General features: G+C 39.3%; 6 protein-coding genes and 2 long non-coding RNA genes across 28 annotated transcripts; 5 read left to right on the forward strand and 3 right to left on the reverse strand.

Moving 5' to 3' along the window:
• The first annotated feature begins 12243 nt into the window (after window positions 1–12243).
• On the forward strand, window positions 12244–157648 carry JAKMIP1 (janus kinase and microtubule interacting protein 1). Of its 8 annotated transcripts, none has more exons than XM_085059783.1 (23): window positions 12244–12396; window positions 66446–66631; window positions 79063–79337; window positions 87265–87759; window positions 99385–99594; window positions 100188–100307; window positions 102061–102207; window positions 102814–102954; window positions 106082–106141; window positions 114332–114460; window positions 115671–115799; window positions 117618–117701; window positions 121440–121502; window positions 122665–122763; window positions 125791–125892; window positions 128739–128792; window positions 129786–129851; window positions 132266–132334; window positions 135154–135231; window positions 136811–137014; window positions 152507–152572; window positions 155250–155325; window positions 157526–157648. In XM_085059783.1, the coding sequence occupies exons 3-22, from the start codon at window positions 79209–79211 to the stop codon at window positions 155298–155300; spliced, it is 2496 nt and encodes an 831-aa protein (XP_084915909.1). In that variant the 5' UTR covers window positions 12244–12396; window positions 66446–66631; window positions 79063–79208; the 3' UTR covers window positions 155301–155325; window positions 157526–157648. The 8 variants fall into 8 exon arrangements, with proteins under 8 accessions (XP_084915909.1, XP_084915902.1, XP_084915906.1 ...); XM_085059776.1 differs by having other exon boundaries at window positions 155281–155325; XM_085059779.1 differs by lacking the exons at window positions 12244–12396; window positions 66446–66631 and adding exons at window positions 69337–69498; window positions 76755–76912 and having other exon boundaries at window positions 155281–155325.
• On the forward strand, window positions 106566–113863 carry LOC146438787 (uncharacterized). Its single transcript, XM_085059784.1, has one exon. It carries the CDS (start codon window positions 109671–109673, stop codon window positions 109923–109925), a length of 255 nt encoding a protein of 84 aa, XP_084915910.1. The 5' UTR covers window positions 106566–109670; the 3' UTR covers window positions 109926–113863.
• LOC146438788 (uncharacterized) lies at window positions 125887–136815 on the reverse strand. The gene is made up of 3 exons (XR_014851930.1): window positions 136005–136815; window positions 130861–131033; window positions 125887–130234 (listed from the first exon to the last, which is right to left on the reverse strand). It is a non-coding gene; the product is annotated as an uncharacterized LOC146438788 (long non-coding RNA).
• On the reverse strand, window positions 141446–149765 carry LOC146438789 (uncharacterized). Its single transcript, XR_014851931.1, has 3 exons — window positions 149649–149765; window positions 144478–144984; window positions 141446–141692 (listed from the first exon to the last, which is right to left on the reverse strand). It is a non-coding gene; the product is annotated as an uncharacterized LOC146438789 (long non-coding RNA).
• Window positions 157649–159474: 1826 nt separating the features above from the next.
• On the forward strand, window positions 159475–243990 carry C4H4orf50 (chromosome 4 C4orf50 homolog). 2 transcript variants are annotated; one of them, XM_085059774.1, is made up of 16 exons: window positions 159475–159600; window positions 162292–162443; window positions 163815–163953; window positions 165441–166145; window positions 170078–170192; window positions 170666–170790; window positions 171163–173385; window positions 174148–174249; window positions 176027–176173; window positions 180786–180962; window positions 183159–183215; window positions 183605–183786; window positions 192311–192557; window positions 193658–194068; window positions 210166–210286; window positions 239690–243990. In XM_085059774.1, the coding sequence occupies exons 1-14, from the start codon at window positions 159565–159567 to the stop codon at window positions 194045–194047; spliced, it is 4797 nt and encodes a 1598-aa protein (XP_084915900.1). In that variant the 5' UTR covers window positions 159475–159564; the 3' UTR covers window positions 194048–194068; window positions 210166–210286; window positions 239690–243990. The 2 variants fall into 2 exon arrangements, with proteins under 2 accessions (XP_084915900.1, XP_084915899.1); XM_085059773.1 differs by lacking the exons at window positions 192311–192557; window positions 193658–194068; window positions 210166–210286; window positions 239690–243990 and adding an exon at window positions 187594–188337 and having other exon boundaries at window positions 183605–183787.
• A 3750-nt stretch (window positions 243991–247740) lies between these two features.
• CRMP1 (collapsin response mediator protein 1) lies at window positions 247741–298079 on the forward strand. 2 transcript variants are annotated; one of them, XM_085059786.1, is made up of 14 exons: window positions 247741–248315; window positions 264726–264814; window positions 269965–270149; window positions 271635–271799; window positions 276779–276840; window positions 278412–278492; window positions 281720–281788; window positions 283826–283946; window positions 285030–285186; window positions 289439–289580; window positions 291175–291345; window positions 292516–292695; window positions 295170–295335; window positions 297034–298079. In XM_085059786.1, the coding sequence occupies exons 1-14, from the start codon at window positions 247944–247946 to the stop codon at window positions 297123–297125; spliced, it is 2052 nt and encodes a 683-aa protein (XP_084915912.1). In that variant the 5' UTR covers window positions 247741–247943; the 3' UTR covers window positions 297126–298079. The 2 variants fall into 2 exon arrangements, with proteins under 2 accessions (XP_084915912.1, XP_084915913.1); XM_085059787.1 differs by lacking the exon at window positions 247741–248315 and adding an exon at window positions 250723–251081.
• A 4840-nt stretch (window positions 298080–302919) lies between these two features.
• Window positions 302920–353377, reverse strand: EVC (EvC ciliary complex subunit 1). 5 transcript variants are annotated; one of them, XM_085059798.1, is made up of 22 exons: window positions 353207–353377; window positions 350188–350298; window positions 347394–347477; window positions 346642–346874; window positions 345629–345713; window positions 343287–343385; window positions 340973–341110; window positions 338756–338914; window positions 336960–337176; window positions 333216–333364; window positions 330318–330416; window positions 321707–321919; window positions 314279–314388; window positions 313459–313669; window positions 310694–310900; window positions 309787–309931; window positions 308783–308885; window positions 306723–306849; window positions 306373–306466; window positions 305104–305215; window positions 304000–304077; window positions 302920–303064 (listed from the first exon to the last, which is right to left on the reverse strand). In XM_085059798.1, the coding sequence occupies exons 1-22, from the start codon at window positions 353375–353377 to the stop codon at window positions 302980–302982; spliced, it is 3030 nt and encodes a 1009-aa protein (XP_084915924.1). In that variant the 3' UTR covers window positions 302920–302979. The 5 variants fall into 5 exon arrangements, 4 of the variants coding, with proteins under 4 accessions (XP_084915924.1, XP_084915923.1, XP_084915926.1 ...); XM_085059797.1 differs by having other exon boundaries at window positions 302925–303064; window positions 308783–308888; XR_014851932.1 differs by lacking the exon at window positions 302920–303064 and having other exon boundaries at window positions 303083–304077; window positions 305010–305215; window positions 308783–308888.
• EVC2 (EvC ciliary complex subunit 2) lies at window positions 352926–418430 on the forward strand. 8 transcript variants are annotated; one of them, XM_085059792.1, is made up of 22 exons: window positions 352926–353008; window positions 357004–357058; window positions 364397–364557; window positions 365122–365187; window positions 367861–368047; window positions 369699–369808; window positions 370900–370962; window positions 375965–376099; window positions 377586–377737; window positions 386648–386972; window positions 389642–389881; window positions 391261–391436; window positions 397559–397718; window positions 398981–399441; window positions 402376–402580; window positions 403864–403986; window positions 408786–409013; window positions 410744–410952; window positions 412345–412432; window positions 415309–415502; window positions 416407–416508; window positions 417009–418430. In XM_085059792.1, the coding sequence occupies exons 2-22, from the start codon at window positions 357037–357039 to the stop codon at window positions 417277–417279; spliced, it is 3678 nt and encodes a 1225-aa protein (XP_084915918.1). In that variant the 5' UTR covers window positions 352926–353008; window positions 357004–357036; the 3' UTR covers window positions 417280–418430. The 8 variants fall into 8 exon arrangements, with proteins under 8 accessions (XP_084915918.1, XP_084915920.1, XP_084915914.1 ...); XM_085059794.1 differs by having other exon boundaries at window positions 364400–364557; XM_085059788.1 differs by lacking the exon at window positions 352926–353008 and adding an exon at window positions 353492–353680.
• Window positions 418431–438393: the final 19963 nt, after the last annotated feature.

Consider the following 438393-nt stretch of genomic DNA (forward strand, 5'->3'; position numbering starts at 1 on the left):
AGTAAATGCAAAAAACCCCAGTATTAGTTCTTTGTTTCTCTTAAGTGTTATGTCAGTCACTGGGTAACCTCTTCAAAGCAACAGTGAATTCTAGATAATGGTAGCAGAAGTTAGAGGAAAAGGGACTTCAATTTTTCATTAATTAATGACTTAAATGTATAAACACAGAATCATTAACATCAACATGAAATCAGAAGCAGTAAGCCTAGCAGTAGCAAAAATGGGAGGTTCAGCACAGCAGAGTCTGATCTGTGAGTTAAACAAATCATTATAGCCCTACTTTTGCCATTGAATTTAGCTATAACTGCCTATGCCACAGCTGAGGTTGTCATAAATCAAGGATGTTCTACAGCAAGAAATGAAAACAGCACTGCACAACCATGGTATGACAGCAAGCCATTGGTAAAGCATCCATACAGTCCTGTTTTGTGTGGCATTTGTCTGAGGACTGAGGAAGAAACATTCCCTGCATTTTCATGTGAAGCACAGCATCAGCAGAATAATTCTGCAGCCACAGGGTGTTCTCTAAGACCTGCTGCCGTGGGACAGGGGAATTACTTTACTGCTGTTCCTCAGAAATGAATGTATTTAGTTGTTCTTGAAAAATGTCTTCCCCTGAATAGTTTACAGAGAATGTCTCTCAATCCTCAGAAAGCTCTTTCTAAAACTGCCTCAAAGGCTAAACAAAAAGTAATTTTTTATGGTTTTAAATGTTCAGGGGCAGAGATCTATATATGAATGTTCCTGTTCTGGCAGAGGATTTCAAAGTTTCATCCCTCTGAAGATACAGAAAGAGCTATTGCCTTTTGAATTAATGTGCTTCATGAGAGCTGTACTACAGATGCTCTTTAATCCATACCCCTCAATGTTATCCATCTTCTAAGTACTTTGGTTTTTTTTTAACTCTCAAATAGAAGTGCCATGTTCAGTCAATCTCTTTCCAATATATCAAATTAAAGCACCAAATGCATCTTTACACTTACAAATTCCTTGCTATAGGGAAAAAGATTCATAATTGCACATGCTGTTTTGTAAGCATTAATTTGCCTTTCACATAGTTTTTAATATGCATATACAAAAGCTTTCTAATCATACTTTCCAATAGATTCAGCATTGGAATAGAAAGTCACACAGCAGGTTTGATAACCCACATTCCAAAGTTGTAAAAAACACCTGCAAAATCACTTATCTCCACTTAGGAAGTCTGGAATCTAGAATTGACATGCATTGCCATCTTAATTCTCTTTTCTTTAAGCATATCAATTTTTAAAATCCTTCCTTTAATAATTTCTTTGTTAAATTTCTGCTCATGCAGTTACAATTTTCTGGCTTTGAAGAGATAAAGACCAAAACTGAAGATTTGATATATACCCAGCAGTGCTGGAAAAGAATCAGTATTATAATGCCATGGATTCTTTTAACAATGAACAGAGACACATCTGAATGTTCTAAAGGAATCATGTCAGTATGCCTAGAGATATTTATAAAAATGCCAGCTTTAAAACAAATTCTAGTAATAATAAGCAAATCCTAAAAACGGAAGTGTTACAAAAGAAGAGTCAAATCTTGCACTTGGGGAGGAATAACCACACTAACCAGTATAGTCTGGGGTTACCCACCTGAAAAGCAGCTTTGCAGCATAAGGTCTGGAGACTCTGGTGGGCAACAAGACTGTGAATGGCCATGAAGGTGGGACCAGAGCATCTCTCACACAGGGAGAGGCTGAGAGAGATGGAGCTATACACACAAACACTTCAGGTATTATGAGACATCACAAAATTTGTAAGATATTAAACACTAGCAAAAACCCACCTAAAAATTAACATCATGTTCTTAGTTACTTGTACTTATATCTGTCCCCATTTAGATTGTTCATAGTAAGGACACAATTTAACATTAAAGGCTACAGTAATATTTTTTTTTTAAATCTCTTCCTCCCTTCCAAAAAAAAAAGCCTCCAGAACCCCCCAACCCAAACATCTACACAGAATAGTATCTGGCTGCTAGTATGGACCATTTGTTCCTCTCCACTGATAAATGCATTTATAATGCACTTGCATCAGTCACAGGTACAGTAAGAGATACACTTCTGAGATACCATTCCTAGAAATACTGCTCCTGCTGAACAAATAAATCATGTAATTCTGGCATTCATAAAATGGAATACCAGCATATTTTCAACATATGACAAAATCTGCAGTTCTCCGTTTGCATTTCCCTGTTTTCCCCAATATACTAATCAGAAGATACCATTATATTCTATATTGAATTCAGAATTCATATGTACATTTCATTGAAGGAGATAACCTAGTTTTCTGAATGGAATTAGAATTTATCAACACATCTTAAAACAGACAAAATACGACATTTCACACTTCTCTCTACTGAGGATTGTCTTCAACCAGTTTCCTGCTGACTTCATTATCTGCAAAGGAAACTACTGAAAAAAAAATCACTCTGTGATTACAAAAACACAGTAGTGGAAGAGATTCAAACCCATTTCTCTACTGCTTCTCTCCCTACACTAATTCAGGAGCCACTTTACTGCAAATGATCCAGGAAAGATTAAATAAAATTACTCCTGACATGCAAAGACAATATGCTACAGTTCTTCACTTATTGTACCATTACAATGATTCAAATAGATTGGAAAAAAGCGCCCAACACACCAAAGAATTTGATACTGTATGTTACATTTTACAGAGCTAATCTGTGATCTAGGATAGGTCAATGACAGGATGGATCAAGAAGCCAAAGAAGGATGAAGAATAACTGGCTGTGTAGTAGTATACAGGGGATTAGAGTAGATTAAAAAATGATAAATCAGGAATGTCATTCTATTTCAGATAAAAGCAAGTACCACTGTGGCATGCAATGCCTAGAGGAGGTAATCCCTTCACTACTCAGGATTGTAAGGCCACAGCTGCCACACTTCAAAATCCAGGTCCATACTTTGGAAAGAGGCAAAGCACATGGATAAAGTCTAATGGAGAGCAGTGAGTCAAAAACCTAGATGGAATTTAGGAAAGAAGGTGGGAAAATTAGTCTTTCAGCCTTGGCAAAGAAGATACTTCAAAATATGCAAAATCTTCTGCAAAGAGAATGTTTTTAGTACTCAGAGGGATTAGAAGAGGAAGTAATAATTTGCAGCATATGAGATTTAGATTAGATATTTAAAATTTTACAAGAACACTGTAGCAGACCATCTGTGCAACCATCATCACAGGGGTTTTTTTTAAGAGGAGGCAATACAAAGGGATATCCTGCCATAAGTGATATCCAGGTATTAGGAATAATGCTTTGGAAAACAAGATAGTTTCAGATAATGTATCAACTCTTCATCCAGCTTTGATATTTTTATTAATATTTCTTTATTCTTCATCTTACCACACTTTGTGAATCACTCTTCTTTTAAAGAAGGTTTGAGGAGCTTCAGAACGTTGATATGTGCTCAATTCCAATTGCATGTTGCAGTATATCACTTCTTATAGGTATGATATTTAGAATATTCCCTTATTCCTTCCTACCTCTGTTAATCTCACTAAATTAACCTAGAAAGATTTTTCTGCTGGACACAGCTGAGACCACTGATCAGACAGACTTACTTTAGGAAGAGCCAAATTTAGATATCCAATCAGCATGCTTCGCTACCTTAATGTTTGACAATATTCACACTTAGCAATTTGAAAGCTGGTAATACAGCTGCCTTTTATTTTTTGTGGTTTTGTTGACATACTTATGTGAATAATTGCATTAATTAAGCTTCAAGCAATAGAGATCTGCTCTTTACACATGATCAAGGTGTCATCTGGTTTTAAGATAAAACTGTCAGCAGCAGAGTGGGAAGAAGAAACAAATCTTCAAAAAGTTCGTGTGGCACAGGATAAAAAAAAAGGACCAATTTATTTCTTGAGTTATTTCCTTTCACTTTATCTGAGTGAGAGGGGGCAGGGAAGGTTATAGCCTTTTTTTTTTCTTTTCTTTTTTAAGTTATGTGTTGTAGTTTCACCCCAGCCAGCAACCAATCCCCAGGCAGCTGCTCGCTCACTCCCCCACCAGCAAGATCAGGGAGAGAATTAGAAAGGGTAAAGGCTGGAAAACTCATGGGATGAGATAAGACAGTGTAACAAGGAAAACAAAAGCCACACACAGAAGCAAAGCAAAATGAGGAATTACTTCACTGCTGTTCATGGGCAGGCAGGTGCTCAGCCGTCTCCAGGACAGCAGGACTCATCACATGTAATGGTGATTTGGGAAGATAAACAGAGACAAACACCATCATTCCAAATGTTCCCCCTTTCCTACTCCTTCCCCTCCCCTCCCCACTTTATGTACTGAGTGTGATGTCACATTGGTCAGTTTGGGTCACTTGCCCTGGCTCTGTCTCCTCCCAGCCTCCCATGCACTTCCAACTTCCTTGCCAGACTGGAGCATGAAAAGCAGAAAAGACCTTGGCTCTGTGTAAGTCCTGCTCAGCAATAACAAAAACACCTCTGTATTATCAACCCTGTGTTCAGCACAAATCCAAAACACAGCCCATACCAGCCATTGTGAAGAAAGTTAACTCCACCCTAGCCAAACCCAGCACATCTGTCAAGATTAAAAAGATTATTTCATTAAAATGCAATTTGAGGTTCGCAAAAATTTTTAGGCTATAAATTTTTAACTCATCTAAAATCTTTCCTTTGGGCCATTCGCAAAGTCTTTAGAATATAATTTTTTATGGTGAGGGCCCAAGCCACTTGAAATGATTCATAAAAGAACACAGTCTAATAGGGAAAGTTACCTAAATAATTCAACACTGTTATACCCTTTGATAGGTACATGAGGAACAGAAAATGCCTTTGGAGGTTTCCTTTCATTTTCACTTTAGGCAAGAGAACATTTCTTTTTTGAAGCAGAGAAATACCTTGCCTTACACTGCCTCACGTCTGGCACCACAAAGTGTTTTATACACACTGTGCCTGACTCATTCCATTTGAGCAAGAAAGGCTTCTGTAGGAGATAGGCAGGCTAAATTCCAAATGCAGCTGTACTGACATCTAAAATAAATTTAAAAATAAGCTAGGGAAATAAATCAGAAATTCTGAGCATCTTCAGGGTGCTTTACAAGCTTTACCTGGTTTACCAGATTAAACACATTTCATACACTGAGCTCTGGGGTTTCAACAAACAGTGTTCTCTTTGCTTCTTTATGCCCTGCAACCTCCTTAGATGAGCTTTGGGAAATTGGAAAGACTGCACAGAGAGAGAATTAATTTGCACACAGGATCTGCAGCCTAAATGTGTCATCTCGGCAGCCCTCTCTTTTTGAAGTAACTCATGAATCATCACCAAAGGAAGAGCCCCAGAGGAAAAAGTCCATGTTACAAAGTACTGTGGCTAGAGGCAGCCCTGGGCAGCCTGCATGGAGACTGACCAAACTGCCATGAGCCCACTGGGCTGTGAACAGCCAGCTCTTACACAGTGTGAGCTGAGGGACCTCTGCAGTTTGGTCACCTCTGTTGCTGACTGCCCTTTCCTCCATTATACATCCTTTTTATATTCCTATAGCCTAATTTACTGATACCTTCTACTATCATCTTCCCACTTGATCTGTTTGAACCCACTACTACATTACTGTGGCTAGACAACAACTGGCTGAGCCTTTTTCAAACTGTTATATGTATAACTACCATTTTATAATACTTAATATTTATTTTTATAATACTACCATTTTATGGGAATATTCACAACATTTGCGTACTGTTGCTCTTTATCTGAGCCTGCAATTACACAGTTTAATTAAATTTTGTTTGACATGCATCCCCATTTTTTCTTTAGTCTTTATTTACAACATGACTCCACCCTCCATCACAAAATGGTACTGGCAATCTCCACCAGCATATATTGCAGTTGGACTGGAGGGTTGGTCTAAGTCCCTTCAAACTGAACTGTCCTATTATATTCTCAAAGTTATTTTTCTGAAGCCATCTAAAGAAAAGAGGGGGCCATAAGAAAATATAAATGCACTCCATGTTACTTGGACAGAAGTCTATCTATCTAATTAAGAACACAACCTTAATTGCTCATGTTGTTACTGAACTCTGAGCAGTGTACTTTACTGAAATAATCAATTTTGCACCTTTCCTAAGGATAAACATTGTAAAGACAGAGCTAATATCATTAATCCTGTCTAGACTTTCTGCTTATTTTCGCCTGTTTCATTTAATTTAGGTGAAATCACCTTGAAAGTGGTATGAGATCAATGCTATATGGGCAATTAATAGAACGTTTTTTTCTTATCATAAGATTAATGATACCTGATGCAATTGATTTTTAAATGTGAGAAATGTTTTTATTTTCCTCTGTTGCACATTGAGCTGTCACTTAACCGAAAGTAAATATAGTTTTATTACATACAAAAGCATCTAAGTTCTGCATCACCAGAAATCTACAGGCAGCAAGGAATAACTTCAGTTATGCAAGAATATGATTATACAGGAGGAATTTTGGCATTTTCACTGACTATGGTAGTGAATCTTGGGGATGAGCAATGAAAGGACCCATTTCATCTTCTACAAGGTATACTCACTGGTTCCAGTATCTCTGGTTAGCAACTGGTCCTCTCCAGTTTCTACCTCTAAAGACCTCATTCAGTATTCAATCCTACTCTGTCTTTGCAGAGAGCTGCTTCCAAGTGAGAAACAGCAGATCTTACACATCTCTTTTGCTCAGTTACACCCTAGTTTCCAAAGATAAACAAATCTTTGGAATATTCTCTTTTAATAGGGAAAAGGGAAGGAATTTATCAGACTATCTGTTCACTTTCCTATCACTCTATTTCTTCACAAAGATGAACTTTATGAGAGCAACCTCTTTAATTCTCTAAGAAAGATACATCCTTCAATATTTCCCTCAAACAAATACCTTGCATGGCAGCAGTAAAGTATTTCTTGTTTTTGCATACTGATTGAAGATTTACACCAGTGTCCATACCAGAAGCAGTGGTAGCTCTTAAAGGGCATTTCCAGCTAGCGGCTGTCCTTTGAAATGATGCATAACCTTGTATTATGTCCTGAACATGAATCCCTAGATGCAAGAAAAGTAGACCTACATTAACATAAACATATAACATATAGACATAACATACACATATAACATAAACATATACAGTGGTGAAGCAGCACAAAAATATTCAATGTGATTAAATTATGATATTAATTAATTGGAAGATCAATAAAGCATATTTTCATTTCTTGCTTTCTTTGAACATTAAGTTTCTGTAACAGGAATGCTACAACTCAAGAGTTGACAAACTTATATAATATTATCAATATATACAATATTATAAGGTCTTGTCTTCAGAAAGCCAAGGTGGTCATTCTCATCCAACAAGTCATCCTTAAAAAGAAAGGAAAAGAATCATGAAGTGAAACAAAGGTCAGCCAAAATGCCATGACTTTAACAGCCATGTTTAGCAGCCTTTTTCCAACAAAGCTCTGAGTAGCTCAATAATATACCATGTAGTAAAGCAAGCGTGAGTGAGCCACAGGCACACATCCTCAGAGAATTCCTTCTAAGAAGTAGAATGGCTGTTATTTTTACACTTTTAATCCCTAGCCTCTCCTTATTACAGTTAATCATCTCAGCATATGCATTAAAGAGGGCTATGCAGGTAGTGCAGCACGAGCAATCAACTGCCATCCAAAGAACTAGTGCTTGCTTCTACAGCAGCATCTTTGACCACACATGGGTTAATATATTGTGAATCTTCAGTTTTCCCCTTTGTTTTAGTGTGAGTCAAATACTTTATTCCCATATTCCACCGCGCAGTCATTAACTTCATCTATTTATATTGTCATTTTTAATTTGATATGTGACTGCACAGTGAGGCAGCTTTTAACCAAGTCAGCTGTACATAAAGCCTATAATAAATCCTAATTTCAGGGTGTGTATTCCCAGAAGACTGTTCCCCCTCTATTAAGAAATAAGTGACTTCTCTAAAACAGGTGCAAGGAAACATTAAAAGTGCATATGTATCTGCTGAGACACATGCTGACACACAAAAGAAAGGAATATTGTACAGTCTACCCAGTACAATATAGAAACACAACTTATTATTGCTAAAACTACACATTTCAACTCTTAATTGCAGTTTAATTCCTTAGGTTGCTATTGATACCCATGCATGGTAATTATTCCCTGTTAGAAGCACAAGTTTGTAACACATGGTATTTCTGGATATTCTACCATCACCCACTGAAGGCAGAACCCATCAATAGGGTGAGAAAGAGAGGAGAACATCTCCAAGAACACACACTGCAACTTGTCATATCAGTGTTTCAGCCATTTGTAAAAGAAGATTAGATTCTGACAAAGTGTGTGTTGTAGAAAGAATTTATACAATGCACACACAGCTCTTGGCAGGCGTGGGCAGGTTCTGCCCTCGGCCAAACCAGTGACAGTCCCACCCTGCGAGCTGCACACACCAGCACCACTTCCCCTTTTGGTGCAGCAGACACACATATCCTGTGTTTTGAAATTCAGCAGCATGGTAGGTGATCGTTTTTTTGGCCTGTGTTGGTGCCACCATCAATTTTGTACACAGCTGCACAGCAAGACAGATTCTCTCAGGGTATGTAAGAGGCACCTCTGCTCCAGGGCCAAGGTAGCCTTGCCAGAGACTCACCCACAACACAGGGAGACAGCCCAAGCATCCCATGCACAGACACTGAGCAGCCAGCTCTCTCAGCAAAACACATCTCAACTGCAGAAAATCAGGCCAGCTCTTGCCCGCAAACTTGAATCTGAATAAAGCGTTCTTAAAAAATTTAAATTAATATTGAAACATGGCTGTTTTAAATAAAATCTGCTGCAAGTTTCACAATGCCACAATAACTTAGAAGAATAAACCTCATTCCATTTCAATGACTCTGAATCTCCCAGGCTTTCTGAAAGAGATGTCTTGAATCCAACTTTGCTAGAAAAATCATTCCCATAAAACATCACACCCAAATCCTTTAAAGTGCATAATTATACTCAGCCTACTTAAGGTTCCCCCTAAAACGAATTTTCTCTTGCCTGTTCTGAGCAGTATTAACATTCATAATAATCAGTGCTGTAAGAAGTTTTAAATATAACCATATATTGTACATAATTATTGTACTGTTGCTATGCACTATTTTATAACTGCCTGCAGATGGCTGCATTTCAATGGGAAAAAACCTACTGTTTAAAAAAAACCCTGTTCTTTAGATGTGTATTTCTGATTTCCAAATAATAATATTCATAATATTAACAACAGTAATAAAAAAATAATCAGTGCACTGCTTTTACATTTACAGCAGCAGATACTCTGGTCTCCTGCATGTAAATCGGTTTTAAATGTGCTCTAGAATTTTTTTTCATAAAAGAATGTAAAAGCTTAAGGTATTAAATTATTAAGAGCTCGACCTTTAAAAACTTCTCACACTTTGAGTTCTAACTGAACAGGAGGACCACTTCTGTTTACAAGAGAATATTATTATGATTAAAAGGCAAATTTAGAGCAAAGAGTCTGATACTCTTCTGCTAGTCTGCAGGCATAAAGCTCTTTAAAATGAGTATATCAATATTAAAAATGAATTAACTTTTCAATTATGGCCTGTCCTTGAAATTTTATTTTGCTTTCTACTTAATATAGTTACTGCAGCATGAGTACTATAAAGTCAAAGTACCTCTAATTCTAAATTGCATAGTTGTAAAATTACCAAAAGGTTTTTAATGCATTTTTCAAGTGTTACTTTGAAGAGTCAGTTTTATTCCTCCTGAACTAAATGGAGAATTTGCATTGATTTTTAAACAGAACACAGAATAGCCGAATATTTTGTTGCTGATGTTTCACATAGCACTTTTCAGATTCAATATTTCAGTCTGCTTTACCAATCACTAATAGCAGAGTTAGGAAGCTGGTAACACACTAGCAAATCAGTAGTAATAAATCAGCTGATAGCTGGGCAAAATACTTCTCTTCCTTTGCAGACTTCTTCTGTATTTCACAACTTTGCACTCTGTTTGTGTTGTTCAGAAGCTTCCCACATCAGCAGGGACACCACAGTTACCAGGATATATCAGGATTAATTTTTGGCTGATCCACACAATTTCTGTGTGAACTTGGGCTTGACCCAGTAGTTTTCTTCCAGTAAAATACAACACTGCTGTAAATAAACAGGCAAACAAAACCCTGAAAATCCTTACTTTCACTTAATATGCCAGTCTCTTGGCTATTCCATGACCACTAATAGCACTAGTTCTTTGGAGAAGGGACAATCTTTACATCTGAGCAGTGCAGACAGTGCAGTGGGTCCCTCAGCTTCTAGGCATTAGTGAATTATCAAACTCCATGCTCTCAAAAGAATGCTTTAGGATTCATGAAGTGATGGTTGCTCTCCAGCTGAAGGGAACAGCAGGTTACAGAGCCATGTCTGACAGGAAGCTAATATCTTTGACTCTGTGCAGACAAGATGATCACCTCACCGAACTTTCAAATGAAATAAAATTTACGTTAATTAAAAAAAAGAGCTCAAACAAATACTGTGGGGGGAAAAGTGTTAGCTAAATTCTCCTTTATTTTCAAGTACTTTGAAGCAAAAATTACTAAATAAGAAAGTATTTGATATGTACCAACCTATGCACCAACCCATTACAAGCCAATCCTATACAGAACATCCTGCCTTTCTTCAGAACACAACACTGCATCTTTGCACAAGACATAACACTGATATAAAGCCATGCATATATTATTTATGAGCTCCAATTTCCTCTCTTCCTGACCAGGCCAGAACTAAGGCCCCAGATTCCAACTCCTATGAAGAACAGTTAGATAGCAGCTGAAGCATAACAAGCTGCTCATTATGGTTTCATTAATCTAGATTTGGAACATAGCCACTAATAAATGTGTTGGCATCTTTTTAAAAGTGTAAGTATCAAACATTTATACCTGAAATTTTCTTAGAAAATGGAACAAATTAACTATATGACGTAATTAACACCAATTGAGACATTCAATTCATACTGATTTTAAAATCAAAACCAGCATTTTCTCCACAGAGAAGGAACTTTTGGGGTTATTCTGGCTACAAGAATTCCTTTAGCTCCTGTTTGAAATGCCTCCCTTTAGAAAAAGATTTAAGTGTTGCTTCACACTGCCCAGCAATGCATATTCCCTTTAGTCCCAAAAGGTGTTTCTGACTGTTTAATTGCTTTCCCTGTTAAAGTGTGCATTCCAATTTGGATTTTAATAGTTCAGTGTGGCCATCAATAGTGTTAGTTTTATCTGGAACACTGAAGTGCCCCCTTCTCAAATTTCTGTGCCTGTGATACTGCCCTGATCTGTCTCTCTGCTGAACCTCACCAAAGTACTTTTTGGAGCACGCTTTGAGCTGATGCATGTTTCTCGTATATTGTGGTTCCCATTTCCAATCTACTTTCCAATACCCATCTTGTCTTATTAAACGAAGTACAAATCTAGCACTACAGCAGCAACAAGAATAACAGCGAAACAAATGGAGAGGTAAACTTGCTGATTTTCTGTTTCATCCTGGGCCAATTTACACCAACACTGCATGAGCCATCAACGAAACCTGAGCCAGTTATCATGACCATTCCCTCTACCTGAGCTCTTGGTACTTGGCTCACAGAAGCACATTTCTGCTGCATTCACTGGGTCAGCCACTGGATCTGAATTAACAGGAATATAACCATGAACGACATTAATAAAGGTGCGTTCACAGCCCATGTACATCGGCACGGGAGTCAGTCTGGTTTGAAACCCACAGCAAAGCCTGGGCCCGGGAGCTTCAAGCTGATACTCTCTTTCATTCTGACAAAAGAACGAGTGTTTAAATGGCATCAGGGTTTACAGGCGTCCGGCAGCTGAGTTAATCTGACAACTCCGTGTCTAATTCTCGTGTGCGACGGCCGCGTGTGACACAAAAGATGACACGAGCGCATCCTCCCCGGCACTCCGTGCCGGACGTGCCCGCACCTGCTGAGGCGGGAGCCGAGCGAGGGGACAGCGTGCGCATGGCCCCACAGCGCCGGCTCTGTGCGGGGCAGCTCTCCGTGCGGGGCAGCTCTCCGGGGCCGCAGCTCTCCGGGAACCGCAGCCAGCCCCGCGGAGCCCGTCACGGCGCGCAGCCGAGCACCCGGGGCGGCGGCGGGCGCGGGGCGGGGCCGCGGGAGGGCCCTGCCGCCACCGCCCCCGAGGGCGGGCCGCCGGTGACAGCTGGGGAGGGACCCGGCGCCGGCAGCGAGGTGCGGCTGCCGGGCGGTGCTTCGCCGCCGCTCTGTCCGCATCGCGCCAGCGGAGCCCCCCGGGGAAGGAGCGGGCGAGGGCTTGGCCGGGCCCTGCCGCCGTCGCCGGCCGCGGCGTGGGTGAGTGGCGGCGGCGGAAGGACGGGTGGGTGATGCGGGGGTGGCGCGGGGGTGGCAGGGGAGGGAGGACGGACGGACGGACGGATGGAGGGATGGAGGGAGGATGCTGCCGCGCTCGGAGACTTTGGTCGTACGAGATACCTAAGGGAAAAAAGTGCATCCCGGGGCGGGGCGAGGCTGTGCCGCTCTCCGCTCGCCCGTGCCGGTGACCCGACGGGCGAGGAAGGCTCGGGAAGGGCGGCCGGTCCTTGGCGGGGCAGGGGCTGCCTGTCCGCAGGCGGGGCGAGCCGCTCGGCCGCTCCCCGCTCGCCGCCGCCCTGCCGCTGCTCCCCGCAGCCATCGGCGGGCCGGGGCGCGGCAGCCCAGGGCCGGCACTGCTCCGGGGCTCCCGGCGCTCCCCAGCCCCGGCGGTACCCGCGGCCGGGCGGCAGGACGCTCCGGAGCATCCCGGCCCCGCAGGGCTCTGCCCACTCCCGGCTGTACCTGCGGGGCCGGGGGACCCGGGCAGCCTGCAGGGTGACACCTGCCCTGCGAGCCGCGTCCTGCTGGCTGGGCTTTTCCCGGAGCAAACCCGAGGCCTGCCCTTGGAGGGCTGGCAGGATGAGGCCTTTTTGCTTTTTGCAGGATGCCGGCTGGCTGATATTTACATAATATCTCTGCTTAAATGTGACCTCGTCCCTAATTGGAGGCTTCCTTTCCCTTTTCTATGGCAACACTACAGAACAGATCTCTCCGGGGGCTGGATGAGAGGAGGATCTGCACACACTAATTTTTCTCTCTTGGTTCCCCATCAAGACTGGTTTGTTCCAGTGGATGGGTGAGATTTTAAAAAAAGTTCTTTCCATCAGCCCTTAAAGCAGTGGCTAGGCCTGCAAGTCACTGCAGATTTGCAGGATGTCTAAATCAGAGGGAAGATGTAGTGGACACAGGCTTAACTAACAAGCAAGAATTATTTTTGCTAAGTATTTATATATTTACTAGCCTGACTGATGACTTCCATGCACCACACTGCCTAATCAAACAACCCTAAGAAATTATGTTAATTTTAACTGACAGTATTCATTTATTTTTAAAATTAATAGAATTATTAGGAAGAAATCCTAGCAAATGTTGTAAGGGGGAAGAAATTGACACTCACTTCGTTCAAAGATTCCTTTTGCTCCATGAGATGCTTGCCCTATGCTTAGAACCCATCATGTATACACAGTAATGTCTCTTCTTACACGGTTGGTCTCACTGACAATGAGCTTGATGTGCCTATGTATTTATGCAGGAGTTGGGTTCTGTAATGCCTGTTAGGGTCTACTGTGTTTCATGTCTGTGAGATGCCAGCTTTGGTTTCAGGTTTTGTATGGCAAGGAGTGAATATCTTTGCGTTGGTTTTCCAAAGCCTGCTGAAATGTTTTGTGATTGTAAGACGCACTAATTTGTGGTGCATTTAGGCAGGAAGGTTTTTCTGAAGACTTTTAAATTCTGCCTTAATTATCTTTTGAAGATGGTGTTTTTGTTCTGCATTGAAAAAACTTATGTGCCTTACTGTTAATAATGCTAAAACTACTTACTGTGATGCAGAAGCTGGGATACTCTGTATGGCTTAGAACATTTGTTTTCAGTCTTTGCTCTCCTTGTACTTCTTGGCCCCCTGGGATGCCTGTTTCTTGCACCTGAGGTAGTGTGGGGTGTTTTGAGATTTGAGGTTTTTGTTTCTCAATGGGTGCACATAGGTTGTTAATACAAAGTGAATAGATTAACTGGAGATTTAAACAGAAGGGTCAAGAATCTTGGATCTTGTTGAAGAGGTGATTCTTCTTAAGGGTGTAGAGAATGCTGTTTCAAGGGATGCTCTACAAGTGCAAGGAGGCCAACCCAAGGACCCCTTCACTGAGGCACTGGGGCTTGTCTGCACCAGGCTGAGACACAAGCACCTCAAGAGGCCATTGGTGTAGACGTTTGCCTGACCTATTTAAGTTCTCCTGTATGTAGATGAAGGCTTTTTGTATCCATTTGCTTTTTGGAAACGCTCTGAGCAACGCTCACTCTCCACTTAAATGCATGCTCCTTCAGTGTCTCAGATTGTTGTTACGGGAACCCAAGAGTTGGAAATATCCTCAAAAGAGGCCATGTGTTGAACCTGAGGCATGAGTGAGCCTTGAATTGAAAGAGATGTGCTCTACTAAAATGTTAATCCCAGTACACAGTGATGGAGCAAAGGCTCCTTAAGATTTTTCTCTTAGAGGTCCATCTCATTCAAGCTTATGTTTTGTTTTCCATAGTTTGTATGTTTATCTACCATCTTTGTTACAGTCCATCCCAGCTCTGCTGTCAGTTTCTGCCTTTAAGTATTATTTGTCTGTATGCAAGTGTTTATCATTACTTTCATATATAGTTTTTTCTTGTAGAACATTTTGGTCACATTATGATAGAATATGGGAGATGTAGGAGTAGCAAGGATATGAAGAAAGAAAAGGCCCTGGGCAGTACTTCTGGATAGTGCAAGGCAGGGAACAGAAAATACTGAAGAATGTGAGGTTGGATTGCCCCTTTGTATAGAAACAAGGTTGGTTGTATGCTGCCTCTGTCTGAGAGGATGTATGGACAGGTACCAGTGATTATTGTGTCTCTATTAATTTATTAATTTTGAACCAAAGTTGCTCTGCCATAAAGGAAAAATAAATTAAAAAAATATCAAACCCTTCCTCATGTCCTTGTCTGTAAACTTGATTTTTTTTCTCTCAACTTTTATTAACTCTGTTCTACTTCATTTTGAAGGCACAATATTCAGCCTTAATTGCAGCTCTGTGCATTGACATGCACAAACGCATTCCATCTCTTTTGTTTCTCATTAAAATAAAGTTCCATATTTAGAACAAATGCTGATTTAGGGTACTTATTACGATGTTAGTCAGCATTAGTAAGGAAAATCAGTTTCCTGGTCATTGTTTCATAGTATATTCACATGTTACAATAAAATATGAGATAATGATAAAACAAGTGGGGGTTTTCCATCTTGAGAAGTTTTACTCCTGTATGCATATTTTGTTACTTACTTTTGTTTAATTTTTGCTAAGGCTTTTTAAAATATCAAACTTCATCAGCCCTTACTTCAGTAATAGGGAAAAATCTATAATAATTCAATAAAAGTGGTATAGAGTCATTGTCAGTTGGGCAAAATGGAACCACAGTAGTAGTTAAAACTTTTTATTCATTCTTTTTCCATTATGCTTCCATCCTTTGCACATTATTGTAAATCATAAAACTTCTTTTTTTGGCAGATGGAATGCATTTGTAGGCCTTTCTTAGAGATCACTAAAACTTGGTTGGTTGCTTCCTTACTTGCACTGTTTCATCTTTGTTCTTCCAATAAGAATGGCAGCTGAAGAGAAGCTTCTGCCATGTGCTGTGGTAGGTGGGGTCTTCCTCTTTTCCTCTCAACACAGTCCAAGCTCATAGATCTGGCATTTAATTCCACAACTACCTTTGGATTTGATGCATTTATTCTTTATCATGCAGGGTCTCAAACACATGCATAAGTGCAAATGAAGAGCCAGATGTATTTGGGAAGCTCCCACCTGCAGCTGTTAAGTTAGACAGGAATGGATAAGGTGCTTGATTTGATGAGGAATACAGTGGGAATTTTTATATTTTATTTTTGGTTTTTTGTTAAGCACAGAAATTTTTAGTCACTCTGTATGTTGTTCACAATGGGAAATTACTTGTCAATGAAGACAAAGATATAGAGTGGCAATTTCTAATTAATCTTTATATCCTTGGTTTTAAGAGAGGGTTGCCTAATGCACATTTTATAAAAACATGAACGTACATAACACAGGCAGTTGTTTTGGTGCTGTCCTGTTTTTATGCTGAATAACCAGCTTCTGGGGTGAAAGTCTGAAAGTGAAGCAAAAATCATTTAAATGGTGAAATGTTTAGAGGTAGTGAATAGACTCTTTTATAATGGTTATGTCATCCTCAAAAAGCACAGTCAACATTGATTTGCTTTGCTTTGGCTTTACTTTGGTTTCAGTGAAAGATAACTGAAGGGCATCTTTGTTTTGTTCTGATAATAAGTGAACTTTGATGCAAATATTAGTTAATTTGTTTCTTGCAGATGTTTTTTAAAACCTATATATTTAGTCTGCAAGCTGGCATTCTGCAATCAGTGTAAAATTAAGAGAGGAGCTATTTATCTTATCTGTATTTGTTCATGTGTTGCTTACTTGTTCCCTACTAAATGCTGAATGTAGCCACAACTGTAGGAGGATTGAGATGTCTCTCCTAACTCTTTGAACTTTCTCTCCAGTTTTCTTCTCACTTATAGTCCATCTTAATACCATGTTGTCCATTTTCTAGCACCCTACCTTGACAGTAAGGGAAATGGGAGCTGTTGAAGAAAGTATGTTTTTTCATATTTCTTAGTGTCATTTAAATTTAGCTTTCATCCTCTTGGATAACTGACAGTTGCTCTCCATTTCAGTTGTCTTTGACAAGACATTAGTGTTGAAAGCTTTTAGTTGCTCTCGTGGTAGCTGTTACCTTTGCATCCAGGAAGGAAGTGCCAGTAGAGTCACAGGGCTGCATTTCACAGTTTCACTTTTGATTTAGCGCTGATGCTCAGCATGTGCAGCAGATGAAACGCTTGACTTCCTGGGTGTAACCTCAATAAATGGTGTTCTTTGGCTATGGTCAACATAGTTGTCAGCCTTCATTTTGGGCACTGTTTGCATATCTGATGGCTTTGACTTTGCTGTGCAGGTGAGGAGGTGATTTTTTTTTTATTTTCCCCTGTGAGTTTAACACACTCAAATTTAATCCTAATATTATCTATTTATTTTAACATGAGGTGAGCCAAGTGGTAAGTTGGTGTAATTGAAACTGAGGTGCTATTACTGTTGTTATTATCACTGTTTTTATGGTAAGAGTGAGCCACTGCAGAACAACCTTCCATGGATTCTTCAAAAATGATCTTATTCCTCTTCAACAGTCAGAACAAGGAACATCTTACCTAACTAAAGTTGACTATTTTGGTAAGACTTTCCAAACTGTCAGTGATTATGAAGCAGAGATTTCATTTTCTTTTTCTGTTTTCTATCTAAAGCAATATCCAGCATCTGATAGCTGTTTATTTACTGCTCCATCATGCTTCTGTTTATGCAAACAAAGTGCCCAATATTTCACATTTCTTCTCACTAGCTTGCATTTGAACTACCACCCAAGGGTACATGCCTTGTTTTCTTGTGAACCGCTAATTCTCTGAACAAGCTTATTATCCATGTTTATAAATACTTGTCGTGATGTGATGCATGTCTACCCTGAGTCTAATCAGGACATGTTTCTAGGGTGAAGGTTTTACTTTGTGAGACAGTGGCTCTCATTCTGTTTGAGACCCTAAGGTGCACATACTTCTCTGATTTTGGAGTAACTGCTTTTTGTAGTTCTTTTTGCGCCATCTGGATGTAAACACTCACTTGTCCCTATCAGGATGGAGACAGTGTGTTGGGAGGTGCTCCTTCTCTAAGCTGCCTAGAAATGAGAAATGAATCCCCAAGAACAGACCTTTTGTTCCATATCAAGGTGTAAAGTACCACTTTCACAATGTTTTCACCTTACGTTGATCTACTTGAGTCACATCTTGGCATTTCGTGTAGAACAGATCTTGCCTCAAATCATTCATTGCTAAGCTTGTTAGGTATAGCCTATATTATAATTATAATCTGCTAATTTAGTGTGGCAGACTTGTATTTCTTATAAAAGAATTAATTACTTTTTCTTCTGGAACTTTTTTCTTGACTCCCTGTTCCTTAAACCGAAAAGTAAGATCTGAAAATACATTTTATCCCACCTTCTTATATTGAGATTCACTTATTTTAAGGAAGATCAAGTGATAATCTATCTGCACTATGGCAAAAGAAAATAATTCATCTGACCAGTAAGGATGATGGACCTAATTCTCACAAAGGCAGACTTCAGCTTCTCTGTGCAGCATAATCCTTCTCAAGATAATCATCCTATTAGCTTTTGCGTGAGGCTTTGGCCTCTGCCATGTAGGATAGGAGGGAAGATGGGATGCTGTGCCCCAACACTCACTGTCTGAGGTTTTTAGTAAAATGGCAAACTCTTACTAAAAAATTTAATTACATTTGCTGTAGCCTAGCTTCCTACGGAAATGAGCGTTTAATGCTTCTGCTGCCTCTCAGTCCCCTATGACTAATTTTTGCATGTGTAAAAAGGGTTGAAGTCTTGAAGACAAATCTCCTGCTCCAGAACTCAAGATGTATATGCTTGACTGTGAGGGTTAGATGAGCCTTTTTTTGTATTTTTGATCAAGTTTCACTGATGAATGGCATGAACCTTTATTCTTTGCAGTGAGTCACCTTGAAAAATGAATCTTTGGACTGTTTTGTTCCCAACAACTCATTATATCTCTTTCATAATGTTTTCTAGTTTGGTTTGGTGGTGGGTTGTTTGTTTATTTTGGATTTTGTCTAGCTTTGCTTGGATTTTTTTCATAGATTGCCATCATATGCTGGAATTTCTCAGAATTTTTTAGATTCTATATTTGATCAGTGAGGAGGTTGGTGCTATTACTACCTCTCGCAGTAAAAACCCAAAGCTTTCCTGCATTCAGCTAATTGTACCAATCCTGCCTTTATGTCAATAACAAATATTATGTGTATATATTATTGTTGGCAGAGTTAATTTTTTTGCTACTATTCACTGTGTAAGAAAGAGGAAAAAAGTAGAAAAAAACTAAAAATATTTCAGGCTATCTTTTCACCTTAGCCTTTCCTAGATGGTGTGTAGTCTAGAAAGCAGAAGCCCACTTCTGCATCAAAGAAGGGAACCATGACCACAGCCATGGTTAGATACATCTGAGCTAGATTTAGTGTCTCTGTTTAGTGAGCTATTAGGAATCTAGGTATTGGGTAAAAATCTGTGGTTTTTAAGAGTGCAAATTTAAATGCAGAGAATTTTGTGTGCGTTCACAAATGTGCACTCAGAAAATACTCCAAGAATTAATATACAGATAAATCTGTTTGTGGAGACAGCATATCTGATGAACAAGGGGAAATAGAAAATTCCTGCATACTAGCACTTTAACATAATTGCATAATAATGACAGATTATGCTTTACGAGGGGATGTGTTGGAGATGTGTCTGATTTAAACAGCGTTTAAGCCCTCATCACAGCACTTAGTGTACTTAAAATATATATGGTCCAGGAGCTGAGAGAGGCTAATCCTTAAAACAGCACAAAAGCAACACAGCATTCTAATTATTTACTGTTTCCTCACACAAAGCAGAGAAATATCTAAAACCTTTAGAAGTATATGTTCTCTTATCACTTGAGGTAATAAACACAGAGCATTTCCTACAGATTTACATCTGCAAATATAAAATCAGTAAAGCAGAGCAGTAAATACCACGATTGTCAAGACCAATAGTTCTTATCCGCAGAAAACCCCCCCCAAAATATACTGCACATTTGCTCTTTCAAACTCAGTATGTCTACCTTTTACACATGTGATGCAAAAATGCATTGCTGCTTCAGCTGCCACAATCAGCTGTAACTTGCATGTGGAGTAAGGGAGCTGGAAAAAATCCATGGTCCTGCATTGGAATGCAGTAATTGCCAGCTCCTTACTGGTAGGTGGGATCAAATGTGTGAATCTATCACAGCATGAAGCTTAGATCTGCAGAATGACTCTCCTGCTGGAGTTATTTCAGATATTCTGGAAAAACGTCCCTGTTTCTCAAGGAAATTATTTTTATTGGCATATAAATATATCAGGAGAAGGACAAATTAAAATGGATGCTGCATTCTGAACTGTCTGTAAGGGACTATTTCCATGGTCAGTCTTCATGTGAAAACAAGTCAGAAGAAGCTGTATGAGAAGTAGGTAAGTCAGGAATGGTGAGAAAGATGCAGAAGGAAATGAGCGAGTTAAAAGAATATGCAGCAGAGAAAATAAGAAAGAGTGGGCGTCTATGTAGGCAGTTTTGTTGATGTCAAAATGCTACATGTTCTTATTTTGTTGTGCTTTGTCGTGATGGAGGAGTGCATGTTCTGCACAGATTAAGCCATGTCATTCTGGTTTCTGATTTTTTTTTTTTTTTTAATGTGGAAGGAACCATTAAGTCTGAGATACATTCTTTAGCAATGAAACTGTGCAATATGAAACTCTTATTTTTGGAGGCTTTGGATTACACAAACCATTTTTTCTTTTTTTGTTTCTTATAGCCTGAGATGTGCCCCACCCTATGGGTGAGAGAAACGTTGTCATGGCTTCTCCTGTGCAAAGGCTGTAGGTTTTTAAGTGGAAAAATAAAAACCCTCTTGATCTTGACTCATTTGATTCTGATCTCAGCTACAGTCTGTATAACATGGATCCATCATCCATACATTCATCAACTTTATAGCATGTGTTTTGAATTTACACTGGATGTAAATAACCAGTCTAGGCAGTGAGGTTGACAGTAGTAGTTACACTCACTGTGACCTTGACCTCTGTGCATGGGAAGAGCTGCTACAGTTTTGGGGCTTTGATTACATGTATATCATTCTTTAATCAGCAGTAAATAATCTGTGGTAAAGTCTAAATACTGAAATTTGCTTCCCAGCTTTTAGCATGGCCCATGCTACAGGTGTTGAAACCTGCCCTGAAAAGTAGGACTGTAAATTGGTGTTTGTGTGTACTCTAAGGATTTTAGTAGACTGTATTAGTTTGAAAACAAACCAGTGAGAGATTTCAAATCAGGATTATAATGTAAAAAGAAAATCTAAAATAAATGCAATAATACAAGAAAAGAAACACTGACAGAGTCAGATCCAACCTGACACCCTGTTAGTCAGGGTGGTGGCAGCAGTCCAAGTGAAGTAGTTATGTTGAAGCAGTGATCCTGTGGAAGGGCTGGTCTCCAGCTGAAGCTCCAGTGGTAGCTCTTGTCCTCTGGGAACCCAGTAGACAGAGCTGACTTGGGCAATTCCAAAGCCAGGTTATATCCAGGTGGGAATGCTTGGCTCCTCCCTCCTGGGTGGAGCATCTCACAATAGGATGAGATAATTCCATGAGTCATGCAGTTGGTTCTTGATAGCTCATTGACAGTTATCAGGGGTGAGTCACAGCAGGAGATAACAGCTAATGGCCCACAGCTTGTGGAGGTGGTAATAGAATAAATAAATCCATGTTGCAACCTAGGACATAGACAAATGTGACTTTGGAGCCACAGACTAAAACTTCAATGGTTGAAGAAGTGCACAGACCTTCTTCTGTAGTACTATCTCTATATATTTGTATAAAACTAACACAGTACACTTAAGAATTACAATGTGAATAAATGTAACCAGGTTGTATTGTAGTTCTGAACCAATTAAACGTACCTGTGAACATCCATGTCACAAAGCTTTGTATCATCCATGCCTTTGTTGTTAGGACTTCATTGGTTGTCTTTAGTTTTGTTGTCAGTTCAGGTGCTAAGCCCTTTTAATTTGAACTGCATTAGAATTTATTTCTTAGCATTTCTCAGTAGCCTTTGGTGGGTTTGGGGGGCTGTATTCTTCATCCACTGATGCATTTGACCTCCAGCTATGTGTGCTCTCTGTTTGAGTCTGTTCTGTTTGGTGGCAGACCTCAGACCTGAATGAAGTTTTCCAGAAGATGGAGACAACAATGGAAATGCACAAGCAATTCCGTGTTTGTTTCTGAACTTGGAGTTGTTGACTGGTCATGAAGGGCATCTTCTGTGTGCTAACCTGGCAGACCACAGTTCCTGATTTGGGGTTTTGCCAGTGTTGATAATTGCTGTAGACTCTTGATAGATGGACACTTTGGGTGTAGGACAGGTGGTGTATTCTTACTGCATCACAATCCCTGGTAGGTTTTGGATGACAACAAATTGGGTGCTGAGATCTTACCTGGTTTTGGCAAAGAGGATTTAACTTTCTCTACGTAACCTATCAGATTGTCTTTCTTAATGTTTTGAGAACTTTGTTGTTAGTTTTTGCTGTGGCTTTTGGAACTGTGCTTGGCTCCAAGGTGTCTGGTGGAAATGCTGCATGTCACATGCATGCAGCTGGCTAAAGGTGCTGCATGCAAACACTGCTGGTATGGGATCATGGCCATTGCTGTCCTCATTGTAAGTTGCTGTGCAAAGAGCACACATGCAATTCCAGAGGCAAAAAGACCTCACTCTTTGTCTTTGTAAAAGCCACTGTTACAGAAACGATAAACATTTCATCTTAACGTAAATTTTGAGGAGGTGGAGTCAACCAGATTGCATTCTGAATCTGTTGAAGCAAACTGCAGGCCTGTCCTCCACATGAGCTTCAGCTGGATATCAACTTAGAGACCTGTGGTACACTGGAGTTCTGTCTTGTGACACTTCTGAGGTAACAAATAAAATTGTTCTAGACTGGTCAAACAAAACATCAAGAGCAGAGAGATGGCTTGAAACACGTGTTAACATTCTTGAGCAAGGCTTCGGTGACTATTAATAATTTCTCCTCTATGGAAAACTGTCAAATACTTCTGGATTTGTTTCCTGGTTTTTTTCAGATATGTATTTTCAGTATGCTCCACTGAGATGTTGTGGCTCACTGACAGCAAAAAGAATTCCCGTTGGAATCTGGTCCTGCACATACACTCACTGTTCTATGACTGCAGATCCCCTGGTTTGTTCCTGGTCTTCACTCCTTGACCACTTCTGTCCTTTTAACTTAGAGCCAGTTAAACAAAACCAAATGCACTCTAGCTTGCCATCTGTTTACAGACACTTCATCTAGTTGATGAAGGAATTTTTATTTTTTCAGGTATTTTTAAAGCATGTCCCAGCACCATCTTCTGTGCTGTATGAAGCTTATGGATCCCATTGGAGCAGTATGTTCTGCAGTTCTCTGGTTAGCTAATATTCTACATTGTGGTATCTTGGGTTGTTTGACTTAGGTCAGCAGGATGTTGGAGAAAGGGTGCCAGCCATGTGGCTGAAGACTTAAATGCTGTTGAAGTACACATAAACAAATAAATAGCTGAGTTCAAGAGGAATGTGGGAAATGAGTAGCAGGAAATCCTGACTTGTAGAGCTGTACTGCTTGTAGAGTGCCACTGAAGACTGTGAACCGTTGGTTCAGTCATCTGGGCTTCAAACCAGACTGGGTACTACCTATGCAGATGTGAAAATGAAGCTTTATCTTATAACCATAGCAAGCAGGGGTTCAAAGGCAGATCTGTATTGGTGATATCTTTTCTGCATGCTGTTAGTAGTATTTTTGCTAATAAACAGCTTAGAATAAGCTTACAGTGTCAGATGCAGTATTGGTCTCAACGGGACTGTCGTGTTAAATAATGTTTTGGTTTTGGCAATTCATAGTTTCAAGCAAATCAATTAAATATCAAAGCTTCATTACTTAAGCATTTCCATAAAATTTTATATTTATTTCTCTGGTTTTGTAATGTTGGAGTAGACTGCTGTGGTGTTTGTGTTGAAAATCATGTAAACAATCAATTTTTTTACTACAAGGAAAAAAAAGGAAAGCATTTCTAATAACATTGGGTTTCACTGGGGCCTTACCTGCACTTACCATGCCTGCAATATGTGGCCAGACTTGTATATTTGAGTGATTTTTGCCTTGGGTTTGCCTGTAGTAATGCTGAGCAATACAGTTCAGAATTGATGTCTACATCACTGCAACTAGCAAAGAGACAATCTGCCAGTTGGATCAGAATTTGACTCTGCTTCTGTTCCTGAGCGTATGTGTGGGGAATAATAGTCTCTGTGCAGAGATTTATTTCATCTTTTAATGCCAAGGGAATTTGATTTCCTGTGTCTGTGTTTGGAGCACTGGCTATGGAAGTATGTCAAGGAGACAAAACTATCATCCTGTTCTGATAAGGCAGAAAAGCAGTGTACTCAAAACTGATGGTTGTTTAGTTATTCTTCTGCATATCCATGTGGCAGGAAAGGAATAAATTCTTTGTCATCCTGCTGGAGAAGATACTGAGGCAGTAGGAAGATGCCATGTTCATAGTGTTGATCTCTAAGTTGGAGCTCAGCTTTGCATTTTCTAACCTCGCTAAAACTCATTCTGTTTTTGATAAGTAGAATTTATATGCTGATGGTTTATATCTACATACAATAATCTGCATGTTATTGTATACCTAGTTGATATGCTTCCTCTTTTTTCTTCATAGCAGGATTTCTCACTTATTGGGGTTTTCTTCCTTCTTTGTTCATGAACCACCTAAACCTCCTGTGTAACTTGAATTTCAGCTTTTTCTGGGATCTCTTTCATTCTGCATTTCCTTTTTACATAATTGCTTCTTTTCTTCCATTGAGGTTGTCTTTCTTTGTAGGATAAATATATATTTCAGTCTGCATAGATCATCTTGCATTTCTGTAATGCACTTTCATGAATATTCATAATATGTTACCTTATGCATTTGCAATAATAACTGTTGGTAATCAGATTCAAATTTACCCTTATAATGCCAAAGAAATGTATTTTGTAATAATTTTTACTGGTTCTAAGCACTTTAAATTTCCAGAGTATTTACAGTGCTTTTGTTAAATGATTTTTTTTCTGAATTGCCCTTACATTCAGAAAAGTGACCCTTTCTTCTTTCTTTAAATAGCAAGCTACTTATTTTCTAATTTCTGATTTTTGCTTTTAGTTAGCCTACTACTGTCTTACTAATATTTTTTCCTTTTTTCTTTGAGTGCAACCACCCTTCTAAATTTTAAATATGTTATAAATACTTTATTCAGAGCTTGAGGCTCAGTGAGCATGATGAGTCATTGTTTAATGCCAAGTTTTCCACTGATTGTATTGTTTTCTTCTTGGATATATAGATTAGCTTTCTTGAGCTTGAGAAGAGTGCTAAAAATCAGTGTTTCAGTTTATCAAAGCCACATTTATAGAAAATTTATAGACTTTTCCATCTCAGTCTTTCACCTCTTTGTGCAATATATGATGTACACAGAGCTTGTGAGATGGTTCAGTGCCTGGTCCCTTTTCTGCAGTTCATCTGAATCACTGGGTCATTGGAAGAGGATTCACGTCTCCCTCTCTCCCAGACAGAGCTGCATTAAAATTAATGTGTTTCATGTGAACAACTAAGCCAATGCCAAAATTTCTGGTAGATTGGAGGCCATTATTTGTTGTTTTCCTGCCATCAAGTTTTTTAATAAAATATTTAAGTAAAATAAATGTAAACTCTTTGAGGCATCTCATTGTTTCCTTTGTGAAGAGCTAAATTAGTAAAAGAACTTCCCATTGGATTTTAGCTTTAGCTTTGCAGGGAAATAATTAGCATTTGAAGCCAAGATACTATGTTAATGGTCTATTGGCCTTGTTTGGTTTCGGGAATGCCATGTCTCCAAGCCTAGTATTGTTGCTCTGCTCTGAATCTTGAAATCTGTGGACCTGACATAGTAACAGAGAAAGGCTTCCTAGTGCCCCAGAGAAAATGTGATGTTCAAAAATGAAATCTCTGAACTGCATTTTTAGTGCTTTTCCTGTATATGCAGTATCAGCAGACACAGTGTAGAGAAAGCAACTAGGGACACTGGAATTCAAAGTATTTTTATACATCTATAATTTTTCTGTTGGGATCATTTGTTGAGTTGCATGTCAAGTTAAGAACCCTTTAAACATAGCCAAATCTGTAAACACTAGGAAAAGAAGTTGCATGATGCAATGACAAATTGCAATGACGAATTCTTAACTATTTCTTTTGGTTTTAGTAGTGTTATTCCTGTCGTTTCTTACGTCACTGTTTTGCATTTCATGCTGTGCTTGATTTCAAGCAGTAGTTTGATTGTATTTGGCAAGATGTTTACAGTAGATGACTTAGGTCAAAAAGCACATTCTGAGCAGCGTCATCCTTCTCCCTGCTCCTTCTACCATCTATAATCTCAATGTGGTGCTTTTCCCATACACCTTTTGTCGCTACAGCTGTCTTTCAGCATGCAGGAGTGAACTAAACTGCTTTTAGCATTTCATTAATGCCACTTTTGATCAGCCGGCAGATGTTGCCGCGTGACCGGCGCTCGCCCCGGCGCTGCTGATCCCCACGTGCCATATGTGCCTGCCAGGCAGGTGGCTGGATGCAGGACCCTCAGCTGGGAAAGCCCAACTCTCAGCGGATGCTCTCTGAAAGATGAAGATGTTTCTAAGATGGATGAGCATCCTTGTCGGTAGCTTTTCAAGGCAGAAAGAGGCCACTGTGATAATAACTCACTTAACATATAATTTGAGTCCTAAAGCATCTTTCAGGTAATTTCTGCATGTGTTCATTGACTTGTAAATGTAGGCATCTGCTCTCTCTAGTGAATGCTCTAGTTTCAAAGAATTTACCAATTAATTTACTTACCTAGCTCCATTGACTGCATATTCCCCTGCCTTAGGAATCTCTTCTTAGTAACACTGACTATAGTTACATAGCAAATATAATAGAGGTAAAGGTTCTGTGTTATAAATATGGGATCAATTAGGCAGAAGTTTATTTTTAGGTTACTGATTATATTGATGATTGCTATGTTTAACGAGAGTACTCCTTGTGCTGTGCAGCAATTTTTACAATGAAATTGTACTCATCATTGAGTTGACATGAAAGAGCAGGGAACTTGCTGGCAGGCATATCTGGGTTAGGCTGCAGTAACTCATTAGAAGCTCCTAAAGTAGGATTACATAAATGGGACCCTATCTGCTCAGGTTAAATATAGTTCTGTAGTTTAATCTAATATGTGGCTTCCATAAAGTCTGTGTTGACTGGCAGTAGTACTTTGATTTGTCCACCTTTTCAGTGCTATGCTTAAAACAAGACAATGAAAAGTAAGATTCCATCTTTAATGGAATTCATTGAGAGTTTACTGCTATTACTTAAGATGGGGTGGGTTTTTTAAAAGTGAAAATATTAATTCACAAGTCAGACTGGAATAAACTTGAAATATGTATGTCACAATTTTCACTAATCTATTTTATCTTAATCAAGTTATAGAAAGAATTCCTTACTTTTCCTGATTTAGGATGTAATTTTGAAGGGTGTTTCAGCAAAAGTATAGGTGATGTTAGTTATAAAAATCTATAAAATAAAATACATAATTTTGCATTATATCACAATCACAAAGAGAGTAAAGGAAATGAATTCATTCTCTATGAATAACTAGATTCCCTTGGCCTCTTTTATCAAACTGCTAGATTTACTTTAAAATTAGAAGTTCATGGCATAGTTTTTCAAAGCAGTGTTCTGTAGTGAGATGTGGAATATTATTTTTATTTTATATTACTGCTTTATACTTCTGTCATTATTTATAGGTACAATTCTGGTTTCCATTCAAAAGATTGAAAAAAAGCCCAAACAAAAATTTTTTTTCTTTTTTGTTTTCTAAAAAGGGCACAAATGCCCTTTTTCTAAAATTAGAGTTCAGGTAGGTTTTAAACATCTTTATCAATTTCTTTGTAGGGGCTTACCTTGACATGCAGGCAAAAATGACATTTTTCATACACTTGGCAGGATGTATATTTGTTTAGATGGACTTGTATATGTTACTGGTAATACACAGCAGTCACATAGATTGAAAAGATACTTGCCAGTGCCTTGATTTAACATTTTGATCTCAAAAAGCCTGTTGTTGGCACTGTGAGGTTCATTCTGCTGTGGGGGCTCTGAGCAACCCAGTTTAGTGGAAGTTTTCCCTGCCCATGGCAGGGGGTGGGAGTGATCTTTATAGTCCCTTCCAACCCAAACCAGTCTATGATTCTAAGCAGGACTGCATTTCACAGTGCAGAACTCGTCAACTTCTGTCTGTTACACCAGGAGCTGTGTTTCTTAGTGTAGCCTTGCATTTTATCTGTGGATGTGTGGGGGCACACCAGAGGTAAAGTTATATTCTGATCCAAATATGTAGTCAGTGCCACACCTGCTGGAGGTGCATATGCACATCTAGGACAGAGCATGGTTTGAAATAATGAGAGCTTTAGCTGAAGACATGAAGAACATGTTGAAATTTTTTTCCTGATAAACTTGTACAAGTCTTACAGGGCCGTGCTGTGTCCAAATACAGTCCAGTTATAAGTTCAAGTCATAGTACTAAATTTATCTCTCAAAAAACAAATCTGTGAATCTCAGTCCTTTCAATTCACTGCAGAAGTAAATTCCCTGGGTTTTATATTTTATTGCATCCTAAACAGAGTTTTTACAATAATAAGTTAGTAAGAACATAAAATAATTAATTTCACACTCTTCATTTACTAATGAAAGGGAAATTATTTATTTGCCTGAAGTCTTTATTTTAACGACTAGGAGCTGTGGAAATCATACTCGATATATGCAGAATAAACCAAATTCTCACAGGAGTATTTCCTTTAGAAACAGCTCACTGTTTTTATGACAGTCTTCTAAAAGAGAGAGATAAAATTGTTATGTCATGCATTAGAAACATAAAAAGCAAGGGCAGTGTTTTTGGTGGTTCTCAGGGGTTTTCTGGTAAAAAGAAGCTGAGATACCTTGTAACAATAGTAAAGAAAAGATGCCTTTCTGCTAAATAACTGTGCTAGTTTGGAGGTAAACCAGTGGAAGAATTGACCCCACACAAATATACTGTGAGAGATTCCCAGTCAGAATTACAATTTTATAGGAAAAACTAAAGGCAATAAGACAGAAACATCAGTTTAAACTGACAGAGTCAGAATACAACCTGCCACCCCGTTGGTCAGGGTGGTGACAGCACTCCAGTTAAATGGTGGCTGCAGTCTCGTTGGAGTGACGGATGTGGTCTGGGTGAAGTGGTGATCCTGAAGAACAATCTGGTCAGTCTCTGGAGGGCCAACAGTGACTCTAGAGCTCTGCTCCTTTGGGAATCCAGTCAAAGAAGTAGTCTGTGTTCCAAAGACTCAGCTTATATGCAGGTGGGAATGTTCAGCCCCTCCCCTCTGGGTGGGGCATCTCACAATGGGATGATGTAATCTTATGAGTCGCTCCTGGAGACCTTGATGGCCCATCAGCAGAGACAGCCCCCAGATGGTGATATAAGAGCTGGGCCATGCTGAAGATAAAGAGCACTGCCCCACCTGTCCTTAGCAGCTTGTGAAGATGGTAATAGAATACATACTTTTAGTTACACCTTCCACGTAACCTAAGACAGTAACAGTGAGAATTTAGTACTTGAGACCAAGCACACCTTGATCTAAGGTATTTTCAGGAGAACTTTCCTAAACCCAGTATCCCAGATCAGTGCTGGAGAAAATGTGGTGTTTTCTTAAAACTTGTAGGGGACAAATATATTTGGTTATTGCAACATATTCTGTTTCCATTGGCCTTAAACATTTTTTTAAAATCCTCAGCTATAAGGCAAAAAACCCCCTTGAAAAACAAAGATTTTATTTTCAAATAACTTTTTTACAAACACTTTTTATTTAAAATAGATGCCCTTATTTTTCCTTTATTTAAATTATTTTGCCAGGTACAGAGGAGCATTTGGGAAGAACTTCTATTTAACCAGTAAATTTTAAACAATCTTGGCTTTTTGTTAGCTTCCTAGAAGAACTTCTCAGATTGCATCTGAAAATACAGCTAATACTTCCTTTTGCTTCCTCTTGAATTTTAGTTCTTTTGAACAAGGACTGCCCTGTACTATTAATTCTGGCTTTGTTGTCAAGGCAATAAATGTGATAATGCATCCAGTATGTTCTAGCATGTGTTAAAAGTATTGTAGACATGAGACATATGCTTTAGCAAGATGTGGCTTTGCTAGTTTGAATCTGTCCCCCCTTGAGCTTTTTATCTGTACCAGCTTAGGTTGGGTTTTTTTCATCTGGACAAGACTTAAAGTATTTTCACAGCTGTGTTTTTGATCCCTAGATAAAGACAGCATGTTTATGTGACAAGCAGTCATATTTTCAGCTAGGTTCTCCTTGCATTTCTGGAATTTCAAATATTAATAATTGTTAATGCTATAGGTAAACTACTTTGTCCAGATCACCTTTGAAATTGATTGCTTTTCAACTCACACAATAATTGCTGCTCGTAGTATATTTGGGTGTGTGTTTAACACTTTGATAGATGCCCTAGAAATAAGTACTGTAATAACAAAATTATTGCCAAACAATTTTTATTTTAGAGTATGCAAATGAACTCAAATTGCCCTCTATAGTCTGGGAGGAATGTCTTGCTATCAAGGTATTTTGCAGGTGTTGCTATAAAAATACCTTCTGTCAGAAGTCAGTTTATCTAATTTACATTTGAAATTATTTGGAGTACAGTATTTGCCTGAAATGTGACGCATTGATTAGTAATAGAGTTGCAAAGTCAAAAGTCTTGTATTTAAGTTAGAAAATGTGGACAGAAGCTGTAAGAGAGTGGTTTGTAAGGCCAGCAGCCACAAAGCAGCTGTATTTCTGTCTGGAATTTCTCAGGCAGAAGAATGTGCAGATGAACTGCATTGAATTGCTATTGCATGCCCTAGGTGGTTACTAAATGCATCAGATTTACTGTTCATGGGCAGTAATTTCTATTTCTCAGAAGTCTTGGCTTGCTCACTATGCATTACATACATCTAGAGGTTCAGTCCTGACTTTTTTTATATTATTGGCTAATAGGCAAATTCTTTCTAGGCAGGAAAAGTGAAAATAATCAGGTTAATCCAGATCATTGCTGCCTTGCATTGTGTTTTGTCTCTAGTTTTAAATGGTCCTTGCTGTGAGTCAGACCTCTAATGCTTTGTTCTCGCTGTTTCAAATGTGTGTCTTGCTCTTGGTGGTATAATTTGAATTGCACTGAATTGGAACATTTATTAGCAACATTTTTTTAGTGTGAAATATATTTTATTTATCTGTTTATTTATCTCAAGATCATATGAATTTAAATAACATGGGTATATCTGTATCTCTGAGTTTATTGCTAAGAGGTCTGTTCAAAAGATCTCAGGGTGTTACTCCATCTTATTTTCTGTCTTCAGCTTATGTAATATTTGTAAATATACTGGGTCAGTGGGCATGCTCAGACTGTGGCCTGAATACCAATTTTTCTTCCCTTCACTTGAAACTGAGATGGTTTAAATTCCCAGATCACAGTGACTTTATCAGGCCAGAGAGAAGGAAAGAACAGCAATGTTACAGCATGGACACAGACTTTTGATTTATCTAAAAGTATGAGTGACAAAAAGAGCAGCAACCAAAATGTTTAATGGGCTTAGCATTTTAGGTGTTACCTTTGTAGCGTGCTGTTATCATTCTGTAGCTTCTAACACATTTTTGCTGAACTACTGACTGAAAGGTTTACCCCAATGCAGGATGTTTCTCCATCATTGTTCTGAATTCCTTCTTTCCTCTGCCATGGTTCAGAAGGATAAATAACCAAATTAATTTTTGAGACACAACTTGTCTTTTTCTGGGCTATCCTACTTGGCCCTAGCATCTGTCCATTTCTGTCATATTTTACCAAGTCAGACTACTGCTTCTTCAAATATCCTGTTAGTTTTCTATTACATTATTCTATAAACGTCTTGCAGGTATTGGAAAATCCAGCAATATGTGCAAGGACACTGACAAAGGAGGGCAGCAAAGATGGTGAAGGGCCTTGAGAGGGGAAATAGTATGAGGAGTGACTGAGCTCACTTGGTCTGTTCAGCCTGGAGGAGACTGAGGGGAGATCTCATTGCAGTTACATCTTCCTCAAGAGGGGAAGAGGAGGGGCAGCCACTGATCTCTGTGGTGATAGTGACAGGACTCAAAAAACCAACATGGAGCTGAGCTGGGAGGTTTAGGACTGGATATCAGGAGAGTGTTTTTCACCCAGAGAGTGGTTGGGCACTGGAACAGGGTCCCCAGGGATGTGGTCACAGCACCAAGCCTGACAGAGTTCAAGAAGCTTCTGGACAACACTGTCAGGCACATGGTGTGATTCTTGGGGTGTCCTGTGTAGGGCCTGGAGTTGAACAGTTTGATCCTGATGGGTCCCTCTCAACTCAGCATATTCTATGATGTTATGATAATATTGTCTAATGCCCAAATTACATTGTTCCTCATTCTCTAATCTCTTTCTAGAAACCACTGTAGTGTTTCTAATAACTCTTAACTGTAGGAATTCTTGGAATGGTCTGTCCTCTTTAGATGATTTAAAAATCCATTTGCGAAATGCATCCATTTACTGCAAATGTAAAGGGTTGAGGATACAGTTGTTAGTGTTTTGGAACAGGGAGGAAGTTAAATGGTCTTAATTTCTTCCTTCAAACAAAAATGATGAATAGAAAATGCCATATGTTAGGTAGGAACTTTATGTAAAATCAGAATAATGTTAAAATTGGTTCTTGGGTCTGTTTGCAACAAATTGTAAAGTACAGTTCATTGTATTTCTTATAATTTTTGTTTAATTTTATACTTTCAGCTAGATCACTATGGGTATTTATAAATAGCTGGAAAAAGTGATCACATCTATTTGACTATGTGTTTTTAAATTAAAAAAAAAACTGTATGGGCTGTAGGACATTAAAATGTCATTAGATGTTTTGTAGGCAGAAGCGGATGAAAAAGCTGTAAGTGGGCTACTGATACAGTTTAGGCCTTAATTTTATAAAAGTTTTGGAAACCAACACTGTGACTGAAGGAGGTTTTCCTACTCCCCTGCCATACCCAGCCTCTTTTTCTCTGCCAAACTCTTCCTTGTGTTGGCTCCAGCATTTTTCAGATTATGAGAAGAACTGGCTCAGAGAGAGTGCAATGAATGTTAAAGATATGGAGAAGGGGAAATGCCTCACTTTTAGTTTGAATTTTTTCTCTCTATTGGTTTACCACAGCTGTGCTGGCTCAAGGTAAAGGCACAATTGTTTCTTTTTAAGGTTTATGTTGGCTTAAAATGTCCCATGAAACCAGCAAACTGCAAGGAAGGGAATGAGCACCTGTCACTGTGCATCTTCATAGAGATAGCCTCAGATATTGCTGATCATAAACGTTATCCATATATCCATATAATATATAAATATATTTTAAAAATATATAAATATACATATTATATAAATATATAAATATAAATATATATGTGTATTGATATTTATATTTGTATACTATCATCCCAAGAGGATATTTTCTTCAGGTACATGCCTTAGCACTCATCTCTTGTATCCTGTTCCTTTGCCCTTTTCTGGTGTTCATCATGACCACTTTCCCCAAGAGCAACAGGGAGATAAGGGGCCTAATGACTGATGTTCCACAGCATCCCTTGGTAAGTTTAATAATTCCCACTGTTTCTGTGCTGCATTCTGCACAGCAGTGACAGTGTGTGCTCCTGCACAGGTCAGTGCTAGGGTGTGGGACTGACTGAGGCTGCAGCCACAGCATCACATCATGCCAACATGGCCATCAGTAGGTTCTGCTCTCCTGAGGTGGTAGGAAAAGGCTGTATTCACAGACACACTGAATTACCCAGATCTAAAGGTGATATTCTTAAAATGTCTGCGTAGTAACTTCCACTCTGGAAGGGTCTGAGTTTGTGTGTCCTTAGCTCAGGTGTTGAATTTTTCCAAGTTAATAGAGGCTTTATTGCTAAACAGGTCACTGTTCACCTCCCTTTAACTTAATCTGTATCCCCAAAGGGGACCAAATCAGTAGGTGTTTGTTCCTAATATATGCTGGCAAATTGGTTGCCTTAAGAAATGCAATTACTGGATTTTTGCTCACAAATGCCATCAGAGAAAGAGGTAGCAGAGGTCTTTTCTGTGTCTGTAGAAGTCTTTTGTTCAAATCTGAGCTAACCATAGAACTACCATTAAAAATACTGCAGGACGCCAGTTTTCTATTAAAACTAGGTCACTTTGTATAAAATAATTAAAGATTTATTGGTCCTTAGGGAAGGACCTAGATCTCTAGACGGATGTTTGGGGCTCTCAGTGGAGAAAAATGAATCAGTCATTTGTTGGGAAAGCACTGCAATCATTATAATTGTGTGAAGGGCTGTTACAACATGGTCCTTCAATTGCACTTAAAAATAAAAAAATTGCCACCTGCTTTATTTCTTAAGAAAAAGCCATGGTGAACTGAACCACAAAAGGGGATTAGAGCTGCATTAAGTGGAGGTGCTTTCTGTAGGAAACATTAGTCACCGAAATACAGTTTATTGCCTGTTTTCTGCTGAGGATTGTATGGAGAGGAGAAAGTGGACTTCCCCACTTGTGGGGAGACAAAGAGCCAGAGGCTGCATATTCTGGATGTTCTGTGATGCTGCAATTGCCAAACCCTCTGCAGATCTACTCTGAAATCAGTACTTGAAATGTAACACAATCACCATTACCACATGGTGTACCTTCCAGCAGTTCAGTGTGCTGCCACCTCCAATATTCACAATAACCTTGCAATTAGAAGCCATGCCTATTTTTCTTCCTTCTCAGTAGCAGCTTCTGGACGGTGTTGGAAACCATTACTGTTTATCTCTGAAATCTGCTTAAATGACAGTAACTTGTATACTGGGAGTACTGATGACCTAAGATGTTTGTTAACTTCTGACTGATCTGAATTCACTGGGCAATTGGTGTTGTCCAGAAAAATTGGATTTGTTACTCAGTGTGAAACAAGCCAATAATCACACACTTGAGAGAGGCAGTGACTATTTATTTCAGAGTTTCACAAGCCTGGGTGCTTGGTAGTATTCCTCAAATCAAGCACACCAACTATCAAAACCTTTTACTATTCATACATTTCAGCAAATAATGTTAATTAGTGACTAAAAGTTGCATAGTTCTGTTTTAATCCTCTGGTGATTAATGATTCTCTCCCTTTTCATGCTAATTAGTCCACATGCTCAGACTTTCCCTTCTTTTGGGTTGGGGGGTTTCTTGGGTTGGTGGTCCATGAGTCAGTGGTCAGGATCTTCCCCTGCCAGAATTACTCTTTACCTGGTTGGAGCTGAGTTTCTGAGTTGTCATTATTAGTTTTTTCCTTATTTTGGGAGTTCTGCCAAATGTCCTTGCAGGCTGTAAATTCTGCATTCTTTTTGTCCACTATCAGTGGTACATCTTCCCAGGCTTTGTTAACCTCCTACTAGGTCTGAGGTCATTGACACGTGTCAAGACCTAGATCTTAACAAGGCAATTCTACCCACATGTAATTCATCTTTCTAACACCTGGACATCACTTAGAGCTTCCTTGGTAGCTGCTCTCTGTTTCACAGATTAAATCTTCCTTCTTGTTGACTAGGCTGGAAAGTATACAGAAATCAAACATCAAAGAACATCCTTTCTTAGGAAATTTTTTACCTATTCCACATTTTCTGACACTGGAATATCAGAGCCATAATTAAAACAAAACATCATGAGTTGTATCAAAAAATGGTGAAAAGTTTAATGGCAGCTTCTTTATCAAGTGCTGCTCATTCATTCATTTATTAATTAGAAGTGTTTCACATGTGACAGCAGTTGGTGATGGTTCTCAATTGTAGCAGAACAGAAGGTAAAACAAAGCAATATAACACTTACTGTCATTAAGAGAGGACTTGATTGGATAATAAAGTTTTCTTCCTACCCTGAACTGTGAAGCAATTAATTTTTTTTCAGGCACCTAACTTTAAATTAATGCAGATACCTATGTACATCAGTATCAAATACTTTGTTTGCACGAAAGAATTTATTTTAGGATAATTTTGGAGTTTGGGGTTTTTTCCTCTAGCTGGGAACATCTCACATTTTTACCTGCAAAGCTAATTGCCCTAGTTGAGTAAATAATTGAGTAAAGAATAAGCTTTCTGAAATGCAGAAAAACCAGTAAATATAATTCTTTGCAGCTCTCCAGACAAATGACACTAAAGTCTGGTATTCTAACAGTCCTCTCCTTTGAAGTGCTGTACTCATTTCAGTTTTATCCTGCAGTAATAATTCTCTCAAGGTCTTTCTTTTCTGCAGATATTATAAACTCACTGGGTTGATGGGGAGGGCAGACAAGATGACCAAATTTTCATTTTCAATTGTGTGTACCAGGTCACCTCTTCCAGGAGGGCTTGTATACTGAAAGAACATTAGGTTTTTATTTTTTAATTTCTGTTATTTCAAGTGGAACAATTTCATTATCACTGGTCAGAAATTCTGATTATACTCTAAACTGTGGTGCTGTTGATACAAGAGAAGGAGGTGATGCCAGCCAGGGGGACCTGGACAAGCACAAGAGCCTCAAGTCCAAGTGCAAAGTGCTTCACCTGGGTTGGGGCAATCCCAGTGATTAGTACAGACTGCCAGAAGAGCTCATTGAGAGCAACCCTGCAGAGAAAGATTGGGGAATAGGATGCAGGAAAAGCTGGATATGAGCCAACAGTGTGCGTTTGCAGCCTGGAAAGCCAACTGTATCCTGGGCTGCAGCAGAAGAGGAGGAGGCAAGGGAGGGGATTGTGGCTCTCTGCTCTGCCCTCCTGAGAGCCCAGCTGCAGTGCTGTGTGCAGCTCTGGGACCTCCTACACAGGAAAGATGTTGCCCTCCTGGAGTGGGTCCAGAGGAGACCATGAAGATACTCAGAGCGTTGGAGCATCTCTGCTGTGCAGACAGGCTGGGAGAAGTGGGATTGTTAAGTCTGGAAAAGAGAGGGCTCCAGGGAGACCTTACAGCACCTTCCAGTACTTAAAGGGGGCTTATAAAGGAGAGGAGGAGGGACTTTTTACATGGGAAATAGTGATAGGACAAGGAGGAATCGTTTTAAATGAAAATATTTAAATTAGGTGTTATGAAGAAATTCTTCATTGTGAGGGTGGTGAGATACTGGCATAGGTTGCCCTGAGAAATTTTGGATGCCCCATCCCTGGAACTGTTCCAGGTCAGGCTGAAGGAGGTCCTGTACAGCCTGATCCCTGAGAGGGTGGTTGAAACTAGATGATCCTTAAGTCCCTTCCAAGCCAAGCCATTCTGTGATTCCATGATTTTATGATTTTAAACTTCTTCTAAAGTAGGCAGATAAAAGAAGAAATATCAGTTGTGGATGGAACAGTAGATGGTAAGGGTTTACACTCAGCAAGTATGCTAAAGATGACGCTAACATTAAACTTCATCTTTTGCCATAAGGAGGAAGACAACAAACAGACTCCTAAATAACTGTTCTTGTACAATAAGAATTTTTCCTTCTTAATTTGAATTTTAAAATTTCTTTGATTTATACAGTGTCATTACAATGTTGTATTACACAGTGTTCCCTACCTATGATGTAATACAAAATTAAATTGTATTACTTAATGACTGTTAGAATAATTCTTCTCCTTCCTCCTCCTGAATATATCTTCCCGTAGGCAGATAGAGAGTGGAGTAGTGGTAGGTGGAAGTGATGCTGTGATACTGTTCTCTTCTAGCCTGGAACAGGCAACTGTCCCCACAGTCCACTGGAAAACAAGGCAGGACTTGAAAGTTAATGCATATGGCTGGGAATGCCATAGTCAGGACATCCCTAGCAAACTAGCACATCCAGTTATGCAAAACTCTCCTTTGTGTTGTCAGGAAGCAAAAACTGTTCTGTTTCTGTCAATGTACCATAGCAAAGCAGTCTTTCTGCAGGATGCTAAACGACAGATTTTTAATACTTTTTGACACAGATGCATTAATGCTGTTGCTGAAGGAATGAAAATAATTCTTTTTAATTTTGTTAGATGAAATCACATTATCATGTTGCAGGATTTGATTTAGACAGGAAAGATTATATCATGTTACTTCTTATTTTACTTATTCATCAATATAGGATGTTGTTATTTTGATTTGAAGTATTTGCCAAAGTGTAGGTTCTTGGCTGTGGGACATGAGTTTATGGATATATGTCCCATAGTAAATTTTACTCTCCTACACCTGAATCAATGCAGGAGAGAGTACCTTCTGCTGTGATGACATTCTGGCAGAGTAGTAAGCTCTCAGGTCTTACAGACAGATACACAGATCAGCATTTTTAAAAATTGCTGAAGAACTCTGATTATTCTTGTGACCAGTTGGAACATTGATGTGTACTATAATTTATAAGGAAGAAAAAAAAATGAGGATGCTTTTCTGTAGTTTACTGAAGTTTGAAGGACAATTTGAGCAAATATATCAATTTTGTGACAGTGAAGCATTTTAGGCAAGTAGTGTAGCCCTCCTATTTTATAACACTAAAATTTCATAGTGATTTTAGAATTTGGTTTTATAAGGCAAATGAAATATTTTCTTCATTTTCTCATAATAATGAAATATATATTTATATTTGTTAAACATTTCATGCAAGCAGTAATTGTTTTAAACTAAAAGAGGGTAGATTGAGACTAGATATAAGGAATTTTTTTTTTTTTTTACAATTAGGGTGGTGAAACACTGGAACAGGGGTGGTAGATGCCCCATCCCTGGAAACATTCAAGACCAAGTTGGAGGAGGCTGTGAGCAACCTGTTCTAGTTGAAGATGACCCTGCTCATTGCAGGGGGGTTGAACTAGATGACCTTTAAAAATCCCTTTTAGCCCAAACTGTTCTCTGTGATGCACAGTGCTAGTCCCTCACATATATTCCATTCTGTACCCAACAGCAGCTATCAATAACCAAAATGAAAGAAGAAAACAGTATTTTGTGCATCTGACTGCATTATCTCCTAGTATTTTTAAGTTTCCCAGTTAGCTGCCCAATACCTTTACATCTCTTAGATCTCTTCACACCTCTTCAGTTTGTGAAGAAATAAACTGCCTCCTGAGATAAAACTTGAGTCAGATATTCTGTTTAATTCTTGAACTCTGCTGCAGATGCTTTTGCATAATGCCCTTGGGTCCTGTAGTAGCTGCTCTGTTTCTTTTGAGTTGTGTAACAGGAAAGTTTGTCCCAGATAGTGAATGATTCCAGGCATATTTACTTCTACTAGGGTTGGATTGGTGTTCTTCAAAACTCTATTTTTTCAAAAATAACTTTGCTATTCTTGAAAAGCATAGAGCAGCTTTACAGTGTGGTTCTGGTGTGTCTCATAGTCAAAAAGTAGTAATCCAAAGTGGTTCAGTGTTCATGTCAGGCACTGAGTGCTCTGAGATGCAGCAGGGTTTCAGTTCCTGTTTGTGGTTCTCACCAAGAGGGAAACACAGTATTCCATAAATGAATGAAATGCAATTCACTCCTCTACCAGAAAAATACTCCTTTCTGGTTTTGAAGATAGTTCAAAGCAAAGCATCAGTTCCAAATTTTTTTTCCTCCAAATATGTACATATCCTAATATTTCAGATAACTTCTCAACCTGATCTATGGACTATAATCACAGTGTTTTGCTGACAGATTTCTAAGATAGTCACCTTGCAGATGGACAGATATAAAGTTGATATCTTCTAGAAATGCAGAAGAGTTGCTCTCTCTCAAATAGTGCTTCAGATTAAATGAAATCTATATTTAAAACCAGAAAAACCCAACTGCTCTGAATTTCCTGTGCAAATTATTAGGGTTTGACAATGACACTTTGTGCAGCCAATTATTATAGAAGTCAGTAGCAAAGTTTTAAATGTTCTTGATGGAGCTAGGAAGGTAATAAACTTATTCAAAACACGATTTGTTCATTGTCCAAAGGCAGCAGTGTAACCAGGACAGAAAACAGGGTCTTTGGTAGTCTCTTCCTAATGTCTGGATTATGTGTGTCTGTAAGAGAATTTTAAATTAAAATAAACATTGTGAATTAAGTGACTTTTTAAATATCCTTTACTGTAGGAATTCAGTTACTTACTCTAATTACCAGTATGATTTTACATGGCAAAGGACTATTTTTACTTCCCTCTGGTACTTCCTAGTTTAGGAAGCATTTATTTTTCTTTTTAAGGGATTCATTTAATGAGAAGAAAATCACTTTACAGAAATGCTCCATTGTAATTCTGCTTTTATAACCTATTACCATTTAAGTGTTTCATTTTTTACAGTTAAGATATTTCTCAGGAGTACTTACCTTTTTTCTGTTCCTCCTGCACTTCAAAAGCATTAGCATGGATTATGTCCTATTAAAATACTGAAGGCTTTTTTGGGGAGGAGGGCTGTTGGGTGTGGCAGTAGTGCATTCTGCATCTCGGCTGCATGCTGCTGTTCAAGAACGACTTGCCACCAAAGGGTGTGGTGTTTCTGTAGTACTGAGGTATTGACAGAGTTTTACACCAGTATCTCAGTGGATTTTTGAGAGGGTTGGGAAAGGCTGGAGGGATGTGATGTCGGTAAAGCCAAGGCCAGTAAAGTGCACCTAGAAATACCAGACTGGAGAACTGCTGATGCCTCACCTTGCCTCAGAGATTTGTTGTTTGTTTCCACTATACATAATACTCTTTATTTCTTTGGACAGAGGGTGTCTGATGATAACCCAGGATGCTCCTTGGGATTTCATCAGATTAATTCACACTTACAGGAAGCTTAGAGAGCCTTCCTGGTTGGGCTGTCATATGTGAACTGTTTGATTATGCAGGCAAATTGAAAGAAAACTTGGCAAGGGCAAAGCTGGGACAGTACTACTGACAATAATTATTTCCACCATAAATCATCAGTAATGTAAAATTTCATCTTCTCAATTCTATGATTTTGTTGCTGTTGTTAGGAAAGCCCACTGATCTTCAAACAATTGGAAACCTTGATTTTCCTCTTGAGCTTTTATAATGTCCAGTACCAGAAAAGGGTTTTTTTCAGAGCTGAGAACTCTCCACATCTTCACAAGTTTTAAGACTGATTTAGAGAACCTTTTGTACTCACCAACATTTAGATATATTTTCTGGAGGTTTTTCAGCAAGACCTAATATAATGAGAAATAATATGTTTGAGACATTGGAAAATAACAACTAAGAAAATACTACACTCAGTCAAGCAAAGTAAAGTTGTCAGAAGATGCTAGAAACCCAGTAACTTATTTAGGGATTTTGTTATTTAGGATTTTGTTATTTACACATCTCTATCCAAAAGAAGGGATTTACATGCAGAAAACAACAATAAAATAAGTTTTTATTAACAGCAGCCTTAACCCAACAACTCTATGTCACAGGAAAAATAGGAATAAATCTGCACAGCTAGTGAAAAGGTGATAATAATTAGACAAAATCTTCTAATATATTGAATAGAACTCCCTTTCATATCTTGCAATAAGTGAAAAATAGGTAATGCTGCAAAATATAAGTGTATTGTACACTATCAGGATTAGTAATGCAAAAACTTAATTGAAAATTAGCTTCTGGTATAAAGTGGAGCTTCTGAAGAGTTGTGAGATGAATGCATGCCAGACACTGCAGGAGGTGGTCTTAAATGTGTGATTTGATTCTTACGGTGCTATTACAAAATAAAAAGAACTCACCATGTCAGAGGGCAGCCTGCCAGTGAAAAAGCAGACTGAAAATTATCTCATTAACCAAATTCATCAGCACCTGTTCTGGCACTTTTGGAGCAATTTTTAAAGCAAAGAATTAACCTGACTGGTTGATTATTGTGGTTTCTTTGCCTTCAGGCTACCCATCTTCCCAGTTAGGAAAATCCTTATGTTCATGACAGCTGTCAGTCTTCCCCACTAAGCAAATAAAAAAAAAAATGTCTCCCCTAAACTCTATTTTTCATCAAAGGGATTCCAATTAGAAATACTGTGGAAATGCAAGGAACCAAGTGCATCTTGAATTGCAGAAGTGCTGGTTGTTCCGTTGGTAAGATCCTTGGCAATAAATAATCTCTCAAGCTGTGGGCTGAATCTCCTTAAGCATTTTGTTAGCTTGAAACCCTTTGCTTTTTTGTTATTTCTGTAGAAGTCCATTCTACAGAATGTTTTCTACACCAAGGGAATTTTTTTTATGTGAGTGCATACAGAAATGTGCTCTTTTTAATTAAAGAGAGAATAGTTTTTTTGAAATTTTTTTTTTTTTTTGCTTCTTTTCTCTCTTTTCAGGGCTGGCAGCTAGTTGGGGAGAGCAGGAGGTACAAATGTGTGTTATGTATATATGGGGAAACAGATGAAATAAATTATTTGGGGAAAAAGATTTCAGGTTTTGTTACTGGCCTCTACTGAAAAGATGTTGTTATGCATTCTTAAATGCTACCACTTTGAAATTCCTACAGGAACTTAATATTTGGGGTCAGAATAAGTGCAATATGTGTTCCAGTGTAATTCAAAGACTTACAGGCTTTTTATATGAAAGGCTAGGATTGCAATTTATATTTGCACTGCATGAAGGGTAAGTGATCAAAGTATCAGTTACGTTTTTCTCTAGAGTACTTGTGACCTGATTATCCTTCAGTCCTGCAATTCTGGTGCTTTAAATTGAACATCCTACACAAGGAAACACCTGCATAATATCTGCAGATAGGAAGCTGAACCCTTGAAAATGAGGTGTACATTCCTCTTGTTTAGGGGATGATTTATTTGCCTGAAACTCCTTTGAAGATGGAAGGTTTTGATGCCTTGCCTTGCTACTTAGCAATGTTATGGCTATTTTATATCCTATCTAGAGCCTTGTAGGGACTGCTGCAGTCTCCTAACTCTCTGCAGCCAGGTGAATTGGTCTGCAACTTAAGCAAAGAGATCAGCTTTAGTGTTTTGAGGGTTTTTTTTTTAAATTTTGCAGGACATGAGGATGAAACCTTAATATACTGTTGCGGATCTGTATGAAACCAGTAACTTCAATATACTGTAGGGAATATATGCTGGTGCAGTCAAGTTTCCTGGGTACCACTAGTAGCTGCAAATACTAGCAGTGAGTTTGCTCTCACAGGATTGCCCAGGATGACTTTCTCCTTCCTCTCCTTTCCAGAAGGTAGATACCTTCACACCCTTGCCTTCTCTCTCTCTCTCATGCCATCCTCCTTGATTTTAGCTGTTCTACCAGCCCCACATCTTCTTCCAAGCACCACTGCAGATTCAGGAGTCTTTTACACAGTGGGAGATACAAGTCCTGTAAATCAATGTATCTGAAAGTTAAATGGCAACTTAGCAGAGATGCTGTGTTGCTTTCTGGTCTATTTAATGTTGATGCAAGTTTTGCATGAAGATTGGGACTTTTATTAAAAAAAAAAGTGTAATACTGCAAGCAAAAGTACTAGCAGAGATGATATTGAAGAAGCAGCTAGACTTTTATGAAAAAGTGATACGATCTAATGATGTATCAGCAGGTGTGGAGTTGAAAATAAAAGTAATTTGTTTTTTCATCAGTAGCCCATAATCCTGCTCTGTAAGGAAAATGCAATCTTTGTAATTAATTCTTAAAAATTAGAGAGAATTGAATGGACTAAGCCTCAGACATTCTCTGAGTTTTGGATTTTTGCTATGAAAATGGTTTGAGATCTAAAAGTGTTCCTGTGTATTTTTGAGGGGTTAGTTATACTACTTCATCCCAGTGTATGCCTTAGGATTTTCCTTTGGTCCCAAAGACAGAATTTGTACTCACAGGGTGAGTTTATTCATAATGTGATAAAGTAGTTAGAAATAAAATATGTTGATATCTTCAGACAAAAAAAACTCAACCTGGCAGCTTCTGAGAAAGATTTTAAGTACCTTTACACTCTTACATAGTGTTTACTGTAAACTCTAATGGGATATTAAGAGAGGAAAGTTGAGGCAAGTAAGAAATTCATGCCTTACCTCAAGCAAAAGTCAGGCTTTCATAACAAGATTAGTGACAGCTGTTGATGATGAGATTTAAAGGGATTGTCCTAGTTTGTTCTTCTGCAGACTACTTTAATCTTGGGCAGGTTTAAAATTATTTTTTTGCCTCAGTTTGCTATTCAGTGGATTCCTCAAAGAAAATACAACCAATGTCTTCTTTATTTTCTTTTGTTTGTTTGTCTTGTTTTGCTAACCTTTTCGGGAAAACATATATATATATATTTATATTTATATATGTATGTATGTATGCATGTATGTGTATATATACATACATTTAAAAAACAAAACACCAAACAACTTTTCACAGCTTTTCTCTCTTTGTTTCTCTTCTAGGGAAGTTTCAAGGTGTGAGGGCTTAGGATTTCAATAGAAATAGAGCAAGAGAAGCTATGAGACACTATGATTTATATCAAACCTTGTATTTTTGGGTGAAAGGTGATGTGATTTATGTAATTTTGCTGGTTCTAATTCCGAGGTATGTGAATTGTTACTCCCCTGTTTTCATGTGTTTTTCCCCATCAGCTCTAGCAATATGAGTTTTAAACATTTCTGAATTTTTCAGAAAATTGAACAGCCCCGATAAATGTCATGGAGTAAGAAAAACCATGCCATGCCTTAGCTAAGAATTTTCTAAAGCCTTCACTAAGAAGTGGTTCCAGTGATCTTCAAAAAAGGCCTCAAGGTATGAGTGGAAAATACAAGGTGTTTCAAACAAGGTGTATTCCTACAGCTTTAAGAAATCTGCTGTATAAATTACTGTCAGATTGCTTTTGCTTTTCCCTTTTGTGGTTTTTTTTCCTATGCATTTCAACATGACAACTTGACATGATAATATAAAGATTGTAACCAGTCTTGAGGTAGTTATTTCATCCCTCCTCTTCCCCAAGTGTGCTTTAGTGGCCATTATTATTTTTTTTAACTAGAAATAGGCTTGTTCTCTATTCTTATCAAATGAAAAAACTGTTTAAAGAGTTTGCATGGAAACAGAAAGAAACTGACAGCACAGTCTTTTTCAAGTAGTACTTTTACGAGAAAATTATTAAAACTTCAATTGGTAAAACTCGTAAAGATGTTCTAAAACAAAACTCATAAATGTTCTTCTAATCTCTCTGTCATCCAATAACTTGCATTTTATAAAAATAATTAGATTTATGGAAAATAAGACATAAAATAAGATGAGGTTGTTGGTTTTTTGTTTTGCTTTTTTTCCCCTGTAGTAAAACTCTGAATGTTTGCAGCTGAAGCACTGGAATACTGGAAGCCTGCTCTTGTATTTCTGGCTATAATGCACAGATCCTTAGGCTAATCTTGCTCTCAGATAATGACCAGAACCATAATGTCAGAGAAAGAATCAGAAACCTTAAGTAAGGTCTTACTGTAATCTTGTGCTGACTCATTTTTATATGTTTTTGTAATGGTTGAAGAGAAGTTATACTGTGTAAAAATGAATTTTATCTAACACAACATGTAGTGTATCCTGAGCATTAGTAAGCTGAGTTAAAGGCAGGACAAGAATATGAGACACTTCCCACTTACTCTTCTGCTCTCCAGCTGTTGCAGCTTAGTGGTTTTGTGTACTGAATGTGGTTTATTTGTATTTAGAAACCATCACTGGATTGTTTTTCTGCAGAAATTTGTCCCTTCTCCCTCTGAAACCATATACATTTCTAGAGCAATAGGTCCTTTCCATTATTTTCATTGCAATGCTGCATGTTCCTTGGAAAGCCACCTCCCTTGGTTTTTCCCTAAGTCTGCACCCTACTATACCTTTTTTCTAGAACAGAATGGCCTGTTGATTCTTAACCATCTATATGAATATCCTCCTCCAAACTGCTCCTCTTCTGAGCTGAAGAGCTCAACACAGATTTTTCTTGCATGGGAGCTCTTCTGTAATTTTGTCTTGTTTTTCCTCATTTGCTTTTTTCTTACATTTATCCAAGGCATCTGCTACTGGATTAGTAGCCAGTTAGTGTCAGAAAAAGTGTGCTACACTAGATGATCTCGGTCTGAGCCACTATGGTTATGCTGAAATTCTTCAACAGCCTGTTCTTTTGTCTACCATTGCATATTGCATAAACAATACAGGGAGTGAATCTGTGAGTAATTTAGAGAAATACATGCAGAAGAAAAAAAATCTGGTTCTCCCGCCGGCAGTAAATTTTATCAAGGTTTATATTTGACAAGAATTCTTCCTGTGTTCACTAAATGCTCCTGTTTCGGCCAACAGGTTGATAGAGCAGACTGCTAGTTGGATGTTACACCGATTTTGGTCAATTTTTAAAAACACAGTATCCTGAATTGAATTCTTCTGACTTACTTGCTATGACAGAAAAATTACAGGGGGTCTTCCTTTTGTGATGACTCTCAATGAGTGTTGGTAATTTCTTTCCACCTTTTTTGTCTACATGTAACTGACAGCAATGTAGTAAGACTTCTGGCAGGTTATACACAGACAGCAAAGATCTACAGGATGTTCATATCTGAAGAAAAATGATGTAAGATTATCTTTGTGTGGTTTTTTTTATTCCTGTTGCATATCTTTCCAGCTTATGTCTTTGTAATGAAGATACCACGTTTGTTTGGCCAGGGCTGGTGGAAGGAAGGGAATCCCTTAGACTCTGTACTTTGCATTCTGAAGCACTTCAAAGCCTTTTTTTAGTTGTTTGGTATGTTGGTTTTTTGTGGGTTTTTATTCTTTGATAGGTATTGAAGGTCTTGTAGTTTCTCTTTTTAATTTATTAGCATTACTGTGGAAGTGAGATAATTTCCTTAAGTTAGCCTCTTAGGTTTTAATGTTTGACTTGTGATTTTTAGGATTTCTTAATGAACTTTTCTCTCTTCAAATTCATTTTCTTCTCATAATTTGAAAACTAATTTGACTTAGAGCTTCTGGTGAGAAAGATGCCTTGAGTGATATTATACTTATGAAAAAGCAATGCTGTGCACCATTTGTTGAAATCCATTGCATATTTAAAAAGATACTATATAGTCTAAACACTTTGTATAAAACTTCAGTTGTGTGATTTGACTGTCATACTTGCTGTTTTGATAGCACTATTCTTTATATGCCTGGGATTTGTTGACAACTGAATATTGGCATTTGTGTGATAGATCCCATGTCTTTCTAGTCATGCACTAATGCTTCAAATAGTAATGTCTGGAATTTCATTCAGTATTCCAGATTATTTCAGAGTCTGATTTTGGATTTTTTGAGATTAATGGTTTAAAAGACTATTCTTGCTTGTGTTAGAAACACAGTGGCAAGAGAGAGAAAATAAAAGAATTGTTAGGCTCTTGGATGCCTCTACCACAGTTGGCACCAATGTGTGATGATCTTGCAGATGCTGGCTGTGGGCATTTCATTTTTTATGTATGTATCCTGGTAACATTTTTGGTTGTGTCAAAATGGTTTTGACTGCTGCAGTCTTTGTAGGGGTGGTACAGGTTTTACCATTCTTTCCACAAAGAAAGAAGTGGAGAATGATTGCTTATTTATTTATTTTTGTCTCTGAAGTTTAGACACTAAGGAAGACCAAAGGGCTGCCAACATTATTTGCAGTATTTGTCTGGCTTCTCCATATCCAAGTTATTTTAATACCCAAGTACAGACATTTTATTGACCAAAATCTTAGCTTTGAACAGTGAGGAAGCATTAATGTCAATAGTAAGGATCTCAAATTTCTTTTGCATGTGGTAGATCCTTGTTGAACACAAGATCGGGAGCTTAACTTGTGTAATGTTTCTTGTAAATGGGGAGATAGCTTTAAAGACTGAATTAATTACCTGGTTCTTTTCAGTTGGGTGTCTGATTCCCAAGCGTGTCTCAAAATCCCCTGTCCTCCCTCATGTATATTAATAGAGAAACATGTTCTTTGAGTAACACTTTTACAATATGGGTTTCCTTAACAAACATCAATGCATCCAGACAGAGGTGCACTGTGGTCATAATATATTCTTGTAAAACAGAGGAATGTATAATAAAAGTTGAAAAAGAAATCAGTGTGGTGACTTGACTGATACACCATAGTCAAGATGTGTCATAAAATGTGCAAAAAACTGGAATTCAGTGTTTCCTTCTAATACCAGTAAATAATACTGATACATAGGAAGCATAGAAAGTGCAAAGCTGTTGCTAATTTTCTGTGTCAGTCGTGAACAGACTGACAAATCTAGTACAAAACTAGATCTTTCAATGGTATCTTTATGTTCTTTTCCTTTGTTATCATGACAAAATGCAAGACCTATGAAAGTACCAACAGTTTTCAGGTCCCTAATCCACTTTTAAAATGCACTTCATAAAGGCAGACCTGTCAAGCAAATGTGCTGTATCTTAACAAGTCAAGTCAGTCCTGGGTGCTGAAAGATTTGGTTTTGGAAAGTCTTGAGTATTACCAAGTCTTTTGTGGTGAACAGGAGTTTGTGTTCTGTGTTTTGCTGTATCAAAGCTGCTGTAGTCTGACTGTAGAAATTTGCAGTTAGTTGAATAAACATAGCATTTAAGTATTCTGTTCAACCAATGGAAGTTTGCCATTTTCAGAGCAATGCCAGTTAAATTAAGGCTCTCAGTGTGTGTGTGTGTATCTTTTTTTGTTTGTTTTTTCTTCTCAGAAGTTATGCTGCTGACAAGCTTGAATAATTATAGAGGAGTCAGTAGAATACTGATCAATTATTTATTGTATAATGAACTGATACTTACAGCGCAGATTGTCTGTATTGTCCTTGAGCACATAAAGAAAAATCACTACTGATGTTTGTGCCAATAGGCCCAGCATCGATTAAGATTTTAGGTGATAAGGCAGATGCTTTTTGAGTTGAACTGCATGTTGAGATGGAATAAATTTGTAGCAGTCGTTTCAGTGGGGTGCTTCACTCCTCATTGCACTGCGTCCATCTATGCCCAACTATTAAATGTTCATGAGCTCTATTGTCTCTGCTAATCTGCAAGGGTTTAGAATAACATCTCTCAAGTGGCTACACTGGAGCAGGATTCCTTTTTCCTTTTTCATTTGTATTTGATTTTTTTTGTGCTCAGATGGAGGATGTGACATCTAGCTCTGACCCATCTGCCCTAAGACCTATGACAAAGTGGTGTTTTTTTCAGCAATAAAGCTGTAGAAGAGTTAAAACATTTGGTTTTGTTAAAATGCTTATGGTGTGTTTCAGAAGTGGGTGAAAAGTGATGGTTGTTTACCACCTATGTGTTTATACTAACAGTGTGATTTATTTTTTCATCTCCCCTATCCTTTGACTAAATCAGTGAATTAAAATGGAAGGATAATGTGATCAAGTGTTATGATGAACAAAGGTTAGTGAAACAAAGTGATTTGTGTTTGGTCTGTGGGTGTTACCTTGGGCTAGGTTGTAGTAACTGCAGGTCCAGTGTCTAGTAGATTAATTAGGAATACAGGAAGGGAAACTATAGTCTGTGTTGGTTGTTTTGGAAGATACATTGTAGAAGATCAAAGATAACAGGTTCTTAAAGGAAAGAGTGAGTTCTGCTAGTTTCAAGAGAAGCTGTAATTCTTACTGGAAGGAGCTCTTCTCAGAACAGCCCTGGTTGTCATCATGGGTGAATTTTCGGTGCACCATTAGCAACCTAGAATGTGGTGTGCAGAATGTTCTATACTAGTGAGAAATGAATAGCAATAGTCTGCTGGGGGAGGTGAGGGCTGCAGCATGCATCCCTGGAGGTCTTCAATGCAGACTGAATAAAGCCCTGAGCCATACAGTCAGACTTCAGAGCTGTCCCCTGAGCAGGGGGTTGAAATAGAGAACTCTTGAGGTCCTGACAAGCCATGCTATCATCCTACCCTGTGCTATCATCCTACCCTGTCACCTGGAAAAGCAGGGATTCTGTCCAACAGCATTGCACACTGTTAACCCTCACTGCTATGCAAGCATGCAAACGTCGGTAATACCAAAAGAATAAAAATAATAGTTTGATTTTTAGCCATAAAGCTGTTTCTATAATACCAAACTTGACTCTTCCTTCCTACCCAGACCCTCACAGTGAAATAATCAGTTAACCAAGACCTGGTTCAGTCAGATGGAGCCTATACAGAAATACAGGAGTCCAGCATTTAGCCCAGGAGCATTCTTCTTGATCTGCCCACTGCAGCTTGGCCTAGCAGAACTGGTGGTATCCAAAACAAAATAATAAAATGAGATTAACAACTCTGACATACTGTTCCCTGCACTCTTAAATTCTGTGGAAAAACTGTATTTTTTGTGCACATTTCTGTGAAGAGCCATGGCTTAAGAATAAAAAGTATGTTTTTTACAATGTCAACATATTGGTTTCATTTAGTAGCTTCCAACTACAGATATTCAACACCAACCTGCTTGGCACCAGCTAGGAACTTTGAGGTGATTACCTTTCAGAGTAGGAGGGCTCAGTCTTGCCAGAGACTTCCTGCAAAACAAAATTGCAATAGTCCTACCACCTCTTGGTGTCTTGTATCAGAGCAAGGTGTACTGCCAGAAAACCTAGAATTAAAAATGTGAAGGGAAAGAAGAAGACAAATATCCCACTCATCTAACCAGTGAATCCTTAAAAATGTGCCATGATATGTGAGCCCATCTATTTTCAATGTGTCTTTTATGTCACCTACAGCTTTTTTCAGAAGGTATTGAGTTAAAAAGTCTTTGGCATTCTTGCTTGGCCCATGCTGTTTGCATCTTGACTGGCAGCTCATCAAAATATAAATAAGTAGTTCTCCTTTGTTCTGGAGTTCTGTCATTTATATGTTAATAGAATTCAAAAAAGGATATACAAGGATAGGAAAACATAGTGGATTTTCTGCCTCATTTGACAGTCACTTCAGGGGGTAAATTTAAATCTGACTTAAAATTTAGTTCTGTAGGTCTGAGATATATAATGAGATTTTCTTTTTAGTTCTTGATGAATCTCAATCAGAAATTATTAAAAACAGTTTAATGGAAAAATCAGGATTTTTAGTTGGTTGGGGTGTTTGATTTTTGATACATTCTTAACCTTTTGAATAAATATTTCTAGATTGCTTGTTTTAGAGAAGCAAGATTTTATTTCTTGTGTAAGATGTGCAAGCCCACGTGATTAAAGACATCTGGTCATAAACAAAACTGTTAAAAACATTGAGGAGACAATGTGTGGCTTAGATTGGAATTTGGTACCTTGGCTGATTTCTCCCCTTAAGAAGAGGGAAGTCCTACTCTGGAGTGCTGTGTGTAAAGCATGCACAAAAAATATTGCAAGTATGGTGATATGGCCAGTGCAATGAACATTAGATCACAGCCCTTTCAGAATGCCTTGAGAGTCCTCTAAACAATCAAATTATCTTAGCCTGGCATTTAACTGACCCTTAAATTAGTGGAGAGGCATTTAGAAGTACTCTTACAGCACTGTCTTGCAGTGCAGAAATAAATTTATATAGCCATACTGCTTCCCCCACAAAAAAAAAAATCTGTAAAGGATCAAAAAATGGATTTGGACATTACTTGGTTCATTGTTCTTAACAGTAGGATGGATAGATAAAGCAGCTCTATATATTTGTTCAACTTGTTCTTAATTGACTGCCTGATGGAGATGGCTTCTCAGAAAGATTTAATAGGACTTTTTAGGCTGCTTCTTTCTAGGTCATCTCTCTCTGCTTAGTCAGTCGTATTGGTTTCCCCCTCTCCCTCACAGTATCAATCTTGTTTTACTCTTTTATCATCTGCTTCCCAGTGAGCCCAGTGAGGATTTTATTCGTTTTTCTCTTGGTTACAACCTTTCACAGATATGAAGGCTCTTAACACTTCTCTCCTTTTATTCAAGGTTAACAATTCCAATTATTTTCAGCCATGCCTTTTAGGCTGTTTCTTGTGGCCTCTATCTAGATGCTTTAAATGGCCTATTTCTGCACAAAATTGGATGCAGTACTTTAGACTGAAGGTAATGAAGGGAATCACCTCACATACGAGGTTTATTCTTGAACATAGCAGCTGTGATTTGCCTGTTTGCAGTTTGTCTGCTTTCTGAGACAGATGCACAGTATGTTGTTAAGTTCTTAAAGGCATTTAGGTCTCCCTGCACCACTGCGGGGAAGAGGTGGAACTGGAAAGGACGGAGGAGGTGTAGGGAAGATGTTTTTAAGATTTATTACTTCTCATTGTTTTGATATGTTTTTGTTAGTAATAAATTCAATTAATATTCCAAGTTGAGTCTGTTTTGCCTGTGATGATACTCAGTGAGTGATCTCTTCCTCCTCTTACTTCACCTCATATGTCTTTCATCATATGTTCTCTCCCCTGTCCACTTGTGGAGGGGAGTGATAGAATGGGCATCTGGCATCCAGCCAGGGTCAGCCCACTGTGGCACTTGGACTTGTTGAACCTCCTCAGGTCATCGATCCAGCCTGTCCACATCCCTCTGCAGAGCCTTCCTGCCCTGCAGCAGCTCAGCATTCCCACCCAACTTGGTTTCCTTTGTGAACTGACCGAGGGTGCCCTCGATCTCCTGGTGCAGGTCGTTGGTAAGGATTAAACTGAGCCTTGGGAGCAGCACTGCTGCCAGCCCCAGCTGGATGGAGCTCCATTCATCATCACCATGCTCTGGGTTCAGACATCTATTCCATCCAAGCCATGAGCAGCCAGCTCCTCCAGCAGAACGCTGTGGGAAACAGCGTCAAACACTTGACTGAAGTCTAGGTAAACTGAGGCATGGCTTCATTTCGGCTTTTTCTAAACGAAATTCCAATTTGGTGTCTTAGTTCCTACTGGCAGTCAGGTGAGAAATGGGAAAGCTGGTGTTAGGACTATTGAAAAGCCTGTTTAATGCCTTTGCTCGATGTGTTTGTTGGTTTACAGTTCCCTGAACTCTCCAAGAAGTGCTGTGCTGTGTGTGATGCTGTGAGCAGTGGGGGTGGTTTCTGGGTTGGGAAGGGCACTGAGGGGCACTGAGGGGCACTGAGGGGCACTGAGGGGCACTGAGGGGCACTGAGGCACTGGGCAGCTGCCTTGGGCACAGGGCTGAGGCTCAGGGTGTGCCCAGAGAGAGCTGCCCTGCAGTTGACATTCACCGAGAGGCGCTCATGATCCAACAAAGCCAGCAAGCTGCTGTGCCTTAATACAGTTATCAGCTGTGCTGTAGATTGGACTTTAATTAAATTTCTTAATTAGGCCAAAATCCAATAAATCTAGAAATAGTAATTAGCAGGAGCCAGCTGTTTTATAACTTGTTATCCTGCTTTTGTAGTTTAGACAAGATCTGACTTGAATAAAAGTTGTTCTATCTGCTCATGTTTGTTGTAAAAAAAAAATAACTTCCTTCCTCATGTTGTTTTAATCCTTGCCTCATTTTGGACATCATTAATTTTTTTAAAAAAGGCGATAAATATAGTTTTTTGTAAAAATATGTTTTGTGCTGTATTAGAATATTATATATCAACTTTTAACCTAGAGTTTTGTTGATTTACACGTTCACATTACTGATTCATCAAGTGTCTTTTTGTATCTTAGAAATCTATGGTGCTACTTGTAAATGAAGACCTCTGTTCTAAATGTTCAACCATCAATTTTCTCAATTTCAACAATTTGTTATTTGGATTATGTAAATAGTACTTAGAAAATTCTCAATATATCTGTTTCTTAACAAGAATAATTGGTGATATTCTTGAGGTTTAATGTAATCCCAAAGAGCAGTTTAGGGGCGCTTCCATTTTATTTCATGCCTCCAGCCTGTGGAATTACAGCAGATTGTACAGAAATTTTGGAATACAATACAAACTAAGTTTCATGGAGCTGGGAGTAACAAGTAGTGTATACACAGGAGAATCTAGATGTGTCTGTGTAAATACTTTTTCCTGCCTCTGCAAACATGCTGATGACCTGCTTGTATCTGTACTAAGTAATATTTTATAAACATCAAAACCAAATAGGGAGGGATAATTTATCCTATTGAAGTACAGCAGGCAAAGGATCTTACGGGATAAAGTGATGATTTAGTTTCTGTAACCCTCTGGGTGAAATAGTACCAATAAGTATCAATTATCTTATAGGCTAATTTTGTTTTTTCCCCAAATGCTACTTCTTGGCTTGGTATTTAAAAATCAATGATAATTAGGTGGCTGTGTCACATATATCATATCCAATAAAGCTTATTCAAGTTACTTTTTTAAATTTTAAAAACTATTTCCCCACTTGTGTTAAGTATTCAGTGTCTGAAATTAATTAGTTTTGAACTCATCAAATCTGAAATACAGTGACATTTTGTACTTAGCAATATTTCAGGATAAAGTTTAATTGAATTCTGTTTGTTTTACAGCAGCTGCTGTGCTTTCAGCAAACAAATTGCTTTAGTTAAAGAGTATTGTGAGGATTTAAAAAAGCTTCTGGGTTAACGTTGACTGTATGATAGAATAAATTTAGTGCAGGTTTACCTAAAGTGATGTATGTGGAAATGCAGAACTGTAATGTCTGCTAGATTTTAACTCCTAATGGATATATACAACCTAGTGAACAGCTTCCTTAGGAGCCTTTGGGCTGTGCTGAACCAAAAAGACCAAACCCAGTGCTGTGACCTTTAGGCAGAAGGCAGAGAGTGATAATTAGAGCACCACCACATAAATGGTAATGTCCACAGCATTAGTCCTCTATAGGCCTGCTTTCCAACAAAGGAAATCTGTGCTAGAAATGAAAGTTCAAAGCATTTGTCTTCCTATTTTAACCCCTTAAAGGGCTTCTAAATGACACATTATTAATAATGTTTTAGAGAGAAAATGTGTAAGAACTGCCATGTTGGTAAAAGAAAAATCTGTGTATGTAATCTGTGTATGTATATGTGTGTATGTATATATTTAAATATATATCTATATCTTTATATATGTAAATATCTATAAATTATTGGTGTGTAGATAAGGACCAAGTATAAGCCAACTTTTACATGGCTTCTGAAATATATTTTATCAGTAATGTGCACTTCTGCTGATGGTTGCACTTTCCTTGACTTTACTGTACCATTGTGCCTAATAAATATGGATACTTTGATGTAGTAGCATGCATATGTTAGTTCTCTTTTTCTAGCATATCTTTGCTGACTCAAGCAGCAGTTTATTTCATCTGAAACTTTATTTACTGGGGGGTGTTTATATAAATACACAGTAAAAAAAAGGTGATATAAAGCCAAACGATTTATGCAGTGTGAGAAAACCAAAGGGAAAAAACCCAACAGATAAACCTCAAACCACAAAAGAGTTTTTAAACTATTTCTGTTCAGTATTAAAGTTATAGGTAGTAAGTCAGTGCACAATTTTTTGAACAGCCTGATCCAGTGAAAGGTGTCCCTGCCCATGGCAGGGGTGTTGAACCTAGATGATCTTTCAAGTCCTTTCCAACCCAAAGTGCTGTATGATTCTTGAGTACTTTATGCTTTTCATTAAAGGTGGTGTTATAAAGAAAATGAAAAATGAATGAATTCTTTTAACTGTCAGGAAAACAGGTCAGGTGATAGTATTGCAGATAATTTTATTTGACATTAACAGTCTTAACTGAATTGTGAATAAAAAATACTTAGTACAATATATTTGGTATTGCAAAGAATTTCACTTGATATTTCTTAACATAATGTTAGAATATTATCCAAATTAGCTTGTTATAGAGCAAACAGGTTTGAAGCAAATTTCTCTTGGAGCTGGGCTTACTTTTCCCCCCGAAATATAGTACGGCAACAGGACGCTCAAAAAATAAAAGGAGAAAAAAGGTCAATGTGTAATTGAGAGAATGAACCAGCAAAAAAAGGGGGAAGTTCACTCTGCACAGGTGTGGAAATGACAGAACAACTCTGGGCTGCAGTTAGGGATGCTGAGTTTGAATGTCATGAGCTGGCAAAGTAAAATAAGCTGAGCTACATTAGTGCAGCCAGCACAGCAAGGATTTTAAGCTCAGCATATGTCACAATAATGAGAACTCCCTTGTGGGAGAGTTAGAAGCAGGTTTGTGTCTGTTTTGGTCTCCTTGCTCATGTTCTTGAAAGGTGGATGTTTTGCACGTTTGTAGGAACAGATCTCTGAAGTGCTGAACAAGTGTAACAAATGCAGAAATCCCCACCCTAGCAGGGCATGTCTTGTGTGCACAGAGCCCCCCAGGCTGCTTGCTCCCCATGTCACCACTGGGCAACATGGATGTTTTACTGGGATATTGCACATTCCAGCACAAGTTCTTCCTGATCTTAGTGAACACCAGCATAATGCTTTGGTGGGGTTGCTGGGTCTGAGGCTCAGACCAGGGTGTTATTTGTCCCAGAAAGGAACTTTCCCTGCTAAATCTGTAGCCGTTTCTGGCTACGTCATTTAGTGAGAGCATCCTGCTTTGGTGTACAGCATACATGCTGCTGTGTGTATGTGAATTTATATGTGTATATATAGGAGAAAAATGTGTGAGAAGAGGAAAGAAAAAGGATTTCAGACACCAGGCTTTGGGAGGTGCGTTTCTACTTTTAATTTACTTAGCGGAACAGGATTAGTTTCTCTAATGTATCTTGAGAAGGCCTTGGCAGCCATATTTTTAGGACACTCCGATTTTCACAGCTGGTATTTTCAGCTCTTGCTGGGGAGGCTAGAAGCAGAATTTGATGATGTAATAGTGAAGGCAAAGCTCTGTCAAAATACAGCTCAGTGGATTCCTGTCTCTCTGTTCATTAATCGCCCAAATCTCTCCAATGTATTTTTCCCAATTCTGACTGTAGATGTTTACTTCTCAAGAGAGGTCAGTGACTGCAGGCAGGGGCACTCACCTAGCCTTTGTTAAATCCAGCTGATGTCAGTGGAAGGGGTTAGACAAGGTCTTGGGCATGCAGCCTTTTAATCAGATCTGAAACACAAGAGGCCACCTTCAAAGGCCCATTGATACTGAGCTAAGAAGACCTGTTCTGACTGTAATTAGATACATGTCAGCCAGCACATCTCTAGGAGAAAACATATTTAGTACTCATGGCACATAAAACATACTAAAGAGATGAGGTGGATAGAAAGAAGTGGTGAGGTGTAGTCTCCAATAGGAAAAAGAGAGTTCATTCTCTGTAGAATGGAAAAATGGGAGAGGAGATGGAGCAGAGGAAGAATATAATCTAGTATTAAAAGAAAAATATATTGAGTTTGCAGTTTTGGTATGAATAGTCTTAGACTTTTTTCATACATGTGAGGTGTAGCTTTGGTGGTGCTAGTGAAAAATATATTGAAGGACCAAGGATGTCAAAAACCTTTGCTCTTTCCATTCGTAGGAGTAACTGGGACAGGTAGTGTTTAGTATTAGGGACTGAAAAATCTGTGGTAGATAAATTGCACTTATAAACATATATTGGTTGCCTATTTTAAGAAATAACACTATGTCTTTGCATCTGTGAATATCTAAATACTTCTTGACTGGAAAATGCATTTTCAGTAACAGCTGTAAAATTATGTATGTTGTGAAGTGTGCCATTATCAGACATGAAGTCCTCACAGTAGACACCTCTGAGGAATGCAGTTGGGTAAACAACTGGACTGGAATTAACAGAGAACTAGAATTGAGCAGCCATCATGCTTACACATTACAGCATCACTACAGCACTCCCTTACAGTGCTCTTGGCAGAATGGCTGGAGAGGGATGTCACTTCATCGCTGGGTAATTGTTCCATAAAGGGAAGTACATGGAGAGCATTTGGGTTGATTTTTTTTCCTCCCATCCCCCATAACTATGATTTTAATTGGAAGCAGCTCTTTGTTCGTGTAACACTAGCATGAGGTCCTTTACTGAAAGACAGTGATGTCTTTGTATCAAACAGTGCCTGTTTCAAGCTGTTACTCTTGTCATTGTTTAATTGAACTTGCTGAGGTTTCTGGGAGAAGGAAACTTTTACCATCGCCTCCTGCAAATCATTTTAACATGCTGTCTCTGAGCAGAAAAATATCCCATTTATGAGTAGGTGGAATAATAGGCTATCTGGATTCTGATACTTATTAAATGTTATGTCTTTGTCAAAATCTGCAAAAGAGCACTGTGGAGCACGGAATTTGCTGGTGTACAAGCTGGTGTCATTTTTATTATCATTCTGGAATCTTTATTGTGAGTACACCAAGTGTGTGCTTCATAGAGAAAATGTAGGTAACTTTGCTGTTAGAACTGAAGCATTTACTACCAATAGGCTACAAAGCTGAGGTCACTGAGGTTGCTCATAAATGCCATCGGGTCTGGGAGCGCAGGTTTCCTGCCGGGGCTGAGCTGATGCTGACATGGAGCACAAGCCTGGGCTGCCTCGAGTCCTTCCCCAGTTTGTTGCTGAGTCACTGGGTGACCTTGTGTGAACCTCTTCCCTTGGTGTGCACTGCCTGCAAAGGAGGAGCTCTGGCAGTGACCTGCGCAGCTATTCTTGGGTGAGGAGTTCAGAGAAACTGCAGATTCCATGTAAAGGATTTGTTTTGTTTCTTGCTTTATTAATCTCAATGTAGGCACTGTGTGTCGATAATGAAAAGAAAGATGAGGGTATATGTGTTAAGAGAGAGAGAGGAGAGAGCTGGGATGGAGGGTTGATAACTTGTCTGAAGTCAGGGTATCAAATGACCTTAGCTTTGGCTTCCTGGATTTCAGAGTATACACTAGTTGACCCTGCAACTCTGGTTCAAAATTAACAGGGCTTTGTTTTATAAAGAAAAAGAGTAATAGGAAAAACAGTGCTGAAATTTAAAAATCAAATTTCTCCAAGGTTAATATTATTTTTAACTTTTAATGTGGCTTTTTGTATGCATACATGTCTGTTCTTAGGAATATACATTTAGAAATAGAGATAGTAGCATTATGGTGGACTGTCTCTGTAATGGGTTTTTGACATCTCCCCCTCCTGACAGATAATTTTATGCTCTTCAGACAGAATTTATTTTAGATTTCCAGATATTTGATCTGTTTATATACTGTTCTGCCTTTTTTTGAACTAACTTCCCAAAAATCATTCAATTACAAGTGTTTGTAAACAGAACAGCCCCTAAAGCCAGGAATTTGAAGTGAATGGAAAAAAATTAAAGGAAAGACTGTGTGATCCTATAAAATCTTTGTAACACTGTAAAGCAAAAGCTTATACTTTTGCAGTTCTTCATATGATACCAAATTCCATCTCCTTGGCATAGCACTTGGCTTTCATTTGGGTTGAAATTGTAAATGTACTATTTTCAAATCTTCCCTTATTGAAAAATATATTTTAAGATTTCTGGTAGCTTTAAGGATGTGGCTTATAAAGACAAGGACTGCCAAAGAACTGCAAGAGTTTTGTGACTAGTTTGTCAAAACCTCTGAAAAATAAAACACATACCATGAACTATCACTGTTAGGAGGCAGTGCAGATTTCTTAAAGTACACAAGAAAAGTAAAAGCGAATACTACTACTTGTAGCAATGGTCACATTTGGCAATTTTCAAACTGATGGCAAATGGTGATGTGAAAATTTGTTACTTTTTAATTAATCATGTAAAAGCTAAGTTCAATAAGTGAATAGCATTTGCAAAAAGGGTTTTCAGTTAAGATACAGGAAACTGACTTCAGATTTTTCAGATTTAGGAATCCAGTTTTTTCCTTACAGTGCCATTTTAAGTATTTGCTGGTACTCATATAAATGTAAAGTGAATGTCATACATATTTATATACTGCATGAACTGCTGAGGCAATACAGCAAATAAACAAGCCATATGTGAGAGAAGCTAAAAGGCCTGAATAGCCCAATAAATCTTGCATTAGACTTACACTTTATAAGTACTAGGCCCTGTGGAGCACCACTGAAAAAACAGGAGTTCTTTTTGGAAGGTGAAACCTTTGCTTTTCCATTGAAGGACTTTGGGCATACAAATACATGTAATTGTTTTACCAGTGACAGATGTATGAGGAATCCTTGTTCAGGCTTTCAAACTGAAAAATCTCTAGTATCTGAAATACTCAAGAAGAGAGTGAGTTGGTGATCTTAAATCAGTTTGATAAGGCAGCACTGGACCCTGTGTGTAGGAGGAGGGAAGAAAAATGGTTCTTTAATCCTTCCTTGTGCCAGCCTGTGTCTGTGAGTAAGCTGTATAAGAGCAAGACAAAGTAACTTTGCATGCTGGGTAAGTCCTGGGGACAAAAATTGGTACTCAGCAGCTTGAAACTGATCTGGAAGCAAAGCATTGCCAATGCTGAGCAATGGCCATCTCTCTAAATTCTTGTCCCTTTCCAGTGGGGAGCTTACAGATCTGAACTCCCTGCTGGTGTAGCACAGGCAGACAGAGCAAGAGGCATCAAGCCAAGGGATGAGAGTTACATAGAACTGTTTTACAAGCCTGTGCATGGCTGGAAACTCTCTCTGGATCTATTCACAAGGCAGAAAAGACTAAAGAGAGTGTGTTGAAGAGCATTATTTTGTTCTTAGAGGTTCTTAAAACTCACTGGTGTTTAAGATTATATAAAGAAAAGGATATTCCTACAAGTTTCTTAATGCACTTGACTCAGCTCTTACTGAAGTGTTAGACCCTCCCAATTTTATCCTTTGTGAGATGATACAGTATGGATGATCATATGAAATTTTGGTTGTTCCCATCTCTTGCATTTATATAAATCCTATGGTAACATAAAAAGCAGTGTTAATGTAAAAGAATATTCTATTTTGTATGGTCTGAGTAGCCTAAGACCTCTTTTCTCTATGAAACCTATCTAGAAGCTTATTTGTGTGAGAGAAAGGGTCTTGGAGGGGAGAGCCTCCAGGGAGTAGGTTGGCTCCTTTGACAGACTTGGGAACAAAAGGAGCCCACAAACATCTGTAAACAGGCTGAGAAGTGTCAGCAGTCCAAGCCTTCAGCAAGGAAATCTGTGTAGAATGGGAAAATACTTTATATTGCCTGATTGTCTTTGCTTTTTTAAAAATGTATAAAAAGACTGGTTCTTACTAAGGCTGTGTAGTCTCTGGCCATGCTCACTGAAAATGCATTGCATATGTTTTTTAAAAGCTTTAGTGATTGATACTTAATGAATACAGGATGTCATTCATAACTTTATTAGTTAATTATTGGTAGGCTTAAAGGACATAATTCCACATTGATAGCTTTCCCCCACCCAATTACTACTTCATCCTGGTCATCTTAATTATTGAAAAACTTTTTGTATAACTATTACACATAAGCACTGTGTAACATAGAGAATATAGATTTGCCTAATTTTGCATGCAAAAATAACCCTGTCCTGAGGTTTGCACACCATATTTGTCACATAAAATTCAGTAAACACTGTAATTAACCTACTTTCCAAATGTATTTTATGGTTTTAAATCAACTGTACAAGCAAGTCCCACTCACAGTCTTCTGAAATGCATGCTCAAGAATGCCTATTGCCTCCTACTTCAGAGAAAAAGAGAAAGAATAGGAAGATTTTTTTTTTTTTTGGATTGACAATCCAATTAAAACAGCAAGGTGGCAGGAATGATATCAATTCCTCTGAAAGCACTGTGTCAGTCATTGGTCGACCCTCCATCTGGGAATTGTGGCATAGTAATCTGCACCAAGGCAAAAAGAACAACACGGACACAAATTTGAATTGTTGACCTAATTTTGATAGTCCTCCATAGCTGACAGAAGTTCAAATGATCCCATAGGGTTCTTTATTATGGGGATGCCAAAACAGAAAGCTGTAACATAAAGGAGGCATGAAATTGAATAACTACATTTATATCTGTCATTGCTTCTAGTATCCAAATTAAAGTTCTGTGTTTTGTCCACCAAAGATGTATTTTGCAATAAAAACAAGAGATTAAAACATATCAGGAAAGTTTTCGTCAGAATTCCTGTTACTCATGAAGGAAATATTTTTAGGCATGAACTTGCTGCTTGTCATGTCTTTGATTTCTGCAATATCAATTTCAAAGTTGATATTAAAAATAAAAAGTAAGAGACAGTTTCTGAAGTGCTTTCATGCTCTTTAAGTTTGTTCACTATGTAAAGAATGGAGATGGTTGTTGCACATTCTACAAAGTGTGTGTTGCTCAGGATATATAGAGTGGTCTACAAAGGTCATGCCACAGTTTTTTCCTGCTGATGATTCTTTGTGTTGAAAGGAATGACTCTGGGGCATGATCTGTGCTGTTTCTTCATTGGGCCATGATGCATTCACATTGAAACATCTGTTTAGATTGTCTTTGGGGGTTGTTTTATATATGGCTTTCTCTTCTTCTTCTTTTACTTTTTTTTCCACTTCTTTTTTTTTTTTTTTTTTTCATTTCTTCTCAATCTGTTTTTGGTGCAGCCACAGCAGAAGGCAGCACATCTCTGGCTGTAAGACTGTGTATTAGGCAGAAACTGAATGAATAAAGGAGAGAGCAAGTGATGTATATTGGGCAAAATGTTTGTTGCTGACATGTTCTGGCTATCGAAATGTTAAATCTCATTCATGAAGGGCTGCATCTGTGACAGTTATTTATGTGTAAATAAAGTCTTTGCTCTGTTGGAAATCCCAGGGAAGCTGGTACCAAAATAAGAATCACAGTCTTAGAAATCAAAGAGCAGGGACAAGAATGGGAAGATGCAGTTTCCTTGCATGTTTAACATACCTGACAAATAGAACTCATACTGAAAAATTATACATCAAATTGATTTTATGGACAGGCAGCTTTAGAGTAGAACACAAGGCACCATAGTAAAATGTCATAGGTTTTTTAAAGGAAATATGCCTTTTTAATCCTTCAGCATTTGGTTGTATGAAAGAGCCCCTTCCCTCCCTCCTCTAGCTGTCATTTGGAATAACTTCTGGCAAAAAGCCAGTGGTAATGTACATATTCCCATCACAGGAAATTTTGCCAACTGAAATTTCTAGCAACTATTGCAGAGAACTCACAGATGTGTTCAGTGCTGTTTTCCCAAAGAAATTGCCTTTTATTTGGGTCAGTCTTGTTTTGTGCTTAGTCATTTTAAAATCAAAAAGCCTTGTTCTCAAAAAGTCTTCAAAATGTGAATCAGCTGTAGAAGGACTTTGGGAAGGCTTCCAAAACAATCAGGGAATCTGCTCTTCTGTTACCATATTCCAAAGATGGGATTGCTCTTTATCTCATTTTTTCTGCTCTGAGAATAAGGACCCTGCCTTTTCCTATTTGAGGTGTGTAGGACAGAAGGAAGGTTTAGAACCACTCTTTGACAGAAAAAGGTGTTCTTTTGAGATCCCCACCCCACCCCCTTTAGTCCACAGACCCTGAATGTGTGGTCTGTACACAACATTACCCCAATTGTCAGAGGAATTGTCCTCACCTGTTCTACTTTCCAAGAAGAAATCTAAAATATCTGTCTACCTTCATAGTTACTTTTTAAACCTTCAGTAAGTAATGTACTCTGTTTAAGAGTTAAAATGCACTGAGATGTCCCATGTGAACAGAGCTGGCTAAAATATCTTGAACCTGAGTGCTTTGTCTATTTTGGGAATCTCAAGGAAAGGATGGAGGTTGGCATCAGTGTTTAGTCTCTTACCTTTGCACTTATCTTGCTCTCAAGATGTGATGCTACCTGACATGCTGAAGTGAAAGTGTGAGAAGCAGAACTTCCACCAAAGATTCTATGTATTACAGTTTGTGATTAAAAACCTGGACAAACAATCTTGGGTACTTTCCCTGACTATTTGGGAAATGTTGACAAGTGTTGCAAGTCATGGCCATGTAAACAGAAAAAACCCTTCCTTTTTATAACACTGTATTTTGTCTAGAGAGCCATTGTGTAATAAAGAACATAACTGAATCAACGTTCTTTATTTAGCATGTGCTGCTGTAACAACAGGATATGAACATGTTTGTGATTTCTTTGCGCTGAGTGAAATTAGAAATGTATCAAACATCAGCTCATCTGTCAAATTATTTCTGTAATAGTTTTGCTTCTTTGAGGTGCTCTTGGTGTGTGTGGTATGTTCTGAATTGTGAATGAATTTAAACAGCTTGTTTGTAGATGAACAGATACATTTCCACAGTAATAACTTCCACGCTTTATCCTTCCTCTCCACCATTAGAAATAGATTTAGCTTAGCAGTTACTGGAAATGAGAAATTAAGTATCCAATTATTTTAAGTTATTTTTGTATTACCATATCTTTTAAGAAGCTGTAGGAAGATTACTGAAGGATTATTAGGTTGTAGTTTTCCAGTGGTTGCTTGTAGTTCATTGTGAATAGCACTCTAACAACTTGTAGTGACAGGCGTAATTAAATGTTTCAAATTTGCCCCAGTTTTTGCAAGGCATTGCCAATTAATCTTCCTTTTAATCTCACTGGTATGCTATGCTACTGAAACATCCACTTTCAAAAACAGTCACATCACTATACTACTTTTTTTTATATGCTCTCATTATTGTAACTTATGCAGGTTCTAGATCTCTGTTTCATCCTTTTCTCAAAACTTTTGTAAACACTTATATAGTGGGGCCGGCTGGCCAAAAATATTAATAAGATATTTTTTATTTCCAGATTTACTAGAGAATTTAAATAAAACTATTAATCTTAATGATAAGATTTTTAGGATGTAATAATTTACCCTTTAGAAGAACTGATGTTGCAGAATTAGTAGATATACGAAAAGACAAGTACATTTTTTGACGTCGACAAGTTACCCAGATAACTTTTGAATTTGGAGTTGTGATTTTCTGTCTTTTTTTGCCTTTTGGGTCTTGTGGGTTTTGGTCTGTTTTGTTATCATCTTGCTGGCCTGATTGCTGTCTTTACTTGCCTTTTACAAGTAAATTCTTGCTTTGTCTTAGGTGTTTCTATATTGCATATTAATATGGGGAAGCCTTCTCTTTCCCTTTTATTCAGTTGCATTCAGATTGCTAACTGAAGGCCAGAAGAAAGCAGCAAAATGTTTTATGTGGAATAACAGTATTGGAATATTTAATAATAGGGCAACTAAAAAAGAGATGAAGATAGGATGAAGTGAGACCTATCTGACGTCATTAAAAAAGAGGCTCTTGGCCTGAGGAGGTTTGTTACTATATAAATAAATTGAATTCCTTTTTCCAGTATTTGGTGCTACTTAAACATGCCAACTAAGCTCTTTCAGCACTTTGATCTTCTGCCATGATCTGGCCCTAGCTGTACTTTCATCCTTTTCAAAAGTATTCTCTCACAGCAGTGAATTTGGCCCTAAGGAAATGAGTATGCAGATTTCCTTTCTCCATTAAATACTACCTAGATGCCTGTCTTTATTGAACAAATAAGCTAGTGAATTCCCTGAGGATTTAGGTTTTAAGCCACTAACAACAGAATCCACTCTGTCACCTTAAACAAACCCCTAGAGAGAAATGCAGTATTTCCCAGCAAGTGAAATGGTTTAGAAGTTATGTTTTTGGGATGGGTACTGTCGGATGCAATCCTGATGTATTTTATGTGAAATACAGTTTTTGGTGAAGATTACAACATTGTACATGATAGGAGTTATATCCATCATGTTTCAGTGCAGTTCCTGTGGGGTACTCAGTCTGTCTTCCAGCTCTCTTGCCCAAAAAGCAGAGAGTTTGACCTGTTCTGTGTCGTGTCTGCCAGCCCTCTGCTTTGGAGACCCACATATGGCCATGTCTGCTTAAGACTTTGCTGAAATCTGTTCGCCTTGCTCAATTCACTTGTCCTCAATCTCTAACACAAAGGGTATACCATGAGAAGATTTAGTGCTGAGGAGACTTTACTCTCTTTTTTGCACTTCACAGTGTAAATAAGGTGCAGTTAAAGGTGTTTAGAGACTCTAGGAAAACTGAGGTAAATGATACTCATCAAGAAACTTGAATTTCTTCCACTCATTGAGCTTTCAGAGTGGTATTTTCCATAAAGATATCTCCATAATAATAATTTTATTTCTGTAATTTTTTCTGTGCATAGGAAATGTCAATCCAAATTAACATGCAGTGAGCATCAACAAAAATTTGAATGCTTCTGTTGTTTCCCCTTGTGATCAAAATACATTCAAATCTTATAAAAAAATATGAAGTAAGACAATATCAGGGTCCTGTCTATGGTCTTTTGATTTTTTGTTTTCAGAGAGGAAATTGTGATTGTTGCCATTAAGAACAGAAATCAGGTTTTCTAAAATTCAGTCCTGTCCTTCTATCAGTATGGCACATGATGACTTCCTTATGCAGGTATATTTTTGTTATTTATAAAGATTCACAGCAGTGGCCCGTGTTTATGTGACAAGTTACAGGTGGCCACCAGGACAATTTGGGCCTGTATCCCAAAACCCAGTAAATTGTTTTGAAATGCAATAGAAATTTAGTGTTAGCTAGGCAGAGTTTACAGTCTGGATTGACCTTGTCTAATTGGCAAGGAGCTTAGCAGCTTCCACCCTGCTTTCCCTGAGGACCATCTAGCAAAGGCCACCATTGCATATGTGTTCTTAATGGACAGAAGATGCCACAGTTGCAATTTTGTGTGATACCTTATTCTGCTCCATGTCATTACCCTGTGTCAATATATTTCCATTGCACTGATACCATCAAAAGTGTTAATCACATCCCATTTGTATTAAATCTCTTTTCTTTTGTTGAACAGATGATGTCACTAATATTGCTCAGGAAGCCCTCCTTGCTGATGAAAAAGAGAACGTGCCAATAGGACTAGGAGTTGTGAAGTCCCAGGACAAACACAGCTTGTGACAGCTGCTGGTGCTGCTCAGTCTTCACCTCTTTAAAATAAAATCAAACACAACTGCCTCAGAAACCTGTGGACAAGAGAAAGGTACTGTGCATTTCCAGCATGTTTGTTAGGTAGGAAGAGAATAAATCTGCCGTACAGATATGATGCTATCATTTTATTAAAGACAATATCATTTGAAGCTTCAAGTTTGAAATTCTTTTTGTCCTGAGAGAGCCTTCTAAACGCAACCAGATTTTGCAGGCAGTAAAATAAACCAAATCTATATGAAGCTTTTGTCTTTATGTGAGGTGCTTTGGTTCTCTTTACAGAGATGCTTTCCAGATGCACTGAACAGATTTCTTGATATGAACATTTTCTTACTGGTGATTTCTTTTCTTTATTGATTTTTTGAGTTGTTCCCCCTCCCCCCCAGCATCTAAGATGTGCAGTACAGAAGGGTGCTTAGTGTCTTATATTTATCATATGCTTGCTAACTTGACCACTGTGTTACCCCAGCTGTATCTGTCACCATTAATAAAGAAGCAGGGCTTTAGTTGCTTTGGTCTCAGTCAAGAGAGCTAAGCTCCTTTGACAGACTTTCCCAACCTTCTGTTGACTTTTGTATGTTTATCATAAGCACATGTCTGGGTGTTCAGCAGGCAGTTATATATGCCACACATAGACCCCAACAATCTTTTGTTTGTTTCAAGGATCATCTTGAAATTACCTGTTTCCTCCTATTAGAGAAGTATGGTAAGGATGACAGTTTAATGCAGTGCCTAATTTTTGGGTTTTTGATCTTGTGGTAGTTCTGCAGATGGGGTTATTAGGATTAAAAATATTAGGAAATAGTAGACCTGTACTCTGTGTAACTGTTCTTTCAGCAAAATGCTGTTGGTCCCTAGAAAAGATATTTTTATCTAGAAAGATGTTGAGAATATAATCAAGGTTTGCCATAAAACTGTAGTACAGAAAGAAAAGCAAAGCAGCAATAACCCAGGAAACATCCTTTCCCAACAGATGTTTTGTAGTTTGCATATTGAAATTGTTGCCTCTTTGCTACTCACAAACTTCATTTCAAATGTACCTTGTTATATTTAGTATAGTGCACAGTGAACACTTCCTTCTCAGTTCTGAATGGAAAAGTATGACTCAAAATAGGGAAGTGCAATGGGAACTGACAGCTGTAGAATGCATGATCATTAATGAAAAAGTCATGAAGAAGGAAAAAATAAAGTAAAAAATGTAGGCTACAGAATGACTTAGGGCCCATCTGTTTTCTATGACACTCAAATACAGCTACTGCTTCATTGTAGTATCTTTGATTTCAACACTTCAAAGAATTTCATTGTAATATAGTCTTATAAAGCAGCATATAAAGGAGTGAAAAAGTATGTCTAAATGTTAGTTAATGTAATTAACTTTAATTAACTTTTACTATAGAGAACAATTATTCTAATTTGTAATTTCTAATTTGTAATTAAATTTGTTTTGCGGGCAACAGATAAACTGATGTGGTTATTAAATGCTCTCTTCTGTACCTGGGAGGATAGTTCATCATTCCTTCTGACTGGGTTTAACACTTTATGGTAAATGCATGAGGAACTTCAGTCACAGATGTATCTAAAAATTTTTCTCCATATCTACTTATTAATAATAAAAAGTAAATGATGCTGATTTTTAAAAGAATTAAAGTGCTGAAATGTAAACCCAGCTGAGGAGTATTATAACTTGGCTTTCTGCAAAGGTGGATGTGTTTTCATTTTTAAATTTCAAGGGAATGCTATTTAAAGATTATTTTTCCCCTGTTGTCTTTTAGACTGTTCTGTTCTTGTATCTCCAAACAGTTGAACAGAGATTAAAAAATTGAATTAGACTTAATAGTCTGTTTAGCTGACTCTGCATTATAAAGATTAAGTGTTCCAAACATGAAGTTTTCAACAGCCAATGTATTTTGAAAAGTGATTTTGTCATGTGCTAATGATCTAGATCTATCCTAACAGTCAAAACCAGCTTATGAAAATTTGAACAGTGAGTTTTCATCTTCTGCATTGCTTATGCACATTTGCTCAGTGCTACAGGAAAAAATCCTGCCTATCTGGTCCCTGTTTGTCTTTTTGATTAGTCATATTTCTTGCATATCATTATCCTGTTATTTTTCTAGACTATTCCTGATATCTTCCAACTGTCTCCTGAAAATGGCAGTGTCAACACAAGCATTCATGCAGGAATGGTGCTGCTATATCCTGCAGCTGTGAGCTGGTACTTTGCTTTAGAGAATGACTGGCTGCTTCTTGGAAAATTCAGGATTGCTGCAACAGGCCTGGCTCTGCAATAGGGCCAGGCACATTTATTTAAATGGTTCTTCCTTTCTTTTGCTGCCTGATCATGAAATCTACCAAAAATTGGTATTTTTCCCCTTTCTTTGAATTGCTGAACATTAAACTGAGATTAAACTTTAGTATTGCTCTCATGTTTCCATTTTTCCTTAACATCCTTTGAGCAAACAATCTGTGCTGACTAATCCTCTGCACAAATATTTCTTATGTTCCATACCATGTGATTACAGATCTGTTACTCTACAAACACAGAAAACAAGTACTAGAACATGCTTGTGTCTAAAGAGTTTCTCTTGCAAATGCCACGAGGTAATACATTTGGGTAACTGATAGCTGTGCCTCTGCTGGCAGAGTTCCCACATGTGTTTTGCCATTAGATAAGTGTGTGGCTGGGAATGGTCATGTTGAGATAAGTGACGTTTCACTTCGTCATCCAAAAGTAATCCTCTATGAGTTGAGTGTTTGCAAGAGGTCTTAAAAAGAAAACCAAACAAACTTTTCACCTTGGAAAGGGCTCTCAAATATATGAGGCTTGATGTTCAGTATTAAGCACAGCAGATCTTCTGTGTCTTCTAAGTCTTTTATGAAGCTCCTTGTATGTTCATAAATGAGTATGAATGGAAAAAAAAGGTATGAAGTGTAAGAAACCTGTAGCCTATGTGGTGTGCATTCAATAAACAGCAGTGAGAGGCCATAAGGTTGGCAGCTCTGAGAATTCCTTATGGTATATTGGTTTTGCAATACCTGGTGCTTTTTCTTGATAAATAGGCTCTCTCTTGGTTATGGCTGTCTTTCTAGCTTTTTGTTTGTTTTTCTCAGCTCTTCAATTCAATTAATTTGTAATGTCAATAGCTTCAAATGAGGTTTTGAATATTAAATAGCTTTGATAATGGGATTTGATTATGGCAATATATGTATGCATGTGGGTAAAAGCCTGCTTTATGCATAGCATTGTGTAAATGTCGATTTCTAGAAGAAAAATCTTGAAGGACACTAATTTTAATCTGAACACCTGCAGCTTATCCTTTCTGAAATAAACCCATCCTGTGCACATATGCACATACTATATTTATACAGATGTGCTGGATGTTATTACAACCCAGGACAAAAATTAAGATATTTTCTAGTAGAAGGGAGGGGGAGGGTATTTGGAGATTTAATTAACTTCCAACAATCAATGCAAGAATTTAAAATGTACACTCTGGGACAGTGAAAGGAAACATGTAACATTGTTAATTACTGGTGGAAGCTTGCATATTTCAAAGAAGATATCTAGTAATTTTCTATTCTTAATCCCTTACAACATTTGTTAGTAAAGATCTTTTTGATGTTTCTAGTGTTCTACTGCAAAAAAACAAAAAAAAAAAGAGTATGTGTTTGTAGCATAGCCATTTGAATTGATATGCCCTGGGGTGGGAATGAACATGGTTTCACTTAAGAACTCCAGGTTTTTACATTGTTCACTGAAACAGGCAGCATTTAAGCATTTTCCCTTTCATGTACAAGGGCAATGTATGCAAGTAACAGCTAAATCTTGATTTACATGTAATTTTCACTTTTGCTAGTATAGTTGTGCTATGTAGGAGGAGAAAAATTGCAGTGTTCTTGCCCTAGCAGTGCTAACCTTAACCTTAAATCAAAATCTTATTCACATTTTCACCTAAAGATTAGGGAGATGATGTAGAAAGAATAGTTCTTGGCAATACGTATTTCCATATTTTTCCACTGAGTCTTCATTAAGACTGTTTGTCTGTAAAGTCACAGCCAGCACCCTAAATTTGAGACTTCCCTCTGCCACCTCTTTTAGGGGATGAGGTGGGGAGAGGAAAAGAACTGAACACTAAGATCAATTCATAGGAGAAATTATATGAATATACTTTTTACACAACTGGATTCATAGATAGGATTGCAACTCTCTCAAATTTATATGATAGCACAACTTGAATAAAGATTTTTGTCCATGGTCCAAGATGACTTACAGAACCATTTAGACCTTCCAGAGGATAGCTTTCTTTGCAGGCACCATGGCAAGAAAGAGCTTGTGTTCTGAAGCAATGAAGCATAAACATTTTTCATTTAACCATTGGGACTTCTGTAAGCTTTTGGTGACACATCTTAGTCTCAACTTTCTGCAAAACACTGGACCATCCTCACAACCTGCTCTGAAACAGAACAGTGAAATGAAATCTTGATTTCTCAATAAAGGAGAGATTTTATATAGGAGAGATTTTATATAGGTAAGGAGAGATAAGAATGTTTTCTTCAGAGTGAACAACAAATCAATTTTTAATTCCCCTAAGTGTCCAAATCAGCTTGACTATGACAGCACTCAGCAGTTCAGGATACACTGCTAGCAATGCTGTGCCCCATAAATTGGATATCCCCATAAATTGCATGCACAACTTGCATACTAGAGAGCTCAGAGTTGCATGTGCAAGTATTCTTGTTCTGTCTAGCATTATCCCAAATTTAGGAAACTTTTAGGAATCTTTAATTCCATATATATATATATATAAAATTGTATGCATTGATTAATTTCTGAGCTTCAGAATACTTTGTTACAGTCTATAGTGGCATGTCAGAGTAACTCTGGAGTTTTGTATTTATATCTACTTGCCTCTCTCTCTTTTTAAAGTGAACTATGACTGAATGTGTCTTTGTTTTTTAACATTCTGAGGGACACTGTCCTTCAAATTATGATGTTGATTCATGTATCTGGATAAATATATTTTCTGCAAGTCTTCATGGCTGCCACATTCATCTTTAAGTACCTTCAGAGAGCACATTCGTATTTCTGGTGGCCAACTTGCCAACATTTCCAACAAGTCTGGAATGGTTTGAATCAAATTTGCTGGCAGTTACCAGAAGGGTATTTCATTTGTAGTCTTGTCACAGTGGTGAAGGATTTTCTGTTTGTGGATATTAAAAGATGGTTACAGAAAGAAAGCCTTTAGTTCAGAGTTTCTCCTCTGTGCTTTTCTTGTGCTTTGTCGTGTTTGTCCTGTTTAACCAGAGAGAGAAACAGAAGTTTGTCTCCAGGCTCTTGCTGTGTTAGTATCTAGCTGTGCTTTTTACTGCCTGTAGTTTTAAGCCATTGCTTTCCTCTCTCTTCTTTCAGAGAGCTGAGAGAGGAAAGAAGCTACTGTCTGACTGAAATAGCCAGTTTAAATATTTTATCCCAGGTGATGGAGTTGCATCATCCAGTTGCCAGAATGACTTGAACCCTGTTCACTATAATGAACATTCACTCAAATACCAGTGTTTGAAATACCAGTTTTAGCTGGCTGATTATAGAGTACTGCTGTGAGAAAGTTAACAGATCTTCTGAGGGAATTGCAGTTTTAAAGGTCACTAAATTTGATGATTCCTACCAAAAAAAATTTGCAAACTCTTTCTCAGTTGTATAAGTTTCATTTCTCATAACCTCTATGCAGTCTCTTATTTCATAATACTGTCTTCAGGATATAGTTCTGATAGTCTTTCTGCAAGTGCAGTACTGAAAGATTAAGTGATTTGTTCAAGAAAATAGGGGGCATCTGTGCCAGACCTGTAAAAGAAACCAAAATTTGTCAAGCCTTAGCCTCTGTGTTGCCAATAAGATAATAATAATTATTATCCAGTTAGATTTGAAATTAGATTTGAATGTGGGGTGTCTTACTTCAAGAACACTGAAGTTGAACAGGAGTCATTGATGGAGTAATCAAGCATAAGGTTGAGGTCCTAAATTCTGGAGCATAGACAGGTACTTTTGGGGGGATTCTATGACTCTTCAAAATTTAAGCAACAGCACTGCCAGTTCTGTAGTGTGTATATTTACTGTGATCTAAGGAAATAAAGAACTTGGCTTTAAAAGTGGAGCACGATGGGAACTTTGGAAAAAATAAAGCATGTTCTTTTGTCAGTCTTACTGAGTTACTGGAATAGGCTGATATCTTCATTTTGGCTAACAGTCCTGACTTTAATGAGATGTTGTGTGAAAGTTGAGCTGCCCTTTGGTAGGTGAAGAAGTTTTGCCATTCTTTTTTGTGCTGACTGATGTTCTCTTGCTGCTCTGCACAGAGCTCTGTGATTCTTCTGTGCTGGAGCAGTGAGGTGGGAATGTGAGATGTCTGGCACAGGATGAGGTAGCTTGCAGACTTAGTAAAGGCAGTCAGTAGCACAAAATAATTACTGAAATACTAATAGTGGAATGAAATGGTGGAATGAAATCATGCCCCCTCTGTTTGCTTCACTGTTCAGCTGGTAACTAACACCACATCCAGAAGCACCTTTTCTCCTCCTTACCTGACCTCTCAAGTATATCCTATTGATTTACAAAATAAATAATATTCAGGATGCAATGAAGTGTTAGACTACCCCAAGTTTCTCTCGTTGAGGTTCCTTCTCTCTTTTGAGCCATCAAATTGGGAATCTGAACCTGTCATTTTGAAGAAATACCTTGTACATTTTCTACATGGCTGTCATCCCTGAATTTTTAATTTTTCTAGTTTCAGGTTTTAGTTAGTCTATCTCTTTACAATAAAATAATAATAATAATGATGGGTTAAAAAAACCACCCGAATGAAGCTTCCTGCAAAAATCAGGTAAGTAGCTAAACTAAGGTGGTCCAGTGTAATCCAAAAGCCTAAATTTTACAGGTTCCTTACGTCTGTGGAGTGTCAGTGATAGTCAGTAAAGATATTAAAATCTGTCTCTGTGTTTGCCATTTATCTAGCCCAAGCTGAGAAAGGCTGTAACTTGCCTTTTCTTCCTCCTTCTGTTTTTGCTCTAAAATGTTCTGCTTTAATGGGAATGCTGCTCCTCAGTGAGAGCTAAGGGATCTCCCTGCATCACACCCCAGGGCACAATGAGAAGGTCCAGAGGCTCATGCACTGTGCCAGACAGCAGGCATAGGGTCAGATCCTCTGTCTGTGCTGGAAAGAAAGGAATTGGCCCAGAGATCAGAGGAGCAGCTCTGCCCAGAGCTGCCTCACTGGAGTTGCTGAATCCAGCACTGTAAAGCACTGTGGCTGTGTAACAGAGCTGAGTTGGGAAGGTTGTGGAAGGCGAGTTGTTTTACCATTTTTAGTTGCATTTGTACTTCACCTTTCTGTGCTAGTGTCTCTTATTTTATATGTATCACAGGACTGCTGTTTGTACTTTTCTTTTAATAGGGCTAATAGAGTGATTTTAATGATAAATGATTTGATAAATCCTTGAAACTGTGCTATAAGTGAAATTGGGTAAATGTTAATAAAGAATGTACATTCACTGAGGCCAGTGAGTATTTGTTATGTACTTGAAGGTTCTGGCATCAAGCTCATAACTTTTTGGGAAGGGATTCAGGTTAAGTTTTCAGTTCCTAGTGTATGAAAGTGTTGTGTAGTGCAGAAGAGAGGTGCAGGATTCCTTCCCTTCCTCCTGCCATGTCCTCTTCAGCTCAGACATTCCTTTTTACTTGTGATAATTCTTTTTAAATTAAGAGCTAGTTTGTTGGGGTGTTTTTGGTGGGCTACTTATGCCCTTTCACTAGAATGAAGCCATTCATATGGCTATATGCTATGAAGTATTACCAATCAAAAACAAAAATTCAGTGTCACATGGTTATTACTAGTAGGTGTACATAAATTTGTGTGTGTGCATAGGGTCTAAATGAGCTTAATATACTTTTTTTTTTTTTTTTTGGTAGTATGCAGTGACTTAGATACATATTTTAATTACATGTGTTTTAACAGATGCACACATGTCACAGGCAACCAATTCACTGAAGAGAAAATGAATGCATTGGTGAAATTAATTTAGGAACTTGCCAAACTAGTTCTGCTAACTGCTGGAACCTAGAATGACCTGGAAGGCAGTGATTTCGTGGTGGGAAGTTAAAACCTGGGTACTGATTCCTGAGGGCATTGGGAATTTTCTGAAAGATGGTGGAGTGACAGAATCACAGATCACTTTTGCTGAGATGCCATGGAAATACATATGGAAGCAATTACTAGGGTTGACAGAAGAGTTCACTGCCTTACAGGCATTGTGCTCATCCTCAGGATGTCACCTGCTGTGGGAATCTGAGCAAGTATCATAAAAGCCTAACTCGTGCTGCACTGTAATCTCTACCAAAGAAAGCTCTATTCCACATGGCTCAGCAGGATTATGTTACTGTGAGGTCTTTTGGCAAAAAAAAACAGTGAAAAGATGCTTATAGTTTCTTGGTGATTGCTTTCCATATAGTTTGGCCCTATAAAGGTGTATTTTCATTAAGGCAAGAATGACTTGGGACTTCAGGCTGCAAATCTGAAAAAATGGATGTGGAGCTGTTAGTTAACAATAAAGATGTTTCTGGTTTTATCCATCAAAAAATCACAAGTGATATTTACAAAGAGTTCCACTGTAAGGAAACTATTTCCCTAAGTGGGCTATGATTTAAAATAATCCTCAAAGGTTCTACTGTTACAGAAATAGATCTGTCTGTGTAGGTAGCTAACAAAGTGGTATCAGAAAGGTGACTTGTCTACAATATACTTAGCAAATTATACTGATAATTTGTATTTAGATTTTTTGGCTAGGAAAAGTATTATTTTACAATCCTGTAGAGGTTCTTCTGCCTCTATCCATTCAGTCATGTTTTATCACTTAGAACTGAGAATTGAAGCAGTAAATGTAGGTCATCTGAGCCGTGTGAGAAATGTGCCTTGGGCATCAGCAGCTATGAACTTTGTCTTTGCCATGCAGTCATTGTTTTTTCAAACTATAACGTAGGTGAACTGCAAGTTACTTCTGAAGTTAACATTGTACCTGTGTCCACTTCATTTACTGTTGTCCTCAGCTGTGGTAATAAAATTTATTTTAAACTTCTTCAATGGACAGAATTGTGCTATGCTGAGAATGTACTTACATCTCATGTTCACAAGCACAGAAAGGGTTGTGGGTAGCTTGTAGTAGGCTCTACAGTAATATAAGAGAAAGGCTGAAATAAAAAAAAGTTGAAGTAGAATGGTGTGCTATTTATGTGGAGGTGCAGTGTCTAGATGAGGAGGCTTTATTATTTCCCTCCAGTACCTGAGTTACAGCTTGGTGTCTGAGCTGAGATGACTCATTGACAATTTCACCTTCCAAAAATTCTGTTGCAGCTGAATAATGTTGTTGAAGTCTGAAATAAGGCGGGAATGCAGAATTTTGGTTGATGTAATTTAGTAAATTTTTCGTGTTACCATGTTATCCATATTTATTACTTGATTTTATAGGTGTACTTACTTCTTCTGTTGACTGTTTGTTACTGAAAGACTCAGTCTCTTAAGATATAACCCTCTCCATATTTTTGTGTATTTCGTACAGAATCATGTTTAAAGGCTTGCATGTCTTTAAATGGACTTAGTTTTCAATAGAAAGTATTTGGTTCCTTTTTTTCTTACTCTTATATAATCAAAATTTTTGGATGCTACACTTTCATGTTTTTGCAGGAATTGATTTTTTTTGTATTGAGTTTTATTGATATTTAACATCTAGAACCATCATATAGCAATTAATTATGTAGTTTGAGGTCCTGTTTAATAAAACCAGGGAAGAGATTGAGGTAGTGATAAAAGCATCCTTTAAATCTGTTAAGCAAATAGAAGAGAAATTGGAAGTTAGGACATTGTTCAGCTGATTGCTTTTCTAGTATGTTAAGAATTCAATGGATTGCCCAAAACATCTATAAGACAAATCATGTTAAATATTTTGATCTTCTATACACCAATCCCACAAACTATTGAAAAGTTGGTTCAAATACAACCAAACTTATTTATTTTGTTGTTTTTCTTCAATGACAACTGCCCCAATACCTATCAAATAAAGTGAGAAACTTGGTATGTTCCAGAGACTGCTGAAAACGTGACTTGTGATTTAGAATCCATTATTCTTTCCTATAGGTTTTTTTAATGTGAAACATAAAATACATTCAGTTGATTCTAAGGTTTGCAAGAAGTGTGTAGAACTCAGAGGGTAGGAAGTGGCTATTTTTATTCATGGAGAGATTGTGGGACTGTATCCTGGTGGCATCATGAATTTGCCTCTCAACAGACATATGGTGAGTTAATAAATAGGTTGTTGGTTGAAGCATCTGCGTCAGTAAAATTTTGTTACAGTGGAGTATTTTCTTCCTTAATATTTTCTCACCGTGTGTACAAGTTGTTTTGTGGGGTTTTTTTTTGTCCTGACCTTTATCCAAACACTAAATGTGGGGAGTCAACTAGAAGGGAATCTAGGCACTCACTGGTTCTGCCCATTTCATTTGGGAATCCAAATGCAATCTCTGCTTCAGCCCTTATGTGTCTGGGCTAGATGCCTCTCTGAGTGTATAGATAGGCTTTGTGTTGCCATAGTTCCTGCTTTTGAAATAGGTAGGAGAGGAGATGTATCTAGGGAAGAGTAAAAATGGAAACATTTTTTATGCCCACCAATACAGCTTGATGGGTGGCTGTTTCTTGGTTTGGGTTTTTTTCTTTTGTGGTGGTGGGTTTTTTTGTTTGTTTGTTTGTTTTTTGTGGGCTTTTTTTAAAATTTGGTTTGGTTTTTGTTTGTTTGTTGTTTGTTGTTGGTTTAGGGTTTTTTTTTTTGTTGTTTCTTTTTCTTTTTCTTTTGTTTTGTTTTGTGGTTTTGGAGAGTTTATAATGTTTAGTTTGGTTGTTAGGTGGTGGTTTTTCTCCCCTCCCTACTCTCCTTCCCTCAATGTCTGTAAGGGAAGAGGGTGATTTTCTTCAGGTTCTGAGTCTAAGCTTTTATTTTACTTGAAAGGTGCAGTTTTCAAATGGTGCGAGTTACAGGGAAAAAGATTGAGAGAAATGCCTTGAGAAATTTCTTAATTCTAAAGAGTACTTCAAAGAATAATGCTGAACTATCTTTCAGGCTAATTTAAGTGTTAAGTGTAATTTGAACAGCTTTAAATAGTGCATATTATATTTAGACCTGCACCTTTTCAAATGGAGATGACAGCATGGTTCTGGTACCTGATTGTAGCACCTTATTTTTTAAAGTCTGTGGTGATGGTGACTCTGTGACAGAATATGAGCTCTTCAGTCATTGAGACATTGAGACATTGCACCTGGCCAGTGCCAGGCATCACCTGAGGTATTAGTCACTAACCCCTTGGAAAGGATGTGCTAAGGAATGCATGGGATTTTCATTCTAAAGCAATTTCTAAAATAACTCCCAGGCAGAAGTAGGTTGGAAAGAGCAACTTTTTGTTTGAAGGGAATTTGATAGCAATTTTGTTGGAAATGTAATAGTCCAGTAAAGTCATTCAGTTTTAAAGTAGGGACCTTTCTGCTTTGTCAACAATTTAATGATGAAATTATGGGGATATTTAAAATGAGCAGAGGATGTGGGTTTGGAAACTAGTTCAACATTGATAGCACTTGTTCCTCAGTTTGTTCCTGTGGAGCATCAGGTTATTCTTAGAGGAGTGCAGAGAGGAAAAAAAGTCACAGATTGAGATTCTATAACTACTCATGAAGCAAACTAATCATGGGATTTCCTAATTATCGGAATTAGGGTTCTTTGTCTGCTATTGGTATTCTCCTTGAATATTACATAAAGCTGCTTTAAATAATTGAATATTTTTAAGCTTTGAGCATGCTGGGAAATGAAAATGAAGTTAAATACTATCTTGTTTCCATTTTGGCTTTTCAAACAGTATCAGCTATGAACCATAAGCAGGTCACATATATGATATTTTAGGAAACATTTTGAAATGGTTTTCCAGTTTTGTGATACCTCGTTAATAGATGCTGATGATGTGAAATTGATGATAATTATGAGTAATACAATTATGTATTATAACTGATACATCAGGGAGATAAATGCTTTCCTCTTACTACAGGAAATGAACTATTCCCATTGAAACACTGCGTCAGTTAATTTATGGTTTTCTCTGTGCCTATTGGGATCCTGAATATGGTTCTAGTCAGGTCTTGAATAAGATACAACTTCTCTTTATATGGTATATTTACTATAACTGTAAACACTTAATTTTTGTGAACATCCAAATACAGGGGATAGAGTTTAGAGATGGTGAAATATTATGTAACTTCTTATCTGTTTCTTTCAAACTCTGGTACACTATGCAGTATAGTATAATACATAGAAGTTCAGTGTGCTTTAAAGTGGATGTTATGTCTGATGTTTGATTCTGCTCAGTGCTGTAGCCTAATTCTGTTCCCATCACTTTGCTTTTTCCAGGCCATGAGAGACTGCTCCCATGATGGCAGAGATTTGTGTGAAGGGTTTTGTTGACCACTGCACGACTCTCAAATGCTAAAAGCAGAAGGCACTAGCTTGTAGCTCAGTGTGGAGCAAACATTTTATTTTAAACTTCAAAACCAATTATGTCAAAGAAAAGTCGTGCCAAGGGAGAGAAGTCCGAGATGGAGACTGAAGCCCTGCAAGCTGCTAATGAGGAGCTTCGAACTAAACTGACCAACATCCAGATAGAATTTCAGCAAGAAAAATCCAAGGTATTTGTCTGTCTCTACTTTGTGATCGTTCTTTTAACAGCAGCACTGTTAAAAATCAGCAGAGTTTCATACTAAAATGTGTTAGTTGTAAAAGAAAAACATGACAGAGAACTGAAATCAGTACAGCCAATAAATTAAAATTGGTGGGAACTCTTCTAAATAGTGTGGAAAAGGAAGTAAATATCCCTAAACACCCAGTCACTGAAATTTGCAATCACAGCAATACAAATGGCAATAGCTTACTGACAAGGGAGTTTTGTATTTGGTCTTACTGAAAACTGTGTGTTGTAAAAAGAATTCAAAATCAAACATCAGCACCTTATTTAAATCATGTCACTTTAAATGCCTATGAAGAGTATTAATTAACTGGAAACTCTCTGTGTAGAAGTCCTGATTTGATTTGCTGAGGTTGTGTGTGGCATTGTCCTGAGCTGTCCAATGAGGCATCTGATTGCTAATGAAACAGATCCATCAATATTTGTCTGTATAGCATATGCTCAGCAGGTATTTGGGTAATCAAGAGGACACATAGGAGAAATCATTAATTCATCACATCCATACATATTTATAAAGATTTGCATTTACTTTTATATATTTCCCGTAGGTGGTTTGAAATATGGACAAATCATTAAGGTTATTTCTATTCTGTTAGTTATCAATTAGTGCATTTGACTTTGCACAGGATAGTTGTGGAGATTAATCCACGTGCAGGTGGATTTATCTGTGTTTGACTGGTGATACTGGAGTTACAAGAGTCTCAAAGACTTACCAAGTAGACCAAGTATGCACTGTCCTTTTTATACACCATATTGTTGTTGTTCTAGCCTTTTTGCTTTCTGTCAGTGTAAAATGTGGAACATCTGAGTAACAACATTTCTGTGCATTCTAATTTCTTTAACAGCCTTGTGTGATACTCAACTTTGAAAAGGTCTTATTTTTTACAATTTAATTTGCAAAGTAAACCAAAAAGACAACAACAAATGTAATCTTCAGAATTTATTTCTTACAGAGGAAAAAGAAACCATAAAGCCTTAATTTGTGTTTGACTGATGCAATACATTCAGAATGTATCAGCCAACTAAATTTGTGTTGCCTTGGAAATTTTTCTTCTTCACAGACTAAAGCAAAAAGTCAAATCTCTTACGGGTCAGGGGTGTTGATGAATGAACAGATAAGTCAGGGGTTTTGCTATTGGTTACCTCAATCAACTTCTCTTGCTCTTGTTTGATATAATGACAACAAATTTTAAACAAGTGGCACAAATTACTTGTGCTTTTTAAAACCACAGACTATGAAACTGAGTAGTGGCTAATACCCTTTATAATTTACTGGCTGATAAATTGTATTACTTCACTGTCATTTTTAGTGTCTTAGTGTTTCTATTTGGAGACTTAAGAGTTGATGGTAGATTACATTCACACTAGTAAATGTAATTTTTTTTAGTTATTTCCTGTTTTGTTCTGTATAACTTTATGTGTAGAAATATGTGAATTTTATTATGATTTTTTAAATTGCATTAAAAGAAGACATAATTATAAAGTTATCTTATACCTTGGATAGAAGAATGAATTAATTTTGAGTCCTTAAATTACTCTCTCTAGAAAAAAAAGAAATTAAAAATATTACATGAACACTAGAAAGAGTTTAGCCCTGATATACTTTCAGGTTTGATGCTTTACCTGTAATAGCATCAAGTTTAGCTCTTGATTCAGCTAAGAATGAGGTGGAAGTACAACACCAAGACAGCTGCAAGAACATTTTCAATAACTAGTCCTCTTATACTATTTTCAGTCTAGGAATATTTACTTCAATTTGGTTAGTTGTTCACCTTTCATCACCTTAAAAATGTAATATTTTCTAGTGTATTGAGGTTGTTATTGGAGACAGTTATGTGCACATAAGTGTGCAGAGAAATGGGTGAGCTCACGTATGTAATCTGTGAAAGAAGAAAGAGGAAATTACAGCCAGGGTGCTCTAAAATCCTACTGAGTTTACATTGCAGTCTGTGGTAAATTCTGCAGTCTGTTGGAGTGCATTTCTGTGAGGATGCAGATGAAGAAAACTTCAACCTCTTTCCCTCATCTTTGCTGTGGTGCTTCATCATTTAACTAGAATTGAACGTGTAGTTCATTTCCCAGCCTACTCTTGGTCTGTGCAGCAGTTACAAGATGCCTTGACTGACAAGATGAGTAAATCAAAGCCATAGAGAATTTTCCTGTTTAGACTGTAATTCAAAAATTGCAACAAAATCAACAGAAATTATTTCTTGGCATCAGAAAAGTAAAAACACTGTACCTAGAGAATTCTAAATGAATTAAATATCTTTACTGGCATAGAGGTAAGAGAGAGATATTGAAGCTGCTAAATAGACAGCTCTGTGACCCATGGGACATAAACTGTATTAGGAAAGGTAACAAACTCTTGTGGGGCCAATTTATTCAATTTAATTTTCCTAAACTACTTTTTCCCTCACATATATGCCTATATTAATGATTTATCTGAGAAGGAACCTTCTAACTGATGAGAGACATCACAAACTGAAATCAGCCTTAACATACTTTTGCCTGTAAAATACTGGTTTCTCTGAAATAAAATTTTACCCAAGAGACATTCAAAACTTTGTACATATTTTCCTAGTTCATCTTGTTTCATTGGTTGTTGAGCCACGTAAAGAAATTTCTTCTGTAAAGTTGTCCTACTGAATGTTTATGCAATACCTGATCCAAAATTGGTATGTTTGTAGGTCTTTGGATGGGCATGATTGTGTATTTTGCTGGTGGTGTTTTGGCCATAGGAAACATGAGTAGCTGGGTTCATTTATTTTGCCTAAGTGGTGAAGCAAATTTGTGGCTCTGCCTTAGTTCCCATGTACTGTCATATTTTGGGAACACCTGTTTGATAGCTGTGGGGAGCCTGTTGGATATAGGATGTCCTCATGGACTGTAGGTTTGCTGCCATCTATGGAGAGGCTGGAGAAGGAAATGCATGAACTGAACAGGGACTCACATACTAACCTCTGCTAGTGAAAAAGCTTTGTTGGAAGACAGACTTTGGGTAATGGGTAATGAAAGGAGTTGACCAAAGCACAAAAATCACACTTTTTTAATGTGAGTGGAGGCAGGACTCACTCTGACTGAACCTGAAAGTCCAGTGCTGTGAGCACAAGGAGCTGCAGTGAATAAACCTGGTCTGGGCAGTCAGCTCAGTGGTTTTATAAATGCTTGTGCTGAGATCTGTGAATATTTAGGAACACGTATTCCAAAGTAGTTATTCCTACTGAGGTAGTTAGGGAAAATTAGCAGGTAGTCTTCTGATATTTCAACTAATACTTCGTTCTTGATAGCGATAGCAAGGTGTTATGCTGTTGGGTGTCACTCCATCTTCACCAGGTTCAGTTATTGCTTTCAAATATCCATATTCTCCTTGTGACTGTACATTCATAGGCTTGAGATCACAACATCTAGGAGTTAAGATAAATGAGATGTTTCATCTCAGTTGACACTCTATCACCTCACCGCTGGGAAGGGGAGTGATAGAGTGGCTTGGGGAAACTTTGTGTATTTTAGTTTATGGCCATTGCTCCTCATTCTGTCACTGGGCACCACCATAAGGAGCCTAGCACCATCCTCTTGACACTCTGAGATATTTATATGAATTGACGAGGTCTCCTCTCAGTCTTCTCTAAACTAAACAAGCCCAGCTCCCGCTGTCTCTCCTCATAAGAGGGATGCTGCAGACCCCTCCTGATGTTTGTGGCCCTCCACTGAACCCCCTCCAGTAGTTCCATGTCTGTCTTGAGCTGTGGAGCTCAGAACGGAACACAAAACTCCAGATGCACCTCACCAGGGCCAAGGCCACTGATAAACAAGTTGAGTAAGACTGGACCCAGTACTGATCCCCGGTTCTCCCTATTCTGCAGATCATGATGCTCTGAGCTCTGCCATTCAGCCAGTTCTTGATCTAGTTTGATCCACTGTCCATTCATCTAACCCACATTTCCCGAGCTTACCTACAGGGATGTTATGGAAGACAGTCAAAAGTCTTGCTTCAGTCAAGGTGGACAACATTCACTGCTCTCTCCTGTTAGAAATGAATAGTTTTAAAATTATTCCATTGACTCCAGTCATGAAGTTGAACTATTCTTTTTCTATCTCAAGTGTGCAAAGCACATTGTCATGGAAAACAACATCAGATGAAAATATCCAAGGAAATACAATTATATTGTTTTGAAGAAAATCCTGCTTTCAGGCACTTTTTAGACATAAGGGAAGAAGCAATGATGCTTAGCATATTTTTTTAAGAAGCTAACTTTGGCTATGACAACAGGATTGTATCAATGTGCACCATTTATAAAAGTTTTAATTTAGAAAGGTAGAAAATAACTGGTTTATTGGTGCCCTGATATCCTCCCTGACTTTGTTTCCCTAGTGGCTTCATTTCTTAGATAGAATAGCTTTCTTCATATTAAAAAAAAAAAAATACAGAAAGAGTGCCGGAAATTAAAAAAGAGAACCTGCTTTAAAATTTAGGTTCATTTTGAAAGTGAGACTTGGGCATATGGGAAAATGCCACAGTACTATTTTCATTCAGTGAGTTGCTCTGGAAGCCAGACGTGTACAGAACTGCACAGTATGCAGGAGAGAGGGACTCAGGGGTGTGGGAAGGACAGCTTATGGCTTTCAGGGAAGTTCTAACAGACTAATATAACTTTCCATCTTCTCTGACAACAAGCAGTAATAAGAAGAGACTTTTTAAAGACCTTTGGAATTAGGATGCATCATTTTTTTCTGGGTCATGAGGTGTGATAAGCATTTAAGATGCTGTGCACAAATCCAGGGGTTTTTGAAGGATTCAGATTCTTCTTGCTGAAATTGCTCTTGCTGAAGCTTTTAGGTAAAATTAGTAGTCATAGATGATAGTACTCAGTTACTCTGAGTGGTTTAATACATGTTCTCACAGACAGCACAAGCCATTAGGTGTTGCCTTCCCTTAATTCTGTTAAAGATGAAAAAATTTGAGCAAGTATGCCAGTTTGTGTGACTCAGCGCTCCTCCTAAATGTCAAAATGCATTTCTCATTTTTCAAAAATGCTTTTAGGAAGTTACACTCATGAATATGTTGTATTGAAAACTGCCTTTCAGTTGGATGCTTTATGTACAATATGACTAATTTAAAATTACTGTAGTTCCGGAGGTATATTATCTGTGTTTGTATGTGCCATTATACAGTTTGTTTCCCCATGTTGTCATTAGTAGGTTTCATTGCTCAGTTTCATTTCAATTTTCTTGGCTCATCAGTAAGGCAATAAGTAAATGATGAGTGTTGTTTCATTTGCAAATTTATCTCTAAGCTAGTCTGTTTACTTCTGATAGTAAATAGGTGAGTAAGTGGCTTAGCTTTGTTACAGCATCGTGGAATGGTTTGGCTTGGAAGGGACCTTTAAAGATCATCTGTTCCAACCTCCCTGCCGTGGACTCTCCTGTGGAATTGAGTACCCTAATGCAAGCACTGCAAATCACTGCTGTCCACTGTAGGCTTGGAACTAAATGTCATCACACCAAAAGAATTAAGACATGGATACATTCTGCAGATAATTTCCAATAGCCTGATTTACCACTTGGGAAAAATAAAAACCAAACCTCTATCTTTCTTAATAAAGATACATTCTGGGAATTATCCTGGAATAGAGTGACAATATCTGTAAAATCTGGTTGTGACACTGTCTGATTCACAGCTGTTACTTTGAACACAGCTGTAATTATAGTGTTCTCCCAGGTGGTGTTTAGTCAACAATGCATCTCGGTTACTTTCATAAAAATGCAGATACCCTGGTCTCTTTCTTTCTTTAAATCAAGGGTAAGTTGAGTTGGTTAATTCTCAGTTACAGTTCAAAATGAGAGAATTGTAACACATTCTGCACAGGCAAAATCTGCTGTCCCAGCTGTCTGAAGACTTCAGGTGAAGTTGTGGTTTGTTGCTCCTGCACTGACACCAGGTGCCCACCAAAGCTGCTCTATCACTGCCCTCCTCAGCTGGGCAGGGGAGAGGAAATAGAATGAAAGGTTTGCTCCATCCTGGACCTCCACAGGCTGCAGGGCACAGCTGCCTCACCATGGCCTTCACCATGGGCTGCAGGGGAATCTCTGCTCTGGCACCTGGGGCTCCTCCTGCCCCTCCTTCTGCACTGACCTTGGTGTCTGCAGGGCTGTTCCTCTCACACATTCTCACTGTTCTCTCCAGCTGCAGTTAGTTTCACAGGGGTTTTTACTCTTAAGGGGCAATTCCAGAGGTGCTGCACCATTGCTGATTGGCTTGACCTTGGCCAGAGGCAGGTCTGTCCTGGAGCCAGATGGTGTTGGGTCTGCCAGACATGATGGAAGCATTTGGCAGCTCTCACAGAAGCCATTCCTGTAGCCCTTGTGCTACCAAAGCCTGGCCATGCAAACCCAATACTGTAATTCAGGCTCTGAAAATCCTGCTGTCAGTGGTGTGTTTGAAGAGTAATGTGTTAGACTCGTTTTATGCTCACTCTTAAACCAAGTAATAATCTTGGATTCATTGGATCTGTTTAATCTGAGATTTTTTAGTTAAGATGTCCCATTTTTCCTAAAGCAAACACACAGAAGTATCTAAAAGTACCAGTTTAGATCCAATCTGCTTTCAATAAACAAAATAATACAGATTTCTGGGCCTTTCCTGTTTAATTAACCCTTTACTTTTTTAACCCTATACTGTTTTAACTGTATAATCCATAACCATGCAAAATAATGTTTGTTTTAATTAAACCGTCATGGTAAATGACAATCTGAATATTAATATATTCAGATTCCATCCTTTCTGCGCTATCTGACCAAGTTGTCGTTCTGGGTTAATTTAATGTAAATTAAATGCCTCATATGACTATGGATCACAGCTTTTTGTAGCCTAGATAATAGCAGATGTGGCAGGGACTAACATCCTGCTGCTTGGTAGCTTCCTTTTACCATGAAGCACTGTTTGGTGTTTATGTTTGTATTGTCACTCAAGGTTAAAACACAAGATTTTGAAACCTCTGCTTCTGATTTTGCTTTAGATGAGAAATACATCTATAGAGCCTACATTTTGGCATTCTCTGTAATAGGGATAGTAGAAAGATGTTACTGAAAGTGTGAATGATGAAATACATTATAGCCTTTCTGGTATACTGCAAGCGAGCCTTTCTCTTTTTTCTCCCTCTTTATTCTAAATTAACATCTAATCCCAATGGAAAAAGCATTGCTTTCCATGCAGCCTGCTGAGCATCATTTTATAATGAGGTTTCATCACAGTGGATATTACTATAATAGGCTATAATATTTTTCCCCTACTCCCTCCCCAGCCCTTAGAGTCAGTGGCCTATATATTCTGAAATGTCTGGGGACATGCATAGTCTCAGTTTTGGGGTGATGTCTGAGGTCCATTGAGTAGACTTGATTTTTCAAAAGTCCAATTCTTTTGGCCTATCTAATAAGGACTTTCCCATTAAAATAGCTAAGAAATTAAGAAATCCAAAATAAAAGTATTTCCAGCATAAACACAAAGCCTTTTCCCTGTTTGATTAATTTGCCATCTGCTTGTAGAGCGCAGTAGAGGGGTTATGGGTGAGAGTAGCCTGATGTGGTTGGTACAGGAAATAAGGAGATAACCAGGTTGTATGTTGCTCAGTTTTATTTTATTCCGAAAAACTGTGAGAACTCACTGCCAGTTGCACATCCCTGTAGCAGATTCCTTGACATGCACATGGCCTTTTCCCAGCCCTGGTTCTCTACTTGTTTACTGGAGAGAGGTGTGCAGTCTTTGCTTTTGAATATTCAGCATAGGTTTTTAATAACAGTTTAGAAGCAGCTTCATTGGTGACTTTTAAAAGAGAAGTGGTGCTTGTTAATCAGTATTTTATATTTTGTTCCAGGTGGGTAAACTGAGAGAAAAGATCCAAGAGGTTAAGCAAGAAAGGGAGCAGGAGCAGCATAAGCACACTGCTTATGTTTCTGAACTGAAAGCCAAGCTCCACGAGGAGAAAATGAAGGAACTTCAGAGTGTCAGAGAGCTCCTGATCCGGCAGCATGAGCAGGAGGTGGCAAGAATGGTGAAAATCAAAGATGGTGAAATCCAGCGCTTGCAGTCGACAGTGAACGTGCTGCGGGACGGGGCGGCTGACAAAGTGAAGACGGCGCTGCTGAGCGAGGCGAAGGAAGAGGCTCGCAAGGCGTTCGACGGGGAGCGAATGAAGCTGCAACAAGAGATCTTGGAGCTGAAATCTGGCAAAAAGCAGCTCGAAGAAGCTCTGAACAACATTATGCAGGCAGACAAGATGAAGGCTGCGGACCTGCGCACGGCTTATCAGTCCCACCAGGATGAGATCAATAGGATAAAGCGGGAATGTGAGAGGGAGATCCGCAGGCTGGTAAGTTCATTCAGTAATGCTGCTTATTTCAGTTTATAGAGGGTATTGGTATATTGCTATGTGTGCCCAAAAATATCACAGCAGCCTTTGGCAGTGGCATCTTTCATCAGAGCTGATGGCTACAATGGGCCACTATTTCTACTGCTTTCTCCTCCTTACTCTCCTTGGCTCCTCCTTGGCTTCACAGCTTATCCAACAGGGTCTGAAGCTTTATGTCCCACCAAATAGAATACAAGTCAACCAAGACTTTCCAGGATGAATTTTCTCAAAAGATCAAAGAAATAGACTTTCCCTTTCCTAGTTGCACAACTATACTCCTGATGACCAAAAGAAGTCAGGGATTGTTCACTGGACAATACAAGAACATCTTTGTGAGATGGCAACGTTAAATTCTTATTGAGTTTTTATATTTAAATTGGAGGAATGAGTTGTGCTGAAACAAGACAGTCTCTTTCCTTCTTCTGTGTCTTTATCCAGGTCATTCAATTTTAAGCATTGTTGCCCTTTCAGAATTTCTGTGTTTTTTCTGTAGCAGCAGAAAAGTTAGGGCCTAGGACAGCAGGCATTTTTCACGCTTCATAAACCCTAGGACTTCAGCACAGATGGCAGATTATGCTGTTTGTCTAAAATCAAAAACCAGGCGATATTTCCTGACAGTGGGTGCCCCAAATTATTCAGTTTCATAAAATGTAAAGAATCTAACATAGGCTGTACCCAGTAATACATTTAGAGAAGTCTTCATCAAGTGACACTTCTGTTTGGTAACACAATATTTTCTATAAAGATATTTCCATAAACATATGTATACATACATATATATAGAAAATAGATATTTTTTATATGTATATATGTATAGATATGTTTATCTGCACAAACTAGCATACTAGCAATACAATAGCTATGCAAATAAAATCTAAAACTACAATAAACATGATATTTGTGTTCTTTCAAGAAGTACAGACTTTGAATATGATGAAATATCAGTTTCCTTAGGAAAATATCTTGTCAGTTTGCATTTGCACAGACATGACCTCTTATTTCTTGTATTCCTTAGGAAAAATTATGGTGAGAGCAAGCTACAAACTGTAATATCTGTTTAATGCTGGTGATTTTCTGTCTGAGACAATGGAAGCTTTTAATGCAGTTAATATTTATGCTTTAAATTAGCTGGATGTTGATCAAGTCTCAGGGGTATAATTTCGTTCATTAATTAAAGACCACTGCAAAGACTGACAATGTGGAGTTTCTGCAAACATAGACTCTTTCATATTTTATTCTGTATTAGAAATGTAAAATTCTAAAATCATGTCTATGAACTACAGGCAATTATAACAAGTGTTAAAGGGGAGAGAAGGTTGATACACTCTGGCATGTGTTTTTCTGGAGGACATTTTCTAATTGAATTTAACCTCCTCCAAGATGGGTTTCAAAGGAAACACTTAACTCTTCACTTTCAAGAGCCGAGGTTTTCAGCCTGCTGGGGTGCAAAGGTGATGAAGAACACTCTGTTTTCTGTCTGGCACAAAAAAAATCCTATCAAGTCATTCAAAATTTTAATTGTAGCCTTGCTAGCCCTCTGTTAGTCAGTATATATAAAAAGGTGAATGTGTTGGGAGAGTGTGCAGATAAGTTGTTTCCTTTTCCCAGCGCCTGAGAAAACCTGCCACTGGTCTCATGGGCTTTCTCAGGAAATATTTGTATCTTCCTCCAAGAGCCTGGTGCTGCCTTCTAGTGCCTCCATTCCTTTCATATAATAAATTTCATTTTTTTCCTTAAATTCAATGGTTTGTGCAGTTTTTTGAGAGAAGAGTTTCTTCTAGCAATTTGTAGGAATTTAGGCAGTTGTTATTGCACAGTGCATTACTTAAATCTGGGACAAGGTAAAAACTACTGCAGGGTTCCTAGATGCTGTTCTTTTCCTTTGAGAGAACACGTGGGATTATAGAATCTGATCACTGGGATGTGTCCCTCTCTCCTCTCCCCTCCAGTTAATTAGTTCTTGATTAACTAGATGCTTGCCTTCAATTTCAGATTAACCCTATCAGCTCTGGATTTGGGGTTCTTGGTTGGGTCCTACCCTTGTGGGATGAAATGATAACTGTGTGAAAGGCAGTTTTATGAATGTTAGCACAGCTCTGTAACTGAGTTTCAATTAATGTGCTCTTTTGTATGTGTGCAGTGTTTTATGGTGCTGTTAAGAAACTGGAATCTTTGGGATTCACGGCCTAAATGGGCTGGCCATACTGTAATTCAAATTCAGATGGAGTAATTCAGGATGCAGTCTGATTGTCTTGTCAGACTCGGCTGATTTATTTTGCATTTCAGATCACAGATTACTTCTGAAAATGTATTTTTTATAGATATTGCGGCTGGAAAAAAGATCTATATTTTTGCCATTAACTGTAATACCCATGGCTAATCTGAGTAAAATCTTACAATTCTTGGCTGTTATCAAAAAATAAGTAATGAGAATGGAAAATAGCAAAATCCATTATCTGTGTATATATGAATACAATTATATTGACCCTATAAACAGTCATGGTTATATTATACAAATCACAGTATTTTAGAAATATGATTAATCTATTTGGAGATTGTCTTCATAGTTTTGAATTGAGCCATAAAAAATATCCAATAAAGCTCAACAGAAACAAGACTGAATGGGAAAGGTCCTAGTGCATAATAAGAGAAGGTAAAATATCTATTTTTTCCCTGTGCAGTATGAAAGGATATTGGAATTTTTCATTTCCTGTAATTCAAAATGTAACCATGATATAAATGCTTTCATTCATTTAATGAATGCTAAATGCTGTGGATTTTGTTCTCCCACCCTCCAAGAAAATATATCCTCATATGTGTACATCAGCACAATGTGCTGGCAGCTATGAAACCAGAAGTAAAAATAGCAAGTAACAAACTGGAGGGACAAATGAAACAGATGTCTTAAAAGTAAAGAGGCACCTTGCGAATAAGATAAGAAACAAGAACAGCTATTTTTTCAGCCCATATTTTTTGAGTAGTTGAGTCTGAACAGTTGTATTGTTCTATGGAATAAAAACTCTGCAGAAGTGCACAAAATAGCATTTTCAGCCAATTTTTCTTAGGCCTTGACTAAGCTTGCCATTTAACTCACTTGGTTTTAAAATCAGGTTTAAAGTTAGTTTTCAGAGGTGAGTAAAGTGTTTCTCTTTCCCTGACAATGGTGAAATAGCCTGTTCCCATTGTTGGTGAACCTTGGAAACAGAGCAGCCTTACTCTGTTATCAGCACAGGTGGGAAGGAAGGCATTGCTATTAAATATAACTATTAGTCAGAGGTTACATTCATTCTCAGGCCACTTGGACACTCTTTTTAAGCAGGTACTTACATGGCAAGGCACATCTCTCTAGGTACTGTTTTTGCAGTGGTAAGAATAATGAACACTTTACACTGCTTGCCTTGGAAAATATATGCTAAAGCCCAGTGGTTAAAAGGTTATTGAATTATGACATCACTGATCTACTGATTTTTACTATTGGTTGAATAAGAAAAAATCTGAATGTTTACTTTGTGAACAGTTAATATAATATTTGAACACTTAATATTTAAAATTTGGAACAAACAAATGACACATGCACCCTGCATATTGCAGTGTACGGTTTTAGAAAACATTGTTTCTTTTATTGGAAATGTCTTTAACACCAAGCCTTTTACTTATTTTGCAGCTAAATGCCATTCTGCCCTGTTAAAATCTTTACACATATGGTCTTCCTAAATATTCTTAAACAGCTTGGATTGAAATTTATCAAAAGGCTTCACTTTAATATAAAATAGCCCAAATTTTCTTAACCACCAAATCATTGTAAAGGATTGCACTGATCTTATTAGATGCACAATAAGGTTCCTGTTTAAGAGGGCACACAGGACACCAGATGAATTAAATTTGCATATTTCAATTGTATTTTCAAATAGCCTCATTAAAATTGTCAAATAGCAATGTGACAGTACTGCAGATTCATACTTGCAAGGTAAAAAATCCTTTTGCTGCCAATAGAATCAAAGTAAAAGGAATTGTTTTCAAGGAGTGATTTTCAGAAATTCCTGATCAGCCATGATTTATGGAGACAGATGCACTATTTAAGCATCCTTAGTCTTCTTAGTCCAAATTATCTTGCTGCATAAATAAAAATTTCATTCCAGTGTAGAACACTTCTTCTGCCTGTTTTTTGCCAAATAAATACAATGCAGGACATGAAAGAATGTAATTCAGACTAATAAATTAAGCAGTTTTAAAAGGTAGAAATCCAGGCAGTTTTCCTGAAATGTCTCTTCAAGGGAAAAACCCTCTTATGGAATAAGCTCATGTACCATTTATATTGATTTTTAAAATGCTACTATTTCAGCTTTGCGTCTGTGTGTAACATAGCATCTCGTGATTTAAGTGAAGGCTTCTGACAAATGTCTTTTCACAATTAAGAATTAGGTTGTTCTAGTTCAGGACAACCCAACATTTCAACTCATATCCTTCACAAATTCATATTTTCTAACCTCAAACAGCATTTAATATGCTTGTCTGTCTTTAAGTCCTTAGTATGGATTATACTAATACTAATAAAGTGTCTATAGTCTTTAGTATTATTTAGCATTGAGAGCACAATGCAGTCATGGAAAAATATAGATGGTGAGGGTCCTCTTGAGGTCAGCTGGTCCAGTGTCCTGCTTGAAGCAGCACTGCTTTCAAAGTTGGATCAGATTGCTTTGGGCCTCCTCCAGACAGTTTGAAAACCTCCCGAGGTGGAGTTCAACAGTGACAGCCTGCCCCAGAGCCTAGTCACAGTGAAATGTGTTTTTTCTTGTGCTTCCGATTGTTGGTATTGACCTTTTGCTGTGTATCTTGGAGAAACACGTGCTTTGTTCATCCCTGTATTCCCCTTTGGATGGTGGAATGGATATCTGCTATTGTAACATGTCCTGCCTGCTTCCTTGGCTGGCTGAGCAAGCCTGGCACCTCCACCATTCCTTGACTGCTGGATGTTGCAGCCCCATAGTGCTCTCACTGGCCTTCCTCCAGTTACATGGCAATTAGGACAGTTTGTCAATACCTTCATTCTTGTGCTGAGGAGCCCAAAAGTGCCTGTGGTGCTCCTGGTGTAGTTTCATTTATGCTTACTGAAAGGCTAAATCTCTTGGTACACCCCCTGGTTTGGCACAGTATCAAGTTAACTTCAATCATTGCAAGTTCTCACCACTGACCCACATCCAACTTGCCCTACAGGAGGTGAGAGTCTTTCCTTTTGTCTTTTTAGTTTTCCTCTTTGCTTTCTTGACGTTGCAAAACTGCCAACTTCAATTGGCATCCAACTGTTGCAGGCAGTGGAACACTCCCGGGCCAGGACATTGTGTCTTTCTTTCCAAAACTTTAGGAAGGTTTCTTGGCTCATTTATCCAACATGTCAAAAAGTTCCTCTCTATGGTGTTCCTGTCTTCTAGTGTGGTAACAGCTCCCCCAAATTTGGTATAATCCACAAATTTGCGGAGCAATGCATTCCATTTCTTCATACAGGCAATTGACAAAGCTGTTAAAATGTGTTACTCCCTTCGGTTTTCAAGGGATAAAATTTAGGTGAACAAATAAAATACTTGCAAGTTCTAAGAGATTCAGCCACCTAAGAGATTCAGCAATGTAAGAGATTTCAGCATGAAAAATAGTAGAAGCAAAAGTTTAATGCTCCACCAAGCCCCAAATTACCTACTGATGGGAACAGTTTTCTAATAACACTCATGTTCTCCTGCAGTCCCATTACTAGGATTTTGGCATTTTGAGGCAGTGGAATTCATATCTTTATGTTACATTCATCACTGGGGGCAATGCAGAGAGATTTGTCTCTGAATATTCTGGAGCAGAGGCACAGTGAGCAGTTGGCAGGGGCACTCCCTGATCCTCTGCTGGCCTGGGAAGGGTGGAGCCTGGCTTTCCTCACTTCACTTGTGCAGTGGCACGTGTGCATGAGTTGTGATTCCTAACCAAAGTGTCGAATTTTGAGACTGGAAAGCTGAGCTTTCAGTCATGCAAGGCAGTCGTGCATGGTTGGGTAGAGCTGTAGCATGCTGCTTTTCAGCCGCTTAACCCCGCGTGTGTTTCACACACAGCTGCTGATATCAGATTGTAGGCTGTTCCCTGGATTTTGCCATCTGTTTGAGACGCATGTTTCAGCTGCATTCCAAGGCTGAGCTAATCTGCAGCAAAGACCCACCACCTCCAGCTTTGCAGGACTGCAAATAATACTTGGCTTTCCATCCTCTGAAGATTTATGCTTGTTCTCTTAGGAGCTAACAGCGCAGCATTCCAGCCAGACATTTTCCCTTGAATCAAGCAGATCTAATGAAACCTTTTTTATGGTGCAGGCTCAGCATTTTGTGGTTTTTCTTAGTATTTTTTAAAAAGTTAGGTCACAAATTTGACTTCTGTGTCTCCTTACAAAATTTGGAGCAGTATTAAAACCCCACAAAGATACATATGGTATAGCACCTGGACTTAAAATCTCTTAAGGTTTGCATTACTTAGTTTTGCTACATTTTTATCTTTTCGACTGCTTGTTCATTATAGCTTTGTCAATGAACACTTGGGATAGGTAATGGGAAAAATCCAGTAGTAGAGGTTGTTGTAGTTAGCTTTTAAGAAAGATGTGAGAAACCTCCTATCAGTAAGTTCTGGAATTTTCTGCCAATGTGGTGTTTCTTGTAAAATTTATCAAAACTTCTAATGAGATATACACACTTCAGAAAAAAAAGTGGGAAAAGCTACTGGAGGAAATTATTGACTGTTTGTTTAGAAAAATTACACATGAAATTAAGAATAAGTCCTATCTACTTCTGTCTGTGACCCTTATTACTCCACTGGATGGTTGGCATTTCTTGCCCCTTTTTCACCTGTTTCCCAAGTAAGCAGCAAATATTTATTTAAATAGCTGACCATGTCTGTTGTAGAGAATACTATGCACAGCTCTGGAATATATTAATTCTTCTCTCCAGATGGGCTTTCAGCTTTGGATTTTGTTGTTAGGTCTTAGTGTCCCTTTATAAATGTAAAACATGTTAATTACATTTGGTCCAATCTTTACCTTTTCTTTTTGAGTAGCATCTTCTTTTTGCTATTCATAGTAACCAGCAATCCTTCTGTCATAATAGCCCTATTTTCAGTGTCAGGCACTTGGTAAAAGGTTAATTAAATTTCTTCTGGAGATGAGCACTGTAGAATTTTGTTCCGCAGTTGGCTAAGAGATAACTTTGACAAGGATGGGTAAGGAGGAAGGTCTTACACTTGGCAATACAGCAGCTGGCTTTTTCCACTTTGGAAACTGAATATGTCATTGCCTTGATAGATGTGGCTTTTAATTCCCTGGGAATTTCTCTTTCAACTTCGTGAGAGGCTAAAGTTCCCCCAAAGGTCTCTGACTTTTTTTCACTTTAGTTATTGATGTGTGGCATAATTGGCAGGGGATGCTTTTTCCAATGACTGGCTTTATTCTCTTTCATGTTGGATAAATACTATTAGAAGCCTCATTTCTGCTCATTTCTCTTAGCAGTAAGGGGACAGTTAGATACCTGTTCTTAGGAACCTTGGTAATTTTGACACAGGCTATAAATGCTAGCTCTTCACTGACATAATGCACATAGTATCTCTGTTCAGCATCTAACATTTGACAGCTCAAAACCCCTTAATGAATGATATTTAAAAGGTCTAATTTTAACCAAGAGCTCGAGAGTTACTTGTGCTCCTCAGAGTGTTGTCAGTAATTTGCCTCTGCAGCTGCTTGTGAATGATCTTATTTTCTTAAAATCCTCTTTCAGAGGGTATTTCTCCTACTTTTCTTCTCAAGGCATACAATTGAAAATACCTTCCAACCTCATGTTGTTCCACTGCCTTCCTACCATGGACTTTCTGTACTGAATTGTACCACCCTTAAATGCATATAGAAAATAATCCCTATTCTGAAGTGCTTTAAAATACATGCAAAACAGAATGTAAAAGAGTTCACTTTGTAGCTGCAAAAAGTGGGTCAATTTGTTTTAAACTGAGAACAAATTGGAAACCAAAGCAGTCAGTTGAAAGGAATTTCTGGGATTATGTATTTGATTTAAAACGATACCTTTGAGCCCAATGCATGATTTGATCTCATTGTGCTAAATCTGTTGGAAGAAGAGATGATATCAATCCTTTGTATCTTAGTGAGAAATCTCAAATGAGTTGCAGAACAGGCAGGAATATGTGAAAGCAGTGGTGGGAGTTAGTGCACACAGGTTCCAGTTGCCACATCTTGGTCCTTCAAGTGGGTACAATGCCATGGAAGAAAACATGAAAATGCTTCCTAATCTGATCTGCTGAAGGGTTTCTGTGCCTGAAAGCTCTCTTATCACTTAGTCTAATAAAAAACACTGTTTCTCTTTAAGACCACGAAGATTTTTAGACAGTCTTAGCTATGGCAGTGTTGCTTCCACAACATGTGCTTGATTAAAATAGCAAGCAGCAGGGAACCTGGATTAATCCATTTTGATTTTCATTTGCCTAATGGAAGATATGCTTCTTCCCGCTAAAAAAGAGAGCATAATACATAGTCTGATATACATACCTAATTCATACCTAATTACATTAGGTTGTTTTCCTTTATGCTGCCAACTTTTTTCCTTCATGTAACAAACTGGCTCCAGTGGTTCTCCAGTGGGACAGAACTGACATGGAGACTTTGTTTGAGCTTTTACAACTATTGGAATATATAATACTAGGCTAAAATAAAGTCTTCTTCTATGGAAGTTTATGTTCAGTTTAAACCTAAACCATCTCTCCCTTTTTCCTAGTCATGTACCTCCTCTTCCATTACCTCCTGGGCCCTTGACATCCCATCTCTCCCACAGGGAACTGAGGGAGGTTGCATTGCTGTAAAATACTTCCTTTCCTTTTTTCCCCCCTCTGGAGCAATTTGTAGTCTCTGTTAAGAAAGGAAGCAGGGAAGATGAACAAATTTGCTATGCAGGGATGAAAAAGGTAGTGAGTCTGTTGGTCAGATTGCAGTAGATGAAAGAAAATTGAGACATTAGCTAGGTTGATTCATTTATATTGGATAAATAAAGGGTGTAACTGTCCCCTTGAAAAGAGCACAATTATATTGACCCCCATGGTTCTGAAACAGAACTTGGAGCCATTCTTGCTGCAGTTCTAGTTGTCTTTATCAAGTGGTAAGTTAGTTACTTCGAAATTCTTTGTTCTGGTAGTTTGTGCTTATAAAACACAAAGTGCTATTGCAGTGTTCTGTGTGTGTGTGGACATGTTTATATGAGTAAGAGGTTCTCTAGTGCATTCCTGTAACTTGAAATAGAAACCCAAATAAAAAAGGATCTGCAGTTGTCGCTATTATATAATTGTTTCAATGATTTTTATATTTGACTGAAACATGGGGCATTTTTTATTTTCTGACAGATGCATCACATGTAGATTTTTATGGTAGGAAAAAGATTAGTAGGAAGAGCAGAGGAGAATTGTGCCTTCCCTTAACCCCCACCTCAAAGCCATGCTGTTTCGTGGCATTTCTTTCCAATTTGTGTGAGCTTGTGTGCTTTGATCAATGGACATGTGGAGGGAGGGTGACATGGGTATGACTGCCCTGGTCACATCTGTTTCAAAGGATCAGTTCTGCAGCAGTTCAGCAAGTAGCAGGCGTACCAAGATTGTTGCTTTTTTTTCCCTTCCAACTTAAAACCTATGTCATTGCATTTATCATCAAGTTGTGAGAATATGCAGAGTATGAAATATGCTACTAAATAGGGTATCTGAAATTAGGAGTGCCTATTGTAACCTTGGGTCTTCTTATTGAATGTGTGCCTTGCCAGGGCAGATTCCTGTGTCAGTGATATGGATGTTCTGTGGGAACACCTGTGTAATTGAAAGCAAAACTATCCACAGTATTTAGTTACATGACATTTTTTCCTCCCGAGGGCTCCCTGATAGATCAGTGTGCATGACAGATAGCATTCAGTAAATGAGGCAGCTGCTTAATTTTTGTCATTGTTCACTGCACAGTCCCTCTGAAACCCTGCATGTTGCAAATTTTTCCATTAATAAAAACTGCGTTCTTTTCCTGCAAGTCCTTTTGGGCATACTTAGAAGTCTCACAAATGCTAATTGACATACTGGGAAGTATTGTTTTTATTTACTGTATGAGGCATTGGAACACAACAACTTTTCTAAATCAGGGAAGAAGTCTCCATTAGACCCAATCTTCAGTTCCAGTTAGAACTTCAGAGTAGTCTAGACCAACTCATTCACTTCAAATCTGACCTTTTTATCTTTGATAGTGGTTCAGCCAGGCCATCTCCTGCCACTCAGTTCTGTACACAAACTAATTTCATTTGCTTTGTAGACTGTGAAAGGATTAAGGTAAGAATCCTGAAGAAGCAAATTGCATCCAATCATGTAATCTCATTGTGTTAATCCTGTAAATCACTTTGATTGAACTATAAATTACTTCTAGTGTTTCTTTTTTTTTCTTGTCCTTTTTCTTTTTGTGTAACTTGACATAAAGGACTTCTATGGAGGTAGGGCAATAATAAACAACAAATGTATGATTTAAAAAGATCATGATTTTATTTTATTTTTTCAAATAAGATTATAATACTCTTACTTCCAAAATTCCATGAGTTTATGTTGGCCAAGGAAACAGTTTTGCAAACTGAGGGACATACAGTACAGTTCCAACAAATATATTGTTAATGGTTAACATCTTGTTAAGAAATCTGTTTCTATAGTAACTGGTGCAGATTGTCATTTCCTCTAGCATTTGGAATAGTACCAAAGTGAATTTAACACTGATGCTGCGAGGGACAAATCCTATGAGAGCTGCAGTAGATCACTGCGAGCAATGTGCTTTATTTGGTATGGAGATGTATGAACACACAGTTCAGTAACCAGAGAGGCTGTTTAAGAACTGTTTCTTCCTACCCTTTATTCTAATAGTCTGTGTGCACTTACTTTTTTCCTTCTACACAAAGACTAGTCCTCATTTGAATCTTTTAACAAGGGCACATAAAATACATAGGTATGCTTCAGATTTTAAGTTTAAATGTTGTGCATGTATATGCTACTAATTTTAAGTGTCTGTGAAGAGATTCACCACACGTGATTTTCACTAATAAAGAGGGACTCAACATGGGGCAAATGTGTGTGGCTCAAGCTTTGAAACAAAGCCCAGGTGAGTTTTAAAGGGTGTGTTTGTCCTACCTTGTACTAGCTGTGTTTCTGCTCTGAAACAGTGAAGGGAGATTTTTCTTCTCTTTATAGAAGTGTGTATCCTTAGATGAAGTGGATCTTTTCAGTGGCTATGTATTCTGTTTCACTGTATGTTTGCATCTGGTTTTGTTTGTCTCTTGAGCTGAGACTGGAGCAAAGAAATTCATGGTCAAGTGAAGGCTGAAACTTGTTTCAGGACAGAGAAAAAGACTACAGAAGAGATATACTTTCATTTTGGCAGCCACTGTTTTGCACAGCCAGTGTAATTCTGAGAGAAACAGAACTTTGTTATAAATTTGTGTGTTTGCATGCAGTGAGCACTTGGGGATGTTACACAAACTTCCTTCATTCATTATTTCTTTCCAGATGGACGAGATAAAAGGCAAAGACAGGGTGATTTTGGCTCTGGAGAAGGACCTTGGTGTCCAGGCAGGCCATACACAGAAGCTGCTCCTTCAGAAAGAAGCTTTGGATGAGCAGCTTGTCCAAGTGAAGGAGGCAGAACGATACCACAGTAGCCCTAAGAGAGAGCTTCCTGCAGGAGTTGGGGATATCAGCGAACTGATGGGAAGCCCGGTAAGAAAATGGTGTTTTCTCCAAATGCTCACCACTGGATAATTGCCTGGGTGTTCACATTGGTTTTGTGGTTACTACTAGGACTGATAAATGGTAAATGGCCCAGTGCTCCACTGTGCTGTTTCAATGAGGATAAAAACTCCTTGGACCTCTTAACTTGTGAACCCAAGTATTTTCTTACTGTTTTATTACTTGAGGAATATCTTAACCACTGGAAAATAGGTACTACACTTCTCAAAAACTGAGCCATGTGATTTTAATCTATGTCCTTCACACTAGAACTATTTTAGCTGAGAGTAAGAAATCTGGTGAGAAGTAACCTGCTATATATGAAATATTATTTACCTAGCGAGTTGATTTTTTTAAATTGTTAAACTTTACATGCATTTCACAAGCAGGTGCTGTTCATGTAGCATTTCCACAGGATGATATTATTTAGTGTTTCAGTTAATTAAAGTAAGTTTTCCAGACACTGATGTGTGAGTCTGTTTTAAATTTACACAATACACTTGCTAAGCCATGAAGTTAAGCTATGGATAGTAAAATATTTTTTAAAAGTTAATTTAATGAATCTGTGTGTTTTTGATGTAAAGGAGCAGCATTTGGATGAACGAGATGTGCGGAGATTTCAGTTAAAAATCGCTGAACTGAATGCTGTAATAAGGAAGCTGGAAGACAGAAATACTCTCCTAGCAGATGAAAGAAATGAACTGGTAAATTAATTAGTAATAACACAGATGGTGACTGGGAGGGCATCTTTATGGCAAAAGATTTAATGTTGGAAAGTCAGTGTTATAAATAATTTACAAATTAGTCCTGGTTGGCCTCAGTCAATTATATCTAAATATAACAGAGATTTCTATAGAAATTAATCTTGTGACCACAGAAGACATGGATGGAGTATTTCTTGTTCCACAAAAATAAAAATGTACACATTTATTTTGGGGTCATAGTAATCAAATTAACTGCTATATTGCCTGTAGCACTGTGTAATGATGTTGTGTAAAACATGCATAATCCATGCACTTAAATTGCTGTATTCATCCTTTTGAAATTTGTTTTTGTGACATGCTTATGCTAGCTAGGAGTTAAAAAAGCTTTCTAGTGCTAGTGATGAAAAATCTGCCATTTCTCAAGGGAAGTCTCTTAAGTAGGTGAAATTATCCTAGGAGAGGGACAGTAACTTACGAAAGAAAGAATATGACATGAATTTTAAGAATGAATTTTATTAGCCTTTATCACTACTTAATTGCTTGTACTGAGGTTAATGGTAAAACTCCCATTGACTGCAGTGGGAGGTGAGTTTCACAACAGGAAATTTTACACACGTCCTGTAGTGCCCTAATTCTAGTGGCAGTAGAAAAGATTTGTCATTCTAAACAGATGGAACCTATATATCTGATTCTAAAATTATGCTGAGGGCTGAAGTGGTGCCATGTGTCAGTCCTATAGATGAGTGAAACACTGACATCTTCCTCCTTGTTAATCCTTTCTGTGGCCCTAAATTATTCAAAGCGTCCCTGAAGAATGCTGAAGTATTGTAACTTATCCTTCAGTGTCCCTCCAGACTGAGGGCATGTATCACTCAGTCAAGTGTTCTTCTTGATTCTAGATTCAGTGGCATAAGAAATGTATATGAAAAAGATGTGGAACAGGTTTTGTATTATGAGATGGTATTACACATAAAACCAGTAGTATCAGCAAGGCCATGTGATTAAGCACTGTGAAAAATAATTTTCTCGAGAATGAAGCAGAAAACCAAATACTCATTGAAATTATCTCAGGAAAAAAATATTATCTCTTTCCCAGTTAAAACTCAGCAAATTTAAAAATCTTCTGACTGGGAAAATTATTTTTTTTTTCAAACAAAACAGCCCATGAAGTAAAACCGGTGAAATATTGAATACACACAAATGCAAGAAAGAGCAGTAATTTGCTTCATGTAATTGTCTAACATCATAAAACCACAGGAACAAAACTGAGCAGCTTGAAAATGTCAGCAGAATGCTGAGATTGAATCTGTGCCCTCTGGCTGACTTTTGCATTGCTCTAATTATGCATTAGGTAAAGTTGTTTTTTTTTTTAAAGTGGAGGATGAAGTGTGTCTACTACTAAGGGATAGCTAAATTGGTGAAAACAACTTGCTTAGAGACCTATTTGATCACAAGAAGCTTATGTATATTGATATTAGTTTGTTAAGAAATCACTTTATGGATCATCATAAGTGTTTGCCAAGAGCAAAATCCAGTGACCAGATTTAGTATTTTGATAGTCCATACAAAAATGTTATGTCTTATTTGTTTGGACTCCTGTAGTTCTTAGCTCAGCAATGGTGTATATCAGATGACATTTGGCAGAAGAGCTAAACTTTCTGAATTAAGAAAGGCAAGTGAAAACACACCTATTTCTTCTTCCCTCCAAAGGTAAACTAAAGCACAGCTAATTTTGTTTCTTTGCTGTTTGCAGCTGAAACGTTCCCGGGAGACAGAAAGTCAGCTGAAGCCTTTGGTAGAAAAAAATAAGAGGATGAGCAAAAAAAACGATGATATGTTACAATGTATCCAGAGAATGGAAGAGAAAATAAAAAATTTATCAAGGGAAAATGTAGAACTGGTAAGTAACCATCTCTGGTAAGTAAGCACCTCTGACTTGATGTCATAAGAACACATTGCACACAATTCCTTTGAGGCAGAAGTGCTTGTGGGGCTTTTATTCCAACACAAACAGATCAGTCTCCACAGTGGGATGGTGCAACTGTCAAATGCAGACAATGCGCCTGAATACTAATATTCTAAATTCAGAGTGGCATGTGCTTTGTGTTGTATCAATTCACACTGATTAAGGGAAAGGAGCACAGATAGATAAAATGTTTTTGCAGGCTGTAAAAAGCTGTGACTAAAAATCAGCTTTAATAAATACTGCTTTTATGATTAGAAGTCAGAACTGAATTTGAGTGCATGCTCTATGCCAGGTCATTGAGTTCACTTGTCTGCTAATTTTTTCCCCCACTGTGTTCTTTGATTCTGTTTTAAAATATCTTATGTGAGAGATTAACACGGAGGCATACAGAATGTGTATTTTTTTTGTTGTTGAAAGAGTAGTATGTGTTCTAGTGAGTATGCACTGTTGAGTTCAAAGAATTCTTGGTTGCTACAACACACATGAGAATTTTTCTCCTGTTGCAGCAAGACACTTTAAATCTTTTTTTTTTTTTTGTAGAAAGAGAAGGTGTCTGCACAACCAGCACTGAAGAGGCACACATCTTTGAATGATCTCAGCAGCACACGAGAGGAACAAGAAATTGAATTCCTTAGACTGCAAGTCAAAGAACAACAGCATGTTATTGATGATCTCACAGTGGTAATGTTTATGACTGGTATACACATGTGCATGCACACACATCTATAGGCAAGCTAAAGATTTGAGAGGAATGTTTGAACTCCAGTTGTAGTAGTGATACAGAAATAGTTCTTTGGTGTCAAAGGGTTCTTGTTATTTCTCAGGTAGTGAATGAATTTTTTGGAATGTGTATGAATCTTTGTATTAAAAATATTTACTTATTATGAGCTGCTCATGAAGAAAAATGCATCATCAGCCCATTGGCCTTACTTGCAAAATTGGCTGTCAACAAATGAGGAACTTGAGTAAAGGACACTTTCCAAAACTTAGTAACTAAATTGTATTGGATGCAAATTCTGATGCAAACCCAAGCACTCCCCTGATCTAGAAGTTCTCCTAAAAGAAAGGAACCTGGTGGTGTTAATTTTGCCTGGCTAAGCATCTCTAGGTGAGCTGGGCATAGTAGCTGTGTTTGTAACAGAGGGGGAGAACTCTGTGTGTCAAACCAAAGGTAGCAGCATAGTTAAGGTTTAGAGTTACACAGCTGCTACCCTCTGACTCTGAAGGCTCCTTAAGGTGATGCTCATAGATGTTTGCAGTGTTTGATGAGGAATCTTTCAAGTTGTGTTAGAGGTATTTAGTGCTGTTAAGTGCAATTTTTTATATACCCTTCTGGTGCTGGCAGAAATTATACCTGATCTCTGAGAGACCCTGGCCACTCTGGGGCAGCATCTGGAACTCAGGCAAACTCAGACATCTCACATGGCACTACTGACTGCTAAAAAATGATGAATTTAAGAGCATTCTGTCTAAACAGATTAAACAATTGGATACATAAATGAAAATAAATATAGAAGATCCAAAAAGAAAAAAACAAGAAGGAGTGTTATTGCTGTATCTGGAACATTTTCTCAATTCTTGGCAGTTCCCCTGAGATTCTGACCCAGGATTTTTCTCTGAAATCAGTGCCAAACTTTGATGTCTGTGTGCATTCTCCAGTGTCACAGTGTTACAAGCAGTAGGATGTTACTCAGATGCTATGGTGTAGGGTCTGGTTCACAGAGCAAGGCTGCTTTAGCTTCCAAATGAAACTGTACAGGCAGAGATGGTGATATGATATTAGATGTGCAGTATATGGCAGAGGTAACCTCACTTATATTTCAGTGTAAAGTGGGTATGAAAGGACTCTCTTTTTACTGTCTCAGCTAGTGATATGAGGAAATATATTGTATCCTGACTTTGGTCAAATAATATTAACTTGTGTTTAGTGTGAAAGTAAAATAAACAAATATTTTAAAATATTGTTTCATTTTTGCTTTGTTTCCTGTTTACAGATACTATTCCACTTGCAGACATTAGTTAAATTTTTAACTAGGAAACTTCTTTGGTTCCAGTACAAACTAATTGATTCTTTGCCTTCAATGTGAATGCAGTGGAATTCTGCACATTGTTGTGCTTTTGAGCTCTCTTTTCTGGCCCAAACCACACCTCTACAGACTACAAATGTATCATAGTTACCAAGAATGACCCAAACGTCCCATGTCTGATTAATATAAAATACATCAGCTTAACTCCAGCTGAGACCAATATGATACACAGAGATAGGAACATTAGTCTTGGGCAATAGAATTGCCTGAACTGATTAACAGTGTCATCTGTAGAGTATCTTTGATGCTGTTGAAACCTTGTCAGCTTGACTTCTCTCACAACAGTGGTGTTCTGGTTAGTTCTTAAAAGGAAAGCTGTCAAGGTAAACACAGATGACTGCAAAAGATGCTAGTGGCTTTTAGTTTGCGTTATTACTGTTCTGGTAGCTCGATTTATATTGAGGGAGTAAATTAAAAAGTCCTCTTACAAAGAAGATTAGAAACAGGAAGGACTGGGATTTTGGAAGTATTTTTTTCATTCTGCACTGCATTTGTTTGCACACCTGCCTGGGAGGCAGGATACCCCAGTTAAAGCAGGGACTGTACCTTCTTTAGGTAATTGAGAAGAGAGCACTTTTCTTCAACAGGATAAAATTCAACTGTCTGGTTTTTACTTTAGCTTAAAATATTATATTATTCTGCAGCTTGAAATAGCTGCACCATTCTACCTTGACAGTCATTACTTCTCCTTATTTTTCAAACCACATGTATTGAAGGTGCTATGTAAATTGTTGTACTTCTCTCAGTTACTTTGCATTTTCCAAAACTTAACTCCTGGAACAATGTGCTGATAAATAATTTTATTGTGATTTCTACTGTGAGCTTCCTATTTTTCCAGTTTCTGAACTGAATGTAAAGCAAATAACTGACTAGAATAAGACCATGCAGTGAGCAATAACTGCTAAAGAAGCACTTGGAACTGCAATCTGTCTTTTAAAAATAGAGATGCTGCAAACAAAGATGCAGAGCTAAGGAAAGAATCAGGAAAAAAACAAGAAGACAGAGCACCTGCCTCCTGTGTTGTTGGGTTTTTTTGCTTGCTCCTTCGCACTTTTTACCTTCTCTTCTTCCTCTTCTCCTTTGGAACTTAAGGCAGTATTCTTGGATCTAGACGAACATAAATCTTGCATTTCCAGTCATAACCTCCTCATGTTGTGGTATAGTTTATTGAGATCTTGCACCAAAACCGGAGTAGAAAAAAGACACCAAGTTGACACAGACTGAGTGCCTTTGGATTTGAGACTTTTGCCCTGCAAGGATAAGTCAGATGTAACACTATATCTGCATATACATCCTTGTATATCAGAGTATGCCTGATATAATGACTTTCAATTACTAAGACTGGACTCATTTTTGGCTACTGACCTGCTTCTTCAGGATGGTTGAACACTGGAGTGGGACTCTGAATTCTGTTTCCATAGTGAGCTTCTTGGTAAAAGAGTCAAAAGAACTGTCAGAAATCTGTGCTCAGTATTTAACAAAGCCTTTTCGTGCCAACTTCCCATCAAATGCGTGAAGTACATGGCTGAAGGTTTGTTTGCTGAAGGCATAAAGCTGCAGTACAGTGTGGTGTAACATGGTGTTATTCAAAAGGATAAAGACATCGTGTTAGCTTTACCAGAGGCTTTAAGAAAATGTTCATGATATTTCTCTTGTGTGTTAGACATATCTAAGTGTAGTTTTAAAGCAAACCCATACCAAAATGTTCTCTTTCCTTCTAGGAAAGAGAACGGTTATTGCGGTCTAAAAAACAGAGGAGGAAAAGTCTGAAGCCTCCAAAGGTGAGCAAACCTTGGGTTTTTCATGCATTTCTGTTGCTGTGAACACCACCTGTTTCAAATACTGCCTGAATTTAAAGCTCTACTTAATGAGAAAAATCCATATAATTCTTCTGTTTCCTCTGGTGAGTGCTTATTTTTTTTAGGGTAATTGAAGAGTTTTGTACTGCACACAAGTGATGTTGTTTTGGGGTTTGTTTTAAATAAATATAAAATTACACTTTTAGCCACTGTAGCATAAATATTTGGGTGGCTTGAGACATTAATGATTTAATGGTTTAAAACAACTAGGATTTCAAAGGACAAATACTCAGTCCATTTTAAAGAACATACACACTTTAAACTACTCGTACCAACATAGAGCTAAATCACAATTAAAAAATAACTCATGCTGGGGATGTTACTGAAATAATATTTCTCTGAAATATTACTGAAATAATATTGTGTGATACATAAGTAGTAAGATGGTTCCAACTGTTATGCTCCAGTAACCTTTCTGCTCTCGAATACAAGATTCAAGAGAAAAATTTAGATTATAAAACCAGAAAAATTTTGCTTCAGAAAGTGCCCTTAAAGTTTTTTGTAACATGTGCTTAAACTAATTTGCTGAATAATGCTTTTTGTGAAGTTGAACATTAGCAGCCTGGAGCGTGTGTGTGGGAGGTGAGAAATGGAGTAAGAGGGAACAAATGGAAATGAAGAGTGGAGATGTCCTTATCGTCTATATGGTAGCTTAAGATATATTCTGTCATAAATGGATGCTTTGTGTCAGAGTGTTCTGCATAGTCTATTCCTAGCAACCTCCAGGTGGTGCATTTTTACTGCTCTGCACTCTCTAATGTCTGTATTCTGAGAAAATTATCCTTTGGGACTCTCTGTTTCACTGGTAGTTTCTTCAAATTCTGCTTCTCATAACGATGTGTGTTTTACATAGGAAAAAGAAAAAAATCAGAAGTAACAGTAGATCCTGCCAAATATATTTGCAGCAACTGTAAATCATTCTTTCTTGATGTAGTATGACTGGAAGTTTGTGTTTTGAGAGCAATTTTAAAAACAGAATGCGACAGTAAAAGTGTAGATATATATATACATGTATGTAACTTAAACTGTACTCTTTATAGTTCTCTCTAATTATTAGCCTTTATCTGTAAGCCTTTAACTGTGAGTTAAATGTGTAAGATCATTTGCTAAATTGTGAAGTTCCTCATGAAACAAAACTAATTAAGTCAATTTTTAGGTGTTGGTAACTGGTGACAATAATTTCTATAAGATGAAAACTTCAATACATATGCATTTATGTCTTAAAAATATCCTGTGTTAGTATAACTTCAGCTCTATAGGCTCTATACCTTTCCTGTTCTGTCTTGAGCAACCTGATGCTTTTGTGGTCTCCTCATTTCCTTACTGACCAAAGCAAGAGGTGTAAAACGTGAAGATTGGAGAGAATGGGCTGATACCATTAACATTTTTGTGGCAATGCTATTCTTTGTCTGCTAAAAGTGCTATAATGGGGGGAATTCTGCAATGTTTCCTGCAAGAGCTGTATGCATAGGGGCAGCAGAGTTAGTAGGGGTGGGCTTCTTATTTAGGGCATGATAGGTACATCAGAAAGAGCAAATTAATCAGTAACAGACGTTTCTACTACAGTTTGTTCCATCCACTGTCCATTAGCTCTTAGGTGGCTGTAGAGACCATTTGAGATTCCATGTGATGCTGTCTTCTTACAGGAAAAGCAGGACTGTAAAACAAAAGCAAGTGAAAAAAGAGAAAGTTGTGAGAGAAAAGTGAATGGGATTATATGTACTATAGCAGTTACACCATATATACACACCAGTTAGATCTGTATTTAAACTTTCTAAATGAGCTAATTCCTTAAGGAATGAAAGAAGTAATCAATAATACTACTGCCTCATCACCTGCCATTGGATAAACATGTAGACTATTCACATTTATATGTAATGCTGACTCAGAGTTAACTTTTAAAAATCCAGTCCTGGCATACAGGCTGATTTCCTTCCAGGCCACCTGTATGGTCCTGTGAGGATCAAATTCCTCAAAGGAAGCTGTTTCCCACAGTTTTCCAACAGTTTTTGTTTTAAACAATCTATGTGGAATGGGCTGCTTACTCAGATGAGTTGAGATTTTACCATCTTCATCCTCTCTGTTTTTACTGCCTGTGTCAGGAATCCAGAAGAAAATTGTAGAATTCATTTAACTGGGCATTGCAAATGTTGGTTAGATGTCAGTAATAGACATGAGATACAGACATCTCACTCTGGACAAAGTGGTAATATTAAGTAGTTGGAAGGAGATATGTAAATAGAACATATGAATTTTGTCCTAAAATTGCCTGTTTCTTTCCACAAACTATAAAAGCAGTCTAAGATGAGTTGTTTTATATATAGACATGCACAGAATAAGTGTATTTCTATGATCTGTGCAAAATTGGCTCATACAGATGAAATAACTGTATAGAATAGTAGTGAAATTATGCATTAATCTGTCCTAACCAAACACTTGGAAAAAGAAATTACTGATCTAAATCTTTGGCTTTGCTTTTCTAAGGTTTGTTAAATGTAAAATTAGCATTACCACAGTGAATTACCAAGTTTGGCTGGTGGAGTTGTATCTATTTCCAGCTCTGTCCCACTCCCCATGACAAAGAGAAAGAGGAAATAATTCATGAGAATGAGGTTTCATGAAAATGGTCAGATAAGATCATTCTGGAAGGTGTGGAAGGATTCCTTTTTTGTTCTAATAACCAGGATCATGGTGCACAAGGTGAAGATTTACACTCATCTTCTATTGCAGATTTTCCTAAATGGGTGCTTTTACATTCCACCTTCTTCATTCCTGAGGCAGTCTGACTGCAGAGACTCTGTGGTTGTTTTCTAATGAGTCTGTGGTTGTTTTCTAATGAGAATTTTCCTGACAGTTGTTTCTGTTACCTGGAACAGAATCCATGCCATGCTTTTCTCCATCTTTGAGACACCTTGTGTGAATGATCTGGCAGGCTGGTCCAGGTGCCTTTACAGCCTTAAACATCAGTTCAGCTGAGAATCTTTTGAAAATGTGAATTTCATTTTTTGTTTTTGTGATTATATTTCAGTGTTATTTCTGGAGCTCTGTAGGCACACTAGGTTACTGTTGCTAGTGTTGCTCTCACTGAGCACTCTTTTAATTCCCAAGGGGCATAGGAGTCCATGGAGCAATGCTGGTAACTGGTTTGGGCTCCCTGAGGAAAGGAGCAGCTGAGTAAGATAGGCTTTATATCCTCTGTGCTTGCCAGGTATTTAGAGGAGAATGTAGTGACTGTATAGTCAGGTACCTGATTTTTTCCCAGGTTCTTTTTAAAAAAATCTTTTTTCCAGTTTTTGTTGTGGAATAACCAAAAAACTTCAGAAACAATATTTTTAATGTTTAGTTCATGTTTGACATGTGGAATGGAGTTACATTCATTCCATGATGCATAGAGTCATGCATTTGAAAGAAAGATATATTTACCCAGCTTCTTTGGTAACTGCAGGGCTCTATGGGTTTGTGCCTTTTTAAAAACTTTGATAAAGGAGCTGTATTTGTGGTAGTGGAAAGCCTGCACACTGGTGTGATGGAGTTCATATTTCTTGTCTTATATTTTTCTTTTTTTCTCTGCCTCTGTGCTTTGGTGTGCCTCTATTTTTCTGGCTGCCAAGAAATGACATATAAGCATGAAGGTAAGAAGTTACTGGCGAGCACATCTGATTGCATTACAAGGAAATATATCTTGGATCGTTTTCATCATGTTTGATTAAGTCCCTGGAAATGAGATATTTAAATGTAAAATGAAACTACTTTAGCAACAGAGAAATCGGATTATATTGAAATTTGCATATAATGTAGTTTATATGTCACTATGATTTATAGTATTCTAAACTTTGATGTTTACTGAGCACCATACTTCAGTAGAAGCATTAATACTTGAGTTATAAAGACCTAATGCATAATTTTACTTTAAGATTATGTGAAAACTTTGCTATAAATCCACATGAAAAAATACTTGCTATTAAATGCATGGCAGTAGTCGGTGGAAATTAGAATTCAAATCAGAATTTTTCAGCAATTTACATGACTATTTTCTCAGTTAAGAAGTTGTGATTTAGAAATAAGAAATGTGCAAACAAATACAAAGGAATCTCTTAGATTGTACATTGAGAATGTTCCCATTTTTAAAACAAGTTTGAATGAAACTTGAATAAACATAATTTCTATAGTTAGAAAAATGCAGTGAATATTGTACATTTCTATACACTTTTCAAACACCATTGTGGTTCAGCTTTCAAGCCATGTGTGGAATCTCCTTTGGAGTTGATATATTTATTGATGCTTTATTATTTATTACAGTGTTTATCAACAACTACATGACTCACACGTCTTTTGATTATTTTTTTTTAATTTTTTTTTTCTCTCTACAGCTGTTCCCTTCTGAATTAATTTGTTTTGGTTTTGCTGTGAATCAGTTCTTGTAGCTGGTTGCTTCAGATCCTAGATGATCAACAGTAAAAGTGGCTATTTTGTAGTTATGTCATGAAGCAATTCATAAATGTGCCAGTAATATACAATAATTAAATACCTTATCTCTATTGCTATGGAAAGTATCTGCTCCACAAAATGATAAAAATACAGCTTCTTTAAAAAGGAAGGAGACTTAAAAAAGAGCAGTTCACTTGTAAATCCAAATGTTACAGGCAGTCTTTATAACACTTAAAAATGGTTGACTTTTAACTGTCCTTTAAGTGCTGGGTTTTTTAGTGATGGGAAATACGATTTCCAGAATTCACTCACATCTAATAATCAAGTGGTTTATTTATTGAGATATGCACATTATTTTCCCCTACTTCTGCTACTAGTCAAATGTTTAAATGCAGGTATTATTTTTTCACAATAATGGCATTGCTTTAAGTATCTTTTCCAGCCTATATATGTTTATGTAAAATGAAAATCACTGTTGTTTAACTAATTTGTTTTCACTTCTGGAAGTGGCATGGGTGGGTGTGTGCATGCAGGGTTAAAGGAAGACACATATTTAACCTGAGTCACCTAAAAGTGACTGTACAGCAGAGGTGTAGAAAAAAATCCATGGGTATGGTAGGTTTTATTGTCACTTCTAACTAAGCTGCTGCTGACCCTCATGGTTCTGTGTTCTCTGTGCCATATGATAATAAATTGGAGTTTTGTTCTCCATCTTTTAGAAGCCTTCTAGCAGCCTTTCCAAAGGCTACACTTGACACTTACTTTGTTGGTCTTCAGACAATAATTTATTGTGGTTTTTGGCTGAACTTTGCTCAAGTGCATTTGTCATTTTGAGGCCAAACAGCCCTGGAGCAGGAGGCACGAGCAGGAGCAGCTCATCTTTGGCCATCTGAGTTGCTGGTCCTTGTCTGGGATCCCCCAAAGCTCCTGGTGGTTCTGAGCCACATTCACAGGCAGCCAGATCAGGGCAGAAGAGCAGGATGTAGAAATATCAACAGAAGAGTCTGAAGCTGGCTTTATGCCCTGGCTTTGCTCTCAGCATGTTTGAGTTAAACTTATCTGCACTGCAAAGTGATTATATGATATAGTTTGCATTATAATTTCTTGAGTTTTGTTTGCCTGCCATCATCTTCTTTACCTCCATAAAATGTACCTTGCTGTTTATGAAACTGAATCTGCAGATCAGTGTGGAGTCAGGAAAGTGGGTTGAGCTGGCTACTCAGATTACAGCTTTGTCTTCCTTGCAACTTGAAGTAGCACCATTTCTTTAGCCCTATTTTCAATCCCCAATGTTTATTTCTAGTATTACTGTTAGATGGCTGTAAGCTGCAACCAGTATCCAGTGAGGGAGAAAAGCTGGATGGCCATCTCCCAAGAACTAGTTACACCTTGTTTTTTGTGGTAAACCTTTGTACTTATGAAAGAGAAGTCTGAAGTGGTTTTAATACTAATTAAAAGAGAAAATGCATTAGCTTTCTGGATAAGTCTTTATATTTTTAGAATAGAGCTTAAACCTATTCCTTGTGCCCTTTGTTTTGTTAAGTAGGGCAGAAAGGTAAGCTGGAGGAAAGGATTAAATTATCCCAGGGAACTGTTTGTCTTGAGGATCTTGGACATAGCTCTGTGAGGTGAAGACATCACTGTGCTTCCTAAACAAGTGAGGAAACAGTAATGTCTTTCCAGAACTGTAGCACTGTAACTGTGATCTCAGGAATACACAAAGTAGTGGTCTAGTAGCTTGCAAAAGGAGAGTTGTTTCTACAGGTTGTTTGGAACCTCTTTGCCTTCTGTGCTGCATCATATTTATCTGCATGCATATGGATAAACATAGTCTGTTTAGAAAATAGATGGCTTTTTGGGTTTTTTGAGTGCATGATATCTTTTCAAATCTTTTCAATTAGAACCAGTTCATTTAAATACCATTGCATTTAAATATCTGAATGAAATTTGGTACTGTTTGAAGGGCTCATCTTAAGTGAAGCAATGGAGTGATTGAGGACATGACCTTGGAGCTGTCTTTGGCAGTTTGAGTGGATTTAGCTGTACTGTGAAACTATTATGGGCTTGCTCAGCTTATGAGTGAGGAGGCTGTGACCTGGTGGACTGTGGTGACCAGGGCTGCACACTGGAAATGGAGCACATGGTGTCATGCATGCAGGCAAAAAGTCACACCTACAGGCTTGATTTTTTGGTACCTCCCAAATCAAGACATTTTGGCTGCTGCAGAGAGCTGTGCTGAGCCTGAAGAATGTAGTGAGCATTGTGGGGCTTTGTGAGAAAGAGAAGACAGTACTAATGGAGATATACTGGAAAAATCTCTAAAGTTAGATTAGTCTGGAAAATTGCAGGGAAAGGGAAATATTTGGAAATCATCATGAGATAGGGTATTGTAGATAAATCTTTCAGTGTCTTGAATTAAACTGATAGATCACAATTCCACTCAGGCAGTTTGGCTTTGCTGAAATGTAGGATTCTTGATGCTCAGAATTAATAACTACTGATAACTTTTTTTAATCCTTATGGATATTTTAATGAACAAACTATAATCTTCTCATAGAGAACCTGTGATTTATATTTGAAAATAACTCAAACAACAAACTGTGACATCAAAATCTGTGCTTCAGTATCAAGCAGGGGCAAAAAATATAGAGATGGATAGACAGATCTTTCTGTATCTTTTTACAGCCACCTCTCTCCACTACCCTGCCTATCCAGGCTACTTCATAACCTGACTCCATTTCTCAGCAATACCCTTTTAAAAAATATTCTTCATTTTCTTGCTTCTCTGAAATTGTGTTGGATTATTAGAATACTTGTGTGGTGTAAAACATTATGCTTTCTATTGATTAATAACAATTGAAAACCTGTTTAATAATAAATAATCTGTTCATTCTTGTTAAATTTATAAGCAGATTTTTTAAACAGTTGAATTTCCATGGAAATTTGCTGCTTTCTATGCATATGTTTATATAAAAAAATCACATTTTTTCACAACTGATGCTGTACTCACTTCCACTAACTACTAATGTTTTCTCGTTTTCTATAAGCATGCATTTAATTGATAATGTTGTGTAAAATTTTGAAAACCTGCAATGAAATTGTGTTTTTCCCTAGGCTTGTCTTTTTGGTTAGACATAGTATTAGAGCAGATTTGTTGAAAAAAAAATGAGAATGATGATATTGAAAAAATAAATGGTAAGCATTAATCTATATTTTGAAGTAGGGTGTTCCAAAATAGACTTTTTTCCTTTTTTTTTTCCTCAATTAGTATGACCAATTACATTTGTTCCACACTGGTCTCCAGAATTTTTTTTTTTTTTGCTTGCATATCTTACATGTTGCCTTATACTGGCTCACTTTATTCTGAATAGATACTAGATTTCTCTACTATGAATCTTGTAAGACTTGTGTGATTTTGGTAATTAGGTTTTATAGTTTTATAAAGCATTATTCTATTGGCATTTACCTCATGTCTGTGCTATGTGCAATTCAGTTCTTGGAGGTTCTTACACAAATGATGTTGAAAAAGTAACTCATTTAATCAGAGAGCAAGAGTTTGCAATGGAACTTTTCTTTCTTCCTCAATACTAAAATAATCATCAGAGAAGACCTTGGTTGCTGCTTACTGGGTCATTGGGGCTTTTCATCTGTTTTGCTAGTAACTAAAAAAACCTGATTTTCCAGAGGCATGTTGTGGAGACATTTTTTGGATTTGATGAAGAATCTGTTGATTCAGAAACATCATCTGTAACTTCATACAACACAGACAGAACAGACAGGACACCAGCAACACCAGAAGAAGATTTGGAAGATGTAAGTAGTAGCTGATTCATTCTTCTTTCTACTTGTTGAAGTAGAAATACAAAGTTTTATTCAGCTATTGTACCACATGAACTGTAAAAGGTTTGGCAGAGAATTCCTTTGGTTTTTTTCAAGTCTAGAAACATATACACTTTGCAATAAAATTATTAAGATAATATTCTGCCTGACAGATTTGGCAGATATTGGACTGAGAAATATTTTTTTTTTCCTCAAACTCTTTCTTATTAGTCAAAAGAAAATGAATAGTCACATTGCTTTGCCAAAAGTCAGTACTTACTAGACAATAGCTTGCCTTTCACCCTTATAATTTATTTGACTGTTTTGATACAATCAGGATTTTCTTTCTTTGCTCACAGTACTCAGAGAGGCCTTTGCAATTCATGGAGGCTTAAATGATCATAGGTAGTAAATACCCAGTGACATGTTTTGTCTCAGCTCTGTGACACACAGTGCTGCTGCCCTACTTTAGAAGATTGCATGAATGAGGACAAAGCACGAATTAGATGCTCTTTTTCATCTCTCTTTCTTGTTCACTAACTTCTGCATAATACTCCTCAGTCAGAAGAAGCTTCCTTTTTTCCTAGGTTCAATATACTAATAATACTGTAATCTCTTTTCCTTAGAACTCAAGTTCCTGGAGCAAAAATTAATTAAAGGGAAGGGCATTTTTTGTCCTTGGCAGTATAGGAAAGACCTTATAAGTGTTCAAGTCAGTGGCTCAAAATTCAAAGAAAAGAAAGACTTTGAAAATACTTCATATTCAAAGACTAAATTCAAGCAAATGTCTTACGACTTTTGAGATGTAACTTCTGTGTCAGTGTGCTTTGCCCTGGCATTGTAGAGAAGTGTAAGGGAAGGATGGACTGCAAGAGAAATAGGACAAACACCTTCTGAAGCCCCTGTGGCTCTGGAGTCTGGCAGTGTTGCACAAAACTGTTTCATCTTCCCCTGACAGTTTTCACACTTCTATACATTGCTGCCTTATATGGTAACTTACACTGTCCTTGAATTGTATGCTAGACACAGTTATCATCATCCTTTCTTTCCTTTCCATTTCTCTTAGGATTTTATACCTTCATTAAACTTTTGAGACATAGTGTAAGTTGTGTTGCTTATTATGTTTGTTAGTCTGTCTTCTATACAGACAAAATCATTATTATATATATTTATACAAATGTGTTTTTTCTCCCTCTCCATTAAGAGCACACCTAAAGAAGAAGCTGAACTCAGGTTTTGCCAGCTAACAAGAGAATATCAAGCTTTGCAAAGAGCATATGCCTTGCTCCAAGAACAAGTTGGTGGAACCCTGGATGCAGAGAGAGAAGCAAGGGTAATTTTTTAACTGAAATTCCTTTAACTCTGATATAATGGAAAGAGCTGAAACAATTTGTAATAGCAGGAAGTATCTTTGCAGCTCAGTGAAATGCAAAGCCCAATGTTTTTGAGGATTAGAAGGTGTCATCAGTAAAGTGACAATTTAGATTGATCTGGTGCAATCAGAACAGAGATGTCATTATACTTTATTCTAGCATGTATAACATATTAAAGATTTCAGTAGTAAGCCAGTGCTATGGGAGTGATAACCCATCTGAATCTGCAATTTGGATAGTGACACGATGGATTTAGGGTAGGTTGTTACAAGTACTTAGGTACTTTCATTGTTTATTAAAAATCTGACCCAAACTGAAATAAATCTGACCCAAATCTTGGTTCTGGCTTACTGGAAAGCAGTTTTGCACAAAAGGCAGTGGAGGCTCCTGATGGACACCAAGTTGAACGTGAGCCAGCAGTTAAAAATCCCCTCACCTTCTTCCCTCTACAACTTCCCAAAACCCCAGTAATGCACAAACATATTAAATACTGTTAATTGGTACATGTTACTGCCTTGCCACATGTGGCTTTCAGTGTGCTGTGCCACTTCAGTGTGTTGCTAAGGATGCAGAAGAACAATGATTTTAATGTGTTTAAAAATTACTAGTGGGAAAGGACTCCACCAACCTAAACTACTTTTTTTTTTTTTCCTGTGAAATATAGTTCTTTTGATAGTAGAATTACTGCTTTATGGCTTTATTTGTTAGAGTTCTCAGCATCTTACAAAAGCCTGGTCTGTTTTGACACTCTTTTTAAGTAGGACACTTAGCCAAGGAAAGCAATAAAGGCTTTGAAGATCACTTCTTAAGATAGAATCAGGATGGAAGCATTCCATCTACTATTAAAGTAAGATTTCAGGGGCAGTCATCTATTTGCCAGTTACGAGAGACCATGATATATTTTCTTTGCCTTCATGGGCTTTTTAAAATTTTATTTTGCAGGCATTTGCAGACTGTCCTTTTTGTAGACTTGGAAATTGTTGCTATTTCTTTTTAATGGCATTTTGGGGTTTTTTGTCACATCCCTGCAAATCCATCGTTTGAGTGAGTCAGAAGGTAGCTTTTTGCATGGTTTATTTTGGTGGGATGAACATTTCCTGTTACTTTTAGATGAGGCTTAAGGTAAACAAGGACCCGAAGATGTAGGAGGAAATCCCTGTAGGAATATTTAAACTGTTTGGGTGAAAAAGTACCTGAAGTAGGGTGGGAAAAATACTTGCAGTAGCTCAAGGAGCCTCAGTGGCTGAGGGTCTCCAGAAATGTGCTTTATATTATATCCTTTTTGTTTAGTACCTTGTATGATCCAGTCCCTTTCAGGACATCACTGGACTTAGGGGGCAATACCTACTGTGGTTAGTGTAATAATCATGTCAATGAGGAGAACTGACCAGCATATGCTGTTTATGGGATATGTAAATTATTTTGGGTCAATATATTTTATTAACCTAAAGGCCTTTTTCAGTGCTTAATGCAATTCTCTTTCCCTCTTGTCCCTTTTTTCCCCAATTGCCTTAAATTACTAAAGCTTATGACTAGCTTCTTAGAGCTTTTTCAGTTTCTAATTTTTTTTTTCTTCCCCTGGTAAGAACTTTGTCACTGGATATGTGATGTTAACATCATTTTACGCTGGGTAGGAAAAATCATGTTAAACTGACTGCTTCAAGTATTTTGTAACATAAACAGAAAAGCAACTATTTTAATAAAAAGCATTAAAAGCTGACTGGACAGCCCATAAAGCAGTAGAAAATATCTTTACTTTTTATTTCCCCCTTCTCCAGACTCGTGAACAACTGCAAGCTGATCTTCTCAGGTGTCAGGCAAAAATTGAGGACCTGGAGAAAGCTCTAATCGAGAAAGGACAGGTAAAAGGCTCTCTTAATGTCCTTTCCCACATCATTTTCTCCGTTGCATGCAGTGGTGCTCTTGCCATCTTCGTTGCTTACTGGTGTGTTGGTGTGAATGATGCAGCTTGATTGCTCCTGCAGCAATAGATTGCTTAACTAAGGGAAAGGATTTTGCAGTCTAAGCAAATGTCATTACAGACTCATTTTCTAGCACTGAAATACACTAAAGCATAGTATCAAAATAACCATGTGTACATGCAGTGTAAATTCTGTTCCCATTGTCATTTGGTGAAGGCCTTTCTCCTCTTTTCCATTTTGTTAGTGTTTGTTATAAATTCTAATAAAATAAATATTCTATATTTGTACTGGGAAATATTTTTGATGTGTACCAAAGAAAACTTTAAAAAAAACCCCAACTTTTAGACACACTAGGGATACAAACCACTGAGCCTGTCAGGTTACTGGAAGCCACTTGTGGTGTTGCTCCCCTGGGTTTAAAGTCTCAGAGGACCCAATTGCTTTCAGATTCCCAAACCATCACACGAAGTAAAATCAGGCCTTATGCTTCAGTACATATAATATATGTAAATACTCAACAAATATGTGTCTACTGATGCATATTTAATATTGTCTAGGGTCCTCAGGAAGTCTGATTAAGAGTTATGAGCATGCATTTGCAGATTTTTCAGTTGTGTAACTGTTAAAACACACAGTAGAAATTGGGGAGATGTTATTTTATGCTTTATTGTTGGTAATAAGAAATTTAAGATTGCTGGTAGCTTATAGTAAAAAAAAATAAGATAGAGCTAGCTATAGATACACATTTAAAAGTATCAGTGAACACACACAGTAGCAGTGAACACACATAACCTACATATAATGCCAAATGAATGGTAACACTGTGGTTTATTCTTTAAAAGAAAAATTTTCTGTAAGATTCTGTATAAATGCAAAGGTTTGGGGACCATATTCAAATTAAGGACAAAAATAATTTATGTTGGCATCCACACAAATTGCAATTTTCTTAGTGAATTCCATGTAAATACAGTATTACTAAAAATTGAGAATATGTTATCAATCTAAAAACGATGACCCACTGAATTCCTGGAAGAAAGAATGAAGCCAAAGACCTCTCAAGCATCTACTGCTGCTGTTTTGGTGTGTTGATGAAAAAGATGTTGTGGACAAACTGTGATGTAGTTGAAAACATTAACAAAATAGTTGACTGTTAGAGTGTATAATGTAAGTGCTGTGTATGTGAATAAGAGAAATGAATTTGGATACCCATGTGAGGAATTACTTCTGTCCTTTTTCTTCAAGAGTGTTATGTCAAAAAGGTATATCTGGAAATTAGAATTTAATTAGTTTTCACTCTGAGATTCAGAATCACATTTTCAACTTTGTATCTCTTAGTAATCCTGAGGAGGTGAGCAGGGATGTGACAAGGAGCACTATGATGTTTCTAGTGGGCTGGTTTGTACACTGAGCATTAGCTTTCCACAGAGGGGATCACAATGTCTTGCTGGGAGCTCCAGCACCTGCTTGGTTCTCCTGACCTGTTAGTATTTACATTCAACAAAATAAATGGTTGTGATGATAAACTGAATTATTTGTGCACTATGTGTTTGGTGTTTTTATTACTTTATTATTACTTTGTCATTTAGACAGTCATGATAGTGATGATGATTTAAAAATAATTGCGAAATGTTCCCTCTGGGATCCTAAAGTGTGTTTATAAAGGAAATAATGAATCAAAAGATCCAAGTCTATTATTACAGAAAATTTTAGTCTTACTTTACAGCTTTAGGAAAGAGAAGCGGCAAAGACCTTTACCATTTTCCTGAAGTCAAATTCAGAGCATGAGATGAGAGGCTTATTGTTAAAAAACTGTGTGAAGCTTGGTTTATAACAATGGATGTGTAATTTCAATGTAACTGTCAATGGTTTTTATTAATCTCTCTTCTGGCTGGACCTGCCAGTATTCCCCCAGAAGTAACACAAAACTAGTAATCCTCTTCTGCAAGGTACATTGAGGTGCATGCATTAGAAACTTTATATTAAGTGAAGAAATTCTTAAAAAATATTAATAACGGTAAATAATAAATCTAAAAGTATTGGAGTATGTAATGTGCCAGATGGATGAATGCTCAACTCTCTCAGTGATCTGGTGTGTAAGTACAATTCTGCTGGAGTTCAGATTTTCTCAGAAAGTGTAGTTGGACTCCATCAACAAAGACACAGAAATTTATTGTCAGTAGAGCAGACTGATCTGTTTTTTCTGCTTGTGTGAACTGGAGTAGTTGAGGCTGCAGGTCGATATAGCTGCTGAACCTTAGCCTATGGATATGTTTACCATGTCCATGCATTGGGATATCCACCCTAAGTCTGTGCATGCAACTCTTTGTTCACTCCTTGACCTCAGTAAAATGCTAGTTAAATACTAAACTAGACAACAGGTTTTATTTTCAACATTTCTTTAACTTGCCTCAAAAATTCTTGACAACTGTAATGCCTTTTCAGTACTCATTTTACTATGTTATTCTTATAACATCACAACCACGAAGAGCTTGTTTATTACAGGAAATGCATTTTTGTGTATGAGTGGAAAAAAAGAGAAAGAACAGTAGAATATGAAATTGTAGGGGGCAGTAGGTGGAAAACTTAGAAATTTAAAAAAAATGCTAATTGGAGTGAATACAATACAATACTTTAGATTTTTGGTTGACATTTCAAGGACATTTGGTGGGCTGGGATATCTACATTTCATTGATTTCTTGTGCAACATCAGTGTGCAAATAGCTTGACGAAAAATAATGTATTGTCTTTAATACTTTAGTAAAGGCATTTAGATTTTAAATAAATTATCCCTTGAACCTAGAAGACAATTTGATCTAGAGTTAGTGTGGCATGTTAAGTGTTGGATGTTGTTTTATTAAACTTTTTAGAGCAGCATTATCAAGGATATGTAAATCTTGTTCTTTACAGGAAAAACAAGGGCAAATTTGGCTGTTATGATCCATTAAATCTGAATGTCCAGCTATGGCTGGCCATGAGTTTTTGTAGCTTGGTTCTCTAAAGGGTTATTTAATGAGGCCTTTTGAAACCATGGGAAAACCTAAAATGAAAGATTCATTTTGGAAAAAGTGATTAATTAGAAATGCATTTTCCAAATGGAGTATGCAATGTCTTGCATCACTTCCCTTTCTCCACAGCCTTGAATTTCTTGTTACAAACAGTGTATTAGTCAGGTTCTCAGATTTTTAGCAGGGGGCAATTAACTTTATATTGCTGAAGCTTATTTTCAGTCATTGGGAGTAATTAAAGGGTTTTGTTCCCTTTCTCCCTTTGGATTTGCACTGCACCACTTAAAATGGGATGATTTTGCAACAAAGTTCCCAAACCTTTGCAATGGAAATCAATAGTTTTGAGTTCAACTGGGTAAATGAATGTTTTTAAAATGACATAAAATATATAACTGTGGTGACCCACAATTGCTACATGTAAAGATTTTTAAGTAGATGCTAGCGGGGACATACTAGGAAAGAAAAGACTGCTACAGGAAATGAAAGAACTTTTATTTTCACTGTAGTATAAAATGCTATACATCCTTGAAATGTTTATAATAGCTTTATTTTTCAATGTGTGACCATTTTAGACTTGAATGTACAATGATGTCTGAAATCTTCTAATTATTGTGGTCATTCATTGGTCTTGTTTAAGAAAACATATGTATTTTAATCCTCTTCTTCCTCGTAGGATTCAAAATGGGTAGAAGAAAAGCAGCTGTTAATTAGAACAAATCAGGAGTTGCTAGAGAAGGTATGTGGGAACATTTTCGCCATCATTGCACTTTATCATAAAAGAAATTTAATGCATTAAGTACTATAAAATCAACATGAAATTGCTCTATTTCTTGCCAGAAACAGAAACCCAAATAAAACTCTCTGATCACAGTGCCAATATGCCTTTATATTCTTCAGGAATCAATGCTGCTTTTTATTGTGGAATTAAATATATAGCCAACAGTAGATCCCAAGCTGGATGATGTTTCTAGTGTTCAACAAAATACATAGTTACACAAAGATAATTATTGTCCTGACCACTAACAAAATTGCCTGCTCCCTTCAAACTTTTTACAGTTTTTCCACCCATTAAGTAATACTGACTGGTTTAAGGCTTATTATATTACCTGAGATACTCAGAGCTGAGCATCTGCATTGGTTTTCATTGATAGTGGTGGGAAAGTTTGACTCAGGGAGTCAAAAATTGATTTTGTTAATTAGTAGCTTAATATGAATACAATGGGAATAAGATAACCAAATTAAAAATTGTGATTATCTTAGCTACAGCCAGGTTTAATTTATTTGGACACTTACATTTGCATTATAAATGTTAAAGTACATTATGCCAGATGTTACACTTCTATTTAGTTTCATACAAAGATCACCCAGTTAAACTAGACAGTAGACCAAAGCTGTTAGTTGGCATAATTAATAGGCAGTATTGAATTTCTGTTTTGTCATTGTTAGTGCCCCAAGGCAAAAATCTGGCAAATTAAAAAGTAGGCATTAAACCTCCTGCAATATTGTCTTTCATATACTGTAAAGATTAGATGTCTAATTAGGCCAAGACAATGAGAACAGGCTACCCAACTGTTAATGTAATCTGGTTTCATTTGCTGGATTTTAAAAGAAAACTTCTATTACTTAACTTATTGATATACAATATTCATATCACTTTTATGCTACTTCCAGATTATTACTCTAAGAGACCATTGACCATTTTCTGCTGATAGTTCTCGAAAATACTTTCTGATGTGACATTCCTTTTTTATCTCTAAGACAGTCTACACAGTCCAATGTGTAATGAAAAACAGAAATAATTAATAATGAACAGCTGTGTTTAAACCTCTGGCTTTTAACTCTGTGCAGTATCTTTCCTAGTGCTTACAGGGTGTTACCGTGTTGTGTTTGTCTCACAGATTTACAGAATGGAACAAGAAGAGCATCAGCTGAAGAATGAGATGCAAGATGCAAAAGACCAGAATGAGCTGTTAGAATTCAGAGTGCTAGAGCTTGAAGTAAGAGATTCTCTCTGTTGCAAACTCTCAAATGGAGCAGAAATTATGTTTGAACCCAAGCTGAAATTCCTGTAAAGATTACTGATGTCTGGTGCATGTTTAAGGGAAGTCACTTAGGTATCTATTTTTTAAATGTTGTATCTTTGGATAATGAAATTGATGCCACTGCCTTAAAAAGTTTTGGAGAGAATGCTCACTAATGTTTATAAAGATGTAATATAGCTAATATAAATCGCATATAGTTTGGTTTTCATCTAATAAAATATTTTGTTTTGCAATATTTGCCTTTTTCATTTGTTTCATTTCCATAACTGCTCCTTTCCTGCATGTAAAATCACTTGGTATGTATACTACAGCCTTGGCTGGCATTGATTAAATTAACACACCTTCTCACATCTTGCATGCAATGATCTGACTAAAGATCTGACACATCCATCACATCAATGTAAAATTGCTTTAAATGCCATTAATTTAAGATTGACAACATTCATATGAAGTAAATTTATCTTAAAAAGAACATATTTTGACAACATCTTCCAAAGAATTCCTCTTACCTTAAATCCATTTCCTCATGGTTAAAGTGGTCATGGACTGGAAATAATTGGCTTCAGTCAATGAAAAAATGAAAAGAAAAACAACCCAGACCTCTGGCAATGTCAAAGCAAAGTGGTGAAGCACAAATACAACTTCTGTATGTGAAACTAATATGTTGCCTATAGCAAACAAATTCTATCCTTTGCATAAATGAAATAAGGAAAATTATTTGTTATTAACACTCGGAACATGTAGCCTGTGATTACAGTAGAAAGCAGTGGTTCTCATCCCCTCCCAAACTGGGCTCATGTTGAATTTAGTAACACTGAAGTAGCTGTGTGTGATGCAGTTGTCACACGGTTGTATTGCCTGATGACACATTGTTCAGTTTCAAAAATCCCCAGCATTCTTAACACTGCTTAGAATAAACTCTCCAAGAAACCTGTCATTGTCACTCCTCCGTTTTTATCACCCAGCACGTTTCACCAAAAATCTTGGCATGTGTAACTTCTCCGATACAGATGAAAATGTCATGTCTTCCTGTTATGTGGACCTTCTTTTTGTCTGACATTTCTTAATCTTTTTTTCATCCTTTATCAACCATATGTTTTGATGTCGTAGCCCCTCATATTCAATATTATGAATTTAGGTTATTAGAATTTCAGTAGGTGTTCAGAAAAATAAATGTGCTTTCTAACACATATCTTTATATTTTTATTAAAGGACTGTAAAGTAAAATATAGAACAATTAATTATTTGAATTGGCAGTTGGACTAGAAACTGTTTCCTAAAGTGTGGGTGGTAGAAGTAAAATTATCCAAAAAAAGATTTCTTAGGAAACGAAGAAATATTCTTCAATGCATCCTTCATAAATGTATTTCTCACATGGAAGAATCACATAAAAGACAGCTCAGTGTGTCATGTTGAGTTTTGTCATGTGCCAAAGCTTTAAAAACCTCTTTCACAGAACAACAATGGAAGTATTTTTGCGTGATTGCAGGAAAAGATTTTTTCCTTAGCAGACAAGCATGTAGACACAAATGTGACTGACAATGCAATGCTTTAGGAAAACCATCAGCTCTTGTGGTAATCAGGACAGTATTTTTTAGAACAGCTACATTATTGCAGATGAAAATTAGGTAAAATATAAAACAACAATCATTTGTTTATCAATTCACGCAAGTTTAGGTGAGTTGAATGCAATAGCAGCTGATGAATTTTTAACAATATATAAAATCATAACTGAATTTTGACAAGAATTAAGCTTCTTGTTTTGGGTTACAAAAGCTAAGTCATTAAGCCCATTTCATAATTAGACGATTAATGTAAATACTATTTACATTTAAATAAAATCTGTGAGGGGGGAAAAATGCAGAGACCATGAAGATTTTTCTCTCTACGTTGTAGTTTCAAATTAGGTTTAACTTAGTTAATGAACAAATTTGCCATGCTTTGTAACTTGCTTAAGTGAATGGATGCAGCCTGCCTGCCATATCAATTAAAGCACCTCATTGGTGATTTAGAAAATGGAGTAATACATGGATGGTCATAGGGACTGAAATATTTGTAGTAGTGCTCTCTCTCAGAAAATGAAGCTCATGTTGCCAAAGCATCCCCTTATAATATGGAGATGAAATCTGGTGTTTCTTGCCCATGTTCTCATGGCCAGAGAGAATTCAGAGTAAGACCCTGTGCTTTGGTTGCTCAGAGCCTTCAGTCCAGTCATTTTTCACAAACACATTAAAATTTGATTTAAGTAAAATTTCTTGTTGAAATTTTATGTTTTATGTTGTTTCTGCCTTCTGAAGGAATAATAGGTTAGTATTTTGAATAAATGTATGGAGATCTCATATATGGACTAGTTAAGTTTTAGATATAACTTAGCTTTAGATAAACAGGAATTTATAATTTTTAGTTTTGGCACAAAGAACATCCTAACTGTAGAATAATGCTGCCTTTCAACATATTCTGACATCCTGGGTTGTGCAGTGAATATGAATGGGGATTTTAAATGCTCTAATGGGAAGGTTGACTGTAGAATAAACAGGGAGCAAATACACAGGTTTAATTTTAGTGAGAAAATCTTCAATACTACTATTTCATGATGGAGTTTAAATTTTTTTTCTGGAGATTCTTCTTTCTTAATTCATTTATTCTTCTAAGAAACAAAGTAATAACTAAGTAAGGTTATAATCACCATAAAAACCTGCAGAGTGTTTTAGGGCTCCAGTCAATTAAGGCCAGTGTTGCAAAGGTTCAGCAGCTGGGAACTGTCAGGTAACTTTGCAAAACTCAGTGCATGGAATCACTTGGCAGCCAACACTATTTTTGTATTTAGCCAGAATTCTTCAAATATGGTAAAAGTAAGAGTAAATACCACAGATCTGGAATGAAACAGGAATCTGCCTTTTTAATGTACAAATATGTTTTGTAAAGGTGGGGAATAAATGTTAACATATAATCACAAATGTTTTTGAACAAATCTTTCCTCAGGAGAGAGAGCGAAGGTCGCCAGCATTTAATCTTCACATAACCACCTTCCCTGAAAACAATGGAAGTGCACTTCAGCTGTTCTGCCATCAGGAAGGAATAAAGGTATATGCAGAGCACTACAAACAATTGTATGGCTGGGAACCCTTTCTGAATGACCAATCTAATACCCAAACAAATAGTTTGACACTTGCCAGGGAAGACAATGTGAAAACATAAATTTAGTAAGAAAAGATATTTCTAACTGGGGAAACAGTTTCATAAGAATATGTTCTGGTTGTCTCTCAGGAATTCCTCAGTGAAACTGAAGGCTGGTCAGTCAAGATAATTTACATTTGGTCTAGGGAAGAATGTAGATGTTGATGTGATTCACTGTCAGGCTAGCTACAGCACATGGTTCTTGATATTAAATGTCTCCATTTAAGTTCAGAAATATGACATTCAGTTCTTATTACACTCATTTTAGTGAAGCCTTTTGTTTGTTGAATGAATATGCTTAAGTTATTTGCCAAGGCCAGGGCCCTGAAGCATGAGGTGCCTGATCCAAAACTCACTCAGCTAGGTGGAATTCTTTTAGAACAAGATAAACATCAGGATCTCCCTTGATTAGCATTTAATATAAGGAAGCAAGAATTACTCTTTTCCCTCTTGTTCCCCCATGAACAGGCTATTTGTGCAACTTGTTTTGCATACTGGTTCACATAAGATTGAATTCAGACTTGTATTGTCAGTAATGTTGCACAACAGGCCAGAGTGACTTTTCTACAAGTAATTAAAGCATAATCTCAGTGCCACTGACTAGTGATTTATTGTCATATTTTCAGTTGTGTTTACAAGTCCTCTTAAAGGAGGCTTATTGCTATTCAGTGCTTTGATGAGCACAGTATGATCTCTAGAGGAAATAAACTGAAATTGTTGGCTGCATATTTTTAGGAAGCTGAGTAGTCTGAAAGAAAAAAGTTAAAGCTGGTTCTTCCCTACAGATTTGGTTGGATACTCATCTCCCAAACCACACCAAGAGTTATCAGTTAGCATGTTACCTTCTGATAGAGCCAGACCTGCATTTAGTTTATCTGTTATTCTAATCTGCATGTTGGCTGTAGCAGGTACAGTGTATCATAATCCATAATTCCTATTTTTTTTCCATTGTCATCTGTGATATGCCTTTACAGGTGGGTTCTTTTCAATCTGCCTTTCAGTTTGCTTAACTGGAAGAGGGGGCAGTCACCTAATATGGGCAGGCTGAAATAGTTGACCTTTTATCTGTTTTCAGTGTTTTTCAAAATTATTAGCCATCAGTAGCAATGCAGATTCCAGAGAGATGCAAAATCTGATTTGGTTTCTGATTCTTCCTTTTATGTGTCATATGGAAATAAATTAGAATGATTATTTCTGTCTCACTAGATGCAAGACTTCGCATGTCTTAGTAAATTCCATCCTTCACTAGGATGACTGGTTGGCTAAAGAAGTTTCTGTTCAGCATTGTCAATGCTGATCATGATCAATAGTGGTGTTTTTAACATCCATTCAAACAATAAAGTATGTTATGATCTGCACCATTCTAGAGCCAGTGATGTGCTCTGTTAAATAGCTCTTGTAAGATTTGAGAACACCCCTGAAGGTTTTGGGAAGAGAGCAAGGGGACTTCTAAGGACAGAACCACTTGAACACAACACATGGCCTTGTGACATGCTGGCCTTCCCTAAGTGCTGAATATGAGCAGAAGTTGAGAGTGGCAGCATTTAACAAGGCTCTTTTGCTTCATGTATGTCCACTAAGCATTTGGGACTAACATGAGCTGGTCTTTTCCCATGCTCTCAAGGCTTCCTGCCTTCAAATAGCATGTCTGAATATAAGCTGGCAGTGGAAATGATCCCTGGTCCATGTTAACTTGCAGAACAAGCTTGGGATAGTTCAGGAGAATGTGATTACCACTGGTTAAACCGTTCCATGACCCTTTGCAACAACTTATTTAATTTAAATAGAGTTCTGGGGCCTAGGAATGGATGCTGGCACAGTGTTTAACACAGACATCATGTGAATTTATCAGGAAAAGGTTCTTCACCCAGAGGGTGGTTGGGCACTGGAACAGCTCCCCAGGGAAGTGGTCACAGCACCAAGCCTGGCAGAGTTCAAGAAGTGTTTGGACAATGCTCTCAGGCACATGGTGTAACTCCTGGGGATGTCCTGTGCAGGGCCAGGAGTTGGACTCAATGACCCTGATGTGTCCCTTCCAACTCAGCATATTCTATGATTCTGTGATTCCATGAATTTATTCATCTCTTTTTTGAATCAGAGTGGTTTACTTTATTTCAGTGGCTGAGACTTAATAAGAATGGGTTGTTCAGTCGTTATATGAGAGCTGAGTGTCAGAGAAACGTGGCTGTCTAATTAGAAAGATGATTATGAGCTAATAATTTTTGGAGGAACATGTTCAGCCCACTGTGCACATTCCCTTCTGCCACTGACAGGCTGATTTAAAACTCCATGGTTTTGTTTAAAAACGAAAGTAAAAAAGCAAAGCACCCAGAAAACCTTGATTATTTGTTCATGCTCTCTGTCCTTTTAACTTCTGTAGCTTGGTGTGGTTGATGCTCCACTCCAAAGAAACTAACAAAAAGTAAGCCCTTTATCTTTACATCTTTTAGACCTGTTTATCAGTTCTGATCTTTCCTCTACACACATTAGCAGGATGGTAAGTGTGAATGATACAGGAACATTCTATCCTCATGCACAAATATCCAAGTTGCTTGTTATAGTTGAGAGTGACTTTTGGTTTTGCTCTGAAAGTATCAGTAACACTTTTGTAATTGTGATACAAAACCAATCTTTCACTTACTCACATTTGAAGTCTTTTTGGATGCAGAAGTGAATAAAGAATACATAAAATGTAGCATATGAAAAGTTTCTCATCTACTTCATAAAAAATAAGTGTTGAACATCTTTTTCAGGACGTGAATATATCTGAACTTATGAAGAAGCTAGATATTCTTGGAGATAATGGGGTAACAATTTTTTACTTCTAAATGTACCTCCAGTTTCATAGTTAATTTAAAGTGCTTTTTTCCCCACAGCAGATACTAACATCCAACACAATGCACAGGGTGATTTTTATATGCCTGTATTCGTATGAAAAATATTAGGAACTGCTTTTACAAACATGAAATCTTTCAGTTAAACTGATGGTAGTGAAAAGTGTAATTTTTCAAGCTAGGATATTGTCTTGACTGTATGACATGGAAAAAAGGCACTGTGTAATAGGCAAAGTGAAAAAATATAGAACAGAAGTCAAAACCAAACCAAGTTGTTTGTGAATTATCTCTCTTGAATAACAATAGTAGCACCTTCTTCTGTGAAGGCTGTCACTGCCAGGAGTGGATTTTCTGGGAGAAAGGCAAGGATAACAGTCTCCCCTTTTTCCTCTTTATTGCTAAATACAGTATAAAATCTTGGTCACATATTTGGGGCAAAAAAGTCCAGGGAGCTGAGATTTATAGCTGGATTAACAGATCAAGGTCTTTATAATACTAGTTTTAATGCAATATAATACTAGTTTTAAGTTCTAGATTTGCATGTTATGTTGCAAGTCCTGTGGAGGTTTCTATGGTACTTATTCTTTGCACTGTTTTCTTTAATTGGAAGTCTAGCTCTGAAGTACATGAAGGGGAGATTGACTTGCTGCAGGGCTTAGTCCAGTGAACTGGCAAAAATAGGAAAAAAATTGCAAAATCCTTGACTGAAACCACTTAATTTTCACTGAATGATCTGTTTCACTGAATGATTTGTTGAACAATTGTGGGGCTGGTATGCTGAAATAGAGTGGAACTAGGCACCCTTGGTTTAACTTTCAATACTTTCAGCCTTGGGATCCTTTTTGGTCATGTTTAAAATCCTAAATGTTATAATTGATGTATTTTTTGAAGTACAGTCAAAACCGATTGCGTGTGTTAAAGGATGAATTTTTAACCCAATTTAAAATGCATCTTTTTGTGTTTTAGAATTTGAGAAATGAAGAGCAGGTTGCAATAATCCAAGCTGGCACTGTGCTTTCCCTCTGTGAAAAGGTAGAATTCAGTAAATATTTTTCTCTGCTAAAAACTGTGTCTTCTAAGATACCTCATAACTTTGCCAGGGAACCACAGCTTCTCTGTTTAGGTCATCTGGATTGGAGCACATATTCATCCTTACATGAATGTTGGGATTGTGATGTCTTGAGGTAAAGCCAAACTTAAGAAAGAAACCCAGTTGAACAACCAAAACATATTTTGGAGATACTCCCTTAGCATAAAGTGCTAAAAATCCACTTAACACACGAGACTTCATTCCAGCAGTGCTGGTGTCCTCAGGGCTCTGGGAGCAGCAGCCAGTCTGTAAGGTCCCTTGGTCCATTCTGGGCATATTTCTGTGGATGACTGAAAAAGCTCAGAGTAGTCAGTGGTCCTTTCCTCTGTAAATTAGTGGACATAGAGAAAAAGTAGTTTTCATAAGATAAGTAATCCATCAGGTCACTAATTTCTGCATGGCTAGTTCTTCCAGAGAATATAATCTGTATATGAATTGGGGTGACATTTAGAACTAAGAAAGACTTGTATATTTCTCTGAAGCTCTGTCCATCCTTTCCATATGTTTCTATTAAATCTTTCCTGATGTATTGTTTAAATTCATAATCAGAGATTTTAAATTAAAATTGGAGCAATTTGAATAATTGCTTTAATTGATACAATTTAGATAATCTACTTAGCTAAATACCTTAAAGTAAATAATCTACATTATGTAATTTAATAATACTTAATTTCAGTGATTGCTATTAGCAAGATAAAAATGGGGGAAAGTGCTAAAATCCCTACGGTTTTCACTGTGCTGTGGGATTAATACAGTGATTTTAGCATTAACACATAATGATTTTAGCATTTTACATCCAAAAAATGAAAGTGAAAGAGCCCCACTATAAAAGGCTAAGATATAGACTCCTAAAAATACATGGTTGTCCCTTCTGTGCCCCTTGGTTCCAGAAAGGCTAACAGGCATAGAAAGACCAGAATCAGCATTTAGTTTTGCATATCATTTGCATACCTTCAAAAAAATCAGACCTCTAATTTTTGCAAACAGCCCTTCACTTGATTGAGGGTAGCTGTGAGAGATGCTGAGGATTTCCCATTTCCATTGATTTCAAAGGCTCAGAATGCTCAGGGTCTTGCTGAATATCAGTGGTGAGGCTTTCCTTAGGAATATCTTCAGCTCATCACCTTTGAAATGAAGAAAACAAAGATGGTGAAAATAGAATCTCTGGGGAATATGGTGTTCCTGTTAATTTTTTTTTGTAGAAAGTTAACCTGCTAAGCAGATAAAACGTATTTCCATTTTTATTCATCAGTCTCTTAAATAGTGGAAGGTTCAAAATGATGAAGTAATGAATTCACATTTTGTTTAGCTGTAAACTTATGTTTGAAATTTCTTATATAAATCTTTGGGAAAAAAAATCTAGTGTGTCATTAAGTCCTTTGAGTCTGAGCCCTGATGAATTCACCAAAACACTAAATTAAAGGAGTTGATGTGCAATGGTTACCAGAAGACATAAAGCAGGTATGAGTAGTCCAGTGTAAGTAAACAAAGCATTTGAGGAAAGTGATAGTTATCAGTGGCAAAGCTGTGGTTGGTCTGAATGGGAGCTGTTGCTACAAAAAGCAGCATTAGTCTGTAAGCTATTCATGAGTCCTTATGGTAGACCAGAGGGGAAATGAAATGTAACAATTCAGAACTGACCATTCCCGTTCATTCCAATAAACTTAAATTGAAATATTAATATAATCCTGGTGATGGTTAGTAATTAAGCAAGAACTTTGTATCCATGCATTTAACTATTACAATGTGTGATTTTTACCTTTGGAATGCAATAGCTGTTCTTCATTCTGATTGCTTTGAAAATCACCAGAACAGTAAAGCATTCATGATAGCAACTACAAGAGCTTCCATCTCTCTGTCTTTCTGTTTATTTTTCCCTTACATTACCAATGTTTTACATGTGTGCCTCTTCCACAAAGAGTGCAGCAAACCGTGCAAAATTAAGTGCTGAGTTTTCCACCTTGCCTGTTGTTTAAATTGCCCTCTGGAAAAATGCAGGACTGGAGGCCTGATGGTTTCACAAATTGGGCCAAGAAGCATTTCAGTAAGAAACAATCAGGTTGATTTTGCATTCTTGAGCCAAGTCCATTTTGTTTCTTGAACTTTACAGGGGAAAAACACATTTAATTTACTGCATGAAAGCAACCTCCACTTGTTAGTCTTAAGTGTGTCTCTGCTGTCCTCCATTCTGCCTGTGCTCTCACAACCTATTTATTCATGTGTGTTTTCAGAGTCAACAGATAGCATGGCAGGAGCATATGCCTGGAAGTGTTTGCAACAAACTTGAAAAATGTTTGGTAGAAACTATTTCAAAGCTCTGTTCATTTTCTATTTTTTCCTCTTCACACTGCTGTAGTGGTTGAAACAGATAGAGGGGACAGAAGCTGCACTGACACAGAAGATGTTAGACCTGGAAAATGAAAAGGTAAGGAACATAGCTAAAAGTATAATTCATTTAGCTAAAACTCACCTCAAGGGAATGTGCACGTTTCATCCCAGGTTGATTTGCTGCCTTTCTGTGCTAAACAGAGGTGGGTTCATGGTAAAATAAACAAATAGTTTCTAGAACAATTACTTGTATTCTTGGGTGTTCAAATCTATATAGAACAAAAATAGCAATATATATATACAAATTAAGGCACAAAGGCATAACTGCAGAGCATATTAACCAAAAAGTGTGAAATTGTCTTTGTGCTTTCTTTGTGTATTAATTTGTCTGGCAGCAGCATCATCTTTTTAATCTTGGGGTCATGTTAGTAGAATTGGGTTTTTCTTTGCTCTCTGGTACTCAGCTTCTGGACAAGCTGTCAAGACCTCTTACTCCAGATGACCTTCCTTGCCCCACAGTCTTTATGCCTAAAGACAGAATGTTTTTTCAAAAAGCAATTCTGTCTTGAAGAACAAACTGACCTTATTTTTCCATATGTTGAACAAACAATTTTAGAAGGAGTGTTTGGTTTTATTGGTTCACCATGCATGCCATGCATTACCAGACATCTTCAAATGTCTTTCCAAACACTGATTAATCCTCACCACACCTTTTACAGGTAGATAAATAAGCAGCATTGCATTCATCCTAAAGAATGGGACAATGAGACAGGGAGGTTAAGTGATTTGCCCAGGACCACTGAAGAAGTTTGTGTTTGAGCCACAAACAAAAAAATAAGTGCTCAGACTGTGTTCTCTGTTGAGTGTAACCTGTCATACTGATTGTACTTTAACATAGATAAGATACTTCCCACATTTAGTATTTCTTTATAAGTCTTGTTATGGAAAAATACAAAGGCTTGGGGAAGGGAAAGTGCCCACAAATACTAGATTCTTTTGTAAAAAGAACTGGAAAACATAGGGGTTTCATAACTTGATATATTATCTTCCCCCTTATTATCTGTGATGTTTTCAGGTCTTACTCTGGATAGCCACAGCCCCTGCATCTATTAGTTTAGCACAGCAACCTGAGAATCTGCATCCCTAATGATTGACTAATGAGTTGAGAAATTATATTCTAGCATGACACTTTCAGAAGGACTGGGCACTGGTTTAGTCATCCTTGAAACCCTAGTTAAGGGTTTGAGGTCCTATTCTTCTTTCCTTCCCTCTTGCTTTCTGTGGGCAGCTTTGACTATCCCCTTTGGAGAATAACATGATCAGGGCAGCTGCATTGCTGTTCTGGGGTCTGCTGATTGCTCTGACCCACTTTATAGCCTCAGACAAGTCAACCCACCTGTCTGGTGTCAGACCTGTAAGAACATCACCACCAGGCTGTGCACAAACTGTGATGGGGGTGTTTCATCCTGTACAACAGCCTTGCAGTGCTTCAACCCATCCGTGTCAGAAGATGAGCCACCTGTGGAGCCAAGGGGGGATTCAGCTGCACAAACGTGGTGTCCATATCACATTCTTCAGAGGTCTGAACTCAGAGTTCTGGAGATGTGACAAAGGGCTGAGACATATGTCCTACAGGACTTGTTGGAGGCCCTTTCCCTTCAGGACCAGTAGTATATTTAGAATATGCTGGAGCAGCATATTGTAAAATGGATTAGTATTCTTAAGAACCCTCGGTATTTAAGTTGGCATTTATTCTATATGTTGAAGAAATGCACAAGTTTGTTGAATAGAAAAAAGAATGATGGAAAATATTATATTTGGTCAATAGCCTTCTCTGCTTTCTGGTCTACTACTAATTTTTTTGAGTATGAAAGCCTGTTTTGAAAGAAAAGCTAGTAAATTAAGTAACTATTTTATGTTCTGCTTACTATCATTGAACCTGGTTCTAGGGGAAGGTGTCCCTGCCCATGGCAGGGTAGTTGGATCAAGATGACTTTTAATTCCCCTTCCAACCCAAACCATTCTATGATTCTATGATCCAAAACACTCTAAAGGCTTGACTAATCAGACAACCATTTGGAATGTCCACAACTTGGTTGAAACATCGTGTTTTGGATACTGAGTTCCACTGAAACCCCAGTCTGTAAGGTTTTTATATATACATATACATGTATACATATATATATATATATACACACACACATATATGTACGTATATATATAATAACTATGAAAGTTGAGGAGTTTGATTTTTCAAAACAAAAGTAAACAGGCCCTGTAAATCTTAGGTACCTTGAAAACTTCTTCAGCTCTTCAGCTAGTCACTCAACCTCTCTGGCCATCACATCACCTGTTTCAAATCAGCCTCCTGCCTGTACAAGCTGAGGACCGAGTTGTTATTTCAGCTTCAGTAACACATGGTGCTGCAGAATCCAGCTGTGGCCCTGCATGTTTGGGTTTCCTCCCTAGAAGAACAGATTAGACAATAGAAATTAGGGCTTGCCCCATGATTTCCTCAAGGCTATGCATGGGATATTTTCAGAAAAGCCACGAAGTACCCTCTCTTGTGTTTCTCTTGTCCCTCCCATGGCCTGCCCTGTGCCAGTTACAGCAATTGGACCACATGCATGTACATCCCCACTCACCTTTTGCTGCTCTGTGCACTCCTGTCAGGTCCAGGCAGGTTTGTACACTGGAGGTCAATGCTTTCTACATACACCTGGTTACTGTGATATACATAGTTGAAGTGCTAATATTTAAGTTTGATATTCCAAGTATCCTTAGGATGGATGTGGTCGTTTCCTATAGGTTTTCTTTTGCTTTCAAGTAGAAAGCTTGCATAAAAATGATGGCATTTATGATTCTTCATGAATTAGGATAAAGAACAAACACTCCCTTGTTTTTATTATTGCTCAGGACCTGTTCAGTAAACAGAAGGGTTATTTAGAGGAAGAACTCGACTACAGGAAGCAAGCTCTGGACCAGGCATACATGGTAGGAAAAGAACAGTCATTAAATTTTTCTGTTTGAACAGATCTGATAAAATGCAGGGTTTTCTTTTTTTCTTTTTTCTTTTATTTATAAATAGGGCTCTTTTTTAGTTGGTTTTTTTTCATGCAAGACTGGAAATGAACTATTTCTTAAACAAAAATTTAGGAAATGGATTATAGTACTTACAAGTGTAACACTTTTGCATTGCATTTTTTATTCTATGATATGCAAATATCTTGCTGGTACACCTGGAATGGGAAAAGCTGGTTTATGTATGACCAAAACCATGACTGCTAAAATACACCAGAAATTACTTTAGAATTTTTCCAGTATTTCTTTTCCTGAAGCATTTGTAAGTATTGCTGCTGCTAACCTATCCTAAATCAGGAATGCCTGTTCCTCCTATGCGATTCCTTCCTGCGCGATCCTATCCAACCTTACCCTTCCTGGTTTTCAAGAGGGAAGCTGCAACCTTGCCTTTTCTCAGGCTAAACAACAATTAGGAATTATCCAGGAATCTGTAAAACTGCACACATGACTTTGCTAATAGTGAGACTTTGGGAAATCAAAATATAATGGCCTGAAGCACTATGTATACATTGTAAATGTTTCTTACTTGGAAAATGTTTTCAGAGAAGAAGCAAGGTCTAGTGCTCTGAGCAGATAACAGAGATAAAAGCAAGCAGGCACTATTTATAGCACTGTGACCTTGGGCAAGCCATTTAACCTCTCTGTGCAGCTGTTTCTGCATCACTAATATGGATGGAATTACCTACCTCATAAAGGTGTTATGAGGGCCAAAGGGATGTGGTCAGATGCTCTTGATCCAAATACTGTCAGTGTGGATGCTGGTTTGGGATAGGATCATACTAACCCCAGTAATCAGGGAAACACTGCCATGATTCCTTTCTTTCCTCTTGGGAATACAATCCTCCATGTGAACGTGAAGTTCTCCTGTGTTCTCTGCTTTGCAAAGTACTGTGGTTTGGGTCAGTGCATGAAAATCATTTTAGGAGTCTGGCAAACAGCAAGAGACAGATGAGAGATTAGTGTATACAAGTGTTCATCCCTTCATTGCTTATGGCAACTTGGAACTAAGCCAGTGGCATAGACTGTGAACATGGATGTCAGGACAGTAGGGCCAGAGAGAGGGAAAGCAAGATTTCTGTTCACAGTTTCTCCTTTGGTCTTTTTATTTTATAGGATGACTAACAATTCAGTTGCAGTTGAAGGCAATCTGTTAGTTTTAATTAAATTTGTAATGTTCAGCATCAGGATTTGGAGTTTTATCAGGTACTGAATGCAGACCTGTCCTCTGAACCTTTCTTAAATGGAAGAATGGATGATTTGCTAGAATGGCCCCATCTCCCGGGTGCCAATCCGCGCCGGGAGGCTGCGTGCACTCTGTGTGGAATGCTCCTCACCGCTCACGCTTGCTCGCTGCTTTCTGTCTACCTGTCCATGTCCATCCTGCCCTCTGCCTCAGCCTCCGCTTGCTAGCCTTCTCCTCTAGCTGTCGGTGCATCGTTTGCTTGCTGGATTCAAACGTCAGCCTGTCTGTGTGTGATTTGGGTTGCACTAGAAAATCCAGGAGCTGGAAGCCACGCTGTATAATGCCCTGCAGCAGGATCCAGGCCGGCGGGCGAGCGAGTCGCTGACGGAAGCGCAGCGGGAGGATTTGCGGGCGGCCGTGGAGAAGGTGCGGCGGCAGATCCTGAGGCAGAGCCGCGAGTTCGACAGCCAGATCCTGCACGAGCGGATGGAGCTGCTGCAGCAGGCCCAGCAGGTAATGCCGGGTCTCTCTCCCGCCCCTCGGTGTTGGTGTTACCCCCGTGGTTGCCGCCACTGCCCGTACGACAGCATCGCTTCACGCTCACCTCGTGGAGTCGTGTTCAGTCTGGTCTGTGTGCAGCTCCCGCCGAGGAGCCGCGGGGTTGCGCTGGGCATGGTGCACACACAATGGTCACTGTCCCACCACGAGCTCCTGTCGCACAACCTTCGTGTGGCAGCGAACACACGGGCTTCCACAGGACTCCAGCAGGACCTTGGCGCGAGTTCAAGGCCTAAGTTAGAAAAAAGTCAGAACAGAACGCTGTTAAAATATAACGCTGTGAAAAGAAGAAAGGCAGAAACAGTAGCTACAGGAATCCAGGATTCCCCCCCTTTTGTATTTATTTTAGCTATTGTTGGAATCTTTTAAATAAAATAAAAAAGATGAAGTCACAGAAGACTTCTTTTAAGAGGCCATTTACAAGATTTCACACCTTCAAATTTGTTCAGAAAAGCCTTGTCTGTCCAAACTGCTTCCTTAAGGACATTATTGACAACCTGAATTTGGCAAGGTCCTGGCCTACAGAAGCATGGTGATTATTTAGTATTGGTAGCATTGCTAGTGTTTCTGTGCAAATATTCAGTGAAAGAAGAGAGCTGCATGTCTCAGGGTGGTAATTATGACAGCAGAAATACTTGTTCCCAAGGATTCTGGTTCTCCTTTGTAGTAGACTCTGGAAGCGGCAGGCAGATGTCTTGGATCTTGAGGAGTGCTTGGCTACTTTCTGTGCAAGCCTGCAATGACATATTGTAAATGCCAAAACGTGCTATGCAGATGTGTCCATTGTTGCTATTTCAGGTGCTGATTCGAGTGCTGGGGCAAGAACTGCTTTTAGTTTAGTCCAAGCCGCTCTCTGTTCAGCTTGGCTTTATAGATGAAACTGATGGAATGTGACTGTTGTGATCATCTCCTGTCATCCTGCAGTGGGGGGAAGTGCTTGTGGTGGCAGTGCTAGACCTGAGCTCTGAGTTCCAAGAAGTTTCCTTTCTCTATTCCTTGACTCTGTTCACTTGGTTTGGAATGTGTAGCATTGAGAGCAGATGAACTTGTTTAATGGGTGTCACCTCTTTTTAGTCATCAGCAATGGTGCACAGAAAGCAGGAGAAGGTAGGTACCAGCTGGCACTAAGCGTGTCAGAAAGAGAGAGTAGAGTAAATATATTCAATTTGGTAAATAAGGATGGAGCCAGAAGTTATTAGTTTAGTATTATTAGTGTAGCTGAAAATTAGTGAGACTGGAGATTTTGCCAGTCTCTTAGGCAGTCCAATTTCCTAGCCAGACTGCTGGTGTTTTATTCAGACTAATAATGCAGTGCTTTTCAGCTGGGCAAATGTTGTCAATGACATTTATTGGGTATGAATGACATTGTATATTGAATAATGCCTCTACACCTAAATAACTGACCATTTCAGATTTTAACATCAGACTAGATACAGTTTGGTGCTTTGCTTTCACCAAGAATGTGGTTTGACACTGTTTGAAGGTCTGCTATCGGATAAAGCATTTTTCTGTTCCTACTTGTTCCATGGCCTGCTTGCTATCAATTAGAGTACTTTATCTGCACATCTGGAGCACATCTTCTGTTAGGCCAGTTCATGTATTCACAGATTGCTTCACAGCATAAGTTTAATAGGATGTGTGCATAGGAAAACAAAAATGCTAGCATAAACATAGCTTCATGATCCATGATGTGCCTGTCTCCAGATCCATTTTATGGCATGTCATTATAGTTTCATGTTGTGCCCATCTCATTAGACATGCTAATGTTACAACCCTGCAAGACATGTTAAACTGAATTCCGCTGCTTAATAAGCAGCTAAGTATTTTAGTCATCTATTTTTAACACACACATGCCTTCCCCACACACATACCCTATTAAACAGGAAAAACAAAGGCAAAGATGCTAGTTAATTTGCTTGGGATATGGGAGGGCTAATTCTCACTGGATCACTTTCATCTCACTAGCAAATGACAGAAGCTGAATGTTACACAAATGAAACCATACTTTTGGCAGAATCCTAATGAATGGTAGAAGCTGCACTGAGTAAAGTACATCCCCGATGAGTCCCCTCCTTCTCTCATATATTTATGTCCAGGAGACGTTTTGCTGACTTTGTGACATCAGCAAACACCCAGTGCACTTTGTTCTGGCAAACCTTTAGTCCAGACCTGGTCATATTTTACAGTCTGCAGTACTTCTACAGCACATGCAACACTTCTTCCTCTGCTGAAGTGGAGATTACCTAAATGACAGGACAACATGATGGACCTGCAAGGCTTAATACAGAGTGTCCTTGTTGCAAACACCCTCAAACCTTCCTTGAAGCAGAAACCATGTATTAAAGAACTCCAAATTCTATGAAACTTTGGAAGTTCATTCACTTCCCGGAGGGCTGTTTCTTTGCTTCCATTACCTTCTGCTCTGCCTCATACAAGGGCTTCAAAAGAACAACTCTGCTTATCTGGCAGGCTGGCAACAATCTCTGAGTCAGAGTTTCTGTGTCAGACAGAGTGGGGTTTCAAGGAGCTCGGATGAGGAAGGAGTTCTCCCTTTCTTCTGTAAATGCGCCTTGACCAGACGTGCAGGGTGCAGAAGTGGTAAGGCAAGTGGTGAATGCTGTAGGTTGGTCTGCAGTGTTTCACCATAGATAATTGCTTCATGCAGGCACTTTGAGGATTTAGCATGTGAGGTGCTGGTTTTACAGAGCTGGTAAATGTCCTTCCTGGGGAATGAGTGTCTGAAAGGGACAGGGATGGGCATAAGGAAATGTGTAAATGGTTGCCCAGGTGTGAGCCTGTGCTGCTTTCTGTGTTCTTGTTTGTCCAGATGTAAAGCTTGAGTTCTTAGCCACTGGGTATTGACTTTGTTCCAGTGAAATAAATACATTTTAGGATGCTAAGCTCTGTATTACATTGGTAGGTCTGTTTTTCTTGGGCACGTGTAGCCCCACATTATTATTCATTAGTATATAAATGGAACCATTCATGTATACCCATTGTGCATTAAGGAAACCAGGCCTCTGTGGAGCCAAATTAGACAGACTGTGTGATTAGATCTGCTTGCTAAGGCACACAACAGTTTTATTAAACCCAGAGTGCAACATGCAGGTCTGGGGGACAGATCCTCAGCTGAAGCATGTTGGCAGTACTCCCTCTGTCAGAGAGGGTGCTCTGATTTACACCATCCTCTCTATCTGGAGGAGGTAAAACATGTTAATTAAAAATTTGTCACAAGCAGCTTGTGATATTTGCTTCTAGCAATAGGGCATGTGCAGTTCAACTGCCTCTCCTGCGGATATTGCCATCAAAAAGGTCTCATTGTGCTACTCTGCTATTACAACCTTTTGTAAATCAATGCCTGGTTTATTTTTAGCAGGACTTCATTTAAAAGTAACCTCTGTGTTCTAGTCAGTGCAGTGGCATGACTTCAGTACTGTTTTTGAAAATATGAAGGTCATTACTAGCAGATTCTGTTAAGAAGGGTAATTTTTATGTATATATTTTAAATCATTTCTAGAGGGAGAGAAAAATGTGTTGTGTAGCTATAAAATCCATCTCTGAGAAAAGATATTTTAAACAGAGCAATACACCATGTTTCCTAAGTAGTGATACCAGCTTCCTAATTAAGCAAACTCAAAAAAACCCCCAAAAATCCCAAACAAAAAAACAACAGCAGCACAAAAAATCCCAGTACAGAAAATCCACACAGCATCATGGTTAGTTCACCCTCAAAATATATTGTAATCATCTTGTCTTCTAAAACTAATAAATATTTAAATGTCAAATTATGCTTTACATAAATCAAACAAATTAAAAACCAAAATATATTCCTGTTGGTTTTACTGTAGCTGCTTCTGGAGTATGAAACTGGGGAAAGTCATCAGAACCAGGCTTTAAATTAGGATAGATTTCTTCCAATTGCACTGTTGGCAGTATTCAAACATGAAGAAAATTTATAATAGAAATACAATTTTTTTCTGATTTCATCTGAAGTTATTTTAAATTCAAAGAAAAGATAGAAAATCCTTGAAGGATAGCAGATTGACACACACTCAGTTCCAAAAATAGTTGCTGCCAGTCAGAGAGTATATGAGAGACACATTTTATTAATGTAAGCCAATAATTTCCCAGAGCAGTCTTATCTTTGTATAAAATTATAAGAAAAAAGAGAAAAGATATATTAGTTCATTGTGTCATCAAAAAGTGTGAATTCTTTTCCCTAAGTTGCACTGTAGTATTGTACTAAGCTGACTGTGTTTTATTCTAACTTGAGTTAGAATATTCTTGGGTGAAGCTCAGTTTTACAAAGTAAAAGAAATCATTACTTCAGTTCTAGACCTGAATATAAAGCATCTATGGACTGCTGAAGTAATCCAATTACAGCTGTAAAAATTTTAACTATGTTTTCTTTAAACTAGGGCATTTACTCCTGTGACCAGATTGGGTTGTTCATCAGTAATAAGAGCAGAAATGATCACTTTATTTGCATGTTTTACTAGAAGGAGGCAAAGCTTTAGGACAGAGCAGGTACTGACCTCCATGTGTCACTGTCACTGAGGAGTCACTGCTGGGCAATGCCTTGGACACCGTGGACACCGAGGGAAAGTCAGAAGCAGTGATGTCTTTTTTCATCCTGAAATGTCAAAATATAGCTTGAAATTGGGAAACAACAAACTGCTTTTCTTCACTAAGTTTCTTAGTTCTTTTTTCTGATCAGCAGTTTTTTTCTGAGGGCACAATTCTTCCAGCTTAAAGGCAAAACAAAGCTATGGCAAATGCCATTCCAGCTCTCTTGTACCTGGACAATTTTTTCATGCTGGGAGAGTAGTTTGTTTACAAATCCATAGTGTTGGATGTCACCATATCTATATGATCTTACTGGCTCAGCCATTTATAATATATATTTATTTGTTGGGGGGGTGGTGGTGTTTGCTTTTGTTTTTTTAAAAATCCTAATTAAAAAAAAAAATTGCCAATACAGTAGTTGTCAGAGCAAAGCAGGAATCTCAGATTTGCCACCTGATATCCAACAGATACTCAAGTAAAGCCTGGACAAATCCAGCAGTTTTTCTGCTCCCCTGTGCTGTGCAATCTGTTACAGCTGGTAGACCATCTATTTCTCACCCAAGGAGAATTATTAAGGTTTAATGTTTGACTGGGAAGGCTCTTGGGGGAGGCAGAGAGGGAGGGAGGATGCTGTGCTCAGTGTACCTCATTGACAGGCATAAGGAGATGCTGTCTTAAATCTGCCCTCTTTGGCACAATGCTTTGTGACAGAGAGGACAAGTTAAAGACAGCCCCTCCTCTGCCATGTTGCCTTGTGCCAAAGAGGCTGCCTTGGTCAAAGACTCACAGCTATGTCACACAATTTAGACATTAGGTACAAGTATTACTATGAACCTTACTCACATAATAGCAGCTGGGGAGGGTCAAATTATTTTTCCTCCAAATCTGTGTAGATTTAATGGTTTAATGGTTTTATTTTGAATGTAAAGTGTTAAGGTGCTAGCTGTTTACATTCAGTATGAAGAGGGATACATGGGGCAACCACTGATTTTTCTATTTTTTTTTCTCCTTAGTATTAATGTTCTGTACTTTGCTGTTCAAAATGTAATAGATTACTGTTGATAATGCAATTTTTATATTCATGAATCGTTCTTAAAGGCATCTGATAGCACAGCTGTGTAACTGTCATCAATATTCATCAAGCACATCATGACTAGGTTAATCACAGTTGACCTGTGGTATTGATTTGTCATGCAGGAGTGAACATGGAGTCTTTCAGGGCATCATTGCTATAATGACAATATCACAATACACTTCTGTAATTTCCCACAGATGACATGCATGGCAGATGAGTTAACTTTAGTAATTTCTATATGTTCATCTTACAGTGTTTCCTTGTGTATGTTTTCTTTCTATAGTCTTCTGCTGTGTCTGCTTTGCTTATTGCCTTAGTGATGCTCATTGTCTGAGTAAGTGGTGATAGCACTGCTGTAATACCTAAAAATACATCTGAAAGGTCTACTCTGTTCACTCTATGCAAGGTGTGATTGAGGTTCTACTCACAGTAAGAGCAGCTGTATGCCTTGCAATAACATTAGTACCAAGAAAATTCTTATCTGAAATTCGAATGCTGAAACCCTCCCATCTGAAGTCATGAATACCCTGTTTCTTAGGAAAAGGAGTGGGAGCTGAGGAAAGGCAAGTCTAAAAAAAGAGTGTGAAGTTTGTTATAAAAGTTAAGTGTATTTTCATATGCACAATGCATACATATATAATTATATTACCTACATGGAAATTCACTATTTAAATATCTGAATGTAAAATAACCTAAATTTAATGCTAAATAAATATTACATTATACTTCTGGGTTTTTTTCTGCCTGATAATGTGTCTAGGCTGTCCCAGAGTCAGTTTTAAGATGCTGAATGTGTTTTGTCTTCTGAGCTCACATACACTTAGCATAGCCATTCTGTGTAAATATAAATCTATTATGGCTTAAATTATTGTTTTTCCCTAATGAAAAGCAAAAAGACTGTTGATCCTCTTCTGTTAGATATCAGTGTATGTTGTTGCATAAATTAAAAGATTCTCAGAGTTAAAAAATATGAATAAAGTTTACTAATAAATACTACATACACACAGTAATTTGTATCAGATTATAACAGTTATTTGGGGCTAAATGAATTTATAAAATTCACTGGTTTACTACTACGAGTGTGACTGAATACATATGCTGAGAAATGCATCAGTGCAGCTGCTAAAAGGTTCATTCTCCTCAGAAAAGCAAATAAAGAAAGTACAGATGCATAATATAGATTAAAAAGAACAATTCTCCTACGTCAGTAACTGTTAATTGGATTGCAATGCTTGAGACTGCAGAACATAGAAAAGAATGAAATTTTTACCGGCTGTGCAAACAAAATCATGGTGAGACTCAGAGAGGTGGAGTATATCCAAAATGATCTATTATTATCATATTCAACTGGATGAAATTTACATTAAGTTTTCATTCATAAAGTAAAATAAGATGTCAACAAAACCACCTTAAGCTAATGCTGTTGCAGTGGGTTTTTTTGTTTCCTTATGACCATTATGCAAAATCAAATTCTAGGAATATGAGACTAAAGGCAACATTTGGATTTCTGAATACACACCCCTTCCAGCAGCAGATCCAACAGCCTGAGTAATGCATGTCACAATTACCTATGCAAATTGTATTGTTAAAACACTACAGGCTTTTAAACAGCTGTTAAAATGCATGAGATTTCAAAAAACCCCAAGAAAATAATATGTTTATCCATCACTTTAGTGATTTGAATAATAGCTAAAGGCAAGTCAGTTTATATTCACCTTTGCTTAAATTTACACACGTAACAAAGTTAGCTGTTCACACTACTGAAGATCTTACATACCTGTGTCTTAACAGCGATGAGAATCTTCTTAAAATAGTGAAATAATGAAACAATATTGATTCTTCCCTCTGTCAGATTGATAAAATATTTCCCATGCTAAATTTTGCTGCAGAATTAGATACCTTCTAGATCATAAGATGGCTTCAGAGGTTCAAAACACGATTCATGTCAGATACAGTCCGTCCATGGTGCCTATCCTGTGAATGGACATTAACCTGAACCTCTCCAACATTTCAGAGCCAAGGCTCTAAGCAGCTTAGCAAATCCTTCTTTGTCTGCTTTGTGCTAAAATTATCAAATTGTTTTCTTGGATTTGCTGGTGACTGTAAATCCAATAAGAGTGTGTCACAGGAACTGTTAAGGTGATTTCTAACTCCCCTGTTTTGTACATTCCCGTGTTTTCACAAGTACAATAGCATGGCAAGGAGCATATTTTGTAGCTAGATCAACTGATCTTCTCGGTGTTGCTGTCATTCATATGGATGAGCTCTTTACTTACACACTTACCTAGGGAACAAAAACATCAGTTCAGCAGGTTGACACCTAAATGAAGTATGATGTGGTCATCATTGCCTGAAGGATGAAAGTTTTCACATAAGTTCTTTTCCTGATAGGTTTTTCCCCATTTCACAAAGCTCCTTGAAGACTGGAAGCCATCTGAGATGTTGGTTCAGGACTGTGAATGTTTGACTAGTGCTATGGGTGAACTGGAGAGGACAGAATGCGTGGATGAAGAAGTCCACTTCATCTAGCCTGCATCACTGTCCAGTAAAGAGAAAATGCAGGAATTCTCTGAGTCTATGTTTGCTGCTAAAAAGGCATCTGGGAGATCAAGTAAAAAAAAACAAACCCAGACTCTGTGGAAGGCACCATGTAATTGCAGAGTGACACAGTCCATTTCTCATCAGAACTTGAGGTAGCATGAAAGACAAGTTTAATCAAATGAGCAAGTGCTCACATTTTGGTTGCTTGCAGGAGGAAATCTGGACCTGGCATTTTAAAGTAGTGGAGCACTTCAGTACATCTCAGATCAGTTTTCTTTGTTTGTATTGCTGAGGTTCCTCCCATGTCTAACTCTCAAATTTATGACAAATCACTACTGGGCTGAAATATTGCCTCCAGTATTAAAATGATAGCTCTGAGACTGCAGTCCAGGGCTCACTCAGCTCAGCAGAAGAATTTCCATTTATTTCAGCACTCCTTTATAATGGGTGCTATATTAATGGGAATGGTACTTAATGTAGATGGATTGATGTTATAACACAAGCTGGGCACACATACTTCATGTGTTCCATGTGGAAATGCCATTTGCATTTTTCTTTTTTTTAAATGCAGTATTTTCATTTTGGCCAAACCACAAACTGAGTCTTCTAAGCCTGCGTTACTGAAATGTCTCTATTAGTGAAAATAGAGTAATATTTCCAGGCACACATCCACCATCATGCTGCTTCCGTTTTGCCTAAACTTGATTCCTCAGACCTCCCAGAGATGTGGCTTGTAACCTTGAGGTTGCAACATAGCCACAGGAGCCAAAGCATACTAAAAATGACAGAAGTTTCCCTTTTGAAATAAGTACCTGGCTGGTTCTCCACTGGCAGAATACAATTTCATTGGACTCTGTCTTCAATTCGGTTTTAAATACTGTTTTATCCTTTTTGCTGCACCCTTGTACAAGGGAGTAATGACAATAATCAATCTGCATCCAGGGTTATCTAGCCTCTAGCTGAGTTTGGATGTACTTAGAAAACAGAAACCTCTAGGGAAGTTATCCAGCTATCAGGAAAATTGAGCTGTAGGCACAGAGACACCTGAATTGGTCCCACCGAGGCCAGTTCAGGTACCATACTGCCTATAAAGCAGTGCTTCAAGCAAATGTAGACACTCCCACTCTGTAGGAAGTTCAGACATGCTGGCAGTAGGAATCTGTAGCCCCATCTTGGTGTCTCGGTCCCCTGCAACTTGAGAAAGGAAGAGCTGACTTGTCCTAATTTCCCTGACAGTACTGGAAGGCACTTGCCATCCAAGTTTACCAAAGAGAATTGCTTAAGTGAGTCACTGCACTTCAAGAACTGGATCCTGTTTCCCAGAAAAATGAAGTTTCTGGCATGAGGTGAAGGGAAATAGAGGGTTATGAGCATTTGTGATGAAACTTCTGCACATTAGGAATCTTCTGCTGAAAAAAAGGTCAAATTTCTTGCTTTTGGGGCAGTTTGACAGCCCTTAGTGTCTCAGATCTCTCCAGGAATTAAACTGGAGAGGCCTGCAGTCAGTAAACATGTAATTTATATAACTGTGGTTGACTCTTGGTAAACTTCCCTTTTGCAACTCTGTTAGTAAAGTAATGTGATATGTATGCCTGCCATGTTAGGGGCAGTCTTTGCCTGTCCTTGCATTACAGACGTCCAAAAGAAAAGAGTACTTTGGCTGCCTGAATCTTCTGGATGTGCTCTCCCTTACGTAATTGTTGGCATTTTCAGGCTGTTACATCTGAGCCTACTACCCTTGTATACATGCTGCATGTGTAACTACTATTAAGAAAAGTTTTATAACGGAACTTACAAGTCTGTTCAAATTGCAATTAAGTAGTAAGTAAGGCATCTTTAGCATCTTTTCCCTGTGGCTGTCTGGCAATGCAAGTGGATCTGTGAGCTGAGCCCCACTGGTGGCAGAGCTGTGGCTGCTGTTCAGCATAGCCTGGCCAGCAGAGCCATCTGCTGATAGCTCTGCACAGGGAATGCCCTCAGCCCAGGCTGAGCCATGGCTGCTTGGGAGCACTTAGAACTTACAGCAAACCTCACTGCTAGTGGAAGAATGATTTATTTATCGAGTAGCTGCCTGCCATACTGACATGGGAGCTTGTCCAACCCTCTTTCAAAACTCAGGGAAGCTCCATGCATGTGCAGGCAGTTAAGGGGAGTATTTGCAAAGGTGCCATCCATCATCCAGAACTTTTGTGATGAGATTTTATTTGCTATTGTAAAAAAAAAAAAAAAAAAATTAAAAAAAAAGTGACAAATTAGTATTCATGATTTTGCCAGGCTGGTTTTGAATGCAGGGGAAATGGACAGTGTAGAGAATCTGTCCCTTATGTTTACACTCCTCTCTTCCATGGTTGCATTCCCATTAGCCTGTTTTTGCCTGACTATGGCTCTTTGTTTGCCTACAGTGATTCCATTGTAGGGTCCCATGATTTGACAACACAGGGTTATTCTCATGAATCCTGTCAGTGTCCAAAAAGGTGCACTGGTGTGACTGAGGGGCAGCTATTAACTGCAGGAACAGAGGAATTGCTAGAACCCAGCAGAGCACTGCTCTACATTGTCCCTAATCTGCGCTCTGACTGTGACCAAGAGAGGGACTCTAAAGGAAACACAAACTCTGTGCTGGGTTCAGGCTGCCTAACCATATCCTCTGTCTGTCTCTTTTTAAAAAAGGAAATAAAGAGAAGAACAGCCTGTGGCTTTCTTTTCAGCTGAGACTTAGCAAAGTTCTGAGAGCAAAATAAAGTCGATTTTGTTGCTTCCTCACATCTTTTTGTGCTGCTGAAAATATACTGGATTTTCTCTGCAAGCCATGTCATGGGTAGAGCTGGATGCATCTTTTATTTCAACTCTATATACCACATAGCAGGAAAAGTTCTACTTACTGATCATCAGTTTACACCCTGAAGCATAAAACCAGGTACAATTTCTTGATAACAATGAAATAGTTCTGTGTGATTTGTTGTCACAGTCACACTTATGCAAACCAACAAATCAGAATGTACTGAAAGCATCTAATCAAGTGTTGAAATCTGAGAGTGAGTCCACAGCTTCTTGACTGGCAGTTCTTGCAAATGAAAGGAACAGTAGATAAAGATGTAAAGGCTTTTACCAAATCTCAAACAGTCCTGCCTTGGTCCTAATTGGTATCTAACTTTTGTGCAATTTCCTTCTCAGTAATTAAATATAGCTTTTGACTGATGAACACATCTTGCTATTTCTAGAAGATACTTTTTTGTTAAAGCTATAGCTACATGTATCTTACATTATTTTTTAAAGTTGTATTTTGGAAATTGTCATCTTTGTGATCAAGATACTGCAGTAAATACAGATAGGTACAATAGGGAAAATTATTGTTTTTATGTGTTTAATACTCTATGCAAGTGTAAATCTGGTTTTTTTCCAGCCAATATATTGCACATACATGTATATATTTTTAAGGCTGTCTCTACAGTTAAATGCAAATAAATTATTAAACCAGATTTTTCAGGATATATAAATAGCTGAACTGGGCTGGTTATCTTCCAGTGCTGTCCCTGAGCAATCAGAGGATATTGTTGGGAATAGCTACACCCACTTCATCCTCCTGGATAATCCTCCAGGGGAAAGCAGGTAAATAACTAGGAAGAAACAACCCCAGGTTTTGATACCTTATGAGCAATTCCAGCCCAAGGGTGTGTTTTAAAACAAATTTTGACCTGTCTAGATTGGAACTGTTTAATTGCTGTAAAATAGAAGTTAGTCAGAAAATTTTACTCATTTGCAGCAAAAGCATTCTGTCATTGTGACTTCCACTCACCTAGAGGAATACAAGCTATTTGAACACCACTCACCTGCCTTCATCATATTCCCCTTCAGCAGCAAGTCTGGAGCAGTGCTGTGTACACATTTATACCCACAAATGTCTGCCCTGCTGGCTGTATCCACACTGTCCAGCACAGCAGCAGTGCCCTGGCCCTCTGCCAGCCCAGGCCCAGTGCCATGGCTCTTATCAAAACGTTCCCAGGCACAATTCAGTGAGGTGATAAGCACTACAGCAAGCAGGGAAAGCACAAAGTGGCCACTTGTGAGCAGTAGACTCCAATTCACAGTCAGGTAATCAAGCTCCATGGCAAGAGCAGGAGCCTGCTGATTACTGGCTAAGCAGCACCAAGAGCTGTAAAGTTCAACCCAGTACATCCCAGTCGAATCTGTTGTTCTCCCAAACCCTTCAGGCTCACACTGGGCACCAAACACAGCTACTGTGGTTCCACCCCTCTGGCAGCCAAGCCCACACAGCCACTCACTCACTCCACAGGGAGCAGGGAGAGAATTGGAAGAGTAAATGAAAAAACTCAGGGATTAAGATAAACACAGTTTGATAGGGAAAGCAAAAGCCATGCTGAGTAGCAAAACAAGAAATTAATTCACCTCTTCCCATGGGCAGGCAGGTGTTCAGCCATCTCCAGGAGAGTAGAGCCCATCACATGTACAAAGACTTAAGAAGACAAACACCACCACTCCAAATGCAGCCCTCCATCCTCCCTCTTCCCCCCACTTTATGTACTCAGCAGGATGTCACATGGTCTGGGATAGCCCTTTGGTCAATTTGGGTCACCTGTCCTGGCTCTGTCTCCTCCCACCCTCCCATGCACCTCCAATTTCCTTCCAGGGTGGCATAGGAAAAGCAGAAAAGGCCTTGGCTCCGTGTAAATCCTGCTCAGCAATAACAAAAACATCTCTGTATTATCAACCCTGTGCTCAGCACAAATCCAAAACACAGCCCATACCAGCCAGTGTAAACAAAGTTAACTCTACCCCAGCCAAAACCAGCACAATCTGCCCTACTGATTTTTGAGGGGTTTTTTTGTAGATTTTCATTGCTAAGAAATTCAGTCCTTTGTGTGTTCCCCTTCAGCTGGTAGGTTGTCTTTGTATTTAATTGATTTTTAGGAAAGTATATGTTTCTTCACTCTAAAACTATTCTCTGTTTTTCATCTCCCAAAATGAAACAATTATTTTGGGAGGGAATTGGAAAATGGAAGCCTCAGCTCTTTTTTTAGAACTATTCTGAATAGTTGGGGAAAATAGCTGGATAGCTATAATCTTGAAAAGATTAAAAATTCATAAGGGAATAATAACATCTCGATTTTTACTTGATTAACAGAATTCCCAAATCCTAAAAATGCCATCTTATCCTAATTAACTTGTTCTTTTAGAGGAACACTTGCTGTAAGCCCTGGGGTGAGAGAACCACCAGATGTTCAGTGGCATTTTCATTTTTTTCCGAAGGCAAACTCTCAGGAGTTATTGAAAAACACCTCACATGATAAATCTTGAAGATGAAAAAAATATTGCTTCTCTCCACTTATCTCACTATGGCCAAATTTCACCACAGAGCAGAGCACAACCCCCAGAGAGCTGAAGTCTGTCACTCAGGTCTGGGATGTGGTTATAAGCAGGAATCAGCATAACTGAAATGAGTAGGAGAGAAACATCTGATTAACCTGATGGGTTAGAGATCTCGGGGGTGATTACGTCTGCCTGCTTCTCATCTCATGGTGTTTTACAGTGCTTGTAACATTCCTGCTACGTACAGTATATGAAGATGATCCCTTGAGAGATAGGCTTGCCTTAAACAGGGAGTAGATGAAGTATAAATCAATTCAAATGCAATAGAGGAAATGTGAAATTAATACAGCTGTGCTGGGGCATTTGTGATTGTCAGCAAAGGTGTATTCACTTGTGTCACATGAGGGTAATCTGGTTGGTGCTGGTTTCTGTGTTATCTGGGGAAATCTTTGACCACTGCAGTATGATATAGTGTAGATTTTGATTGACTTACTCTGGATGTATAATATTCAAAACAGTCATTTAAGCAAAATCTTTCATTTTGAAACAGTAGCAACACTAATTTTTTTGCTCATGGCCTGTCTTCATTATTTGTGTGGAGGAGTATGTCCTAGGAAAAGTGAACTGCAGGGTTGTGTGTACCTAATTTTTGGAATAGTTCCATGTTAGATTTGTGATTTTCAAGCCAAACTCTGTGGTTCTCCAAACCAGTCTAGTCTTTGGATCAGCAGCTGCCTTGCTGCAGCTGTCCTAGGCTACCATGTGTGGACCATTTTCCCCTATTTGAGGTCTTTGAGCTGAATGCAGGTAAACAACAGCAGTTGATACACACAGGTTTGTAAGTAATGACTGGATGTTGTTTTAAAAGAGATCCTGTTGTTCAAATCAATCTGAGAGTCATAAAATGATTTGGCAGTGAGGCAGCAGCAGCTACATTAATTTTATTCACCTGTGCCATCCACGTTAGAGGAGATGAAAATTTTTCTTTCCAAGTTCAGGAACTGTTGACAATCCTAGCTGTTGTAGGCCAGGCTGAGACTGGCTATTTAATCCCCCCAAAAAATGCTTGTTGTGTAAAGTTGCTCCTTGATCACCAGCGATTGCTAGCTGGAGATTTCAGGTTTCTGCCTGTAGAAAAAAAATTACTTATAACCTACTTTATCTGTAACAAGTACAATATAAATAAATAATAAAATGCATCTGAATTTCGTAAGACCCCCAATATTAGAAGAAAAAAAAAACCTACAAAAAACCAAGAAGTCTAATTTACGGAAAGGAAAAAAGGAGATATGTGATACAGGAAAGAATAGGGTATGTGGACCCAGCAGCAGTCATGTTTTTGAAGAATCTTTGTGAAACTGAAGAAAAATCCTTAAAATATGGGGATCTACAGTGAAGGAAACATTTTGTGTGGTTCTGGTGGGAGGTGACTGGTAATAGCACAGAGCTGAATCTCAGGATGGTGTCTTGGTGATAACTGAAAATCTGTGGGATTTCTTTTTTCTGGTGTAGCCTGACTATGCTAGAAGCATAATTATGTTTTATGGGAAAAGAAAATAGGGAGTTGGAAGGCAATGTGATCATGTAATCTGCTGACTGTCTAGGTAAGCAGAAAAACTTCTGGCAGTTGCAGAGAAAGAGAATTTTGGTGCAAAATGGAATTTTCTGTGTGTATTTGTTAAAATTATGATTAATGAGTGATGTGTAGATTTTCTGGTGGTAAACATGATGTTCTGAACATGCAGCTTGTTTAAAGTGCCCTGTTTTAATGGAAACATGGAAAATTGTGCCTTGGACATGCCTAATATAATTCTAAAGGAAGTGTTACACTAATAAGGGGCATTTGTTCTCTTATTTTTAACGTATTTCTTATCTTTTTGAATCATATGCTTTTCAAATTAGATCTAATAATGTCTAATTTGCTTTTTCTTTTCCAGCGAATTCGAGATCTAGAAGATAAAATAGAACTTCAAAAGAGGCAACTCAAAGAAATTGAGGAAAAGGTAAATATACGTCTGGGCAGTACCAATGGATTTTTCCCATACAAAATTGTTTTTCTCTGTTGCATTGACATTAATAGTACTTAACCTAATATCACAAAATTTATTTTAAGACAAGATCAAATCTGAGTTCGAGTCATTGCTGCATGAAATGCAACTCTGTCCCTAATCTGCTCAAAATTATTTCCTGTCCAGGTTTTCTGTCAATTACAGGAAGAAATCAAGGAGTCTGGAGAGATGCTAAGGTAGCAGAGGGAGGATTTGCTGTGGTTTAGTTCAAGAAAGAACAAAGATTTATCTCTGACAAAATTGGTTAGCTCAGCCCTATTCTTTGGATAGCATTGCTTTGGAAAACTTTCAAGCACTGAAAAATGAAACAAAATGAGGTGCCTATGACAAACACTACAATTAAGGAGTATTTCTTGCTTTAATATAAAACAAGTTATTGTAATGGTTCCACATTTTATTTTCCTTTGAAGAAGCTCTGATCAAGGCTTGAGACAGCAAATGCTTTTGTGTCACTGTGGTTCCCAAGCAAGGGATGGCCCAAGGTTTGTGGACTGTGTCTCAGGTGTTTCCCAGGTCTGTGTAATTCAGGCTGTTCTGCAGAGCATGAACTGACAATGGGTCTTTCTCTAGGCCCCAGCAGAGTGTTTTAGTTATGTTACTTTTGCTGAACCAGTGCCTAGATCCCAACATGAGTCACATCATCAAATAAGGTTCATTTTCTCCAACATTTATGGGTATGGGCTGAGTGGAGGAGTTAGTGGAGGTTTCAGTCATTGGTTTTTTTTTTCCTGTTGGGATGAGAATGGGGTAAAAGGGCAAAAGGAAGGCTTTTGCAGGACTCTGAAGGGAGTTAGAAGAGGTCACTGGGGTTTGCAGAACTGAGAGAGGCTTTGGGGAGGAGCTCACTGGGTGTGGAAAAATTTCTTCCTCACCCTTCTCTGGTCTCAGTGTCCCTTCATGTGCTCTCAGGAGGTGGCAGTCCTCCCCGTTGCACTTCTAGCAACTATTCCAATTCCCTCAGCATTTTCCTTGACTCTTTCTGCTCCCACAGTAGTCTCCCCTCTGCTGGACCTTGTCCTGCACTTTTCAGACTGTGGTGTCTGAGTTTGTGGAAGAGCCAGGAGAGCCTGGAGAAGTTGGGCTGTCTGGTGCTGCTGCTAATTATTACTTTGCATCAGCCTCACATCGACCTGGCTGGGGCTGGTCTGCCTGCATCCATTGGGAATGCAGTGCTCCGTGTTTTCACTGGCAGAAAAACAGGCATTATTCACCCTTAAAAGGGCTGTTTTGCTGCCTTTGCCCTCTTCTGCTCCAGACCACCTCTATACCTGGAGCTGTTCCTGCCTAGCAGCTGGTGATGTCTAAGGTGCTGCACTTAACTCCTCAAAGCAGCGAAATGTTGAGGGACAGGCGATACTTGTACATATTAATTATTTCAAATGTTACTGTTTATCCACCTGTTCTAAAAAATCAACGTCTCTAGATGGTTGCTGTTGCCAAAATGTAAGCCTTTAAGGCATTGCCATTACAGTTTACAGTGTAAAACTGTAGGTGTTGGATTAGCCAGATTGATAATATTGGAAATGGAAGATAGCATTATCTCTGCTGGTTCATCAGCCGGATGGATGTGGAAAAGCACTGGAAAAGAAACAGCTTAATCACAAGCTTAGCAGAAAGCTGATAATGAGTTAAAATGATTAACATCCTCTGTGCTTTAATGTTACATTAGCAAGAGATCTCAAAAAAGCTTCATCTCTTTCTATTAACCTTCAACTTCTGGATGGGTGGAGGGCTTTCTTTTATTACATTTGAATTATTTTTTTCCCAGCGATTAAATCGCATTCTGAATTTGGTGGCCCAAAGGAAGATTGTGTTGCCAGGGAATCAATGAGTGATGTAATTTTACCTGATTGTTCTTCTGAAGATTTAATGTGTCAAAGGGCACAGACTGACACCTACATGCTGCTGATACTGAGCACAATAATTTCTTGTGGAGGGAAGTCTGATGCTTTTGAAGGAACAGCAGCATTTATAGCTGAGCCTCATTGCAGGTGGTAGCTAAGACAATGCACCACTTACAGTTACTGTGTCATGAATATGATTTTATTTTCCTAGAGGAGTGGATTCAACTTTTAAGTTTTATGTAAAATTCTGTCAAATCAGAGCATAAGGATTACAGTATTTCTGCCCTATGGATTCTTCAGCAAACTGTCCTGTTTCTAGAGACTATACAGAAGAATGATATAAAATCTCAGTTTTAATCTGTGAGTTAGTACATTAGGAAAAAGTGCTTTTTCAACACATCATGCTCTTCTCACAGCTGAATCCCTGCCATTTCAGTTGCACTTGGGTTGTGTCCTTGGCTTATTAAGTCTTGGCTCAGGAAAGCTTTAGTATATGCAATTATAAATACTTCTAAGTGAGTCACAAACCCAAGCCTAATATTTCTGAAGTTAAAAAAATTCACAGGTGTTTCCATTGTAAAGCTGCCCTCAAAAATCCTGAATTTTTTACTGCTTTTGAGATTAAGATGGGTATACTGTCTTTCTTACAGATCAACTCAATTAATGATTTAACACTAACTGCTGTAATGTCATTGGATTTCATATTACATATCTTACATCTTCTTTCTTTTCTTTTTTCCTCATTTTCTTTTGATCTTATGTTATAGTTTTTGTTCCTTTTTTTGTTTTTTTCACTAGCATTCATTCTGTGGCCTTGATGACACAACTGAGCCGAGACGTGTGGTTGGTATTCTTTATATTTCTTTGTACTCAAGTTTTGAATCCTAGATTTTGCCATTGGGGATTTTTTTCTAAGACCCTGAAACCATGAGGAAGGGCATGCTGGTTTCACCTGCACAGAGAGGAAAAGTCACCTACAAAATCCAACTTGGACACTTCCCTTCCAAGATTTCTGGAAAAAGTCATTGGGTTTTCAATGAGAAATGATTTTGCATTCAAAGATAGTGACTGCCATGACTGCAGTGAGTGCTTTCCATTCTTGCAGAGCAGGTACATTTTGTCTGAAGGTTCAGTTGTTGCTGTAGGATCCTGCCTTCTGTCATGCTGGATGGAGAAGTGGCAAATAATGTTTGGTTTAAGTTTTGCTCCCTGAGAAGCCCTGTGAGCATAGCCACTCATGCAAAATAAGGACTTCAATTTACTTCCTCGAGATTCTTGAGGCCATGAAATAACTCAGGAAACAAGAACCAATTTTCCCTTTTACAAGCGATTTACAGGTTCAGTGTGAGTGATGCAGCATGGAAAGGGTGAGGATAAAAATCCTCTGTTCCTCTCCCTTGAGACACTGCCATCATTCTCACTGTCCTTTCACAGTGTCCTGATCCTTTCAGTCCCATGCAAAAGGCAGTGAATTTCTTCAGCTATAGCAGGAGCCATAGTGGCAGTATTCACCTTTCACAGAGAACAAGAGGGAAATGCAATTTAGAGAATCAGTCCCAGTCCTCTTCCCTGGAGCAGTGCAAGTTCCACACTGCCTTTCAGGAAGGATGTTAACAACCTAACTGTTAGAGGATTAAACTATGCTTTAAAGCTATTGAATATTACACAGTGTTTGTGTTGTTACTGTTGTTGATGGGTTTTTTTTTGTTTGTTTGTTTCATTTTTAACCCAATATTACACAATGCTTTTACCTTTACAAGTTTTCCAAGCTTTGTCTTCTTCGTAATCTGTTGTGAATTACATTCAAGGAATCTCCTGGTAGTAGGAGTTTAATCAGCATCATTAAAACTGCTATCAAGTCCTGTATGACTTGAAAAAGAGTGATGACAATAGTTACCCTAAACCCCTATTATACTCACCTTACATTAAGCATGAAATAGTCTTCTGCCCAGATCTCATGTACTTTTCAGAAATCAGATCTGTATTATCATGGGCTCTTTCTAGGGTTTGTTCAGGTCCAGTATGTTCAGTTATCATCTTTGTGTTGATACTCTTTGAAATTGGCTCTGGACTTCTATTACATGCATTGCTGCATATACTTTTTATTTTTCAATAAAATGGTAATAGATGCAGATGAGTGGAATGTAATTCTAGGGTATTATTGTTTCATTACAGGTGCAGAAGCTTTCTTTTGATGAAAAATGTAATGTTAAAGGAGTCACCAAACTGTTTTCTTTGGAATTTCATCCAGGTTTTTTATACCAGCCCGTTAGAGGTGCTAACATCTGGATGAATATATTTGTTTTTAAATATGTTAAAAAATATGCTGGGCAAGTCTAGAGATACTTTATAAACATTCAATAGACCTAGTGAAATCACCAACATTTTTAAAATTCTATTTAAAGTATTTTGACATGCTATGAATTCAAGGGATCTATAGGTTCCAATGCTGATATTAGCTGATAGTATTATGAGTTCCCCTTGGATTAAAAGAGAAAAAAAATTTAAAAAATGCAAATATTATTAGTCTCCAGAAAATGCATTGTGCTGATAAAATGTGCCACTCTTCCTGTTAACAGTAAGTACTTAAGTAATTAAATTCAATCCTGGTGACAAACATTTTGACATAACACAGGGACAATGACTGTGTGGCCACAGAACTACTCAGCTTTTGACATTTCAAGGAGTGTACATCACATTGTGGTGCTCCTGTGAAGGACAATGTCCTTTAATTCATCTTGCCAGAGGTGAATCTGTCTCTGATTAATCTAACACAGAAAAGCCAATTTTAAGAAAATTATAGTTGGACTTTTGAAAACTGTTAACTGTTTCAAGGCAAACCAGGTGATTTACTGATAGTAATTTTGATTCTAGTTATTTTGAAGGTAATATAAAACATTCAGAAAGGCATTGTGCTGTCTGTGAATTTAGGGTTGGATACCAACACTTACTTCTAAGGTAATGTTTTTTATCTAAAGCTCAGCAGACTTTTTCTTTTCTTTGTTGTTTTTGTTTCCTATTTTGGTTTTTATTTTGTTTACAGGCTATTAAAAGAACCTATGGAGTGAAAAGCTGAGTCCACGTGCAAAAATACAGAAAATATTTATTAAGCAGCTTTAAATTGGTGCATTTTTTCGTAAAACAGTTTGCATAATACTTGAAGCTGCAAAATATTTGAATTTAAAATTAGAGATTTTTTTAAAGATATGGCTTCAAGCTGGAATGATTTCACAATCAAATAAGGACCAGCACATCATGAACACTGAAAAAAACTATAAACAGAGCTTACACTCTCACACCAACCAAACAGCAGAAAAAATACAAGTGCAATTACTGGCTGCTATGTGAACTGTTATCTACCAAATGGTTTTCTTACAGTACTGAGATTTTTGTCTCCATACTGCATGCTTTCAACAAATGTGGTTTGCATTTCACCCAAGAAACACAGGATCTCCTTTTTAATATCTATATACAAAAAGCTAAGTGTTTGACATTAATTTGTCTGTAGTAAATAGCTGACAAGAAGCAAACTGTTCAAAGCTGGAAACAAATAAAGATTTACAACCCTGCAGTGGTAAAATTCATAATTAATTCCTAAGTTGGAAATCCACAGGTGCAGAAATGAAAGGTTTTGGAGAAAAGCAAGATGGTAGATTGAAATATGAAAATCTTAAACTGGGTGAGAACTGTGTGGGAAATATGATTTTTTGAATGTTTCTTGAAAAGTAAGGCAATGTCTTGTAAAGACAGCACTGGGAAAATGGCAGATTCTGTGGTGGCCTGAGAGGTCAGGAAAAGAGAATGCATGATGTGCTGTGCTCACTTATCTCTTTGAGAAGAAAGAGGGACTTGGAGAAATGGGCGTGCAGATGAATGTGATAAGCAGAGAAGTAGTTGAACATAAACATTTGAAAATCATGGCATCCTCTCAGATGAAATAAAAAACCATTGTCATTAGCTGCTGGGAAGCAAAAATGGCACAACCTCAACCAGCAGAGGTAGCTAAACAGTCACTGACCACCTGAACTGCAAGAAAAATCTGGGGTGAAGCACAGACTGAAAAAATTAAAGTTGAAAAGATCTTTTTTAAGAGAATGATTAGAAAATGAAAAAACATTGCCCTTTCAAAGAGGGAAAAGCAAATCAGAGCTGGAAAGGCAATATGAAGAAATAGATAATTTTAATTATTTCCGAAATGTTAAGGCAAGATGAAAACATTAAGAGCACAATATTAGAAGATAACTTTCTTCTCCCTCACGCTTTCTTGAAAATCATATTTGTGTAGAAAGGCACAGAGAAACAAGTCTACTCCCATGGACACAATGAACTCCAACATGAATTAAATGGTTACAATAATACATCACATGAAGTGGAAATTATGATTGACAAAAATAACGTAAGGCGGTGAACAACTAAGGAAGGCCAGAGAAAGCTGAGGAAAAGTTTTGTCATAGCAACTGAATTTCTCCCTGTTGGAGGTGCAGGAATCAGCCTCAGAAGCAGCCAGTTTTCTCACATAATTATCAGGCTCTGAAGAGAAGTACTTGGCACAAAGAATCACTGGACAAAAGCATTTATCTGCAGAAGAAGCTGAGACACTCCACAGGATTAATTCAGTCACATGCAGCAAACTGTGGCTGATGTCAGGGTCTGAATAACCCTGATAGAAAGCACAATATACCTTGGAAACAAGGATCATGCAGAAGTCTGGAATCTAGATCCCCAAATGAATGTGTTGCTCACAATATATTGTCCAAAGGGAGCAAGCATTTAGAGAATGTCTTTTTCAAATATAAATTCTTCCATGTTTTAGTTAAAGCTTTCAGAAGTATGATGAGAGAATGTGATAAAATAAGGTCTTCACTGCAAAAGAGAGTTCTTGCATCACTCTGAAGAAAAGGACCACTACAGGAGGTAAACAGAGCTTGAGATAATCAAACCTGATGCCAATGGAGGAACGATTCACTTGGCAAAGAAACACTTCTCATAGACACAGTTCTGCTCATCTCTACTTTGAATATGAAACTATAAGCACAAACATGGGATGGTTGGAGCATGTGGCTGCCCTGATAAGTGCACTGCATGGACAGGAGAGGGTCTTCTTACAAAGCAGAGAAGGTATGAACAGTTTCATTTTCTTATTTTGTTATGTGTTTTGTTATTACATTTCAGTAATTTACATGTGATGGTTTTCTCAAGGAAACTGGCTGATTGGGCTGAAATTTTCCATTACATTTATGGTGGTGTTTTTCTGCACTGAGCTAGCAGGATTTGTACTTTTGGAAAATTGAGTATATAATTACAGACTTGCTATCTGTTGTGTATTGGTATTTACTACAGAGCTGGGAATGGGTACAGTGTGGTAACAGAGTGTTCAGGCTTTGGGATAGGCTGTCCAGGGAGCTGGTAGAATCACCATCCCTGGAAGTGTTCAGAGGTGTGTGGATGTGGCACTTGGGGACATGGTTTAGTGCTGGACCTGGCAGTGTTGAGTTAGTGGTTGGGCTTCGTGGTTTTAGAGGTCTCTTCCAACCTTCATGATTCTATTATTCTGGGATTCAGTCCATACAAGAGGACAGGCCTGATTTTCCCTTTTTGTGACACAGCTTTCAAATCGTAGGTCACAGCTGTATAAGTGAAGAAGGAAACTGTAAGTTTCTCATTGCTTATGTCAGTTGTAAAAGCTTTCCTGGTTTCATGCTACAGTTTAAAATGATATTAATTTGGCTTTCACTGTAAATGGTTAATGAGAAGAGTAACACTGTTCAATATTATTATATGTGCCTTTTGCAGTGCTGTTCAGGGATGACCATTGTCACAGAACAGGATGTCTATTCCATTTACAAATAATAAGTACAGACAAAATATTCATGTCTCAAGGAACTCTAAATTGAAGATACTGTTCCATTTGGGAAATCATACTGTCCAGGGGAGAAACATAGTTATGTTAACAGATCTCAGGGGTGCATGGTCTCTGAGAAGGGACTGGGCTTGATAAGTCTAGAGATCACAAATTGGTGTGAACTTTGTTGTCCACATGGATTATTCTTTGATGTCCATCCACACTTGAAGCTTTTAGGTATCAAGGCTTCTTAAGGGATCGAGGAGTGGCTGAATTGTTTTACCTCTAGGTCCTAGTGCGGCTGACATAAGGCTAGTGAGTTGATAAAATTGACCAAAATTGTAAAACTTTATTTAATTGACCGAACCTGTGAATAGCACGTAAAAAACCATGAGGTGATACGAGAACTTCTTTTAAATTCTGATTTTGTGCAATTTTCTACTCCTCAGTATCAAAAATGTTACCTTTATCTTCTGTGCACTGAAAATTCAGCATTTGTCTACCCCCCCCCAAAAAAAATAGTAATTGCATTATTTCCTCAGTAATAAATCCAAACTCTGTGGTTGAATTCCAGTTACAGATCCCATTCCAAATCAACAAAAATGTAGCAAAATGAAAGGCATTTCACAGGTGCCATTTGGGTGAGGTTTAACCCAGCTGACAGCTAGGCACCATGCAGCCACTCACTCAGTCACTCCCCCATTCACTCCCCCACTCCCTCCCTCCACCAGTGGGGAGGAGAATCAGAGAGAAAAGGTAGTTCTTATGGGTTGAGATACAAAAAGTTTATTAATTGAGACAAAATATTACTATAATAATATGCTAATAATAATTGTAATTTATAAGGAGAGAGAGAATGTAATAGGACCCAAGAGAACTAAGTGTGCTTCACACTACAAATCCTCACCACCTGCTGACCAATGCCCAGCCAGTTCCTGAGCAGCAATCAGTCCCTTTCTGGGTAATTCCCCCAGTATATACACTGAGCATGAAGCTCTGTGGTGTGGAATATCCCTTTGCACAGTCCAGATCAGCTGTCCCAGCTGTGCTCCCTCCCAGCTCCTAGTGCAGCTCCTCAAGGCAGAGCATGAGCCACTGAAAAGTCCTTGAGTCAGGGTGAGCACTACTGAGAAACAGCCAAAACATCAGAGTGTTATCAATATTATTCTCATCCTGAGTGCAAAACACAGCACTGTGCCAGCTACCAAGAAGAAAATTATCTCTGTCCCAACAGAAACCAGGACACAGTTATAGGTCTTTTCTTACTGAAGTGAGTTTCTGAAGAATTTTTAGACCTGTGACTAAAAGAGGCAAAAAAGCCAAACTTAGCTTTCCTTCTAAAGCCCAAATTTGAAAATTTGTTTCAGACATGGTTTCATAACCTGTCAGAAGTGAAGTAGATATAAGTAAAATACCGCGTGCAGAATTCCAAAATATCAGTTAAATAAATGGAATGTTTTCTCTGAAATAGTTACAGAATGCCTTTTGAATAGGAAATATCCTTTTTTTAGTCTCTCTTTTGAAACAATAATAATGTAATACCTTTATTCAAAACAAACACACTCAGTTTTATGAACTCCCATGTTTAGTAGAAAATTATTCTCTTCAAAACTTTGATGGCTAATTCCTTTATTAATTAGTCTAACTGAATCTTTTATGGACATCTCATGGTTTGAACAGTAACTCCCTTCATACACGCTAATGGGGCTAATGAAATGAGACTTCCTCATTAATAATAAATGTGTTCAGAATCAAGAAGGACTGTTCATTTGATCATCAGAGGCTTAGGCTCTGTTTGTGCTTGCTTAGACTGTAGTGCACTGAGAACCTAATTTGGGCTTTTTTTCATCATGGATCCTTCATCTGGCAGAGAACAAGAATTTTGTTACTGTATTAGAATGCCCAGGAATGAAGGATTTGCTGTCCTGAATTTCAGTGTTAAAATTGCTACTTCCTGGGTTTTCCAGGAATTAGAAGATGCAAGCACACCTGATGAAAAAGTAAACAGTGCTGGAGAAGAGAATTTGAACCTCAAAACACAAGAGCTGGAAAAGTCAGAGCAAAAACTGAAAGGTGTTCTAGAGGACTACATGGAGTCAAATTCCATCCTAAGAAAGAGGTAAATAAAAGGGGAGTTTTCATTAAAATTTATTTTTATTTGACAGATGTACTCTTTGCTTTGCCCTGGGTAGTTGCTGTCAAATGATACATACAGAACCAGCAAAAAGAAAGATTTTATGTGTTTTTAGATTGTCAGAGAAGATGCATGTGTAAGTATTTTGTAGAGCTGCCAGAATAGAAATGCAATAATCATTTTTTAAAGAATTATTAAAGTAAGATTTGCAGCATGGTCTAAAATATTGTTGCAAATAACCAGAGAACTTTCTCAGGATGTTTAATTCTCAAATATTCATATGGTGCAAATTCTGTTTGTAAAGTATATCCCTTTCCTTTTAAAATAAGAGTTAATTTGGAATTTCATGTTGTAAAAAACGTTTCCTGTTTCAGAAAGCTTCATCTAATTTAGTATGTTAATGCTAATCATTACAGTAGATGAAGGTGCCATTAAGCATTAATTATACATTTGAATAGAATAATAAGGTTTTGATCCTCAGCAACAGCATTGTTCTAAAGAAAGTCAAAGTTAAAAAGGATAGGAAATATAAATGGCATTAAAACAATTATTTGTATAATTTTTAATTGTTTTGAATTCATCAAGGAATTTTGCAAGAAATATTTTAATAGTGGGATTTTAGTGAAAATGATAATCTGTTTTCAAAGATCATCATACCATGCTTCAGAATGTTACACTACCATTTTAATAGCAACATGCAAAGCACACCTGTATTTCAATTTCACCTGTATTTCACCTGTATTTCAATTCAATTTCACCTGTATTTTGTCAAAATCCATCTTTGTGGACAAAATCAATACAATTATGTATAAGAGGTTTCAGTACCCAGTGAAAGTACATTACAAGTAAGATATTTTCACTTCAGTCCCTAAAGCACAGGTCCTTGTAGGTTACCTGTGATGTTAATTTTGATGGGAAGCATTTACTGTCATAAAATTTGAATTCACTAACATAGTGAACATAGCAAAATCCTATGATCAGGTACCTGCAGGGACTGAAGTGTTTTGGTTGTTTTTATGCCAAGTTGCTCCTTCATATAGCATGCCAAACCCCACTGAACAGAAATCTTGCAAATGTGTTTGTTTATGGTGTTCCTATTAAGTCAGCAGAAAGGTGTTGCCTTTAAAAGTTTTGACACTCTCCAGCATAATGTCCAAAACCTAGTAGACTTGTTAAGAATTAAGTATATTTGTTTTATTTATGATAATTTGTTATCACAAATTTGTTATATTTGTGATCAAAAATTTGTTAATATTTATTTTTGGGAGACAAATACAAAATAAAGGTGCATTGCTTGTGACTACTTATCCATCTGTACTGTGGTACTAGCTAAAATGCTCATTCTTGCTCTCACAGGATGAAAGAGCTGGAGCTGTCACAGCAAACACTTCTTGTGATGATTGATCAGCTCAATGTGAAGTTGGAGCAGGTGGAAAATGCCAATGTCCGTGTTAAAGGGAAACTGCGAGACATTCAAGAGGACCTGATCAGCCTGGTGAGGGGGTATTGTTGCAAATGACCTAGTTTATTTTCTCTTTGTAGTAGGAATTTATAAGTCAAGCTCATCTCCAGTGACCTCTGTTTTTAAGCAATAAATTGTCTCAGCTTTTCTCTTTTTCTACAACCAGAGAAATCAGAAGAACTTTTGGATTTTTTTTTCCCCCAGCTTTCTCTACTGTTTTTGACAGTGCTGCTGTTATTTCTCTCATTTGGGCCCTTGATCTTTTAAATTTATGCTCCCACTCCTTTCTTTCTCCCTAGAACCCATTCAGTGTACTTCTTCTTAGGTCAAACTTTATCCTTCTAGCCCCATAGAGCAGGCATTTTTACCTTGTTTCCTCATTGAATGGATTAATGAAAATGGAGAGGAAATGAAAGTTTTCAGTGAAACTATGTCTTTCTATTCTTTTTATCAAAAGATATACTTTCATTTTCTCAGTATTTTAGATCAAAGTTGAATACTCTGACAGGACACTAGTACTGTGTGGCAAGATGCACAAGAATGAAGAGTAGTCTTTGGTTTTGTAATTAAAAGTGAAATGCATTTGTCACAACTTGGGAAGCTTAGACATTCATTCCCATTCAGAGTTAACAAAATGGAGTATCAGCCCACATCTACCTGATTTTTCAGCCTAGTATTCCTTCTGACCAGTCCTTGCCAGCAAACGCCTCAGACAGGAAAGTACTGAAGATCAAAATGACTGATCTAAAGAAGTCCTTGAAAAAAACAAAGTCATTCCATCATGTCTCTGTACCTTCAGTCTTGCTTCAAAGTTGCTGCAATGTCCCTGTGATAGTGGTGGCTCTTACTCTGCTCAAAGCAAGGGCAGTATGGGAGTCTTGAAAGCCTCTTCTGCCTTTCATTGACATCTTTCACCTCTGTATTGTCTCTGTGTTCAAACACATTGTAGTGTAAATGAGAATACCAAAGTATTTCTCCAACTGTTTCAAAAGGCATCTGTTCCTTTCTCCTTTCTCAGGAGGCTCATAAGAGGAGCTGGGAGATGACAGGTATGGTGAAGAGCAAAGGGCAAAATCTCAGGCTCTGGAAGGAGTGTGTTCTGTTTTCTATAAGAGAGAGTTCTCTGCCTGTAACACCCCAGTGCTACAGTACTGTCAGTGTTAAGCACCTGTTATTGTGTAAATCAGAGCTGGATATATGAATTACTGTTCGAAGGTTTATTTTTATTTAATATGTACTGTAGAACATGCAAAAAAAAAAGTGTTAAAAAAATTTCTGTATTTCATTTAGTACTAGATGTTGGTGAGTTTGTGTTTTGTTTGTTTTCTACTGAGCTGTTTCAGTGAGGGCTGAAATGATGAAATAGGTTATTTTTGCTCTAAATGCAGTATTTTGCTGGCTTTTAAAAAATTTCCTGAGTTTTCAGAAAACAGGGGCTCACTTACCACTGAATAAGGAAAAATTATAAGGGAAGAGATTTAATGCTAAGATGTTAACCATACATCTCACTGAAATGATAGGCTGAGAACCAAAAGAAGTCAGAGAAGAAGTACAAGGAAAAATTGCATTGGCTTCAGGAGCAGCTGAAGACAAAAGAAGATGAAATAAAAAGCCAGTCAGAATACTTTGAGCACTACAAACAAAGGCAGAGACAACAGACAGCAGTGCTGAGAAAAAGGGACTGTTACCTTCAGGGTGAGGTATCTAGGCTGGAAAAGCAAGTCCTAGATCTTAATGCCCAGATTGCTCTTTTGACATCCGAGTTGGAAGATGGAATGGTGCAGCACCTCCAGCAGAAGCTGCAGTCAGTGTGTAGTGGGACTCAGGGCTGTAAACACCCTGGTGTGGAAGAAGTGGAATGGAAGACTTGTATTGAAAATGTGGAGCATGATGTGAAAAGCCACCTCGAGGCATTTCAGCAAAACTTGAAGTCCTTGAGGGGAAAAGGAGAGGACACCAGAAGAGAACAGGCAGACCTGCTGACTGAACTGCAGTGCTGTCAGGACACTGAAGACTTTCTCAGAACAAAATTGGAAGAATCTTACCATCATGTCTATAGTTTAAAATTGTCTGAAATCAAGCTACAGGAAAAAGTGGAGGAGCTTTTAGATGAAAACAGAACTTTAAAAGATCAAGGTATTGTGAAGTTGAACAAAAAGAAAGAAAGAGACAAGAATGTGCAAGTACATACAAGATTGGCAGATGGGGACAACAGTGTTAACCTGGTAAGTCAACTGGTAAGTAAAACTAATGCAAAATGTAATTAGTTTTTATCTTCATATCACCCTGGATCACATCTGTCACTAGATGTGTGGTCAAGATGCAAGTGTGAGGCTTTATCCTGCCTGATTTTTTTCCTTATTTTTGCTTATTTGTTAGTACTTCCCAGTGTCTCACTGGAATCAGTAGTTGGAGCTTCATTGCATCAATGCTTTTGTCAGGTGCACACTGAGGACACTCAAAAAATCTTTTTTTCTTAAGCTTTGAAGCAATGTGCTCACAGCAAAAGGTCTCAGTTGGCACTAGAAGTAGAGCCCAGAAGAACTTCTGAGACCTCTGTCTAGTGGACATCATTCAGTGGAGGAGGACACATATGGTTGGATGAGTTTTTGCATGTTATTCATGCCCAAATGCTGGAGCAAAAAGCACACTTGACAATAAATCTTGTCTATGAGATTTTCTGGATAATGGTAAACAAGGGAAGATGGATGCAGCATTCATGACCAGGAGCAAGCTGAGATACTCCATGGTTTGCAGCTCTGTAGCTTTGTGATATGCCCTGAATACACTGAATAGGACTTGTTTGCTTCGAGCACTTCACTCCAGCACTGCATGGGAAAGCTCTGTGTATGCTGGAATATGGCATTCAGCTTCTGCCAATTCATTTTGCTGACAAGGAGCAATTCTTTTCACAGAGTGGACTCAAACAAAGTTTTATTCTTCATGCACTGAGGTGGGAGGGTATTTTTATTCTGAGAATTTAAATAAAGCGAGATCAGCTAAGCCTTACATTCAGATTGCGACCTGATATCCCAAGAACTCTCCTGATTTTATCTGCAGTTAACCAAGAAGTAATGGGCATGAACAAAACCTTTTCATATAGTATGTATAGGAGCTGGGAGAAGCTAGAGAGGATTTTGTATCCATAAACCTAGAGAAACTAAAGACAAAATTTTTAACCTGGTAGTTGAATGCACCTTTGCATGCCTGGTGGTTTTGTATCAGTGGTTCTACAGTCCCAGAGCAGTGAGCTCCAGGAGGCTGCCTCACTGTGAGAGACAGAGTGTAAGATGATCCTGCAGAACCAGCAGCACCTGGGTGATCTCTGTGGAGAGCTCAGAAGCTGCAGCTCAGCCCATGTGTCTCTGTAGCTGCCCCAAGGTGGCAGAAAAACCAACTGCTCACCCTGAGCCATTGCTAGAGTTACTTTAACTGGTGTATTCACTCTTCCTTGGGAATGAAGAATAGGGTTTAAAAATATTTTAAGATACTTCTTGGGGTATTGCACTGAGTTGTAAACAGGTAAAACAAACAAATGCACTATGAAGGGACTGCACAGCCAAAATTGAGAGGAGTGAGGGCTTTCAGAGCCAGAGAAGAATTAGTGAAGAATTACTATTGGTTTGATAAAATTGAGAGAGAAAAAAATGTTGAGCTACTTGAATGTGTGAAAGCAAGATACACAAGTGACTAATTTCCTGAGACTAATCCAAGAAGTCATCAAGAAACAGGACTCTTTCTATGCTGTACTGTAATAAAAGCCTATTTTTTCCTCTACATGAAGTTTTCTAACCATTTCTTTTCTAAGAAATTAATTTACATCTCTGGTGTCATGGGAGGTTAGAGTCTCTGTTACCCACTCTTTGCTATAAATAAATAGGTCATAATTTGTGTTTATTTTAGTCTACTGCAGGGTGTTCTTTAAATGCTGTATATAGCATCAGCAGCATCAAATCTTGTGCCTTCTGCATTTCTAGTTGTCTCTTCCTCCTCTTTTGGTACTTCAAATAAGCTTGCTTTTTTCTGATACAAAATTACTTGAGATAGGGAAAAAATTCAATATCTATGATAAAAGGAGGAGGGAGACACCTGGTGTTTTTCTGTAAAACTGAAGAGGGTTTTCTTATCTGGAGTTTTACTAGCACGTATTAAAACAGCAATTTTCAGTCTCATCACCTCGATCTTTAAGCCAAAATAGTTACAAGAAAAATCCTATTTGAGCTCATCATTCTCCATCAACAGCTATAAAAATGAGAAAATGTGTGCAATACCAAAAAGATTTTTGTGCTGTCACTTTCCTAGAAAAGTGCTAGTATAACATTTCTCAGTGAAAGAGCAAATGGGATCATTTGCCTATTTCACAGCCAGGAAAAAATTAGTTTTTGAAGACAGGCTTATCACACTCTTGTGCAATACACATGGTATGAGATTTCTCAGTAAATACCGTGTCACTCAAATACTAATCACATCAGTTATTCTTAAAGACTAGTCTTAGTCATTACTGCATCTTCATCAGTAACACAAAATCCAATTAGACTGAGCACCTAGAGGTGAACTGCATCTCATGGTGGAATGTAGCCACATAAATCTTGTAGAAAATTTGAATTTCCAAAGTCAGTATCAGACTCCTGTCTACAGTATTCCAATTGCAGTATGTGCCTGAATGAAAAATGAACAAAAAAAAAAAAATCAGCTTGTTACATGTGGCTGTGTGTTAACTTATCAGACAGTTTCTAGGTGTGAGCATTAGGGGGTCTGTTGAAGGTGAAGGAAAAGTATGAAACACCAGGTGATGCATCTTTCTACAGCTTTCACATGACAGCTGAGGTCTTGATCTCTCAGTGTGATGTTCTGCCATCCGAGCATTGTATCTTATACATCATTTTGTGTAACTTTGACACTACCCACATACTAATCAGCGGTTGATACTGTGAAGAAATAAAGGAAAAGGTGCAGGAAATGAATTATTGTGTTTCAAGGAATTGGCATTGCCAAACAGGTTGCCCAGAGAGGTTGTGGATGCCCTACCCCTGGGAATGTTGAAGACCAGGTTGGATGGGGCCTGAGCAACATAGTCTGGTGGAAGATGTGCCTGTTCATGACTGATGGGTGGAAACTAAATGATCTTTAAAGTACCTGTCAACCCAAACCACTCGATTATTGGACATTACTGAGAAAATAAGGGAAGAAAACTTGGAAATGTTGTGGTTTCCACTTAAGTTGCACCTCCCAGTCAAGATCTTTTAACGGAATACAACAACAAGGCAGCTGACTTGGATTGGAATAAGAATTATTCTCACTGGTGATGCTGTGGAAAATCAGCAGCCTTTGCTGACTCACTATGAAATGAAGACTAGGAAGTCATTGCCTTTCCCATCCCTATGTAATTTTGAAGTTGCAGCTCAATGCAAAGGGACCAGATTTGTTTTCTGCTGATGTTTGATGCAGAGCAGTGCAGGAAGCCAGAAGTGCCTGTGCTGGCTTGGTTTCTGTGCTGTAGCTGTTTTGGTTACCATCTCAATGGTGTGTTTTGCTGAGACAATCAAATCTGATTCTTCTGCTCACTGAAAATGAGCCCATTGCATGTGAAATGTGGTCTGCTGTTACCAGGCAATAGGGGTATCTGCTTTGCATCAGGAAGTGTCAAAATTTTCAAATTCAATCAGGGACTCAAATGTCAAGACCAGAATATGAAATTTGCAATTAAATTATCAATGGAAAAATAATTTTTTTTCTGAATGATTATTCCACTTTGAGTTCTTCCAACCTATGAACAATTGTCTTTGTAGCTGGGCACTGAACTATTAGTCTAGTTCCCTACTTGATTAGACTTTTTTTTATCTTTGTTCATGGCCATATAATATAGTCACTCTTCCACCTGTGATCTGACATATTACAGGTTTATGACTCAAATTTTCTTCCTTAACGCTCTGTAAAGTATGAAAGGAAAACTAGGGGAAAGTTTACAACTACAGCATTTACTGGAAAATGTTGAAATAAAAAAACTGCAAGGAACAGTAGCAGTTCTAATGAAATAATGGGTCTCTTGAATGTAAAATAGCAAGGGAAATTTATGTGCCTATTTTTCATACCACAAACACCATATATATTATAATCTGTGGGGCTTTATCTTTCTCCTCCCCCTTTTCCCTTTAAGAATGGAGATCTAATTCAAGATGAAGTTCAGAATCTGAAGTGGGGAGCTGTCTTGGATTCACTCAGAAGCAGAGCTACTCAAACTCCAGTTACACTGCTACATGATAAAGAGTCTGGTATGCAAAGAAATCAGAGTTTTGCTTTCATTTCTGTGCAATTAAAGTGAAGATTTAATTCTTCCAACATAAATTAATGGGAATTTTATAGCAAATTTTAGTGTATGTAAATGCAGACCTGCACTGAATAATTTTAACCTATAAATTTAATCCATAAGTTTTCACCTGCCCACTGTAATGAAATCTATTTTCCATTTGTAAATGCTTTGGGGACTGGGAACTATGAACCCCAAATACACCTTCTTTTAGACCTCAGTATTTATGGGGGTTTTATGAAGCTTGTTTCCTTGTTTAACATTGTGCTTGTGTCTGTATCAGTGGTGATGTATGCTGCTGGTAGAGAAGGTAATTTCAAGCATACCCTCACCAAAATATTTTTCTGTTCAAAATATCTGCTGGGATGGTTTTGGGTTTGTTTTTTGTGCAACTGTCTGGGAGTGATATTACACTTGTCCAGTGCTTTACCATAACAGAAACACCAGCCTGTATTTGTGATGGACTGAAGCAGATGGAGGAGCTACCAGAAGAACTTGTGCCAGTTTTGGAATGCAGTTCCAGTGCCTCTGTGAAAGGTGCTGGGTTAGCTGAGACTGAGCAGGTGAGAAGAAAAGTTACTGCTGTTCTTGCTATCTTTGTGCACAGGGAGCATGTGAAATTGGAGAGCAAATGAAGAGTTGGTGTATTTAAAGGTGAATATAAAAGTAGCATTAAATCACAGCTACTTACAGATGCTTTACAAGGTGAATATAGGTGTGCACTAAGAAAATTTTTAACTTACTCATACCTAATTTACAACATTACTCTCATTGCAAGTCTTAAAATAATTTGAAAACCCTCTGTATGGAAATGTTTTTTTCTCATCAATCTGTAATTAAGTATTTTATGGACGAAGTCAAAACCAAATTATGATTAACAATATGCTTTAGCTTATATTTTTCAGTTTGAATAATTTCTTATTTACTATCATCAGGTCACCCTTGGACCAGAGAGGGCAAGTGCTCTAGAAGATAGTTTCAGTTTGCTCAGGTGTACCTCAAGTCATCATGAAGCAGGACTGCTTCCCCCTTGTTCTGAGAAATTCTCTAATGATGAGACAAGTAAGGAAACCAAAGATGAAGAAACCTTTTTTCTCTTGAATGAACAAGCTATAACTCTACCAGTGAAGACATTTCCTGCTTCTGTGGTTGAAGCTTCAATGAGGAAGAAGCTCCAACTGACCTTGTTTGAACCTAGAAAATGCCACATAACAGCTTTCACCACTGTGGAGAAAGTGAGGAGTTTAAGTTTCTGTGAGACAAATACTAATTTTTGGTCTGATGGTCTTTGCATTGTTGCAAAAGGAGGATTTTATGACAAAGCTCCTGAACTTCATGGAAAGTTGCCTTCCACTGTGGCTGATATTTTTGCATCATCTCTAAAAAATTGCAACATGGAAAATCATTGGGGAAACAAGCAAATTCTGCCAAAAAGCATAAGTGAAAATAAATGTCTGGATAAAGACGTTGATGATGAAAAGTATCACCAAAAAATCTTTACAGGGAGATCTGAAAGAGAAGAAATACAGAATGACAAAGCCCAACAAGAGCAGGTAACCTGGGATCTTGAGGAAAGTTCTAAAGTTTTCCACAAAACTGAATTATTCAGGCCTGGGAAGCAAGGAGTGGAAGACAAAGAGAGTCTCTGTAGCATGCAGGATGCGCAAAGTTTATCTGTCGATTTTGAAGACTTTCAAAAGTGTTTTGAAAGGAGGGCTGAACTAATGGAGAAAGAAGAAAATATCTCACAAAACTGCATCCCTGATGTGAATAGCAGATATAATGGAGAAGACATGACTGAAATGGAAGAGAAAGGAGGGCAGGCTCAGAAACCAACTCACCAAACAAGCCCCTCCAGCAATATTGGCCTGAAAAAAGGGAAAGACCAGACCTGGGAACTATGTGAACCAAATGAGACTAATTTCTCATGTCAAAAAATAGCTGCTAAAAACATGCAATACGCATACTCTCAGAATTTTTTTTGGTCAGATGAAGAGAGGTATCCACTAAACTTAATGTTTCCTCTGCAAGAGAAGGCTGTGTGCTTAAGCAAATTATTCCTGCCAGGGAACAGTTTTTATGAATGTTCCTGTCATCTGTCACCCCTGGAAGCTGGAAGTGAATGTAATGTGAAAATATCTGTGCTGGAAAAAGCAGTGGCTGAGTGTTCTCAGAGGATATTTCTATTGATGCAAGAGAATGAAAATTACTCCAGAAAAGTCAGTATATTACAACAGGAGAATGACAGATATGGTCAGATGATGTGTGCCCTGGAAAAGGAGATGGATGCCTATTTTCAATATGTTTTAGCAGTAGATGAAGCTAACATTGTTCCATTCCAAAATTTACTTAATGAGAAAGAGATCGCTGGTGGGTGTTACAATAACTTAACAGAAGAAAACACCATGACCCCAGGAGCATTTTTAGTTGAATCTTTCCCTAGGAATCTTTCATATGTTGAAGAGAAAAATAGGAATTCTGAAAAAGACTCATTGACAATTGCATCAAGTAAACTTCACAGGAGTGTTCTCTCCCTGAATGGAAGGAAAATGAGGTATTTCCAGCTGCTGTCTGACCTAAAAGAAGAAAGAAGCAGATGCTTCAAAGAAATGGCTAAATTATTACAAGACAAGGAGAACTATGTAGCAAAATATAATGAATTGATACAGGAGAGAGAGAGACATTTACAAAGAATAGCTCTTTCTGAAGGGGAAAAAGAAAATTTGTTGTTGCATTTGGCAGAGATAAAGTGTGAGCAAGACAAATACAGGACCTTAGTGTCAGAGCTCCAAGATTGCAAAACTAGCTATTATCAAACCATTTCTGACTTACAGGAGGAAAAAGGTGTGCTGAAAAGAGAGATAGACAGAATCAAGAAAGAAACTTCAGAACAGCTTGATGAATTTCAGAAAGCAAATGCAAACTTTATTTTAGAAAATAACGAATTGAAAGAATTAATTGCTTCTTTGGGTTTCACCTATGAAGAGCTGAGAAAAGAAAAAAGTATAGGAACAAGGAAAAATATAGTAAAACTGAAAGAAGAAAGTCAACAGCATGGTCTTAAGCCAAAGAAAGTTGAAACAGCATGTAGTGTAACACAAACTGAAGAACAGGGAGTTCTGGCTATAGATCCTTCAGATTATTTTCCTGGGAAAAAGGTAAATAATAAGAGTAAGGAATGTTGTCCAGTAGGATCTTCTAAAGAAACGGAGATATAAATGTCATTTGGAGGGCAAAGCTAAAGTAACTTTGTGAGGGAGGAAACTTTGTAAGCTCTAATGTGATCTGAGGTGCTAAAGTTAACTTTGCAATAGAAGGCAAAATGCCAGAGAGGTTTATTTTGGAGTGCTGTATTAGAGAAGGTTGAAGTGATACACCAAGGTACGGAGTTAAAAATAATACTTAAAAGAATGCATTGTTCAGGCATTTTTTAATTTATTTCTCTCATTTCAAGTGTAAAAGCTTTTACATTAAGCCTTTACTTCTACCACAAGTTCTAACAGAAGAAGGAAACTTGTGTTATAATGCTGAAAAAATCATGTCTTGGTGGAAAGGGTGCACATGTTCATTTAATAATTTTGATTTGGTCTATTTTTTTTGTTTGTTTTGTTTTTGTTTTGATGCATATGAAGCATATATCTAAAGACAGGATCTTTACTCAGGATGGATTTCTCATCCATGTTCTTTCTCTGTAATCATGTATTCACCACAGTGAATTTCTGTGGAGATTACTAAGTTTTTATAAATGCAGAATTACTACTTCACTTGAAAATAGTCAACGGGGAAATATTTATATGTAATACCTTGATTTTATGTGAATTTTTTTAGTAATTTAGGTGGAAACTGTATATTGTTCTATAAACAACTGTGTGCCATTTTGTGCAGGTGAGAGAAGTCATTGTGTCTTTTTGTCTATCCAGGGCAGCATGTTTGAAAGCTACAGTATGATGAAAGAGCAAGTCGTGAAGGCAGAAGAGAAACTAAAAATACAGCAAATGGAATTAGAAAAATCAAAAAAAGAGGTAACCTACTCTGATGTATTTCTGAGGAGCAAATTTGTTTTTTCTTGTGTTTTCTTACATGGCTGTCTTCTTTCTGCCAGGCTTTAACACTTTTACAAAACAGGGGAGTCTCGGGTCTGCAGAACCAAAATGTTCCTTTGATCTTTGGGTGCTGAGTGGCACAGTCACTGCTGGTTGGTCAGAATGTCAAGTGAAGCTGCATTCCTGCAGCACACGGTGGCAGAGGCACAGTGCCTGATAAAGGCACTCACAACAGCCTGCCTACTCTGCCATCTCTGGGAAGGATTCTTCCCTCCACATCCCTGGCAGTGAGGAGGAGGAGAAGGCAGCAGAAGCAGCAAGGGTTACTGCAAACCTGAATTCAAAGTAGGTTTTCAATGAGAAACAAGGTCATGTGCAGCCTGGCACTGCCAGGGCTTTGCTACATCCAGAGGCACTGCCAGGTGTGCTGCCCCTGCTCTCCACTGCTGTGGAGCAAACACCAAGTCCAGCACCACCTGCATGGACCCTTGTTTGGATGGGTAATTCTGTGCCTGTGTGAAGTAAATCTGCTCTTTGGGCACCATCCAAGGAAGCTTTCATAGATATTCACATTCCAATTTTTTATTAGTCAATCTTCACTCTGTGCATATCTAAGCAGAATGTATTATTATGGCAGGTATTTATTTATGGAGCTATAACAGGCATCATGCTGTGGACAAACCATTGGCAGAAATAGGTGTGTTGAGTATGTAAAAGAAAAATAGCATAGGGTTTTCATGGTGGTCATACAAAATTATTGTCCTTTGACAGCTGCTTTGTAAGACTTCCCAGTTTTCAGGTGAGCCAGCTGGAATGAAGGGATGGATTTGCATGACTGCTGGATGGTTAGGCAAGGACTTCTGACTTTGTGTTTTGAACATGAAGAGATAGTTTTATTTTTATTTATTTTGTAAAATCTGATAAACTTGGATTCTTCTAATCCTTTTGTTTGTTTTAAGGAAACTGTGTGTTACAATACTTTCCTCAGTTTGCTTAAAATAATGTGAAACCTTAGCTTCTAGAAGGGAGAAAAAATGATCCATCATACAAAGGAAAGAGCTTGCTGTCAGGCAACCAGCTGAGCTGCTGAGGGCTTAGTCTGTGGTTTTTGGGTTTGGGTTTGCTTTTGTTTTCAAAACTACAGTTAATGTGTGTAAGTGGGAAAAAGGCACCCTAGAAAAAATGACAAGGTGAATATATGGAGAATATGGAGGGCTTTTTCCCCCTTCTTTGCATTTTTCATTTTTTATGTTTTTGTTTTGATTCTCATACTGAATACAAAACGCTGCACTGTTCCAGCTACTAAGGAGAAAATTAACTCTGTCCCAGCTGAAACCAGGGCACATTTCTCAGAAAAAGTTTTCCCCCTGCCTAGCAGATAAAAATTTATTTTCATTTGCTCTGAGGGCTTTCAGGGATGTAATCTCTGAAATTATGTGTGCATCCATCACTTCTTTTTTAAACTTGATTCAGAATATTCATGCTACCTTCACATTTAGAAATGAATTTAAAATTTTTTTGGCATAGCTCTAGTGAGATATGATTCTACAGAAGTACTTCTAGAATTGCATTAATTTCTTACAATAAGATTGTAGTGTATTGTATAATTCAATTTATTTTAATCAATATATAACAATTCAAAAGCTATGATGTAGAGAGAAGCCTCAAATCCATGGTTGTAAGCTGGTATTGAAAAATGATATCACTACTGAACTAATTATACTCAGTAATTTTGCTTTTTTTGTTTTCCTGTTAGGCTCAGAAGTGGTACAGAGAACTTGGTTTTGCTGAAACAAGGTATGAAGAAACCAAAACTCACTTGACACAGGCTCTCTCAGAATTAGACTGCCTTAAGCAAGAAGCTGGGGACAAAATGCAGGGAAAGCAGCACTGCAGATTAATGGTATGTATGTGAATGGAATGGAGAAAAGCATATTCCTTGGGAGGGAGTGTTCTGGCTGCAGAAACACCCATTCCTGATATTAGGAATAGATTTGAAGCAAGTGTAGAGCCTCTCCAGCCCCTGGAAACCTAAAAGTGAGCAGATGTTATGCAAGGTAGACCATCTGTCTGCAGAATAGTCCAGAGTCTGGGCTCTGCATGGGCATTATAAATACCTCCCTTTTTTTTTTTTGGAGAACTCTTGTTCTGCTCTCTTTAGCCAAAGGCATTTTCAGGTGGCCTTAATGAAAGGTGTTGGAGGAATCTCCAGTGTTTCCAGTGTTTGGCCTTTTTGCCCTGATTTCAGGCCTTGTAGCCCTGATTGCTGGATTTGGACAGGCAAAATGACTGTGAACAGATGGTGTGGATTAAAGTCTTTAATGGATGCATGTGGCCCAAATATGTGTCCCCAAAATCCAGGGAATCTTTCTATCACATGGAGGAAAGTCTCACTGGAATGTGTTTATATCACAGAAATTCTGGTTTTGCTGTAAATTAAAGTTTTTTTTTAAATTTCAGGTGCTTCTCTGTCTTGATACAGGTTTATGTTTTCCACCAAAATAAAGTGTTTTATGGAAAGATTTTTAGTTACTGAATAATCTTCTGGAAGCAGCTTTTGTAAAGACTTACCTGCTGACCCTGAAATTATTTTTGTTCTCCTTAACTGATAAGCTGAAAAGAAAAAATATGCAATTTCAACCAGCTGGAAAAGCACATTTGTGGCTATCTACAATATTTTCAAATTATTTTTGAGCAGGTTGGATAGATATGGCTTTGGAAGGAAATAGAAACAAATTCTGGAAAATACAAGGATTCTGAGATCAGTTGCCAAATGTCACTGTTTATCCCACTCAGAGGCCTTAGGGCATCCTGGCTGAGAGTGTAGGTGGCTACCTGGAGGTCCTAGGCAGTTATTTCAGATTAACCTGTACACCTTATGTGGCACCATGGGCTGGTGTTTACACAGCTGAATTCAGACTGTTTTATGAAAAAGAGCTACAGATTTTTCTTATCATTGTGATGTATTGGCATGTAGCATCCTGATACAATTGTATTCATTTGAAAACAAACCAGTGGGAGATTGCAAGTCAGGATTAAAATTTAACAGGAAAATTAAAAATAAATGCAATAATACAAGTTAAAACACTGACAGAGTCAGATACAACCTGACACCCTGTTAGTCAGGGTGGTGGCAGCAGTCCAAGTGAAGTATAGGTTGAAGCAGTGAACCTGTGGAAGGTCTGGTCTCCTCCTGAAGGTCCAGTGGTAGTTCTTGTCCTCTGGGAATTCAGTAGACGAGGCTAAGATTTTGGGCACATTTTTGGGAAATGGAGCTTTAATGCTTTTGTTTGGGGATGGTCTGGAGTAATTATTGTTTATTATATTCATCAATTAAGTAAGATGTTAATTATTTCTATGACTCACATGGGGAAAAAATTCTTCAACCTTGACAGAAGGTTTTTACACTGGAAAAAGTGCAGGTCAGCCTTTCACTGAAAAGCAGAGCCACTTTTAAATCCCTCCAGCAACTAAAGTTTCCAGATTAGTGTTTATTGATCAGTAGTACATATTTATGCAATACTGTGATACTGTTTGATTTAGGTCTGACTTCTTCATCCAACTGAATTACTTGTAGGGTTAGTGTCAAATTTTTGAATACATGTGTCTCATTCCAGGGTCAAGGATGCAGTCCATGTACATCACAGAGCTGGGTTTATCCTTCAGTTGCACTATTTGGTGGCAGAACTAATTATCTGCATAATTCAAGTCCATTGCATTTTAACTAAATTATATTGATTTTATTGGCGAAATCTAGCAAGTAGTATGATAGAAAATAGAGTAGCTATATCTTAACAAAGGTCAACTTAATTTCAGTAATTCTCTTTTAAAATAAACGTTTTGATATACACCAAGCTGTTGATAGTGTGGTTGTGTAAGGCATTAAAATATGAGCTAAGTTTTTCTAGATTAAAAAAAAAACAAAAACAAAAAAACAACAAAACTTTTTGTCACAAAAAAGATCATTATCTACTTTTCTAGCATCATTGCACTTCCTGAGGGCAGTTTTGTTGACTGGTGATCCTGGTTTTGTTTTCAGTACTTACCACCCATGTCCAAAACAGTTTTTCATTCTGCAGAGTTACTAATAAACTCTTAGGTGGTAAATCACAGTCATTTATGCTTTTTTGTGTTCTAAACTTCATTTTTCTGGAACACTTCTGGCTGCAATGATTGAAAGAAGTGAAGATGTGATCACTCTGGGCCAAGAACCCAAATTCTTTGAGATATGCTTGTTTTGAGTGTGTCTTTTGGAACTTTTTGCAGTTGCATCATACAGTCCCTGATGCCCAGGGATCCTACTTCTCACCTGAGGCTTCATAAGGCTCTCATTATATTATTCATTTCAAGTAAAAGAGAGCTAAGATAATGTATTTCCAGCTTACTGCTAGTACTCTATTTCAGTGAAGTTGCTAACAGGTGAAATATGCTTTAGCCTGGGAATGTTTGGGTGAGTTTTCTGGGATGTTGAGGTGGCCTTCCGAGCTGTGGTGCTGTGGCTGAGTTTAAGAGAAATATGTGGGTGAGCAGGAAGGGGGCAGGGTACTATTTACAGCTTTAAAAATTAACAGAAGAATTTTACATGAAATGTACACAGTAAATAAAGCACCAGGCTTCCCCAGTGAGCCCCTGATGACTGTCATGGCCTGTAGCAAAAAAGGTCATATTTCTTCTCATTTTCTCATTAAGTTTTCAGACAAGAACACACAAGAGGAAGATACTATTTTTAAAGTTTAGGTGGCAACTTCAAAGACTAGTGATCTTGCCAGGTTTTACAAAAATGCAGTGTGTTAAATGCCATGTTTTGGGATTAGTTATCCTTTGGTTATTTCCCAGTCCCAGCTGCTGGGTCCTTCATCCTTTCAGAGCTTTGCTACATAACCTATGGTCACTGCAAACTGGGACATCTGACAGAGTGCTCACATATAAATCTTGTAGGTCTCATTTGTGCTTTGAAACTACAGGAAAACTGCTAGTGGGTCAGCAAAAGGCAAAAGGAAAGAGGAACTATTCTCTGTCGAACTTCTCTCTGTCTTTAATCTTCATGCATTTTTTTTTATTTCCCCACATTTTTGTCTGTAAAGCATCTTCAGTTAGGGAGTGTTCCCTTTTTGATTTTAACATACTATTTGTGTGGGAGAGAAGATGAGGGAAATACCATGGCATGGACTCATCCCCAGGCTTTTGTCCCTGCAGCCCTGCTCTGATCCATCCTGATGAGTGCTGCAGTTCCTATTGTTCTCTTGACGCAAGAGGGAGCCAAAAAGTTTGGTACAAAGCATTTGACCTGCTCCAACGCTGTGCACTCACATCGTGAGCAGGAGCACTGTGACAATGTCACATTGCTGTTTTTCTCTGTGTTGCAGTGATGTGTTGCAGGCAGAGTGATGCGATGTGTCTCTTCAGTTTGCTGTTCCCTGTGGAATGGTGCTTTCAGGGTGTTGTAGTCAGGGCTGTCAAAGCCAGAAAGGCTTCAGAAATCCAGGGGGAAATTTACTGTGGCAGCAGGGGTGGGTATTAGCCCCTCTCTCACTTGTATCAATGTTTGTAACCAATAAAATCAAATCATTGTTCTGTTTTGTCAGAAAGTTATGTGGTTTTACCACAGTACATCATAGTGTGTGACTATAATTTTTATCTTAATCTTTTAGGCTTACTAATACACTGTGTTATCAGAAATCTTGACCAGCAGTGTGTATCAACCCAATATTTTTTTAATGTAGTAGCAGGATACTTCCTTCTCCTTCAGATTTTCCTCATTCTAAATCTATATGTTTAATCTGGCAGTGTCACTTCTAGGAGCTGACCTTATGATGCTGACCATCAATCTAAAGCTCTCACTAATCCTTTCAATCTAAGTGCATGAAATTGGGGAGAAAATAAATTGGAGAGTGGGGGAGGAGGAGTTAAATTCAGAAGGTTCTTTTTTCTCTTGTTCTGTATCACTAGTATTACATTTTAATGTAAGAAATATTTTATTTTAAAATATTTTAGGAATTTATACTTAAAATCTGATTTGTTTTATTAATAATCTTCCAGAACAAATGTCTATTTGGGAGAGAGGAATTATTGCTCTGAGATAAATATTTGTAGGAAAACAAGGAGCATATTATATAGCTTCTTGTGCAAGTAGGAGACTGGGAATTTTTGAGTTTTTTTCTTACTCCCCATATGACCACAGATTGGTCACTTAATCTGTCTTTGCCCAGTTTCCCCATTTATTAAATTATTACAATACAAATATTTACCTTGAAGAAATGTTATAATCCAGTTCTATACCTGCTCTCACAGGGTTTAGTACTCCTTACATATAAAGAGTTTAAGATTAGTGCAAAATATTAGTGCTAATATATTTATAATGTTTCAGAATCATACATTTTATATCAGCTTGCTTCTTTTTGATGCATAAGGCAGGTATGTATATTGATTGTTAAGTGTCATGATCTGAAACATAATTAAGAATATTTTTGTTGTTTTACGCACCTAAATTGAAAATCTGTTTATTTTCTCTCTAGCCTGTGTACACACCGAAGGATGCCCAGGAAAAAGAGGTGAATAAAATAGACAGTAAGAGATTGGAGCAGCAAGTCTTGACCTTGAAAGCCCAGCTCAGGGACCAGGCTGCATTACAAAATCAGTTTCATGACTTGCAGAATGAAGTGGAACTCCTTCAGGCTCAGCTACATGAAAAGGTATAATAAAATTGTTTTCTGAGTACTTACATGTGAGCTTAGACTTCAGATTCTACATCTTTCTTTTCAAAGGGAAGAAGCAAAATCATCTTTCCTGGGAATGAATCTGATGATAATTAAATAGTTTCCAGGCATATAAAAGTACCCCTGCCTTCAGAGAAATAGGGAAAATATGTAAACTGCCTGAGTGATCCATGTTATGGAAAAATGATAGACGAACATGAAAGTTCAGTCTCTGCTGTAATTAACCCCCATAGTGTAATGCAAGCACAGTTCATGCTGAAATTCTTTACAGAGCCACTTCCTTGGCTTAAATTGTCAGGATTTTTGACATTCCCAACTCTCTTGTTCCAGTATATCAGATTATGAAACACAAAGCTAGTGAAAGAATTTTGATAGAGTCTTTCCTAACTTTTTTGGTTCATCTGCTAGGGTTACACATTAAGTTTCAGTAACACATTTTCAGACAGGTGTGTGGGTTGGATTTTTGTCATAGTTATTCTGGTGAGAACCCCCATGTATGCAGAAGTGTACTTACACAAGCAGTTTTTATACTTGTGCATTATATTTCACCTGGCAAACCAGGGCAGGCACAGACATTAAGATTTACAAAGCTGCTGCCTTACAGTTTGACAGCAAAGCTGCTGCTCTAAGTGTGACTACAGCTACTGAACTATTGTGTGGAAACAAATTCCTCCTAGGACTTCTTTCCCCTACATTTTCTCTCCTGTTGGGAAGTGTATTTTGGAAAGGAATGATGGTTACAATGTGAGCCAAATTGGAATTGCCCATCAGACTCTGAAATAGCTAGTAAATGGCATATTCTCAATAGTGCTCTTTGTTCTTCATAGCCTGATAGAGCAAGTGGAACACGCTTCTCCTCTGTCTATACTCTGAAATACAAGAGATTACTGTCTTCTCCCTATTGGGAACAAATTTCATTCTACTTTCTCCACAGTAAATCCACCTTTCTACAAATTTGGGTTTTGTTTGTTGTTGCTTGTTTGTTTGTTTGGTGGTGGCTTTGTTTTTTTTTGTCCTAGCTGGTCATGTGCTGTAATTTTCTCTAAACCAACCCTGTAAAGAGAGTCAGTGGCTTCTCTCAGGCATGGGTTGAAGGATGCCTCTTAGAAGAGCAGTGCTGGTAAAATGAAATTGTTTTGTAGTGTCTGGTGTCATCTCAGGTGGTAGGTGAGTAAAGGGAGAGACGTGCTGTCCATGTAAATGGGCAAATCCTAATTGTTCTGTTGCATCAGCAAAATGTGTTGCTCCCTGCCTCATCAAGAACTGAATGCTTCCAGTGCAGAGAGCTACTGCCAGCTCTTTCTTTGTTCCCCCAGTGCTAGTTGAATGTAAAGACATGTTTCCCCTGTCCTGCCTACTCTGATTCCTCCCAAGCCCACAATTTATTAGCTGAGGACCATGTGACCTTTTTCAGCATAACTGAGTTCCCACAAAGGAGGTTTTTTTTATGATGCATATATTTACTGTAAACTTTATAGAAATATAAATTGTCAGGCTAAATGAATGCAAAGGAATCTGTACTTTATTGTCAAAAATACTGTGTTGGTTCATAATGGAAATGTATTTTACCTGGTGAGATACTGGGTTTTTTCCAGCATAATCAGAAAGCAGGGTTACCAGGAATAGATTATAAGGTACAGTCATCTGGCCCACCCTGCTTCACCTCCCAATAGAGGACACGTATCAGCTGTGTCAAAGGTTGTTGATGTTCACTTTTCAGAGTGGAACATACATGTGGAAAAATCCCTCCTTTTTCTCTAACTGTACAATATAACATTGCTAAGGAAAGGGAAAAATTTTCCCCAAAGAATGTTTTGGAAGATTCACAGAGTAAATATGAACATGAGTGAATAATGAAGCATAGCAAGTCTTTACTGTGATGCTGCTTTGATGAAATAACTTCACTGATATAAGAACCATCTAAGAACATCCAAAAGCCTCTGTTAATTTTTAGGACCAATGCTAATGTGAGTAGGGCAGTGTTTGTATGCCAGAGCCTATCTGTGTGCAACAAGCTCCTCACACTGATTTGTCTTGTTTGTGATACAGGGTCACACAGATAGGCAAAGTGTACACCTCAAAGTCAGGTCTAAAACAAATACCGAAAAACTGCTAGAGTATTTTACAGTGATACTTGAATAAATTAATGCAGGATATTTTTCAACCTTTCAGGAGAAAGAACTGCAGAAGAGAAAGTCTGAAGTGAAGTTGACATTGGCTCCTCTGAAGGTACTGTGTTTCCCTGAGCACTGATTCGGGACCTACGCAAGGTGACCCCTTTGCTTACAGGCTTCTGTGCCTGTGCTTGCTTCTGCAGTTGTCCCTGATTATCTGCATGCTACTGGGCTTTAGCTTAGGCTTGCTGACATTATTGCAAGGTTACTCTTCAGCCTGTCAAAAGGGGAACATGGAAAGGGAACATCTCTTTCCAGTTTATCTGTGCACACGTTTTGCTCTTGAAGGTGCAGAGGCACCTAATGATGTGGAGACATGGAATGCAATCTGTAGCTTTGGGTCAAAACGTGTGGATTCATAGATCAGACACAAAATATCATGCAGTCTCAGCAGGGAGTGAAAATCACCAAACCATATAATGTGTATGTGTTCATGTCACACAGGCTAAGCTGGCTTGCCTCACCCAGAAGTGCCAGGAAAGGAACAGCTTCATTAGGAGAATGCAGGGTGAATTCCACAGGCATGGGATTGTTAACTCTGCATTTGATGAAGAGGTGAAAAACTTGGTGAATGACATGACCCTGGCAGATTACATGGTTGCTTTTACACCAATGTGTGATCAAGAGGTAAGTGTTTGTACTTCCTTGCAGGATCCTCATGTTTCCACTGTTGAATTAAGTGGTGGTTTTCAAGGTGTTTTTTCAGACTCAATGTGCAATTATAAAATATATTTCATTGCTTTATATAAATGTTGCTTCAAGCACATCAGTGGAGTTGGCCGTTTTACTGTTTTTTTATTCAGGGTTTAAATTTCAGGACCTTAAGTCAAAGTGCATCAGTATTCCATGCAAGAAACACTTCCCTAACATTTTGACTGAGTATCTGATGGATAATGCAGCACATATTTCCCAATTTCATTTTAAATATGAATTTTGCATTTCTTTACTGCGCAATACATTTTTTCAGATTTCTGAAGAAGTTGGGGAAAAAAGGTCAACAGTAAATTGTTTTAAGATTTAAGTCAACTCAGTGGACATTTGTATTCAAAAGGGAATTAGTCACTTGTGTTTCTCTGACAAGGCAAAAGTGGGATACAGCCTATTTCATGTCTGGTTCTGTTCAATACTGTCATTAATATCTTGTATGCTGGGAATTGACCTCCTAATTTTGGAGTAGCACCTACCTGAAGACATTCTTAAGGACAGGAATCTCAGTCTGGCAACATGAAGAAACAGGAATTCCCTTGCAGCACTTCAGTAGCCATCAGCAAGTTCTTTTTTCCTTTTGATTTTCTGTTTTGTATTATTTTAAACAAAGCCTGTAAAAGTACCCAAACAATATTTTGTAGTGTTTGTGTCAAGTACACTCAAGTAGAATCTTTCTGGTTAAAAGTGGGGGAGGGGGAGGAAATACTGTGTGTTACACATCTGTATAATATTTGTATAATATATATTCTGCTTGTCACAGCAGAACACAGAATATTGGTTCATGGTATATGTTGTACTTTAGCTAACACAATGCCTTGCAAAATGAATATATAAAAATGATTTATCTAAATGACACTTGACATTTTCATAGGCAGAAGATGCTCAAAATGGGCATATAGTATAGTAAATCCACAGGGTTATTTTTCTGATGATTTTGCATTTTTACACATGGAGTGGTATTCTGTGTCATGTTGATAGTGTTTATACTTACAGTGTTATTAAGTGTTGCAAGCTGTCACTTGGTTGTACTTTTTTTTGTGGCAAGAAGCAATTTAAGTGCTTCTTAAGAAAAAGGTGGATTGATTGCTGGTTGCAGGATGGGACAGGACTCTGTCTAGCTGTGTCTCCTTTGAGTACCTCACGTGTGGGTCCACCCTTGTCTCACTGAGCTCCCACTGCAGGAGTGTTTTATGTGACAGTAGCTGGTAACTCATCTCTCAGAAGGGAGATAGGACTCCACTGCCTTCAGACATTTTCTCAGACATTGCTGTGATAGATGAGCATTAGCAAAGCTTCCCAACACAATAAATATCAAAATACTGTTCACGCTCACACTGTCTCCCTCACTGTTCAGTTATCACAAAACTGAGAAGGTTCAAGAAGAGAGAATTAAATTGAATCCATATTCTGATAGCCAGTGATCCTGTCTGCAGCACAGAGCCCCACATTAAATTCCCTGCTTTGACAGATGCTCATACTAAGTGGAGCACAGACCTCTTCCCATGGTGTCCAACACTGCAGTGGTCAGGGGTCTCACTTGGGCTCAGGCACAAACAGGATCCAAGCCTGGGGTTTTTTATCATGCAGGGAACAGACTGGCTCTTGCTGGGCATCTTGACATTGAGCTTAAGGCCCTTCTGCTCTGTGATAAGTAGTTCCACATGTAACAGAGGAAATCTTTCCTGCCAAGGGAGAGTTGGGTATTCCCATGAAAAATGTACATTTCTATGCATCAGGTTTCCAGTGGAAAACACTTCAATTAAAATTGTCTAAGTTTCACTACTACTAATTTAATAATGATTACAATAAAAAAAAAAATTAAAAGAGACTATTTAATATTCATGTGATACATTCCTTTGGTTTAAAAAATCTCATACTGAATTCTGTAGACGTATGCTGAAGTTAACAGACTTTTCATCTCAGAAGTTTCATTTCTTGCTTTCAACTCTTATTCTCAATGGACTTCACATCTAAGATTCCAGAGCTATGCCCAACATCCACTTACATAAAATTCCTTTGAAAGCTAATTCCTTCCTTCCCCTCAGCTTTCACTTCTACAGCATTCCTAACATTTGAATTCTACTATACAAAACCTGATGGAATGCTTTTTTTCCCCACTTTTTTTTTACCTTCTTAAATTAAAGATTTGCAATTGCCCTTATTCATTACTGGACCCAGAAACAAATGGAAGCTGTAACACATTGGCAGCAGACCTCTGTGCCTTGGCCTACTGATGAATTTCAGCTCAAAGTTTGCAGTGATGCATGAAGAGGTGATCCAGAGCCCTTTGAAGGGAAAAGGGACTCTGTACTCAATTCAGTGCCTAGCCCTTTTAATTTGTACATGGAATTATGTGTGGAGGGGATAGAGCTGCTCCAGCTGGTGCTAGGATGCCCCAGCTTCAGTGGAGAACTTATGGACATCACCACATTACTTGTGCTTGCAGACCAAAGTGAGCTTCAGTTCTTTCCTTTTTTGGGACACAATGGATGGTTGGTCATTTCCTTTGGTTTGCCAGAAGTATTTTCTCCTTAGTGTTCATCCCAATTAAAATACTAAACCACAAAGACAGTGTTAAGCAGAACCCACCATCTTTGGAGCTTCTCTTCAGACTTCAATTTCAGCATTCAAGGCTCTGCTCTCAGACATGATAAATCCTGGTTGTCCCTATGGCTTTATTTTGCTGACTAATTCAAGACTTCCATCAGTTCAATTTAGCAAAGCAGCATGCATTTTGAGGCTTGTCATTCTTGATTATTTTCACAGCCCAGCATTACATTCAAATGTTTGTGAGTGAGAAATAAAATTTGCTTGAATAATGTAGTATCTTATGATTTTGTTCCAGCAGTGCACAGTTCAGTGAGGTCAGATATGTGCTAGAATAATATGTCCAGTAAACAAAGCCACTTTTCCTTCTCTTAATATTCTTTTCAAATCCCTTTCAAGAGGACTAGGTTTCAAATTACTTTTCCTCACCATAAACTGTACAGTTTATGTGCCATAAACTGTAAACCATGAAGCTCTTTGTTTGTAATTTAGTTTAGTTGAGCAATTTAATATAATTTAATGTAATTTTAGTGGGTTTTTATCATAATAAACATATATGATTGCACAGAAGGGGGTTTATTTCAATTCTTTTTCATCCACCACCTATGTCAGTGTGGTGAAAGCAAAAATTCTGTGCAGGATGGTGAGCAAATGCTGCCTCTTAGTTTTGAAAAAAATGGTCTTTTGAGCAGGCATTGGAATGACAATGTATGTCAAATACAGACTAGAAATTTTTGGAGGCATGAAGAAGTTAATTTCTAAGCCTTTGTAATACATTTTCTTTTTAAAAGTGTTAAATTGAGAAGCCATTGCAGCCCCTTGGAGTGGAGCGATAATAAATTTTGGCGATAGAAATACTTCAAAACCTTTTCTTGTTTTGTGTCTGGAAAATGGAAAGCATGTGGCTGAAGAGGACTCATTGCTGGGACAAGGGCTGCCTGCAGCAGGTGCACGTGGCACTCAGCACAGTGCCATGGCTGGGATTCACATGCCCAATGTCACACACTGAATATGTGTCCACTTTGGCTTTTGGTCATGTCCCATTTTAATCACCTCCTTTTAAATGCTGATTTTTAAAATTTTTTTTGTATTGGAAGGACCTTGGCCTCATCTTTCTTTCGTTTGTAGAATTAATTCATGGACATTATTTACAGTTACTGTTTTTCTGCCTTTCCCAGTGAAAAGAACACAGGTCAACATTCATCAACTGATCTTGGACATTCATGTTCACAAAACATCTAACAAGAAATGGACTGGAACATGGCTTTGCAGCAGCTGCTTCACTTGGGTTGGTAACAGCAGGAAGGAAGAGAAGATGTTCCAGATAACTAATAGGGGAAAGATAACTAATGTGAAAGAGGGGGCTTGGTTTTTCCTGAGTTTAGGTATCTACTGGCAGTTTAAGAAACAGACAGTCTGACTGGCTTGAGCTTGAGGCAGTTTCCATGCAGCTTTTGATGTATCAGAGAACCACACAGAGGAGCAAGTAAGCTTGGCTTGCCTTTCAGATGGACCCAGCCTTGCCAGTACAGTTGTGCAGTATTTTGGGGGCTTTTCTCTCTCTTCTTTGGGATAGATGTGGAGAAAAACTGGTGTGTTTAATTCTTTCCCTCAAATGATTGAGCCAACAGCCTCTGTCCAGATGTCTGTAATGGAAAATGCTGCTGTACTTATCCAATTTCTCTTGTGCTGGAAGGCTTTGACTTGATGATATATTTTATATATTCTTGCCATAGTGGATCTGAAACCATTGTGGCTCTTTGCCCTCATTTCCTGGAGCTGAAAGGGAATTTGTGCAAGGAATATAGGGATAAATGGCAGTGCTTTTTAATGCTTGTCATGCAGTCATCTTAAACCTTATGGATGGAAAGCTCCAGGCAAAGAATGTGTCCAGTGCAGTGAATTGTTTTACAGAATAGGAATTAAATGTGCAGAATAGCATAGCTTAATTCTTCTTTCTGTCAAGGAAATTCTTCTGAGATAGGTTTTGGTAGAACAATGCTTTTTGTTTGTTTATTAGTTTGTATTTCTACTCATTACTTTGCAAGAAATCACTTACTGTTTTCCTATGAATCATATTTTAAAGAATTAATCCTGAAATAAAATTCTCTGATGCTTTTCTTAAAATGGTTTGTGTTGGCTGTTAAGGTCAGAGGCTTTTCTGGCACTGGGGGTGAGATACATTTCCTGTATGATGTCTGCATTTCTGACAGTCATCTGTGGTAATTTATCTATTTATTTTCATAGTTAATACAGAGAAAGACATACTTCCAAGGGGTTATCCTGCCCATTTTATGTACCTGCTTTAGGTAAGTGCAGAGCACTGATGACTGAGATGACTGAGCACTGACAGGCTGCCCAGAGAGGCTGTGCAGTCTCCCTCACTGGAGATATTCAGGGACCCTCTGGACACAATCCAGTGCCATGTGGTCTGGGTTGACACTGCTTGGGCAGGGAGGTTGGACCAGATGCCCCACGGTGGTCCCTTCCAGCCTGACCCATCCTGGGATTCTGTGCTGAGGTGGGAAGAGCCATAGAAGTTGGACTCCTTTGGTTGCCAGGGGGGCCAGGGGGAGATATGCTTTGGTCTGATGAGTCCCACCCACAGAGGGGAGAAAGAATTTAACTTTGGACTTTCATTCTTTTTGGGACAATGCTGATCAAGAGTAAGGAATCTTTCAAGACAAAGTTTTTTTTGCGGGAAGAGACTTTTTTTTTACCTGACATTACGAAAAATGTGCCTTGAATAATTGGAATTCCAATTGGATGAAAGAGTAGAATTAGTTACATTTTTTTTTTTAAGAAGGGTAAAGTTCATTGCCGAGAGATATGTTATTTTTGACCTTTAGAGAAATTACTAAATATACTGAAATCCATGAAATACAGATTAAGAAAAGTTAGTGGCATCCTGGCCTGTCCTGTGAAATAACTGATAAAGCTGTTCAATAATTATGTAAGTGGTCATTTGGATAGAGGGGATCTCAAGAATTTGTGGTGGCTGAGGAGAAGGTTCTTTCTCAAGGTTAGTGCCATTTGAAAGTAAAATTTGGTTTAGTTGACAAGATTTAGATATATTTCTTGACTGCATACATAATACAGATATTTTATCAGTGGCTTTTGCTGTAATGCATGGGCAGCAGCATGCATTAGTCTAGAGCAGCAAATGCTAGTAGAGGAATAATCATGACTAAAAAAAAGAAAAACTTTAAAAACTAACCTTCCTTTATTTTCTGATAAATGATAGCATTTAGATTAGCATAAAACATACAATTAAAATATGCAAATTAACTAAAACATTTTCATCTTCTCTCTGATATCACTGTCTTACTTTATTGTAGTGTTGGGGAAGATGGTGTTTTTTGGTTACAATAGCAGTCCTTTTAGAACTTGGCATTATGCAAGTTTACACTCTTCTGAGTTTGGTCAAATATCACAATATATTAATTTCTTCTAGGTGTGGTAATTTGTGGAAAATTGAGAGGAAAGAAAAAAATCACAGGAAAATCGAATAAATATTGTAAAAATAATAATAATAAAGAAAGAGAACCAACCTAAAAAAGAACAAGTCAGTTTCTGGGCATTGAGATAGAATGCAGAATTTTGCTTAGCTGCATCCTTAGTGCTACAGAAAATGCAATCTTTAGTACTCATTGTATGACAAAACAAAAATTACTCTTTTGAGAGAATCATACCAACTTTCAAATACAGTGCAGACTGTACTGTGAAATGTTTGTGAGGGTAGTAGCATCTTCACTCACAGGTTTGCATTAACCCTGGTTTCTGCTGAGCATCACTACTTTGGCTGCAGAGGAAGTTGCTAATTCCAAGGGGCAAAAGGATCTGTGGGGTAAACAGCTGAAGGAAAGGAATGACCCTGCTAGGAGGTTATTTTTCTAGAAATTGCTTGTGCCAGTGTCACAGCTCTGATTTGGTGCAGTGGTTTTTTTTCTGGCAGCTTGACCAGCTCTCCTGCCTGTGAGGAGGACAGTGATTTGCCTTTATATGGGTCATTGAGCTCCAGAACTTGTTCTGCTCCTGCTCACTCTCATCCATCACCACAAATGCCTCTAACTGTGCTTCCTGTAGTGAGGAAATTCTCATCAAATAATTTTAGATCCAATATCATCATGCCTCAGAACATTTCAGGGCTGACCTTTGTGACCTCTCCATTGCTTTAAGCCAGCTGGCATTTTTTGTGAATGATGGGGAGAGATACTGCACTCGTAACCTTGGTAAGCAACCAAGGGCTTCTGGAGCTGCCTTGGGCTCCTGTGTTTATAGGGGAACATCCAAATGTAGAGCTTTCACTTTCCAGCTGATTTGTGTCTGCAGTGCTAGGATATGTTTGGGTATTCATGCCACCTTACCTAAACAAATGCAAGATCCAGACAGTGTCACAGACCTGCTCTGTAATCAGCATTGAGAAAGGAAATCTTTTAGGGAAGAGCAGCAATCTAAATTCTGTGCCTCAAATTGGCCAATATGAGTGGCCCTTCAATTCCTGGATGTCCCTGCCTTGTTCCCTGGCCTGTTGTTCAGTCTGAAGTAAATGATCCAGGTGGCAGCTGCTGCTGCAGTCTCATCTGGCAGCACATCCTTGTGCTGGGTACTTTAAGGAGACCAACAGCCACAATTCATTAGAACTGTTCCCTCTGCTCACAGTGGGGAGCCAAGGACGAGGTAAAATGGAAAACAACTTGAATACCATGTGTTCTTCTTAATTTCATAATAGAACTATATTTAGATGCAGGAGCTTGTCAGTAAATGCTCATCTTTCTGTTGGGTCATTTCAGAGCAATCTTGCACTGCTGTGGCATTTCAGAGTCCTTTGATTTTTTTCGTTTTTGGTGGATACAAGTGATGTAGCTAAAACTCAGTAAAGATACACAGAGCAAAACACATTTATTATTTTAAGTAAAATGTGTTTTCTTGTAAGTAATTCTTCCTGACCTGGCATATTTATAGTATCTGCATTTCTGGAACTTTTGCAGGAGGACTAATAGCAGTGAGATGGTAATGCATAATGGGGTGTATTAATTTTAGAAATAAAAAAATAACTCTTCAAAAACCCAAAGGCTGAAATGGCAAGGCTTGCAATTGCAAGAAAATATGCAACAATTATCTCTTAGCTGTAATAAACTTGTATTTGAATGATAAAATGCTACTGCCCTGTAGTAGTCATTTGTATTCAGGGAGATCTTCTACTTCTTGCGACTGTTATGAAAATGTGCATAATTAAACTGACATTTCTTGCTAAATTTGGCTGCAGCTCAGTGAAGATGTTCTAAAAGGATAGTTTGCTGTGGTGGTAAAGTTGATTTGGAGGTGAACTAAGATCAACTGAATTAATATTATTTTTATTTTGAATAGGAGGGTCTGCATAAGAGTTCATGCAGTAGAACACACTTTTGAAGTCCATTTAACTTAACTTTCTTGAGCATTTGTAGGTAGACAAACAGGAATTAGTTGTGTAGTGTGGAGTGAGAGAATATGTGTGTAACAGAATCCTGTTAAAAATTTTGAGATTCTTCAAGAGAACTAGCATGAGACAACTTTTATACTTAGGAAGTTTTTTCTAATTTTAATCTAGGTTTTCGTAATATTCCAAGGTGAATTTTCAGCTGCAGTTAAGGCTTAGAAATCCTTTTTTCTGTTTTGAGGATGAGTTGTTAAATATAGGATTCTTTATTTAGACAGGTGCAGGAATGCTTCACATCTGAAATAACTGGTATGTTATCTTTTTCCTTATTTTCCTAAATGTATTTTATTTATAGTTAACTTCTGTAACTTATTTCTTTTAATGAGCTCATCCAAATGGCTTCCACCAATCCAAAATGATCAGCATTGGAAAACTTAATCTATCTTGAATTTCTTAAACTGCTATTTTCTCTGGCTGATGCTGCCTTCCTCCACAGACATTTCCCAGGCCAAAGGAGAGCCAGAGGATCACCTGGCAGGTGGCAAAGGGAATGGGATGCCTGGGTCAATACCTGCAAGCTCCCAGCCAGAGGTGGATGTCCCCCACAGTTGTCACATCACCCCAGATGTGTGTGCTGCTTCTCCTGTCCCAGTGACAAGCCCGGAGAGGATCATAGCCTTGCACCAAGAACTGAGACAAAACCATTGCAAAAATAATAGTCAGGTCAGTAAAAGTTTTCTCACTGTTTTTAGTTTCATAAAATCTCTTATTCTTGGCAGAAGATACAGATACTTGAATGATTCCTTCCAGAGATACACAGTTGATTGTTAGTTTAAACGAGCTGACAATACTAAGTGTTTAATGCTTTTCATTATGCATTTTCTTCCCCATTGTTTAAGAGTAGCTTGGGGCTTGTAAAAGTCATTAAAATATTTTGTTTTCATGATGGTGTACTCTGTGGTAAGATAATCTTTGGAAATCGTTGGATGTTTTAAAAAAAAGTAGTTATGTTGATCTTGTCCTACCTTTTTTCCCCTCCAATTCTTTTTTTTTTTTTTTAGTGATCCAATTATTCCTATGCCCTGAAGCTCTTTATAGTAATTTCCATTAACTGCAGGAATCCTGTTAAGAACAGAGCTGATCAATTGCAATTGCATTTGTGACAGTCTGCTGCTAAACTAAACACGCAAGAGATTTCAGCCTCTCTGAGACAACATAACCTCTCCATACTTATATGGAAACAAAATTCAAATATGCAATTACTGGAGCCAGTTAGGTAGAGTAGTTAAAAATATTACTCCACTGAATTTCCTTTATAATCTTGGATTAAAGCAAATTAAATGAAACAAGTAAAAGCATAGTTTTTGCTTTTGGCATTAATGAAAAGAAATATGCAAGTTACTGAGATTTCCTTTTAGTTAAGGAATTTGTTATGCAATGAAATGGTGACTCAGAATTCTGATAACATGTTACTTAGTCTAGGAGATATTTTTAACAGTTCAAATCGAGTTTCCTGGTCCTTTTCTCTTTCTCACCCTCACACATAAAAAAGACCAATGAAAATATGGCCATAAAAGAAAACTGTTATGAAGATCAGAATGCAAGTAGCTCTTTGATTGATCTGATCTTCATGAACTCAGAGATTATATTTTTTTATAAATCATATGAGCTTTAATTAAATCCCAGTGAAGGCAGGACACGAGCCTCTTGTACAATTATAAGGGAAGCTACAGCTGAAATCAGCCACAGTGCATAGAGCAGCCTGTTTCCATAAAAACACACTGGGACAGCCAAGGTTAAGGTTTCTGTTCTTTCCTCCTCAGATGGCTGCAGTTGTCCCCTCCAGCTCCAGTCCATGGGCTGGTCTCAGCCTGCCCCTGATGCACGGGGAAGGCCCTTGTCCTGAGCTGTCAGGGATGAAGGATGCTGCAGTGCCCCTGGAGCCTGGTGTGTCCTGGGCCACCGAGGGGAGGGACTGCTTGTCACAACGTGGTGATGTATTTTGGGGTCAAACAGGAAATCAGCATGCAGGTGCTATTCCCCAGGGAATGAAGCACAAAAATGCCATTATGAATAAGGCATGGCTCTCTAGAGAAAAAACAGATGGCTCTACCTCAGCTACCACAGCAGAAAGCTATTTGCCAGACGTGTTGTCAGCAAGTAATAAAGGTCGATATCCTATGGGGAGAAATCAGCTGCATGGGAAAGAATAAAACCTGCAGAAATAAAACAAGGTAAACAACTTAGCTATGTGATTTTTCCCATTGATACAAAAGTACTAATAATTTTTTTAACACAAAGGTGGTTTGCTAGTTAGCATGGCCTAGGAACTAGTTTGAGATGACTGGAACATTTACATGGAAAAGATCTGTGATACTTTTTATGACCAAAATTTCATAGAACATTTGAGATCACTGAAACACACGGATTTTTCTTTAGCCAGGCCATCTCCTCATTTTCGTTTCACCTTTTGTTGATGATTTGCTTTTCTTTTAACTGAGAATGTGAAACAATCTATTAAATCACTTTTGCTTTTATGTACAACCTATTTTTTCAGTGTGCAGTGGCAAGTTCTGAAAGAACATCTCCCTTGCATGACTGTTTCCTTTGGGACTTCAGGAAACATAGTGTCATGGACTTCCTAGAAATTAATTTTACAAAAATCAGAGGGTAATTTTGCTGTGTTTCTTTTGTCTTGGGATGCTCTTTCAAAATTTGTCCCTTTTTTTAAATAGGTCCAACTACAGCAGGATACTCAATATATTGCTGTAGGGGTTAGTATCTGTAAAATAGCATCCTTCAATTGTTGCTTTTAAGTAACAAATCACAGCTTAGCTTTAGTAATTTTCCTGGACATCTCCACAGCCACTTTGTTCAGAGGACTGAATGGGCATCATGGGTGCAGTAACATCTGAGTTCATGGGATGGATAACATGGATAATTCAGACTGCAACCTGTGCTGCCAAACCCCTGCCTCAGGGAGAAGTGGCTGCAGTGCTGGGTTGGGACAGTGCTTCCTTGCAGTGTGCCTCAGAAATAGTTGTGGTCTGGGCTGCAGGAGCCTTTGGTGGGTGCCAAAGGATGATAAAGATATATGAGTAACAGAAAACACCCGTTATTCATATATCTTTATCATCATTTTTAATCACTTTTATTAGAAAAGGGCATTCACACACAGTAATACATGGCACAGTTCTGCATTTTTCCTCTGCCTCCACTGATTACCCCATTTGGTTTATAGTATGTTACTACTTGTTTGATGCTGCTTTTCAGAAGCCAGAAATAAAATGACTGGTTTTGATGAAATATTAATGCAGACACTCACACTTTATTGTGGAAACCTGCCTTCAATTACTCAGGAAGGTAGCAGTGCAGTTGCTTACAGCAGTAACTGAATTGCTCTTCATCCAACATATCTTTAGAAAACACACACCAGATGCCAAGGGAAACAGTCCCTGGAAGCAATGTTGTTGAGTGCTGCCTGAGCAGGAGGCACCAGTGAGATTCCAAGATGTGGGCTTTTGCTTTTATGTGTCTTTCTCTTCTTCCTGAAGCCTGGCCAGAACTTCTGAAGACAGATACACCTGCTCTCCAGCCGCCAGCTGCCTTGTCAAGCATTAAGATATTTTCATGTGCAAAACCACTTGTGAATACTTAAACATGTAACTTTTACATTGATAAAATGATGCTTTAAAAATTAGCCTTCGTGAGAACTTCTTGGAGCTTTATCTTGCTGACAGTAAAATACAGGGCCTGGTAGTTCAGTCTGAGGTCAGATCACAATGCATGAAGTGTGCTAATAATAAGGACATTAATAACAATACCCTGTGATAATACAATAATAAGTCTATGTTATCCTAGTGAAGCTATCTACTTTGTGTTTGGGGCTATAGTAACTTCCCATGAAATTAAGCCTTTGTCAGTCCAGTCCCTTTCTATCACAGATAAGTGTGGTTTATTTTAAGTGTTCAGGCTACATTTTAAGCTAATTAGGTTATTTGGCCCCATTCTTCCTCCTGCTGGAACTAATAATTTCCTGCACAAGAGCTGCAGACACAGAGTTATAGATGGAAGAACAGACATTTGCAAGGATATTACCTCCACTGAAGCACTATAATTCAAAATGGACTCAAGCAATTCATCCAGCAAATGGATTCTGTGCTGGCACTTAGTACCTTTGCTTCAAAGTCACAGATTTCAGTTAAAATCCTGTAGCCTCTTGAGGTTTTAATTTTTTAAGGCATCCACTGTTACTACTACAAAGCATTGTTCAAAGATGTGCAGATACCACAGTTACATTTTGGCCAGCTGTTTCAGCTGCTCTTTGTTTTTCTTAACTAAAAATATGAATTTGGACACTACAGTGGAGGAATGGCAATAAATTAGCAGAAATCAGTTTGGGGAGCTGCATGCAGCAGCACTGGAAAAGGTGAGTCAGCTAAAGGTTGTCTCTTTTAAACCTCTGTCCTGCTCCTTTTTTCACACCACTGAATGGACAAATGAGAAGTGATAGTTAGATCATACCAAATAATTATGCACTAATTGATCTACAAGAAGATGAGATGATACATTGCACCATCAAACAAAGCCCTTCCAGTACTTTATGCATGGTCATTTATAGGAACCTGACCCAAAATGTACAGTGTTGGACCAGATGGTTCCTGTACTGGTGTCCTGCTGAGCTGAGGTCCTTTGGGAGTCTGAGCTTGCTCAGTGAGTCATACAGGATAATGAAGTTTGGCCCTTATTCTGTAAATTATCTGTTGGGGTTTTTTTAAATTGAGGGTGATCAGTAGCAATGTGCTTGCAGAGCACATCTGAATTGGCTTCTGTTGAATCACCTGTGGTCTGCTGTTTGCCATCCATGGACTGCATGAGTCAAATGGCATTATCTGTGCTTGTCTGGATGATGAGGGTACTTGGGAGGAAGCTGGATGACAGGATGCTTCCTACTGACAGATGCTCGCTGAGCCTGCTCCCCAGTCAGACTGTTCCACTTCCAAAGCTTGAAACAGCACAGGAAACTATTTTCTAGGATCAATACTTAGTATCAAATGAGTATTTATTAACGTATTTAGACAATATTTGCCCAGTTCTTTTTTCTAGACTTGAGGTACCTAATACTGAAATCAAAATATCTCTTTTTTAACAGCAAAGCTATATATTTTGTCTCTAGTTTTAACAGAAGTATTACTTCAAAATAGAATTATATGGAAGGTATAACCTGAAATAGTGCATAGTGCTTTCTAAAGGCTGTGTGGAAGATAAACTTAAAAAGGAAACTCGCAGTGTACCTTAGACTACAAATGCACTGTAGAGTAATCTGTACCCACTATGGGGGAGGAATTGGAATCTGAGAATCAAAAACCCCTGGAAAGAATAGTCTTTCTCCTGTGAAAGGTGAAAAAAAATCCATCACTTTCTTCCAACACTGAACAAGCATTTTCCTGAAATTAAATAAAACTAATAATTCTCCTGCAGTTTTGCTTTACCTATTTTTTCTCTTCACTGGTAGGAGAGGTCATAAACAGGGAATGTAATGCCAGTTTTTATGTTCAAATGAAAAGAAACAGAACACCTATAATGACAAATCATGCATATTTTAAAAGAGTTCTCTTTAGTCAGTGCAATTCCTGCACTAGCCTACTTCTATTTCTCTTATTTTTCAGGAAAATAGCATTCATAATATTTTTAAAAAATCATAAAAGTTGCCCTGTATTTTGTCTACACTCAGCTGTGCATGCAGTCTCACTTAGCTAGAAAGGATTCATCATGCAAGTTAAAAAGGTAAAGTTGCCCACTACATCTTAGGAATGTCTACAACAGAAATGGTTTGATCAGAATCAGTAGAAGGAACATGTTCTATTTTCCTTTTTGAGAACTGATATACTGGAGGAGGCTGGGAAGGCACAGGAAAATAGGAAAGATCAAAACTCGGTGTCTTTCAAGTAAAAGACACCAGGATACTCTAGGTTCTGTATATTAACCATTTGTAGAAAATGCAGAAGGGTTGCTCCTGAAGCCTGTCACTCCCCAGGTGTTGCTTGCCTTGTGTGATGAAAATCATTCATGCCCATAGGAAATTTGGAGATTGGGTCTTATGTTCAGTCTGTGGTCACTCAGTTTCATGCTCAAGAGTGGTATTTGTAGGAGTCAGAACAAAAACAAGTTGGCCATGATTAAATTTTCTCTAGTCCCTAAGAATCCTTGTTTGTATTTTTTTTTTGAGTAGCAATTGTAAAAGCACTATCTAATACCTTCTTAGTAACAGCCTTTTCATTGAGCCCGTAAGCTGATGGATATTAAAGCCCCTAATTAAAACCAGATAATGCATGAAAGATTTCTGCAGTGCAAACCTTTCTCTTAAGGCCTGATTAAACAAAAAAACCTCATACATCTGTTTGCACAAATGTATTCTCATCAGGTCAGGCACTTGGTAGCTTTGAGTAGCATCCATCCTTCTCATGATAGCTTGTTCTTGGGAATTAGGAAAACAACAAAGACTAGGACAGAAAATTGAATATTTCAGACACAATGGCCTATTACATCTAGCTAGGAATATAGTCTTTCTGCAGTCTGTGGGTCTGATCATCCTATCAGTCAGGATAACGGGGAACCATAGAATAATGTGTTCATTTACATATAAATATGTATAAAATATTGATGTGCATATATATACACCTATATATATGTATAATTGCATGCAGTTTGGCATAAATAAATACGGTTTAAAATAATGAGGAGAAGTGATTTTCTGCAGGTCATTTTTTTTTTCTTTTTGTTTTCCTCTCTCTCAGGATTAGCAAATACAAGTAATGACAAGAGAAGAGACTGATTTCTTGTTGTTTCTTTTGCTGCTGAAAGAGTGGAAGAAAAAAGATCAGTGGTTGTATAAAATATTTTTTGACAATTTTGTCTTGCTTTTATATGCATAAACCATTGAACCTTTACTGAGTAAGAGGCATCACCAGGGAAAGTGTCAAGCCTCCACAGTGGGAGCCATACTGACTTGCACCCTTGTTAAAGGTCTCTTGAGCTGTGGCCACTGTCCTATTTCATGTAAGGTAAACTATCTGCCTTTGGAAATCTTCATGTAGTGTGGCAAGTTCTTGAGAGAAGAAGCTATGACTTGTGAAGTAAGCAGCTCTTCAAACAAAGAGAGAAAAAAGAAAATGAAAGGAAAAAGAGCTAGAGGATCCTGTTACAGATGGTGGGTCAGGTTCAGTAGGGTGCAAGAGCAGCTCAGTTTCAGGCTGGTGATCCAGAGCAGCTGTGAGCCTGGCTTCCCAGGCACTGACACTGTGTTCAAGGTATACATGAACCAGGTCAAATATCCAAGGATGGAGAGAGAATTCTTTTTTTCATGGGTTACTGAAATTATTTAATCAGTGATTACTCAGAAATTAAGATGTTACCTGTTCTGCCTAGTCACTGTGTTTTTGATTATGGTGTGAGAACATGGAGCAAAGGGGAGTTTCAGTAAAGGATTGTTGGGAGTTCGTTTGGGTTGGACTTCTATTAGTTGTATTCAGACAATTTGGAAGCTTTGGAGTGGCTTCTCAGCATATGGCTGGCTGGCAAAGCCTCCTTTAAGGGGGAAGCACCTGGAGCACGTTTCTGACTTCTGTAATGTGGCTCCAAGGCTGAAAATTGTGAGTGATTCTTTCTCGCCCTCACTGAAAACTGCAGCTAAAAAGGGAGGACGTGGCTGCCCCTTGCCCCCACCATCTGCTGAGTGCTGCCTCCCTGTTTTCCCATCTGTGGGCTGGGGACTCTGTCTCTCAGCAGCCACATCTCTATTTCCAGCTGGCTGTGGAGAGTCCCTTCTGGCACAAGGGGTTTAAAATGTAGGGGTGAGGCTGCCTAGCTGGAGGGTACAGATGATTTGTGACTATTTGCACAGAGAGCTTCGATTGGGGACACAAGGCTGTTCTTGTCTCTCAGAGGAGCTGATTTGTAGGAGAAAGTGCACTCTGTAATGTACCTGCTGTGTGGAGAGCGAGGGACTGGGCTTTGCTCATCCCTGCTACTCTTACAATTTTATGTGCCTTTTCTGTGCTGGTATGACCAACCAGTATGATGTGGCTGCTGAATTAACAGTTAATTAGAGAACTTTTGTGGTTGGTGGATCTTTTGCAAACAACTGTTTATGAATGAGCAGACTGGCACATTTGAAGTACCTGAGCTTGGCACAAATAAATAACAAATCTACTTTATATGGCTCCTGTATGATCCGGATGCCTCATCATTCTGCAAGGCAGAAGTATCCTGTCTGTATGCTATTGCTGGTGAGCACAACCAGAAACCATTTCTGTCACAATGAACCTGTGAAAGAGTAGATGACCACAGAAGGAGCTGTGCACTAATTCTGGAGAATTAGTGGGGGTGGCAGGTGGCTGGCCCTGGGTGAGTGTTGGAGAGCATGTTGGAGGCAGTGACCCCTTCAGGGTTTTGAAACCTAAGAAATGAAGCTGCAGCTGGTGTGGACAAGAATCCCAGTCTGTTACATGGACTGAATCAGGTTCAGAACAGAAAGTACTTTGTGTGATGATGCTTAGGAGAGCCAGAAAAACATACAATTTGTTAACAAATAATGTGGATGTCATTGTGTGAGTCTACTATAGACTGCCTAGCCAAGCTGTTGATGCTGATGAATTGTTCTTTGAGGAACTAAGAGACTCCTGTAAATCATAAGAAAGCTGACTAAGAAAGATGCCCTCCTTGATTTGCTGCTTGTTAACATAGAGGATCTTGAGCAAAGTGGAGGTTGGTGGCTGTCCTGGCCACGTGAAGCAATTGAGTTTAAAATCTCTGGTTTTAAACAGGAGGAAAAGTGCTAGCAAAACTTCAGCCCTGGATATGAGGAGAACAGGCTTCAGACTGCTCAGGGAACTAGTGAGTGAGGTCCCCTGGGAAAAAGCTTTTGCAGGTGCTGGGGTCCATCTCTGCTGGTCAGTTTTTAAGCACCACCTCCTAAGGGCACAGGAGCAGGCAATTCCTAAATGTCTCAAGTCAAGCAGACAAGGCAGAAGGCTGGCTTTGCTGAGCAGGGGTTTTCCTTTGGAGATAAGGCAGAAAAGGAGGGTGTATGAGCAGTGAAAGCAAGATCAGGTGACATCCTGTGGGGCAGATTTGGGCACCACAATATAAAAAAAACATATAAAATTATTAGAGAGTGTCCAAAGGAGGGCTGAAAGATTGTGAAGGGCCTTGAGGGGGAAACTGTGAGGAGCAGCCTAGGTCACTTGGTCTGTTCAGCCAGGAGGAGACTGAGGGGAGATCTCATTCAAGTTACATCTTCCTTGGGAGGGGAAGAGGAGTGGCAGCCACTGATCTCTGCTCTGTGGTGACCAGCTACAGGGCTCGATGGAATGGCCTGAATTTGTGTCAGGGAGGTTTAGGTTGGATATTAGAGAAAGGTTCTTCACCCAGAGGGTGTTTGGGCACTGGAACAGCTCCCCAGGGCAGTGGTCACAACTCCAAGCCTGGCAGAGTTCAAGAAGCATTTGGACAATGCTCTGAGGCATGTGGTGTGATTCTTGGAACTATCCTGTGCAGGGCCAGGAGTTGGACATTTATGGTCCTGCTGGGTCCCTCCCCACTCATAATATTGTGTAATGCTGTGATTCTATTATATCTGACATCTGTATCTTTCCCAGAGCAGCACATTCCTGTTGTCCCCCTTAGAGATGACTCTGAGAGTGCCATTTGCACTAACTTTTTCATGTGGACAGACAATTGATTCAACATTCCCTGGTTCTTCTCTGGTGACATGACATCTTTATTAGGCTACAGAATTAAGTTCTTTATTGCTTACAGCTCAGCCAAAACTGCAGACCTTCAAGCAGTGATTGTCAGGTGTTTTTCTCCCTGGCAGGGAGTTGGTTACCATGTGTTTAGGAATTAAGCTTAAGTCATGCTCCGAGGACTGGGATTCCTTGGAATGTGTGTAAATCTGAGTTAGTCTCCTATGGTTCCTGCAGTCATGGTGAGAAGTCATTGCTTGATTTACAGGACAGGAGTAATCTCATAATGTAGGTCTAAAATAGGCAAGATGATCTGCCTTTTCAACTCACTGACTATAAAGATGAGTGGAATGGAACTACCTCAGATGTCAGGTCTACACTGCAGGAAAAAGGGAAGGTGATCCCTGCACAAAGTACTTTAGTGGTGAAGTGACCAAGGTCATGTGGGGCTTGGCTGTGGTGACCTGGTGGTGCTTAGCAGGACAAACACTTGCAGTCTTTCTCCTGTGTCCTAGGTGACTGCTCTGAACACCAGAGAGGTCTTCATAGAAGAGAACATTGACATTAATACTTGGAAACCTCTCTTTTGTGTTGTTCTGTTGTTTTTTTTCTCTTTTAATATTCTGCCTGAGGACTTTTCCTTTGTACTTACAGCTTGGATTAACTGTATGGTTTTGTCTTAATTTACTGTCACAAACTCTGTATGCAGTATAAGATATTTAGGTACCAGTTTATAAGTGGATTAAACAGGAAATAAAATGTGCATGCAGATCTGCAGCCTTGTTGACCTGACAGATTCTCCCAAGGCCCCAGGAGATCAGGGGCAGCATTCATCAAGCAAGGCATTGAACATATGCCAGGTGTAGTGCTGATACTCGGGAGCTTTTGCATAATAATAAGCCAGATCCATTGTTCTTTATTTGTGAACTGTGCACTCCACTTTTGTGTGTTTCCTCTTGAATAGTGTAAAAGAGGACAGTGCAGAACAGAGGGCAGCAGCTTATAAAATAGTGTATTCAAACACGTGGATTCAGCCTGAGCTGTGGAGGGTTTTCTGCAGTGGATTAGTGGCTGCAGCACTGTAATTCTCCTGGGAAATCACCTAAGCACATGTGTTTCCTTTAGAGGCCTTCTGACCTCTTTTGTGTTCTTCTTCTTAATTTCTGTGTCCTAAGTAAGGTGATATTAAAACAATTCCTTGTTGGTATGCTTCCTTGGGAGCTTTGCAGAGTGTGCAGGAGGGAAGTGTTTTCTGCTGTTGCTAAATTAAAAGCAATTGCTCAGAGTCCTGCAAGTCTACTGAAGATGACATGTCAGCTAAGAATGAGTGCTGCTCTTTGCACTGGCAAACTGGGTACTGGGGAAAGAATAATGTGATTGTCAAGACACATCTTTCAGTTTAATAAACCATTCTGAGAAGAAGGTTTTGCCTCAGCTTAGTCGTGGTCCTTAGGGAAAAAAAAATCTAAACTTTAGCATGAAAACCAACACTCCTTGTCTGTTTTGAAATAAACATACTGTCTTCTGCAGTACTACAGTAGTACACTGTCAATTTTATAGACAAATAGGATATGAACAAGACAATTGCCTTAGCAATATTATTAAGAGTAATAACTTCTGTCGTGGATAAATCTAACCCTTTTAAAATGTAAAAACATTTGTATTTTATTATTCTAGCCTAGCTTTTCCCTTAGAAGACATTGTCCTGTCTGTAAGTTTTATTAGAAATCTCATGATATATGACTTATTATGAATTACTGCTTTTGAGCTCTCAGCTGAGCAGAGGTTGTAGCAATACACTGTTTTGTGTGTCTTAACTGCATACTCTGGAAGCTTTATATTGGGGACTTCTTCCTGCTCCAGAATGACTGTTTTGGGACTAATTACCAAGTCACAGTGTTGTACAAAATATCTGAATCTGCTTGTTGAAGTCCTCCTTGATTATCAGTGCTCATGGAGCTGTGGGATCCTTTGTATTTTTGGATTGCTGCACCTGAACCCAGTGTTATCTGTTAGTGATCACACCATTAAAAAATCGATTTCTAATTTATTGCCTAATTTATAGTCCCACTTGATAGAGCTATGACACAGCTGAACTCGTGTTCAATGATTAATGTGAAATAAAAGGTAGTGTTACATGGCCCAGTTAGATTAGATGCTCTTGATCTAATCCTGTCAGTCAGCCACAGCTGTTAAACATTTTATGTCCTCACATAAAACTGCACTTGTGCTGCTCTAGGTTTTCAGGCTAAAAGAAGATCATAGTATAATTAAAGAGCCAGAGTTTATATAAGAGAATAGGATAGTTATCCATATATATAATCAGTAATTTATAGGAGGATATGCTTAAACAAATGTGATTTTTATCACATGAAATATTACAGAGATTTTTCAAAGTCGTAAGAAAGAATTAGGAGTTCAGATTTCATTGCCTTTCTTTTAGGTAGCAACGCCTCTTATGTCTTTGAAAATGTCCCCTAAATTGTTGGATTTGATTATATATGCCCTACATATCCACTGAGGGCCAAAAATGAGGATTCTTTGTGACTTTTAAATTTGGGTTTTATTCAATGCAATTATACAGTTGGAGTATTTATCCATTGGCTGGTATAAATAAAAGTAGCTAAAGAACCTCAATGTTGTTTCACTGGGACTTGGTAACATTTCCCTTTGTAAAACCTGGCAAGTGACAGGGCTGCTGAGGGGCATTTCATCACCCTGGGCATCAGCAAGTGGCTGCAGATCTGACTGCTGCAAGGACAGTCAGGGCTTAATGGGAATTAACAGATTCCACAGATCTTAAATGAATGTTCTCATTAGGAAGGACACTTTTCTTCTCACCCTTTTTGTGTGTCAAGATCGATATCTCATCAGGGAAGCCTTCCATACAGAATATTTTGAACAAATATATAATAAATAATATTCTTTTTACCATATTTGGGCTCTAGCAAAAATAATTTTCCTGGTATAATGAGTGATAAGTAGAACAAAGATCATTTGGGAATAAAATGTAGCTGTTTGATCCATTTGATAATTTCCATCTGGATGGCATTTGCTTCCCTCCCTAAAAGGGAACAGGAGCTGTCTATTTCTAGGCAATCTGTTGAGTTTCTTTTACAAAAAAGGACAGTTTATAGCTTTTCCTTCCATATGGACATACATTGTTACATTTACAAACATGGTGTTCATCTTTCATTTATTTTAGATCCTCTAAGTCTTAATTCCTGGGTGGGTGGGGATGTGGGTTGAATATTTTCTTTTTTTTTTTTTTCTTTCCCAGAAATCAGTAAGAGAGGGGAAAGGCTCCCATTATTCTGTATGGATAGGTACTAGTGAAGTTACTAAACCAAAAGAAACCTTGCTTGTCAGAGCAGAAAGCAAGTAAGCTGTAATGAGACCAGAATTATCCTTGTTCCTCTGGGCCTGACCGTGCTGGAGGAGTGGAAGTCTACAAGCGTGACTCCAGGCTATTGTGGGATACAAATCATGCAAGCTCTGCTGTAAATTAGGGAAGTTCTACCTCAGGATTCTCCCTCTACAACAGTGAAGCATTCTAAACATTATAAGGGTCATTAAAATTGTAATGTCATCTTGGCCAGCCAAAGAGAAATTGTTGTCTTAGTACAATGAGGTGATTCTCATTGTTAATGCTGTGGTTTTGCCACTGCCCCGGGATCTTCTGCATTTGTAACATTTTTAATTAGCTTTTATTGAGACTTGTGTATCAGAGGCAAAACATCAGAGCTGCTTCACTTTGGGCAGCCTGAGCAGGCAGACAGGTCTGTGCCCTGCTGCCCTCGCTGAGCACAGTCATTCCAGCAGGAATTCTTCCCTCCCAAAATGTCATGAGGTACCCAAGGGCAATGAGCACATAGTCATTGATGGCTTTTTCCTTGAAATACTTTTATTTGAAAAGTGATTCTGTTCTCTGCATCGTAATTTTTTTTTTAAGTGCTTTTGTCTAAAACTTTTTGAAAAGTACGAAAATCTCTTTCTAATATCCCTGCATATGAAAGCAGGAAGAAACAGTTGTAGTTTAAGAGGATAACCCTCTTTCCTTCATGAAAAACAAATGTGGAATTTTTTTCCTTTGGCAAACCCATGTGATGTAATCCTGCAGAAATGGGACATTGTGTGACTGCCTGGAGCCAAGGAAAGGTGCAAAGCTTAGGAAAAGGATATGAATTACTGCCTGGTGTTTTAGGGCCACACCTCCTTCATCCTTTTGTTACCAGTAGGCCATGGATATGGATTATTCTCTCTTTTTTGGTCTGCTGTGGTAGATGTGCTGAGAGAGCTTGATTGCAAATTCATCCACAGCACAGTTCAGAGTTAAACCAGCTTTTTTTTCCTGCCACTGATAATCATTTGCACTATCAGCAAAATTGCCACCTGTAATCAGATCTGTAAGAGCACAGATGGCTTCCAAATGCACTAATTCAGTACCAGAGCTGTGATTTTAGCAGCAATTGCTCCTTAGCATTTTGCACCTGGAATTCTTACTAATTTTCATATTTATCAAACAGCTGTATATTGAGACCTCCAGCTTGCAGGTACTTGTGATCTAAAGAAGTCTGAGAAGGGTGATTACACTCCAATTTCAGCAGAGGCTTACCCTGATTCAGTTAAAGTTCAGTAAGGCTGTGGTCCTCAGAGGATTTCAGTGTCTTGTCAATTACATATTTCATTGGTGAGTTATGGCTTTTGGATTTCAGTGCTTTATTTTTTTTTCCATTGTCCTGTCTGCTTGTTGGTAGAGTGGACACGAGTAACCTGAGAGAGAGCAAGCTCTGCCTGCTTGCACGGTGGACTTGAAGTGAGTCCAGGCCATAACACTCATGTTTGGCATATGCAATCCAAAAGACAAGTCATAACTTCCAGAAAATAGGTTTTTTTCCCTTGTTCTGACCTTTAACAATCTGCACCAGTGAACAGAGCCATGTCACAGCAGCTGCTAGGAAGGCACTTGCCTCTTTCACAGCCTGCATCTGATGTGGGAAGGGAGGGCTTGCCAGGGCTCACCTACCAGAGCCCCAAACACAAGCTTTTCCCAGTGAGGTGATACAGATCTTCTCTCTGCTGAGAAGGTTTGACATTTCTTGTGGCTGAAAACAAAGGATTTAGCTTGAAAAAAAAGGATTCCATGCTGTCTTGACTGTCTGTCTCCTTCAGGAGTGCTCATAACTGTCATGGTGACAGGAGGTGATGAAAAACAGTGTTTGTCCAGGTTTCTGGTGACAGGCAGTTTAGTTAGTCATGTAGTCCACAAGCCACAGTGAAATTACGAAGGATTTAAGTCTAATGAGCTGAGTTGGCTAGAATTTTCTTTCATACTCATTTTAAAGGAAGTGAGAAGAAGAGTAAAATGCTTTAAGACAAGAAATGATGGAAACACAAATCTATCCAGGAACAGAAGCAGAGGCTGGTGGAAAAAGAGATGAAGTTGTATTGAAGCAGAAGCACTAAAAGAAAAACAGGGAAATGTGGGTTAGGAAGGACAAAAGATTTGCATGTGAATCCTTGTTTCTCAATTCTGATGATTAAGTTTTATAAATCCTATAAATATACATAATTCCTTAGCACCCATGTAATTCTTCAGTAAAATATAGTTAAAGCCAGAAACATTATGATTTGTGGTGAGGATATGAACAGCTTCCTTCAGGGATGGAAGTCTTTTTATACTGCTAAATGATCTATATGAGAAAAAATCATAAAAGTACAAAAGGAGCATTTTCAGCAAAATAACCAAAATAATATTCAGGGTGAACTCTAACTCTGGGTTGTCTTGTGTGTATGTTGCTCATGTAGTAATTAAAAGGGAGAAAACCCAGTTTTTGTTAGATTTCTTATAGATGCATTTAAAGAAGCAACTGCCATGAGGTGCATTAGGCTGTTCTTCAAAATAGGGAAAAAAGGAGGAAATGTGGAGTCTCCTTCTGTTCCCCAGAGTTTCAAGAATTTGTGGCTGACACAGTCAATGCAAACATTTTTCTCGTGAAGCTCAGTCCCACCATGCTGGAGGCCTTTGTCCCTCCCCAGCAAACAGCCAGAATTAGGAATGTTCAGGTGGGTTGGCTCAGGTGGGAAAGCACATGTGCCTGGCTGAGCCCAGGTGCTGAAGGACTGCTTGGGGGAGGGAGAGAATGGGTCCAAATGAAGAAACAGATGTTGCCTAGGCAGGAATTCCCTTTCATTTTGTTTGGTCACCTGTCTGCTACAGAAACCCTGTGACAACATGTTTTCAGCTGAGTCTTCTCAGCTGTGACAAATGCAACACCTGGTTTCCCATGGAGAGAGCTGATGTTGGTTACTTCTGTGTCACTTCAGTTGCAGTTGTGAATTTTCTTTATGTCTTCTTCTGAAAGAATCTTAGAATGAGACAGAAGTTGTTTCTGGTTAGCTAACACGAGTTAAACAGCCAGCTGAAATTTCCTTTGCCAGAGCCCTTGGAGCTCTCTTTGTGCTTTCTAAGATTTTAGCCAGACAGATCATGGCTTTTTCAATCCTGGTGATGTGTGACAGTTGGATCTGGCTAATATCTCTGCCCTTAATGAGTTATTAAAGTGGGCAGCATCATTAAGAATTTACTTTAGGCCTTTTTCAGACCTTTTAGTTATGAGACAGCAGTGGCTACTGCTGACAAAAGGAGCTTTGCTGATGCTGAGTTGTGGCAGGACAGGGCTGGTGCAAGTTGTGCCTGTGTGGTACCCCTAAACATGCTGACATTGGCATGGACATCCTGAGAGCAAATAAGTTACAGCATTCAAATTTCTGTAAGACACGATTTCCTAAAAATTAGCTTTATTCTTACTTGCAAAATTACCTCCCCATGTATTTTTTCAGGCATAAACTAGAATACAGCTAGTTAAGCCAAACAGCCAGATTGTTGTGCTGTTTCTTATGCTTAGAGAAAGGAAACTTGTTTGTAAATAGGACAGAAATATTCTTATTGTCAGAAAAGGAAGATCCATAAAAAAAGAGCCAGCAGATGAAAGCAGGTATCTCGGGGAAGAGGAGGGGGGCAGACTAGTCCTCTCCAGGTCTTTCATCATTTTCTGCTCAAGGACTTCCTGAAGCAGAGTTGGTTTCTATTAATTCAGTGAACCTTGATGGATTTTCCTTCTATTAAGTTGTCAAGTCTCTCTCAAACCCGCCTAAACTTATTTCTATTTGCAGTATTCCATGGAAAGGAGTCCCACCACTTAGTTACATGTTAAGAACCACTTTGTTAAGAACTTGTTACCAATCAGTACGTAGTTGTCATTCCTGGTTTCCCTCTCCACTTAGGTGTAGTCTTACCCATGAATCAGCCTTCACTTTAGAGTGTAAAGTTTGCACAAGGATCTCTCTAGCAAGCAGCATCTTTGTTTACTCTAAGCTGTTGAAATCAAATTTCCAAGACCATTTCATGTCGTATGTAAACGTTTTTGAAAAAAAACCTCTCTCCTCCAAAATTTCAGTCTTTATTGTAAATGGTCACTTACTATTTTTTTCTCTATTTTTAATTAAGAAAGAGTACTGATTGGGCCAATTTGAGAGCACAGGAGAACTTTTGGAGGTATAACTGCTACTGCAATCTGCGTTCCTTGTCATATGAACAGAGGATAAGTAGTGGGATGGTAAACTAAATTATGAAATAGACACCTATTTTTTTTGCATTTCAGTTAAGTACTTCCATTTGATATACTTGACATTTCTCATGTTCTGTCTCCTGTAGAGCTCCAAAGTATTTTGCATTCTGGAAATCCTTGGTTTCACATATTATTGTCTCAGTTTACCACAGTGCAGGACAAAGTAAATAGGAACAACAGAATGAGAGTCTTTCCTTGTCAACCCTTTTAAGCTGTGTATGCACAATTAACATCTCCAGGCTTCCTCTTGCCTTTTCAGTTGCTTCTCATTCTGATAGAACTTTTAAAGCCAAAGTCTTTATGTCTTTAGGTCACATTTCTACCCAAATGCCCACTCATTCAACTGCTGAATATTAAGAAATTCAGTCAGCCTTTTCTGGTTGAAGTGCTGTGTTTCTCACATCCCTGCATTGTGAATTTAGTAGCTATTTATTTCAGATACTGTTTTTCTATTCCATCCTATTCTATTACTCCTGCTTCTTTTCATTCACTATTTTGTCTGTTAATCAAAAGTCCCCTTTCATTGAAATAATTTTACTACCACGTGTGATGCAATATTTTAATGCAGATTTTATTAGACTGCCTAGTTAATGCTGAAGATAGTGACTGGCATGAGTAATGTTTTGCTAATCTCCAAAATATAGAATTAATATGGGAAAATCACAGTGTTGATCAGGAGTGATTGATCCTAGAAAGCTGTGTCCTCGTTGAACCAAAGCATTTAAAGCATGTGCTAAAGTTGCATTGTAACTGGAATGTTGTATTGGCCAGGGGGGCAACAATTGACTTAATAGTACAAACTCAGATGAAATGTTGTGCTGGACTGGGGACACTGTTAAATTGACTTTCCTCACTAAAAATAAAAGCTCCAATGCCTGCTTTTACACTATGTCAGTGATTGGAAAAGCTAATGAAAACACTGTTCTTGCTGTATGACTTTTGTTTTCTCTCCAGGGATGAGTTTACCAGTTGGTTTGGTCTATATTATTTAACACTGGAGAGAGGCATCCTGATGTTTGGTTCAGAGGTGATGATGAACTAGGATGTTGCAGTAACTTACAGTGCAGAATGCAAGGTAGGATCAATAAAAAATGAACATTTAATGTTTTATCTTGACAGTAAATAAGTTCTATTTCATTGTTATGCTTTTATTTTGGGGGTTTTTGTCTCTTTTTGTTTCATTTAGATAGAGAAAACCCTCCATGCTAATTTTTAGGAGTGTTAGATTTCAAATACTGCACATCGATCTTGTAACACTCAATAAAATCAATAGAACCATTTCTGGTGACAAACCCACATCTGTCATTTTTTGCACAATGGTCACTGACATATAATCTATTCTGTTGCCTTACCAAAAAAAAAAAAAAAAAAGCCAGCAAAATAAGTAGAAATAAATTTCATCATATTAATTTTTAAATAAACTGTTTAAAATTTGTCTTAATGTAATTATTGTATATTTTTAGCTGGAATACCATGTTTATTTATATTTCCTATTCAGTTTAGAAACCTATTTAGGTTTCTTGCTCTCATTGGTTCTGGTTCATCACTTGGACTTGGCCAGGACTCAGGTTGTGCACTGTTGCTGAGTCATCCAATTTGTATCAACTATTTTCCTGCCTCTCTGAGCTGTGTCATGCTTGCTTTGATTGCATTCAAGATCCACACAGTCTTAACCTAGCCCCCTTCACCATGCCCTTGAAATACAACTGCATTTTCCTTTACAGAGGTACAGAGAGATTAAATCCAAAATCATGCATAGTCTGTAGCAAAACACAGGGTATCAAAATCCAAGGGCAGTGCACTAAGCACTGGATCCTTTTACATTAGGAAGGAAGAGTTGACACATTTTTACCCAATACAAATAAATGTATTAAAAGCTGACATGGAATTTTAATGGGATATTGATTTATGTATTAACCAGTCTGGAGAAAGGTGGTTCAGGGAGGACCTCATTGCTCTCTACAGCTCCCTGACAGGAGGTTGTACCCAGGTGGGGGTTAGTTTCTTCTCCCAGGGAACAAGTGACAGGAGGAGAGAAATGGCCTCAAAGTTGCACCAGGAGAGGTTTAGATTGGATATTGGGAAACATTTCCACACAGAAAGGGTTGTCAGGCACTAGGACAGGCTGCTCAGGGAAGTGGTGGAGTATGAAGGTGTTTTAAAGATGTGCAGATGTGACAATATGGAGCATGGTTTGCTGGTGGACTTGGCAGTGCAGGGTTAATGGTTTACCTTGATGATCTTAAAGGTCTTTTCCAACCTAAGTGATGATATGACTCTAAATAGATTTAGTGCTTGGGAAAGGTGCCAGACTGATTACCTGGGACATGCAGGAGCCATATATTAATTAACAGACACAGTAATTTACATTGATATAGCTACTGAAATCTTGTGTAGGCTTGAAAGAGATACTTTTCTACAGAAGTGAGAATTCACAGTCTATTTTGATCCTTTGGTTGCCTGAATGCTCAGATCACTATTCACAGAGGAAACATGCTACTGGATTCCTTATGAGAGTCTGAGTACTTACCTGCTGCTCCATCTTCCCCTCTCACAAATCAGAGTTTCCTCCCTTTCAATGTTTCCTCTGTCTGCCACATTATTCCTCTTCCCCATTTCACTCCCTTTTGAGACCTGCAATGCTGTTAACCATTTTTCACAGCTCCTAGCAACTGGCTGGACAGCAGACAGTGCTTGCTGCAGCTCACTTGGGTCTAGGTGTGTGCTCATTTTAACCAGCACACCTGTGCTGACTGAGTCAGGATCACCTGCCTCCTTTTTATCTAATGAAAATTGAAATAACTTTCTGATTAATTACTGAAAATGCATTCTATTATCAATATATAAATTCAGTACATTCTCTTCTTTATACTACTTTGGTATAGATGCAATATAAAGGGTGCATAGGGTGTTCTGCTACTATTATCTGTAGTTTAAAATTATGTACCTTTTCAAGTCTTCAACATCTTCCTGTGAATAGTTAATTTTTAAGAAGTGTCTTTGCTGCCCTTTCAATTTCTCTAAACACAGTCCCCATGAGTGTAACATCACTACTCCTAGTCATCCTGTCATTTGGATTTATGCAAGTGTTATCTGAAATGACTTATGATCTTTCAAAGGGATGATGTTTCCATCTTCTTATCAAGGTCTTGGTCCTGCATCATTAAGAACAACAGTAGTCTGATTTTCTTTATTATACATACAATGACTCTTGTGACTCATGGTTTAAGATGTCAGTATAGACACACAAATTTAGGAACAAATCTGTAGACTGTTTAAATTGTTGGTGTTTCATCAGACTAAGTAGTTGAAGAATTATTTTTGCTCACAGTTGCCGAATGTTTGTGTCTGGTTTTTATGGTCAGTGTTTGTACTGTGATACTCAGGAGAATTTTTTGCAAACAGGAATTTCAGTTTCATGGGTGAAGCCCTTGCTCAGCTTCAACTAAGAGCTGATTCTCTGAGCAGTCCCCTTGAAATCCACTGCTTCCTAGTGATTAAGTTGCACTTTGCCATGCAAAGCTGAAATTAAATCCAAATGATCCAAATTAGCTGAATGGACCAAAGATGTAGACACCAACTTAAAAGAGAATTTGGATATATCTGCACAGCCCCAAGCAGAGGGGAGCTGGCAGGAATGTGTGCCACTTCATTTATGCAGCAAACACTGGGTCAAGTCGGAGGGGTTCCTGTGGCTTTCTGTAGCACAGGCACAGGCAGACCAAGCTAGCAGCTTCTTGTGAAAGCCTGGAAATGTATCTTTTGTTTGAAATTAGCCTGAGAGTTGCCTGAATGCTAAAGACATTTAATTATTTAAAGATGCTTAAGCGAGTCAGTTACCTAAATATGTATGTGGGGAGGAGGGGGAGAAGAATAATGACTATAGGATTTGGCCTAATATACTTAGCCTGGGTTTTTCATTTTTACATATGTATTACTGGGGCTTTTTACATATATATTACTTACTTTGTTGCCTTTCTGCAGTAATTGGTGGATGTGAATCAGAAAGTAAGCTTGAAACCTGGTATTAGAAAGCTTTAATAGGACAATTTCTAGTCAGCCCTGTGAATACCACAGCTGTGCTCGGGTCAGAGAGGCTTTTATGTTGTTTGTCTCCAAGTCTGACAGAAGATCTATTTACCCTTTAGTCCATCTAATCAAATCATTATAAAGTAGATGTTATGAAACATAGATCACCCTTTAATAACCAGCTAAGACTTTGTGACTACCAAAGGTAGTTATCTATCCTGTGTTAAATCATATAAACATGTGCTTTTCACATCACCTTTTTAACTGTTTTTGTTTTCTGCTATGGTTATATCCAGATGAGGAATTGGGCAAGTCTGCCATGAGTTCAGCAAGTACTAAGGTAACCCAAGTCTTTGCTGAAAGACAATATTTATTCTCAATATTTAATGTGGAGCAACCACTGACCTGCATAATTCGACAGAGATGGCTGAGCTGCTCCCTGAACACCTCTAATGCTCTCATGCTTTCTTCACTTTCTAGAAGCAATGTAAACAAATAAACACCAAACACAGCATTGTGGGAAGAAAGTGTGAAACAAGCCAAGAGTACTTGGTATTGCACATAAATTTTCCTGTCTGTTTTGCTGAAATTCCTTTGGGAGCTCATCAGTGTCTCTGAGCTGGTCGGATGCTCAGGGGCTCTCCTGGCACACTGAGGTTGGTTCCCAACACACAGGGAGCAATTCTCAGGCACACATTAGCTTCTGCTGGGCTTTGTGGTTCTCCCTGCAGGGAGCCCCTGGCAGACATCAGGGTAGTCATGCTAAGCAGTGGGATGAGACTCTTCTGCCCTTGGTAGCATTGCTCCTGCTCAGCCTGCTCTGTGCTTTGTAGGCTCTGGATGCTGAGGCAGCTTCTGAGTCTCTCATGGCAGCTCTTTAAGAGCATCATTTGCAGTTATTACTCTAACTACACCAAAATTAGGTTTATTTCTCTGAGCTAGAGTTAACTCTCAGTATTATTTGAAACAAATTATGTGAAGACATTATCTATGCTGCTTTGCCTGTGTGTCCTTTTTCCCAGATGTTTTAATAATCTGGAATTATTTTATTCAGTCTGTGATCTAAAAATGCTCATTTGACCCTTAGTTTCTTGTGTCAATACTCTGCACCTGTGCTTGGAAATTCAATACCTTCTTCTACTGCAGATAGTGGTTCCTTTCTCTGTCAGCTGTATGTGTGGGTGATATAATTATGAGAAAAAAATAAGGAAATGTCATAAAATCTATAGCCATGTGACAAATGGGTTCATCTTGTTCCTCTGCCCCCAGTCCATCTGATCTCTGCTGCAGGGGTCTCTTCCTGCACCCCACACCAGTGAGCTGGGAGCTGCCAATAAAAATTACAATAAGCTAGACCATTTTTTTCTGTGTCATGCCAAATTCTCACAGGTACTAATTGCTCCTTTGCAGGCGCTGTGAAGGGAGTAAGATTCTCTCAAGGGCTGTTAAATACAAGCATTTTTATGTCAAGGATATTACAGTATTCTTTCCCACAGGAAAGAGAGAACTTTTTTTTCAATGCCATTAACACTTAATTTCCTAAAAGATCAAGATCCTCGACTTGAAACCATAATAATGTTTAGCATGCAAGAACTGATTTAATTTATAAACAATTTATTGACTTCTAGTGAGCTCTTAATACCAGGAGTCCAGATGCCAAAACCTAATGCAGTGAAGTACTTTGCCAAAAATATATTTCAAAAATTTCTAAAGAAGATAATAAAGTCTTTAAATGGTAAAGATTTAAGAAGACCTGCCTTACTCACAAGTGGTCTGACACTCTTGTGTTATAGATTAAAAGAAAACTCAATGCTATTCCTCGGTGTGCCTCATTTCATGTACAATAGATTACATATATATATACTACTTAGCATGTGAACTGCTGCAATCTCTGCTGCTGCAATCAAGTCAAACTCCTTTCAGGGCAAAGGATCAGTGCTCATTTACTAGCTTGGTCTAGTATTGTATCAGAAAAATTTGTGTAGTGAGTAATGTTGCTAAAAAGGCTGTACAAAACTCATTGATCTTGCCATTAATATTTCTTCTTTTTCCAGGCTGTCTTATAAAACTCAACCTCTCTGTATCCCTTTCAAATCAATGTTCAGCCTGCTGGTGTTTCTGGCTTGCTTTCTGAGAAGACAAATGTGCAGCACAGTTGTAGGTGAGAAGCCCCATGACTTGAAGTTCAGTTTTGCTCTAAAAAGCACTGCCCTGTCGCCAGCTCTTGAAAGGCAGCAGTTGTGCTCTTCATGGGAAAGTTAATGCCAGTGTTTGTCCCCACAGCATCTCTGTGCTGAGTCCATGCTATTGTCTTTGTTGCAGAAGAATCTTGAATTTAAATATAGGCATGTTCCAAGAAGGAGACACTTCTATGCCAAAGAACCCGTAAAGGGTCAGTAGTACCAATTCATTTATTGGTTATTCAGCAGAAATGCACAAAGCAGTTCAGTGCTATTTTTTTTTTTTAACTGAAGCATCTGTTTGTGATTCCTGAGTAGATATCATGTATCTGAGCAAAGCAGAGTTTTGGTGCCTCGTTAAAACCAAGTTCCAAGTGACAGCAGATGGAGTTGGAGCTGGGATTAATTGTTAAGGAAAGTGAGAGCCTAGGGTGTTTTGTTTCAGTTTTAAGAATCAAACCTCCTGTCCTAGTTAACACTGAGATATTTGGATTTGATACAGATTGATAAGGAGATTACTGTAGCTGGGAGATAAAGAGCAACCTCAGATCACCTGATAAGGATCTGATTTTATTCACTGTAACATGAAAAAATGTTAGTAAGGACACACTGAAAGAGTACTCACCTATGGCAAAATTTGCTTTGAAGATTTAAAAAACTAGTATGTAAGGACTTATGTATGTATGTATGTATGTATGTATGTATGTAAGGACCTTCTGAAGCTTGGTTAAGAAAGTTATGATTTCTCTTTCTGAAGAAAGTAAGAGGCAGGCATTCTGTCTTGGTGAAGAGTGAAGAAAAATGCTGGCCTGATAGAGGGTCTCTGATAAAAGATTTTAGTTATGTCTTTCTGTGGTAATCCAAATGTCTTTAAGTCAGGTTCCTGCACTGCATGAAGGAAAAGAGTTTCCCACCAAGAATGCCTGTTCTGCAAGATGTGACATCTGAGTTTGGGTTTGGCTGGGAGAGCCATTATACAGATATACATATACCCATATATATATATACACATATATATATATATATACCCAGAGGTTTCCCCAACATGAGCAGTTCTGTGTTATACATATCCTAGAGCACAAATGGAAATAATAAATTCCTGCTGTTACATGCCTCTGAATGCACAGGCTGACCTCAGTAAGAAATGAGTTATTTAAATGCTTTTACTGGTTCAGTTTTGGAAATGCTTTGTAGTGCTTTTGACAAACCAGCAATCCAGCCCTTCAGCTCAGGAGCTTTGGCAGGTCCCTCATCTCAGAATAATATATATGATACTGTAACATATGTACTTAGGTCTAAAGGTGACTTTTTTACCTAGATCACAGTGACAGATGTTCATGAGTGAACATGCTTGGTAATGTTCCCTTTTTGCTGTTGTTCTGTCTCCAGGGAGGTGATCCTCCAATTTATTGCTCCAGGATATACCTCCCACATCAAGTGTCCCTGCACAGTACATGTCCAAGGGAGGGCAGAGGCTGTGCTGTCCATTGCCATAAAAATGCAGCAACTCAGCTTGTTGGATTACAAACACAATGCAATTTTCTCATTTGAAAAAGAATTTATTTGGCTTTTTTTGATTTTGGTTTTTACCTTTGAAATCAAAATTGGAAAACTCTTGATTTTGCACAATTTCTGGCAGCATTAGTCTTGATGACAGATACGAAAAAGTAAAAGGAAATAATCTTGATCCAGACTAGTAAGAGAGGGGTGTCTTCCTTTTTTGTGCTATATGTTATTCAAGGGAAAGCAACTTTACTCATGTAAATGACAAAGCAGTGATTCTTGTGTGTTTATACATGCAGTAGATTCTGCATGCTTGCTGGTTTATTTTTAATTAAAACACTTGTGAAGCTTAAATTGAAAATTTTCACACAAAATCTTTAGTCTGTGATTATATCTGATAGCTTTTTCAGCAGATGCAGATTTAGTATTTGTAAAAGATCTTTAATATAGTTTAAGACCCTCTCTTTTTTAACAGAGGTATCATTTGATCTACACCAGATAAAATGGAAAACTGCCTTGGGAAATACCAAACTGTAGTGAATAGAAGAGAAAGCTAATGATGAAGAAAACTAGTTGTCTTGGGTAAAATAAAAAATTCTGTGAGTGCTGATGGACACTACTTTTTTTTTTTTTTTTAATACGAAGAGCTTGACTCACATTGTAATCCTTAAATTGCACTCAAATTGCATGTGTTGGCCTGAGTGTTCAGTTTACACTTTTGAAATTAATCCCCTGCTCATTCCCTCTGCTGCAGTACAGATAAAATTGTGCAGTAGGCAAAATTAATTTCTTCTAAGTGAATGTATACTGAAAAATGCTTTCCAGCTGCTGATGGCTTTCAGTTCATCAGATCAGACTAAAGCTATTCCAAAACCAGCCTCTGAAACTTGTACAGTATGTCTGCTGGGTCCTTAACACCAGTTTTCTGTTCTCTCTGCTCCTATTGCACTTCATTAACTGCAAAGTTAGACAAAGCACAAAATATTAATGGTAATTTTATGTTTTAATTGTGTTTTAGCTGTTTTTGGAGGTTGTTAAAGGTAACAAACACCTCAGTAGGTCAAGCTGTATGATGACAAACTTGTTTTCAGTGCTCTCTACCAAAATATTTAAAAATTGTTTAAAAAATTTATATTTTCTTTCTACTAAGTATTTTTCACAAAGTAAGAAATACCTTTAAAAGCAGACATTTGCTATGAACACAAAACAAAACAAAACAAAACAAAACAAAACAGAATTTCATCATCAGATAATTTTCAGACAATTGCAAACATATGGTCTTTGTTGTCATAATCATACCATCCTGAAAAAGCTGGTGTAACTTGAAAAAAGTTATTTGCTGCTAACAGTATATTAAATATTTGTATGCTTTTAGTAGCACAAAATAGCTCCTGTTAAAGTCAACAGTGAAATGCAGTTCAGATAGGCAGGATGAAAGCTTGAAGGAATGCACTATTTCCTTCTTACTTGTGATACTCTTCATAAAACATTCAATTTTCACCCTTTGTACATAAGTAGAGGCTCCTGAGAGAGAGCTTTGTTCCAGCATCAGGAGCACACTGCACTGTCTCTGGTTGCAAAACCACTTTAATCTGGAGGTGACAAACAGGAGAGATTAATGGCTTCAATTTGGACACATGGATCCAAGTGCCACATGGATTCTTTAACAAAGGCAGAACGTGATTGCCTGGGATTTAAGAGAGAAAATATTGACTTGGTTCATGAGTATAAAATATACATTATTGTATAGCTACAGATATTTTTAATATCACCATAGAGATGGGAGTGCTCTGTACACTGCAGTGCCGTATCAGCAAAACTGCTGAAGTGTATGTTTAGGGAAATTTCGTGAACTTCAAGACAGTTCACTAAAGGTATAAATAAACTGAGGGTTTAGGCAGATGTTTAAACATTGGAGTAGTTGTTACATCATTGTTTTTACAAGCAGATCGTCAAGACACTGAGAGGCTGAGTGATTTCTCCAACATTTTCCAAGAAGTCTGTGGATGAGAAAAGCTGAACCAAATTTCCTTGTGCTTTAGACCCCAGATTAGACTTGAGTGACCTAAAAAGTCACCTTAAAATGCAGATGATGTCAGCATTCCTATTTGTTGGTGCAAATCCTGGTAGAATGGGGAAAAAAATCCAGTCTTTTTACCAGTAGGAGTTTTCTAGGCATCTTTTTAGACACATATTTTGGCAAAAATAAATTTTAAAAGTTTCAGGCATCCCTTTGATACAGCTATGGATATTTTTCCCTGTCTTTGTTTTGTTTTTAGAGACTATTTGACCCCTGTCTGCAAAAGATGAGGAAGACAGGCTAGGATTTTAAGGGAGGTTGCAGAAATGATGTTGATAGATTTTAATAGCTAGCCAGTGTGCTGTTCTCTTTAATAAAACCTTTCTTAAGTCAATTAAAATAAAAGGCTTAGAACCCAGGAGGGTGCAAAGAGGTGAGAAGAAATGATGAATGGACATATTAGCTGGAGAAGTGTAATATTCATTTGCAAAGGCACAAGGGAATGCAATGATGATGGGACAAAAAAACCTCCTCTCATCTTCCTGTGAAGCTGGGAGCAAAGGAAGATTTTTCCTTGGTGGTTGATGTGAGTGTTGCAAGAAATGCAGATAAAACTTTCTGAAGATTAACTTGTGACGTGAGAGACTGAAACCAAGAAACTCTAAGCACCATTCAGGCCTCTGTGACGGTGTGACACACTCAGCACTTTTACAAAACCAGGCCATTTAATTATAGCTGGGAGGCTAGGGGAGGCGAGTTTTAAAAATCTTAGCCAAAAGCCTCAAAATATCAAAGGGAAATAAGTCTAAAAGTTAGAAGTGTGAAGTTGACATATGGTGCAATGATTTTTGGGTTGGTGTCAATTATGCAGGTTGATTGGAATTAAGTAGAACTCCAACAATACTGGGAAAGCAGGTGGATGGACCCAGTTTGATCAGCTCCTTCCCTCTGCAGTCTTAGCTGGATATCTTTCAAATAAGTGTTTTTTGTTGGAAAACAGCTATGGACTAACAAAATTTTTTACTGGGCTTGTGAGGGCCTCTCTTTCCTATTCTGTCTACAGATAGCAATTGAAACAATGAGAAAGAAGAGACCAAATGCAGGAGATACAAAAGCTCTTTGTCAGCTAAATCACCAACTGTAAGAAATCAAAGCTAAAAAACCAACAAAGCAACAAAAAACCCCCAAATCCAACTGACCACATGATGACAGAGCTATTCAGTCCAAGAATCCCTTAAGCTGTCTGCTCTGTGAGAGTCCAAGGCCAAAACAGAATCTGCATTTTGTGTCAAGACTGCAGTGATGGAATATTCTTACAGTGGATTTAGTTCATCCCCATCAGTTCTTCCTCTGATCCTGGTGGAGGTTTTTAAAGTGCATGGCTTTGAGGCACTGTACTTTGACTCTCAGTTCCCCTCCTTCCTGAAAATAGAAAAGTAATCCTGCTGCCTTTGGGACAAGAAGTTGGTTCAGAGAAGAATTATATCAGCATGATATATATAAACAAATAAAAATGAAAATAAAGAAGGGGCTTGCCTGAGAGAGAACAATGAACACTAATTTGCTGTCTCATGGAGACATTTTGTGACTCTGGAAAATCTCCATATGACTTCTATGCTGCTAAAGTCTCACTTGAAGGCCCACTGTTTTGTCTCTTTTGCTTGAATGAATACTTATAATGAGAATTCTTTGTCTGTCCTGCACCTGAAGCAGTTAAAACTAGATAGATCTACCCCTGCCTTTCTGATATATGATCATGTGTACACACTCAGGCAGTTTCTGCAGCAATAATGGAGGAAACACAAAGTAAAACTATGTTTTCTGCCTGACATTCTTACAGTATCTGAGCCTGTACTGTGATGACAAACCAGAAAAAGAAAAGAAAAAAATTACTACTGTTCCCCAGTACCTCCCTCCGTGTTCAGTTCCTTCATGCCACCATCCTGGTTGTGTGAGCAACTTTCACCCAGCCTTGGATTCAGGAGCAGTGTCTTCTCTTGTCTGCAAAAGAGCTGTGAAGGAAACATCTAAATGTGTGTTGATCTGTAATGAACACGTGGCAGACTGCTGGCAAGGAGGTCTCCAGTTGAAGGAAAGTCAGTGACTCTTGAAAAGAACCTATTAAGTATAGGAAAATAAAAAGCAAATTGAGGATGTCTCAGTGCTTAATATTACATAAGCTGGCTAACTTGTTCTGGATTTTCTTATTTTAAATATTGTGGAAATCTAAATAATCTGCAAATCTGGTTAACAACTTAAGCTTCTACAAGATGCTAATAAATTGGCCAACCATAGTGTAAAATATACGTTAGTCTTAGGACCTTATGAAGTAGTTTAATTGTGTGCTAAACTGAAAACAGAAAATAAACAGCAAGTTTAAATAGTGTTTTCTTAATATATTGTATCATATACTCTAGTATGTAGTGATAAATGTTTTTGGAAAAGGTGAGGAAATGGGATAAATGTAACATCATGAGTAGAGTACAGATGAATTTCATAGACTATTAATCTTTAATCTTTTGAGTTCCTATTTAAGGCTACAAGTACATTAATCCAGGCATCAGCTCTTCTCTGCTATCTTGATCATGCAGGTCACAGATGTTGCTATAGTAACCTTGCATTACCAATGCAAAGACAGTGAAGGATCTGGCTATCTAGATAAATAAAATAATTGAGGGGTGCTTGCAACCAGCTTCCTGCTTAATGTAATGCTTAGATCCATTGAATGAGCACTTGGTCTTGTGTGGATTAGAGCCTTTACTTGGGGAGTATGAAAAAGGCTGGCACTCGAAGGCAGTTTCCTGTGGAACAGGTTAGTAATTAGAGATGCTCTTCACTGGGAAAGCCCATGAATTGTGGCACAGGAGATGTTCATGTGTTCCAGTTGTCAGTCACACTGTCACACAGACTCTGGTGGTGCCTGTGTGTGGAACCTTCTCTCTAGAGGCAGACGTTGTTTGGATGTTTGGAAAACCAAGAAAAAATGTGGTTTCTGTGAAGCTGAGGCAAGCCCATGTTTTTGAACACAGTTGTTGAAGACACAGCCCAGTGCTAGAGGGGATTAGACTCTGTTTTACAGGAGAAACGACCAGATTACAGAGTGGTTTGTAACTGGCATGGTTAAATGCTAATGCTGCCCTCTCAAGGGGACCTGTCTTGATGACAAAGGAATGAGAGAATATGCGAGTGAGAAGCAACGAAGTTCTGGATCAGATTTGCCTTGGAGTTGAATATTTCTGATAGTTACTCCATGGGCTTGAGCCCCAGATGAAGCTTTTTAGTATTTTGGTGTGTAGAGGACCCATGTGAACTCTACAGGGGGGGAGATCCTAACTTGTGTAGTTTTTTTTGTATAGTGAGGAGGCTTTTTGTGAGAGTTGTTTGCTTTTGCCATGCCTCATGAGTTTTCAGAAAGCCCTTTCTTCTTGCAAGGAATTCTTATAAGAAGTCTGGGGCTTTTTTCCTGAGTTGGTTTTAGTTAAGTATGGCCGCTGGCTTCAAAAGTAATGCAGGAATGCAGATAAAGAGAGGAAATAGTGAGTGTAGGCATCATGAAATAGTGATGATTATTCCATTTTCATTGGAAACCTAAGCCTAAAAATACTCCTGTAGCCACAGCTCATCTGTGCTACCAACTGAATTTGCTGGCTAAGCCACTCAAGCCTAAACCAGTGAAATAAGGAGTTAATATTCTAGTCTCCTATGAGCCTTTGTTCAGCCCTCAGTCCCACAAAGGAAACCTCTCATTGCTTTAGAAGGGTCCCAACTCTTTTCCTTTTTGTCTGGCCCTGAAAAGCCAGATCAGTTTTGTGCCTTGCTTTATTGAGACTGTCAGCCTGCTCCCGCTGAGAGGCTGCTGCTGGCCGGGCAGCTTTCTGCGGGGGGAACAAGGCAAAGAAAGATTCTGCATCAGAAATTCCACTTGTATTGCTTTCCTTGCCTCCCTCCCAGCACAAAGGTGGTTTTGTTTGCGCTCAAGAACCAAGTAAAAAGTTTGGCTGTGAAATGAGCTCTCCTCTGGAGAAAGGGGAAGGGGTGGAACATGCAGCATGCACCTTCAGACACAAACTTGTACCCACTCCCTCCTCCAGGTCATTCCAGGGCTAGAGATGGCTGTTGCATTTGCTGGTTGTTGTGTTGCTTCACACAGCTACAGGGCAGCTCATAAGACAGCAGTTGCTGGCTTGAATCCTTGAAGAACTAATTTAGTAAGTTGGAATATTCTATTCTAATTCTGTGATGTAATTAGATAGGAGAGAACTTGGAAAAAAAAGTGCTTCCTCTTTGTTCGTGGGACGCAGGGAATGGTTGGTTATTTGTAATTTGCTCCCATTGGTACTTGTTTCAATTCAGAGTATTTGGTGCTGCCAAAAGTGGGAGAGAGGAAAAGCACTTCCCTTGCAGCTGGCAACCACTTAGGCATCTCAAGGTGGTCATTACTTCAGCAGACTGAATAATGCTAGACTCATGGAAATAAAAATCCTCTCAATAGTTCCCACTGGTGAACACGCTGCTGTAGACTCATTTGATGTATAGTGTATCAATCTCTGCTGATTAAATAGGTTCTGCCCCTGGAAAGATCTTATCCATGTTGCTTGTTTCTTGTGTAACCAAGGATTTGCAGGATCAGGGAGGTATCCACATTGTTTTAGTTACTGTCAGACATTAGGGAGTTTTTTGTGTGTATTAATCTTATGAAAATGTAGTCTCAGACAAAGCACTGCTGAGCATGATTCAGGGTTTAGGCTCCAGTGAAAAGAGGAGAGACATGGCCCCTATTTCCAAGGCCCCTATATCCAAGGCCCCTATATCCACAATCAGATGGGTGACTGAATGTCTGACTCTGTGCTTAAATCTCTTTGGCAATGATAGAGGAAGCTTGAAGGAATTTGTGTATTTCCTTTTGCTTCTGCAAAAGACAGTTTTACATATTTTGAAATGAAGACAGAATATGTAATGCCTCCATAAGAAATGTTAGTGAAGTGAGTGTTGCCCAGTGTCATTCTTCATGGGTTTGGTGCCCTTTCTCAGTCTCAGGCCTGTGGATTTTTCAGGATGATCAGCCACATAATGCCAAAAACTTGTTATGTTCAAGCAAAGGTGTGGGATACAGAATGTATGCATAGTTAGCTGGGACAATCTGTTTCTGGCTTTTTGGCTAAAACTGGCTCAGAGAACTGACCTTTGAGCCTGGTGTCCAGTACTGCAAGTTAAATGCTGGCTTGGGGGTGGAGTGGAAAGAAAGCACAGTCATTCTGTTCCTCACTGCAGCCTGTGCACAGATGTGAGAAATGGAAGAAGCTGTGCTCTGGGGAGCTACTTTCCATCAGAGGAGCACACCAGTTGGACTGGTTCATCCCAGGGCTGCTGCTGAATCTTCAAAAGACCTCACATAAAAATCTATTTATAATGGAGTGAGGAAGGGTGGCAAGAAATAAAGGGTGAACAAACCATTTTATTTAAAAATTAATTCAAGCTTTCAGTGAAGGTCTAGTTTTCCCTGTGAGCTTACCAACATCTAATTCATACCACTTAGAATAAAATGACTTCTGGGTGTAAGGAAGATTTGAATTGTCTTTTCTGTATCGCTAAATAATGATTGCTTGGGGAGATACAAAATGTAAATTGAAAATGAATGAGGTATAGCTGGTAATATGTTAGATGCATTATCTCCAACCTGAGGCTTTCAGTCAAAAGAGAAGGTCGTCTGTAATCATTAAAGAGCACTGCAGCTGGTACTTTTATTTTGTCTTTTCCTCTTCTTTGAGTTGAATTTTCTCCTCATAACCAGTGCAATACTTTTCTGAGGAAGCATGTGCTGTGACTTCTTAGATTGCCTAAATTATATTTTTTTGCTGTGTAGTTTGTGAGACAGAGAATGCAGAGCATTTTTGCTTTGCTGAATGACTGATCTTCACTAGTTTTCTGGAAATGTTTGATTTTCCCCTTTGCTTTCTTTTCTGAAAAATCTCACTTTGTACAATTGCTGTGTGAACAATTCAAACCATGAAAATATTAATCCTCCTTTCTGTGTTCCTGGATTGGAATTGTTTTTTTCTTTTCTAGATACATCATTACAACTTACCTTACATTACACTGAGTCAGGCAGCCATGTAGAAGAGGTACTCATTGGTCCCATGAAGTACCCCTTGGACTTTGCTGAATGGCAAAGGACATGCTTTTTAAACTTGAGCCTCATTTTTAACATTTAGAAAGCAGGGCTGGAATTACTGATGGTAACAGTGATTAATGCAGTGAATCCCAGTCAGCTGGGGCAAGATTTTACTGGACAAGTACGCTGGAGGGAGAGGAGTATGGCCTGCCTCAGTTTCCCCTTTAGATATGCCTAGTGAGGACAAGCAAGCTGCAAGCAGATGGAGACTTCTCTCTCTTGTTTGTTGAAGTGGGACTGGTTGTAGTGGGTCTCCTTGTAAACCTCCTGGCCTGTCTTCCCATGGAGCAAGAGGGAATCTTTGAAGCTTTGTGTCTCCTGAGGCTAGAGCAGTTCTACCCTTCTGAAGTCAGTGGCATTAACCATCCACCAATGAAGTGCATAAGCAACAGTGGGATTTGCTGTTTAATTGAACTCTGCTTTTCTAGTTGTTAATTATGCTCCTTCTATGGTTTTTCATGTTTAAGCTGTATCATTACACTTAACAGAATGTTTGTTGTTACCTGCTGTGATTTTGAATAATTTGCAGTATTAATATGCAATTAGGGACCATCATAAGTTTCCTCTGGAGAAAACAAAAAGTTGATTTGCTGATTTTGTGCCTTTGAAGGTGAATGGAAGGCAGTTTCTGGCTTCTGTGGTCCTTTATCAGGGAGGAAATTTTGAATCACCCAATAAAATTAAAGTACACATCATGAGAGTATAGTGTTTACAGTATGTTTGAAATATTGTTATGAAATTGCTTGCTGAGCTGGAAGGAACCCAAGTAAATCAGCCCTGGACCTCTGTAAACAGCAGTGTGTTGTACTTTCAGTTAATTGCTTCCACAGATGTAGTCAATGACAACATTTTGTTTATCCCATGGCAGTGTTACTGCAGCTGTCAATTTCATTTTGTTTCCTTTTCTTAATGCATGGCTTTACCAAATCTAAAAATAAAGTCTTATTTTCCCAACATGACAGGGATTTTCTTACATGGGTTTTGTGAGTTGCCCTAGAAACAAGAAAAAAAAGTTAGGTCAGAAAAGGAAGTGTCATGCCAACCATTGTTGTCTTGATTTCTTTGGTTCCTAATACTAGCTAAATTGTATGGCTGAGGAGTCCAGCTGGTAGCTGATAGCTGGCAGGTGGCTTCTGCACAGATAGGTGTGGGATATTTGTTTTGATGAGAAGAAAGTCAGTGGGAATATTCCATGGTGAAAGGTCCCCCTCATCCTGGCACATGCTCTGGAGTTGCTTCTCTCTGCCACTGTCTGTGCTTCGTTGCTGTCCCAGGATTGCATTGATATCATATAGTCTGTATCAGCCAAGATCTTTCAGAGTGGAAGTATCAAATCTTCTTTCTGACTATCTCCACAGGTAGTTATGACATATTTCCCCATTTTTCCAAATGATGACAATGCTGGTCCTCTGAACATGAAGCAGACCTGTTTAATGTTAATACAAAGGCCATTCCCAAAGGTTAACTGCCTTATAAATACCCAGATTGTTCCCTCTACTTACTAAAAGTTTGCAATCTGCTTAATATATGCACAGTCAGGGAGAAGCTGTAAATATAATGCTAAAAGCAGACGCTTGGAACTATTGCTCTTGCTTCTCTTCAGCTTATGCAACTGTTTGCAGTAGCTTGTTGCCAACACAACTGCTGTGTCCTAGTACTTTGGGCTTCATCTTGTAAGTCTCCTGAATATGCTGTTCCCATTCCAACACTTTGAACAGATCCATGTGAGGAGGTTTTGCAAGACTAAGTTGTTAACCAAAAGCCACAAATACATCACCACCTGCTTAATTCATCAGTCTAGAACTGAGCTAGCTCATGAAGTTATGCCAGCTGGAGCACTGGCTAAAAAAACCCCAAAACCCTGGTAACCAAACGTTTTACCATCAGAAGCCTGGACCTCAAAATCTTATCCAGATAGGTGATTCCACCTTCTTCCCTTGCAAATGACTGAAGCTCCTTCTTGCAGAGGTTTTCCAATGAGTCTTGCTGAACTTTCAACTGCAGCTTTATATCTATTGATAGCTTTTCTCATCTGCCTATTCCGTCTGCAATCACAGCCATCTCTCTGCAGACAGACCAGAAAAATCTCTGACAATAAATAACATTCTTGCTCCACAAGCATGTAAGTTGATTGAAGGTGATGAGGTGATCCAGGAAATTGCTACTCTCATAAATTCCTGAGACTGTCCTCAAGGCATAGTGTAATCTCTGGTACCTGTCTGCCACTGTTGATCTCCAAGAACACCTTATAAAATTATAGCCTAATGCTTGAACAAAGTGTAGGAGGGAAGGATGCATTTTATGTAAATTCAGTCAGGAAGTCTTTGAAACTAATTGCTTAAAGTGAGTGGGGAAAGCTGATGGAGTGTGATAGACAGACAGAAATTTTTTCCTGCTTTTAGAATAGACAGTATTGATTAAATGGGCTTAGTATAGCACTGCATATGTCAACTAAGCATCAAATTGCTCAGTGGATGAGCCTGCTCTGTGCATGAACTAAACAGGCCATGCTCTGGATGTTGTTACAGATGTGAATTTCAGGAGTATTGGAGTTACACTTCTGCAGAGAAAACCACTGGTTTTGGTGAACTTGGTATTGAATTATTGTCCTGACCTAGTGTCAATATTTTATTTGTAAAAATGGAATTGAACACACACACCCCCAAAAAACCAACAAAAAACCAAAAAACAACAAAAAAAAAAACCCCAAGTGTAAAGCCATACCTACGGAATAGACCATTTATTCTGAAAAGTCTCAGACTTGGTAGTAATGCTAGGGAAATCCTCCTTCCCATATGCTTCTCAGCATTGGTAGCCCTGAGAGGTGTCAAAGGCTTGTCTGTCAATCAGCCTGCTGGTTTATGTGCCAATTCCTGTTTGCTCTTTCTTGTTTGTGCTTGTTAGATGTGCTGACTTGTCTGCCCTGATCTTCAGAGCCATTCTGGACACATCCACCGTTCTGCAGGCATGGGCTGCACACCTTGTTCCTTGTAGAGCACCTTGCATTTAACCATATTTGCATTTGTATAGAAAGTCAGTGATTTCATTTCCACACTAGCTGGAGGCTAGAGTTACAAGTTAAAGTTATGTGCTTGATCTAGAACTGGGATTTGCAGAGATGTCTATGTGTGTTTGACAGCTGAATTAAACACATCATTGTGCCTGCTGCAGTAGGTCAAATCTGCTGTTCTCAAGTATGTTTGAGTGCATGTCATGGATCTGTGCATACTTCCTTTCAGCATGGGAACTGGGCACTTGCTGTTGACTTGTGTTCTGTTCCCTGCAAGATACCTTGACCTAGTTTTACTAGAGAGAAGATTTTTACAACATCTGAGACTGGATAGACTATTTCATATTGTGCTCTGTGGACATGTATGAATCTCTGGCCACTTCCATGAGCATTTCACTGGGGTGACTGGTGGATGTGTGACAAAATGGAAAAGGTCAAAGGAAAATGCAGAGCAAGAAACAGCTGTGAGAAATTAACTCCCTGGATAACAACTGATCTTAAAAGATTATATTAAAATGCAACTAATATGAATTAAATAAAAATAGTTTCTTTCCAGAAACAAAATTAACTTGAATGGATGAGCACTAGCGAATTTAAAAAAAAAAAAAAAAGCCTCATGGAAATGATCCAGTGTGTCTGACTGTAAGCACCTGGCAGGGAACATGTAACAATTCTGGGTCTTTGGAAAAGTTGGTCTTTGGAAGACTCAGGTTTCAGTGGGTCTCTCTTAACAGGAAAAAATAATTATGGATATGAGCCTTTGATGAGCAGTGCACAAGGTTAGGTAGCAGACACAGTGTATTGCCTTATGTGGGGCAGAGAGCCAGATGCACCACTGTTACATAAGCCTGCTGACCTGCATATAGAGCTTTGTGGTAATTGGAGTTTCAGAAAAATAAATCCTGTTCAATTTAGCTGACATGAAGATAGAAAACCCGGGTATGTTTACAGTGGGAAACTCCACAAAACATGTTATTCCCTAAAGGGCTTAATTTTGAAATTTAAATTGGGAGGACTCAAATATTTGGGACAAAGAGGATGGGTGAGGAGGCAGTTAATGTGATGCAAGCTCAGTCTGCTGACTAATGGTACGATCTGTAAATTTAGGGAATGGGACCACAAGATGTGTTGTACACCAGCCATAACAGCCTATTATTCAAGTGGTGCAGCATGAAAAAGATCATGCCAATTTGCAGAGGATTTTGATAGATTTCTTTAATTTGATTGTATTCTGATTTGAAATGAAAATTAGTGGGTTTTTTCTATTCTTAGTGAATAAAATAGAATATTTTCAGTTGGAAGGGACCTACAACAAACATTTACTCTGGAAGTAATGATATCTAGAACTAGAGACATCAGACTCTGGGGTCCCCAGCTTGAGGAATTCTGTCTGGATCCTCCGGCTGCCTAGGGTGCCAAGGAGTTGCACATTTCCAGATCTTCCAGGCTCTTGCTTCTCTTCCTTCTGCCTAGTGAGCTAACAGAGAGCTGGCAGCCTGGGAGTTTATGGGCAGAGATACTCTGCTCTGAGTTTCTTGGCATCCTGCCTAATGAGATCTGTAGAGGAGCCAGCAGCTTAGGAGCTCTGCAATCTCTGAGATAATCCTGGAGCAATAACTTCTTTCTAACTCCCACTCTCTGTCAACTTGTCAGGAAGACACTTGAAGAACAGGGAAGAGGACCTGGCAGGAAATTGGGTGTGATTTCTGCAGTGTCATCAAAGTCAAATGTGCCATTAAAAATGTTTCTGTCCACTTTTAGTAACTCCACGCAGAAATCCTTACATGTCAGCACCTGATTGTGGAGGTCCTGCATCCCTCTGCTTTAGATATCATGGGTACAAATCTCAGTGAGGTCAAAAAGGGGACAAAGAAATATTTACACCATTCCAGTATCTTTGTAGTTGGGATGTGGGTCACCTGCAGCTCTTCACACAGCACTAGCCTGCCTGTAGTCAGATGGCCTACAAACCCCAGTTGTCCTAAAAGTATTGGAACACGTGGTTATTCCAGGAAGGCTCTTCACTGACAGTCGCTGGAATGATGGTGCTGGAAAAGTAGATGAAATACATGTTGGTACTGTGTTTTTTCCCTTCTTCCCATGCTTGCTTTAGGATTAACCCTGAGGTCTGTGTCTGACTAGAGATATTGGTGCAAACAGTGTGCACAGGAGAATTGTCTGGGCACATGTGTGCTCCAAGCACATGCTCAAAATTCAGTGCAGGTATTGCCAGTGTGAGTTATAGCATACTAAAGGCTGCTGTGATTCATATTTATAATCTACAGCTACAGAGTGATGTTTTAGCAGCTATGGAGCCTTAGAAGGTGAGCATCCTCTTGCTTTTCCTAGACACAGAGCTGGAGGGTGGTGGGCCCTGTGGCTCACTGTCATGCTATGGCCCCTGCAGGGTGAATTAGGACTAACGATGCAATGCAAAATTGCCCAAATGACAGAGAGAATCTGGGCCACTGCATTCATCTTGTCTGATTTCCAAATTTTTCAGTGCTCAGGGGGACAGGATTATAACAAAGTTTGACTTCCTGCTATGTAGGTCATATGCTGCATGCTGAATCCTCCATCACAGGGGTAAAGCAGGACCAGGGAAACTTGATTTGCCTCTGTAAATATCAATGGGAATAGCAGATGTTTTTCTTTTACTGAATAATTTCCAAGGAATTTGGTTTGTGATAAAACCATCTAGATTTTTACTGTTGGTGGTACATTAAAATACGTTGCAGTAACTGCAGCTTTACTGCAATGTGCTGCAGTTATCAAACTCTGCAGTCTTTGGATTGCTGTGGCTGGGAAAGATTTAGTGTTGGTCTGGAGGCTTTGGGGGTGACAAGTGGCTTGTCTGGCTTTGCCATGGGGTGTTCAAAGGTACCATCACCCTCCTGGTCCTGCAGCCACAGCTGTGCATCCTCTGTCTGTGGCAGACAGGGCTGTGCAGGCTGCTACACAGATCTGCAGTGAGTTCATCTGGGAACAGAAAGCCTACGATTTGCTCACAGACTTGTAATGATGCTGCTTTGATTACTGCTTAAAAAAAAAACCCCAAAACTAAAATATGACCTACTCTAGCAGTTATCCTGGCATTTATGAGGACTTTATAAAGATGAGGCAAGGAAAACAAAGCAAAACAGATATTTTCAAATACTTGTGTCTTCCCTAAGCTTTTGCTATGGGGTGCAGAACATCTAGAAACCCTCCTTTTCAGATGCTGCTTAATCTGCTCTGGATGCAAATACGTCATTGTTCTCTGCATGGTTGGAGAGGTAGTGGGATAAAAAATGCTTTGCTGAGATGAGAATTCACTTGCCTGCTTTCCTTAGGTTGACAGAAGCAAGGCAAACCTGCTGATCAGTTACTCCGATGACTTTGCATTTTAGGGGAAGACATTTCTTTGTTACTGCTGCAGCTCTGTTGTAGCAATTAAAAAAAAATGTGTCTAAGGAGGAGGCAATAACTCTGAAAATGTCTTTGATGACTAAACATTATATTCTAAATATGCAGTGTTGCTGCTGAATTTTCCAGTCTCCTGTGAGTCATAAAATCTTGTCTCGTATTGAGTGAGCTATTCTTAATGACCTTGACTTAAAAAAAAAAAAGAAGCCTGTGACTTCCCCTAAGTCAAATAATTTAAATGAATGGTTTTCTGTAGGATATTTGCAGTGCCTTTCAGATCATTAAAATCCCTGAAGGACAATGGGCAGGTCTGCATTTGCAGGCATCACTGGTGTCCTGAGGACAAAGCCCCTCTGGCCCAAAGGGTGCTTGTGGCTTAGATCAATACACCCCTCGGTCTTGTGTGCAGCTGTTACCATGCAAATGTGAATAGAACTGCCTGGGAGGGTCATCTAGGAAAGAGATAGCATGTTCAGAGACTGAAGGGCTCAAACAGCCTTCACTTCCAAGGGCCTTATTTTGTCCTGCTGGCAATTTGTGCTCTTCAATCCCAGCAGGTCTCTCATATTTTCATGGCTGTACTTAGACCTTGTGGTAAGCATGTTTTTACAAGATTCATGGCTGTTACCTATTGCAAATATATCTGTTCCAGTGGTGTTCTACAGCTGCTCTGTGAGAATGATGTCACACATTGCCAGCACAATCTAATCATGAAGATTTCGATGTTAAGGGTGCCTCCCTGAGAAACTGTAAGGTGAAGGATTTGAAAATAACCAAGTTGAACACACTTTTCTGGCATTTTTTTGCAGGGGAGGGAAGCTGTGGGACTCTTGTGGATCAATCTAGCTGCTGCATTTTCAGCACTGGAAGAAACACTGTGTGTCTCAGTTGTAATTGGATGCATTATAGTACTAAAGCACACAGTGAATTACATTAGATGTCAACTATTTGTTGTGGGTTGCTCCTACTGTCAATTACTGTTGGTCATTTCTTCATAATGCTCACTTCTTTAACTTCAGCAGAACATGCACATAATGGGGTTTTTCTCCATTTTTGATTTGAAAAGATAATACTTCTGGAATTTGCTTTTCCATTGTACTGGGTTGCATCCTTGTGAGATGCTTCTCAAAATCAATGTGCCTGATAAATAGAAGGTACCACTCTGCCATCGTGTTTGGACATGTCATGCTGTCACTGTCTCTATGGTATGATATTAACTCATTTACATTAGCCTTTAAATTATGATTGTCTTAATGGGAGAAATGTAAATAATGCTAAGTTCATGTGCATAATTTACCACAAAATAGTGTCTGTGTTTAACAAGTGCTGTTAGATTTTCAAGGCTAATAAAAGCTTGGAGCTGTCTAAATGAGGCAGTGCCATTACAGGAAAATCAAATCAGCAAAGTAAATGGGGTCCTGTGGAAGATCCTTTGAATACAAAGGTGTTTTAATTGTTTCTTATTTTAAATTGGAATAGAGCCACTCCTTAATTAGGACCAGCACTGGGTGAACACTATCTTAAGAAAAAAAAAAAATCCAGCTGGTTTTTCTTCTTCTGTGTGTGTGTTCCAACAATCTGTGATCAGTCTTCAAGGTTTCCTAGTTTGTCATTTTAAATTGCTGAACTGCCTCATATCAGCACGTTTCACCCTAAGCCTCTTGGCAAGCCAGTTATCCTTGGCTGCATGTCCAAGATTTTGGGTTAGCAATTGATCTCATAACTGTAGCTGTTACTGCTGCCTGTCTGCAAAGTTGTGGAATATTTGATGAGCAGGAGGTTAGACATCAGGGACCTTCTGTAAGCATTTGCATCTCAGAGCTGCAAAGGATTGCAGGGACATTGTTCTAGAAGACAATTTTTGCAAGCAAGTGTATTATATATATTGATACACCATTAACAGAAGAAATTAACTCCCAGAATGATGTTCAGCACGACAGTGAGTTCAACTGCCCATGCACATTTACAAGACTCACATTTGTAAGTCCTCTTCACTATAGTTACCCAACCCTAATTAAGACTCTTAAGTTGTTCTTCTCAAAGCAGTGTGAAAGTGTCTCAGTGTGTGTGACATTTTTATGAAGAGCTCTGTAGCATTAAATAGCAGCACTGCTTGTACATTGTATATTGCCCATATTCTACTGTTAATGAAAATAATGTATTTTCCATAGAGTTGAGTAAGACAAGGCTCATTTATCTTTCATGAATTCATTTTTCCAGAATTACACCATTCATTTTGTAAGAAGGAAACTGACATAAAGCCAGAGCAATGATGTTGAATGAGATCTATATATGTAATATTGTCTATATTTAATACCTTTATTAAGCAGAAAAATGTAGAAATACATAATATAATTTTCTAACAGAAGAGAACATAATTGATTTGTGGTTTTCAGCATGCATGGTTGGTTAGTTGGTTGTTGGGGCTTTTTTTCCCTTGGATATAATTCCTTTCCTCTGAGATATCTGCAAGCTCAGTTGGCCATTGGTTATAATTGGGATCAATACGTCTTCATTGAGAGTTTAATGAGATTCACACCTCTTGAGCTCCAAAGTGAATCCATCAAGTAGAAATGCATTTCAGAAGCAGCAATTTGTGAATGAGAAGACTGCATTGAATACTATTTGATCTCCTTTTTTTTTTACCAAGCACAGAAATCAAATGTTTTAGCAAAGATTATGCTTTTGGTTATATAGCATTTCTTTACCAAACAGCTGAGGGATCCCATGTGTATTGCAGCAAAATGCAGCTTTGTAACATTTCCTCTCTTGTAATCACTTTTTTTCCCAGTTTTTCTACTTGCAGGTAACCAAAATGAAGAGGTTTATGTTTTAAAATAAGGTACTATAAAACTCATATTAAACAATTTGTGGTAGATAATTTTCTATTAAAGTGTGTGCATGCCATAAACACATTGATTTTCTGTAATTAATAGAAATTATAAAATGACTGGATGGTCAGGACTATATTAGTTATACCAAGTAAAATATCTGTAATTTTATTCTAAAATACTAAAGAACAGCACAGGCCCCCTTGCCTGGCATTTTCTCTCATTTGTGCTACTGTAGCTCCAGAATAGTGGTAAAAACTGGTGGTGCTTCAGTGGTTCCAAAGAAAGGATAATCTGTGACCCTTGATAAGGGCAGAGGCACAGCAGAGTACTTCTTTTATATTTTACAGCAGAAACTCTTTTCAGGCGTTGCATGGTGTCTTCTTCAAATATTTATTCACAAATAGCAAAAATACTAATTTCTTTGCTGGATATAAAGAAGTTTTATTAATTTCCCGAATTTGCAATTTCTTCACTTTAAATACCTCTAGTGCTACAAACCAATGGAAATACAGTGTTTCTGGCCCTACACATCAGGGCTGAGGTACTGAGCAGCCACAGTGTCCTGGTGATTTCATATCTTTAATGCTGTGTTACATGCTGGGGAAGTTCCTAATATACTTTGACTGATATTATTCTGAAGTGACACTGGAGCAGTTGGAAGTGCAGAATGGTCTGTCACCTATACCCACTTGAGATATCAGACATTATTTAAGTCATATGTTTTTATGGTGCTATCACCATATTTCTTTTCTTTCAGATGATCAGAATAAAATAACATCCTCCTTTTACAATCTTTGTCTTCTAAATGGAAGGAAATATTTGATTTCAAATCCTTTGTGTGCATTTATTACAGGTGGGCTCAGTGATCTGAAAATAATGATCTTCCACCATCTAAATGAGCACAGGCACTCTTTGAAGATGCCATAGAGATTTTAGAAATATGTGTGCAGTCCTGCAGCTCTTAGTTTTCTTCCTTCCAGATGCTGTTTGTCTTTAAAATCTCTAAACTGGCTTGTTCCTTTCCGACTTCAGTGCACACTCTGAAAGTTTTTGCAAAGCTTTTATTGCTGTACCTCCTCAATGGGATGAAAATGAATTTCTGCCACGCTGTGCCCTGCAGGGGATGGAGACCATGGACACTGGCAGTGGGCACAGAGCTCTGCTCTCCAGGGAGATGATTGGAGTGGAGGAGTCCAGCAGGACAGCTGTCTTTAAGAGGTGGTCAGTGCTAGTTTTGTTCCACCACTATGAGCTGAGGTGGATGAGCTTACATAGAGCAGTCACTACTATTTTAATAACTGTATTCTTTCCATCATCTGTCTGAAAAAGCTGAGCTGGCCAAGGGACAGCAATGGCCTTGGCTGGCAGTACTGGTGCTCTGTGAGCTTCCTTAAAAATGGTAGTTTAGATACTTGAGATAGAAGACCACTTGTCCTGTGAGAAGAGGCCAAGGGGCTGGTTCTAGGCTGGTTCACCCTGAGGAAGAGCCAGCTTTGAGGGGACCTCACAACAGCCTTCCTGAAATGGTGAGGCAGCAACTGAGAATCACAGAACCATAAAGAAGAGAGAGCCAGGCCCTTCACAGTGATCCATGGTGAGAGGGTGAGACACACAGGGAATAAGGTGAAAAAGAGAAGCTCAGACTGGATAAAGGAAAACCATTTCCCTCATGAGGACAGCCCAGCATTGGGACAGGCAGCCCAGGAAGGCTGTGCATTCTTCATCTCAGGAGGTTTTCAAGATTTGATTAGGTAAACCCTGAGCAAACTGCTCTGACTTTGGAACTGACTCTGCTTTGAGTAGTTGATCTAAATGACCTTCTGAAGTTCTTTCCTATGATCTTACAGTTTCCTGATACTTAGCACAGAATGAACAAGTACAGATGTGAAGGACTGGGAGCAGCAAGAAGAAATAAATGCTGGTGGCTTACAGAGGTGGTAAAGATTAGAGATCAAATGAGTGCATGAATATGGATCACTGATCTTTGTTATGCTGGAAATAATCTGGTTCTGGCTTAGAGAGCAGTGCACACTCATCACTTTTATGTTTCAAGGTTTCCTTTGAGGTTCCAGTGCCACAGAGAAATCAGTTTTGTTTAATGACCTTCTACATTAGCAGTTCTTTGTGTTGGTGACTGAAATTGATTTTGCTTGTGATGTGAAGGAGCACAAGCCCAGCCTCTGCATCATTGCTCAGCCATTTGCTTTAACCCTACCAAAGAATGGGAGGCCAGCAAATTTCTGAGCATCACAAATACCCATCCTGAAGCTCTTAGGTACAGTATTGATAAAGACTCAGCTGGTTTTTAATCTCAGTGATGCATGGTTGGAAACTACACCTTTGTGCTTGAACCCTGGAAATGCTTGGTCGATATTTTTCTTTGGTAAAGTAACACCATAAAGACCTTTCTTATTTTCGTTGAGCATTTCACAAGAGAGACTCCCTCCCTGACCAGAGTAATTACAAAACAATTCATTAGCGGTTTATGTTCCACACTTCTTAGTTAGATAAGTGGTGTGAAGAAAAAGAATAAGAGAGGGGTGGAGCATAAATTTGTCAGGGAAATAAGACCACAAGGAGCACAAGGCTTCATAAAGACTTCAGGTGGACAATAAAAGGAGGGGTGAATAACTCACATAAGAAGGAGCAAGAAAAGACTAAGAGGATGAAAGAATTTTGAATGGGAATGTGAAGGATCTGACAAAAGGAGAAAGGATAACTGGCAGCTAACATTTCAAGAAAAATAGAATAAAAATTGGCGGAAATATTATGCAAATAGTGACTTTTACAATTCTAAATGCTCTTAACCCTAGAGGCGCGTGTTTGACAAATATTCTTTAACCCCAATTTTGGAAAATTAGAGAACTCAGTATAAATTTCAATTGGTGGATAACAAAAGATGTGACCACTAAAGTACAAAAACCCGTAAGTTCATTGAATGAGTGAAGTTTGAATCAGATTTCCATTATTCTGGCCACACCAGTTTTCAGTGATAGTTTTTTCAAACACAATTTTCAATTACAAGTATCCCTGGTACTTTAGGGACATTCTTCCTTTTGAACAAGTCAGTAAAATGACAACAGACAACAGTAGGTAGCTCCTCTGCAAACCAGTCAAGGAAATAAAATTGCAACCTCTCTGTCTTCTAAAATAAAGCTAAATTTTAGGAGGACCTAGAGACACCCTGCTGATCCTCCCCAGAACCCATGTACAGTAATTGGATCACAGAGAGAAAACTTCATTATGACTAGAAGAGGAGAGAAAGGGATGTATTTCAGACCATCCCAAAATACAAGGCCAGCTCTGCTTTTACTAAGTCGTATTTCTCTTCATAATATTAGTTATAAATAAGTACCTGATGTCCTGAAACAGCCTTGGAAGGTGTGGATAGCAAAGACTGAAAGTGTGTTCTCTTGTGTGTTGTTTTGATTGCACTTAGACTACAAAGACATTAATCAAAAAGAACATGATCTATGGAGACTCTAGCAGTGTTCTCTTTCTTTGCTTGGAGGTAAGTATGAACTGCAATGGATTTTCTTTGTTTGCAGTACAGTCTGGACTTTATTAGAAGATGCAAAAAGAAAGAATTCTAAAACCAGTTTTGTTTGGATGCACCTACAGCAGAGGCAGAATTAATGTATAATGTCTCACAAAGGCTGCAGAAAGCTTCTGGTGGTGTTTTGAATGAAAAGCAAGTCTGAACATTTACCAGTTTCTGATCCAAGAAGGAGAGCTGAACTAGGGAGTATGCAAGGGCTCTAAATTCCTCTCATCACTAGGAATCCTTGATGTCCTCCTGCCCAGCTGGCACTCTCCTGGATCAGTGACTAACTCTGGCATATTTTACTGGTTTTGTGTCCTACAATAACCCATCTGGCTGCTTCTCCAAAAACAATGACCTCCCCTTTATTACTTTGCCACACTCTGCAGGATTTTTCTTCAGTTCTGTTCTTCATGATTGGAAAAATCTTTCCATCCTGAAGTACAAGCCATAAAGGCTCTCTTCTTTCTCAGTTTTTAATTTTTCTCTTTTGGGCAGCATGTTGGTAACTGGGACACATTTTAGCAATGACAGTTAATTACTATCACCAGCCAGTTATTACAATAATAATTGCAACATAAAATTTTAAATAAAATCCTGTGTACTTGAATTAGTTTGAAAACAAACCAGTAGGAGATCACAAGTCAGGATTATAATTTAATAGGGAAAATTAAAAATAAGTGAAATAATACAAGGAAAAGCACTAACAGGGTAGATACAACCTGACATCCTGTTAGGGTGGTGGCAGCAGTCCAAGTGAAGTATAGGTTGAAGCAGTAATCCTGTGGAAGGTCTGGTCTCCAGCTGAAGCTCCAGTGGCAGCTTTTGGCCTCTGGGAATCAGTAGACAGAGCTGACTTGGGCAGTTCCCAGGCCAGGTTATATCCAGGTGGGAATGCTTGGCTCCTCCCTCCTGGGTGGAGCATCTCACAATAGGATGAGATAATTCCATGAGTCATGCAGTTGGTTCTTGATAGCTCATTGACAGTTCTCAGGGGTGAGTCACAGCAGGAGATAACAGCTAATGGCCCACAGCTGGTGGTAATAGAATACTAAATACATCTATATTGTAACCTAGGACAACACTATTGTAATTTCTTTTATTCCTGATGTACTAAGATGTATGTTTCTCAAATAGACATCAGGTTTTAGCCAGAGTTAAATATGGAGGCAGTGCATCACTGGTGAAAATTGACAATAATAATGATAGCTTCAGTGGAAATTGTAAAGACTGATAGAACGCTTTGCAGGCTTTGAACCTAATATCTGAGGAAGGATGCAAATGGTGAATATTTCTCTGAGATGCATTATAGAAGTAGAACTAACTTGGAAAGTTGGATTTGTGATGGCTGTCATTCCATAAGTTGGACTTTATCCATGAGACTACTTCTGTATATCCCTGCCACGTTGGTTATAAAATGGTGTTGGGAAAATGGCAGGGAGTGTTTGTTTCCATATTGACAAATGGATGTTCATCTTATATACAAGAAGGAGTAGCAAAAGGGAAAAGCATTAAAATGCTTTTCACCCTAAATCCATAAATTGTGGGAAAATGTCTCAATATGTTTTGGACAGTTTAGTTTCTACAATGAGCTGCCATTATGCTATGTTTGTGTGGAAGCACCTGGGCACACTGCTTCCCCAATGCTTTATTTTGATCTTGAATGAATACAAACCAATTCCTTAAATTGTGAAAATCCAGGAACTTACCTTATGTTTTTGTCTTTTTTTTTCTTCCTTTTTTTTTTTCTCCCTTTTTTTTTTCTCTTCCTTCCTCTTGTCCAGGGAAGAATGTATCAGTCACACGGAAGAAACAGTACAGCTCTGAAGGAGCGATGAAATGTGCTTTGGCCTGGCGGTGACTGCAGCTGCTACATTATGGGAAAAAGTGAGAAGTTGCCCTCAGTTACCATCTGTGCCATTTTAGCCACCTCCTGTAGTGGAAGCTGGCCGTGCAGGCCAACCCAGTCTGTGGTCTGAGTCTGAGTTTTGTGTTGTTTTGTTTTCTTGGGGTCTCAGCATTTGCATTTTAAAGCAATTACCAAGTTAAGCACAATCTCTGTCTTCTCAAGTCTGCTCATGTGGGTATGTAATATCTTCAGCCTCATGTGGCTTTGAGCATTCCTGAAAGAGTCTTTGATCTGAGTTGGGATGTTTAGTATATATGAGGATGTGATACTTGAGGGTACAAACTGTTTAGCAAATGAGACAGAATGGCATTTTTACAAGGGTAAATTGGAATTAGGAATGTACTTTGTGTGTGCTGAGAGGCACTTGGAACATCAAAGTGCTCTGTCCTAATACTCTGAGTATTTCAACCACATGAATAGGCCACACTGAATTTAACTTTCAGATAAAGCACTTGCAGGCACACATGCTTTTCCTGAAACAGGTGGGTTTGTGCACACTGGTTGGTAGTAGCACATGTGATGCAAACACATTTTGCAACCGTGCTGCACAATACAGGTTACACACCCACAGCCCCTAATATTAATCTTTGAGTACCATTTGGGCAGGTGGGAAAACGTGAGTTCTGCCACCAGACCTATGCATAAGGGGTCATTGGGTGTCTCCATCCATTCTGTAACTGAAGGCACACAGCACTGTTGAGTCTGGCAGTACTCGTGCTGACCTGAACTGCAGCAGCTGCTCTCAAACTGTCTCTTACATTGTGATGCACTTTCAGTTTTGATAACTGCTTTATGACTTGAATTTCCCTTTTTTCTTTTTTTAATGTTGAGCTAACTGCTAGGACGTGCTGTCTTTACAATGTGTAGTTGCCAGTAATTACAGATATCCTTTGAAAGGAAGCAGCAGAAGAATAAACCGTGGAATCCCAAATCAGATTAATGTAATGTGCATTTCTAGATTACAATTAGTAACAAGATGACATGTTGTCATGGTAACATGTGAAGCTTAACTACAAGTTCCTAAAATAAAGCAATGACATATGTGTAGGTTTCTACCCATTTGCATACTATCCACCTGAAAACATACATGATTTCTATAACACTCATGCAATTAAACCCTACTTCTTTCTTCTGAATTAAGTGTTGAACTAAAAAATCAGGCCTCTTTCCTAGTATTTATGCAAAATCTCCCACCATAAATGAAAAACGTTGATAATGAAGCTGTCCATTTTGTAACATCTTAAGCTATTTGTCTTCAGGTTTCATTTTAAAACAGGTAGTGTAAGGAATGTAGAACACACTTAATTCTTTGTGGGTTTTACCACTTTAAGCTCCTTGAAATTCTACCACGTCCTAATGTGAAAATTGTCTCACCAATATTGGAAAGTCTGTTTATTAATTAAATTGGTAGACCAGTGGGTGTGTTTCATGTGGCAGAGGATTAAGAATTAAAATCCCAATTTTACCTCAAATCACTGTAAGAAAGCAGTAAACTTTTAATGTGATGTTGCTAGCTAAAACAGAGAGCCTAGCTATTATTTTCTAGTTGCCTTACAGTGAAAAGTGTTATATCTACTTGTTACAGAGCCTGTTTGAGTTTCTTTCACTAAGCAGAAGTTAATTTGTTTAATGTGCTGTCTGTGGTAGAGGTGTCAGGACATACTTTACATGTATTGTCATTTCATGGTAAACCTTCAGAGAATGAAAAATTGGGCACTTTGTTCTGATTGCTTTATATGCACAATATTGTTTTGACCAAATTCTTTAGTCAAAATTAAGATGCTGCTAAATTCTGTAAGTCAATCTAATCTTCTTCTGTCACCCTAAATAGACAAGATGGGCAGTGTTACATGGAAAATATGGTTTCTTTGGCAGTTCACATATTTATGTATACTTTACTGTATAGAGCATTGGAAGATATTGAAAATGCAGCTTGCAGGTTGCTCTTTAAGCGACCTTTAAATCCCAAATTCTGTTCTTCACACCACTATGGATGGCAAATGCTGCAAGTACAATGATTGACTCTGGCGTGATAATCATGTTACATTCAGAATAATGCAGTTGCTGGGAAATGTGTCACATACAGCAGAGTTCCCAGGATAAACCGGCTGCTAAGGCATGGCTGATGTTTATCCTGTGGCCTTTTGGAAAGTGGAAACTCTGATTTTTGTGTTTCATAAATCTACCTGTATTTCTCACTTGCAGATGAAGGTTTTTAGTATATGAATTGACTGTGGTTATGGGGTGGAAGGAGGGACATGTGCATGCTGGGTTTTGCCACTAGTCCTTTGGAAATCCTTTAGTGCCTTAAGGAGGCAGAGGGCTAAGAGACCTTAGGATTATAGAAATTTGTCCAAATCTCTTTCCTGCTTTATCAGAATTCCTTTAAAATATATTGTGCCTTTGGCTCCAAATACATTTGCATTGGAAATCAGTAGCCATGGGATTATGGACAGGAATTTTTGTCCCTGTAGAAATGTTAGGAAAGAGAGTGTACTGTTTCTTGTATAGGATGTGATCTAAAAATATAGCTAACTTAAATTCTACCATCGGGATTCACGTATACTGGGAAAGTTGCAAGTTGCAGTTAAAGGCAGGGAAAAAAAAGAAAAGAAAAAGAGAAGGTTTAAATATACTGGATTAAATGCTTGTATTACTGAAGTGACTGGCAAATTTCCACTGGCTTTCTTGGGACCAAGATTTCATGCTTGCTTCTCCTTGGCTTAAGAAATTCTCACATGTGGTAGATACGTGGGCATCATGTTCTCTTTAAATGTTGTAGGAGAGGAGCAGAGAGATTAGTGGTTTTGGAGACCTGCCTTGATTTGGAATTGCTGGGATCTGTGGTATAAATCTCTGTTCACTATTGTTTCTCTGTGTAATGTAGACTCTTGCTATGGGAATATGAATATGCAAATGTAAATTCCAATGTGAGAGGTTACTGTGCAGTGTACACTAACCGATGCCAAACAACTACATTTCTCTACATTCTGAATTGTGGTCCTTTTGAAAAAGAGGGAAAATATAACTACCAGATGAAAACCACTCCAGTGCCAAAAAAGCCTGCGTGAGGCAATTCATATACTCACTGATGGTCCTAAGCAGCTCTTAGGAAAAGTGGAATAAGCTTTTAGCTCATGAGGGAATTTTATCTTCTAGGAATTAAGAGGAATTTGTTGGTAAAGAGCTAAATTAAAAAAAGAAAAAAAAAGAAGGCCTGAAAATCAGACTGGTGGTGGTCTTCTCTTTTGCTCCCTGTGATGAAAAGCAACTTTTAAATAATATGTAAATAGTTAAAAGAAAATCATTACATGGCTCGCAGTGTGTAAGACAAGGCCCAGCATGGAACAGATTTTTATAGCTTATTTATAAATTCCGCTTCTGTCTTTTGTTTGGAACTTGGAAAAGGAAACCATGTAAATTAAATAAGGAGTGAAGACTTAGTGCACACATTTGTTGACTGAAACAAAAATATTTCCCCACCTCCTGAGGTATTTATGAGTAATCTGGGATGAATAATGCACTGAGATCTGCCTTTTGAGCTCTAGTGCTGTACAACTATTTAATACTTTTGCACAGCCAACAGAGGAGTGGTAACCAGAAGCCATGAAGAGCAGTTGTTAGGGTCACAAATTGGGATCCATTTGAAGAGGTACCAAAGAATGCACAAAAAGTCTGGGATTTATGGTGTGATACTTATTAAAGAGGTATACCAGTTAGACTGGGGATGGAGGGGTGTTTGTAAATAAATGCAAAAAGTTTAAACTCTGGCCCATAACTGCCCTGTCACTGGGTGTCACATTAGTCTCAGCTATGTGAGAAGCTTCAGTAGTATAAAAGAGACCACATATTTTAACTGTTCCAGTAAAACCTTCTGGATAACTCTTCAGCAAAGATTTCCACTTTTAAGACTTTTTCCATTGATATCAACTGTACATATGTATTAATATTCAGTGTAACTAGGAGGATACAGAATTGTAATGAAGTCACAAAGTCTACTTGCTGATCACAGATTTGTAACTCTCACAAATTATGTAAGATATGTTGACATTTTATCTTGTTAACAAGATGTATTTTTCTATGTTAGCTAAATGTATAATTTGTATAATTTTGTACATTAAATGTATGCATATTTTAAATTAAAAACATTATAATTTTATTATTTTAACTTTAAAATGGTGACAGCTTCTGAAATACAGTTTTATATACAACTGTATCCATGGATAGCAACCCAAGAAGTCTGTTTTGAGGAAGGGGCCACATGATCTTCTAACACAGTAAGGAAACTGCTACACCTGAGCTCTTGCTCCTCTTGGTGGAGGAGCTGCCATTCAGCATCTGCTGAGTTAGTGGAATTAATATGAATTTGCAGAATACTATGGGCTGAATCACTGCTCATGAAGTGGGTAACCTGATCCTCCCCCAGCTTGTAGCTGTGTTTTGGATTCACAGTTCCTGTGTGTCAGGAGACAGCTCAAATCCCCGATCCCTGGGATATGGTTTTGTGTGGGGAGGAGGACACTGCTGTCTCATACAGCATTCCCACAGAGCAGAGAGGGACACTGACTCAGTGACTTGGCAACTCAGGTACTCCTCTGGAAGAAGGAGAGCTCATGTCTCTCACATGCATTCCCTTTGGACCGTTCATGCCTTTTTTGTCTGATGATTCTGTTGTAAAATGCACAATAGCAAAAAATAGGTGAAAAATGTGCATTCCATATTCTCCCTGCACCAGGGAAGTCCTGTTCCAGCTTGTGAAGTTCACACTGTTGCAAGAGCTCGGCTGCAACCAAAGCCAAGCAGGTATGTGATACCCTTCTTGTTGGGCTTTTGTCCAGCAGGATGTTGAAGGTTTTGTTGTGTGAAGCAGGTATGTCTCTAGGTTTTCTGTTATTGCTCATCCAGTCTATTTGGAATGAATGTCCTACAGGAAGAGGGAGCACTTTCAATCAAGTTCAGTCCTCTTTTCGTCAAGCAATGTCAAAACGGAATGAGATGCACTGTCTGCAAGAGCATATACCAAAGCAAAATATTTCTCTGAAGCTGCATACTTGTTTTTAGGCAAACTCACATGGTGCCAGCATATCAGGAGGCAATTGGGTCTGCTTCTAAACCCTCCATTTTATCTCTTTCTGAACAAAGGAACAGTATGCATCTGGTGACTGAGAACAGTTTTTAATAAACCAAGGGCTATGTTGTGAAAAAAACCCCAAAAAATTTAAAAGCTGAGACAGATTCTGGTAAGATTTCAGGCTTATTTCTAACTAGAAAGTTGAATGCTGTTTTCTAAAGCATTGATTTGACATGTTGTCTGAGTCTCTTTATGTATCAGAATTAATAAGAATCTCCTGGCTAAATACTGAAAAAATGGCATTATTCCTTTTTTATTTAAAAAACCCTGAGAACTCTGGAAACCTGAACAGTGTAATCTAACTAGATGCCAAGTGTAAACAGAGTCCATCTTTCTTAGCTTTATGGATGATAAATAAAAGATGCTCTTCATTTAGCAGATGTATGCAACATACTGGACCTACTATGGGACCATCAGTTTGTATTCTGAAAGTTCAAATTAATCTCTTGATTGCAAAGAAATAACTCCTAAAATGAATATTTTTTTCAATACTTGCAAGGACAGGCAGGACACACATCACACTCCATGTACCACCTGAATATTTCACTAACTGTCAGGGTTTGGAGTCCTGTGGAGGAACAAATTGAGTTTTTTCCCCCAACATGATCAATAAATCTCAATGTTACCATCGGGAACAAAAAAATCAATATTTGCCCATACCAGAGAAGACATTAAGGAAGCAACAAAGCAATGTCCTACAAGCCAGACTTACTTTTTTCACACACACCAGTGAAGCCTCCATATGATATTAACGTGTTAATGTGGAAATATGATTTATTAAGTGAGCTGTGGCATCTTCTGAGCAATATATGCACAGAGATGTCATTTGACTAAAATCAGAGTGCTGATAACCAATAATAAGTGAAATTTTCACTAGCTTCCTAACTCCCCTCATGTGAACAAAACCCATAGTGTTGAATACACACAAAGGGAATTCAATGCAGCAGGTCTCACAGTATTATAAATGCAGAAAAGAAAGATGTTTTCCTTGGATGTACTTTGGCATTGCTCAGGTATGTCACATCACTGTTTTTTCACATGGTTTGGGTCCATGGCTAGTTGTTAATGAGAAAGATGGTTATCTGGACTCATTTCATCCCTGATGAAATCCCAGGGATCTCTCTCTCTTTAAGCTCCCACTTTTCCTGATCTACAATTAGTAACCTGCAATTTTTCTCGTGCTGGGACCACCAGGTATGCCTGTGGACCACAGACAACAGTGCTGTGTGGCTGGGCTTGTATTCAAACAGCACAATTTACATGAGCAGTAAACAGGCCTCGTGATTGATCCACTGCTTCAAATTTGCTTAGTCACGTAATCAATCTCAGACCAGTTTGTTACAAAACACTGTTTCAGGGAAACAGAAAATGTCCCTTATGTAACTACTGGCGTAGTCAAAAGCTGTAACAATTGGCAGAGATTGGCTGCATGTGCAGAAGAGGAGTGTCCAAGGACTTGTGAATTCGGTCGATGATCTCCTCAGGCATTGTCAGACAGGTAGGGCTGTAAAGACGGACTTTCTGAAGTGGGCTGTGCGGAGAGCTGAGGGGAGCACAGCCTCCACCTCTCCTGCCCGTGCTTTTGGGAGCTTGGATCCCTCACAGTGAAACGAAGTCCTCCCCCGTTTGCCTCTTTCAGCCGAGGCGAAGGCAGGCAAGCGGCGGCCCGGCAGCCTCCCGGGGTGCTGAAGGGACAGCTCCGGGGGGCGCGCCGCACCAGCCGCTCTGAGGGGACAGGCGGGGACAGCCCGGCTCGCCCCCTCCGCGGGGCCCGGCGGGTTCTCAGGGGCCGTGGGCCGCACACCCAGGCCCGCCCAGCCGGCGCTGGGGCAGGGGCTCGGGCAGCGCTCGGCGCGATCACTTCCGTGTCAGGGCCGGCGCCCGCCGCCTGCTCCCCGCTGCCTGCTCCCCGCCGCCTGCAGCCCCTGCCTGCTCCCCGCTGCCTGCTCCCCGCTGCCGGCCCGGCGTGCGGAGGGGTCGGGCGCCGTGTCCGCGCCGCCGCAGCGGGGGAGCGGCAGCCGGGGGCGGCGGGGCGGAGCAGAGCTGCCGCTACCCCCGCGGGCACCAGCTGCTGCGGCAGGGGCAGCGCCAGCCCCCCTGCCCGGAGGCTGGGGCTGCTTGTGCTTCCTCCCACGCTCCGGCCGCCCCTCGCTCTTCTCCGCGCCGCTCTCCCTGCGGCCGCAGCCCGGCCCCCAGCGCCGCTGGCCCGTCCCCGCCCGTACCGGGGGCTGCCGCGGCCGCGCCCCCCGCCCCGCCCGGGCACCGCCGCAGCTTCTCCCGCGGAGGGGGGCGGGGGCAATGTGAGTGAGCAAAGTGGGAGAAACTCCCTCCGGCTCGCTCGGGGGGGCTGGGGAGGTTCGGAGCTTTTCTTTTTTCTCTTTTTCTTTTCGCCTCCCTTTTTTTTCCCACCCCCGAAGCCGCGCAGCAGCAGGTGACCGGCGCCCGCCCGCCAGCAGGGCAGGACCCCGAGGCACCGGCCGGGTGTGCATGCGGCGGGCTCCCTCCCTGCCTCCTCCCCCTGCCTCCCGCCCCCCGGATCATTCTACACCGGGGGAGCTGTGCACTGCGGTCCCTGCTCGGGGATCGCTGCTGCTCTTCCCATTCGTCAGGGGCTTTCCAATCACCTGCCTCTGCCACCCTCTCCGCTCCGCTCTTTGTACTTTATTTTCACGTGCTCTTTACTAACACGGCTATTTTTAAATCCCGCTCGGATTTATTTCTCTCTCTTTCTTTCTCTCTTATTTCCCCCTATTTTTTTCTTTTTTCTTCTTCTTCTTCTTTTATTTTTTTTTTTCCGGGGGGGTGGGTGGGGGGAGGGAGGTTAACGTTTGCAGTTCCCTAAGGGAAAGATCCCACCAGCCAACCCAGCTCCGCCACTGCTGCATCCATCCATTCATTTTTATGGTCACTAACAGCCTATCCCGGTAGTGGAAGGTGCAGAGAAGTGGGAGGCAGGGAGAGAGAGAGGGAGAGAGAGAGAGAGATCCGGACAGCGAGAATGGCCGAGAGAAAGAGGAACTGGAATAAAGAAGATGACCTGCCTGTGTATCTAGCTAGGCCGGGCACGACAGCCCAGACACCGCGGCAGAAATACGGGGGAATGTTCGCCTCCGTGGAGGGGGCCTATGAGAACAAAACCATCGACTTCGACGCCTACAGCGTGGGGAAGAAGGGGTCCCGGACCCCGCGGAGCGGCAGCCGGCACGACATGCTGGACGGAGGGGACAACTACAGCGAGACCGCCAGCGACATCAGCGAGATCTCTGGCTCCGTCATCAGCTCCCCAGGAGACCGGGAGGACAAGACCCCGGGCGTGGAGATCAAATACCCCACGGGGAAGGAGCTGCTGCAGGGCCAGGACAATGGACAGGTGAGCGGGGCCCGGGCAGGGGGGGAGGGAGCCGCCGCCCCCGTTCGCTGGGCGATCCGAGCCGAGATTGCTGTACCGAGCCGAGCCGAGCCGAGCCGAGCCGAGCCGAGCCGAGATTGCTGTGCTGAGCTGTGCTGTGCTGTGCCGTGCCGTGCCGAGCCGAGCCGTGCCATGCCGCAAAGCCCTACTCGCCCGCGCAGGGGGCTGGGGGCTGCCTTCGCGGGGGAGTTCCGGCACGGCAGGTCGGGGAGGCGCGGCCCCCTCTTCCCGGGCACGCTGATGCTCTGGGAAGAGCCCGGCTGGCCCCTAAACTACCTCACTTGGCAGAGCTTAGCGGGGGCGGGAGGGGGCGACCCCAGAAATCGTTTTCCTTTGTAAGTGATGGCGATGAGTTTTCTCCCTTTCCTTTCCTGCCCGTGCCGCGGGGCTGGAGGGCTGCTCGGGTCCCTCGGCGCCTCCCCGCCGCCCCCTGGAACAAAGCCGGGCCCGCTGCACTCCCGGGCTCGCCGGGGAAACTCTCCCGGGCACAGCCCCAGCATCTGCCCCGGCCCCCCGCCCTGGCTCTGCCCCTGCTCGCCCCGGCTCCCTGTGCGCCTGCATTGTCTCCCCGGCAGGGAGCGCGGAAGGCGGGAGGATCGGCCGAAACCTCTGCCTCGGGTTCCCCTCCTCTGGGGCTGCAGCCTGGACTCATATTGTCGACTCAAGGAAGAAGTGAGGCGGTGGGGCTGCCGGCCCCTGACGGCTGTGCATCTCCATCTTAGTCCTGCCGGTGGCATGCATGCTGGAGGCAGACCCGGGGGGCTGGCTTTCATGGGAACCTGGGCTGTCATTGATTTCCCCTTAGAAAGAAATGCGGCCTTGCAGTGATGCCTCTGCATGGATGCACCGTTTCCCTTGGTACCCAGCCTAGAGCGTCTGTGGCTTGTCTGCACTCTGCTCTTTGCACAGGCTGAACTGAGAGTTTCCACTCTATTCTCCCCCTCTTCAATTTGAGCATGACTGGGGTGCTGGTTTGCTCTGGCCTGGGGATTGGGTGTAGGTGCCACACGGCCTCCTGTGCAGCCCAGTGGGCGTCTGCTGTGGTGGGACACTGGAGCGAGCAGACAGGGTTTGGTGGGACACTGTGCCTGGGATGCTGCTGCTTTCTCTGCAACGACCTCAGGGTTGCCTTTAGAGGCTGCCAGCTGCAGTGCAGTCTTCTCTTTTCTAGCTCACCCGAACTCCTGAGTTTTTTCTATCGGGACCCTGGGGCAGTGGGAGGGCAGAGCACACCCCATCTTGTAGCACAGCCATGGTGCTGTCTCCCCATCTTCCCTGCTTCCTAGTTCAGCCTGGGACTTGGGATAATGAGCACACTGCACACTGCCTCTGGATCGCACTGTGCTTGCAAAGTTGACCAAAACAAGGTGAGGAGGAGGTTAGGGGTAAGGCAGGCAAGATTTGGCCACTGACTTAGCAGCAGACACGTGTGATGCCTGTGCAGCGGCATCCAGTTTTCTACAAGCTTCAAACAAGGATTTTTGGGGCAGATGTGTCAGGGATGTGGCCTGGATGTTTAATGTCTTGTGTCTATGTGTGTTTCACAGGGGTGGTTGTGCTGTGCACGCCCTTGGGGGGATTAACTTGGGCACAGCTTTGCAGTACCTTTTACCCTTCCTGCAGTTCGCAGTGTTAATCAAACGCCTTGGGTGGAGGGAGGCACTCTGTGAGACAGAGAAAAGCCAGAAGGGATTCAACTAAGCACTATACCTTTCCAGCAGCTGCTCACACAGCGTCTACCTGGCCCGGCCTGGTTGTGTCATCCCCCATGACCTCCCTGGGCACAGGACAGAGCAGGTGTGTGACAGTGGGGCAGTGACAAGGAGGGCAGAGCAGGACAGTGTTGTTGGGGTCAGAGCTGCTGGTGAGGACAGAGCTGGCAGTGCCACCTGGGTCAGTGCCATCAGGGACAGAGCAGGCAGTGCCGTCAGGGGTACTACCATGGGGACAGCACCGCGGGGAAAGAGCAGGCAGTGCCATGGCGACAAAGCAAGGCATTGCCATCAGGTTTAGTAGTATGGGGACAGCACAGCGCAGTGCCATCGGGGTCAGTGCCATGGGCACAGCGCAGAGCATTGCCATCAGGCTCCATGCCGCGGGGACAGCGCAGGCAGTGCCACTGCCATGTGTAGCACAGCAGGACCCGCCGCCGGGGGTTCTATCCCTCGTCCCCACCCTGCGGCAACCCACGCGTGGGATCCTGCCGGTGACCTCAGCGTGCGAGCGGGGCGGCGGCGGAGCTGGCGGGGCGGCGTTTCCCAGCGCCGGTGCGGGAGGGAGGGAGGCTCCGGCTGGATTGATGGGCTGTGAAGGGGGGCAGGCGGAGGGGTGGGGGACAGGAGGGAAGGAAACGCTTCCTGGGTTGCGCTGAGCGAATCCTGCGCCGACCTGCAGCCGGGAGGGCGCTGCTGCCGCCGGCAGAGGCAGCGCTCGCCGACCCCCCCCGGGAGCCGCGTCCCTGTTTGATTGCAGCCGGAAAAAAAAAGGTGCCGGATTTGCCGGGCTCCCCTTCCTCTGGGCGACGGAACTTCGCCCCCATTCCACCGCTCTGCCGGGTCGCCCCCGCCCCGCCCCATCACCCGACCGGGCTTCGCATTATTATTCCTCTCAGCACCGCCGGTGTTGTTCCGCCAGGCTCGGCTCGCTCCTCGGGTTCGTTGCGTGCTCCCGGCGCTAGGGAGAGCCGACATGTCTTACCAGGGCAAGAAGAGCATCCCGCACATAACGGTAAGCGGCCCCGGGCGCAGCGAGCGCTGCCCGCGCTCCTTTGTTCGCGGGGCGGGGAAGGGCGTGCGGCGGGAGCGCAGTGCCCGGGGCCGGCGGGCAGCCCCAAGGCTGCGGGGCCGGGGCTCGCCGGGCTGCGGGCGCCGCCACCCGTCCTCCTCCCGCTGGAGCTCTGGGAAAGGACTGATTTCATTTAATTTTATTTTTAAAATTTCGTTGTTATATTTTTATTTTTTTTTATTGTATTCTGCCTCCCCTCGCTCGCCCGCCGCCCAGCCGGGGCTCAGCGCTGTGTGCTCGCTGCAGCCCGGGGCGGGGAAGGGAGGGAGGGCTGGCGGGGGGCTCGTCCCGGCGCTGCCGGGGCCGGGGCTGGGGGTACCGCCCTCCCGAGGAGCCGGCCCGGGAGGCTCGGCCGCCGGGCGAGGCAGAACAAAAGAGGGAGGGGACCACCGCAGCACGGCGTGCCCCTGCCGCCGCCCCCCGCAGCGGGCAGGGGCAGCGCAGCCCCGGCGGGGCAGGGGCGGTGGGCCGGGGGAGGCACAGGGTGCGGAGGAATGGGAGGTGGGCGAGCGTGGGCGTGGGGGGAAGCGTGGAAAATCAAAGAGCGCCATGATGCCAGCGCCAACACCTCTGCGCGCTATTAATACATCAGGCGTGGTGGGTATCAGAAGTCAAAGAGTTAATCATAACCATACTCTTCCTATCGGTGCCTGTCTCCCGCTAGATGCTTTTACACACGAGCGGAGCTACAATAGAGTGTGCTTTCCATGCCAGAAAGAAAAGGACCTCGGTCCTTTGATACAGTATATGCTTTCCCTTATACACACAGGATCTGGGGATACAGGGGCTGGGATAAAGAACAGGCAGAGCTGGCGGGTAGGGGTGTGGTGGGGGAAATCGCAGCCGGAGCTTGCTCAGACGGCAGAGGTTTCCCCCAGCACCGGTGTTGGTCTCCAGGTGCTGCCTGCTTTCTTCTTGGGGGGCTGGATCAGTGGGTGATGGGGTCACTGCTGCTGTGGCACCTGGTGCAGAGATGTGCGGGGGAGCGGGGTGAGCTCCAAGATTGCTTGGGTTCGTGGAGCTTTCCCTGGAAAGCTGGCACGGCGTGACGCGCGGCAAGTTTCGGTAGCTGAAGGAGCCTGGTGGGTGTGGCACCTTCCCGAGCAAACCTGGTGCTTAACTGCATTAGCGGAGCCAGTGTTACAAAGCTGGTGAGCTCCTCCAGGTTTTCTTCATATTCAAAAAAGCATCCTTCAGTCAAAATATTTGGTCAGGAGGGGAACAACCTCCTTCTAAAAGCTGAGTTTTATGATATCAAAGTGCTGCATTTATCCAGGTTTCCGCTATCAACAGGCAGCAGTGCCTGGTGGCCCAGGCTGAACGTGGGTGCTGCAGTGGCTTTTTGGGTGGTGGCTCCTCTTGCCTTGTTCCTCAACACGTTGTGTGACTTACAGCTACTCAGGGCATGTCGGGGCTGGGGGAGGCCCTGGTTACCCTCTGGGTGAGTCTCAGGTGCTTTGTGTGTGGCTCAATCTTCGTTTGAAGCTGCAGTGTAACAGGTTCCCACCCTAGCTAGGTCTTTGCTCTCCAGTTTGGAGTTAAATGAGAAACTGTAAGGATTATGAATCTTTGCCTTAGAATCAACAGTTCCTTATAATTTCATCACTTCTCAACAAATTTTCTTCTCTGTACTGGGGAGAGGATTGCTGGGAAAAGGAAAGCCCAAACCTCAGCCTTTTCTCTTTGAAATGGGATGTGCTGAAGCTTCTATAAATGAGTATTCATTAACATTACTGTTGAGTTTTGTGACCAAATCAAAGGCATAAATTAACATTAGTGAAGTTGGCAGGCATCAGGGCTGGACTGAATTTTTTTTTTTATACTGCTGGCCCTACCTCTCCTTGAGCAAAAGCAAATCAGGCATTTTATAAAAGACCTTGTACACACTGTCTGTGCCACAAGAACCCACAGGATCTACCTGTATCTTCTGAAGCCCCATTCCAGTGTGGTAAATCAGATGTTTCATCCTTCGACCAAGGAAATACATAGTAGCTTCAAGTCTACTTGTCTTGGGCTCTAAGGAAGTGTGATACCTCTGTAGAAGTATGCAACAACAGTGATGATGAAATAATATAAAAATATCATTTGTTACTGTTCCTAACGTTTCCCCCCACTCACACTCCTGCTTTTGGAGCTACACCAGCTCCTGGATTCCTTGGAGAAGTGAGAAAGTAATTTCTGACAGTGTCCTGGGTGCTGATAATGTGCTGGGGATTTTCCAGTACCAAGCCTGTGTTCCTTGCATGGGGCCAGGAGCTGTCCTGAGCACATCAGAATAGCACCAAGCCACAGCATCCAACCCATAGGCACTGCCAGCAGTCAGTACCTGGCCAAAATATCCCTCTGGGATCAGCTCTGCAGCATCAGGAGCTGTAAAGGAAGAGGGAGAAGCTGGTTTCATCTCTGATTGGTGTGGAAGTAGATACCACTTTTGGGAAGACAGCACTGTGGTATCCTTTGTGGGCTACTGCTCTTGGTGCACATGGACATAACTTCCTCGTGCTTTGTTTGACTGTGCCTCGCCTCCTGACTCCTTCAGACAGCAGCACCTGACAGATACCTCTGCACCTCTTTTCCCTGAAGCAGCTTTATTCCTGGTTTCCCTTCTCCCACTGCTTGTGGTAAAGACACTTTTGCAGACAGCCCCCTTTGGCACTGAGCATCTCCCTACTCTCACTTACCAATCTGCTTTTTTTTTTTTCATTTCATCTGCTGTTTTTCTTTCTTTCCATTTCAGCCTGTGAAAATTCATGCTTCTTGCATTTTATCCCATTTGTGACTTTCCTGCTGCCCCTTATGTGTCCCATACAGCATTCAGGCTTGCTGTTGTTGGTAAAGCACCAGCACTGCTCCAGTGTAAGGTGCCATTTGGTTGTGGGTCAGACTGGAGAAACTGGGCCCTTTTGCTGTGACTGTTGTGGGAAGGGAAGGACCTCTGTATTTGAATCAGCAGGCCAGTCTAGTGATGTCAAACAGCAATGCATTGACTCAGTAAGTGTAAGCACTTCAGTCACGTCCTCTGTGCTGTGTTGAACTCCTTGGTGGGAGGGTCTCAAGCCACTGGTTCAGGAGTGTTAGCTGGGGATAGAGCAGGGTGTGCACAAAGTAAGGGTGGCCAAGAGTGCAGGAACATGTTTCTCAGCCTGTGTGGTATGGACAGCCACCACATCCATTGCTGAGGTGTTTTTCTGCATGAGGTGGCAATCTTTTGTGCTTCAGTTGTGCAGGATGTTCTCATGCAGACCAGATTTTCCAGGATATACCCCCCAGCCCATTGATTTTAACATTGCTATTATACTCCTCTTGTGCAGCATATTACAGGGAATCAATGGAAATGATGACATGGAAATACCTGTTACAAATTATTTTGGCTTCTGTGTTTTGGTAGTGCTTGACATTTTTCAAGAAAAGCTTGAGCTTAGATGAACTCAAAATTGCAGCAGTTTAAAAAAGGCATGTGGCATGTAAAATGCCTGTTACAAGATGTGTTTGTTCCAGCAGCAACTGCACCCATTAAAACATAATCTGTGTGAGCTCAGTGAAGAGGAGGTGTGAACACAATTCTACTGAGCAAAGGCAGAATAGCTAGTCACCAAAGCAAGTGCAAGGAGGCATTTGGGAGAGGAAAATGGTGCCCAAATGCCTCAGAAAAAAAAGGGAGTCATCTTTCTGGGAATGGTCCAAGGGTTGGCATATGAATGGGGAAAGGCAGTGCTGGTCCTGAGCTGACAGACTGTAAGGCATGAGGAGACAGAGAGCTCAAACATGTGGTGTTACAGGGGAAGGATCTCACTATTGAGCATAACAAGAAAAGAGAGGATCTGGCACAACATGAGAAAAAAAAGCAGATGCAGAAGAGTGGAGAGACTGAAGAAATTCAGAGGAGTGGGCACAGAAATAATTGTAGTTGCTACCTTTAGAATTTATATGAAGAGAGATGAGAAGTAAGTACATTTCAGTTGAAGATGGCAGAACACTTTGAGAGAGAAAAAATACATTCATCTGTATTTCTGCTGTGTGACACACTGGTTCAAGATGCAAACTTTCTCTTTGGTCTGAGCAAAGTGCTGGGGTAATGTGTGGTGTTCTGGTGTGAAACAACAGCAGTGTAAGAGCTGTCAGCCAATCACTTTGGACACCAGGGGAGACATGTCCTACAGATACAGGACATGGTGAGTACCTGGCATGGTGGACCAAAGTCCTTGTCTAGGTTTGAATCTATTCTGTACCTTTCCCCTGACCATGCTTTTTTACCCCCCACCTTTGTTTAACAGTATGAAGCTACACTCAGATTGCTGTGTCACTTGCCAGAAGTGTTTGAAAAGCCTACTGAGTGCTGGGGATGGGAACACTGCCTCATGTTACTGTTCTGCTGTTGGTGCAAGACTCTGGCTGATTTAGACAGCGCTTTTTGTCCTGCTTTAAAGCACCAAGGCCTGGGACTTCTGGATGCCTTCTTACTCTTGAACATTTGCTTAATCCCCAAAATTACATGTTCCCACGTGTATCTGTTTAATAGACTTGAACCCTCTCAGTTTACTTGTCTGTCAATGAACATCTGTGAATTCACATTGTGTAGTGGACTGGAGTTCAGCCTGGCAGCTCTGAAGATGCTTTAGCTGCTTCAGTATAAGTTTTTGGACTTCCAACCACCATTTCCATGATTCTGTGACACATCTTTTCCTTTCTTTTTTTCTATAGGAGAAAAACTGGCCACAGCATTCAAGCCAATTCCATATGGTGACTTAAATTACATTCAGCATAGGTCCTTCTGGGGACATTTCTGTGGAGACTGAAACCTTTGGCAGAGGGACAGAAAGAAGGGTTTGGGGCAGTGATTCCTTTAACTGCCACAGCAAGTTCATCAGTCTGTGCCCTCAGCAGGGCATTGGTGTTTTCAGCATCATAGCTGGTGCCCCCACAGTGAACTGAGCTGTGCTGTGCTGGAAGCTGGGCAGGTTTGGAAAGGAGGCAGTGGCTGTCTGGGAAGACATCTGGTGCAGTGAGGTGGTTGTCGGAATCTTCTTAGAAGTGCTGAGAGCAACCACTGCCAATGAACCACCTTCCTGATGAGAGATCAGGATCTGCTGTCTGCTTTGCTGCCATTTCTTTCATAACCAAGAATTATATAAGTGGTAAAAGGGTGAAATTTCCATTTGCCTTTGCAGGAACTAGGAGAGCCCACTGGCTTGTGAAGTGCTTGAGAATTAGTTGAGATAAACTTGGGGTTTGTATATATGAGAGAGATAAATGCTTTTTTATGTAGGAGAAAGAAGAAATAAGAGATGAGTAGCAAAATAATTTGCAGGATTCTAACCTTGCTACATGTAAACATGATGGCCTCATTCCCTGAAACAGAGATAGTTCGGGATTATGTTTGCTTGTCACAAGACAAAAGTTTTGACCTGTAGTGCATGTGCTAATGAGTTTTAAGGTGTCAGCTCTTGTTTATGAGTAATAAATGTCCCTGGTGACTTCACTGAAGTCTACACTTGGTGTAAAACCTCCTGTGTGTAATAGTGGGGACTCAAGTAGGTGCAGATGGCTGGCTAAAGGAGTAAGCAGTGCTCATAGAGAAGAGGCTGTGGAAGGGTTATTTGCCAGCCAGGGCTGATACCATGTGAGGTGAGGCAGCAAGCATCACAGCTTGCTCTCACTGGCAGAAAAAGTAGGTATGTGAGGCAGCATGACAGCACAAAGTGTCTGAGTGCAAACAATACCTAGCTCTATCCACTGCATTTAGTTGGTCATGAATTATCATTGCTAACATCACATTAAAGGGATTTTCTACTGTTCTGTTTCCCTTGCATCCACCTCCTCTGTCAGAGAAGGGATTCCATATGGTCTTAGCTGGATTTTGACTGTGACTGGTGCCAAGACAGATATGTCCCAGTAACCTGATGCAGGTTTCTGACTAGATAAAACTTAGATAAAACACATCTTCGGTTCAGTGGCACAGAGAAGCCAGCCATGCTGTAAATGACTGTCATTTTCTTCCCAAGTTAAGCTTTCCTATGGATGGCTTGCTGGGATTTTGAGATCCCCTCTAATTGGCATAACCTGTGTGTAACTCAAGGGATGAGTATAGCAACATACAATGCAATGGTTTTAACCCTCCGGTCCCTACTTAGTTGAAACCCCTGCTGATGCCAATGAATATTGTCATCAATAAGATGTTTGTTGTGCTTCCCTTCTAAAAGCAAAGCAAAGATGACATTTACAGTGAAGAAATCCCCATGGAGTTGGTAGCTGTTGGAGTAGCCCTTTTAGACTGGGTGATTAAGCAATGAAACTGCCAGCTGAATAGGAAGCCAGGTCTCAAAAGGGGAAACAAAAGAACATCAGATCTTTTAAATGAATAAAGATGAATGAATACATTGGCTATGGACCAAGATACAGTATTACTACAATCAACATAATCCTTCCTAAATTAATTGCCATATACTAGAGTGCATCTGTTAAGTCAAGAACCTTAAAAGCAGGATTCACCATTAGTGGCCTATCAGAAATGATGCCTCAAGGATGGAGTGTTTTACAAGGAATTCCCAGAGTTGATTCTGGGTTCACCCTAGCTAAAAGCCACTTCCTATGGAGGGTAATCTCAACGTGAAATTCAAAAGGAGGGATACTGCTGATTAAAAGCAGATCTTCTATAAGTAGACAGTACTTCATGAAATCCCGTTTACAGGTCTTTGATCTTTATGAAAGGATTTTAAGCAAACATTCCTCTTGGGAAGCATATTTTTCTTCTTTTGCCATTAAGTTTAAAAATGTTCCGTATTTGTAAGTACTTTGCTAAAAGCAAGGTAATTTAACTGTATTGTGTCACATCTGGGTCTGAATCTGACCAGCTCTGGCAAAAGACAACCAAATATATCCTCACACACAAATAAAGTAAATCTCTTGAATATTGTGGGAAATAAGTCTGCAGGAAGGAATGCATGGAAGCAAAGAGGAGCCCCAAGTGTTTCACTGTTTGCCAGTGAGTCTTCAGCCTTTGAGAAATGGCTTCATTGCAAATAGTCTTCTTGTGGAAATTTAGATAATCAAGGAGAACACAAATATCAGCCTGTGTTTCTTGTACCTTCCCTCTAAACTGAATCCTGTGTCTTTTGTTACTCTCAGTGGACTTTTTAAAGCCTTAGTAACAATTCTGCCTCTGAAATGCTAAAAAAAGTAATGTTTTGGCTGCAAGTGTGATAACATAGCTAAATGCCTTTTTATGTCTAATGCATTTGATCCGATGTCTTTTAACTCATCTGCCTTTACAGACAGAGAACTGAAATACAGGTGGATTTGGAATTTAAACTGTTTTCAAATGGCTATTTAGCATAAAATCCTTAGTCATCTCCATGGCTCTTGAATAATCTGGGTTTTAGAGAAAACAGCCATTGTTGCTCTGGAGATGTAAGGACAATGTTATATTCTAGTAAGTCCTTACAATTACGCAGAGGGTGAAATCACTGCTGAGTGTTTTCTCATCCTCTAGGCCTGGAAAATCTGGGTTTGAGTGTTGCAAAGACCTTTTTGGTTGGCAAAAGCTGCAATGCAGCAATTGTAAAGGTCCAAACCAAGAATAAACTAGCACTTAGACCTTTATGCTGGGTCTGTTATCTGAAGTTAATTGTATATAAGTTGCAGAGCAAACTGTAAATAGTTGAAAGTATATGGTTTGCTTGATATAGAGGTGAAGATGTTATATGTAGACATTCCATTTGTGGAAGAAAAGCAAGAATGTAATAGCATATATTGGAATTGCAGTCTGGAGAGTTGCTATTTGATGAAAACATTATTCTTGGAATCTTCTTATATGGCTAGAATGCATAATGGATTTTTTTTTTTTAAACTCCATCTTGTATCATGGAGGTGTGGTTTGCTCTGAAAGGTTCCTGCAGGTGCAGTGCATAGGTGTTGATACTGTAGAGAAGTGTTTGGTTTCCATAACTTGTACTGCACTGTATTTTGACATGCTGCATCAATTTGAAATAATGTTTAGTAAATCTTGTGGCAGTTTTATTTTTTCTGTTGCTGTGTTTTTTAGTAGTCCCAGGAAGCAGATTTGAAAACTGCATGTCTAAAAACTCGATTTTTTTTGTATATTTTTAGATACCTCTAGCTCTGAGGGGAGTGGGTGAATGGAAAAAGGCTAATTTTAAATTTCTTTGCAACTGTTCCTGTTTTAACATTTGGTTTGTAATTTCGAATAATCCAGAGCAGAACGATTTTCCACGCAAGGGAATTTGGTTTCACTTGTACTTGTGCAGAGCCTGGTGCAGGATTGGGGACCATGGCAGGGCTCAGGCTCGAGGTCCAGCAGGTTGGTCAGATGCTGCTTCTCTCTGCTGGCCTTTTGCCGTTGGTGTGCATGAAAATGTGGGCATGCTTCACAAGAGCTGAGCCAAAACCCCAGCAAAACAGGCAGTTTGTACGGAGTGTGCCAGTCACCAGCTTACAGATGTTTCGTGTTCTCTTGCTGTAGTGGAAACAATAGTTGTGAGGGAGCGACAGCCGCCGCCTCCAGTCTGAGCAGCCAGCCCCTCCTCCTGCAGCAAACGAGCTCAGTTTGTGGCATCTCCTTCTGTGCCATGAAAATTGCTGTCATGTCACAGACTAAGCTCTGCAGCTTTGCTGCCAGGTTAAGCAGGAGAGGCCAGGCTGTGATTAGGAAAAGATCCCCAGGGAAGCAGCGTGCAGGGTTTGAAGGTGAAGGGCTGGGAGCAGTGGGAATGGCTGTATCGTACTCGGCAGTGGGCTGAGCTGGGAGGTGCCTGAGCGCCTGTAAAATGGAGCTGCAGAGAGACAGCAGATATGCATCGAGGCTGTGCTGATGCTGTGTCATGGCCAGGCACAGGACTCAGAGGCAAACAGCACTGCAGCAATGCAGTTGCATCATTGCCATGGTGATGGATGGAGAAGAAACACCTTGGCTGCCACACCCTGCAGTGACCACGAAGCATGGATTTACAGTGGGCTTTCTGCATCTCCCATGTCAGTGAGAGCAGGGTTTTTACTACTTGCATCTTGGCACCTCATGAGCTGTTCAGTGTAATACTCCCTCTCTGTTTTGGCATGTTCCTGCTGTCATTGGCAGCCTGGAGGGAGGAGAGGGTCCCAGCAGCTTCCTTTGGCTTGAGCTGGGAAGAGGTGGGCTGGCAGCTTCCTGTGGCAGGCAATGCACTGGAGGCTTGGTATGGAGTCCTTGGGGCTCAGCAGGCAGAGCACCAGTGCCTGAGACACCTGTCAACTGAACAGGAAAGTGGCAGCCACCCTAGAAAGGCTGACAGTACTGTCCCCTCCTGAGCTGAGTGATGAGCCCCTTGCTGTTTGCATTGTGAGAGCACCCAAGGGTCAGTGACTGGCTGAGGGTACCTTTGGGAGCTGGGCAAACACAGTGCTCTTCTTAGTGGGGATTACAGCTGGGAAGGAGAAATACAGGCCAGCACTGCTGTGATTAGTTCAGGAGCTTCAGGTCACTCCTCGCTTCCCTCTCTGCTTTCCCCAGGGCGCTGCAGAGTATGTCTCTCTTCCAGCTTGGAATAGGGAGGACTCTGGTCCCTAGTTTTTCTGGTCATTTGTCACTTGGTAAGAAAACTGCAAGCAGCCTGCCTGACATCATGCCGCTGGTAAATAATAAATGGCCCCTGGTCACGCACAGCCTTCTGCATATCCAAGGAGGCTAACCTACTTCACAGAGCCTGTGTGTGCCCAGATCTGTCCAGGATTTCACTGCAGCAAGTACCAGTAACCTAAACCAGGTTCCAGTGGCAGGGTGGCAGTGGTGCAGAGTGGCAGCATCCCTCAGCCTTCAGGCCAGGTCTGTGCCTGTCCCTGAAGCCTGTGCTTAGGCAGGGAATGAATACTTCATGTGCACCAACCATTTGTATGAAATTTTGTTTCATGAACAATACAACATTTTGCTTGTCAATGTTAACCTGTGCTTTCTTTCTGGTAATTTAATTTTGTGTAGTTTTTCCAGCCTGTTCATGGAAGTGCATCTCTGTGGTTGATGGCCACAGGCTTTGGGTACTGCTGCTTTGGACAAGCTACCTGTGCTCTGGAGCAGGGTGTTTGAGGTATTGCAGGTTTGCTTGGGCACAGTGTACTGCTGAGGTGTCCACAGGACACCCAAACCTCAGCTGGGCTGCTTGTGCCCATTGGCACCAGCTGTGTCAAGGTGTTCTGCTTTGAGGCAAACTGTGATATGTCCTACACTTGACAGCTCAAGCTGGTTGGGAGAGGTTCCAACAAAACTCTCTTTCTTCTGAATTTGCTGATTTGTTGGAATGGAAACGTGTTAGAGATGTTTCTACATCTCTTAGATCCTGATGAAAGCTGGGCAAGGCTCCACAGCACTGTCCCCAGTGGCTTTGCAGTGTACCTGGGGATGTGTTTTTGGCAGCCTAGTATTCCCATCCCTTCCTTCACCCAGCTGGGGGAACCTTACCCTCAGGTGCAGGACTGCTCTTGCAACAATTCTGAATTGTTTGTCTTTTCTTCTGAGGTGTAAAGAATTAAAATTTCAAAAGTCTCCGTGAAGTGCAGGTTTTATTCTCCACCAGAATTTCTTACACCCTCCAAAATTCTGAAGAAGGCGAGACTTTATAGCTAAATGTTCAGTAATCCTTTATAGACTATGAGGTTTAATTTAATGGCTGGCTCCATAATTGAGTGTTTTCTTAAGGCTGCATTTGTGTCTTTTTTAGGTTAGTTTGTTCTAATACTTAATTTTGTTACTTGCATATCTATATCTACATGTAAAAACATGTAAAAGCCTTATGTCTACTTTTCTGGAGCTGTGCTTGTAGTCTGTCTTATTTTCCCTGCCTGTTACATTTGTTTCTACTTATTATGCATCTTCTGTTTTAAAAGAAATAGAATGTAGAACTTCTTGATGAGGGTGCAGATTTTTTGACTCGTTAGCAGTGACAGATGCAGTGCTCTGGGAATGCTGCCTGCCCGTATCAGTAAGCTCATGCCTCATGTAATTGGATGGTATTAATGTTTAGGAAGGCAATTGAATGAGCTTAAAAAGAGCTCACAAGATGGTGGTCTCTGCAGGTCAGCAGGCAGCCTAGTAAATCAACATAGTGAGGAGGTGCAGCTGCCAGCACGTGGCAAAATAGCTTCTTACTATTGCGGCTGCCGATTCACAAGTCCTGCTGCAATTACAAGTGAGGGTAGAGAGGCTGGGGAGAAAACAGGGAGCCTGCTCAGGCAAATTCCAGATGGAGGGCATGCATTCATCTCCATTCTCTAATGAGAGGGTGACAATATCTGAGGCAGGTCCTGGGGATATATGTCATCATAGTTCTGTGTTTGGTTCCCCCCCAAAGGTCATGTCGCTGCTGCAGCATGTGGAGAAAAGCCTCAGACCTGCTGTGTACATACTGTTTTTTGTGCTCTGTATTTAAAATGTCTTTCTCCCCTCTTCCTTCTCCCTTAATAATGTCTGTTTCTCCCTTTTTCCTTTTTCTGGAATGATACAGAGGGCTATAAAGGCTTTGAACTGGCAAAATTGCTCAAGTACAAGCTAAAAAGGAAATATGCAGTGTATGACAGAGAAGTTACATTGTAACACCCATAGCTCTACCTTAGCACGTTTTTATGAAAGAATTTTTTAGAAATTTATTGGTTTTTGTTGTCCTGGTTTTATGGATTAAGAAATGTATTGACTGGTTTGTTTTATATACTGGGAACTCAGGACATTCATAGTTTATATGCCTGAGTCATCCTGTAATTAAACCAGGCATTGAATCTGGACTGAGGAGTATAAAACATGGGCAAACTGGAGATTCTGAGTTATTGTCTGGTGAGCCAAGGAAATAATTTATAATAAATGGCTTTTTTTATGTATGAATGGGAAGAAAAGGTTCTGACTGCTTTAAGAGTTTTCCAGCATTCAGAATCACTTGGCAAAATTCTTTCCAAAAGTGTTATGTGCTTGTCGTGGTTTAACTGCAGCTGGCAACTCAGCCCCACACAACCATTTGCTCAATTCTCCCCCATCCCATCTCCCTGTGGGATGGGGGAGAGAATTGGAAAGGTAAAAGGGAAAACACATGTGGGTTGAGATGCAAACAATTTGATAATGGAAATAGGATGATCATAATAGTAATGATAATGCAGTTGATAGGAAAAAAAATTTGCAATTGATATGAAAATAAAAAAGAGAGATGAATAAAACCCAAGAAGGAACAAGTAATGCACAATACAATTGCTCACCACCAACCTATTGATGCCCATCCAGTCCCCAGGCAGTGCTCCCCCTGTCAACCTCCCCCTGAGTTTTATTGCTGAGCATGATGCCATATGGTGTGGAGTGTCCCTTGGGTCACTTGGGGTCAGCTGTCCCAACTATCCCCCTCCCAATTTCTTGTGCTCACCCAGCCTCTTTCCTGGTGGTGAGCAGAAAAGACATTCACTCTCTAAGCCCTTCTCAGCAATAGCTAAAACATCCTTGTGTTATCAGCACTGTTTCCAGCACAAATACAAAACAGCCCCACACAAGCTGCTGTGAGGAAAATTAATTACCCCAGCTAAAACCAGGAGAGCACTGAAGTTACAGACTTGCCCTGGTGCTGCCATTTCCAGTATGACTTCTTCAATGGCAACGTTTAAATACTGGTTCTCAGGAAGATGAGCTGGTAAAATTTGCTTTCTATAAAATGTAGTTTTTGAGAACAGAATAGAATAGAGAAAAATATAAACAGATAATTGTTGTGAACAGTAATCCCTGCAGACTTGATATTTTGTACAGTCCTTCTTTGGAAAAAAATATTTGCTTCCTGGCACTATAGAAAATACCAGGAGGTGGTGGCTCTCTGTGCTGTTTGTATGATATTTCAGGTGAACCAAAGCTTGGAGGCTGCCTGCTGTTCTCATTCATGGAGTGAGTGAGATATGGCACTCAGCACAGAGTGCCCCCAGTTCATCAACAGCCTTTGACTTCTAGAAATCACAAATTGGCTGCAGTTAATTCTTCATGGCCACTGGAAACTCCACGTTGAGCTGTGGGTCTGTAACAGCTACAGGAGGCATGAGCTGTGGACCACAGCCCTTGGCTGCTGTGCAGGAGCAGCCTGGTTGTCCCTGCTGAGCTGAGGAGCTTCCCTAGTTAGGAATTTCTCCATGGCAGGGCTAAGCAGCCTCTCCTGATGTTTTCCCTTCTGTTCCAAGCTTTGTTACTTTTTGAGAGGTGCCAAGAGTGCCAAGTGAGCTCAGCTTGGCCATTGCAGTGTTGGGCAGTTTCTTGTGGGGGCTTCTCTTGCCCTTTTGGCCTTTGTGTAATGAGGTGGTAAAAGGGGGGTGTAGTGGCATTTCAAGGGTTTCTCTGTAGCAGTGATTTCTGCTTTGAGCAAAAAGAACTGTGGTGATCATGAGGTTTTTAGTTCCAAAAGTCAGAAATTAACAGTCAGTGAAACTATGGTTTTCTCTCCACTGTCTGTGTACCCACATGAACCCACCTTTATATAGGGTAGTGTTTGATATTAATGGCTTTCTTTATAATATGAGCATATTTGGTATCATTGATATGTTACTATGTTTATTTCAACAAACCCACATTTGTTCCTTTGTTTTTTCCTCCAGAGTGACCGACTGCTCATTAAAGGTGGAAGAATTATCAATGATGACCACTCCTTCTATGCAGACCTATACCTTGAAGATGGAATTATAAAGTTGGTTTTATAAAATATTGCTTTTATTGCATGCCTGTTAGCACAGACTACTGTGATTTATTGATAGTGCTGACCTGATACCTTTTGTGGACAGAATCTCAGTTACCTCTAAATGTGAGGCCATAGTAGAGGAGTGTTTATTATTAAATTCTGCCATTTTATATTTACTAAGATTAGATAAGTAGAAAATTTCTTTATTGTAAATTGAAGGTATTTGTTTTTCAAACAGCTCAATCATAGTTTCTTCTGAAATAGTTAAGGCAAGTAGGCTCTCTCAAGAACAGAAGTAATGGTAAGGACAGTGGAAATCTTTTGAGTCCATGAATGGCAGAAGGCTCTCTACAGCTTTTCCCCCCATACTTAGTCAGTGCAATTGCAGCCATGCTCTTAAGGATTGTAGGGCACAGAATTCTGAAATATGTCCCATGTTGCATGGTGCAAACGAGGACCTGTTACTTCTCAGTTGCCTGTTGGTTAATGCTGAAGCACAGCACATTCTGCTCCTACAATATTATGCATTGGTCATGTGTCCCTTTTCTTGATTACAAAAGGCAAATGATCTTAAACTGTCACACAATTAGAAAGGAAGTCTCACTTATCAGGCTATAAAATACAGGAACTGGGAAAGTATTTGTTAGGTGAAAAACTTGAAATATGTGTTACTGGTAGCCTGGGAAACTATAATATAGATGTCCATGTGCTCTGCTCATTCTACCTTGGTGTGGAGATGAGGGTCTCTAAGCTTTACTAAGCTATGCAGTGTGTCTGAGCACTCTGATGTACACAAGGATCAAAGCCTTTTTCTTGATTGCTAAACATTTTCACTAGTGACCTAAGAAGCTTCATCTCCAGAGGCTGCAATTTGATGCACAGAAATATAATTATGCTTATCTGCTGAATAATTAATTGCCTACTTGTTTTCAGAGCTCCTTAAGAATATATCGTCAGATTAAAAGTCTAATTCTTTATATATCTGTGGCTACTTACGTTATTGTGATTCACATTGTTATAACAGAAAAAAATCTGAACACTTTGATCCATGGACTATGCAGGTTTGTTTTTTTTTAATACTTCACTCTGCCTTTCCAGTTGTAGTGTTACTTGCATTGCAGAAGGGGCAGAAGGAGCACTTTTAAGTGGAGAGGACACAAAATTTTGAACATGTATCTATTTTTAAAGCAACAATTACCCAAGTTATGCTCTCTTCAGTGGGTATTTTTGTTTTTTCTGTATTTTTGTTCGTTCAGATGCAAACCTCCTAGTAAGACTTGTAAGCATCAGAACTGTTTAAACAACTAAATGCATGAGATACTGAGAGCCTGAAACTGCTGTGAATTTGCAGCTTTGATTCCAGAAATGCAATGGTAGTTAGTAGGTTAGCAATGCCAAGCTTTCATCTGCCCTTGTTAAGTACATAGACTCGCTCTGAAATCTGTGTGTGGATCCATGCCTCCAGAAAGTATCTCAGCTGCCTGAGCTAATTAGGATTAGTGATGAACAGACAGGCAAGATCTTAATTTTTAAGAGGCATTTATCTTTCCCAAGGAGGCAACTTCTCTATTTAGCGCCCTGAGTTGTGCTTGGCTCCCTAGATTTAGATGACCCAAGATTTTTCTTTGTAAACTGTGCAAGAAGTCCTGCTGAAATAATTTGTGAGAGCAGCCTGCTGTGAGATGGGGTTGGGTCCTTAATGTGTTCAGATGACAAATTTTGCAGCCTGAGAAAGCTCTGGGTTCGTTTGGTCACTTCTAATTTCTCCAGCTGGAAGTGCTCATTGTGTCTGAGTATTTAACATCATTGTTAACTGTGGCTCAAGATCCTTTGGAGCTGGAGCTTGAAACTCAGTCATCCACATTTCAGCTGCTCCTCTAGCTTTCCAGCTGCAGATCCTGCTGATAATACAGAATTTTTGCCCCAGAATGGAGCAGATGCCAAACCACTCAGCCCAGAATAGGCAATAGTGTCCTGGTTTTGGTGGGATATAAATGATCTGGGTTATTTTTCTCACTCTGAAATGAAAACTGATTGGAAAAGAGTGGGTTAGGTTTCTCTTGCAGCCTAATGAAATGATTCAGGTCTTTTAATGCTTTTAATGCAGATCATTCTGCAGAGAGGAAAGCAAATGTAACCTTGAGTGTGTTTGAAGATCAGATACAGTTTGGAGGATGCTTTTTTCTGCCAATCAATGCTCACACTGGCTCCCTAGGTACAAGGGAGCAGTGGTGCATGTGGATTTTTCCTACCTGAAACTTAAGCCCTGCACACTCAGATGGCAGCTGAGGGGCAGTTCTCTGGTATCTAAATAGTAGTTTAAATATTTGGTAATTTAAATTCCCATTGGCATATAAATAATCTATTTTGCTTACATCTCTCCTGCCTGTTACTGCATGAGCAAGCGAGCCCAGTGCCAAGTGACAGTCATGGTCTGGTGCTTGCTGTACTCTGTTCCATCCCTGCCAAAGGGAAGGGTTGGGTCCCTCTGGGCTGGAGAAATGAACAAGTGGCAGGATGGATGACTGGGGATGTGGTGTCCAGGCTGGGCAAGGGATGAGTCAAGTTGGGGGGCAAACTCAGTTGCTTAAAAGAGGTCTGGGCTTGATGATGACAGAAGCATCACCATGGAGTTCTGGGGGAGGTTTTCAGCTTCCTTGGGTGAAGCTTAGGAGCAGCTGAAGCCTGTTGTTTCTGTTGCTCTTTAATCAGCTCATGTACAACAGAATTTACCACCTTTTTCAACTGAAAATGATAGACAGCATTAGCTTTCTGTGGGTCTGAGTTTTCTGGTTGCTGACATATGAGGAAACCAGCTCAGTCATTTGTACAGTGTCTAGAATGCAGTTATCTGCACTGTTGTATTTTTTCACCCACAAGTAACTGAAGCCCATTCTTACTCACATACACTTTGCATTAATGAGTGAGCAATTCAGGAATCCTGTCACATTATCTCCTACTCTCTGTTCTACTCAGAGTAAAAATAACCTTGAGCACCAGTGAGGATCAGACTTCTCCCAGCCCTAACCTTGATGCCAGGGCAAGAGATGAGACAGACTTTTGACAGGTAGTAGTGCAGCATCATCCACAAAGGCTGTTTGATTCCATGTCACTTCAACATGGATGATTTCAACTGAATAAGGTGTTACTCAACCATACACTGAAAATAATGAGCACTGAGTCATGGAAAATCTTTAGTATATAGTTAGTACACTTTCACTTCATTAGGACATGTGTCTCCTTGAAGAGGAAGCTGGTAGTTATGGATTGTGGAAGAAAATAAAAATCAATTGCTTTAGTATTTTGTGTAGGTATTCATTAATATTATTCTCAGAAGGCATGTTAGTCCTTGGAGTGTAGTTACTCCTTGGACATATTCAAAGGAGATGGGTCATAGTGACTTCATTTTCCCAGTTCAATTTCTTAGCCACATAAATGCCCTACAGAGGGGGAGGGTTGCACTGATTAAAATCTTGGGAGTGGATTTGACTAACGAAAATTAGCGCAACACCATTGCTACACATGGGGTTACCTGACTTTATGCAGGCATTGAATCTGCTCATGGGTGCAATGCCTTATGATGTGAGACACATTTTGGATGTGCTGGGCAGCTGCTGGCTTTTGCACCCAGCTTGGTTCCCCGTTAGTCAGGGTGTTGTTAACACTGCACAGCTGCACACAGGTTCCGACAGGCTGCCAGTGCTGCACATGTTGATGACTATTAGGTGCCAGACATGGAGGTGCCAGCTCTCCTGAGCAAACCCTCCTGGATTTGTTCAGTGCTGGGCAGCTGTGACCCCATCCTGGGATGCTTGCAGGGCGTTTGCTGATGGAACAGCCCGGAGCACCGGGGGGACAAGCTGCTGGAGGTGACATTTTTGCATAGCATATGAAACAAATTCTTGACCTCTTGGGGCTATTTATTAACTCTGTCAGTTTGGCCAAAATCCAGTGTGAATAATTATCGCTGCTTCTTTTATTTTTCCCACTGGTTTTAATGAACAGTTATATTCACTTGTGGTTCTACCTTATCACAGTTGGCTGCTAATCAGTCGCTGTGCTTTGAACTGTAGTTGCATTTTAACATGGGCATACAGATTCAGCAGCTCAGATGTCTGAGGTGTTTATTTAGCTGTGGATAAATGTTATTTTATCCAGACAAAAGAAATTTAAGACAAGGACTCTGTGTCTGTAATATGAGATAAACTAAGTGAACTTAAACTACCTTACAGTTTACCTCTAAGCCCAAATATATTGTGGTGTAACAGTGCACAGACACAGTGACTTCCACACAGACTCATACCTCTCTCTCCCTGTGGGGCACCATGCAAAGCAGACAATAAAAATGTGGCTTTAAAAGTTAAAGGTTAATTTATTTGTAGTGGAGTCTATGAATAATAAAAGTGTTTTGATTATAAGTATCTGGAATTTGATATTGGCATGAAGGACAGATTAATATTTTTAATAGTGAGAAAAAAAAATACCCTTCTTTGAAGACCTGAAGGGAAAAGGATGCCAACAGCTAATTATGAGTTTTCCACACAGTTATACAGAATGTTTCACTAACTTCTAATTTCAAGAGGAGGATGAAGACTATGGGATATGGCAGATTAAACGTTTAGGTCTCTTAGATATGTATTTCTGTATCTGAGGTTATTTAGATTTCTTTTTAAGGATATATTTGCATTGCTTAATGACATAGTGATTGTAATATTTTCTGATATGCCTTTTGCTTCTGCCATACATTTACAATTCCAGCTTGCTGCCATATTTGATGTATGTTTTCCTATTTTCATTTAAGAACTTAATACAAAAAACTGGAGCCCACAAGAGAGCATTAAGTGTACATAATTTGAATTGTTTAAAGATAGGAATCACATTAAAAAAATAATCAATTTTTAATGCTGGTGCATTACAGGTCCTTTATTGGCCACTAGAGCCGTGCAAAGCAAGTGGAGCTCACGGCTCAGTGAGGCAGCTCTCCTCTGCTTTGTTCTGCTGTGCTAGGCAGGATGGAGGGAGCTGGTGCTTGAGCTTCAGCTTTCCTTTGGGGACTCACCTCCTTCTCTATGTCCCCTGGGTTCCTCTCCCCTGCACGCCTCAAATTCGTCCTCTGTGCTCGTTCAAATAAAGTAATACTGGCTTTCCTTGCTCTCCAGGCAAATAGGAGAGAATCTGATTGTCCCTGGAGGAGTCAAGACCATAGAGGCTAATGGGCGCATGGTTATTCCTGGGGGAATAGATGTCAACACTTACCTGCAAAAGCCCTACCAGGGGATGACTGCTGTTGATGACTTCTATCAAGGCACAAAAGCAGCGCTAGCAGGGGGCACCACCATGATCAGTGAGTACTAGCAGTGCTGTCTCTTGCCACGCCAGGCTGGAGCCTGTGTAGCATGTGGGGATAGCTACCAGAGGCTTCATCCTGATTTTCTGAGGTCTTCTGCAATGATTCTTTAACTTGTCACCCAGGGTTGGCCTCAAAATGAACCTACCCTCAGAAAGAGATACCAGCATGGGGAATTGTCTCTTGGATTTTCCTGTGAAATACAGAACAAGCACTGAAGGATAATGTGTGTATTCTTGGAAGTTTTGGAAAACAGTATAGGTAGTGCTTTAAGTATATGTCATAGAAAATCTGACAAAGATCTGCTGTTCCCACCTAGTTCTGTTTCAAGGGCTTTGGAAATACTAAGATGCTTATTTATGAGCTTGGATTTGGCAGCAGGAACTGAGGAAGTCCTTACCAGAGGTGTCCTGGAGGAGCATCTTTGTTGGTGAAAGGAAGAAGTGTTTCTATGTGTAAAAGACCCTTCTTCTGTCTACAGTTGGTGGGACAAGATTTCTCTCTTTCCTTCTGGTAATAACTTGGCTTTGGTTAGGTGCAGTGAGGCAGTTGTTCAGGTACCACAAATTATCTTAACTTCCTTGTGGAGAGAAGCTTCCCAGTGGAGTTTTACTCCCGCTGAATTGGGATGTGGCTTTTTTTTTTTTTTTGGTGTTATCTGTCACCTATGTTCAGCAGCAGGTATTGGCTGGAAGACTCTCTGGCCATAGACACAAAATTCACTGCTGTTCATTCCTTTTGTTAATAGTTTTTTCAGTCTGTGTTCTTGAGTATTTCTGTGCAGTGTTGGGTTTGCAAATGCCACTGGTAAGCCCATCTTGCTTTGTTTTCATACTGACTTTTGACTTAGCCCTGCAGAGCGAAGTCCATATGCATAAGTAGTCACATCTTTGTTGGTAGATGGTGTGGCATTATCAGAGGCAGAAAGTCTTGAGACAGTGGAGGGGCAAGGCATTCAATCTGCTGTGTAGTGGGACTGAGTGTTGGTGCTCATTGTCTCCCCTGTTCAAACCTTTGGCTGCATTCCCAATTTTGGCTGCTGAGAAAACATTGAACATCTGCACTGATGTATTGGTAGTTCAGTGACTGTGAGACACTGGTTGATTATTGTGCTTACTGTGAAATACATAGAAAGGGACACATCAGGCAAGAAATACAGCTAAGTCCAGAACCTGTGGTCTCTTACAATCCTGGAAGGGGAAAGACAAGTATTTCTTAAACTGTGAGGTGTTTGGCTCCCTCTTTGTGTGTCTATTGATGCTGCACCAGGCAGGTTGCCAGACTCATCTTTAGCATAGGTAGTTCACAAAGTCTGGTGATCCTGAGACAGCAGGACCTGGCTGACACCCCAAAGTTACAGTCAGCACACAAAGTGCCTCCAAGGCTGCTGTTCTGGCTGAGATGCTGGAAGACTCTTCACTCTGGGGAAATCTGAATAGTTTGCATGCTGTCCAGCTAGCAGACACTCCTTCTCTTTTTCAGTTGACCATGTGCTTCCAGAACCTGGATCAAGTTTACTGACCTCCTTTGAGAAGTGGCATGAGGCAGCTGATACCAAATCTTGTTGTGATTACTCTCTCCATGTGGACATCACCAGCTGGTATGATGGGATTCGAGAAGAGCTGGAAGTACTGGTGCAAGACAAAGGTTAGTGAAATGTAATAGTATTTTGTGGCTTTATTAAATAACATATGGAGGTGAAATTTTGAAGTGTTTTAATAAATGCACAGGCACTGGTTATGCTGCACAAAGTTCTGTACTACCTTGAAACTTGTATTTTCACTTGCTGCTGTGTAAAATGAACCAAAAATTTTGCATATATATGACTTTGTCCAATAGAGGCATGGAAGATTAAGATGCATAGATTGTCATATACAAATGTATGACTATATCCTTGCTTGTATTTGTGGAAATAGACTCAGACATTGCATGGGCAGGTTTTATTAGAAGGTAAAACTCAGAGATCAGCATTTAGGATAATCAGCCAAGTCACCTTAGATCCTCTATTTAGTGAATGAAGAAAATGGAACATTTCAAGGTAGTGGTTCAAGTTTTAACTAGACTGAAATCTTTGATTCAGCTGCCTCTAATTAAATCCAAATATGAAGAGCACATGGGTCTGTGAAAATGTCACTACAGGCGAGATGTCATTTCTCAGCAATGACTTGGGATAATTTACTTGCTGAGACTCAGGTTTTTTAATGAAACATGCCTCTATTTTTAAAACAGGTTTGTTACTAGAAAAAAGAGATGCTGAAGTTAGGTACCTAATATTGAAAAAATGCCCTGATTTTCTCAAGTGCTTCTCTCTAGTGGCTTTCCCTGAACTTACGAGAAGATGCTGTGTTTCAGCACTTGTAAAAAAAGGTCACTTTTTTAGAAATCTTAAGACACTAAACTTTGACTATGTTCAATTAACAGGCCTACTATCATGTGAGATGCTATAGGTTACCCTACCTGGACTCCAGCTACCACTTCAGAATAGCACAGATGAAACCTAAATACATTTCCACACATTCAGGCTCAACATGGCAGTCTCATGTATGGAGGGCATCTTAGTGGCACCAGATACCTATGTGCAGGCAATGGAATCTAGCCTTCAGAAGATCCTAGCCTAGACCCTTTTCCTTAAAACTGTGCCTAACAGTGTGTATTTTCTTCCCAGGATCATACATTTTCATGTATTTTTCACTTTATACTTTCCTTGAAAATGTATGGATATTAATTAGGGAATATTTTCTAATATGGTATGCAGTTTCCATGAGCAAATCAGAATGACTCTTCTGTTGGGAAACCTAAGTGATATGTATATGCAGCATCCTTTGGAATGTGCAGTGCTAATGATGACTTAGATATGAAAGGTTCTCTTTATGGAAAAAGGTACTATCAAAGCAGAAAAAAAAAAATCAAAATGCAATTTCTGAGTGAGCAGTTGTTTGCTGAGATGCCATGGAGGTGCAGTCACCTGGGGGAGTTTATTCCGTGTCACAGGATGCTAACAGTACATGTGCTGTATAACCAGATTTTAGGCAACAAAACACTTCAATCAGCAAGAATGCATATCATTTAGAGAAACTGCAGCTGGTCTTACATAGGTCTTTAGTACAGGTGTTTTTTACAAGGTGTTGACATCTGTCAACACAGGTTGTGCCAAATCTGTGCTGTTTCCCTGTTTTTGGCATTAACATTAATCTGCTGCTGTGCATTAGCTGACTGTACTCTCAGACAAGTATACTGTGCCTTGTTTCAAAGGTTGGACATTATTTTCCAGAGCTCCTGGATCACAGATGGCTCAGCACTCCCAAATTTGCCTGAGGGTTAACATTGAAAGCCTGATGCAGACAGTTAGGTTAATAGTTTTCTCCAACTATTGAAATGTGAGGTTTCTGTATAAATCTGACCTGCCTCTGAGTTGTCAGGGGAAGCAGGAATCTGTTGATTGGTTCCTGAACTGGGATGTATGATGGGGCCTTGGTGGCCTCTTCAGTGGCAAGAGCATTAGGAGGTCACCTTTGTTCTCATGTATGTCTCAGGCATGAGTTACTCTCACGAGTTAGGAGACACAAGGTAAGGGCAAGTATGAAAGCACAAGCACAACAGGAAACAATTCAGCATGGCAAGGGCTTTCAAATTAACGGGTAATATTTCCTGATAATTGGAAACATTTGAGCCAGCTGGTGCAAATAGACTTGATGTCAGTGGAGTGACCCCAGTTTTCATCAGCTGGGAATCTGGATTGAATTGGTTCTTGGCTGATTGTGGGTGAGTTAGCTGAATGACAGGGCTCAGCTCATTGTGTTTCAGTGCTACATGTGCCTAATGCAATCAGCATGAGTAACAGGGGAGCTCCCTGAGTGGCTGTTGAGGTGCCTTGTCATGAGGTATAATTGAACAATTAATCAGTTCTCAATCAATGCAAAGCTAATTTAAGGAGACACAGGCTTTGGAAGTGGAGATTTTGTAGAGCCAAATATTGATGATAAACACTCAGGCTTGTAGCATTTCAGCAGCTATTTTGGGATGGGGCTTCTTCAGTATATGCAAAGGAGCAAGAGCCTGAAATTGCTGACAGGGGCCTCACTGGTTCCTTTGACTTTGTTGCTCTTCAAAAAAACCTGTAGTCCTGCCTAAAACTTGGAGAGGATTCTGTTGAGTACCCCTGGTGTGAGAGCAAGTAGGACATTAGCAAGAATGTAGTGTGTAACAGATGTTAAGCATTAAGGTCAATAGGCCATGGACCAGGGCTTTTGAAAAGCTGCATAATTCCAATGAGTAGGTCAAGGAACCAGGCCAGGGCAAGGAGTCTAATCTTGGATACCTGTGTATGTAAATTTGTGTTATTTATCTTGGTATCTGGTATAGGTTCTCTCTTTGCAAGGCAGGATTGTTCACACCATCTTTCCTGTTAGCTGTGAAGGCAGCCCCTGAAATGCTGTTCTGCTGTGTGTGTACCTGGTGGTAGCTGAGGGTGTGAGTGTGTGCTTACATGGGAGAACTCTGCTTCTGCACTGTGGTGAGGAGCTGGATCAAGATCCTATGGCAGGATCCCTGCTGGGGTCCCTTCTACTCCCATTAATGTCAGGGACAACATTAAACAGAGTGTGAGCAAAACTCAGTCATTTTATCAAGGTCAGAAGAGGGCCTAAGAAGATACAAAGGCAATAAAAGGAAAAAAGATGAAAATACATATTACTTGGGTCAGTGTCTGTCTTCTAACCAGGGTATTTAGAGAAAGCTGCCTTACCTCCTGCAGGACTGTGATTAAATGAATTATTCTTGGCTAGAACATAGTGGGTGAGTGGAGTAACAGGTAACCCAGCCCTTGGATTACAGTGAAATATGTGTGAGATAGTTGAGTCCCCTGCCATCACTGAGGCCATGGCTTGGGCCAGGCTTAACATCCTCACTGCTCTGTGTGTGCACAGGCACCCCTGCAGAAAGGTGGCTCTGGGTGCAGCTGACATCTGGCAAGGGGGCTGGGCTCATGGGGAGAAAATTGGGCTTTTCTCTAAGGCAGGTAGGATGGATGTGCTGTGAGCAGTCAGAGGCAGACGGGGCTGAGGACACCAGGCTGCAAGCATTGGCCCCAGGAAAGGCCCAGTCAAGCTTAGGTTTTAAAATAAGAATGTACTGAGTACTTTGAAACTGTAATGAGGAATAGATGGAGGGATTACAGTTAGTAAAGGCCATATGTATTTTCTGAGAACTTGATAAATAGGAAAACAGGAAGAAAGGATGTGCTTACAAGCTGACAGGGCTCCACCTTTCAGGCTGGATTGTGGAAGTCAGCAAGGAGGGGCCAGCTCCTGCTTTGTGTTTCTCTCTGAGCTGCCTGGACTTAGCAGGGAGACATAATACCAGGGATCATTTCAGCGTTTTATCCTGCATGTATCCTGGGGTATTTTAGTCCTGTAATTGTGAATAAACAAATTCTGTGTGTGTGTGTGTGTGTGAGCAGTCATACCCTCTGCCTGAGGATGTATTTGCTCATTCTAGACTCATGAAGGAGTTTTATCTTCATCAGAGAGCCCTATTCATTTTGTGTAGACAACATGAATAGCATGAACAGATCTCTTTCTTTTTCTTCTTGCCCCAGGAAGCAGAGTTTTGATCACAGCCATTGTGAAATGCAGCACAGACGGCTTAGATAGCTTAGAATTTACTTTTCTTTTAAAGTAGGAAACTACAAGATTGGTCCCTGGACCAAAGTGGAGATCTTGTCAATAGACTAAAGAGCAAGGCAAATACATAAACTAATATGAATTCATATGTGCAGAGATTATGAACAGAAGATGTTTGTAATTCTCATTCTGTTAGAACATAAAGCTGTGTAAATAACCAAATCTTTGAAATAAATAGCAGCACTTGTAGGGATTTGAATGCAGTGGGTTCTTGACAACTGACTCTAAACACTAGCCTTTCTTACGGATTTCTGAAATTTGAAACTGTCATTTTCTTGGTTTTTTTATGACTGCCAGCGTAAATCCTTCCATCCTTGGAAGGCAGAAGGAGAGGTGTGGTGAGCTGCCTGTAAAACTGGGTTTCAGGCTTTGTTTCCTTTCCTTCCTAGTGTCTACCATCAGCTAAGCTGGGCACTTTGAAGTGTAAGGTCAAGAAAAAGCGAGTCTGTATGCACATTCAGATACACAGTTCCTACATCTTCTCAGCACTTTGGGGGAACCTAACTAGAAGTTTTATCTAACAAAAAGCACATTTTAGATCAAGCTGAAATGTTTTCCTGATTAGCTAAGGAAACGTAAAAAAAGAAAAACAGTGATTCACAGAACCTTATATGAGGTTTTTTAAACTTCACAAACTTTACGTGCTTGCTTTAGCCACCATTGCTTGTCTGTGATTTGGCTACGAGCAATCCTGTTTGCAGTGGTGGCTGAGTCACTCCAGGGATGAACACTGCCAACCCACAGCATCCAACAAATTCCCCCAGAGAAGAGGGCATCCAGGCTTCTAGTCCTAGCAGCTGTGAAGCCACACTTGATTTTTGGCAATCACTGGTGAAAACCCTAGTCCAGACATACTCTATTACTTACTTGTCCTAAAGTTTTTGTTCAAATACAATTTAAGAATACACTTACATGGCAACACCTTTGGATTTTGTCTTGGAACAGGTGTGAACTCTTTTCAAGTCTACATGGCGTACAAAGATCTCTACCAAATGTCCGACAGCCAGGTATTGCTCTGAATGCTTTTTCTCTTTCCTCACCTCCCCACACTTGAGGATCTACTGAGGTTGAATCCCAGGGAAACATTCTCACTGGCCTGATTGGCACTGGGAGAAATGTGCAGTGGTGATGTGCTCTCTGGAGGGTCAGTGCTGAGGTGTGTAGAACACCTGTGTGTGTTTCTTCAAGTGTATGACATTCACCCTCTGTGGAGATCTTCTGGTGTCTCCCAAAATTGCAGCCACTCAGCTCTGCTCAGGATTTCACTAATTTTGTTTTGCAGTAGCCTTTTGAGAACTTGAGGTCAGAGAGGGAGAAAAAGATGAAGCACTCGAGGCAGTGACAGTTCTGTGAGGTTTCAAGAGTTTCTTGGTTGCTGCAAGCAAGTAAATGGAGTTGCTCTTTGGGGGAGGTGGCCTTCTCTCATTAGGGCTGGAGAAAACAATGAGCTTGTTTGTCCAGAGCTCATTACAGATTCCAGACTCTTCAGCTTTCCTATTCATACATATCAGGCCACTGTAAATGGACAATGGCATCTGTCAGTAATAATAATCTTTGCTTATTCAGTTGAGAAAATGTTTCTTTCTTACTTATTCCCAGAGCTACAGCTCTGTTAAATACAGTTAAATAACTGTTGTTACACCTCCAATGCATGTGGTTTTAATTGGAATTTTAGACATAATATTATATAAATATTCTCTGAGAGGCAGTGCCTGTTAAATTTAACTCCCTGATGGAATTGCCAAGAGAAATACATCAAAATGTTTTATGTGACTAATGGGTGTTACCTTGTTTAAATATCCATGTTGCAAGCTGTGTATTGCAGGGCATTCAATGCTGCCTGAAGTGCCCTAATGCAAAAGTAGACACTGAAGAATGTCTTCAATATTTAATCTGTGTTTGGATACTGGGCTCCCATGTTACTGAAGTCTGGTTTAAAAAAGGAACATATAAGTTGAGTGTGTTTTGGAAAGGAAATTGTACTTCAATAGATGTGTGCTCAGAAATTACCAGTAAAAAAAACAGGATCAACTATTGCCCTTCTTTATGGATGGGTGTTGGATCTTAGAAAGCAATTAAAGAAACGGGGATGTCCTAGAGAAAATACTGCAACTTTTGTGAAAGCTCAACAATGACTGCTCTAAGAAAATGGTGCAAAATGCCTGCACTTCAGAAAAGAGATGTTCTAGCAGTACTAAAAGAGTCTGTGGTACATCCCAATAATTCTCTTCTACATTTGTTAAAACTACAGAAAAGAGGGTCACTAAACTTAGACCTGGTGTGATGGCATGGTGAGGTGGCTCTACAGTGCAGGGGATGGGGCGAACTGTGTCCCAGGGAAATCCAGCCCTGCTTGGGGCTCTTGATCCTATCTTGGTGCAGCTGGTGTGTACAGGGAAGGGCAAGTCAGCACCAATCAGTGAAGCTCAGGTTCTTTGTAGAAAAGAGATCATTTACTATTCACCACTATTCACCTTCCAGCATGGAAGGTACAAAACTGAGGTGAACAGAGAGGTCTGAGTGTTAAGTAATGTGTTTTCCTTATTCAGCAGTGTTTCCTTCTTTGTACTACCTGCAGCTTTATGAAGCCTTTACCTTCCTAAAGAGTCTTGGGGCTGTTATCCTGGTCCATGCTGAAAATGGAGACTTGATAGCTCAGGTGAGTGAACACTCATTTTTGCTTCACTTTGCGAGATGATAGATACAAGAGAGGAGAAGTAAAGTAGGCGAGTCAGAGAATGCGTTGGAAGAAAGGAACTCCCAGGAAAGAGCCTATATTGATCCTGATGCCCTGCACACTGCTGGTATAAAGCCTGGAAGGAGAGAATGGAGGCCCTTTTGCATTAATTGGCAGAGCATCCTTCAGACAGGGCAGTGATCCAGGCAGCTCCTTGCCTTGGCAGCAGGTGAGGACTAGATAAGGGAGGCAGAAGGAAGCAAGAAGATTTCTTCTGAATCCAGCAGATAAAAGTGAAGCAGAACAATGTAAAGTCTTGTTCACAGATTTTGGGTACAAAAGGTGGATCTGACAGCTTTATGCTAAAGTCTCTTGCTGCAGCTGTCAGCATGAGCAGCGCAGTGAGTTTGGAGCAGGTATTAAAGCTCACAGACCTATTTATTTTTGAGAATATTCTTATAAATCTCTGAAGTCTCAGAATAAGAGCTACTGTGATCTTGTAGACACTTCAAAACTGTGTGTTTAAGTGTAATCCATGCTCTTAGAAGTTGCATCTCAGAACCAGGAAGCTGGGCTCAAGTTCAGTATCAGTTCCATTTAAATGTCCTGGATCTCCAGTGCAGTCCTTGCAGGTCAGGTGCCCTGGAGCTGCTGTCCTCCCACTGGACTGTGCCATGCCTCTGATTGGTGCCACAACACATGGGAACATGGAAAGAGGCAGCCCAAGGACAGCAGTAAACCTCCCACTGGTCTTTCAGGGGCCAGGATTCCCCTCTAAAACAGAAGGGGTGGGTTTGGGTGGGTGTTGTTGTAATACATTGTGACAGATGAACCTCTGAAGGCTGTTGTGGAGATATCTCACTCCTCTGATCCCTCCTACGTGCATCCAGCCCCTCTTAGGTCGGTGAGGCTTCGAGTGAGCTGGCTGATTTATCTGCTGAGCTGCTTATCTGCTGGCTTATCCACTAAGGACTGGGCTGCAGAGCTGACAAGGAAATTAAAGCAGCTAAAGCTGTCTTTGAGATCTGGACAAGTAGCCCACCTTGTCTCATGGCTAGGGGAGAACCTCAAGGGAATATTTGAGTGGTTGGCCAGTGTGTAAGAACTCTTGCCTTGGGTGTATTTGGTTTTTCCCTCTGTTGGAAAAACACATCTCCATCTGCCTGATTAGAATTTACCCCCTTTGAGATCTGCCTTTCACTTTTAACTTTGAGTTTGGCCAAAATAACCACTGGGATCAAAAGTTACTAGTGAGGAGTCAGCAGGCACATACACTGCAGTCATGTCCTTCCCCCGAGGTAACAATCCTCATTTGAATTCAAGAGAGGAAAAAAGCTCATTTCTCATGAAGTTTAGCATGAATTAAAACTACTAAATACATAATTTACAGTTTTAATACAACATAAATAATGTTGGATTTTAAAAAAATCCAGTAGAATTAGAATGAATAATGATAAACATGATTAAGTCAATGTTACTGTATGAATGGCAAAATAAAACAAATCAAATGGCACCTATGATGTTTTTATAAATTCTCCATTAAAATCAAGGTGCACACATGGAATTGCGTTTTTGATAGAAATATATTTCAGTTACATTTTTCTCTGATCAGCCTTAATATACAGTCATTGAATATGAATAAAGAGGACAGAAAAATTTTTAGGAAAAGATGAAGTAGTAAATACATGTAAATTATGTTATACATCAGTGTATTTCTTTGCCATTGCCCTATGTCATAAAATCAGTCTTCCCCTATGCTTTTATTTAGAAGAATTATTTGGATTGTGAAAAGAAAACTGCCTTTACATAGGGTTTTTAGTACTTTACTGTGTGAAAATACAAATTTGATCTTATCAAAATACATTCTAGCTTATTAGCACTATCAAGTCCTCTTACAGTGGGTAATTTATCATATGATCTGATTTTATCATAGGATCTTGCTTCCCTCAAGATGCAAATCTGTCCTACTTTGTGTATCTACTCTGTGCCAACTTGCTATTTTTTACATGGTTGTAATTTCCTTTTTTTGCTGCATTTTAACTATCTGAAGTCTTTAACTGGAACTGTTCAGAGCCATTGCGTTAATGATCCAGAGCAGCTGTTTTTTAGAGTACCTATGAAACCTTATGTTTTTCTAACCAAAATGTTCTTACACAGTCAGATTAATACATTCCTGTTAATGCCTCTTCAGCTTTGATTGATTGCAGTGAAGGCTAAAGTATACATGAATGTTAACTTGCTCAGGTTTTACTGGTGTGTGTTGTTAATGTGTGAGCTTTTCACCCTCAGGGAGCTGGGATCAGATATTTATTAGTTGACACATTCAAATATGTTCAGTAACTTCATCCTGGTCTCCAGGGGACATTTGTCTGTGTCACAGAGCCATTGCATCGTTGAGCTGGGCTCATTAGAGCCCTGTGGGCAGAGCAGGGCCAGAGGTACAGCAGCAGCTCTGGTCCCACTCCTGCTCTTCTTCAGGCCTGGACCAACCTCAGATGAAAAGGGGTTGACCACCAGTTTCTGCAGAAAGGGAAATTTATTCTAATACTACTGTCTGGCCTTAAATTAAGTGAAGCTTTTTGTCTATTAAAAAAAAAAAAATCTCACTGCTATAAGGCTGTTTTTTCTGACAAACCCCCATTGGTCCTGAGATGGACTTTTTGATGTGGACACAGCACCCTTGCAACTGTAGGTCAGTGTTTTGTTTTATAAAAGCATAATTTTAGTGATTCACTGTGTCAGAAGAAAGTGTTAGAGAAAACTGGAAGTGTCAGCAATGCTGAAAGTATAAGAAAGTGCTTTGTGGATTGCAACCAGAGAGAAACTTGTGCAAGTAAAGAAAGAATGGCAGGCTGGAAGTACCCATAATTGCTATTTAGTGTACTGTTGGAAGTCCATTCCATGGGCTGGTGTTGTGGTGTCAAGTAGGATTTTGAGGTTTACAAGGAGGAGGTTTCCAGTGGTGCAGCTCAATGGCTTGGGGCACAAATATGCTCCATCACAGAACAGAGACCTGTGCTGGCTGTGCTGGTGTAGCATGGGACCAGTTTAGAGCCAGTGTTTTCAGTGTTCAGTGGGCTTTGCAGCTGCATTTACACTGACATTAAAAGGGGCAGTCAGACAGTCTGGCTGCTGTTCATCTCCCTGAGCACACTGAATGCCAGGGTCTCATCCTGGAGCTGCTTCAGCATTTATCTCTTGTGTTGCAGGAACAAAAACGTATTCTGGAGATGGGAATCACTGGACCTGAGGGACATGCCCTGAGCAGGCCAGAAGAGGTAAGAGATTTCACTCATTTTGTCATTTGTGGAAGTATTTTGTCAAACGCATGGTGTTTGAGCTTGGCTTCTGTACATGCAGGTGATGGCTGGGTGCATCAGGGAAGGCAGCAGTCTGCTTCTCCCACTGCCTCTTACAGTATTACTCAAAGTCTGAAAAGTCCAGGTCCTCTCAACTTGTTTGTTTGCCTGGAAAGCCCTTTGGATGCTGCAGCAGGTGCATTCCCTTAGGCCAGGAATAAATGTGTCCTTGTGCACTCAGGGATCGCAGCTTCTGCTGCCCTGGGCACAGGTGTTGATGTATTTTTTAACTGCAACCTTTGTGTTTTGATTTGTGGTGACAAAAAATATGGGTTTATCCGGCTAAAAATCAGCAGTGCAGCTTGAAGGTTAGGCCCTGGAGTAACTGCATTTATTAAAATGCTTCAGCTGAAAACCTCCATGAGATGCATGTGCCATCTATACTGTGGATATGCATACACCCACATGGAGATCTACTCTCATGCTGGCAGATACATTGGTGTCAGAAATGCAGGCTGGAGAGATGCAAATATGTGAGAATGGAAAGATGCTGTGAGGCAGCTCATTTTATGCAACTCCCTTACAATGAAATCTGGGCTCTGGTGTGGATCATCTCAGGCATCTGGAAGTGGTTTATTTAATGACAAGGAAAATGAGAAGACATGAGGATGTCCCTTAATGTACACAGCTCAGACCATTAATGGGATGGTGGAGGGCGGCAGTGGGAAGTGACTGCTTTCCTAGAAGACCAAAGAGACAAGGTCCTGGGGATTTGTGGCTAAACTTGAAGAGATTGTTGTGGTTTGCAGATCTTTATTTAACTTCTCCCCAAGGCAAAAGGAATCAGCTTAATTGGTTGCATTCTTATATTGAACTGTTTATGTACTTTTTCATTTTGCTTTGTTCAACTTCTACCAAAATTATTCTAAAAGGCTTGTTTCCTTTTAATGAGAACAAGGGCCTAAGGAAAATCTGCATTTGCAGTTTCCAGAAAGGAATTTTGCATCTTTCTGACCACACCTCTGTTTATTTCAGCTCTAGTACTGAGGTACAGAGGGCCCTGCCTCTTTCTCTGCTCTTCTGAAGGGGCATTTGGGGTTTCCAGAACAAATGTTTTGACACAAGTCCTAGGACAACCTGAAGCAGTCTGATTGAAGGAAAAAATACTTTACAAAACTGTAAAGGATTAAGCCATGTGGTTTTGGAAGGCCTAAGTTGCTCAGCTTTTCTAGCAAAACTCTTCCACAGAAATTTCTGTACTACTGAGTCACTATTTTCAGTTACAGCAGGGTTTTTGGTATTAAAATGCCAATACTGTGAGTCCATCTGGGAAGGATCTGGTATAAAACTGATTGGCTGGGGAAAGGAGTCTCCAGAGCTGCTGGGAAGCACTGCTCCTCCATCTGAAGATGCCTGCTTTGTGCCTACGTCCCAGATGGCTCCCTGGGAGGAGATTGCCTTCACGCTTGCTGACAGAGGGGACTTACTGGGCACTGCTTCAAAGGCTGCTATGGATTATGGGCTAAATTCAGTCCATAGTGCTGAAGTTGCTGTTTGAGAATACTTTACATTCACTGTCACCATTATGTAAAGATTAGGGAAAGCTGCCAGGGGGAGCTCAGAGGTTGTCTCCAAGCAGGGACGAAGTTTTCTTGCTTTGTTCTGCTTCCAATTGCAGGGTAGGAGTCTGAAGCAGGAAGGTGGGAGGGAAATAAAGGGGAACTGCATCAGCTGCTTAGACATGACCTCCCCTGGTGTGCAGGGAGCCAGGGAGCTGTGTTTGTGCTGGGGCAGCCATACCCTGCTAGTGAGTACAGCCTGGCTGTGGGTACTGCTAGTGCTAAGAGTTTGAGGATGGGTTAGCTCCCTCTTTACCAGCACTGGGTCTCTATGGAAAAAGCAGAATCAACCCCTGAAGAGTTGTTGCTGAACAGTGAGAAATATGGCTCAGTCTTCCAGTTCATTTTTTCTTCAGCCTGCTTTTGCAGTTAACTTTTCCCTCCTTGTTTTGCACAGCTTGAAGCAGAAGCAGTTTTCCGTGCCATCACAATTGCCAGTCGAATAAACTGCCCAGTGTACATCACCAAGGTGATGAGCAAGAGTGCAGCTGATATCATTGCACTGGCCAGGAAGAGAGGTAAGTGACTCCCCTTCCTCCCTCAAACTTGGTTTTTTTTTTGTTTAATAGAAGCTCAGTTAAAAATCATGTACATTGTGACCCAAATGACAGGCTAGGGAGAAGTTACCAAAGAATGGTAGCACCAGCACAGACTCTAAATAAATATTTATGGCTGGGAAGGATGAGGGGAAATCCTTTTGTATTTTTTACTTGAGAAACTCTCCCCACAAACTGTCCTCTTGAGGACTGAACTGTAACTCTTCTCCATCCTGTTTTCCCTTTTACTTTTCCCTTAGATTGTTTTATCTCTGTTCATGGGAGGGAAATACTTTATTCCTAATGGGGTCTAGCACATCCTCCATGCCAGTATTTCAGGGTGTCACCCCCTGAGGTGTGGCTTGGACAGTGATTCTGCTGTTAGGGCTGCTTGGAGCTTGCTCCTGGCCTTGCTGCTGGAAGCTGACTGCTCAGATGTGCACTGCAGGTCAGCCCTCCTTGCTGGGGCCATGGTGGGATCCAGGTTGCAAAGCACCCAAAAGGGCCTTGCAAGCCTGAAGGCAGCTGCTTCCAAAGCTGCATTTGCAAGTCAGGACTGTTCTGCTGGTTGGTACGACAAAGCTCATCAGCAATATGGAAAAGCCAAAGAGCAAATTATTGTCTTGATATTTGTTTTCTTGGAGACTTGGAGTGTGGTGCTGGGGACCATATGCTGCTATCTGCTGGTGCTGTGCCCAACCTGGGAGTAGTAAAAAGGCATCTGTCTGCCACAGGGATCCACCACCCAGTGCACTCTGAATTGGAGCAACAGAGAGAACATGGCTGTGATTAAAACAGCACAAATTAAAAGCAGGTCTGAACTGTCTCCTTCTGGATTAGAAGGAAAGATTTGTAAATACGCTGATCAAAAGCATGTAGAGCTCAGAGAGACTCCTGATTAATTTTTTATCATACAGACAAAGCCAAGGCTGTTTAATTTTCTGGGAGCTGTGCTAGCCATGTAGCAATGTGTGAATTATACATGGCTGCATGCAGCAAGCAGTGTCATCTGCTGAAGAGAGAGTGGGTTGTAATTAGTCCCTGTATATCCTTGCTTTCTCCAAGGTCCCCTTGTTTTTGGAGAGCCGATCACTGCCAGCTTGGGGACAGATGGGACACATTACTGGAGCAAAAACTGGGCCAAGGCTGCAGCTTTTGTGACCTCACCACCTCTGAGCCCTGATCCTACCACTCCAGACCACTTAAATTCACTCTTAGCATGGTAAGATTTTTTTTTTTTCTTTTCTTTTTTTAACAGGCTGATGGTAAGGCAAGTGCAAAAGCTACATGGGATGAAGCATCTAGGGATCAACCAGGTTTCCTTTAGACCAATCTTGTACATGAAACAGCAGAGAAGGGACATAGAAAAGCAGGGATAGTTATATTCTTATGCTTAGGCTGTCAGTCAAGTGAGCAGTTATGGACACTCCAGTTCCTGGTTGGCTTGATAGATAGGCAGCTGCTGGCTATTCAGGAATTAATTCTTTCCCTTTCTGCTTTTTAAGTGATTCCTAGTTGTACAACTAGATTGTCAGGACTTCAGACTGACCTTCTCCCTAGTTCTCAGTTTTCTTTAGCAGAATTCTTGATATATGATGGGATGGCATTGTCACTGTCCAGCATAAGCAACAACCTGGTGGATGGACTCCCATCTTTGAGAATGGACTCAATTTTAAGCCCCAGACATATCTGACAAGCACAGCTCCTGAAATGAGGGCTGTTCCTCAATACAGATACCTAGAACCAAGAAGAATTTCTTGAGGCTGTTTTTGTCAAAGGTGGTGCAGGGCTCTCAGCTATGAGTTCTTCTGAAAATTGGCTTGTCCTAAGCTAACTTGTGTTTGTAGGTGGGTTCTGTGGGTTTATCTCCTGCATATTGGAAACTTCTGACTTGGTAGTTTGCCTTGGTCTGGGAGTGACCAAAATCATTTACAAGTTTACTGGGGTCCAGTTCTTGCAGCCCTGTTACTTTTTGCTTGCCTCGTGTCTTTACTGGCTCCAGCATCCTCCAGCTGGAAGAAGGCAAAGATAAGTGGTACATGCAGAGCAGGTGTGTCAGGAGAAATAGGCCAGAGTGGATCACAGAGGAGACTGTCAGGGACTTGGGTGGAGACAGCAGGAGACTGAAGGCCATCACTTGATAAGCCAGGGATGTGAGCTGACTGCCTTCAGGTAGGCAGGGAGAGTTTAATCATGAGAGGTGAAAGGAATGTTGACAGCAAAGGAAGAAGTGTCTTTCTCATATAGAAGAGAAGATATCAGCAATGCCTTGCCAGAAACTCAGACTGTAAACCCATCTCTGAAAGTATTTCCTGCCTGTAGCCAACTGTGGGTCTTCTCTAGCTTAAGCAAAAGACCATCTGCTCTGAAATGATCTAGAAATTCACAGCTGAAGCCCCACCAGGACAGATTGCTAGGGCTGGAGCGAGGAACTCCACTTACCATTCAAATACTTATTTACCTTCATGTGGTGGCACCCAGCTCACCTCCTGCCTCCCCTTCCCAGGATTTCCAGTGCTCTAGACAGAACAGTGGAATTTGAACCTTGAAGGGGACCATCTTGAGAGCAGCTGCCTGGGAGGTGGGTGGGCACACAGATGTGACAGGAAGCTGCCATCAGTCAGTGCCACATCTCCCCTTGCACACGGTGGGTCAGGCTGTGCAGCCCACCAGAGCCCACCCAGGCTTTAACTCAGCTGCTCTAAAGATGCTGCACTTGAGCTCTGAGTTACATGTGCCTCTGGTGAGAATATGCAGCAGTTTGTTCTCTTCTGACAGTCTGATGGCCAAAATGTTTTTCCATAATTGAGCTTTTTGTTCCAAATAAGGACACAGAAAAAAAAATTACTTTCTTGGTCTGATTTATCACTGTCAGCACTGTAAAGGGTGAAGCTCACTGTGTGAGGGTAAGGCTCTTAGCCAGCCCATGTGTATCAAAATGTTTGACTCTTTAGTCTGTTAGAGTGGCTATATATGTTTCCTAGAAGAGGGTCCCAAAACAATAGTATATGGGTCAAAGCAGATTAGCTAAAATAGCAAGAACATTTTTAGAATTGGAATCCAAATAATGACTTTTTAAAACTAACACCAGAAAGACAAACTGAGGAGTTACAGAAATTTCCATTATTCTCCAAGCATGCAAAAATGGCTTTTTTTTTCCTAGTGGCTTAAAGTCCTAGATCTTAAATGACAGCAGCTTAGCCTGCTTTCAGTTTTAATACTTTAAATCAATACTGTGAAACTGAAAAATGAACTGTATATTTTATCAGTCTGCCCTGGGTTCATCAGGAATTTTATGCAAGGATGATGGTGAAGACAGTATTTCACATTTCACTGTTGATTTGAATAACAATATTTTACATTCATTAAAAAAATCCTTGCAACATCCTTCCTCTGCAAGCACACAGCATACTGCTTGTGCTCTTTTCCACAGAAAGTGTTGATTTTCCACTGAAAAGCTGAATCTGTAAAACCCCATCATGTCACATAGGATTTGCAGAGTGAATTTGCCTCATGAGATTTGGTCCTTTTGTCATCTGTGGGTCATGAACCTGAGTTAGCTTTGATCTTCCATGGTGTGCTGCTGCATTACTGCAGCTGTGATGTGCCACCTCCTATGATCCAGAGATGTGAGATCTTGGTGCTTCACAGAAGATGCAGCTTGCCATGAGGGCCTTGTTTAAGGGGAAGAATAAGATGACAAGGTATTGATATGGCATTTAGGTAATGATGATGCCTTCTTGTCTCCCAGTTTTTTAGTTGATGTGGTGCTTATCCCCCATTAGACAGTAGGAGTGCCTGAGGGGTTAACCAGGAGGTGATGGGCTGCTCTCAGGTGACACACTTCAGCTTCAGAAGCCTTGTATTGATTTGACTGGGGAGTGCAGTTCATCTTATATTAATGTAGTTAAATGTCAGAGGAGAGGAATTACGGAGTTGAGGAAGCAAATAGTTTTTATCTTTTGGGTGTGGGAATTAGTAGTGTGGTGTTAGAAGCACAGCATAAGCTCTGGGAAGTGGGCAGTGATACAGGGCAAACTGATATATCACAAACCTGTGACAGTCAGGTTTTCATGGTTTTATCAATCAGAGTGCAGAAAGCAGAGAGGCCACAGGAAGCTTTGCTTGATTAGAAGAGCCTCACAAAGAAAGAAATGGCATTGCAACCTTCTGACTTAATTGTGTTAGAATAAATGAATGTTTCACTGATTAAATTGCCTTAATCCTATGGAATAACATCAGACAGTCATTAATAATCAGGAGTAGCTAAAGCATAGCTGCCTTTTCTGTACTAAATTCATGGGTTTGGCTAAAAACTGGATGAATGGCTTGTGAGCATGGTGAAGAACCAGAAAACAGGGCAAGGGCTCTTCTCTGTCAGCAATCATTAGGGCTGGCAGCCCAGAAAATGGCATTAGAATTACTCACATGTGACATTTTTTTCTCCTGTACTTGGCTGTTTGTTAGCTTGCTGGATCTAGATTTCAGGGCCAGACTCTTTCAGGTATTTCAGAGCTGGGATTTACATAATCAATTAAAGAAAAGAATGACAGGCTCTTGGGGACATCTCCCTTATGGAGTGATGGAAGAGGAGTCATAGTGAGTTCCAATGTGCTTGCCTCCTGTAAGCTTAATCAAGAGCTAAAATTACCACGTTTCCTGTGGATATTGGAGAACCTTCTTTTTGTCTTTCTATTTTTGCAAGATTCTGCATATTGATTATGTTCTTCCTCCTTCTTCCTGTGAGCAGCTGTGATCCAGTTCTGTTCTCTGCAAAAAAAATTTTCTCTAGCCTAAAAAAACCCAACTTCTTAAATAAAAGCATTATTAAATGGTAGCTCTCTTTGCATTTTTCTTCATGTCTTTTTCTGGGTAAGACCCTTAAGTTAGATAAATCCAGAACATGTGTTTGACTTGCACTATGCCTTTTGTTCTTTAAAAACTACCTGATAAAAAACTTTCTTTTTTTATTTTCTTGGTTCTGTTTTGGAAGGTCAGATGAGAAGTATTCGTATAAGTTTTGCAGGAAAAATACATGTGCAATAGAGAAATGCAGGGGAATGCATTTGAAGCTCATGACTTTGCATTGTGAAATTTGCCATTATTTTTTAATGTGGTTGTGAATTAATTTATCTCGAGAATGGCAGACATTTCATACAAGCTTCTGATCATCTCCTTAATCCTGGAGTAATCTTTCATCCTGGTCAGTGGGCTTTTGCCTGATCCCTGTAGATAAGCAGCCTGGAACCAGAGGGGGCTGTAATCTGGGAATTCAGGGTGCTCCTGGGGGAAAGTGGAGATGTCCAGTGCCATTGTTGCTCTCAGTGATCTGTAGCCAATGTGGAAAGGCTGCTGGCATGATTTACAGCCTGTGCCTCTGGTGTGTAGGCTTGGGAGGTCCATTCACAGCCTGTCTGAGAGCAAGGTCACCTTGGTGCTGCCTGGGCTAAACCTTCTGTGTGTTAACTCCACAGTGGGGACCTGCAGGTGACGGGAAGTGGACATTGCCCCTATAGCACTGCCCAGAAAGCCATTGGAAAGGACAACTTCACTATGATTCCTGAAGGGGTCAATGGAATTGAGGAAAGGATGACTGTTGTCTGGGACAAGGCTGTAGTAAGTAATTACTTACTTTTATGGACTAAAAAAAATGGAGTGTTGGCTGAATAATGAAAAGCAAGAGACTCTTGGCTGTTGCTTAAGTGACTTTGAGATATATTTCTGAGAATTCCCTGAGAGAATGTTACTGTGAGGTGAATTGCTTGTTTCAGAAGCTTTTTCCAGTTTTTTTAACTCAGGGCTATGTTTCACTTCTGACACTGCAACAGTATTATTAGACCTGAGGCTTTCCAGACTCCACTGCTCTATTTTCTGTTTGTGTCAGAGTGGATGCTTCTGAGAGATGTGGTATCTGGAGCAATATAATGGTTTTGAAGTGGACCTCATATAAATGTGATGAATGGATTGTTTGAATTTGGGAAGTGTCTCATCGTTTTTGAGAAATTACAAATGGATGGTAGCTGAGCCTGAGGCTAAGTGATGAAATGCTTTGAAGGAAGGAGAGCATTGCACGTAATTCATACTGGCATACTTTGCAGTGGAGTGCCGGTGCAAGGCAGGAATTTTTTGATGGTTCCATGGATTCTAATGTAAAATGATATTCTCCCTCCATTGTCTGTTTCCACATGCACACCCTGCACACTCACACACACTCATTTCATTGTGCTCAAATGCACATTGCAGACTGGGAAGCAGTAGCATTTACAGCTCTGATGAGCACTTCTCCCAGACTGTATTTCATAACCATTTTATTCAGGGACAGCTATTGAGATTCCAAACACAGAAGCAGCTTCAGATACCTGCCATGTAGCAGCAAAGCAGGGAAGCAAGCAAAGCACAGCCAGCTGCTGATATTTTTCTTTTGTTACTCTCTCAATGGGAAAGAAGTGCAGCAAGGGCTGCAGCATGGGCTTTACAAACAGTAACACTCAGTCCAGCATTACTGAGTAGCTTATACTTTGAAAATCTTTTATTTTACCAGGCAGGAAGTAAGTGTTTAATATTGAAAGGTTTGGCACTGTTGTTCTTCCTCAGAACATTGTTCTTGCTCATTGCCAGGGAAGACCACAAAATACTCTACTGAGAAATCAAAATGCTGTTCTGTTCAGTTGCAATTAACATCACTGACTGTATACCAAGTTCCATTGGTGATGACATTTCTCCAGGCAAGGACTTTATAATTGGTTGTATTATTTAGATGTATAGGTCTGACAATACTAATAATAGAATGGACTTAATTTGCAAGAAGTGTTCCCAAAAGTGGTGGAACCTTGATCTTTCATCTCATAACATTCATGTAAGTTTCTCTGTTTTGAAATTTTAAAAATATTTAAATGGAAATTACTAGGACTAGCAACAAAACACATTTGGCATCAATGTGTGGAGAAAGGGACCCCAGATAACTGAGCACCTTGGTGGTATCATGTGCACTAAGGTTTCACTGGCTATCCTTTGCAATGCCTGGAATAACACACTCATTTATTTGAAACTTTCAAGTAATGAGCCATATATAAAGTCCTGTGTGACACAATCTCTGTTTCATGCAACATCACTATATCTATAAAGTCCTTGCCTTCTCCTTGACCCTGCAGTATTCTGAATAGTAAATCCCCATTTCAGAAGCTTTTTGCTCAAATCACATTGTTTTTAGGCCACAGGCAAGATGGATGAGAGCCAGTTTGTAGCTGTCACCAGCACCAATGCTGCCAAAATCTTTAATCTGTATCCAAGAAAAGGCCGGATCGCTGTAGGATCGGATGCTGATGTTGTCATTTGGGACCCTGATAAGGTGAAGACTATAACAGCCAAAAGCCATAAATCGGTAAGGAGCAAATGAAAACCAGCAAGAGAAAAGAAACATCACTGTTGCTTTTCAGCTGTTGATCTAAATCATGGGAACACCAATAATAATATGGGATACAGAGGAGGGGGATAACTGCATGCCCCAGTTCTGAAATGGGTAAATGTTTAAGGACATGAGAGTATTGAAATCCTGTGTTGGAGGCATTGGGATCAGGAAGGATTTCTTTTCTCTCTGCATATACCCTATTTATATTTTGCATGCTTGTGGCAGGTCTGTAAACAGGTGTGAATCAGCAGCTCTGCAGCTGAGGTTAATAAAGCTGTGAGGATATATTTAAAACCAGATCATTTTTGTTTTGCTTACTTAAAAAGCACCTGATATTATAAATTATTCTAAACTATGACAGATGATGAAATGTTTTGATAATACAGCTCTAATCAGCTTCATGGATGGGATTTTCTGTTTAATTCCAGAGCTTTGCTGCATATTTCTCTGCCCTTAGTGCAGAGTACCAGTGACTGACAGGTTTTATCTAATGTGTTGTCTATCTCAAAGTTATTATCTTACTGCTCAGTGCTTTGTTCCTTTGTATTGGGGAATTCTTCCTAAAGTTTTACTGAAAATCCAGCATTGTGTTTTTATATTAAAAAGGCAGAAACATTTAGAAACCTTTAAAAAGTAAATTCAGGTGATTCAATTTCTATTTCTCTGTTTTGGGATCTTTCTATATATAATAATCACCTGCCCCATCATTCCCATTTAGATTCAGGCTTTCCTGGGCTTTTCCAGACAGATATGTGTGCTGGCCTCTTTGAAATTTGCTTACACAGTCACAGCAGATGCATGGTGGAACCACATCCTCTGGGTATTCAGCAGCTGAGGGACAATTTTTCTTCACATTAAGGCTATCATAGTTCTAAAGGCTCTGGGTAGATACAGCAAATCTTCAAAAACAAGTGAAATCGTTGATGGACAATGAAAAATTGAAAGGAAAAGTCTCATCCAAGGAAGTCTGATCAGAAAGATCCTTTAAAATAATTTCATAACAAAATGCATTGCTCTTCCTTCATACAAAACAATTTGACACACTTTTTAATGGCAGTTGTCTAAAACTGTGACTACAAACGTACATATGACAAGTTACTAACTGAAAGAGGTCTTGCAGTGAATATGTTGGTTCATCCTCAGGCCATTGAGTACAACATCTTTGAAGGAATGGAGTGCCATGGTGCCCCCCTGGTGGTCATAAGCCAAGGGAAGATTGTGTTTGAAGATGGAAATCTGCACGTAAATAAGGGAATGGGTCGCTTCATCCCTCGCAAACCTTTCCCTGAATATCTTTACCAGCGCATCAAAATCAGGAATAAGGTAATGTCAGATCATATTTAATCTTCCTTGTAGCCAAACCCTCTTGGAAACACAGTAGCACAGGTTTTTAATGTTGTTGTGCTATTATGAGTCCATATCAGATGGACTGCATATGACTTGTTCCAAAAATGCCCACAGAACTCACTGCAGTTGTGGACTCACCTAACTTAGTATTAACACCATGAATTTCAGCAGGTAGAACATCTAATTATGCCCAGTTGGGCATAATTGCCGTATGTGCAGCAGTGCAGGCTTTTGAAGAGGGGTGGAATAGTGATAGAATTTACTTTCAGATAAAATTCAAGAAAAGTGAAAGCTTCTTGTGAGGGAGGGTTAGGCAGAATAAAACCAGAATTTTAAAGTGCATACTGAACTGCTATACTGCAGAGAAGAAAAGCATGTCAGCCAGAGATTCTCATTATATTAGGCATTTGTGAACTGTTGTTAGTGCATTTGCTGAGCTGTGTATGAGCAGCATTCATGGCTCAGAAAACTTTTCTCTTTGTTTAATCAAAAGCTTGGGAAATGACCAAAATTAAGACTGGGTCACCTCTGGTTTCGAATTCTATCAGTGCTTATCTGTTGAAAACCAATTGGCTGGACACTAGTTTGGAGATACTTGGAAATTGCCTCTTGTTACTGAACAAAAAAGTCACTGTGTGAGCACAGATAATGAAAAAATTTGACTAAACCACATATTTTTTTTAACCAAGCATATACCATAGGCTGAGTGAGACTGGCAGCTGAAATTAAGCCCATGAGCAGGTTGATAGTTTTTATCTTACATCATTTATGATACAAGTTCTGTCAAGCTGCAGAAGCAAGGCTTGCACTTCTTAACAGAAAAGGCACAGTAACAAGCAAATACACGTGCAAAAAATCTGCAAAATACCAATCAATGTTGCATTTGTTTTACATCACCCATGTAGATGATACAAGCCTTCTCTTCACACTCACTGCTTAAGGCTTCAGTGCCTGGGACTGCCATATAAATCAGTGAAAAAGTCATCAAAACAGTGAAATGAGCACTTTAGAAACAACTATCACAGAGTAGTGTCTTGTAGCAGGAGTTTGAACAAAATTACCTGGGCTAAGTAACCTTTACCTTGCAGATGGGCCTGGGTTTTGGGAGACCTCTGATACTTGGGCAAGGTCTGTGAACAGACAAAGGAACTGATATTTTTGCTCCTGCAGCTCCCTCTGCTGCCTGCCGGGAGGGAGAGCAGATCCACACCTGCATTTCTTTTCCCACTATTAAATTTTATTCACTGGAAATATTTAGAAAAACCCATTGGTGATTATATGAGCTGCTGTATGAACATGTCAGTGCATGACAGAGGAATATAGAAAAACTTGTCAAGCAAGGGACTGCAAAGTTGAACTGGCACGAGTTGGCAGTATAAACTTATCCCTGGAGCAGGGATAGCAATATAAATTTGTGCCTTTGTGGGAGGCAGGAATCCATCCTAGAAGGTGGATTCATTGCTGTGATTGGCAGCTGCTCTCTTCTGGGCATTAGTTTTGGCTCAGCCTGCAAGACACTGGCTCTTCTGAGCCTGATGTCCTTGTCATCAGAAGCAAGGAAAATGCATTGATTGCTTTGAGAGCTGGATCAAACCCCTGTGAACAGTGTCTTTCTGTACAGTATTTTAATTTCACTTTTAACCTGTTGGGGACATTTCTCTGAAACCATAATGAAACCAGACACAGATTTCTGATCTTTTTGATGAGCTTTGCATTTTGAAATTCAATGGCTTCAGGCTCTCTGTGAAAACTGGAACTGTTCTTATTAAAATATTATTTCCTAGATTCCTGTGATTTTTAAGGCCAGTGAAGTTGCTTTGACTGTCTTTTCTAATATTCCTTGTAAGAACCATACAGGTAGAAAAATCTAGAGACCTCAAACTGAAATCAGACCTCAAATGACAGATACTTTATTGACAAATATTGTAAGATGGGTCCCCTGCCACAATCCATTGTGTAATCACTTTTCTAGTTGATGACAAGAAGTAGAAACTTCTGAAATGTAATTTTAAAATTGCTGTTTCTTTTCAATGAGTTCTTATAAAGAGAATGAGATCTATGAAGGGGAGGAGCAGAGGAAATATAGGTAGGAGAGAAATTGCTGCCATTCATATAGAGGCAGTTGGGACTGATCTTACCTAAAATAAATATCTTAGGTCAGACCTGTTCTTTTGAATCCCATTTCCCCACACTGAGTGTGAAGGAAGCCTGATAAGAATCTCTCTCATAATTTTTATATATATAATAATGGAAGGAGGAAGCTTTATAGTTTCCATTATATATAAAACAAACTGCACTTTGCTTTATGTATGAAGTATAGATGTGTTTTTAATTCAGCCAGTGCAGAATATAGCTCTGTGCTCACTGCTCTCTACCTACAGGCAGGAGTACCATTAGGCAGCATTACTGGAGCATTCAGTGCCTGGATTTTTACTCTCCTCTTGTTTTAGGTGGGAGGACTGCAAGGAGTCTCCAGAGGAATGTATGATGGGCCTGTGTATGAAATCCCAGCTACGCCAAAATATGCAACTCCTGCACCCTCAACTAAATCCTCCCCTGCCAAAAACCAGCCCCCACCAATCAGAAACCTCCATCAATCCAACTTCAGCTTATCAGGTAAGTCAGCCTGGCTAATGAGAAACCTTTTCAAGCCCTGAGTGTGGATTATTGGTGATGAATTTCAATTATAATTACTTCTTTAGTCAAATATAAAAGGATTGTATTTACTCATATACATGCATATACTTACATATATATATATATGTGTGTGTGTATGTATACATATACACACATACATGTTTTTATGCTTTTTTTCTCTAGGAATGTATTACACATTGCCAAATATTCAAAATGTTTGCAATCTGAAATTTTTCTCTGCATCAGTCTTTCAGTATTATTTACCTGGCCCATTGCAATAGCTGAGGTCTCTGGTTGATGTGACTGAAGTCCCCTGGTGATGTGTACAGCTGATGGGACTTGGGTTCTGGTGCAGCCCATGAGTCTCAGACATCTCACTGGCTGCATCACCAGCAACTGCTGCCCATGGAAACCTCAACTGTCCTTGTCCATGGCTGTAAACCATGTGCAGAAGTGGCTCAAATGCAGATTGGAGTATTTCTTATCCTCTGCTCTTGGCACCCAAAACTTTTGGCATGGTACAAAAGAAACAGACTGGAAAATCATCCTTTGGGTTTGCTTGAAATAATTGTTCTCCTGTGAAGACAATTACAAGCGTGTCAAATCCTTTTTCTTCAAAAGTCTGCAGTCCCAGTGGTGAATAATGCCTCTATATGATGTTATGAAAGTCATTGGATTTTCTCCTTTGTGGGAGCTGATGGCAGAGTTTTCCTCCTTACAGATCCTGTCTTTAGAAAGTAAATGAAAGTTGTGTAAGAAAGTTCAAGGAGAGCAAATATATTAAAAACTTTCTAGTGAGGTGAAGTACATTTTTGCCCATACACCTGGTGCCATGGTGAGCATATACAGATATTTATGAAGCTATACAAAGCAAAAAAAGTGCTTAGAAATTTGACATCTTAGTAATAACCAATAATTGGAATTTTCATAAGCATCTGAAGCTGTGATTTCCCAGCCCACTGCTGGATCTGGGTACTACCAGGGCATCTAGTGGTAGAAATTTGATGTGAATGATGCAAACACAAAATTAAGCTGAACCAGAGACTACAGTAACATTTTAAATGACCCCACACATTTATGGTAGTCTTACATTGCCTTTAGGAAATTGAGTGGGATCAGGCAATGTTTAGCCTGTCAGAAAGCTTGCTGCCCCCTTAAGCTTCACCTCTCAGCATTTAAAGTGGGTGTGAGTTTACATCAGCTCAGTGCTCATTTCCTCATGGATTTATGATTGCTAACATAATATTTACTGAATTGTTGACCCAGGGACTCAGTAGGGACATATATTCTAAGTCAGTGAGGCAAGTTTGAAAATCCACTCTGCACATACATGTTTTGGGAGTTCTTTTGTAGTTAGTAATACTTCCTGTCAGGTCTGATCTCACAAAGGGAACTCAGTCTGCAGGCTGTCATCAGCTCTTCTTCAAGTCAGTGGAAAACAATTCTCCATGTAGGATTAGAATCACTCTCTGATCTTAAACATTTAATCCCACACTTCTCATTGAAGACAGCTGGAGCTGCGTGCAGAAATGTGCCTTGAAGGTCTGTTCAGCACTTCAGTCAGGCTCAAGAGAAACCAGCTGATGGTGGTGCAAGGGAAGCACAGGCAGGTAAAACCTCGCTGCTGATGTTTTATTCCCTTTCATAGCTTTGTTTCCTCGTTTTCTGTCGCTGCAGGAGCTCAGATTGATGACAACAACCCACGCCGCACTGGGCACCGCATCGTGGCGCCTCCTGGCGGGCGCTCGAATATTACCAGTCTTGGCTGAAAAATGATGATGGACAGAAACACAACGATGAAGCATCAAGGGAATAATGTCCATTCCCTTTAATATCTGTGTTATTGAGCCCACAGTTTTATTTGGTACTAATGGAAATAAAAAACAAAATGTCTTTCTTTTTTTTTTTTTTCCTTTTTTTTTTTTCTTTTTTTTTTTTGTATAGAAAGAGGTGATTATAATAGTGTGGTGTGTTTGCTTGGAACTACTTGCCTCACAATTGTGCTTTCATGCCATAGTCACCTTAAAGCATGGTGCTTCCATTGCCCTTTTAGTGACTACAGGTTTTAGCTTTGTCTCGTAACTGAATGATGGTTCCTTTGCACCCCTTCGCTGTATTAGAGTAGTTAATGCATGTTACTGAGTTATTTATGCAAGTTGCATTCTGTGAGTGAGTCCCTTTAGACACATTGCCAACAAGTGACTAGACACAATGCCAAGATTAATGTCTGTATTTGAGAAACACCACCAAAAACACTAATGAAGGAAGAAAATGGCCATCTGGAAAGTAAGCAGTAGAGTAGCATAGGCAGCTTCTGTTTAATCTTTAATTTATTATAAACCCAAGAAGCACTTCTCTCAGACACAGCAAATCATCGGGACACGAAATGACAAATGGTCTCTGTAGCACCTGTCTGTTCCCACTCGGTACATTCCAAGTCTGTGTCCTTCTTGTTTCCATTTTAGACAGAGCCATGATTTTTACATACCAATGCCATTGCCACCCCTGCAGGGATTTCTCCACCTGGGCAGTAGTGCTCTCCTTCTGCATGAGATTTTTGGTACTTACAGATAATCCAAGTTGCTGTCGGATTTTTAAAGTTTTTTGTACAAATTTTTTCCTTTGTAATCACATGCATTTTTACTTACTCTACCGTATCAAGATCTACTAGTCGTGGTTCAATTTCTGAATTCAAAGCTTGTGAAATAAAGGAAATTAATTGATGGGTAAGCGTCTTCCTCTGCTTTCCAGTGCTGTGACTCAATGATTGAAAATTTGGAATGGAAGAACTCAAGAGAAATTGCCTCTGAGGCTGACATCATGCAATAGAAGGAACCTCAGATCACAAGTGTTGTTAAGTGCATAGATGTCTGCATATGCATACTACAGCATGATGTAGTATGTCTTATTAAACAGAGCTCACAGTGAAAATTGTACTTACTGTTGACTAAAATGTATTTACTAATGGTTAGATTTAATCTTGGGGGTCTTTTCCAACCTTAACAAGTCTGTGATTCTATGACATTGCAGCTGCCTCAGTTTTGCCCAAATGAGACATAAATTAATTTTCTCCCAAGGCCTTCAGGTCTGCATCTTATTTGCCTGAAGTAGTAATTCATTGCCATCATCTTCATCTGTACTACAGAACCTGTACCCAGTGCTCCAGTTTGACCTAAGCTATATTTGGCTTCAGACTGGTTTTCTCTGCTGTCTGAGCTGAGACAATGTCCAGGCATGGCAGCAACAGAACATGCTGCAGGTAAGGTGAGGAAAGTAGACTTGAATTCTCTCTGAGTGAAGGAAGTATTTCTCCTTGTCTTTCTGACTCTCGCAAGCTATGTAAAGAACCCTTCTTTCTTGTCACTTTTTGCTTGTCTGATGGTGTTGCAGATGCTGTGGGAGGTGTGGGCTGCAGCTGAAATGAGGTGCTGTGAGGTTAAGCAGGTCAGCAAAACACCTCCCCTTGTGCTACTTAGCCTTTATCCACACTACAAAGCTGCAGCAGGGAAAGTCTTGCAGCAGTGGGGTGCCACTGGAGTGGTTTTAGCTGCACTGCTTGGTCACTGAGAGCCATCCATGCCAGCCATGCAGCAGTAACTTGTGTTGGCACAGACTCTGGTGCACACCACGTGCATGTGGCACTAACAGTTTTGGGAAGTAGCTACCTGAAGCCTGTCATTCTGAAGCCAGTATGTTGTCACCTCCAGCTTGCCTGGGAAAGGAACTGCTACCCTGGAAAAATCCACTTTGGTCAGCTTGGGCTGACACCTGGCAGCAAAGCTGGTCTGAAACAGTTTTTCCTTTGGCTTTGAGCCAGACCAGTGCAGAAACACTGCAGTTCAGTCTGCAGTGAACTGAATTGGTTGCTCCCAAAAAAAGAGGAAAATCAAGCTTTTCATGAACAATCTCTTCTGCTAAGAATTCAAATTCATGTTTCCTATTGCCTGGAGAGTGCCCTCATCCCCAGGTTTCCTCACTCATTTGGTGGTTCAGATATTTTATATGATATGAATTAAAATAAATTGCTCACTTGGTGGTTCAGGTTTTTTATAGGAAGTAAAATAACACTAGCAGAGAAGCCTGAGGACAGTGTGTCCTGGAATAACCTACAGCCTAGCAGGTAAGGCAATCCTGAAATGCCAAGTTTCCATCTGCCTTGTTCTATTCCAACCCATTTGCTATGAGTGTTGACAGCCAGCAACAGTTGTGGTGATGTAACTCTGACAGTAGAAATACAGCTGGTTTGTGAAGCTATGCAGCAAATTTGATGGCGTGACAATTTCAGAACTGCTGGTTACAATTTCCTTAGTGCTTTTCTTGCATCCTTTTGTGCAAGTAGCAGTGGTTACTCACCTCCAAATAAAACTTCCACTCAATGTATGAGGCTTGTCACACTTGAGGTAGCAGAAATGATCGATGTGTACCTAGTGTTGAGATTCCACTTTTCCTACACACTTAACAGCATCCTGAACCAAAGAACTCTTTGCCCAGAAGCTGGTCAAAGCTACATCCTTAACATGCATTTATTTTTTCGTTGAAGTGTCTATGAACAAATACATGAGGGTGTTTTGAGAGGCATTTCATGGTTCAGTGCTCCTGTGTGAACAAGACTGTGCCCATCAGGTCAGTGTGTGCCTCTCCTGTGATGTGTCCAAGAAGAAACAGCCTGAGCCCCTCTAGCCTGGCTGCTGCTGCCATGGCTCTGCTGAGGGGCAGCCTGCAGGGAGCCTGTGGATCCTGAGCTGTGCCTCACCAGGGGAGGTGTGAAGGATTCCTCTCTCAGGTGGTTACTGTGATTCCACCAGAGAGATGGCAGTGCCATTGCTCAGGGAGAGCAAAACAGAGCAAGGTAAGGCGTGCTGCTCTTACCACCTGGAGGCTATTTCATAGCAATATCCCTGCCTCTACATCACTAACCTGTCCTTAAAAAAAACCAAAACAATACCAACAGTAACGAAAATGCTGGTGGATCCCAAGTGCATGCTGCAGAATAGGAAATTGCACTTGAGTTTTCTCGCTTTGAGGAACACCAAGTTGGGAGATGTTTGTGAACTTGGTGAAGAGCTGCTGTTAGCTATAGCTGGAAGCAGTGCAGAGCTTTCATGCTTTCTGAATCATCAAGCTTCTAAAAATCTGCATTAGGCTGTGACCTTTTAATACCTGATGTAGCTCTAATGATGTAAAACTGGCTCTTCCCTACTGCTATTTGCAGTCTGCTTAAAACTAGTCCCTGTGATCAGCCTGGGAACTAATCTTTGTCAATCAAGTGATTTGGAAGGGAAGGCTGGATCCACAGATTGTTTTCTGAGTGTATTTTGGACCAGTTTGTCTTGTGTTACAGTTTGTCTGCTACTAAAGCAATGCAGTTACTTAATTAAATTCTAGTGTTTAAGGTCTACTAAATATGATGCTGAGACTGTACCAAAACTGACAGCTGCCCCAGCCTTTAAGTGTTTTTCTTGGCAATATATTGGTCTTTGTCCTCAAGACCTAAAATCTCAGACTAGACCAGGTCAGATGACCATCTGCTCTGAGTTCCAGTAGCCAACAACCCAAGCTTGAAGGAGGCCAGAAGAGCAAGCATATAATGCTACTCCTCCTCTGTTTGCTTCATTTCCAGTGCTTTGTAATTTCTTAAGAAGCAACAGCATCTTTGTACTCCATAGCTCTCAGTGAATTTTTCTGCCATGCATTTACCAAGGTGCTTTTAAACACAAGTAAAATCCTGCCACTAATGGTTTCCTGGAGCAAGAAATTGCACAGCTTAATGCACAGTGACAAAGTGTTGATCTAGTCCTCCTGGCAGCAGCTAGTTCTTGCCATTTAGACCTGGCATGGTTCCCAAAGACCTCTCATGACAACAGCCTTGCAGAATTTTGGTGGCAAGCAGAATTTTCTGGAGTTTGCCATGATTTCATCTTATTGACATAAACTTGTCCAAGGAAAACTCTTTAGGGTACAAAATATCTACACAGATATTTGTCTATCAGTGCATCTAAATATACACTGGCATTAGTAACAGTGTAGGTGTTGCATTTAAGAAAATTAAAGATGAGAAATATCACAAATCTGCAGGATAGAGACAACTGCATTATCAGAACATCAGTCTGAAATAACAGTGATTTAATTCAAATTGTACCTTAGTCCTGTGTAATTGTCAAGGAGCTCTAGGTAACAGAAAAAAAAAAGCCCAAAAAAACCCAACCAAAAGTATATTTTCATTCCAGGCTCAACAAAACACTGGATTCTGCATTTTTTAAAATTTTGGGTCAGGAAGTCTCCATGAATTCAGTGCTTGCATCTGGATTTTCACCTCCCTTAAACATTCAGTGATGTCTGAATGCACCATGCTCTGTTCCTTATTTCCTTCCCTTTGCACTTACTAAGCTATCAGGCTTTGTTCATCTACTCTTGCTAAAAAAATAAATCTCATTCATCTAAACGAACTGATTTAAGGATAGTTTTTCATCATGATTGTGATGAACTTTGCACAAACTTTCCAGATAAATTTTAGTGATGGCAGTGAGGGCTATTGGGAGAGGTGTGTTGGGGTGTTTAAACATCAATATTACCCTTGATGTTTAAAAATAGGAGGGAAAAGGCATGACATTCTCCCCTAAATTTCTGCAACAAGTGTTTTTTATATGTTCCTGTAAAGCATGATCAAAACTCCATTATATCCTTTCCAGAATAGAGATAGGCTGCTCTATAGATGTACAGAATAAACTGAGTGTTTTGAGCTGTGACTGGTGCCCACACATCCCATTTTCCCCTATTCCAAGTCTATGATTCTATAACATAACCTAAAAGTTCAACAGTATTAACTGCAAAGCAACTGCTCTGAGCTTCGTTTGGCATTTTCTGCACTTATTTCTTGGTCCAGTTAGACTGTGTCTTGTCCAATATCTGCCTCACTGACAGGCAGTGATGGCAAGTGTCACACTAGGCATGACATCTGCACATGACATTCAACAGGAACTAGGTGCATCCAGGGAGAAACTCGAGGAGACTGAAGTCACTAACAGGGACAGAGCAGAGGGTGTTTGGACAGGAGATTGCTAACGCGACTGTGGCACAAAAGAAAGGTCTGCAGAAACTGCATCCCAGGAAAGTGAGGCAGATGGAAGGCTGGGAGGTGCCTGCACCTGGACCTGGGGGAACTCGCGGGGATCCCACCGAGCACAGGGACCTTCCCAGGCTCCTTCCCGGGGCTCCCTGCTCACACCTCCAGCAGCAAGGGGATGGGCAAACATCGAGCTGCCCGGGAGAGGGCACTGCTGCCCTGCTTTTGAGACAAGCCGTGCTCATTCATTTCTCTCTTTCCTAATGAAGAGGAAAAGCCATGTCAGGCCGGTCTGGCCGAAGCAGAGCACAGGGGACACCCCAGTTGGGTAATTAGAGATCTGCTCGGGTGATTATCTGCACCCTAAGTGTGACAGGAGCCACTGCTGTGCTGAGGGGTTTAGAGCATCATCTGCCCTAATGGTAACAGCTCCTTCTGAAACGTGTGCAGAGAGCACTCCAGAGCGAAACATCTTCAATCCAACACCAGAATCAAATGCTTGAAAGGGCACAATTTAGAAATTTGTTTTCACAACTGAGATGAAAATAACCATTTAACACTCACGTGTAACAGGCTGGTGAACTGATTTGCACAGCAGCACTTTTGTCTGAGCCAAACTGAGTAACTGATGTAGTACTTTCCATCCTGCACCAAAGGACAACCTTTTCATTAGCAAAATATAAGTTTATTTTTAAAAAGGCAGAATGTTTTTACTCCATGAAAGCTGTAAGATTGTTTAAGTGGGGCAATTTATTACACAATACAGGTGCTCTGTACAGCCAGTAAGAATTAACTGCTTTGCATAACAAAAATTCCCATAGGAAATGTAATGAGCATAACAAAGTATATTGGAAACAAAAGGGTACACTTAAGGAAGAAGACTAGAAACTGAAGTATAAAAAGTGAAAGAGTAAACCAGTTTTGCCTCATTTTCTCAAAAAGTAATAATTTTAATTCTGAGACAAAGGCAGAGAAATATATACATAAAAATCTTTTTACAAATTTTAAAAAGAATACACAGGACTGGAAGTACGAAAATATAACAAAAGAGACCAAATGTCATCTTTTGATATACTAATACCATCTTAAGTCTGTTTACATATTCTTTACATTTTTATCTCTTTTTGTCAGGCCAAAGTAGCAATCACAAAATATTAAAGACTTAGTGTGCCACATCTTGGGCTCAAAAGTAAACAGTACATTACTGTTGTGAGGAAACCTTACTGAGATACACCATCCTGGGCCAAGTGTGCATCCATTCTCTACAAGCTCACTTCCCTCAGGTTTGTTCCAAATCCAAAACTATCTCCCCTCCATATTACCCAAGCTATCTCAAAGAGCTTGTATTAAAGACTTCCTTGTTCCCCCTTACCAAAACCAAGAGGGAATGTTTTATTAACAGCTAAAGGAAGTTGGGATTGATTCTTGGTCTGCAGCTAAAAACGATTTATGGGTTATTATTGATTTTCTTCGTTGTTCCTCAGCAAAGCAGCTCAGTAAGTACCTATAGCTGCTGAGATTCCCCAGAAGAATGCTTTGGTACACTGTGTTCAGACAGCTCATATAAAGGTTTTTACTACCTGCTGCCTTTCTTTTTTAACATCTTTGAGTTTTTCCTTGGTTCAGTCTCCCCTTCGTGTGAACTCTGCGACATCTCTCTGAAACAATAAACAAGAAAACAAAATTGCAGACAGTTTTTAAAATGCTCCCCTCGGAAACTAAATTAATTTTGGTAAAAGAAAGGCAGTTCTAACTATAGAACTTTATGACTTCTGCACTCACTGGTTTCAGCTGCCTCTGTTGAGGCTGCCAACACAAAGTTGCAAAAAGATAAACGTTCCTTTGTTGGGTCCTTGTTCCCTACACATGTATCCCTTGCTGGCTGTGGGAAAGGAGTGTGTGAAAAGCCTTGATGTCATCAGGGAAAGGAGCCATCTCCTGAAGTCAGTCCCAGGCTGAGGTCACTCAGGGGATAAATACTTTTCCCCAAAGGCCTGTGGCTCCTGAGAACCAACTGTTTGCTTTGCCTGTCAGCAGGATTTTCTCTGCTCAATATATCAAGCCCCAGCGACCAGCTGGCTGGTTTGATCTGCCCCTAGTAATCAGCTGGCACCTTTCAGGTTTGTAGCCATTTCTTCTCCTCTAGTTAGCACCCCAGCATAAGCCAACTGAAACATCTATCAAGAAAATCATTGTTAGAGCTGCTAGCCTCATCAGGCAAAGACTGGCGCTTGCCTTTGTTCCTGAAATAAAGGTGGAAGTTGAAAGCCTAAATACCACAGACCATATTTTGGTTGCTACATTTCAGCCTAGTTCCACTGAATTCACTTGTCTCTGCTGATTTATGCTGTCTGTGACTCAGGTTTAAAAAAAAAACTAAATAAAGGAAATTTGGAAACAGTATTTCTCATTTCTCTACCTTTAATTGAAGTTATTTATAAAATACATAGCAGCACAGACAAGCAAACACAGATGAATTTCCTAACTTTAAAAAAGACTATGGGGGGAAAAAGGTTAAGTACATGTGAGAAGTAAATATTAAAGAAGCTCAGTTAGTGTAGGCATTATGTTTCGAGTTTGATTGACACACCTCCTTATGAAGTAGATTTTGCAGCTTTTATATTAAAAAAAGGATTTTTTTATAAATAGCTTTTCACATGCCATATCTCCAGTCTCTAACATACCTGCATAAGACAGAAGTCATTCCATGGGGCTCTTGAATATTTTCATGAGAATCATCTTTTTCTGCTGATTCAGGTGACTGGAAGGTCTGTCTTTTGGAATTAGTTTTTTCACCTGAAGTGCCAGATGCATGTGGATTTAAAAAAAATAAATAAACATGTATAATAGAGAGTTTTTGGTTTTGATTAACCTAAAGCAAAAAAATACACTCTAATGCTTCATACATACCTATTACTATTCCAAGGAAATCACTCCCCTTTACATTAGACTAGCATACTGCTTTTTAACCACTGGTTAGTTCTCACACAGCAGACCCTGAACTTCAACACTAGCTGAACACTGAAATAAGTTTCCCTGTTGACAGCCCTATCATATATTTTATCAGCAAGTAACTGAAAATGGCTTTCTATTACCACCAAACAGAAGAAAAGCCAGTTCATATTTTTGAGTGACTTGAATCAGAACAAAATGATGTTAAAAATTCACTGCTTTTAGGGCCCTGAACTAAGCTTCCATATGTGTCCCTGGGGTCACAGTACCTACCAGGGCAGACACTTCTGCACAACAGCTGGGGAGAGACTTCAAAACTGTGCAGGTGAGTGAGCTGCTTTTCCTTTTCAGGCACCCATCTTGCCTTTCAGCATCTTTCAGACTTAATGCCATATGTTTCATTCTGATAATGACAGAAAGACTGCATGGCTCAAAGGATGACACTTGTACATTGCATCTGAAATGTGGACTGGGAAACACGACTGCTATTCCAAAAATTTGTCCCTAAGTATCTCTTGAAGAATAAATTAGTATAATTTGTTAAAACTACAGTAAATTCATAAAAAAGATTCTGTAAGATTGTACTTTTGAGTACATGTGGGGAAAGGCAGTTCTTCCATTCTACCAGGAAAGTGAAAGCTGGGTGACTCAATTCTGCTGTTCTCCCAAGGATTTAGTAACTGAGGTGAACAGAGTCATTTCTAAAGGACATGACAAAGACTTGAATAATGTCTTGTTTTAAGCAGGGCAAAGCCTTACCTCAGTGGACACAATGTGATCTGTTGGTCAAAGGCTGCTCTGGAGGGAGGAAAGGTGGCACTTATTTGTGGCTGTGATGTTTGTGGGTGGCCTTGAAAGGCTGCATTACTTTTCTACATCCCAGTTTGGGAAATGCCACTGATGGAAAATCTCTCCTGAAACTCCAATGTTCTATACTGCAAAATCTGCACCAATATGTGGAATTATGTGGGTGTTTTTAAACAATTCAGGATAGTACCAACCTGCTGTCTTGCTCCTTTTGGAAGACTTCTTCTTCAGAGTCACTGGAACTCGGGTCAGCACAGCCAACTCACTCACAAAGTCCTGCTCTGCTTCCTGCATGCAGAACAAAGCAGCAATGTCTCAACACAGCTCAGTTTTGGGTTGTGTTACTCTAATGTGGCATGACAGAACAGGCACATCACTGCAGATACACAGGAAACTGTATGACCAGCATCAGGGAAGTGTTCCTACAAGACAGTGGTGAATCCTAGCACTGATTTCAACTAAAGCAGCAAAGAGACCCTTACAATCTGTCCTGTGTTTTGCCATTGAATGCTTCAGACCCATGAACCATTTTAGCCTGATTTACCCTTAGTTGATTCTCCAGCTCAGTTTCTAGGTGGTGCAATCCCAGCAGCTTCTGTTTCAGAGATTCCAGACGAATTTGTTGCTGCAGTTCAAATCGAGACAAAATCTTCTTCTGCTGTAGCACTATCCTGGTCAAGAGAAATGTAAATGTGCAGATGTTGTTCAGTGCAAGGGAGGAACACAATCCTGTCAAAGTCTATTTAGAAGATTTTGTAGAAAGAAAGGCTCATTAACAGTTTTGGCCCAGCCAGCTTCCGCTGGGACAGAAAATTTTGTGGTAGATTTTTAATTTGCTTGTTTTAATAACCCACTTGGCTGTTCATACAATACAAAGTCCTTTTGGAGGTAAGAATTACAGGAGCTTGGAGTGTCCATGCCTGGACTTTGGGAGCTCGAATTCAGCTCTAAAGTTGAAGTCTGCTTTCAAAACCACTGTATGTTTCTAGGGTCAGTTTTACTGTCTGCTTGCCAAAAGGACAAGCTATTCAAAGATCAGGTGTGAGGATAAGGAATTAAGAATTAGGCATTTCATCCAGGGCTCTTCAGTACCAGACTGAGCCAGAAACATGGTAATTCAAAACTTGGCAATTCAAAGCATTAAAAACTCTGTTCTTCACTTGTTTTACTTTTCTGGTTAAGGATTATCATTCATACAGCACAACCTGAATGGCTGCAGCTATCTGTATTTCTTCTGTTTTCTTGCCTGATCTTGCCTTAAAGCAATGCTGTCAATTGCCCATCAAATTCCCCAGGGAAGGAGGTAACACAAATTCTTTCTGACATTTACACTGAATGAAGTTGCTGTTGTAATGGTCATTGCTTATAGAGGTTACCTTTCAAAATTTGCTGTTCAAACTCACACTCATAACCTTGCACCAAGGGCAAAAAGAAAAATAACAATAAAACAATACTGAGTTTATAGGAGTTAGAAAAATTAATGTAAACTTTGCCATTAATTTACAAAGGACTGGACCATAGAAGAAATTGTAATGGCAATAGGAAAATGGGTTTGATTACTGATGGTTATGAGATCAGCTTAGATGCTGAATAATTACATTCTTCAATACCTCACTTCTGCTTGTGTGAAGACAAATTTAATTGTATTTGGTTTTAAGATACTAGAATAGATTACATGAGAAAAAAAAGAGGCAACAGCTAGAAGTGAATTTATATGCCAGAATAAATGTTAAATTTGATAATGAATAACTAACAGATTTTTATGAAACCCTTTATTACATAAATCCCTTTCTATGCTAATTCAAACAGGGATGAAAAAGGGGGCAATGACTTCTTTCAACTTAGAAGAAACAGAATGTCTAAAGAAATATTCAACCTCTTTACAACATCAAAATTGCAGATGTTGCATTTTTCTGGGTAATAAGCCAAGAGTAAAGACATAAAATGATCACAAAAATGTATCATGTACACGACAAGCCATAGAGCTTTTTACGACAACTTACTCCTTTTTAATTGCAGTGCTTCTCATCTGGACTTTGAGTTTCATCAAATCAGTAGTTAATTAAATATGATTTTTCCTTACCTAACATTTGAGGGATTCCACTCTAAATTTAGTGCAAGTAATCTTGATTGTCCAAGGCATTCACTGAAGCCTTCTTGCCATTTTGAGTATTTTTTGGGCTTCAAACATTTTCTCTTCATTATGGTATATGTTTTCTCCACAGGAAACTAACAAACACTTTTGATGTTCAAAGTATAAAGGGTGGACTGTAATGAATTAGACAGCATTGGTTCCCATCCTACGTTTATGCTAAATTTCTTTTAAAATTTGGCATATGTTTTGGCATTGTATTTCATTCTCTCTTTTCAAACTGCCTAAGTACAGTTTTTCAATCTGTAAGTAATGACCATCAAAAAGTTTATTTAATAAGAAAGTAATTCTCTGAGATCAAAGGGCAGACATCATCTGGCAACAGATATTTCTCTTCCATCAAAGACAAGTATAAAATGTAAACTCAAGACATTTATTGAGCTAGACAGTCATGCAGAGCTGCAATCACTCACAAAGTTTAAATAGACAGCAGTGCTGCTGCCTGATCTAACCTTTGGTGGGCTGTGGATGACACATTCAGGAGGCCTTTGGTGTGTTTTTCTTTCAATGCCAGTTCATTCTCTTTATTCTTCAGTCTGATCCTTTCATTTCTTTCTGCTGAAATAATGTTTCTGTAAATTTTTCTGCTCAAAATTAAAAACTCTGAGTTGTGACAACTGTCGTCACAAATTAATCCTGGTTGTAGGTAGTCTTTCCAAAGTTATTGCTCCTCAGGGATATCAAGTACTTCTTACATGCTCTGCTGCTGTGATCTGTTGCACAGAGAACAGTTTGTGCATCCTTTGGCTAGCATGGGAAAGTCACTGAATTCCTATTCTGCCTACTTCTCCCACTAGGCTATCTGATTAACATGGAATTCAAAGCAGAAATTTTATAAAAATACCTTGATGCCTCAGGCAAGGACTGTAACACCTAAACAAAAAATGCAATATAAAGAAAATCTCCACTCAGAGGTGACTTAGTCCTGGGAATGCCTAACTTCACAAGATGTCCCCTCTACTGATAACAAACTCTTCTGGGTCCTTTTGCCTATGCTCACACTCTGATTTAGTGCTCATCTGCTGACCAGGCTCCTCACTCTTGCCCCTGAAGTCCTGCCTGGCAGCAAGGCTTGGGCACATCTGAGAGACAAGACCTCACACCACTGCTTTGAAATAAAACAGGAGGAGGGAGAGGGATGAGTATGTAACAGATCAGGGTACATAACCTTCATGTGGGGAGCATCCAACCTTTTCTGAACACTTAGAGAGGCTCACAGGCACCTTTCCTACCAACTGCACCACCAGGGAGCAGCTACTGAATGTACTTTGGGCTGGGCTGGGCTGGCTGAGCAGAGGGAGGTACTCTCCACCTTTTTTCCTGTAGCTGTACCAGGCAGACTAAATTCAGATTTACTAGGCCAAAGGATGCTAGAAGAAGCAAAATCCTCTAGCCTTACATTTAGCACATTCACTGGGAGGGAGAATTGTCTTATAGTTGTCAACATCATACAAACCTTGTAAGGACTTCAGATGTTGAAGCTTTCTCCCTTCATAGCCTTCTGTGATTTTTCCTAATTGCTGGTAGTAGTTTTGCACCAGTCTACTGATATTATTGCTGGTCCCATATACACTTTCGACAGCAGATTCCACCAGTCTCTCCTGTATCACACAGCACAAGTCACAATTCATTTTCCAAGCCCCAAAGTGGTTTGATCTGTTTAAAAAACCCAGTCTAATTCGATATGTGCACACAAAATTGTGAATTTAAAACATGGCTTTAAAAATGTGGCAGACTGAGATACTGAAAACCATATAACATTTCAACATGAAAAACTGCAGCAAAATCTTTCTAATTTGCCTCATTTCCATCTGGGAAGAGGTCATTCCCTTACCCATTCAATCTCTACAGCCCATTTTAACAGTCAACCCAACTGCCAGCATAGCAAGCTAATATATGTGTAGCTCTACTTTCCATTAAACAGAAAATCCAAATATTTACTTTGGAAAAAATTGATTAATCGGTTAAGCAAGTTTTAATTTTATTTAATGATTTATTTATGAATCAATATTAAACTATTAGTATACAAACACTATTAATTAGTCATAAAACCTTCATCAGCAGATAACCATCTCCATGTCTTTCTTTTTTGTTATTCTCTGCCATTAAGGGTTCTCACAATCTTTCTCCTGTTCCAGTGTTTGACTTAATAAAACCTGTTTTGGCTGCTGTAGCAAACACTGTACTGCCACATAAGTGTTAGCTTGTAAATACTTGGCAAGTTATGCTCAGTTTTAACACAGGTTGTAATGGTCTTCCTCTGATACTTGCAGGCACAGGGTAATGCACCCATGAAATTGCCTTCTATTTGTGCACAGTAGCCCTCATTTTGTTTGTCAAACTGCTGTTGACCATTTCCATACCTTGAAGTCCTGTCCATCATCTGAACTCTTTTTTCCAGCTTCTCCTCGGGCGTGCTGCAGCAGTGTCTGCCCAATCACCTGCTCCATGTGCTGCTGAAGAAACTGAAGAGCTTCTTGGATTTCTGTGACTAGCTGCTGGTGAAATTCTAAATTGGTTTCTTGTGTTTCTTCCTCAAGCTTCTCCTCCTCTTCACGAATGTGGGACTCCTGGTAATTAGACAGTAAGACAGAACTGCTATTTAAATATGTTAACAATTGTAGTCAGCTTCACTTTGACAGCAAGTCCTGCACCCATTCAGAATCTTACAGCTTTAATAATTGTAATACTATAATTTACAGTGGAAGTTTGTACAGTCATTTAACACATTTGTCTTTGCAACACAACTACAGCCTCTGTCATGATATGCACAGTAGAAGTTGTATCCTGTCCCATCAGTCATTTCCAAGTGATGTATTCACATGCATGTGAAATATCCTGAGTCCAGTAAGGGATAATTGTGGATGCCTTGAAAAACTGCGCAGCAGCAAGGCAGGTATGGTTATGCACCAGGAATACTCATACAGTTTGTGTGGTCTACCTGAGAAAAATTTAGTATATTTGCACCAAAACCCTTGGGAGCACCAGTGGCCCTTGGGACAGGTCATGAATGTATGTAAAAACCCTTGAAAGCCATGTGCACAACATCCTCTGGTGGTGAGTTCTAAAGCTCATCCACACATTTCTTAATTTTGAACCTGCCACCTGGTAACTTTGCTAGGTGCTCTCTTTCATTAGAAACATATGAAAAATTGTTCTCTATTCAGATATTTGATACTAGTTTTAAAACCTACGATATTCCAGAAGACACTTGTTTTTTAGGCTAAAGAGTTCAAATCCTTTGAGGTCTTTGGATCATCCTTGCCTCCATTTTCTCTGCTTCTTTTAAAATTCACTTTAAATTCAATTTGAAATTCTAAACTCTCTTTAGTAAACAGTAGTATCAGCTCTCCAGCATGGCCTGTTCTGTCATCTTTAAGGGTACTAGTCTGCCATAGATGGCCTTCTATTGTGTTGCTGATGTCCTTAAATTTATACACTCAGTTAAGGCTAAATAACATTAAATTATTTTGGGGGATTTGACAGTGCCTATAAGATGCCTTCTTGGAAATACAAAATGCAACTAGAAAAAGAATCGGGTTAGTCCACATTAATCTGTAAATATACTTATATTCCTATTAATGCTGGGTTGTTCTGACATGCTTACATTTATAGCTCAGACACATGTTTTTGAGGTTTTTTTAGACAGTTTGAATATCATTTAACCATTTCTCTTTTCTTTTAGAGACCCAATGTCACATAATTATGCCCAAGCTAGGATTCATTACAGTCTTTTAACATTCTATATGAAATCAATAGATAGACATAACATTCTTCACCAGTATTAAACTGGCCCAAGCAAAACTTAAGCTTAGGTAACACAATGCAGTACGTCTAAAAATCTGGCTGACTGTCTTTAAATTAACATTTTCCTTAACTCCTTATAGATTGGTTCTAGTTTTGGAGGTTGTTTGTAGCACGTTTCTTCTCTCCTGACTTTTCACAATTCCACACCTCTGCCCTACTTTTCCAGCAGGAAGGGTCTTATTTGTGTGTTTTTAGGCATTTCCTTGTGAGATGGGTTTCAGCTGGACTTGGAAAGAGGCTGTAAAGGAGAGAGGCCAAAGGAACACTAATACGTGGGGAAATTTCATTTTCATTGGGGAACACAGTGATTGCATCAATTAATGTCTCCACGTGAGCTAAGTGAGAGGGAGTAGTGGAAAGAAAGAGGAATGCAGTGATATGCATTTGTATTTTGTTATTTTATATTTTATTTCTTCTGAAGGTTAATGAGTTTTTAAGATTTTCAAACTTAACAGCAACTGCTTCAGTTGACATTTTTCAAATCTGAAAATGGCAGGACAGAGATTTTCCCTATTCCTCCTCCATGTGCAGATTGAGGGCTTGTATTATGCAAATCAAAATTAGAGGGATAAAAAATTTTATCTCTCAGCTAATTACCAAGCAGCAGCATGGAGCACAAAGCTGCAAAGTGTTTGATGGGTTCAACCCATATGTGCAGCAGCAGTGGGTTGGGCAGGGCTATCACTGACTCCTGCTGGGAGGGTTGTCTGAAGTTGAAATATGAAATGTGGTGTTGCTCTATGTACATATCCAACATAGGTAATTAAATAACCAGCGATAGATCAACACTAAAAACCAGTTACAAACAGATATGAAAGTGACCTATGAGAATATTATGTGCATACTATATATGATATATGGAAATATTATGGGAATATGGGAATAATATGTGCATATATATATGTGTACATTAAGTGCATATTATGATCCCTAGCAGAATTAGTAGGAGTTTCTCTTAGCCTGAAGCAGTAGCTTGGCAGAAGTCCTTAACACATGTAGGCATTCTTGCCTTCTTGCCTCAGTATTTTCATACAAATAAATTGCTAAATAAGCTTGCTAAGATAACACATACCACAGACAGCTATACACTAGATAAAGTATCATGGAATTTAAAATGTCTGCCCAAACTACAACAGGCATACTCAGAGACCTCCTATGCCACCAATGGGCACATTTTCGACAGAGAAGATTTTTCATTCTACTTGGAGCTTGAACTTTTTGTTTTTTTGGTTGTAGTTTAGATCTTGCATGGCTATTTCTAACGCTAAACACCCCAGCATATGAGACATCTGGAGACAACCCACCTGGACTCTGTACCTACCACTGCCTTCTCTAACTGCCACTGGTCCTCATCCTGGCACAGGGAGGATCCTTTCTGCAGGGTGTGCTGCTCTCTCAGCTCCTGAAGCAAGCTCCTCTTTCTGGACAGTCTCATGCGCGCCAGGGCTGCCATTCCAACTCGTCGGAAGGTCAGCCTTCTGAGTACTGAGCACAGCAGAAGTCGGTGGTTTTGCAAGATATAGTTAACAGACCTGTAAAGAGGACCATTAAAAATCCATCAGTGAAGCTGCTTGCTGGTTTGGCACACCTGTGTTCAGCAAACTCATTGTTTAAAGGTGTCAGTTGTTATTCTTCACTCTGTGCAATGTCTTTTCGTACAGAGCATGCCTTGGAAAGCTGCTCAGGTGTAAAGAATGGGTGTTGCTCTGTTACACTTCTAGTTCTGTCACGCTGAAGTTACATTAAAATGAAAACAAAAATAAAATAGTTAAATAACCATCTACATGTTGCTGGAGTGAACATTTTATCTTGCACAAAATGCAACTCCAGTGCGACACAGGGAGTGCAGGGAGAGCTGGTTCAAGGCTAGAAACCACTCGCTAACACAGCAGATGCTCACAAGGCACACCAGTGACAAATCACATAAGACTATTTTTTCTACTTTCCAGGAGTCATGCCGTGTCTATTTTTTTTTAATTTGCTTTTGATTCTCAGACAAAAAACTAGAGCAATTGCCTCTCTGTTTGAAGGTGCTAATAATCCCTCAACACTGCTTTCCACAATGTAATGCACACAAGTTTTTATCTGTGCATGCAATGGTGAAGTTTTACCCCACTGCTCACTGATGAAAGTGTGCTTACTCATCACTGAGGCATCCAAGTCTGTTTACAACACCTTGAATTATCTTCTCTTGTTTCTCAGATAGGTGCTTTTGCATCACAGCAGACAGAGCATATTCCGTTATCCAGAGCTAGATGAAGGGAAAAGAATTACAAATATAAGATACTCTGATTTCAGTCAGTCACCACATTAAGAAATAAAGGTTTATTTTGCTAAAAAAATCATCCCTTGCTTTCAAAAACAAACTCATGCTGAATTAAAATTATTCTACTTAGGAATGTTTTTTTCAACTATCAAAATCCTAAACAAAACTCACTGAAAAAAAAGGCTTTGCACCGGTTGGATCAGCCCTGAGCTGTGTCTCCTACAGATTTTTTGATTTCAGCAACAGAGGAACAAGAGAAAAATAACAATATGGCACAAAATACTGCATCGACCCGTATCAGCAGGTTGCAGTAGGCTTTTTATTTGTTTTGTTTTTCTTTTCACTGGTAGAGAATGTAGTTTTTATTTTCACTGAACGAAATAAAGATATCATCTTCCATCAGACTTTTGTCATAGTACACAGTGCTAATAGTTGGAAATGGAGGTTACATGATTAGGTAGGTATATGGACTGCAAGTTTACAGCTCCTTCAGGGTGACATTTAGATCAAAGAATTTAATTTTTGAATGAGCTTTGATGGATTTGCCATTAGACTGTAAACTTCCGGAGATATGGACTGAAGATTTTTTTTAGTGCATTGCCAGAATTTAAGGAATAGTAAGTCATAAGCTGAAATGGTTGCAAGGCCCAAACTCTTACTGTAAGATGAAGAGTGTATTTTAGGCTACTGACAGCTGAACAAAAGAACAAAACCTGTTGATGTATCCAGAGCCCTAAATTCAATATAATACCCAGGGTGTCTGACAGTTTCACTTTGTGCCCCAGCCTCATTCAGAACACGAGTGACTAAATTTTTTGTTATGGCTGACAGGTAGGTGTCACTTGATCAGTATGTCCAACAAAGGATTAGATGTTGTCCTGGCTGAAGGAGAGGGTGAAGCTCACTATGGTGTGGGCACATCCAAGTTGTTATTCTATACCACCCACATCACACCTGTGGCAGTGGTTTTGGGGTGAAGAAGAGTGCACCCCTCAGAACTGGGCACCCTTTTGCCTCCCTCTCTCCAGCAGAAGGTGTCAGCATCAGCCCCTGCAGATCCTGGCCCTGCTGGCATCCCTGTTCCCCCTCCTGTTTTCTTCACAACACTACAGGATGCGGTGCTGAAAGGACAGCGACAGCAAAGCTCATCAGCAGGAGTGCTGAACTGGCAGCACAGGTGCAGAGACTGCCACAGGGAAAGGACTGGTCGGGTCAAACCCCATTATTCCAGCTGAGGGGAGCCCTGCTGACAACAGCTGAGCTGAAAGGAGGTGGCAGAATGGTTGGAAGAGTGGCAGTGACCTGCAGGACCACCTCCAGTGCAGTGGGGTGGGGGAAGCAGTGGCACAGGCACAGCCCAGCAGAGCAGTGGTGCAGCCTGACTTGGAGGACTTATTTGTCACTGGGTTCTGTTGTTTTAGGCTGACGTGGGTGGATGGGAGATGTTAGCCATGGGAGTTCCCATGCCATCCTGCCTTTGCTCCCAATGGCCACATGTGCAGTGGGTGGGAATGGTCACCATATGACCTCTGTCTGGGGAAGCCAAGTAGGCACCACCTACAAGGAGCAACCACCATCTGTTTGTTTCTTCCCAGTGGTGAACACCCTTTTTCTGGGTAAAACACTTTCTATTTTCATATATCTTTGCATTAATATTGCTGCTGTTATTGTGCATTTCTTATTCCATGGCTTTCTGCTTTCAGTAAATTGTTATCTCAACCCACAGTCTCTGCTTTTGTCACTCCCTTACTAGAGTGGGCAGGGCAAGGGGAGTGGCTCATTTGGAGTTTAATTTCCACCTGGTGCTAAAACCAGCACAAGTGTATAATTGCACAATTGTTAGTGTTAGAAATTAGGAGTGGTACTGGGCCTTCCTGCTGCCTATGAGTCTTTTCCTTGGGAAGCAGTGATCTGTGCAGGAGAGAGGCTTTCTCTGTGAGCACAGCATGAACTCCCCCAAAAGTGCAGAACATCAGAAACCTCAGCATCTTTGGCTTCAAAATAAAAATGTATTTCTTTCATGGCCAGCGCCTTCTCTGTCATACACACACTGACACATCTAACTGACCTCTGCCATGTAGAAAACCTTACCAAAACACATGTTCCAGAGCAGGATGCCTGACAAGGATGGGCAGGCAGTCAACAAGTGACAGATGGGAAGATTGCAGCTGAGCATGAGAAGCACAGCCCAAATATCTGCATGGCTCTGGAGACCCACTGGGCTGTTCTCAGCAAGAGCCTCAGATGTACCTGTGTAGCCAGATCTCAGCTGATTTGAGTCTAGGTGAGTCTGATGATCACAGAGCACAGCTGAGCACAATGTCTTCTCTGACTGCATGCTGCAAGCATCAAATTAAGGTGTATCAGGTCTCCAGGTGTCATCATGACAGATGGCAAAGACTTGCTTGAAGTAATAATTGTATCAGCATTTCCCTTTAGCAGCTCTGTGGATATGGCTTCTAGTGTTTCACACCTCTCTGCACAAGCCTTGTAGATCCATCACATTGTGCACTTTATTGTCTCTTTCAGCAGTTAAAAGAAAGTCTGAAAATAACCTTTTACTTTCCAGAAGTCTTTTTATTTCCAGTGGGAGACTGGATGTGGCTGAGATGTGGGTTTCCATCATTTTTGAAGACCTGATTATTCACTGAGAAGCTGCTCTTGAAGGGCATTTCAAACAGCATGAGGGTATATATCACCAAGAGACAGAAAACAGGAGACGATATCTGAATTATAACTGGAATGGTAAATGATATAATATTGCAGCCAAGAACCCAAAATACAGCACCTCACTTGCTATCAGTATATCCTATCCAAAAAGACACTCAGAATGATAATGATGACAGGGCTTGTAGCTGTTCTTTACTTCTGTTTATAAAGAAATAGCCTAGTTCTGTAGTAGTGAAGAGTTTCTTCTAAAGGAAAAGAGTGAGTCACCTTTTCCATTAAGAGTGCATTTGGGGTAATCTGTATGCAGAATTTATAATATAAAATGTCTCCGCACCTTCCTGAGAGCAGTGGGAAACTGAGAATACAGCAGAAATTTCTCCAGCACACATTTATTAATTTGAACAGTAAAAGTACCTCAGTAGTGTAAGTAGTAGAGAACAAGAGGAAAGGAGGAGAAGTATTACACATTTATGATGAGATGATAAATAAGGAAGATTGAGCATTAGACCAAATACAAAACTGGTATTTTGTCTCAAAAAGGCCATTAGGAAGATGATCAAGACGGAAAGGATCAGCTGGAATAAACAGAATATTATATATTTTATTGGAATCAACACTTAGGCAGCTCACTGGGATGGGTTGGCAGAGCTGGGTATTTTCCACCTCCAAAATATGTGAAGACCCAACAAAGAGAGGCAGAAGTGCGACAGCAAAGATTCTCTGGGAATGTTGAGGCTGCTGCCATGTGGCTGAGAACCAGCAAAACACAGACAACTACTTCTTCAGGCCAGGTGGCAAGGTCAGGCTTTGTGCCTGCACCAATATTCCTGTGTTGGGTCAAGTCACCAGGCACCTTTCCAAGCTTTCCTGTTCCTGGGAATAGCCTTACTTTGCTCAGAGACAGGTTTTATGGAGGGCAGAAACTCAAAATGCTGCACAAACTTAGTGGCTGGAATGGAGCTCAAGCTCCCTGATTTCTGCATCCAACCAGTAAAACCAGAGACAAAAGTATGGTAAAAGGGGGAGTAAAGATCTAAGGAATGTCTGCCTTCTTGAAGTGTTACTCAAATTGAAAAAATAAACCAGAGAAAGTGATAAAATGCACACCATGTCAAAACTAGTGAGCAGATGCCAGTTCAGCTTTTTGGGTGTCAAGCAATGATATGGGAATGGATGGAAATCTCATCCCATTTTTATTCTCCAAGCTTCCAAGCATTTTGATTCCTGCTCACAAGTCCATTACAAGATTTTCTGAAGCACTGCTACAGTTAAGCATTACTCTCTGGCAATAAAGGTGAGGAATATGCCTCTCATTTCTGTTTTGACATCTTTAGCACAGATTATTCAGGGAATGGAAGGAAAGTGATTTCTCCATCACAGCCTGTAGATGGGGTGTGATGCACACTGACTGTCAAGAGAGTCCCTCAGCCTGGTGCAGGAGGCTGCTCTCTGAAACCACTCTCTACAGAAATCATGAGTTAGGGACTATGTGGGAAAATGCTCAAAACTTATTTTCATTAGTCATTTATTCCCATTTGCCTCACTCATATCCTCAAGCATGTAAGTTAGGCAAAGTCATATATGAAATGATTCTTTTCAGTTGTAAAAATGATTCTTTTGCCCTAAAAGACATTATATTCCAGACATGTATAAATGCTAGCAAAGATCATCTAAAAAAAACGTGGTTCAAGCAAAAGGGAAAAATGCCTTTTAGAGCCACCTTGAAAAGCACACATAAATACCCTGGTGAAAACTCTTCTGGGGTTAAGATTTCCCAAGCCTGTAAAGCAGGTGACTGTGTAACTCAGCACAGCACATTTATCAAGAGGCAAAGACTATCTCCTGCTGCAAAATGCCTGATAAATTAAAAAGCTTGTCAATATGACCGTTTATTTTTGTATTTTGTCATAGGCAGCACTCTAATATGTATGGGATCTCCCAAATGACATAATCATATGTCACAAGTGTCCAATATCTCTTCTTCTTACAGTGGAAACCAAGTACTCCTTTTTGTAGGACACAAATGTCAGCTTATTGCTTAAATGTTCATGCTGCTGTGTTTATAGCAGGAAAGGGACAAGACATGCACTTTGCATTTGAACATAACATAATGGGTTGTGATGCTTTTCAGACTCAGAAAATTTGCCAGCCTAGTTTTGGTGGAATAGCTATCTGCCTGCATGCTCTCTTTGGAGATTAAGCAGATTTTTTTCCAGTTTAGTTCAAATTCTTTCTGAAAAGCCACATGCATTAAGTTAAAAAAGGTACTTAGGCTCCTGCACAAAATATTGTCTTGAGGAATCACAAGATGAATTTCTCACTCAGAGAAACTCTTATCTGTTCTTGGAATTTATCCTGCAAAATCACTTGTCCTTAGGACAGCTCTGTCTGCCACTCAGGGAATTTTTATATTGAATAAAGCCCAACTGCAGTGCTGGTGAGTCAGAGACCAATGGGAGAGCTCTGTCATTGCTAAGTTAATTAATCTATAGTTCTATACCTCAGTAATTACTGTTAATGATGTCAGCAAACCCTTTATTATTTCTTTTTTTTTTTTTTTTAAACTAGGAAGTCATCTGCTTTACATTATGACTGCTGGGGTACATCGAAAGTGATGGAAAGGCAATTTTCTAATTTAAATAACCTATGCTTGGGCATGACCAGAACACCTGAATTCACCTACAATGAATCCATCACACAGTGCTGCCCAAAGAGCTATTATCTAGCAGCTGAGTGCTGGAGATGAACTAAGCCTTTAAATCCTTTGAGAAAAAGTCCCAGGGTGTGGTTTCTCCACTCAACAGTGAGCCCAGTGACAGCAACAGAAGAATGTACAAACAGCATTTTTTGAATAAGATGTCAGGCTTGAGATCTCCCCCTCTGTGGTGAGTCTCACATTTGTTGAACTCATCTTGTCCAGCCCTGAGCAATGGCTGAGGTTTGATGGGACAGTGGAAGGGCCACAGCAGAGGTGCCCTAACATGCACTCTGACTGATGACACTAATCATAAGGTGCACGCCGAAACCTTCTGCTTCTCTGTGGTTTTCTTTGACAGTGAATCCCACCATAGTGCTCAGGGCTCTGTGCAATTACAGCTCACCTATGAGATCAGGCTGCTCAGGCCATGCACATACAAGGCCAGGCAATTTGTGAGCCCTTAATCATGTGAAAATGAACAGCAAGGTTTCAACTTGACAAGTCAGGTATTCTATCTAATCTAATCCTTGATAAAAAGGGACAAAATAGTAATACAAAAAATTGAGGTCACACATAGTTTCAATAATCACCGAAGGTACAGGTATGCCAAAATCAAACAATAAATGCCAGTCAGCAGCCCCAGAAAATACAAATGCCCACAGTTAACTAAGCATGTGAGCAGACCCACTGGCATCAGTGGTTGGTTTCAAACACAATTTAGTTTATTTTGCTAAATAGCCCTGTGACTCCAAAACAGAAAAACAGAATTGCTTTTCAAAACAGGTGAGTTACAATAAAAAAAATAGAAAAAGATCAGTGAAGTGCATATTGCATAACTCCAGAGTAAGGAAAATACTGAAAGAAAAAAGGAAATGTTTAAGAATCTCCAATGAATAATTTTACTTTTGTATTTCCAAGGGTGTTTTAAACTCAATGGTTTAAATGGTTAACAAACAACTCTACCAGATTTAGTAGGAAGCCCACAGTTTCCTGAATCAGTGTTTTATGGCAGAATCCTAAATACAAGTGGGTGAAAAAGTTGAATACCTTAACACGGTCTGTAATAATTAGGGACTTGCTCAGTACCTCATTAACAATGTCCTGGATTGTCTAGGCACTTTGGAGAATGAGAGCAAGGGAAAATATGATTCTGCCAGTGATAAAGAAATCTGCCAACCTTTTATTTAAGAAGCTCCAATTATTCAATACATTGCAGCACACACTTAATATTTAGGAAAGGAGAAAGTCTTTCCTTGACTAAGCTGTGTCAGAAGCAGTGTTAACAGTGACATAGCACTGCATGAATAAAGTGAAGGTATATTGGAGTCCCAGCCTGATGCTAAAGACACCTGCCTCTGCATTTACTCTCGTTGCTTTTCCCCTCTGGTGTCAATGCCCCCTATGGGGAGCACAAACAGAGCAGGAAAGCTGGATGTGTTTTCTTCACCCTCTCAGAGTAAAGAGTAAGCTTATATAAACTATGTATCATATGTTTCCAATTATTACAGTATTAATACATAAAAATTAGCATGAAGTATTTATCACTGCAAGGCTTCCATGCTTGCAAACTGTTTTCACATGCACCCTCTCCAAAGAGACCTGGTGAAGGTTTTTTTGAACTGTTTCTGCAGAAGCTCAAGAGTTGAGGACATCAGACAGCAGCCTTGCCAAAAAGTGTTTATGTGCTGACAAAGCTGTCAAACACTGTGGACAGATGTTCAGTAATTACTCTCTGAACCTATGCAAGGCTGTGTGCACAGCATACACATTCACCCCATGCTGCAGGTAAAACTGCCCCTCCTGAGCCTGAAGCTGTGCCTGTACCAGGCTATATATTTACACACAAAACATTCCCCACAGGCAAGTATCTTGATAATTTTTTTCCATATCCCATTTTCATGACCCTGAGGTCCCAAAACATAACATGGATCTTACTTCTTTTTCTTGCAATAGCTGCTCCTGGAAAAGCTTCCAGCGTCTCTGGTGGTGAGTCTCCCATTTCTCCAGCTGAGGGACCAAATTCTCGTGCCACTCCTCTTTCAGAAGCTCACATTCTCTTACTGAGAGACCAGTGACCCCTGGCAGGGTCTGAAGAAACAGCTCTGTCACCAACTCTGCTAAAGCATGGGAAGCTTTGGAGTACAGCTCCTAACAGAGGGACAGAGAGAGAAAGATGACAAAGTGAACCCCCAACCCTTCGAGGCTGTTTCACTGCATATTCCATGAAGCCAGTGAAAGAACTATAGAAATACACTGGGCTGGTGACCAACTCCTAGAGCTAAAATCCAATGTCACTAAGGCTTGAGGTCAAAAGACCACGTTTTGTATATGGAACAACTCAAATGGTTTGGTTCAAGCTACACAAGGCATTTAAAATCTAACAGTGGCAAGAGCCCTAATTGTTGCTGACCCCTAATTGTTGCTCACATGCCACTGCAGCAGGAAAGAATATCCTGTTTTACTGGCTATGGTGATGTGTTACAAAAACACTTATTTTGAAAGCTGCTGTGGTAACAATCCAGTGTAGCACAACACCTCATGGGCACATTTTCACAGGTGAGATATAAAATGAATGCAGAAAGAGGGAAGACTTAAAAGGGACAGTATGGCTTTTAGCTAGACAGAAGTGACATTAGTCATGTCAATAGTTTGTACTTCAAAATATGACACTTTTCAGTGCCTGAAGAACAGAATTGTTCCAATTCATCCTGATGCAGAATCATTTCAAGCCTAGGAAAACAAACATCTTCTGGTGGTTTTAATGAAACTAGTCCCATATAAGCAGTTTTTAATTGCTGAAGCTGTTTGACTCCCAAGAAGCATTTGGGTGATTTAGTCAGATGGCATCCAATCTAAAAACTCTGTTCTAGTTTCACTGTCAAATACACAGTAGGGATAGGAGCTGTGTTGGAAAACTTGGTACAATTTGAGATAATTCCTGAGGAGACAGAGTGGGGCCAGGTAGCTTTCCCAGCTGAAAAGAGAACAAAAACACACAGGAAAGTCACATGGACACTGCAGTATTCCTGCAGGATAAAGAGCTATTTTTGTGTGAGCTCTGCATGATCCTACCAGTCCAAAAGGCTTTACTGGCTAGCTGGGCTTGCTTTCATTGCAAACCAGTGTTAACCCTCTTGAAAATACTATTTCTTTCTTTTTCTTTAAAATACTGGTAATATTTTTAAAACTTTTTTAAGGATTCCTGTTACAAGACCAAGTCAGGTCTTCTAGCTGCTGCCTTCTTTTAAATACAGGTTTAATTATAATTTCTTAGATGATCAAAATCTAGAACTTGTCAATAGAAACACAGGGATATTTATTAGCTGTCAAATATGTTTGTCTGCAATTCATAGACAAGAAAAGTTCTAGTGGACTTTTTTATGGTGGGGGGACATGAACTGCTAAAATGTACTGTTGTGTAAGAGCCCATTCCAACTGCTAGATATTGAATCATAAAATAGAAAACACTAAATAATAATAATAAAAAATAACTCCCCAAAAAATGGGGATGTTAAACTGCAAAGACAAGAACTCAGAAATAAAGACCAGAACTTAGGTTGAATGTGAAATGTAGTTCTGTGCCCCCATAACAATAAATTTGGGGTGCATGTACTGTTTCCATAGCACCTTTATCTGTTCCATGTTTAGGTTTATGAATATCCTCTGAACTGATTGATTTCTTAAAAACATTTTATATTTCTCATTTATTGTAAAATATACAAGCTGAGCCCTGAGTACTAAATTATTATTTTCCTCCTATGATCCCTCTAGGATGCTAATCACCATATTAATTAGCTGTTTCACAAACAATAAATAGCTTAACAGCTCCCTGCAGTAACCTCTTCTTATGGATAAAACTGAGGCACAACACTACAAAACATGCTCACTACACCTTTGAGATGAGCTGTCTCAGCTCTTTCCACCCTCTCACTGTTTAAAGGCAGGATTTTCAGAATCCAACTGCCACTGGCTTTCTTTAATCTCAGAGTATTCTGAACTCTTGCAGATTGGAATATAGCTTTCTGAAACTGAATACTGGGCATAAGTATGAGATTCAGTAGTCAAACACCCAACCTAATACCTAATTCCTGGTAGTACTTTTCCCATTTCTAGAGATTGCTCACACTCTGGTCATGACAGCATCATTAGGGTAACATTTGCTACACAGGTGCATCCTGTGCTGAAGGATTATTGCCCCTGCTCCTTAATTATTACAGTCACAACTTTCTGTTACAAGAAGATGCAGGATTTATACCATCCTAATCATCTGTGTAGTTGTGGGCTTGGCTTAGCTTGGCAAAAGCAGTGCCAAATGGTTTGGCTGAATTTTCTCTTCTGCTCTTATTTTAAAATCCAAGTCTTCAAATTCTCAGATTTAACACCAACTCAAAGACCCTGTATTTCTAATCTACATATCCCATACAACATTTAAAGAAAAATGGCTCTATCTCTGTAAACCATCTCTCCTCTCAGCTTTACCAGCCTTTCAGGACAAGTTAATTCCCCTGCCTTCACTGGGTGTTCAGTGATATAAGAATTTATATTGGATCTGAAATAGCTCAAAAGCAGTCTAGAGGAGTCTGTGGCATTTCTAGTGTAGTATCAAAAGATCTCAGGGAGGGTGTTAAGGAATTCTATTCTTAAACAATGGCAGCTAAATCCCTTTTGAACACATTTTGCTGTAGAACTGATAGCATTTCCCTGGCATGCTCACAGCTCTGTGTTATTATTTACTAGAAAATACTTTGCACAGAACAAAAATATGGTATTTTGTTCCTTGTTGTCCAAGCCATTTTGTTCTGCACATACCCCCTGCACCTTCAAATGATGCTGTATACTCACCTTGGCACCACGATAGTGGGGACATATTCACTGAGGAAAAATGTGACTAGGTCCTGTTCCCAGAAAATTCCTTTCCTGCATCACCTCACTAATGTGATGGGCCAAATCATATGGACATCAGAGCCCAAGCAGTCCTTGCATACCAGACCTGTGAGGACAGCATGCTGTACCCAGAGGCCATACCACAGGGACAACTCAGTGGCCATGCTGTTCAACGCACCACTTGAAAAAATGTGGTGGAATGGCCTTTTAAAATTTGGTAGGGAAAATACTAAGTCTACGTTTAGGAAAGATTGCAGATGTGATTGAATTCTACCCAAGCGACTCAAGCTAACAAAATAGTTTGAAACTGTTTGTACTCTAAGGAATGTACTTGATTTCAAATGGCAATAAAGTCTGTCTGTGAGCAGGGATGGCACACTATCTATTGTAAAAGTTATTTTCCACAGGAATAAAAGGAAAATCAGTACTGCTTCCAGGATCTTATTTTTGGACTAGAACCTCTGCAAATATTTTTTTTACAAGCTTCCTGATACGCCATCTCTTGTTTTTAGAGCCTTGACTTAATGAAATTTATTCAAATTGATTCCATTAATAGAATAGCTGATTGCAGTATTGAATGAACCTGTTTGTAGTACCTGGCAGTCAATCTCAAAGCTTTTAAAAAAATCCCCAGAGAAATACATCAAGCACAAAGAAATACCATGGGGTATACATGGAAATAAAATGGGCTTAGATTAAAATGCTGAGTGCATCTGAATTTTAAACAAGGCAGTAAATATATAATTTTGTCAAAAACCAGGGGAAATGCATAACTTATCAGATTTCACTCAAAGAACAATATTAATGCTTCCCCTTAAACCTAAATGATTAAAAGGTTCCTACATATAGATGAGTAAATAGTGAAATTGTGAAGCAGGAAAATATATTTAGAAAGGCTTGTTGTAGTTTATTTTACATACATAAAATGTAAAATAAAATAAATGTAAAATGCCAGCCACTGAAAAGTATATATTATCTTGAAGAGGCAACTGCACAGCTATTTGTTAACTTGTGATAGAACATTTTATTAAAGCAATTAAAGTATCTGATCAAAGCTGTGGAACACTTGCATGTTCCTCCAGAAGCTCAGTGGCTAGGACACTTGGTTAGGAGGTAAGAGATTCATCTCCCAACCCATATGTTACCATAGACAGAGATTCACTACTCAGATCATACATCCCATAAATGCATCACAAATTCTGGGGCACTGGACACATACACCACTGGCCTCTAGAAGATACTTCACATACACTCAGAAGATACACTCACTCTAAACTGGGAAAAGCTGACTGCATTTACTTCTCTCTTCCATGCGAAAAATTCTGGAATGCCAAGTGGAAAATGGAAACACTACTTGCTTTTAAGCATCCTAACATCAATAAAACACAGTGACATTGAAGTCATCCTTAGCACAAGTTAATAAAAAAGCCCCACTGCTTGATTTCCATGCATTTAAAATGGAGGTTTATTGACATTTCAGCCTTGCCTCCTCACTGGTCTTTGATTTATTCAGGAGGCAATTTATTCAATCTTCTCTTTTGGTACTCCCTTTTTAGAAATGCACCTTTGTAGATCAGGTTATGTCCTTCATGAGATCTAACTATTAACAAATTGTCAACCCATATAGTGGTAAAATACATTTTCTTATGCAGTAAGGCTAGAAGAAAACTTTAGAATGAAGGCTACCCCTTTCAGGCATCTTCTATCAGCCTTGACTGAAATGACCAAAATAAACCTAACAGTGCCCAAACTCAGAATTAGAATGGGCTTGCATGTTGGGAGTTCACAGATTTCATTTATCAGATGATGCTGTCTTTTTGGGGTAAGTCACAGGCTAAAATTTCAAAGTGAGCCTTTGAGGTGGAGGTGTCTTGATAGGGACTTCCACCTGAGACAAACTGAGTGATTCCCCTTAAAAAGATGCTAGCTCTTGCTACCCAAAAATGCAGTCCAGCATGCCTAACCATACCTCATGTTAACAGAAGTACATAAGGACAGTAATGAAAGAGTAAGTCTCTGAGAATCTGAACTTTTTATTTTGTCAAAAATTTTTTTCACCCTTTTATTAACATAGGAAAAAATCAAATGCTTTTCCTCAAACTCACATTTGTATCTACCCATTCATAAAATGTTTACTGCCTTGCCCATTGATAACAGTCATGACTTGAAAGCTTTCAGTCTAAACTCCTGTGCGTTTCATTCCTGTGTCAAGTCAAACAAAATAACATTCTGGTGAAATGCTATCAGCAAAGGGGAATTATAAATGACAACAAATTGTGGTTTTATGGTTTTGAAATAAAGGCAGAGGAAAAAGAACTATCTTACTATATACCACGTAGCTCCCAGCTGTTACTTGATGTCCTTTGTGTAATATTTGTGGACATCTGTTTTCTTAATAATGAACTGTTATCCCCCAACCTCTTCACTTCTCCTTTCCTTACTGAAATACCCAGGTAGTTCACAAAAAAAATTTAAAAAAAAAATTAAAGGTAAGTGACTATCTGATATGAAAACTGGAGACAGACTTGTGATAGCCATTAATCTATTCATCTGTTTAAGCAAAATAGAACAGGATATATTGGGGCAGGGAGTGGGGTAGGGTGTGTCATTGCTGCCATGTAAAAGAAAATTAAGGTAAAAACTTTACAACTGAAATGTTACCCAAGCCAATACAAAACTGTTACTACAGCACAAAATCCCTGGTATACAGGATAACTCTGCACACCCTGTTTATGAAAATATTAGACTGAGCCATTGAATTAGCTCTGCACAATTCTTCCTTCAGTTATGATATACTGTGATAATCAAAATCATTCGCCTCCATTCTTCAACACACATTTCAAAAATTAGTTATGGAGCCTGTGTCTAGACACAGACTATTCACCTACAGCACACTATTTTAATCCATTAGTGTGGCTGAAAAGTCCTACACTATCCTCCAAATATAACTCATTCATTCACTTCAGGCATCAACAGATTCCATTGACCTTGGTTAAATCATTTTAATTGATTTATTCATGTGCACACAAAACAAATCTACTCAATTATTCTATGCAAACACAGTCAGCTTCCAGATCATTGAATTTTTACATATTTATTCACCAATTTGGATAATTCTTCAATGTACTGTAGCAGTACAGACTTCCCTAGTGCTAGAGGGTTAGATAAATCTATCCTGATGAACACACAATCTATTTAAAAGGTGAAAAATGAAAAAATGAAAACGGCATAGTAATTTGATAAGGGCTTAGAAGAACACTATGAGAATAAGATAAGGATCTTCTCCCATAAGCAAGTGGCACTGACAGGTTAGTGACATCTTCTCTTCTGACCCCAGAATATTCACTGGTTCCCTGTTCAGTCACATCTCAATGAAAAAGGTGATATTAAAGTATCTTCCTTATACTTTAATATCACCTTTTTCATTGAGATCATCTGTCAACTTCGTCATTTGCAAGGGAAATGACTTATCAGTTAAGCTTCAGTGAGCAAAGACCTTCTGGAAAGGCAACACCAAGCTCTGCAGTGTTTACAGAAGTGCCCAAACTAGCTGGTTCTACAAAGGATTAAGGTCCCAACCCAGCAGGGACACTGTTCTTGTAGCACAGAGCTGACTACTGCCATGTGAGGCTTGCTGGTATCCAGCTTGTCAATATCTGCTTGCTTAAATCTACTTGAGCTGCAGTCATACAACTGCACTGCAGAGTATCTCAAATCCCTGCCATCTTCCCACTGCTACCTTGCCTTCCCCATCAGTAGCAGCAGCTTCTCCCCATGACAAACCTGGAGCAACTAAGTGAAGAGGCCAAGCCCTGCTGCCCAGGGAAAGACTTCTGCTTTTACAAGCTGCACTTCTGCTCTGAATGTGTGATGGAGCAGAGAGAGAAGCAAAGGCACTGTGTTTGAGAGGTGCACCTCCTTCTTTAACAGCAAGTCTACTTTTGCTTTTATGCCCCTGGTAATGGAAAATGTGTGACTACTGCACTTTCCTCAGCTGTAGAAGTCAGAACAGCCCCATTTACCTTCAGTGGGGCTATGCTCATTTGTATTATCTCTTCTTTCTAGCTCACAAGGTATAGCCAAAAGCAGCCTCCTCTCCTAAAACAGTTTGTAGTATCAGCATTTGGGGTTAAGGGGAGAAAGTGCCGTTGTTCATTATATTAAACATCACAGGAAAAATGTTTTATTACAGACAAAAAAGTGAAAATTAAGATTTGTGGACCCTTATTTAACAGATGCCATTTGGATCACAGTACTTGCAGTTTTTCATGTCTGGCAGTGTTTGTTTGGGTCTAGTCATAGGAGAGCAGCTGTAATATAGAATATAATGGCCTGGAGCTGGGTGAATTGGCAGAGTTCAAGTTTGTGCACTTCTCCTGGCAGCCTGGCAATTCTAGAAAAACTTAATTCACCTAAACCAATTTTTCTTTAGTGGGAAAGAAAACTTACCTTTGAAAGAAAACTTAAACTGTTGAAAGAAATAGGATTTTCAGTCTGATCTTAGTGTTACTAAAGCAGAGTACACAATAAAGGAGAGCAATATAGTTTTACAAATGAGGTGGAACTGTGCAAGATAAAAAAACTTGTTTAGTCTCCAGACTTCATGTGAATTGAGGACGGGGATGGAGAAGTTAGTAACTATGGATGATGAACTGAGTACAGTAATATCAGAAAATGTTGACTTTTCTTATATTCATAGCTTTGCACAATTCATCTACTCTGATTCACTGGTATATCCTTCCAAGCAAACCTTTCCTTTTCCAAAAGCAGTAATTTTTTCTCAAATTGTCTGCTGCTTGCACTATTACATAAAACCATATTTGCTCTAAATGCAGTGGGTTTTTTTTTTAATTTGAAAAAGTGCATGTGGACTAGTGCTAATTAAAACTGTATGGGTTTATTATCCTTATGTGATAGGGACCACAAGTTTCTACTACATCCTGATCTGGTCATAATTAATCGTGACAAGGATCCTGTTGAGCTGAAAGTGATTAGTTCCAGCCTAATTAAATGTCACTACTGACTATGGTTTTGGGCTTCACCAGATAGACCATGTTATCATATTTTTTCAGCACAGACAGAAAATAATTAAAGATAATGCAAAAGCATGAAGCACCTAGATATTTTCCGAATAACAAAAAGAACTATAAAAATATTACTTACACCAAAGATCTAAACCTATTTCAGAGAACTAACTACAGTAAAAACATTTCCCTGTGAAAAAAAGAGATTAAAAGGGTATATTTGGAGATGTAGTGAAGTTCCCTAAGAATAGTATCATCCAACTACGGTGCAGAAGAGATAATTATGCCACATAAATGACATCTCCCTGCTGGTAGTAATGGCAGACCCTGAATGCTCTCAACATGATTGCAGTCTTGTCAGCCACCCAGGCAGCATGTTTTTGCAGACCATGCCGGCATTTTCTGATGATATGAGCTTAGGAAACATAGTGTTTTGGGGGAAAATGGAAAAGGTAAGCTAATACTCAAGTTTGTCCTGCTCCATCTTCTCGTTTGCCAGCCTAGCTTTCTGGAGCTGCAATTCCTGAAGCTGATCTTTCCTGCAATTCCCCAATCCTCCCTGAGGCCTGACACTGTAGTGGGGTTAGCAGATCTTCAAAATTAATTTAGCAAATGACATTTATCACTAGAAGTGGCACCTTGTAGAGATCAGCAACAGCCTCTGTGCTCTCGTAGTCATCCTCCTCCTCCAGATCCCACTGTGCTTGCCAGTGTTTCTCTGTCAGCTCATGGTAAGTCTAAAAGAAAAATTGTAGGTATATTTAAATAGATGAAAAGATATGAATAGCTTCTAGTGATCCTCCCCTTTCCTTCCCTGATGCCCTTCCCACATATCACTACAACAGTAATTTTTTACCTGGAACTGTGACTCAGAGGGAAATGAAACTTGCCTTACCACCTTAATTTGAGCTTATCCAGTCTTGAGTATAAAATTCCTTAGCCATGGCAATATGGGGTTAAATAATATGTACATACAACTGCAAAACATGTGAAATTATCTGATTTGAGACCTGCTCTCCAGTGTATGAATATCATTACATCACAGCCAATTTCATGAAGCGCAGAACAGTCATCTGGTATCATCATCAGGCAACTGAGTTACAGCTATATCACACTGTACAGGGCTTTTGCACTGGGGTTGGTCACCATGTGCCATGGTGGTTCCTAAAAGGCTGATCTCTGACTTGGTCCTGACTTGGTCCTTGGTCACAGTTTTAAGAGGGATGCAATTTTTTTCCTTCAAGTGAGAACTGTGATTGTGGTTGAGGTGGCAGGCTCATGGAAGACTAAATTTCACAGACAAAGACTATCTCAATCTATAGACTAATAAGTATGATACATATATATTCCATATTTTGATTTAAACTGCCTAGTGCTCCCCTTCATTCCCATGGTAAATATGGCTTTCTTCATTAGGCACATCAATAGAGCTTTTCTAAAGGGACCAAAGCACCTGTAAACTCTTCATGTACAGATCATTCTTGTAAAGCTAGACTTGAAAGTTCACACTTTTCATGGAGTCATACTTTAGGACAGCATTTGACAAATTAACTGCTGTAACTTGTACGTCCACCATGGGTAGGCAGAGCCAAACTAGGTTACTGTAACTGAGAATTTATGGTTTGTGTTCTTCATTGATCATTCCTGTATTCTCTGCCCGTAAACAACAGAATTAAAATGCTCCTTTTCCAACTGAAACACAGATGAAGGACACAGAATGGTATAGGAATCCTTAGCCTTTACTATGTATTTCATTCTGTCTTATAAAAAAATTGGATCTGCCACAACTAAATCATTACCACCCTACCTGTGTTCAGAAGAATCAGATGTGAATAAAGGTTATTGCAAAATCCACCATCATAATTGGCAACCCCTTAAAATTCCACAGAAAGGTCAGTTACTGGCAAGGCTGCTACCATGGTGGTGTGAGCCCCGTCATGAGGTGAAGGGGAAAGGCAGAGAAAAGAAGTGGTTTTGATGGGTACAGCTCTGGGCTCATGGTGAGGCTTTGGAACCAACTCCTTTACTGTTGGGCTGGCTGTGAAATTATGAAACAAACTTAAAATAGCTCCTCAGTGCCAAGTGGACTGTTCTCACAAAATAATCACTGGACTATTTAAATCAAACCACGGGAGCTGCAGGTATATACAAGTTTTTTTTTTATTCTTGAAAGAGTTTCTGCATTTAAGACCTCATCTGGGTCTAGGACAAAAGACTCTCCCACTGTGGCAGCAGAAAGGCTTGCATTTTTGGCTTTCATTTGTACACAGGCATTTCATGATTCTAAGACTCAGCTGTGTTCTGTCCTGCAGCACGAAGTGCAAGCTGCCCCTCCCTGCTCAGCCTGTCATGAGCAGATCTTTAACTAAGTTTTACAGTTTAGCTAAGCCTACTCGATAGCTATCTATGGTGTACAAAACAGAGCACTCCTTGCACAAAGCTGTGTGGCTCTACCTTTGTAGGGAAGAGGTCTTAATGCAAAATTTCTAAGCTCTCTTTAATGAATCTGTGATGTGTCCAAGAGTTTCCAATGATGTGTATAAGGAAAATTCATTCACAAATGCTCACTGGCTACAAAAATGCATTACAGAATTATTTGTCTCAAGTTATGAAAAGCTGAAGATATAAAAAGTGCTCTACTTGTTTTGAAGTGCCTGAAACATTTTGTTTTGAAGCTAAGTGTTGCCAGGCAGGTGTGCATACAGAAATAGTAACTGCATTACCCAATTCATACAATATAATTAAAGAACATGGCCCTGAGGTGCAAAATTGTAGTGTTAAGATCAATAAATTTTGACAGTTAGCTACAACTGGAATCTGGGTCTTCTCATACATTAATTTTATCTAAGTTATTAGATTTCATCAAAAGTTTAATGCTACTGGATGTAACCACTTTCACCTTATTTTTTTTAATGAAAATTAAGGATTGATTTTTTTTTTAATTCTTAGTAACTTGGGTTTGCAGTTCTCAGCATTTACAGCTAAGAATTCTGATTTTGTATATTCATTTGGAACAATAATAACAAATCTCTATAGAAAATATGACCAAGGAAACATTACACTGGCCATTGAACACCATATTAAATTATCAATAGCAAACCTCCTCTAAGGCATCCTGCCAGAGATCATAATTAGTTTTTCCTCTACTTCTGTGAAATTTGGTAAGTCTTTTGAGCCTTGGTAACCCCCCTCATAAAAAAGCAATTAGATCAATGCAGACTGTTTTCTTCTGTAACGCAGGCCGGATACTTTCCTCCAGAGATTTCCTGTCTTGAAGCAAACACACAGTATCTAAGTAAAAGATCTTTTCTACAAAACATGCAATCTTGCATTAACCCTGCTGGCATTCTGTTCCAATGCAACAAGACTGAAGGAAAAGCCATGGCACCAGGGATTCTGACCCTGTCCACCTGTGCTACTGCACGTGATTCTCATGAGGACTCAAAATTCCCAGTTTTACGGAACTGGGAGAAATATGCAATACATTTGGCCTTAAAAACAAACAGAACAGTGAAAATAAGCTTTTACTTGCTCACCTTAAGAAAATGATGAACATCTTCAGTAAGAAATGTTTTGCGAAGCAGACTCTCTTTTTCAGCTTGCTGTGCGCGTTTGAACTCCTCCTTCTTCTTCGCACGGCACTCCAGCCGTTTCAAGATCAGGTCTTTACTTTGCTGCATGCATTCTGGAACATAAACCACCAACAATTAGGTACCACAACTCCACAGGGAGAAAGCAGCATCTGCTACTGTCACACAACATAAGCTCAGGGAAATCTGTTAGTGAGTAAAATAGACAAGTAATCGCCATGCAGGATTTGAAATTTGCTTTTTACCCTGATGGCTTTTTTAGATGTGAACTTCTAGATTGTTACGTGGCATTTTTAGCAGGTTTTTTGGACTGCTAGCATCCTGCATCCTCCCTTTCACTGGTGCTGCTGTTTATGCAAAGGCAGTGTGTTAGTTCAGGCAACAGATTCCCTCCTTCAGCACCTCAAACCTCCCCCTTCTGCTCCAGGAAGGTCGGTAAGTGGCTCATTACCTAATTGCAGATATGCAAATGCTGCTGCAAGGACAGGGCAGTAACATATGGTGGGGAGAAAAGGTCTAAAGCAGTGCTAGCTCAGATTAGCTTGAACTGGCGTGCAGCCATACACACCAGACTTCTAAAGTGACTCATCCAAGAAGCTGCACTAAAAGTTGTTGAGGTCCCTCCAATTTTGTGCTAGTAATGTGAACTATTTGGGACTAAATTCCTCCCACCTTCATTCCCCCTGTAGCTCCAAGTGATATATAAATTCATGAGTCTGTTTGGATCCTGGGCTGCTGAGTGCAATTGGTGCTTTAAATGTTCTGCCACTTCATGTCTCACAGCCTGTTCACCTAAGAAGAATTTTATTTATTACCCCCACCTGCCCTGCCCCAGAGCAGTACTTTACTCCTGACCCAAGCAGCTAAAGGGGAATACATAAGAACAGTTACCTGTGGCTGCTGTTCTGCCATTACATCAAGTTGCTTTAACTATGAGAAATTATTTTGTAGAGAAACAAAAGGAGCACAGCACTGCAGCACCAAGAATGTTATTTATTCTCCATGCTAATTTATTGTGCCTATCTACAGGCTGATAATGCACTGTCAGAAGACTTGAAAGTGAACCAAAAGTACAGGAAAGCCTGTAATAAAAATATCACTCAAATAAATGTAGCAGTGTTTTACTTTTAAACACTACTTGATTCTTTACTACTTCCTTGTTTTGTGTCCTAGGAGCACAGTCTTGCTGGCTTTGTGCTCAGTGAATTATAGGTACAGTTTAACTTTCGTATTTAGGAGCTCATAAGAAAAGTCAACATAAGACTCTATTGGGATAAATGCTGCACTTCAGATCATTATTTTTAAAGCAAATTTCATTTCTATCTCAAACCTGGGGGTTGATAATGTTCTTCTGCACATGATGTACCAACTGTAATATTTAGTTATATATAACTATAAACACCTACTTTGTATAAAATCTAAAATCAAGGCCTTGACAGAGGTATTTTTCCTTTGGAACAAGTGAAAATCGACAATAAGAAGGAAAAATCACCTAGATTCACCCATTTATGCTTAAAGAATGTTAGTGGCTGAAAAACTATGAACTAGGCATTGCCAGTTTTAGAAGCAAACGTCCATGAAATAAACTACATCACAATATACATGTATTTGTGAATATCAGCAAACTGTTCACACAGCTAGATGCTCTGAAAGTGGAACAAGTCTCCAGAACTTTCTGTGATGAAATAAATGGCTCGGTAGATGACAGGAGAGTGGGGGATATTGGCTACCTTGACTTCAGCAAGGCTTTTAATGCAGTCTCCTGACAGATTCTCACAGAGAAGAGGATGGATGAGCAGAAAGTGAGATGGACTGAAAAACTGCTCAAATTCCACCTGGAAGCCAGTAACCACTGGTGCACCCTAGGGGTTGATACCAAATGCAATCCTGCTCAGTAGCTTCATGAATGACCTGGATGATGGGGCAGAGAGCAAATTTAGCAAGTCTGCAGAGGTCACAAAAATGGGAGGAGTGGCTGATACACCACACAACACTGGGCTTCCATCCTTAAGGCACTTGACAAGCTAGAAAAATGGGTTGATGCAAATCTCATGAAGTTCACCAACAGGAAGTGCAAAGTGCTGCACCTGTGGAGGAACAACCCCAGGAACAAGCACATGCTGGGGACCACCAAGCTGGAAAGCAGCTTGGCAGGAAGGGACCTGGGGGTTCTGGAGGGTACAAGGTTGAACATAAGCCAGCAGGTAGGGGGAGGTGAGCCTTTCCCTCCATTCAGTTCTGGTTAGGCCACACCTGGAGTGCTGTGTTCAGTTCTGGGATTCACAGCACAAGAAAGACATGGAGATACAGAAGAGAATTCAACAAAGGACCCAAAGATGATGAATGGGTTGGGGCATCTCTCCTGTGACAGAAAGCTGAGAGAGCTAGGGCTATTCAGCCTGGAGAAGAGGAGGGTCAGGATTTGAGCATGTATATGAACACCTGGAGATTGGGTACAAAGAAGACAGAGCCACCTTTTTCCATAGTGCTGAATGAGGACAAGAGGCAGCTGCCAGAAACTGAAACACAGGAAGTTCCTTTTACCATGAGGATGATTGAGCATTGGAACAGAGCATTGAGACTGAGAGACTGAGCACTAGCCCAGATGGAGTCTCCATTCTTGGAGACAGAAGCTGTGTGGACATGATCCTGGGGAACCAGCAGTAGCTCACCCTGCTTGAGCAGACAGGGTGGGACCATATGACCTCCAGAAGCTCCTTTCAACATTGACCATTTAGCAATTCTGTGAATTTATGACTGTGAGATAAGGCAAAATTTATCAACACTAAGCCCAAAATGAGTAAGCAGCACTGCAGCAAGAACATACTGCAACAAGGCTGCATTCATTCTGACTACTCAGTTCACTGAACTCTAAACCTAATGTCATTTTGTTATGACAATTTTCTTTAAATATATCTAAAAGTAGCTGAAATTCTCAAAATTGAGTTGTAATAGTTTTCATTATTTTCCCTCTGGCTAAACATTTACTGTAATTTTCTGTGAGTGGTGATGGGAGGCACTGAGCCCTGAAACAGCACCTCTCAGAGAAGCTGGGGGTGTATTTCTCAGCATATTGGGCATTAGGTAACATACAAAATGACACAGGGAGAACCTTAAATCAGTGGGTTAGTCAGCTTAGACTCTGTTACAATTGTGTACTTTTCAGATAGGTAATGAAGAGGTGTAAAAGGAAAAGACTTAATTTTAAAAATATTTTAGTATGACATAATAAAAAAATATTTATATGAATATCATAAGCTTTAACATTATCTTTTCACAAGAGGGATAGCACAAGTGCTTTGTATATAGCACAACTGCTTCTGGCTTCATATGCTAGCAGATCATAAAACAGTGCACATCAGCCAGTATCACCAGCAATGCTAAATATGTAAACAGTAAATGGAGAAATATCACAAATACTTGTAGCAAGTATGATTCTTCTTCAATATTCAAATTAATGAAAGTAAATTACTGGAGCTGTAGAGTAAGTTCCTAGTAATACCTGGAACAAGACATGAAAGACCTAAAGCCATAGCTCCCATTCCAAACATACACTCTCCAGAATTAAACTGATCTTGGTCAATTCATCAATATCTTTTTGAAACAGTGGAATAGGGCTGCAGCCATAATTTTCAGTCTGTAATACAATGAGAAGTCATGTAAGTCATGAGCTCCAGTCTAATTACTCACCATTACTGTAATGTGCCAGGTCTTCCCAGAAGGCCTTGTGCAGGTCTGTTAGAAGCTCTTCCTTTTGTCGAACTGAAAGATTATTCTTTGCAGTTAAATGGTCCAGAATATTTGCCACAATATTTAATCTACCCTTGCATTCTTCTGGTATAGAGGAGTTCAGTGAATCGATCATTTTCACCATCAGCTCCCAGCTGAATAACCTTTCCTGAATGTCCTAAACCAAACATAAAGTCCTGTTTAGAAACCAAGAACTTGTCTTTGGTTGTACCTTCATTGAATTACTCATTCCCAAGCCATGAAGAAAGCCACAGAAGATTCTGAAAAACATGTGAATAACAATCTTCATATACTTAAATACTTCTGAAAGTCTTGATCAGTGCAGGCTAGCAGCACGTTTATTGCATGTTCAGTTGCAAGAGCTAGTCTAAAATTATTAGTGCTTTTCATTTTTGTAGCTGTCAAGAAGACATTAAGTCTGGAAAAGACAACAACAGCCTTGCAGAACAAACTTAAACACTCAAGCAGAATAGATGGAGAGAAGAGAACATGGAAGTTCTGAGCCTCTTTTCAAGATACTATGTAGCACACCAGTAAAGGCCCTCATTTTGAAATGAGGACACATACCTGATTCTGATAATGCTGTGATTCCTTCAAATACATTGTCAGACAGACTTTAATAAATATACTAAAAATTAGTATAACGACTTATGGCCTAGCAGCTTTCATTGCACCATTAAAGAAGCAGCCCATGCTGACAGTAGGGAAAGATTTCCTGGGTGAAACTGCAGCTGCCTTTAACCATGCTGCAACATTAGAAAGAATCTGACAACGCAATGCCAAGTTAACAGCTGGACTTGACCTTAAGGGTCTTTTTCCACCCAAAGGATTCCATGATTCTCTGACCTACTGTAATTGATAGAGATGTACTTACAATGAGTTCTGCAATGAGATTCCAGCATCATCACAGTAGTGACTGCAGGCAGGAGTATCTCCTGGATCTGTATCCAGATATCTTATCTGCAGTCTGCCCATCTGAAGGAACTTACTATATAGCAACCCAGTTGGGGTGAAGTGTGGCCAGCAGCAAAGACTGTTTTCATACATGGCCATCTTAGTCTACTTAGCTCCTCCAATGCAAAACTAACAAGAAAATAATTACTGTATCTGTTTATACTCCAAATTACTAATAAATGCAGTTATTCCAACTGTATGTTAATCTATAAATTACATGTAACTCTGTCAGTATATCCTGTGCAAAAAGTAATAAAGGATCTGTCAGATTTAACACAACATATTGGTGCATTTATGAACACAGTTTTCCCTCTTCAGACCGTATCACTAAGAGGGAAAACTGATAAGAATTTTCAGTTTCAACTAAAGTCACTGAACACACAGAATCACCCTCAAATTTAAATTAGGATCTGTCAGTCAAAGTGGAATAAATACTTTGAAAGGAAAAGAAATGCCATAATGCGCAGAGTAAGGACTCTCCTTCATTAGATCTAGTGTTCTTGCTCCTGGTTCACTAGCTGCATTAATAACAACTTCTCCTAATTTGACTACCTAAATGGTATTTGGAGAATTAGAACTCAAGAGCAGAGAGTTAACCCTCCTGTGAGTCTTCCTTAAACTGCAATGGAAGTTCAGCTCTTGGCAATAAAGCTCAAAGAGACAACTGGATTAAGCAGTCTGTATCACTCCTGAGGCAGGACTGACAAACTGTGCACTGACATAATTCTTTCTCTTCAGATCGACTAAATCTCTCTCAACTTTTATTTCTTTTTCTACTTTACCATCGCCTGTAAGTCTTGTGATTCACTTAACAAGCTTTCTACTGCAATCATCTTCTCAGTCAGATCCATCATTATCTTTGTTGCTTTGGCACTTGAGCATTTTGATTGGTCCAAAAGAGCCTGCTGGGCTTTGTCAGTCTGCTTCCAGAAAGCTTCCATCTGTGGAATGTGAATCAAAAAACAATCCATGTTCCCTCATTAATCATCTGGTATTTCATTACAGAAACAGGCATATATCTGAGTCTACTGAGATACAAGTCAGTGAGATTACAGACAAGTATTAGTTATACTGAACAATTTGCAAAGCTAAAAAGATTATTATACATTATATATATACGTATGTGTGTATATATATATATGTCTGTGTATATATATTTATATATATAAATAAAAATACAAATAAAAAGAAATATAACAACTATATTTTTATATACATATATATATGTATATATGATAATACACCTGGTGGTGGCACATAATCAGTAGGTCAAACCTGATCTTTTAAAATACTTTTAAAATAAATGCAGTCATAGTTTTTAACTAGCTAAGAATTTGTTAGTTCTCTACATATTGCATCTATAAAAGCCTATTATGTTTTTAGTATTAATGGTAAAAATATAAAAGATAAACTGCAGCCCTTTTATTCTGGGAAGTTTCTTTAGCTGTGGGAAAAGGTATTCCAGTCAAACAACATTTTTACAAAAAAGGAAAACAAGAAAATTGTTAGTGTTTTACACCATCAAAGCCTTTCATAGCCAGATGCTACATAAGCACTTTATTAGCTGGAATTAATTACTTTATGCAGTGTCAGCACAGTGCATGTGCCAATTCTGATAGATTGTTGTATGGACAATCCCTAGTTTTAGGCTCTGATCCCACAAAGATGACTGTGCACAACTGTGAATATTCTGTGGTCTGTGGGATTACTTGCACACATAAAGGTAATAAAATGCATCCATCACCAAGATTTGTATTAAGTATCCACAGGTTTTGGAAAAAAATGTGATTATGGCATCTGTAAGTACAGCAAAACCACCTTTAGACTCTCAGGGGAAGACTGGATTAGTTCAAGGTACTGAATTAATATACAAATCTGCATAGAGTGAAATTATTTTCAGTATGATGAAAAGCATCTGCAAGCACAAGAGTGACAGACCCACTGAAGGATGGCTGCTGCTGGTGAATAACTGCCTCATGTTGCTCAGCAAGGTTGCCAGCAATTCTTTTTACATGACTAACTCGGGAAAACTCTAAACAGTCAATTTGCCACTGAGGAAAGTTCAAGTGCAAAAGAAAATTGACACAGATGTACCAATGTTACCACGACTTCCACTGTAAAGCGAAGGGCTCAGAGAATCAAAAGAAAGCTGAGATAATTCCCAGTGAAGCACTTAAATACCAGATATTAAAAAATTTTAATTCCTGTATGAAAAAGGCTCAGGGCTGAGCTGATGGGCTGTTTAGTCCAGGGCTGAAGTGCCACAGTCAATCAGCACAAGCAGCTCACAGAGCCGACATTTGCTCATTTTCATCAGCAGTCAATTTGCTCAAACTTCAAAAATACTGGGAAGAATATTACTCACTTTCCTGGAGAACAGTACATGGAATGTACTTAACCTCCAGTTTTCTAGCCTGCAAGCTATTCTGACACAGTGAACCTACCTTAGAGAAAAAAATCTTTACTTTGAAAATCAAATGCCTGCTACCAAACTGTATTTTTACATCAAAAAATGTAAATATATTCTCATGTGGAAAGTTGCTAAAGAAAAATGCTCTGTTAAAGTATATGCACAAAACATACTAAAATATTGCCCAGTAACTATATTCTTAGTACTTCTTTCAGCTGAAAAAAAAAGTAGTCTCTTATTACTCTCTTACTCATTTACGGGTATTGACAAAAGCAAGGTACTAGGATAAAATTCCTATGAGTCAGACCATACACAGGCTTGAAATAAATCTTACCATCAGAGAAGCAGCAAACATTTCTGAGCTGACAAAACAGTAGTGTTTTACAAAAACATAAAAAAAAATTTATCCATAAAAAACCTTTTGGAACCCAGTTGGAAACACTTTGCTGGAGCAATACAAAAATGTTTTCAGGACTCGCACACATATAAAATACTAACTGTGGACAACTCTACAAAACCATTGCAATAAAGAACTCCCCACCAAAATAATTCCATTAAAATAAAATTTTAGAAAAAATTAGAAAGTTACATTATCTATTATGTGCTCAGAATACTCCCTTTCCTTCCTTTCTAGGTCTTCTAGTGTCTGGTACTCCGAATTACGGGCTCCTGACATTTCAGTGTTCTGGAGTCTAGAGTCCAGTTGTTTCTGTAATTCTTCAAAATCCTGAAGAAAAAAAGTCAAGTGATTTGTTAAAAAGAAAAACAGACATAACTTCTAAATTTGGGAGTGAATTTGTATGTCAGTTCTGGCTCATGACTAAGGAAGTGAACAGGAGTGTTCAGAAAGTTCTGTCTCTGGGTAATGTGCTTTCTGTGGCAAGCAAGGAAATCTCAGACATATGGCAGCTCTGAACTAAACTTAATACAAATACATACCTTTCCACTAGGATGTGAATACAATCAGGACTGTTGTCCATCTCCACTGAATTCAAGTTTTAACAAACACTGCTTCATGAGCTTTCATATTAACAACCCCTGCAATCTATCTACAAATATTTTTAATTTAATGCATGTGCCCCATCTTAAATGGCAGCTATGAGTGTACATGCTGTGTTTAAAAGCTCAGATAAGTATCCAGGTAATAATCAGATAGTGGTTCCTGCAGAGTGCTGGCACACATGGACGAACACACCCCTAATGCTCATAAGGGACAAATTATAGGCTACATGATTATATGAGGTTTTAAAGCTTTTCAGTCCTTAGAAGTCAGGTTTCTGAAAGGTGCTTTTGCTGACAAATACTAGTCTGCTGCCATTGCTTAGCAGGTTGATACTGAAAAGGGTGATTATTCTGTCACTGCAACATGCCTTACATAGCAAGCATTGAGTTCTAATACAACCCACTTCTGGGTGTCAATGCATTAACTTGATACCCTTAAGTCTTAAAGAAATGTAACCAGTGTTTGACAAGCTTCAGAAACAAGTTCATCAAAATTCCATAAATTTTTATGATGCAGAATTAAAAGAAGAAAACACAATAAAACATGTAATATTTTTGCTTAACACCAACATCTTTTACTGGGTGTTTATAACCAGCCTCATTCCTTGCATGATATCCCATCTCTAAGACTGTCAGGTCTACAAGATCTTTCTCTCCATCAAATAGGACACAGAAACCCCATACTGCAACTTAAACAACTGGACTACTCAGGCAATTTTTGCATTTTATAATCCAGATTTAGTCTCTGTCTTACAGCAGTTTAGTAAGGCACATGAAGACACCAATGCCATCAAACTTCACTGAGAGTTTGGCTCTATCAGGAAACATGCCTATTCTAGATTAACTCTGTTTATAATTTGAAGTCATTACCAGAAGCCAGCCATTAAAAGGATTTTGCACATCTAACCTCACTTTTCATCTAGTAAGTACAATAAGCTTTAATACTAAACCTGAGGATTTTAAGGTAGATGAGTGCTTTAAGGCTAAAAACATTTTGATATAAATCATTGGTTACAATCACAGAGATTCCTTACAGTAATTCACAGATTGTGAGACTGCACAAAGTAAATCAACAACTAGAGCTCATGAGCTGATGGACTAATGCCTAAACGTGAAATTCCATCTACACATAAGAAAAAAAATTAGTACTGTGATTAGGCTGCTCTCAGTACAAACATTGAAGACTTGGATTGGCAGGGCAGTGGATAACCTTACATAAAGCCAAGCTTCCTACAGAAGGCTGGACCAGAGAATCTCAAGATGTGCTTCTCAATCCAGATTTTTCTGTGACTTTACACTGGAAAATGGAAAGTGGAACCAATAGCTCTCCTATTTTCTGCAATTTTGTAAAGTTTTTTCCTTCTAATAACCTGAAAAATAGTACTGTGACTCCACTTGAAATGCGTATTGACTGTCAATGTATGTCTTCCCATTCAGAAGTGGCATATGGACTTTGATACAAGTACATGAAAGAAAAAAGGATGATGAGGAAAATAAGTACATTTTCCCCTGATGAAAGCCTTGAGCTTCATACTGCTACTTTATTTCCTGCTATTTTATTATCAGCAATGATACATGGGACCAAACAAAGCCCCTGATAAATAGAAATTATTAAATCTGAGTGAATAAGGTTCAAAATGTTCTGTTTGCTTAAAGGGATTCAGCTACAAAATATTTTATCTTTAACAGATTACACAGATCACTTCACACAACAACAAACAGGAAAAGCATACAAGGTAATGAAGAAAATCAACTAAAAAGGGAATTTTCTTTGCATTTCTTCAAGAATAGATCACAAATGATATTGCTGTTTAAAAGCAGTAGTTGAAATGCCCTGCTGTGGTAATAAGATTAACTCTTGTTTTGTGTGGTCTTAAATATTAACCAAAAAACCCACTTACATTTTCCAGATTTAAAAGGATCTTCTTCAACAAATCATCAGTAATCTTCTTTTTACGATTCAAGTCTGTGAGGTATATTTTGAAAACCTGGATAAACATCTGTTCAAAAGGAAGAAAACAAAACTCAGGTTAAGTGTCTGTTCATCATTGTAAGAACATCTATGTGATTACTTTTGCTGATTTAAATCAATCAGGGAGATTATCCTGAATTATAAGTGAAATAATAGATACATCACCAACTACTCTCTAGTACTTGCACTGTGAAAAGTTCTCTGGTTTTGGCTTCAGCAAGATACAGCCAGATGGTGGTACACTCTAATAAGGACAAGGACATAATCTCATATGTTCTTGTAACCAGTCAGACACATTTGAAACGAATCTTGACTACAGAAAATGCAGATCACTTGAAAATACAAACCCTATTTTTCTAAAGTTTAATGAGCCCCTAAACTGGAAGATATTAACTATTAAAAAGATACTAAAGACTCATTACTCTGACTTCATCTGTAGTTAGCCACATGATACATCAAACATTTTAATATACAACCCAAAAGTAACCATCTCAACTTCTAGCTAGATTTTCTTGCAAGAAAAATAGTTACTTTCCACTTGTGTGCTTTTGGTTTTTTCCTGTTTAAAACTGTAATACTAGTGTCTTCAAAAGATGTTTTTCAACTTTTTTAACACTGGAAAAATTTTTGCTTAACCTTTTCCCCTCTTGCCTCAATTAGAGTTTCAGTGTAAGGATAACTCACTTCATTACTAACTGCTGCAGCATTTTCCAGGGTGGAAGTAAAAATATGTGAAATTTAACAGCTACCTGCCTGTTACTCATAATCTTGAAAACAAGATGATGCAGAACTTGCCTGCTTAAAATATATAAAAACATAAATAAATACATGTTTACATATAAAAACAGTTATTGAAGCCAACATGTCAGCTGAGCAAAATCTGGAAAATATATTATAATTAGAGCTCAGTAGAAGAGAAAACTATAAAGCAGTCATCTTTTGGATCTCACTTGCAAATGTTTTGGATAGGAGTTTGGCAAGTTTTGAACACACTACCAAGATACCATATACTGCAAAAAGGAAAAAAAAGGGTTCAGGAGAAGACTGAAAGAAAAGGATATATTTCCTTAGACCTGATGCTAAAAAAGACTGAAATCAGAGAAAGCAGAGAGGGAAAGGAAGAAACTATTCTCAGACTGATTTATTTTTTCCCCTTTTGTCCTTCTAGCAAAAATATAAAGTTATTTAAATATTCAGCTAAAGGTCAAAGCCATTTGTGGTGATTTCTGGTGGGCCATGAAGTGTTTTAATTGCTCATTTTCTCTGTGTTTCTGTGATTACATCACTATGTTGCTACTTACCTTCATTTAGAAATTGATAATTTACTTTGAGATCCAGTTCAACCTCCAATAATCAAGCGAAACTTCCTTCTGGAATCTGGAGCTTGGAATCCCAAGTTCCCTTTCTCATCTAATTAGATGGGGATAATCCATCAGATGGGAAACTGCTTCCCAGCTTTACTTTCCTGTTTCCTCCTTTGGGGTGTGTAGAAATTTATCCAGAAAATCTCACCCTTTGAAGTGTTCTCAGTGGATTTAATAAATTATAACAGAAATTATGGATTTATTTAAAAAGAGCCCAAGAAAAGAGGGGAGGAGAAAGCTACAGACTTTATGTTCAGATTTATATTAACTGAGCTAAAACTCAGTACCAGGAATGGTGCTACACTTGATCATAACTAGTCACCATAAACAACTGTTATTGCTGAGTATCCTGTGGCTTTCATTGTACATTTTTCTTTTCTTTTCCTTTTTTTTTTTCCTTCTCAGTTTTGGATGCTGTGACTTGTATTTATGGTTTAAATACTACCTTAATACCTCAGGCCCACAAAACCACAACTATTATACTTATCACAATGGTACTGATTCAGTTGAACTGAATTTTCAATTTTATTCCAAAAGCTTGAAGTCTTTGGAGTTGCAACACAATAACAAGCAAGTTTGTCCTTAAGACAAACTCATCTATTAAATAATTTATTGCCTCTTTTTATGAGCCTCGAGTGCTGCATATTATTCTCTGGAGTAATGTTTAAACCCAAATTTTTGTATTTGCTATATTGGTATTTCACAGACCAATATACTTCACTATATTTTACTTTTTTATGAAGCTCATATATATGCAGAGAAGGAGAAAACAAATAAAGACAATAATGTAGAAATGCAACTCTGCTGCACTACATCTCAGCTAGCCAGCTGTTTATGTTATTTCCTAAACTGATATTCAACTAAGATGTTCAAAACAATGAGCTATAAATGAGATATAAGTACCTACCACATGTTTTTCTTTTCTGAGTTCAGTATCAAGAAGCATGAGATCTTTTAAAGTAAGACTGCAAAGGCAGAGCTTAACATCAAAACTGAAACAAAGATTAAAAATGCATTAATAACAATCTAAATGGTGGTTATGCAAAAGGACAACACAATATAATAGCTTCTTTTAACCACTAAATTCTCCTAAAAACACTGTCCCAAAGCAGAAGAAAAGTCACTTTATTTCTACATTGCCTTCTTTTTCAGGAAAAATTTCTGTACATAAAAGTGAACAAAACAAAGTAGTGCTTTTAATAAAGCTGGCATTGCAGTTTCCTCTAGACAAAGACAAGGTGAACATAGGCACAAGTGGATATAACCAGGGAAAACATGGCTATAAATTAAAACAGCTATAATAAGAGTGGATATTTTGTAAATATTCTTCATTGCTAGTTGCTTTTCCAGTCCCCATGACACAAATATGATTTCTAATTCTTGCTAATGAGAGTACAGACACATGTATTCACCTAGGGGTACCTTGCTGTGGTGCAGCTGAAAGGAAATCAGAGCTGCCAGTCCATTTCAGTTACATCTTCCTGCTCAGCAGCAGTGTGTCTGAGAGAGGAACTGTTTTCCCACAAGACATGAGTAGCTCCCATTGAAATGGAGAGAATAGACCACTGGTGTTGTCAAGACACTGCAGGGTGACATGGCATCGTACAGTGCAGAGGACTCCATCCCCAGCACCATGAACTGAGCATAAGAACAGTAACAAAGAGATCTCCTCATCCTAACAGTGATACACCTTTTATGAGACAGCTTTTGCTCAAGTTCTGATTCCCAGAATTTCACAAAGAACAGGATGACTTCCAACAGCTTAATGTATTCATCTCCCCGACCACTTTTTTAGGGTTATAAGCAGATAACCCTGTCCTGATGTGGTGACTGAGCGCATTCATGCCCACCCTTTCACCTTCAGTGACTGTCCCAAAAACCTAGGAAATGACCAAAACCAAGGACAAGTTTCCTGCTCACCTCTCACATGTCAGCACTTCAGGGAAGCTGGTCACCTTTAGGAAGGCTCGAGCCTGAAATCTGTCATCACTTGTTGTGGAATGTATTGTTGTGGAGGAACTACAGTCCTCTTTGTCTCCCTGGCTCAGGGATCCCAGGCTGCCTGACATAGATGTCTCCACCACTTGATTAGGCAGAACTGCCTGCTTTGGATTCTCATGCAAAGATGGATTGGATGAGCCATCTGCCAAAGGCTGTAAGTCAAAGAAAATTCACAAGGTCAATTAATGCAACACAATAAATAGACAAACATCTCATCAATGTTCAGTGTTTACTTTCAAGGGAGAAGTTAAACAGTATACACAGCAAAAGTGTTTCCTTATAAATGATAGGCTTTTGCATTGCCCAGCAAAGCATTCTTCTGTTTCAGTTAGCTGCTTAGTGCTTGTTTTCTTTCTTCCTTTTAGATCCTTGTGGTGTTTTTGTATGGCTCCTTAGACAGATCCAACTTCCATCAATGTTAAGGGGCAGACAAGCTCTCTTAAATACAGTGAAAATTGACTGGACACCATGTAAAGTACTGCAGGTTTCAGGGGAAGCTGAAAGCAGCTGATGCCTTACAGAATAAGCCCTGAGTCAATGGACCATTAAAAAAAGAGAGATCCCAATTAAGCAGATTGGCAGTACATTTTCTTCCATTACTTGACTCTTGCAATTTACTCTGACACAGAATGATTGTCATTAATTTTTACAAGTAGAATCTAAAATCTTACCCTAAATTTCTGGTTGATGGGATAGATCACTTTCGCCTTTAACGCAAATGCTGTGATGTTACTGTTCAGAGGAGACTCACTTTCCTGTATGGAAAAGAACAGAAAACCATTTGGGAACAGCAGCAGATCTGGCAAGTATTCATTCTAAGTATCATGTGCCCTTTTTTGTTACAAAACTTAAAAGTTCCTATTGATAACTAACTGTTTATTGATTGTCTCTGCTTTAGTGCAGGAGTCTTTTCATAAGGCTCATTCAGAGTAGGAAACCTGAAAAGGGAACTCTTGCCATTACCACTGCTACAAAATTTTTTAATACTCCAGGAGAAAATAGGCAACATCTTGTATTTGCAAAGTATTTTCATTTTGTGTCTTGTCACCAACCTCCATACCCTTATGAACAACTAAAGATTTTACAAGGGACTGATATTATCTTAATAATAGAAACTACTAAAGGATAATAAGCTCCACAGATGTCATCATGGCTATAAATTCTGTCTTTTAATTAAAATAAAGAAAAAATAGATTAAGCAAAACTTGTCATCATTCTTCTCCAGTAAGAACTTTTATAATACAACCCTTATCCAAAATCTAGAGAAAATAACCATGTTTTTCCAAAGAACTTTTAATAGGTAATGAATTCTTTTTATGCAATTTATTGTATCATGTAATCTGCTCTTCTGCTACTGCCATTTTCTAGGTGCTGCAACAATGGGATCATCAGCTTTGTTTTGAGAGGTTAGGTATGGCTTAATAAAAGTTTGGCTATAAGTAGCAGATAAAATGTGTAAATCCAAGCACTAGGATTTCCTATTTCATCTGTTTTGATTTTGTCATATGAAATGAAAGACTCTGATTTGTCAAAATGCACATTTTTTAAATATAGCTTTTGCTGGGAAATATCAAAGCACTGACAGAGTCTAAAAAATAGAAATGGAAAAAGAAGAGCCAACTATGTAATTCACTAGACTTCTATCATTGTGCCTTCTCATCTCCAATTCATTTATTTCCATTCTTGGGTATACTGAAGAAGTTAAAAGCATGGGAGCAGCGTGTGAAACACTTCATAGTGAGCAGTCCCAGTGCTGCAGTACCTCATCAGGGACAGGAGCAGACAGAACTATTGCTCTGCAGTGGCTGGAGGCAGAGCAGCCAAGCCAAAGCTGGAAAGCTGTATTGCAGTGTGCTAGAGCTAATACATCCTGCTTCTCAGCAGGCACAAGTATCACACAGTTATTATTAATATAGTAATTATGGCATTATTTCAATGGGGAAAGTCTCAGAATGAAAATACCTGTCGCTGTTGAGCAGCTAGCAGAGTAAAGAAAGCACCAGTTCTCAGTGGCAAGAAGGAATGACCTTTATTGTTTTGATTTCATCATATATATAGAGTTTTCAAAAGTCACCCAGATTGGTCGCTAAGAAACCTTCCCCTAGGCCTGATTGGCCAGGCCTGCACCGTCCAGATCTTGGGACACTGTTCCAATAACATCCAAACTTTATCTTTATTTATAAAACACGAAAGGAATTCTCGTGGGAAAAGCCTGTGCTAGCCACAAATACCTGTTTTTCTGCAGTGCTCTAACCTAATTAAAAGCATTTTCCACCTATACTTCTTCATGAACTGTCAATTTGATGCTAGTAACAGCAAAAGCCTCTGGAAATCAGAGCAAATTAATAGAAAAGATATACACATGTAACTTCAGCAGTTAGACAAATAGGTGGGAGAAACCCCCATCAAATAACAAGGTTACTTCTTAATGTCTTACAAACAAGCCATGTTTGGGAAATGGATATGGTTATGAATGATCACCTTTAAAAGACTGTAATTCCATTTCAAAAACATTGGTAATATGCATAAAGATGTAGAACTGTGTAAGTTCCCCTACAGGATTCCCACTTCAAAAAATAACCTAATCTGTGCTCATTTGTTATACTCTACTTTAACTCAAGCAAAATAACCGAACATGTCACCATTCCTGATCACAAAACTGAAATGAAGATTCATTACCTGTCAGGATTTAAACCAACAGTTTAAATGCTAACAATAACATTTTATGGAAATCCTGAAATCAGTTCTTGTTACAAGCTAAGCACCAGACTGGATGGTTTTGACTGACAATTTATGCAGGTATTTAATTTATGTATAATACACTGAATGAGTCTGCTGAACTGCACATTTTTAAATGTGTAGTTTAAATCACAATCTTTAGCTTCACCAAGAGCAGTCAAATCAGTTTTGGGCAAAAGGTAGTGATCTAATAACTACACAGCAGGACTGGTTCTCTGGTTATTTTGGGATTTAAAAAAAAAAAAATGTTACTTAAGTTACTTGACATTTTCATTGAGGGTGGGTTAAGTTGTTAAGTTTATACTTCTACTTTTCTTCACAATTTTTTTCTCTAATTGTCCTTTAATCCCAGTTCACCATAGTGGTTTTTCGATACTTACAAACTTTTTATGTCAGTAGTGTTAATTTATCCCATCAGCCTTTTGAAACTAAGGACGACATAGAGATGAAAGGAAAGAAGCCTCTGTCCAAAAAGAACTCAGGATCTTGATTAAAATATCCAAAGAGACCCGCAAGCAAAATGGAATTCATAAGGGAAATGAGTACTTGAAATGGTTGCATTCATAAGCAGCAATCAACTCCCACTCTCCATCTTACACTTTTTCTGAACACTTTTTAAAGTCTCTCTCCAAACCCACTAAAATTAAGACAGTTCAGAGCAGCCCTGAACATGCTCATTGCTACATGCAGCACAATGGACATCCACCTACAAGAGCAGAGCTTTACCTCCAGTACCGTTTCCTCTTCTGATGTATAGGGTTCTGCTTTACTTTTCATGAGTGTGTGCTCTTTTTTGTCAGTGTTGAAGCTTTCCAGAAGTCTTTGGGAATCATCTTTCTGAAATTCCAAGAGATAACATAAAATGTAACACATGAGATCGTGCAAATTAACTGGAAACATCTTTGACAGCAGCCTGGATACATTCACGTCTCCATCATGAAAATTATTCCAGTATTAGTTGAAAATTTTGGAAAAATACAATCTGAAAACAAATGAAAATCGTACTTATTCAGAGAGGAATAATTAATGACTTTTTAAAATTTGTCATTCCAGAAGTAGAATTTTAATCTAAAAAGTTTTAAGAGGCTGTGAACATGTCAAATCAATCCATCTGCTCTCAAAATGACTTACTACAGATTATGGAGTCAACCTCATGGTCTGAGCTCAAATATCTCAATTAAAGCAAGTTAACTAAAATTGTCTGTAATTGCCAGCAATAAAGAGAATGCTGGGTATTTTTGCTCCCCTACTACGAGAAAAACTTCCTAAATGAAGCTTCATGCATGTGGAAATTCCTGTTAGGGAGAAAAAACTATCAGAAAATGTTCATTACCTTCCTTCCCCAAAAGCAGTCCATATTATTGGCCTCATTTCCCAAGCACAAAAAGACCCTGGTAGGGATACAGACTGTGTGGGAATGAAACTGCCTGCTACACATGATCTTCCCTATACACTACATACATCGGAGAACAATTTTAAATTGCCTCCAAACACAACACTGGAAGGATTTTTTTAGTGAAGGAAAAGATGGGCTGCCATGCTACATCGACTACTTTTGAAATTTTTTTTTCAGGTTTTCAACCCACTGACTACTTTTTGATGTAATCTAATGATACAGCTGCAGCCACTACATGTCACTGTCTTATGGAAAGGTGCACCTTGAATTATTTGGCCACTTGGTATGTAAAGTAGTCCATTTTCCCAGGATATGGAGAACAGCCCAGCCTTTGAACACATTTAATTCCTTATGACTTGCCTCTATCACCTCTCTGGAATTTAGATTGTGCAATAATTCAGACTATGTTCTTGAGTTAACCTTTAAGATATGGTGAATTTCAGATGCTGGTTCCTAACAACCAATTTATGACAAAAGAAGAGTTACTAATCTCCCTTAGCAACCTTGTAACTTATTTGTTACCACGGTAAAGATCTCTTCTTAAAACTATCCCAGTGTATCATGCGTACAGATCAACAAAACAATAAGGGACTTAAGTCCATGAATCCGAGTCCCACGGATTCAGGCAGAGATCTATAAAATAGCAACTGGGGCTGAGTGACAAATGCTGTTGACTTACTGCAGGGCTTAAAGCTGCTTCAGACTCCAGGTACTTGCCCTGCTCCCAGACTCTAAGGACAACTTAGCTGCTTGGGATGGAACATGGCATACTCAGGGAAGCTATCCCTGCTTTTACGTTGGCTGCAACACATGCAGTTCAGTACCTGCTTGCTCTACAGCATCAGTGGGGCAGCCAGTGGGAAGAAGGAACAGCCTAAGGTTACCGTGTTCAATTTGGGAAATCAGACCCACAGGATACAACCTTCCCACCCTGCAATGTGTTCTGTATGCATGAACAAACAGCTCATTTTTCTTTCAAAATAAATAACTCTTTTATGGCAGCAGCATTGATTTCAATGGCATTTAAACATCTAAATGCATCTGAAGATCCAGGCCAGAGAGAACCGACAGCTTCTGTTCTCTATTGACATATACGACATAAAGGATAAAATTGTACATGGCTACATTTGAGCTGGTAGTGGCAGCACAATAAAGATACACCTATTAAGGCAGGGAAAATGAGCAATTGAATCAGAAAAGCTTGTACTTGTGCAGGATGCATCGATCCAGCATTTGAAATGTCTCCATTACTTGGCTAAAGTCTGGCTTCAAACAGAGTTTCAATTCTCCAATTTAAAAGCAGTTGGGAGCAAGAGAATTTGTCTCCTAAGTCATATTTAATGATGACCAACGCTAGCAGACACACACACACAGCAGAGCTGCTAAAGCTCAAAAGAGGTGTGGTGAAAAGCCAAGCCAAACCAGACCCCCCACTCGCAGCCTGGCAGAACTCTCTGCAGGGCTCCAGATTCCCCAGCTGCGCCAGAGCCAACCACTGCTACATCCAGTCACCCCAGCATGACCTGGGACTAAGTGCGATGGGAGAAAGAAACATATATCAGTAACAATTCTCAGAAAATATCTCTGCCTGGTAGTTCTTCTGTGGGTGTGTGCTGCCTCTGCAATCTTTGAGTTCTAACAAACACTATGTAATAAAGACATACAAGCCATCCACCACAGCACATAAAACAGAACGGCAAGTATGCTATTAACAAAATCACACACTTTAGAAAATCCTGATTGTTTGGCATTAAGCAAACTGTCAGCTGTGCTCAGAGTCCTTCATTTCTTTCGTATCCATGTGTGTACCCCCAGTGCAAAGTTATTGCTGTGGGTTAGTACTAATGCTCTGTGCTGTGTGTAAAATGAACTTTGGAAAAGTCTGTAAAATACTTTGGAAATAAGATTACTAGTTTAGGGTGGAAATTAGTGTTTATTTTCAATTATCTCACACAGCTTCTGCAAACCGGCTGCATCTCCCCGAAGGCAATACAGCGTCGTGCACGAAGCGCTAGCTGCGAGCAGCAACTTGTGGGTCACCTGTGTTAGAGACACGGGCCAGCGGGACAACCTGCACCGGCCTCCTTTTCGAGCGAACCCGTTTGTCTCAGCAACTACTTAAAGGAAGCAGTGAAATCCTTTCCAGCAGAGGTGTGGCAGGAATTAGGGGGTTCCCCACCTACCCTCGCTGCAGAGCGCACCCCAGGCTGTCCCGAGCAGCGGGCAGAGCCGGCCGGCAGCACCTCCCGGGCCCTGCGCCCTTCAAACCTTCGCCAAGCACTCCTGATGCCCCGAGCCGTTCGCCCGAGGCCGGCCTGCCCTCCCTCCCTCCCCGCCGGCCCCGCGTACCTCTCCGCCCCGGCGCGGCCCGAGCGCGCAGCGGCAGAGCAGGGCGGCGGCGGCGGCGCCCAGCAGCAGCCCCAGCAGCACGGCGGGGGCCAGCAGGGCGGGCAGCGCCTGCAGGGAGTCCGCCCAGAACTGCAGCCCCACGGCCCGCAGGCAGTCCCCGGCCGCCGCCATCGCACCGGGCCCGGCCCGCGGCGAGGAGAGGGCAGCGCATGAGGGGAGGTCCCGCTGCTCGGGGCCCTCCGCCCCCCGCCCTCGCCGCGGTGGGAGGAGACCGATGGCGGATGGATGCGGCGGCTGAGGCCCGGCCTGGCTCGGGACAGCGCTCGGAAAGTTTCCGCGGCGCCGTCCGCAGCCGCGGAGGGTCCGCCCGGCGCCATGCGGTGGCCGCTGGCCGGGCTGCTGCTGGCGCTGCTCCCCGGCGGCCCCTCCGCACTCCGCCCGCCCCGGGAGCCCTGCGCTCGGACGGCGGCTGGGGTAAGCGCCGTGCCCGCGGTGTGCTGGCTGAGCGGCCCCTCGATGGCGGGCTCGGGGCAGGCCCCGTGTGACGGGCAGCGGCTCCCCTGGCGGGCTGTGCTCGGCAGCGGGCCCGGCTGAGCAGCCGCCGCTTCCCAGGCACCGGGCCGGGGGCGGCGGCCCGAACAGCTGCCGGGGGCGGCGTGGCGAGGCAGTCAGCGGGTTCTGGATAGGGTCCGCAGTGCGAAGTGGATAAGGAGCTACTGGAGAGGGTCCGGCAGAGAGCCACGAAAGTGATGACGGGTGTGGGGCATCTCTGTTATGCGGAGAGACTGCGGGAGCTGGGCCTGTTTAGAGAAGACGGAGAAGGGATCTCATTAATACATAGAAATATCTCAAAGGTGGATGTCAAGAGGGTGGTGCCAGACTTTTTTCAGTGGTACCCAGTGACAAGACAAGGAGCACTAGCCGTAAAATAAAACAAAAGGAGTTTCACCTCACCATGAAGAACTTTTTTACACGGAGAGTGGCAGAGCTCTTTACCAGCTGCCCAGGGAAGCAGTGGAGTCTCCCTCTGTAGACATTCCAAACTCCCCTGCAGGCCGTTCCTCCATCACCTGCTCCCGGTGCCCCTGCCTTGGCAGGAGGTTGGACTGGATGATCTCCAGAGAGCCTTTCCAGCCCTAGCGATGCTGTGTTTGTGCTTTGCTGTGCTTCTGAGCAGGGTGTTCATCTAGTCACAGCACCCCTGCTCTCTGGTGTCAGCCCCCAGTGAGCAGTGCCATAGCTTTTAGGATGGAGCTTTCATGTTTCATTATTTCTCTTTATCAAGGTTTGTGTCTGTCAAGCCATCTCAAAATGTGTCAGCATAGTTATCTTTTGCCCGTGTGGAGAATACCTGACTGCAATGGGGGCCTGGAGTGAGTCATAAATGGTAGTTTGTGGTGGGATTGCAGAGAGACTGATAAACAGGAAATAGTATTGCAGGAAAAAAAACCCCAAACAAATAAAAACCCCCAAAGATCAGAACCCCCGAAAACCCAACAAACAGCACACCAACTTATTTTACCAGAAGAATAAATTATTGTAAAACTTGGGAAAATGTTTCTTGACAATATTATTGCATTAAATGAATTACTTTTGAGACATGATATGGGTGCAGGTCCATGGAATTGCCACTCATTGCTGATGTGGAGCCCCTTGTGATGTCCTCTGGTATTATGGATGCACTCTGCAGCAGAGTGGAAGACTTGTGCTGAATACTCAGGCTATATTTTCCACTGAGAACTAAATGTCAGGTATGGTAGAAGGAAAAACAAGGAGTGGTGGTGTGTCTTTTGTAGTTGATGCACATGGACATACAAACACCACAGATTTTATGCTTCAGCTGTTGTAAAACCACACAGGAATGAATACCTGGAGCCTGTGGAAATCAGGAGTGAGTTGTGTGCTGATTTCGTAGAAAGTAGGAAATAAAGGTTGTTAGCTAGGAAGCTACATTTTCTGCATGTCTTTATACATGCTTAAACCAATGTATGCTTTTGTTACAGTCTCACTTAAAATGCAACTGTTGACATTTAACATTCAAATTCATGTATATGCTGATGCAATGCTTAACAGTAATACTTGGGATTTATGTTTATAAATGAGATTGCATTTAACACAAAAGACTCTATTGGTGATTTATATTTTCATCAGGGTTCTAAACTGCCATTACTTCAATTTAGTATGCTGGTATGCATTTCCTTAATACAGATAGCACCCTAGACCGCTCTAGAAATGCCTGGCAGGGGTTGATTCCCTTTTAATGTGATTTCTGTTGCTGCATATCCATATGCACAGATGGAAAGGTGAGCATACAGCACTTTTGATCCCCTTATGGACCATTCATTCAAGAGTGGGACTCAATAATGTGTGTGTCCCTTCCAGCTCAGAAGGGACTGATTCTGTGTATAATAATAATAATTCTGGCTGATTTATCCACCAGACAATTTTTTGTTTAAGCTTGCCTCTGGAGTTTCCTGTTCTTTCTGTGTTCTTGAGGTGCTTGGTTGCTCAAAATTCATGGTTATACAGATTGTTTAACCAATGAAAAGAAATTAATAATGGCATCAGAGAACTTTACCATACCTCAGCTTGTGTATAAACATTCTGGAGAGCAGGGAGAGCTATACAACAAGGTATTTGGAAATAGTCTCTAGTGAAGAGCTCAGTGCCTAGGATCTCCCAGAGCTGCTCAGTGTGCTGCATGTACATGTTGGTTTCTGAGTCCCTTCTTTCTGCTCAAAAGGAGTTACTTCCAATCCTGCATGTATGGACATGTTTTCCGGAGGCTGGTTAAACCTCAGGGCTCCTGGTACATCTGAATTTGTGAGATATCTTGCATTTTGTGTTATGTTGAGGGAAAGTGCCCTATATGAAGTGAGAAATATTTTCATACAAGGATTACTAAAGTTACAGCTCTAGCAGTAATCAGTGATGGCTTCCCTGAGCAGGCAAAGAAGAAAATTAGCCCTCATGTGCTGTACTGTAACAGTGGTGTTGACATAAGCCAGTACTTAACATTACTCACATGCAGTGCTTGGTAGCAAACAGAAGCAGCAAGTGTGGGTCACATCAGGGCAGAGTTGGATCCCTGTTAATCAGCCCATATTCCCAGCTCTCTATTAGCTCCTGCAAGGAAGCATTTTTGATGAATGAAAACTTGCTTATATGACTACTACATCTTGATCCAAACACTGGGCAGTAAAAATGCTTGAAAACACTGGTTTCTCTTACTGATGTTGTGAGCTGTGATTTCTGTGGCAGTCTCTGTGGTCCATGCACAGGCAGGAGGCTGTCACAGATTGCCTTGCAAGCTGCATTTTTAGCATGTGGCTGCTTTGAAAGGCTCTGTGTAGTTCTCTGGAGGAGAAATGAGTGTAATGTCAGTGGACTTGATCATCTAATATTGACAAATTCCTGCTACCTCCTAGTGATCAGATATTCCTGTGTCCTCAAATTAATGCCTTTGAAAATGGCAAAGAAAGATTATTTAATGAAAGCAAACTAATGGCCAGCCCAGCTCCACTATTGTGCAGAGGCTCAACCTGATAATGTGAAGTGTAGTACAATTTGAGCCCCAAGTGTTGCATATCCACACTGGGCAGCAGAGCCTCAGTCTATTAAACATGCTTGAGGGAGACCTCTAGAGCCATGTTGTGTCTCTTCTGGTAGTTAATTTTGGGGAAAGCTGAGGCTTTGTGGGCTAGGGTTCTGTGTTGCTGAGAAGCATAAATTCAGCATAAAAGCTCAATAATAGACATTTATGAAAACAGTTCTTTTTAATAATTGCTCTCTTCTAGGTTTTTGATGGTGATCTGTGGCTTCAGAACGAGATGGGATGCCTGGGAATGGCAGGTATGCAGCAAATGTTACCTCTCTTTGTTCAGCCTTGTGGGAGTCCCAGGACTCACAGGGCATGGTGTGAAGGTGAGCAGGGGCCTGGAACTGCATCCTGGTGGCCTGCTGACATCAGTGGGACTCTCAGTCCTGAGCCACAGGGAAGTGTTTGCACAGAAGTTAGCAACAAGGGTGCTTTAGGTTCCCTAAACAGCTCATCTAGGAGGAAACCCTTGTGACAAGACCTCAGTTCATACCCTGCTCTGAATCATTTTCAGGAGGAGTACTTTTTCAGTGTTAATCATAATGGTGTAGGGGAGCACCCTCTGATGTCCAGAGTTCCCAGGTTTTTGAAAAACCTGTATTATTTAAAGCTGATCAAGACTTTGTTCATTTTCAGAAGCTGGCTTAACCCCTGTGCGTTTACCAACAGTGTTGCAATACCTGCTCTTGAAACTATTTTTAAAGACCTCTGCAGTTACAATAGCTAATACACTTTGTCCTGGACCAAAGACTATTAAAGACTTAGATGTAGTGGGTTAAAGACTGATAGATATATTGGGTCTAGCAGTATTACTGGGATGCTGGTACTCTTCTCAGTAGATAGGAAATATTCTTGTCAGTGGGCTCAGGTAAAGTGAACATCTCCAGTGGCAGTTGCCTAATCTGATGGACACAAGGTACCCCAATACTTACAGAAGCCCCTTAGAGCTTGGAGTAGCTGCATCTGAGGGCTGACTGGCTCTTGGTGTAAATTTGAGCAAATCACTTAGTTTCTCTGAGTCTCCGGTCTTTAGTTTCTATATGTGTATTATAAATAGTGTTCTACATCACCCAAGTGTGGTGGAGGTGAATATAACCTGGAAGGTTAGGACGTTCTCATATAGCACATTAACAGGGCAACACAGTGTGTGAAATAAACCTCTCCATCACTATGGTTCCCCAGGAGATGATTTCATGACATGCATTTGCCAAGAAATTACATGCTTTGAAGCAGTTATCTAGTGAGATACCTCTAACTTCTTTGCCTTGTGCCATGGCTAATTCACAAATTAGTTTATTAATTTAAATATGAAAGCAAGTAATTCAGATTTGCTGAGCTTGTTTTTTCCCGCTATTTATTCAATGTCATCTTTGCTGCGTGCATCTTGCTTTCTGATGGGTTGCAAATTATTCATGTACCGTCCACTGAGAGAGGAAATGAGTGTGATTTGATAATAAAAAAGAACTTTCTGGCACTTTGTGGAGGATTTTGTGGAGGATTTTGATGTGCAGTGTCTTTTTGTTGGTGATTAAAATAGTGTGGCCAGCAGGACGAGGGAAGTGGTGTTGCTTTGAACTGAATACTGGCGAGGTTACACCTCAGATCTTGCCTTCAGTTGGCCCATCACAACAAGAGCAATATTGAGGTGCTGGAGTATGTCCAGAGGAAGGCAATAAAGGTGGTAAAGGGTCTGGAGAATGAGGAGCCACTGAGGGAGCTGGGGTTAATTAACCCGGAGAGAAGGAGCCTCAGGGGGGACCTTATCACTCTCTACAGCTACCTGAAAGGAGGTGTAGTGAAATTGGATCAGCCTTTTCTCTCAGGTAACTGGATGAGACAAAATGGCCTCAGGTGGTGCCAGGGGAGAGTTCGTTTGGATATTTGGAAAATATCTTCGCGGAAATGGTTATCAAGCATTGGAAAAGGCTGCCCAGGGAGGTGGTTGAGTCACCATGCCATCCCTAGAGGTATTTAAAAGATGCACTTAAGAGACATGGTTTAGTCGTGGACTAATGCTGGGTTTGCAGTTGGACTTACTGGACTTTTCCAACCTCAATGATTCTGATTCTGTGAAGTTCTGGTATTTTGTTAGTAGGAAAATAGATGTGTTAAATGAGGTGTTGCTGAATCATATGCTTGATTTTGTAACTGAAAATTGTCCCATTCTAGTAAGCATCAATTTTTAACACAGTGAAAACTAACATTTTAGTGTTTTGCCTAATCAGAGTCCTAGACTTTAGTTCTTACTGAAGAAGTTCTGGATGAAAGCAGAGAGATGGGAACTTCTGCATAAAGCCTTTGTCATTGAGACTGGCAGTGTGCTGAAGTGTGAAATGGTTTGTGACAGCACACTGATCTCAGTGTTTCCATTAGAAGCTTTTTGGAGTTGTTTCTGCATAAGATGAGAAAAGACAACCCCAGAATATTCCTGTGACTGGAACACAGTGGATTTTTGAGAGTTATATTTGATTCTGCTCTGACTTATTCAAAACAGGCCTGGAAAGTAGATTTGTTTTTTCTTGTTGATGCCCATAGTTTCTTTGACATTGTAACAAGAAAAGCTAATGGCAACATTCAAAACTGAATACCGTAAATTGCTACCTTTGCGTGTTCATTGTTGTGTGTAATTGAAAGGACTTCAAATTGGATCTTGTATCCTGGATGGTTTTCAAGACAGGGAGTAATTTAGAACAGCAACAACAAAAATACAGCAAGGGAGTATATTTAACTCCTTTCTTCCCCACTGAAATAAAGCAAAATAGTTCAAAGCTTTGTTGAGAAATTAATGGTGGGTAAGCGAATGAGACTGTGGAATCTGAATTGAAATATTCAGCCCTTCAGAGCCATAAATTAGAACGAATATCTTAGTTAAAAGGCTTTTTTTTTTGTTTTCATTTTTAATTCTGAACTTGAAATTTCACAAACTTGTCAGGGTCTTTCCTTTCCTACTTTAATCTGACATTCTGCTGCTTAGTATGGGCTGTAAAGGTACGGGAACCTTAAGGACATATTCGAGTCTATGATGCAAACCTATTGCAAGACTATTTTTATTTTCTGTCATCATATTTTATTACCATAGGCAAGAGTAACCTTCATCTTAACTTCTGTCATGTTGTTGTATGTGCTGTTCTAATGGTGGGCTGTTGGTGCCACTGACAGGTTCAGGACTCAGCCCATTGAGTCCAGGGGTCAGGGCTTGTGCTGTGCCATGTCCATGTCCTTACACAGAAGTAATTTCAAAGCAAAGGACAGTATGCTGACCATTATCAGGGGACAATTTCTTTTCTTAGAATACCCATCCTTCTACCCCAAGTCTGTATGAACACAGACCCACTGCCACCACACTCTCCCCACAGCAGGTGCCTTTTGTACCAGGTCACATCCTCAGTGTTTGCATTCCCTGAACAGCAAATGACCACAGAGAGGGCTGGCAGGGGGAAGCTCTCCTTCCTGAGCATATTGGCTGTGCCTTGAGTGTGGCAGCTGGAAGCCCAAAAGAGCAATATCTCACCACCCAAGGCAATAGTGCACAAAGCTGGCGTGGCAAATAACTACCTAGGGAGAACAGCAAAGAAAATTGAACATTAAATAGCAGAGACTGTTCTGATCAACTGTGCATTTGTCATTTCGTATGGTGGTGGCACTGCACATGTGGGGGACTGAGTGAATACTGCAGCAACGTGAATAGTAAAATGTAACACCAATCTTCCAGCTGTTGCAGCTATATTAATATTTATTTTCATATTTTCATTTTGAAGTTCAATAGAAAGTCTACCTACCAGCACTGGTAATTAGCTAGGAATAGGCAGTTTAAGATGGTTCTGGCATATCTGTTTATACTGGGTTTATGTAAAATTAAATCATGGGAAAACAGTTAGCACATTTACTAATGTGCTAATTAAAAGTAAGATAAAATATTTACAGGTTGACAATACCTTGTAAAAATGTGGAATTTTTAATTTAAAAAAACCCCAAAATTTCTTCTTAAAGATGATGATATTGTCCCACATCTCAAAAGAAAGTAAAATTACTGTCTTTCGTTGATGAACTGTTTAATTTGGCATCTTTGGAGGTGTTTACAGGAAAGCCCCAGATTAAGCCTCATGGTCTGCTGGTTTGCTTGCTGGGAAATGTTTTGGCCTGAGGCACTGTAGTCTGGGAATGCCTGGTGGCAGCCTGGCAAGCCCAGCTGAGAGGGGGCTGCTTAGGCTGTGTGTAAAGCTGAAACTATTCTCCTGCTTTGTGGAAATTTTCTTTTGAAAAGGAGTGGAGATAGTTGCCATTCAGAAACTAATGAAAGTGACGATGCAGCCTGATAATGGCTTTTCTGAAAACAGCCAGAAAAATGGAGAAGATTGAAGCTGTAGGAAAAAAAGAGTGGAAGGAACAAGGAGACCTCAGAGTCACTGTCAGAACTGAGATGCATCTCTCAAGGGGCACTGTCGATGGCAGCATGGTATCCAAAAGAATGCTCTATGCTTCTCAGTGAAAGGCTTCACTAGTCAAGTGTTAGTATTTTCCAAGGTTAGATAAATCTATTTGTTAAAAAAAAAACCCAAAACATTTTCCAAACAGAAATCTAGAATATATGTGAAAACCACAGAATGTATTATGGCTGTACCATCCTTTCTCATATATTCAATGTCCAGCTTTTCAAGCACCCAGCAGACATTTACAGTCCTACATCTACAATAGAAACTTAACTGAAAAGAGACAGCAGGTGAATTGATATATACAATTATGTTGTCTGATGTTAAGCATGCAGCAAGTTATGTGGAAAAGCAGTCATGTTCTTGTAGATCAGCTGTTCCAGTGACAGTTTAATATGTGTGGATCAGGAAAAAGTTACTTTATTTAATAGTGACAGTCAACACTAGAAAAAAGAATGCTGCAGAAAAGTGCAGCTTCACTGGCAGTGAATCCAGGGTATTAGAACAGCCTATATTATTAAAAATTAATAGGAAGGATGAGTAAAATTGTGGAGAAAGGCAGTGGCACATGTGGCTGCATGGACATGAATCGTATTGGTTGAATCATATTGTTTGAATCTGTTTAATCAAAACCTTTCACTGACTACTGGGAAGATACAAGTGGATTTGCAGAAACATCCTTGTCATCATCATCAGTGCTGAGGCTGCTTAACATAATGTTAAAAACTGGCAAAATCCTCAGCCTTCAACTGCTGATGACGGAGCAGCCAAATAACATGCCTGGAGACTTCTGCTGGGAGTTGGGCACATTATCTTGGGATTGTAAGTGATGACAAAGCACAGCTTGAAAACAGACTCCTCTGTGTAATTATTAATCCTGAGATTTATTCAGAGTCAGGGAACATGATCAGTTAATTAAATTGGTTACTGTGGACTTGATACTCTCTAGAGGGGGAGTGTCAGGCTTTGCTGTCCCATGTAAAGTGCAGTTGGGTGAGCTCATGGTGATGTTATACTACTCAGGACTCAAGATCAAAAGATACTTTATGAAGCAATTACACACTTCTTGTTGGCTGACTGCCCTCATCCAAAATTCAGAAGGAAATGATACGCTAAACAGGAAGCATTATAAAGGTAGTAGTTGCTCAGCATAGTTCATACATTTTGTCATTTAGACTTCCGACTCTTACAAAGCCCTACAAAGAAGCTTCATGTCCTCATTCAAGATTTTTTTGTTTACTGTAAAGGAACGTGCATTTCCTGTAGTCAGGCAAGAAAACAAAAAGGAGAATTGGTGCTCCACCTTCATAGGAATAGGGTGACAGTTGCATTAATGTATGACAGACACAGCACATATAAAATTAATATTTTTCATTGTTTGAATATACCTGTACAAAACTGCGAAGAAGCTTGATTCAGTAGTCAGAAGTAGGTTTAGTGCCATTGGAGGAGAGATCATTGGAGGTATATTTGGATCTGCTGGGGAGTGCCAGGCCAGGTGGGCTCAGATTGGTATTTAGCAGGTCTGTACTGCATTGAAAATTCAGCACTGGTGTCATTCTGAGTGATTTGGGCCATTGCTTAGTCTTGAAATAGAAATATGCCATACATGTCTTGAAATATGCCAAATATGTCTTGAAAAAATTCCAACCCCAAAGATATGCAGACATTTGGTGCTGTAATTATACATACTGCTGTTCTCACCAAGTTTGCAATGTTGTTTTTACAGTCCCTAAACTAGTCCTAGTCTGTTGCATTGTTTAACAGTGGTTCAAATTTTAAGTAAAACTTAGAGAAATGAATTAAAACTGATCATCAAGTATAGACACCAGTTTTCCCTGGTCTGTATATCCACAATTTTGTCCAGTATAAACTACTCCCTCCCAAATAAACATGGGAAGACAGGGAAGCTTCCCAAGGTGCACATGTCCACCTGGGCTCTGTAAGCAACAGGATTGCATCTTATTCATTATGTTAACAGAATTATTTTCAGTGATTCATGTGCATTAATGTTTTAAGGCTCCATTTAAGGGTCCAATTCTGAATGTTCTGATCATGCTTTTTCTGTTTGCAGCTAACTGTATTTCCCTATAGTGTTGCTCTTAAAAAGCAGTGGCTTTTAAAAAAATGCTGCTTCTCATATTAATGAGATTTTAGTGTCTTCAGCTTTTCATATTTTATTAATATGTAATAGGCTTTTTCATAGAAAAGTCATTTCACAAAATTACTTGCCTTTCAGTGGGAGTTTTTGTCCATATTAATGTATTTGCTGATGATTGATTTAAAAATAAGTAATAAATGAGAATAATATTAAGTAAAGAATGAAAAAAGTATCTTCTTTAAACGTAGACAGCCAGCTATAATTTTAAATTTTCATAACATTTTTCTCTTAATTCTGCAACTTTAACTTTTGGCAATTTAACATATTAAATTATTTATTTTTTAGTATAAGCTTCTTTTATTAATGTCATAGGTGCTTTTACTTTAGTAGATCAAAGTGATATTATTTCAAAACTATGCCTGTTACTTTATTTAATATCACTGACTAATCTTTCATAAAAATTTAAGGGTAAAGCTGGAATTTATATTGCTGATTACTAAACTGAGGAGCATTTGATTTGATGGCACTTCACTTCAACTGAAGTGTAACTGAGATCCTTCCTTAACTGAGAAGTATTTCAGTTCTGAATCTGTATTGGCAAGGTCAGTGCTTAATTGGAAGACTGTGTCTTTGAAGCAGAGCACCTTTAGCTCTGATGCCCCTCACATTGTGGATTATTTCAATTCTTTATGCTTTGCTGAAAGTTTCTTTGTGTTGAAAATATTAACAGTTGATTTATGGCTTAAACTTTTTAATTCGTTCATTAAATGCTTTACATTTAAATGGCAAGAAGTTTTCTGTGGGCTATATGGGAGTTCCTTAGGGAGGAAACAGTTTTGTTCTGACTCCTGCTGGGTTTTGTGTGACAAATCCCATCTCTGTTTCCTGGCTAGCCTCAGTCTCTGTTCCTGTAATGATTTTGTGCCTTGAGAGAGAGTATCTGGCTCTGTGTGCATACAGAGCTGGTACCATGAGCCCCACCCTGGCTGGACTCTGCCCCAAGTGGCTCCCATGCAGGACCCAGCTTCACCTCTAATGCTGAATGTTGCCTTGGTTTTCAGCAGTGCCCTTACCTGTGCTCATTCAGGCAAGCAAAGCCCCTCAGCAGCTCCTGACCTCTGCAGCCTCAGACAACCAGTGGAGCCACTCGCTGTTTGCCTTGATACCCTCATGGACAAAGAAGGTGTTGTTCAAACGAGAGTCTGATGGCAACCACCTTCTGGTCAGTAAAGGATGGTTTGCCATTTTTGTGTCTGTAAGGATTGTAGTAATTCTGTAAAAAGTGAATCTTGTTGGGAATTTGCTATCCAATTAGTATATTTCTAGTTCTGTCTCAGGTGATTGTGTTTGTTTGACATGACTTCAGCAACACCAGCTAGCTGTGGGACTTCCAAAGAATCACTGTGATAGATACAGCTGTGTGATTGCTGTGTAAATTCTGATAGACACTTAATAATGAAAATAATCTATATAGTCTGATGAACTTTGTGCATAGTGTATTTTTTTAGGGAATTGTGATAGCCAAAAGATTAATGTATCTGTTAAGATTCTGATAATTACTTGTGGGAACAAGTTGTTCATACAAATTTGAACCAGGAGAAAGATTTAACTGTTAATAATTTAACACTTAAATAATACAACTGGATAATAAAACTCCTAAATTTGAAGGTGATTGGTACCTCTATTTTTTTAATAATTTCTTTATTTACATAGTCTAACTTGTTGCTGAAGTTTATGAATTATAATATTTTCATACATTATGTAGATTTTTCCCCTTCCTCCATAGCCTGAAGATGTGTCCGATATGTCAGTGTCTTCTGAATTTGGAATAACCCTTCAGAAATGTGGTATGGTAAGTTTTCTTATATTTGTCTTGTTGATTTGGTAAGAAGTTCATACCCAAATGACCTTTAAAGATTGGCAACCTAATTGTGCCCATGCTGAGAATTTGGGGGTATGTGCATTTTGATGTAACAATGGTCCCATTCTCCCTGAGAGGCACCATTTTGCTATGTTGATTCAAAACAGAAGTCAGTGAAATCTCTCAGGCTTCAGGGCATTTTGGATTGTGGTTGAAGTGAAAACCTGACTGTGAATTTCTAAAACTGTAAATGGGCAAATCCTAATGAACTCCAGAGTAATCAGCCAAGAGGCTGGGTGGAGATAGAGGCAAATTTTATACGCTGAGATAAACCTTCTGAGATACTCCCCTGGCCCAGCCATGGGTGCCCTACCTGTGTCCAGTGTGGACTTCTTTTGAGGGATGAAGCACTAACCCTGTGTTGCCCATTGTGTCTTTGGGCATCCTAACACACAGCCATAGAAAGGCCATTGTGTCTGCATATTCAGTGGGACTCACCTACAGCACAGTATTTAATGAACAAAAGGTTTCATATGACTTGTGTAAATGCTTATGAGGGGCAAAGACTTATCAATTGTAAGAAACTCTTTAACTTCCCATTTTATTTTTTTTCCCTTTTTTCTTCTCCCTCTTTTTGCACTGGATGAAGCAGGTATGAATTTTTATAATTACAGACAGGTCATCTTAGCTGTCTCCTGCAGAGAGAGAGCACATCCAACTTTAGGACCAATCTGATTTCAGCCACTGAAATGCTGCCTATGAGAATAGTGGATTCAGTAACCAATCCAGAAGAGATGACATTACAACCTTCACCAAATGTAAAGGATTACATTTGTGCCTGGTTAGAAGCACAGGCAGAGGCCCTGAAATCCTCATTTTTTACCCTCAGCTCACAGAAGAGTGAGGGAAGGTATAGGAAAATGAAGGGAGGAAAATGTTGTTCTGTCTCCCCATTTCCCCAGTTCTCTCTTTTGCTCGTTTGTCTGCAGAAGCCTATCTATGCTTACTGTGGAGCATAATACAGTATTAACAACTTGTACAGTTTGAACCTTGAATCTTTCAAGATGTATTTTCTTGTTTGGGCAATTGGCTCAGGGTCTCTGCTTTGTGGATTTGGATTTTCTTTATGTGGTTTTGAGACCTTTTTTTCCCCTGTTTCGTTTTGGTTTTGCTCTTTAAAGCAAGCATCTAGCCTTTGTGATTGCACATAAAAGGTTGAAGGGCATGTTGACTGCATCGTGCCAGTTCAGAAACCAGGAGAGAGAATCTGACCTAAATATATCACATTTTTAATATTTGATGATTTTAAATCTCATAAGTTGGGGTATAACTCATGATATACAAGCATATGAAATTGGTAACGGTTTCATCACAAATATAATTAAGCCTGTTTTTATACATGCATTAATACGTACATTTTTGTACATTGGTTGCAGCATCTAATAAATAGTTGGGAATTTTGTCACTTAAATCGAGAAATGCAAAGTAAGGCATAATAATTTCATTAAGATGTTTCTTCTCCTTGATTCCTGTCATTCTAAAACTGTGACCTGGTTCTATGCTGAATTAGTATGAAATGCAGAGATCAGTGGTGCACAATGAGACCATGGCTGCATGTGTCAAACCCTGTGGCTACCATGAATTCTGGTGTGATTTCTGAGGTCTATCACAATTCATATTGTTAAAACTCATTTTTGTGGGGACTGCTTTATTATTTTATATTTGCTGGTGTCCAGATACAGTGTAGACATTTCCTAAAAAGGAAGATCTAAAAAGAGAAAGGTTTGGCCTGAATCATAATTCTGTCACTTGAAGGACTATTAATTTAGTGTCATTATTAGAAACTTCATAAATAATCATGAATGTACTACAAATCACCATATTATTATGGATCTTACAAAGATTTAGGCAATTCTGGTTTAACACAAATTATAGAGGAAGGCAGGTTGGGAGGTGAGAGGTCAGTAAGCTACTCTGTGTTCAAAGTAATTTCATTTAGAGAGTATAATTGCTTAATAAGACTTCAGGGCTTAACGGAATAAATAAATTAAAAAAACAGAGTGCATGTTGCTAGAGATTGGTGATTAGTGTATGACCTTCACCACTAATTGGAATCAGAGCCATGAACTCCCAGGTTCACTGGTGGCTCCATCTGCCCTCACGTGGGAAGGGCAAATCAAGACAGTGGGCGTCCTTCAGAGAGTGTGGTTGCTCTGAAGAAAAGGGAAATAGAGACCAAAACTGCATGGAGAGAATAAATTTGCAGTGAAGCAGCTTGCAAAAGGAGCATCCTCGTGGTACAAAAGTTCAAAGTTAAGGATTTTCCAGACTCTGGTTAAAGTTAGGGCCCAGTTTTGTTGTGTGCGGTATCACGGTGATATCCAGATTTTGATTACACTTCTGGTTCTGTATGGGCTGGGTTTCCACCTTCTGGCTTTTTGCCACTTTTACTCCAAGCAACAGCTTGACATGCCAAAGATTAAAATCTCCTGGGGAGTGTGAGATTGAACTGAGTGTAGTTTCATTTTCAGGTCACTCAGAATACCTTCAGAAAATAAGTTTACACATCATGAAGTTTTATTTGTAATCAAGACTATGAATTTTGCTGTTAAGGTGCACGTGCAGCTGTCTACCACCATTAATTACCAAGATTTCTGTTTTCAGGTGGATGTTGAACATGACCCTCAAACTGCATACATTACACTTGTGATTAATAACACCAACACATTGCTCTCAGCAAACATCACAGATCTTATCCTCCTGGACAACATCACTGGTCTACATGTTCAAAAAACCAGTGGCAATAAGACCACAGATGGCATACAGATTTACAGGAAAAGATTCTTGCAAGGTAACAAAATCTGCAGTGAAATACCGCTGATTACATGTGTCAAAGTGCATCTGTTCAAATAATATTATTTATTTATTTGTAGTGGTGTAAATTCTTTGGTTATCAGTTAATATAGGTGAAAAACTCGGGGAAAGGTTTTGGGCTGCAGTTTCCAATTCTGTCAACTCACTGTTAACTGTTTTGACTTCCGCCTTTGAACTGCTTCCAGTCTCCCAGGCACAGGACTGAGCCTCCTGGGCTTTTTAAAAGTTTCTGCCATCAAAAATGAGAGAGAGTTTTTCACAATAGTATTTGTTCATTTTGCATATTTTTAAAAACTTCTGCAAAAACCATTTTCATCATATTTTGAGTCTTCTTTAGCCAAGTGTGGCAGCTTGGCTTGCTGAGGTATTGAGGTGTATTGGAATTGCAAAAGGCCACGCAAACAAGGAAGATAATTCATCAGAAATGAGGCAACTCTTCTCAGTATCTGTTCCCTCCAAACTGAACAAATTACAAAGTCAAAGCAAGCAATAGAGAGATAAACCTGTTCCAGTTTTGAAGTCAGTTTGTTCCTTTTCTAATTGGTAGCAGTTGAATCAGTGCACACAGATTAAATTTTATCTTTCTTGGTTTCTTCATCTCCTTTTTCCTAATCACAAGCATGTTAAAAATGAACAGCTTGCTTTTGGGAGTCATGATATTTCTCCAGGAGTTTCAGAAGTGTTTGCTGATATCTGTTTATGATCAGACTGTCTATGGTTATGATAATTTTATAGTGAAAGATTTCCAAATAGAAGAGGGAAATAAGTAAACTTGAGGCTGCTGTCTGATTGCATTTGGATAGCCAAACTCCGTTTCTAATAACAGCAGTGTGAGCAGTGGTACTGATTGCAGGACTGCTCTTTTTGAGAAAATCAAGGAATTTCTGGCTTTCAACAGATATTTCCTGGAAACAATTATGCCTGAGAAAGAATAGAAAAATAGCTTGCATAACTGATCCAGTAAGCCAAGTTGGAGCTGCTACGTAATTTATTTATAATTACTGAATCTGGAATTGAAGCTAGCTTTTATGGACAAATCAGCGTGAAAAATACAGAAGTGGAAGAAAATCCAGCAGAACAGATTTCTGCATAGTTTGAGGTTTGGTCATTGCTATATTAATCCTGAAGTCAGCCCATACCTTGCCACTAGGGATGGACTGAAAGGCTGTATCTACACTGGCCTGTGTATTGTCATGCTTAATGTTGTCCCTAATAATTTTTCAGTACTTCAGTGCACTAAGAATCAAAATTCACCTGAAAGCTGTCAGAGTTCTCTTTGGTTTCAACAGGAGGAGAATCAACAGGCTAGTGGTTAAAATGTAGTCAGCCCATGTTATAATAAAAAAATACTTTAAGTATCTCATGTAGTGTTTTAGTATCAAAAATAATGCTTTTGGGTAGGTTGGATTGCAGTTTCCAGATCCTGGGCTGAATTTGCATAAGTTCTTGTACACAGCAGCTATGAAGGATGTTGCTGAGCTCAAGTGGCCATGAACTGTCTGCTCTGGATGTGTGGCATCTGTTATGTCAGAAAGGAAAAGCTCCTGTGCTGTCCCAAGCCTTCCCCACAGATCTTTGAGAAATTCTTGTGGAATGAAGCAAATGTATCCATATCCCTGTTTTAATAGGTGGAGAACACTTTGCAATCAACTACTCTGCACTGCTTGATGCAGAAGAAATGTGGCATGGCAGGGTTTTGACACTGCCGGCGAAACTAACTTTCAGGAGTTCATCACAGGTATTTTATTCACAAATTTATTCTGCTCTTCACAATTTTTGTAAAAAAACAGTCTCCAAGGTGGTTCTTGTCTGCATAAACAATGAGGCCATCATGTAATGAAATGAAACTCTTAAGCTCTCTGTTTACACTGAATTTATAAATGCATTAATTATTCTTCATAGCTTAAGAAGTCATAGATTTCCTCATGTAAAGTATTTTTGTGTGTTGTCTTGTAGCCTTTCTTTCCACTTTTCATATTTCTCTCCAGTTTATTGATCTATCCTGGAAATGTGTCCCTCGTACTTACATGTGTATTCCTGAACTCTATGAGAGATTGAAAATTTTGCCATATTTTTGTAATAAAATAATTTCTTTTAACTGAAAAACAAGTAGCAGCAAAGGAAAACCTCATTACTCATGAGAAAGACGCCTTTTAGTATAAGAGTTTTCAAGGTCTAAAAGATTTTTCAGAGAAGCTGAGAAATCTCAATCCTTGCTCATTTTTGAGAGCTCTGTTGCATGAGACTCTGAAACAACTGGTCTGATGCTGGAATGAGCCTGGCTTTGAGTAGGAGACAGGACAAGCAGTTTCTGCTAAAGTAAATTTTTTCAATTCTTAAATACGCCTTGATGGTTTTTCTGTGCTTTTCATAATTACATGTAATGATAATGTGCAGATGTATTTTCATTTCAATTGCCTTTCTCCTTGGTTTTGGAGGACAAAATGGTCGGTGTGTGTGGGAGTGGTACTAGAGTGGTGGAGAGGAAAACTTCAAAAAAACTGGCATGGTTAAAGTAGAGACATATGTACTGACTGTGGCTCCTGTTCTGTGCATTTTCAGTTAGCCCAGATTTCATAGGCACAGAAAAATAAAATACTGTGTGCACTGGGAGATCAGAAGGGGAATGTATCCCACCAAGCAGCTGCTTCCATGTCTTTTAGTGTTAGCCTTAAGTACACTGCATTTTCCTATCAGATTTATTTCAGCTTTAAGCTTAATGAGAAGTATAGCTTATCTTCTAAGGAGAGGCTTTTCTAGACACCCTAGGCTGTTTGCCAGTGGATTCTGCCTTTTTTTAATACAGGTAATTTTTTGTATCTCTCTCAGAATAAAACACATCTTGTATCATTGACAGCATCATTCACCATAACAGAAGAAGAAAAGACCAAGGTAAATTATATTATTTGTTATTACATTGACTCCCTTGCTTATACTTATAGACAATCTAAGGTAAATCCTAGGAGCTAAGGATGTACTTGTGTACTTGTGTGTCAGCTGTTGGCTAGTAATCTTACACAAGTTCTGCTTTCTCGGATTTTCAGAAGACAAAAACAGGACTCAAGATAAGGGGTCTTTCTTTTGTGTTAAACCAGCAATATTTAGTGTGGAAAATCTAAAAATGCCATTTTAATCTAAAAATACTCCTTGCCATGTTCTTTAGTTTGAAGAATTTTCCAGTCACAGGAAACTGTGATGAGGAGTATGCTCATAGTGTGCCTAACCACCATGAGAAAGCTTTTTGCTTTTCCAGAAGGGTAAAGTTATCCACCACCTGTTGAGGAAAAGTTCTACATGATGCCGATATTCAAGCTGGAGAAATAAAACTGCAGGAAAAGGGGTGTAGTTCATGCTTGCCTTTCATTTTTTAACTAGTCATTCTTCAAAATGACTTTCTGTTCTTGGCTTCTGAAGTAATGGGGTTTTTAAGAGGCCAGATAAACCTTCAAAATTACATTGATTGCAGCAGTGTTATTCTAGATAATTTTTTTTATTAAAAAACTCTCCCTTTCATCCATCAGTTTCATTTCTAGAGTAATATCTTCACCAAACTTGTTTTTCTTTCCCAACCTCTCATTAGCTTGACAAGCTGCTGTTGTAAGGGGTCATTTTTACAGAAGCTGCAGCTTGGTTGGCAAGGGCATTGGGATTATTTGTGTTCAGGCAGAAGTAAACAGTTTACTTTAAAACAGAGTATTTTTGCCGTGGCTGTGCTGTTTGAAATCTAAAGTGTATGTGGATGGAGCTTGCCGGAATAGGTCCTGAGGAATTGACACTCATTCCTTCCAAAGACCTGTCCCATGAGTTTCTCTCTGCCTTTGGAATAAGTAATCTATTTGAAGGTTGGGCTCAGAGGCCTCTTGTTCCAGTATTCTCTTCTGCTAAGGATCTCTGCCTTCTCAGCTTTTATTATTGTTATAGATACATCTGGACATGGCTTTCTCATAATTGAAGATCCAAGTGCCTATTCTGTTAAAATGAAAGCCATAATTAAACACAATATGATGTAAAACTACACATAAGTTAGAGAACTCATTGTCCCTGAATAAAGATCTAGTAATATTTAAAAGGATTGGACATTTAGTATAGGTAAGAATTACAAATGGACTTGCCATAAATCTGTTTTTTTGGAAACTCTTGGAGGTGTAAACCGTGCAGTAGCTGACTGGGTTAGAAAAATAGCTTCATGAATGGTTTTCTGTAAAGTTTGGTGTGAATTGATCTGCAGAAGTTACTGATGTCTAAGCTAAGACTGTAAGCTACATTGGTCTTAATCCACCATGAAAATTCTTGCAATCTGTTATTATACATAAAACCTTTTTAGTGTGTTTATTATTTTTTCCAATCTGAACTTGATAGTTAGACTTCAAAAAGTTTTTGTGAATTATTCCATAGGTGGGTAAAATTAGCTCAGCTGCATTTGAACTTAGTAAATGAACAGGTTTTGTAATTAAAATGTGTAGTAAAAATGTGTGGAAAATATTGTAAATTTTTGGAAAATAAAGCTTAGAAATTATGGAACACATCATGTTTCACATGCATAATATTTGACTTTGGGCTGTGGCCAAGCATAAGGTGTTTTGGAATGAAATCAGTTTGTGCAAGGAAATTAGGATTAGCTGAAAAAGGTGTGATGTATTGTATTTCATTCATATTGTCAGCTGTCATAAATCTCTCCATCTCAGATTTTATTTATTAAAAATGATTCTTTAAGCCTGTTCGTGGGTATGTTAAAACCAATGCACTTATATGACTAAGTGGATAGTAGATGTTGACTTCAGGATTGACAGGTGAAGAATTAATTACATAGTCATGGCAGTGTCATGCTACATTGATCCCATCAGCTTTCACATGGTTTGCTTGCACACTTAGACACTGTGCTTTTCTTTAAAGTTTTACAAATCCTATGAATTTCTCTTCTGTGCCACTGGAAGAAACTGCTTGGTTGCCTGGAGCAAGGTAATTTTGTGGGTTATGAAAAAAATACGAGTGTTTTTCATCTGAGTGTCTGTGCCAGATGTCTTTCAACAGTGCTTCAGGGCCTGTGATAACCTTGTGCCTCTGCCCTTGGCTGGGGCAGTTTGATGCTGAATGGGACACTAGTGGAAAGGGGAGTTCTCCCATCTAAGCATGTTGCATGGGATTGATAATAATTCCTTTGATCTGATTTTTATAAGGCTTGCTTCCCTCAGCATCATGCAAAGCAGTTGGGAGCACATCAGTTCTTGAAAGAACACACAGATGTATGTTGGTTCAGTGGCAGTTCAAGGGACAAGAGCCAAACCCTTCCGATCTATGAAGGGAGTAAACACTGGATTAGAGAAAGGAGTTACTTAACGTACAAAATCATCTTTCAAATAAATTGAGAGATATTTTTATGCAAAGTGTTGCAGCTTTAACTGAGCACAAGTAACTGAAGGGCAGTTCAGTCAGAGAGGGAGAGAGCTGGTGCTGATGATTATATACCTGTGCTGTGTTTTCTTAATGGTTGGCCATGGTACAAGGGAGCACAATGGAAGCAATTGACCAAAGCAGTAGGAAGCTACATCAAGAAAAAACATTCAGACAATGTGTTGGTAATTACACGTGGAACTAATTACACGTGCACTTCTTTTCCTTTTCTTTCTTGTTTCTGTTTAAAACTTAAGGATACTGAAAGGCACTGCTGGATTGGTGGGCTGAGGCCAATTGTGTGAGGTCTAACAAGGCCAAGTGTTGGGTCCTGCCCTTGGGTCACAACAGCTCCCAGCTGGGCTACAGGCTGGGGCAGAATGGCTGCAAAACTGCCTGGTGGTAAAGGACCTGGGGGTGCTGGTTGATAGCAGCTGAACATGAGCCATTGTGTGCCCAGGTGGCCAAGAAGGCCAAGGGCACCTGGCTTGGATCAGAAATAGTGTGGCCAGTTGGACCAGGGTAGTCAGTGTACCACTGGTGTGGTCATACTTAAAGTCCTGTGTCCAGTTCTGGACCCCTCACTGCAGGAAAGACATTGAGGTGGTGGAGCAAGTCCAGAGAAGGGCAGTGGACCTGGTGAAGGATCTGGAGAGTAAATCTTATGAGGAGTGGCTGAGGGAGCTGAGTGTGCTTAGCCTGGAGAAAAGGAGGTTCAGGGAGAGACCTTATCACTTTCTACAGCTACCTGAAAGGAGCTGTAGTGAAGGGAAGTCACTTCTTCATTCTCTTCTTGAAGTCACCTAGTGACAGGACAAGAGGAAATGGCCTCAAGCTGTGCTAGGGGAGGCTCAGATTGGACATTGGGAAGAATTTATTTACAGAAAGGATTGTTAAACATTGGAACAGGTTGCCAGGGAGGTGGTTGAGTCACCAGCCCTGGAAATGTTCAAGAAATTACTGGATATGGCACTTAGTACTGTGGTCTAGTTGAAAGGTGGTGGTGATTGGTCAAAATTTGGACTTAATGTCCAAGTTTAAGATCAGTGATCTTAGAGATCTTTTCCAACCTAAATGATTATATGATTCTGTATCAGAAGAAATTTAGCACATGGCTGGCTTACTCAGTTAAATACTTAGTCCCAAAACATTTTAGTGAACCTCAAAGTGCTTCTGAGTTTCATTATTTTAGAGTAATAACATTAAAAACACAAAATAAAAATTAAGAACAAACAAAGCATGCCTCTGTCAGGGCAACTGTTGATTCTGTGTGTACCATGCTGTGACATAAACCTTGGATCTTCTTGGAACTGTGAAATAGTAGCTATGTCTCGGTGATCTTGATATTGACATCACTGCTTAATTCAGCTGGAAAACATTTAAATCAATGAGTGCTGAGTATCTCTACCAGCTTTGAGAAGCTGAACCTGTGAAACAGCAAAGTCTGACATAATGCAGTTCCTTTCAGTTAGATATATGACAGATCATCTGTGTACAAAATTATTAGAGAGAGAAACTATGCAGTAAAGGATAAAATTCTGCTGTTAAATTGCAATAAATTATTTTCTAGTTGTGGGCCATGTTTGAGTATTGCTTCTGATGCAGAGTTACCATTAACTCCATGGAATGCTGTCAGGTTTCTGCCCCAAGAGAGGACCAAAGCCAGCTTGCAAGCAGCATGTTAATTATTTACAGTTCCAAGCCCCAGCAGAGTGATTAGTTTGTGGTAAAACATTATACTGATAGCTGTGCAATGTTTTTTATTGAAAGATCTTGTAGAACTAATCAAACACTGAATTTTACTACAAAGAGCATGAAGTAAAAATTAATTTTTAATGCAATTCAATTTAAAGATTAAGTTAAGAGCTAAAGTGAAAGGCTTACAAAGTTGTTATCTGACTCATGGTTCCAATGTTCCTGCCACTCTTTTCTGACTCAGGCTAATGCAGAAACTGCAGGGTTGCATACAGATTGGGTGGGTTTGTGAGCTGTCAGTTCCATGTGTATTCTGAACTCATATTGATACTTTTTCCCAATGGTGTCTACTCAGTTTCACTGAATCAAGAAATGGCCATTTATTAAACTAGCCAACATCTGACTGACTTTTCAGAGCCTATGAGCAGCATCAAATGCCATCAATTTCAATGAGACTTTTTAGAAGAGTTTGGCAACTTTGGAAAATAGGCTGTTAAATACAGGACACCCAAAAGTCACAGCAAAAAAATTCAGTCTGTGGAGTTCTTTTGCCTGGAATTACACAGGAATTTGGACTCAGTGAACAAAGCAAACTGTGCTGAGTTGGAAGCCTATTGAAAATACACACTTTCTTGAAAATATTCATCAAGATGTAGTAAAAACATAATGTGGAGAAATCCTGAAGTTGTGTGAAGCCACTTAAAAATAATTTACTGTTTCCTTACAGTTACAATCTTTCAATAACTGCTACAATCTGATCTTTATATGTATTTAAAATATTTTTAATTAAATGGTCTTTTAATTTCAGATCTTATACAGCCATGCCATCAGTGCTGCAGGGTTCTTCATTGCTTTTTTTGTTTCCCTTGTGTTGACATCTGCTGTTTTCTTCATCATTTACCGAACCCAAATATTAAAATGGAGTTTCTGTGGTAAAAACCAGGTGAGTTGTACTGTCTGTGAGGGTAGGTTATTTAATTTTTTTCGCTGATCAGATGTGATGATACAACTTGCTAACTAAGATTGTCTGAGGAGTTTTTGAAGATGAATAAAAAGCTGTCAAGTGATGAATTTGGCTCACAGGTAATGTAATCTCTAGAACCTCCAACCTTTAGTACAGTCAGATTTAGAAGTGAGTGTAAGAATGATACCCTGATCAAAACAACTGCTGTCAGTGTCTTGATGTTGGCTCTAGGTCAGAGGGAGGTTACCCTTTGCCTGTTAATTTCTTTCCATATTCTTCTCTTCCTCCCCTCTGTTCCTCAGAATTAGAAACAGGATATCTCTCAGTTATATGCAGTTGCCAAGGGAGTAGCCAATTTATCTTGAGCACAGCAACTTGGGTACAAGTTGGTTTTTTTTATGATTATGAGGAATAGTGATTTGAATTTTGGTTTTAGTTTCGTCAGTGTGCATTAATATCTTCAGTGATGAAGCAAAACAGATGGGATTGGGGATGGAGCATTTTCATTGTTCTGTGCAAGTTTTAAGAAAGTATTTCAGTACATACTGGACCAGAGGAAAAAAATACAGAATCTGATAAATATGAATCAAGTTGGTGCTATTCGAGCCCTTTCTTCTGTTAATTGTTTTTGTATTTATGCAAAATAGAACAACTTCACTGGGAGGGAGCTAGAGACCTCAGTCAGAATAGTACAGTGATTGGAGCAGTCCTAAGAGAGGTGTGCTGAGAGGTTTGTACCCCTTGTCTGCCCAGATGGTGGTGGATCTCTCATCCCTCTGGACTGACCAGAGTAGCTCACAAATCACTTGCAGCCTTTCTGCAGTTGAAAATTACACCATCAATAACATTTTTTTTTGGTCTGATAAATTAATCTATTTAAATGAAAAGGATGTGGCTTGTGTCTTTTTTCAAAAGAAACTGTAATAATGGAGTAGTAAAAAAGGTCCACCTTGGTTTAGCATCAGATATTTGTAGTTGGGTTTTTGCACAATAATATTATTAGCCCTCAGTCTCAAGTCTTTGTGAACTGAGTCACTTCCATTATGCATAGGATTAGTTTTTCCATGTTGTTGACCTCATAATACTGTAATCTTGCCACATGTAATTTGTATACCATGGCAATTTTAAAAAAAAATTATTCAGAAAGTTTGAAGTGGAAGATAACTTCCTAGATGACTTTCACAAATGTTCTGTGTTCTCCATTTCTTCATCTGTATTCCAGATCAGTTATATACTAAAAAAGATCAGTCTGAAATAAAAGTAGTATGTTTGATTTCAGATATGTGTCTAAATTGGACAACCTCTTTATACTCCTTCCAGCTCTGCAGTTTGACAATAAGTAGAAACCCTCTCAGCCAGAGTTAAACTGCAATAAAATTAGGTCAGACACACATTATACATTTTCTTTATAATCGAAAGTTTGCGACTTTTTCTCTCTCTCTCTCTCTCTTTTTTTTTTTTTTAGGAGATACAGCCTGAACTCAGCCAAAATCACAAACTGGAGCATTCTCAGTTTAATTCAGGTGATCTCTTTAGTGAAGATATAATGATGAATGACCAAATCATCAATATTCTGTCCTTTGAAGAACCTGGGAACATGCTTCAGGCTTTAGAAGAGTAAGAATTCACTGCTGTTATATCTCATTATTTTTATCATCAGCCAAGCCTTTGAATATGCTTTGAGTATCTGCCCTTTATTGGTTTTTCATAGTGTCTGTTTACACATATTACTGCACTACCTTAGGTTTTTGAATTGTTTTAAACCATCATCTGTGGGAATGGAAAGCCATCATATTTCATATTGATTCACCTGCAGAAGTCACAACTCCATCTAGGCCTTAGACATGCAAGTTTTCTAATCCAGATAAATACCTTGCTTTGTCTCTCTGTGGTTCACTAGGTGAGGGGAAACCTCTTGGTGTGCAAGAAAATATTGAAACACATTCTAAACACATTCTACTTTCAAAAGGGTCGCTTTTGTCCTAGAAAAGAGCCCCTGCTAAATGCCAGCATTACTGTTCAGCAGTGTAGTTTGAAAACACTTGGATCAGAGTCTAAAGTGGGACAGTTCATAGTGCTGTCAGAAAGATACCATGTACCTGCAATGGGTGGGACCACTTGCTAGAGCACAGACACTCTCCTGATAGTGTCATAAAAAGGTTTTTTGATAGAAACATGCCACTGTTAAAGGCCATCTGTTCTTCAGCTGAATTTTATAAGAAGGTCTGATGTGAGGACGAGTGGATGTTGTTTATGCAGTCTTACCATTACCTCCTGGTAAGTGAGGTTAAAGGCAGTGTTATCAACTATAAAATCTGTAGAAAAGTTACAAGACCATGGATCTAATTTTCTTTCTTAAAGGGTAACTAACAACATTATTATTTTTTGCCTTTCCCTGATAATTGGGAACTTATGTCTGTAAGTTGCACATTGGTCTTTGCTTTTATAACTGTATAGCAGCTCAGGCTTTGAGAAGACCTATCCTGAAAATCATTATGTGGATATTAAGAAGAACAGGATCAAACATTTTTTTTAAACTCACTTTAGTATTAACTTATTTTGGGGATAGTTAGTATCTTGCTAGGTGGAAAAAAATTGCTGGACTATTTTCAGATACATTATGGATTGGATTGCAAAGATTGTTGCAAATCTTTGGAAAGGTTTACTTTTATAATGGGTTTATTTCTAAACCTATAAAACAGGATTCATATCTTACTTTGAATATGTGTCCAGGGGCTAAAGTTTATACTAAATTAGTGTGTATGTCTCTTGCTTCCTTTTCTTTCCTCTGTTTCTATTTTCTTTACCTCTAAAGAGGTAGAGCATTGCAGTGAATAAAGTAGATGCCCATTACTCAACACTCACTAACCTGCTTCACCTTCTAAGCTATCCTTTCCTTTTTCCAGGATGAGGATAGCAGATAGACCACAAAGGTATCCAGAGTTACAGTGATTCCTGCTATGAAAGATGGTTGAAAGGGTGATAGGTATTTTCAGCCAACCAAAATCATCTTGCTTGCACACCGGCTTGGTAATTCCTTCTGCATGTTTTGATGCAGATATGTTTCATTTTTGTCTACATGACACATATACAAGCTTACCAGCATAATTGATAACATCCTTTTCATTGCACTGTCATGGTTGGAATTATTCTGATGTTTCAGATACAAACAACAAAAATAGTCTGAGAAGTAAGAGCCACATGTTTTTTTCTTCTTTGTAACATAAAGCTGTGTTGTCTTTTATGAAGTGACAGTGCCAAATCATTTAGGAGATACATCAGGAGCATGTGTTCAATATTTATGGACAGGGACAGCTTTGGAGTGTACACAGTTTGCAGTGTCAGGAGGATTGGCTAGAGAACAAAACATACTTTTAATGTTTCATAAGGAAGCTTCTTGGTTACTCATTTTGTGAATTTTCTCTTAATAAGTCATATCCTTGGTGTACATTATGCAGCAAAATAGCTTGGCTTTTATTCTCAGTAGGTTCCTTGCTGTGTATATTACTGAATATTGGTGTCTGGGCAGTGAATACTAATGAGGGGAAGCTATATGATTTGAGTATTTGACATGCACACTTAGAAGATCATGTTCCAAAATGTTGTGGGTCTCTTTTTCTGTATGTCCAGAGGAGAGTATGAAGAGAGCTGAGCAATTTGGGTTTGTGTCTAATGTGATGGAGCTTGACCATACTCATAGTCTCAAAAGACACAGATAGGTTTAAGGGAACTTAATTTCTTTAAATGACTTTTCTCTATACACTTTTTAATGTTCATTTTGTGCAGCTATGCTTCGTTGAGTTTGTCAAAGCTGTAGCTGAACTTGAACCTGCTTGTTGATACACAATACATACTGCCAGTTACTTTGGTAAATGAGTAAGTAATATGTGTACATTGCAGCTGATTTTCTTCCTGTGGTAGAGCACACTGGAACCAATGTACTAGAGAACAGAATCAAGCTATTTTCATAGAGCCTTGACAGAAAAATAGAAACAATTTACCACGACTTTAGAAGTTCACTTTTTCTTTCTAAATGTAAATTTCTTGCTGTACCTGTCTTGATTTGCTATGGAGCAAATGTTCTTTTTTTTTTTTTTTAAACCCTGTATTCAAATGGAAAGTAGAATCACAGAATCATAAAATGTTAAGGAGTTGGGAGGGACCTTAGAATTCATCTGGTCCCAGCTGCCCCTGCCCTAAGCAAGGACACCTCCCACCAGACCAGCTTGCTAAAGGCCTTATCCAGCCTGGCTTTGAACACCACCAGGGACTGGGTAGAAATGATCACATTGTCACAGCACCTAGACTTGGAAATAGTGTAATTAAAATTTTGGAATTTTTGATGCATATTCAGTACTCTTGTTTTTGTGAAATGTGTGCATTGCAGGAATGTAAGTATAAATAATAATCACATTGATATAACAATAAGATGCAGTGAATGCTCATGGTATGAACTCCACACCCTGCATTTGTAGATCTGTGTTAGGAATGCTGTTAGAAACTTGACAAGTGTGTAAACTATACCTTTTCATCAGAGCTCAAATGCTTAATATATGACAGGAGCCTCTAAGACTGAGGAGCTGAAGAAAACAAGTAATTTGAAATTAATGAGCACATATCTTTTTTCATCTTAAAAATGTCACTTTTCTTTGATGTTGGCTAACTGTGAAGTGTTTAGAATTATTGGGGTCATTTCTGCTGTCTACCTGGAACAATTTATTTCATCCAGGAAGGAGTGTCCTTTTGAGAGTTGTGCTGTTCCTGATGCTTTATTCCATATCATTTTGAAAGAAGATTGATATCTCCTACTATTTCTGTCATCTGAATACTCACCCTGCCTGGATAGATCAGAAGAATCTGAGTAAGATCATAGCAAAGTTGGAAACTCCTCAGGCACTAATGCATAATGCATATAGCAATAATACTTATTTATGATTTTGTTAGTATCCAGGCTGAAGTTGGTGCTTTTGAAAGATGTTGTAGAATGTGTGATGACTTCACTGGAAGCAGAATTGGAGTATTTCATACACTCCTTTTGCATAGTTTCTTTTCTGAGCAAAATAGTGAAATAACCATTTTCTGAACTCTGTTGCAACAGCAGTATTGTAGGCAGATGTATTTTTTAAGTTGATTTTCTGAAGATAACCAATTTGTCAGATTTCTTGTTTTCTGCAAGCAATGCAAAGGTTCTCAGTCTCTTAAATGCTGGATTTTTAAAATATTTTTTAAACAGATTAATGTAAGAATTGAAATACCTTTGCTCTCTCTGTATTGCTGTGGAGAGTTAAAGGAATTTGATAGGTGAAATTGCTGCCAAATCTAGTGCTTAGACTTTCCAGCAGGTTTTCATTAATCTTTGTTTTCTGAAGAGCTTCTGGTCTCTCAGCTCAATTTACCATCTTTTGCAACTTTTTATTTAATTATTATTTCTTGGCTGTCTATCAGGAATCCTATTTTTGGTTTTGTCAGCATTCTGACTTCTGGAAAGCTAAACCTAACCTGTGACTCATCCATGTGAAAGCATCCTTAGATAATCCTCATGTATCCTTCTTAGCAATTTCATTTAGTGATGTGCTGTCTTGTATTCTCTGCAGGCTCCCGTGTGAGCTGTGCTGAGTTTATGCTTGGCTGTGTAAGTGTCACAGGACCGATGGGTGAACTCCCCCAGTTCAGAGCTGGCTGCAGGCCACTGCAGCCACTGGTGTATCACAGAGCATCTTCAGACCTGTGCTAAAACAGCCTGGCAGCAGGCAGGGGCCAGGGAAAGGCAACACACCCCACTCTGGCATAGGAGGGCTGAAGAATTTGGGCTTGGGCAGTCAGTAGCTGTTCAGACCTCATGCCATTGCCTTTGCTTCTACTTTAGTACGGTTTTGGTCTCCTGCAAAGGCTTGTACCTTCTGCTGCAGCTGTGTAAATCCCTGTCCTGAAGTGTTTACAGTCTCTGTTGAGACTAGACCCAGCAGGAGAGCATGGGGAGCAGAGAAAGGAAAAAAGGAGGGAGGTGTTGAAGGCAGGAAGGTATGGAGCTGCAGAGAGAGTCCACACCGACATGGTACTTTAAAAAAACACCAACAAAACACAACAACAAACTCAACAGACAAAAAACCAGAAAAAAACCCCAAAACACAGCCCAGATTACTGATACTGTATGGCTAACCCCTGAATAAATGGATGGTTTGGGAAACAAGCCACATCAGCAGCTTTTGAAGACCTCTAATGCCCATTATACTCAGATTGGCTTTCTTGGCTTACTGTGACTAAAGCCAGCACTGCAGGAACTGTTTGTTCCTTTTTGGTGAGAAAATGTCACCGAAGGGGAATTTTCTTTATGTTTCTCTTCCTTTCAGACTTCGGAAGTTTCTGTCACAGTAGTTTCTTATCTTTATAGACTCAGAATTAGTTTTAAAAATGTGTTTGAAAGCCATTAGTTATTTTTAGGACTGTTAAATTCAGCAGCTATTAGTTCTCTTGTTCAAAAATTCCTTCTGTGGGCCTGTAATTTGAATAATAAGACTTAAAGACACAATTACTTGGTATTTAGTGAGAGGTTTCCTTTTTTTGTAGTGTGTTGTGTTTTGGTTTGTTTTTTTAAATGAACTGTAGTTGCTTTTCTGACCCCAGATGCTTTCCTGTATTCTTTCATTAGGTCTGTGGAGGACATCAGTTGCTCAGGCACTCTGCTTCTCTGTGTTTGGCATCTGGGATTCTCCCCTTCCTGGTCTCTCTGACAGATTTTTAAATCCTCTTTCTCTTCAAGTGAGTGAAAAAGCTTTACACTTGCTGTTTGAAGTTTCATTTTCTATGTGTCTCTTCACCTTTCCTTCCCCCACCCTTTTGTGCCACCTGCCTTCTGTACTGTCCTCATCCTTTCTCTGATGCTTTGTCCAACAAAAGCTTTAATCTTTTTCATCAATAGGTTGCCATCAGCTACCTGTACTTCATTAGCTTTCATGTTTCTATGATGCTGAATATGCTCAGGAAGTGAGGCAAGACCTTTTAAACATCAATTGCTGTAACAAGCAGAGTACAGAGCATTTAAAGCAAATTATTAAATGTCCCTTGGCTTGAGAAGACACAGTATTGGGCTAGAATTTTTTTTCCCTATTAACCAGATTGTACATTTAATCTGGTTAATTGTAAACATTGTTCTTCTGATGGACTTGAATGAAACCAGATGAAAGCATTTGGTTTATTATATGTACAGGATTCCTGTGTTTTACTGACTGTTGGTGTGGTGCAGCATGCTAGGGGTGCCCTCAACCACTCTGTTTTGAGTCAAGTGCTTGAAGCAAGGTTTCTGATGTGTGTGATGAACTTGTCTCACTTCTGCTGGCTGCTGTGTGACGATCATGGACCAGAAGTGGAGCACATCCCATGGAAGGTAGCTTTCAAGTTTTTACAGATGCAACCTTTCTTCAACTGCCACTGAAAAAAGGTGATGGTGTGGCTGCTATCTTTCAAGATGTGAGCTGGGAGAGCTGTGGCTTGTAATTACTTTTCTCTATGCTGTGACCCTTGGTTTGGTGGAACAGTTCATAAAGTTCTCTTTCATTGCTTTCTTCACCGATGTGCTGTGAGGAAAATGAAGAGTGTGAGTTGCAGGTTAAATAAACCTGAGATTTTATGAGCCCCATTATTTGCTTGCTGACACATCAGCATCAGGTGATTATTATCATTGCCCCTCCTGCATTTTACATCATGTGGAGTTACTGGGGTACTGTAGTTCTCCTTGAGGGTGAGAAAGAGCATGGGAATCTTGTTCAAAATGGAATCATGTTGAGTCTATATTAACTTGCAGTAAATTGTGAATAAATGCTGTGGGAAGACATAGGGAAAGATAATAGGAAATGTGATGGTGTTTCATTTTGGTTTTTATTCTTGGGATCACTGTTGAAGAAGAGTGGAAAAGTAACAGGGAGGTGGATGAGGAATAGCTTAATCTTTTTTGAGGTATGTTTTTAAAAATACATGAATTTGTGGTAAGGACTAAGTGCTATATTATGAACTATGTATCAAAGTAGTAGAGCTGTGAAGTGTTACTTTCCAGGGAGAGAGATGAGGAATTCAGTCTTTCACGTCTCAGTAAGAAAGGGTTAGTAGGTGCTGGGGCAATGGATCTATCATTGCATGCTTGAAGAACAGAAAAATAATGACTAAGGAACTTGTTCTGGCAAACAAAAAGGGTTGGAAGTTGTAACTAATAAAATTCAAGCTGAGGATGAGGTTACCATTTTTCAGAGAAATTATCTAGTGGAACAGTTGATTAAAATGTTTAGTTCTCTGTTAGGGGATGCTTGAGAACTAGGATTTTCTCACAGAAGATGGATATGCTTCAGTTAAATCAGAGCTGCTGAACTTAAAGCAGGAAGTAAAACAGAAAAATAAATCTGGTGGCTTGGATTTTACAGGCTAATAATGAATTGGTGAATCTATTAAGGGAAGCCTCGTACCACTGCCTGACAGTCATGAGGGAGTATAACATGCATAAATATCCCATTCTCTGAATCCTTTTTTTTATTAAAGTGCATTTACACAACTCTGAAACACTTTTCTTTCTCAAGTTGTCATAAACAGCTTGGTAATAGCTGGCTGTGTCAGCTATAGACACACACACACAAAAAACACACCACAAAAAAACCAACACACAAAAACCAAAACACCCAACACAAACCCCCCCACCACCACCCACCCCAAAACACACCAACAACACCAAACACAACAAAACACAAAAAACCCAAAAAAACCCAACCACAGACACATAGGAATATAAACAAAATGACTTAAAAGAAAACAGACATCTGCACTGCCCATTTGAAGTATTTGATGTGTTGCTTCAGCATCCTGTTACCTTCATCCTCCCATCACCTGCCCTCTGTCCCAGAGCAAGAAGGGCTCTCCCAAAGCAGAGGGAGCAGATTGGCACCCTGAGGCACTTTACCATGAATGTAGGTAAATGACACCCAAGAAAGCTGTTTACCTCCAGCTGCAGTGTCTGTCTGTAGAAAGAACAGAGAAGCTGGATGCTTGTGTTGTCTTGGGGACGTTGTAGCAAATATTAGCTTACAGGATCTTCACATTACTGTGAGGAATGTTTCAGGTGCATGATACTTCAATCCCCTGTTTCTGTATGTAGGGAAGAGGGGGTAAAATGGAGGAGGTTTTGTAGCTGTAACTGACCACACAGTGCTGTGGCAGATCACCAAGGTGAGGATGGCCATCACCAGTGGGTTTGTGTGGTTTTGAGAGATTGCAACAGAAAATCTGTCTGCGGTAGATTATTACATTTTAAAGCTGGCCTCCCAAATACTTCAAGTATTCGAGTCATTGTAAGAAAACAATTCTATCCCATCAATTTCTAGCTGGGGAGAATGCATCTCTTTTGTTATCAGAGGGGCAGTGATCATATATGACTTATTTACTTTTGGTTAAACTTTACTTGCTTACATAAGGAAAGGAAAGTTTGACAAAAAAATGAAGTGTTTCTAGGTTTGCATGCCTTCATTTATATGATTCTGAATGTAGTATCGTTCTACTGTCTTGCAAATCTTACCAAGATCTTTGCTATGGATTTGAAATTTATTCTGAGATTTGTCTGTGGAAAAATTAGACCAGTAATGTAGTCTAAGCAAAAATGAATGCGTTTAAGCTCCTAAAAGTATGTTTTGTAGGTCACAAAGCAATTTAGGTATACCTAATCCACACACAGAAGAATACAGTATTGTGTACTCATGTAATTTGACATGCAGGAGCAAAACCCACCTAATTTTCCAGTGTTAAATTGAGTTCAGGTGTAGAATTTAGAGTAGTTACATTGTATATGAAATTAGAATAATTATAATTCCAATTTAACTCTAAAGATAGATGAGAATGTATTTTTATGCAACATGAATTATATTGCATTTTCTAAAAGCTCTTGTATTTCCATCTGGTTTTAATCTCTTTTCTAGAACTCTATTAACGTTCAATAGACAGATACCAGCTATTTTATTGTATTTCTATCAGCACAAAATTGAAACTGTCCCCTCTTCCCTGCAGAGAGGGGAGTACACCAGCCAAGAATATGAAACACTGATGTATCAATCTAGATGGGTCAGTGACTATTTTACAGAGTCACTAGAACTTATAGTCTATTCAGGTGCCGATTTGATCTGCTTCCCAGCGGAGATGGTAGGGGTTTTTTGGGGGGTGTAAGACATTTCTGTTAGCTTTTATCTGAGAAAATGTTTTGAATATTGGTAAAGAAAAGATTCTTCTTCATCTGCCTGAAATGGAAGTATGGACATACTTGATTAAAGTTGCTGTAGTAGAAGTTAACTCACCCTTATGTTTAATGAATGTCTACCGTGATTAGTAAACTCATATGCTGTGATATTCCTGCACTCTTCTGACTGCCATTTCATTACTCAGTATTGAATGAATCTAGATACAATCTAGAGGTTGAATCTCTAGATACAAGGATCTTGTTTTCTGGTAGAAATTTCCCATAATCTGTGGTTTCTAACAGTCCTGATTACCTTTGTGCAGCTTGGAGGTTGCCAGCCTGACACGGGCAGATGCTGATCTGGAGGCCTATCGAATGCAGATCTGTAAAGAAGTGATTGCTATGATGTTGAAAAACATGGTCTTAAATCACAGCCTCTTTCCTCACGTGGAGAAGAAGATAAGCTCAGTTCTCGAAAAGCGGTTTCTTGCAATGGAGAAGGAGATTCATGAGGAGTATGAAAGGAAGATGGTGGCTTTAACAGCTGAATGTAGTCTGGAAACTGGGAAGACAATGGAGGCTCAGTGCCAAAAAGCAAGAGCTGCAAATGAAGAGGCTGAGGAGTTAATTAAGAAAATTAATGAAAAGGTAAATCTGGGTTTAAATAATGATATTTTGCATCATATGTAGTTTTATGGAGATGGTTTCTCTTTTAGACTAATACAGCTTAGTTATCCTCTTAGAAGAGTAAAGACACAGATCTACAATTAAATGTGCTCATTTAATTTCATCTGAAAAAATTCAGATGGTATAATTAGGATAGTTACTAAGAAATTATGTTTATCTTCACCAGAAAATGAATTTTTCTCGAGAGAACCTGTGACATCTGAAAACAAAGGGTTGCCATTACCCTGTTTGTTTTTTTTATAATCACTTGTACTATTGCAAAGTGGTGTATTTTTATTTACTGTATTTTAGTGCAGCACTTCCTGAGATTTCAGACACTGTGAAGTATTTTGCACATTCAGAGCAGAACAGACTCCATGCATCATAAACCTTACAGTCTAGGTAAAAGGCTTCCAATATTTCTGTTCTTTTTTTGAATAAAATTATCAGCAAAACCAAGGGCTGATTTCCCTCTAAAATGAGTGAAGGCAAGCAGAATGATCTGTATTTTAGACAGGGCAAGGAGTGGACTTCTCTTGGAAATAGCCTCTGGATAATAAATAAATAAATAACTGAAGTCACAGTATGGTTACTTACAAGTTCAAAGTGAAAACTTAGAGCTTATGTGTGTCACTTTCACTCAAAGATCTCTGTCTGAATGAGTAAGTTTCATTCCCCAGGATTTTGTAGGTAGTTACATAGGAAATGGAGCCTGGGTCACCAGGCCAACATCCCATGTCTTTTTTCAAGTGTATTGAGTGTTTACAATAAAATTTATTTCCCCCCACCCTTTTTCTTTATTATTATTTTTAACAACTTCCTGTGGCTTGAAAGGATTCTGGTAAGTTTACTATTTCATCTCTGTAAACTTAACATGCCAAAATGCCCAAATTGATGTTTCATGTTTGTCTGTTAAGAGGGTGACTTGCTAGGAACAAATAGTGCAGTTTGTTACTTACAAGTGGGGCTTTGTTTCTGGACCACAAGTGATAATTGCATATCACATACCCATAATTGTTAAGGTCTTTTATGACAATTCATGATGGCAGTTTTGACACAAGAAGGTTTTTTTTGCTGAGTGTGACCCATCAAAAGTACTCCTGTACACTGAGGCCCTCAGGAAGAACTTTGTTTTATCAGGCTGTTACATAGGGAAATTAGTGGCACAAGGCTAGTAGGCCAGTAGGATTTCTTTGATGTTTCCAGGTGAATTTTAAATTGTGATTCTGTGTAGCTTTCCATACCTGTGGGATATGTGTATTCTGACCTAGAAGTGCTAGAAATGCAAAAGATGGGAAGGAAGAGATAGTTGTGGACACCTTCTTAAGGATGAGGTGAACTGTACTCTGCAGAAGATGTTTTCCTTCTGTTGGTTATAGAAGGAGCCTAGACCTCCCTGAGATAAGTCCTGCCTTTGCAGAGGGAGGGGCCTGGCTGAAACTCAGTGTGTGAACTCACACTAAATACACTCTCAGCAAAGTGGCTTTGCTTTGGCAGAAATGTATTGGTGTTGGTTCAGTCTGTTTTGTCCTGAAAATCCTGAATGGTAGGAATCAAGCCAACAATTAAGTCCAGTCCTGATCCTTTTACCGTATCCTATCACCTTGCTGTTCACTTTTCTGTCTGTAGAAGGCTTTGTACTTGCCACAGCACAGCACAAGGATATTCTGGAGTGTGAGGGTTGGCTCACACCTCTGCTCCTGGGCAGCAGGTGAGCTGACATCCAACAGGTGGCAGTGGAAAACAGCTGGAGCAATAACCACCTGCCCTTCTCAGCCAAAACACAGAATTTATATTCCTTGCCTTGTTGATTAATTATTTGCTGCCTGCAGTGTATCTCTCTTGGGAACGAGAAGTGAAGTGCAGAGGGCAGTTATTCTCAAGGTAATTGGTATGAAATTTAGAACAAGGCTAGCATAGTGACTGTTAGGTAGCTCTGCTGGCATAAGAAGCACTTTGCTCTGTGGGACATGTATGTTTTGATGCTATAATGACTTTATGCCATCTGAGATTAAAACTATGAATGAATATGTAAGTCTTACTAGTGAACTAGGAGAAAGTATTTCTGGCAGATAAGCTTTTAGAGTAATTGCCATTTAATTCTACTCCGTGGTTGTAAATGTGAATCTAATGTGATGCTCTTGGATTAGTTTGTAGAAACTGATAGTTAAAGTAGGTTACCAAAAATAAAAACTTTTAGGGATTTTTAGTAGAATTGGGTTTTTTTAAAATTTATATTGTTTTTTACAATTACGCTTTTTATTATGTCATTGTTATGCCTTATATGAGTCTGTTTAATTTTAATAGCATTTCAGGATTGATGAAACCTAAAAAATTATTTACACATATAGTCTTTGTGTTGAATTTCATGCGATTTTAAATAATTTATCTTATATAAGGCTTGTGAATTCTAAAAGGACTTCATTATGCCTTGGAAGTGGTATCTGGATTAGAGACTGGCAGTTGTACAGCCCTGCCATCCAAACAGGTGAAAACTATGGAAAGTGTACTCTGATTCAATATTAGCCTTCATTTAAGTCTGAAATTACAGTAAATACAGTATGTATAAAATATATATGAGCTAGTAGCTAGTAAAATATGTTGAATTTCGAAAATCACTTCTGATGTATTTATTTCCTTCTTCTCTGCAGCCTGCTGTAGAATACAGAAGTCTTCTGGATAAACTTCACAGGCTGGAGCAGGACTGCCTGAAGAGGTTCCTTTTTGTAAAGCAGGAGGAATATTTTGCAAAGGCTTATAGAGAGCTAGCTGTTACCCAAAGAAAGGAGCTCCATACTATCTTTTTTACACAGATAACAAATGTCACTTTAAAGGGAGAACTGAAGTTGGAAGCAGCTAAAACATTAGTGGAAGGTTACTCTAAAATACAGGTAATAGGATATCTCCTTTCCTAACCTAAAGACAGAATACAGATCTGCACTGACTTTTGAAAAATGTTTCGGGATAAATGTTACCACTTCCATAACTAACTTTCTTAGAAAGTATTTTAAAAAATATAATGCCTTTATTATGCACATCTAGACATCTACACAACTGTATTTTGAGACATATGCACATGTTCAAAACCCCCAACAGAGCATCAAGTGCTCTGACATACTTCAGAAGATGTACTAAGCTCCCTAGTCCAAATATGCAGATTATTGAAATTGTGGTATGTCTGAAGTACTATGATTTTGAATTTAGAGGGGTTGAGTGTCTCTAGGTTATATCATCCAGGGCTGCTGATGAAGAGTGTGTTCAGGACTTTAGTTTTGTCTTCAGTTACATTTTAAACCTCTTGCAACAGAATAGCTTGAGTTGTTTCCTCCTGGGGAGTTTTTTGTTTGTTTTTTCGTCCCTTTGTGTTGAAAGTTAGTGCTCTAGATTATAAAAATTCTGGCAATTGTTCTTCTGGCCGCTTCTTGAGGAAGAGTATGATTGTTGAGGACCTTCAGGTGGAGGGTAAAAAGCAACATCTGTAAAATAGGTGTCAGAACATGTGAGACCCACTCCTAAAACCTGATGCACAACCTCATATAGAGAATCTACACATGGTCTACTGTCAGAGCAAGCACTTGTACAAGATAGTTGAGCAGCCAGGTCAAAGAGGTAGAGCAACTGAAAAATGTTTTGACTATGTTTTGGCTGCTCAGACATGAGACATGTAACGATCAGACCTTGTCTTGGCTCTTTGCTAGCAGAATGTCTGCTGTAGAGCACTGTGTGCCTAACTCTGGTCTCTGCCAGACCCATCTGTAGGTATCTAAATCCTTCCTGTTCCCCACTGTTGGAAGGAGGAACTTCTAAGCCAGCCTGTGTGCAGGGGGTTGGCTTTCCCTATGATGTACTCAACATACATGGAAGAGTTAGCTTTGAAGTCAATTTAGACACCTTTGAAAATATGATGCTTTGCTTATGCAATCATAAAGTACATCGTAAAGAACAGTTCTGCTTACACTGGTAGAGTTGCATGTGTGTCTAATTGGGAATACCTGATCAAATTACCTGTTCACTGTTCAGGAAAGTACACACAGTATTGAGGTAATCAGGCCAAAAGCTTAGCACATTAGTTATTTTGTTTTGTTAAAATAACCATATCGTTTGATGTGATCATTAAAGTTAAGTTGATATAAGTTTATTGTTTTACACTTGTAAGAATTTTTTTAACTTCACCCTGTTAATGAACAAATCTGGTCTGATACTCACAGGTGTTAGCTGAAATTAGCATTACATCTAATTAAATGTATTTGTTCATATTCTTCTCCTGTAGGGTGACATTGAAGAGCTAATGGATTTTTTGCAATCTAGCAAGAAATATCACCTGAGTAGAAGATTTTCTTACAGAGAGTGTCTTATAAGTAAGATACAGTCAAGGGATTCTCATGTCTCTGCTCTTATAAATGCAGCAGCAGCCCAGATATCAAGTCTGATTAATAAGATGGAAAGGTAAATATCTCAATTGTTTCCTTGTCAGCCATTTGATTATGTTATCTCACAGACAACAGAATACTCTTCAAAAGTCTTTTTTCTGTGTAACCTAGCAGGAGAGTTGCATAAAAGTGTTATCTTTTAGTTAATTCTAAGGAAATATTTTGTAACTGATTGATTTTGTTAGTTAAATCCCAGCAGGTGCTAAGGTGAGGTTTTGTTGTCTGTGTCCACTTTGTACAGCACAGAGATGAATTGCTGGTAACATTTGTAGTACCTGTTTTTAGTTCTGACTTCAGTGGGAGCCAGACTCATGTAAGATTCTCAATGTCTTTATACATCCATTAGTTGTGTAAATAGTCATCAATCATGTGAAAACTCACACCAGAGTCCATTGCAACATGTACCAGTTAAGACCATTTGTCTATGTTCTTTATGCACAAATATCTGGATTTAACAGAAAAGAACAATTTTGATTCACTTGTGATTGAGTGTGTCTGAGGAGCTGGATGTACAGTTTCTCTTTTCAAGCTGAAAATCATCAATATTTTCTAAAGAAAGCAGATTGTTTATAAATAATGTAACTGGAGGATCTTGACTAGCAGAGAATACACCTGTTGCAGGGAATTTAAAATGTAAAGTTACAAGTAGACCTGGAAATGGACTGTTGTAATACACTCATTTAATTTATTTGGGATCTCATACCTGACCCACTGATAGAGTACTCTGTGATAGGATACTGAGAATCGAGGTGGAGAGGTAGAAATGGTGACTTAGCAGACACAGAGATGTAGTTATTTAAAATTGTGTGACAATGAGTAGCACATCGTGCTGCTACCCAGAGAACTGTGTTAATTTGGCATTTGGAGAGATTAGTGAGGAGCCTGCCAAGGCAGCAAAATATGTCAGTGTACAGGAAAACAGCCTAGCACTGCTGCTGTTGGTCCTGTGCATGCAGCTGTATTTGTATATTTGAGATACCTGTATTGATGTCACTTGCTGACAATATGTGAAATGTGTGTTAAGAGTGCAAGATGAACATTGGTCTTTATGGTGTGTTTTTTCTTTCATAATGTTAACTTAATTTAAAAATAGTTTAGTATTAGGAAGCAGGAAGTCTGTTAAAAGCTACCAAAGATTGCATCTCTTTATATGACAAAATAAATTATCTGGGTTTTTTGGCATCTTTTCCTTACTTTTCTTTGTGATTGTCCTGTGTGCTGCCTCACTGGAATCACTCCCTAAGTTTAGCTTGAATCACCCTGAGTTTAGCCTCGAGATTCATTGGTTGGAGAGAGCTTCTTCCAGTAGTCTTGCACTGCTTTACTAAGGTCTGCAGCTGTGTGGCTCAAAGACAAAAATGTCCTGGGATAGGAAATGTAATTCAGACACATTTTTCACAGAGAGTTTCCTTCCATCAGTTCATGCCTCTTTTTGGAATTGTATTATGAGAAGGTCTGAGATGTTTTCACAGATGTATGTGGTTATGTAAAAAGCTTTTGTGAGAAACTCACCTGTCCGACCATTGCAGTGAACAGCTGGGACTTCTCAGGCTGAAAAAATAGGTTTTGCCCATTGTTTGATGCCTGTTATTGCACCTAACAGTCACAAAACAAATCAACTATAAAACAGAAAGGAAAGGTGTGGTATTAGTAATCCAGGGCCTCATGGGTCTCATGGGTACATAATAAATGTATTAAAAAACCTTTCAAAACCTTCCAAAACCTTCCAAACTACCCAGAAACTTCCAAAAGCAGCAAGCACCATTACCAAGATGAAAAACTAATTTTTCTAGCACTCTTCTATTAAACTTTTGGAGTATGCAGTGGTTGGTTGTCTGTGGACAAAGGAGACATGCCCATAGTTGGAGATATCATTTGTAGAAAAGCAATTCCATTTTGCTTTCTGGGACTAGAACTAGTTATTTTCCTGTAACTTCCCACACCTGCTGCAGCAGTAATTCCTCTCAGACAAATATTGGCCAAACTGTAATAATTCATTCTTTAGTTGGTATGGTTATAAAACTCCAGAATGTAGCTATTTTCATTTATTTGTTTGTGTTTTATTTTCTCCAAGCAAACTGAAATCTCCTAGTATAACTCATAAGAAATTTATAATTACATGACACAGGCTTGTATTTGGGTTTCTGGCTAGAAAGTGGTTTTGGGAAATGAGAGAATTGGGGAATTGTTTTTTACAAATTGGAGAGTTAAAATTTGAGCAGCAAGACAAGTCTTGTCTGAATGACTGGTACTTTAAATTTGTATCCATAGTATCTTTTTATTTTTCACTTTAGCATTGAGTCTGCTTGTCTAAATATAGATACAGGTCTGTCTCAATCAATTTTGTCCACTTTATAATAGAGTGCCTTAAACGTGCTGTGATAAATGGAATTTAAAAGTGCAGAACTTTGAATGGAGAAAAGAGAAAATATATAGATTAGAGATAGCACAGATAGATAAACCAGCAGATAGATATTGAGGGGAGAAGTATTTTAAAAATGAAACTTAATAGTATGTTTAAAATTTATCAGATAGCAAGGCAATTTCAAATTAACATGAAGAGGACTCTGTGTGGCCAGAAATTAATGTTATAAAAAGGAAAATAAACCAATTTTGTGGAGGGCTGTGAACATTTTAAATAGAGCAGCCAGCTTTCAGGTTGGGCTTTCTAAATACAGTATTTAAATAAAATGTCCCATTTGTCAGGACTAGTTTTTGATTACTCAGTGTCTTTTGAAAATCAAATCTGGACTCCCATGCCAAAAGGCAGGAAAGGAGGTTTTAAAATATAATCTTTAATCATGGATATGAGGGATGTCTTCAGAGTCTTTTCATGTTTTTTTTCTTAAAGAATAATGAGCAAAAGGGAAATACTTGAGGCAATGTTTATCTTAGCTTGTTCTTGCTATCAGCAGAGGTGCAAGGTTCTTAATGTTTTTGAGCTATAACATCTGTAAAACATTGTGTTACTTTTTTGCCAGTATCTTCTTGTTCACAAGAAATTTCTTTCTTCTTCAGTCTCTTAAAAAGTGAATCCAGTTCTTGTGACTCATGAGGTACAAACAATTGCAAGCTCCTTTATAAATTCCTCGAAAATTTAAATTTTTGTAAGACCTCAAGAATTTCTTCTGTATTGTTTCTAAAGTGGTCAAAAGACTCTCCAAAGATTGCAGCAAAGCACCTTGTGCTGGTCTCGTTCTTTTTAATAATCACCATTTATATGGACCTTGTCTGTAGAAAGTAGTTTTCCAATGGTGTCTTGGCTGGATATTTCTGGAAGTCAGTGCTGGAAAGTGAATGCCTCAAGCAGTAAAGCATCAGTATGAAGTTTTCTAATAATCTCTTAAAACCTTTTGTGCTTTAAACACTCTGCTATATAGGGCATTCATTGCCCAGAATTATTTACATGAATTCTGATCTGGGCACTGGCAAGATACCAGTTCAGCAGATGATATCCTGATGTAGCTGGAGTAGCATGGGCAGAGTCATGCAAGTTCTCTCTGTAGTTTCTGTATGCTGATGAGATTCAGCCTCTGTGTACATTCAGGCCTGAACAACTTCTGCTTCATATCTATCTCTGTTTTGCTTTAGTGATGGTTCTGCGCCTTCTCTAGCTTTAATGAAATAATTTTCCTTTGCTGGGCTCCAACATCCCTTTGTTGGCTCTCTGTAACATCACATACAAAGTCCTATTTTTTTACTTTAGTGCCCTCACTCCTTGTTTGCTCCTTAATTTGTTGGCTTCTGTTCAATACAGAGAAGTCAAGGTCTCCCTCTGACTGACCTGTGATGCTGCTGCTGTTGGCTACCCACTTCACCTCTGTCCCTTCCTTGGTGCTCCCTGCCTTTGGGAGGATCTCCCTTTAAACATCCTTGTCATTACCACGGTATTCTCCTTCATTAAAATTCTCTTTGTTCAAAGACATGTGCCTGCACATTTCTTCAGTGATTAAATGTCTGGTATGCTGAGACCAGGCAGTTTATCATACAGTCTATACTGGCTCATTATCTTTCTCCTCTCCTTTTGTTTTGCATTTCTGCCCAAAGTCCTTTGAGAGCAGGACACCTTTTATTCCTAATACTGTAATCGTTTTTATATTGTATTTATATGAAACCAGAAATGAAGGTGTCCTGCCAGGATTGAATCTCTTAGGAATTACCATAACACTGATTAATATAAGTTGGCACACAAACTGACATAGGCTTCTGTGGTGGGATACTGCATCACCTGCAGTTTTAGTTGTGGACATACTGGCTCTCTAAATAAATCAATTTAAATCATGTAGACCTTTTTTTCCTTAATCCTGAAAATAGGTAGCTCTATATCATCTTCCTATCATTCTATGTTGCATGACTTTTCTGAAACTTTCATTTGCTGTGTGGTTCCAGCACATCTATCTTTTTCTCTTGCAGACTCTTTTCACTGCTCTGGACAGGGATTTTAATTGGATGCAGCAAGCCTGGGTTTATTTCCTCAGTACAAGAAAGGATGAAGGTGTTAAAAATAATATCTTGGTTATTATCTTTCCTCCGTTCCTCACCATAATTAATTACCTTGGTGCTGTTGGGTGTTTTTTTGACAAAATTCTGAATTTTAACATCGATTAGTTTCAAGGCAGAAATTACTAGGTCAAGAATGATGTTTGGTGGATTACTCTCAATATACTGAGAGGTATTTTAATCCTCTTTGCAGATTAAAGAAATGCAATAGATAGACTTCGAAAAAGCTCTGGAAAAAGAGACTGTCTTTGGTTGACATAGCTGTGATAAAGCACATCTAGTTTCTATCCAGCACATACATTATATAGGGGATGATCTTGCTCAGATAGATGGAAAGATGTGAATTATTCTCCTTGAGCAGAAGATGGAAAGGTGTGAATTATGGGATCTAGCCATCATGGTTACAGTGGCTGCAAACAAGCTAATATAGTAATCTATTTTAGCACTTATTTTGAGGATTTCGGTTGTAATTAAGTTGGCACAATATCAATAAATCCTAATAAACCAAAATGAGACTCTCCTTTCTGGAGAAGGGCTTGCTTGCTACATTTAGCTGCTTCTTTAATTTAAGAATTGGGCCAGGTATCACACTGGAATGGAACCTTGAAAGCCCTGAATTCATCTGAGTCCTGGCTCTGTGTGTAATGTTCATGTCTTCAAAAAAATGGGGACTGGATAAGTAAACTAGAAGGTATCTGGATAACATCCAGGTTCAGCACAGGAATTGGTGCTTTCAGTTCAAAATTCCACGTTGACCTTTTCAACACCACATTTTGTAAGTCCACTGTACTTAATAGAAAGTACAAGTCAAACTGTACTGGAAGTCAAAGCTGTCCAACAGCCTGGTCTGAATTAAAATATTCTTTTATTCTTCTGTTGAATAAGAAAGGTTTGGGGAACTTCTAGTATAAATGTAATAGCAGGTAAGTTCTGAAATTCAATTTGAATTTGTGGAGAGGGAGATTTTTGTAACTGTTGCAGGCACTGTTGAGTTCTTGTTTTCTCTTTGATATTTAATATTGTAGCAACTGGAGGTAGACCATGGTATGGAACTGCATTTAAAAGGAGTGGGCTTATGACTGACAATTTGCTGTTTCTGATAATTGTATTTTGCTATTATTTTGAAACTTTTATAGGAAGTCTGAGTATAAATATTTTGTGAGTATGATTGTTTTGTATCTTAAAAATAATTTTTTGTTCTCTTTACTTGATTACAAAAGAGAAATGTGTTTTTAATGAGGAGAAGGAGTTGTAAAAGACATAAAATTGCATTCCAGGGGCATTAAATGAAAAAAAAAATTAAATATGAATAATATATAAGCTTTAAAATGTCTCATTTGAATATCACTTACATTACAAACTGAAGTGTAATTGGTTTTACACTTGCCTTCCCTTCCTTTCTTCCTTCTTTCTGTTTCCTTTTCATACACCTTCACAAAATGCCTCAATTCTGTGCTCATCTCTGAAATTGTCCTTCTGTTATCCCCTTTCTTCTTTAATTCTCCCAGGTGTCCCTGCTAAAGAAACAACGATCATTCTCTGTGTATTTTGCTGAGCCTTTTTATGGTACTAGTTGTCTCAGATATCCTTTTGCTCCTAAGAATTTGGGATAACAGGCTTCTAACACTGTTATTACAGAGCAGGTCATCTACCTGAAAGTCATTTGGGAATGCTGCTGGACCGAGCTGAGACTGAAATTAATTTTGTTAAACAGAAATTTGATCATGATTTAAAACAAGAAAAGCAGAAGCTTTGCCAGAAACTCATTACCAAGCGAAGGCGGGAAATGCTGCAAAAGGTAATTATTTTCAGCGTATTTATTTTCATAGGGCTTATCATGAATTAGAAATTGAATTAATTGAAAAATAAAATGTAGTTCTTACAACAGGGGTCAACCCTGCCGGGAACATGGTTGAAAATAAGTGTCAGTTGGTTTTAGCTGTGTACCACCATGTTCTGTAGTAGTCATGCAGTAATTCATAGCTTTCTTCTAGAAAAACCTGCAAAAAAGTAACTTAACTTCAGCTTAGCTGGAGAAACTTCTGAAGCCCCTCTGCTTAGTGTCCAAGGGGGTCATGACAAGCCTCTGTAAGATGCAGACAGGCAAAAGCCAGTGCAGGTTCAGGAGTTGGTGAGGGAGATGGCTCAGATGACAGTCACCATTTGCTGTGGGTTTCTGGCTATGTGTGACCTGAGTGACTTCGACAGCTCAGTTACAATTCAGCCACAAACCAAAACTATTTAAAAGATGTTCTACCTGTGGTTGCTTGTGGTAGAACTCAGCTATCTAAAAATCAAAGGTAACTCCAAAACATACAAGTCATCTCATAATGTAAATGACTTGCAGGTGATCTGAAAGGGAGTTGTTATTCAAAGATATACTTCAAAGTTAATCTTATTCTGCCTAAAAGATGTGGAAAAAACTATCTTGGATTAAATGGTATTTATTTTAGTTCACTCAAGTTAGGTGAGGTTGATCTTATCTTTTGTAGGATGTGTTTCAGTGCTGGGTGCTCTTTAACAGATACCAGTGTGAGCATAGAGAGCAGGCCTGCTGATGGCAATGTCATTTGTTGTATTTATTCTCAGTGTAGGTAGCTTTGGTTTAGCTTTCAAATGAAATTGCAAGATGGGGAAAATAAAAACAACCCACCACTTTTTTCCCCCTAATTTTTTAAAATTCTTTTCCTTCTTTGCTGTTTGATCCAGATTAATTTCTGGAATGCTGCTAGATCACTGAAGTTCAGCTAGTTGAGATTATGTCAAACCACATGATCATGCATTTGTTTAGATGTTAGCCCTTTTATCTAGAAACAGGCCATATTATCACAGCCTTTGTATCTGATAATAGTCTGAGTTATCACAGACCTGCTAGGTGCTCACAAAACCAACCTGTTGGTACAGAGCACTAGGTAAGCCTCTGGACATTGAAAAGAAGTTTCAAGGACACAGAAAAGCAAAAGACACTTCCTTTTGTGTTGCTGTGAAATTCATTCTTGAGCTAGAATTTGAGATGTTCCTTTTTCTTAACTTTGTTCTTCCTTTTGGTAAATGAATCAGCAGAAAGAGCTTCAGAAGGAGCAGCTGTCACTTACAGACCCCTTCAAAACTACTAATGAGATCACTCACTACCTGAGATGCTGGAAAAATCTTCTGAGTGATCACACCATTGAATTTGAAGAACTTACTGAAAAGCTTGACAATGAGGCCAGTGAAGAGCTCAAAGAGCTTCTATTTAGTCTAACAGAGAAAGCCACTGAAGAGCTTAAACGTGTTCAGTGTGCAGTGTTTGTGCAAGAACTGCTCAAGCTCAATGTGCCAAAATTGTTCCTGCTGGAAGCTGTGGAGGAGCACAAAAAAGAGATGGTTGTTAAACATGGACAGCTTGAAAGGGAAGAACGTGACAAGAGCATGGCTGCTGAAGAGCTGCTTGAGCTCACCAGGCAGAAGCTAAGCCAAGAGCTTGAAACAGGCATTTCAGAACAAAAGAAAATAAGGAGCTGGGAACAGTCAGTATTCATGCAAGTATCTCTCTTCATTTCTTTCTTAGTTACTATTGCAAATAGAAGAGCTCTAGGAGTTTTCACACCTTTCCAGTTGTAATTCCTAATGATCAGTTCTCTATTGGGCACTTAGAAATTGATTTTTTTTTCCAAGCACTCAGCCTATGTGGCATGAGTGGAAATCCCAGGAAACAGCAGTCTTGAAACTAAAAACATGAAATGAAACTTTTATACTTCCATTCATTCCATGAGAGATTTCACTTACACATCTTTCATTTTTATTCTCAGTCTATTCTTTGAGGTCCTGCACTTTGGAATTGCCAATTAGTATGTCAGACCTAATTGGCCCCACGTCCAAGTTCAATATATTCCTTCTAGCCACAAGTCAAGCCTTGCTCATTGGGTTTGTTTGAAGCTTTGCCCCAGTATTTCCACAGTCCCTAAGTACACAATGCAGTATCCTACCTCTCCAGCTCATGGCTCCACGTGTCAGACTCTGCTGCTCTGGCCTGCTGACAGAGTGGCCCTGGCACCAAGCCCTGAGCCAGACAGGCAGCATGGCACAGGCAGTGCTGCAGAGAGGATTTCTGGCTGCTGGAAGTGTTATGGTCATCGCTGCCTGCTACAGTGTGACCCTGGGGAGGTGGGAAAGCAGGTGGTGGCCTTGCCACAGCTGGGGGACCTTGCACAGGGACAGCCCATGGCTGTGGCCAGGAGTGGTTGTGCCTCTGAATGGGCAGCAAGGTCCCTGACAGATCAGGGAGTGTTTGCTAGCATTTCTTCTTAGCTTTCAAATACATTTCTGTCTGGTTGTTAGATTGCCTGAATATTTGCACTACTACATTTCCTATACTATTTCTATTTAATAAGAGACATTGTTAGAGATATGGGAACATGAAAAAATGAAACAGCAGCTTTAGGGGAAGCGACTGGAACAGGCAAACCTATAATAGGCTGTGTGGCCCTGAAGAAAATGTAGCAGGCATAAGAGATTGAACAGGGAGGGGGAAAAAAAAGAGAAAGGAAAAGAGACTGGTAAAAGGTTCTCCTTCATACTTCTTCTTTAAAGCAAAATAGATTTGTATGGGCAGTTTTATCCAGACAGAATCTTTATAAGTTTTTCTGCCACATGTTGTAAAACCAAATAACAGGAATATAAAAAGAAAATCTACCCATTACATTTGCTTTGTTCAGGGAACAAAATATACTCTTTCCCATTGTTCTAATCAGTTCTTTCCCATCGGTTCTAATTTCAAGGGCTTTGTATTTTATTCAGCATTTTAAATACTTTCCTATAAGTCATTTATATGTATTTTCCAGCTTCTCTTACTATGTCTTGTTTACATTGCTGAGAGCAGACCTGCAGGAATATGGAAATAGATTGTATGACCCAACAGGACTTTCCTGTTTCTAACTTAGAATTCTATAATAACTGTGTTCCAACCTGCAGCGTGCCTGTCGTATTTGTTAGATGTTATCTTTATTTGAAGCAACAGTAAGCTGCTTGGGTTTTTTTTGGTAAAATGCAAGAAAATTGTACAAAAAAATACAGCAACAACTGTCCTATCAAAAGCCCCTTTAAATCTGTCACTGTCTTTTTTCAGTCCATTGTCTGTCAATTATGGTATTTTGATGACAGATGCCAGCTCTCATGTTTATGTTCTCATCTGCTATCTGGTTTTCACAGAGAATTACTTTGAATGAAAGCTTTTCATTTTTGTTGCTTATCAAAGAGACCATGGGTTAGTCCAAAATATTTATGAAGATTGTTAATGCTTAAAATCCTTTTTAAATATAGACATGGAAAAACTCTATTTGCTGTACTTTATTTCAAGTCTCTGCCTATATATTTATATAGATGGATTTATAGCGTGGATTTTCTTCCATGAGTCTAAGACAACATGACAAATACTATAAATGGATATTTGGAGTTGTCTTAAAGTAATTTTTTGAAGGGAAAAAACCTCATGCATTAAAAATATATTAATTAAGAATATAATTGTTCTTTGCTGAATCAATAGATAGAAATAAGGAGTTCTTAACTCAAATATTTTAGAGAAATGATGAAGTAGTATAGGCCTGTTATATATTGAATGAAAGCATCACTGCTATTTAAACATGCAGTATAATATATTTTTCAATGAAAACTACTCTTTAAAAAACATGCTGTTCATGTTTTAAACACTAGCAGTTTTTTGTGGAATAAAACAAATCAAAGTATGCTATTTTTAATGAAATATTCTTGAGGATATAAGATAAGCAAGGTAAGAAGACAAATTTAATCTCAGGTTAATCAGAACTGAGCATGCTTTATCTTTAAGTCAACTTCAGTTTGACTCGATAAGTTCCTCAGAGATCTGTGTTGAGAACCTCACTTCCACAAAATGGGAACTTTGAGTAATTCAAATTACTGTTAAAATATATGTTGTTGTTCAGACTGCAAAGAGCCTTTTTACAAATAACAGCTGGAACCCTTGTGAATTGATGATGGAAGGGATGACACATGTGTTTATAACAGAGAGAGACTATTTTTTCCTTCTCAGTAGCTGTGCCTGCTAAGTGCTGAGAAAAGCACAGGAAGGCGTTTTGGGAAGCTTTTATCTTGATTTCAGCTGAAGTCCAGGAATTGTATTGTCTGAAGAGGTGGAAGGATTCTATTCATAGGAAATGTACTAAAAATATTAATTTCTTTTTAAAATATTCAAAAGCTGGTTTCCTTTGAAAATGGAGTTTTACAGTCCAGGAAATTCTGTATGCAGAATTTATATTATCCTCAAGGATATTTTGTGCTTGCTGAGCAGTTCATTGCTGTGTGTGGAATCCCTAACTGATACATGAAATACACCAAAAAAAGGATGATCACTGCTGACTAAAGTGTTTGTGTGCATGTCTCTTACGTTTTATGCAATATTGCAATATCATTGAACAGCAAATGGCTCTTTTTTTTAACAGGCAACTTCTAAGTTTACCCCTCTCACTCTCGGAAGAGGAGATGCTTAGAATGAGGCAAGAGTTGCACTGCTGCTTCTCCCAGGTGGACAGCAGCTTGGCTTGGCCCAAGATAAGAGCAAGAACCTTGCTTCAGGCTTTTGAGGTGGAGCAGAGGGACGCCGAGGTGCTGAAAGTTGATCAGAATTTAGCAGTGAGCAACAAACAGGTGGGAACAGTGTGGGGATGTGGGAGAGGTTCCTGGTGGTGCCTGTGGCTGCTGGCTTTGGCTGCACATCTGGGTCTGTGGTTCCTTCTCAGGTGCTACAGCAGTGCTCACTTTTCCTGTCTGCATGGACCAGTGGACTTAAGGATAATTGTTTGGGCAGCAGTTGGATAAATAGGTTTTTGCACATAAACCTGTGAATTTCTGCTGCTTTTGTGAAAGTTTTGGGAGTTTCTGAAAAGGAATGGCCTACATTGTTATTTCTGTTTGGGAAGGTAAAGTTCCTGAATTAGATGGCCTTTCTTGGCAAGAAATGAGGTGTGATTCTTAAAAAGATTTAAGTGTATGCAGACAGTTTGGGGTTTTTTCCCACATCTAAATGTGAAGAAGGTGAGGCATACTCAATGTCAGAGAAATGTTTTCAACAAGGAGTCTGTCTGCCTATCAAATCTAGCACATTTTTAAAGAACCCTGTGAGGGGTGTGTAATTCCTTCAGCAAAGTGTAAAAGCTGTGGAATCAGAAATAGTTTTCAGTTCTTATAAAGTATGGGGGAAAAAAGTGTTTTCTGTCTGAATTGTATCTAATACCATCTTAAAAAGGAGGACTTGCCCTTGCTTTGTTTTGGTTCGGTTATGTTTTCTAAACATGTAAACTACCTTGGGTTAATTGTGCTAGGAATTAGCCTAGTTCAAAGCCTTAATAGTTTTTAAAGTACTAAAGGAGGGAAATGACTTTGCAAAACCTTATAGTTGAACAGATGTTATCATTTCCCCAAGAGTACATATACTTAGTTGGTATTCTTGTAAAGAAATAGAAAGGTCAAGAATAATTTGATTACATGGAACAGTGCCTCTTAATATTATCATGGTTCATTTGTGATTCATAGGCTGTGTGTTGAAAACAATGTAGATCTTAAATTAATATTCTTTGTTCATTTTTAACTGTGCTGAGGAGACAATGTATCAGTTAAAATCTGCTCTTATTATCACTCCTAAAGCTTGTTTAAAATCAAATTTATATGCTACCAGTTTTCATGGAAAGGCTGAATATATAGTTCTACTTGAAAGAATTTTTAAAAAAATTCTAACTTTGTCTGAATGCCAAAAGGAATCATCTGAATGAATAGGCAGCACCTTCATTTCAGAAATACTTCCTCAGTGAAAGTCATATTTGCCAAGTGTTTCATTATTTTGTGGATGTGCCAATAATAGCAAGTAATAATCTTAACATTAGCATCCTCATATATCTCTTATAAATAAGGCATTTTTTCTCATCTTTTTACAGCAGCATTCTAAAATGGGAAAAACAGGGTCCAGGAATAGAAACAAGTTAGATATACTGAAGAAGTCTTTACAGGACAAAATTCTAATTTATGAAGACTCAGTGAAAGGTGAAAATTTGAATAGGGTAAGTACAAACTTTTCTGGACTGAGGTAAAAACCTAGATCTTTAGTAATTAAAGAATGACTGTATTCTATCAGTGTCAATAAGAACCAGATAAAAAAGGTGTAAGGTATAGTGGCATGATGCATCTCCCTACTCTTCCCTGCATTTATCAAGATGTTGTACTTCAAGCTTAATAGTTTTTCTTTGTTTTAATTGTTGCATCTTAGTTACAGAGCTGATTTCATTTCTTACCCCTTTTTCTTCCAGTGGTTCTGGGGCTTGCTGTATATAAGATTGAAAGACTCCCCTAGATCCTGTGGTCTTCTAGACTTTCAAAATATGGAAAATACTTCAATGCATGCTTTGCTTGAGCAACATTTAGTTCTTGGATTCTCTGCTAATGCTGCTGAAAACTCAAAAGTGGATTCTGAGATTCAAAAGCTTTTTGGGTAGGGTCTGAGTTTATTTTTACAGAGCTGAGTGGAAGGAAGTCTTGATTCTGATGGGTACCTTTTAAAGGTCTAAAGTTTATCCTTGAGAATGGAGTGGGACCAATCCTAATGTGGGATTTTGATGACTTTTTACTTCTCTTCCAGCAGATATTCCAACAGATCTTTCACATGTGTACAGTATGGGTAATACTAGTTTTTTTATGTCAAATGGATATGGCAATTTCAAGTTTGTTAGACATAGGTGGTGCACAGCTGTAAAAACTACACAGAACAAGCAGGTGTCACTGGTAATAAAATTGGTAGATAAAAAAATAGCTTCAAAAGTGATTACCATGTCATTTTTAGTACCAATTTAGACAAAAAGCCATTTTTATACCTCTTTCTTACTCTTTTTATACCTGTATCCTGAAAAATGCAAAATAATGTGTCAACATGTTAATTCAAAAATAATTTCACTTTTATTTGAGAGCAAAACATTGTTTGTATTGATTGCAGATGATAAAAGCAAATGTTTATGTAGTCCAATACCCAGTCTTTGAAAGTGAGAGCAGGAGCTTGGGCAGGAATGCAACGAGGAGGCAAGTGTGTTGTAGCACTCTTCGCTAGTTTAATAACTGTGGTCCAAGACTGCTCTGATCTTTTAGTGGCAGCATTTAAACTTTTGACTTCAGTACCTGATGCCCTGATCTTCAAAATTTAGGAGGTTTTGGTACTGTTACTTGAAAGTACATCAGATTATGGGCTAAGCTCTAGAGTTAAAAGAGTACCGAAAACTTGTTTAGGGTTTTTATTAGAATCTTGTTCTAAAATTGGAAATTTAGCCTCATTGTTCCAGTTTTATATGCACTATCTGGCATACCTTTTACTGTTCTAATTATATGGCTGCACATTAGTTACGAAAACCCAAATGTTTTGTGCACAGGCTTTTGAAGAAAGATTATTAATTTTTTTAATTATTGTTATTTATGTTTTAAATATGTGCCTCACCAAAACACTGAGTTAGGCTGGGATTTGCTGTCTCGTGCAATCTGTATCAAAGTTGTGACTTGTGGGATGTTCTGGGGGATTTTTTGTCTTTGATTTTGAATACTTGTGAACTACTGGGCTGTGAGCTTTAATGGGAGATGCTAAAGGTACTTTCTTTTCAGTACAAAGCACTCTATAGAAATCAAAAGGCTTCAAATTTACATTAATAGGTTTCTTGCAAAGAACATAGAAGATAGATGTATTAGACTATTATTATTATTGATTTTTTTCCTACAAAAAACTGAAACATAGAAACAAGCAATAGATATTTCCGGATCTATCCTAAGGTAAATGTCATGTTTCTTTTGAGCAAATACTGCAAGACAGCTCCGCTCTTTTTCTGCAAACTCCCAATTTTGACTATCTCTTTTGCTTCACTGTAAATATCTGCCTGCTCTGTTCCAAAAAAAAAGCTTATTTTTTATCATTTTGGTACCATAATGCCAGTACAATCTCTGAGTTAATTCTCCTTCTAACTCAAATATCCATATGTTTATTTGTAACCCATATGCTTACTTATTTTGTGTCACATACCTGCATTATTCCAGATTGATTTGTTAGATTAACAGTAATGTTCAGAGACAGTGTCTGTCTTTTAAGATGAAGCTATGTCAAAAGCATCAAGAAAATAAATCTGCCTCCGTTTGTGTCTCTAGGATGATTTCTTATTCTTGACTTGTTACTGGCTTAATTCAAATTAGTTCCTAAATATTTCCTGAAGGTAATCTATCTCTTGCATTCAAAGACATTCCAGATGATTCAGTGGAGACTTTGGAGACTATCACATGAGCAAAAGGATATCACAAGTATATTTAGTTCCAAATCACATTTTACATTTACCTCGCTCTCCTGGATAATAGAATTTGCATGATACACAGTCACTCTTAGCAGGTCTCTTGTAGATAATATTGCCAGAGAAAATTTATGGGCATCATGTTACATATTCATCATCTTAGGAATGTAAAAATTTGGTGGAAGTATCCTTAAATGCCCCTTCAAAACTATTCATAAATAGAGGCAATGATATATAATTGTGATTAACATGAGTAGGAAGCTAATAAGGTTTTTAGTGCCTTTAGTACCCCTAATTTCTATTTGTGCAGAGATATTACAAGAGGCAGAATCAAGTTGTGTGCCAATAGGAAGACATACAGTGTCTAAGGACTACAGATGACCTTTCTGGTATTGTAGTTCACACCAACAGGACAATCACTATTGGTCTTCATTATTTTCAGACTGGTGAAATGGGGGAGATTGACTGCATGTACAAAGGGGTACCACAGGATGCCTACTAGATAGTCATGTAAATATCCCAGTTAAATAGCTGTGCTCATCTCTGTCTGTTTAAGAGAGAGATCAAAGTTGATGGGATAAATGCTTTTCCATGGAATGCAAAGGTGAGTATCTGCTCTCAGAGGCCACAGTAGTTGTAAATTTGATGTGTTAGTTTGAAAACAAACAAGTGGGAGATTGCAAGTCAGGAATATAAATGTCATAGGAAAATTAAAAATAAGTGCAATAATACAAAGATAAACACTGACAGAGTCAGATACAACCTGACACCCTGTTAGGGGGGTGGCAGCATCCCAAGTGAAGTAGTTCAGTTGAAGCAGTGATCCTGTGGAAGGTCTGGTCTCTACCTGAAGGTCCAGTGGTGTTTCTTATCCTCTGGGAATCCAGTAGACAGGGTAACCTTGTGTCATTCAAGAGCCCAGGTTATATCCAGGTGGGAATGCTTGGCTCCTCCCTCCTGGGTGGAGCATCTCACAATAGGATGAGATAATTCCATGAGTCATGCAGTTGGTTCTTGATAGCTCATTGACAGTTATCAGGGGTGAGTCACAGCAGGAGATAACAGCTAATGCTGCACAGCTGGTGGTAATAGAATACTAAATACATCTATATTGTAACCTAGGACACTTGGCCAAAACTTAAAAGGTTTTATGTGCCTCCTTTGATGTCTGTGGTTCTTCCATTCTGTCACAGGCAGTATTTATTTGAGCATTGCTGTTAAAATACGTAATACTGGAAATTTCTGAAAATAGTCATTTTTGTTTTGGGGTTTTTTGGTGTGCTGTGAAACCTATCAGATTAGATTTGTCAGGATGAAGAGAGAGTTTAGAGATGGAGTGAGGAAAAACCTTGGGCTCTGGTACCCAGCAGTGTATGGATGGGCATATGGGGCAGCAATTGATGTCAACACCAAGTAGCAGAGTTGGAGCTCTCAGGGCTTCATGGGCTTTGTCTGTCTGTGTCTTGTCTCTTACAATCCAAGTCTTTGGACCCATGAGAATAGTACAGGGAGAGAGAAAGAAAACAAACTGGTGTTTCCTGTCTTTTGAATATTCAGCTACCTAAACGTTAAATATGCAGTGTAGCTATCATTGTCTAACCTAGACATCCAGCTGACATGTCAGTGGAAACCCCTTTCTTCGGATATGCTACCTACTGAGAAGTACCTTTTCCTTTTCTCTGGGTGTGAAGGGAGCTTAGAGTGCCAAGCTCAGATGGAAGGATCTAAAGAAGGAAATTGCAGCTGGTTACTGTCCACATTGTCCCACAGAGAAGTAGTCAGAGTGCAGTGTCCTTGGCTGTCAATGTCAGTGGTACAGCATGGAGAGCTCCTTGGTCACACTGTGTTGGATTGTGTGCCTGCACATGCTGCACTTGCCTTTCACCCTTGAATAGTTTCTGTGGATGTTCCATCAAATGTGTGGCAGCAACATAGTTACTGAGTTAAATCACTTTGATTTTGTGCTGTTTGATGTTGCTTCAATCCAGTTTTAATCTTACTTGAAATCCAATAGACTTTTGATTTACATTTTAACTTTGTTGTGTAAAAGAGGATTTTTAGTTATTTGCTCAAAGAGTAGTAGGTTGAATGTCATCAGTCAACATTAACTGACACTTGCCAATTTGAAACTAAATACAGTCTTTCTATAAGTTTAATTTTCTTTTTCTAAACAGAAGGGTATATTTTATCTTTGCCTTTAACTGTAGGTAATCACAGATTTATTTGTATTTCTCTCTTTTATTATAATAAAATTATATAGACCCTCTGATTTGGGTTAACATTTAATATTAAAGTTTTGACTACCCTAAAAGAAAGCCTAAACTCTTTACAGTGTTTGACTGTACTGTAATTCAGTTTTGATTACTCTAAAAGCTTGGATTTGAAGGTTAAAAGCACTTCTTAAAACAGTGTATTACATTATAAGATAACAGCACTGATTTCTTTGCTGCTATAATCCTGCTTGTTAATAAGAGACTATTAAAATCATAAGTGTGCATGTAAGATTTTCTGTTAATCTTTCTGTCTTTTGTTTTTGGTATTTTTTTTAGATTAAGTATGAGCTGCAGCTTGAAAAAGAGTGTCACCTGCGCAATCTGGAAAGTAAACTTGGAGAGTATATTGCTTCTTTAGCCTTTCAAAAGACTGTTAAAAAATCCAAAATGCTGGAGCTGTATACTGCTATCATAAATGTGCAAGCTTTGCTCTTTGAACAACTGAACACATCAAAAACCCTGTCAAAATTGGAATGTATTCAGATTTTAGAGGCACATAATCCTGTAAGTAATGTAGTTAAGAGAAAAAAATCCTGTTAGGAAACAGCAAGTATTGGAGTATCTTTGATTTAGCTGCTGCTTTGCAGCTTCTGGTGGCCCAGACTTTAATTTCTGTAATTATGTACACTTCAATGCATTCAATAAAAGACATAAAGAGAAGGAAAGTCTTAGAGCCAAGGTAGATAGTGTATTATTATTTTTTATTTTTGTTATAGTTGCATGCAGTCAAAGAAAAAGTAGTATTTTGGTGTCTAATTAATATTGTATTGATTGAAAGGAAGACAGCTGGGAAGTGATTGGGAGTCACAACTGGAATAGTAAATTATTGTGACTGTCTTACAGAGTTGCTCATGTTATAATGATGCCCAAATGCAAAATCCATAACCACATGATATGCTTCAATTATCAAGTTTTTAAAGATTATTTATACAGCCTTCTACCTGTCTATCTCCTTCCAAGCACACTCATGCAGTTTAAATAGTAGAAAATCTGGAAAAACCTCTTCCCTTCACCATATTTATTACATAACTGATACGTGCCAATTTTGTAATCCTTTTTTAATACTTCAGTGCTCCGTATTCATAAGGATTTTTTTTCTACATCTGCTATTTGGAACCATCCAAGTGAGGCTTGGGGAGAGCATTGGAGTAGAACAAACAAAATGGGTTTTTGAGAAAAACCTCTTTGCTAGAGGGCATCATTAGACAGCTATTGCTGTGAAAATTCCTTGTTAAATTTTCATGCAGTCATCTCTACAGAGTTTGTCATAGAGTGCCAGTTAGAATGCTTAATTGCCTCCAATTTTGCTTAAATTTGTATTAAATCTATAGGAAATAGTGAAATTTGTATGTAGATGGAGTATTTTTGCCTCTTATGTACTAAATATGAGGGGACTTTTCAGAGAGGTTGCTTTTAGCTTCTCTGTCCTTGAACAAGTGAAGAAAAAGGATTATAGAAGGGGCAGAAGTGAGACCTAGAATAGCTAACACTGGGTTAAATACAGCTGATGAGGCAGATGAAAAAGATAGGTTAAAATTCAGCATTTTTTCCAAGTTGCAAGTTCGGATGTGGGGCACAGAGATTGTAAACAGTGTAAAGGTTGAGGTGAGACAACAGTGATATTGGAAATGGGAATATGAAGCCTTCCTTCTGGTGCCCAGTTTGACTCTTTGACCAAAAGGAGATCTTTGGCAGGAGGGATCCAGTCCGCTCAAGACTTTGGGTTTTAACCCTTTGATTTTCAGAGCACTGTATTTGAACCCTATCAGACTAAATGTTTACTGTCTTTTAACTTAAATCCTGTTGTTAGCTGTTAATTTGGTCCAACTGAAACTAATTAGTCTGAGTTTCTCAAGCTGTTTCAGTGGGTTTATGCAGCTTACAGATTAATTGTTATGTTGGTATTCCTTAGTTTTGATCTCAGCCATGCTGACAGTGTATTTGCTGGATGTCCTCTGCAGTAGAAGGTTTCAGAGGGCATTGACTTTTAACAGAATGGAAATTGGGTCATAGATTTCCTCATTGTTCTGATATTCATAACGTGCCAGTCATGTTTACTGAAGCTGTGCAATGAATTGAAAAGTGTAATGACTACAAGTGGCTGGGTAGAATAAGAAATGAATGAAGTAATACCAGAAAATCTGATACCATCATCTTTTTTCTTCACTCCAAATGAAATTTGTTCTTTCAAGTTAAATTAGAACTTTTTATCATCATGCATTTTCAACCTCTAGGAGATTGAAGAACTTGACAGGAAGCTGGAGTATGAGATGTTGCATAAGGAGTCAGCACAGCAGCATCTAATGAGTAGGCAGAGGTGGATTCTGGATGGTTTGGGACTCTCAAATGAAGCTGTGGACACAAATGCAGAAAGACATGTGACAGTTCTGTTAAGACAGGCCATGAATAAATGTAGACAATTTATAAACCTGTACCAGCAAAGGTAAGTTCTTTGGTCTCAGGTTTTACTGTGTTACTGCAGTCCTTCTGGACCGTAAGATATCATGGAGAAACAGCAGATGGAATGTTCTGCTGTGCTGAGGGACTGTACCTCTGTGTTTGAGCACTGCCTTCTTGTGCTGTGGCCCAGAGCATAACTGAGGAGTCTTGGGAATATTGAAATAAGGAACATGAAATAATAATAACTTGGTAACATATAGATGGTGCTGTGTTGCATAGCAGTCACTATTTTTTGACAGGGATAGTGGAAAAATAATGATACTCCTTAATAGTAAGGAGGAAAAAATTTTTATCCTGTTACTTTGTCTCCCAAGAAGAGATGTAGGGACTTCAGAGAAATATGACCTGCTGGGGTCAGAGGAAGTAGCTGAGACAGTTTAAATTGAATTTCCATCTCCATTGTCATACTGTAGATTGAATTCCCTGGCACACAATTATTTTTGATGAGATGTATAAACTCTTCTTCAATTTCAATTTTCCCTGGCCAGTTCTTAAGTAAAGATATCAGTGACAAATAAAATGCCTCTCAGGAGGTATATAGAAATATCTGTCTTATCATAAAAGTTGACTAGCAAAAATGGGTGATAATTTGCAAAATTGCAGCCTATTGTATTACTTTCATTAGAGTTACAGGAGGTAGAAATGACATTTCCATGTCTATTGCACAGTATTATAAGCCTAGCACATTTCAAACTTCCTGTAATATCCTCAAAGTGTGCTTTGCATTAGAAAGAGTGTTTTCCATTGAACCACCGATATATTAAAAATGGCTGTGATAGTGGTAAATCTGTTTTAATTCTGAAAAGGCTGGAGCTCTACTCAGTTTAGATGAACATTTTTGCTGTTGCAGAAGTAGAGAGTCAGTAGAAGATCAGATAGGTCTTTGCAGGAGTATCCACAAGTGAGTAACCTATCGTGGAAGACTTCAAAGCAACTGGAACTAGTCATTACCTGAAAATGTATAGCAAGAAACAGGTTTTGTACTTTTGTACATTACAGGTTTTGTATATTATGTCACCATATTTTGGTCTAAGGAAAAAAAATCACCAGCAGTGCTACAAAAAGATCCACAACTTGACATAAAGTGTTGTGATGAAATTTAAAGAGGATGGGGACAGGTTGAATCACATTGCTTTGGAGTGATTCCCTATTTGAATTGTTCAAGATCATAGCCTTAGATTCTGCTCTGATGTTTGCTTGGAGGTTCAGGGAAGAAGGGGAGAGAATTTGGCATATTTTAGAAGTTACACTGCTCACAGCAGCTTTGCTGACAGACAGATATGCTTCCCGAATGGGTGACCTTCAGATTTTGTTCCCTATAATACAGTCATTGCACTTGGGAAGATTTCAGTGTTAATTCTGCTTTTCATTTCAGTTTGAGAGATGAGCAATGGAATTGCGTGGTGCTTGAAGATATCCTGGAAAATATAGAAACGGATGCATTTTTGGCAATTTATACTCAGGTAAGCATGAAATTGAACAAAGCTTCCAGGTTTAAATTGCAGCTGTATCTGGATATCAACTTTTCTTTTTTGGGAACCATTAGAGATGTATTTAGAGTTACTCTCTGCTAGTAGTTGCTACCAGTTTGCAGCCTATACTGTCAGTCACTTCACTTAATTCTGACCTGCTTTCAGCCTTTTGAGTTTTACTGAGTTGTTCTTCTGTTTGTTCACTTATAAATCCTTTCAGGGTTTGTCCTGTTGCATTTCATTCTGTGAAAAACTAAAGTGCCTGATTTTCTGCTTAAAAGACAGATTTACAGCTTGATTTTCATGTAATGAAATAAGGGTTTTGTTTAGATTTTGATGAGTGTTAGGAATGATTTGCACTGATTATATTTCAAAATTAAATGATAGAAGGACTGCTAGTAAAAATTTCTAGTATCATTACTCATTCATGTTTTCACAAAGAGCATCTTGTCTTCAGGTAATTTGCTGTCCACTGGCTGCTTGTCAGTCCTACAAAGGCCTTAAAAAATGAATCTGTTGACTGACCCCAGTTTTTATCTTCCAGCATTCAATAAGATATGTAGCTAGCATCAAAATAAACCTGGTGGAGCAGCTTTCTGCATCCAGGTATCTTGCCTTGGGGACAAGTGTGGTCACAGTCCCCTGTATCATGAATTGGGAGCTTCAGGGAGCACCATGTCAAGGAAGGACTACTTTAGTCCAAGGATCTCTCAGCTTTTCCTGTATCTCTGTTTCTGCTGAGTCACTCCAGAGATCTGTTCCATAACCTTACCAAGCACCAAGGTCAGGCTGACAGCTGTCTAGTTCCTCAGATCCTCATCCCAGCCCTTCTGGGCTGATGGGTATTCCACTTGATAACCTCCAGTCAACTGGCACCCCTCCAGTTAGCCAGGAGTGCTGGTGAATGATGGAAAATGCCCCAGTGAACACTTGTGCCCGTTTGCTCAGTCCCCTTGGGTGGATCCCATCCAGCCCCACTGACTTCTGTGTGTCTGAGTGGTGTAGCAGCTGACTGAGCAGTTCCCCTTGGATTATGGCAATTTGTCTTCCCAGGATGCTTGTTAGGTTTCTCTGATGCAGATACATTGTGAAAGGGCTTCTCAACAGCATGGCATGCATTTTGTAAGTTGAGAAGTTAAAGTCATTGTTTTGCAAATTACCAATTTCATTGGTAAGATTCTCTGAAGAAATAATTTATTTGTGTAAATATGCATCAAATATACCGTTGGGATTTTTGTGTTTGTATTTTTTAATAAAAAAAGTGTAGCCCAGAGATACCCTGCAACATACTTTATTGAAATTCCATACCTATACATATTTACCCTGCAGATATTGAAACAAAATTTCTGTTTTCAGGAAGGATAATAGTCTAACAACTCCCAGGTATATTTCCAAACCTGACTACTCTTAGTTCAACTGTAAAGAAGTATAGTCTTAGTAAAATATTAACTTATTATTTTATTAAGGCTCATGAGGTTACACAGTCCTACTTTTGGAGGTGCTTATCCTGTGAACTGATACTGGAAATTTATTTTTAAATCTCTTTTCCCCTTGATTTTCTTGCAATTTGTAGAACACATTACATTGACAAATGTTATGAAACTATAGCTATCTTACACTCATACTTTTATTTAAATAATATTTCCCCCTTAAGACTAGTTTTCAGAGCTGTAGATGGCACTCTCTCTGAAAAGAAAAGTTTTTCCTGTATTTCATGTTTCAGCTTACATCCTTATCAAGATCAGATCTAGGTCAAGAAGAGATTTACTTGAATGACACTGAGTTCAGGATCAGCAGCCCCTGGCTGAGATGTTACTTTTGAATAAACTCATAGCTGTAGCCCCAGGTACACTAATTGCATTTTAGATACAGCAGATGATGCAGGCAGACTGGCATGTGGAAACAGCACAGGAAGCTTGAAATACAGCATGGCTCAAGTTCATTGATTCTTGCATCTGTTGTTTAAATACACATTGCTCAGTCCAAACACTTAAAAGCAATTCTGCTGTTGGTAATCTACAATTCATTCCTGATTTTATTTTGTCGATATTCTAGGAATACAGATGAGGTTGTTGGTGGCACAAGTAGCACTTGTAACCATTTATTATCATAGGAAAGGGAGTTCCTGACCTTTGTGGTATTTTACCAATAGCGTACCTGAAAAATCAACTCATCTCATGCTGGAGGGCTTTTGATCTGACCATTCCTGTGTTTGCACACACATTTGCTTCTTTCCACTTCTGCAAACTGTTCTGGGTATCTGTGAGCATCTGGAAATGGTGCTCAGTGCTGGGTCATGTTCACACACCAGCACTCCCTTTGCTGTGCATGTGCCAGGTGCATCAGGCTGATGGGCACCTGTGCCACTTCTGGGATTGTTGACAGCTTTCTGGCACCCTAGAGAATTGTTTAACTGTCACTTCTGCTGTGCTAGAAAAGTTTTAAGGGTTGTCTCTCAGTCCAGGTAATAGCTGGTGCAGAAAGGTAAGGGTCAGAGAAAAGAACATTTTAAAGAGGAAACTGCTACAGAAGAAAGCAGCACTAAAGTTAGAATATAGTTGCATTGTGACTTTTCAGACCAAAGGGAATCAAGTACATGCCCTTAGCAAATATGGCAAAATCAACTGGTTATTTGGCATTTACATTGCCTAACTCCCAAATGAAATGGACAGCCATGATATGGTGTGGGTAGAAACAGTGAACATGGAAGTGTGACCACTTGACACCCAAATTGTCACTACTAAAATAATCTCCAGTAATATTTTTTGTTTCCATAATGACTATTTATTTAATAACAGTAATTAAAGTTGGCTAACATTTATTTTCAATGCTAAATTTATCTGTCTTTTACTCATTTAATCCTCTAGGAGCTCCGTCTGGCGGGTTATTTAGCTAAACTGACAAGGGTGCCAATGGGAATGTTGCACAGGGTCCTGAACTTGCTGCTGCCCTCCAGCTCACAAAGTGAGGTTCTTTCTGTCCTCGATTCCATCAGTAAATATTCAGATGGTGGTGTTGAAAGTGACAGTAATGCAGATGAGTCTGGCAGCTATAAGAAAAGGTAGGTGTGATGTTTTCCGGTAGACCACTGCTAGACAAGATTGTTGCTTTATGTATATATATTTTTGCTGGACAGTGAGACTGACAGCAATAGGAAAAAATCACAGGTGCATAAGTTTACTTTTGAAATATTTTTCTGGGGTAAAAATACTTTGAAACTGCTACCTTATTTTGTGAAATATTTTAACTATAATAAATCGATGGATAAAAAGTTTAAAAAAATTATGAGTTCATTAGTTAAACAGTTACTTAATAGATTTATAAATCTGGTTCCGATAATTTTTTTTTTGTTGCCTGAATTGGAGTTTTTAAAAATATTTTCTTTCCACTTTTTTATTTATAATAAATAAATGTGTTCATAACACACTGGGTTTTATATGTCTGTGACTCTTAAATACGCAAAGGAGATCCTCCTTCCTAGTAATGGAAGTTTTAACCTTGCAGATGTCTGTCCCTTTAGTAGTTAATTACTGAAGTTCCAAGTGGCCACTGTGTTTCCCATTTCTCACAGACACAGGTAGACTCCCAGGGCCTTCATCACTCCAGTTTAGCCCCATTAACATGAGCTGAAATCTCTGCAATAGCACCAAGGGATGCTCCTAGGCTTGCTCTCCCAACTCCCTGCCATGACTTGGGAAGGAGACAAAAGCAGATGTTGTGGCACTGAGCCCTCTAGTTGGCAGATGTGAGCTGTCAAGGAGCAGATAAAAGTCCTTGGGACCATGCCCTGAGATGTGACCTCAGCTGACTTAAATGATTTGTAGCAGCAAAAGTACTTAAACACTCTTACTGACTCTATTTATGGTGTTGCTGTCATGGATTTGGTAGCTAAGGTCAGAAAGAGGAGAAAAATGTGTGTATTTGGGGATTTGCTGCTGGGAATTTTTCCTTTCCTGTTCCTTCAGGAAGAACCAAGAGCTGTGGCAAACACTGGAGAACAAAGTAAAGCAAGATCTGATCAACAGAAGTTTAGAAAAGATCCCTTCTCTAAACAAGAGAAAGGACAGGTAAGGAGAAAACCAGAACAAACATATCTGGGTTATTTTTTTTTTTAATTTAGAGTTTATTTGATGTCCAAAGCTGCTTCTAAAACTGCTAGAAATCAGAAAATTAGTTCATAAGTATGCATTTTCTAATATTATTCTATCTAATGCTTGTGTTTCCTACAACGTACTTACACATAATAAGCAGTATAGTAAATGCCTAAAAAGATTTTTCTTTTGTGCATAGCCACAGAATTCTCATATTTTCATGTACATTGCTCATTTTCTCTGTTCAGTTATTTTAAGATTACTTTTCCTTTTGCAATTTTGTATCTCATAAAATGATACATGAATTATTGCGGATTAGAATGAAACTTGCAATTCTCTGTGTTCAAATATGATTTTCTTCAGCTTCCAAAGCCACCACTTCTATGGCAAGATATGATGTAGGAAGTTATGCACTTTTTGCCTCAGTTTTCATTTTTCAACTCTTTTTTTTTTTTTTTTTTTTTTCATTAATGTAGCCTGGTAAAGAAGAAGCAACTTGCTCTCTTGGAAAGAGCAGCATTCATTCATCTTGGATGTTCACCTGCACATCCTCATATGGAACAGCCTTGTCCACCTGTTTCTCTGAACTCTGCAACTGCTGAAGCCATAGAACTGTTAGACACAGGGGAGAAGATATTTTTGTTCCGTGAGCCAAGTGATCCAATACCTGCTTTGCATAATTTTCCAAGGAAAAAGAAGAACTTTCTTAACTCTAAAAAGGCTGCTCGAGCAAACATGGACTCATAGGAACAACTTCCATCTAAAGCATCAGTTAGGGGAGAGGAAGTTATTTAAAATCCAGAAATGATGAGAAAGAATGAAGTGTATGGTTCAAATAACATGTACTGTTTTAGTCTGATTTGTCTGATATTGGAAATAGATGTAATTTTAGAATGGCACAGTTAGTGATGTGCATCTTGCATTTTTTAATTCTTGTCAGTGTTTGTTGCACTAGGTGAAGTATGGGTGTTCTATGATGCACATTCTGGCAGGCAAGACTCTGTGTTCTTTCAGTACATTTTGGTCATTTTTGCACTGATTTTACTGTGGCTGTATTTTCATAATTTATATAGAAACTTTATTTATTATGTATAGTAGGTACCGATTTACTATTCTTGTATTTATATTTTTGTGGTAAACTACAGTATAGCAGATGACGTGAAGAGATGAAGTGGATGAACCACAAGTCCTCTATTCCCTGATTTTATGTTATTCTAGTTAATTTACTGTTTAATATTGTGTTGTTAATAGGCTTTGCATGTTACTCCCACAGTCTGTGTTCTACAGTGACAGCTGGCAGTCCAGATCTTCAGCACATGTGTGTGTGCCTTACATCCTTGAGTGACTTCAGCTTTTTGCTGTTGTTTCTAAACTTACTTCAGTTGAACTCTGAGTGTGGCCACAGTTTGAAACTGTTAAATATTTACAACCTGATGCAGTCTTTCTCTTGGTGAAGCAGTGCATCACATTTGCTCAGCAGAAAAGTGAAAAATGTAAATGAGCAGGTAATGCTTTCAGAAGCTCTTTTGATTGCAGTGCTGCCAGTATTCACAATTTTAGGTATTTTTGAAGTTCTTATTCCTGAATTTCTCTAAATTGATGAGAATATAATTTTACATTTCAAAAAAAGTTAATTTTTAAACCTTTCTAGTTGACTCAAAGAATCCTATAAATATGAACCCTAGAAAGAGGAACAGGAAAAAGCTAATTAAAATAACCACATATGTTTGTTAATATTTTATATTATTTAAGCCTGTTTTGAGGGGGTTTTAACTGTATTGGAATGGTATGCTCTGAGGCTCCTGTGATCATATATTTTGTATTTTTGTATGTACAGATCTGTGTCTTTTTATTAATAGGATGCCTATTATTTTAAAAAGTAAAATGTTACAATGTAAGTGTGTCTGCAGTTGGCATTTTTTCCCCACTTCTCTGACAAGTTTAAATATTCATCCCCCAGTAAACAACAACTAGTGTTTCCTATCACTTTTAGCATTAGAAAATGTATGCATTAATTAGACTGACAGTGCTAATTATTATTTGATTGCATTCTTCAGTCTTTTCATGGAAGTATTTGCTGTCACAGAAAGAGGAGTCTGTCAGGGTTGTGGGAGTTCAGAGTTGCTGTGTTTATTTCATCCCCAAGGCACAGGTGGGTGAAGCAGGGGCTGTCCTGCCCTGGAGGTGAGGCAGAGCTGGAGAGGAGGAGCCTCAGGTGTTTCAGAAAGAGGTTTGGCCCCAGGCAAGAAAGCAGTGTGAAAACCTGGACTCTGCTCATGGCTGCAAGGAGCACTTGAAAGCTGAAGTGCCTTGTTGAATGTCAGTCTCTTCCAAGATTCCTTTGCAAGCCCAGACTCTTCACTGTTACAATATAATAGCGAAATGACAGTAACTCATCACAGATGAGGATGGAGGCCAATAGCTCTAATAGGTTACAATAATAAAATGCAACATCTGAATATTGATTGCAATATCAATTTATTATCCTTAATAGATAATCTGTATGTCTAATGATAGAAAGCTGATTTGTAACTCTCACCCCCCATCACAAATCTGAAGCAGTTTAGTGATTGTAACTGTTCTAGCAGAGAAAGTCATTCCCTGCTATGAGTCACTCTCCTATCATGCAATACATATTCAAAGAAACATCCAGATCTTAACATCTCTTGTGCCTTATGAAAGAAGTACTAACTAGAAAACAGCTCACTTCAGAAAAGAGTTGACTTAGGTTCAGCTTTGAGTCATTTGGAGGACAGAGGAGGGCCAGCTGTTGATTGGGCAGTCTTGTGTGTACCATAGGTATTACCATCCTTATTTCACAGCTGAAGTCTCCCAAGGAATGTGTGTGTGGGACAACCATTCAGATTCTTCCCACTTAGCTTTGCATTCATCAATAAGTAAAACAAGGACAAATTCTTAAGTGTTTGAAACATTGTCCAAATCAACAGTGTTCCCCTGGAAGTTTGTTGCTTCTCCTGTTGCCCCTGACAATTCCCAGTGTACTCCCATCTCCATTGCACTGTTGTCTTCCCTCAGCCTGAAGCCGTTGGACAAGGAGCCAAAACATACCAACAACAAGCAAAAATAACTGTCCTTGGGCAGTGATGCTTTAATCCACACAGTAAAAAACAATTTACTGGCAATGGTAAATTTTATTGAAGAAATTATTCTCCTTGCTAGACTAATAAACTGTAGCTTTGTAATGATTTTTTTCAAAATGCACCTCAGTGATGTTAGCTTGCAGCTAACAGCCCTCGTGCTCAGGGTTCAGGATTTTCAGGAGGCTTAGTTATGCACAGGCTCCTCAGCATTATCAACAACCCACCTTTCTGCTCACCTTGCTGTATTTTTGGCTTGGGATATTTGGATACCAGATTAGCATGCAATACATATTTCTCACTCTGTTAAGCTTTTATATAAAAGATTACATTTTAAAGGTTGGTGGTTTTTTAATAAAAAGGATCCCACGTGGTGAAAAACGTTTTAGGGAAGATTTGCAAAAAATGTCCTGCAGTGATTGAGGTGAAAATGCTTCTGTGAAACAAGTGGGTTGAGATTTCCTATCACAAATTTAATTTCTCTAGCCTTGGTATTAAGTATGAATTTCTTATAAAGTAGAATACACATGCTAAGCCTAATGAAGAATAATTCATACCAAGAGTGAATACCTGGATGTTCTGGGAGAGAGTGTCAAAAGTCAATCTATTGTAAACAAAAGTGAAAATACCTATATGGACCTGGCACTTCACTACAGAAAAATGTAAAAATGGAAGTAAAAGGCTTGACACCTTTGTGGAAATAATTGTTATATTTAATAGGTAACTTTTATCTTCACTGATTGCTATAACTGTTTTGGGTTTATATGATTTTTTAAAGTGATAATGTCTCTTCAATAAGGTCGATCCTGCAAAATACTTGTCTGCCTTATTTGAACCTGGGGAACTCATGCTGCTTTCTTTCATTATCTGGTATTTACCCAGCTGCTATTTTAACAACTTCATTTCTTCTGGGGAATGTTAAGTTTTTATGCTGTTACCTTGGTACAACCCAGTGCTAATAATTACACTGCCTTTCATCAACAGCTCCAGCTTCCTGAGAGACTGACAGAGGGATTTTCAAAGCATCAAATGCCAAGTCCACTCATCTGTTGCCCCGTGCTGTGCTGATGTAGCTGGTGCAGCCATAGGTGTACCAGCATAAAGCTTATTTTCCTTGCTGACTTATAAAAGCTGTATTGTCATAGGCTGTTGAGAGCTGTGGGAGAGTTCATGTGAATAGCAGTATTGTGCAAGTGATGAACATTATCCTCCTGGCTGAGTGCTCCAGGTAGGATCCAGCCTTTTCCGCCTTCTGTTTCTCCACTCCAAGATCTGAAAATGACTGGCAAAGGCCACCAGCTGAGGTCTTTAGTGCTGTCTTTCCACTTGTTTCCTTGTTTTTCACAGGGAGCAAGGCAGGGAAAGTCAGTCAGACTCCACACTTGTGAAAGACTATACAGTGTGCTCACCTTTCATGTTGCAGACAAGCTGTGATATAAATTTAATTTTATTAATCTGTTTAATGAGAACTGGTAATGGCCACCTCTGTGTTTGAGCAGTCTTGCCTGTTGGTATATAAAACCACTAGTTATTTTTCTCACCACAGCTGTAGTAGCTTGAGAGTCACATTGACTGAAAGCAGTTTGTTTACTCAAGGTTCGGAGAGTCCTCTGGAGAGCAGAAAACAGTCATTTGGTTATATATGCAGGGAAATGAATCATATTTTGAAAAAGTCAACTTCTTTGGAGTATCTTAAATTATTCCAGAGAAGCTACCTCAGAAAAGAGGCTGTGTGTTTTCAACCACTTTTGTCTGAAAAAAGATAACTGAATAAGAAAATAAATTAAAACCTGAAAGTGGCAGGTATCATTCCAAGCCAAAATAGCACTTAGAATCTGAGGGCAGAATTTGGTAAATTTGAGCACTGCTGTTAGAATTTAGTCCTTGACATTGTGTAGTTGAGAATGATAGGTGGCTGCAATTTGTGAATGGTCTTATAGTTACTCAGCTGAGCAAAAACATCTGTATGCATTGTTTCAGAAGAAGTAAAATATTCCTTTCAGGAGTATGAATTGAAAGGCCATTATAAAATACCTTGAGTGGATAGAGGTGCAAAGTCTGTACTAATTGGCATAAATGTATAATTGTCATAATTTTCCAATATATTGTTGTTCAGCTTATGGCTTGACCATCACTAGTGATTAAATCTTGTCATGTCTGCCAACAGATTTTTATTCATTTGCTGTTGATTGCTGGTAATTCATCTCTCTAAAATGACTTTCTTGGTCCTTGCTTTGCCCCTTCCTAAACCTCCCTTTTTTTCCAGGAGAATGAGTATGTTACAGATCATGATGTTCACTGGTTGTTCAAACCCATGTGAATCCCCACTTTTTTTTTTTTTTTTTAGTTTGTTTTCTCTTTAATTGAGTGGCTAGATGATGGTTTAATGAACACTGAATAGCTTTGTGGCTACCTGAATTGCTGGTGCTGAGTCTGTCTTGGAGGGACACTGCACATTGCTTTTCTGCACACAACTTTTTTTTTTTTTTAAAAGAGTAGTATGCCATGTAAAAAAAAACAAATGAAACCCAAACAAATCAGGATTAGTACAGAATCTATCAATGTAATTTATGTGGCCTGACAAAGAGATACAAGCCTTTGAACAAGTTCTAGAATAAGGCAAGGCTTTCTTTTCATGGGAGAGAAGAGGAAAAGCCACATCTAACCAATTCAGTTGATATGCGTTAGATCCAAAATTCTGTTTACTACCTTTTCACCTTATTTATGTAACACACCAGCATGCTCTTAATGTGATTGTCTTTTTGAAGGGATATAGTACTTTTTGTAGAATATGTTCTTGGTTTTATAGGTAGTGGAACAAATGGAACAAATGCTGGGGTCCGTGGAGTGGTTTCAGATCCACATCTGGGTTTCAGACAGAGCTGGAATTGTATGGTTCTCCTCGTGTGAGGAGAATGGCTCTGTGCAGCAGCTAGTGAAGTCTGTGGTGTTCTAGGAACTCTGTGTTGCCAGTTGAGGAAGATAATCCTTGGGGAGGTGTTTGTTTTTGGTTTTTTTTAATGAGGTCTACTAGACCAATATATAAATGTATGTTTACTTTGCAATCTCATTCCAGTGTCTGAACATAGTCCCAGTTGTGTCAGTGCTAAGAAGCTGCTTTATAGCCTTGGGTCTTTATCTTCAGTGTCTGCAAACCCTGAGAGTCATTGTGTTATCTCTGCTCAACACCCTCAGAAAGCACCTGGGATGAATTGATTCCCTGCAGATCAGCTCCTCCAGAGTCTCTGTCTTTTTGAATGGAGATGTTACAATTTGTCACATGTACTGGGATCCAAAAACCTAAGAAAAGCTCTGGTCTTTCTGTCAACCCCTCTCATCCAGACACAGTTTTCTGTCATGAGAGAGTTAAACAAGAAGCCTGTGAGAATCCCAGTGGTGGATGAATAAAGGTCTGGGAGCTGAGGCCCTGATGCACTTCATTTCACTTAAATGGAACAACAAGTGAAAAACCATACCAGCAGTGGAATAAGGCAGTTCTCAGCCAGCTGTTGAATATGCAATATGGTCCTTCATGGAAATTCATTCCCAAATAGCAGTGCAGTGGTGAAAAGGGGATTTGTGGACTGTATCCTCCAAAGCAGGCACAAAAAAGCCATGGGTTCAGCAGATTTCCTGTGGGTTTTTGATGCAAAGCAGGAAGCTGTAACACTAATGGTGCATGTGCTGACGAAGATCTTTAAATACATCTTGTATGTTGCTGTTAAGAGTAAAGTTAATTTCTTATACCAAGCCCAAACTGTGGAAGGAATACAATGAGATTATGAAATTACTTTATTCTGAGAATAAGTGTATTGCTGCCTTTGTGTCTGTGTTTGAGAGGTTTTGTTCCTAGTTGAGGTGTATGAACAGAGCACTTTGTTTTTCCAGGGACATGTGATAAGAAAATTATCATATAAAAAACTCTATAAATTTTGGGGAGGAAAAAAACCCTGCAGAAATGACTAGGCATCTTCCTGGCTCCTCCAATTTTTATGCATATGAATAGTTCCTTAAATGTGATACTATTTACATAAATGAAGATGTCAGGGTTTGGTTAGTACAGCCCTGCACACAGTGATTCAGTGTCATATCACTCTAGAGAGTAATTCAGTGTGGCACAAAATCCTGCTAGCATGTTCTGGCTGTCAGAGCACGCTCTGGGCACAGGCTATGTGCTGCAATTTGTTTTGCTTTATTTTGAGCATCTAAATGTCATGGTGTCTAGTCGAAGCTAAGTGTCATGGCTTTCCTCACAGCTGAGAGACAGATACAGGCACTACCCTAGAATGGTTTCTCCTTCTCTTGGACTTTGCTGTGTATGCCTCCTGCAAGGCAGAGGTGCATGTTCATTGTAAATCTCAGAACCTCTCTGCAGAAACAATGCCAAGTTCCAGACATCATGGTTAGGGGGAGAACAGCTATATTTTATTATACTAACAAATATATTTGGGCAAAGCAAAGGAGTTTTACTGCTATTAAGTCGTTTTTCAAACAAAACCAGAACTTTTCAGCTCTTGGCTGCAGTTGCTGTGGGAACATTTTCAAGCAAATACGTTGTTAGAACTGGTCAATGTTTCTAATGAAGGAATGTCTTTCATTTAAAAACAAAACTTGTTCAGCGCATATTGAACAAAATTAAATAAAACCATTTAGGCTGGTTTGTTTCCACTTTCCTTTTTCTTCTTTTGCTCAGTTTTGAGTCACTGAAAACCTTTTTCCCTTTTCCTTGAATTTATTTAAATAGGCTTTTTTCTTTTAAATTTTTTTAAACTAGAGGCAAGATATATTATAAAATGCCTGGATAAAAGAGTGGTTTATTTAAAACCAGTTCTTCAAGGCTAAATCCACAATCATGTGACCTTGTATTAGTGCTAATAATAGGATATGTATTTAGGGATCCAGCATCCAAAATATGATCTTCAGTGTGCTCTTCTTTAAAATCACCTACATTTCAGAAGCCTTGAACTGTTATTTTCCAGTTACCTAAATTTTAATTAGCAATTATGTGCCAGTAGTCCCAAATTAGTTCAGTCTGAGTGGGACTACATAGCTTGGTGTCTGACTGATCCTGAAACAGGTTTGTCATCCAGAAACCAGGTGGGGGTGGCTCAGTGGAGGTTTTCCAGCTGTGTGATGCTCCCAGACCAGCATATCCTGTGTGATCACTCGTGGGGCTGGGCTGGCCAGGGGTAGCTGCCTGACTGACACAGATCACACTTGCTAGAGGAATCACAGATGTGCATGTGCTTTCTTATTCAAGAGCTGTTTGTTTTTTTCTTTCTAATGTCTTCCTAATGAGTCATAAGGGCTTTACAAGATGAGCGTTTTTAAAACAAGATATTTAAATTAGATATTTTGATGTTTCATCCTCCAGAAACAGTCAAATGTATATAAAACAGTCCTAGAAATCATGTGAGAATGCAACTGGGTAGTCCTCTCCTGTGAGTATGAATGGAGGCACTGTAAAATTGAAAGCAGAGGTATTCCCCCCGCCCCAGGTTGAGTTCTGATACTGTCAGAGAGGTAGCCTTTACACTGTTCAAATCCTCCAAAATCCTTAATGTAGTTGCCTGAAGTCTGAAAATCCAATAATCTCATAATTTTAGTGGGTGGAGAAAGTGAGGCAACACAGTCATCTGGGCTTGGCATTGGACTTGTTCTGGACCCTCAGAGCAGTTAGTGTGAGGGGAAGCTGAGTAACCCCTGTGCTCTTTACCTGCTGGTGTTTAGCAGAACTTCAGACTATCACTTTATAACCATCATTACAAGATTTTTAGATGAATGAAAGATTTCTGGCAAACAGTTGAATTTTGGCACTGTCTCACTGAGAAATATGCCTTTGATGAAAGCATTCAACTTACTGCTGCCAGTTTTCATGCCCAACAGCTCTTTCCCCTTCTCCAGCTCCTGTGAGTGAGGGCTGGGGCTGAGCCCTGGGGGAGGTCAGGTGCAGACACTTTACAGGAGACTGAAGGATCTTATGAGGCTAATATGCTCAGGGTGTTGCCATGCTCATCTGAAAATCACAGTGCTGTGAGAGAGTCTTGGTTTTATTGCTTAGAGATTGTGTTAATCAAAATGAACACCAGCAAATCTTTAGACTCATGACAGTTAATATCTACAGAGCCTACAAGGCTATTTTGGAGATGGATTTGCCAGGGAGTGCACAGCTCTATAGCTGACACAAGAAGTCTGCTCAGTCTGGTTGAGGATGATGCTGTTGTGTGCAGGAGCTGCTGCTGCAGTGGGCTGAAATGCAAATGTGCCATGCAATTGCATTACAGAAATTAAGTGTTGATCATATCTTTCCATCAATCCCAATAGGAAATTTTACAGTTTGGGTAGTTTTTTCTTAGTTCTTCCTGATGTTGAATTAAAAAACCAGTGAGCTAAGAATGTGGATGTGCTTTGTGAAATGCTGGTGTTATATTACATGTCTGTGAAAATTTCACTTGGAGCCAGATCTTGAGCACAGATCCATCAATGTTAACAGATGTCTCCTAACTGGTACCCCTTGAAGCTCTTTTGTCGATTCATATGCTTCTGTTACATTGTTGGGTTTTTTTAAAATTTCTCTTTCTTCTTTAGTATAAACATATAAACATATAAACATATAAACACAAGAAATAAATACATCTGTGTATACTTTCTGCATTTTAACTGGAAACAAATCCTTAGCCCTGAAATCCTTGTTTGCTCTATTCATCCTTGGGTACCCTTCCAGTGACTAGGAAATTTTCACTCCATTTGATTCCCAGCACAGCTAAACTGTATAATTCTAACTACTTTACGTTCAGCCTGTCTGGTAAGACTGAGCAGCCTTGCAGGGCATAAAGAATTGCAGGTGGAATGACAACTCCCAGTCTAGTGCTGCACACTGTGGGCATGTACATCAAGCATAATTCACATCACTTCCTTTTACTCATTTTCAGTGATTCCTATTATTTTATAAAATAATTCTTTGTGGTTTAGCAATACGGACTTCTCAGTATGGACTTCCATTCCTCCAGCATTTGTTTTGAATAAACATGGTAAAGAAACATCACTACTGTCATTTCACAGAGGCAGAATTAAAGCACAGAATACCTAGATTTAAAGAAAGAGAGTGATCTTTCCAGCAGATTCTACCACATTACATTTATCCTGTGAACATTGGTTAGGAGCAGATGATGCCATCCCTTCCCAGTGAGGGGTGAAGAACAGCTGATGCTATTTCACAAGAGCCCTGAAGATGAAAGGACTGTGAGAACAATTGAGGGGAAAAGGCAGCAGCATGCACTTCTAGAGCTTGCAACGATTTGAATGAGGGACTGAAAGTCTTTCACTTCAGGTAATGCAGAGTTGTCATTAAAAAGAATATCTTTATTACTGAGACTTTCAGTTATTTCTTGAGAATACTTTTCCTTTCAAAAGTGCTTTATTTCCAATTCTATTGTGAAAGTAATCACTCAAAAAAAGAATATGATTGCCAAGTAGTTAGTATGGAATTAAGGGCTATCCAGCCAATTCTACCACTACTATTTCAGTGAAATGTGTGTGGAGAAAGAGACAGGGATGAGATGCCACTTCCTTTTCAGTGAATAGAAACCTGTTCCCATTGCCGTGAAGTTAAATTAATATAGAGTCAGATCTAAAATTCAGGAGCATGGGTAGCCTCATCAGGAAGGGTTTCAATCAGCATGCAGAGAGTGTACCAGCTTGAAAAATATGTGTGTGGATACAGCCCTCCTGGAGCTCAGTTTCATGCAGCAGCTCCTGAATGCCAATGCAGTTCTGGCCTAGCAGAAGCAATCACTGAGGCAGCAGTAGGGGTTAATGCTTCATTGTTGAGAGTTACTGCTGACATTGGCTTGGATTAGTCACTCCATGTTTTGTCTGAACATAATTGTTGACTGTAGTAGATAGAAGGAAAATAGCTATTCTGGTTGCCTTTTCTTGAATAAAAGTTTGATTAGTTTTCAGAAAGATCAGAAAAGTAGCATTTAGTAAAACATCAAGTATTTTTATTTAAAATAGGTCTGCTTGCAACCCTGGGGCTGTTGCTCAGGGCTGTATTCATTGTCCTGTGCTCTGTGCAGGGCTCACTGACTTGGCAACAGGGGAAAGCACATCCTTTAGCATTTGCATTGCATTTCAGCCCCTGACTGCTGGGCTGTGCACATCTCCAAAGGGAGAACAAAGGGGTTACTGGGAAGAGAAGACTTAGAGAAGCTTAAAACCCAAGCTGTTCAAATTGGGAGCCCTTGTTCTAGAAATGTTTTTGCAAGCAGTATGAACTTCTGAACTTGTCAGAAAAAAATCAAAAGGCTACTGCTACAACCAAGATCAAAAGTTACCTGGAAGAAAATATGAAAAGAAATCAAGTCCTGATTCAGGATAACTGACAGAAAAATTGAGAAAACATATTGTTCCTTGTCCCAGTTCCTTCTCTTGGTCCATAATCTTTCAGGTGATGTGAAGAAGACAGTTGGACTGACAAGAGCAAGCCCATGTCTGGGAGGTATTTGGTGATCCCTGCTGTGCTACATCTCCACACCAGCATTTTGCTCCTCAGTGGTGACTGAAACAGGCAGCCGGGATTTGAGGCTGTGTGTGCCATGATCTGCACCTGGCCCCAGCCCCAGGGCTCTGCTCATCTCTATCATCCCTCTTTCATGTCCTGTCCCTTCCCTGCACTCTTCCCTGAGTGTGGCATCCATCTCCTTTGGGTTTCTTCTAGGAAAGAGTGTGGGGGAAAAAGGAGGAAGAGAAGGAAAGAGAAATAAAGACAAGAAAGAAAGAGAAGAGGAAGAGGAAGAGGAAGAGGAAGAGGAAGAGGAAGAGGAAGAGGAAGAGGAGGAGGGAGGGAGGGAGGGAGGGAGGGAGGGAGGGAGGAAGGAAGGAAGGAAGGAAGGAAGGAAGGAAGGAAGGAAGGAAGGAAGGAAGGAAGGAAGGATAAAATAGGATATTAAAAAAAAGGGGGGGGGAAAAGAAGGAGAAATGAAAATAAAAAGGAAAAAGCCTAGGTATCTTTAGCAGCAGTACAGCCAGAGAGGCAGCAAAAGCTGTTCTCTGTACAGTGCTCACCTAGTCTGGGATTTACCAGGTCTGGACAAGAACTTAACATCTCTGTCAGTTTTTTGTCTGCTCCCATTTTGTCCTTTAGAAGGCAAAAACAACCTCAAAGAGCAGTGACAATTCTAGTTCCTCTCATTTTCCAGAAGAGACAGCTAAATGCTTTAATGCCCTTAAAAAGACTGACAAATAAATGTATTTTTCATTTAATAGAGTTCCTCTGCACAGGCAAAGGGTAAGAGGTAAATGGCATTGTTAAATTTAATTTCACTTTGGCTTTCACTTTTCAAATGGTTTAAGTGTTTTCTTCTCCTCCTTTATATCTTTAAGACAGGGTTGAAAAGATTTACTGGAGGCTGTTGCTATGGTGCTCATATCAAGGTGTCTGCTTTCATTCCTCTGAAACTTGGTTAGCACTTGTGCATGTTTACAGCTTTGTCTGCCTGGATCTGTTTGCTCTATCATAATTAACAGAGTGCACCTCAGCTAGTAGAAAACATGTGCTTGGTTTTGCCTTGAGAAGACACAGAATGAATGCAATGTGATAGAAGGGTCTGCAGGCTTTTAATAACCTTCTCAAGTGTTTTTGTAAACTCAGAATATGCATGTGCAGAGCATGCATATTCTTGAGAGATGCTGTATTTGGCAATGTTTACAAATCGGGATAAATTAGTTAGGTTATTTTAGTAATTAATTTTAATAGCATTTTGAAACATTACAACTGAATGGGCAGTCGTTGCCAGCTGATATTACAAAGAGATATTCCTGGATGACATTATCATTGGAGCTTTTTAGAGAGGAGGAAAACAAACAAACAAACAAACCAGCACAGTTTGAATGATCTGTGCTGCAGCTCCATGCTCTAATATTAGTGATCTTTTTTTCAATGCTGATTTAGTTTTTTGTGATGCAGACATGGCACTGGCTTTTTACCATAAAAGATTAGATGGTCTGCAGTCTTTCCTTTGGACACAGAGCAGAGAAGAAAGTCTTAGAAATTCCCAGTGCTTCACACACCTTGCAGCTAGGCCACGTTTACTTTTGCCTGTCTTCTATCTAAGCTGTATTTACTATGCTTACTGGACAACAGTTGTATAGTTGAAGACAAAAATTAAAATTTCCTATTTTTAGAGTAAATAATATGAAAATGTCACCTTGAAAAACACCTCCTCGCAGTTTGGTGACTGACAGTGCAAGTTTTATCTCACTCAGGTTTGTTTTTGTACCCATCACCAGCATCTGAACCTCTCACAATGCATCATCACTGCTGCTTTCTGGGGAAGGATCATTTTTCTTCCATGGAGGGAGAGCTAAGACATTCGAGGTCTGGTTTAGCACCTGAGAAAACTGATGACAAACCAGTTTGCTAAAGGTCAATCCAGGAGTCTGTGGTGGAGCTGAGAACAGAATAACAGCTCAGTACTTCAATCTCTGGACCATTTTTCTCTCTCTTTTGCAATATCTTTGCAGTTTTTTGGAGTGTTATCACTTGTCAGAATTCACTCATCCACCTACATCTCTATGATGATGTATTATTAAAATATTTTGGCACTTGGCATATATGTTCTGCTTCATATTTGCAATCAGAAAGTGCAGTTTCCAAAATGAGAGCTCAGTGGGTGAAGGAGCAGTGATTCATTTTTCTGTGGGAATATAAAACATTGGTAATATCAGACTGTTATTTTCTTTTCTTGAAGTAGATCTGTTAGGGTAAGCTGCTGTATTTTGCTACTGCTTAGATATCCTAAGTTTGTTAAATGTTTTCTCCATTGATAAATAATCCATTAACAATTTGTTTTCTGTAACAATAATCTATGTAAAATTGAGGTTTATGTGTGACCAAGAAATGCCATGCAGTAATTGTCCTCTCCTTCTTATTTTAACTCTTATTTTTAACTCCTGATCAAGTCAAAGTTGTCCTTGCTCGTTACAGGGGTCTTGGGCAGATGAACTTTAAAGGTCCCTTCTGAACTATTCCATGACTCTATGATTTAGGTTTTGCAAACAATGGAGAAAGGTATATTTTCAAAGCTCTTATTGTGGTTTATTTTCTCTGCAGGGTAATGTATTTATTTTTTCTAGGATATTGAATGAGATGTCATTTTAGAAGCGTCATGATCTTCCCCCCAAATAGCACACAAGATTACTGTGAATTTATTTATTTGATCCTTTTTTTCCCAGATTCAGTTGAATAATCCATTACTGTATTTATATTCAGTGATAAAAAGTTCAGTAGCATAGGCATATTTCTGAATTCCTCTTAAAAACTGGGAGCAGTTTCAGAGAAGCACAAACAGTGAGGGATATGAGAAAGAATGGTGGATTCCTGGATGAATTTTGCTGAAACACTCATAAGAAATACTGAGAACTTGCTAGGAATAATAGCAGTCATGGGCAGAGAGATCCTAACTCTCAGCAGAGGAGTTTTATTGTTAAATGGCACTGTGGGTTTAGATGACACAGCTCATGTATTTTCAAATGAGTGCAAGACCAGGACAGAACTAAGTTAACCCAAACTACATCTATGGCAGTTTGCTGTGCTAAAATTTAGGCAGAGTGAATCCTGAATAAAAATGTTTCTAATGCAACAAAATCAGTGTTTGCCAAGAATTACTGCCTTCTGAAACGTGATAGACCACAGATATTGCCTGAGATGCAATAGTGAAACAAAGACCCTGGTTCCAGATTTCCTAATGACATTGGGAGGTTTTTCATTCAGATCAGAAAATCTGGGCTCTGGTCTTTTTGAAGCACATCTTGTCAGCTAGGCTGGAGTGCCTGTCACAGATGGGGGTTCAGTTCCTGGAGAGATGCTGGCCCTGTGTTTATATAACTCAGCCACAGCCACTGCCAACAACTGAAACACAATGCTTTTCTGTCTCTCTTGGTCTCACAGTAAATTAGCACTGAATTCTTTGGCCATTAAATCCTGCAAGCCACTACAGATATTTACTGTTAACCTGAAAAATTGTTCACTCATCAATGAATAGCATAAAAACCTCAGACAGAACAAATAAATTGTTCAGCTGAAGCTATTACAAAGTCTGTTACAGCAGGAAATTAATTTCAGTTCTTCAGTTAATTTAATTGACTAATTCTATTAGTTTAGGTTTATTTTAAAACCCTGATCTGAGGACTGAATCTCCAGGTCCATATATTTTATTTCTGTCATTCTTCACTTCCAGGTCTCCAAATTCCAAACTTAATGGTAAGTCTCATTTAGCTTTGACACAGACTACTCAGAATAAGTCTTGCATCTATCATGTTTCAGTTTATCCCATATAGGCTTAAGTTCCTGGGCTGAACAATCAAGATTCCTTTCTGATTTGCTCTGTAACTAAAAGTTAGTTTTTTCTTTCTTTTGTTCTAAGTTCTCCATAAAATAAGTTATAGCTGAAACAATGTCATTTAACAGCAAGCCATTCTTGGAGGATCAAATAGGAACAGTGACAAACTTCCAGATGAATATATTCCTGGAGAGAAATGCTGGAAACCTAAATTTTCCCCTTTTTTAGCGTGTTGATGACAGGAACTGTGTTTTCTGTCAGGCCAGCCTGAACTGAGCCTGCATTCACCCAAGCAAGGTCAGCAGTGCAGCAGATTTGGGTGGCATCTCTAGAGGAGGTTACATCATACAGAACCCAATACACAAAACAGGTTTTGGAGATAAGAAATTTCTAACCTTCCTTTTATTACATTCTTGGGTTTTTTTTTTTTTTGCAGTTGAAAAAAGAATGTGCATCTTATATCCTTGAAGTACTGTTGAGCTGCTGCCATGCACACTCTATAAATTGTTTAGCTGGTGACTCAGTCTAACAACACCAGACCTTTTCCCCATATTTGTTGTAGGGTTTTGTATAACATGGCCCCTGAAATTGTATTGCAATACCAGCTATTACAGTCAGCAGCTAGCTGAGAAGGAGCCTGAAGGAGTGCAATGGAGAAAATGAGACTATTTTCAGAAGTGTAGGTGCTTGTGGAACCTGGGGATCATTGCTGGCATTGTTAAGCAATAAACCAAGCAGTTAAATCTCAGCACACTAAATATGTAAAGTGATTTTAAAAGAGTTGGCATTTTGTAACTATTGAGATTATACAGTGAAACAAGTTAGAAAAAATTGTAACCATAATTTACATTCTATGGGCTATTCTTCTACTTCAATAAATTTTTATTTTTAATTTTTAAATACTCTGAAGAAAAAAAAGTTTAACATTGCATAGGTTTGATTTTCCTTTTCCCCAAAAGACAAAACCCAAGGTTTTTTCTTTGCCAAAAAGAGTTAGGAATTATGAAATTAATTTTTTTAAAAGTATAAATGAAGATTTTTTTTTTCTGAGAAATTTTGATTTCTAAATCTGCCAGTATTCTTCTATGAATTTTCTGAGCAATAATGTACTTGGAATTTCTACCAAAGTGCAGAGATTTTATTCAGAATGATTATATCTGCCATAGGCTGCTGCATACTCTGTAGCTGGTTTTCATTCCCACCTTTTTTACTATATTTATAACAAAAAAAAATATATATATTGCTAGGAAATAAAATATTAATGCAGAATTAATTCCAGCAAGGCCTAAAGATGAATATTATTAGAATAGGGCATATTTATTTAAATTTCAAGAACAATTTTGATAATTAGACATCTGCTATTCCAAGAAGTCTTTACAGAGAATGCAGTAAAAATTATAATGACATTCTCTGATAGAATCCACTCCCAGAACAAACAAGCCCAGTGATGACATTGACTCTAGGTTCTGCTTGGGTTTCATGCTCAATATAACCTCACTAATCAGAATTTTTGCCATCTACCACATAACTCTCATGGAACATAAACAAAATGTATTATCTAGATATGAGGTTCCTATAGGAGACATGTTACAGTTGGTAAAATGAAAAAGTCTCTATCTCATACAAAATGGGCAATTTCAAATTACATGCACTTGAATTTCCCAAGTGGTGTTTAAAGTGGGTTTTCCCAGTGAGAAATGGAGCTGCTGCTATGGACTCTCTGTGTAGGTGACCTGCTTCTCTTTGACAACAGTAGCTGCACCTGCAGCAACAAAGGGCTTTGTACTCCTAAAAGTGAGTTCTTACAGGGCTCTGGCTTCTTATGTGTCAGAGCTCCAGGTGAGCCTTCTATCCTCACTTGTTCCCCATTTCTAGTGCACACTGCAGACCACACTCTCCTAGGGAATACCTTAGCTATCCACTGGCTCTTCAACTCCAGTGAGGAGGTTACTAGGACAGGAGAGTTTCTGCAGTAGGGAGAGTGAAATCCTGGTTCCATGGGAATCAGGGGTAAAACATCCATGGATTTCAAAAGGATTGCAATTTTCTCTACGGCTTTATGTTACCTTCTTTTGATGTAAATACCAAAAGATCTTCAATGACAGCTGAATTTTAATTCCATCTAAAGATAGCAGTTCCTGTAGAATTTATTAGGCTCCTGTTGACCCTAATAAGCTAGGAGGAAAAGTCAACAGCAACTGAGATGTATTGTTTGGAAGGAAGACACATAACAAAAATGATAACATGAAAAGGGTAAGATTTTGAAAGGAAGAATCAAAAATAGTAAACACAATGTCTTGACATTAACAGTACAGGAGAATAAAATATTTTTTGTCATCGCTCTCAGCTTCCATTTATGCACTTTAGATGAAAGCTGAAGGTTAGACATACTGTCTGATCTAGGCAGGTCTGAGAGACTTTAGAGTAAGTTGAGAGTTGTGTCCACATGAACTAAAAACCTACATATCAGTTCAATACTCCATCTGCTTCCTTTGCTGAGCTTAGCAGGACTGTGTGATTCAGGCAAAACATTCAATGCTATTTTAAATGATAATCCCAGGAAAATACTAAAAATAGAAAACTACTTCTCAATCATTAACTTTTTCCAAAGAGCTTAAAAATTCCCTTTGTAGCTGAATTTCCAAGTTATGCTTACTGTAACTGAACACAGGACAAGAATGAATCCTTGGAAACTCAGGAAATTGGAACAATTAACTATCAGGCACACAGGTAAGAAAGTGTTATTAATATTGGCTTACAGTGACAGTGCAATGTCAGAATAGAACTTCAGTGATCAGATCCAAAATGCCTGGCTTTGCAGAGCCATTCCCCTGTGCTCCTAGCTGGGTAGGGAAGCAGGGGCTGGAGAGTGAGTTTTCCCCCACCCAGGCTGTATGTGTGCTGGGGGGAACCAGCATCACCATCTGAGACAGGAAGAGCTCAGAAGCCCTGGATCTTCTGGGATTTGATTCCCTTGCCCTCCTGGGCTGCCATCCCTACATTGTTTCTTGGATTTTTTTAATGAGGGGTCAGCTTATTGATTTATTTCAAGCCATACCCCAAAGAGAAGAAAAATCTTCCTTTTTGTCAAGTACCACTCTCTTGGTGAGTTCCACACATCCCTTAGGCTCAGGCTCACACATTCTCTGCTCACCTGACACACACCAGACATCTCCAGCAGGTAAAATGGGAGTATCCCCCACATCCCATTTCCCAGGGATGTTGTGTATTAAAGGAATAGATGATTCCTGAAGCTGCAGGTGAAGGTCTTACCTTTATTCTTACCCTCAGCTTTTCCTTATTGTTTTCCTCTAAGCATTTGTGTGCAGGATCTGCTGCACACTGCTGGATGTGTTTGTGTTCTTGCTGGTGGGGCTCCTGCTACAAGTGATCACATTGTGTTCAGAAACAAGGATCTTCCACGCTTGCTCCTGAATCCCAAATGAGACATTCAAGTTATCTGGTCATGCAATTTAACCTTTAATGTCCACTGGGACACTGGCAGTGCCAGGGAGTGTTTCTTCCCAGTGGATTACTTTCCATACTTTCCAACCTTTGATAAAACTGTATAATAAAGCAAGACGAAATGGTGAAATATCTTTTCAGAAATTGAATCAAAATTATAGGAAGACAGGTGCTGAATAGTTGTATAAAATACAGGACTGTAAGTAGTTAAACTTAACATGGATATACTTAAAAGACTATCAATACTTACCCACTAAACCTTATGAAATCACCCTGAAGGAAGATTAGAAAATTGGGATTTCTTTCACTCCCTTCCTGCTGAATCCAGACATTGATTAGAGCAGTATGGGAATGAAAAATCCTGTGCTCCTGCTGTACTTAGGGTCTGATGGCATCAGCCAGCACAGTGCTCATTTCCTGTCACATCAAAGCTGGGTGTCTGATCCCTTCTCTGAGCTGCCTGCACAGCCACTTCTCCCCGAGCAGAGGCACAGCAACAGCCTATTCCTGTGGTGAAGTGGCTGCTGGTTACTCAGGGGAAAATTGCTCAAATCACTGTCTATCAGCTGCTCATTTTCACAAGATGCAGGATCTCACACCTTGCTGTGCAGCAAGCCTGTGGGATTTTGAAAATGTAGTTTTGTTACATCTGCTGCCTTGGGAAGGACACAGGGCTCTGCTTTTGCTTGCAGTTTCCCTTTCCCATCAGTATATATTAATGAAGTGGAAGGTTTTTCTGTTACAGAGTACCAAAGTCCCATGGCATTTGCAGCCTGGGAATTGCTGGCTTTTACAAATGGTTTCTGTTGGGTTTTTTGAGACCAGATGCTAACTATTGAAATAATACATGATCCTAAAAAAATAAAGGAAAAACCAGCAGCATCCAGTCTTGAGAGAAAATGGAAGCAAAGATGAGCAAACCTCATTTCTTTTCTGCTTCTTGTATTCAAAACAAATGTGTATTCATGACATTTCTGAAGTGTGTGAGTACTTCAGAGAACTTGACCTGAGCAGTGAGTGCCTTCAACAGGCTCTGATTGCCTCAGGACCTCATGAATATGTGTTTCTCATTCAGGGTCTGCAGCACGGGGATGCAGGTAGGCAAGAGCAGGTGTTTCTACCCTGCAGGTGAGACCTTTCCTTTTAAAACCTTTCTTCCAAAGTGAAGATGGTTCTTCCCTTTCAACAGCTCCATGGTCAGGGATCTCACATAAAGTGGGCTGTTGGTTCATGCTCTCCTTTGTCTGAGGACTGTCCAATCCAGTACTGCAGGACAGGCCATGGAGCACAGAGGGAAGTTTTCTCTGTGGATGCATTTGGCAGGACCCTTGCTGAAGCCCCACCACTGATCAGCAAATGAGAAGACAAAATGTTGACGTTGGAAAGGGACTTTAGCACATCCTGCTTCCCTCTAAATCCTACTGAGGTCCCAAAAATCTTTGTTGCTATAAATCTGGGATGCTGCTTTTCTCATTATTTGGATAATAGAAACACTGGCCATAATTGCTGGCTGGTAAACAATCCCCTGTAGAAGAGACAGAACCTGTCTGGAAAATACTGCTGGTCTTTAAAGGAAAAATCAGAAGTTTTCCACTGAGATTGCTAAACTGCCTCTGGACTTTCAACCTGTTTTTGTGGGCTCTTGTGCTGATCCTCCTTTTCCTGGCACTCTCTATAATTTCCCTGTTTTTCCATAACCATATCATAATAATATTTTTGTGTGTAAACAACTAAAACTGTCAATAAGCCAGAAAACCAGGATTGCCTTTTTGCTTTAAGCAGAAATTTTTCAAGAGAACATATTCTGTCAGATAACGAAAATTAACAGAAATCTGCACTTTCTAAAGGAATATCTTGGTTTCCATGAAATGAAGAGAGGAGCCTTTCCTACCAGCCTGTTCCCCACCTTCCTGAGTCCTGGCAGTTCATATGTGTCAGCTTTCCTGCCCTCCAGTTTTGGAGCCACCAAAACCCCTGCTTTGGGAGTGTTTTAATTGTTTCAAGGCCTTCTGGTCCTGAAATAATGCTTTTGGAAAATATTTTCATGGGAACTGATGAGCTCTAATCATACAATACCTCATTTGCTCTTATGTTTCCTCAGCAAGCCTGAAAGAGCTGTCCCTTTTGCACAGACCTCTGTTCCCAGTGCTTGTGTTTTCCCTATTTCCCTCTATTTCTCTGTGGGAAACTAAAAAGGGGTGAAATGTGTGTTGCTGGAAGATTCACATTATTTTACAAAACCATGGACAGTAGAAAATTAAGTCTCTGCAGGGAATTAGATCCATTGAGCAGCAGTTCTTCCATCCATCCCACAAGAACCTGCTTTGTTCTGGCCTGACAGATCCACTTTCACCACAAACCCCTCCAAACCATTGCTCATTGTGCTTTTCCTCTCCTTACTTACCCATCCCTGGACTCCACCATCTGAGCTGCCTTTTCCTGGCCAAGCTCTGCCAGCAGTCCCAGGCTCCACATCTCTTGCTGTGCCTCAGCCTTAACCTCCAGCCCAATTTCCATGTGAAATCTCAGACTGCAGTCTCTCTCCTTGCTTTGCTCTTCCTCTTTTCTCTGCCTCAGCTTTTCAGCCCAGGTGTTTTCAGTTCTCCTCCACCACCACCCCACCTTTTCTTCTTCTCCTCCAGGTGCTGCTCCAGCTCTCTCAGGTCACAAACACACCACAGCAGCATCAAGTGAACACATGCTAAAGAAGGTTTTGATACAATTTTGGTTTTATGTTTCTTAGGCTTTTACTGAATTGGATGCAAAATGCCAGTGGGAGAGGATCAAGCAGGATCTGTGACCTGTGTCCTTCTGCCCAGGTAGCTTGTGGTAACTTGTTTTTAATTGGGTACAAATCATACCACAGGAATAGGATAAACTGGGATCCTGAGAGCTGCTTGTGGATGAGGCTGTAAAACACTTGGCCTGGATTTTACCTGGACCTTTAGACAGTGTAA

Source organism: Lichenostomus cassidix, chromosome 4 (assembly GCF_008360975.1).
Source record: "Lichenostomus cassidix isolate B80296 chromosome 4, HeHo_3.0, whole genome shotgun sequence".
Lineage (NCBI taxonomy): Eukaryota > Metazoa > Chordata > Aves > Passeriformes > Meliphagidae > Lichenostomus > Lichenostomus cassidix.

What these genes read in the sequence shown, in the direction of transcription:
- EVC (XM_085059797.1), bottom strand. Translation starts at nt 353,377, where the DNA reads ATGGCGGCGGCCGGGGACTGCCTGCGGGCCGTGGGGCTGCAGTTCTGG. An exon ending in CCATCAACCAGAAATTTAGG is followed by an intron (nt 346,875 to 347,393) that starts GTAAGATTTTAG and finishes TTTGACTTACAG; the next exon opens with CCTTTGGCAGATGGCTCATC. An exon ending in CTTGGATGCCTCAGTGATGA is followed by an intron (nt 313,670 to 314,278) that starts GTAAGCACACTT and finishes TCCTCTTTACAG; the next exon opens with GTCTGTTAACTATATCTTGC.
- EVC2 (XM_085059788.1), top strand. Translation starts at nt 353,492, where the DNA reads ATGCGGCGGCTGAGGCCCGGCCTGGCTCGGGACAGCGCTCGGAAAGTT. An exon ending in GCGCTCGGACGGCGGCTGGG is followed by an intron (nt 353,681 to 357,003) that starts GTAAGCGCCGTG and finishes GCTCTCTTCTAG; the next exon opens with GTTTTTGATGGTGATCTGTG. An exon ending in TCTGGCAGCTATAAGAAAAG is followed by an intron (nt 415,503 to 416,406) that starts GTAGGTGTGATG and finishes CTGTTCCTTCAG; the next exon opens with GAAGAACCAAGAGCTGTGGC.
- C4H4orf50 (XM_085059774.1), top strand. Translation starts at nt 159,565, where the DNA reads ATGGACAGGAGAGGGTCTTCTTACAAAGCAGAGAAG. An exon ending in GCTACATGATAAAGAGTCTG is followed by an intron (nt 170,193 to 170,665) that starts GTATGCAAAGAA and finishes TTACCATAACAG; the next exon opens with AAACACCAGCCTGTATTTGT. An exon ending in AGGCTCAGCTACATGAAAAG is followed by an intron (nt 180,963 to 183,158) that starts GTATAATAAAAT and finishes TCAACCTTTCAG; the next exon opens with GAGAAAGAACTGCAGAAGAG.
- JAKMIP1 (XM_085059776.1), top strand. Translation starts at nt 79,209, where the DNA reads ATGTCAAAGAAAAGTCGTGCCAAGGGAGAGAAGTCCGAGATGGAGACT. An exon ending in GCGAACTGATGGGAAGCCCG is followed by an intron (nt 99,595 to 100,187) that starts GTAAGAAAATGG and finishes TTTGATGTAAAG; the next exon opens with GAGCAGCATTTGGATGAACG. An exon ending in ATATTCTTGGAGATAATGGG is followed by an intron (nt 128,793 to 129,785) that starts GTAACAATTTTT and finishes TTTGTGTTTTAG; the next exon opens with AATTTGAGAAATGAAGAGCA.
- CRMP1 (XM_085059786.1), top strand. Translation starts at nt 247,944, where the DNA reads ATGGCCGAGAGAAAGAGGAACTGGAATAAAGAAGATGACCTGCCTGTG. An exon ending in AGGGGGCACCACCATGATCA is followed by an intron (nt 270,150 to 271,634) that starts GTGAGTACTAGC and finishes TCTCTTTTTCAG; the next exon opens with TTGACCATGTGCTTCCAGAA. An exon ending in ATGGAGACTTGATAGCTCAG is followed by an intron (nt 278,493 to 281,719) that starts GTGAGTGAACAC and finishes CTTGTGTTGCAG; the next exon opens with GAACAAAAACGTATTCTGGA.
- LOC146438787 (XM_085059784.1), top strand. Translation starts at nt 109,671, where the DNA reads ATGGGTTTGTGCCTTTTTAAAAACTTTGATAAAGGAGCTGTATTTGTG.